Below are 576,716 nucleotides of genomic sequence, written 5' to 3'. Positions count from 1 at the left end.
TTTGAGAAGGATGGGTGTTAGCTCTTCTCTAAATGTTTGATAGAATTCACCTGTGAAGCCATCTGGTCCTGGACTTTTGTTTGTTGGAAGATTTTTAATCACACTTTCAATTTCATTGCTTGTGATTGGTCTGTTCATATTTTCTGTTTCTTCCTGGTTCAGTCTTGGAAGGTTATACCTTTCTAAGAATTTGTCCATTTCTTCCAGGTTTTCCATTTTATTGGCATAAAGTTGCTTGTAGTAGTCTCTTAGGATGCTTTGTATTTCTGCGGTGTCTGTTGTAACTTCTCCTTTTTCATTTCTGATTTTATTGTTGAGTCCTCTCCCTCTTTTTCTTGATGAGTCTGGCTAATGGCTTATCAATTTTGTTTATCTTCTCAAAGACAACCTTTTAGTTTTAGTGATCTTTGCTATTGTTTTCTTTGTTTCTATTTCATTTATTTCTGCTCTGATCTTTATGATTTCTTTCCTTCTGTTAACTTTGGGTTTTGTTTGTTCTTCTTTCTCTAGTTTCTTTAGGTGTAAGGTTAGATTGTTTACTTGAGATTTTTCTTCTTTCTTTAGGTAGGCTTGTATAGCTATAAACTTCCCTCTTAGAACTGCTTTTCCTGCATCCCATAGGTTTTGGGTCGTCGTGTTTTCATTGTCATTTGTCTCTAGGTATTTTTTGATTTCCTCTTTGATTTCTTCAGTGATCTCTTGGTTATTTAGTAACGTATTGTTTAGCCTCCACGTGTTTGTCTTTTTTACGTTTTTTTCCCTGTAATTCATTTCTAATCTCATAGCGTTGTGGTCAGAAAAGATGCTTGATATGATTTCAATTTTCTTAAATTTACTGAGGCTTGATTTGTGACCCAAGATGTGATCTATCCTGGAGAATGTTCCGTGCGCACTTGAGAAGAACGTGTAATCTGCTGTTTTTGGATGGAATGTCCTATAAATATCAATTAAATCTATCTGGTCTATTGTGTCATTTAAAGCTTCTGTTTCCTTATTTATTTTCATTTTGGATGATCTGTCCATTGGTGTAAGTGAGGTGTTAAAGTCCCCCACTATTATTGCGTTACTGTCGATTTCCTCTTTTATAGCTGTTAGCAGTTGCCTTATGTATTGAGGTGCTCCTATGTTGGGTGCATATATATTTATAATTGTTATATCTTCTTCTTGGATTGATCCCTGGATCATTATGTAGTGTCCTTCCTTGTCTCTTGTAAACATTCTTTATTTTAAAGTCTATTTTTATCTGATATGAGTATAGCTACTCCAGCTTTCTTTTGATTTCCATTTGCATGGAATATCTTTTTCCATCCCCTCACTTTCAGTCTGTATGTGTCCCTAGGTCTAAAGTGGGTCTCTTGTAGACAGCATATATATGGGTCTTGTTTTTGTATCCATTCAGCCAGTCTATGTCTTTTGGTTGGGGCATTTAATCCATTCACGTTTAAGGTAATTATCGATATGTATGTTCCTATGGCCATTTTCTTAATTGTTTTGGGTTTGTTTTTGTAGGTCCTTTCTTCTCTTGTGTTTCCCACTTAGAGAAGTTCCTTTAGCATTTGTTGTAGAGCTGGTTTGGTGGTGCTGAATTCTCTTAGCTTTTGCTTGTTTGTAAAGCTTTTGATTTCTCCATCAAATCTAAATGAGATCCTTGCCGGGTAGAGTAATCTTGGTTGTAGGTTCTTCCCTTTCATCACTTTAAGTATATCATGCCACTCCCTTCTGGGTTGTAGAGTTTCTGCTGAGAAATCAGCTGTTAACCTTATGGGAGTTCCCTTGTATGTTATTTGTCGTTTTTCCCTTGCAGCTTTCAGTAATTTTTCTTTGTCTTTAATTTTTGCCACTTTGATTACTATGTGTCTCGGCGTGTTTCTCCTTGGGTTTATCCTGTATGGGACTCTCTGTGCTTCCTGGACTTGGGTGGCTATTTCCTTTCCCATGTTAGGGAAGTTTTCGACTATAATCTCTTCAAATATTTTCTCTGGTCCTTTCTCTCTCTCTTCACCTTCTGGGACCCCTATAATGCGAATGTTGTTGCGTTTAATGTTGTCCCAGAGGTCTCTTAGGCTGTCTTCATTTCTTCTCATTCTTTTTTCTTTAGTCTGTTCCGCAGCAGTGAATTCCACCATTTTGTCTTCCAGGTCACTTATCCGTTCTTCTGCCTCAGTTATTCTGCTATTGATTCCTACTAGTGTAGTGTTCATTTCAGTTATTGTATTGTTCATCTCTGTTTGTTGTTCTTTAATTCTTCTAGGTCTTTGTAATCGTTTCTTGCATCTTCTCAATCTTTGCCTCCATTCTTATTCCGAGGTCCTGGATCATCTTCACTATCATTATTCTGAATCTTTTTCTGGAAGGTTGCCTATCTCCACTTCATTTAGTTGTTTTTCTGGGGTTTTTTCTTCTTCCTTCATCTTGTAATCGCCCTCTGCCTTTTCATCTTGTCTATCTTTCTGTAAATGTGGTTTTTGGTCCACAGGCTGCAGGATTGTAGTTTTCCTTGCTTCTGCTGTCTGCCCTCTGGTGGTTGAGGCTATCTAAGAGGCCTGATGGGAGGCTCTGATGGTGGGTAGAGCTGACTTGTGCTGTGGTGGTCAGAGCTCAGTAAAACTTTAATCCACTTGACTGCTTGATGGGTGGGCTGGGTTCCCTCCCTGTTGGTTGTTTGCCTGAGGCAACCCAACACTGGAGCCTACCTGGGCTCTTTGGTGGGGCTAATGGCAGACTCTGGGAGGGCTTACGCCAAGGAGTACTTCCCAGACCTCCGCTGCCAGTGTCCTTGTCCCCACAGTGAAACAGAGCCAGCCCCCGCCTCTGCAGGAGACCCCCAACACTAGCAGGTAGGTCTGGTTCAGTCTCCCCCAGGGTCACTGCTCCTTCCCCTGGGGACCCGACGTGCACACTATTCATGTGTGCCTCCAAGAGTGGGGTCTCAGTTTCCCCCGTCCTGTCGAAGTCCTGCAATCAATTCCCACTAGGCTTCAAAGTCTGATTCTCTAGGAATTCCTCCTCCCGTTGCCGGACCCCCAGGTTGGGAAGCCTGACGTGGGGCTCAGAACCTTCACTCCAGTGGGTGGACTTCTGTGGTATAAGTGTTCTCCAGTTTGTGAGTCACCACCCAGCAGTTATGGGATTAGATTTTACTCTGATTGCGCCCCTCCTACCGTCTCACTGTGGCTTCTCCTTTGTCCTTGGACGTGGGGTATCCTCCTTGGTGAAGTCCAGGGTCTTCCTGTCAATGATTGTCCAGCAGCCAGTTGTGATTCTGGTGCTCTCGCAAGAGGGAGTGAGAGCACGTCCTTCTACTCCGCCATCTTGGTTAATCCTCTCACAATTACTGTTTTTTGATGTCATATTTTACAACTAATTGTTTTTTGTATCCCTTAACTGCTTATTGTGGATACAGACGATTTTACTACTTTTTTCTTTTAACCTCCCTACCAGCTTTGTGTGTGGATGATTTCCTAACATTACTGTATGTTTGCCTTTACCAGTGAGCTTTTTCATTCTGTAATTTTCTTGTCTCTAGTTGTGGCCTTTTCTTTTTTACCCAGAGAAGTTCTTTTAACATTTGGTGTTAACGCTGGTTTGGTGGTTTGAAGTCTTTTAGCTTTTGCGTGTCTGTAAAACTTTTGATTTCTCCATCCAATCTGAATGAGAGCCTTGCTGGGTAGAGTATTCTTGGTTGTAGGTTTTTCCCTCTCATTTCTTTAAATATATCATGCCACTCACTTCTGGCCTGCAGAGTTTTTTGCTGAAAAATCAACTGATAGTCTTATGGCAGTTCCCTTGTATGTTATTTGTTGATTTTCCCTTGATGCTTTTAGTATCTTTATCTTTAATTTCTGTCATTTTGATTACAGTGTGTCTTGGTGTCTTCCTCTTTGGGTTAATCCTGTATGGGACTCTGTACTTCCTGAACTTGGGTGACTCTTTCCTTTTCCAGGTTAGGGAAATTTTCAGCTATGACCTCTTCAAATATTTTCTCAGGCCCTTTTTCTCTTCTCCTTCTGTGCTGCCTCTAATGCAAATATTAGTGTACTTGATGTTGTCCCAGAGGTCTCTGTCCTCATTTCTTCTCATTCTTTTTTTCTGTTTAGGAGTAGTGATTTCTACTACTCTGTCTTCCAGCTCACTGATCCATTTTTCTGAATCATTTAGTCTACTATTGATTCCTTCTAGTGTATTTTTCATTTCAGTTATTGCATTCTTCATCTCTGTTTTGTTGTTCTTTATATTTTCTAACTCTTTGTTAAAAACTTCTAACTTCTTGCTCTGTGCATCCATTCTCTCCCCAGTTCTCTGATCATCTTTAAGATCATTACTCTGAACTTTCTTGTATAGATTGCCTATCTCCACTTCACTTAGTTCTTCTGATATTTTATCATTTTCCTTCATCTGGAAAATATTCCTCTCCTGCCTCATTTTGTCTAAGTTAGTTACTATTTGTATTTTTATGTCTGTGGTAGGTTAGTTACATTCTCAACCTTGGAGAAGTGGCCCTCTGTAGGCGGTGTCCTGTGCATCCCAGCAGTGTACTCCCCTCTCATCACCTAAACTATATGCTCTAGTGTTTCCCTGTAAGAGGGCTGCATGGGTCCTTCTATTGTGGTGGGCTGACTATGTAGGTGGCCTGGTAGGCTTGGTTGGCCCCTAGTCTGGTTGGTTGCCAGGCCCTCCCTTTTACAGATGCTGCTGGCTGCTGTTTAGTGGACTGGTTAATGAGGTGGCTGGTTGCCAAATCCTAGGGGGCCCTGGGGCTAGTGCTGGCTCACTGGTGGGTGGAGTCAGGGTCCCAAAGACTCTGGGGCTTTTGCCCCCCCCCCCTTTGGCAGGTGGAGCCAGATCCTGAGGTTAGTGCCAGTCTACTGGCAGACAGAGCTGTTTCCTGGAATCCAGCTGTAGGGCCCAGGGATCCCAGAGCTTGTTTCAGATCACTGCGGTGGAGAGCAGTTCCTGACACAATTGGGTATGGGGTCTAGGGTGTCTCAAAAGTTGTGTTGGCCAGTTAGTGGGCAGGGCCAGGACCCAGCATCCCAGGGTAGTGTCTGGCCTGTGTTGTGGGATCAAAGTTTTCTTGCTTTTGGTGTCTGCCTCCTGGTGGGTGAGACTGGTCTAGAGGCTTGCCTCCTGGTGGGAGGGGTGAGTGCCTGTCTACTGGTGGGAGAAGTTGGATGTTGGCACTCTGGTGGGCTGGGCTGTGTCTAGGGACAAGTCCAAGTCCAGAGGCCGCTGTGGGCTCTTTAGTCTTTAGGCAGCCTGTCTGATGATGGGTGGGGCTGTGTCCCTGCCCAGTGTGTTGTTTGGCTTGAGGCATCCCAGCACTGCTACCTGCAGGCTGTTGGGTAGTGCCAGGTCTTAGAAGTAATGAGCTAAGATGGCATCTGCTAGCAGCAGCGTTCACATGGTTGAATGTTCCCCAGTATGTTTGATACCAATGTCTGTGTTCCCAGGATGAGCTGCAACCACCCCCTGCCTCTCCAGGAGACTCTATAAGACCAGTAGGTAGGTCTTGCCTTGACTCCTATCAGATTACTGCTTTTGCCCTGGGTCCTGGTACACATGAGATTTTGTGTGAGCTCTTTAAGAGTGAAGTCTCTATTTCCCCCAATCCTTTGGGGATCCTGCAGTTAAGCCACACTATCCTTCAAAGCCAAGTGCTCTGGGTGGGGGCTCCTCTTCCAGGTGCTGGACCCCTGGGCTGGGAGCCTGACGTGGGGCTTAGAACTCTCACTCCTGTGGGAGAACCTCTGCAATATAATTGTTCTCCAGTTTGTGGGTTACCCACCTGGGGCATATGGGATTTGATTATATCCCAATTCTGCCCCTCCTACCTGTCTTGTGTGGTTCCTTCTTTATGTCTTTCTTTAGTTGTAGGTCTTTTCTGGTGGGTTCCAGTCTTTTTTATCAATGGTTGTTTTGCAGATAGTTGTGATTTTGGTGTCTTCATGAGTGAAGGTAAGCACAGGGTCTTTCTGCTCCACAATGGTGGCCACTCTCTCCCATTATGCTCTTGAATGGAGGTCTATGTTTTCCGTATGCTATAAACTGAATGTTTATGTCACCCCAAAATTCATGTGTTGAAAAATAATCCCAAATACCACCTTCTGATGGCATTAGGAGGTGAAACCTTTGGGGGTGATTAAGTCATGAGAGTGAAGCTGTCATGAATGGGATTAGTGCCCTTATATAAGAGACCCCTCCTCCTTTCTTCCATAGGATACAGTGAAAAGACAGCCATCTATGAACCAGGAAGCATACCAGCACCAGACACTGAATCTGCCAGTACCTTCATCTTGGACTTCCCAGCCTCCAGAGTTGTGAGAAATAAGTTCTGTTGTTTATAAGCTACCCAGTCTATGGTACTGCTATGTTATAGCAGCCTGAATGGACTAAGACACCATATATGCCAAAGTTACCCATTGGGACATAGGTGACATGAATATGGTCTACCTAGAGTAAATATTCAGCCAAATATGAGACACTCAAATCCACTTTCTCAGATTCCTTGCTGCTCCCAGCTGTGCCAGCTTAGTCAGAAGGTTTAAGCATCTAAGAAGACAAAAAAGACATGTTTTGCAGATTCCTGAGTTACCTGTGAGAAAAGATGAGATGAAGCTTACCAAAGGTCCATTTCTAAACTACACTTGGACTGTTTTAAAGCTATGTCATACACACACACGTAAATGATAAACAATTAGTTGTTTGATGAGTTACAGGTAACTCAAATAGACAATAACTGCTGTACATGCAGAAGGGCAAGTCAGAGAGAGGCTTAATCCTGGAATGTTACAACCAGATGGTTGATTGTACTAAAAGAAAATAGGGAGCAATAAGGGTACAATTCACATATAAATCAGCAAAATTTAAGCTCTAAAATAAACTTTTTATTATTTTTTTAAAAATTTTATTGGAGTATAGTTGATTCACAATGTTGTGTTAGTTTCAGGTGTACAGTAAAGTGATTCAGTTATACATATACATATGTCTATTATTTTTTAGATTCTTTTCCATTATAGGTTACTACAAGATATTGAGTAAAGTTCCCTGTGCTCTACAGTAGGTCCTTGATGGTTATCTATCTTATATATAGTAGTGTGTGTGTGTTAATACCAAGCTTCTGATTTATCCCTCCTCCCACCCACACATTTCCCCTTTGGTAACTGTAAGTTTGTTTTCGATATCTGTAAGTCTGTTTCTGTTTTGTAAATAAGTTCATTTGTCTCATTTTTTAAAAAATTAGATTCCACATATGAGTGATATCATATGATATTTGTCTTTCTCTGACTTGCTTCACTTAGTATGATAATCTCTAGGTCCATCCATGTTGCTGTAAATGGCATTATTTCATTCTTTTTTATGGCTGAGTGGTATTCCATTGTATGTATGTACCACATCTTTATCCATTCCTCTGTCAGTGGACATTTAGGTTGCTTCCATGTCTTGGCTATTGTAAACAGTGCTGCAATGAATATTGAGGTGCATGCATCTTTTCAAATTATGGTTTTCTCTTGATATATACCCAGGGGTGAGATTGCTGGATCATATGGTAGCTCTATTTTTAGTTTCAGGAAGCTCCATACTGTTCTCCATAGTGGCTGTGCCAATTTACATTCCTACCAGCAGTGTAGCAGGGTTCCCTTTTCTCCACACCCTCTCCAGCATTTATTGTTTGTAGACTTTTTGATGATGACTTTTCTGACTGGTGTGAGCTGATACCTCATTGTGGTTTTGATTTGCCTTTCTCTAATAACTAGCTATGTTGAGCATCTTTTCATGTGCCTATTGGCCATCTGTATGTTTTCTTTGGAAAAATGTCTATTTAGATCTTCTGCCCACTTTTTGATCGGGTTGTTTGTTTTTGATATAGAGCTGCATGAGCGGTTTGTATATTTTGGAGATTACTCCCTTGTTGGTCACTTCATTTGCAAATATTCTATCCCATTCTGTGGGTTGTAGTTTTTCTTTCTCAGGATTGCTTTGGCTATTTGGGGTCTTTTGTGTTTCCACACAAATTTTTAAATTTTTAGTTCTAATTCTGTAAAAAAATGCCATTGGTAATTTGATAGGGATTGCAAGGCAATCTACAGATTCTGTGCAATCCCTACCAAATTACCAATCGCATTTTTCACAGAACTAGAACCAAAAATTTTAAAATTTGTATGGAAACATAAAATTTTTTAAATTCTCAAGCGCCTACAGATGGTGGTAGTGGGTATACTGGTACTAAAGTGGTGGCAGTACTAGGATCTATTGTCAGATGATCTAAACAATTTTCATGGGTCACCCTCTCACCGTATGAAGTTGAATACCTCACTTGAATCTGGGCAACAATCACTTCATCTAACAGATTAAACAACTCTCTACCTTCCCCTAAGTCATGACATTTTATTAGGAACTTAAATTATGTTAAAGCTCTCTGTCAACTATGAGGTGAACATTGTGTAAATATTTAGGATTGTTGTCTTGTCTCTATCTATCTATCTATCTATGTCACTGGAAAGTTTAGAAGTTTGGATAATTTTTATTTTACTGTTGATCATCCATACACTTTGCTAAGTCTTCAAACCCTTACTCCTGCAGCTTCCTCTTCCTCTGCAGCTTCCTCTCCCTCTTGTCCTTTCTATACACAGAACTACCCATTCAAATCACAACTTACATACACTCAACTGTGCCATAGTTTGTTTCCATACCTGGAATTCCCCTTGCTTTTTGCCATATTGGCTAACTCCTAATTTTCTTTCAAGTTACAATTCAAATGTCCACTATTCCGTGAAACCTGCTCTGACTCATTTTACCAATTTTAGTAATTCCTTCTTTGTGCCTCTCTCCTACCTAGTAAAAACATATACCTATTATCCAACCTATGATGGAGCAATCATCATTGAATAGATTATTCATGCTTCCTAGCTTGTGAGCTCATTAAAGAAATGCCCCATGCCTTATTTATACAAGTGAATAAATGCCAACAACAATTGAAAAGTGATAATACTTTAGTTAATTATTGAATAAATAAGTAAAAATGATATTAAGCTGGCCTATCTACTTCCTGGTCACAGGTTAGTAAGCACCCTTTATACCTTCCAATTATCTGCTATATGTCCATTTTACTGTTGTGATAACCTCATGCATCTGGAATGAAAAAAAAAAATTAACAATGGAACATTGTAACAATGAGACTTGTCCAGAAAATGCCTGTTTTTATTCTCTCTGGATTTTTAAAGTGGGTGGCATGCTTTAAGCCAAATATGATAAACTCCAAGATCTTTAATATCCATTCACCTGTATCCATAACCAAGATTTCTTCTTGATCATGCAATCAATATTGCAGACTCATTTAAGGATCTTTTCCCTAAGTGCTGAGATAAGGATGTTTCTTGTGTTGGGGCCAGGTTGTAGAAGAATTGTTGAATCACATTTTTGTCTCTTGTTGATCTCTCTTCCTTTTTGTTAAGTGAAGTTTATAGGTGAATTACAAGATTGTGTTAGTTTCAGGTGTACAGCAAAGTGATTCAGGTATACAAAACATATATATGTTTTTTTTTCATATTCTTTCCCTTATTGGTTATTACAAAATGTTGAGTGTAGTCCCCTGTACTATATAGTAGGTCCTTGTTGGTTATCTGTCTTTCTTTTTGAGTTATACTATTTTATTTTTTTCTTTTTGCACATTTGTCATTATTGACATTATCAAGTATATATCAGTTCCTCTTGGCTATTGACTCTTGATCTCTCTGCTAATTTTGACAGTGCCCATTCTAGATATGTCTAAAAGTTTGTAGTCTTTCTTTCATCTATGGTCCTTCTATTGGCAAGACCAACTCTGCTGTGGGCCTAGATTAATGAATATATGTCATCCTGAAATATCTAACAGAACTAATTATGCTCATTTTGATTCCATACTCACCAAACAGATTGCTGGTTTTGACCTGGCTTCCGTTCTTATGTCTGTCTGCATGGGCAAGTGCCCATCCATATTGACCTCTTTTTTTATATTAGAATTTTTTTATTAGAATTATGAGCTTAGTGACTGGGAATCAGTCCCAGTGAGATGGCTTTGTTCACACTGTGCTGGCAAAAGAAGGGTTCTGAGCCTAGAAGATAATGGAGAGAACACAGTGACTTTTCACCTAGGCATGTTGAAGTGTATATTCATGTTAGAATAAGTTTTTGAAAAATAATACTAATTTTGTGGTTAAACTGGAAAATCAATATGAACTCATGACCTTAATGATCATTATTTTCTAGATCTCTCCATAATGTCTGGCATATGTAGAACAGTATGGTAACTTTTCATAGTATCCTGAAGTTGGTCTTTAAAAGTATTTTCCATTCAAAGGAATTGAGACTTTCTGGAGATGATCTCATGCATTGAAATAGGAAAAAAAATTAAGATGAACTAGCTTGTTGTTGCCAGAAATCAAAGATGCTTTTAAAATTTTCTGAGTGGTATCTTAAAAGGCAAAGGATTTCATTAAATGAGGGTTCCAATGGATAAGTTGTAATAATTTAACTTATGCATCCAAAAGATAATTTTAATTATAATAATAAAATTGAGTTGAATATGTGAAAAAGACCATGAAATTGTAATTACATCAAGTATGTAAAATTTAAAATAAAATTTAGAGTATGAAAATTTAAAAGTAGGGCAAGTACATTAAACCATGATAAGTAATTAGTTTTAATAATTAGGGAATGCTGATTTCATTTAAATACATGTAATATTTAAAAATTGTAGTATGCATTTTTAATATGTTTTAACAAAAAGGATGATTTCAAAGAACAGTGAGTAAGTAATATAGAATCCAACAACCTGTGACAAAATGATAGATTATCTGCATAACCTTAATAGAAAATTGTCTATATAAACTCATTCCTTAATCTCCTGAGGCATGAAACTTCTGGATATCCTACTAATTATGCAGTGATAATAGGGCACAGTCAAGTAAACCGTGAAGTGAGGTGGATCACTCTGTAAGTAATATATGTGACTTGGAGGAAAAGCTGGGTCAGCACCACATTCTAAAGCATAGTCTTGTAACGTACCACTTATTTAACAATCAAAGTTTTGTTTGAGAAGAGTCCCAACCCAATAAACACTGACTCAGGTTTCAATCTACTTAGAAGATGTAACCAGATCCCTTGACAAATGAGGAATGAATAGGTTAATGAAATAAAATCTGCAATACCAGCTAGTTTATATTGCTTGACTTTCAGATTGATAAAATTATTGTCCATAAATGAATAAAACCATAACCAGGAATATATCAAATAAGTTTATATCAAATAAATTTGTATAGAGATAATAATGTGACAAAACCATGGGATTGATGTTTTGAAGTAGGTTCTCTAATAAATTTTAATAACTATAATGTTTTGTATATATAAGGCATTTGGAGCATTTAAAATATTTTTTATGCTAGATTTATGACTTTATTGAACTGTTTTGAGACTTGACTAATTTTATATTTCCTATCTAAATGTTTAAGGGATTTTTATTTATATTTAAATTTATGAATTATATGAGCAATGATAACAATGTTCACTAGATACACTATCTTAAAAAAGGATGCACGAAAGAGTGACCTTCTTAAGCCACAGAGCCCCTTAAGCTTCTAAGATTCTACCCTGAGGGCACTGACCCTGATAAACCAAGCATGAGAGATCTTTATAACACACGGAGCTGCTTTTAGACCACCCAGCCTCTCTGGATGATGAGGTAGCTGGGATGAGGAATTATAATTTGATCTGACTATTAAATAATGGAAATTTACCTCTCAAACATAAAGATTTCCCCCATGTAGTCCTTTCCATGAACTTTTTGTTTGGATTTTTATCCAACTCAAAGTGATAATCAATCATTTATTTCCTAGCCAAAAGGAGACTACTAAATTATGAAACTTTATACTTGTGCCCTCAGTGACACAGATAAAAGATAAAGCAAAATTTGAAATCCCCTAAACCTGAATTCCTTGTGACACACCACAGGTGCTTCCCAGAGAATGGCAAATCTAGTCTTTTGTACAGCTCATCAAAACAATTTCCTGTGATCCTATGTCCACTTGAACCAAACTGATTAGTTAAGGTCCATAAATCCAGTAAAAATAAGCCATGTGAGTTATCTAGAACAAGCATATTCCCGCTTTGATATCTCCTGTAGTCCATGGGCCCCAGGATGTGAAAGGTATTGGGGTTTCCAACCCTTCCCTAGTTTGTTTCCCCTCAGTTAACTCAATCTCATTTCAGTCATCTCCATCTCTTCTATTTCCGTCTCCGTCACATCATGCTCACTCTGAGTCCCATGGTTTTGCTGTCACTCGTCCTTTCACTTGTCCACCCTTGTTTCTTTCTTTATAAGTTTTCCCACTTGAAGTTCTTTCTCCTTTGTGAAATTTTCCATGCCTGCCCCAACTCTTGCTCTTGTTTAACTTTCTAAAAAGTAACACAGGAGTTTTCACGAAATAATTCTATCGAGGGTAAGCAGGCTATTTTCAAATCCTTAAAGACCAACGACTAGGAAGCACTCCCTCCTCAGAAATATGTGTCATAAGCTTTTAAGTCCCAATAATCCTAAACTTTTCCCATTGTTTCACAAGCCTTAGAGCTGGTAGTTGCCTCATTCAGTGATTACCTCTATGTTATCTCTATGAAAAGGCATTTAGAAAAAGAGAAAAGTGGAAGCTGGTTCAAAAAGGTAATGGATATAGGCTGAGATTTATGACCTGTACAAAGTAAGAGGTATATATGTGTGGACTCCCCTGAGCATAAATAAAGGTTTCAGAGACTTAATACACAGGGGGCCAATGAGCAGCCTTCCAGCCTGGCAGCCCTCCAATCGGCACACAGTAGCTATTACTATTTTCTTTTCAAAGATGAGAAAACTGGGGCTTGGAGAGACCTCAGTTTTCCCTAGTCAGTGTTCCATTTTTGCCTTTTCAGTTTTCCATACTTGTTTATCCAATTGTCTTTGTTAAATTCTCTGTGCTAAAATAACTTGTATGGTTTCTATAACCTGTCTGGACCCTGACTAATATATACAGTATTTGGAATATTGGATGAAACCAATATACATGTTGTCCCTATCTTGTCAACTTCAAGGGCTTCATGTTTGTGGAATCAACTTTTAACTTAATTCTGGAGACTTTAACCATACAAAGTCCTGAGGAAGAATAAAAGCTTACCAGGAATTGTTTTAGTAAGGAATTTATGTGCATCTAAGGAAGATGTTTTTAAAGTTTCAAAATTCAAGCTTAACTCTTCAGTATAAGACTGAAATAACACACGTCAAATGCATGCTTAGTAGTATAAATGACCAGGACATAGCCATGATCATCTTGTCAATGAGCCAAGCAGCACTCTTACGTGCAGCCATCCAAAGTTCTTTCAGGACCAAGTGACTCAGTTGTGGGAGGAAAGAATTCAAATCCCACAATTTTTTTATGCTTAAACAAGGGCATGTTCTCACACCTAGGTGTGTTCCCATTTGGGCACATTTCCACCATCACTAATATGTATTTTTACATATATGTGCAGGCTAGACAATTTATGTACATTAACGCATTTAATATTGGTGAAAACTCTTGCAAGCTAAATACTCAGAAGTTTATAGAAAAGAAAACTGCCTATCAATCAGATTGATTGAGCCAGGTGACCCCAAAATTCACAATTAGTAAGTACCAGAACCAGAAGTCCAACTGAGGTCTGTCTTATTGCTAGTATTTTACACTATACCATTCCGATGAACCACAGGCTTGGGAGTAGGAATAAAGAAGGAATGGTTCATTCAGATCTAGAGAAGAGATTAGCAGTCTAGTTGATTATACGCTGAGGAATAAAAGAGTATAAAGCCATAAGCAGTAAAGGTTATAATTACAAAAGATCATGAAATTGCCATTCCCACTGGGAAAAATGGTATAGTATAATACGCATGGTCTTTGCCTTCAGAGAAACTTGAATTCAAATTCCATCTTTCCACTGTATATGTCTTACTGTAGACAAGTCAGCTAACTCTTAGTCCTCTGTTTTTCCAAAACCACCTCACAGAATTACTGTAAAGAGTAAAAGGAGGTACAAATACAGTAGATGCTCAATAAATATCAAATCTCTTCTGACTTTATAAAATCTTTCATATTTACTATTTCCTTCATTTATCACCACTTGTACCTCTGTCATAACTAATAACAGAATATCTTTAAAATTAAATGAACCTACCTAAACTAATACTAAAGAGAGAGGCTTCGAGCATTCTTTGGAACACTTTCTGAACAATTATGGATAAAGAAACACTCAAAAGGATAGAAAGTTAAAAGCAGATTCAAAATTGTAATAAATATAGGCTATGTATTTAGTCCTATCCAAAGGAAGAAGTATTCTTAGGCTTCCTTGAGCCTAAAGACTGGTTTCAGAGTCTTGATACAAAAGAATCAATGAACAGTGACCTAGCAATTCTTCCATTGGGTAAAAGGTGACTCTTACTTTTCTTTTTTTCCTTAGGTGAGAAAACAGGCTCAGGCAGACCAGAATTTCCCATAGCTAATAAAGGTTAGAAAGCTAATCTGAACCCAGTTTTTCTAATTCCAAGTCAAATACTGTTTCCAGTATGGTACAACATTATAAATCAGTCTAATTCCCTATATTTCTATTCCTGCTTGTGGAGTTGTAAGTTTTCCCATTTTAATAAGAGAAAAATAGCCGTCTTTTATTAGGGAAATTAAGAAGCAGTTAGGAGACATGTACACCACCTCTATATCTCTTCCACATAATCTCTTCTAGAGGTTTGACAGTTAGAAATCAAATAGTCAGAGCATCATTGCTTGCCTAGCGTGCAAGTGATCTCCAAATGCAAACGCCATCTAATAGGTATTTTAGATGCTCTTTGTCAAGCAATCTTATTTTCCGGAACATAATTGCTTTATTCAATCAAAGTGTCTCCAACTGCTGTGGATTAGAGACCTCATGATTTAGTTTCTATCAAAAGAATCCTGCCCCAAGTGGAGAAACTTGCCTGATTTAAATGAATATCAACAAAAATGATGATTTTACACTTTTCAGAGAAACAACAGTCCCTAAAGTTCTCGTGTATTTCCGGGGACCTTAATGGAGGCTAACAGATTTATGGTCTCATTATTGCCTGAAGCAATGTCTTCCAATAGGTAATTTTTATGCTGTGGGACAGCAGAACATATAGGAATAAATGTTCTTGAGTAAAGGAACTGGCTGTCAGGGTTTTCAAATACAGCAGTTACTAAAACAATAGATTTTCACAAAGAAATGAGCTTCTTTTCTCCTTAGCGTCTCACCTGTGTTTCACCATTAATCCCATCAGAAACACTTGTCTCTTTAAATAGTGGAAAATATCATTTAAAGAATTGGGAAACAATAATAAAAACCTGTAACACCATATCCAATTAGTATTTTAATAACATTATATAATACTTTGTATTCATAATATAGTATAAATTCTAATAATAATGTGTAATAATAATCTATTCTACTTCAATTAATGATTCTAATCCATATTATGCCTCTCCTATTCCCAGTCTCAAACAAGACACAATGGACCACTGAATAGAAGTTATAAGAAATGTGTTTTCTCTTATCAGTGAATATATTAAAACAGAGATTGAATGGCCATGAGTAAGCATGGTTTTGGAATTGAAATAAATGGAAGATTTTAGAATGAATTCATGTATTAGATAGGAAATGGCACTATATATCATAAAATGTTAGGGACCCGTGAAAACTAAGGAATGAAAAAATTTAGGGACCCATGAAATTTAAGGACATAAAACAAAGGAAACAAACCTTTGTCAAATATTGGTTTCATGCTAGGCATTTTGCAAGTTAAAGTTTTCCCAAATGTATAAATAAAAAATCTGAGAGTTTGAATAGGAATAGAACAGAACTGGGAATGAGACTACCCAATTTTAAAGAATTTTTTAAAGTGCACTTCCCTAATCCTGCATAAGAAATATCAATAAAAAACAACCAAATTAAAAAGAATCTTACACTCTGCCTACATTCAATTTTAATAAATGAAAGGGAATAAAAGTTTTAGTTTACAACAATGAAAACTTATCCAAAAATTAACTTCAGGTTACACTACACAGTTATCAGTATCTCAGGGTAGTATTCTAACTCTTCTTCCTTCTAGGCCCTCTCTGTCACATCACCCTGTTGCAATGACCTCATAGCACTTATCACTACATGAAATTATCTTTTTCTTTATTTTGCTATACATTCAGTGTTGTTTCTTCACCTCTACTTTGTTGCTTCAAGTGTTAAAGATAACTGGCCCAATGTGGAGTTATTTATGCTAAAACCCATGTCACCAAACCAAGACTTAACTTAATTAGTTTCAGCTATCCCGGAAATGGAATCTTATACTAGTCAATCAGGAATCTCTTGATTAGCATTAGTTAGGTAATCTGCCGGATAAATCCGTCCATTCCCTATAAGGAAAGTTACCCTACAATAACCAATCTGCTTTTCACCCTAGTACTCTTCCTTGTTCCTGCTCCCTTCTGCCTGTAAAATGTCTTGCCTTGTACAGCTCTTTTGGGCTCCTTTCTATCTGCTAGATTGTATGCTGCCTAATTCATGAATCACTGAATAAAGCCAATGTGATCTTTAAAATTTACTCAGTTGAAATTTGTTTTTTAACAGAAGCAAAGCAAACTTTTCTGTTTGTTCACTACTATATCCCCAACACCTAAATTAGCACCTGGCACAGAATAGAGCCCCAATGAATATTTGCTGAATCAAAGGTAGTTTTACCACAATAGTGTTACTACAGGCTTGCCACATAAAAAGGAGATAATCTATGAAAGACACAGGACTGCACAGTGGAAGGAAGGCATGTTTAAAGTCACACAGTTCACTCACCAACGCCAGTCCATTGCCTGATTTAATCTTCACAACTTCAGTGTGAGGTGGACAGCGTTGTCATTTTGAGTATGTGGACGATGATGAGACACCTAGAGAATCAGAGTGAATTTTACAAAAATAGGTAAAAAGCAGAAATGAAACTAAGACACTTATCCTAAGTTTGAGGGTCAGGACATTTTCTTTTACTGTTTTCCTGTATTAAACCAAACAAAATTGCATAGGAAGGGGATTAAAAATATAACAAGCAAACACAAAAATTAGAAAGGAAATCATGAGAGTGGTCAGGCTATAGTGGAGGGGAAATTTCAAGAAACATTGAAAAGTGAGGATAAGTGGAAAAGCAGTGGTGGCTAATGGAGAACTACATATGTTATGTATATAGGGATAAAATAATTACATTTGATATTGTACAAATATATAAATAGCCATATTTACGTATGGCTAATAAGAGTTTTCGAGTTGGAAATCTTGGCCTCTGTCTTACCTTGAACCTTTATAAGGCAAATTTAATCTGCTAAAAAATGGGAACTGAGACAATCAACTTTTTTTCTTCTTTATTAAACTCGGTATGGTGTGGTATAGCGTGTGTGTGTTGTATATGTGTGTGTGCATGTGCATGTGTTGAAAAGCACTGACTGATTTTGTACCTTCAGCTCAAGCTACAAATTCCTGAATATAGGACATACTTCTGACAGTCCTCCCTACAGTACTTAGCAAAAAAAAGAGCTTATGATCAAATAAAATATGAAGGAAGGAAATGAAGAAAAATAATGAATACAACAAGAAGGAAATTAGGCAAAATGAAAAAAATTGGGAAAAAATAGAGAATTATTTGCAATCAAGAAGGAAATACCGTCTTTCTTTAGTATATATATATAAAATGTGGCCATAGAGTGTGCTATGGTTAAACATATTGAGATAAACATGAGCTAAACCACCATAAAGGATGTGGCAGACTCCTAATGGGAAACTGGCATGTAAAATTAGAAATGAAATAAAGTGTTGAAGTTTCCATGACAAAAGACTGTACAAAAACAGTAGGGGCACAAAAGCAAGAGTGATTTATTTTGTCTATTTTGTCAATATGTAAATTGCCAGTTAGAACTATCATTATATCAGCTTTGACGAGGACAGTTATACTTTTTAAAAAGTGTTATAGAGGTCCAATGCACATAACAAAAAATTCACTGATTTTAAGTATATAATTCAGTGAGTTTTGACAAACATATAGAGTGTATAGTGGTATAACCACCAACACAATCATAATAGAGAATATTTCTATTGCCCCATAACATACCCTCATGCTCTCCCATTTTTTATTGAGATATAATTGATATATATTAGTTTCAGGTGTATGACATAATAATTCAATAGGACAATTATACTTTGATATTGGATGTTTAAAATATATATTTGAATGTGGTCCAGATCAGAGCTTATCAGCTCTCTGACAGTACAGAATGTGGTGTTCTCCATCAAACAGAGCAATTCAAGCAACAGAGCTTGCAAACCTGTGTTATTAGTAACTTTCTGGAAGAAAAATTCAAATTACAATGCTGATAGAATCTATGAGGAAGCCAATTGCTAAAAATTAATTCCAAAACACACACACACACACACACACACATTCAAAACTGCATCACTGTAATCTAATTATTTTAATAGAAGCTAAACCAATTACACATAATTACTTACAGCCTTGAGGTTAACAATATTGATGAAAAAACTCTGCAGCTACGTAAATGTACTAATATAATGTTTTAATTATATCCACACATCTATTTAAATCAGCTAATTCCATTTTATACACAAAGCAGTTAGTTATCTTTGTATTTAAGCCCAAATCATATGGTCTCGTTTATTGAAAATTTTTTAAATAAGAGCATCTATTGACAAAATAAGGTTGTGAATGAAAACCACTCCAATGTATTCAAATTTATTTAAATTCAATTTATTCAATTCAATGGGGGGAAAAAAGTCCAGCTGGTTATTTGATATCATGGAGAAAAACAAAAACAAACCTTTAGATTGACAGAATTATTTTCGGGATAAAAATAGCTATATTCTGGTGAAAATTTATAAAGATTCTGACTTTTATTACCTAATGCCTACCTTAGTATAGAGGAAGAGCATTGATTATATTAGGTATCTAGGTTCAAAGTCAACCTAACAATTATACTAGACTTTTCTGAAAATACGAGTATTTATCTAATTCCAGCATTTGACAACTTATTGAAAAATAGTAGTTACTAGATGGTAGGCATGGGTCTAGGTAGAAGACATGTCCATTAATTTTCCACATTCATAGGATTATAAACAGATCCTGCTCTGTATATTGTAAAGCACTTCAAACAATGTATTATTGCAATATTTTGCTACTGCCATGTGTCAGTCTCTGGAGTGACACATACCGTCTCCAAATTTTTCCACCTTTAATGTGCTGAGCCTTGATTTCCTCACCTAAATGATCAGGCATTCCAAAGACTTTTCCACAAATCTCCCAAGGACTTAGCACCTGTTAGATTCACCAAAGAGATTGTGTTAGGAGAGTACCGGGGATTCCAGGATGTACCCTCAGCCTTCCAATTTCATGATCTTTCCTTGCCAGGGTCTCAAAAATCCTTCCACCTGCTCACCCCAAGTTAGGAATGACTCCAAACATTTGAAAACAGGATTGACCCAAGGACAGGAGCCAGTTGCCAAAAACAATATATCCAAATCTCATTCCTGTGCAATAGCATATTACAGTACTGGATGTGTTATTGTTTGAAATAGAATGTCATTTTCTCCCTGTCCCTTTGATTTCTATCAACAAGTCCTATAATAAGATTAGAGGACAGATAAACAACAAGGTCCTACTTTATAGCGCAAGGAACTATTGATATATTCAATATCTTATAATAACCTATAATGTAAAAGAATCTGAACAAGAATATATATATATAACTGAATCACTATGCTGTATTCCTGAAACTAACACAACATTGTAAATCAACTATACTTCAATGTAAAAAAAAGATTAGAGGACAGATTCCATATGAGATAATTGTAGGCTTATTGAAAAATTGTTCCAGCCTAGACTATCTAAATTGTGAGAACAACAAATGTTTAGTGAGAAATGAGGAAGATTTCTATAAAATATAAGTGAAATATTTAAAAAAAACATATTTTAGCCTCAGTGAAAAAATCCCCAAATTTTCAGAAAGTGTGAAATTTTCACTTCAGATTACATGAAGCTATCATAAAATATCCCAGAATATGCTGAAATCTTTGCCTCAATTCCTAAGCACCTTCTGTTTCCTACATGTAGCATAACCCTGTAATCTACCTCCCAAACCAAGATATTTTGTAAGAGGTGTGATACAATTTCTTATTTGATTTATAAGCTATTTTCATAACTAAATTTTTCTAAAAAATAAATAATAAATTCATATAAATTAAAGCAAATATATATTTTAAACACCTATATATTGCTTATCTAAATAATAGTAATAGCAAAGGAATAATTATTTTGGTATATATTCATATACTTTAATCATTTTCTTAATCATATCTGTTTCTAATACTCTGCAGTAGGTATGTTTCTGGAGTAAAATAGAACACTTTTTAATAAGACAGTCTTATTAATTGAAAGTCTGTCATAAACTTTCCTACAATCTTCTTTAACACTGCATTTTATAGTTATAATCTTTCAACTTATTTATATTAAGATTTTTGTTTAAATATTAATATAAAATGTTTATTATTTATATAGTTATATAATATGAATATAACAATTTTCATTGAAAAATATTTTCTGTGGGTGCTGAGTTACACAGTCAACTGAAAGAAAATTCTGTTAAACAGATATTCTAGTTTTAAAATTTGGCTAATTGAAATGTATTAATATATTTGCTCAAATATATTCACAGCTATTGTATTTTTGCCTTCACTTAAAAACTCTTTGTACTATCATATTTACAAGAAAAACATCATCATATAAGTATTTGTTTATAATTGTTTTTAATGTTTTGTCAAATTTAAAGCATTAGAATTGTAGGCTTTATCTTTCTTACATTCTGGCCAAAGTATAAGCATACACAATTAAAATATAATATCCAATTAAAAAAAAAAACTTACTCTCAAGTTCATATATTCCCAACTTAATATAAAATTATCATTGTCGATTTATAATTGTTCAACAACTAGTTCAAATTTTCAGTCCCTCCCTTGTTTTTGTACAGATCAACTTCATGTTTTCCCCTTTTCAAATTTTGTCTTCAATAAATGCAATTCCACAAAAGCTTAAAAAGTGGAAGCTTTAGAATCTCTACTCACTGAATATTTTGATTTAAGATTCCCCAACCGATTTTGTTCAAAATACAAGCAAAATTAAGACCTCTAATTTTATTTATTTATTTATTAAACATCTTTATTGGAGTATAATTGCTTTACAATATTGTGTTAGTTTCTGCTGTACAACAAAGTGAATCAGCCGTATGCATACTTATATCCCCATATCCTCTCTCTCTTGAGCCTCCCTCCCACCCTCCCTATCCCACCCCTCTAGGCAGTCACAAAGCACCGAGCTGATCTCCCTGTGCTATACAGCTGCTTCCCACTAGCTATTTTACATTTGGTAGTGTATATATGTCAGTGCTACTCTCTCACTTCGTTCCAGCTTACCCTTCCCCCTCCCCACATCCTCAAGTCCGTTCTCTACCTCTGTGTCTTTATTCCTGTCCTGCCCCTAGGTTCATCAGAACCATATAATTTTTTTTTTTTTTAGATTCCATATATATGTGTTAGCATACGGTATTTGTTTTTCTCTTTCTGGCTTACTTCACTTTGTATGACAGACTCTAGGTCCATCCACCTCACTGCAAATAACTCAATTTTGTTTCCTTTTATGGTCGAGTCATATTCCATTGTATATATGTGCCACATCTTCTTTATCCATTCATCTGTCGATAGACACTTAGGTTGCTTCCATGTCCTGGCTATTGTAAATAGTGCTGCAATGAATATTGTGGTACATGACTCTTTTTGAATTATGGTTTTCTCAGGGTATATGCCCAGTAGTGGGATTGCTGGGTCGTATGGTAGTTCTATTTTTAGTTTTTTAAGGAACCTCCATACTGTTCTCCATAGTGGCTGTATCAATTTACATTCCCACCAACAGTGCAAGAGGGTTCCCTTTTCTCCACACCCTCTTTAGCACTTATTGTTTGTAGATGTTTTGATGATGGCCATTCTGACTGGTGTGAGGTGATACCTCATTGTAGTTTTGATTTGCATTTCTCTAATGATTAGTGATGTTGAGCATCCTTTCATGTGTTTGTTGGCAATCTGTATGTCTTCTTTGGAGAAATGTCTATTTAGGTCTTCTGCCCATTTTTGGATTGGGTTGTTTGTTGTTTTGATATTGAGCTGCATGAACTACTTGTATATTTTGGAGATTAATCCTTTGTCAGTTGCTTCATTTGCAAATATTTTCTCCCATTCTGAGGGTTGTCTTTTCATCTTGTTTACGGTTTCCTGTGCTGTGCAAAAGCTTTTAAGTTTCATTAGGTCCCATTTGTTTATTTTTGTTTTTATTTCCATTTCTCTAGGAGGTGGGTCAAAAAGGATCTTCCTGTGATTTATGTCATAGAGTGTTCTGCCTATGTTTTCCTCTAAGAGTTTTATAGTGTCTGGCCTTACATTTAGAGCACCTCTAATTTAAAAATTACTTTGTATTTGTTGATAAATAGCAGCAAAGAGATATTATGTACATCACAATCAATGTTGAAGTGTTTTTAGTCAACATCAGTTTGTCATTAAAATTTTGAAGTTACTGTTTATATGTAAACATATTTTAAGTTTTGACATCCCCAGTTTATGCTTTTGTAAATATGGCGGCTTGACTGGATAAATTAATAAATTATTTGTGCACCAACCCAGTTATAAGTACATATCTCTTCAAGTTTTTAATTTAATAATTTAGTGACCTATGGAATCTAATCCCTAAGTTTTCAAATTTAGTAGTTTAGTGATGTTCAAAGGAATTTTTATACGAAATATCAATGCAGAAACAATTTTATCTTCATGTTTAACTTTTTAACTGAATTTACAGAAGAATTCAAAATAGTATCAGTTACTTCCCTTTTAATAGAATGAATTTCCAAAACTTTGTGTTAATTCTATAACTGGATAAAAACCATGATTGGAAACAAATTCATTGATTTTCTATTTGAAGCCTTGGACACAAGTGATATAAAACTGACATCACATTTAATTATGTATGAGGTTCTTCTGCAAGTAGAACCAATGGATTACTAGCTCTTACTACACTTTATATACATCTACAAGAATACTGAAAAGTGAGCAAAATTTAGAAAAACAATTGTCTGAGGTCATCGATAGTTATGCTTCACAGAGTGATGTATAAAGGCTCCTTCTGCCATTGTCTGTATTAAACTGATGTTTTCAAGCTTAATCTTCTAAAATAAAAACAAACTGCTAAAGTAAATGCTGATGCTTCTTCAGCAGTGCTATGTCTTCTGGCTTTTATGTAGCCATTGGTATTATTACAACCCCCATGGCAGTTATTTAGGGCCTCAAAATATTTTGTCCTAAGTATATTTCATTATCAGCTTTTTTGAGAAATTATAAATTCTTACACAAATTATTTTGCCTTTTTAAGCTCATTACTGCTGAAAAGATTTATTTCAAATTGTGATGTTATCAAGTAATAAAATGGTTATAAATGTATGTCATTCAGTGAACAACAAAATCACTGTGATAGGAACATCTAGACAAATCTCTATTATTTTCTCTATGGCAGCAATGGCTCAGCCTCAATTTCCTGCGCATACTTAACATTTATTACCCTGTATTTCCTCATATTTCTCACTTTATCTACTAACTGGCAGCCTGGCAGCCTTGTGACTTTCACAATCCATGGTCCAGGCCGCTATGTGTCCATCAAAGGCAGTACCATCAAATATCACTAACTGAGACCAGAAGGAGCTAGCTGTCTCTGGTGGCTGCTTTCTTAGTGTGCATCATTTTTATCAGCCATAGCTCGGCATACTATCCCTTAAAATTACCCTGTATCTAGAAAGGGTCAGGAAAAGAAAGGTTATTTTGGGTTATCATCTTCCAAATTTAATCAAGTGTTTGTTAGGGTGAGAACTCCATATGCTGCTCATACATCTCATATACCATTATATCAGATCATGGCAGGGCTCTGAACTATCTAATGAAAGACTACCAAACCTATCCTGGGTTATTTTAATGCAGTCATTATGGTGATACTTTATTGAAATAAATTAAGGATCTGAGACAAATGCTAAGCTGAATATCCAAGTAATAGATGTAAGATGATGGTGCTGACACCTGTAACTAAGACTTTTGTCACTCTACCTAAATGATAGTATTCAGTTAAGTGTTTTATGCTTTTGTGGGAGTCAGGCCTCTATCAACTAGAGTTTCCAAGAAGTCTTTTTTTTAAAGGTTATACTCGATTTATAGTTATTATAAAATATTGGCTATATTCCCTGTGCTGTACAATATACTGTTGCAGCTTATTTATACATAGTAGTTTGTACCTCTTAATCCCCTACCCCCCTCTTACCCCTCCCCACTTCCCTCTCCCCACTGGTAACCACTAGTTTGTTCTGTATATCTGTGAGTCTTTTCTTTTTTGTTACATTCACTAGTTTGTTTTATTTTTCTGGATTCCACATACATGTGATAGCATACCATATTTGTCTTTCTCTGTCTGACTTATTTCACTAAGCACAGACCCTCCAAGTCCATCCATGTTGGTGCAAATTCGTTCTTTTTATTCCTGAGTACTATTCTAAGAAGTCTTAAAGGCAATTTGGCATAGAGTTAATAGTGTAGGCTCCAGGGTCAGACCTTTTACATCCAGATTCCAGCTCCACCACCTTCTAGCTGGGTAACTTCGGGCAATTTACCTTAATCACTCTCTGCTCTACTAACCCCATCTACACTCTGGGGAGAAAAATAGTGTTGACCTTAAAATTTTGTTATGAGGATTGATAATACATTTATATGCAAAGTACTTAAAATAGTACCTAACTAGTAGTAAGCACTCAAAAAATATTACCTATGGTCATTATTAACATAGTGTATTAAAATGATCAGTTTATATTGGCCTCCCCCATCAAATCATAAGCACTGCAAGGACAGAATTTTATTAATTTTTTTAATAGATCTTTACTGGAGTATAATTGCTCCACAATACTGTGTTAGTTTCTGCTGTACACCAAAGAGAATCAGCCATATGCATACATATGTCCTCGTATCCCCTCCCTCTTGAGCCTCCCTCCCACCCTCCCTATCCCACCCCTCTAGGTCATCTCGAGAAAACCATAATTCAAAAAAAGACATGTACCACAATGTTCATTGCAGCACTATTTACAATAGCCAGGACATGGAACCAACCTAAATGTCCATCGACAGATGAATGGATAAAGAAGATGTGGCACATAGTAATTGGTCACTAAAAGGAAGGTACAAAAAAGAAAAAGATGTGGCAGTTTGCAGGGCAGAAATAGAGACACAGATGTAGAGAACAAACGTATGGACACCAAGGGGGGAAAGTGGCGGCGGTGTGGGGGTGGTGGTGGTGGGATGAATTGGGAGATTGGGATTGACATGTATACACTAATATGTATAAAATGGATAACAATAAGAACCTGCTGTATAAAAAAATAAAGTAAAATTCAAAAAAAAGAAAAAAAAGATGTGGCACATATATACAATGGAATATTACTCAGCCGTAAAAAGAAATGAAACTGAGTTATTTGTAGTGAGGTGGATGGACCTAGAATCTGTCATACGGAGTGAAGTAAGTCACAAAGAGAAAAACAAATACCGTATTCTAACACATACCTTATTCATTTTTGTCATGAGAACATATAGCTGGGGTGCTTAGTGGGCATTTAATAAATACATGTTGAACAAATTTGAATAAGCATGGGCTACTTCTTTCGCAGCACTTAACCTACTGTGTTATAGCTGATTTGTTTCACTTTTGTACCCCACTACGTGGTGAATACCATGATGAAAGTGTTCTCGTCTTATACACCTAGTGCTCTGTATATATCAGGGGCTCAATTAACATTTAGTGAAGATGAAAGAGTTCTAGCTTCCTGTCTTCCAGCTGAATAATGTTTGGAACGTCATTTCTATTTTTGCATCTCATTTTCTTCATTTTCAAAACTTTACTTCTGTGGGGGATGGTTTGGAATAAGAGGGAAAGAAAAAAAACAAAAAAACGCTCGAGTCTATTTTAATAGAGTCAGACAGCAGGTTCCTAAGTGTGTTCCACAGAATGGTGACTTTTCCTGTGTGAAGCCAAGAGCTTTCTAGAATGATGAAGAGCTAATGGTAGAGATAATGTTCAAAGACACCTGTCCCTGACATTGCTTTATTCCCCTGGAGGAGGATGTGATCTTGCTGATACCTGGATTTCTTATGAACTAGGACAGTCTGAGGTTTGTACACATTCCTATATACTGAAGTTTGTAAATTAATGGATTAAGTTCTTCAAGAACAGTAACACTGATTTAGAGAATTAAAAATTGCAGCCCGGCAAGGAGTAAGCTTTCCGACCTGAGAAGGCCCTGCCTTGCTTGGGTGGTGTCACAGGCTGCAGCTCTCCCACCCCAGGCCTGCCCTTTCCCTCTCCTCTCTACCTTCTTAAGGACCAAGAGAAGTTATGCTGAGGTATGCAAACTGGCTGATGTTATGTGTGCACATCAAGTTTCTGATAAATGTCTGTATTATTGGTAAAATTCAGGAAGCTAAGAGTGCAGAATGTTCATACCTAATATATATATTTTTAAGTTTCCATAGTCAAATACAGTTTGGAAACCCAGGCTTTGGCAAGGGTAAAGGTGCATGTGTATGTTTAACTGCAGGAAAATGCAAAACCTTTGTTATGCTAATATGTTCTGAGAATCTCCAATAAGGAAACAGAATTTGCAGGATTTGCCAAACTTATCTGATCACAGAAAATTCTGTAGGCCTAGTATAATGTGAAATGCACTCTGGGAAAAACTGAACTAATCAAGAGATACTCAGAGCCTGAACCATAGTGTTTGCAGCATTTAAGTTAAAATTTAGAGCTAAATTTTCTCCCCTTATTGTGAGACTTCATTTTGTCTAAAGATAGATTCAGATCTTTTAAAATTCATTTAAAAACTTCATTTGCAGTTTCTTTTTGGACAGTTACCCACAGAAACATACATATACATATGCATACATGCATATAAATGATACATACATACATATAAATAAATGATTATAAGAAATTTGGAAAAATAATAGAGTTAACTGGTGAAAAATTATTTCATATTCACCTGTTTAAATATAATTCCTGTTACATATCTTTGCACTTCATTTCAGTGCTTTAATTTTTTTTACATATTGGAGAATTTAAATATTTGATTTTAATGGTTGTATAATATCCCGATCCTGCAATTAACATATTTGAGCAAAATGCTTTTAGATGTGTCAGATTATTTCCTTGGGATATGTTTCAGCAATGGAATTGTTGAGACAAAAACTTTGAAAATATTATGGCTTTTGTTATATATAATTTATATAGAGAGAGAGGGGTGGGAAGAGCTTAGAAGGATGCAAGTACTTCTCAGTACTTGTTAAGGAAATCAACTTGTAGCATTCATAGCTGCAAAGCTTGTCATGGATGAAGAATGGCTTATTATGTAAAATAATAATAATGTAGTGTTATTATCATTAACGTAGCAACACTTACTGTATTCTTAACATGTACTGGAAACTATTCTAAGTACTTTACATTTATTATCTCTTAATATTCAAGAAACTCTGAGGTACTTACTCTCATTATTCTCATTTTAAAGATTAGGATTTGAGGCACAGAGCTATTAAGTAATTTACCCAGAGTCACTCAGCTAGCCAAGAGCAGAGCTCACATACAAATTCAGGCAGTCAAACTTCAGAGCTCCCTTTCTTAATCATTGCTCTTTAGCAGTTAACAAAAAATATATACACATACACAGCCCAACCAAATGCGAGTACCTACATTACAGCTGTGAACTTAACCATCCACATTGCATTACCAGAGTATGAAAGAGCCTCAGAATTGTTGGGAGTGGTTATATGCCTTTTTCTGTTTCTTCTTCAGTTGTATTTATTCTGATCATTCATTCTCCAATCTACATTAATTACTTCAGCATTAAATCCTTGGCTAGATAGACATTTTCTTTCCTGGGATCTCTGTTAATATTGGCAAATTAAAAGCCAACGTTATTTCTATAAATATGAGATCTCAGGGTAGATATCTTAGGTCAAATATGAATTACAGGGGAAATATACTTTCAATGGACATATTAATTGGAAAACACACACAGAGTCACATACACAGATGTACATACGTTCCTTTTCAGGGCTCTCATGATCCAATCAAAGTGGCAACACTCACAGGCAAACAGAAGCTTTCATGGTTGTTTGAATGGAAAATCTCCCAAAAGTTCCAATTCTGTGTCTCTTTTGTCCAGCATTCTAGCAGCTTGCCTAGCTGACAAGTATATTTCCTAGACCTAGATAATCCATTTTCCCAATCGGTGTTTGGCTAGGACCTGTATATATTTCATCTTAATGAGAAGAAGCCACTTTGAAATTGTAATTTGGACTTCCTTAAATATCCTCAGTCTTATTCCCATCAGATTCATATTCTAGTAAACATATACAAATTCAGATTTGCCTATAAAACATTTATTCTTTTCTTTAGTTTTCTTTCCATCTTGAAATATTAGAATGGGTTCAGCATTTCATTAAGTACCAAATATATACTGCTATTTTTTTTCCTGGCAATATTTAGGAAATATAGTTATTCTTAATTTACTTTAAGAACTGACCAGTGTAGGATAGGATCTGGCACATTGTAGGTATTCTTATTTATAAATATATTATAAATATATAAATTATAAATATATAATTATATTTATATATATTATAATTATAAAAACAAATTATAAATATTACTTTTGTACCCATAATGCCTTCATAACTTCATAATTCAAGGAGAGCTCTCACTTCCTCAAATAGATCCTGTAAATTCCTGTCTCAGCTATGCAAAACTTCCCTTTTTTTACCTTGATTTTTAATTTTTTTAATTTTTATTTTATTTATTTCTTTAACATCTTTATTGGAGTATAATCGCTTTACAATGGTGTGTTAGTTTCTACTTTGTAACAAAGTGAATCAGTTATACATATACATATGTTCCCATATCTCTTCCCTCTTGCGTCTCTCTCCCTCCCACCCTCCCTATCCCACCCCTCTAGGTGGTCACAAATCACTGAGCTAATCTCCCTGTGCTATGCAGCTGCTTCCCACTAGCTATCTATTTTACGTTTGGTAGTGTATATATGTCAATGCCACTCTCTCACTTCTTCCCAGCTTACCCTTCCCTTTCCCCGTGTCCTCAAGTCCATTCTCTGTGTCTGCATCTTTATTCCTGTTCTACCCCTGGGTTCTTGAGAACCATTTTTTGTTTTTAGTTTCCATATATATGTGTTAGCATATGGTATTTGTTTTTCTCTTTCTGACTTACTTCACTCTGTATGACAGACTCTAACTCCATCCACCTCACTACAAATAACTCCATTTCGTTTCTTTTTATGGCTGAGTAATATTCCATTGTATATATGTGCCACATCTTCTTTATCCATTCATCCGATGATGGACACTTAGGTTGCTTCCATGTCCTGGCTATTGTAAATAGAGCTGCAATGAACATTTTGGTACATGACTCTTTTTGAATTATGGTTTTCTCAGGGTATATGCCCAGTAGTGGGATTGCTAGGTCGTATGGTAGTTCTATTTTTAGTTTTTTAAGGAACCTCCATACTGTTCTCCATAGTGGCTGTATCAGTTTACATTCCCACCAACAGTGCAAGAGGGTTCCCTTTTCTCCACACCCTCTTTAGCATTTATTGTTTGTAGATTTTTTGATGATGGCCATTCTGACCGGTGTGAGATGATATCTCATTGTAGTTTTGATTTGCATTTCTCTAATGATTAATGATGTTGAGCATTCTTTCATGTGTTTGTTGGCAATCTGTCTGTCTTCTTTGGAGAAATGTCTAATTAGATCTTCTGCCCATTGTTGGATTGGGTTGTTTGTTTTTTTGTTGCTGAGCTGCATGAGCTGCTTGTAAATTTTGGAGATTAATCCTTTGTCAGTTGCTTCATTTACAAATATTTTCTCCCATTCTGAGGGTTGTCTTTTCCTCTTGTTTATGGTTTCCTTTGCTGTGCAAAAGCTTTTAAGTTTCATTAGGTCCCATTTGTTTATTTTTGTTTTTATTTCCATTTCTCTAGGAGCTGGGTCAAAAAGGATCTTGCTGTGATGTATGTCAAAGAGTGTTCTGCCTATGTTTTCCTCTAAGAGTTTGATAGTGTCTGGCCTTACATTTAGGTCTTTAAACCATCTTGAGTTTATTTTTGTGTATGGTGTTAGGGAGTGTTCTAATTTCATACTTTTACATGTACCTGTCCAGTTTTCCCAGCACCACTTATTGAAGTGGCTGTCTTTTCTCCACTGTATATTCTTGCCTCCTTTATCAAAGAAAAGGTGACCATATGTGTGTGGGTTTATCTCTGGGCTTTCTATCCTGGGAAATATTATCTACCCATAATGCCTTCATAACTTCATAATTCAAGGAGAGCTCTCACTTCCTCAGATAGATCCTGTAAATTCCTGTCTCAGCTATGCAAAACTTCCCTTTTTTTTACTTTGATTTTTTAATTTTGCCTAAATCTTCAGAATTAAAGAACTTAAAAAATAAGCTTTATTGTCACTTATTTTATAATTCCTTGTAGCATTTAGTATAATAACACAGTGTCTGGCACATAGTAGTGCTTCAATAATTTTGCCCTGGAATACAGTATCAGTGAAGGAAGGAATTACATATTATTCCCTAAGAAATTACATATGGGCCTGAAAACCACATCAACTGTTGCCTTTTTTGTGTGTCATACTTGATACATTCCCAAATTCATTCCTCCCCAGTTTTTTTGGTCACTCACTGGAGTCACATTCAAAGAAAGACTAATATAACCCTTTCACTTTTGTTCACTTACTTATTCAAAGGGCTAGCAGTGCAAAGCTCATTTAGAGTAAGATAACTTGTCTTGACGTTTAGAACATTCTAGTTTTGGTCCCAGTTTACCAACTACTTTAGAGAATTTGTTTAACCTCTTAGAGTCTTGGTTTCCTCATCTATTCAATCCATTCAATTGGAAGAATAGTGTAATCTGTTTTCGAGATATCTAATGAAATAAGTTAAAGGAAAGTTTAAAAATTTTTAGGTGCTAGGAAAATGTATAATTATTATGGCAAAAAGCTGAAACAAAAGCTCAACATTTTGCCTGGATCTTACCTAAATCACCCTGCTTTCCAGCTGTGTTTTTTTATTTGTTGGTTTGTTTTTGCTTTTAGAACTAATAATCCAAATTTCTAACAGCCATATATGACAATAGTAGTGGCTAGCACAGTAGTGGCTAGCATACCATTTAACGGGCATTGATTTAGGTATTTACCTTTAATTCTTACAATTACATGAGGTAAATACTATTACTATCTACATGAAAGAGAGGGGGAAACTGAAGCTTAGAAAGGCTCAGCAACTCCAAAGATGAATAAGTATTATGTGTGGGAATCCATATTCAAAGCTAGGAGTGACTGACCCTGAAGTTCATTTGATTAACCAATTTGCTACCACGCCCCCTTCCTTCCCCTCTAAATGCACATCTTTCTTTACTCCTGTCTGTGCATCTGCCAATATGAAAGTGCCAGGTGTGAAAGCTTCTGAGACCTCTTCATCTGAGAAATTGAGAAGTCAGAGAGAAATGAAAATTAGGCCACAAATTCAATGTAAAACAGAGGTCAGACTTGAGAGGCCTTTTCTACTGAATAGCAGCAGTTTAAATAGCTTGAAAGTCCCTTCTCACACAGAATAATCTCTGCAAATTCAATTCAGTTACATCAATATGATTATGAACTATGTAATGGCTTATGGAAATTTAAATTTAGGAGCAAACAGATTGATTTGTGCTTTGCTGACCAGAGCCTATTCAGTAGAGATGGGCACAAATTTTATTTTTATGTAAATCACCTCAAATGCAGTTCTTTCTTCTAAATTATATGCAACTGGCATTTGCCCATGTGCATTATTTCCTGGGCAGCAGGAACCTTGTCTGGCACCGAAAAGCTCAATGTAAATCCAAATGTGGATGTGAGGAAAAGTATCAGGGATAGAAGCAGTTTTCATTGTCAATATCAGAAATTGACAAATACATTGAGGTTTGATGTCCATTTAGTGTGATTTAGTAGAAAAGTTTGGAATTAGAAAGAGCTGGGTTCTCATTTGATAAGGATGATTTTTGCCCTCCATGAAGCTGGCCTCTCTTACTTCCTGTGTCTGTATCTTTTTCATTCTTTCAGCAAACGTTTACTGAGAACTTCCTACATGTCAGTCACCTGGATAAGACTCTGGAGATGAACTACATAGAATTCCTTCCTAGCATAGTTCCCAGTCTAAAGACAGGATAATATAAACCTAAATAAGGGTCATAAGCTCTGCAATACTGGAGTAAGATGGTGTGGAGGTGAAGGGAGAGGAACCATTAAAAAGAGAGTTATCAATTTTATTTCAATAGGATAGGCTTCCAAGGAAAGATAATGCTTGAGAAATACATCTTTATAGATGGTAAAGAAAGATAATTATATGTATTTAGCAGGGCCATTATTAGGAATAAATACAACAATATATGGGAGGACTGGTCCTAGTGGTCTACATCTAAATGCTAGTTTTTTATATTACTGCACAAGTGTAAAACCAGGAGTTAGCTCATACTTTTCAAAACCTCTTCTTCTGCTGTGTTTAAACAAACAAATGTGTTAATATCAGAGTCAGTCTTATTTTGTGCCCATAACTAATTCTCACCAGCCTGGAACTCCCATAAAAGGCACAGGAGCATTCAGGACACTATATCCCAATCCAAAACATGCTTTCTATCTCTAGCAACATACAAACAGTTGAGCCAGTCATTTCTACCTGCCATACACACAAAAAAGCAAGTACCGGAGTTAGATCAGGGCACAAGAAACTGCCCATATACTCTTGGATCAATTATACTCACCCTCCTCTCCCCCTGCCCCCTAATCTCCCCAAGCCCCAATCCACAGACTCTTGCCTCTGTGCTCAGTTTTAGTTTTGTTTTTGTCTCTTTCTTTTGCAAAATATCTGAATCATTGCATCTAAAGCTGTTTGCTCTGAACTCCACAGAACATAAAGGATTTACAAGACATATTTTCAATTTAAATGAGTCTGAATATTACTAAAGCTTGAGAGAAATAATAGCTTCCAGACTGTGCTTCTGACTTTAGATTTTGTCTTCCCACCCATTTCCCAGGGATGTATGCACTTCAATCTTTTAAGACTATAATTAATACAAAAAAAAAAGGAAAAACAATCATAAATGTAGAACTTGATGAATTCTCACAAAATGAACATATCCATGTAAACTTTATACATATCAAAAATAGAATGTTGGGGCTTCCCTGGTGGCGCAGTGGTTGAGAGTCTGCCTGCCAATGCAGGGGACACGGGTTCGATCCCTGGTCTGGGAGGATCCCACATGCCACGGAGCGGCTGGGCCCGTGAGCCACAACTACTGAGCCTGCGCGTCTGGAGCCTGTGCTCCACAACAAGAGAGGCCGTGATAGTGAGAGGCCCGCACACCGTGATGAAGAGTGGCCCCCGCTCGCCGCAACTAGAGAAAGCCTTCGCACAGAAACGAAGACCCAACACAACCATAAATTAATTAATTAATTAATTAAAATAGCCATCTAAAAACAGTTCTTTATAAAAAAAAAAAAAATAGAATGTTGAAAGCACCTCAAGAGCACCTCGCCCTCCTTTTCAAAAGTAATCACTATTCTAATATCTAACTCCACAGATAAATTGTGCTGGTATTTAAATTTATAAAAATGAGATTATATAACATATATACTCTTATTTCTGGTCTCTCATACTCAATATTATGAGATTCACCCCTTTTGTTAAATGAGGCAGTTTATTCATCCTCATTACTGCACATCACTGCATTGTAAGAATGCACCAATGTTTTATTTATGAGTTCTACTATTAGTAGGTACGTTATTTCCAGATTTTGTCTGTTACAAATAATGCTACCATGAATATTTTGTACATATATTTGGTGCACATATGTACACTATTGGAAATGTACCTAGAATTTGAATTGGTGGACTCTTGGATAGACATACGTTCACCTTAAGTAAATACAGACAAATAGTGTTCCAAAATGGTTCTACAATTTTACATACAAAGAGTGGATCAGAGCTTCAGTTGTTCCTTATTCTCAGCAACCTGATACTTTTGGTGTTTTTAATATTAGTCATTCTGATGAGTGTAGAGTAGCATTGATTTACGGTTTTAATTTGCGTTTTCCTTATCACTAATGAGAATGATTCATTTTTCATACATTAAATAGCTATTGGGATATCCTCATTTGTGATGTTCGTGTTCAACTCACTGGCTCATTTTTCAAACTGGGTTGACTGTTGTGATAGGCAGAAATAAGGGACCCCAAAATGTCCACACCTTAAGCTCCAGAACTTAAGGTAAATATGTTAAATAAGGTAAATAAGGTAAATATGTAAATATGTTACCTTACATGGAAAAAAATAGCTTTATAGATGTGCATATGGTTAAGGACCTTGAGATGGGAAAATTATCCTGGTTATCTAGGTGGGTCCAGTTTACGTTCTCACATGAAATCTTAAAAGTGGAAGTGGAAGGTAGATAAGTAAGGTCAGAGTGATGATAGTGTGAGAATGATTTGACACATCCTGTTGCCAATTCTGAGATGTACACCTAAAAGAACTGGAGAGATCCCTCTAGGAGCTGAGGGCAGTGCCCAGTTGACAGCAATGATATGGAGACCTCAGCCCTACAACTGCACAGAACTGAATTCCAATTCTGAATGAACAAGGAAATGGATTTGTCACCTAGGGCCCGTGGAAAGGAACGCAACGCTGCCAACACTTTGATTTTAGCCCCCTCAGAGCTATAACAGATTTCTGACCTGCACTACTGCAAGATATTATGTTAATATTGTTTTAAGCCCTTAAGTTTGTCGTAAGTTTTTAGGTTCATGAAAGAAAATTAATACAGCTGTCTTCTTCTTATTGATTTGCATAACTTTTTAATATATTTTGAATATAAATTAAACATTGCAAAGAACATGTCCCAATCTGTATTTTTTTCTTTACTTTTCTTAGTGGAATATTTTGATAAAAAGTTCTTAATTCTAATATAGTTCAATTTATCAATCTTTCCTATATAGTTCATTAATTGCATGTCTTTTATGAGATTTATCTGGCTACCCCAAGCTAATTAAGATATTCTCTCAATCCACTTATATATATTTTTGCATATGGCATGACATGAGTCCAGTTTCATTTATTTTCATATGGATATCCAAATTGGCACTTCACCAGTTATTTAGAAGATTACTTTCCCCCCCTCTCTCTTCCAGTTCACCTTTGTCATATATCAAATGTTTCTATATATGTGTCTCTTTTTGAACTCTTTTTAATTTTTTCTTTCCTTGTGCCATTCCTATACAATTTAAATCAACAGTACTTTTTAAAGTCTTGATAATAAAAGTCACCCAAATTTGTTCATTTCCAAGACTATGTGGGTATTTTTTTTTGGCCCTCTGCATTTTCATATACATGTTAGAATTATCCTCTATACCCCTACACACACACACACACACACACACACACACACACACACACAGACTCCTGCTGGAATTTTAACTAGGATTTCATCAAATACATAAATAAATTTGGACAGATTGGCATTTTTATGGTATTACCTGCCAATCCATCAACATGGAATACCATTCCTTTTAGGTCTTCTCTATTTTCTTTCAATTATATGATGTAGTTCTCTATGAAACTATATTACACATCATTCATTAGATTTATTACTGTACATATGATATTTTGTATTATTAAAACTTGTATATTTTACATTTTATTTTCTAATTGTTCATTGCATACAGAAATTGAATGATATTTTATAAGAACTTTGTAGATAGAAATCTTTCTAAATCACTTAGATGTCTACAAACTGTATTGTATTTTCTACATATACAACAGTGGCATTTTTGATTGATAGGAATTTTATTTATTTCTCCCTTTGCAATTATTTTGCCTTTTAGTTACTTTTTTATCTTAGTTCTGGATAGAATATCCTGTATCATATTGAATAGAAATAGCAATAGTGGGCTTCCATGCCTTATTACTGACTCAAAGGAGAAAATGTCAGTATTTTATTATTAAGTGTGACATTTACTGTTAGATTTTTTTCTATAGATACCTGATATAACAATAAGAAAGTTTCTGCTTATTTCTAGTTTCCTAATAATTTCTATTATGACTGTGAGTTAAATTTTAGCAACTGCTTTTCCTCTATCTATTGAGGTACACTAATCATAGCTTTTTCTCCTTTATTCTGGTAACATGGTGAACTGCATTGATTGACTTTCAACTGTTAAACTAATGTTGTATTCCTGGGAAAAGAACAAACTTTGTCATAATTTTGGGGCATTATTCTTTTACTTATTGATGAATTTGGCTAATACTAATATATTTAGAATTTTTGTATATATGTTAATGGGCCAGATTAGGCAACTAATAACACAGCTTTGAAATACATGAAAAACACCTGACAGAACTGCAAGGAGAAACAATATGATCTCAATAGATGCAGAAAAAGTATTTGCAAAATCAGTGATCCACTCCTGATAAAACCTCATTGAACTATGAATACAATGGAGCTTCCTTAACTTCATAAAAGGAATCTATAAAAAAATCTATAGTCAAAGATTGAGTTAACCCCCTCCCCAAAGTCAATGATGTTTGTCCTCACCACTTTTATGCATTCAACTTTGTACTAAAGGTTAGGCAATGCTAATATGCAAGGAAATAAATACAAATAGTATTCAGATTGCAAAGAAAGATGGCATAATCATCATGTAGAAAAGCCTATGAAATTTATAGAAAAACCTTCTAAAAGATTTTACAGAGTTGCAAGATACAAGAACAATATATAGCAATTATATTTCTGTATACTAGCAGCAAACAATCAAAATTACAATTTAAAAACAATGCCAGCTATAATATCACATTATGAAATATTTTGGGATAATTCTATGAAAAGATATACAAAATATATAAGAGTCTGTACTCTGGGTGGTAATGTGTCTTATCTGTTTCTTATCTATTAAGCATTGGAAAAGATTTGTTATGAGCTTACGTTTCCACATCAGTAAACATGGAGTGAATTTTTCACACTCTCAGTGATAATGTAAAGATTGAGGTATTGTATGTGAGAGTCAATAGCATGATACCACGGAGAAGGAATTCAGTAAATGACAATTGTTATTTGAGACTTAGTCTCAAACTGAATTTCACTTAAATTTTCTCCAAAGAAATTATTTTAATGAAGAAACAATTTATAGAGGAGTGTTCAGGGTTTAGAGAGTCTACTCTTGTGAAAAGGGGTATGATGTTGAATGGGCAAGGGAAGGAAGCAGTGTTTCTGGAGCTCAGTGAATGCTGTTACCACAGAGCAGGAGTTGGCCAACAAGAGCAGCAGTCGTGGAGTGACTTAGCCACTGCTTGCCACAACTGTGGAGATGATTCGGGCAAGGAACGGGGGAAGAAATGCTGTGACCTCTGTTTTCTCTTACCCTGTGCTGACCTGCTGATAAGTCCCACTGAATGAATCGAATCAGAAGCCAGAAGACAGGGAGATATGGGTGACACACTTCTAGAGGTCAGCTCCTCCGCGCACACAGCAGAGAAGACAAGGACAGAGAGGACAGAGAATGAATCTAGGGGTATGAGTGGAGATTAATCTGTATAATTCTTTTCTTCTCTTTCCAGAAAATATATATTTTAAAAAGAAATACTATGGGTGCCAAAGGTTTTCATCTGCATTTGTCTTTAAGCCACCTGGCCCTTTGGAAGTCCAATACCCTTCAATAATTTGGCCATGACTGTTAAACAAGAGAGCCTGCGACCTGACTTAATGATACTAGTAGTAAGTTATCATCTAAATGCGTACTCATTTTTCAACATTTGACACAAAGTAATTAAAATACAATGGAGTAACAGGATCTGTCCTAATTTTCTCATTTATTATGGAGTATTATGAGACAAAAGCAAGTATATCACAGCAACTCATCAATACAGGCAAGTGGTTTAATAGAAGAATTCCTGATGAATAAAACAGAACCCATTTTGCATGATGGTACCTGATTGGAACATGTGGCTGAACCGACCAAACAGTGATCCAAATAACTCCTTCCTACATGTGCCCCTTCAAATGGGTGCTTTTGCACATACAGGGTTCCTCTACTTAAAACACTGTTTGCTCCCATTATTGCCTATTAAAACCTTTCCCATCCATCCATCCATCCTTCACAGGCTGGCTCAAATAAGACCTAGGTGTAGACGTTTCCTGATTTCCCACCAAATGACACCTTGTCCCTTAGGGGTGCCCTTTATACTGTTCCTCTTTTACATCATTTTCCATCTTACCAGTAACCCCATCCTATCCACCATACTTCTTTATTTCATATATTCTTTCATATTCCTTCCCACAGTCTATACTTTAAATCTGCCAACACAGTCTCTACCCTGGACTCTGCAATATACAGACAGTCCTCAACTTAACATGATTTGACTTATGATTTTTCGATTTTATGATGGTGTGAAAACAATACGCATTCAGTAGAAACCATACTTCAAATTTTGAATTTTGACCTTTTTCCGGGCTAGCGATATGCAGTACGATACTCTCTCAGGAGGCCGGGCCACAGTAGCAGCCACAGCTCCCAGTCAGCCCCACAGTCACGCCAGTAAACAGCAGATACACCTATAACCATTCTGTACCCATATTACGATTCTGTTTTTCACTTTCAGTACAGTAGTCAATAAATTACATGACATATGCAACCCTTTCTTATAACATAGGCTTTGTGTTAGATAATTTTGCCCAACTGCAGGCTATTGTGTTCTGAACATGTTCACTGTAGGCCAGGCTAAGTTATGATATTTGGCTGGTTAGGTGTATTAAATGAATTTTCGACTTACTATGTTTTCAACTTGTGGTGGGTTTATTAGGACATGACCCCATCTTAAGTTGAGGAAGATCTGTGTTCCTAACTGGTCCTGCTCTCCTCATTCACACCTATTTTCAACAGCAGACTGACTCTCCTAAAAACAACAACAACAAAACAAAATCCAAACTTTCCCTACTGCAAATCCTTTATTTATTTCTCATTGTCATAAAGGCCTATTTCATTAGAAAGAGACTCAAAGCCTTTCAAGTCATCCCTAACTTCCCAGCCTTATCGCCTGCCACTTCCCAGAAGCTCTTGAGCTCCACTACTGAAGCTACAGTATTTAGTTTCCTCAGTTGGTCAGGTTATCTCATAGCCCCAGGCCTTTGCCTGTGGTGTCTTCCTGACCTGGAAATCTCCACCCACAACCACTCTTAACACCCGGCTTCTTATCTTCCCCAATCCCTTTGCATTCTTCTAACTCAGTTCAAATGTTATCTGCTCCATTGAATCTTCTTAAATATTTCTTTTCCTCCTCCACATTTTCCAGATCTATGTATACTTTCAGAATTTCCCATTCTAAATTACAGAAAGCTGCTAGACATTGAGATCCTCCAAGGTCAGAATTGTTTCCTACTCTTTGTATCTGCAGCATTTATCACATTGCCTGGCATATATAGATGTTCAAAAATGCTTACTGGGGAAAAAAAAATGAAATAAAATTCTAATTGAATTTTTATTTGCCCTGTTAAGTTTGTGATTTACAGTGTTAATTCTCTAAAAATGATATTATTTGGTTATATAAGCATATCTTCAATTTGGCTTAATTCACTGTTATAATCTATAAGCATTAAAAAAAAATTAAGATTGTAAAAATTATTCTGGTCAGTCAGTATATCTCTATAACAAATATTCTACTTTTATAACAAAACAGTACCTTTATTAGTGATATTGTCTCTTGCTAAATCATTAAAGCATTTATTTTGGCTCATCAGTTTAGTCTAAAAACCAGTATGTCATGGCAGTAGGGAGAGCCTAAGTTGCCTGAGACTTACTCATGCAAATGATATTTATTGGTTGGTTCTTGACCTCCTGTGTGCCCACAGCGCTCCTAGTTAAATTAGGATATAATATTAAATAAGGCAGACAAAGCTCGCAGCCTCAAGGGTACAGATGAGGAAATAGATAATATTATAAGGAAACAAACAATAATAATAATTTCAGATTGCAGTATGTTTATGGATAAATACTAAATTAAGGTGGTATTATAGAAAATAATGGGCAGGACTACTTTAGGGGCTTATCAAAATAGTTAGTGAATGTATTCAACTAACAATAAAAAAGGACTAATGATTGTCCTGAAATTAAGGTGCATTCAGTTGAACTGTTTTCTTGTTAAACTCGCATTGCCCTGTACAGTGTCCTAAAATGATTAAATCAATTTTAAGATGGAATTCAAAGTGGAATTTCTTGATTCATTCAAAACATTTTAACATTTACTAAGTAATTTAGGCATGGTTCTCCCCTCATGGAACTTAACTACTGGAAGAGATAAGATAAAAATAACTGCATAAATAATCATTATTTGCAATTGAAACTTTATTATACACCTATGTTTAAAATTGATGAGATCTTTATTACTATCTCTGATTTGAGAATTATAAATAAACCTAATGGTCTAAATCACAGCCATACTAAAACAAGGAGAAAAAAAACACATGGTAGATAAAAATAGTGCTATATCTGTTAAAATAGTATGTATCTGATAAGATAGAATGTATCTATATGTAGATGCTATACCACATGCTAACTCATTTGTTTTCACAATAGTGCCCTGTGTTTGGCAGTTATTCAAACAACTTTTCTTTAAAGGAACCATTACTCAGAGAGGATAAGCAACCTGCCCGCCCTGGATCACAGCTGCATAGCAGAGGCAGGATTCAAACTCAGCTGTTTAATTCAAGACCCTTCTTATTCACCTAATATGTTCTACTGAAAATAATAAAAAAAGAAACAATTTTTTAAAAGCCATAATGTATTTGTTTGAATAAAAGAGACATTTGTAATTCAAAATTTTCATTTTAGTTTCATCTAGCTTCCACTGAGAGATTCAAATATAATAGAATTTACAATTCCTTATATATTAAAAAAACCCTATAAACTAAACATGATTTAGATATAACCTAAACTGTTCTTATCACAATCAAGAAAAGTAGATATTATTGTCATCATCCCCATTTAATTGTAAGGGAAACAAACAAAAGAAAATGAAATGACTTGCCCAGGATCACACAGCCAGTATATGGCACAAGCATCTAGACTCTAAAGGCACTCTTCTTTCTCCAATATGTTCTATAATAGTTCTTTTTTTTATTGTAATATATAAATGTCTATCCTTTTCAATTCATATTTTCAGCAAAAAACATTTAAAAAAACACATTTTTCAGCTATATAGTTAGGTATAAAATAATTTTTGCTTTATCTTTCTACTGGAAAGCAAAAGATCTTAAAGCTCATATAACAGTTGTTAGCCTTAAAATATGAAATGACTTCCAAATTATCCAGCCAAATGAGTTCAGCAACAAACGCCCTGATGGTCATAACATTAATATAATCATAAAAGTACCATTACATTAATTAGAACTTTGTAAACGCTGTAATTAAGATATTCCGTGACAGCTGTCTTTCCTGTCCCTGAGCGTTCCCAAGAACTCTCCCAACACCACTTATTTCTGAACCATCATCTGCCTAGAGTTGGGAGAAGCCATCTGTTAGTATATTTGAAATGTTAAGTGACAAAGGGGTTTCAAACCATTATATCCCTTAGAATCCTTTATGGGGGAGAAAAAAAAGAAGAACCACTCAGCAAGCATTTCTAAGTGATTTTTAGCTAGACCTGGAAGGGAGGCTAACTGAATTTATTTATTTTTAATCTTGCATCAGGATTAAATAATAGAAACAGTCTGGAGTTCTGAGTCAGGTAGATCTGACCTGATTGCTAAGGCAAGTTACTTAAACTCTCTGAGCCTCAGTTTCCTCATATTTATGATGGGGAAACATCACAAATGAGGGCAGTCATGCCTAGTTTTTTATTACTGTTGAGAAAATTAAAGGACAAATGTCATGTCTAGTGTCATATAAAATTGTCACTGAAGGCTAATTTTATTTCAAAATATCATTAGAATGACTTTAACGATGATACACTGCTAGTCTTTTTCCAGTTATTTTATGCAGCTTTGGAAAATGTGATTATTTTAGTCCTGAAAACTATTTCTCAGGTCAGTTATATTTATTTTTATTAAATCTAAGAGGTAGCATAGTCTTAAAATGTGATTAAGAAGAATTCAATTTCTACTACAATCCATTACTCATTTGATTTTAAGCAAATCACTTCCCTGGACCTCTGTGTAGAAAATGATGGAAAAATTAGGGATAACATATATTTTTACTGTTAAGAAAATAAATTAAAATAGGAATAATAATAGATGACATTTTTCCCTTTTTAAATCTCATTCTTGATAGTGTTTTTATTATTATTCTCATTATTATGAGTTTCAACAGGTCAGCAATGCCCACACCAGGTTAACTTCGTTGTATACTTTAATCTTCACAGCAGTTCTATGGAGTGAGTACTGTCATTAAGACCATTTTTGGAAACAAGGAGACTGAGTCTGATGTTAAGCAACTTGCTCAAAATGTCATAGTTAGTTAATGACAGAGCCTAGACAAAATTCCGAAACTAACTCACACCAAGGTGCATGCTTTTCATCTTTTCTGCTAGTGCTTGGCAATTTGCAAAACACTACCTAAGTGGAAAATATTAGTTTTACAGGATAAGAAACCAATGATCTGATTGGTACTTTTTATCTCTGCCTGGTATAGAAAGGCATTTCTCACTGTTAGGAAAAAATAGTAAAAATTTAAGTAAGACTTACTACGTGTTTTACAGAAAATTACTCACTCCATCTTCCCGATGCAATGAGGTAGTTATTGTGATTTTCCTCATTTTTATAGAAGAGAAAACTGAGGCAGAAAGTTTGAGTATGTTGTCCAAGGTCACACTATTAAGTGGGAAAGTAAGATTCAGATTCAAGTGGTCTGAATTGCTCCATTATGTTGCCTTAAGAATCACAGAGAAAGACGTGGCTTATTTGTCCTTCTTTGAAAGACTAGAAATTGCTTTAATAAAATAAGAGCCTACTATGTGCCAGTCTCTTTACACATCCAATTTCCAGTGATCACTATCCTGAAATTTGAATTATTTCTCTTTCTCTTTCCCTCCTACCTCCTCCTTCCTCCTCTTTCTCACTTTCTTTCTCCTCCTTTTTCCCTCCCTCTTTTTCCTTCTCCTTGTCCTCCTTCTTCTATGAGACAAAGTAACTGAGTCTCAGAGATGTTCCATCATTTGACCAAGACATCAGAGCTAATAAATAGCAGAAGTGTTATATGAACCTATTTTAACATAGTCTGATTGGTTCGAAATTCTGAGTTCTTTCTACTACATCACACTGCACATAATTCAGAGATTTCCTAGATTTTTAAAGTAGCTAGAAAAAAAATGGCCATTTCTCAAGACTGTGACTGATTAAGTTCTAATTGACAAAAGGATGAATATTTTGTGATAAGACAGGTAATAAAGACTGTTGAAATCTACATCTAGGAGGATTAAAAAAAAACTTATCTCTGCTTCCTCTTTTGCACAAGAGAGCATAAGAGATTGGAACTATAGGATATAAATATAGATTTGATATCAAAGGATTCTTGCCAAGCATCTCTCTTAAGGATCTTAAGGGAATAGACACTATAGTTTAAGGTGGACTAATTATATGAGTTTAGGCATTACTGAGAGCTATGTCTCATCTGTGTGTCTGCAACTTAGCCATGAGGACAAAGGCCATAGTCAATTAACTTGTGTACATTTCAATTGCTATTATCTCTGAAACATATGGTACAGTGTTCTGCTTGAGGGAAAACAACTTTAGATAAGTCTTGTCAACACTATTTACATTATTTTTGAAGGGTAATCTACTTATTCATAATAATCACAAAGGAAGACAATTATAATTGAAAAATCAACAAAGATAGCAATGAAAGTCTAAATTTTTACTGTTTACATATTCATAGAAGAGTTGTCTTCCAGAACTACCTTTCAAAGAGATAACTGATTGTTAAATCTTTTCCGCACCTCTGCCCTCAACTTAGTAGAGAAATCTCAGATTGAGAGTTAATGATAGAGGCATCACACTAGAGGTTATTGTTAATTATTTCTTTCAACTCCCACTATTTGACTACTTAAAGCTCTTCCATATAGAAGGCATTAAACTTATGCTAGAAGCCCTATGTCTTAACCTATCATTCATCTTTATACTTGAGAATGGGATGTGATCAAGACAAACATGGGGGCAAAGGCAACTTAAAAGGTTCATGAGGGGCTTCCCTGGTGGCGCAGTGGTTGAGAATCCGCCTGCCAATGCAGGGGACACGGGTTCGAGCCCTGGTCTGGGAAGATCCCACATGCCGCGCAGCAGCTGGGCCCGTGAGCCACAATTACTGAGCCTGCGCGTCTGGAGCCTGTGTGCTCCACAACAAGAGAGGAGGCGATAGTGAGAGGCTCACGCACCGCGATGAAGAGTGGCCCCCGCTTGCCACAACTAGAGAAAGCCCTCGCACAGAAACGAAGACCCAACACAGCCATAAATAGAAATAAATAAATTAAAAAAAAAAAAAAGGTTCATGATTTGCCAAATCTAGATCTATAGGGGTATCTACTTGGGACTGTACGTATTTGCTTGCTCTTGAGTTACGTGTAACTAATGGGGAAAAAAAGGAAATAAAGAGAAAGCAAATATCCCACAGTTGCAGATGAAAACCAAATCATTGAAAGTTATTTATTACAACAACTAGAACATGTACAAATTCGTAAGCAAATAAAAGGCTGAATAAAAAAAAAGTCAGCAGCTTGAAGTGAAAAGGAAGATGAAGAGATTAAAAGGATAAATAGGAAATTTTTAAAAGTCAAATTCAAATATCAAAATGAAAATCTGCATTAAAGGTAGTAAATATCAAAGGTAATTGGGTCGGAAATTAAATCAGAATGTGGAGGACAGATTTAATCAGTTTCTGAGTTTATTATAAATATTAAGAGTATGAAAATAAAAAGAACAATGTAGCTGTCCAGTTTTCCCAGCGCCACTCAGTTTTCCCAGCACCACTTATTGAAGAGACTGTCCTTCCTCCATTGTATATTCTTACCTCCTTTGTTATAGATTACGTGACCACAGGTGTGTGGGTTTATCTCTGGACTTTCTATCCTATTCTTTTTATCTATATTTCTGTTTTTGTGCCAGTACCATACTGTTTTGATTAGAACACTCCCTAACACCATACACAAAAATAAACTCAAAATGGATTAAAAGCCTAAATGTAAGGCCAGATTGAATTACAGAAATTACAGACTTCTTAAGTCAGACAGAGAAAATCAAATATCATATGATATCGCTTTTGTGTGGAATCTAAAAAAATGGTACAAGTGAACTTATTTACAAAACAGAAATAGTCACAGATGTAGAAAACAAACTTATGGTTACTGGGGGTAAAGGAGGGGATAAATTGGAAGATTGGGATTGACATATACACACTACTATATATAAAATAGATAACTAATAAGGACCTACTGTATAGCACAGGGAACTCTACTCAATACTATGTAACAGCCTATATGGGAAAAGAATCTAAAAAAGAGTGGATATATGTATATGTATAACTGATTCCCTTTGCTCTACAGCAGAAACTAACACAACATTGTAAATCAACTATACTCCAATAAAAATTTTTTTAAAAGAACAATGAAAAATTTGAAAATGAAAATCCAACATAAGATTTATTATTTTTTATCAAGTAGAAACCAGAATAATTATAACAAAAACGAAAGTTAAAAACATAATAAAATAAAACTTCTCTTCACAAAGATCCATGCACATAAAATGAAAGGGCTCTCCAAAATCCAGATAAATCTAATTGCTCTTTTTATTAAATATAGACAGAGGTGGCAGCTATATTGGCCAAATTCAAGAGAGTATAAATACCTCAGGACTATATTGGAATAATCTCTAATCTAAAATGAGTGAATGTAGGAAAAGGAAGAGAAAAGGTATGATCCAGAAAATTAGACCACTGCTGATTTCTAACCAGAGTTGTAATGATAATTATTTGTTTAGCTTAAAAAAAATATCTATCCTGAATACACTCCACAGAGATTCTGAGTCTGTCAATCAGGTATCATCTGGGCAAGTACCCGATCACTACAGGTGATTTTTTTCATACACACCCCTGGTTGGGGACTGACAATTGAGAATATGACAATAATATCATAATTGGAGGCCTCTTATGTGTTAGGTGTTGTATATTAATTATCACTTTAAACCTTTACAGTTGCCCATTATATAGTAATCACTCGTATTTTATGGATGAGAGAGCTGATCCTCAGTGAAGTTAAAAATTTTAGATAGTATATCCAAAGACTTGACTTACTGAATGTACCCAATACCTGTTTTGATATATTTTTCCCCTCATTTCACAGACAAGAGGTTAAGCATTACCTCCCAGATCATCAAGTAAGTAGGTATTGGAGCCAGTATGCTGAGATTTTTGATATTTAATTACATCTGTAGAGTCAAGACAGGATTTAAGCTGTAGTTCATCTAACTAAAGAACTTTACCCTTTTCAATAAACTATTTAGGAAATAAGAAGGATTTCTTGGGAAGTTTGGCCAAGCATGGATAGCCCAAAAGGCTGTGGTTAACATCGCCATATGACAAAGAATGAGGTTACAAACTGATTTTTTATGAGCTTCAGATTTCTTTTTGTGTTTATAGATAGAGGAACCATATATTGTCCCTTATTCCTCAAAATGCAAGTCACTTTTTGTAATTTTCTCTCATTTATTTATTATCTCCTCAATAACCATCAGAGAAATACGTGTGGGAAATATTTTTCTTAAGATTCTCTTTAGATTATAAAGTAACTATAAGGAATGACTTTATCAGTATACTTCAGTGAACTAATAAGTATTTTAATTCTGAAGTGGTTAGAATATGCCAGGAAGCTCTTTAAATATTTAAAAGATAATAGAAATAGTAGATAAAGGTACAGTATATTAGAAAAAAGTACTGGAATTGGTTTCAGAAGACTAAGTCTTTGTCTAAAGAGTTACAAGCTGCCAAAATATAACTGAATCTCTGACCACTGGGTTCTTTATTTATAAAGTGAAGTAATAAAAATCTACTTCACATGGTTGGTGTGCAATATGGAACCGTCCAATTGTTTCTCTCTGTCAATGGATTGTTCTGGGAATACCCAGAATGTGATATAATTAACTGACTTCATTTGCTATTCATTTATTCAGTTCAATTTGCATTCATTATGTATCTCCTGTCATAAAGGGGATCTCCCATTATGTACAAGATGTTTGGCTAAACAATTTAAGCTTTCAAAAGTGTTCCTCATAGTAGACTAATGTTAAGGTCTACTTAACATTGAGCCCAGTTCTACCCTGGACATCATAGGATGTACTTTTCTGGAAACAAGAGATGAAAGTTCGTTTCCAGCATTCCTACCAGAGTTGAAAGAATTTCAGACTTTGCTACAGATAAAGGATCCTGAATATCCAGACAATAACCTCACTCTTCAGAAAGGACTAGTATCTAGAAAAGCGAATTAACTTGCCCAAAGTCATGGACATATAGGTAGGTCATAAAATTAAACCTATATCTCCTCTCTTTTAGACTAGTGCTCATGTGTTTATCCATGCCCCAAGAGTTGAATTCAATCAGTAAAAAATGACAAGCCATGATGCAACTTGTTTGAAAGTCCTGCTCTACTTGGGTTTCACAATTGATTTGAGAGTTTCTGAGTTACTCAAGTGCAAAAAATGCAAACTTCTTGAATAAATTCTGGAATATCTCTGAGATCCCTCAAACTCACATGTTTATAAACCTTTATAGGCTTACCCTAATCCTTAACACATCCTTTAACACCCCTCCCAAGAATTTAAGGAATTATGTCAAGTCAATGCAATTGCATTTATAATTCAGATATCTTAAGTATAAATTATATTTGCCCTTGCTGCCACCAACCATTGCTCAATTTTTAATAACTCATTGGACATTGATCAATTTCAGTGTCATCCACCTTGAATAATCAGTCAGGTGTCATCAGATCTCTGAATTCTGTAAACAAGAACAGCTTATGTTTCAGCATGTAAAATGTGGTTGAAAAGAAGGACAAATGATTCTATGCCTCAAAACATCCAAACATGAATATTCCCAAACCGATGGAATAGAAATTTCAATACAAGGTGTTTTCTGCCTGAGATTTTGGACTTTGAGTCAATAGACTCACTAAGAATTCAGGTATTTTTGGTAGAGTCAGCCAAAGCCTCTGTAACCTCTGATTTCACTCCAATATCTTTATAATGACATCATTCTTCATCCATACATCTCACCAATTGATGAAAAAAGTTCATATGAGACAGTGGATTTTTTACTAAAAGGACATAAGTAGTGGCTATGGCTAAAGGGAAGGCCAGATAGTGCCTGTTTCATTTTCAGCAGCTATAAATGTATAATAATAACACTGGGCATCATTTTTTGATAGTCTACAATGTAGCTTATCCACATGACATGTTGGTCAGAGCTACCGATCATGAAGCCACACAGCCCTGAGCTCTCATCCTGATTCTGCCACTTACTTGCAGTTCACATCTGGGTAAGTCCCTTAACCATTCTAAATCTCTTTATTTATCTTTAAAATGTGAATAATACCAAATTCATGAGATTGTTGTGAAGATTAAAATCATGTATGTAAGAAATGTTGCCCAGGCTCTGACAAATTATAAGAACATAGTAAATGCTAGATATTATTTTATTTATTGTTCTTTATTTTTATTTCCAAATTGGCCTGAAGATTATCATTCTCATCCCCTCAGAGAGACTCATGTATTGTCTCCAGATTGCACAGCTAGTGAGTAGCCGAATCATGATTTGAAACCAGGCATCTCATTTTACAAGCTACAGTTTAGAGTTGTGAGTCTACAGCCTATGCTCTTTCTAATATGATTGTTTTTACCTACTTTTCTATATTAAATTATTATATTGAAACGTTTTCTAACTTCAGCTCTACCCTTTAATTCAGTTTACAGACAAATCCAGTCATATTGTGGGAACTTCCTACTTATTTTTTAAAAAACAACTTTGTGTTTTTGTCTATTGATATTGACACAAAAGCAATATGACATAAAATGTAACTCTTCTTCAAAAAATAAGCATCAACTTGGAAAGATGATTAACTCTGGATTGAGTCTATTTTAATAATCAGTGTATCATTTATCTGTCAAATAATGTTGGCACGAAGTAGACAATTAGATATGTTTTGTTTAGATTTTGTAGGGTCCCTCCAATGATACTCTGCTTCTGTATCACTCTCCATGCCCCAAATCTCACAACTTTCACGGAGCAATACATCGTTTATTATTCATAAGTAAACTGAATAAAGATACACTGTCTACCCTCAAGGAACTAACGTTCTAGTGATAAAGAGTGGCATCTAAATAAATAATTCCACAAATGCAGCAAGTCTTATGGTAACAAAGAGCACAGGGTAAATGAAAGGACAGAGAAAGACTCTTAAATCAGTCTTAGGTAGCAAGTTTACAAGAGGAAGGGAGTTAACTAAGAAAGGATCCTAAGAACAGATATTGGCTTTAAAAAGTAAAAAAAAAAAAGGAAGGAAAACACTAAAGCTCCCCTCACCTGTATTACCCTGTTAGCAAAAGAAATGCTTAAACATTTAGAATGGTTTACAAATGACTGAATGCCAAACAGTTCTGGACATTGAAAATAGCTGCAGTTCATTTAATGCCAGCACAATAACAGTGTAGTAATATTGTCCTTGTATATTTCAGCAGTTTAATCATTTTGCTCAATTTTCTTAACTTGATCTTTATTGGCGTAGGGCAGCTGGCTTAGCATGTGGTGGTAGGTGCTATTAATTTGTAAAATCATTACACAGCAACAGCTTAAAAGGATCAATAAAGTTATTGTATGTCCTGACTCATCATGTCCTTGTTTAGGTTAGCAGTGTATATTTTTACATATATTACATATATTAGAGGAATATTGGGGAAATTAAAACCATCAGAATGAAGAGACAGTATGGATATGGATGAACAGCAGTTTAAAATCAACAGTGATGGGGGCTTCCCTGGTGGCGCAGTGGTTGAGAATCTGCCTGCCAATGCAGGGGACACGGGTTCGAGCCCTGGTCTGGGAAGATCCCACATGCCGTGGAGCAACTGGGCCTGTGAGCCACAATTACTGAGCCTGCGCGTCTGGAGCCTGTGCTCCCCAACAAGAGAGGCCGCGATAGTGAGAGGCCCGCGCACCGCGATGAAGAGTGGCCCTCCGCTTGCCACAACTAGAGAAAGCCCTCGCACAGAAACGAAGACCCAGCACAGCCATAAATAAATAAATAAATAAAAATAAAATGACTAATACTCTTTAAAAAAAAAAAAAAATCAACAGTGATGACTAGATGAACAAATTCTATGGGTCACATTTTAGTCATATTTCTAACATATGAGTAAAGTAATCATAATTAACAATAATTTTAATAACGCCTTAACACTTTAGAGCCCTTGAATGTTAACGTAGTTTCACTAATTAATCTTCTTTAAGCTCCCCACTGTCATATGAGGTATATAAACATGTCTGATCTCCTGTTGGTATGATAGCAACACACAGATTATGCACCTGAAAGTATCAGTGATTTAAAATAACATGTAATTGAGCCCTGTTATTCTTTCCGTGGGTTAAATTCCATTCCAATCACCAACAGAGATATAATAGGGTCGTGGCAGCCTAGGAAATCACTCTAATTCAACACACCTTTGGAGAAGTTCTACCCCCAAAAAAAAAAAAAGAGGGAAACCCATTGTTGCAATAAGACTTATTGAGTACCTACTACAGGATAAAAACAGGCTAGCTGTCAGAAATATAACAATAAAAATACAACCATGATCCCTCAGAGAGTTTACATACTATTTGGGGGATGAAACAATAAAAATAGATGAGGAAATATAGGGTACTCTAACAGCAGATAGAAAAGATATGAAAAAGATTTAATTCCTGTAAAGGAGCTTAGATTTTATTCTGAAGACAAAATACAACTCTCTGAAGGATTTTTGCAGGAAAGTGATAAAAACTTGTTTCTAGAAAGGCCATCAAGGCTCCACAAGAAAAATGGAGTAGTGGGAATAGACAGAAAGCAGACAGGTCAGTGAAGAGAATTTTGTGGTAATCCAGGTGAGAGGGAGTACCTGTAGTGTAGACATGGGGTGGAGATAAACTGATACATTTTAAATGATTACGGAGGAAGACTCAACAGGACTCCTTATTTGATGGTGTGAAAGGTGACAAGGAAGAGGGGATAGTAAGATGACCCTCAAGTTTTCCATCTTTTAGGACAGAATGAATGGTGATGTTATTCCCTAAGAAAGGAGGGACCACTTCTATTTCTTTGTCAGTAAAATTTAAAAAGTGCTTACGCACAGAGAATTGTCTAAACAGTTATTACATTACTGTTACTTGTATTTTTCTCCCCCACTTTGAGATCAGGGGCTTTTGATGAATTTTAGTAGCCCTAGAATTTAGCCAATATTCAATAAATGTGTATAAGATAAATGAAAGAATGACTAAGTGAATGAATGATAAATTGCTGGATATTACTTCATTTGACATTTACATCATTTCTGAGGGGAAGGAAAAGTAGAGGTTTTTATATCTATTTTACAGATAAGAAATATTATATAGGATGGGTTGTAGCAACTGGTCAAGGTTACCTAGCAGGTAAGCACAAAAACATAGGCTGAAATACAGTTCCTTTCACCACATTCCAGTGCTCTTTTCACTGCATCAACCTATTTCTTGCTTATTACCTCCTTTTTCATTGTCTCAGTCCTAATGAAGTCCACATGAATTATGTGGTCTCCAGTTCCAAATTAACCAAGAAGATATGCACAGAATTTCCCCTTAATAAATTACTAGATATCATGGGGCATCTCATAATCTACAAAATTATCATAATTAATGAGGGCATGTAGTTGGTGAGTGGATCCATCAAGCTGTTCCTAAGTTTTGCACAGCAGGTAAAAGATCAGATGCAAAGACTAATTATCAGCATCCCATGATCAGTTTGAGAGAAAACACACACACACACACACACACACACACACACATATACACATAGTAGAGGGCAAAATAAAATGCTCTCCTTCAATCTAAAAAAAAAAAAAAAAACCACTTATAGTCATTCTGCTGGGTGAATGTGATTGACAGAGAGAATAAAGGTGTTGCTCCCACATAATCAAACCCAGGAGGCAAATGCAGAGTTGTGAGAATTTTGTAGAGTTCCTGCAATCTCTGTAAATAGTTTTTACTTGGCCTTGGAGAAATTAACAAAAGAAAAACAAGCATTCCGATTTTAAAAATTCACATAATAGGAAAGCAATGGTTTCTAAAATGTTGTAAAACTAACCACTGTTAGTAGTTTCACCCTCTCATACACCTTAGCCTTCCAGGAGCTTCAGAAACACTGCTCAATTTGAAACGTTATTAAACACAAACAAGGTTTTGACTATCTAGGAGCTTATAGAATAATACAGAAGATGGAAGGGAAATCGCATAATTGAAATGCAGTGTGATCCATGCAGTAATAGAGATGGCCTGATTGGTGTGAAGCAGAGTCAGAAAGGAGAAATCAGAAAGGTGACGGTGTGAATCCTGGCCAAGCCATTATAAAGTTTTGTAGATCAAAGAAGTCATAAACTTTTTTGAGTCATACTGCCCACATGTGCTAAAAGAAAACAGTAATAGATTTTATCTCACATGTTATTAAAGAAGGACTTATTTATTGCTATGAAGGAATCTGCCACAGTTTGAGATTGTAGATGAGGTCTTAGCAAGTTTTGGGGAGATACACCACAATTTGTCAGGCAGCTGCAAGAAGGGAGCGTTCTGGATAAAGGGAACAGTGATGTACAGATTAGTGACAGTGTAAAACAGCACAGAGTCAAGTAATTCAGCAGACGCTCTGTCAGTACTCACCCTCAACTCCATTCTAGCTCCTTCTTTCCTGCCCTAGGAACCTGAACTAAATGACCTAGGAGGAAATCTGTAATGTCTGCCCTCTTCCCTGCCTCTTATTTTATACCCCACGTTCTTGTTGTTCATGCCGTCCAAGGATAACGGCAACTGGCAAACAAAGACAAACATCTCAGAAGAAATATCCTTCCTCTCTGAGCCTCAGTTTACTCATTTTAAAAGTCCACACAAGCTTAAAAACATTCTTGGGAAACAAATTCCAGACAAAAAGCCTAAAGCTCTGTCAGTTATCAGTTTATTCTCCCTCTATTCTAATCTTCCTCAAAGTAGTAGGCATTTTGCAGAAGGCAATCAAAGACATCAAGGACATTTGCGAAGAGTAGCCATTCCTAAATTGTGTACATTTTCTGGATTAGTACAATTCAAAATGAGAACAGAAAAAAGTACAATAGAAATACCAGTTTCTTTGATTGAGGTAGATATCTTCTAAACTTTAAAATAGCATTAAAAAATTACAATGAGTCAGTGATTCTGAAAGCACTCTGCAATTAATATACACAAGCTCTAATGCCAATCACAGGGAGGTAAAAGCAAACAAAGCAGCTTAGGAAATGAGGCAGAAGTAATAAAATAAATGAGGGACAAAGCATACAGATAAGCAAGAATAATCATGACCCCAGCATATATATAATATACACACACATATGTATAAAGTGTGCTGATTTATGAATTAATTATATATTAAATAAGAGCTTATATCTCAAGAAGAGGTTATGTAAATCACAGTGAATTCACACATGAACAAAATGCTATACTAATTCTACAGAATCATATGTCCTTGGAGAAGAAAGATCTGGAAATAACAGTGTCAAATGTGCAGTCAAAATGACTTCGTCATGTATCTGCTCATTTATACAAAATAAATACAGAAAAGATAAGCCAGAAACTAATGAGATTGGTTACTTACAGGAGTTATGATAGGAACAGGATGAAAAGGGTAAGGGATATAGGGCAGGAGAGTGACACGGCTCTGAGTATACCTCAATGTATACTTCTGATTTTTGGAACTATGCTAAGATTTCCCATAGTCCAATCAATTATTCAATCAATTAATTAAATCAAAGATGGGACAAATATTAAAATATCTTACAAACATAAGCCTTATATGCTTTAAATCAATAACCACATTAAAAAAGGTAAAAAAAGATAAAGAAAAGTAAAGAAAAAAGAAAAGTGATTACTTTTCTGTACCCGGTATTTTGACATTATATCCTCAGGCTGAAGGCAAAAAGAACTGTAAATAAAATTTGAACTCTTTTTAGTGGAATTGTTTTTCTCAGTGGTATGTGTAAGCAATTCCAAAACTACTTTCTGTGTATTCAGGACTCATAAAATAAGTAATTTTCTTGGAGTAAGTATAGTTGTAGGTTTCTTACTGCTGGGGAAAGGAGTTACACTGTGAAAGGGGGAAGAGTAGAATGAATTCTGTGGTGTTGGATTGGAATTGGAGATACCAGTATAGGCATTTTTTAAAAGTATAGATAGAAAGGTAAATAGATATACAGATGGATACATAGAAATATGTGTGTGTGTGTACTTACATGCCTATCTCTGTTTGTTGAGAGAGACGGGGAGCAGTGACAACATAACAATGAGACCACCACGTCCAAAATTAAGATTTCTAATCCAAAATCTCTACTAAAAAATTAATTAAAAACAAGGCTTCTGGAGAAATAGCTAATTCCAGAACTGAGGTTGAAAAAGTATGAGTCTGGATCATCTTGTGGGAAAAAAAAGTCTTTAAACAATTACAGAGACATATCTAAAAGAAATGGGAGCCAGAATGAAGAAGCCTCACCCTGGCCAAATCTGTGACAGTTTGAGCATCCCAAATCTGAGATTATAGTCTACAGAATAAAATAAGAATGTAAGAGCACAAACTGATGTAAATAAATGAATAAATAGATGAGAGAGAAGGAAAATGCCAAATGCTAATTGAGGTAAGAATGATGGAATTAGAAAATGACCAATTAGCAACATCATGGTAATAACTGATTCCACTATAAATCATCTCTGGATGCTAACACTAGTGAATTAGAGTTTGAGGAATAACAAAATATTGATAGTCTCAAAGGATCTCCTTATAAGATACCCATTGTCAAAAAGAAAAAAATACAAAATTAAAATTGAGAAATATAACAGACACCACATAAATAGGTGATCAATGTTAATTTCAACAGCAATCATACTAATCAACACAATGTAACTGCTATTATAATGCTAGTAGAAGAAGGAGGAGGAGGAGGAGAAAGAGGGGGAGGAGGGAGGGAAAAACTTCTGTGGTATTCCTGCCAGATAATGTAAAATTAACAGTTAATCATAGGAAACATCAGATAAACACAAACTGAAGGCTATTCTACAAAATAAGTGTCTTGTACTCTTCAAAAATGTCAAGGTCAAAAAGGACAAAGATAAAAAAACTATTCCAGGTTAAAGGAAACTAAAAAATTGTGACAAATAATTGCAATGTGTAATCCCAAACTAGATCTTAAACTAGGGAAAAAAATGTACACCCACACACACACATACATGCACACACACACACATATATAGAGGATATTACTGGAGTAATTTTTGACATCTGAATAAGGTCTATGGCATTAATTTTAATTTCTTGATTAGATGATTGTCCTATGATTATGTAGGAAAATATTCTTGTTTTTAAGAAACACATACTGAAGAATTCAGGGATAAAGGGGCATCATGTATCTAAGTTGCTCTCAAACAGTTCAGAAAAATATTGTATATATATGTGTGTGTGTGTGTGTGTGTTAATTTGAGAGCATAAATACACAAGATGAGGCAACACTCCTGTGATCTGCAGTGCATGGAGCCCAAGGGGGCCAAATGGAGAGAGTATATTGGCACACACAAACAAAATGACTACTTAGGCAGATTATTCAAACACATTATCATCCTAAAGGAGATAGATCAAGATCAAGTTAGTTAGACCAAGTACAAAACAGTAAGACAGTGCCTGAGAGACAGCTCCTGAACAAATTTCCTGGAACAGGGTTTAGACTGCATTCGGTTTCTATGTAGCTCATTTGGCTTCTTTTCTTGACTAGGAAGAAGCCATTTAAAGTACCTCTCCCTGAAAGTTGGACAGCTGCATGTAAATCAATGAAGTTAGAACAAACCCTCAAACCATACACAAAAATAAACTCAAAATGGCTTAAAGACATGACACCATAAAACTCTTAGAGAGAACATAGGCAAAACATTCTCTGACACAAATTGTACCAATGTTTTCTTAGGTCAGGCTCCCGAGCCGATAGAAATAAAAGCAAAAATAAACAAATGGGACCTTATCAAACTTACAAGCTTTTGTATAGCAAAGGAAACCATAAACAACACGATAAGACAACCACAGAATGGGAGTAAATATTTGCAAATGATGCGACCAACAAGGACTTAATTTCCAAAACATACAAACAGCTTATACAGCTCAATAACAAAAAAAGACAACCCAATTGAAAAATGGGCAGAAGACCTAAATAAACATTTCTCCAAAGAAGACATACAGATGGCCAACAGGTACATGAAAAGATGCTCAACATCGCTAATTATTAGAGAAATGCAAATCAAAACTACAATGAGGTACCACCTCACACTGGTAAGAATGGCCATAATTTAAAACAATAAATGCTGGAGAGGGCGTGGAGAAAAGGGAATCCTCCTACACTGTTGGTGGGAATGTAAATTGGTGCAGCCACTGTGGAAAACAGTGTGGAGGTTCCTTGAAAAACTAAAAATAGAATTGACATATGATTCTGCAATCCCATTCCTGGGCATATATCCAGACAAACTATAATTTGAAAAAATACATCCACCCCATGTTCATTGCAGCACTATTTACAATGGCCAAGACATAGAAACAACTTAAATGTCCATCAGCAGATGAATGGATAAAGATGTGGTACGTATATACAATGGAATACTACTCAGGCACACACACACACATAAAACATGAATAACACCAATTGCGGGAACATGGATGGACCTAGAGATTATCATATAGAGTGAAGTAAGTCAGAAAGGAAAAGACAAATATCATTTGATATCACTTATATGTGGAATCTAAAAAAATGGTACAAATGAACTTATTTATAAAACAGAAATAGACCCACAGACATAGAGAACAGACTTGTGGTTGCCAAAGGGGAGGGGAGGTTGGGGAGGGATGGACTGGGAGTTTTGGATTATTAGATGCAAACTATTATATACAGAATGGATAAACAAGGTCCTACTGTATAGCACAGGGAACTATATTCAATATCCTGTGATAAGCTATAATGGAAAATAATATGAAAAAGAATGTATATGTATGTTGAACTGAATCACTTTTCTGTATAGTAGAAATTAACACAAAATTGTAAGTCAACTATACTTCAATAAAATAAATTTTTAAAACAAATAAATAAATAAAGCACCTCTTCCTGGCCAAAATTTGTTATTTGTAGCCATTTTTTTTTTCCTTTACTGTTTTTTATTTTTTATTTTTTTTCACAATACGTCCTTGTTGGTTATCTATTTTAAATATAGCAGTGTGTACATGTCAATCCCAAATTCCCAATCTACCCCTCCCCCCAGCCTTCCCCCCAGTAACCATAAGTTCATTCTCTAAGCCTGCGAGTCTGTTTCTGTTTTGTAAATAAGTTCATTTGTATCTTTTTTTTTTTAGATTCCACATATAAGTGATATCATATAATATTTTTCCTTCTCTGTCTGACTTACTTCACTTAGTATAATAATTTCCAGGTCCATCCATGTTGCTGCAAATGGCCTTATTTCATTCTTTTTAATGGCTGAGTAATATTCCATTGTATATACATACCACATCTTCTTTATCCATTCATTTGTTGATGGACATTTAGGTTGCTTCCATGTCTTGGCTATTATAAACAGTGCTACAATGAACACTGGGGTGTATGTATCCTTTTGAACCATGTTTTTCTCCAGATATATGCCCAGGATGGACATTGCTGGATCATATGGTAGTTCTATTTTGAGTTTTTTCAGGAACCTCCACACTGTTCTCCATAGTGGAGAACAATTTACATTCCCAACAATGGTGTAGGAGGGTTCCTTTTTTTTCCACACCCTCTCCATAATTTATTGTTTGTAGATTTTTTGATTATGGCCATTCTGACTGGTGTGAGGTGATATGTCATTGTCATTTTGATTTGCATTTTTCTAACAATTAGTGATATTGAGTATCTTTTCATGTGTTTGTTGGCCATCTGCATGTCTTCTTTGGAGAAATGTCTATTTAGATCTTCTGCCCATGTTGTTTTTAATTAATTTATTTTTTATTTATTTTTGGCTGCATTGGGTCTTCGTTGCTGTGTGCGGGCTTTCTCTAGTTGTGGCAAGCAGGGACTACTCTTTGTTGCAGTGCGCGGGCTTCTCATTGAGGTGGCTTTTCTCATTGTGGAGCATGGGCTCTAGGCGTGCAGTCTTCAGTAGTTACAACATGCGGGCTCAGTAGTTGCAGTTCATGGGCTCTGGAGCACAGGCTAGTAGTGTGGCACATGGGCTTAGTTGCTCTGCAGCATGTGGGATCTTCCCGGACCAGGGATCACACCTGTGTCCCCTGCATCAGCAGACAGATTCTTAACCAATGTGCCACCAGGGAAGTCCCTTGCCCATTTTTTGATTTGTTTTGTTTTGTTTTGTTTTTTGTTTATTTTGTTTTTGGATATTGAGCTGCATGAGCTGTTTGTAAATTTTGGAGACTAATCCCTTGTCAGTCGCAATATTTGTGAATATTTTCTCCCATTCTGTGAGCCGTCTTTTCATTTTGTTTGTGGTTTCCTTTGCTGTGATACTATACATAGAAAATCCTAAGGATGCTACCAGAAAACTACTAGAGCTCAACAATGAATTTGGTAAAGTTGCAGGATACAAAATTAATACACAGAAATCTGTTGCATTTCTATACACTAACAACTAAAGATCGGAAAGAGAAATTAAAGAAACAATCTCATTTATCATCGCATCAAAAAGAATAAAATACCTAGGAATAAACCTACTTAAGGAGACAGAAGACCTGTACTCTGAAAACCATAAGATGCTGATGAAAGAAATCAAAGACGACACAAACAGATGGAAAGATATACCATGTTCTTGGATTGGAAGAATCAATATTGTTAAAATGACTATACTACCCAAGGCAATCTACAGATTCAGTGCTATCCCTATCAAATTACCAATGGCATTTTTCACAGAACTAGATCAAAAATTCTTAAAATTTGAATGGAGACACAAAAGACCCCGAATAGCCAAAGCAATCTTGAGAAAGAAAAGCAGAGCTGGAGGAATCAGGCTCCCTGACTTCAGACTATACTACAAAGCTACACTTATCAAAACAGTATGGTACTGGCACAAAAACAGAAATATAGATCAATGGAACAGGATAGAAAGCCCAGAAATAAACCCATCCACCTTTGGTCAATTAATCTATGACAAAGGAGGCAAGACTATAAAATGGATCTCTTCAATAAGTGGTGCTAGGAAACTAGGACATTCTTTAACACTCTACACAAAAATAAACTCAAAATAGATTAAAGACCTAAAGGTAAGACCAGATACTATAAAACTCTTAGAGGAAAATATAGGCAGAACACTCTTTGACATAAATCACAGCAATATCTTTTTCAATCCATCTCCCAGAGTAGTAGAAATAAAAACAAAAATAAACAAATGTAGACTTTTTGATGACAGCTATTCTGACAGGTTGTCAGGTGATATCTCATTATTGTTTTGATTTGCATTTCTCTAATACTTAGTGATGTTCAGCATCTTTTCATGTGCCTGTTAGCCATCTGTGTGTGTGTGTATGTATATATATATGGGAAAATGTCTATTCTGGTCTTCTGCTCATTTTTTAATTGGGTTATTTGGGATTTTTTTTATATTGAGTTATATGAGCTGTTTAGATATTTTGGATATTAACCCCTTGTTCTTCACATTATTTGCAAATATAGTCTCCCATTCCATAGGTTGTCTTTTCGTTTTGTCAATGTTTGTCTTTGCTGTGCAAAAGATTTGCCCATTTGTTAATTTTTGCTTTTATTTCTTTTTTCTTAGGAAACAGATGCAAAAAAAATGTTGTGGAGAAAAGGGATCCCTTGTACACTGTTGGTTGAAATGTAAATTGGCTCAGCCACTACAGAAAACAGTATGGAGGTTCCTCAAAAAACTAAAAATAGAACTACCGTATGATCCAACAATTCCACTCCTAGGTATATATCCAGAAAAAACGAAAACACTAATTCAAAAAATACAAGTACCCCAATGTACATAGCAGCACTATTTACAGTAGCCAAGATATGGAAGCAACTCATGTGTCTATCAACAGATGAATGGATAAAGAAGATGTGGTGTGTATGTGTATATGTATATACACACACACATATACATACATACACAATGGAATATTACTCAGCCATAAAAAAGAATGAAATTCTGCCATTTGCTGCAATGTGGATGGACCTAGAGAATATTATAGTGAAATAAGTCAGACAAAGATTAATACTGTGTGCTATCACTTAAATGTAGAATCTAAAAAATATCGATAATACAAACAAATCTATATAGTAGTACAGAAACAGATTTACAGGCATAGAAAACAAACCAATGGTTACTAGTAGGGAAAAGAAAGGGAGGAGGGGCATGATAGGGGTATGGGATTAAGAGATACAAACTACTATGTATAAAATAGATAAGCAACAAGGATATATTTTGTAGCATGGGGAATTACAGCCATTATCATGTACTAACTTTTAATGAAGTATAAACTGTAAAATACTGAATCAGTATGCTATACACCTGAAACTAATATAATATTGTAAATCAACTATACTTCAATAAATAAATAATAAATTTTTTTTTAAAAAAAACAACAAAACAAAAATTCTCTCTCCCCGAAATAAATAGGATTTTTTCTGTGAAACATACTAATCTCACTTTGACATGTTCTGAGGTAGAGGGCAGGTTTCCACATCTGTTTCACTAGTTTTTACTTTTCTGGTCCTAGATCAGGTACTAGAGCTGCCCAAGGAACTATGTTAAATTTAGCACTGTTTTCCCATCTAGAATTGCCAAAGACGATCACAAAGACACAGGATGGAAAAAGGATTCCCCTTGAGTTTGATGAAGCCAAAAATGATGGAAAGAAAACTGGCATAAAATAGCAGAGACAATTGTTTTTTGGAGATGATGCCTTGACCATTTCAATTATCCTGAAGGAATGCAAGCAGTAGCCCTCAGGCAGCCACATTCTCAGTAGTGGTAGCTAGAGGATCCACGGCTGGAACAAAACATCTGCTTATAATGGCAATGCTTCCACATGGGATGGAGTTAGAATTATAGCCATCTACCCAAGAGGAAAAGAAAGGAAAGTCTCTGAGAAACTTAGGGGTAGAAAAACATTTTTTCCTATTTTCTTTCCCAGATAGGCAGAGGTGGGCTGTGAAAACTGATTATTTAGAATTTGGCCTTGTGAGAGAACAACTTGTTATGGATTATATGTAGAATTGTGAGTCTCTGGAAGCTCTTTTGTGGGGCAGGCAAGGAGACATGGCATAGAATAGTATTATCAACATTTGACATTTGTTTTTTGGCCTTACCTTTTGATCAGCCTGTCTGGTGTTCTATCAAGTTCTGATCTTTCTTTCCATGTTGACTTTTTTTTTTTTTTTACACCATTCTGCCTTTATATTAAATGGGACCAATTAAGGGGTCAGTCACCTTGCCAACAAGAAGATTGCAGAGCAATGCAACTTTCTGAAATTTAGGAATTCTGATGTGATATTTATTCATTGCTTCTTTTTGTCAGTAAAATAGTTAATACATGTTATTATTAGGCCATTAATGGCCATGAAAGGGTGTTGTAAACATTTTTTAACCAAGAGATAGAAATTTAGGATGGATATTTATTGAAAATATATAATTCTTAAAAATTTCTAGAAAGCAATATAAATTACTTTCCTCTGAGATATGTTCTCATTGCTGAAATACAAGTATAGTGCACTAAAATGAACACTTAAATATGTCTTCCAATTCTCAGCTTCCTTACTAGAATTAAAAAGAGGGAAGAGAAAGAAAAAGACAGAGAAAGAAAGAGAATAAAAATTTCTTGATGTGCATAACAATACCTTGTAGAACCAGGAAGGTGAAGCAGCTTGCAGCTTGCTTATGATCATAGAACAAGTTAGCAATGTGACTAGGCAGAAAATATGCTCTCCTGGTCCTGACTTGAATAGTCTAAAATATACTCTATTAATAAAACAAGTAATAAAATGTTACTAAAAATAATTGCTTTGAATCCAATTAGAAGCAGTCTTTGTCACTTAGTAATTTCTGCAAACAAAAAAATCCATAAAACAAAAAAGAATCCTACCCATTTTCAAAGAGACTGAGAAATCCTTATAAAAGGATTCTTCTGTGAAAGTCTTCTGATGGACATGTTTTTAAGAGTCTCAGAAGGAGGATGAAATCAATGAAATAAATATTTCCAAAGGATTAAGTTCTGCAAATCATGTCCCTTCCTTAGACCAGCTTTCCTGGCAGACTTGGTGTCATGGATTGGTGCATGTCTTTACTTCTTTGGATTTACAAGTCTCCTCACACAGAATCAAAGCCATAAAGAGCTTAAGAAGTTTACATTCCATATCAACTCCCATTTATTGACTACAGTCATTGAGCTACCATTCTGGGTATTTTTATATGTATTGCCTGATTAAAAATCTGCATAATGCCTCTATGTGGAACTAACTCATTCATTCATTTATTCAGCAATAGTTGATTAAGCACTACCATGAGCACTGTCCAAGGTACTGGATACAGAGATTACGTTCTTTCAGCCCTCAGGAAATCTACTCTGGAGGAGGAGGCAGACAAGTAAACAGGCCATTTCAAAACAGCAAAATAAAACTTTCCAGAAGAAAGCCCAGAATGCTACAAAGGCAAATAGGAGTAGCACTACTTAAGCCAGGTGCGGGAAGATCAGGGGCTGCCAAGGAAGGCTTGCAGAGCTGAATGATAAGATTACTAAAGTAAAAGAGTCCAAGAAGATATTTTTATATGCATTTTCATTTGAGTAACCTGAAACTTAGAGGAGTGAATAAATTTCTCAAGGTCATACAGTGGTTATATGCATATATGTTAACTGCTAATAAATTTATATGTTTATACAATATCCAAAGTATGGGTTTGCCCCATATTAACTAAGACTAATCCTTTAGCTGTCTTTAATCTTTAATTGAAGCTGTTTTTATATAAGTATGCTACTTTTACATCTACTCAATTTTTGAGTGGGGAAATTCTTCAACATTCTTCTGATAATGTGCTGTTATCTCTTCTACTGCATTAGTCAAGATTCTCTGGAGAGACAGAATCAATAGGAGTTACACGTGGAATTTATTATAGGAATTTCTCACTCATTAGTGGAGAATGTGAAGTCCCACAGTCTGTCCTCTGCAAGCTGGAGAACCAGGTAAGTCAACGGTATAATTCAGTATGTGTCAGAAAGCCTAAGAACCAGGGGAGACAATGGTGTAACTCCCAATCTGAGGCCAAAGACCTGAAAACCAGAAGCTCCAATGTCCAAGGGCAGGAAAACCTAGATGGCTCAGTTCAAGAAGAGAGAGAGAGGGAATCTGCCCTTTCTTTGCCTTTTTGTGGTCACTTTACATCTAGGGTCTACCACAATAACTGGTAAAGAAGAAGTGAATAAACACATTTAATGTAATGAATAAATTACTGGTTGATGAAATATAGTGACACATCTTTATACTAGCAAGTGAATAACTTATTCAGAATCTTCCCAAGGAACACATTTTGAGGAGAAAAATGGAGAGAATATAAGGCACAGTGAATCAATGAGAGAAGGGAATGAAATAGAGGAAGCCAGAGGCACAAAAATTCACCTTCAAAATTTTCCTTGGAGTCATTTTTCCTCTATTAAAAAACCTAGAAAAAGATTCTCAAAAAGTGAAATAAGAATTTGACTTTTTAGGGAAAAAAATAACATTTTGAATACATGAAATGTTCTAGGCACATGGTTCTTTCACATGTAATATTTCATTTTACCTTTCTCAACAACTATCAGAGATATGTTTTTTCCTTCCTTACCTCTACTGAAGAAAGCTATAGTTCAGAGAGGTAAGACACTTTACCTAATTTCACAAAGTGGATTATTTTGAGGGCTGGAATAAATTTTTATACCTAAGACAATATTGCTATTCTATGCCTCAGGTGACCCCACGATGTGGCGTCTTGAAAATCTTGAAATTCTCTAGATCCTACTATTGCACGTGAGACTGGGTGGGGCTGGCAGTGCCATCAGGGTAGAATGCCATGAGCCTAGGACCACCTGGTCCCAAGTTTTTCCCTCTGACCTTCTATGGCCACCTTTGAGCACAGGGTCAACCAGCTCTGAAAAGTCAAAAATTGAAAAAGAGATTCAATATAGTGCCCAAGTCTTCTGATCCAGCAATCCCTTCCCTTGGGATATAGCCAAAGGAGATGACTCAACAGTGGAAAATGAGTCCAGATTTCCTAGTCATTGTAATATTTTCTATAAATGTAAGAGAAAATGTTTTATCTATTTCATTGTCTGCCACTGATTTAGTGAGAAATTCAGGCAAATGGAAATTACAGAAAGGAGATAAATAAATTCTAATACAATAAATGCTAAAAGACAGTACTTCCCAAAGTGTGGTCTAAAGACCTCCTATTTCAGAATCACCTGTTTATTCAACATGCAGATTCCTGGGCCCCATCTCACAGTCCACACTTGGCCCTTGAACTTGATTGAGCCCCCTGTGTCGTACAGGACTCTCTCTCACTAGTCTGAATTCTGATCACAGTGTTGCCTCTGGTCTATAGCCAAGGGTGGCAGGAATGGTGGCCAGGATTCCTGTACCCTGTGCATGCCCTGACACAGGCACCCAGGGTGGTCACCTTACTCCCTCTGTAGGATCCAGGCCACATGTCTATCAGGATTCTGGGTGTAGCTCCCCCTGTCTTCTCTGCAAAGTCAGTTGGTTCTCCTGATTAATGTTCTCTATTTCTTCTACTTTATTCTGTGGGTACTGCTCTCCAAATTTGATCTTATGCTTTATCAAGTGAGGAGCAGACATTTCTTATTTGATTAGGACCACTTTTCTCATTCTCCTGTGGACTCTTGCCTATCCGCCCCACTGGTGTCAGTATGCAGAAAGTAGCATCATGGTCAACACTGAATGAGAGAGACCACATTCTATATAAGAACCCAGTAAATGCGAGTTCAACTGGAGACATGATTGAAAGAATTTTCTCTATACTTACACTATAAAGTACTGAATGATATGCTTAACACGATCAGAAAATTAATTATTAATCATATGCACTGCATACTCTGGGTACGACTTGCATTTGTGGTCACCATCAATGAGCCACAGTAGCAATTTTTGAGAGAGTCACTGGAAGCCAGTATTCACAGGTGGCACTGTGAATAATGAATGTGCTAGATGATGCATCATGAATAATGGCGTAACCAGCATCAAATAAGAGGAATTAGGGAACTGAAAAGGCAAGTAAATCTATGTTATTGTAAGCAAATAAGTCCTGAAGAGCCATGGCATTTTGAGTAGTGAGACCACTGCTACATTTTTTTCATGGTAGGAGATGAAATTCGCCAGGAATAGCACATTTGACAGTAAAGAACACAAAGAGATGGTTTCTGGACCTGAACAGGAAGAAATGGTGCCTGAACACTATGAAGAATCTTCAAATGCATTGATTGGACAATAAACAAATGAGTACCTCTTCTCTACACATTCATTGTATAATCTTCATTGATAAATCACTATATTCTACATGGACCCATGAATTGCGTATTATATTTTTAAAACAAATTGTTTATATTAACAAAATGAGGCCTCATAAAAATATTTCTGGGGCCATGCATACCCTGGTCCAAGAGGTATAAACCCAGCTCTTCTAGAGAAGCAGCCATACTCCTTACAGTCTATAAAGTAACCAACACAGCAAAGAAGATAATGCATTTGACTTTTGAATGCCTGGGGAAACATGTGTTCTCCAATGTGAAAGGAGAAAAATAAGCACAATATTTATTGAGCAATAAAAGTTAACTTTTTGTGAGGGAAACTGAATTACCTTTAACCAGCAAACTGTGTTTAATATTACAGAAGATAAATCTTAGGCCTAAGAATAGGAGGCAGGCTGTATAGATGCACCCAACTGTGTGGATAATTACAACAGAGAGTTATAGTTGTTAACCTGGTAGTTTGGACCAGCGCTCCACAGTATCAAAGTTAAAAGGAGGCACAATTCCTGTTCAGAGTTTTGTTCCCTGGGTCAAGTGGTGTTTGATTATTAGGCCCCACTAGCTTTGAGGAGCATTTCAGAAGCCATTATGCAGTGACTTGGCAGTAAATGTACTCTCCCACTACCAGCATGTGGCCATGCATAAAGTCATCCAACACCTTGAGCCTCACTTGGCTCATTTGCCAAATGCAGAGAACAGTGGAGATAGCAGAGCTGAATCATTGCCCATGGCCTTGAGCTGGTACCTAGTGGGCACTAACGTCCTTTATATCTGGCCTTTCAATACCTATAGTCCAAACTGCTTAATGTCTTCTTTAACTTTTTTTAAACTTCAGGGCCGTACTTCTTAAGTACTCTGAAAAATCTGGATATTGGAAAGGTTAGGTGGTAAAATGTTTTGTCAGAGATATTGTTTTAGATTCTTCTCCCACCCTAGAATCCAAGAGGAATCAAGAGGCTTATATAATGCCTGCCTGAAAAAAATGGTTCACAATGTATCAACATCCCTTGTGAAAGTTTTGGTTTCTATTCCAACAGTATCTGTTGCTCTGTGCTGGATTTAGCCTGGATATCTTTCAGAGAGACATCCAAGTTATCTATAGCTCTCTCCATCTAAGTTCCTATGGGACTGGAAACTGATCAAATAATACTCCAATCCATTCAACACCTACCCTTTTTCACCTTGAAGAGAAAGCTATTTTCAGCCTCAGGAAATGTAGGCCTACCTATTATCCAAGTTTCAGAACTACTCCCCTGACACCTCTACTCTTTTCAGAAGATATTGTGAAATGATTGTCAAGATTCAAAGCTTTGCTTGCCCTCAGAAATGGAAGGTAGAGAAACAGGAAGAAAAAGTGGCTTTACTTTGCTTGTCTTTCTGAAATAGCAAAAATAAGCACAAATTAATACCTCCCTTTAAAGAACTGGAAGCCCAGGATGTAATTTGAAACTCCATCTTCCTCACCTCATTCATTCAAACACCAAATCCTACAGGTTCCACTCCCCCAATAAGTCCCAACTCCTCCCACTTCTCCCCAGCCTCCTTGGCAATATCCAAGGTCAGGCAGCCTTCAATCCTCACCTGGGCGACTGCCACAACCTGGTGAATGGTCTCCTACTCCACTGCTGATCTGTTCAGATCACATCTCCACAGAACAATGAAAAGGATTTCTCCAAAATGTGAATCTGTATATGTTGACAGCCCTTTTAAAAAAATCTTTGCCTCTTGTCCTTCAGATGAAATGCAAGCCCCTTACCATGGCCTTTCTTGATCAGACACTACCATTCCATTCAGTGTTTCCTCTTACTACTCAAGTACCTTGAACCAAATAGAAATGATTTCATTCCTTCAGTTACAGTGGACCCTTTCTTCTCTTAGACTCTGTTAAAGTTGTTCTCCAGGCCAACTCACTCTCTGTGTAGATAATTTCTCCCTAGTTCTTCAGGCATTAGCTCATATGTCACTTCATCTGAAAGAATGTTTTGGACTGTGTAGTGGGATGCATGCCATGTCGGTTATTCTGTAGTACCATATATTCTCTTCACACTTTAGAATTACTTGTTTAGTGCCAATCTTCTTCATTAGATTATCAGTGTTATGAAAAAAAGGTACCATTCAGTCTTACTTGTCTAGTCTAGTAGCTAACATTGTGAGTGTTGCATAAATATCCATTTGATGAATGCATAAAGAAACAAGTAGTAGAATTCTTGATATCCTAATTATGGCCTTGGAGGTGTTATAAACAATATTCAACTTGAAGTCTATTGTAACTTGTCCATTTATTTTAATAGTGTTTCAATTCCAGAATTAAACCACCAAAACCAAAAAAAAGTCATTAGAGTTTTCAGTCAAGAAGAAACAAAAGAGAAATATTCTATATTCTTTTTTGTATCTCTTTTTGAGTTATTTTTTAATTACGTAAACATATCAGACTCCAACAGCCCTATTGTAGACAACTGTCTGTGTCAAAGAACAGGCTATGAAAATGGAAACATATAAGGAGCCCAGTTGTATGGAGACAACGCCATTGACCAGACAGTGGGATAAATCTGGAAAGAGTTTGATATAAGCTGCCTGAGAAACCAAAAACTGAACAAGTGACTTAAATTATCAAGAGTCAACACAATGCCCATGTCTTCTGCTCCTGCAATCCCTCCCTTTAGGATTATCACCTAAGGAAATTATTCAACAGTGGAAAATAAAGCAAGATTTACTGTACATTGTAACATTATTGATAAATGTAAAGGAAATATTTTATCAATGTCATTATCCAACATGATTTTGTGAGACTTTTAATAAGAATTTACTCATTGAGTAAAAAATTAAGGTTAATGGAAATTATGTACTGAAATCAATAAATTATAATACGGCATGCACTAAAATAATTGCTTCCCAAAGTTTCATCTGCAGGCCTCTTATTTCAGAAGCACCTGCTTGTTAAATATGCAGATTTATGGGCCTCAATCCACAACTACTGAAATAGAATCTCTGGAGATGAACAATCTTTTTCTTAATGTACAATTCATTTTTCTTAACTTGTAATTTTTATGGAAAATATTTGAAACAACTATTTTAGAATAATATGAACAAAGTACTATAGAAACTAAAATAAAGACTGTTGATTCTGGTCTTCACAGATGTATGAATGGAATTAATAAACTTTATCCCTTTTGAATCTTATCTGGAGCAAACCTACAGTGAAATATTCTGAAATTTGGAACCAAAAGACATGAGTTTTAATCAACTCTAAATCACTTAACTTTAAATGTGACCTTAAAGCTTTTATTTCATCTCTGAGCTGCAGAAGCCACAAGTGCAAAATAAAGGAAATATATTCACCTCACCTTTCATGAGATAATGTAGAAGAAATATGTAGATAGTGATTGGATGGCAGAATCCATCCAAGGCTCTGCTTGAGTACTAGATCTCATTTAATAGTTATGCTACTTCACCATTTTTCAGTCTATTTAGCTATAAAATAGGTCCAATAATGTCTAATTTATAAGCCTACCTGATTAATTACATAAGATGACATTAGTAAAGCTACCTGGTAAATATTAGTTATTATCTCTCTGAAAACAGAAGGAATTTCTTTATCCTTAGCCTTGCACACAGAGAATTCAAGGATAGGAAACCAGAGACTCAGATTCACTTGACACTAGGATACAAGCCTTTCTAATTACATCATATTGGGCATTCATTCTAATGCTTTATTCTCCAAATATTTTTTACATCGCAAAAGAACAAAATGATCTCCATTTTTTCTCTGATGCCCACTTATATTCAAATGCTTTTTTTTTTTTTACAGTACTTTACCCTTTGAAAAGCCTGCATCATGCCTTTCTTTACAACAAAGTATGCCATAAAAATAAAAAAAAACTTTTGTAAGATTGTCTTAAGTTGAACTGCTTTAAACTTGTCTATCTAGAGGTAAGTTGTGCTTTAATTTGTAAATTAGATGATACAAATCATGGATGAAGCACCTGTGTGCAAATCTTCCAAAGAATAATTGTGAACCCTAATTGGTCAGAGTCAAAGTAACACAGGATGTAGACATAATACCACCTAGTTACGCTGACCTTCCTTCAAGCAAAAGCTCTTGGTTTACAAACTTATATTTAGAATGGATAAACAACAAGGTCCTATTGTATGGCACAGGGAAGTATATTCAATATCCTGTAATAAACCATAGTGGAAAAGAATTTTTTAAAAATCTCTTGGTTTTTCCACTGTTCATGGGAAGCTTGAGTAAAACCCAAATCATACAATTAACAAGAGATTCATTGTAGAGCTCCTCAGTAGGCTGTTACTTATACCCATGATTCTTAAATAAACCATATAAGAAAAGGCCCTACTTGCTCAAAGTGATCCCTGAGAACCTACAAAGAGCAGAACTCCACCTTATATTTAGAAAAAGTCTGATATGTCACCTAAAAATTGAGAATGTCCAGAGAGGGGACAAAATTTGCACAAGATCAAACAAATTTTTTCAATAATGTATGTACACTTCTGGCTATGGGTTTCTATTCCTTCAATGAATTCATTTAAAATATATATTCAGTGTCCACATATCTATCATTGAGCAAGACAGACAGAATCCTTATCAGAGAACTTACATTCTAGTGGACTCTATTTTTACACTTTGATAAGCTCTTCAAAGAAAATGTACAGGGTGACATAGAAAATAAAAGTCACATGAAAGGTAATATCTCAGGAAGATTGGTCAGGAAAAGCCTCTTGGAAAAGACTATGTTTGAGCTAACACCTAAATTTGAGAAGAAACTAGCTATGTAAAGATCTAGGGAAAAGAACATCCCAGGCAGCAATGAACTCAAGAGAAAGTGGTCTGAGGCAGGAACACAATGGAGACTAATGTGGAAGGGAAGAGAAATACCAGTGAGGTCAGAAAAATATCACTGATTAAACAAACAAACAAACAAACTCCCATTCATTATTGGTGGGAATGCAAAATGTTACAATTGCTTTGGAAACAAAACTAAACATAATCTTACCATACAATCCATCAATCACACTCCTTGGTATTAACTCGAAAGAGTTGAAAATTTGTCTGTACAAAAACCTGCACATGGATGTTTATAGCAGCTTTATTCATAATTGTCAAAACTTGTAAGCAATCAAGATATCCTTCAGTAGATGAATGGATCAATAAACTGGTGGATGGAACATTATTCAGCACTAAAAAGAAATGAGCTATCAAACCATGAAAAGACATGGAGGAAATTTAAAGCATACTCCAAAGTGAAAGCAGTCGACATGAAAAGGCTATGTATTGCATTAGTACCACTATATGGCATTCTGGAAAAGGCAAAATTATGGACAGCATAAGATCAGGAAGGAGTTAGAGGGGAGGGAGGTATGAATACACAGACCACAGAGGATTTTTAAGGCAGTGAAACTTTTCTGCATGATACTACAATGTTGGAGAGATGTCATAAAACATTAATCAACACCCACAGGAGGTATAACACCAATAGTGAACCCTAATGTAAACCATGGATTTTAGGTGATTATGATGTATCACTGTAGGTTCATCTATTATAACAAATGTACCATTCTGGTGGGAGATGTTGATAGTGGGGGAGAGTGTGTGTGTGTGTGTGTGTGTGAGTGTGTGTGTGTGTGTGTGTGTGTGTAGAGGGAGTGTCAGGGGATATAGGAGAACTCATTTTACTTTCTTCCTAATCTTTTTGTGAACTAAAAATACTCTTAAAGTCTATTAAAAGTGAAAAAAATTATTAAACCATCTGGTTGATAAATCTGGTATTATTATCCCCACTTGGGGTGATGTGAGCTTACTGAATCATACAGCTAAAGGTGTTTTAGCTGGAATTAGAGCTGAAGGCCTGTGACTTCTGAGCAACTCCTCTTTCTACACACACACACAAATCCATGCCAAAACAATTAACGGATGTCCTTTCCTATGTAGAGGAAGATCCCCATTCCCTGTTGAACTATTGAGAATATCATGAATAGTAATACAGTACTAACACTCTGTTGTCACACAGAAACATGGGAAACATGGGAGCTAGTTATTTTTTTAAGTGGACAAAGGGATTATGGCAGAGTCATAACTTCCTTTCTAACTAACTTTCTTCCTCATCAAATGAAAAGCCTTCATTTCCCATCCTGCTTTGTAGTTCAGTGGGACCATGTGACCAAATACTAGCCAATGGAAAGTGGAAGGAAGTGAGGTATTTTACTAATACACCATGACCCTTAAAACCTTTTCTGTGACTCTCCCGTTCACTAGCTGCCATTATGTGTAATCAACATTTAATCCAGTGGAGGACTCTGAACACTCGTAGATTAGCAAATCTGCTATGTTGAAGATACCGGGGCCTGCAAGTCACTGTGAGGAAAACCACCCACCAAACCCCTCACTGAACTGAGACATGAATGAGTATTAAACCTTAATGGGTTAAACTGCAGAGATCTGGGGTTTTCTTACAATGTTAGCCTACCATACAGGGATTGTGGGGTAACCATATATATTGCTGCCTTCAAATTCAAGGATATTGATGTTGATCCTCTGTTAGATGGTTAACCATCTGTTTTGTTTTCCACTTCAATCTTCAGAACACTTAAAGTGGCAAAGGAATTTCTTTATATGGATCATGGTACAGTACTTACTACTGTGCTTTCACATAAATGCTCAGTACATAAAGTGGAATAAAATGGAATTTGTTGAATTAAATATCTGAGAAATTTGCACAAGCAAACGAACCATTTGGAAAATGAAAGCACAGACTTGGTATCTAGTTTGAACATGCCCTATTTGACTTCAGATCAATTAGAAATTTCACTGGTTGAGGTTGGACTAATACATCTATGAAGGCACTTCTAGCTCTAAAATATACGATGGCAATCCAAGGCTGCTTTGTTCTATTGTGAAAACCTTAATCTCCTTCAGTTTGTCAATACTTCTAAAAATATTTTGCGTTACAATTTTAAAGCACTCAGAGCACCTGTCATTTCCATCCTGTGTGTGAGCCAAATCATATGCCATAGATATCATTTTGCCTCTTCAGGTCACGATTAATTCATTATTATGGTGAATGCAGAAGGCTCTTGCTTTCTCACACTAGCTTCTCCTGAGATTTATTATGAGAGGTATTTTTTTAGAATAAATCCCTTAACATCTGCCTAAATTTAGTACATACCATCATTAGCAGTCATTATATCTAATCAACATCTAATCCTTATTAAAATAATACATTAATGAGATGAAATGGGAGTAAAAATCCAGTAATGTTAAATGTTCATTTCCTTTGAATAAACCTTAAGCAGCAGAAAATTTGCAGCCTTTTGAAACATGTCTCTAAAAGAATGTGGCCTGCCTGTCAATATTAAGCCCTGCCTTGAGCTTTTCGTTAGTAGCCATTAACTTCCACAATAAATGGGCGCATTGAGTCCCAACTACAGCACAATTACATGGTATTCACCCAAGTATTAATGTGTAGAATGAATCTGTCCTAGGTCAAGCAAATTATATTTTATAAACAATAATATTTAATTATTTCAGCCTTTAAAAGCAGTATTTATACATTATTCTTGATGACTCATATGTGGAGATTAGCTAATTCATTTCTGTTGAGTCATGATTTTAAAGGATGTAATTTACACCAGTACCTGGGATCTCTGTGTTGATGGGATTGAATGATGTTCTGTTATTTCATGAATAGAAACTCCCAATACCTAAACAACTTCAATACCCTGAAATTTTCAAAAGACACAGAGACAATCTTAACTACGCTTATAGCATTTATTTAAGTTCTGTCTCATCAATGATTTGGGTAGAATGAACAAATGACATAAAAACATGCAGAAATGATGACAGCCTCCAATTTCTTCTCACTATTGTATAACAGGTGTCCCCAACCCCCAGGCCACAGACCAGTACCAGTCCACGGCCTGTTAGGAACTGGACTGCAAAGCAGGAGGTAAGTGGCGGGCCAGCAAGTGAAGCTTCATCTGCCGCTCCCCATCACTCACATTACCGCCTGAACCATTCCCCCCACAGCCCGCCCCCCCAACCTGGTCCATGGAGAAATTGTCCTCCACAGAACCAGTCCCTGATGCCAAAAAGTTTGGGGACTACTCATATAACATCTGACCTTTTGGTTCAAAAGAGGTAGCTCTATCCCTCACCACCAGTTTATGTGTTTGCCCCTTGTCCCAGTTTTCTTTCTCAGGATTTTTCTTCAGGCTTCCTGCTACACAACCCTCATTCTAGTTACATCTTCTTTTTTTTTTTTTTTTTTAACTCTGAAATAAACTTTATTATAATGTTAAGCTAGTATACTATATTTTAAATAACCTTTTTTTGTTGTTTTTAAAACATTTTTTAAACATCTTTATTGGAGTATAATTGCTTTACATTGTTGTGTTAGTTGCTGCTGTATAACAAAGTGAATCAGCTATACGTATACATATATCCCCATATCCCCTCCCTCTTGTGTCTCCCTCCCACCCTCCCTGTCCCAGCCATCTAGGAGATCACAAAGCAACGAGCTGATCTCCCTGTGCTATGCGTCTGCTTCCCACTAGCTATCTATTTTACATTTGGTAGTGCATATATGTCCATGCCACTCTCTCACTTTGTCACAGCTTAACCTTCCCCCTCCCCATGTCCTCAAGTCAATTCTCTACATCTGCGTCTTTATCCCTGTCCTGCCCCTAGGTTCTTCAGAGCCATTTTTTTTTTCTTTTTTAGATTCCATATATATGTGTTAGCATTTGGTATTTGTTTTTCACTTTCTGACTTACTTCACTCTGTATGACAGACTCTAGGTCCATCCACCTCACTACAAATAACTCAATTTGTTTCCTTTTATGGCTAATATTCCATTGTATATATGTGCCACATCTTCTTTATCCATTCATCTGTTGATGGACACTTAGGTTGTTTCCATGTCCTGGCTATTGTAAATAGTGCTGCAATGAACATTGGGGTGCATGTCTGTTTTTCAATTATGGTTTTCTCTGGGTATATGCCCAGTAGTGGGATTGCTGGGTCATATGGTAGTTCTAGTTTTAATTTTTTAAGGAACCTCCATACTGTTCTCCATAGTGGCTATATCAATTGACATTCCCACCAACAGTGCAAGAGGGTTCCCTTTTCTCTACACCCTCTCCAGCATTTGTTTTTTGTAGATTTTTTTGCTGATGGCCATTCTGACTGGTGTGAGGTGATATCTCATTGTAGTTTTGATTTGCATTTCTCTAATGATTAGTAATGTTGAGCATCGTTTCATGTGTTTCTTGGAAATCTGTATGTTTTCTTTGAAGAAATGTCTATTTATGTCTTCTGCCCATTTTTGGATTGGGTTGTTTGTTTTTTTGATATTGAGCTGCATGAGCTTCTTGAATATTTTGGAGATTAATCCTTTGTCAGTTGATTCGTTTGCAAATATTTTCCCCCATTCTGAGGGTTGTTTTTCGTCTTGTTTATGGTTTCCTTTGCTGTGCAAACACTTTTAAGTTTCAATAGGTCCCATTTGTTTATTTTTGTTTTTACTTCCATTTCTCTAGGAGGTGGGTCAAAAAGGATCTTGCTGTGATTTATGGCATAGAGTGTTCTACCTATGGTTTCCTCTAAGAGTTTGATAGTGTCTGGCCTTACATTTAGGTCTATAATCCATTTTGAGTTTATTTTTCTGTATGGTGTCAAGGAGTGCTCTAATTTCATTCTTTTACATGTAGCTGTCCAGTTTTCCCAGCACCACTTATTGAAGAGGCTGTCTTTTCCCACTGTATATTCTTCCCTCTTTTATCAAAAATAAGGTGACCATAAGTGCAAGGGTTTATCTCTGGGCTTTCTGTCATGTTCCATTGATCTATATTTCTGTCTTTGTGCCCATACCATACTGTCTTGATTACTGTAGCTTTGTAGTATAGTCTGAAGTCAAGGTGCCTGAGTCCTCCAGCTCCGTTTTTCTTTCTCAAGATTGCTTTGGCTATTCAGGGTCCTTTGTGTTTCCATATAAATTGTGCAAGTTTTTGTTCTAGTTCTGTGAAAAATGCCATTGGTAGTTTGATAGGGATTGCACTAAATCTGTAGATTGCTTTGGGTAATATAGTCATTTTCACAATGTTGATTCTTCCAATCCAGAAACATGGTATATCTCTCCATCTGTTTGTAACATCTTTAATTTCTTTCATCAGTATCTTATAGTTTTCTGCATACAGGTCTTTTGTCTCCTTAGGTAAATTTATTCCTAGGTATTTTATTCTTTTTGTTGCAATGGTAAATGGGAGTGTTTCCTTAATTTCTCTTTCAGATTTTTCATCATTAGTGTATAGGGTTGCAAGAGATTTCTGTGCATTAATTTTGTATCCTGCTACTTTACCAAATTCATTGATTAGCCCTAGGAGTTTTCTGGTAGCAACTTTAGGATTCTCTATGTACAGCATCATGTCATCTGCAAATAGTTACAGTTTTATTTCTTCTTTTCCGATTTGGATTCCTTTTATTTCTTTTTCTTCTCTGATTGCTATGGTTAAAACTTCCAAAACTATGTTGAATAATAGTGGTGAGAGTGGGCAACCTTGTCTAGCTCCTGATTTTAGTGGAAATGGTTTCAGTTTTTCACCATTGAGAATGATGTTGGCTGTGGATTTCTCATATATGGCCTTTATTATGTTGAGGTAAGTTCCTTCTATGCCTACTTTCTGGAGGGTTTTTTATCATAAATGGGTGTTGAATTTTGTTGAAAACTTTTTCTGCATCTATTGAGATGATCATATGGTTTTTACCCTTCAACTTGTTAATATGGTGTATCACATTGATTGATTTGCGCATATTGAAGAATCCTTGCATTCCTGGGATAAACCCCACTTGATCATGGTGTACGATCCTTTTAATGTGCTGTTGGATTCTGTTTGCTAATATTTTGTTGAGGATTTTTGTATCTATGTTCATCAGTGATACTGGCCTGTAGTTTTCTTTCCTTGTGACATCTTTGTCTGGTTTTGGTATCAGGGTGATGTTGGTCTCGTAGAAGGAGTTTGAGTGTTCCTCCTTCTGCTATATTTTGGAAGAGTTTGAAAAGGTTAGATGTTAGCTCTTCTCTAGATGTTTGATAGAATTCGCCTGTGAATCCATCTGGTCCTGGGCTTTTGTTTGTTTGGAAGATTTTTAATCACAGTCTCAATTTCTGTGGTTGTGATTGGTCTGTTTATATTTTCTATTTCTTCCTGGTTCAGTCTTGGAAGGTTTTGCTTTTCTAAGAATTTATCCATTTCTTCCAGGTTGCCCATTTTATTAGCATATAGTTTCTTGTAGTAATCTCTCATGATCCTTTGTATTTCTGCAGTGTCTGTTGTTACTTTTCCTTTTTCCTTTCTAATTCTATTGATTTGAGTCTTTTCCCTTTTTTTCTTGATGAGTCTGGCTAATGGTTTCTCAATTTTGTTTATCTTCTCAAAGAACCAGCTTTTAGTTTTATTGATCTTTGCTATTGTTTCCTTCATTTCTTTTTCATTTATTTCTGATGTGATTTTTATGATTTCTTTCCTTCTGCTAACTTTGGGCGTTTTTGTTCTACTTTCTCTGATTGCTTTAGGTGTAAGGTTGGGTTGTTTTTTTGAGATTTTTCTTGCTTCTTTAGGTAGGATTTTATTGCTATAAACTTCCCTCTTAGAACTGCTTTGCTGCATCCCATAGGTTTTGGGACATTGTGTTTTCATTGTCATTTGTTTCTAAGTATTTTTTGATTTCTTCAGTGATCTCTTGGTTATTTAGCAGTGTATTGTTTAGCCTCCATGTGTTTGTATTTCTTACAGATTTTCTTTGTGTAATTGATACCTAGTCTCATAGCGTTGTGGTCAAAAAAGATACTTGATATGATTTCAATTTCCTTAAATTTACCAAGGCTTGATTTGTGACCCAAGATATGATCTATCCTGGAGAATGTTCCATGAGCACTTGAGAAGAAAGTGTATTCTGTTGTTTTAGGATGGAATGTCCTATAAATGTCAATTAAGTCCATCTTGTTTAATGTGTCATTTAAAGCTTGTGTTTCCTTATTTATTTTCATTTTGGATGATCTGTCCATTGGTGAAAGTGGGGTGTTAAAGTCCCCTACTATGATTGTGTTACTGTTGATTTCCCCTTTTATGGCTGTTAGCATTTGCCTTATGTATTGAGGTGCTCCTATGTTGGGTGCATAAATATTTACAGTTGTTATATCTTCTTCTTTGATTGTTCCCTTGATCATTTTGTAGTGTCCTGTCTCTTGTAGTAGTCTTTATTTTAAAGTCTTTTTTGTCTGATATGAGTATTGCTACTCCCGGTTTCTTTTGATTTCCATTTGCATGGAATATCTTTTTCCATCCCCTCACTTTCAGTCTGTATGTGTCCCTAGGTCTGAAGCAGGTCTCTTATAGACAGCATATATATGGGTCTTGTTTTTGTATCCATTCAGCCATTCTGTGTCTTTTGGTTGAAGCATTTAATCCATTTATATTTAAGGTAATTATTGATATGTATGTTCCTATCATCATTTTCTTAATTGTTTTGGGTTTGTTTTTGTAGTTCTTTTTCTTTTATTGTGCTTCCCACCTAGAGAAGTTCCCTTAGCATTTGCTATAAACCTGGTTTGGTGGTGATGAATCCTCTTAGCTTTTGCTTGTTTGTAAAGATTTTGATTTCTCCACTGACTCTGAATGAGATCCTTGCTGCCTAGAGAAGTTTGATTGTAGGCTTTTCCCTTTCATCACTTTAAATATGTCCTGCCACTCTCTCCTGGCTTGCAGAGTTTCTGCTGAAAAATCAACTGATAACCTTATCAAGGGAATCCCTCTTATGTTATTTGTTGCTTTTCCCTTGCTGCTTTTAATATTTGTTGTTTGTATTTAATTTTTGTTAGTTTGATTACTATATGTCTTGTTATGTTTCTCATTGGGTTTATCCTGTATGGGACTCTCTGTGCTTCTTGGACCTGATTGGCTATTTCCTTTCCCATGTTAGGAAAGTTTTCAACTATAATTTCCTCAAATATTTTCTCAGGCCCTTTCCCTTTTTTCTTCTTCTTCTGGGACCCCTATAATTCGAATGTTGTTGTGTGTAATGTTGTCCCAGATGTCTCTGAGACTTTCTTCATTTCTTTTCATTCTTTTTTTTTAAATTCTGCTCCATGGCAGTTATTTCCACCATCCCCTCTTCCAGCTCACTTATCTGTTCTTCTGCCTCAGTTATTCTGCTGTTGATTCCTTCTAGTGTATTTTTCATTTCAGTTATTGTGCTGTTCATCACTGATTGTGTGTTCTTTAGTTTTTCTAGGTCCTTGTTAAACCTTCTTGTATCTTCTCTATCTGTGCCTCCATTCTATTTCTGAGGTTTTCTATCATCTTTACTATCATTACTCTGAATTCTTTTTCAGGTTGATTGCCTATTTCCTCTTCATTTATTTGCTCTTGTGGGTTTTTACCTTGCTCCTTCGTGTGCAACATATTTCTCTGTCACCTCATTTTGTCTAACTTACTGTGTTTATGGTCTCCTTCCACAGGCTGCAAGGTCATAGCTCCTCTTGCTTCTGTTGTCTGCCCCCTGGTGGGTGAGGTTGGTGCAGGGTCTTCTGTGGGCTTCCTGGTGAGAGGGACTGGTACCTGCACTCTGGTGGGTGGAGCTGAGTCTTCTCCTTCTGATGAGCAGGGCCACGTCAGGTAGCGTGTTTTGGGGTGTCTGCGAGCTTAATATGACTTTAGGCAGCCTGTCTTCTAATGAGTGGGGCTGTGTTCCTGTCTTACTGGTTGTTTGGAATGAGATGTCCAGCACTGGAGCCTGCAGGCAGTTGGGTGGAGCCAGGTCTTGGTTTCACATGGATACCTCCAGGAGAGCACATGCTGATTAATATTCCCTGGGCCTGGGAACTGCCTCATGGTCCACCATCCTGCACTCAGTGCTCCCACTCTGGAGACCCAGGCCCAAGCCTTGGCTGGGGAACCAAGAGCCCACAAGCTGTGCTGCATTGCCAGTGAAAAAACAAAGAAAAGAAAAAAAAGGAAAAGGAAACAGATAAACAAAACCCAAGACAAGACAAATAGCAAAAACAAAAACAAGCAAAAAGCAACAACAACACAATTCACATACACATAAAAAGAAAAAAACAAAAGAAGAAAGAAAACAAACAAACAGACACACCATCCAAGACAAATGATAAATACAAAACCGAAGAGTCAGGCTGGGATTCACAGAGCTGTGGTGCAGATCACGCATGCAGTTCTTACTTTGTCCTGCCTTCCACAGACCATCTGCTCTGTTCTCCTTTGATCCCCTGAAGGTCCATTTTTGTCCCAGCTGATTTCCCCACTCTAAGGGAATTTTTCTGAGTGTGGGGACCTCCCCTCACCTTCAGCTTCCTGCCAGGATTGTTGGTCCCTTTTTTGATTCCTCTTTTCTGTTTTTCTTTCTTTTGTCCTACCCGGTTGCAAGGGGATTTTTCGTGTCCTTCTGGGTGTCCAAAGTCTTTGGCTAATGTTCAGCAGGTCCTCTGAGAGAATTGTTCCATTTGTAGATGTATTCTTGATGTACCTGTGAGGAGTGACGAATTCCACATCCTCCTATTCCACCATCTTGACTCCTCCCTTCTCTTAAAACTTAAAATTCCCAAATGCTGACCATGAGTTTACCTTTCATTGTTGTTACAGAGATGTCATAAACACAAATTATTGTAATCATACTTGCTTCATTTTAAGCATCCTCTACGTGTGAGATACTACAGAAATAATATATTCAATAATCCTATAAGGTAGCATCATTGTTCTTGATTGTAAGCCAAAGGATTGTTCTGTATACTTCACTGCCACAAATTATTCATATTCCTCCTACATGTAAAATATATTCACTCCTACTCCAGGACCTCAAAAAGTCATTTCCCATTACTGCATCAGAATTGAAATCTAGGATCTAATCCTCTAAGTCCAGATGTATAAAGGACTCCAATATCTCAGCCCTGTGATTATAGTTTCTCTGATCCAGAGACCTTGAACTTAGAAAGGCAAGTTATATGATATGCAAACAATCAGCAAACTATGGTGAGACAGTGGCAGATAACAATAATGGATGTGCTTATTTAAAAGGAGAGGAATAACAAGCATATGTCAATCACTGGTCCATAGAATTTCTGAAATCCACCTGGACACATATTACTGGATCACCCTTTTCCACGAGCAGAAAATATTATTTGATTAGGGCCCAGTTCTGCTGCTTGCCAGTATCTGCTTGTCCATTGTTCTCCAATATTCTTGATTCTACCCTCTAACATATTCTTCCTTGACTGTAAGAAATGGTCCATGATTGCCACTAAGTAGCTTTCTCAGCCTGTTGCATTCCACAGAAAATTGAGAGTCCAGAGACCCCCAAGTAATTTGAGCTATCCCAGTACCTTTTAGTCCAGGCCAAAAAAATACCCTTAAATCTTTGTGGGTTTTCCATCTATCAGATTATATACCTCTTCACTAAACAAAATCCAAGCCTATAATATTTTAGGAGACAAGCCGCTTTATCTCTAGACTTACTCATAGTTATTTTAGGGATTAGATTTCTAGGATTATTCCCTTAAAAAATTTTAAAGCCCTTTTCCACTGAGAGGATGTTCTAAGTACCATCTGAAAGGCCTCAAAGAGTCTTATAGCCACCCTTGATTTACCTTTACCCTGATATTATATCATACGTAAAAGTTAAGGAAACCATATAAGTCACAGAGAAATAAGGTGCTATGTCTCTGATGGGCTTAGGTATAAGAGAAGCTGAGATATTATGCTTACTGAGAAAAGTAATGAACACAGAACTGAGAAATCCTCTATAAGAGAGGATTAATTATGCAAATTATGCAGAATATGCAAAGTTTCCTCAACTTATATGACCAAAGAGAACAAAATTTTGTGTCATTAATGTTAAGTAGCCTTGGTTTAGGTAAGAAAACTTGTAGAAATAACTAAGTTTCTCATTCATAAAAAAAAAAATGACCCTGGAAAAGAGTAGTAAGTCTTTTCCTTCTAGAAAGACTCCTTCAAACACAATAGACTAAGAATGTTATATTTTGTGATTTGAGGACAAGGAGGAGACAGAGCTGTACTTACCTCCTCTGCACACACCCCAATACATGTTAACTAATTCTCATTAAATATTTAATCAAGGGGCTTCCCTGGTGGCACAGTGGTTGGGAGTCAGTCTGCCTGCCAATGCAGGGGACATGGGTTCGAGCCCTGGTCTGGGAAGATCCCACATGCCACGGAGCGACTAGGCCCGTGATCCACAACTACTGAGCCTGCGCGTCTGGAGCCTGTGCTCTGCAACAAGAGTGGCCGTGATAGTGAGAGGCCCGTGCATCACAATGAAGAGTGGCCCCCGCTTGCCGCAACTAGAGAAAGCCCTCGCATAGAAACGAAGACCCAACACAACCAAAAATAAATAATAAATAAATAATAAATAAATTAAAAATATATATATTTAACCAAGGATCCAAGTGTTCCGTTTAAGTGACACATCTTAAAATATAATAGTGAGATTAGTGATAATCTGACAGGCAAAAGAACCATATTTCTTTACAGTTATTTGTGAAACACAACTCGATCCTATGTCTCAAATTGTGGTCTGTGAAGCAGAAGTATCATTACTACCTGGATGCTTATAAGAAAGACAGAACCTCAGGCCCAAATCCCAACCTACTGAATCCATTTCTCCACTTTAACAACACCCCAGGTGATTCTATGCACATGAAAATTTGAGAGGCACTATCCTGGACAATGAAAATGGCAATACAAGGTAATTAATACATAACACCTCCTGCAAAGTAGTTCATTGTTCAGAGGAGGTAATAAACAAGTAAGCCAATAGTTACTTTACTGCATGATTGGTGAAGGATCAATATTAATTCCTTAACTGAATGCAGGTTCTGATGGAAGTAAAGTGAGGGAGAGGAAAAAGGAAAACTATTACTTAAAATGTCATTCATAGGGATTTAGACCAAGATGGCAGAGTAGAAGGACGTGCTCTCACTCCCTCTTGCAAGAACACCAGAATCACAACTAACTGCTGAACAATCACTGACAGGAAGACACTGGAACTCACCAAAAAAGATACCCCACATCCAAACACAAAGGAGAAGCCACAATGAGACAGTAGAAGGGGCGCAATCACAATAAAATCAAATCCCATAACTGCTGGGTGGGTGACTCACAAACTGGAGAACACTTATACCACAGAAGTCCACCCACTGGAGTGAAGGTTCTGAGCCCCACGTCAGGCTTCCCAACCTGGGGATCTGGCAAAGGGAGGAGGAATTCCTAGAGAATCAGACTTTGAAGGCTAGCGGGATTTGATTGCAGGACTCTGACAGGATTGGGGGAAACAGAGACTCCACTCTTGGAGGGCACACACAAAGTAGTGTGCTCATCAGGACCCAGGGGAAGGAGCAGTGACCCCAGGGGAGACTGAACCAGACCTACCTGATAGTATTGGAGGGTCTCCTGCAGAGGTAGGGGGTGGCTGTGTCTCACTATGAGGACAAGGACACTGGCAGCAGAAGTTCTGGGAAATACTCCTTGGCTTGAGCCCTCCCAGAGTCTGCCATTAGCCCCAGCAAAGAGCCCAGGTAGGCTCCAGTGTTGGGTCGCCTCGGGCCAAACAACCAACAGGGAGGGAACCCAGCCCCACCCATCAGCAGTCAAGCGGATGAAGGTTTTACTGAGCTCTGCCACCAGAGCAACACCCAGCTCTACCCACCACCAGTCCCTCCCATCAGAAAACTTGCAAAAGCCTCATAGGTAGCCTCATTCACCAGAGGGCAGACAGCAAAAGCAAGAAGAACTACAATCCTGCAGCCTGTGGAACAAAAACCACATTCACAGAAAGACAGACAAGATGAAAAGGCAGAGGGCTATGTACCAGATGAAGGAACAAAGTAAAACCCCAGAAAAACAACTAAATGAAGTGGAGATAGGCAACCTTCCAGAAAAAGAATTCAGAATAATGATAGTGAAGATGATCCAGGACCTCGGAAAAAGAATGGAGGCAAAGATTGAGAAGATGCAAGAAATGTTTAAAAAAGACCTAGAATAATTAAAGAACAAACAAACAGAGATGAACAATACAATAACTGAAATTAAAACTACACTAGAAGGAATCAATAGCAGAATAACTGAGGCAGAAGAACAGATAAGTGACTTGGAAGACCGAATGGTGGAATTCACTGCCTCAGAACAGAATAAAGAAAAAAGAATGAAAAGAAATGAAGACAGCCTAAGAGACCTCTGGGACAACATTAAACACAAGCACATTCGCATTATAGGGGTCCCAGAAGGAGAAGAGAGAGAGAAAGGACCAGAGAAAACTTCCCTAACATGGGAAAAGAAATAGCCACCTAAGTCCAGGAAGCACAGAGAGTCCCATACAGGATAAACCCAAGGGGAAACATGCCGAGACACATAGTAATCAAATTGGCAAAAATTAAAGACAAAGAAAAATTATTGAAAGCAGCAAGGGAAAAACAACAAATAACATACAAGGGAACTCCCATAAGGTTAACAGCTGATTTCTCAGCAGAAACTCTACAAGACAGAAGGGAGTGGCATGATATACTTAAAGTGATGAAAGGGAAGAACCTACAACCAAGATTACTCTACCCAGTAAGAATCTCATTCAGATTCGATAGAGAAATCAAAAGCTTTACAGACAAGGAAAAGCTAAGAGAATTCAGCACAACCAAACCAGCTCTACAACAAATGCTAAAGGAACTGCTCTAAGTAGGAAACACAAGAGAAGAAAAGGACCTACAAAAGCAAACCCAAAACAATTAAGAAAATGGTCATAGGAACATACAGGTCGATAATTACCTTAAACGTGAATGGATTAAATGGTCTAACCAAAAGACACAGGCTTGCTGAATGGATACAAAAACAAGACCCATACATATGCTGTCTACAAGAGACCCACTTCAGACCTAAGGACACATACAGACTGAAAGTGAGGGGATGGAGAAAGATATTCCATGCAAATGTAAATCAAAAGAAAGCTGGAGTAGCAATACTCATATCAGAGTATTCTTTACCAGATGGCTTCACAGGTGAATTCTATCGAACATTTAGAGAAGAGCTAACACCCGTCCTTCTCAAACTCTTCCAAAAAATTGCAGAGGAAGGAACACTCCCAAACTCATTCTATGAGGCCACCATCACCGTGATACCAAAACCAGACAAAGATACTACAGAGAAAGAAAATTACAGACCAATATCACTGATGAATATAGATGCAAAAGTCCTCAACAAAATACTAGCAAACAGAATAAAACAACACATTAAAAGGATCATAAACCATGATCAAATGGGATTTATCCCAGGGATGCAAGGATTCTTCAATATATGCAAATCAATCAATGTGATACACCATATTAACAAACTGAAGAAGAAAAACCATATGATCATCTCAATAGATGCAGAAAAAGCTTTTGACAAAATTCAACACCCATATATGATAAAAACTCTCCAGAAAGTGGGCATAGAGGGGACCAACCTTAACATAATACAGGCCATATATGACAAACCCACAGCAAACATCATTCTCAATGGTGAAAAACTGAAACCATTTCCTCTAAGATCAGGAACAAGACAAGGATGTCCACTCTCACCACTGTTATTCAACGTAGTTTTGGAAGTCCTAGCCACGGCAATCAGAGAAGAAAAAGAAATAAAAAGAATACAAATTGGAAAAGAAGTAAAACTGTCACTGTTTGCAGATGACATGATACTATACATAGAGAATCCTAAAGATGCCACCAGAAAACTACTAGAGCCAATCAATGAATTTGGTCAAACTGAAGGATAAAAAATTAATGCACAGAAATCTCTTGCATTCCTATATACTAATGATGAAAAATCTGAAAGAGAAATTAAGGAAACACTCCCATTTACCAGTTCAACAAAACAATAAAATAGCTAGGAATAAACCTACCCAGGGAGACAAAAGTCCTGTATGCAGAAAACTATAAGACACTGATGAAAGAAATTAAAGATGATACAAACCGATGGCAAGATATACCATGTTCTTGTATTGGAAGAACCAATATTGTGAAAATGACTCTACTACCCAAAGCAATCTACAGATTCAATGCAATCCCTATCAAATTACCAATGGCATTTTTTGCAGAACTAGAACAAAAAATCTTAAAATTTGTATGAAGACACAAAAGACCCCAAATAGCCAAAGCAGTCTTGAGGGAAAAAAACGGAGCTGGAGGAATCAGACTCCCTGACTTCAGACTATACTACAAAGCTACAGCAATCAAAACAATATGGTACTAGCACAAAAACAGAAACATATATCAATGGAACAGGATAGAAATTCCAGAGGTAAACCCATGCACCTATGGTCAACTAATCTATGACAAAGGAGGCAAGGATATACAATGGAGAAAAGACAGTCTCTTCAATAAGTGGTGCTGGGAAAACTGGACAGCTACATGTAAAAGAATGAAATTAGAACACTCCCTAACACCATACACAAAAATAAACTCAAAATGGATTTGAGACCTAAATGTAAGACCAAACACTATAAAACTCTTAGAGGAAAACATAAGAAGAACACTCTTTGACATAAATCACAGCAAGATCTTTTTTGATCCACCTCCTAGAGTAATGGAAATGAAAACAAAAATAAACAAATGGGACCCAATGAAACTTCAGAGCTTTTGCACAGCAAAGGAAACCATAAACAAGACGAAAAGACAACCCTCAGAATGGGAGAAAATATTTGCAAACGAATCAACGGACAAAGGATTAATCTCCAAAATATATAAACAGCTTATGAAGCTCAATATTAAAAAAACAAACAACCCATTCCAAAAAGGGGCAGAAGACCTAAATAGACATTTCTCCAAAGGAGACATACAGATGGCCAAGAAGCACATCAAAAGCTGCTCAACATCACTAAATATTAGAGAAATGCCAATCAAAACTACAATGAGGTATCACCTCACACTAGTTAGAATGGGCATCATCAGAAAATCTACAAACTACAAATGCTGGAGAGGGTGTGGAGAAAAGGAACCCTCTTGCACTGTTGGTGGGAATATAAATTGATACAGCCACTATGGAGAAAAGTATGGAGTTTCCTTAAAATCTAAAAACATAGAATTAGCGTATGATCCAGCAATCCCACTACTGGGCATATACCCAGAGAAAACCATAATTCAAAAAGACGCATGCACCCCAATGTTCATTGCAGCACTATTTACAATAGCCAGGTCATGGAAGCAACCTAAATGCCCATTGACAGACGAATGGATGAAGAAGATGTAGTACATATATACAATGGAATATTACTCAGCCATAAAAAGGAACGAAATTGGGTTATTTGTTGAGATGTGGATGGATCTAGACACTGTCATGCAGAGTGAAGTAAGTCAGAAAGAGAAAAACAAATATATATTAATGCATATATGTGGAACCTAGAAAAATGGTACAGATGAACCGGTTTGCAGGGCAGAAACTGAGACACATATGTAGAGAACAAACATATAGACACCAAGGTGGGAAACCGGCAGGCGGTGGGGGTGGTGGTGTGATGAATTGGGCGATTGGGATTGACATGTATACACTGATGTGTATAAAACTGATGACTAATTAGAACCTGCTGTATAAAAAAAAATAAATAAACTTCAAAAAAACACCAAACAACCAAAAAAAAAAATGTCATTCATGCTGTCACAATGCTTATTACCTAGTGAGAGAGAGTAACAAAAAGAAAGAATATATACACGAGTACGTAGAGAAGAGTGAGACAGAGATCTGCAGAATCATCCAGCTATTTCCATTAACATGTGAAGATGGAAGTTGGCTTTTTGAGGGCATACTTATGGATGAAAAATCCTAACAAAAGAGTGATAAAAGTTTACTGAGCTCTCCCAACTGACTCTGAGATGCATGGAAAGAAATACTTATTTTTGAAATCCACTGAGATTTATAACTTTCTTATGTGCCGACTGCTGACCAATCAAACACACAAATGGAGAGAGAATACTAAGGACCATGAAACAAAAGACATCCCAGAGAATAGTTCACAGAACAAGAAGAACATAAATTGACCAGAAAATGATATAGAATGCATCCTCACCCACACTATATACTCATCAATAGTTAAGAATTCTTAGCTCTTCACAGAGAAGAACATCGGGATTCATTTCAGAACCCACAATTTATCTTATATTTCATTGTATGAACATATGTATAATAAATTGTATTCATTTCTTCAGTCACAGGGAGGCTTCAGCCACGTTTAGTCTATCCTGGTTATCTTCATAAACCCCTAACTTAGGAACTTCTCCAAATTTTATTTATACGACTATACAATGAATGAGCACTTACTAAATATTAGAGGTAAGATTCTGGTATACAGAGACATCAGGTATACAAGCCCCTCTGAAAGATAGGACCTTCACTGGGATTATCTCATGTTACACCAGACCTTTCTGAATTTTTTGGGAAATCTCTCTATTGTGTCTGAACTCAATGCTACACTTATGGATATTATAATCACAGTTCCAAAACAGTTGTTTATCATTTACAAAAATTATTTTCCTCGTGATTCTCAGGTCATGTTTGCCAACATTACATATCTCTCTTCCTGAAACTTCTTGTTTTACTTTTCCCTATATCTCTCTCCACATCAGCAGGTGTAGGAAATACAAGCATATGCTTGGAACACATAATTCCGTATGCCACCTACCAACACTGATTCTCTAGAGAGGAGAGCTCAGTATATTAAAATTTAGGTTGGTCTGCTGCCCAAGAAGCATTTTTCTTGCCGTACAAATTCTTTTAAGCACTAGCTATATGTCAGAACCTGTTTCCATAGCTGATACATCTGAGTTTGAAACATAGTTTGTGTATGTGTGTGTGTGTGTGTTTGTATGCATTAATTTTATTTCCCTGTTTGCCCTAGCACGGATTCTGGTATAAGTGGACTCATCTTGTTTCTTGCATAAGAAGCTTCATTTCACGTGGGAATCACAGCATCAGCATTCCTCTCCTTTTTAAAATAACGGACACTGAAAATAATCTGTGACAATTATGTATTAGTGAATCCCATGGAAAAATACATATGGTAATGGAGAGCTACTATTTTGTCCATCTTGTATTTCTAGGGTACAGTTCTTCATCTTTATAATAGAAACTACAGTATTGATCTTGATCATTCTGAAAATTAAATGAAATTATGTATATAACAAGTGAAGCACATTGTTTTTCTCTGATCATGCATGGAAAAAATATTGGCTCCTTCTGCTTTCCCTTCTTTGACCAAGCAAGGAGGCATTGAAGAGGTAAAAGGAAGCTGAAAGAGGATCTGGAATTCTTTCTGCTGTCACAGACATGGTGACCCATGGAACTCAGGAGATCCAAGTTCCACCTGCTCATTTATTTAAGGTAAAGATTCTATGTGCCACCTATCACTCTAGGTACTAAAAATATAACAGTTTGAACAAGTGTGAATCAATTTATCCTCCCTTAGGATATAGAGAAGTAATTCTATATCTCTCACTATGTTGATCTAGTTAGTGTAAAGCACATCCCTACACACAATCCCCCGAGCATGCCAGACATGAATTTCCTTCTAGAACTAAACTCTTTGCCACTCCTCAGTGTGTTTAGTAGGAATTGTGATACTGTGACCTGATTTTTGCAAGTTACTTCCATTGACATCTGCACATTGCTTACTATTGCATTACAGTTTCTATGATGATGATGATGATGATGATGATTATGATGGTGGTGGTGGTGGTGATGATAAAGTTGAAAATGGGTACAACAGAATTTGAAACAATCTCATCTCAGGAAGATTATTTTAAATGTGTGTCTCTTTCTCTCATTTCCTTCCTGATATATTCAAGGAAAAGTGGTTTCGAGTGGCTAGACACAATGATTTTTCTCTGATACTTACTCCTAGCTGATTGAGTTAAAAGATCTCTGTTAAATAAGCAAATCTTCAGACCTGGGATTTACAGTAGTCAATAAAACTATCGATATGAAAATTAGGATGTATATTTTCTCCTATCTGAAATATCTATGTTTAGGATTTTTGAGGTTTGGCATTCAGAACCAAACTTATAAATTCCCATTGTGTGCATTCGAGGAAAACAATGTGTACCTCAGGAAATGTAATAAAGGATGCATGCTATGCTCACCTCAAACAACATATAACTATGAAGGATTACAGCTGTAATTGAAAGGAAATTGTTATGGTAGAAAGAAATGAGAATTTATTATAATTTTGAAGCTACATCAATTAGGATGCCTCTGGCCATGTACCAGATACTATTTTTGGTGTCTCATGCTATTTACATATCTGCAACCAGAAATTGCAGCTCACACCTGCAGGCCCTCCAGAGCAATACCCTTGAGCTGCAGGTGATGTCTTGCTTGGAGGTGCCTGGAAGGTTATGCCTCACAACCTTCCTTAACCAATAATCAATGATCAGTCTAATTGAGGATACTAAAAAAGACCCCCAAATCTTCTTTCTTTCCTCTAAGCAAAAAAACATACAACAAAAACAAACACAAAGAAACCTCTGTGGTACAATATATGTTGCAGACCTGACAGCTTCATTTCTTTACTTCCCCTATCTGGTCTCCCTTGCTTCCTTAACAATTTCTATTGAGACATTCCCTGATAAATTCCTGGTACAAGAAAATCCTCTGATTCAACTACTAGAGACCAAATCTAGGAGTCTTCAATCCCAGGAAGCCAACTCTGAGGAAGAGAACATGGAATTGGATCACTCACTGGCTGAATGGCAATAAAGCCCATTGTCGGGAGTAGGGAAAATATGGGTAAGTCCTGGCATGTTCTAGAACTGCTATCTTTGAGATTTTCACCTCAGGTGAACTGGAATGGAATGGAATACTGGTGGAGGAGATGCTATGATTTATGAAATATAAATGACATTTAAAGGTGTGGGGAAAATAACATTTATAGCAGTATTAATGCATTAAAAGGAGAATATCACAGGCTAAGAAGGAATATTTATCATTTTAAATCAAATATCCCACAGGGTAGAGAAAAAAACCATACAGTATAATGCTGAGGCCTTGGGACATAGTCAAGGATCTTCCAACATTTTCATGGCTGGATTTTAAAATTGTTTTGAATCAGTGACTCCTTTGTGTTTTCCCTTTTGAAGCAGGAATATTCATTATGATTACTCTAGGCCTCCTCTATCATTCCGTGTTGAGGAGAGATACATAACTGGTCTCTTTACTTTCACATCTTCCCTAAAACCAACTCCTGATCCTACATTTTCGATCTCAGTGCTACACGGGATATTCTATTCTACAAACCTTAAGTAATCATAGACTTCCGAAACTCTGCCATGGCTCACTTCTAATTGAATACCATACCATCTTGAGCCTCAAATATGTTTCTCAAAACTATTCTGTTCATTAGGTTTAACATCTCACCACAACCGTGTTACCTATGAAGTTGAATTGAGCAGAGTTATTCTCACAGGTAGGGAAAGTGTACTCCTGGTAGGGCATACATGGAAAACGGTGGTCACCTGCTTGATGAGACCAACATGCTCCTGGAGGCTTTTCATCTTTCTAATTCTAAATTTTTTAAGTTTGGAGTTTTATCAAAACATTTTTTATTTTAAGTAAGTTGTTCTCAAGTTGTAATAGGGAAGAGAAAATCTGACTGCAAGTCGGGTCTGTTTCTTTTTCTTTAACCTTTGTGCTCTGTTACCTGTGCTTAGTAATGCTGGCTCTGCACCTTTTGTAAAAGAATGTTGCCTACAGCCTGAAATACACAGGACAGCCTATTCTTAGGGCTCTGATCTTGAAGAGTCCATTCATAGGGAGATAAAAAGTTGCAGAACAGAGAATAACACTTGTCTTGTTGGAGGTTTATAGGAACATGTGACCTATCCTATGTGGACAGCTGCAAGAACAAAGGATTCCTGCCCAAGAACTTTGCAACAACTAATCACCCCCCTTCCCCTTTTTAGTATAAAATAAACCTGAACTCTAACTGAGGTAAAATGGTTCTTTGGGACACTAGTCTGCCATCTTCTTGGTCTGCTGGCTTTCCAAATAAAGTCATTATTCCTTGCCCCAACAACTTGTCTCCCGATTTATTGGCCTGTCGTGAGGTTAGCAGAATGAGCAACAAAGGCAGTACCAAAAGTCTGTTCTGCTTTTTTTTTTTTTTTGTATTCTTTCACAGTACTCAATTTTTTCCCTAGGTAAATCAATCTTTTGTCTTGTTTATCTAAGTCACCCATTAAGGAGGCCATCTTAATGACAAAAGTGCATTCATTTGTAACACTGTTCCCAAGGATTTCTCAACAATCAACTTGCAAAATCTAATCTGATGTTCAAACACATACTACATTTGTCTGTAAATACCCTTTTCAGGTAAGTTTTCCTGTTAAACTTGGTAACGCTTTAATGCATTCATTGTATGAATTCTCCAGGCGATTAATTTCCTGAAATGTCAAATCACAACATCCAAATCTTCCTTCACTAGCACTTCTGGGAATATCTGAAGTTTAGGATAAGCAACCTCTATGTGGTAACATTTTAAAATGTTAGTTAACTTTAATAAACCCATATGGACACAAACATACCAAACACTAGTTTAGTTGTCTAAATTTCATAAAGAAATTTCAAAGCCTTGAGTAAACTTTATTCATATACCCATTCATAAACCCCACCTGTAAATCCTAATGCTTTATTGTTTTCCTGCACAGAATGAAACTGTATGTTTAACATATAGGCCCTATCACACAATTATTTCAGATTTATCCCATATAATTATAATCTGTTAGCCACCTTCTAAAATCTATGGACAGCGTAATCCTCACCAGCTGCCCACTCTAGTCACTTGACTTGATTTCAGATCCCTGCATTTCTACTAATTGTAGTAGGTTGGAGTGGAACACAATTCATTTTATTGATAATTGCCTCATCTTTCTTCTTATTCCTCATCTTTTCAAGTTTTCTATGTGCTCCCTTTCTTTTTTGCCCCTCATAGAGGCACTATTACTTTTTCTCCTGCCAGACTTCCAAGGTATTTCTACTAGTAGCTTCTCTTATTGTAACAAAACATGTTACAGAGTTGTTTGGTCACTCAAGGTGGACAAGGCTGTGTAGAAATAACAGACAACTTCACAATTTCAGAGACTTACTGCAACAAAATTTAATCTTTCATCCCTGTTACCTGCCCAACATAAGCCATTACAGTCACTCAAGGAACAAAGTTGACAGAAGCTTAATTTTAACCTTAATCCAAGATCACTATTAAAATAGGAAGAGTGTGCCCCAAGTAACTGCACAACTTTAAGTTTCTACTGTGAAGTTACACATGCCCCAGCTGCTTGCATTACCTTGGCTAAAGTCACATGTCTGGGCCTAATTTAAATGGGTCACAGCAATTCTGGGCTCCAGAATTGTTTGTGACTGGCTAACGATGATCACAGGGATTAAGTGGTAGACTCTGATATCTAACAATGTGGTTTCAAAACTCAGCTGCAGTACTTTTTATTTTTGTGATCTTAAATATATTACCTAAACCTTCCATGCCTCAATTTCTTAATCTAAAAAAAAAAGTTAAATAAGAACATCTACCTAACAGGTCGTTTAAAACAAAATTCAACTGAGTAAATTTGAGGATCAAATTGGCTTTTTCAACAATTCATGAATCTGGAAGCATCCCATCTAGCAAATAGAAAGGAGTTCTGAGGAGCCATACAAAATAGAAAGTTTTTATAGACGGAAGGAGACAAGGACAAGGAAAAAGTGGATTTACCTCATCCTTCTTTGGAGGATAGAAGTGGTCTATCAGGCAGGTTACCTCTCTACTGCTGACCAGGAAATTCCAGAATGACTGTTTAAGCTTACATTCCTGGAAGAAGTTGAAACTGCAGTTAGGTTAGGTATTAAATTTTGGTTCGCTGATGTGGGGTTTAGCACAAATAACTTCATTTTGGGCCTGTTATTTCTTTTTAACAGAGCAATTATGAGAATTCAGTGATGAAACACAGTGTCTCACTTAAAATATGCATTTCTGGACAGTAATATAACATAGAGTCCCTTTTCATTTTCCCCGTTCCAAAATTTCTCCACCCCATTTCCTACTACTCTTTACCTGGAGCTCCTTGCTCACACTATATATTGTACACTGGCATATTTATCACAGAGTTTGTCCTCAATGATGAGAAAAGGAAGCAGATATTTCAATGAACACAAATGAAATGCTGAGCCTGGTTGGCAGATGAGTAAGTAGATAGAGAGTACAAAGTCTGAGAATTTCTCTTTTACAATATTTAAAGATCCTTTTGATGGTGGGCACAACACAATGACACTCAGATAGATGAAAGGCAGAACTCTTTGTTACTTAGAGCTCCAAACAAGAGAAGGCTTCCAGGCAGGGCCACACAGGGAGTAGTCTCTGCAGCCAGGGTAACAGCATGCTGTGCTATAGGGCACAGCTTATATATGGCAAATGGGGTGGGGCTAGCGAGGTTTCACAGGCTCCCTGTGGACTGGCCAATGTGAATAATTTCAGGCTGAGGGACATAGGAAACTGTCCTTAGTTATCTGACATCTGGTCCTGGGGCAATTAGGGTTAGTACATAGCATTCCCTGATTCTGAGAGCCCCAGCCCTGACAAGAGAGGTGTTGGAGTGTGTACTTAATCCACTGCTGCTCAAGAACAGGAACTCCAGCTAGGCCCTCAAAACTGGGGAAAGCAGTATTAAAAAAAAAAAAAAATTTTACAATTGCCTTAGCCACACTTAGACAATTTCACCCATTCCTTAGTGAGGAATGAGTTGAATTAAAACTAGAACCATGCTATGTTTACATCTTTGTATACAATACATAATCTGATGTTCACTTCACATGCACATGTTTACAATCAAGTAAGTCTGGCTGTGCTTCTTTATTCCACCCCCTAACTCTTTTGCAAAATTATTCCTAAAACTATAGTAATTCATTGCTTTTTATGTATCCAGTCAAGCTCCATTTTTTTTTTTTTTTAGTCCTGAAAAAGAATTCTTCTGGATTTGATTAATGGTGTGCTTCTAAAAAAGGTTAACTTCAAGTGAAACTGCTGTTAGAATTTTGTTGCCAGTACTCCAATCTTGTTATTTATCAAAAGAAAACAATAATAACTAATAATATCTACATGTAAGAATTTTCATGTTTTTGCAAGTTAATGTTAGTTGTTATTTAACTGGAATTATTTTATATATTTTCCTTTAATGAAGCATATGACAGACAGTAAAACTAAAGAAATGAATCCCTGTTGTAGATTTTATTGACAGGGCTAGACAGGTCACAAACAAGTAGGCATCATATGTAAGTTTTTAAAGTATAAAATGGAAAATCAAGAGAAAAATATTGTGAGTCCCTGGATATGTGGGTATTCATTAATCATGGCAAATAGAACACATCTGTCCACTTCTTAAAATGAAATGATAGTTATTGGCTTCTGGTTTTGAATGAAAGGAGGTTTGAAGGCACCACTCCACCCTAGCAACAAGCTAAACAGATTGAAAAAAGTCAGCAATTCTTCTTAGATCCATAAGAGAGGGGGAAGACACAGGGCAGCTGACTGCTCCCAAGATAAGAGAGACAGAAAGATGAATAAAGGGAATTGTCACTCACCAGAGCAGAGATGCATGAGCAGGAAGTGCCTTAGGAAGCAGTAAAGGGTAGGAAAACCTGAACTGTAGCTGACAAATTGCTGGAGGCTCAGTGCAAACAACTCTTGAGAGGGTAAAACTTCAGGGGCACCTCATCAGAGGAGGATCCCCCGCATACTATGACTTTTACCTCTGTGAATTCAGCCAGTTGCCCATGCTATAAAACAGAGAAAAATCTCCTCAGTCTTCTGGCAGGATGAGGGGAAAAGGAATCATTTTGAAATACACCAGAGAACTCTGATCTTCTTAATAAGGTCTGCCTCCAGGAGAAACTAATTAGCTCAACCGAACCTACTTGGGTATTATCAGAGCCTATCTGACCAGGGCAAGGAAATATCCAAATATCGAACCCTGGCCTACTCTAGCCACTCTGTCCCATCTAAGAGAGGAAGAAAAAAAAAACTGAGAAACACTTGCAATTTTAAAATTCCAGAGGTGTAGGCTCACTAAAACTGAGACCTAATCAAAGGACTATAGACTGCTTCTCCTCCCCACCCCCCCCCACCTCACCACCACATTATTTAAGGACTACTTACAGCAGTTCCTTTTACCCAGGACACATACCTGGCTTTCAAGAAAAAAAAATCACAAGGCATAACAAAAGGCAAAAAAAAAAAAGGAATTTGAGAAGACAGAACATGAGAACCAGACATGGCAGGAATGTTGGAATCATTAGACAAGAATTTAAAACAACAGTGATTAATATACTAGAGACTCTAAAGGATAATGTAGACAGCATGCAAGAACAGATGGGCAATGAAAGCAGAGAGATGGAAGTCCTAAGGAAAAAAAACAAAAAGAAATGTTAGAGATAAAAAACACTGTAACAGAAATGAAGAATGTTTTTGATGGGCTTATCAGTAAACTGGACATGGCTGAAGAAAGGATGTCTAAGCTAGAGGATATATCAGTAGAATCCTTGAAAACCAAAAAGCAAATAGAACAAAGACTGAAAGAAAAAAAGAACAGAATATCCAAGGACTGTGGTAACATGTATGCAATGGGAAGGAGTACAATAGAGAGAAAGGAACAGAAGAAATATTTGAAATATAATGACTGAGAATTCCCTAAATTAATGTCAAACACCAAACCACAATCCAGGAAAGTTTCTCCTCCATCAGAGTTTGAGCTCCTGCAGTCTGCCACTGCCACAAGTTGCAATCACTACCATGGAACAATAAGAGAACAGAGAAAAGAAAGAGAAAAATGGGATAGATTCCAAACTGCCTCTGCACATTAGGTGTTCCCTTGTTCATTCATTAAACCAGAAATAGAGTAAATCTCTTGGAACATTTTCTGTGCTCTGGTACTTTCAGAGCACAGAAAAGTGTCCAATGCATTGAATGTCCAGGTTTCCAGTGCACTGAGCTCTGACCAGGGGAACTGGAAGAGGAAAAAGTGGTAAACTCACTGCTGGTTTGGTGGTATTATAAATTCATGTCTTCCCTTATCTGCCTGCTACGCTTTACTTTTCAGTTTTCTCAAATAGTTACTCAATGCATTTTTTTTTTTTTTTTTTTTTTTACTCAATGCATTTTTTCAGGATTTATAATCACATTCAATGGGAGAGACAGGGTAGAGTGTGCTTAAAACATCTTACCAGGAATTTGAAACCTAGAACATTTCCATTTAATGTATTCAATAATAATTAATATGTTCAGATTTAGGTTGAACATTTTTTAATTCATTATCTGCTTTTCTAGTCAGTTTCTTACTTCTCTGCTCCCCCTTTGCCTTTTGGATTAAATGAAAAATATTTTAGAATTTCATTTTATCTGTTGATTTTTTTGGCTATATCTTTTTGTGTTATTTATAGTACCCGCTCCTGGGATTAAAATATACATATCTAATCTTTCACAGTCTACTTAGAGTTAATATTCTACCATTCCAAGTAAAATAGAGAAGTTTTACAAATATACAGGTCTGTATTCCTTCCAACTTTAGGTTGCAATTGTCATAAATTTACATTTACATTTATTAAAAGCCCCACAAGACAATATTATATATTTTTTGCTTAAAGCAAAAAAAACAGTGGTACTTATTTTTAAAAATATAAATGGAGGGGAAAAAATCTCTTATATTTACTTAGATGTTTACCATTTGTCCTTTCTTAATTTCTCCAACTCCAAGTTTCTTTTTGATATTTTTCTCTAGTCTAAAGAACATAAGTTACCATTTCTTTCTATATTAGTCTATTGGTGATGAAATCTATTATTTTTTTCTTAATCTGAGAATATCTTTATTTTTCCACCACTTCTGAAGAATATTTTTTTCTTGATATAGAGTTGTGTGTTGATAGTTCTTCTCTTTGGGCATATGAAAAATAATGTTCCAATGTTCTATGGCCTTTATGGATTCTTAGAAATCTGCAGTCATTCAATTTGTTTTCCTATATGTAATGATCACGTTTCTCTGGTTGCTTTCAAGATTTTGTTTCTTTTCTTTGGTTTTCAGCAGTTTGATTATAATTGTTTGTCCTTGCATGATTTTCCTTGATTTTACCTGTTTTAGTTTTGATTAAATTTTTAAGTCTGTAAATTCATGTACTTCAACAAATTTGAAACAACTTCAGCAACTATTTCTTCAAATATTTGTTTCTTCACTGTATTTTTCTCTTCTCCTTCTAGAATTTCAATAACAAATTTTAGATACTTTGATATTGTCTCATAGGCTGTGGAGGCTCTATTCAAATTCTATCATTTTACTCTTTGTTTTTCAAATTGGATAATTTCTATTGACCTATCTTCAAGCTCTTTCCTTTTCATCTCCATTCTGTTATGGAGTTGAGAAGTAAATGCTTCATTTCAGATGTTTTATTTTTCAGTTCTAAAATTTCTATTTGATTTATTTTATAGTTTCTGGGATTTGCTGATAACATCTATGTTTGCATTCATTTCAATAGTGCTTTCGTTTACCTCATAAGGATGCTAAAAATATCTGCTTTAACATCTTTGCTTGATAAGTCCATCACTTGTATTCTTTCTTGATTGGCATTTGTTGATTCCCTTTCCCCCTGCGAATTGGTTAGATTTTCCTGGTTCTTTCTATGTGGAGGAATTCTTAATTGTAACCTGAACATTTTGAATAGTATGCTGTGAAACATTGAGTCCTATTAAAATTCTATATTAAGTGTCTGCTGTCTTTGGGTCTGCTTCACGTATGAGCCTGAGCTTGTGTTGGTTCATGCAAAAGATTAGGGGATCCATTTCTTAAGCCTTCTCACCTCCAATATTTCCCCCTCATTCTCTCTGAACCAAGGACCCCATTTTCTCAACTAATGAATAAAAAATAGTTTCTCCATGATTTGTACCACAGAGTACCTTTTCCTCCTTTTTCATGGACAGAGCTGAAGAAGACCCAAAAAAAGGCAGAAAGAAAGAAAATTAAACAGTAATAATGGGATTTTCTTTACAATCTGGCTTAGGGTCCCCTTTTCCTAGTTACCCTAGCCAGAAAGGCAGAATTTCTCCAGGGGTATTTGCTGACCTTCTTGCTGCAATGCATTTCTATGCTTGGGCCATCCTCTTGCCAAAGACAGGAGACAAGTGATTTTTTTTAAATAAGGAAACTTACTCCCATAATATGCCATTCTTCAAGATTTGGCATCCCTTCTCAATCTGGCTGATATTGTTAATTTCTCACAGTCCTCGGGCTTTTATGTTTTGTGCAGAGTTTTAGTCATGATCTGTGTGACAGATAAGCTGTTGCAGACTTATTCCACTTAGTTATTTGCCCAATACCAGAAGCTAAAAGTACTATATTTCAATGGATAAATTATTGCATGAACTTTGGAAGAAAGCTTTTTGTCTGTTCGTTTTGTTTTTACCTTTACCTATATTAATCTTGTGTCAATGATAAAAAAAAAAAAATCACCTAAAATATAATGGGAAAATTGGCCTTTCTCCCTGTGCATGTTATATACCTGATTGAAGGAATACAGAATTGTTTCAGAAGAGTCTTTCTAGAGAAAGAAAGCAAACTTTTATGAGTGGGGGATTTTGCTTCCAAGATATTAGATATCTAATCGCACATATCACAACTGTCTTTGATGGGACAAATTTCTGGATAAATGTAAAGGTCTCAGATAGTGGACCCCAGCCTTGGTAGTTGGAATGGCTGGGTTAATAACCAAATTAAGACAAAATTTTAAAGACTTCCTATGTTTTCTCTCCCTTGAGTATGCTTCTCTGTGAGAACTGGAGGAGAAAATTAACTTTTTCAAAGCAATATTTTCTGTGTAGGTGTGTTTTCTTTGCAGAAAGTTCTACTCAAGTTCATTGTCCATTTTTTAACTGGGTTATTTGTGGTTTTTTGCTACTGAGTTGTAGAAGCTCTTTATATATTTTGGATATTAACCCCTTTAGCCTGTAGTCTCCTTTATTCACAGGAACTTGTAGTAGAAATAGGCATTTGGCTGGGATGTATAGGTTTCTAGGTATTGATATTTTTGCTTTTGGATTAGACTTATCCAAATAATGCTTTTTCTGCCAAATAATGCTTCTTTCTCCTTTCTTCATTCTCCTTCTTTCCCTTCTTTTTTTTTGTCTCTCCTTTCTCCTTCCATCCTTTCTTAATTTTTCTCCTTTTTCTGAACGCTTCTATCTTCTGTTCCTGTATATTTGGGTTTTTTTCTTCCTTCCTTCATCCCCTCATCCCTCCCAGCCTTCCTTCTTCTAGTATTTACATAATTTCCCATGTCATGATCCAATGCCATGTCTGTTAAGTGCCAGGTTATAAGGGATAAGTCTTGTTATAATCATTTGCCACAAAAAAGCCCTTAAATATGTAAGATATCTAAAAACAGTGACAATAAGTAAACCAAACTAAGGTGAGGACTCAACTAAATTGAGACTAAATGATATTATGCTAAATATGAAAGAACTAAGTTTTGCTAGTCTTTCCTCCTTTTTAATTAATTAGGAACACAGCTGTTTTCATGACAAGTTAGTCAAAGTGTACACACATACACACACACATTGGAAAGTGTAAGTGTAACTCTAACAGAGCAGGACCCCATGGTGCCTTCCCAGGACAGACCACCCACCTACATGGCCTCTACCTGACTCTTGTTTTAGAAAAACTTTAGCCTCCTAGGCCTTCCCTGAGTTCCAAAGAATAAATGTAACCAAAGAAGTGAGAAAATGTGGAAACAAAAGAAAACAATCAAGACAAAATAATAATAGTTTGGCCATTAAACAAAGTCAAGAACCTTTAGTTCCTCCTCAAGGGCTATAGATAATATTCTGAGCCATGTCCTTTGAGCTGTTTGCAGATACTAAAATCCCCACCAGGTGTAAGAAGTTAACTGTAGGCTGACCACAGGAATGTAGACCACAGACTGGTTGGAGCCAGAAGGTTGATGATGTTGACTCTGATTACCTCACCACCAACCAATCAGAAGAATGTCTGTGAGCTGATCACACACCCCACAACCCTCTCCCTCACCCTGTCTTTATAAACCCTTTCCTGAAAGCCACTGGGGAGTTTGGGTCTTTTAAGCACTAGCTGCCTAGACTCCTTGCTTGGCACCCTGCAATAAACACTGTACTTTCCTTCACCACAACCTGGTGTTGGTAGGTTAGCTTTCCTGTTTGTGGGTAAGCAGACCCAAGTTTGGTTTGGTAACATAACTAGCTATTAATATAGACATAACAATATTTGCATACTTGCAACCCTTGGTCTAATTATACATTATAAAGTCCTCCAATCTACCCTGAATTCTAAATCTGATCTGTTTGGAAGACTTTGTTTTTATTGTTGCTCTGTTTTGTTCTTGTTTTATATCAGGTATCTCATTTTTTAATATGCCTAAGCATGCCATAGGGAAAAGCTTAGTTTGGGCATGAATTTACCCACCTTACTATCTTCACAGAAGTTTTGTGGGTTTTCATTTTTGTTTGTTTTTTGTTACTCTTAAGATATCAGAGTCAAAAGACACTTCAGAAATAATGGCATCTTGGTCCCTCAGTTTTCATATGAGGACAGTGAGGTTCAGAAAGAGGAAAAAAACCTCTTTTTTTTTTGCAAGAAAAATGACTGGAAGTGACAGGTCTGGACCTAGCACCTGGAATTCTGATTCTCAGTTTAATGATTTTTCTTGTAATATATCAAAGCTTTTTTATGAATGGGTGAGAATCCTGAGATTGGCTAGAAAGATGTGTCCTACTGTAAGTCCAGATATTGGTATTGATGTCATGAATTGGTCTCTTCATAAAGCCACATAGTATATAGAATGAAGCCTGGTAGAATTCCTTGATTTTTCTAGAAATCAAGGGAAATTTTTTTATCATGAGAAAATATTTTGTTATTTTAATAAAAATAATATATTGGAGTTCTTAAAATGTCTCATTTATCTCTGAAAGATCATCTTGTCTATTTCAGTTAGAATACTGCTTTTCATAAAAATGGTGGTTGTATTAAATTGTGTTAGCTGAAAAATAATAACACTTGCCAAGAAGTGACCAAGCACTTCATTGGAAAGAACATAGTCACCCTTGGAAATACTGATCTTAATCATAAACACCACTAATTAAAACACTAATTAAATGAATCATCTATTCTTACAACTAGGTTTATCATATTGTTTATCATAAGGAAAGTAATGTGGGTAGTAGAAGACTGTAGCTTTAGATAGAATCCCAATGCTACTTAGAAGCAATGTGACCTTGAGCAACTATCTAAAATCCCTCGGAGGCTTAGTTTTCTCATCTGTAAACTGAGATGGTAATTCCTATTTTCTAAACTCAGATGAGATAGTCTATGGAAATCCTTGGATGAAACAGATGCTTGCTCTTGCCCTTCTGAATGAAAGTTCTTGCTCCATAGCACATCTGCAAATCATATTTGAGAACAATGAGCCTATTATTATATAATATAGCTGTATAATGGGCACAAAATAAAAGCCACTATTATAAATCATGACATACTCTGAAGTAAACAAATTGTTTCCTTAACCATTCCCTGTATCTGTCCCATGGTCTCTTTTTTCCTCTTACACTTCGATAGGCTCCTATTTTGCTATATTTCATAATTTCCTGAAGTCAAGTTACAACAGAACCTCTCTTGTCACCATGGGTACATCTAAATCCTGCCTTGGAGAGATTATGTAGATTTATTAGGCTGCCACATGATTTGATACATTCACTTATCCTTAAAAGAATTTTTATTATTAAAAAACTATTAATTGTTAAAAATCATTCTTTAGAAAGCACACAGAAATATGATGAGATTTAATTAAGATGAGCATGAAAGGCTGATTTTTCAATAAAGGAGAATTAGCTATTTCTCTGTTAATTTATTTAACAGGAAAGAAGAAATTTTGCAAAAGATCCCTTTTAACTGTGATTGAATTTTATCAATTAATCTTCTAATAGAACCATCCAAAGAAAAATAAGAAAATTGTGTAGCATCACTTTTTATATCTACCTGCTCCTATATTGGGTGGGACCCAGATTAAGCAGTATAGTTATGATTGTGTGTTTGCAGTTTGATTAATAAGTACAAGGATAGAAATAATAATCATTTACATTTTATTAAACTTTACAGTTTTTAAAGAACTTTTAACTGAATTACTGCATTGAGTAGCATAACAAATCTAAGATGAGTAATACTACCCTCATTTAACAGACAAAAAAATTAATATCAGAGGCTAAGTGACTTGCCACGATCATACAGTGGCAGAGCTAAAAAGAAGTAGAATTGAGCTTCTAATTTGTCTTTCTGCCTCTATGATTTTAAAGTAAGTACATCACATAGTGCATTGTAAACATCTATTTATATTTCTCCTCCCCCAAGAACTTGAGCTTCAAGGGACAAACCTCAGTTTCATACTCAATTCTGTAAACCCTAGTGCCTAGTTCAATGCCCAATACCCAGTAAATATTTGATCATTTATCCAGGAGATTTAATTGTTGCTCTAGTTCTCATCTTTAGTTACTCCAGTCACTTAGCCTCTTTAAACCTCAGTTTCCTTATTTATAAAATGATGAGATTTAGACAGTATAATCTGAGACACTGCCAGCTTGAATACCACACTACTGTCTATCCTGGAGGTAAAGCAGCAGTTTCCTTAGTCTCAGAGCAGGGGATAAAATTTCTGCAGTAGAATCATCAGGGCCCATCATCAGGGTCCAACAAGCACTGTTTTCAGGATTCACTGGAAGCCTTTCTGTTGGTTCTTAATATTGTGGAGGCTTCTCCTCTCATCAAGGTTCTCCTAACACCTAACTCCTGTATAAGTAATGGAAGCATGTTTTATAAATTAGAGAAGAATGATAATGCGAGAGACAAAATGAAGCTAAATGATTCCTTTATGTAAATAAATGTTTAATCCAAATAGGAGAGGCTTTGGTAGAGGGGCATTACAAGTGAGACTGTCAGCTGTCTAGATACAAAATCATTTATTTAAAATGAATTTGTTTGGTAATGAAAAAGTTTGTCCTTTAAAATCATATATCAAAAGATTTCCATCTCCTTGTCCCTAGTGTTGTATCACATAGTTTTCCCTATAAAGACAGCCTCATCAGAAGGTATGTCTTTGTTTCAAAAATGATAGATTGGAAATTTAGGAGCCAGGGAAGGTGTTAGGGGGAAGGGAAAAAGCTGAACCACTGCAGGAATGATAGAAACCCTTGTGAAAACCAAGACTCCAAGACACAGGTACACTAAAAACTTACGAGTTAATCAGAACATTACAGAATGTCCTCCCCTCCCTCCATCCCTACCAATACACCAACAAGCCCTTCAAAAATAATAGGTTACAGCTTAAAGAGGTGAAAGACACAGCTTTCTGGGGAGCAGCATGTAAAAAAAGTCCCAAAGCCAAGAGGGGAAACAAAAACAAAGACACTAAAGGAATTTGAAGACTCTGGTACTTTAGGTGCAACAAACGCAGTACAACTCCTAACCAGATTAACAAAATCCTCACAGTGAAGCCTATTTACCTCAATTCCTATTAGACAATTCAACATGTCTGTCTGTCTGTCAACAAAAATTTCAAGGCAAGTGAAAAGGACAGAAAAAAACAAAGTCAGAAGAGACAAAACATGTATTGGAAGATGACTTAGATATGAGACAGACGTTGGAATTATCAAAGAATTTTTAAATAACTATGATTGAATAAGTTAAGGACTCTAATGGAAAAAGTAAACAATATGAAAGAACAGATGGATAATATAAGCAAAGAGATGCAAATTCTAAGGGAAAAAAAAACAGCTGGCAAAAGTGAAGAATGTTTTTGACAGGTTCATCAGTGGACTGGACACAGCCAAGGAAAAATATCAGTGAGCTTGAAGATAGGTCAACAGAAACTTCTCAAACTAATATGCAAATAGAAAAAAGAACTTCCATAAATTAACATCCAAGAACTATGGGACAATATCAATTATCTTTCATCCATAAGAAACTCACTTTAAATATAAAATTTCTGATATGTTAAAGTTAAGGCATGAAGAAATGCTAACACTAATCAAAAGAAAGCTGGAGTAGCAATATTAACTTAGCACAAAGCAGAATTCAGAACAAGGAAAATTATCAGGAATAAAAAGGGACATTACACAATGATAAAGGAGTCAATTTTCCAAAAAAAGACCAAATAATCCTAAATGTGTTGTATGCATCTAATGTCAAAATACTTGAGGCAAAATCTGATAGGACTGAAAAGAGAAATAGAAAAATACGAGTCGTCTTAAACCTGTGAAGACAGAGATTTTTGCCTTTTTTACTCACTATCATACCTCCATGTCTATAAAGGCACTTTATATATTCTAGGTTTATAATAAACACTTTCAGTTAATAAATATTGTAAATATCCTCTCTTACATTGTCCCCTTAGAATAGGTACGAGTAATACATGAGATTTGATTGAGAAGGCATTAAAACCTTAGAAAAAGTAATATTTAGCAGTGCTGCACTGGGGATAGGGTGAGAATAACTCTTACACCAAGGAGTTTATTAGAGAGAGAAGATTAAAGAATGCATAATTCTGGTTTTACCATCTAAGCTTTGAGCTCAGATGGCTGAAAATGCTGTCTTTTCTACCGTTAGCAGTAACAATGCATAGAAGACCTCAGTAAGAAAGCTGGCTATGCCGAGTTGGCTCCTGTGACAAAATAAATCTCATAATACTATCATATGGCCTGAGAGGCACCACAGTTGGCCCTTGTATCCAGATATATTTCATAGGATTTTTTTTTTTATAAATGACAACTTTTATAGCTATGTAAAAAGCCTAACAACTTATAAATTTTATCATGGCAGGTTTTGATTTTTCCTAAGCCTTCTGAACAAAAATTTTCTATTGCTCATGGCAGTCATTTGCAATTCAGTAAAGGGCTATTTTGGATCAGGAAGAACTTTTGAAAACTAATGATAAAGAGGAAACAAATTGAAACAAAATTCCACATTCTTCAGAGATGTCTGTCTAACAAATGGCACTTATTCAAGAAGAATTAATTATCTCATTTTTTTCTTTATCTATCATAACCTCTTAAAGGAAAGCAAGCTTTTTATTGAATTAGAAAGTTTGATTCAATGTTTCCTCTCAAAAGACTGTCATTCACAAAATAGATGTGGTTTTAATAACATACTTCATGAAGCTGGAGCCAATCTCTGCAACTTATTTTCAAAAGTATTCTAAATTCCAGTTCCATATGAAGAAAAACAAGAACATATAAGCTTATTAAATCTTGCATTACAATGTGCATTTGGAGACTCTCAGAATATTAATAGGTTAATTATATAAACCATCTTAGTCTTTAGGTGAAAAAATAGTATTTTGTATTCAACATAAATATAAAACATAAAAATATGATCCTTTATTATTCAACTTAATAGTTCCATAAGGCAATTCCAAAATGTCAAAAGATTTTTTACTTAAGTATATTTTTCCTAGGCACATACCTTTCAAAAGTCCTGAAAACCTGCATAGTCTGTGACAGAGATCTAAAATAAGCCTTTATGAATACACTTTTTTGGAAATAGGATTAAACAACACAAAATAGCTACTTTAATAAATTATTAAACAAGTCAAGGAGATATTCAATAGGTTGAATTGTTCCCCTGAGAACTGACAGATGGTAGTTATTTTAAAAATATATAAAGCCGTTCTTTTTTCCTTCAATATGCATGACAGTATAATTTTTCTTATTTCTCTAAAATATTGCCTATTCTTATCTTACAAAGACATATGCCTTTTAAGTGCCTAGGCATCATTAATTGTATAAAGATGGCTACAACAAGATATCTGTCACCAAGTGGGAGGGAGACTGCCAGTATATATAATGCAAAATATGTAAAATACAAAAATGAAACTCATATTTGCTTTAAGGAAAGCAAATATGAGTTTGTTGGACACTCAGAGGAGATAATGACTCTTTCCAATTGTCCATGTTGTGAAGGTTATAGGAAGAAGAAAGAGTAGGGTTCTGTCAGGTGAAGGGGAAAATATCTGCAGCAAATACTTCAGTCTGATTGTTGAAGTTGTTAGCATAGCATAAAATGTGGGACAAGGATACAAAGTTAGGCTTTGGTCAAATACGGAGAATGAAAAAAGTTACGCTTAGGAATTTGGTCTTCAAATTTCCCAGTGCATAAAATAAAGGTTAGAGATGGAGAATTTTGAAGACCAATTAGAAAACCATTGCAGTAATCAAGGGGAGAGATGGAAGTCTAAATTAATGGAGCAATAGTGAGAATGTAGAGAAAAAAGGTTTATGGATATAAGAGAAACAATGGCAGAAAAATTAACAGAATTTGGCAACAAATTTAATATGAAAAATGTGAGGAAAAAGTCAAAATTAATTCACAAGTTTTGATCTTGGATGAGTATTTTGACAATGATATCATTAACTAAGTATAAACTACAACAGGACACTGTAGATAAACCAAAGGCAGAAAAAGATTGAAAAGTATTTATTCTTGATAAACTACTAGAGCTACAGGTGAGTGGAAGTTAATGATAATTTTGCCTGGAGCTACTCCTATCCTTATTCTTTCTCCCCACTCCCTAACTCTCCAACCCTGCACTGGATTCAATTGTTGAGAATTGCATTTTTACCACATGAGTCTGGACACAAAAACCAGTAACTTTGTTGCTGGTGGGAGCAGACTTGATTTGGGGAAGGAAGAGGGTGTGAAACCCTTGCTTTGCTCTAAAACCAATTAATTCCATAGAAAACAAACAAACCCCAAGCATTGCTAGTCTGATGTTGCAGGTTTTGTTGGGACAAGCAATGGATAAACCAGAAATTTAAGAGAGATTCAGGAAATTAAAGAGCCAGAAAAGGGCTGCTGAAGCTCTCCATAAATACTGGCTGACTGGGAAACAAAGTGTATTTCAGAGACACCCATAAAGAGCTCATTGGGAAGTAAAAGCTAAGGGAAAACTTAGAAACTGACTGCAGTTTTTAATATGTTTTCCAATCAACACAGATCATTTGGCAGAGGGCAGAAGCCTTAAAATCTTTGAACTTGAGATGTTTGAAAGCACCTTACTTGGCTTACTGTTAAGTTATATAGACATCAGGGTGATCCCTTGGAAGTAAGGCTAAAAAAAAGTAATAATGACAATTCTGTATAAACATTAGCAGCCACAGTCGATTCTTCAGTATAAGTACAGACAGGACTGAATAACAAAACAAAACAACAACAAAAAAAACAACTTACAAAAATAAAACAGAATCTAGATTTACTACAATACATCTTATCGGTGTCCAATATTTAATTTAAAAAATTATGAAACATACAAAAAACAAAACTGAAGTTTAAAAAAAAGGAAAATGTAATCTATACGCAGGGAAAAATGTAGCCAATAAATCTGTCAGTGGGCCAAGAGGTTGGATTCAGCAGACAATGACTTCAAAATAGCTATTCTAATAGGTTCAAAGAACTAAAGGAAATATGACGAGGACTCGACAAAATATTAATGTCAATGGAGAAATATAATTATAAAAAAGTATCAAATGAAAATTTTATGTTAAAAAGTATAAACACCAATATAAAAGCTCACTGGATGAGCTCAAAAGAAGATTTCATATAGCAGGAGAAAATATCAGTCAACTTGAAGATAGTCCAGTATATTATCCAGTCTAAAGAACAGGAAGAAAAATATATTGGGTAAAAATGAACATAACCTCAGGGATCTGTGAGGCAATGTCAAGTATACCAATAAATATGTAATCACATACCAATAGAAAAGGAAGAAGAAAAAAGTTCAAAGTAAACATTTGAAGAATTGTGGCCAAAACATTCCTGAATTTGATTTAAAAAATTAATCTATACATCCAAAAAGCTCAACAAATGCCAAACTAAGATAATTACAAACAGATTTACACTTAAAATCATCAGAATCAAAAGGCTGAAAAAAAAAGATGAAGTGAAAAATCTTGAAAATAGCAAAAAGAAAATGATTTATCATATAAAACATGAATAACAATGTAATTAATGGCAGAATTCTCATCAAAATAATGGAAGCCAGAGACAGCAGAATGGCATACAAAATGCTGGGCGGGAAACACTGTCAACCAATCCACTAACAACACTATAATAATTAGAATGGAGAACAGTGGAAATGATAAATATAAAATACATTTAGATACTTTTCTCATTTCTTAAATTCCTTTAAAAATATAATTATAAAATTCTATACTTGGGTTTATAATATATAGATGAAATATATGTGAAACAGTACAAAGGGAAAAAAGCAAATAGAGCTTATGTGAGCAATGTAGCTATATTTTTATCAGAATCAAGCCAGTATTAACTTGAAGTAGAATGTGAAAAGTTATAATATGCATATTTTAATACCTATATCAATGATTATATATTTCATAAGATAGTTAACAATTCAACAGAAAAATTAAAATGCCATATTAAAAATATTGATTTAAGAAAAAAAGGCAAAAAGAAGACCAGAGAAACCCACCTCTTCAAAAAATATATATATATGAGATATATGGAAAACAGAGCAAAAGGAATGTGTAAGTCCAAACATAACAATTATTATGTTATATATGGGTAAAAGGTAGACTTTTTTAGTTAGAAAAAGGAAGTTACAACACTCTAAACAAAACACATTTAACTAGGAGACAACCTTCAGGTTTAAAGACACAGTAGATTGAAAATATGATGATAAAAAAGATACATCACAAAAGCAGCAATCAAAAGAGAGCTGGAGTAGCTATATAAATATAAAAGATTTTAAGACAGGAAATGTTACTAAAGACAAACAAGAATGTTTCATAATGATGAAAAGGTAAATATACCAGGAAGATACAACAAATATAAATAAGTATGCACCCAATAACAGGGCTCAAAATACGCAAAAAAACTAACTGAATTTAAAGTAAAAATAGACAATTTGTTCATTATAATTGGAGATTTAATACTCCTTTCTTACTAACTGATAGAAAAAGAATATACAGACAGAAAGAACAGAGAAGATTGGAAACAAAACAAAACAGGAAAAAAAAAAAAAAAACAGCTAACTTTACCTGAAAAATGTTTATATAAAACACTATACCCAACAATAGCAGAATACACATTATTTCCAAGCACACATGTACTATTCTCCAGAATAAACCATATGTTAAGTTATATTCTCAGTACCTTTAAAAAGATTAAAATCAGAAAAGAATAAAAATATTCTCAAACTACAATAGAATTGACATAGAAATCAATGACAGGAAGAAATGCAGGAAATTCCCAAATATTTGGAAATTGAACAACATGCTTCTAAATAACGCAAGAGTTCAAGAAGATATCACAGGGAAAATTAAAAAAAAATAAAACTGAACTAAATTAAAAAAACACAACATTCAAAATGTGTAGGATGCAGCTAAAGCTTTAAGCAAGGCTTAGAGGGAAATGTATAGATTTAAACCAATATTAGAAAAGAATAAAAATCTAAATCAATATTCTAAACTTTTACTTCAAGAAGCTAGAAAAATAGAGCAAATCAATCTCAAAGTAAGTTGAAGGGAAGAAATAATAATAAGGGTGGAAATATAATGAGTGTAAATTATTATTAAAAATAATTTAGAAATTATTATTAGACATAATAACAACAGGGGATATTAATAAAATATAAACCAGAAAAACATTAGAGAAAATTAATGAAACCAAAAACTGATTCTTTGAAAAGGTCAAGAACCTACAGCTACTTTCATACTTGATAGTAATTGACTGATTGTTTTCTCTCTAAGATCAGGAACAGAGCAAGGATGTCTGTTTTTACCATTTCAATTAAACATTTTTCCTGAGGGTCTAGTCACTGCAAAAAGCCAATCAAAAACACTAAGACTGGAAAGGGATAAGTAAAATGCCTTCATCCACTGCTGAAATAATCTCATATGCAAAAAAAACCTAGGGGATCTACCAAAATTCAAAATCCTACTAAAACAAATAAGCAAGCTTAGTAAGGTCACAGAATATACAATCAATATCCAAGAAAATTGATTTCATTCTAAATGCTACTACAAAAAATCCAAAAGTCAAATTATCATTGATATAGAATAAAAATACTTGATATATCTAACAAAGGAAGTGAAATACCTGCACATTTAATAATTCAAAATATGGATTACAAAATTAAAGGGGCATTAAAAACTGGAGCAAAATACTATATGTGGAGATTTTATAATTTTCATATGTACTTGTCTCCAAATATATATGTAGATTCAATGTAATCTCTATCTAAATTTCAGTGTCATTTTACTGAAAGTGATAACCTCTTCCTAAAATATGAATGCTGAAGAGATTCAAATAGCTAAAACCTTTTTGAAAAAGAAGACTATAATTATAGGAATCACACTACTATTAGATCTAAATGTAAAATGTAAAAGTATTAATCTTTTTGAAGAAAACACAGGAGAAAATCTCCATTACCTAGAGTTAGATGAAGAGTTTTTAAACATGACACCAAAAACAAAATACATAAAAGAAAATATCAATAAATAGGAATTCATCAAAATTAAAATATATACTGGATAAAAAATAGCTTAAGAGAAAGAAAGAACTAGCCACACACTGGGAGAAAATATTTAAAGATCACATGGCCAACAAAGGAATTGTATCCAGATTATATAAAGAAATCTGTAATTGCAACAGTAAGAAAATACACAGTTCAATCAGAAAATGAGCAAAATACTTGAACAGACATTTCACCAAAAAAGGACATATGAATCACAAATAAATACATGAAAATATGATCAACACCATTAAGCACTAAAGAAATGCAAATTGAAAGCTTAATGAGATACCACTACGTCCCTGTTATTAGAATTGCTGCAATAACAGTTCTTACTAAGTGCTGATGAGAATGTGGAGCAACTGGATCTCTGATACACTGTTGAGGAGGATGTAAAATGTAATAGCCACTCTGGAATACAGTTTGGTTCTTTCTTATAAAATCAAATATGCATATATCACATAATCCAGCTACCCACTCTCGGGTGTTTACTCCAGAGCAGAGGTTGGCAAACTTTTTCTGTAAAGTGCCAGACAGTAAATACTTTTAGTTTTGTAAGCCAAATTCCATCTCTATCACACATTCTTCATTTTATTTTTTCAACCCTTTAAAAACGTTAAAAGCATTTTTACAATTGTATGAGCATATATTTTCATTTAATGTGGATGAATATCTGGAAGTGGAATTGGTAAATCACATGGTAAATGTATATTTATTTAAGAAACTATCAGATGGATTCCAAAGTAGTTCCACCTGACATTCCCATCAGTAAGTAACATATGGAAAGTATGAGAGTTCTAGTTTCTCTTAAACATCTTCAATACTTGGCATTATTGTTGTTTTTCATTATAGATATTCTACTGAGTGTCAGTATCACAAACCTCACAGGTTTTATAAAAACAGGCCATGGGTCAGATTTTTCCTGCAGGCCACAGTTTGTTGACTCATGCCCTAGAGAAATAAAAACTTATATTCACATGAAATTTTGTACATAAATATTTATACCAGCTTTATTTATAAGAGCCAAAATCTGAAAGCAGCTCAAATGCTCTGCAATGTTTTCATGGTTTATTGTGATATATTCATATAATGGACTCAGCAAAAAAAGAAAAATGTAGAACCATTGATACACGTAACAACCTACATAGATCTTGAGAGCATCATGTTGAGTGAAAAAGACCAATTCAAAAGGGTACATAACGTATGATTCTATTTACATAACATTTATGGAGTGGCAAAATTATAGTGATGGAGAGCAGATCAATGGTTTCCAAGGGTTAGAGTTATTTGGAAATATAAGAGGGTGACAGGGTAACATGATAGAGCATCTTTGGGGTGATGGAAGAGTTCTGTCTTCTGATTATAGTGATGGTTATACTAGTTTCCAGTTGTGATAAAATTTTATAGAACAACATTCCCAAAGAAGAGTGCATATAAACCTGGTGATATCCAAATAACATGAGTAGATTAGTTAATAGTATTGAACCAATGTCAATTTCATGGCCTTCCTAGTTGAGCCATAGTTATGTATGGTGTTTTATTTGAGGAGGATGAGTGCATATTTTTTACGTCTATGTTTTCCTAAAATTATTTCAAAATAAAAAACAAATTTAAAGTGAAAAATAAATGAGATACCATTGTACATTCAATAGAATATCTACAATCAAAAACAATGACAATGCCATTCTAGAGTTATAGATTGGCATAATTAGAGTTCTACTTAGGAGAAACTAGAACCTTCATATGTTACATATATTACTCATGAGAATGTAAAATGAGACAACTACTTTGGAATCAATTTGGAATTTTCTTAAGTAAACATACATTTACCATGTGACCTACTAATTCCACTTCTGGGTATTTACCCAAATTAAAAGAAAACATGTTTACAGAAAGAATATACATAAATATACACGAATATATATATCACCAAAACCTGAAAACAATAACAATCCAAATGTGAAACAATTGATGAATGAACAAACAATATGACATATCTATATAATGGAATACTATTCTGCAATATAAAGAAAGAAACTCCAGATGCATGAAGTAATGTAACTGAATACCAAATCATTATGCACAGTGAAAGAAACCAGATACACATATTTTATGATTCCTTTTAAATAAAATATCTGAAAAAGAAAAATCTATAGAACAGAAACTAGATAGGTATTTTGATGGGAAGAGAGAATTAGCTACAGCTAGAAATGAAGACAAATTTGTAATAACAGAAGTGTTCTAAAACTGGATTGTGGTAATGGTTACACAGATATATACATTTACAAAACCACATTAAACTGTACACTCTCAATAGGTATGTTTTATGGTATGTAGATTATATAACAATAATGATGTAAAAAAATAAAAGCCAGAGGAGCTTCAAGATGGTGGAAGAGTAAGACGTGGAGATCACCTTACTCCCCACAAATACATCAGAAATACATCTACATGTGGAACAACTCCTACAGAACACCTACTGAATGCTGGCAGAAGACCTCAGACCTCCCCAAGGCAAGGAATTCCCCACATACCTGGGTAGGGCAATAGAAAAAAGAAAAAACATAGACAAAAGAATAGGGAACGCGACCTGCACCAGTGGGAGGGAGCTGTGAAGGAGGAAAGGTTTCCACACACTAGGAAGGCCTTTCGTGGGCGGAGACTGTGGGTGACGGAAGGGGGGAAGCTTCGGAGCCACGGAGGAGAGCACAGCAACAGGGGTGCGGAGGGCAAAGTGGAGAGATTCCCGCACAGAGGATCGGTGCCCACCAGCACTCACCAGCCCGAGAGGCTTCCCTGCTCCCCCGCCGGGGCGGGCGGAGGCTGGAAGCTGAAGCTTCGGCTTCAGAGGTCAGATCCCAGGGAGAGGACTGGGGTTGGCTGCGTGAACACAGCCTGAAGGGGGCTAGTGCACCACAGCTAGCTGGGAGGGAGTCTGGCAAAAAGTCTAGAGCTGCAGAAGAGGCAAGAGACTTATTCTTGCCTCTTTGTTTCCTGGTGCACGAGGAGAGGGGATTCAGAGTGCCGCTTAAAGGAGCTCCAGAGACGGGCGCCAGCCGCAGCTATCAGCGCGGACCCCAGAGACGGGCATGAGACACTACGGCTGCTGCTGCCGCCACCAAGAAGCCTGTGTGCAAGCACAGGTCACTATCCACACCGACCCTCCCGGGAGCCTGTGCAGCCCGCCACTGCCAGGGTCCCGTGATCCAGGGACAACTTTCCCGGGAGAACACACGGTGCGCCTCAGGCTGATGCAATGTCATGCCGGTCTCTGCCACCGCAGGCTCGCCCCGCTCTGTACCCCTCCCTCCCCCCGGCCTGAGTGAGCCAGAGCCCCCGAATAAGCTGCAACTTTAACCCCGTCCTGTCTGAGCGAAGAACAGATGCCCACAGGCAACCTACACGCAGAGGCGGGGCCAAATCCAAAGCTGAACCCCAGGAGCTGTGCGAACAAAGAAGAGAAAGGGAAATTTCTCCCAGCAGCCTCAGGAGCAGTGGATTAAATCTCCACAATCAACTTGATGTACCTGCATCTGTGGAATACCTGAATAGACAACGAATCATCCCAAATTGAGGAGCTGGACTTTGGGAACAACGATATATATATATTTATTTCCCTTTTTCTCTTTTTGTGAATGTGTATGTGTATGCTTCTCTGCGTGATTTTGTCTGTATAGCTTTGTTTTTCCCATTTGTCCCAGGGTCCTGTCTGTCCTTTTTTTTTTTTTTTTTAGTATAGTTTTTAGCACTTGTTATCATTGGTGGATTTGTTTTTTGGTTTGGTTGCTGTCTTTTTCTTTCTTTCTTTCTTTTTTTATTACTTTTAATTTTTTAAAATAATTATTTTTTATTTCTTATATTAATAACTTTATTGGATTTCATTTTTTTCATTTTATTTTATCTTTTTCTTTCTTTCTTTCTTTCTTTCTTTCTTTCTTTCTCCCTTTTATTCTGAGCCATGTGGATAACAGGCTCTTGGTGCTCCAGCCAAGCATCAGGGCTGTTCCTCTGAGGTGGAAGTGCAAAGATCAGGACACTGGTCCACAAGAGGCCACCCAGCTCCACGTAGTATCAAATGGTAAAAATCTCCTAGAGATTTCCATCTCAACGTCAAGACCCAGCTCCACTCAGCGACAAGAAAGCTACAGTGCTGGACACCTTATGCCAAACAACTAGCAAGACAGGAACACAACCCCACCCATTAGCAGAGAGGCTGTGTAAAATCATAATAAGATCACAGACACCCCAAAACACACCACCAGACGTGGACCTGACCACCAGAAAGACAAGATCCAGCCTCATGCACCAGAACACAGGCACTACCCCCTCCACCAGGAAGCCTACACAACCCACTGAAACAACCTTAGCCACTGGGGACACACACTGCAAACAATGGGAACTACGAACCTGTAGCCTGCAAAAAGGAGACCCCAAACACAGTAAGTTAAGCAAAATGAGAAGATAGAGAAACACACAGCAGATGAAGGAGCAAGGTAAAAACCCATCAGACCTAACAAATGAAGAGGAAATAGGCAGTCTACCTGAAAAAGAATTCAGAAAAATGATAGTAAAGATGATCCAAAATCTTGGAAATAGAATGGAGAAAATACAAGAAACGTTTAACAAGGACCTAGAAGAAATAAAGAGCAAACAAACAATGATGAAAAACACAATAAAAGAAATTAAAAAGTCTCTGGAAGGGATCAATAGCAGAATAAATGAGGCAGAAGAACGGATAAATGACCTGGAAGATAAAATAGTGGAAATAACTACTGCAGAGCAGAATAAAGAAAAAAGAATGAAAAGAATTGAGGACAGACTCAGAGACCTCTGGGACAACATTAAACACACCAACATTCGAATTATAGGGGTCCCAGAAGAAGAAGAGAAAAAGAAAGGGACTGAGAAAATGTTTAAAGAGATTATAGGTGTAAACTTCCCTAATATGGGAAAGGAAATAATCAAGCCCAGGAACCAAAGAGAGTCCCATACAGGATAAACCCAAGGAGAAACATGCCAAGACACATATTACTCAAACTATCAAAAATTAAATACAAAGAACAAATATTAAAAGCAGCAAGGGAAAAACAACAAATAACACACAAGGGAATACCCATAAGGTTAACAGCTGATCTTTCAGCAGAAACTCTGCAAGCCAGAAGGGAGTGGCAGGACATATTTAAAGTGATGAAAGGGAAAAACCTACAACCAAGATTACTCTACCCAGCAAGGATCTCATTCAGATTCAATGGAGAAATTAAAACCATTACAGACAAGCAAAAGCTAAGAGAATTCAGCACCGCCAGACCAGCTTTACAACAAATGATAAAGGAACTTCTCTAGGCAGGAAACATAAGAGAAGGAAAACACCTACAATAACAAACCCAAAACAATTAAGAAAATGGTAATAGGAACATACATATTGATAACTACCTTAAATGTGAATCGATTAAATGCTCCAAACAAAACACATAGACAGGCTGAATGGATACAAAAACAAGACCCGTATATACGCTGTCTACAAGAGACCCACTTCAGACCTAGGGACACATACAGACTGAAAGTGAGGGGATGGAAAAAGATATTCCATGCAAATGGAAATCAAAAGAAAGCTGGAGTAGCAATTCTCATATCAGACAAAATAGACTTTAAAACAAAGACTATTAAAAGAGACAAAGAAGGACACTACATAATGATCAGGGGATCAATCTAAGAAGATATAACAATTGTAAATATTTAGGCACCCAACATAGGAGCACCTCAATACATAAGGCAAATACTAACAGCCATAAAAGGGGAAATCGACAGCAACACAATCATAATAGAGGAATTTAACAACCCACTTTCACCAATGGACAGATCATCCAAAATGAAAATTAATAAGGAAACACAAGCTTTAAATGATATATTAAACAAGATGGACTTAATTGATATTTATAGGACATTCCATCCAAAAACAACAGAATACACTTTCTTCTCAAGTGCTCATGGAACATTCTCCAGGATAGATCATATCTTGGGTCACAAATCAAGTCTTGGTAAACTTAAGAAAACTGAAATCGTGTCAAGTATCTTTTTCGACCACAACACTATGAGACTAGGTATAAATTACAGGAAAAAATCTGTGAAAAATACAAACACATGGAGGCTAAACAATACACTACTTAATAACCAAAGGATCACTGAAGAAACCAAAGAGGAAAACAAAAAATACCTAGAAACAAATGACAATGAAAACACGATGACCCAAAACCTATAGGATGCAGCAAAAGCAGTTCTAAGAGGGAAGTTTATAGCAATACATTCCTACCTTAAGAAAAAAGAAACATCTCAAATAAACAACCTAACCTTAAACTGAAAGCAATTAGAGAAAGAAGAACAAAAAAACCCCCAAAGTTAGCAGAAGGAAAGAAATCATAAAGATCAGACCAGAAATAAATGAAAAAGAAATGAAAGAAATGATACCAAAGATCAATAAAACTAAAAGCTGGTTCTTTGAGAAGATAAACAAAATTGATAAACCATTAGCCAGACTTATCAAGAAAAACAGGGAGAAGACTCAAATGATTAGAATTAGAAATGAAAAAGAAGTAACAACTGACACTGCAGAAATACAAAGGATCATGAGACATTACTACAAGCAACTCTATGCCAATAAAATGGACAATCTGGAAGAAATGGAAACATTCTTAGAAAAGCACAACCTTCCGAGACCGAACCAGAAAGAAATATAAAATGTGAACAGACCAATCACAAGCACTGAAATTGAAACTGAGATGAAAAATCTTCCAACAAACAAAAGCCCAGGACCAGATGGCTTCACAGGCGAATTCTATCAAACATTTAGAGAAGAGCTAACACCTATCCTTCTCAAACTCTTCCAAAATATTGCAGAGGGAGGAACACACCCAAACTCAGTCTATGAGGCCACCATCACCCTGACACCAAAACCAGACAAGATGTCACCAAGTAAGAAAATTACAGGTCAATATCACTGATGAACATAGATGCAAAAATCCTCAACAAAATACTAGCAAACAGAATGCAACAGCACATTAAAAGGATCATACACTGTGATCAAGTGGGGTTTATCCCAAGAATGCAAGGATTCTTCAATATACGCAAATCAATCAATGTAATACACCATATGAACAAATTGAAGGAGAAAAACCATATGATCATCTCAATACATGCAGAGAAAGCTTTCAAAAAACTTCAACACCTCTTTATGATAAAAACCCTCCAGAAGGTAGGCATAGAGGGAACTTACGTCAACATAATAAAGGCCATATATGACAAACCCACAGCCAACATCATCCTCAATGGTGAAAAACTGAAACCATTTCCACTAAGATCAGGAACAAGACAAGGTTGCCCACTCTCACCACTATTATTCAACATAGTTTTGGAAGTTTTAGCCACAGCAATCGGAGAAGAAAAAGAAATTAAAGGAATCCAAATTGGGGAAGAAGTAAATCCGTCACTGTTTGCAGATGACATGATACATAGAGAATCCTAAGGATGCTACCAGAAAACTACTAGAGCTAATCAATGAATTTGGTAAAGTAGCAAGATACAAAATTAATGCACAGAAAACTCTTGCATTCCTATATACTAATGATGAAAAATCTGAAACTGAAATTAAGGAAACACTCCCATTTACCAATGCAACAAAAAGAATAAAATACCTAGGAATAAACCTACCTAAGGAGACAAAAGACCTGTATGCAGAAAATTATAAGACACTGAAGAAAGAAATTAAAGATGATATAAATAGATGGAGAGATATACCATGTTGTTGGATTGGAAGAATCAACATTGTGAAAATGACTATACTACCCAAAGCAATCTACAGATTCACTGCAATCCCTATCAAATTACCAATGGCATTTTTCACAGAACTAGAACAAAAAACTTCACATTTCGTATGGAAACACAAAAGACTCTGAATAGCCAAAGCAATCTTAAGAAAGAAAAACAGAGCTGGAGGAATCAGGCTCCCTGACTTCAGACTATACTACAAAGCTACAGTAATCAACACAGTATGGTACTGGCACAAAAACAGAAATATAGATCCATGGAACAGGATAGAAAGCCCAGAGATAAAGCCACACACATATGGTCACCTTATCTTTGACAAAGGAGAAAAGACAGTCTCTTCAATAAGTGGTGCTGGGAAAACTGGACAGCTACATGTAGAAGAATGAAATTAGAACACTCCCTAACACCATACACAAAAATAAACTCAAAATGGATTAGTGACCTAAATGTAAGGCCAGACACTATAAAACTCTCAGAGGAAAACATAGGCAGAACACTCCAAGACATAAATCACAGCATGATCCTTTTTGACCCACCTCCTAGAGAAATGGAAATAAAAACAAAAATAAACAAATGGAACTTAATGAAACTTAAAATCTTTTGCACAGCAAAGGAAAACATAAACAAGATGAAAAGGCACCCCTCAGAATGGGAGAAAGTATTTGCAAATGAAGCAACTGACAAAGGATTAATCTCCAAAATTTACAAGCAGCTCATGCAGCTCAGTATCAAAAAAGCAAACCCAATCGAAAAATGGCAGAAGACCTAAATGGACTTTTCTCCAAAGAAGATATACAGATTGCCAACAAACACATGAAAGTATGATCAACCTCACTAATCATTAGAGAAATGCAAATCAAAACTACAATGAGGTATCACCTCACACCAGTCAGAATGGCCATCATCAAAAAATCTAGAAACAGTAAATGCTGGAGAGGGTGTGGAGAAAAGGGAACCCTCTTGCACTGTTGGTGGTAATGTAAATTGATACAGCCACTATGGAGAACAGTATGGAGGTTCCTTAAAAAACTAAAAGTAGAACTACTATATGACCCAGCAATCCCACTACTGGGCATATACCCTGAGAAAACCATAATTCAAAAAGAGTCATGTACCACAATGTTCATTGCAGCTCTGTTTACAATAGCCAGGACGTGGAAGCAACCTAAGTGTCCATCAACAGATGAATGGATAAAGAAAATGTGGCACATATATACAATGGAATAGTACTCAGCCATAAAAAGAAATGAAATTGAGTTATTTGTAGTGAGGTGGATGGACCTAGAGTCTGTCATACAGAGTGAAGTTAAGTCACAAAGAGTAAAACAAATACTGTATGCTAACAAATATATATGGAATCTTAAAAAAAAAAAAAAAAGGTCATGAAGAGCCTAGGGGCAAGACGGGAATAAAGACGCAGACCTAGTAGAGAATGGACTTGAGGACACGGGGAGGGGGAAGGTAAGCTGGGACAAAGTGAGAGAGTGGCATGGAAATATATACGCTACCAAATGTAAAATAGATTGCTAGTGGGAAGCATCCACATAGCACAGGGAGATCAGGTCGATGCTTTGTGACCACCTAGAGGGGTGGCATAGGGAGGGTGGGAGGAAGGGAGACGCAAGAGGGAAGAGATATGGGGATATATGTATATTTATAACTGATTCACTTTGTTATAAAGCAGAAACTAACACACCATTGTAAAGCAATTATACTGCAATAAAGATGTTAAAAAAATAAAAATATAAATAAATAAAAGCCAAACTCACAGATATAGAGAACAGATTGGTGGCTGCCAGAGGCAGGGGATGGGGAATGAACAAAATAAGTGAAGGAGGTCATAAGATTAAAACTTCTAATTATGAAATAAATAAGTCATGGAGATGTAATGTACAGCATGGTTACATGTACATCTAATGCACAACTATTGTTAAAAATATGTGTTGCATATTTAAATTTGCTAAGAAAGTAGATCTTAAAAGTTCTCATCACAAGGGCTTCCCTGGTGGTGCAGTGGTTGAGAATCCGTCTGCCAATGAAAGGGACGTGGGGTCGAGCCCTTGTCCGGGAAGATCCCACATGCCATGGAGCAACTAAGCCCATGCGCCACAACTACTCAGCCTGTGCTCTAGAACCTGTGAGCAACAACTACTGAGCCCGCGTGCTGCAACTACTGAAGCCCGTGTGCCTAGAGCCCATGCTCCACAACAAGAGAAGCCACTGCAACAACAAGGCTGCACACTGTAATGAAGAGTAGCCCCCCTCGCCGCAACTAGAGAAAGCCCCAGCACAGCAACAAAGACCCAACACAGCCAAAAATAAATAAAATAAATAAATTAAAAAAATAAAAGTTCTCAAAACTAGAAAACATTTTTAACTATGTGTGGTGAACGTTGTTAACTAGTTTTACTGTGGACATTTTCCAATATATAAAAATATCAAATCATTATGCTGTATACCTGAAACTACTATAATGGTATATGTCAATTATATCTCAATGTAAAAATAAATAAGCAATAATAGTGGTAAGAGTGGGCACCCTTGTCTTGTTCCTGATTTTAGAGGAAAGGCTTTCAGTTTTTCACCATTGAGAATAATGTTTGCTGTGGGTTTGTCATAGATGGCCTTTACTATATTGAGTTAGATTCCCTCTGTGCCCACTTTCTGGAGAGTTTTTATCATAAATTGGTGCTGAATTCTGTCGAAAGCTTTTTCTGCATCTATTGAGATGATCATATGATCTTTATTCTTCAATTTGTTAATATGGTGTATCACATTGATTGATTTGTGTATACTGAAGAATCCTTGCATCCCTGGGATAAATCCCACTTGATCATGGTGTATGATCTTTTTAATGTGTTGTTGGATTTGGTTTGCTAATATTTTGTTGAGGATTTTTCCGTCTATGTTCATCAGTGATATTGGTCTGTAATTTTCTTTTTTGTGTGATATTTTTTGTCTGGTTTTGGTATCAGGGTGATAGTGACCTAGACAAGGGTGCCCACTCTCACCACTATTATTTAACATAGTTTTGGAAGTCCTAGCCACAGCAGTCAGAGAAGAAAAAGTAATAAAAGGAATCCAAATGGTCAAAGAAGAAGTAAAACTGTCACTGTTTGCAGATGACATAATACTATACGCAGAAAATTCTAAAGAAGCCACCAGAAAACTACTAGAGCTAATCAATGAATTTGGTAATGTTGCAGGATACAAAATTAATGCACAGAAATCTCTTGCATTCCTATACACTAACAACAAAAGATCAGAAAGAGAAATTAAGGAAATAATCCTGTTTACCAGTGCAACCAAAAGAATAAAATACCTAGGAATAAACCTACTTAAGGAGGCAAAAGACCTGTACACAGAAAACTATAAGATACTGATGAAAGAACTCAAAGACAACACAAACAGATGGAGAGATATACCATGTTCTTGGGTTCGAAGAATAACATTGTGAAAATGACTATACTACCCAAAGCAATCTACAGATTCAGTGCAATCCCTATCAAATTGCCAATGCCATTTTTCACATAAGTACAACAAAAAATTTTACAATTTGTATGGAAACACAAAAGACCTCGAATAGCAAAAGCAATCTTGAGAAAGAAAAATGGAACTGGAGGAATCAGGTTCCCTGACTTCAGACTATATTACAAAGCTACAGTCATCCAGACAGTATAGTACTGGCACAAAAACAGAAACATAGATCAATGGAACAGGATAGAAAGCCCAGAGATAAACCCATGCACCTACTGTCACCTAGTCAAGGACAAAGGAGGCCAGAATATACAATCGAGCAAAGATAGCCTCTTTAATAAGTGGTGCTGGGAAAACTGGACAGCTACATGTAAAAGAATGAATTTAGAACACTCCCTAACACCATACACAAAAATAAACTCAAAATGATTAAAGACATCAATGTAAGGCCAGACACTATAAAACTCTTAGAGGAAAACATGGGCAGAACACTCCTTGACATAAATTGAAGCAAGATCTTTTTTTGACCCACCTCCTAGAGTAATGAGAGTAAAAACAGAAATAAACAAATGGGACCTAATGAAACTTAAAAGCTTTTGCACAGCAAAGGGAACCATAAACAAGATGAAAAGACAAAGCTCAGAATGGGAGACAATAATTTCAAATGAAGCAACTGACAAAGGATTAATCTCCAAAATTTACAAGCAGCTCATGCAGCTCAGTATCAAAAAAAAAAAAAAAAACCCAATCTAAAGATGGGCGGAAGACCTAAATAGACATTTCTCCAAAGAAGACATACAGATGGCCATCAAATACATGAAAAGATGCTCAAAATCACTATTTATTAGAGAAATGCAAATCAGAACTACAGTGAGGTATCATCTCACACTGGTCAGAATAGCCATCATCAAAAAATCTACAAACAATAAGTGCTGGAGAGGGTGTGGAGAAAAGGGAACCCTCTTGCATTGTTGGTGGGAATGTAAATTGATACAGCCACTATGGAGAACAGTATGGAGATTCCGTAAAAAACTAAAAATAGAACTACCATATGACCCAGCAATCCCACTAATGGGCATATACCCAGAGAAAACCATAATGCAAAAAGACACATGCACCCCAGTGTTCATTGTAGCACTATTTACAATAGCCAGGACATGGAAGCAGCCTAAATGTCCATCAACAGGGGAATGGATAAAGAAGATATAGTACATATATACAATGGAATATTACTCAGCCATAAAAAGGAATGAAACTGGGTCATTCATAGAGACATGTATGGACCTAGAAACTGTCATACAGAGTGAAGTCAGAAGGAGAAAAACAAATATCATATATTAACACATATATGTGGAATCTGAAAAAATTGGTATAGACGATCTTACTTACAAAGCAGAAATAGAGACACAGACATGGAGAACATATGGACACCAAGAGGGAAAGGAGTGGTGGGATGAATTGGGAGATTGGGATTGACATATATACACTATTGATACTATGTATAAAATATAGAGATAACTAATGAGAACCTACTGTATAGCACAGGGAACTCTACTCAGTGCTCTGTGGTGACCTAAATGAGAAGGAAACCCAAGAAAGAGGGGATAGATATATACATATAGTTCATACTGTACAGCATACTGAATCAGCTAACACAATATTGTAAAGCAACTATACTCCAATAAAAAATAAACAGGCAAATAATCTCAATATAATTTTTCATTTTGACAAAAGAAAAAAATTATATCATAGATACAGAGAAAAAAATTGTCATTCCATACTATTCGTGATTTTAAAAGGTAGTTTTAATAAACCAGGAATAGAAGAAAGTTTCCTTGATATATTTTTCTGTACCTACAAGCTCTTATGAAAACTATTAGAGGCATTCTCTTTAAAATAAAGACACACTACCACCTCTATAAACATCATGCTGAAGGTCTTAGGAAAATACATATGAGTAAGACAGCAGTAGAGCTGTTTTTTAGTCCATAAACCCAGTTTTCCAAGCAGTAGGCCATCCTGTCACCTTTTCTTCCTCAGTTTCTTCTCTTTTTCCTAGTTTTCAAATTTCTGTCTATATTAGGATCCTTGGTTGCAAGTGACAAAAAAATTAAAAATCCAACTTTAATTAAATTAGGCCAAAATACTTATATATGTGTGTGTATATATACGTATTTTTATATATAACATATACGTACGTATACACACACATAGATAGAGAAGCGGTCCCCAATCTTTTTGGCACCACGGACTGGTTTCGTGGAAGACAATTTTTCCACGGATGGGGGGTGAGGGAGGGGGCGGGATGGTTCAGGTAGTAATGCGAGCGATGGGGAGCTCTGGCGCGCGGCAGATGAAGCTTCGCTTGTTCCCCTGCCACTCACCTCCTGCTGTGCGGCCCAGTTCCTAACAGGCCACAGGTACTGGTCCACGGCCTGAGGGTTGGGGACCCCTGATATAGAGTATATATTATATATAGTGCTCTATTTCTAATATGTGAATATGTGAATTTTACATGTTTGAAATTCAATTCTATGAACCAGTCAGGTCTCTGATATTTACCTCTTCATTATTAATTATTCAGCAAGAAGCTTTTGCAGCAACCTCAAATGAAAAATGTCAGTCCAAAATGCAGAGTGTCTTAACTGACTGTTTTCACCCCATTTTACATATAACAAAACTCAGGCTAGAAATGGATATTAAATAATTTGCCAAGACCACCTGTTGCATTTCCAAGGTCACCCAGGCAGAAACCATGGCCAGGATGAGGCCCAGGATGGCCTACCTTCAACAGCTTTGTTCTGCCCAGTAGAACCAGGCAGGTCCTGCAAGTACCCAACTAGAATCAAAGCTCGCTTTAAACCATCCATATAGATCTGACCTATCTACACTAATACTAGACATAGAAAGATTAATCAGCTTTATTTTCATGAACTTTGCTGCCTGTTGGGACATTATATAACTACCCGTGGAAGGAGTAAGCCGTCAAACAACTTTTCTATTACCTAGGAGTCAGTATAAATCATGACAGTATGAAATGTCAGAATTTAAATTTACAAAGAGGAAATAGCCTAATTTGCAGTTTCTTCATCTCAGATATCATGATGCATCAGTACACCCATAATTGGTTTGACACTGAATTTCATAACAGAAAGCATCTGGGCTCACTCCCATGGTGACCAGTGAGAGCAATTTCTGAAGCTGGGACAAATTATCCCCTTTAAAAACAACAACAGCTGTCTCAGTGATCTATAAATGTGTCTTCCCCTTTAGCTTGGGAGAATATTCATGTTGCAGGAAAGCAGGGACAAGGGCATTATGGGAGGTATGGCTCTGGTGGAAAACCAACTGTTCCCTATTTATCTTTTTGGTGGCCAATGAGCCTTTATTCACCATACAGCTGTTTCTTCCCATCCTTCTTATTAGACACACCTGCCTGCTGTATACATGCCTGATCATTAGATATATTTATCAGTATGCAAGAAGTTCCCTTTTCACATTATATCTCTGTACCCTCAAGGGTAAACCCTTTTCAGAGACTCAGTATATGGCCAAACACATCAGTAAATGAACTGAGAGTCAGCAAGAAAAATTCCTGGACCTTGACCTCCTTTTAATATGTAATATACTCTAAGACTAAAAGCTTAAAATGAGAGGGATTATCTGGATGATTTTACCACTAAATTCTCTCCTTTTTTTGTTCCTCTTAATTTTATACTGATAAAAGCAAAGACCATAATAAACTACAATTATTAGAAACATCCCATTATATTTAATAAAAAATTAGAAAAATGTAAATGTCTCTGACATGACTCTGGCTCAGATCTCTCATGGGAAATGTAGAACAATTCTCCAAATTGCCTATAAGAGTTATGACACTATGCCCTATAACCCCACAAATATACCATAAAATATCTTTCCCCACAAATATTGAGCTTTCCAGTCAGTGTACTTTCACATGTTTTTTGCTAAATTTAACAAATCACTGAATTAAACCACTGCTAATTTTCCGGCACCAAGATGGTTACTTTGGAATAATAATTGGTAATCACTCTCTGCCCTCTTCTTGAATTTACCTGTGAATATCTGAGCTCTCGATAACAAACAAAAATTTCTCCTCCTTCAAATCCCTCCATCAACACCATGGCTCTTGTCAACTTGAGTGGATAAGCATAAGATTCACAGTTTTTCTCACCTCTGTGTCCAATAAATTGCTGGGGAATTCAAGATATATTTCAAAAGTCAAAATTAATCTAAAAGATTATACAGAGTAGGCACTAGACATACGACCCTCAAGAGATTACTTTATAATTGACTTATTGAGGTAAATTTACATACAACATTCTCACGAATCAGTACAATTTTGTATATGATTTGATAAATTTGGACAAATGTATATAGTAATGTAACTACCACCACGATGAAGATACAGAACATTTCCATCACCCCAACAAGTTTTCTTGTGACCCCTTCGAGTCAATTCCCTACCTCTACCTCCCACCCTTGGAAATTGCTGATCCCTTTCTTTATCTATGGTTCTGACTTTTCTAGAACTTCATACGAATGCATTTTTTGATTTTTGGCATTAAACTTATAAGATTTATTTATATTCTTGCCTATGTCAGTAATTCATTCAACTTTATTTCTAGGTAATATTCTATTTATGGATATACCACACTTAGTTTATCCATTCACCATTTGATGGACATTTGGATTGTTGTCCAGTTTGGTGATATTACAAATAAAGTTTCTATGAATAACTGAATGCAAGTCTTTGTGTTAAGATATATTTTCATTTATCTTCAGTAAATAACTAGGAGTGGAATTGCTGGGTCATATTATAAGTACATGTTTTTGGCAGGGACTGCCAAACTGTTTCCCAAAGAGGCCACACACTTTTGCATTCTCACCAGCAAGTATGAGATCCAATTCCTTTATGAATTGGCCAACATTTGGAGTTGTCTTTTTTTTAGCTGTTCTTATGGTATTAAAATATCATATTTTAATTAATATTTTATTTGCCATTCCTATGTCTCCTGTGATGAAATATCTCTTCAAAATTCTTGCCAATTTTTTAAAGCAGATATTTGTTTTCTTATTACTGTTTTTCCCCTCAATGTCTGAAAAAAATTTCTGCAGTCATATATAAAAAAGTGCTATTATTGGATGATAGGTACAAGTTCTTCACTTTACAAGATATTGCCAAATTGTATTATTCATTTGTTTTAATAATAGATGCATAACTGACAATATTAATATCACATATTAAAAATATAGAGTCTGATGTTTTAAAATACGTATATACCCTTAAATCATCACCACAATCCAGTTAATGACCGTATCCAAACACATGAAAAGTTCCCTTGTATACATTTGTAATCTCCCCTCCAATTTCTCCCCAACTATCCACACTCCCCATCCTGAGACAGCCATTGGTTTTCTTTCTGTCACTTAGTTTGCACATTCCAGAATTTTATATAAATAGAATAATATATATACATATATGTGTATATATACACACACACATGCACACACATACAAACATACATATGGCTGTTAGCATAACTGATACTATCTTTGGGTCTTACAGTTTCTCCTATCCTTCTGCTGACCCTACCCAGTACTGTACTGTGCAGTAAATCACTTCTCTGTATTCAAGGGCTTTGTCATTAATAGATATTATTAGAAAAATTACTTTGTCTTAAAACTAATAAGCAGTCTGAGGGGAGATATTTTAAGACAATGCAAATGACTTTCCCTTCATCAAAATTTCCCCCTACATTTACCAGTAGGCACTCTGCATTCTAATGTAAACAAGAGACATCCAATCTTTTTCTAATGTATATACTGATCTCTTTATTATTCGTATGAGCTCAAAAATTCCTATTTTCTAATGGTTTATGTTTCATTATGGTACTTAATTATTTTGGTACACAAATTGTCTGATATTTGATCAATGGAAGACATTCAAATTGATTTCTGTGTTCTTTTGACTCATCTCCATTCATTTTTAAGCACTTTCTTCTAAGACTAACAATACATTCCCAAATTATCTTTTACCAACCCTGCCACAGCATTAGAAGCAGTCATTTATCCAAGGAGCCTTGGTTCGTTTTAGTGGATATGACTTGAACGTCAAGTGCTCATTGCTATTTTGGCTGCCATTACTTCATGGACCTTTCATAGAGAAAAGCTAGGAAATATATGTATGCATATACACAGATACAAATGTATATATATATGCACACATATACATATATAATATTTATCTACATGTATATGTGTCTAAATATGTATATATATACAGACATATATGTATAAGCATTCATACTTATACATGTGTACATATAAATAAACTTACATAGGAATGCATATATTTTAGAAATCCTGACTTCACATCTATACCTCCATTTTGAGTCTATCCTTACAGGCTTCTTTTTTTACTTTTCTTTATTCCATATTTCTCTCTCTCTATTTCCTAAGTGAAACCTTAGGTCTGAATTAACACATTGACTCAAGAGTTCAATCCTCCTCCACTCATTAAGACCAACAGGTTCTGTTTGGGTTCTTTCTCACATTACTGCAGTCTGAAAATTCATCTTCTGAAATAAGGAGAGACAATCTTAGGGCTCACTTCATATTTATTCCTTCTCTTCTTCTGCAGCCTTTTCTGCTGTTTCATACATTTATTTAAGGTGGTAGAGTAAATTTCACCCCAGTTACCACAAAATGAATAAAAGTGAGTGTGTCCTGCAGAAATTAACACTATACTTCAATAAAAAATAAAATAAAGCTTGTCATTTACACTTGAAAAAAAGTGAATGTGTCCAACAGATTTTTTTTAAAGCAAAGGCCTATGGGATGGACAATTCTGTGTCTTTATTAATAAACTCATAAACCATTGATCCAAGTTGAAACCTGATCGTTATCCTTCCTCATGAGGGTATTAACAAGTTCTGTTTAGTTTATCTTGGTCACATTCCTGAATCCAACCTCTTCATCCCTTTTCTTATTGCTAAACTCTTAATCATTGTCTCATAACCCCACCCCTTGGGTTGTAAAAAAGCCTATTAGCCAGTTTCCCAGCCTCTTATTTATTTTATCCCAAATCCATCCACTACAGTGAACCTGAGACTCAGTTTTGATCATGGCACTTTCACTAGGCAAACATCTTTGGTGGTTTCATCCTGCTAATACAGTGAACTTTACTTTTATATCAAATTATACATGAGGCACAGAATTTTGTCCTTTCTTTTCCCCTTTCATCCATTCACCCAGTACTCAAGCAATACAAAATTAGGAATGTTTACTCATACCTAAATGTGTAAAATATATTCACAAGTGTTCAACAGCACAAAAATTCATATCAAATAGGCTTTCCTAGTTGATTAAATCTAGACAAGTTTCCAGCATCCCTAGGAGTCAACTTCCTTTTCTATAACACAAATGTAATCATCGTAATTACCTCACAGTTCTTCCTTGAGAATCAAATAATATGTTTCTATCTGTAAGTAAACAGTAAAAAGTTAGCTGTGATAATATTGATGATAATGATGATAATGCATATGTTTTTCTAATCACTTTGAATGTTTAACTCTTCTCCAAGCCTAGAAGTCCAATGTATTCTCTAAGACACTTTTCTTCTTCGCTTTAACTTACATATATAATCTAATCATTTTCACTACTTCCAGAATGTGATCTTGCTTGAACAATGGAGACATTATTGGATTTGCTCTTTGTTAACTAGTCAAGGCTTGAGGGAAAGTCTACATTGCACAATATATGGTGGCAAGAGTCTGCAGAGCATCTGAACCACCATTAGTCCATGTTTGCAGAAATATTTGAAGCATTATCACTATTATCTGTATATTCTAGGAGTAAAAAAGCTTCCTTTTCTATTTGGATTTGGCTTGTCTCCAAATTAAGTGAGTATTTATCAGGTATTTAGGTTGATAAGATCCATGTTTTAGGATTACTCCATCAACAAGTATAGAAGTTAAACTAGAGGCTAGAATAGAGGACTGCAAGAACAGCACTGGTCAGAGCTAATGGGTACCTGAACAAAAGCAGAACAAAAAAATTAAATTCTCTGAGCCTACTAATATGAGCCAAGCATTCTATCAGGCAGACATCAGGAAGAATCTCATTTCACAGATGAGAAAGCTGGAGACCAGTCAAAATTTTTTCCCCCAATATCACAGAGCTTGCTCGTGTTAAGAGGTAGGATCTCTGCTTCCACATCTTGCACTTTTTATCTGTGGGTCCTCAGGGATCCTGATATCACCCCCCCAACCACCCCAAACACATTCACAAAAACACAGATACTTATTCCAGTGATCCTCTGAAGCTCTACTGTCTTTGGGAGAAATATTTCACTCAAAAAGAGAAGTAAAATATTGGGAAGAACAGAAACTGACCTGAAATAGACCTGAGTTTTGCCTCAGGTCCTCCACCTTCTAGTAGGGACAATTTACTGAACATCTCTAAGTCTCAATTTAATCACCTGGAAAAATCATAACCCTTACAGTCTTATGTCAAAGGCTAAGTAAGATCATAAATACATAATCATCGGGTCCTACGTCTCACAAAACGTTCTGACCTGTCATGCCATATTCAAATGCTTTATCAGGATATTGTGAAGTAGCATCCCCACTGAAAGAGAACTTGGTCATTGGTATGAGTGAGGTCTATTCTAGATGTCCATGCCCCCCGCTTAAGAAAGCAAGCAATGTGTTGCTTCCTCACAAAGAGGAGGTCATCATGTCTTTGGGGAGAAGCTAGCAACCAAACCCTGTCTGTCGCTGGGTCCTCCTCAGGAGAGCAGGTCTAAGTCTCTAGAACTTAGATGGCCCCTAGTATAGCTCAGGCGGCAGAGATGCATGGGAGATAGAAGTGCATTATTCAGAAGGGCAAGAATTGTTTATAAATTTGGGAGGGACTGAAGCTGCAGCAGAGGATGCTTAGAACAATGCAGAGATACAGTGAGAGAACAAAACAACTTTCCTCTTTTATTGGCATGGTTTGTTTTAGCACAGAGAGGGAAGGGGAAATAAAATTTGGAGAGCACATATATACGTGCAAAATGGTAGATACCTGACACATGTTTTTGTACTTAACTCCTTCAACTACTCAATGAGAAATGATAATCCCCATTTTTGAGGGGAAAAATTGAGTCTCTTAAGTAACTTTGCTGTGCTATTTAGCAAGGAAATAGCAAAACTCATATTTGAACCAATATGGTTTGCTGTAAAGCCTGTGCTCTTTATATTCCATGTTAGTCCATGGGGAGCTTCTGCTTCTTATTTTCTGTGAGATGAAGGCATATATCCATAGACGTGAAAATTAAAATGAAAAGGAGGTATACTGGCAAAGGTCCCAGCAGGAAGCAGATGGCCTACTTAAATGGAGTAATTTTAGGAGAGTTTAATAAAGGATTATGTACAAGGTACGGATAGGATTATGGGAAACCAATAAGAAATGTAAAAGCAGCATCAAACTAGCAGCAAAGGAGCAACTAGTATCCTACACCTGAAGGGATAAAGGGAGGGAGCAGAAACCAGAACCCATAGAGAGAAGTAGAGCTGGAGAAGAGGACAAACCTAGAGGAGCTAAGGCCTTCAGCGAAAGAACACAGCCACTGCCAACCCATCGTCCAGCAGGAAAGAGGTCAGGGGAATAAAATACACTGAACTCACTCTACTCCCATCTTTTAGTGCTTCTCACTAGTCAAACCACGTGTAACCCAGAACTCAAGCAAGCTTTTTGATGCAGCCTCAAATTACCTACAATTGGAGATATAGCTTTAGTGGTAGATCACATGCTTTGCATGTATGAGAACCCAGGTTTTATCTCAGGGTACCTCCAATTTAGCTAAACTTCGATAATAGGAGTTCAAATTTATATCTCATTGTTTATCCTTAGCAGGTCTTTCTTCAAATATTAAAATAAATATATAGGTTGTTGGTACAAAATTGTCTACTTCCTGGAACAAACAGAATGATGGAGAGTAATGGACCCAAATGGGCAAAAAGAAAATATCCATGAGTTTGTTTACTATACCTGTGAGTCTCTTTCTGTTATGGTTACTAAAGCGGAAAGGAGTGGAGGGATAAATTAGGAGGTTGGGATTAATATATACACACTACTATATATAAAATAGATAACCAACAAGGACCTACTGTATAGCACAGGGAACTATACTTAATATTTTATAATAACCTATAAGGGAAAAGAATGTGAAAAAGTATATAAAACTGAATCACAGTGCTGTACACCTAAAACTAACACAACATTGTAAATCAACTATATTTCCATTTTAAAAAAAGAAAACAAATAAATATATACGAAACAAAAAGAAAAGAAAGAAAGAAAATATCCAACAGCTGAACTTAAATTATACTCAAGCTGAACATGGGAAATTGAAGCACCTTCACATAGCCAGGCCAAAGGTGTGTTAAAAAAGCAGCAACCTGAGTCCTGTTCTCAAGGAAACTTTAACCATCAAGAACAAAAAGAATAACCAAATAAAATATGGGCTGAGCTGTCATCAGCATCTGTGTGGTCTGCTTTAGAAGAGCAAAGAAAAGTTTCTAGAAGACAATGACTTTAGGTGTCAGAAGATGAAGGATCAATTTAGTATCAGGGAATTCTAGCAGAGATAATTAAGTAATACCAAAGGCAAGCACATACTACTCACCTAAACTAGCCCCTTAACTCCAGATTTCATTATCATCTCTTTAGAGAAAATTAGTATCTCCCTTTATAGTGTATTCATTGTATTTTGTTTTGCTTTTGTACTTACATTTAAACTGCTTGGCCTTTTTTTATTTTCCATTTGAAACTAGTAGTTGACCACAAAGAAAATTTGGAAAACAAAGAAAAGTAGAAAGAAGAGATCTATAAGCCATGATTCTATTTCTCAAAGACAATCACTATTAACACTATATCCTGAAACCATTTTCTTGGCATACTTTTATTTGCTCAATACTTTTTCCAGATATCATTTTATTTGCTTATTGTACATGATTGTTACCATCCTTTAGATCAGTATTCCTCAAAATATGGTCTTGGGGCCAGCAGCAAGGGCATCACCTAGAAACTTGCTAGAAATGCAAATGATTGGACAAAATTCCAGACCCACTGAATTAGAAACTGGTGTTGAGACCCAAAAATCTATATTTAACAAGCCCTCCAGGTAACATGATACATGCTGAAGTCTAAGAACCATTTTATATTCTAGAGCTATTTTATATTCTATATTTTTTTACTCATTATCATATTAACATTTTCAATATCATGATTAACACCATCATTTCAGTAACTGCTTAGGATTTACAATCCTGGAATTATAATTTATATTTATAATTTATAATCCTAGGATTTATAATCCTGGAGTAGATAATTCATTTTAATCAGCTCTTCATTTATTCATTATTTTGTAATATACACTGTGTACTTCTATGTAACAGATAGTGTTCTAGGTGATATGGATGTAATATCAGAATGAAGAATATTCTACTTAATCATTACTAACTTCGATTATTTCCAATTTTTACCATTGTAATTAACGCTGAAACTAAATACCTTTTTTAGTGTAAAGGCTTCCCCCCTCCCCGTTTATTTTAGAAGGAAGAAAGGAAAGAATATCTAAATTAGTATGACTTTGAGTTCCCCATACTTCCATCAAAAGAATATCTTCTATTTTTCCATGATTCTCTTCTCTTTATTAAGATAAAAATATTCTATCAACTCAGGTAGCACAATAGTCCAATCCTGTCCTTCCCTGCTTCTCAGAGAGAAACATTAGAAACTCTACCTAATTCTGAGAAAGAATCCATTCTCTGCTATTATTACTGAAAATATGTGGTCCCAACTGTTTGATGCAATTCTTGTCCAGTTCAGTCATGGTTAAAGCATTTCCAAAACTGCTGGTTAGCAATAATCTTTTATTTCTGATTAATAGGGAGAAATATACCATTTCTTTCTCTAGTACTATTCTCTGCTGTGATCCCCAGTGTGTGCCTGGGCTCCCCACATGCCCATTAATTTGTATGTCTTCACACACTGGCCTCATGGCCCAGAGTGGCTGGACGTGAAGACATTTTATAAGCCACAGATGGTGCCAGGAGAAAAATATCCCTCTCAGACCCTTTAGAATGGGGTTGAACATGTCTGACTCTCCCCTCCCTTTTTGTGAATTTCTATCCCTTCTCATCCAGCCGGTTGACCTAAGACAGGACTAACTTGGCCCATCAAAGATATTTAACAATGTTGAATCCTTAAATGGAAGAGATCCGATCTACTTTACTCTCTTTCTGAAGGTTTGTTGGGCCTTTTGGCATAGAGAAAGGACAATCTATTAAGCAAAATCAAGTAAATATATGTCTATTTGCTCAAATACTGAGGGTTAATACAGCTACATAACTGAAAAGGGACATCCTAAAACTAACAGCCTGTTATCCAGGATTATTGGATACCTGCTTCAATAAATATAATAGACACTGAAAACTTTTAACGATTTTCAATGTATTAACATATATTTATTGAGCATCTAGCCACTACAGGATGCATCAAACCAAAGCAGGCAAAAATCCCTGCCCTTATGGAGCTTACATGTTGATGGAAAACATGGACACGAAACAAACTTCAAATAATTGAAGTAAATTATTGAGGTCTCAAAAAGGAGAGTGATTTAGAGAAAAAGAAGGTAGGGAAGATGAGGGAGCCAGTTGTAACTTTAAATATTATCCTCTGGAAAGGCTTTCCTAAGAGGTGACATTTGATCTAAGTCTTAAGGGAGTTGAGGTAGTGAGCCCCGTAGTTATTGGGAGAATGTTCTAGGATCACCTTCCACACATACCTGGAACTCTACTGGGGAAAACACTGAGGCTGAAGCAGGAGTGGGAGTGGGCAGACATAAGGAAGGACTTCCTGTGAGGAATTGTGGGGATCTGAGTTTGTGTATCACATGACCTGCTCTCCCATGTGTGCTTGGGGCTTCGTGAAGTCCTTGAGATTGGGGGAGAGGAAGGGCCTGGTATGTGAAGGAAGTCTGGGAGAGGAGGGAGGAAGCTGAGGTGGGGTCCCACCCCCAACTCTGTCTCTGTGATCATTCTCTACTGCATCCAGAGTTTGAGGTTTAAGTGATTTCGATGTGTTTAGTAAATCCTAGGATCCTTGGATCTGAGGCAAAGTTGCGCATGGCAAAGTATTAAATTAAGGAATTCCTAACACCCTGGAGGCTCAAAACAATAATTTCAAGTATAAAAATATAAAAAAATAAATGTGTCATCCATAATGTTTTTATTGAATACATGCTGAAATTATAATATTTGGAATAAAATATTCAATAAATAAAATAAAAATATTAATAAAATGTTTATTTAAATTAAGGTTAATTTTATTAAAATTAATAAAACTTATTAGTTAAATAAAATATTACAATTATATTACCCACTATTTTTTACTGTTTTTAATGTGGCTATTAGAAAATTTTAAATTACATCTGTGGATAGAGTTGTTAGCTAATGCCAAGGTGGCAACTATATTGCAATATATAAATGTATGAAATCAACACATACACCTCAAACTTATACATATGTCAAATATAGCTCAAAAAATAAATTTTAAATGTTTTGTGGTTCAAATTATACTTCTATTGGATAGCTCTATTTTAAAAGCTTCATAATAGGCCTCTCTCACTTGAGACCATCCCCATTCTGTCTATGGAATCTGTATCTCTCTAAATAAACTTGCTTTCACTTAAAAAAAAAGTTTAATAATAAAGTATTTTTTAATATTTACTACTTTTAACATTTTTATTTCAAAATAATTATAGACTTACAGGAAGTTGCAAAAACAGAACAGAGGGGTTCAGTGTACCTTTCACCCAATCTTCCTTATGTAGCTATAGTAAAATATCAAAACCAGAAAATTGACATTGGAACAATGTTTGTGTGTTTTAATTCTATGCCATTTTAGCACATGTGTACACAGGTTCATGCAGAGAAATCACGGTACAAAACCATTCCAGGACCACAAAGGTCTCTCTCATGTTACACTTTTTATGGTCATATCCATCCCCTCATCCCATCCCTGTCCCCTGGCAATCACTCATCTGTTCTCCATCTCCATAACTGTGTCATTTTGAAAACATGATATAGATGGAAACACACAGCATGTGCCCTTTTTAGATTGCTGTACTTCACTCAGCATACCATCATTTTTTATTTCTCTTTTATTTTTGGTTATGTGTTTGCTTGAAATTTTTTCTTTGTTGATATACAGTAGCTTTGAATTTTCATTTAGTCAACCATATTAATTTTTGCCTTTGAGGGTTCTTCTGCTGCTTTAAAGATTAGAAAGCTCTTGTACCTCCAGAGTTTTGGTAAAAGTACTCTTTTATTTTCTTCAAGCTATATTATGGTTATTTATTTGTTGTTTCATGTAACTCTTAGACAATTTGGGACTTATTTTAGTTATTGTGGGTTTTCTTTTTCAATAAGGAAACTAATTGTCCCAAAACTTTGCTTAAGAAACAGTTTTCTGTCACTCATTTGTTTTTGATGCTTCCTGAAATACTAAAGGTGCTCAGTAAATGCCTGCACCATAACCTGGGCTTAGTTTTGGAAACAGAAAGTTGACCACATGGAGGTTGAAATTACAGACCACTGGAAGGAATTTAACTGTACCTTTCATGCACATCAAGTTCTAACACTAAGTTTGCTTGTTTTTGTAATCTTACTAGTCAAGAATCTAGGGCACTGAATGTAACACAGAGCAACCTTGGGTCATAGTCTGGGACAGCAACAGAAACCAAGACACAATATACCTGAGGGCTGAGTCAGAGATATTATCAAATAGTCTTGCAAATTCAGGAGGAATCTTCTTGATGATCACTGCTAGGAAAAATGGAGCAGTAGTCCATGACCACTGGTATTGGGAGGAAAAGTCTGTACCTACTGGAACGAGATTATCTTCCCATCTGAAGCATTTCAGATTTGTTACTGAAATAAAATTAAATATTATAGAAAAATAAAGAAGAAAATAAACTATCCATCTTGTAAGATGTGTGAATTGTCAGGTCAGTCCTATCTCTTAAAATCTTTGGGCTGCCTAAGTCAGCAGACAAGAGAAGATACCAGTGGCTGAGGTAGGGAAACTTACTATGAGACAGGGGTAAGTTCAGACACACCAAGACCTAGGATGTAAGGGGAAAGAGTTAACTCTTGGCATAGTTTGTGACTTATGCAGAAACTTCTCTGATCTTGCAAATTATACAAATGCTTTGGCCCAAGGGAAAGAAAGAAAGGATGTGTGAATAAAGGTGAGCATAGTACTGCAGACTTATAAATGAATGGGACTTAGGTGTGGACCAAATGATCCCTGAGTTCATTCCCAATGTCTAGTTCCATACGTACTATTGATTTTCCTCTGGTGAGTGTCCTGACCATGTGAAAACTATGGACATTCTATATTTGAGTCTTTAGAACAACAACCAGCAAGTTACTCTATCAGTGAAGTGAAAAGGTGAAAGTTTCTCACACACAACCGCCTTACTTGCCTGGTTGAGCAATGATGAGACAGACATACTTCAGGGGGGTGCAGCAGAACTGACCCATTAAGACAGCAATAACTAAAAAGTCCATCTCCTCCAGTAAGCCATGAAGAGCAACTCTGTTAACAACCCACTGGAATCTCTCTCTTTCACTCTCATATTTTAAGGTAATTTGTTGATATTTCTATAGTAATATTTATCAAATTATTTTTCCTAAAATTTTATTCATATATCCCTACCTCTCTTCTAGAACTAGACTATGCTCCTAAGCATAAGTGCAATAACTTAACTATTTTTGCATCTTCAATGTCTACTGCAGTATCTAAGCCTCAAACAATGCTTAAGGAATCTTAAACTGTATTCAAGCAATCATAAATATAGAAGATTACTAGGAAACACGCATACTGTTACCTCAATACTATCAAATGCAGTAAGAACTTAAGAACAAGGGCTTTGGAATTGTAAAAACCTGGGTCTTGAGGCTTTGATATACTACTGCTTATCTCCGCAGACCTAAAAATTTTTCTAAGCCTTAATTTCCTCACTTGAACAAAAGGATATAATAATAGTACTTATGCAATAGGGATGTTGGAATTATTTGTCAAGTAATTCATAACATATATTTAAATATAGTGTCTAGCATACAGTATGTATTTGATAAATATTAGTAATTCTTTCGGTAAATGGAAAATGAGATAGAAACACCTATTAGTAAGTACAATTCTTAAGTGGAGATTCAATCTAATTAGAGGAAGTAGACAATTATCATTATAACCTTAAACTCAGGAAACAACTGAGTAATTTATTCACTTGGAGTTGGAAGAGCAGTATTTAAGTGAATTCTAAAATCGACCTCTGGAGAATTGATTGTGAACTTCACTCTTGTTGTGATGGCTAAATAAACAATTACTTATTAACTGCTGCCTGGAGGTTCACATTTTAATCTCCTGAACTAGCAATAAAGTGAAGATTTGATTTTGGGGATTTAAAATCAGGCTATAGATAATTTGCCGCTAAGGTGAGAAAGTAACTGGAAACAGGGAGGCTTGGGTCAAATGGCAAAAACACAGTTTAGTTGTTGACCAAGAAGAGGGGCTGAGGAGACATTTTTGAGGCTAAGAACACTTGGGACAACTTACGGATGGATGACTGGGACCCTCCTCAATAGCATTTAATGATTTTTCCCTTGAAGGCACTGCCCTTCAGTGCACTGCCTTCCCCTGACTTGTTCTTTTCTTTCCACTGTGAGAGCAGCACCTCAATTACTTGTGCTTTTAATGTTGACAACGTGCTACTTACACAATGGATATGTTTCTGAGGGTTGTGGAAAAGGAATGTTTTGAGACCACAACCACCGCACATGTTGATGAAAAGAAAATGCTGAGAAAAAAAAAAAGAAACTCTCAAGTATCACATCAGAGCTGGATATTGGTCGCAGAGTAAAGCCAGACAGTCTGAGGTCTATATTCTGGGCTTGCAACCAGCTACAGTTGACCCTTGAACAACGTGTGCTTGAATTGCACATGTATTTTTCAAACCTTTTTCAAAACTAAATGCTATAGTACTACACAGTCTGTGGTTGCTTGAATATCTAGCTGCAGAGGAACCATGGATACAGAGGATCGACTATAAATTATATTTAGATAAACGCCACCTTGTTTATGGGTCAATAGTGGTAGTATGACCTTGGACAACTTCCTTCACCTCTGTGACACCAACTTCTTTATTTGTAAATTGGGAATAAGAGTATCAACCTCAAGAGGCAGGCAGTTCTCCTATTAAGAACTGGTGGAAATCCCAGAGACATCCTAAAGCACTCTGTCACCGTCTTTGCCTTATCTTCCTCAGCTATGAGTTTCTGATCATTCCTTTCCATGAAATCTAAATCTGACAGTCATTGTTTTTGTACATTGCTGCCACCAGGGGGCACTGACTCACAGAGGAGCCATGATGACTGGCCAATAAACATTACTTAACTTTAAAACAACGAAAAGTGTTTTAGAACCTATTCTGAAAACAAATGTCTTTCTGCCAGATAGCCCAGAACACTGTGAATCTTTGTTCATTTGTTCAATGTCAGACAAGGAACATTCATCCTGCCACAATCAATGATACTTGAGGAATATAAGATTTAAATCTTATACAATAACATTAATTAAGATTTCTGCAGTATCCCTTAATTTTTCTATTTCCGGCAAAGTGATCATCCTAGGATGCTCATGAAAAGTCACTGTGCAAGTGGGGACAGCTCCATACATTTTTTTCAGTGCAGCTTCACTTTTACACAGCCAAAGGCACCACCACGGAGGAAGCACACCTTCCTACATATCATACTAAACAGATTAGCTTTCCTTTCCAGTTCTACTCCTCTTGTCTGGGGCTAGGAAATTACTATGGTAAACATAAATGTTTAAGGTCAGCTCCATGTCCATCTGCATGTGCAATAGAAAGCATTCCCCTATAGGATATTAATGTGCAGAGCCCATACCGGTGAGTACCTAAAAGCTGCTCTCCAACCTGTCAGGGCCAGTAAATAAATGACTCATGGGAAGGACTGGATTTGGTCCCAAATAAAGCATCTATGTCAATTAGCCGCATGCATTTTGCATCTCATGAGGCTGACTGCAGTACCTAGGACATACCCTTTCTTTCTTACCTCTGGGAACCCCAATATCAACATGAGGGTCCCTTATTATCTTGGGTCATTGAACCTAGGTTTTTGAGGACTAAAGCAGATCACAGCATGAATAAACAATGATCAATGTGAGTTTATATTGGAATTATTCTAATATAGTCATAAAGTTAGAATCATTTCTCTCTTCTCTGGCAAACAATCAAAAAGTGAACTTACCGGTTTTCAGCGTTTTGTAACCTCACATTATTCAGATTAAAACAAACCTCTAGTAAAACACCAGGACTTACTCATTCTGTTACCTCAATGTAAGAACTTCAAAACTTGCCCTACATTCCAGTTTTGTTTTTTTTTATATTTTTGAATTTTATTTTATTTATTTTTTTATACAGCAGGTTCTTATTAGTCATCCATTTTATACACATCAGTGTATACATGTCAATCCCAATCTCCCAGTTCATCCCACCACCACCCCAACCCCTGCCGCTTTCCCCCCTTGGTGTCCATACATTTGTTCTCTACATCTGTGTCTCAATTTCTGCCCTGCAAACTGGTTCATCTGTATCATTTTTCTAGGTTCCACATCTATGCGTTAATATACGATATTTGTTTTTCTCTTTCTGACTTATTTCACTCCATATGACAGTCTACAGATCCATCCACATCTCAACAAATGACCCAGTTTCGTTCCTTTTTATGGCTGAGTAAGATTCCATTGTATATATGTACCACATTTTCTTTATCCATTTGTCTGTCAATGGGCATTTAGGTTGCTTCCATGACCTGGCTATTGTAAACAGTGCTGCAATGAACACTGGGGTGCATGTGTTTTTTGAATTATGGTTTTCTCTGGGTGTATGCCCAGTAGTGGGATTGCTGGGTCATATGGTAGTTCTATTTTTAGTTTTTTAAGGAACCTCCATATTGTTCTCCATAGTGGCTGTATCAATTTACATTCCCACCAACAGTGCAAGAGGGTTCCCTTTTCTCCACACCCTCTCCACCATTTGTTGTTTGTAGATTATCTGATGACGCCCATTCTAACTGGTGTGAGGTGGTACCTCATTGTAGTTTTGATTTGCATTTCTCTAATAATTAGTGATGTTGAGCAGCTTTTCATGTGCTTCTTGGCCGTCTGTATGTCTTCTTTGGAGAAATGTCTATTTGGTCTTCTGCCCATTTTTGGATTGGGCTGTTTGTTTTTTTAATATTGAGCTGCATGAGCTGTTTATATATTTTGGAGATTAATCCTTTGTCCGTTGATTCGTTTGCAAATATTTTCTCCCATTTTGAGGGTTGTCTTTTCATCTTGTTTATGGTTTCCTTTGCTATGCAAAAGCTTTGAAGTTTCATTAGGTCCCATTTGTTTATTTTTGTTTTTATTTCCATTACTCTAGGAGGTGGATCAAAAAAGATCTTGCTGTGATTCATGTCAAACAGTGCTCTTCTTATGTTTTCCTCTAAGAGTTTTATAGTGTCTGGTCTTACATTTAGGTCTCTAATGCATTTTGAGTTTATTTTTCTGTATGGTGTTAGGGAGTGTTCTAATTTCATTCTTTTACATGTAGCTGTCCAGTTTTCCCAGCACCACTTATTGAAGAGACTGTCTTTTCTCCATTGTATATCTTTGCCTCCTTTCTCATAGATTAGTTGACCATAGGTGCATGGGTTTATCTCTGGGCTTTCTATCTCGTTCCATTGATCTATGTTTCTGTTTTTGTGCCAGTACCATATTGTCTTGATTACTGTAGCTTTGTAGTATAGTCTGAAGCCAGGGAGTCTGATTCCTCCAGCTCCGTTTTTTTCCCTCAAGACTGCTTTAGCTATTTGGGGTCTTTTGTGTCTCCATACAAATTTTAAGATTTTTTGTTCTAGTTCCGTACAAAATGCCATTGGTAATTTGATAGGGATTGCATTGAATCTGTAGATTGCTTTGGGTAGTATAGTCATTTTCACAATATTGATTCTTCCAATCCAAGAACATGGTATATCTCTCCATCTGTTGGTATCATCTTTAATTTCTTTCATCAGTGTCTTATAGTTTTCTGCATACAGGTCTTTTTTCTCCCTAGGTAGGTTTATTCCTAGGTATTTTATTCTTTTTGTTGAAATGGTAAATGGGAGTGTTTCCTTAATCTCTCTTTCAGATTTTTCATCATTAGTGTATAGGAATGCAAGAGATTTCTGTGCATTAATTTTGTATCCTGCAACTTTACCAAATTCATTGATTAGCTCTAGAAGTTTTCTGGTGGCATCTTTAAGATTCTCTATGTATAGTATCATGTCATCTGCAAACAGTGACAGTTTTCCTTCTTCTTTTCCAATTTGTATTCCTTTTATTTCTTTTTCTTCTCTGATTGCCATGGCTAGGACTTCCAAAACTATGTTGAATAACAGTGGTGAGAGTGGACATCCTTGTCTTGTTCCTGATCTTAGAGGAAATGGTTTCAGTTTTTCACCATTGAGAATGATGTTTGCTGTGGGTTTGTCATATAAGGCCTTTATTATGTTGAGGTAGGTTCCCTCTATACACAATTTATGGAGGCTTTTTATCATAAATGGGTGTTGAATTTTGTCAAAAGCTTTTTCTGCATCGATTGAGATGATCATATGGTTTTTCTTCTTCAGTTTGTTAATATGGTGTATCACATTGATTGATTTGCATATATTGAAGAATCCTTGCATCCCTAGTCTAAATCACACTTGATCATGGTGTATGATCCTTTTAATGTGTTGTTGGATTCTGTTTGCTAGTATTTTGTTGAGGATTTTTGCATCTATATTCATCAGTGATATTGGTCTGTAATTTTCTTTTTTTGTAGTATCTTTTTCTGGTTTTGGTATCAGGGTGATGGTGGTCTCATAGAATGAGTTTGGGAGTGTTCCTTTCTCTGCAATTTTTTGGAAGAGTTTGAGAAGGATGGGTGTTAGCTCTTCTCTAAATGTTTGATAGAATTCACCTGTGAAGCCATCTGGTCCTGGACTTTTGTTTGTTGGAAGATATTTAATCACAGGTTCAATTTCATTACTTGTGATTGGTCTGTTCATATTTTCTATTTCTTCCTGGTTCAATTTTGGAAGGTTATACCTTTCTAAGAATTTGTCCATTTCTTCCAGGTTGTCTATTTTATTGGCATAGAGTTGCTTGTAGTAGTCTCTTAGGATGCTCTGTATTTCTGCAGTGTCTGTTGTAACTTCTCCTTTTTCATTTCTAATTTTATTGATTTGAGTCCTCTCCCTCTTTTTCTTGATGAGGCTGGCTAATTGTTTATCAATTTTGTTTATCTTCTCAAAGAACCAGCTTTTAGTTTTATTGATCTTTGCTTTGTTTTGTTTCTATTTCATTTATTTCTGCTCTGATCTTTATGATTTCTTTCCTTCTGCTAACTTTGGGTTTTGTTCTTCTTTCTCTAGTTCCTTCAGGTGTAAGGTTAGATTGTTTATTTGAGATTTTTCTTGTTTCTTTAGGTAGGCTTGTATAGCTATAAACTTCCCTCTTAGAACTGTTTTTGCTGCATCCCATAGATTTTGGATCATCGTGCTTTCATTGTCATTTGTCTCTAGGTATTTTTTGATTTCCTCTTTGATTTCTTCAGTGATCTCTTGGTTATTTAGTAATGTATTCTTTAGCCTCCATGTGTTTGTACATTTTTACTTTTTTTTACCCTGTAATTCATTTCTAATCTCATAGTGTTGTGATCAGAAAAGATGCTTGATATGATTTCAATTTTCTTAAATTTACTGAGGCTTGATTTGTGACCCAACATGTGATCTATCCTGGAGAATGTTCCATGCGCACTTGAGAAGAAAGTGTAATCTGCTGTTTTTGGATGGAATGTCCTATAAATATCAATTAAATCTATCTGGCCTATTGTGTCATTTAAAGCTTCTGTTTCCTTATTTATTTTCATTTTGGATAATCTGTCCATTTGTGTAAGTGAGGGGTTAAAATCCCCCACTGTTATTGTGTTACTGTCGATTTCCTCTTTTATAGCTGTTAGCAGTTGCCTTATGTATTGAGGTGCTCCTATGTTGGGTGCATATACATTTATAATTGTTGTATCTTCTTCTTGGATTGATCCCTTGATCATTATGTAGTGTCCTTCCTTGTCTCTTGTAACATTCTTTATTTTAAAGTCTATTTTATCTGATATGAGTATTGCTACTCCAGCTTTCTTTTGATTTCCATTTGCATGGAATATCTTTTTCCATCCCCTCACTTCCAGTCTGTATATGTCCCTAGGTCTGAAGTGGGTCTCTTGTAGACAGCATATATATGGGTCTTGATTTTGTATCCATTCAGCCAGCCTATGTCTTTTGGTTGGAACACTTAATCCATTTACATTTAAGGTAATTATCAGTATGTATGTTCCTATGACCATTTTCTTAATTGTTTTGGGTTTGTTTTTGTAGGTCCTTTTCTTCTCTTTTGTTTCCCACTTAGAGAAGTTCCTTTAGCATTTGTTGTAGAGCTGGTCTGGTGGTGCTGAATTCTCTTAGCTTTTGCTTGTCTGTAAAGCTTTTGATTTCTCCATCGTATCTGAATGTGATCCTTGCCGGCTAGAGTAATCTTGGGTGCAGGTTCTTCCCTTTCATCACTTTGAGTATATCATGCCACTCCCTTCTGGGTTGTAGAGTTTCTGCTGAGAAATCAGCTGTTAACCTTATGGGAGTTCTCTTGTATGTTATTTGTCCTTTTTCCCTTGCAGCTTTCAGTAATTTTTCTTTGTCTTTAATTTTTCCAATTTGATTACTATGTGTCTCGGCGTGTTTCCTCTTGGGTTTATCCTGTATGGGACTCGCTGCACTTCCTGGACTTGTGTGGCTATTTCCTTTCCCATGTTAGGGAAGTTTTCGACTATAATCTCTTCAAATATTTTCTCTGGTGCTTTCTCTCTCTCTTCTCCTTCTGGTACCCCTATAATGTGAATGTTGCTGCGTTTAATGTTGTCCCAGAGGTCTCTTAGGCTGTCTTCATTTCTTTTCATTCTTTTTTCTTTATTTTGTTCCACAGCAGTCAATTTCACCATTCTGTCTTCCAGGTCACTTATCCGTTCTCCTGCCTCAGTTATTCTGCTATTGATTCCTTCTAGTGTATTTTTCATTTCAGTTATTGTATTTTTCTTCTCTGTTTGTTTGTTCTTTAATTCTTCTAGGTCTTTGTTAAACATTTCTTGCATCTTCTCAATCTTTGCTCCCATTCTTTTTCCGAGGTCCTGGATCATCTTCACTCTCATTATTCTGAATTCTTTTTCTGGAAGGTTGCCTATCTCCACTTCACTTAGTTGTTTTTCTGGGGTTTTATCTTGTTCCTTCATCTGGTACATAGCCCTCTACCTTTTCATCTTGTCTATCTTTCTGTGAATGTGGTTTTTGTTCCACAGGCTGCAGGATTGTAGTTCTTCCTGCTTCTGCTGTCTGTCCTCTCTACATTCCAGTTTTGCAAATGTTGAACTTTTTTCACAACTTTTTCCTTCTTGTTCGACCCATGATTCAATAATTCTTATTTTTCAGCAGTTGGCAATATTAAAAAACGTGGAAGCATGTCTTGTCCTATCATGTGTACCAGGGCATCATACAAGAGCCTGGATCTGAACAGCCCCAAAGTTCATGTCCATTTGGGCACTCCTATTATAATAACCACATTGCTCATGAATCTATCTTCCATCCTCAGAAACAATTCACCTTTCTTTTAAAATTCTTTTACCCACCACCATCCACTGGCCACCTAACACTTGGGTACTGTGGAAAATCATGCACCAAAGCTGACAGCAAGCCACATTGTCTCCTTCAAATACTACCCATCCAAAGGCAATTTACATCCTTAGCTCATTTCCCTTTTTTCCATCTTCAAAGCCAGCAGTGGAGCACCTTCAAATCCCTTTCTCCCTCCCTCTGCTACCATCTTCATCATCACACCATCTTTTGTCTAGTTCTACCTACTCCCTCATTCCTCTTGCAGGATACCCTTGTTATTACATCATGCCCATCTGGAAAATTTATGATAATCTTTCCATTTCAATATCCTTAACTTGATCACATCTGAAAAGTCCTTTTGTGCTGTAAAAGGCATAAGAGCATTTATAGGTACTGGGAATTAGGAGGTAGACATCTCTGGCAGGGGGTGGCACTATTCAGTACCTCATAGACACCTATGTCCTTCCCATGGTTATTTCTCCTAGGTATGAGTATATAATTAGGAGGGGTATCCACAGCAACTTTCAGTATCACCACTTGGACTCCCTATCCCTTCCTACCAAATGAGAAAAACAAAGCAATACTGCACCAAGAAGGAGAAGACCATTACATAATTTGCCAGTATCATTTAAAAAAAAAAAAAGCTACAGGGAGTTATTTATTTTTATCATTAACTCATTTAACTTTCCTATTGAACCAGTGCAGGAAAAAAAAGATCTGAGAGAATGACAGTAGATATTTTTTTCTGCTTAATCAAGGAGGAATCCCAATTCTTACAACAGTTGAGGTGTGATATTCTTAGTTGAGCAAATAAATTCAACCCCTAATAACTAATTGGCTTATAGCTTTAAACCTGGAAAATAGATATGTTTCCTTACTTTTTCATTCTTTCTTCCGTCCCTCCTTCCTTCCTTCCTTAAAAATGAAAACAATATGCACTTTTGGTTGAGCAGCCAAATTAAACCTGTGGTGGATGTTTGCTAATGCTGACCATTCTGCATCCATACATAGTCGATCTTTGGGGAAATGTCCCATTGTGTGTCATTTTAGAAAGATACAGTGCCATGTCTCTCTAATTATGACAATTAGAGTCTGGGACACATAACCCAGTCTCAGCCAGGATGCTTTTTATCTGAGATTTTCAATATTGGTAATGTACTTATTCATGACTCAAAACTGGGGTTCAGATTCAGGGACAAGACTAACACAAAGGAGATGGTAACATTAAATGAGCAAGTGTGAAATAAATATTAGTGAGATTCAGGGACAAGACTAACACAAAGGAGATGGTAACATTAAATGAGCAAGTGTGAAATAAATATTAGTGAGAAAGCCCCACAATTTTAATGTGTGCAGAAGTTTAACCAGGAAACAAGGAGTGGGAGCTACAACACATAGTTGACAGGGTGGGCAAATATTCATTGCTAATGGATCCCTTCATAGACTTGAAAAAAATCCCCACCCATTTTCCTGTACCCAGTGCCTTCTGACTGTCCTTCAGCCCTTTCCATAGCAACATGACACAATACTCATCTCAGTCACTTTAATTGAAAAGACCTTTTAAAGTTTAACAGCTTTGCAGAGAACGGACATTTTTACAATCTGCATATTTTGTGGCATTTGATTTAATTTACAGCTCAATGAACTTGTCTCTAACTGTCTGAAACTTACACTCTATATTTACTTCTTTTTCCTCTTGGCTTCCTATTAATGATCTTGAACACTAATAAAGATTTACAAGAGTTGTGACTTCCTGACCAAGCGTAACGTTGTTCACCAGTGATAAAGCAGAAGAGCAGAGTTCTCTACCTCAAGACCACACTGAATTTTGTAGATGCAACATGTTTTTAGTTTCAACTTCTTTCCATTATTTTCAATCCATTATTAATATTTTTAACAAGCACTAATAAATAATTTCAACAACATATTCATAACAGTCCAACTGTAGATTCAAGTTCCAAAATCAAGTTACCCTTAGACAGGCCTGGGTATATAACTCACTATGAATCAAATAGCAATGGAAGATAGACAAAGGCAGGGCAAAAGTATTTCCTGGATCAGATTTAGGCCAATGATTTAAAAGGAAAAGAGAGATGGGGGGTGGTGATGGGGAGAGAGAGAAAGAGACAGTAAGAGAGAATAAGAGAGAAAAATAGGACTATTAGATCACTAAATTTCATTCTGTTGGGACCTTGACAAGTTCTCTAGGTAAGTAATACAGAAAGTACACCCAGTCGGATGCTTTTCATACTCTTTAACATTTTGCTGGGGATACAGCTTCAGTGCAATTTCCAGATGAGTTAGTCTAAGCCACTGATTACCTATGAAGACACATTTTATACCCTATCCTAAGGCTAATATTAAAATCAGCATAGATCACTCAGCAGGAGAGAATGAGAAAAATAAACAGTGCTTATGACATGCAAGAGAGGGCCAATTCTAAGAGCTTACTGTTCATACTCAAAACCCTTTTATCTTTTCTCCAGTCAGTGAGAGCTTCAATTCTAGCACCAGGTACAGTGAAGGTGCTTGTCCTTGAATCTAACCCATCCTTGCAGGGAAGGGGTATGTGTGTGTGGTCTTAAGGCTCACATAATTGTGCTACTGTTACTGTGCCCTTAACATTAAGAAAAGAAACTAAGTTCTATCAGTCACTGAGCTACACCTCTTACATTCCATACTTTGATTATGATTATAAATGATAAATGTAATGCCTAATACTCTGTATTTACTTCTCCGAAACTAGTGATGGCCTAATAACAGCTCCATCACCATTGCACCATGGTCCTCTTCTTCTAGTAGTTCTCACCAGATTCAACACCTGTATCTGGATTAACCTCTGCAAACTGTCAGAGATGTAGTGAGCAAGCTTCAGTCAGGTTGACTTCCTTCCCTTTCCTTCTGACTCATGGGCAGTGAAAGACCAGTCTTCCTCCTCTCTGTGACCAAGATGGCACTGAGAAAACCAGGCATTCAGTCATAAAAACAATATGAATGTCTTCTGAGTATTAACTGAGAAAAATCTATACTTTGTGAATGTGATTAGTCAGCTGGGGAAAGAAATAAGAGATCATCTCTAAGTGAGGGTCTGAGGAGTGCAGGAACATCTAAGACTCCAATCAAGGTGATATGGGTCTAATTTGACTAAGACTATCCTGGAATGATATTGTCAGTTTGTACGCAAAATGGTATCAAATGTATTGTTTTCTGTCTGGAGAAAGAAGGAGAAGAGAAGGGAATGGCAGCCTACAGAAGAGGGACAATAAAAGAGCCTGAAACTGGTGCTGTATCTTCAACACTATGCTGCAGACAGAGCCATGGAAAAAAATCTCTAGGGACTGTTTTATTTTGTTTTGTTTTGTTGTTATTTTTCTGCTATGAGGGATGAAGTTACAGTGTCCTGTGTAGAAGATCTTTCAGAATCAACTACCTTCTTTTTTCCTCTTCCATATCTATTGTCACTTCTGATTATTATAACCCCCTGCTCTGAAATGCAGACACACACACACACACACACTGTACCTCACATCCCAGAACACAGTTTATTAAATTTACATGATTATAGTAAAGAACACAACCTTTTGTGAAAGCAGTGATGTTTTCTCAAAAAGGATTGATATAAATTATTATTAAATTGACCACATGGCTTGGTTTGCTCTGAACATTCCTGGCCACACCAGTGTTATTTAACTAATTGCTCCAAAATTTAGTGGTTTAAAACACAATTCTAATTCTTCTGGTCTTACTTTGGGTTATTCATGCAGTTGAAGTCATCTGGTAGCTTTAGTGTGGCTGAATGTTCTACGATGGTTTCTTTGCTTCTGGCTATTGGCTGGTTGTTCTCAGGGAGCTCCAGGGCCAGCTTATTTCAGCTATGCCTGTCCTTTCATCCTCCAGGATCCTACACCTGGCTTCTTCAAATGATGGTCTTAGAATAGCATTCAGAGAAGATGAGAACGGAAGCTGCAAGACCTCTCGAGGCCTAGGCCTGGAGTTTCCACATACCCCTTTGTCATATTCTATTGGTCAATGCACGCCATAAAATCAGGCCATATTCAAGAGATAGAAGATAGACTGAAGGCATAGAGAAGTTATTTATTTCCACCTCTTGATGGGAGGAGTAGCAATGTCATATTACAAAATGGTGTGCATACAAAGATGGAAGGGATAATTTCACTATCTTTGCAAACAATCTGCAACACTGATTTACAACTGTTTAATTATTAATGGTTATTCCTTTTGATTTAAAAAGTGTCCCAGTTTGAAAAATACACTACATCATTATGTTCATCATTGTGAAAGAAATGGGCTTAGACAGGAAACCACAAAGGACTTCAGGGAGACAGAAATGGAACTCCTGTTTCTCCTTTTTTCATCCATTCACTTGGATGTAGATGAGAAAAAGGACAGATATCTAGGAATGGGATGTTAGATGGATGTTTCTAAAGTGGAACACATCACATAGAGGCAAGACCCTAAATTGTATAGGATACAGTCTGTGAGGAAATACAAAATCAATAAACAAAAACCTATTACATTTCTATGTACTAACAACAAACAATTTATAAATAAAATTCTAAATAATGCCATTTATAATAGCATCAAAGCCCACATCAAATACATAGGAATAATTGAAATGATAAATGTACAAGACTTCTACATGAAAAATTATAAAATATTGCTAAATGAAACCAAAAAAAGGACCTAAGAAAATGAAGAACTATACAATTTTGATGATTTGGATAATTCAATATGATCAAAATTATCTTTTTCCATAAATTAATATATAGATTTATCAAAATATATATCAAAATCTCTGCAAAAATTTGAGGAATAATAATTTGATATTAAATTTAAATGAAAATGCAAAGTATCTCCAGTAGCCAAAACAATCTTAAAAAAGAAAAATATGGGTTGAGTTCTCATGTTACCTGATTCAAAATTTACTACAAATCTGCAATAATCAAAACATAATTGTGTTAGGAATTGCAAAAGCAATATGAAGAAAAAGAACAAAGCAGGAGGCATAACCCTCTCAGACTTCAGACAATACTATAAAGCTACAGTAATCAAAACAGCATGGTACTGGCAGAAAAATAGACATATGGATCAATGGAACAGAATAGAGAGCCCAGAAGTAAACCCACACACCTGTGGTCAATTAATCTTCAATAAAGGAGGCAAGAATATACAATGGGGAAAAGACAGTCTCTTCAGCAAGTGGTGTTGGGAAAGTTGGACAGCCACATGTAAATCAATGAAATTAGAACACACCCTTACACCATACACATGAATAAATTCAAAATGGCTTAAAGACTTAAATATAAGAGGTGACACCATAAAAATGCTAGAAGAGAACATAGGCAAAACATTCTCTGACATAAATCGTACCAATGTTTTCTTAGTCAGTCTCCCAAAGCAATAGAAATAAAAGCAAAAATAAACAAATGGGACCTTATCAAACTTATAAGCATTTGCAGAGCAAGAAAACCATAAACAAAATGCAAAGACAACCTACAGATTGGGAAAAAATATTTGCAAGTTACGTGACTGATGAGGACTTAATTATAAATATACAAAGAGCTCCTACAACTCAACACCAAAAAAAACAAACAACCCAATCAAAAAATAGGCAGAAGACCCATTTAGGCCTAAATAGACATTTCTCCAAAGAAGACATACAGATGGCTAATAGGCACATGAGAAGATGCTCATCCTCGCTAATTATTAGAGAAATGCAAATCAAAAATACAATGAGGTATCACCTCACAATGGTCAGAATGGCCATCATCAAAAAGTCTACAAACAAATTCTGGAGAGGGTATGGAGAAAATGGAACCCTCCTACACTGTTGGTGGGAATGTAAATTGGTGCAGCCACTATGGAGAACAGTACGGAAGTTCCTCAAAAACCTAAAAATAGAGTTGCCATATGATCCAGAAATCCCACTCCTGGACATATATCCAGACAAAACTATAATTTGAAAAGATACACGCACCCGTATGTTCACAGCAGCACTATTTACAATAACCAAGACATGGAACAACCTAAATGTCCATCAACAGATGAATGGATAAAGAAGAAGTGATATGTATGTGTGTGTGTATATATATACACACACATACACAATGGAATATTACTCAGCCAAATGACATCACTTGTATGTGGAATCTAAAATAGGACAGAAGTGAACATATCTATGAAACAGAAACAGATTCACAGACATAGAGAACAGACTTGTGGTTGCCAAGGGTGGGGGGAGGGACAGAGTAGGAGTTTTGTATCAGCAGATGCAAACTTATATATAGGATGGATAAACAACAAGGTTCTACTGTATAGCACAGGGAATTATATTCAATATCCTGTGATAAACCATAATGGAAAAGAATATATAAAAGAATACATATATATATGTGTGTGTGTGTATAACTGAATCACTTTGCTGTACAGCAGAAATTAACACAACATTGTAAATCAACTATACTTCAATAAAATTAAAAAACAAACGAACAAAAACCATAATTGTATTAGGATAATAAAAGATAAATATATCAGTAGTCCAGAGAGAGACCCACATTTATACAGTCAATTGATCTGCAGCAATTACACCAAAGGAATTAATTATGCAAAAGGATAGCTTATTCAATAAATGTTGCTAAGACAATTGTATACATCTATGGGGAAAAAGCAGTTTCCACTTCTGGTCAAGATGGATTAGCAGTACTGGATATAATCTCCAACTGTAAAGAATGAGAAAATTAGACTAAATATATGAAACCAGTGCTTTTAGGCATTCAACAATAGGAAGCTCAGGACTGTGATCTTCAGAGAAGGAAAATGAACAAAGTAAGCCTACATTTTCTGTGAACTTTACGTGGAAACAGTATGCAGAGGGCAAGGACAGGGACAGAAGATCCAAACAGTCTGATCATATTGCTGATCTGAGGAGTTGGAAGTCACGGTTTAAAAAGCTTATGTAGCAGGAAAGTGTAAGGAAGATTCATACAAAATATAGAGAGTTGCATTCATACAAAGTAGAGGGTTACATTGAAAAACAACTCCAGAAATCCACATAGGAATATTAGGGCATGCATGCATAAAGAGAAACTCCACATTTTCAGTCAGAGAATGACCTGGGTAACATAAGCAGAACAATATCCCAAGCTTACCCAGGGAAGTAGAGGCTTAGCATTTGATCATTTAGCATGGAGAGGCCTCAGTGATCATATAAGGCCATCAGTGGAAAGCTCAGAGGAATCACTGGAGGAGTAGGACCAGACTATCATGAGAATGATGGTTCTACTAGATTCAACATAGCAAAAATTAAAAATAGGAATTGAAGGGATCAAACTCTTCTGCAATGCAATGCATACAAGTGTAACATTCTTTAAAAAAGAAGAAAAAAATATCGAGAATTTCAGTAATGTAAACCTACAATGTCTAGAATGCAATTAAAAATTACTAGACAAAACATAAAGCAGAAAATATTATTTATAACTAGTTAAAACCTCTGTCAAAAGAAACAAAACATGAAGGACCAAACATGATGGATCTAGTGGCAAGAATGTTAAGACAACCATTATAGGTAAGTGGATATATTTAAAAGAAAATATGAACATAATGAGAAAAGAAATGGAAAATAAAAGACTAGAGCAGAATAAAAGATTTGTGATCTCTAATACAAAACAACAAAAGCTTAAGCCACCTTAAGCATAGACAGAAAGGGACTGAAATTTTAACAGAGCCTCAATGACTGTGAGATAATATTAAGTAACATAACATATGTTTTGGTTTTTTTTTACTCATTCACTCATTCATTCATTCTTTCTTTCCACTCAGTATGTAATTACCTAGAAACTGTAATGTACCTGGCACAGAACTAGGCACTGGGGCTGGATAAAGGTGGCCCAAAACAGATATGCTGACTGCTTCAATAGGCTTAGAGTTGTGGGGTGAGGAGCAGACAATAATTAAGTAATCACACAAAGTGATGTTTAGTTACAAATTGAGATGAGTGCTTTGACACAAAGGAGCCTGTGACAAATAAGCCTGACCCAGATTTGGAGGGTGGGAAGGCTTCCCAAAGAAAGTGGTCCTTGGGATCTGAAAGATGAACAGAAATTAACTAGAAGCACGAGGTGGGGCAGATGGGAAGGCATCTCAGGCTAAGGGAATGGCTTGTGCGAAGGCTCTGTGGTGGGAAGGAACATGTGTGTGCTGGACCACAGAGTTAGATAACATATGTTTAAATGGAGTCCCAGGAAGGGGAACAGGAAAAAATATATGAATAAGTACTTCCACCTAAAATTCCAAATTCAAACAAAACTGTAAATATAGAGGTAGGAATCTCAACAGAATCCAAACAGGGTAAACACACATGTGCATTTGCATGCATGTGCACGCACTCACATACACACACACATACATCACAAGGGGCATCAAAACTGGTTGCTGAAACCCAGTATTAAAGAGAAAAATCCTAAAATAAAGCAAAAAAAAAAAAAAAAGGCTTAGTACAAAGAAACAAAGATAAGGATGATGAAGACTGCTTATCAGAAACTGTGCAGGTCAGAAGAAAACGAATCAACATTTTGAATGTACTGAATGGAAAAAAAAATACTGCCAAACTAGAATTTTATATCTGGCAAAAATATCATTAAGAAATAACAGGAAAAAATTCAGATAAACAAAATCTGTGAAAATTGATTGTTAATGGGCTTAGTGTACAAGAAATGTTAAAGGAAGAAGAAAAAACTTCCAGATGGAAATACATATCTTTGCAAATTAATAAAGAGCAATGGACAGTGTAATTATGTGGGTAAATGAAAGACATTTTTATCTCATTTTAAATTACTTCACACATGATTGACTCTTTGAAGCAAAAATAATGACAAGGTATTGAGGGATTTAAAACATATGTAGAAATAAAATGTAAGACTACAATACCACCAGTGGTTAGAATGAGAAAATGGAAATATATGATTCTAATGTTTATGTATTATATATGAAGTACTATAATATTATTTAAAGATAGACTGTGAAATGTTAAGTGTGAGTATTATAAATCCTTGATGAAGTATTTAAATTTTTAAAAAATATGCTGGTGGTTGAGATAAATAAAATAATAAAAAATACTTAATTAGCTTAAAAACAGTCAAGAAAACAAGAAAACAGGACCAGATAATTTTCTTTTTATCTTTATTGGAGTGTAATTGCTTTACAATATTGTGTTAGTTTTTGCTGTACAACAAAATGAATCAGCTATATGCATACATATATACTCATATCTGCTCCCTCTTGAGCCTCCCTCCCACCCTCTCTATCCCACCCCTCTAGGTAGTCACAAAGCACCGAGCTGATCTCCCTGTGCTATGCAGCAGCTTCCCATTAGCCATCCATTTTACATTTGGTAGTGTACATATGTCAATGCTACTCTCACTTCATCCCAGCTTACCTGTCCCCCTCCCTGTGTCCTCAAGTCCATTCTCTACATCTGCATCTTTATTCCTGCCTTGCCACTAGGTTCATCAGTACCATTTTTTAAGATTCCATGTATGTGTGTTAGCATACAGTATTTGTTTTTCTCTTTCTAACTTACTTCACTCTATGACAGACTCTAGGTCCATCTACCTCATTACAAATAACTCAATTTCATTCCTTTTTATGGCTGAGTAATATTCCATTGTCTATATGTGCCACATCTTCTTTATCCATTCATCTGTCGATGGACATTCAGGTTGCTTCCATAGGACCAGATAATTTTAAATAAACAGGTAGAGCAAAGAGAAAACCAATAGAAAGATGGTAGATTTAAAAAGAACAATCAGGACTTCCCTGGTGGCACAGTGGTTAAGAATCCACCTGCCAGTGCAGGGGACACGGCCTCAATCCCTGGTCCGAGAATATCCCACATGCAGCGGAGCAGCTAAGCCCATGCGCCATAACTACTGAGGCTGCGCTCTAGAGCCCGCAAGTCACAACTACTGAAGCCCATGCACCTAGAGCCCGTGCTCCACAACAACAGAAGCCACCTCAATGAGAAGCATGCGCACCCCAATGAAGAGTAGACCCTGCTAGCCACAGCTAGAGAATGCCTGTGTGTAACAATGAAGACCCAACGCAGCCAAAAATAAAATAAATATAATAAAATAAAATAAATTTATTTAAAAAAATAAAAACAATTAGATAATTACATTAAATGTAAAGTGTCTAAATACCTCAATTAAAAATAGAGATTATCAGTCTGGATAAATAAGTAAAACTCAAGTATATGCTGTGTATAATAAAACCACTTTAAATATAAAGACACAGATATCATAATAGTAAAAGATGGAAAGAAATATACCAGGCAAACACTAACACACTAGCCCATGTCCCTTGACTATATGATTCAATATTGTAAAGATGTTAATTTTCCACAAATTGACATACATTCAATGTAATCACATTCAAAATGAGAGTTGGCTTTTGGTAGAACTTGTAAAGTTGATTCTAAAATTTATATGGAAAAGCAAAAGACCTAGGATATCCTAGAATTCAGGGACTGATAATAATAATGATATTAATAATAATAACAATAATATCTAGTAATTGCTAAGACATGTAGTACTTGCTAAGTATCAGGCAGTATTCTAACTGTTTTATGTACATTAACTCATACAATCGTGACAACTCTATGATAAAGAGAATACTGTTATCCTTGTTTTATAGAAATAAGACATAAAAAGGTTAAGTATCAAGATAGTGGCAGAACCAGGATTTGATATGTGAGTGTCCTTATTCTGTCATCTTGAGCAAGTGTCAGTGAAGGTCTATGAACTAATTTGTAGAACTATATTTATTTATTTTTGGTAAATTGATTACATTTACAGCTCTAATACTTTCACTAAGTCTACATCAATTGCTGTGGAAGCTTGTAGAGCTCTGCTCCTCTGACAAGCCATGTGACTTGCTCTGGCCATTGAATTTTAGGTTTGAAAAGTGCTTGTGTGATTGGGTTTGCCAGAGCAGCTTCATTGTATCAATTTTGTGCATTGGTGTTCCAGATGTGAGAAAGGGTTTTCTGGTAAATACATCATTCATAGACAGATGATAGCTAGCTAGCTAGCTAGCTAGCTAGATTACTTCTTGCTTAATCCCATCATTTCTCTGATGGGTCAGAGTTCAGGTAGTAGGGAAGGGAAATGATATTTACTAAGCACCTATGCTATGTGCTGGTTATTTTTAATATATTGTTCCTTTTAACTTTACAGCCCTGAGAGATATAAGTTATACATATAATTTTTTTTACTCTGAGAAGTTAAGTGATTTGTGTTCACACAGCTAGCAGGAGATAGAACTAGAATTGCTCACTTTTTTTTTTTTGTCCTAACATTTCTACTAAACCAAGGGTAAGTGATTTGCTTCAGTTCCCACAGTAAGTTGAGCATAAGAACCACAAGTAAGGAACTGAAGTCTCATGCCTCAATGTATAGAGGTTGTTCTATATCTTACCAAAAAATAACAAAAGTCACTGTGAAATGAAAGTCCTGCCTGAAAAGACACCAAAGCACATAACAGAAACAATTGGAAACCAACTAAAAGCATCAATTTCAAAATACCTCTTAATACATAGGAAGATAAATAGCATCATGAATACTAATGTATTGCCAGCCTCTTTTTGGTAAAGCTAGCCATAGCTACTAGTGAATTGCACTCAATAAGATTTTACAGTCATTAGTTCAACCACTGATTTATGCTAACTCACAATGAGGAGTCACCGTACTTCTGTTATAGTCTAGGCTAGCCCTAGCTAGGTAAACATAGATAGAGGAACACAGTAAAAAAACATGATCACAAAAAAAGCTTGAATATGTACTATATGCTAAGCACTGGGTTGTTACCTGTATGCATAATTTTATTTAAACTTCCCCACAACTCCTTAAGGTAAATTTATTAGCTCTATTTTGTATATATGAGGAATCTTCCTCAAGGTCAAAACTATTCAATGCAAATCCATAATTTGGCTCTAGAACATCCTTTTATTAGCTCTGAAATTGGCCAAATCACTTAATTTCTCTGAACCAAATTCCAGATTTAAAAAAACTACATATTACTTAAACTTAAGTGGTTCTTTGGAGGATTAAATGATACATATCAAGTATATGTTCTAGTCCCCAACAAATAAAAGGAACACTAAATAACAGTAAATTATTAGTAATGATATTGTCATTTTTCCTTATTAATAAAATCATTTGAATCCCTGAATAAGTTTTATAATTCCTCTAAATTGGTTTATTTTTATCTACTTAATATCACTTGTTTACCTACCACCTCTGCGTCTATCACTTTTATAGCTCTGCCCTGTTTCTGAGTTCCTGTCTGGCCCTTAGTTTGGGGTACTCACTCACTCTGGCCCTGCCTGCCCCTTTCATGGGGGCCTTACCTTGAATTCACTCATCCGTGCTCCATCACCAAGAGCATCTGTCAAGACTCTATTTGTCATTATTATCAAGGCCACGCCTAGTAGGCTGAGATTCACAGAGAAGACTGTAAGCTCTAGAATCAGGGCTTCCAGGGTGCTGCCTAGCAAGCACACTAGCAGAACTCCAGGTCTCAAGATTATCTGACAGAGGCTGAAGACACAAGGGACAAGAATCAGGCACTAAAGCTAATCTACAAACTAGGAACTAGAGCTTCAGCTAAAAGGTAAGAAGCACTTGATTGTTGGAACTAGTATACAAATTTGAGTCAGACTAAGACAAAGGCTATTTGATATTCACTCCAAGAATACTTTCTTGAAGATTTTAAAATCTCTATTTCTAGGATTGGCCTTAGGTTTTGAGTTGAATCTAAGCCAACAGTGTTTTCAAATACTTCCACATACAAGGAAGAACTTAATACCAGGCAGGAACTAACACCATATCGCCTTTTTGCCCCAATTCTTCATTTGGGAATATATCCCCTGCCTACCTCAAGCTTTGTAGAAAGATCACATGATACTATGTATGTGGAAGGGCTACATAAAGTATAAAGGTTTGCATCTTAATTGGCTTTATTTTTTTCATAGGATTTATTGTCTTCCAATAATCTTTGCATTCTGCTTATACATTATGTTGATTCATTAGTTTCCATGCCTCCTTACCAGATTCTGAGGTCCTGGAGAGTAGGAATCTGTATTTGTTTTGTTCACTGATCTGCCCCAAATATGTATCAATAAAGAATGTTCAGTGTATGTTATATAACAAAGAAATATTAATTAAATGAACAAATATGTTAATGTTTATTATTATCTTAATTGTACTGGTTAAGATACTATCCATTTCAGGTGACAAGGTTGTTTCTATAGCAGCTTTCTAGAGATATAACTTTAATTCAAGGACTGACTAAAATGGAAAGAATATCAGATCTGATCTGAGGCTGGAGAGAGACTTGTTTATGGACAGGTAAGCCCCACAGAGTTTATCAAATTACATAAAGTAGACAACAATTCGTCTGCCTAAGAGTCTTGTTGGGCTCAGCTATAGCAAAAAATAAAGAATTTCCAGGTTCCAAATGGTTTCATCTTTTTTCCTGAATCCAGTGACAGCATGTACACACAATTTCACTTAACTGAAATAATTTTAAGCATGATTAGATTCAGCCAAACAAATGTCTATATTGGACCAATAACACCAATTCCCTGAATCAGCTCTTTCTAGCTGGTCAATTAGGCTGTACACAATTACAGACTGGAGGAGATTTAGATGGGAAAGTAGCATGTAATTGTTCCAATCTCATTGTTTAGGATTGGGCTTTCAATTCCCTCCCCTGTGGGTCACAATCTGCATTTGAAACAAGTACAAATAGATGTTTTTTCAAGAAGATAATAAAGCATGTAATTTGACTGTTTAAGGATTAATTAAATGAGAGTAACAGAGATCACATACATAAGCACTTCATCCATCCAATATTAGGGTGAGTACACAGAGACATGTGGCAATACATAGCCTGGAGGTAATCACGGATGGCTTCCAGGAAGAAGTGATGCCTCAAAGGTATCTTAAATGACGAAGAGTTAACTTGATAAAGAGAGAACAAGAGTTTTCCAGCAAAGAAAACATTGTGTGCAAAGGCCCAGAGGTGTCAGAAAGCATATTACAAATTCATATTACATATTTCAGGAAATCAGCATGACTGGGGAATAGGGTGCATGTCAACTAAGGTAGGACTTGACTGTCATTGAAAGGCACTGCACAGATATCCTTGGGAGCCTCAGAGTTTCAGAGAACATGATAAAACCTAAGGCGTTCTTGAAAATAAAAATAGCTGACATTTACTGAGGATGGATTCTGCCCTATCAGAAAGGTTAAGTAATTTGCCCCAAGGTCACATAGTAAAGTGATGCAGCCAGGATGGAACCCAGTCAGTCTGGCTAGAGATGCCATGTTCCCAGCAAGTACGTACTGTCAGGGACCCCAAACCTGAAGCCTATGAAGGATCACAGCCATAGTGGAAAGGCACCCAACTCTGGGTTATTCTCACTGTTCATCTCTTGCATGGGTGGAAATGCAATGTATTCTCTTCCCCCAAAGGGCAGAGTGCATTGTCTTCTCTGTGGGCATGTTGCTGTATCCAAAGCCCTCCCAGTGGCTGAGCAGATGTCCTGCCAGATGGTAGCCACTTGGACCTGAACCCTACTGTGGCAAGCAGCCAGGACAGTCGCCTTGTAATGGTTGTAAATGTCACCGTTCTCACAGACTGGACAGCTGGACAGAATGTCCAAAGAAAAGCAGGTGCTGACCATACAGTACATGGTTTTGCTGTCCAAAGGGAAGAAAAATCACAGTGTTCCTAGGCATATCCAAGACTGTACCTTTGGAATAGTTTTCCTTACTGCACTAAACAACAGGCTCCATTACACCTGGGAAGTCAAAGAAACATCAAGGAAAAATGTTATTATTCACAAACATTTCTGGTTATGTCAGCCTCATGGTTACCCAAGTTTCCTGATTTACCTCCTGCTTACCTATTCATCTTTATCCTTCTATGTTCAACTTGGGTATATCTTCCTCTGTGAAGGCTTCCCTGACCTTGTCTAAAGTTAACTAATAAACAGCCCTGTCCTCTGGGTACTCAGACTGGTAGGGGAGAAAAAGACATGTAACAAGCTGCAAATACAAGTTAGTATGTGCAAAGTCCTACATGACCCAAAGGAGATAATGACAACTTTCATGTCAGATTCACAGAAAGCTTCACTGAGGAAGAAAATGCTTGATTTGGGTCTCAAACTATAAGTAAGAATTCAGTAGACAGATAAGAATTTGAAGGGAATCAAAGGAAAGAATCATCAGAGTAGAGGTTTATGGCTTTGAGTAGCACTGAGCAGTTGAATAGGGCCAGCATGCAGAAAGCTTTACAGAAAATGTATCAGTTTGCTTTTGCTGTGTAACGAAACCCAAAACTCAGAGGCACACAACAATAAGTTGCAGGACTCTGGTTATGTCGTCTGGACTTGCTCACTCATTTGCAGAGGACTCTGCTCTTCTCAGTGCCTGGCTAAAGCAATTTAGCTGGAAAAGCTCTGTCCCATTTGTTCATCATCCTTTCCCAGGACCAGCAGGATAGACTAGGCATGTCCTTCTCATGGTGATGGTAAAAGTACAAGAGCAAATCAGGCCAGTCATTCAAGCAGTTTTCAAGACACTGTTTATATCATATTTGCTAATATTTCTTTAGTCAAAGCATGTCACATGGTTGGACATAGAGTCAAGGAGTAAAGACATTAGCCCCATGCTCAGTGGCAGGGCACTTTACTGCATGAGTATAGGAAGTATTAAAGCATTGGAGACACCAACATATATGGGAAGTAACCAAGTGATGAGGCTGGGGAGGAAGGTATGAACCAGATTATGGGATACACTGTGGAATTTTCATGTCACCTCATCTTGTAGACAAGGGATGCATTAAAGCATTTTAAATAAAGAAATGACATGATTATATATGTATTTGAGGATAAGCCCTTTCAGCTCTATGTGAAACATACTTTGAACAATATCAAAGATAGAGACAGAGAGAAGCTAAGAGTCTTAGTGCTAAGGTTTTAAGTAAGGCAGTAGCAGAGGACATAGTGATAAGGACGCTTAGGTGGTATATAAAAAATTCATACAATATGTGGTATCCAGAGACTGGTATAAAGACAGTGGTGAGGGAAAGAGGGGAGCTTGAGAGTTCTGTCTTATCTGCCTTGGCTAAGGATAGCCCTATCCAAAATAATCAGAGGAAGCAAGAGGAAAATAAGTTATGGGAGGAAAACAGTAGTGCAATAAGTCAGGCAAGGACATGAGAAGCCTCTGAGACTCCTAGGAGGAAGACATCCTGTAGTTATTTGAAGTTGGGTAGAAGAGGATTCTAATATGGAAATACAACTTAAGAGTGGATGGTACTCACATGGTATTGAACACTATAAGCATGATGGTGACTGCTCAGAGAAAAGACAAAAGTGTAGTGTGAAAGCTGTAGAGGTTCAAATTTGTTATTAGAGTATATCTTTGGGTCCCTTTGAGAATCTGAAGCAAGCCATGAATTCTCTCCCAGGAAACTACACAGGCACACATAAATCAATTTGTGAATACAATTCCAGGGCAGGGTGTGGATTTCATGACGTCTATCTGAAGATCCGTTAAGGACCATAGAAGCCAGATTACAAACCCCTCATTTAAAGGATGAGTGGGGAGAAAATAACAAATGAAAGAGAGAAAAAGGAAGAGCTCTTATCAGAGAATAGAGACAAGATCTCCTGGGTCATGAACTCGAGTTCATTAAGTGCTAAAGTCCTAGTCACATTGAAAAGTTTAGAACAGACCTTCAGCAAAAAACAGAGTGGAGGGCAAAGAACCGGAGACAAAAGCAACAAGATAGTGGAAAACAATATGACTTTTTTAGTCAGCACCCATTTCTCAAGGCCACCTCAGGCACACGGGCCATCATTAATTCCCTCCTCACCAGTATGTGGGTATGAGGGTAACTATACCACCTGACTTGGCAGCCATGGCACAGGGCCCAGCTGTGAAACCAGCCAGGAAGAATCACATGTCAGTAACTAAGGGCCATCTTAAGAGACTGGGGTAGGCAAAAGCTAAAACGAGGGACTTGGTGGAGGGTGTTTAAAACCATCATCAGTAGTCACAATTACCAGGGATTCCTGTGAGTTGGTGGAAGCTGGACTGAGGAGTTGGCATAAAAATCTTATTGGCACTGAAAGAGTCAAGTAATCCCCTGATTTCTTAGAGGGCAAAAATTAGTTCTTGCTTCCTGGTACCCAGCACCTGGAACAAGATCTGGCAAACAGTATGAATGAATATGTGTCACATGAATGAATAAAGGCAACTCTGTTAAGCACCCAAGAGCTCCCTCTCTTCAGGCTGACAAATGCCACCCTTCTCTGAAACATGTCAGCTGCTCTGATGACCAGCCTGTTGTCTTCTAGGAAAATACTGAGTCCTCTTTTCTAATTAATTCATCTTATTTTTGGTAATTTACGCCAATTCAAAACTCAGTTACAATGTAAAGTGTTTTATTATTATTTTTCAGTTCTCTCTGGCGCCAAGCAAATTTGGCTATAAACAAAAACGAATAAACCCTGATTTAAAAGCAATAATGCCTCTAGCATGTGCACTAGAAGTACAATAATATGATGCAATACCACAAGGCCCTGTTTTAGTTAAAAGTCACATTAATGATTTCATCCTTCATAGTTGCCCAAAGAACCCTGAGAAAGAAACCTTCAACTCTTACATCGTTTTCTGTCTTAAGGGTAATGAACCATATGTGTAGACAGCTGCACTGTCTGTAAACTATGGTCATTAATTAGACAGGAGACAGTACACTTCCAGGGAGAGGCGGGTGGAGGGAGAAGAGGGAGACTTTGAAAAGTCACAGTGATTATTAATAACAGAAAGGGCAGGGAAAAGGGTAAAATGCTTGTCCTCCATATTTCAAATATATTACATTGCCCATAGCAACAAAGTGGTGGAAAGGTCTGGAAAGCACAGTGAGAGTTTTGGAACTGCTCATGAGGCTACAGTTAACCAAAACAGGATACTACAGACAAAAATACATATAGACTCATCTATAGAATTCCATAGAGTATGCCAAATTGGTGAAGCACATGCCCAAGGAGAAAGATGACAATTTTGTCTTAAGGAGATACAATTATAGTGCATAAAGTAAACCAGTGAAATAAACAAGAAAGCACCCAGTCTGAGTTCTCCCCGAAGCATCAGGTATGAAGCCCTAAACAAGATGTTGAGAACTTGGATGATTGGGACTATTTCATAAAGCCTGGGGCAAGAGTTCAAGCTGGGTCAGGGCAAGCAAGGACAAAGGTTAAGAGGTGAGTCCAACCTATGGAGACGTGGTGTGTATCTCAGTATCCTTAGTCATTTTAGCAGATATATTAGACATCTCTGAAAACATGTCAAGAAACAGAGAATACCTGGAACATGTGTAAGAACTCCTGTTTCTTGAACCTTTTGTAATCATCACTAATTAGTATACTAATTCTGGCAGAGGCTGAGGTCTGTGATAAGGAACTAGTACATAAGCACCCAAGGCCTGAGACTGCATCTGTCTACTCAACACTTTATTCCCAATACCTCATGTAGTTGCTGGACAAAGCATATATTTAATGAAATAATGAACTAAATGAAATAAAGCATATATGTAATATAAAATGGGAATAACCTATCTATAAAAGAACCCAGAAATACATTAAAGAGAGAATGATAAACTAAAAAGTCCGGTATGTTTGGATGATAATGATGTATCAATGTAGGTTTAAGAACTGTAACAAATGAACCACTCCCGTGAAGGATGTTGATAATAGGGGAGGCTATGCATGTCTGGGGAAGGGATCCATGGGAAAATTCTGTACTTCTGCTCAATTTTGCTGTCAACCCAAAGATGCTCTAAAAGATACAGTCAATTAAAAAAAAGTCAGAGAGATGAGGTTGAGAGTGACAAAGGCATGATTTTTGCTTCTGCCCTGTGGAATGGCAATAACGACAAAGCTTATCAGTGCAGAGAAGAATACTAACATAGAAGGGCCAGACACACTAACAAAAAGGAGGGTGATTTAAAGAACTAATGAAGAAGTCTATACAGGAGAGTGGTGTGATCAGATTTACATCCAATGAGGATCCCTCCAGAAGTTATACGATGGGTGGTTTAGCCGGTAGAGTGACTCAAAGTAGGAAGACCATTAAGGCACTACTGCACTCAGCAAGACATAAGATAGTAAGTACATGACTTAGGATTGTGGGAATAAAGGGGATGGGACAGATATTGACTCAGTAGAACTGATGTGACTTTGTGATACTTTGGTTATTAGGAAGAGAAAAATAAGAACAAAAATCTAGGGTAGCTTCCAAGTCACTAATTTCATAACTACAAAACTTAGTTTTTAAATAAAACATTCATAAATGTTTCATGAATGAATAAATAAAACATTCACACTCTTCAAATTCTTATTATCATAAAAACTGCAGTGATACAATAACCAAGACATGGAAACAACCTAAACGTCCATCGACAGATGAGTAGATAAAGATGTGGTATATATATACAATGGAATATTACTCAGCCATAAAAAAGAATAATGCCATTTGCAGCAACATGGATGGACCCAGAGTTTATCATACTACATGAAGTAAGTCAGAAAGAGAAAGACAAATACCATATGATATCACTTATATGTGGAATCTAAAATATGATACAAATGAACTTATCTATGAAACAGAAACAGACTCAGAGACACAGAGAAGAGACTTGTGGTTGCCAAGGGAGAGGAGAGATGGGGGGAAGGATTGATTGGGAGTTTGGGATTAGCAGATGCAAACTAGTATATATAGAATGGATAAACAACAAGGTCCTATTGTATGGCACAGGGAACTATATTCAATATCCTGTGATAAACCATAATGGAAAACATTATGGAAAATAATGTATATATGTATAACTGAATCACTTTTCTGTACAGCAGAAATTAACACAACATTGTAAATCAACTACACTTCAATAAAATAAAAATTTTTTAAAAACCGTGGTGATAGCATGTTTATGCTCTTTTTTATTATTATTTAGGCAGCATTTGTTGAGAACCACATAACTACTGAGTTAAATGTTGAACAAGGTTGAAAAATGAATGAAAGAGGGAGGAGAAAGCACCGTGTGGATTATAAACATGTGCTGCATTTGGGGGACTATCCTGTTTTAAATGTTCCTGCCCCAGTGTTCCCAAGGAGATTAGGACTTGTCAGACATAGTCCTGATTTTGGTTCATAAAACACTGACGCGGGCTTCCCTGGTGGCGCAGTGGTTGAGAATCTGCCTGCCAATGCAGGGGACACGGGTTCGAGCCCTGGTCTGGGAAGATCCCACATGCCGCGGAGCAACTAGGCCCGTGAGCCACAATTATTGAGCCTGCGCGTCTGGAGCCTGTGCTCCGCAACACGAGAGGCCGCGATAGTGAGAGGCCCGCGCACCGCGATGAAGAGCGGCCCCTGCTTGCCGCAATTAGAGAAAGCCCTCGTGCGGAAACGAAGACCCAACACAGCCATAAATAAATAAACAAATAAAATAAAAAAAATTTAAAAAACAAAAAAAAAAAAAACAAAACAAAAAAAAAAAAAAAAAACACTGACGCTGTGACGGTGGCCAGCAGTTCTCAACTGTATAACTGAAAAGGCCTTTACAGGTTCTTCTGCCAGTGAATCTGGATCACTGCCCCTTCTGATGCACCAAGGAGACAAGTTGGGTTATCAGTGTCAGAAATTCCCTTCACAAACACATGATTTACCTCCAAATCAACCCTCCTTAAGAAATCCCATAGCATAGTGTCTTTTCTCTTTTATGTTACTTACTATTATCTATTCCTTATTAAGTTTTGATTTGATTATTTGTTCATTTGTGATTATGTCTTATATCCTCTAATAGAATGAAAGCTCTAAGGGAACCTTCAAAATCATCAAATTAATATTTCCCTCACCCTTTCAGTACATGGATTCCTTATACCTCATTTCTCAATCTTAAACAAGTTTCAGCCATTTGAGATAATTTTGTGCTCATGAAAATAGAGAAATTACCCTAGCATTAAAATTACCCCACTAGATTCTTCAACAATTCTGCTCTTTAATTGCACCATAATTAAAGAGCTTGAACATTAACAACTTTCCTTATCATTAATCGAATGTGTTCTTGAAAATCCAGTTTAATTAAATAAGCATGTATTGAGCACTTATTATATGGGAGCTCACGTGCTGTGTACTGCAGATATGGGAATGATTGAAGCACGGATTGGCTACCAAATTTTGTCTAAGAAAACAGATGTAAATAAACACTGCGTAAATACTGAAAATATAATAAATTAAATATGTGCAATTTACATGCAATGTACAAGTAAAGCACAAATGAGAAGGGAAATGTCATCTGACTTGGATTTTGAAAATGAAATGGAAATCAGTGGCAGGTCATTCCAGGAAGAGAGAAACACTCCTGCAAAGAATCAATGCGGTAAACATAAGATAGGATAAAAAATAGGGCCTATGTATAGGAGAAATACTGAAGAAAAGAGTCTTTTAAACATGCAGAAAGCCATCCATATTAATCAGATCAGGATTCAAAGTATCAAATATTTTCCTGTACACTCTGATATGTCAAGACTCCAATATCTGGGTCTGTAGAGAAAGAATTATTCCTTATTTGGTCTTTCCTGGTTGGAAATGATCAGAAGTTACAAAGTATAATAGTCACACTTTAAAAAAGTACCTATTTGAGTTCTAAACCCATACATAATCAGCCAAGGCTAGAATTAGGCCTGAGAGAGGTTAGATTTCAACAACAGTTAGAATAAGAATATTAGGTCAGGCTTATTGAGCATTTACTGGGCGATAAGCCTTGTTCTAAGCACCTTGTTACGTGAATGGATTCACAAAATACAGAAACCAGAGAAAATGCAGAAGATACCTATTGGTATCCCATTTTTACAAAGAAATGGAGACACAGAGAGATTAAGTAATTTGCCCAAAATCAAAGAAAACATAGCAAAGTCAAAATCTTATAGACAACTATTGTGTAGGGTAGGGAGGTGGTATTGGTACCTGACATGGTATAAGATAATCTACAGAATGGATGGTTTATGTGCAGGTCATTAGTACATACAACAAGTTTTCTGGATAGCTATTGGAAATGAACAATTGGTTGTCAAAGGGAGGGGTCTGTATGTGGGAGGTTCTGGGACAAAGGGAATGAGTAGGGTTGCCAGGACATCTTTTGAAGAGCTTTTAAGCCACAGGCAGGAATACTCATCTGAAGCACATGTGTTTAACAGTTACTGTATGACAGCCCCATAGTTCAGTTTAGGGAAATAAGAGTAAATAACACAGAGACATGAAAAACCGTTAAAAAGTCCATCCAGGACAGAAAGTGGTATAAAAGAATGATGAACAAAATTATGGGTGAGTCGGGTTACAATAGCAGAAAATGCTCACATAGTGTTTATGATGCAACCTGTGCCTTCCTGAGGGCTTTGCAAGTATTAACTCCTCAATCCTCGCAACCCTAGGACACAGGGACTACTGTCGTCATCCACATTCTACAGATCAGGAAACTGAGGCATAAAGAGATGGAGAAACTTGCCTATGGTCTTACAACTTGTAAATGGTGGATGTGAGATCCAAAGACAGGCAGGCTAGCTCCTAAGCCCTACATTAGGTACTCTCCCTTCCTAGGGTGGGTGAAGGGTAAGAAATGATGTGGAGATTGTAATGGAGATTATTCATCTATTTTCTTCATTCATTCAACAAAACACTTGTTGAGCACCTATTATGTGCCAGACACTATTCTAGGCAACATGGGTATAGCAGTGAACAAAACAAACAAGACTCTTCCTTGAACCCATGCAATACTTACATTCATGAAGAATTGCTGTGGTGAATCAAGAAAAGTGCTTAAATGTGACAGGTACTGTATGTAGCCCTTTATATCCCATATGTAATTTAACCCTCACAACCCTTTGAAGTCTGTACATCGTCATCCTCATTTTACAGATAAGGAAACTAAGTCTTGGGGGCGTTAAATAAAGTCACACAGATTATAAGTATGGATATAGAAACTCAGACTTAGGTCTGCCAGATTCCAAACTCATAGTTAAACCAGGTTACTCTAGCACTTAAAGATGAAGTAGAATCAAAGGAAGTATTTTTATGATGTAGGGTATTAGAATCATTTTCAGCCTTAAGAATGGGCAAGAGGAACAGGAGCAATAGTTCAAATTGGAGCAACAGTTCAAATGAAAAGATTAGAGGGTAAAAAAAAAACAAAAGTTGATGATACAGATGACCTTTTAACTGAAGAACAAGAAAGTTGTAAAATATTATCTGCATGTTTTAAGCTGGACTCTCCCAAATGCTTGATCATAAAGGATTCAGTAGAATAAATGGAAAGTACCATCATGTTTATATTTTTTCCTCAAATAAAAGTTTTAAAATACTGACATTGCCCCTGAATCCTCATAGCCCCATAGCCAAGGACTGAAATTGTACAAAATGCATTTTACCCAATGAAACAACGCAAACCTCTGGTGATTCAACATATGGAAGATAAACGTTTTTTTTCTGAAAGAAATGGAATCAGGGTAAGGCTAGGCTGAGCTATCTTTGAAGGGATCTGCCTTTTCTCCTTTTTAGTGATGCTCTGTCTCTCCCCTCCTCTCCGCGTAGAAAGGATGCCTTTGTATCATCTGTTATCAAGAAAGACCATGCTGTTCCAAAGGCACGTGATGTGTCATAAATACCTGCTGGATACCCTGACTCAGCTCTGAATTCCAGCTGCTGCATAGCCTTTGTCCCAGGCAGAGAGAGTGTTCAGCGCCAGATTAATGGTAACGTGATCATTTTAAAATATTATCCATCCCTGTGATAATACCTTTTGGGCTGTCACCATGTCAAAGTGATGGGCCAGTGCTATTCCAATCACTAGCACTGCCACCCCCACCACTCAAAAGGATTTAAAACTTGGCATTTAAAAATAAGCAGACAGGCTCTGTGAATGCACAGTCTCTTGCTATTATGTGCCTTTTTCTTTGTGAAATGGCTTGGAGTCTTCACTGTTATCTCTTCATACCCAGCAAGGGTACAATTGTTTTTAATAAGTCGGATCTTAATTATAGCATAGTAATCTACCACTTACCCAAGGAATAGAGTTTTCTAACTGAAGAAAAATAAAATCTTATGTTTTTCAAGCTTCTTAAACACTGTCAAATTTTGAAATACTCTTTTATCTATGTCACATTTGATCATCAAAGCAATCCTATATGAAAGGCAAGGAGAATGCTATTATCCACATTTTAACATATGGAAACTGAGACTTAGAGCAAGGACGGGAATCAGTCTAATCAAAAATAATAAGAAAGTGACAGAGCTAATGTTTCAATGTAATTTTCCCTTTCTTTCCTATTTTTTTTGTTCTGAAGTCAAATTTATTTCTATGTTGATACCATGGAAAAAGTATAACAAAACATGAAAACTTTGGGAGGAAAGTTTAAGAAAATTTACCAACAGTCACAGACTACATATATAACATACATTTTATGTAACGTGCAGGTACATAAAAGCTTAACTGTTTGCACATCACAGTCAAGTATATTTCATATCTGAGAGTTAAATCTTAGATAATGATAGGGCTTCAGAGAGAAGTGGCCATGTCACCTGGATCAGCCTGAGGTTGAAGACATTAGGAAAAGTGTAGCTTCATCTCCATGCCTAGGCAATCTCAAACATATCCTTTCCTTGGACTCTTTTATGAAACCATTCCTACTGGTATTTGTTCCCTTTTATTTCTAGAAAATTCTATGGTCCTGTGCACATGGATTTTCATCACATCCTGAATGTGATGTTTGTTGTCTTCTGATGGATTCTCCTGATAGTACAGTTTTGAGTAAGACAGATGGATTTCAGACAAATTCAGTAGCCCTTTTCATTTTTCCAGTCACCACTAAGGCACAAAAAAGAAGCCCTCTCCAAGCTTTCTTTGCCAATGAAGTCTTTATGAAAGGAACACATTATATCCCATAATCTATCGATTTATCCATATTAGTAGAATTCTTTGTGAAACACAAATTTACAGATTAGTTTATCAGGCCAAAACATAACAAAACATTTCATTTGTTGTCAAAATAATGTACATTCAAACAATGATGTATTGTTTTAATCTACTCGATTAGCAATTAAAAAAAGAATTAATTTTGCCAATTATAGCATAAAATGTGCATTATTATTAACAGTTGGAGAGAGTGTAAATCTTTACAACATATGGAGAAGTATCTTGGAATATGTATTTAGATCCTTTAACAAGTTCATGTAATAATTAGCTTGTAATTTCTTCCCTAGAAATAATTCCACACTAATAAAACAGATAAAAATTAGACAAAGATTTATGTGTCCATGTATTTATTTAACAGCTATTTATGTTACAGAATAAATAGGAAATGCTTTAAATTTCCTAAAATAGAAGAATGATTAAAGTAAAATATGGTACATCTATATCAGAATATGATGCACAGCTCATGTTTTCAAATAATGTTTCAAGACAAAAGAAAAAGCTCATAATAAACTTTTAGGAGAGAAAACAGCAGGATACAAATCTATCATGTAAAAACACAAATGCAAGTGAGAAAGTGAGTTTGGATAAGGAAAAAACAGAAGGGCCCAAGTTCTAAATCTGGGTGGACATGACAGAGACCATGTCCAGAGTGAGGAGATGATGCATCAAGTGAATTGGTTCAAAGAAGGAAGAAACTCAACTCTAGAGTTTGATTACATAAGAACTTCTGGAATTGGTCAGAAATTTTAGAGTGACCCTTAGTCTATTTCAACAGTATATAAAATCACAGACTGAGACTGTTCTACCTAGATACAAAGGGAAAGGAAAAGACATCTGGCATCCAAATGTGTTGATGTTATTTGTTTACTTTGGGGGTTTTATCTTTGTAATAAAAGTAGAAGTAGGATAATTTTACTACCTGCTGTACTTTGGTTTTCTACATTTTTGGATGGTGGCATTTCATAATTTAATTATGACCTGATAGATTGCATTTACCAATTCATTCTTTCATTTAGTTCATTTATTAAGCATCCACTCAGCGCTGTGCCAACCATGAAAATTATGATGAAAAACTCAAATAATGAGAGATTTATAATTTAAAGACAGAAAATTAAGATTATTAAAAAAATCAGAAAGTAAAATTACCTGGAAACTTTCTTGTTTTGCACTATTACTAAATATAAATGGAAGTTTTGAACATTTTGTAATGGACAGAAAATTGAGGTTTCTGCTTCAGGTAATTATAGGCTATGTCATTTGGAGCAACCCTTCCACTAAAATGTTGTTCAAAGGTGAATGAAATAAAAATTGCATCTTTTATTAAAGTATCAAGAAGCTAACCAAATACTATACAATTAAGGTCAAGATCCAGGAGATGCCAAGATGCCAAAAGGAGGAGGAGAACACTGAGGATTGCTTTAGTCCTCAGAGCATTTGTTTATTATTGAGACACATCTGGGAGGTTGTTCTCTGCTCTGGGGCTGGCTGGAGTGGCCAGGGGGACAAAAATTGGAATCTCAGTCCTGACAAAGGTATAGAACCTGGTAAAGAATCTATGCTCTTGGACATATATACACTTCCAAACGTAAAATAGATAGCTAGTGGGAAGCAGCCGCATAGCACAGGGAGATCAGCTGGGTGCTTTGTGACCACCTAGAGGGGTGGGATAGGGAGGGTGGGAGGGAGGGAGAAGCAAGAGGGAAGAGATATGGGGACAGATGTATATGTATAACTGATTCAATTTGTTATATGTATAGCTGATTCTGCTTTGTTAAAGCAGAAACTAACACACTATTTTAAAGCAATTATACTCCAATAAAGATGTTAAAAAATTTAAAAAAAAGACAAAAAAGAATCTATGTTTTATGATGGGACCAGAAAAGTCTCAGCGCGTTGCAAGTAGATAAGCCAGAAAACAAACAAGAAAACTCACACACTCTACCCCTTTTTTCACATTGCTTAAATCTTGAAGAAAACCTCAAGCCTGGAATTTGGAAACATTGTTTGCACATTGCCCTTGTCTTCAGGCACCCTGCTAACATAAACATGATAATTCCCCTTTTCTGGAGGAGGAGGACACCAAACTGTGCTCAAATTAATTTTTCAAGTAAATTTTTAAATACAAGACCAAAGCAAATCAGGCAAGCCAGGTAACAACGTTAGGTAAAACCAGCAGGGAGATGTAAACAAATAACAGAAATAGACCCAGATATTGGAATTAGAAGATATATTTTGTGAAACTATTAGGCATGTTATGCTCAAGGAGGTAAAGACAAGCATAAAAATTTCAGAAAATAACTAGAAACTGTAAACAGTGACAGTATATCAGAAAAAGAGGACACATGAAATGTGAAAACCGAAAAAATATGGTAACCAAAACAAAGAACTCAATGGGTAAATTTAAAGCAGATTAAATGCAACAGGAAAAAAATAAGAATTATTGTACTGATCTATATCTCTTTACATTGTCTTCCTTCCATGCATGTCTATCGCTGTGGCCAAATTTTCTCTTTTTATAAGGACTTCAGTCATATTGGATTAGAATCCACCTAAATGACCTTATTATCTTAACTATTATAATCACATCTGCAAAAAACTGATGTCCAAAGAGTCATATTCTTAGGCACTTGGGTTTAGAACTTCAGCATCTGAATTTCTGGAGACGCAATTCAACCCATGACAATGCCCTTAACCACTTCTCCATATCTGCCTAACAAAGTGTAGAAAATCACTATTCTCAGGAGTCTTCTATCTTAAACATGATTTTTCTATATAGCTGTCAGATGGCTCTAGTCTAAAAGTTTTATAAGTGTCATGCCCAGGAAAGATTATTCTTTATTCTTTTTTTTTTTAAAAACATCTTTATTGGACTATAATTGCTTTACGATGTTGTGTTAGCTTCTGCTGTATAACAAAGTGAATCAGATATATGTGTACATATTCCCCATAACCCCTCCCTCTTGCGTCTCCCTCCCACTCCTCTAGGTGGTCACAAAGCACAGAGCTGATCTCCCTGTGCTATGCAGCAGCTTCTCACTAGCCAGCCATTTTACATTTGGTAGTGTATATATGTCAATGCTACTCTCTCACTTCGTCCCAGCTTACCCTTCCGCCTCCCCGTGTCCCCAAGTCCATTCTCTATGTCTGCGTCTTTATTCCTATCCTGCTCTTAGGTTCATCAGAACCGTTTTTTTTTGTTTTTTGTTTCTTTTAGATTCCATATATATATGTTAGCATACTGTATTTGTATTTCTCTTTCTGACTTACTTCACTCTGTATGACAAACTCTAGGTCCATCCACCTCACTACAAATAACTCAATTTCGTTTCTTTTTATGGCCAAATAATATTCCATTGTACATATGTACCACATTTTCTTTATCCATTCATCTGTCAATGGACACTTAGGTTGCTCCTATGTCCCGGCTATTGTAAATAGTGCTGCAATGAACATTGTGGTACATGACTCTTTTTGAATTATGGTTTTCTCAGGGTATATGCCCAGTAGTGGGATTGCTGGGTCATATGGGAGTTCTACTTATAGTATTTTAAGGAACCTCCTTACTGTTCTCCATAGTGGCTGTATCAATTTACATTCCCACCAACAGTGTAAGAGGTTGCCTTTTCTCCACACCCTCTCCAGCACTTATTGCTTGCAGATTTTTTGATGATGGCCATTCTGACTGGTGTGAGGGGATACCTCATTGTAGTTTTGATTTGCATTTCTCTAATGATTAGTGAGGTTGAGCATCCTTTCATGCGTTTGTTGGCAATCTGTATACCTTCTTTGGAGAAATGTCTATTTAGGTCTTCTGCCCATTTTTTGATTGGGTTGTTTGTTTTTGTGATATTGAGCTGCATGAGCTGCTTGTATATTTTGGAGATTAATCCTTTGTCAGGTGCCTCACTAGCAAATATTTTCTCCTATTCTAAGAATTGTCTTTTTGTCTTGTTTATGGTTTCCTTTGCTGTGCAAAATCTTTTAAGTTTCATTAGGTTCCATTTGTTTATTTTTGTTTTTATTTCAATTTCTGTAGGAGGTGGGTCAAAAAGGATCTTGCTGTGATTTATGTCATAGAGTGTTCTGCCTAGGTTTTCCTCTAAGAGTTTTATAGTGTCTGACCTTACATTTAGGTCTGTAATCCATTTTGAGTTTATTTTTGTGTATGGTGTTAGGGAGTGTTCTACTTTCATTCTTTTACATGTAACTGTCCAATTTTCCCATCACCACTTATTGAAGAGGCTGTCTTTTCTCCATTGCATACTATTGCCTCCTTTATCAAAAATAAGTTGACCATATGTGTGTGGGCTTATCTCTGGGCTTTCTATCCTGTTCCATTGATCTGTATTTCTGTTTTTGTGCCAGTACCATACTGTCTTGATTTCTGTAGCTTTGTAGTACAGTCTGAAGTCAGGGAGCCTGATTCCTCCAGCTCCGTTTTTCTTTCTCAAGATTGCTTTGGCTATTCGGGGTCTTTTGTGTTTCCATAAAAATTGTGACATTTTTTGTTCTAGTTCTGTGAAAAATGCCAGTGGTAGTTTGTTAGGGATTGCACTGAATCTGTAGATTGCTTTGGGTAGTATAGTCATTTTCACAATATTGATTCTTCCAATCCAAGAACATGGTATATCTCTCCATCTGTTGGTATCATCTTTAATTTCTTTCATCAGTGTCTTAAAGTTTTCTGCATACAGGTCTTTTGTCTCCTTAGGTAAATTTATTCCTAGGTATTTTATTCTTTTTGTTGCAAGGGTAAATAGGAGTGTTTCCTTAATTTCTCTTCCAGATTTCTCATCATTAGTGTATAGGAATGCAAGAGATTTCTGTGCATTAATTTTGTGTCCTGCTACTTTACCAAATTCACTGATTAGCTCTAGTAGTTCCCTACTATTATTGTGTTACTGTCGATTTCCCCGTTTATGGCTGTTAGCATTTGCCTTATGTATTGAGGTGCTTCTATGTTGGGTGCATAAATATTTACAATTGTTATATCTTCTTCTTGGATTGATCCCTTGATCATTATGTAGTGTCCTTCTTTGTCTCTTCTAATAGTCTTTCTTTTAAAGTCTATTTTGTCTGATATGAGAATTGTTACTCCAGCTTTCTTTTCATTTCCATTTGCATGGAATATCATTTTCCATCCCCTCACTTTCAGCCTATGTGTGTCCCTAGGTCTGAATTGGGTCTCTTGTAGACAGCATATATATGGGTCTTGTTTTTGTATCCATTCAGCCAGTGTGTGTCGTTTGGTTGGAACACTTAATCCATTTACATTTAAGGTAATTATCATTATGTATGTTCCTATTACCATTTTCTTAATTGTTTTAGGTTTGTTTTTGTAGGTCTTTTCCTTCTTTTGTGTTTCCTGCCTAAAGAAGTTCCCTTAGCATTTATTGTAAAGCTGGCCTGGTGGTGCTGAATTCTCTTAACTTTTGCTTGTCTGTAAAGGTTTTAATTTATCCATTGAATCTGAATGAGATCCTTGCTGGGTAGAGTAATCTTGGTTGCAGGTTCTTCCCCTTCATCACTTTAAATATGTCCTGCCACTCCTTTCTTGCTTTCAGAGTTTCTGCTGAGAAATCAGCTGTTAACCTTATGGGGATTCCCTTGTATGTTATTTGTTGCTTTTCCCTTGCTGCTTTTAATATTTTTTCTTTGTATTTATTTTTTGATAGTTTCATTAATATGTGTCATGGCGTGTATCTCCTGGATTTATCCTGTATGGGACTCTCTGTACTTCCTGGACTTGATTGACTATTTCCTTTCCCACATTAGGGAAGTTTTCAAGTATAATCTCTTCAAATATTTTCTCAGTCCCTTTCTTTTCCTCTTCTTCTTCTGGGACCCCTATAATTCGAATGTTGGTGCATTTAGTGTTGTCCCAGAGGTCTCTGAGACTGTCCTCAATTCTTTTCATTTTTTTTTCTTTATTCTGCTCTGCAGTAGTTATTGCCACTATTTTATCTTCTAGGTCACTTATCCATTCTTCTGCCTCAGTTATTCTGCTATTGATTCCTTCTATAGAATTTTTAATTTCATTTATTGTGTTGTTCATCATTGTTTGCTCTTTAGTTCGTCTAGGTCATTGTTAAACATTTCTTGTATTTTCTCCACTCTATTTCCAAGATGTTGGATCTTTACTATCATTTACTATCTTTACTATCATTACTCTGAATTCTTTTTCAGGTAGACTGCCTATTTCCTCTGGTAGTGTCCAGTGATGCAGTGAGGGATTTGCTGGGGTGCTCCCTCAGAGGCAGCAAGGGGCTGCACATCTTCCCCACTCCGGAGGCAGGACAGAGATTCCTTCTGCCATCAGATGTCTTTCTGCTTGACTGAATTACACCTGTGGTCTCTGAAGAATACCTTACACATTGGGGATTCCTCTAAAATGAGAGTAAACGAATTACTATAAAAAAGGTATAGAGCACTGGAGCCTGCAGGCTCTTTGGTGGGGCTAATGGCAGACTCTGGGAGGGCTCACACCAAGGAGTACTTCCCAGAACTTCTGCTGCCAGTGTCCTTGTCCTCACAGTGAGCCACAGCTGTCCCCTGCCTCTTCTGGAGACCCTCCAACACTAGCAGCCGTGTGGCTGACAGGGTCTTGGTGCTCCAACCTGGTGTCAGGCCTGAGCCTCCAAGGTGGGAGAGCCGAGTTCAGGACATTGGACAACCAGAGACCTCCCAGCCCCATGTAATATCAATTGGCAAGAGATCTCCCACAGATCTCTGTCTCAACACTAAGACCCAGCTCCAACCAACGGCCAGCAAGCTACAGTGCTGGATGCCCCATGCCAAACAACTAGCAAGACAGGAACACAACCCCACCCATTAGCAGAGAGGCTTCCTAAAAATCATACTAAGTTCGCAGACACCCCAAAACACACCGCCAGACATGGCCCTGCCCACCAGCAAGACAAGATCCAGCCCCACCCACCAGAACACAGGCACCAGTTCCCTCCACCAGGAAGCCTACACAAGCCACTGAACCAACCTCACCCACTGGGGGCAGACACCAAAAACAACGGGAACTACAAGCCTGCAGCCCGCGAAAAGGAGACCCCAAACAAAGTAAGTTAAACAAAATGAGAAGACAGAAACAAGCAGCAGATGAAGGAGCAAGGTATCCTTTATTCTTTAAGAACTACATAACAAAGCAGCTCTCTAATGCTCAGCTCCTCTCTCATTCCCTCAGCATACCCCTTAGCTTGCATTTTTATACCCCAATGCTATAGTAGCTAATTCAATGTATGCAAAGTTTTACCACACTCTCCATAACTAAGTCTATTTTTCTTATGTATTCTTGTAATCTTTCTTGAAAAATTTTCCCTGAAACACTTGGGTATATATGTTTATGTATTTCTTTCTTTCTTAGTTTGTCCATACTTGTAGCAAAGACTGAGCTTCCATGGTTTCTCAAGATGATGATGAAAACTGTTTTGAAAAGAAAGACCAGCCTTAGATACAAATGTGCCAATGAGATCATAATTTTCCACACTCTCAGATCAAACATTTCTAAGGATAAGTCTGGACCATAAAAATCATATAGTATAGTAGGAGTTTGGTCTTTGGAGTCAGACATAGCTGAGTTATTCACTTTGGAAATAGTGCTTAGATTATTTCTTTTCCACAAAATGAGAGTAATGAGATCTACTTCACAAGATTCTTGAATGCATTACATGGAATAGCGTAGCACAAGTGAAGGATCTGGCAGACAACAGATATTCAATAGATGATCTTTCCTTCTTTCCTTCTCCTTGCCTGGTCACAATTACACATTTGAATCAATTTCTAATTGGGGGAAAACTAAACTAAAAGTCCATAGATATGAAAGTCCACTGGCAACACCCGATTATATCTGCTTTAGAATGTACTCCTGTTTATAGAAGCTTGCAGCCCACCTCAAAAACAGACTCTGATCACAACCCACGTCTGTTACCCCTGCTGTAGTTTTCATCAAACTTGATGGGAGTAAGGATGTAATCTTCCTAGTTATGTAGTTCACCAGGAGTACACCTAAGCATACACTTTAATCACTATTGCTTATGAATAATTAAAAGTCAAAGCCAGTAGTTCTTTTTTCTTACTTTTTTCATTTAAATATGAGCAATTTAAGTAATCAGATATACTTTTCAACATGATTTATGATATTCAGGGGTCAACATTGTTTGCTCCTTCCAGGAGAACAAAACTCCAAATTCATAACATCCTGGGTAACAAACCAGGGTTGTCTATACAACAAGCATTGGTCCCATTTTCCTTCACACTGGAACCCTGAGTTTATTTTCTCTTACAAAGGACATATCCTTCATGGAGGACAAGATGCCTTCTAGCCCCAGGGTGTGAATCTATGTAATTCAAGCCAATCATGCTGAACTCACTCTCCTTGCCAGCTGATCTTTTGAGGCAGAAATGACTGACTTTCATGGGCATATTTAGAAGGGCCTTATGCTTGATTTAGTGCTCTGTCGCATTCATCTTGAAATTCTTAACTTTTAGCAAGGAGCCCTGCACTTTCATTTTCACTTTGGCCTTGCAAATGAATTAGCTGGTCCTGCAGGCACAGGCATGTGACCCAATGCGGGGTAATGAGACATGATGGGAAAACTGCTGGGAAGCTGCAGGGGAGTTTACTTCTCAGCTCATAAATAGAGCAAACATCTCTTTTTTTGCCTCTGGACATGGCAGTCTGCACATGAAATCTGGAAATGAAACCATGTGGAGAACTGCCCAAGCAGATATGCCAACATTGAAGATGACACAGCCATGCTGAACCTTAAACTACCCTATTTATATTTATTTGTTTATTTATTTGTTACCTGAAATAACAAAACAGTCTTTATTGTTGGAGTTACTTTTAGTTAGATTTCCTGCTATTTGCAGACAAAATTATCAATTTATGGTAAATTTTTTCATTTTCATGCAAAATCTATTCTCTCCTTTTTCCTTAGTAGGACAATTCATTTTATTTGAGTCTGGGATACATCTAGTTATTAAATTTATCAGCCTCTTTTACCACTACAGCTGAATGTGACAAGTTCTAGCCAATGATATATGAATAAAAATGTTGTACGGAATTTCTAGGAAGACTGTTTCAAGAGAAATGATTCAGCTGTAAGAAATGCCTTTTGCAGTTCTCTCCTTCCTCCTTCATTCTGCCTAATAAGGTTGAAAAGGCTGGAGCTCCAGCAGCCATATTGAACATGAAGTATTCCTAAGCTTGAAGGTAAACACTAGGACAGTTGAGCAAGAAAAACAGAAGGAGCCTGGGCCTCTGATGACTACTGCAGCTGCTATATCAGCTTTGACCTACATGCCTCTGGGCTTATTTTATGTGAGAGAGAATAAATTCCTATCTTTTTTGTGTTGACTTTTCTATTATATATTGTCAGAATTCATCCTAAATGATATATACTTTTTTCAAAATGCAGATATTGACTTTACTGTCAAAACATATCCACGTATCCACCCAATAAGCGTAAATTCAGATTTTTTAGGAATGTTTCTATTTTTTAATGGTATATACATGGAAAAAGCATAATGCCACTCTCTCTGAAACCTCATTGCAGTGTTCTCCAATGCGCACACATGCACACATTAGGGCATCTTAGATTCTTAACCTTAGTTTGAAGATAGTGTTTGGCTTCTGTACAAAATGGGTCAGAGGAAGAAGAAATATGATCTAGAAAACTGGCTTTCTACAGAGGTAGCCAAAGTTCTTTGGATTTTAAACCTGGTCTGGAATTGTATGGAAGACTGGATTCCTTATTTCACACATAAATTTTTCTTCTTGAGAAATCTTTATTGTGCTTTCAAAGTAAATTGAGAAGTTCTGGGTGAACATGCACAAAATGAGGCACATGTTTGAGAAAAGAAAGACAAATTCACATCCACTCTACTAAATAATAGTTGATCAAAAAGCACTCTGATGCTGGTCCCATGGTTAAATTACCAATCTAACTACTATCTTAACAACCAAATCTAACTGCTAACTCCTCTAGAGCCAAGTACACACCTACCAACAACCTTCCTTTATATAAAATATGGAATAGAATGCCAAGAAAGTTCTATATAATAAAGTACTCCCCCAAATTGTGGATTGGTCCAGACTACATATATAACTGGCACTATTCAACCTATCTGGCCCCATCTCTTACTCGTTCCATAAGTCTAATTTTTTTCCACCTACAATGGGACATTCCTCTGTATTCTTACAGCTTCTATTGCTGACACAAGAGCACTTATCACTCAATACAGAATTGCTGATTTACAACCTTTTCTTGACAATCAGAAAGTGACTTCTATGAGGATAAGGGTGTGCTTTACTTTTCACTTTTGTGTGTTAAGGTGTAGCACAGTGCCTGGCACAAAATAGGCAATGTTTGTTGATGGAAAAATAAATAATTTAAAGAATAACTAAGGTAATCCAATGTGTCATTATATCGGGCTACATATTATCTCTGTTCAACTTGAAACCTGCCAATACATCTTGTACATTGTAGGATGCTAATACTTTAAAACCCTGAGATACCATGCTCAGAAATATTATAAATTAGAATGCTAGATGATTGGCAATTTGGCTCCTCTGCCCAGCTCCCACTCTTAAAGAGTGGTGGGCTAATATTTTAATCTTCAGGGGTAGGGATGGAGGAAATGGATTGAAGGGCAAGGCCAAGCTGGGATGTGGGTCCCAATATTCCCAGTTTTCTCTTGCCTCCACTTCCCTAGATCAGGATGGAGAAACCAGGGGCCAACTACCTGTGAAATCCCTGAAGTTTGCTCCCTCTATTCTAGACATACCAGCAGCCAGGAGACCCAGCATCTTCTCAATCAACATTTAAGCTTGAATGAACAACTACAGCCCGGCTGAACCATACTATAGACGACTAAGGTGAATTTGGATTACACGGCAATGTCACCAAACTCCTGGTCTAGTAGCATCACGGACCTAGCTTAGTCATTAACCTTGCAATACTATGAGTTCACATTTTATTCAATTCAATTATTTTGACCCTGATTGTCATGTTACAGTAGGTTTACATATTAATTAAATTTAAAAGATGAATATAAAGTAGAATTAGGAAAAATAGAATTAAGGAGTCACATAATTAATTAAACCCACAGATCCATGACTGGTTCTGAAAATGTGCTTCTAGTCCTTGATATATTTGGAACTATGTAAACAAGTTCAGAAATAACATAAACTCTCCTCACAGGGCTAAATTTTAGAAGATAAATATCTTAGTTTCTACCACCAGGAAAATATAAAAATCTACCTAATCTAGCTAATATAATGTTTTCTAGCTATTTGCTCAACCATGTGCTTTCTGAATACAAAACGATAAGTGTTCATTAAAACATATTTTTAAAGTTCAACAGTGGGGGACTAGGAACAGTGCCAACTAACCAGCCATTAAATTATAGCCCATGCATTTTAATAAATCTATCAGTATTCAAAATATCAGAGCTATTCAATGAATCATAAATTAATTGTGTGTTGAAGAGAATTTTGCATACTATAAATTTGGAACCATTTTTAAAATGTTCTCTGGTTTTAAATATAGAAATAGTAACCTTTTCTAACTTAACAACATAATTATAAACTTCATAATGACAAGGAGATGAAGATAGGTACTGTACTTTTCTTGGTTTCTATGAAGGATGAAAGATGAAAGAATATTTAAAGTATCCCTTTAGGAATGCAACTGAATAAAATCAGGAATTTGATATCTCTAAACAAAATGCAAACCATGACATGAATGTAATTCAAATATAACACAGTAAAGTCTGGGCATATATACATCTAGAACATAAATTGACTAAAACACTATACTTCTTATTATTTTAAAAATAATTACATTCATTAATAATAAGGTAAAACTTTCAAAAATCCTGAAAAATGTAAGAAGAAGAAAAGAAACACTTGTGTCTTCTAACAACATAGAACTTGTTTACATAGTTACATAGTTCCAACTATATCAACTATATCAACTATATCAACACTTGTGAAGAAGAAAACACTTGTAATATGCAAAAGCTCTTACTATTACCTTTTGGTGTGTTTTCTTCTAATTTTCTATGTATTTTTAACTTAGTTGCAAATATTTAAAATCCATTTTTGTCTTAGATTTTCTCTTAATATTACATCAATTATTTTCCATGCTAATGAACTCTTATTGAACTAAGTCACTTTCCAACATCCTTCATTAAAATGCAAGATGCTTGATACCAAAAACTGTTTTATCTTCATATCGTCACAGTCCAACAGTTTCTGACCCATGTTAGGAACTCAATATATGTTTATCAATTAACCAACTAGAGTCATTTTCTATCAAAATATTAATCTGATAAAATTGTCATGGATAAGATACTTTATCCCATTAATAATTATAACATATAATGATAATCACAACTATTATCATATACTGATCTCTTACTATGCTGCAGGTACTAGACTAGGGACTTCACTCTTTCATTCATGGGTGCATTTATCCATGTATGCATTCAACAAATATTTGTTTATTGATACAAATATTGGAGCAATATTGGTGAGTGAAACCAATGCTGCTTTTGCTCACATGGAGCTTTTAGTTTGCTTATGGGTGCAGGTGATTTTCACATATATTTGTTGTAATCATAAATCAATACTATAAAATACAACTATTTTGCAGTAGCGATTTATGCAAAATAGGTCATGTTCCTCAGGAAATAGACTTTGAGAGAGAGACTAGCATTAGTAGGAAGTTCATTAGGGTAAATCCATGGGATCAACACCTTTGGAGACTGAAGTAAGTAGGATTGGGCAGAGCGAGAAGCTGAACTACAGTGCAGTTACAATTAAGGTCTCAGCTGATCTTATAAAGAATTCTGAAGCTAGCACGGTCCTGCCCTTCAAAATTGTTCAGCCTTGAGCAAAAATGACCAGGATTTTATACACTTATGTTAACCAATCATTGGATGTAGGCTGCTCTTGGAGAGAAAGTGACACTGGGCAGAGCTGCTCCATTCAGCTAAGATCAATTCATGAGATCGACTCAGCTATGAGCTAGCCGCAACCACACTCCCTGGAGCAGGGGGAAATGAGTGTCTCTGTCCTGAAGGGTGCCACAACACAATAACATCTACAGCCTAGCCCTTGTGCCATTTGGACACATGTACTTTATATAATAAATTCTGGGAACAATTTTTCCAAGATTCTAGTTGGTCTCTTTCCCTAGAGAAATGCTTAGGAGAAATACTAGTGAGACTAACTGCACCATTGCAGCTGGTCTTGAGGCTGCAATTCACTCTCATCATCTTCTCCCTCTGTTACTCATACTAGTACCTCTACCAGTCTAGATGGCTTACCTGGTACAGAGATGTTTCATCCTTGAGAATTCTTAACCCTCAATTACCATGCCCCTCTTAGACTGGGGGCACTACCCTTGATTAAATTGTGTAAGGGATTCCCCAAAGATGCCTCAGTGGATTATCTCGGTGCCAAATATATTATTCCTTGCTCTCATCATATATCAGTAGCCCTAACTATTCCTGATAGGGAAGTCACTACCATGTACACACATCATATTGTTTCAGGATCCTTCCTCCTGGGGGTTCATGCCTCTTCTGTAGTCAGGGACACTCAAGTCTGAACTAGCTCAGATCCAAAAACTAAGCAAGGGATTCCAACTTATTGTTGATGCACCTGCCCTCAGCCTCCTGATCATTCTTGATATATTTTAATGACATAATTTGAGCATAGCTGTTTCAACTTTCCATCTGTCTTGCTCCTAGGGGGTTGTGTTCTATTAGCCATCTCCATATCTCTCTAACAGTCAGTGTCCCAAACCCTCCAGCTGCCACTACAACCTTAGCATTCATGACAGTAATCACAGCCACTTTGCTATACCCTGCCACCAAGCCTCTATTTTTCAGGATTCTGTCATTGTCATTCTTTTTTTTAATGCTCTAAATTGTTTTTATTTGCTAGAAGATTGGTTTTGGGTAAGGAGCAACATCTAACACCTTGAGGAAGTACTTAAGAATGGGAGGTAAATTCCACTGATAGTTACAATTTCAAGTGTGATAATCAGTTGTATTTTTTCCACCACAGTAAAACGTACACGTGAAGCACAAGAGAAAAGGTGATATGGATTATATTCCGCCGCTAAGAGCTTTTGACACAGTCTCAGACATCTATGACAAGTAGTTGCGTTGAAACATTCAAAGGAAAGATCTTGGCAGGAAAGGTCACCCACTGTTACTTGAATCTTGGGGGTCACAACACAGTGACTGGACGAAGTTGTTCCAGTTGGTTTTCCAATGCAATCCGTTCTTGATGAACCTCCTTGAGCTGCTGCTGGAGTTCACTGTTCAGCCGGGCCAGCACTGCATTGGCCTCTTTATTTTTGCGGATAGCAGTTTGAATAGCCTTCTTCTGTTTGGAAGACTGTTTTTGGACTGTTGGATGGGGTTTCACGGTTGCTACAGAAGCTGGCCCGCCTACAGCAGTAGTAGGCTCTTGATTTTCTGTAGCTTGATTTTCAGGTCGGAATTTTCTACGGATGGGCTTTGATGGGGGCTGAGAATACAGTATGTCCTTCTTTGTTGGACTACTTTCCGCAGCTTGGGAGGGGGCTCTGTTCAGCTGAGGGTGTAACTCGGCCTCAGATCCTTGTTCAGACTGCGATGGACAAGGTCTCGGAGGAAGCGCAGGTGGTGGAGGTAACAATCCTGACTTAGAAGCTGGCACACTGGGCTGGAAGACTTTATTCAGATCCAAGGAGGAGGCTCTGGAATGGGTTTTCTGTGGCCGCGGTGGCGGGGTGGGAGGGTCCTCGCCCCTCTTCATGGCCTCTTCTATGGAGGTGCTAGAGTAGGATCTGGATCTTGGTCTTGCTTTGAGACTGTTGGAATCCTTAGGAGTGGCTGAATCCTCGGACATATCTTTTGGTAAGGCTTCATCCGTAGCACTCTTCAAAGCTTGTTTGTCATCACCAGTCACATCTTGGGTAGGGACAGGAAAGTCGGCCACGTCTTTAATAGATAGCTTCTCCATCCGATTCAAGTCACGGGGTTGTTGGTTTGCTGGCACTGGCTCAGAATAAGAATCAAATAACGCACACTCCCACTTGGGCTTAGGAAAGGCTGCTTGCAGGTACTCTGGCTGCAGAGTTGGAGGCAGGCCCTCAGGCAGTGGGTAGCCGTTCTTCCGAGCCACAATGAGATGAAACGCAGCACAGAACTCTGGCAGGCTCAGGGCTCCATCGCAGTCAGCATCGCTCAGTTCCCATATATAGGAGAGTTCTGGAATGGAAAGCTTTGATTTGGTGAAGAAGTTCTTGGCCACAGAACCTGAAATGAAGGAACTCGGATCAGGCTGAAGGGACCGGAACTGGTTGACATAATACTCTCGCTGCTCTTCCGTTATCCTCCAGGGTTCGTCTGGGTAACTACTGTTGTTATCCTGCAGTTCTCTCTCCACTGAAAAGGACCGGATAAGGGAAGCCTGATGCCGAAGGGGTTTGGCTCCTGGGCCCCCCAACGAGGGTCCCTCAGGCTGGACAAGGGGCTGTCTAGCTTCATAAGGAGCTGGATGCATCTGCTCCGTGCTGCTCCGCAGTTTGCTGTAGCCATGGCTCAAGGGCACCCTCTGGTAATGAGGCGGGGAAGAAGGAGGGGAGGCGAGGGGTGACATCGTGGGAGACTGCGTTTCCTGCTGTTTATCCTCATCATCCATTCTTTTGAAGGTATTTTTTTCTGTGATTAAATATGGAATCTGAACTTTAGTTCCATGCAGCTCAGCCATGTTCCCAAACCGGATCTCAGCATCAGTTTTTGACATCATAAAGCGAGGCAGCGGCAGTTCACATTTAATACTCTCTATCCGCACGGGGAGGCCAGACTGTGCTGCAGCAATTAATTTCAGGGCAACGTAAAACTGTGTTGGACCAAAATAACCAACCCGCTTTGCACCACAGAGTTCTGTGATCTGGTGCAGCGTCTCGGCGGGCAGCTGCGACGCCCGGAACAGGTCGGCCACGGGGCCCGAGGCTGCGGTGGCCGCGCCGGGGGCGGCCCTGGCGGCCTCAGGGGGCCCGGACCCGGGGCCCCCGCCTGCGGCGCCGGCGCAGCGCGCGAAGAGCTCAGAGTAGCACTGCTGCTCGCCCTCACTCAGCAGCAGCGGCGGTCCAGAGCCGCAGCCCCCGCCTGCTGCCGCCTCCATGGAGCCTGAAAGGGGGCCCAGCGGAGCACCGTCCCCGGTTGAGGCGCCGCCGCCTTCACCACAGCCTCCGCCGCTTCAGCCTCGGCCTTGGCCGCCGCCGCCCCCACCTGTCATTGTCATTCTTATCAAGAATCCCAGTTCTGCCAAATCCTACTATTAGCCCTGGCCTATGACAGACATCCACCTCTGACTTCTGAGTGTTGCTGGTGCCCCCCCACTTGTGCCTATGCTCTAGTAAGCAGGATGCATCTAGGCTCTCCCAAAGAACATAGAACAATCGTGGGTTACATCTGCTCCGACATACTCACTTCTCTTCATCTTTTGATCTCTTTTCCTAGAATAGAATAGAATAGAATAGAATAGAATAGAATAGAATAGAATAGAATAGAATAGTTGTGGCACTTGTGTTTCACTTTCTCCAAACTTTTAAGAGCTATCCTAGCAATGGGCAAATATCACCTTCCTAGGTCTTGCCCAGTGTTTTAAATAATGTACCATGGAAAAGTGTTCTCATGAGCAATTTTTTTTATAACTCTCCCTTATTCATATTTATTACTCCACTTCCTAGCCCAACAGTCTCAGAATACAAGCCCCAGCATACTCCTGGAACCTACTAATAGAAGTTAATTACGCTCTGCAAATCCTTGTTCCTTTCCTCCCTTCATAGACCCAGCACTTTCCTGTATTTGGTTATGTTGTGACTTGACCCTAGTCTTGTAGTCAGGAGGGGAACACATGCAGATTGGCAAGGTGAAGGCATCAGCATTGATTTCAAGCAAGGGGGAGCTGGGAAGGCCTAGCCTCTAACAGGGAATAACTTCCACAGGCATAGGGTTCAGGGTGACGTGGATTTTCAAGATTTTCAGGTACATCAACCCTGATAACCTCATCCTAAGTCTCAGAGCCCCACCTCTTTTATCCAGGGCTGTGACCTTGACACAGTAAACTTGGTGGGACTAAAAATTCAACCCTCTTGGAGTTCTGTCACTCTCATAAATAATTCCCTAAACTGCTCCTTAGCTTTTTCTGGACTTGAATAGATAAAAGTCTCTTATATGTTACCTAAGAGGCCCTCTGGCTTTCACTGTTTGTCTTCAGTTGGATTAATCACCCACACTTTGATTTACTTTCTCCAATGCATCAATGTCACTCAGCAGGAACCATATAAATTCCATTCCCCAAATCTTCTTTCAGCTTTCCAGGGCGATTATATAGCTTCTTCTGCCAGAAGGAACTTCTGGGTAAATGCTTTCTACTGAGTTTTCACTCTAACTGAAGACTATGGCAGAAGTTTCTCACCAACATGCCTGGAGGCAAGGAGTTTTATATTCTTTATGTTTTCGTTTCAGGCTTTCCCATCTCTCCCTGTTCAAGCCCACATCACATTCTCAAGATGGTTTTCACTTATCTAATTCTTAATAACATGCGGTAATGAAGGAAGAGTTGGGCAGAGAGAGTTTGGGGGTTTATACCTTATCCTCAACAAAAAGCTCCTCCCTCTAGGCTCAACTTTCCCGGTATCTCTAACCATTTCCCAATCTAAGACTTTTTGCCTATACTTTTACTCTACAACCCAAAATAATGGATAATATCTGATTCCTTGATAGGGAAGACTTTCATGTTGAGGGACTCATGACATAATCATTCAGACAGAGAGAATGAAACATTAATGGTGGAATTCACAAACAAAAAGCAAAAGCATATATGCATGTGTATGTAAAGTATCTATGTAAACTTTTGTAAAAAGACCAACATGTTAACATAGAAACCTTCCTTGATTTTAAACCTAAGGTGAGACTTATGCCTAGCATCAAAAAGTATCTTTAATTAAAGCACAGAGAGAGAGAGAATGAACCTCCTTTATTTTGTTGAAATTTGTATTAGTAATTTTATAGTAGCTCTCATTTCTAAATTAAAAACACAAGCTAACACTTCAAAGCTCTTGTATAAACAACTGACTTCAAAAAGCCAAATGTGTATAAGCTCTGCTATAAACCTGATCCTTAATTATGTTCCATTTTGTATTCAACCCATACTTGTGTCACTTTGCTTCCTTTCACCCCTTCAGGAGTATTATTCTTTAGTTTATTTTCAGTCTTTCTATGACTGATAACATTTTCTGATCAATGAAAAGGTTGGTGTTGTTTCTAAAAGTAATGGTATGTAATAAAATTGTTCTACTCCAACAATTAAAAACATTTTATTATGTAATAAAATAGGTTCCTTTTCTCTAGCTCCAGCCATACAACATTAATTCAGACACTAATTCACACATGATGTATTATTGCTAGAGTAGTGAGGGCATTTATTAGTAATATGTATACATACACACATACACATTAAGTTAAATATTATATTTAGATGATAGACATATCCAGTCTAAGCAGGTTTTAATTTTATTTCAATATAAGGAGAATTTTTCCTTTTGCAGGGGTAAGCCTGCAAGTATAAGTCCAAAATCAGAAAAATCACTTAAGGTAATTTCATAAGGCAAAAGTATTTTGGAAAAAATATATAAATCAAAACTGAATAGGACAATTGGACAGCATCTGATCTATAGAACTTAGGGCTCAAAAGTTTTGTTAGTTGAGATATAAACACAAAGTATTATTTATAAATTTCCATGCACAATTCAAAGCACCGAACTAGGAGCTAAAAGACATAGGTTTAATCCCAGCTCTACCAAAACGTAGCCATTGTTCAACCCTGGGAAAGTCACCTCTTTAAGAAAGTTTCTTTCACTGCTTAATGAGGCGTTTGGGCTCAAAAACTTCTCTTGGCAATGAGATTCAGAGAATCTGAGAGTCAGCTGGATTGTTCTTTATTAGAGTTCTTCCTGGCTAAGTGCATCAATGATCAGAGTTGAAAGCTAGTCCTTCTGCCTTGTGGTTATCAGATTGAATTTTTTTGTTTTCTTATGTGAAATCTGTAAGTTGAAATGTAAATGCCTTCTCATGACATGCCAAGTGTTAGTGATGCAGAGGATGTCTAATTCTGCAGCCTCCTTTCATGCCCTGCTTCATCTATGCAGTCCGGTGTTACTCTGCTCTGTGCGCCAATTGACCAAACCTGCCAGATTAGTTCCTGCTGCTGTGCCTTTGCACTTGTTAACTCTACTTGAATGTCTTTCTTCCTATTTTCTGTCTCCTTAGTATCTATTCTTTAGTGAAGACTTTAATTAATCAAGCAAATATTTATGTCACCATTTATGGTAATGTAAAGTATAGGGAAATTGAAAACAAAATCACATGAAGAGTTGTTTAAAATGCTGATACATAAATCCATCTTGACTTACCAAAATAAACTCTTAGAACAGGACCTGGGAACCTGTATTTTGCCAGTGTCTCCATTAATCCTAAGACAACTATTCAATTAATGACCCTTTAAGAAACACTGGCTATAAGAAACTCCTACTTGTTCACTGTGTGACCCATAGGAGAGGGGGTACAATGGACCTATTATTCCAGTAGAAGTAAATTTCCTATAAGTTCCTAGGGTAATTTCCATATTTGTTTATGTATTCATTTCTGTAAACTCAGATAATATATGCCAGACTCCATGCTAAATGCTGGAAATATAGAAAGAACAAGGTCAACTCAATCTTTGCTCTTGATGGGTTCTGTTCTACCAGATGAAAGATACATCACAAATTAGTTATATAATTATTCATTTAATTACAATTGTAATTAATATCATGAATGACTCCCTGATAGTCTCTAAGAGTGACTATCAGTGAACCTGACTTAGAATCCTAAGTTAGGGATAGTTTCCTTAGATATTTGACAGAAAATAGCACATTGATCCACAGGGATGAAATAGCCCATGGGGATACAAATATATAGATATATTTAAGGCACAGTAAAGAAAAATAAGTTGACAGAGGAGTCAGAGATGCCACAGACATTGATATTTGCACAACCACTCCAGCTCTCTGATAGTTGATATCTATGCAATGTATTTTTTACCATCCTTTTCCTTTCAACTATTTGTAACTTGAATCTAAAGTGTGTCTCCTGTAAACAATATATAGTTAGATTTTTAAAATTCAGTCTGACAATCTCTGTCATTTTATTGGGTTGTTTAAGCCATTCACATCAAATGCTTTCATTGATATGTTTGGATTTACACCTGCCATTGTGGTTTTCATTCTCTTTATGTCTCATGACTATTTTGTAACTCTGTTCTTCCTTTACCACCTTCTTTTGCATTGAATGAAGATTTTCTTGTATACTACTTTAATTTTTTAAACAAATTTTAGATACGTTTTAAGTTATTTTCTTAGCAATTGCTCTAAGCCTTACAATATACATCACAACATCAGATTCTACTTCAAATTCTACTTCAAATTCACACTAACTTAACTCCAGTATGATGTAAAAACAGTACTCCTGTAGAGCTCCATTCTCTTCCCCTTTTCTGTGTTATTATTATTATAATACATATGAAGCTTATGTTTGTTAAAAACCCCCAAAATTTGTTGTTATAATTATTGCTTTATATAATCATGTATTTTAAAGAGGCTAAGAGAACAAAGGAGGGCTCAATAATATTTATAGGGTTCTTTTGAAAGAAATATTAACCTTCTTATGCATCATTTGCGGTTCTCTTTATTTACTCCTATGGATTTGAGTTACCATGTGTTATTTCCTTGCTCCAGCATAGTTTCATCCCATTCAATCCCCTTTGTGCTGTTATTGTCAAGTATGTTAATATGTTAAAGTCCAAACAGTATAATTTTATAGGTATTGTTTTATGAGATTTCTTTGTAAATCAGTTAAGAGATGAAAGGAAAATGAATAGGTAATTAAGCTTTTTTGGGTCTTTACCTTTACCAGATCTCTTTGTTTATTTATGTAGGTTTGAATAGCTGTCCCATGTCACTTCAGATATTTTCCCTTTGCTTTTATCCTTAGCATGGCTTCCTAGGGGTCACCCGGGGTCAGTATACACCATTTATGTTATACAACAAGGTTGTACTTAAGCCACCTGAGCCAGTAAGATTTTTCAGCCTTTACCATTGGATCTCTGGGCGAATTGGAGATGGCTTTCACAGCTCAGGGAATTTACACTTTTGCCTGCACTCAGCCAGGAACTAATAGCTTGGAAGTTCCCTGGCTGGTTGCTCCTGAGAGGGTATAGCTTTGGGCATATGAATGGCCTTCTAGACCACCAGCAATGAGTGCAGTTTTATTTTTGAACCTGGCTTCCTTGAAGTCACCCCTGGGTCAGTGTAGCTTATTATTCATCCTGCCTGTGGTCAAAGGTTGTGCTTAGATCCCTTAAGATAGTAAGACTTCTGCCCTTTGTTCATGAATTTGTTGTGTAGCATGGAGAATGCTTTCAACTCCTTCTGCTCTGATTACCCCAGCCTTCCAGATTGCCAGGCATGAATGCAAACCCGGAAGAGTCTTTCTCAGATACCTCTTTCCCTGGCTTAGGCATGAACTTCTCCATGCCCTGCTCCAAGTAAAGCCTATGCTTTCAGGCAGATCTGTGGAGTTAGTAGTCCTTAAGTGCTACCTTTTACCTTGGTTAGAACCTCAGCCCACTGTATTAAGGCTGGGGAGAGGGACAGTAGCCTGCCTCTGCTAGAGTGACACCTCTACTCTACAAGTGAGCACTGGAGTGAATGGTAGCCTCTGGTCTTCTCAGCTTGCCCCTCTTGGCATGAAACCTCAACCCTAAAAGCAACCAAGTGGAGGAAAATTCAGGACCGCAATTTTCTTGGCCTTTTGTATCTTAGGGTAGAGCCCTTACCTTAAGACTGAGAGCTGATGGGAGAAGGGACTCCTAGTTGTCTCAGCCACTCTCACCCAGCCCAGAGGATCTGTGATGCGGAGATGGGGGCAGGGAGAATGAGATATGCAGGTGACCTGCAACTCCCAGGATAAAACTCACATGCCTAGACTGAGAGCTAAAGGAAGACGGAGACCCATTTTCTTGGCCACACTCATCTGTGGTAAAGCTTCCATAATGTAGAGCTGAGGGTTGGGTTGAGAGGGGTAGGAGCAGGCCACAGTTCAAATGCCACAAACTCACTGTTCCTCCCAAGACTTAGTAGATTTTCTTGTATTAAGTTTTCTTCATTTGATGTACATTCTTTAGGTCAATTTCCAAAGACTTAAAACAAATTGTTAAAAATCATTTTCACCAGTGAAATGGTTGTTTTGATGACTAGAGGGTCTACCAAGATCCTCACACAGCCATTCTGGAAGTTCCACTCACAGAGAAATTAGAAAAAGACGATCAAAAAAGAAAGGAAAAATTCAATAAGCACATGAGGAGAATATAGGGTCTTAAAAGTCATTGGAAGAGAGAATTTAAAGAAGAAGCGTGTGTCAAATAGTGTTAAAATCTTCCCCCAAATCAAGAGCTGTGTATTGAGCACATGCCTTGGATTTAATAGCAAGAATGATGGTGATTTTTGATGTGCAGAGGTAGGTAGGAAAGCCACATTAAAGGGAGTGAGGGGTGTGCAGCTGGTGAGGAAATAGAGAACTGAAGTCATGAATGTGGTCTGTAAAGGAGAAGAGCTATATGGAGTCGTGAACCTAGGGGAGTTTTACATTGTTTAAATAGTTGTTTGTAATAATTGGGAGAGATGTCTATATTTTTAAATATAAGTGGGCAGGATCCTGCAAAGAGAGGATGGGTGATATCAATGGAATATCAAAGAATGGAGGATTAAGTTTTCCGAGAAAGTGGGAGGGAATGGAAGTAGAGTCCAGGTGGTGGGATTAGCACTATAAAATAGGAAAATTCCTCTGTTACAGAAGGAGGAAGGAGCAAAGAATCCATGTGCAAATAGGATCTCAGGTGGCAGAAGGCTGATGGAGTTCATTGGATCTCCATTGTGGAAGGAATCTCAATCAGGCCTCTCATCTAACTCTGTATTCTCCGGCAGCTATGTTATGACCATCTCCTTTTCTGGAACGAATGCTCATTGGTTTGTCCAAAGGTCAAACATTGGATAAGTGGTGAAGGGTGTAACATGGGCAGGGAAAGGGGCACAGGGTGAAACAGCTGCCCCTGTCTTTAGTGCTTTTGAACATTCTTCCCAGTCATCACATACTGGGCTCAGAAGTAGAAACACCCTATGGAGCAATATGAGAGCTGGACAATGGGACGTTGAAGACAGGGAAGGAAGTAAAACCTATCACATCTGAAGGTATATTATGAGCCTCCCTGGGATTAAAAACTCATAAATATAGGTATTTAAATGTCTTGACTAGCTAATCTGGGAAACTCATGACTTTCAGTTGAGAACACTAAGTTGCTTGTTCAAGATACACAATCACTTAGAGGCAAAACTCAAGTCTCCCGACTCCTAGTCTGTGACTGTTCTAGTATGGCTATGTTTATTGTTCTATTTTGCAAAGAAAAGTTACCCAGAATCTGGGCATATAATGACACTTGCAATTACTTGAGAACTCGTGGAATTTGGTATGCATTGTTAGCCTGCTGAGGGTCTTAATGTTGAAGTATATAATTACCAACAGCTAAAAATTCAGAGGATTTCACATAAAAAAACCCAGATTTGGAGAACTTCTGAAAAATTGAAAGATCTGGCAAGACTACTTCCTTTTAGCATTACTTGGCATAAATTGAGCAGCAATTTCTCCCTTTATAAAGGGTCATATCCTCCAACCTCCCATAATTAACATTGTTGCAATGTTTCTACATTGGGCTGATTTCACCGATTTACAGTTACATGCCTAGTCCCAATAGGAATTTGAGTTGGTGCCTAAAAACATATCATACAGAAGAAGCTAGGATCAAAAAAAAAAAAGACAAAAAAGTGGAAGACATCCTTGATCCAAGGCACAATCTTACAATCAAAGGCTACTGTTCTAGTCTGCCTGGAATGGTTCTCCTTCTCATCTACCCTTCCTCTACAATCTCCCCATCTTCTCTCTCTGGATAAGTTTCACTAATTTTTCCATCAGCTCAGGAAACATCACATGTAGGAAACTATCTCTAAATACCCACAATGTGCTCAAGTTTGGACAGGCACCCTTCTTGTCCTCCCATAGCACCCTATGTTCCCTAGAAGGTGGTACCTCTATCTTACTACATAACCTCTTCATAATTATCTGTGTATGTGTCCATGTCCTCACTAGATCAGAGACCATAATTCATCTCAGCATCCATCAAAACATATAGCTGGCATGTGTTAGGCTGAAGGTAAAGGTTCATCAAACTAAACCTCACTGAACTCAAGAGTTCAAATCTCTGGACTGGAGAAAAGAATATGGAGCAGAGAGGACATGAGAATATGTTAGTTCTAATCTACACCCTGTAACTAACCCTTTGAGTGACTTTGGGCAAATCACATTTTCTCTCTGGGCTTCAGTTCCTTATATGGAAAATGAATAAATTTACTAGACTTAAATTCTCTTAAGGGTCACAGTGTGTGATTTATCAATGATGCTCAGGAGGTATTTAAGACAATAAACTGACGGATTTCTCAAAGGTCTCTAAGATCGTTCCAGCCTCAGAACTATATTGTCGAGGATTCCATCAGAAAGAGCACTAGACTGAAGCGGATCATGACTGTCTATGGGTGGCTAAAATAATGGAGAAAAGTCAAAGGGGATTTCTTGTTCGCACTGGTTTTTATATACACACAATCCTTTAAGATGGCAAAGTTCAAGTTAAGCAAAGTTTAACCACAAAGCAGCCCACTTGCAAATTAGCCCATTGGCGACCTCTAGAGGCCTTTCGATTTTTTACAGCAATATGAGAAATGAAGAAAACATTTAAAATCTATACATTCATTCTAGTGGAAGGTTTCTAATTAAGTTTTCCATTTAGAGAAAGCGAAATTGATGTCTGTACTTACACAATTTCCAGGTCCAGGGTAAAAAAGAATACTTTGCTGTTGTCATTTATGTTTTTAGGTTAGTTTTTTAATCAGCCTTGCCTAGGTTTACAACAAGGTCAGATATACAACTTTGCTCCATTAGTACAGTAAAAACTCTAAATGGTGCAGGAAGTCTTTCTTGAGGGATTTTCTAAAGTCACTCACCTTTCACCTCCAACTGCACACCGTCCAGGGTTGTCCTTGTATCACCACATAGTTTTGTAAATGTCTGTGCATGTCATCCCCTCTAGACTTTCAACTATTGAACAGTAGGTATTACCTCCACATCTCCAGTGCCTAGCACAGTGCTTGTCTTAGAGAAGATTTTTAAAAAGGAGGGACAACAATCCCTGTTCCAGAAGTCTGTCATGAGGATAGCACTGAGGCACTGCACGTGAGGCAGCTCAGCACGTGAGGCAGCTCAGCACGTGAGGCCGCTCTGCACGTGAGGCAGCTCAGCACGTGAGGCCGCTCAGCACATGAGGCAGCTCTGCACGTGAGGCCGCTCAGCACATGAGGCAGCTCAGCACGTGAGGCAGCTCAGCACGTGAGGCAGCTCAGCAGGTGAGGCTGCTCTGCACGTGAGACAGCTCTGCACGTGAGGCTGCTGAGCAGGTGAGGCAGCTCTGCATGTGAGGCAGCTCAGGACGTGAGGCAGCTCTGCACGTGAGGCAGCTCAGCACGTGAGGCCGCTGAGCAGGTGAAGCAGCTCTGAACGTGAGGCAGCTCTATATATGAAACAGCTTTGCAAGGTGCTATCCAAGCGCCACAGCATGTCACCATCTATCCAGCCTGCCGCACTCTGGGAAAGGGGCTCCTCATCCAGGGCATTTGCAGTGGCTGTGGAAGCAGCATGATGCAGAACTGAGAATAGTTTTCTGAGATAATAGCAATCTCTTTAGGGATCTAAATGTATCCCTGGCTGTAGTCAGAGTTTGAGTTGGGCAGATAGGATGCCAGTGATACTAGAAAAAAATGGAGAGTGGGAAACCATAAAGTTAATTATAAAGGACTTGTTTTCTGTTTGGGTGTTAGAAGTTTTTGTAAAAGATGGATCACTCCTTACTATCACAAGTCTTCATGAAGTTAGGATGTCTACGTGAGATTTTGTTATTGTGTTTATAGATTGTGAAACTCACGTAGCTCCTCATTCAATACAGAATGGGGCATTAAGAATCCTCTAATGGAAAAGGCAACCCTCTTGCACTGTTGGTGGGAATGTAAATTGATACAGCCACTATGGAGAACAGTATGGAGGCTCCTTAAAAAACTAAAAATAGAACTACCATATGACCCAGCATTCCCACTAATGGGCATATACCCTGAGAAAACCATAATTCAAAAAGAGTCATGTACCACAATGTTCATTGCAGCTCTATTTACAATAGCCAGGACATGGAAGCAACCTAAGTGTCCATTGACAGATGAATAGATAAAGATGTGGCACATATATACAATGGAATATTACTCAGACATAAAAAGAAACGAAATTGAGTTATTTGTAGTGAGGTGGATGGGCCTAGAGACTGTCATACAGAGTGAAGTAAATCAGAAAGAGAAAAACAAATACCGTATGCTAACACATATATATGGAATCTAAAAAAAAAAAAAGTGTTTATGAAGAACCTAGGGGCAGGACAGGAATAAAGACGCAGACATAGAGAATGGACTTGAGGACACGGGGAGGGGGAAGGGTAAGCAGGGACAGGGACGAAGTGAGAGAGTGGCATGGACTTATATACACTACCAAATGTAAAATAGCTAGCTAGTGGGAAGCAGCCGCATAGCACAGGGAGATCAGCTCAGTGCTCTGTGACCACCTAGAGGGGTGGGATAGGGAGTGTGGGAGGGAGGGAGATGCAAGATGGAGGAGATATGGGGATATATGTATATGTACAGCTGATTCACTTTGTTATAAAGCAGAAGCTAACACACCATTGTAAAGCAATTATACTCCAATAAAGATGTTAAAAAAAAGAATCCTCTAATGGACTGATGTGTAAACAGAATTGTTCAGAAAAGGTAAACAAGAACAACCAGATTAGGACCAAATGTAGAGGAATGAGGGAACCAACATTTATTGGCATGCACACTCATGCCCTACATCTTAACTGAGCTCTAGATTTCAGAAACCCTCTGAATATCTCAACTTGAAGGTTCCACACACATTCCACACTGGTCATGTCTAGTATGGAGACACTATTAACCAAATTTGTTCTGAAATGTCCTGCCTCAATGACTGATTCTACTAAGTCACCCAAGCCAGAAATATGAGTCATCTTTGTTTCCTCTTTACGTGTCATTAAAAATTCTCTCACCTCTTCTCGTTCACTACCATATTTTTAGTTGAGGTCCTCGTCACTTCTTCTGAATTACTGACGTAGTCTCCTAGTTGTTTTTCTTGTTTTCAAAATCTAGTTGCTCTCCCCTTTTAATCCACTTACTCAATTGCTGCCAGAGCAACTGTCCGAGAACCCAAATTTGATCATTTTTGTCTCCTGCTTAATATCTTTCAATGTCTCATTACAACTTACAGGACTACTCTTAAATGGCTTAGCTTAGCATATAAGCCTTTTGTAGTTTGAACCTTTTCTCATCTCTCACCATGCCCTGACAAGTATCCATTGTTTCCTATCTTCCAAAAAGATATTCAAAGCAATTATACTCCAGTATCCTCAAGTCCCTTCTCTAGTAGATCTGCATCTTTATTCCCGTCTTGCCCCTAGGTTCTTCTGACCTTTTTTTTTTTCTTTTTTTAGATTCCATATATATGTGTTAGCATACGGTATTTGTTTTTCTTTTTCTGACTTGGACATATATACACTATCAAACGTAAAATAGATAGCTAGTGGGAAGCAGCCGCATAGCACAGGGAGATCAGCTCTGTGCTTTGTGACCACCTAGAGGGGTGGGATAGGGAGGATGGGAGGGAGGGAGACGCAAGAGGGAAGAGATATGGGGACATATGTATATGTATAACTGATTCACTTTGTTATAAAGCAGAAACTAACACACCATTGTAAAGCAATTATACTCTAATAAAGGTGTTAAAAATAAATAAATAAATAAAAATAAAAAATAAAAAACAGCAATGAATATGTTCCTGAAAAAAAAAATTATACTCCAGTAAACATGTTTTAAAAAAAATAGATATTCAGTGTTTCCCTTCGCTGTTTCATGGCTCTTTGCTTTCAAGCATGTTCTATCCCTTGTTTGGAATGCACTCCCTCCCTCCTTTTCCTTGAGAATTTCCACTTTCCCTTTAGCACAAAGCATGGGTCACCCCCTCTTCAATGCCATCCTTGACCTCTCACACCACAGGAGTGTTCTAGATGTCCCATTTCTGTGTTATTTTAGCATGTCCTGAAAACCTCTAACACATCACATATCACACTGTATTGCAACTAGTTAATTGTCTGCTACTCATTCTCTTTCAGAAGAGGTTGATTTTTACCAGACACTTTATGGACGGCTCCCTGATGTCCTCAGGATAAAATTTTTAAAGAAATCTTAGCATCACATACGAAGTCCTTTATTCTCCTAACTTTCTAGCATCATTTCCTCATAAACTTCCCCACTTCACCCCCTATTCGCTAAGTCCAGTGAAACATTTGCAGTTCCCCAAACACCGTGTGTCTTAGCATACTCTCTTAACTCTGCCAGGGACACCATTTTCTGGTCCTCTCCACTTGGTTTTTAAGATTATACTCAATGGCCTACCAAGAGTCTTTTCCTCCCCTGTACTCCAAACCAACCCCCTCCCCCAACCATGGTTCTCATTCCACTGTAGAGAAATCATCAGTCTCCCTGTCTGGCACAGAGAGCTTGAGGGCACTCCTGGGAGGAACCGGCTGTTTTGAGCTCAGGATTCCCAGCACTACTGGCCAGAGAGCCCAGTGGTTAAAGCTCTAAGCCATAGGCTTTGGAGTTCAACAACATCCAAGTTCTTCTACGGCACTTTCTAATCATGCAATCTTAGTAGATAATTGGGATAAAAATGTGTATCGTATAATGCTTTTTCAAGAATAAACCACGTATGGTGTACCAAGGCATGATTCCTGCACCTGGCACATAGTAAGCCCTGACCAAATGATAGAGTGAGTTATGACAGGCATTCAGTTACATCACTGGATGAATGAAAGATTGAGTGAGTTGCAAGGACAGTGAATGGATAGCTGTGTGTGCAAGTCCAGAAAAGAAGGGTGAAAGATATTCCAGGTGAGAAAAACACATGAAGGTGTGACAGCATGTCACACAGAGAGGTAGATATGTCCGGGGGAGATGAATGAAATGTGGAGTAAGAAATGATCATGAATGCATGATACTGATGACAGCCTCACCTTACTCTTCAATGCAGGCTGGACGCTGGACCACACTAGGGGTCTGGATGAACCCCCAAGCTTATTGATACTAAGAATCCAAATGCTCATTCACAATTCTACCAGGTTATTTTTTTCTGATCGCTCCAGAATTATCTGCTCCTCAATCTTTCTTCTCCTTTTACTTTCCACTGCAGTCCTAGAAGGACAATCTAATGGATTCACTGGGTTCCCATGGTTATAATTACCTCTTGCTCACTCCCCTGACTGCAGTGGCACTTTACATCCCCTCCATGGGGTGGACAGACAAAGAGGTAGGTAAGTGGAAAGATGTTGTTTTGCTGAGGTGGTGTCTAAGGAAGTGATGCTCTTGGCCATCTTACATTTGTACCTTGAACGGCATTTTTGTACTTTTCTTTTTCAAAAGCAGAAGAAAACAATTCAGCAGGCTTGGAAGATTCTTATTCAGCTACTGGGCATCTCCAGGGCCAATCACTTGGGTATATTTTTCTCTTCCTCCTCTTCCACCAGCTTTTTTTTCTGTCTGTCATGTAGTTTCATCCTTTATAAATTAATAAGATTTGCTTTGCTATCAATCACCTGCTGTTTTTGGAGTTCTGTAGACCTGTCTCTCCTGTTTTTCACTGTTATATCAGAAGTATAGAAGTTAGAAGTGGAGCACAGTATCACAACCTAACACACACACACACACACACATTCACACAGAGGTGCACACAGGCACGCATAAGGGTGCTCAAACCTGTACGCACATCAGAATCTATTGTTAGTTTGAAATACTGATCTTAGAGAAATGCTGGAAATGGACAGAAATAACGTATTAGCCAATACAGCCCACACAAAGAGTACATGAAGGAGCTGTGAAAAATGAATTGTCTTTTTCCCATTTCTTATACTCTGGACCACGTGGAGGATGACAAAGAACTTGTGTCATGACCTCATCCTCCTCTCCTGCTTGGGAGATGCCAAGTCAGCTCCTTCCTCAGAGTGGTTCGACTCAGTTGAAGAAAAGAAAGCTATTTTTCCAAGAATAAAGGCACGAAGTTTCCATGTTTCTGGAAAAACATACTTTTCATGGTCCCTGGTACTCTAGAATCCAACTTATATGAATGTCAGGATCTAATATTTTTCATACTATATGTAGTTTTTTGTATATTTGTTCATCTCTCCACCCCAGACTGTGAATTCTCTGCAGACAAGCTGATTTTATCATTATTTTCTTTAATTTATCAAAGAATTGCACTTTATGTACAATGAGCCAGGCACTACACCAAATGCTTTCCAAATATTAAAACATATTTAATCCTCATAACAGCCCTATGATTTAGCGACTTCTATTATCTCTCTTTTTCAGATTAGGAACCTGAGACTCACAGAGATTAAGTAATTTGCCCAGGGTCATGAGCTAATAAAAGAAGATAGGAATGGAAACTAGATGGTGAGGATCCATGGCCTCTGCTTTGAAGAAATTTCTTTTGCAGGCTTTAATGATTATCACTTATACCCTAAGGCTAGCACAAGGTCTGCACATATTAGGTGCTCAATAAGCATTCATGGAATGAATAATGTATTTGTCCTGATTTTTAATTTTCTGATTTAAATGTTTACATGTTTACTGTGTGTCTCCCACTAATCTATTAGCTCTCAGAGGGGAGGAATCTTGTCTGACTTACAGCTATATCTCAGCTTCTGAAATTGTGCCTGGAAAATCACTCAGCAACTATTTGTTCAACGAATGGATGAATGAATGAGTCAGTGATCTTCATATCAAAAAGACAAACTCCCACAGATAGAAACTATGCCATCATATGCTTTTGTATTGGTTTTCTATTGCTGCCATAACAAATTAACAAAAACTTAGTGGCTTAAGAAAAAAAATATCTTACAGTTCTGAATGTTAGAAGTACGACATGGGTCTCACTGGACTCCAATCAGAAAGCTGGCAGGGCTGTGTAGCTTTCTGGAGGCCTACGGGAAACCTGTTTCCATGCTCTTCCCAGCTTCTAGAGGCCACCCATTTGCTTGGATCATGGCCCACTGCAATCTTCAAACCTGGCAACACTCTGCCTTTCTGTACCTACTTCTATAGTCACATCTTCCTCTGGCTAATTCTCCTCTTCTGCTTCTCTTTTCCACTTTTAAGGACCCTTATGATTACATTGGGCCCATTTGATAATCCAGGATAGTTATTTTAAGATCAGCTGATTAGCAACCATAATTCCATCTGCCACCTAAATTCCTTTTTATCATTCAAACTAACATTTTTATATGTTAGAGGGATTAGGACATGGACATCTTTAGATGGCCATTATTCGGCTTTCCATATCTTTCTTCCTTTACAAATTTCTCTGATCCAGAATGTCTATCCCTACACTTCATCTACAGATAAATCCCTCTCATTAATTTTTTAACCTCTGCATGGTACTGATCTCTTTCCAACTTGTATTATACCCATAGTCATACATATCTTATTCCCCAATAACAAAATAGGGCTTTTGCAGGAAGACACACACAACTCCATATGTCACAGAATTTAACACAGTAAGAACTTCATACACTGACTTACCAGTGTTTATCTGTAGAGGAACATCATACAGTTTAGTTCTTTCAGCCACAATTTCTAAAAGATACAGCTGAGTATGTACTAGGTACTAAGTGGAAAAAACAGTTGAAGGCAGAAAGACAAGGACACAAAGATAGGGTAAGAGGGATATGTGTAATAGATAAACCGTGTTGTGACAACAACAACAAAACAACAACAAGAATAATTTGTACAGATGCCACTTACTGTGCCAAGCTCTGCACTAAGACATTTAATCGCAATATCTCATTTAAATTACATAAACAGTGAGGTAGATAAGCCTTAGGATATAGATGATCAAACTGAAGCTCAGAAAACTTAAATAAAGGACCAAGAAGAGTACTTTGTATAAATATATAATTTCTACAAAAAATATTTTATGCTCATTTTATGTCTGAATAAACTAAAATTCACAAAAGTTGAAGGCCACACCCACTTCTAGTGTCAGAGCCAGAATTAGAAGGTAGGTATTTCTGGCACAAAAGAGCATTCAATCTCCCTCAGAGCTTTAGAGAATGCTTAGAAAGACTATTCTTGACATAAAGATGCATAAAAAAATGGGAGACCTTAAATGATCCAACTTATTTAGTTTGTAAATTCTGACAAGGTTATGACAAAAATGAATAACAACCGCTGTATCCTAACTTTACTGGGAAAATTTGCTTATTATTAACAATCTATGAAGAAAATATGTGATCATGCTCTACATGACCCCTGAAGAAACTGGTTTACAAAACAAATTAAGTAATCAGTGTATCAATAAATCAGTGTGTGTATATATATATGCACACATATATGTGTATGTGTAAACAAATATATAGTTTTTTCATCTCAATAAAGCTGTTATTGAGATAACAGCTTTATTGAGATATAATTCATATATTATAAAATCCACTGTTTTAAAGTGTACAATTCAATGTTTTTCAGTATGTTCACTAGTTTTGCAACCATCACTGCTAATTTTGAAACACTTTTATTATCCCAAAAGAAACTCCATACTCATTAGCAATCACTCCTCATTACCTGCCCAAACCATTACTTTCCCCACCCCATCCAAGCCATAAGCATCCACTAATCTAACATCTGTCTAGACATGCCTGGACTGGATATTTCTAATGAATGAAATCCTACAATATGTGGTCTTTGAAGCTAAATTTTTCACATTCAATAATGTTTTCAAGGTCCATCCATGTTGTCTCATGTATCAGTACTTCATTCTCTTTTATGGCCAAAAAATATTTCATTGTATGAATATTTCATTATGTGAAAAAGGGAGGGTAAGGGAAGGGAGAACAGAAAATGAGAGAAAGAGAAAGGAGATGAGGGGAGGTAAGAGAAGAAGATGGAGGGAGGGAGGGAGGAAAGGAGGGAGAGAAGGAGGGAGGGGTTAGTTCACAGGAAAGAGGCGGTATAAGATGTGGTTATAGGTACAGGTGAATGAGGAAAGTGACTAAAATACAGAAGGTTAGCCTTGAATAGGTGCAGAGAGAGAGAGAAAGAGCTCATCTAACTGGAGGAAAAGAGATAAGAATTGCTGTGGAAGCAAGATAAGCTTGGCAGCAGAGGGAATTTAGTGGAATATCAACTGCTTGGTTCTTAATTTTCTTAATGAGATACATATAAAAGAATTGAAACTTACTCAATTTGGCAAGTGTGTATTGTTGACTTATGCCATATCTAGGTCTATCTGAAGCATCATGAAGGATCCCTAAGAAGTGAAGTCTCTAGCCCATGACGTTTAACAGCATGCAGAATCATTAAACTTTTTTTTTTCCCTGAAAAATTAGTACTTTAGGAATTTTATAGAATCAGAAATTCAGGCTTGGAGTCTAACTTTCTCTTATACATGCTTGTGTTCCCTTCTACAACATGCCTAGCAAGTGGGTTTTCAATTTCTGCTTGAATATTCTTGGGGATGAGCAACTCTCTCCCTCATAGGACAACTATTACAAGTGCTAAGGGAACAGGCTTTGAAGCCATATATTATCTGAGTTCAAACACTGTTTCAACCACTTGAAAGCTATGTGACCTTGGGAACATTTCTATGCTTAGTTTTCTCATCTGTGAAGCAGAAATAATGAGTATACTAACTCAGAGGACTGTTGTGAGGATTCAAAAAGTTCATATGTGTGAAGAGTTTAGAATAGTCTGACATATATTGTGTGCTTGGTAAATGATAGCTCTAGCTATACAATAGTATAATCTATCTTCAAATTCTTTCTGATACAGAGCAAAATTTTGATCTATGTGGCATCTATCCATAGATTCTAGTTCTAACTCTTCCTTCCTTGGCCCTATAGATCTAAAATTTCTGTTTTATATGCACGTATGAAATCTAAGAATCATGTTGTTTCCTCTAAACTAGAATACCCTACTCCCCAACACTGACTTGGTTAAATTAGTTTATACTATTCATTTTTATACCTTTCAAGTAACACTATAGCATTCTTGAACAAAATATTTTAATAGCTGCAGAGTATTTATATAATGTAGTTTTACTCTAATTTATGTAGTACTTTTTCTTTTTGGAAACTTATATTTCTTCAATTTTATTAAAAATAAAGCCATTATTTAAAAGTTTGGCTGTATTTCTGATCATATTATTAGACTTAATTGTTATGAACAAAATTATTGTCTAGAAAGGATACAAAATGATTTTCTATTCTGCCATCACATTCTCACACACAGTGAGTTTGGTTACTTTTCTCTTTACTTATTTGAGGACATTTTTAAATGATATTTTTTATGTCTTTAAATTATATATTTAAAAAATTGACCAAATTTCTTAGTAGGGTTCTTCTCAGAGCTTCAATATGTACATTAGAAATATTAAAAGGTAGAGTGTTATAGTCACTGTGTCCCAGTGTAGTTGCCCATGAAACTTTCTTTTCTATATGTGGAACATATTTCAAGTAATGTATTAGAGTATTGAAATAATTCTCCCAGTGCAAACAGCAGAAAAGAAGGATTCCCTTTCTTTGTTCCTTTTTTATTCCTAGGTGTGGCACCATTTCCTAGGGAATGCCCAGATAAAATTTTAAGTTGTAAACCAAAAAATGACACTTCCTGCAAGATAATGAAAACAATTTAACACTTCAGAAAAAAAAAAAAAAGGTGGGAGGGATTTAACAGAAGATCTACCCTAATAAACACTTAAGAAAGTAAAAATTAACATATTCTGGAACAGTTACATCTTCATTAAATGTTTTCCACAGATCCCATGGGAACTTGACAGCCTAAAAACATTAATAACTAGAAAACACAGGAATATCTGACTAGAATATAACAAAATTTTAATGAAGATATTAAGGTTATTGCAATTAAATGGTCTCTGTAATCATCTCTCTAGAACTGAAGAAGAAATCTTACATATGAGACTATATTCTGAATAATCGCAGACAAATGAAACGGAATTTATGAAAAAATAGAACAGGCCGGGCTAACCTTTTAGTTTAGCCACTATTATTGCAGCTATGATATTGGGCAACACAGATATGGGTTTTTTTCCCCCTCCTTCTATATTTATCTTATTTCTAGGGCATCATCCAGCTCTGATCTCTGCCCTTGTCCTCTCAAGCTGATTGGGCTGTGGTTTTCTGCTGCCATTATCAAGAGACTGTGTATTACTCGGGGGAAAAAAAGCCACAAACTCATAGTTATTAACTGTTGCTGAAGTTTTCCAATAGTAAACTCTTCCTGGTTCCATCTGCTTTTTGATGTTCCAGTGATTTTAATTTTTTTTTATTATTGAAGTATAGTTGATTTACAATATTATATTAGTTTCAGGAGTACAGCAAAGAGATTCAGATATATATATATTTTTCAGATTATTTTCCATTATAGCTTATTACAAGATGTTGAATATAGTTTCCTGTGCTATATAGTGAATACTTTTTGTTTACCTATTTTATATATAGTAATATGTATCTGTTAATCCTATACTCCTAATTTATCCCCTTACCTCCCTTTTCTTGCAGCAAATAAATGTATGGACATGCTAGAAAGTGGTGAACCAGCACCATGAGTTGAGAGGGTTTGGTCATCAGTTAGTGTGTTTTACAGAGGATATGGAGATAGATGGTTAACTGAATAAGTTACTTAAGTGGAGGTCCATTAAGAGAGTGCCCACTTTGTTACCCCCTCCATTTTTTTCTGAAGAATATGAGGCTGAGAAAGAGTGATAATTTCCCCAAGTTCATGCAACTGGTGTGTGCCAACATGTCATTGAAACCCATGTCCTCTTTCTGATCCTGAACTTTTTATATATATTATATTTTCTTGATAGACTATTTTGTACTCTGTGTCTCTCTGGGGGTACAACATACTTTTTTTCTAAATCACCATAGAAAACATGCCTGAGAAAAACTCAGAAGGTATTTTTTTTAATCTCTGGTATTCAGTTAGTCAGCAAGTTGTTGAAGTTCAATCTACAGCAGATTAGGTAAAAAATGCACCGGGACCCTTGTAATACAGCTGAAAATTGCATCTACCTGCATGAAGTAGTTGACTGAATGACAATTTTTCAACATAACCTAGTTAAACCAAAATCAAACCTTACAGACATTGCCCTTTCTATTTCTTTTGCTATACTGAAAGCCAGCCAAGTCATTCATTTCCTCTTGCCTACTTCAACATGTTTCTAAATTGCTAAACATACACTGCATTTGGCTAAATAATTATATAAATTTTACTTTGGAAAATGTAATACCAGCAAAATCATTCTCCTGAGTTATAAACTTTGCATTCATCTCTAAAATCTATAATACTAAAAGGGTATATATACTGTTATCTATCTATCTAAATACCGGTATATTAAAACATTTACATTGTTTTTGTACAATGACTATGGAGACTTGTAATGACACATAAGATTCATAGCTCTCTTCAACCAAATTTTTGCATTCTGAAAATTTTCACTCATAGTAAGGACACAAGATTCATGAATTCTTAAAATTAGAAATATTTCAGATACAAATTAGTCCACTGGTTTCCAGTGTTGTAGTCCCATATTTCTAGTGATTGGTTGTTAGTACTAGTATTCTGGAAGTGATTTTCAAATTTTCAAAAGAAATCTTGAAAGTAGTATATTTACTTCACCTAAAGTCCATAAGTTTAAAAAAAAATCAAGGTAAATTTATATCAACTTACAGTGGCAGGACTTCCCTTGTGGTGCAGTGGTTAAGAATCCGCCTGCCAATGCAGGGGACACAGGTTCGATCCTTGGTCCGGGAAGATCCCACATGCCGCAGAGCAACTAAGCCCATGTGCCACAACTACTGAGCCCGCATGCCACAACTACTGAGCCCGCATGCTTCAACTACTGAAGTCTGCACGCCTAGAGCCCGTGCTCCACAACAAGAGAAGCCACTGCAATGGGAAGCCCACGCACCACAACGAAGAGTAGCCCCCAATCACCGCAACTAGAGAAAGCCCTAGCACAGTAACAAAGACCCAACGCAGCCAAGATAGATAGATAGATAAATAAGTAAATAAATTTTAAAAATTAAAAAAACTTACAGTGGCAATATGTAAAAATTTATGCTATGGTTGATATAAATGTAAATAATTACTAATTAATATATTTCATCTTACAGGGATATTCTTTCAAAATATGGGGTTGGAAAAGTGATACAAATGTTAAGAGATACTGATCTGACCCCCTCATATCACCATTAACTTTATAGATACAAACACTAAGACAATGACAGCTGCCTTTTCCAAGATTTAAAAAAAAAAAAAAAAGGCAGTTCAAAAACTGGAGCTGCCTATATCTGACATATTTACCTGCATGTGTAATTGATTTACAGCAATTACTTTCCAGAGGTACTCAAAAACTCACAAGTGAGTGCTGTACCTATTAGGTGCCATGTACATGAGAAGACTCATGAGATTTTTGAGGCACAAATGTGCTTGCTTCCTGGATGACATGATGTGAACTGAAGTGGTGATCTACCATCTTTTAATCTAAACTAATATATTTCGTGACTCATCCATCCCAACTAGTTTTAAGGATCATGTTAAGGACCATGCTATAAAAATGTCAGAACATCATTCCTGGAGGAGATGTTCACACATTTCCTGGTTTACCTGGGGAGATTATTCCTGCTTTCTTTTTTTGACTGCAGATATAAAGTTACTCATAGTCCATAATTTATGGCATATTATAACCATTGTTCTCAGTATGACCTTTAAATTGTTTTTTTCTGTTTTCCTTTTTGTTTTTAAATCCCAGTTTTCCATACGCATGTCCTCTCTCACCACTGGATACCCACATTAACGTGCTAACTATAGCTTTTAGATATGAATGTATCTATATATACTACATATTGTTGACATGAGCATATTCATGTTCCTTATGGAACCTTTTTTATTGAAATATAAATTACATAAAGGAAAGTATCAAATCATTATGGAATTATCACAAAGTAACACAGTCATGTAATTACCATACAACTCAGGAAATAGAACATTACCAGCAGTCCAGATGGCCCCTAATTCTCTCTTCCAATTTATACCTCATTTTTTTTCTGTCCAAACCACCACTATCCTGACTTCTAAAACCACAGTTTCATGCATTCATAAGGGTTGGAATTTTCCTAGTTAAAAATTTTCTAATTACAGGAATAATTTATTTAATATTTATAGGATTATCCAGACTTGGGGTTTTTTTGGTAAATTTATGTCAGTTTGAAGAACTGTGCTTTCCTCAGAATTTATTCAGTTTATATGAGTTTTATCTGCATATAATAATCTATTCATAATATCTAATTATTATTTTAATGCCTATCACTTCTGTAGTAATAATCATTTTTCTGTACTGATGTCCACTTTTAATTCCTGATATTATTTATACCTTCTCTTCTTTATTTATTAATTCTTCTTTGCCAAAGGTTAATAATTTATTTTGGTCTACTCAAAGAATCAACTTCGGATTTGGTTAATCTTCTGTACTAAATGTCTGTTTTCAGTTTCACTTAATTAATGCTTTTTCCTTTTTTTTTTTGGCTTTTTTGGCTTTTTATTATCCTTTTGTTAATTCCTTACAATGAGTACTTAGATAACTGATTCTCAACCTTTTTCATTTCATTATATATGCATTTTAAAATCCCCCTATAAGTTTTATTTTACTTTCACCCTATAAGTTTTTGATTAAGAGTGTTTTCATCATCATTCAGTTGAAACTATTCTCTTATTTCTACCTTAAATGATCTACAAGCTATGTAAGGTAGGTTTTTAGTAAGCAGCCAATTGTTTTTATTTTTGTTGTTTTTCTTTTTAACCCAGTTGTGAACATCTTTGCTTTTAATACCCATTAATAGATCATTTTCAAATAAAAAATTACCAGTGTACTTATCTTTAAATATACTATCAAACTAGTATTTTCTTTCTATTCATTACTCCTATTTTATGGTTTTCTTTCTCCTTTTTTGCTCACTTTGAATTATAATTTCATTCATCTTCCATCATATTATAGAAGAGATATATAAGCATTTTTAATTATTTTAGTTTTTACCCTAGAGTTTGGAACACACATTATTGATATATTAAAATATAATCTAATTTAGATAAGAATCTTAGAACATAATGCCAGTTATCTTCCTCCCAATATGTATGCTTTTTTCCAATGTAGTTCAATTCCATATATGTGTGTGTGTGTGTGTGTGTGTGTGTGTATACACACATATATATTTTAAACCTCAATTTAGCTTCATCGACATAATCACACTTTCTGATGGTCTTTATTTTCTACTACATCTCTGAACATACATAAAGGATCATTATATCCTTACCTGAAAGATAAGTTTTAATAGTTTTAATAGTTTGTTTTATGCAATTCTACTTATGATTAATTCTGCCATATTTTGACTAAACTACTATGATTTTGCATTCAATTATAAATAATAAAATTGATGAGTATAGATCTCTATATTGGCAGTTATTTTCTTTATTACATTAAATATACCATTCCATTGCTTACTGGCATTCATTGTTCTTACTGCGAATTCAGCTCTACCTTTTTATCATTACTCTATTGAAAATACTTATATTTGTTTTAAATGTTTCCTCTTTGTTTTTTCAAAACTTCTTACATATGGTTATTTTTGTATTTACCTTGATTTAAATTAATAGTAGTTTTTAGATGTGTGTTTTGATGTCCTTTTTAGTTTAGAAAATTAATAGCCTTTTTACTTCAAATAAAAGAAATAAAAAGGATTATAAGAAAGTACTATAAAAAATTGTATGCCAATAAATTGGATAACCTAGATGAAATGGACAAATTCCTCAAAACACAAAATTTACCAAGACTAAATCACAAAGAAATAGAAAATCTAAATAGGCATACGACTAGCAAGGAGATTGAATTAGTAATAAAAAAATCTCCCAACAAAGAAAATCCTTAAATTTGATGACTTCACTAGGGAAATACACCATGCATTTAAAGAACTAAAACCGATTCTTATTTAACTTAAAAAAAAAATTGAGGCGGAGGGTCCATTTTCTTACTTATTCTTTGAAACCAAAATTACTCTAATACCAAAGCCAGACAAAGTAACCATTAGAAAAGAAACTACAGAACAATATACTTCATGAATATTAATAGAGAACTCCTCAACAAAATTCTAGCAAACCAAATTCTGTTGTATATTAAAAGGATTATACTCTGTGACCAAGGAAGTTTTATTCCTGCAATGCAAGGATGATTCAACATAGGAAAATCAATCAATGTATCAATAATACACAACATTAACAGAATAAAAGAAAAAAAAAACACATGAATATCTCAACTGATGCAGAAAAGGCATTAGACAAAATTGAAACCCCTTTCATGATTAAAAATACTCAACAAACTAAGACTAGAAGGAAATCACCTCAACATAATAAAAAAATATATACAAAAGCCCACAGCTAACAGTGTACTCAATAATGAATGACTAAAAACTTCACGTCTAAGGTTAGGAACAAGGCATATATACCTACTCTCACAATTTCTATTCAACATATAGCAGTGGAAATTCTAGTCAGAACAAATAGGAAAAGAAATAAAGAAGGAAGGAAGGAAAGAAGGAAGGAGGAAGGGGAGAGAGAGAGAGAGGGAAAGAAAGAAAGAAAGAAAGAAAGAAAGAAAGAAAGAAAGAAAGAAAGAAAGAAAGAAAGAAAGAAAGAAAGAAAGAAAGAAAGAAAGGAGGGAGGGAGGGAATAGGGAGGGCAGACGGGAAGGGAAGGGGGGAGGAGGGGAAGGAAGAAGGAGGTAGGGAGGGAGGGAGGGGAAGGAAGGAGGGAAGGAAAAGAAGAAAGAAGGAAGGGGAGGAAGGAAGAGAAAGGGAGGAAGAAGGGGGGGAAGGAAAGGAAGGAAGGAAGGAAGGAAGGAAGGAAGGAAGGGAGGGAAGGAAGGAAGGGAGGAAGGAAAGGAAGGGAGGAAGAAGGGAGGAAGGAAGGAAGGAGGAAGGAAGGAAGGAAGGGAGGAGGGAAGAAAGGAAGGAAGGGGACATCCAAATTAGAAAGAAGAAAAATTATCTGTTTGCAGATGACATGATGTTATATGTAGAAAACTCAATACTCCACTAAAAAGCTGCTAGAATAGGTGAATTCAGCACAGTAGTAGGATACAAATCAACATATAAAAATCAGTTATGTTTCTATACACTAACAACAAACTATCTGAAAAGGAAATTAGGAAAACAATCTCATTACAAATACAAAGAATAAAATACTTTGTACAAATACAAAGAATAAAATATATAATTTAACTAAGGATTTGAAAGACTTGTAAACTGAAAACTATATAACATTGATGAAAGAAATTAAAGAAGATGCAAACAAATGGAAAGACACCCAAGTTCATGGATTGGAAGACTTCATATTGTTAAAATGCTCATACTATCCAAAGCAACCTCTGGGTTCAACACAGTCACTATCAAAATCCTAATGGTATTTTTTTTATAAATAGGAAAAAAAACCCTAAAATTCATATAAAATTGGGCTTCCCTGGTGGCGCAGTGGTTGAGAATCTGCCTGCCAATGCAGGGGACACGGGTTCGAGCCCTGGTCTGGGAAGATCCCACATACCGCAGAGCAACTGGGCCCATGAGCCACAACTACTGAGCCTGCGCATCTGGAGCCTGTGCTCCACAACAAGAGAGGCCGCGATAGTGAGAGGCCTGCGCACCATGATGAAGAGTGGCCCCCGCTTGCCACAACTAGAGAAAGCCCTCGCACAGAAACGAAGACCCAACACAGCCATAAATAAATAAATTTAAAAAAAAAAAAAAAAAAAAAAAAAAAAAAAAATTCATATAAAATTGCAAAAGATCCTAAATACCAAAAATAATCTTGAGAAATAAAAACAAAGTTGAAGCCCTCGCACTTGCTAATTTCAAAACATTACAAAGATACAGTAATCAAAATAGTATGGTACTGGAATATAGACAGAAGAATAGACCAATAGAAGAGAACAGAGCATGGAAATGAGACTTATGGTCAAATGATCTTAGACAAGGGTGCCAAGACTATACAGTGGGGAAAGGATAGCCTCTTCAATAAATGGTGCTGAGAAAACCAGACGTCTACATGCAAAAGATGAAGTTGGACCCTTTACTTACACGATATACAAAAATTAACTTAAAATGAATTAAAGATTTAAATGTAAGACCTGAATCTATACAATTTCTAAAAGCAAACTTAGGGGGAAAATTTCATGACATTAGATTTGGCAGTGATTTCTAGGATGTGACAAAAAAGCACAGAAAACAAAAGTAAAAATAGAGAGACTGGAGTATATTAAGCCTAAAAACTTGTAGGTAGCAAAGGAAACAATCAACAGAATGAAAAGGAAAGCTACAGAATGGGAGAAAATATTTGCAAATCATATATCTGATAAAAGGTTAATAACTAGAATATAAAAAGAACTACAACTCAACAACAAAAGCAATGTTGTTTTTAAATTGGGCAAAAATCTTGAATAGACATTTCTCAAAAGAAGATATACAAATGGTCAACAAGCATATGAAAAGTTACTCAACAATATTAATCATTAGGGAAATGCACCTCAAAACCAAACTCATATATCATATTGTCTCATTCCCTTTTGGTGGCCACTATCAAAATAGCAAAAGATAAGTGTTGGAAAGCATGTGGAAAAATTGGAACACTTGTGCATTGTTAATGGGAATATAAAATGGCATAGCCACTATGGAAAACAATATGGAGGCTCTAAAAAAATTAAAAATAAAACTACCATATGATCCATCAATCTCACTTCTGGGTGTGTATCCAAAAGTATTGAAAACAGGATTTCAAAGAGATATTTGCACACCCATGTTCACTGCAGCATTATTTACAATACCAAGAGGTGGAAACAATCTAAATGTCTAGTGATAGATGAATGGATAAAGAAAATGTGGTATATGCATGCATTGAAACATTATTTACTCTGAAAAAGAAGGAAATCCTGTCATACACAACATGGTTGAAACTTGATGACGTTATGCTAAGAGAAGTCAGTCATAAAAACACAATATTGCATGATTCCATTTAAAAGGTCTCTAAAGTAATAAAATTCTTAGAATCAGAAAGTAGTTGGTGGTTACCAGGAGCTTGGGTGGGGGGAGGGGGAAAGGGGGAGTTGTTCAATGGGTATAGAATTTCAGTTTTGCAAGATAAAAAAGTTCTAGAGATCTCTTGCACAACAATGTGAATATAGCTAACACTATTATATTACACGCCTAAAAATCAGTAAGATGATAAATTTTATGTTATATTTTTACCACAATAAATTTTTAAAAAGTAGATGAGTGGTTGCCAAGAGATGTAGATGTGGTGGGAAGGAGGGAAAGAAGGGATTACAAAGGCACACAAGGAAATGTCCAATATATACCACACAGCAGAATTTACTTGAAACATATCACTTTAAAAATTAAAAATTAAAAAAATAAATAAAACTATCAAAGTATTAAAAGAAAACTTGTATATCTTTGTAATGGCAGAGTCCTTTCTAGATAAGTCTCTGAGTTAAGAAACTATAAAGAAAGACTGATAATTAAACTACCTGATTTTCTTTTAAATTACATGAACAAAAACACCATAACCAAAGTCAAAAGATAATTCATAAACTGGGAAAAATACCTGAAGTTCATATCATAGAAAAAAAGTTATCCTAATATATAAACAGCTTCCAGAAATCTAGAAGAAAAGAACAAACAACCCATTGAAATAGAGTTCAAGAGACATAGAGTCAGTTTATAGAAAAATAAATACCAATGACCATTAAATGTATTAAAAGGTCAGAATAAAGGACACGAAATGGAGATATTATTTTTCACCCTCAAATTAACAAAAATTGAAGTGTGCCAACACAGTTAGCAAGGCTGTAGGACAAAGCAGTCAAGATATTACTTGCTTTGAGGAATATAAAAATGGAACAAATTCTATGTAGGGAAAATTGACAATAGCTTTCAAATAACACTTGAATTTACCCTTTGGCAATGGCAGTTCTTGAAATGTATCCTAAAGATATGCCTGCTCATAAACAAAATATATGTATGAGGTTATATATAGCAGCACTGTTTATACTAGCAAAAGGTTGGAAATATGTCAATGTTTAACAAGAGATTAAATAAACTATTCACCCCTCGTTCGAGATGCGCACACACACCACACACTCACACATCAGCTCCACTCCATCACCTTGAATTCCGTGCTTTGGCCTTATAAAAGTAGTTGTGGTTACTGAGCAGTTCACACTTAATCTCATCTCCGAGCCTTTATGCTTCCTGTTTTCTTCACTGTATAGGTCTAACTTTCCTCTTTTTAAATGCTGTATAAAACTCCTGTTTACCCTGATCAGATACTATATCTCTTGGGATACAGATACTATATCTCTCGGGATACCTTTCATGACTTCACAAACAGAATATCACTCACTTTTCATAAAATGGCTGTCAATAAAACCAATATAAGCTAAGACTTAGCTTACTTTCAGCCTGATGTTTCATTCGAAGTGAAATCAGAAGCCAAAAGTAGTGTCAAAGCAATTCACATATTTACTCCCATCTCCCAGAGAATGTAAGAGGAGATTCACTAACAATCTAGCAGTATTTCATTTATTTTATTTGTTGTAAAAACACTTACCATGAGAGGTACCTTCTTAACAAAATTTTAAATGTACATTAAACATTACTGTTGACTACAGGTACAATGTTGTATAGCATATCTGTAGAGCTTATTCATCTTGCTTCACTGAAACTTTCTGCCCATTGATTAGTAACTCCCCATTTTCCCATTTTTTTTCAGGCCCTGCTAATCACCACTCTGCTCTTTGATTCTATTAATTAGACACTTTAGATACATCATATAAGTAGAATTATGCAGAATTTGTCTTTCCATGACTGGCTTATTTCACTTAGCATAATATCCCCAAGGTTTATCCATGTTGCCACATATTGCAGAACTTTCTTCTTTTTTAAAGGCTTAATAGTGTTCCATTGTATGTGTATACTACATTTTCTTGTTGATGGACACTTCTGGGTATTTATCCAAAAGAATTGAAATCAAGATCTCAAAGAGATATTAGCACTCCTATGTTCATTGAAGCACCATTCACAATAGCCAAGATACAGAAACAATCTAGCAATAAATCTCAAAATTTATTAAGACTATGAAGAAAAGTATAGTAAATTCAGAGCACAGAGAATAATCAGGATGGTAGCCTGGGAGACCTTTTCAGGCAAGGTTGACTACCAAGACTACTTTATATTGTTCCTTCTTTTGAAAGTAAAACAAACACAGAGGATACTAAAAATTCTTCCCAGTTCTCTATTCTCCAAGCCCTTCAAGTATCCTTTTATGTGTCAAAATCTCTCTGATTCCCCTTCTCTTTTGTCCCTGCCACAAAGACCATTGGAATTTCTACTTCCACCCACACCCAAGCAATTGTGCTTCTAGTGTAATTAGAAGAATTTGGCTCCATGCTTTCTGGTCCCTTCTGCAATGAACGATGGGGAAACATCTAGTAATCTCTCATTACTATTCCTATAGATAATAAAAGTGCTTATCTCATTATCTTCACAGGACATGACATCTATACCTTGTCAGTTACTGCTGAAAACAGTAAGTTCCCACTGATTCAATAGTTGCTCCTTGAACACAAACACCCTGTCACATTTATCTCTATACCCTACTCTTAATATAGCAGTTGGTATGAAGCAGATACTTAAAGAAATTCCAATGAACTGAATAAAAATTCCAGATGAACTTAATAAAAATGGAAGACAGAGAGCAGAACAAAACCATGAGATTAATTTGTAGGGCAAGTGCCTTTCAGTGTTGGTGGCAGAGAAGAAATATGACAAGTTATCAGAAAACTGCTTTCCAAAATATCATGGTTCAGGAGAGGATTCGATGGGCACTTTTTAGGAGTAGGTTACATTGGGACATTTATCTTGGAAAATAATTACTTGTCTTAGGGAAAGAGATCTGAAAAGGATTTTGGAAAGGGATCTGAAGGGACTCTTGGAAAAGATCATTTCACTCAAAAGAACAATGCTGGTTCATATCTCTGCTTCCTGTCCCATTTTGTCTAATTCTAAATATGTCATGTCATTCTTCCTGTGATCTTAGCCCCTAGACATGTTGGGAACCTCAATGGCACAGATTTGTGGTTAAAAAAAGAAAAACGGAATGGGAACATGTGTAGACATGGCTGGAGAATCTGACAAGGTTTTGGAATTAGTTCTAGAGAAAGGAATATAATAGTTATATATTCAGTTTCCCAAGACACTGCATCTGTTAAACGATTGGTTATAAATTCCAAGATTAAAAGTGTTAAAAAGCACCAAGGAAAAATCATAGAAAGGTCAAGTGATATTAGTTATATTCAAATGTATCCTCAACAAAGACTAAAACATTAATTTAAATTGATTTTGTTTCATTAGGACTCACTAGTCTACCAAAAATTAGTCAATTTGTTTTACCCTTGTAAATTCTGGGAAATCTTTTTCCTATATAAACTGCACCAAAATAAAGTAAGGAACCAATTGCATTCATTTATGTGATATTTATTAACTTAGAATGCCTGACATTCTGTATATTCAAGGTAATTCAAGACTGTATTAATTCTTGTTGATAATTAGATAAGATGAATAAAAACAAAGTAGTAATTTGAAGTGAGCAATGCTAGAACAATATGATCAAAAAGTATATTATCCCTTTAACTGGATATGACAACGTATGCCTTTTATTCACATGAATGTTTCAGGATAAAATGTACTAATTATTCTGAGGAATACAACGTTGATTCAATAAAGGCAAAATAGAAAAAGAAAACAGCATAATTTTCAACAATGATTTCTCTCACATTTGTATTTTAAGATACTTTCGTGTGTATTATGTCTTAGATCATCCCAGCAACAGTGGATAGCAGTTATCGTAAGCTTCCCTGTTTTACATGAATAGTATTAACACTTATACAGGTGAAAGTAACTAAAAGTAATTGCAGCCATTCAAATTATAAGCCACTTCTTCTGACGGTAAAGCTTTTTCAGCACACTCCACTGTTTTGTTTTGTTTCACTTGAGTAAATTAACTTTGAGCCAAGAACTTACTAAAAGACTCTCATTATTTACCACATTCTATGTATCTCGCCATTTTCCATAAATGAGTATTTTTTCAGAAAAATTAATAGAGTTGTTCAAAATAAACTAGATACTGTTATGTGTCTCCTCTGCCTTTAAGTATATGTAGACGACCAAACTTAGAAGGGCATTGTGCATTTATATTTGCATTTATTGTATTGTACATTTCATTTATTTCATAAAATTATTGAGCACCTAATATATACCTAATACCATCCAAGATGGATCTGCATAAAGATGTAAATAAGAGACAATCTTGACCCCTTGGGGCTCAAAATATAATGGAGGGAAAGAGATCCAGGTATCTTACTGTATCAAAGCAGAATGGAGGTGAGAGTGAAGAAAAGGAAGAGATTCATTCTATCTGGGGAGAAACAGAAATAAGTAAACTTTGAAGAATGAGAAAAATTTCAGTAGATGAAGAAGTTCAAGGACATTTTAGGAGAAGAAATGGGAGAAACAAAGGTATTGAGCAGAATCAAAGCTCAAGATGAATAGTTTTTGTATTTATGGCATAAATGGTGCAGAAGGCTGTATTATGATCATAATTGTTATTCCTCAGAACCTGTCTTTTATAAGTGTTAATTTTACTCTCAAATTTCATCATTGAGTTATGCAGCCCCTCAAATATCCATAGCCAAAATCCTGCTCCAAATTGAATGGCATATGAACAGAGTCACATTAATCTGTCTGAAGTCCACCTTAACAGAAAGTGTTGTTTAATGATGGGGCTCAGCATAAATCTTGGTTGGAGTTGGGGAAGCAGTGATAATAGCTCTTTTCTAAAAGTTTTCATTGATGACATTTTGTTCCTGTTGGAAATTGGTATTTAGTTATCCACTGTGCCCTGGATAGAGAAATGGAAGCTAAATAACTAAGTGGAGTAAGTTAAAAGCATATTAATTTAATCTGTATATTTGAGGAAGGCATTTTGGGTTCTCATTTTAAATCAATTTGTCCCTATTTCAATTTTCATGAATAAAATGTTTGGCCATTTTTATGAATGCAAGTCTTTGAAAGGTTTATAAATTTGCCCTAGATTTTTTTTTTTTAAGGCACCACCAACAACAGAGAAGTAGAAGGGAGAGATCTGAGGGGTTAGATCTCTACACTAGTAATAAGTAAATGAGCTTCAATATTGGGGGAAAATATGAGCTAATAGAAACAAGAAAACATAATCTAAAACAATGGATCTTTCGTGGAAGTGAGAACCCAGAGGAGTTAAGTACAAAGTCTTGCCAGGGATGTGAATCAAATCAGACATGTATAAAGTATGCAGTGCCTTGGGACAAGAACACTGTGATTTGTAAACCTAGAATTTTGACTCTTTGGAAACAGGGATTGATCACAACATGGTGGGCCACTTCACCTCCTCCTCCTCTACAGTTATACCAAACAGGTTTTACAATTTGAATACCACATTGTCAGAGAGATATAGATGAAATAAAAGAGTTCAGAGATCTGCAAGGGAAAACTACTGAACAAAGTGCAGCAAAAGAGAGATGATAAATAACAAGAATGCATTAGTTTTCTAGGTTGTGTAACAAATTATCACAAACACTGCAAAACCCATTTATTATCTCACTGTTTCTTTAAATCTGAAGTCTGCACAGAACAACTGAATTCTCTGCTTAAGGTCTCACAAGACTGAAATCAAGATGTCAGCTGAGGTGGCATTTATATCTGGACGTTGGGAGTCCTCTTTTAAGCTCATTCAGGTTGTCGGCAGAATTCAGTTTCTTGCAGTTGTAAGACTAAAGACCCATTTTCTTGCTGGCAGTTGTTCAGAGACTACTCTTAGCTCCTAGAGGATGCCCATAGGTCCTAGCCGTGTGGCCAACTCACAACATGGCAGCTAAATTTTTCAAAGCCAGCAGAGAATTTCATTCTAGTCGCCAAGGTCAGTCATATATAATGTAACCTAATCAATGGAGAGATTATTCCATCATATTCACAGGTCCTAACCACACTCAAGAGGAAGGAATTTCACAGAACATATACACCTGGCACTGAGAATCATAGTAGCATTCTGTATGTCTCGCTTAAAAAGCCAAAACTTTTTCCAAAGTCTTTGTACCATTTCACACTCGCATAAGCAATTTCTGAAACTCCCAATTCCTCCACAGCTTCAACTACATTAACTATTGATGGGTATTTAGTTTTGTTTGTGATTTTTTTTTCTTCAATTTTAGCCACTCTAGTGGGTGTGAAAGAGCATCACACTGTGGCTTTAATTTGCATTGCCCTAATGACGAATTATGAAAATTTTTAAAGGATTATTGGCCATTCATATACCTTCTTTTGTAGTTTACAAGATGTCTCTTCAAGTTATATGCTCATTTTTCAACTGGAATATTTGTCCTTTAATTACTGAGTTAAAGAAATTCTTTATATGTTCTGTATACAAAACCTTTGCCAAATATATTATTTACAAATACGTTATTCTAGTTTGTGGCTTGTCTATTTATTTGTAATGGTGTATTTCATGAACATAATTTTTAATTTTGATGAAGTCCACTTTATAAATTTCTTCTTTTACGGTTATTTAACTCCTCTGATTTTTAAGAAATCTTTACCCCCAGATTTTAATGTTATTTTCCCACATTTTGTCCCAAAAGCCTGATGATCTTGGCTTTTAAGCTTTCTCTTTTTTTCAGGTTTATTGAGATATAATTGAGAAATTAAAATTTCATATATTCACGGTGTACAATGATGTTTTGATACACATATATATTGTGAAATGATTGCCACAATCGAGCTAATTAACATATCCATAACCTCACATAGTTTACATTCCCACCAAGAGTATACAAGTGTCCCCTTTTCTCCACATCCTCTCCAGCATTTATATTGTCTTTTTGAAAATAGCCATTCAACAGGTATGAGGTGACATCTCATGTTGGATTTGATCTGCATTTCCCTGATGATTATTGACGTTGAGAAACTTTCATGTATCTGTTGGCCATGTGTATATCTTTTTGGCGGAAATTTCTATTTAGTCATTTTCAAATTTTTAAAATCAGGTTATTTGCTTTCTTGCTATTAAAAGCCCCTTATATATTTTGCACATTAATCCATTATCAAACATATGGTTTGCAAATACTTTCTGCCATTCTATAGGTTATCTCTTCACTCTGTTGATTGTTTCCTTTGCTGTGCAAAAGATTTTTAATATGATGTGATTGCATTTGTCTATTTTTTTTTATTTTGTCACCTGTGCTACTGGTGTCATATGCAAAAAAATCATTTCCCAGACCAATATCAAGAAGATTTGTCCTATGTTTATTTCTACTAGCTTTACAACACTCAGGGCTCACATTTAAGTCATGAGTCCATTTCGAGTGAATATTTGTATATGACATGAGATTAGGTTTCACCTTCAGTTTGCTGCATTTGGATATCCAGTTTTCCTGGCATCATTTATTGAAAAGATGTCCTTTCACCTAGAAACCTTGTCAAAGATCAGTTGATTGTACATGTGTGAATTTATTTCTGGGCTGTCTATTCTGTCCCATTGGTCTATGTCTGTTTTTATGCCACTACCATACTGTTTTCATTAAGGTAGCTTTGTGGTATATTTTAAAAGCAGACAGTGTAACGCCTCCAGCTTTGTTCTTCTTACTCAAAATTGCTTTGGGCATTCAGGACCTTTTGTTAAATTTCCATATTAATTTTAGGACTGTTTTTCTATTTCTGTGAAAAATACCATTGGAATTTTGATAGGGGTTGCATTGAATCCGTAGCTTACTTGCAGTAATATGGATATTTTAACAATATTAATTCTTCCAATACATGAATAAGGAATATCTTTGCATTTATCTCTTTTTCAATTTCTTTCATCAATACTTTATAGTTTTCAGTGTACATATATTTCAACTCTTTTTTTTTGCTTTTTAATTTATTCTTTATATTTAACATCTTTATCCGAGTATAATTGCCTTACAGTGGTGTGTTAGTTTCTGCTTTATAACAAAGTGAATCAGTTATACATATACATATGTCCCCAGAGCTCTTCCCTCTTGTGTCTCCCCCCCTCCCACCCTCCCTACCCCACCCCTCTAGGCGGTCAAAAGCACAGAGCTGATCTCCCTGTGCTATGCGGCTGCTTCTCACTAGCTATCTATTTTAGGTTTGGTAGTGTATATACGTCCATGCCACTCTCTCACTTTGTCCCAGCTTACCCTTTCCCCTCCCCATATCCTCAAGTCCATTCTCTAGTAGGTCTGTGTCTTCATTCCTGTCTTGCCCTAGGTTCTTCATGACTTTTTTTTTTTTTTAGATTCCATATATATGTGTTAGCATACTGTATTTCTTTCCTCTTTCTGACTTACTTCACTCTGTATGACAGACTCTAGGTCCATCCACATCACTACAAATAACTCAATTTCATTTCTATTTATGGCTGAGTAATATTCCATTGTATATATGTGCCACATCTTCTTTATCCATTCATCTGTTGATGGACACTTAGGTTGCTTCCATGTCCTGGCTATTGTAAATAGAGCTGCAATGAACGTTTTGTTACATGACTCTTTTTGAATGATGGTTTTCTCAGGGTATATGTCCAGTAGTGGGATTGCTGGGTTATACAGTAGTTCTATGTTTAGATTTTTAAGGAACCTCCATACTGTTCTCCATAGTGGCTGTATCAATTTACATTCCCACTAACAGTGCAAGAGGGTTGCCTTTACTCCACACCCTCTCCAGCATTTATTGTTTCTAGATTTTTTGATGATGGCCATTCTGACCGGAGTGAGATGATATCTCCTTGTAGTTTTGATTTGCATTTCTCTAACGATTAATGATGTTGAGCATTCTTTCATGTGTTTGTTGGAATCTGTATATCTTCTTTGGAGAAATGTCTATTTAGGTCTCCTGCCCATTTTCAGATTGGGTTGTTTGTTTTTTTGATATTGAGCTGCCTGAGCTGCTTGTAAATTTTGGAGATTAATCCTTTGTCAGTTGCTTCATTTGCAAATATTTTCTCCCATTCTGGGGGTTGTCTTTTCATCTTGTTTATGTTTCCTTTGCTGTGCAAAAGATTTTAAGTTTCATTAGGTCCCATTTCTTTATTTTTGTTTTTATTTCCATTTCTCTAGGAGGTGGGTCAAAAGGATCTTGCTGTGATTTATGTCATAGAGTGTTCTGCCTATGTTTTCCTCTAAGAGTTTGATGGTATCTGGCCTTACATTTAGGTCTTTATTCCATTTTGAGTTTATTTTTGTGTATGGTGTTAGGGAGTGTTCTAATTTCATTCTTCTACATGTAGTTGTCCAGATTTCCCAGCACCACTTATTGAAGAGGCTGTCTTTTCTCCACTGTATATTCTTGCCTCCTTTATCAAAGATAAGGTGACCATATGTGTGTGGCTTTATCTCTGGGCTTTCTATCCTGTTCCATTGATTTATATTTCTGTTTTTTTGCCAGTACCATACTGTCTTGATTACTGTAGCTTTGTAGTATAGTCTGAAGTCAAGGAGCATGTTTCCTCCAGCTCTGTTTTTCTTTCTCAAGATTGCTTTGGCTATTCAGGGTCTTTTCTGTTTCCATACAAATTGAGAAACTTTTTGTTCTAGTTCTGTGAAAAGTGCCATTGGTAGTTTGAGGGGATTGCATTGAATCTGTACATTGCTTTGGGTAGTATAGTCATTTTCACAATGTTGATTTTTCCAATCCAAGAACGTGGTATATCACTCCATCTATTTATATCATCTTTAATTTCTTTCATCAGTGTGTTATAATTTTCTGCATACAGGGCTTTTGTCTCCTTAGGTAGGTTTACTCCTAGATATTTTATTCTTTTTGCTGCAGTGGTAAATGGGAGTGTTTTCTTAATTTCACTTTCTGATTTTACATCATTAGTGTATAGGAATGCAAGAGATTTCTGTGCATTAATTTTGTATCCTGCTACTTTACCAAATTCATTGATTAGCTCTAGTAGTTTTCTGGTGACATCTTTAGGATTCTCTATGTATAGTATCATGTCATCTGCAAACAGTGACAGCTTTACTTCTTCTTTTCGATTTGGATTCCTTTTATTTTTTCTCTTCTCTGCCTGCTGTGGCTAAAACTTCCAAAACTATGTTGAATAATAGTGGTGAGAGTCGGCAACCTTGCCTTGTTCCTGATCTCAGTGAAAATGGTTTCAGTTTTTCACCATTGAGGATGATGTTGGCTGTGGGTTTGTCATATATGGCCTTTATTATGTTGAGGAAAGTTCCCTCTATGCCTACTTTCTGGAGGGTTTTTATCATAAATGGGTGTTGAATTTTGTCAAAAGCTTTCTTTGCATCTATTGAGATGATCATATGGTTTTTCTCCTTCAATTTGTTAATATGGTTTATCACATTGATTGATTTGCATATATTGAAGAATCCTTGCATTCCTGGGACAAACCCCACTTGATCATGGTGTATGATCCATTTAATGTGCTGTTGGATTCTGTTTGCTAGTATTTTGTTGAGGATTTTTGCATCTAGGTTCATCAGTGATATTGACCTGTAGTTTTCTTTCTTTGTGACATCTTTGTCTGGTTTTGGTATCAGGGTGATGGTGGCCTCATAGAATGAGTGTGGGAGTGTTCCTCCCTCAGCTATATTTTGGAAGAGTTTGAGAAGGATAGGTGTTAGCTCTTCTCTAAATGTTTGATAGAATTCGCCTGTGAAGCCATCAGGTCCTGGGCTTTTGCTTGTTGGAAGATTTTTAATCACAGTTTCAACTTTAGTGCTTGTGATTGGTCTGTTCATATTTTCTATTTCTTCCTGGTTCAGTCTCAGAAGGTTGTGTATTTCTAAGAATTTGTCCATTTCTTCCAGGTTGTCCATTTTATTGGCATAGAGTGGCTTGTAGTAATCTCTCATGATCCTTTGTATTTCTGCAGTTTCAGTTGTTACTTCTCCTTTTTCATTTCTAATTCTACTGATTTGAGTCTTCTCCCCTTTTTTCTTGATGAGTCTGGCTAATGGTTTATCAATTTTGTTTATCTTCTCAAAGAACCAGCTTTTAGTTTTATTGATATTTGCTATGGTTTCCTTCATTTCTTTTTCATTTACTTCGTATCTGATATTTATGATTTCTTTCCTTCTGCTAACTTTGGAGTTTTTTGTTCTTCTTTCTCTAATTGCTTTAGGTGTAAGGTTAGGTTTTTTATTTGAGATGTTTCTTGTTTCTTAAGTTAGGTTTGTATTGCTATAAACTTCCTTCTTAGAACTGCTTTTGCTGCATACCATAGGTTTTGGGTCGTTGTGTTTTCATTGTCATTTATTTCTAGGTATTTTTTGATTTCCTCTTTGGTTTCTTCAGTGATGTCTTGGTTATTAAGTAGTTTATTGTTTAGCCTCCATGTGTTTGTATTTTTTACAGGTTTTTCCTTTAATTGATATCTAGTCTCATAGCATTGTGGTCAGAAAAGATACTTCATATGATTTCAATTTTCTTAAACTTACCACAGCTTGACTGGTGACGCAAATATGATCTATCCCAGAGAATGTTCATGAGCACTTGAGAAGAATATGTATTCTGTTGTTCTTGGATGGAGTGCCCTATAAATATCAATTAAGTCCTTCTTGTTTAATGTATCATTTAAAGCTTGTATTTCCTTCTTTATTTTCATTTTGGATGATCTGTCCATTGGTGAAAGTGGGGTGTTAAAGTCCCCTACTATGATTGTGTTACTGTCGATTTCCCCCTTTATGGCTGTTAGCATTTGCCTTATGTATTGAGGTGCTCCTATGTTGGGTGCATAAATATTTACAATTGTTATACCTTCCTCTTGGATCAATCCCTTGATCATTATGTAGTGTCCTTCTTTGTCTCTTGTAATAGTCTTTATTTTAAAGTCTATTTTGTCTGATATGAGAATTGCTACTCCAGCTTTCTTTTGATTTCCATTTGCATGGAGTATCTTTTTCCATCCCCTCATTTTCAGTCTGTATGTGTCCTTAGGTCTGAAGTGGGTCTCTTGTAGACAGCATATATACGGGTCTTGTTTTTGTATCCATTCAGCCAGTCTATGTCTTTTGGTTGGAGCATTTAATCCATTCACATTTAAGGTAATTATCGATATGTATGTATGATACTATTACCATTTTCTTAATTGTTTTGGGTTTGTTATTGTAGGTCTTTTCCTTCTCTTGTGTTTCCTGCCTAGAGAAGTTCCTTTAACATTTGTTGTGAAGCTGCTTTTGTGGTGCTGAATTCTCTTAGCTTTTGCTTGTCTGTAAAGGTTTTAATTTCTCTATCAAATCTGAATGAGATCCTTGCTGGGTAGAGTAATCTTGGTTGTAGGTTTTTCTCCTTCATCACTTTAAATATTTCCTGCCACTCCCTTCTGGCTTGCAGAGTTTCTGCTGAAAGATCAGCTGTTAACCTTATGGGGGTTCCCTTGGGTGTTATTTGTTGTTTTTCCCTTGCTGCTTTAAATATGTTTTCTTTATATTTAATTTTTGATAGTTTGATTAATATGTGTCTTGGTGTGTTTCTCCTTGGATTTATCCTGTATGGGACTCTCTTTGCTTCCTGGACTTGATTAGCTATTTCCTTTCCCATATTAGGGAAGTTTTCAACTATAATCTCTTCAAATATTTTCTCAGTCCCTTTCTTTTTCTCTTCTTCTTCTGGGACCCCTATAATTCGAATGTTGGTGCATTTAATATTGTCTCAGAGGTCTCTGAGACTCTCCTCAGTTCTTTTCATTCTTTTTTCTTTATTCTGCTCTGCAGTAGTTATTTCCACTATTTTATCTTCCAGGTACCTTATCCGTTCTTCTGCCTCAGTTATTCTGCTATTCATCCCTTCTAGAGTATTTTTAATTTCATTTATTGTGTTTTTCATTGTTGCTTGGTCCCTCTTTATTTCTTCTACGTCCTTGTTAAATATTTCTTGCATTTTGTCTATTCTATTTCCAAGATTTTGGATCATCTTTACTATCATTATTCTGAATTCTTTTTCAGGTAGACTGCCTATTTCCTCTTCATTTGTTAGGTCTGGTGTGTTTTTACCTTTCTCCTTCATCTGCTGTGTGTTTTTCTGTCTTCTCATTTTGCTTATCTTACTGTGTTTGGGGTCTCCTTTTCGCAGGCTGCAGGTTCATAGTTCCTGTTGTTTTTGGTATCTGTCCCCAGTGGGTAAGGTTGGTTCAGTGGGTTGTGTAGGCTTCCTGGTGGAGGGGACTAGTGCCTGTGTTCTGGTGCATGAGGCTGGATCTTGTCTTTCTGGTGGGCAGGTCCACGTCTGGTGGTGTGTTTTGGGGTGTCTGTGGCCTTATGATGATTTTAGGCAGCCCCTGTGCTAATGGATGGGGTTGTGTTCCTGTCTTGCTAGTTGTTTGGCTTAGCGTGTCCAGCACTGTAGCTTGCTGGTTATTGAGAGGAGCTGGGTCTTGGTGTTGAGATGGGGATCTCTGGGAGGTTTACGCCATTTGATATTACGTGGAGCTGGGAGGTCTCTTGTGGACCAGTATCCTGAACTTGGCTCTCCCACCCTGAGGCACTTCCCTGACACCTGGCTGGAGCACCAAGAGCCTGTCATCCATACAGCTCAGAATAAAAGGGAGGAAAAAAAGAAAGAAAGAAAGAAGAAGAAAAAATAAAATTTAATAAAATAAAATAAAGTAAAATAAAATAAAGTTATTAAAATAAAAAATAATTATTAAAAAAATTTTTTAAGTAATAAAAAAAAGAAAGAAAGAAGAGAGCAAGCAAACCAAAACTCAAATCCACCAATGATTAAGAAATGCTAAAAACTATACTAAAAAAAAAAAAAAAAAAAACGGACAGACAGAACCCTAGGACAAATGGTAAAAGCAAAGCTGTACAGACAAAATCACACAGAAGCATACACATACACACTCACAAAAAGAGAAAAAGGGAAAATAATATATATATCGTTGCTCCAAAAGTCCACCTCCTCAATTTGGGATGATTCATTGTCTATTCAGGTATTCTACAGATGCAGGGTACATCAAGGTGACTGTGGAGATTTAATATGCTGCTCCTGAGACTGCTGGGAGTAATTTCCCTTTCTCCTCTTTGTTCACACAGCTCCTGAGGTTCAGCTTTGGATTTGGACCCGCCTCTGCGTGTAGGTCGCCTGAGGGCGTCTGTTCTTCACTCAGACAGGACGGGGTTAAAGCAGCAGCTGCTTCGGGGGCTCTGTCTCACTCAGGCCGGGGTGAGGGAGGGGTATGGAGTGACGGGTGAGCCTGTAGCAGCAGAGGCCGGCGTGACGTTGCAACAGCCTGAAGCACAACGTGTGTTCTCCCGGGGAAGTTGTCCCTGGATCACGGGACCCTGGCAGTGGCGGGATGCACAGGCTCCTGGGAGGGAGGTGTGGATAGTGACCTGTGCTCGCACAAAGGCTCCTTGGTGGCTGCAGCAGCAGCCTTAGCATCTCATGCCCGTCTCTGGGGTCCACACTGATAGCCGCGGGTCGCACCCGTCTCTGAAGCTCATTTATGCAGTGCTCTGAATCCCCTCTCCTCACGAACCCCGAAACAATGGCCTCTTGCCTCTTAGGCAGGTCCAGTCTTTTGCCCGGACTCCCTCCCGGGTAACTGTATCCGACCAAAGCCCGAGCCTCAGCTCCCAGCCCCCGCCCACCCCGGCGGGTGAGCAGACAAGCCTCTCGGGCTGGTGAGTGCTGGCCGGCACCGATCCTCTGTGTGGGAATCTCTCTGCTTTGCCCTCTGCACCCCTATTGCTGCGCTCTCCTCCTAGTGAGTGGAAACCTTTCCTCCTTCACAGCTCCCTCCCACTGGTGCAGGTCCCATCCCTATACTTTTGTCTCTGTTTTTTCCTTTTTCTTTTGCCCTACCCAGGTACGTGGGGAGTTTCTTGCCTTTTGGGAGGTCTGACGTCTTCTGCCAGCATTCAGTAGGTGTTCTGTAGGAATTGTTCCACATGTAGATGTATTTCTGATGTATTTGTGGGGAGGAAGGCGATCTCCACATCTTACTCTTCCGCCATCTTGAAGCTCCTCCTCATTTTTCAACTCTTTAGTTAAATTTATTCATAAGTATTTCACTGATTTTAATGCTATTGTAAATGGGGTTACTTTCTTAATTTCTTTTTCAAATAGTTGATTGTTAGTGTATAGAAACATAGCAAGTTTTTGTATGTTGATTTTACATCCTGCAACTTTACTGAATTTGTTTATTAGTTCTAATAGTTTTTTGGTGGAATCTACAGTGTTTTCTATACATATTATCAGGACATTTGCAAAAAGAGACAATTTTACTTCTTCCTTTCTGATCTGGATATCTTTTATTTCTCTTTTTTGCCTAACTGTTCTGGCTAAGACTTCTAGTACTATGTTGAATAAAAATGGTGAGAGCAGACATCCTTGCTTATTCCTGATCTTACAGGAAAACTTTTAGTGTCTCACCACTGAGTATGAGGTTAGTTATTGGCTTGTCATATGGCCTTTACTATGTTGAGGTACATTCTTTTGATACATAATTTATTTAGATTTTTTTGTAATGAAGGGATGTTATATTTTATCAGATGCTTTTTCTGCATCTATTGTGATAATTGTATGATTTTTATCCAGTGTCGTATATCACATTGATTGACTTGCCTATGGGAACTGTTCTTGCATTTCAGGGATAAATCCCACTTGATCATGGTGTATGGTCCTTTTAACATTCTGTTGAATTTGGATTGCTAGTATTTTGTTGGGGATATTTGCATCTATGTTCATCTGGCATATTGGCCTATAATTTTCTTTTCTTATAGTACTCTTGTCTGGCTTTGGTATCAGGGTATGCTGTCCACATAAAGTTTGGAAATGTTCCCTTCTCTTCAATATTTTGGAAGAGTATGAGAAGGTTTGGTATTAATCCTTCTTTAAATGTTGGATGAAATTCACCAGTGAAGCCATCTGTTCTTGGACTTTTCTTTGTGGAAAAGTTTTTATTTACTGATTCAATCTCTTTATTTGTTATTGGTCTATTGAGAGTTTCTGTTTCTTCATGATTCAGTCTTTGTAGGTTGTATCTTTCTAGAAATTTGTCTTTCTTCTAGGTTATCCAGTTTGTTGACATATAATTACTGACAATAGTCACTTATGATCCTTTGTATTTCTGTGGCATCGGCTGTAAGTCTCTGCTTTTGTTTATAATTTTATTTATTTGAGTCTTTTTTTTCTTAGCCTAGCTACAGGTTTGTCAATGTAGTTTATCTTTTTAAAACACTAACTCTTCATTCTGTTGATCTTTTCTATTGCTTTCTTAGTCTCCATTTTACTTATTCTACTCCAGTCTTTATTATTTCATTTATTTTGCTAACTTTGAGTCTAGTTTGTTCTTTTTTGTTGTCATTGTTACTTGAAGTGTAAATAGGTTGTTTATTTGAGAGCTTTCTTTTTTCCTAATGGAGACATTTATCACCATAAACTTCCCTCTTAGAAGTGTTCTTGCTGCATCCCATAAGATTTGGCATGTTGTATTTCCATTTTCATTTGTCTCAAATATTTTTTGATTTTCATTTTGATTTTTCTTGGACCCTTTGGTTACTTAGGAGTAAATTATTTGCTTTTCATATACTTATGAATTTTCCAATTTTCTTTCTGTTATTGGTTTCTAGTTTCATACCATTGTGGTCAGAAAAAATACTTGGCATGATTTCAATCTTCTTAAATTTGTTAAGACTTGTTTTGTGGTCAACATATGATCTATCCTGGAGAATGCTCCATGAGTACTTGAGAAGAATGTGTACTGGTGTTACTGTCAAATGGAATGTTCTGTGTGTGTCAGTTAGATTCGTTTCATCTGTAGTGTTATCTGATTCCACTGTTTCCTTACTGATTTTCTGTCATGATGAGATATCCATTATAGAAAGTGAGGTATTAAAGTACCCTACTATTATTGTATTGCTGTCTATTTCTCCCTTCAGTTCTATCAATATTTGTTTAATATATTTAGGTACTATGATGTTGAGTACATGTATATTTATAATTGTTATATCCTCTTAATGAATTGAGTCCTTTTGGATTACATAATGACCTTTTTTGTCTCATGTGACTGTTTTTGACTTAAAGTTTATTTTGTCTGGGGTAGGTATAGCCATTCCTGCTCTCTTTTGGTTATGTGCATGGAGTATCTTTTTCCATCTGCTCACTTTCAGCCTGTGTGTGTCCTTAAAACTAAAGTGAATCTCTTGTAGGCAGTATACTATTGGATCTTCTTTGTTTTAATCCATTTTAACTTTGACTGGAGAATTTAATCCATTTAATTTAAAGTAATTATTGATATGTAGGGATTTACTCTTGCAATTTTGTTCATTGTTTTTCTGTTTTGTGGTTCCTTTATACTTTTATTCCTTTCTGTTTTCTTCCTTTGTGCTTTAATGATATTTTTGTATAGGTATGCTTTGATTCCTTTCTCCTTATCTTTTGTGTAGCTGTTAAAAGTTAGTTTTTTGTGGTTGCCATGAGGCTTGCGTAAAACCTCTTATAGTTATAACAGTCTATTTTAACCTGATAATTACTTAACTTCAGTTGCATCAAAATTTAACATTTTACTTTTCCTCATTGAAAAATTACACATTTACCTACCAACACATTTTATGTTATTAATGTCAAAGTTTACATCTTTCTATATTTTGTTTCTATCAACAAATAGTATAGTATTCTATAGTAGCTATAGTTATTTTTAATACTTCCCTCCTTTTACTTTACAGTAGAGTTTAAAGTGATTTACATACCACCATTAGAGTATTCAAAATTTTGATATAACTTTACCAGTGAGTTTTACACTTTCATGTGTTTTCATCTTACTCAGTAGTGTCCTTTTGTTTCAACTTAAAGAACTCTCTTTAGCATTTCTTGTAAAGCAAGTCAAGTGGTGATGAACTCTCTCAGCTTTTGTTTTTCTGTGAAAGTCTTTGTCTCTCCTTCATTTGTGAAGAACAACTTTTCCTTGTATAGTATTGTTGGTTGGCAGGTTTTTTTTTCCTTCTTTCAGCACTTTGAATATACCATCCCACTCTCTCCCCGACTACAAAACTTCTGCTGAGAAATCCGACTGACAGCCTTATGAGTGCTCCCTTCTATGTGAAATTGCCTTTCTCTTGTTGTTCCCAAAATTCTCTCTTTGTCTTTGACTTTTGAGAATTTGATTATAATGTGTCTCAGTGTAACCTTCTTTTGGTTGAATCTGTTTAAGGACCTTGAGCTTTGTGAACCTAGATGTCTATATCCCTCCCAAAATTTTGTAAGTTTTCAGCCATTATTTCTTTAAATAAACTTTCTGCCCCTTTCTCTCTCTCCTCACCTTCTCAGACTTCCATAACGTGTAAATTATTTGCCTTGTTGGTATCCTATAAATCACATAGGCTTTCTTCACTCTTAAGCATTCTTTTTGCTCTTTTTCTCCTGGGACTGGATAATTTCAAATGAGCTATCCTTGAGTTCTTGAGTTTATAGATCTTTTCTTCGGCTTGATTGAGTCTGTTGTTGAAGCCCTCTACTGAATTTTTTATTTAATTCATTGTATTCTTCAGCTCCAGGATTTCTGTTTTGTTCTTTTTTATGATTTCTATTTTTTGTTGAACTTCTTGTTTTGTTCATGTATTGTCTTTCTGATTTCATTGAGTTGTCCATCTGTGCTCTCTTGTGGTTTGCTGAGCTTCTTTAAACAAATTATTTTGAATTTTTTGTCAGGCAATTCATAGATCTCCATTTATTTGGGCTCAGTTGCTGGGAAATTGTGTTCTTTTGGTGCTGGCATGGTTCCATGATTTTTCATGTTCCTTGAAGTTTTAAGTTGCTCTCTTTGCATATAAAGAAGTTGTTACCTCCTCAAACCTTGACTGGCTCCAGAAGAAAAATGTCTTTACCAGTCAGCCCAGCTAGAAATTCTAGGCATCTCACAGATGTTTTTACGGATGTACCCACTCTATTCCTTTTGTTTGGGGAAGTTTTAGGTTTGTATGCCTTCTCTCAATTCCATAAGTCAGGCCAGATGCTGAGAATCTCCTGTTTATTTTTCTTAGGGCATTACCCTAAAATGTTCAGGGTTATGTGCCTTTTCCCAATCCAGCAGAATCAAGCCAGCTATCTACATGTGCTTATGTGTGATCTGCAGAGGCTTGCCTATCTACAGGGGTGCATGCAGGCTGCTGGTTCCTGGAGGAAGTAGTATGTGGAGTGCTGGGGACATGTATAGGCTATTTGGGGGATCTGCAGTTTAAGTATTCTGTGATCATGAGTGATCCTCTTGCTTCAGTCTACAAGGTGGTTGATAGAAACCGCATCCATTTTTTGAGTTCCCAAAACCTGGTTGCTGTGAGCTCTGCACATTTTCCATGATCCTAGCTGGCTCAAACTATGGCTCAAAAAATGATATAGATTTTCCGTTCCGTAAACTAAAATCTATACCACTAATCTAAATCTATATCTTCATGCCAGTATAACAGGGTCTTGATTACTGTAGGTTTATATTATATCTTAGATAATTTGAGTTCTTTGCTGTTTTTCATGATGATTTTGGCTATTTTAGCTTTTGGTTTTTGCTTTTTTCTGCATTTCAGTATGGATGTTAGAATCATAAGAGCCATCACAACCTGTTTTAGGTTGCTTTCCAATGCTTTCAAATAGCATTTTTAGAATAAATTTTAACTAAGTGTTTATAATTATTATGTGCAGGAAATTAATCGAATACAAGTTACTCTGTAATTACCAGGAACAGAAACTCCCCTTCTCAATATTGGTCTTTTATTTATTTTTTTGTCTAGGGCTCTGTCACTGTCCAAGCTTTAACCACCCACCCTACAGCAATCCAACAAATAATCCAATAAATAAATTATTTGTTTCCTTTCAAAGCATTGTCCCCCTTCAGAACTCCTGTTTAATATAGCAACTTAAGCAGAACCCAGCCCAATTTTACTGTTCATTTTAGAACTGCACAAGGTACTGAGGCCTAACCATTTTTTCCAGCCCCCAAATATCCTTTTCCTGAATCAGTACCCTTTCCATTACGCCTTACAATCAGTCTTGCCCAAGTTATAAAAATAATCATTAAGAGCCATTCAGTTTGATATGACTACTTAAACTATTATCTCCTCATGCTTAGCAAATTTTGGTCACCAAAAATAATAGTAACATTTATATTCCCAATTACTATATTATTTCCTGAACCATAAAATCCACTGAGAAATTCAGTCTACAATTTTCTCAGTTCTTCTTAACATTCCCTCTTTTCCCTTTCCTTTATTTTTCTTGCTCTGTAAACGTGACACATGCTATTTTCTTTTCAAGTGTAATCTGGCTGCTCTCCCCCAATATCTGCCTCTTTATATGAGTAACTCTTTCTCAAATTACTTTGCATAGAGCTCTTTTTGTTCCACTCTGTATTTGGCCTTCAACCTAAGTACAGTCTCTGCAAGTATTTAGTCTCAATATAAGTACTCATTCTTCAATCTAATTACTCTCTCCTCTAGGCTTGTCTCACTCTTGGGAGGACAATTCTAACTGAGCTGCAATTTCTAATTTTCCTTTCCACTTCTACATTGGGAAAACGGGTGCATCTTTGGCTACACCAGTGACTCTCAAACTAGTTTAAATTCAGATTCTCAGGTTTACCCCTGAAATTCAATAACTCTGAGATTAAGTCAGTAAGTCTGAAGTGAAGTCCAGCGATTTTTTAGGCGGGGGGGGGAGTGTGTCATTTTTATTCTAGAACACCAACTCAAACGGGAAACATTTAGTACAGACTAGACCTTTAGTCACTATTTATTAAATTAAATGATATTAAATAATTGTGGTCCATGATTTAGAAAATATACTTTCTTTGTTCCAATCATCAGCAAGGGCTGTCAGTTCTACTTCTAAAATGTGTTGAACTCCATTTTGGATTTCAACAACATTAGCTAAAGCCATGATTATCTTCTACCTGGACTATGTCAGTAATCTCCTAACTGTTCTCCTTACTCATGCTTTTCAATAACTAGAGGAATGTTTTCAAGTAAGTAAATCAGCTGATGTTACCCACATGCTTAAAGCACTCCAATGCTTCCAAGCAATGATTTGTATGTTTCCTATATTCCTGATCTCACCTCTTATCAATTCCCCCCCTGCAATGGGCTCCAGTCACATTGGGCTTCAAAGGATTCCTCGACACATTCACTCCTACCACAAGACATTTGCACGTGCTTCTCCCAGAGTCTGGAACAGACTGATCTCTGCATCATTAATCTCACTTATCATTCAGGTCTCAATTCAAACTTTATTCCCCAGAAAAACTGTTCATCCAGACTAAGGAAGCTGCCCCCAATCCCACATCTCCACTATGTGGTCATCTATAGCATTTTTTCCTTAAAACTTATCAGAACTTAAAAATGCATTTATTTATTTATTTATTTACTTATTTTCCATATCCCCTCAATAGAGTACAAGCTACATGAAAGCATCAGCCTTGTCTGTTTTCTTCATCACTGAAGTCCCGGTGCCTGGAACAATTCCTGTCACAGAGTAGGCACTCAAAAAAAAGGTTTGATCAATAAATAAACAGACTGAAGCAAAATAAGGGGGAGAGAGAGAGAAAGAGAGACAGAGATCAGAGTTTATCAAAATAAAAATGTTCTTAAACCATAGCAGAGTAACCAAGGAAAATAATATTATTTGCGTCTTATAATTCATGCCCACTCAACCAACTTATGAAATTAGGCCTATTTGCAAATATGACCAGCTAAGCATTGCATCTGTGCTGTGGTGCCATGTTTTCTAATAATGAAAAAGAAAATAATATCACAGTTTATAAATACTGTACAAAATATGAAGAAAGGGCAGTGATGAGAGATAAGGACAAGATTTCAGATATGGATAGAACTGAGTTTGAATAAAACATTCTTGAGGTTATACTAATAAGTTTAAAGGCTCTTGTGTCCACGTTAAATTAAATGTAATTTTTTTTTTTTTAATTTCACAAGGTGGCTATGGGAATTAGATGGGACAAGGTAATTTGAGAACACACATGAGAACCTGGCACACAGTAGGACTAACAAATGATAGTTGCTTTCCCCCCTCACTTAGTCCTATTGTACACTAAGTAATACTCTGAGTGAAAGAGTTCCTCCTCTGCTCACAACACATAATTTAATCCACTTAATTTATTAGAGCATGACTTCAACAATGAGAAAGATATAATCAAAGATGCCCATCCTATCTAGAAAGCAGTGTGACTTAGTGAAAATAATCAAACTTAAAGAGTACACTTGAACATTCAGGTTTCTCTATTCATTCTTATTCTTAATATCTGACCACACCTACAGACCATGTGGCTCTAGGTTATCAAAATTTATCATTCCAACCACCTGTAATTGAAACAAGTGGCAATTTACTAATAGTTTTGCTGTTAACTAAAGACACTCTGTAAACAGTAATACCATGCAGGCATCAGGTAATATAGGTTCCAATTTATCATAGTTTCAGCACACTAGCAATGCCTTACGTCCTACAGCCTTCTTATCAATTCTGTACAAATAAAAGTGATGCAGCAAGAAAAAAGAGTTTGTTACCGCTGCAGACACAACAGCTTTTAAAAATTTGCCTCCACCATATCTTAGTTCTGCCTGCACTATGTAAATAAAATCAAAGAGTATGTGCTCTTTTGTGTGTGGTATGATTTCCTCAGCATAATGCCTATGAGATTGTTGTGTGATTTTTTTCTTTTCCATTGCTGAGTACTATTCCATGTTGTGAATACACTACGAGGTATTTTTCAGTTTTCCTGTTGATGGACATCTTTCCACTTTGGAGTTATTATTAATAACATTGCTATGTATATTCTTGTAAAAACCTTTTGGACATTTTTTTCTCTCTCTTGATTAGCACCTAGGAACAGAATTGCTAAGGCAAAGAGAAAGTGTATGCTTAACTTTATTTTTTAAAAACTGCCAAACATTTATCCCAAGTGGCTGTACAATTTGATACTCCTAGCAACAGGGAGGAGAGTTTTCCTTACTCTTCAACATTTGGTATTGCAAGTTTTTTAAATTTAGACATTTTGGTGGGTATGTAGAGATATTTCTTTGTGATTTTAATTCATGTATCTTGGATGACAAAATATTGAGCACATTTTTTGATGAGATTAATGGTGTTTATGGATCATCCTTTGTGAAATGTGAAGTCTTTAACACTTTTTTTTTTTTTTTTTTTTTGGTAATTGGGATGATTGTGTTTTTGGTATTGAATCATAGGAGTTATGTTTCCTTCTGGAAGTTTTATAGTTTTAACTTTTGGTCTCAAATAAATTTTTATTTCATGTGAGATAGGGTTTGAAGTTCACATCCTTTTCCTTATGGCCATCTAGCTGTTACTGAATCAATTGTTGATATTTTCCCCATTGAATTGCTTTCAACTCTTCATTTAAATTCAATTAAACATATAAATAGTCATCTATTTCTTTCCATTAAATGCTACATTAAATGGATTTTTAAAAATTTTGTTTTCCAAGTTATTGTTACAAGTACACAGAAATACATTTTTTATAATAACCTCATATCTATAAAACTTGCTAAATTTACTTTTCAGGACTTGTAGTTGTTTTGTATTCCTTCAGGATTTTCTACAAAAAAATTATGTCATTTCTGAATAGAGATAGTTTTCCTTTTTCCTTGTTAACATTTTGGCCTTTTTATATTGCCTTATTATAATGGTTAGGCCTCTAGTACAATGTTGAATAGGAATGGTGAAAGTCTCTTGCCTTGAAAGTATCTCTGGGAGAAAGTGTTCAGTATTTCACTGTTAAGTATAAAGAATAGTTTTTATTTGTTTGTTTTATGTCTAGATGTCCCTTACCAGACTGAGAAAGTTTTCTGGTATTTCTAGATTACTTAGAGTTTTCATCAAAATAGGCATTGAATTTTGTTAAATACCCTTTCTGCATCTAGTAAAATGATCATATTTTTTTCTGCCTCTTTTGTTAATACAGTATGTTACACTGACTAATTTCCAAATGATAAATCAGACTTGCGTTCCCAAGATAAGTTTCCCTTGGACATGATATGTTATTGAATGCAAGATGTTAACATTCTACTATGGACCTTTTCATCTATATTTATAAGAAGTATTTTTCTATAAAAACACTTCTTCTTTTAATGTATTTTTAAGGTTTTCGTATGACAATTATGATGGCCTTAAAAAACAAGTTGAAACTTTTTCCTTCCTACTATATTTCTGAAAGAATATTTGTAATATTGCTGTTTTTGATTCCTCACATGTTTTATAGAATTTCCCAGTGAAGACATTTACACCTGACGCTTTCTTTATGTCATGGTTTTTGATAAATAATTTCTTTAATTCATGCTTCCTATTTTATCTTGTATAAATTCTGGTGAGTTGTGTTTTTCCAGAAATATAAACACTTCGTTGAAGTTGACTAAGTTTTTATCTTTTAAAGTTGGTAGGATCTCTAAAGTAACTCCCTCTTTCATTCCTGACGTTGGCAACCCTGATGTTTCCCTTTCACTCCTAATCACTTTGTGAGGGATTTTTATTGATTTTTTATTTTTTCAGTGAACTAAATTTGGGTTTTATTAATTTTCTTTATCTTTGTGTGTTTTTATTTCAGTGATTTCTGCTCTTATATTTATTGCATTTTCTTATCTTTACTTACTTGGGCCTAATGTTTTCTATTAACTTAGATGGAAAATTATATCATTGCTTGTTTAAGCACTTCTGATTTTCTAATATAAGCATTTAAAGTTATAAATTTTACTCAGCACAAATTAGGCTGTATTCCATAAATTTTTACATTTTCCTTATCATTTACATCAATATCTTTTAATTTTCCTTGTGGTTTTTATATTTAAACTTTAAGTTATTTATGAGTATGTTGTTAATTTTAAATATTTAGGTGTTTCATACGCATTATTGTTTTAACGTATCTTATTGTTATTGATTTCTAACTTAATTCTTTTGTGTTTTGGTAATATATTCCATATGCTCTCAATACTTTTACATGTATTAAAACTTATTTTATGGTCCTTTACATGGATTATTTTTGTGAAGTTTTTGTGTGAACTTGAAAAGAATGTGTGTTCTGCTTTCTTTGACTATAGTGATCTATAAACATCAATTAGGTCAAGCTGTTTAATAGGATTATTAAGATTTTCTATATTCTTAGTTAATATTTGACTAATTGCTCTGTCAATTATGTAGGGACCAACTGTTCTGTCAGTTACTCATGGAATAACTATTTCTATAGATTTATCTATTTTTATAGCTTTATCTATTTTTCCCTTTTAATTCTGTACATTTTTGCTCCAGGTTTTTAAAACTGTTATTAGGTACATAAATATTTATTTATTGTAATAGGTCTTCTTGATTAAATACTCCACTTATTATTATAAAATATCACTCTTTAAAAGTATGTCTTGTCTTGAATTCTATTGTGTTTGATTTGAATATATCTACTCTAGCCTACTTATGGGATATTTTTTGTATAATATTTTTTCTGTCCTTTTAATTTCAGCCTATTTCTTTTTATTAAATGTGTGTCTTTTGCAAATAGCATATGGTTGTGTTTTTTCTATCAGTCTAGTCTGATAATCTCTCCCCTTTTATCTGACTGTTTGGTCCGGGGGTCAGCAAACAGCTGTTTTTCTATAAACAGCTAGATAGTAAATATTTCATTTTCTACATTTCATATAATCTCTATATCATAATTACTCAATTCTGCCATTTTAACATGGAAGCAGCCTAGGCAATATGTAAATTAATGAGTATAGCTGTGTTCCAGTAAAACTTTAGTTAGGAATACTGAAATTTTAAAGTTTAAATTTTACATAATTTTCTTCTATCACAAAATATTATTATCTTTTGATATTTTTTGAACATTTATAACTTTTAAATCCATTATTAACTCATGGGCCATATAAAAATAGGCCAGATTTGGCCCATAGGCAACCCCTGATTTAGTCCATTTACATTTAAGATAATTAACAATAAGTTTCAATTTATTTGTTTTCTTTTTGTCCTGTGTGTTCATCTGCTCCTAATTTTAGCTTTCTTTTATGTTAATACAATATTTTCAGTTTTTAATTTCAACCTATCTATTGGCTTTTTTAGCTACATGCATCATTAACTTATCACGATCAATTTAATGTGGCTTCACTTTACATAGAATGTAAGAATCTTGGTTCCACTACCCCATGTTATGTGCTGCTGTGAATACACATACATATATGTATATACATATATATCTACATACGTTATAAACTCACAACTTCTGCTTTGAATATGCCTTTCAAATAATTAAGAAAAAAATATTTTTCTTATTTACCCACACAGTTCTTTGTTACTTCTAGTAAAGAAAAAATTCCATGTGGTACCATTACTCTTCATCCTGAAACTTTCTTTAGCATTTCTCACAGTGAAAATCTGCTGGCAACAAAGTCTCTCAAACGTTTTAATTTGAAAATGTCTTTATGTCATTCTCATTTGTGAAGGATATTTTCACTGAATATAGAATTATTGGCTTATAATGTTTTCTTTCAGCACTTTAAAAAATGCCATCTATTTTCTTCTGACCCCCATGGTTTCTGAGGGAGAGTAAATATCATTTCAATCACTGTTTCCCATCCGTAACACGATATTGTTCTTGGCAGCTTTCAAGATTTTCCCTTTATTGTTGGTTTTCAGCAGTTTGACTACGAAGTGCATAGGTGGGATTTGTTTTGATTTTTCCTGCTTTCCTTTTGCTGAGCTTTTTGGCATTGTATGTTTTCACCATATTTGGTCATTTTAAAAATTATTATTTCTTCAAATACTTTTCTGTTCCACTCTCTATCTCCTCCTCCACAATTTTAATTGTATGTATGTATGATAGACTACTTAGTATTGTCTGATATTTTTTCAATCTTTTTCCTTTATTCTTCATAGAAAATACTTTCAATTCATCTGTCATCAAATTCACTGACCCTTCTTTATGCCTTATTCAAGGTGACAGAATAACTATGGCCAGTAGACATCAGCCAGTCTCTATGGACTGACGGTGTCAGGATTAGAGTAAGCATAGTATCAGGGATAAAGACAAGCCATAGATCCAAGACTCTCACTTGCCAAGGCTAATCATGCAATTAATCCTTTCAAACATCCAAACCGCCATCAACCAACTAATGCTGAATCCCCAATATGGCTACATGTCTCTAGGAGACTGACCACTCTGTCACAAATTTATTATACTGGGCTCCTTCTAAACTGGACTAAGCAGAAATTCACTATAACTAGAATCAAAACATATGAGGGGTATAAGTATGCCTTTCTTGCCTAGAGTGTCTCAGCCAGTACTTCTATTCAAGGGCTCACATGTAATATGTAAGTGATCTAACAGCAACAGGATTTTGCATAACATCACATCATACTAAGGATTCACTTTACATCAAAAGAGGCATGGTAGAGGACTCCACTGAGTTCCAATGGATCCACTGGTTCTATCATATGCCATACACCCTGAAGCTGTCTGCCTGGCCAAGCAAGATAACAGCCTTTTGAAGGTGTGGTTGAGGTCACAGCTTTGAAATAATGGGACTCTATCCTTTAGGATGCAGAATATACCCTAAACCAATATTTATTATACAGTGCTATACCCCTAATAAGTAGAATATATAGGTCTGGGAGACAAAAGATGGGATCAGAAGTGGTCATTCCTAGTAATCTATTGGTAAATGTATACTGACCATTCCTGCACTTCTAGTTTCTGTGGATCTATAGGTCCTGGTTCCAAGAGGAAAATTCACCTCATTAAACTTTATCTATAGCTACCACCCAGTCACGTTGGACTCAAGAATCAAGAAAGGGAAACTACCATCCTGGAAGGGATAATTAACACTGATATTCAGAAGGAAGTAAGTCTGCTGTTAAACAATGTGGGAGAAAATAATACATTGGACACCCAAGTGATCAAGTGAAATTCCTCTTCGTAGTCTTCTGCCCAATTTTGTTAGCACATCAACAAGTGAAGAAGCCATAATCTGAATAAGACATGATAATCAGGAGCTCAAAATCCCTCAGAGATGAAGGTCTGGGAGATACCATCAGCAGAAACGCTAACTGAAGGGTAAGGAAATCTAGAATGATAGTTATGGGGAAAAAATGATGAATATCAGTTGTAGCCTGAAGAGTATCTGCAGCAGCAGGGGCTATATTTCATTCCACCAACCTTCCTCTAGTAAGGACTTTGGGTACCCCAGGAAATGACCAAACAGAATCTAGAAAAAGCTGTTTCTAGATGGTGTAAGCTTATTGCAGGAAGCAAGTGGATGCAAGTGGTGCAAGGAGTAGAAATATTCAGAACCAAGGCATTCACTCCCTGGCTACCAAACATGTCTGCTACAGCTCACAGCTGAGTCCCTCCCTAGAAATTACACTTGTCTCAAGGGAGCAGCCTTACCCAGAGTTACACCCTCAAAGGCAGTCCAGATCCAGTGACCTGCCGATGCAGTTGAACAAAGACCCAGATCCCTTGCTCCAATGTGAGACACCAATGAAATGCCATCTTTGTGTGACAGCATTTCCTGGGATCAGCTGAGGCCTCTGTTGCAACTACACTGCAGATCAGTCTCTTGCTCTGACCAATCCTGCTTCTCTTATGCCTCTACAGGTGATATACCTAAGATCACTCCCCAGTAAGCCACTTGCACTCAAAGTTCCACCTTAGATTCTGTTTCCAGGACAGTTCTATGTTTCTATAGATGTGTTTAATAATTGCTTTTCATATGAACAAAAAATACTGAACTATAAATTCATATTAATGGCTATCACTGCAGATAGTTAAAGGAAGAAAAGAAGAATATCTAACTTCTCTCTTAGCCCAATGCCCCTTCCCTTACTCCACTGTAGCTATTTTCCCCAAAAATATTCCCCAATAAATGACCTGAATATAAATCTCTATCCCAGAGATTTTCTTCCTGGGGAACCTTACCTAAAGCAAGCCTGAAATATACGTTATTGCCATTTTACTCATTAGGGAATTGAGACTCAGAGAGGTGAAGGAATTTTCTCAGTGAACATACAGCAGTAAGTGACAGGGCCACTAACTCAAAACCAGGTCTGTTTGATTCCAAAGCGCTATGCCTTGGACTATATCATACTCCCTACCCTCTCTTCTCCAACTGAATATTACTTTTTCAATAAAAGAATCTGCAGACCTTTCTGTTTCCTTTAAAGCAAACCATCTCAAACTGACAGGTCTATCAGAACTTGTCACTTACAATTTAATGCCATGCAGCCTGGTTGGGGCTTGTCAGACTGACAGTAAAGCCCGAGTGGGTACTGTGCCATTATGCATTTAATGATCTGCCCTCATGGAGCCAAGCACCACATTAAATACTTAATGCCAGTCAAATTTATTTACAGATCAACTCTCTCCCCTTCAGATATTGCCTTTTATCCTTTAGGCTAAAGCCTCTGGAACTCTTTGGGAGCCGCCTGGCACTTCGTCTACCTGGGAGAATCCATCACCAACGGTGACATTTTCCAGCCTAGGGTGAAAACTATTTTTGAAGAGAAACAGGCCCCAAGGAACTTCAGGTTGAGAGAAATGAGATGAAACACCAGAAAAGATATTGTTATAATGTAGAGCTTGTAGAAATAGATAAAAGAGCTGTTTTGTGCTGTCTCTTTTGTCCTACATCAAAATGCTATTTATGTTGGCCAAAGTCATTTGAAGACTGATTCTAAATCCATCAGCTTTGCTCCTTTATCACCTTTTAAAATATTATTGATATGAGGAGGGGAAGTAGAGAAGCTTAGGGGATAGCACCTGTCTCACCAGCCCAGCAGGATTTCTGGGGTTACTCCAATAAATCTTGGCTTGCCTGATATTTTTTGTAGAATTTCAGCTGTACCTTCCTCCATCCTCAGTTTGGGATTCACAGGCATTGATTTTTCTCCTGACAAACTTACATGACTTCTTTGCTGCTGTGTTGTTAGGAACACATGGAAAGGAGACAAAGACAAGCTGGAGCATGGCCAAAGGGGAACAGAAAGAGGAGTGAGAATTCTGGAGTTCATGTCATGTGAGAAATTGCTCAAGGACCCAAAGATATGTAAACCAATAAGATTTAAGAGAGGGTAGCAGTGCACCGTCGTGGGGCAGGGTGATTATCCTAGCCCTAATCTTGCCCTCATCTTGCCCAATTCAAACTCTTCTCACAGATCACTGCCTGTCCAGAAGAGCTCTTCATTATCACTACTCCTACCTCTCTCTTCGTTAAGAACAATTCACTCTTCACGTCCCAATTTAAATATCATTTCTTCCGGAAGTGTCCTGTCCACCTGCAACACCTCAATGACTACTACTAACGCCAGAATTGGTCAGTTTGCTCTATTATATGATCTCTTAAAACCCCTGTTGTTGACACCTGGTGGGGGGAGACCTTCAAGATGGCGGAGGAGTACGACTTGGAGATCACCTTCCTCCCCAAAAATACATCAGAAATACAACTACATGTGGAACAACTCCTACAGAACACCTACTGAACGCTGGCAGAAGACCTCAGACTTGGCAGAAGACCTCAGACTTCCCAAAAGGCAAGAAACTCCCCACGTACCTGGGTAGGGCAAAAGAAAAAAGAAAAAACAGAGACAAAAGAATAGGGACGGGACCTGCACCAGTGGGAGGGAGCTGTGAAGGAGGAAAGGTTTCCACACACTAGGAAGCCCCTTCGCGGGCGGAGACTGCGGGTGGCAGAGGGGGGGAGCTTCGGAGCCACGGAGAAGAGCGCAGCCACAGGGGTGCGGAGGGCAAAGCGGAGAGATTCCCACACTCACCAGCCCGAGAGGCTTGTCTGCTCACCCGCCGGGGCGGGCGGGGGCTGGGAGCTGAGGCTCGGGCTTCGGTCAGATTGCAGGGAGAGGACTGGGGTTGGCGGCGTGAACACAGCCTGAAGGGGGCTAGTGCACCACAGCTAGCTGGGAGGGAGTCCAGGAAAAGGTCTGGACCCGCCTAAGAGGCAAGAGACCATTGTTTTGGGGTGAGTGAGGCAAGGGGATTCAGACCACCGCCTAAATGAGCTTCAGAGACGGGCGCGAGCCGCGGCTATCAGTGCAGACCCCAGAGACGGGCATGAGACGCTAAGGATGCTGCTGCTGCCACCAAGAAGCCTGTGTGCGAGCACAGGTCACTCTCCACATCTCCCCTCCCGGGAGTCTGTGGAGCCCGCCACTGCCAGGCTCCCGTGATCCAGGGACAACTTCCCCGGGAGAACACACGGCACACCTCAGGCTGCTGCAACATCACGCCGGCCTCTGCCGTCGCAGGCTCGCCCCTCATCTGTACCCCTCCCTCCCCCTGGTCTGAGTGAGCCAGAGCCCCCAGATCAGCTGCTCCTTTAACCCCGTCCTGTCTGAGTGAAGAACAGATGCCCTCAGGCGGCCTACACGCAGAGGCAGGTCCAAATCCAAAGCTGAACCCCGGGAGCTGTGTGAACAAAGAGGAGAAAGGGAAATTTCTCCCAGCAGCCTAAGAAGCAGCGGATTAAAGCTCCACAATCAACTTGATGTACCTGCATCTGTGGAATACCTGAATAGACAACGAATCATCCCAAAATTGAGACGGTGGACTTTGGGAGCAACTGTAGACTTGGGGTTTGCTTTCTGCATCTAATTTGTTCCTGGCTTTATGTTCATCTTAGTTTAGTATTTAGAGTTTATTATCATTGGTAGATTTGTTTACTGATTTGGTTGCTCTCTTCCTCCTTTTTTTAAATACATATATAGATATATACATTTTTTTCCTATTTCTCTTTTTGTCAGTGTGTTTGTGTATGCTCCTTTCTGTGACTTTGTCTGTATAGCTCTGCTTTTACCATTTGTCCTAGGGTTCTGTCTGTCCGTTTTTGTTTTTGTTTTTAGTATAGTTTTTAGCACTTGTTATCACTGGTGGATTTGTTTTTTGGTTTGGTTGCTCTCTTCTTTCTATTTTATTTTTTTACTACTTTTTAACTGTTTTTATTTTTAATAATTACTTTTTATTTTAATATATTTATTTTATTTTATTTTTTCTTTCTTTCTTTTTTTCTCCCTTTTTTTCTGAGTGATGTGACTGACAGGGTCTCGGTGCTCTGGCCGGGTGTCAGGCCAGTGCCTCTGAGGTGGGAGAGGTGAGTTCAGGACATTGGTCCACCAGAGACCTCCCAGCTCCACATAATATAAAACAGCGAAAGCTCTCCAAGAGATCTCCATTTCAACCCTAAGACACAGCTCCACTCAACGACAAGCAAACTACAGTGCTGGACACCCTATGTCAAACAACTAGCAAGACAGGAACACAACCCCACCCATTAACAGAGAGGCTACCTAAAATCGTACTAAGTTCACAGACACCCCAAAACACACCACCAGATGCGGCTCTGCCCACCAGAAAGACAAGGTCCAGCCCCACCCACCAGAACACAGGAACCAGTCCCCTCCACCAGGAGGCCTACACAAACCACTGAACCAACATTACATACTGGGGACAGACATCAAAACAATGGGAACTATGAACGTTCAGCCTGCAAAAGGGAGACCCCCAAACACAGTAACTTAAGCAAAATGAGAAGACAGGGAAACACACAGCAGATGAAGGAGCAAGGTAAAAACACACCAGACCTAACAAATGAAGAGGAAATAGGCAGTTTAGCTGAAAAAGAATTCAGAGTAATGATAGTAAAGATGATCCAAAATCTTGGAAATACAATGGAGAAAATACAAGAAACGTTTAACAAGGGCCTAGAAGAACTAAAGTGCAAACAAACAATGATGAACAACACAATAAATGAAATTAAAAATTCTCTAGAAGGAATCAAGAGCAGAATAACTGAGGCAGAAGAACGAATAAGTGACCTGGAAGATAAAATAGTGGCAATAACTACTGCCAAGCAGAATAAAGAAAAAAGAATGAAAAGAATTGAGGACAGTCTCAGAGACCTCTGGGACAACATTCAATGCACCAACATTCGAATTATAGGGGTCCCAGAAGAAGAAGAGAAAAAGAAAGGGACTGAGAAAATATTTGAAGAGATTGTAGTTGAAAACTTTCCTAATATGGGAAAGGAAATAATCAAGTCCAGGAAGCACAGAGAGTCCCATACAGAATAAATCCAAGGAGAAACACGCCAAGACACATATTAATCAAACTATCAAAAATTAAAACCAAAGAAAAAATATTAAAAGCAGCAAGGGAAAAACAACAAATAACATACAAGGGAAACCCCATAAGGCTAACAGGTGAACTTTCAGCAGAAACTCTGCAAGCCAGAAGGGAGTGGCAGGATATACTTAAAGTGATGAAAGGGAAGAACCTACAACCAAGATTACTCTACCCAGCAAGGATCTCACTCAGATTCAATAGAGAAATTAAAACCGTTACAGACAAGCAAAAGCTAAGAGAATTCAGCACCACCAAACCAGCTCTATGACAAATGCTAAAGGAACTTCTCTAGGCAGGAAACACAAGAGAAGGAAAAGACCTACAATAACAAACCCAAAACAATTAAGAGAATGGTAATAGGAACATACATATCAATAATTACCTTAAATGTAAACAGTTTAAATGATCCAACCAAAAGACATAGACTGGCTGAATGGATACAAAAACAAGACCCATATATATGCTGTCTACAAGAGACCCACTTCAAACCTAGGGACACATACAGACTGAAAGTGAGGGGATGGAAAAAGATATTCCATGCAAATGGAAATCAAAAGACAGCTGGAGTAGCGATTCTCATATCAGACAAAATAGACTTTAAAACAAAGACTATTACAAGAGACAAAGAAGGACACTACATAATGATCAAGGGATCAATCCAAGAAGAAGATATAACAATTGTAAATATTTATGCACCCAACACAGGAACACCTCAATACATAAGGCAAATGCTAACAGCCATAAAAGGGGAAATCGACAGTAACAAAATCATAGTAGGGGACTTTAACACCCCACTTTCACCAATGGACAGATCAACCAAAATGAAAATAAATAAGGAAATACAAGCTTTAAATGACACATTAAACAAGATGGACATATGATATTTGCAGACATTCCATCCAAAAACAACAGAATACACTTTCTTCTCAAGTGTTCATGGAACGTTTTTCAGGATAGATCATATCTTGGTTCACAAATCAAGCCTTGCTAAATTTCAGAAAACTGAAATTGGATCCAGTATCATTTCGGAGCACAGTGCTATGAGACAAGATATCAATTACAGGAAAAAATCTGCAAAAAATACAAACACATGGAGGCTAAACAATACCCTACTTAATAACAAAGAGATCACTGAAAAATCAAAGAGGAAATTGAAAAATACCTAGAAACAAATGACAATGAAAGCATGACGACCCAAAACCTATGGGATGCAGCAAAAGCAGTTCTAAGAGGGAAGTTTATAGCAATACAATCCTACCTCAAGAAACAAGAAACATCTCACATAAACAACCTAACCTTACACCTACATCAATTAGAGAAAGAAGAAGAACAACAAAAAAACCCCAAATTAGCATAAGGAAAGAAATCATAAAGATCAGATCAGAAATAAATGAAAGAGAAATAAAGGAACAAATAGCAAAGATCAATAAAACTGAAAGCTGGTTCTTTGAGAAGATAAAGCAAATTGATAAACCATTAGCCAGACTCAGCAAGAAAAAAAGGGAGAAGACTGAAATCAATAGAATTAGAAATGAAAAAGGAGAAGTAACCACTGACACTGCAGAAATACAAACGATCATGAGAGATTACTACAAGCAACTATATGCCAATAAAATGGACAACCTGGAAGAAATGGACAAATTCTTAGAAAAGCACAACCTTCCGAGACTGAACCAGGAAGAAATAGAAATATAAACAGACCAACCACAAGCTCTGAAATTGAGACTGTGATTAAAAATCTCCAACAAACAAAAGCCTAGTACCAGATGGCTTCACAGGCGAATTCTATCAAACATTTAGAGAAGAGCTAACAGCTATCCTTCTCAAACTCTTCCAAAATATAGTAGAGGGAGGAACACCCCCAAACTCATTCTACGAGTCCACCATCACCCTGATACCAAAACCAGACAGAGATGTCACAAAGAAAGGCCAATATCACTGATGAACCTAGATGCAAAAATCCTCAACAAAATACTAACAAAGAGAATCCAATAGCACATTAAAGGGAACATACACCATGATCAAGCGGGGTTTATCCCAGGAATGCAAGGATTCTTCAATATATGCAAATCAATCCATGTGATAAACCATATTAACAAATTAAAGGAGAAAAACCATGTTATCATCTCAACAGATGCAGAAAAGCCTTTTGACAATTTTCAACACCCATTTATGATAAAAAAGAACCTCCAGAAAGTAGGCATAGAGGGAACTTACCTGGACATATTAAAGGCCATATATGACAAACCCATAGCCAACATCATTCTCAATGGTGAAAAACTGAAACCATTTCCACTAAGATCAGGAACAAGACAAGGTTGCTCACGCTCACCACTATTATTCAACATAGTTTTGGAAGCTTTAGCCACAGCAATCAGAGAAGAAAAAGAAATAAAAGGAATCCAAATCGGAAAAGAAGAAGTAACGTTGTCACTGTTTGCAGATGACATGACACTATATATAGAGAATCCGAAAGATGCTACCAGAAAACTATTAGAGCTAATCAATGAATTTGGTAGAGTAGCAGGAATACAAAATTAAAGCACAGAAATCTCTTGCATTCCTATACACTAATGATGAAAATCTGAAAGGGAAATCAAGGAAACACTCCCATTTCCCATGCAACAAAAAGAATAAAATACCTAGGAATAAACCTACCTAAGGAGACAAAAGACCTGTATGCAGAAAACTTTAAGACACTGGTGAAAGAAATTAAACATGATACAAACAGATGGAGAAATATACCATGTGCTTGGATTGGAAGAATCAACGTTGTGAAAATGACTATGCTACCCACAGCAATGTACAGATTCAGTGCAATCTCTATCAAACTACCAAAGGCATTTTTCACAGAATTAGAACAAAAAATTTCACCATTTGTATGGAAACACAAAAGACCCTGAATAGCCAAAGCAATCTTGTGAAACAAAAACGAAGCTGGAAGAATCAGGCTCCCTGACTTCAGACTATACTACAAAGCTACAGTAATCAAGACAGTATGGTACTGGCAAAAAAACAGAAATATAGATCAATGCAAAAGGATAGAAAGCCCAGAGATAAACCCATGCACATATGGTCACCTTATCTTTGGTAAAGGAGACAAGAGTATACAATGGAGAAAAGACAGTCTCTTCAATAAGTGGTGCTGGGAAAACTGGACAACTACATGTAAAAGAATGAAATTAGAACATTCCCTAACACGATACACAAAAATAAACTCAAAATGGATTAAAGACCTAAATGTAAGGCCAGACACTAAAACTCTTAGAGGAAAACATAAGTAGAACACTCTATGACATAAATCACAGCAAGATCCTTTTGACCCACCTCCTAGAGAAATGGAAATAAAAACAGAAATAAACAAATGTGACCTAATGAAACTTCAAAGGTTTTGCACAGCAGAGGAAACCATAAACAAGACAAACAGACAACCCTCAGAATGGGAGAAAATATTTGCAAATGAAGCAACTGATAAAGGATTAATCTCCAAAATATACAAGCAGCTCACACAGCTCAATGTCACAAAAACAAACAACCCAGTCCAAAAATGGGCAGAAGACCTAGACATTTCTCCAAAGAAGATATACAGATTACCAACAAACACATGAAGGAATGCTCAACCTCACTAATCATTAGAGAAATGCAAATCAAAACTTCCATGAGGTATCAGCTCACACCAGTCAGAATGGCCATCATCAAAAATTTACAAACAATAAACGCTGGAGAGGGTGTGGAGAAAAGGGAACCCTCTTGCACTGTTGGTGGGAATGTAAATTGATACAGCCACTATGGAGAACAGTATGGAGGTTCCTTAAAAAACTAAAAATAGAACTATCATACGACCCAGCAATCCCACTACTGGGCATATACCCTGAAAAAACCATAATTCAAAAAGAGTCATGTACCACCATGTTCACTGCAGCTCTATTTACAATAGCCAGGATATGAAAGCAACCTAAGTGTCCATCAACAGATGAATGGATAAAGAAGATGTGGCACATATATACAATGGAATATTACTCAGCCATAAAAAGAAATGAAATTGAGTTATTTGTAGTGAGGTAGATGGACCTAGAGTCTGTCATAAAGAGTGAAGTAAGTCAGAAAGAGAAAAACGAATACCATATGCTAACACATATATAGAATCTAATAAAAAAAAAAAAGGGGCTGAAGAACCTAGGGGCAGGACAGGAATAAAGACGCAGGTGTAGAGGATGGACTTGAGGACACGGGAAGGGGGAAGGTTAAGCTGGGACGAAGTGAGGGAGTCGCATGGACTTATATATACTACTAAATGTAAAATAGATAGCTAGTGGGAAGCAGTCGCATAGCACAGGGAGATCAGCTCAGCTCGGTGCTTTGTGACCAAATAGAGGGGTGGGATAGGGAGGGTGGGAGGGAGACATAACAGGGAGGAGATATAGGGATACATGTATATGTATAGCTGATTCACTTTGTTATAAAGCAGAAACTAACACAACATTGTAAAGCAATTATATTACAATAAAGTTGTTTTAAAAAATCAAAAAAAAACCACCCTGTTGTTTTACTTAATAGCACTTATTACAATATGAAACTTTATACCTATTATGTGATTTTGCCATCACTATTAATTTCACCCGATATATTCTAAGTCCTATCTCAGCATAAACCATTATTATGTTGTTTACTATTGCATCCTTAGGGCTTAGGAGGGGCTTTGGACAGAACAGGAACTTTACAAATACTTTGTTCAAGGAAAAAAATACATAATGCATGAATGAATGAATGTCTTAGTATAAAGAAATAGATCTAAAAACTAGAAAGCAGAGAGAGCTACATGACATTTCAACAAAAGATAAACTTTCGTGTAATGAGAGTTATTCAGCAGTGAATCTACTTACATATGTGAAATTAGTTCCCTGCCGGGGAAAGTATCCAAGAGCAGAGACCAAAACTTGTTTTTAAAGCTTATGTATATATAAATTAAACTTGGACCCCAATAACTGATACCTAATGTAATATTCTAGAGTTTTAAGAGTCTATTAATGTTATCCTCCTTCCTTTTGCTTCTCTATAAGATCATCCATTTGTATGAGATTTTGATTGACAAGTTCTATGACTACCTAACAAATCCCTCAGCTCTCATAGTTGTGGCAATACAAACTTGCCAGGTCCCATCAGGAATCAGCAGAGAAGGTGGTTTGCTCGTTGGAAGTCTAATCTTTGGGGATTCATTTATGAAAGAGTAATTCCCTATGTCCTATCCATCAATCCTGTCTCTTCTGGGTATAGCAGATGGCTTTGTATACTGAATATTTAAAACATAGGTTTTGTGATTTTTTTCCCACTCCCCTGAGAATGGTTCACATAGTTATTAAAGTGAAAAATACAAATAGCAAACTCAACAGGCAATCAAGAGTGATTTCTGGGGGGAACTCTATTCCCAAGCTAGGTTTGCATAATGCACATATAATGAACAAAAAGAAGTAAAAAACTAAATGGAAATGAGTTTTTAAAATAAACTAATAAAAACAATATAAATAAAAATAAGAAAAATTTTACAATCAGGGAGGCAGATTTTGACTCATTATGAAAAAATACTTTCCAAATTGCAAGCAATGAGTTTCCTGATGATGGGAGTGTTTCCATGAAGGCTGACAGACATTTGGTAGAGATGCTGAAGCTAGGAGTCATATATTGAATTGCTTTTGAATTGCAATATTCTTTAAAGGTCTTTCCAATTCTGAGATCTAGGATTGTTACTTTAGTTTGAAAAAGAGGTACGTAAACAATTGGGAAATAAGACTGGACCTATATGGTACCAAACAACCCATAAACTCAATTATTTTATCCAGTGAAGGATATGGTCATTCAGGGAAAATGATCTGCCAGCTGGTCTAGTCTAGAAATATTATTTTTCCACTTAACAGTTGAGGAAGTTGCTACTCAGATAAGACAAAAAATTCTTCCAAGGATATATAAAATAAAATTCTAGAATTTTAACTCAGGTATTTCTGACTATAAAGAATAATGCTCTTTGCATTACATCTAATTAACTGATTATACACAGAAAATCAGAACTGATGACAGAGTAAATGGGCAACAGTGTCTTGTTTATAGGGTATCAGACATTCATAACACAGACTGGGGAGAGAAGGGAAATGATTTGAGAGCAGAGTCCAAGGTCCTGAAAGAGGGAGATCTCACGAGGAAGACAGGCGTCCTTGACTCTGGGGCTCGGTAGAGAGGGACCCTGTATGGCTGCTCTTCATTTTTGTGAATCAGGGAGTGAGGCTCCACGGACCTGGCCAGGTGGTAATTAGGTCAGGGCACTGCCCTCAGCAGCAAAGCAGAGTCAAGAGACGATCATTACTTCTAAGGGTAACAAATTGCGTCATCATCCCAAATAGGGCGGGCAAACACTGTCAGGACCCAAAGCCACAGGAGAGGAGCTTCGAAGTAGATGGTGGGGAGAAAACCAGGGTTGATTCTGATGCACAAGCAGCTCCAGCTCTGGGGCTCAGCTCTAATTTCCATAGCCATAGCCATGCCTATGTGGGGAAGGCAGGGGACACTCCCAAGGAGTGCTAGGCAGAGCAGCCAAGGCCGCAGGTAACGTGCAGGGCGTGGCAGGATGAGGACTCAACCAACTTTCCTTGTCACTCTGATCTTGTCCCTTGAAACTTCTGTTACCAAAACTCTGGGTAATACCATAACTGCATATTCTATCGTAAGAAAGGCCTGAGGCTGCTGAGCAACTAAAAAGCTACCTCCACACTGATCAGGACCAGTTCAAGAACAAGATAAGCTGGATTTGCAGGGGGGATTATCAATGATTCCAGATGGGGACCACTGGGAAATTCAGCAGCCATTTCCTAACATGGCATAAAGGTAGATTTATATATATTTAAATTATAATTGCTATTATCAGTCTCAACAATTAAGACATATTTATTACATTATTATAATACTAGGAAATATCATTGTAAAGTTGTGGGTTTTCGTTTTTGGTTTTTTGGTGCTATTGTTTTTTTAACAGAGTAATACAAGGGAGGACAATGCCAGTTCACTCCAGCCCAGGAGAGAAACATTTTCTTCAAATCCTGGTACATGTATAGCAGTGTTTTTGTTTGTTTGTCTATCTGTTTGGATTTATTTTGTGAATCTGAATGTAAATTTTCTACTTGATTAACTGTGCTTTGATTCTCCTGCAGCTGGAATGGGGGTTGTAATGCCATGCAACATGCCAAATTCAGTGAAGAAGCAAACAATGAACAAGCAAACAAACTCTGCTCAGAATTTGAAAGGAGGCATTATTAGTCACTAAAGATTGCCTGCTACATTTGTGCTCATTTGTATGAGCAAAGACTGTGTGTCCAGATAGAGATCCCGAACTACTGTCTCCAAATCAGTACTGGTTTGGCTTCACTACCAGAATGCAAATTATGTTATTTGCTGCCATGGTATGTCAGTTAAAGATAAAATGTCAATTGCTATTGCAATATGCTCCTACTGGCATAACATCTGGGTTTACCTAAAATTCATGGACCAGTTTCCAAAGATGTTGCATGCTTGGATGCAGGAGGTAGGAAGTGTTGGCCTCTCAGCGAAGCTGTGGAACATCTCTGGCAGCAGTAGAATCATGGCTCCTGATGTGTGTCCCAAACATGGTTTCTAAAAGAGACCTTATCTTTACTTTCTCCCTGTTCTTCCTGTTGAACCTATGCTAATACCACTACTATCTCCCTAATCACCAAGATTCATAGGTTAACACAGAGTATGCTATTTATCCCACTCCCTCTCATGTCACTCTACAGTCTGATAACAAATCCCAAAGATTCCATTTTGCTATATCTGTTACCTAAGCTTACTTCACCATTCCCACAGATCCTGCCTGGATTCATATCCCCCATTCGCATTGCCCTAAAATATCTCAATAACCTCCAATTTGTTCCCCTTGCTCTGGCTTCTCCGATGATCGTTTTTCCATAATATATCTGTATTGCGTCTGTAAACGACCTTCCCCCATGAAGGGGAATGAGGGGGCCCTCATGGCACTCTCCTTCCCCCAAACTTCCTATGGCTTCCCAAATTAAAGATGCAGTGCCATGAGCAGCTTGTCTATGATTCAATGTCTCTCCTTGCTGTCTACTCTCTTTGGGATGTTCTTGTTCCTCTCCAACCTTATTTTTTCTAGTAGTTGCTACTCGTTTTTCAAGACACAGCTCAAGTATTTCATCCTCTCTGAAACATCCCCTTAAACATTCAAACAACTGTGTCTTCTATTTATTTATTTATTTATTCATTTATTTCATTTATACTACCTACTTCCGTTATTTCATTTATCTCCTACTTTTCCACTATTTCTTTACATATTTGGTTACTAATCATTACCACAGTGTGTTTTTGAAAATAATTAGTGTTATTCAATTTTAATCTCTACCCTCATGATTTAGTACATAAATAGGTATCCAATAAATGTTTTTGTAATGAATGAATGAATGGTGAATCAGTTATTAGGTGTATATTTAAGGAAATATTTGGGGGCTAAAGAAAAACACTATTGTCTCTAAAATAGTTAGTTAACTATAATAATTCTTACAACTCCTATTTGATATTTGATATAAGAGATTCTACTGAGCTGCCTTATCTTATTCATATAGCTGCATCTCTCTGATAAAGAAAATAATGTGAATTTGGAATAATTCTTAAGCTTTCATAGGTTTATGCAAGCAAATAAATGGTATTACTGTCAATATGTCCCTTAATGGAAAAAGTAAAATATAAGAGACTTATAAAGTCCCATTCTGCTTTAATGAGGTAATTTTGTAGTGTTTTGACTCTCTCTGACCAAGTGATTTTACTTGGATAAACAGAGTAACTGCTATACAAATAAGCTCTTGACCATTTAAAATACTATAGTGGAAGCCTGACCTAATAGCATTCATTCATCAGCATTTATTAGACACCTACTATGGAGACACTGCCTAATCTCTGAAGAAACAAAAAAGCAAAGTTTTAGTTTTAATACTTGAGATTACCGTCTACTGAGGTAGACTGACCTCTAATTCAATTCCTACAATATCAGAGAATGAAAGTTCTAACAGAGAGATGAACAGCTTATTCAAGGAACACAAGGATGGTGAGATCAAGTCAACCTGATGGTTCTGGAATGAAGGCTTAGGACATAGGTTTTAGGGAATAAATAGAAGTTTGACAAGCAGAACAGGGGGATTTCAGGAACAAATTACCGTCTCTGAAGTAAAAGGCATATGCATAAGCCCTACTTGAGCTCCCAGGTAAGAGTCAGCATTAATCACCAGACGAGGGTTTGAGCCATCTTGGACATGGAGTCCAGTGCAGCTCACAGTTACACAACTGGCAAATAGCAAAACTAGAATTTGAATACAGGTCTTATGACTCTATAGCCAGTGCTCTATCCTCTACTCCACTGCTGCCTACCAAATGGAACTATATAATATCTAGCATAGAATTTAAGACCAGTATAACAGAGTGGTTAAGAGCTCATGTTACCAAGTCATCCAAACTTGGATTAAAGTCTCAGCTCTGCCACCCACTAGTTGTGTGAACTTAGATAAGCTATTACTACTCTAGACCTCAGTTTCTCCATTGAAAAATAGAGTTAACAATAGTCTCTACTTACCTCATAGGATTATTATGAAGGATAAATGAGTTAATGAATATAATACTCCTGGCACATAATAAATACTCAATAAATTATAGCTATTATAAAAAGACTACTGTCTTATGATTTTCAGCCTTTGTGACTCTGTAAACCTGTCTCTAGCTCATTTTTCACCACTATGGTCTCAAAGAACAAAAAGGCCTTCACATATAAGTGGACCTAAATGTTTCCTTTGTTCCTTGAACAGACCATCAGCAAGTATCTCACAGCCAAATGCATGAACTTGACTACAGTGAAATCTCCCAATGTTACACAAATTTCAAGAGACTGAAAATTCATCTAGATAACACAAAACCAATGTTCATTATAGCTTTAACTAAATTCCATTGTGGTGTTTTATCTACCCACTTATCTGTCTTTGAAGTCTCCTATAAGGTCAGAAACTTTATCTGGCCATAAAAACTAAATAGATTTGGATGATTCTATCAGAAAACACTAAGGCCATTTCCTTATCTCTGTGAAATAGTTTTTTCTGTACACACCTCTAATGACTATAGGAAGCAACTTTGGTTGTATTGTCCTCAATTTGCTCTAATTTCTTTTTTTTTCCTGCAGTTTTTCTGCTAAAACTTAATTTTGTCCTTTTTGTAGGTATATGATTTTTTAAAGCATCAGTGCAAATCTTTGTATTTCTTCATCCTTTTGGATATTACATGAAATGTTATTTGTTGTACTGAAAATGCCTCCTCTACTTGTAATATTTATTATTACCATCTGAAAACTTCTTCTGAGAACTAGGTAAAGGTTAACACTATATGTTCAAGCATACAACATATTTCATATACCTGAGGAAAACACCACAAAACAATGATCTTTCCATCCATGACTTGTTTAAGTCAAGACTAGCTGCAAAGCATCAAATTGTCCATAACTGGAACCTTGATAACGTAAGATCCACTTCATATCTGACTAAACTGACACTCCCACCCAGAAGCTGTACCCCCTTTTCATATATCCAAATCCTGTCCTTTCTCCAAGGCCCAGCTAGAGACCTACCATTGCCAAAATCCTTCCCTTCCCCTTTGAGCTACAACAGCACTGCTTAAATGCAGCACTCCCTGCCATTTGCTGCGTTAGACAGTACTTGGCCAGATTTTTGCCAAAAATCAAACTCCTTTAAGAAGATTCCACAATGCTATATGTGTACAAGGAGATTGCTCCTTAGAATTGTTAGAATGGATTTATTTGAAGAGCGGGAGGTAACATGTCATGGTGAAAAGAACATGAACTTTGGCATTGCCTACAACTTCAACTCAAACCTAGCATTAAAAATGTGTGAATCTAAGAAATAATTAACAGATAAGAAAGTGAGTGTGATTTGCCTATGTTCATCCTAGTAATGAGTGATATGTCTGGGGTCTAGGATCAAGTCTATCTAATTGCAAAGGCTTCTCACCTTCTACATATTACTATGGAATCAGAAGACAATAATATAATAACAACTGAGATTTTCATATCCATATTCCTAGATTTAATACCTTTCCTAAAATCCAGCTACCTCCTCCATACTTTACCTGCATGTCTTGTTGTCAATCTAAGCATCTCCAACATTAATTTTCATTGATCCTTCAAACTCTTCTTTCTCTTGGGTGTATCATACATCCCAAGACTAATATCTGCCCAGCCACTCCAATTCAGAACATATTTGATATCTCCATTTCCCTTACCACCTTCCACCCAAACCAATCAGTCATCAATTTAACTCTCACACATACTGCTAAAACGACTTGCAAAACTATCACAATCTTGTGACTGTTCAGTTCAGCCCTCATCACATGGAGTCCTGACTATGGTGACATCCTTCTAACCACCTTTTGGCCTCCATCCAATTCATCCTCCACATGGTGGTCATTGTTACATTTCTAAAATAATAATCTGGTCACATCTCTTTTCATGTTGCAATTACTCCCTCTATACTGCCTTCAATATAAAATCCAATTTATGCAGAATTCAAGCTTATTCGCAAACCTCTTCTCTAATATCTTTTTCCCTCACACATATATTCACACACCCACATTGAACAACCAGCCGTTTCCTGAAGATGCCTTATAGTTTCACATATTTGTGCCTTTGCATATGCTATTCCTTCTACCTAGAAGCCCCTGATACTACATGAAAGCCACATAATTATCCTTCAGACTTCATCTCCTATGCCACTTCTACTCAGAAGCTTTGCAGAACTCTTCTCTTCTGGACAGAAAAAAAATTCACTTATTCTATTTACCCAATGCATATTTTTCAAACCATATACAAAAATAAACCCAAGATGGATTCAAGACCTAAATTTAAGACTGGAAACTATAAAGTTCCTAGAAGAAAACATAGGCAGAATACTTTTTGACATAAGTCATAGCAATAATTTTTTTGGATCTGTCTCCTGACACAAAGGAGACAAAAGCAAAAATTTTTAAAAATGGGACCTAATTGAATTTAAAAGCTTTTGCAAAGCAAAGGAAACCACTGACAAAAATGAAAAGACAGCCTACTGAATGGGAGAAAATATTTGCAAATGATGTTACCAATAAGAGTTTAATATCCAAAATACATAAATACTTCATACAACTCAATATCAGAAAAATAAAACAAGCTAATTAAAAACTGGGAAGAGCTTATTTCTGTATATCATGTGAGAAAATGTTCTAATTTCATTTTTACATGTAGCTGTCCAGTTTTCCCAGCATCACTTATTGAAGAGACTATCTTTTCTGCAGTGTATATTCTTGCCTCCTTTGTCATAGATTAATTGAACATAGGTGCATGGGTTTATTTCTGGGCTTTCTATCCTGTTCAATTGATCTATATTTCTGTTTTTGTGCCAGTACCATACTCTTTTGATGACTGTAGATTTGTAGTATAGTCTGAAGTCAGGGAGTGTGATTCCTCCAGCTCTGTTCTTTTTCAATAGTACTTTGGCTATTTGGGGTCTTTTGTGTTTCCATACAACTTTTAGAATTATTTGTTCTACATTAAGTCCCCTACATACGAACCTTCAAGTTGCGAACTTTCAAAGATGTGAACATGCATCACTGGATCATTTTTTCAAGATGGTAGATAGAATTGAATCCAGTAAGGAACCAGAACATGTGCCATCAATGTCAGGCATGAGTGAAATTGCAGCTTGTCCTCTATCTCCTATTGCTGATTATCCTTCAGCTCTACCATCTCCTACCTCCTCTCCCTCCTCCAGTCAGTAACTCTTCTTGCCTGTTCATTTGATGGCAGCCCCTGTATGCCAGCAGTTGTACTGTACTATTGTACTTTTCAAGGTACCATAGTGTAAGATTAAAAATGTTTTCTTTATTTTTTGTGTTTGCTTTTAATGTATTATTTGTGTGAAAAGTATTATAAACCTATGACAGTACAGAACTATATAGTCAATTGTGTTAGTTGGGTACCTAGGCTAACTTGGACATACAAACAAATTGGACTTATGAATGTGCTCTCAGAACAAAACTCCTTCGTACATAAGGGACTTACTGTACTTCTGTAAAAAAGGTCATTGGTATTTTCCTAGGGATTGCATTGAATCTGTAGATTGCCTTGGGTAGTAAGTCATTTTAACAATATTAATTCTTCCAATACAAGAACATGGTATATCTTTCCATCTGTTTGTATCATCTTCAATTTCTTTCATCAGTGTCATAGTTTTCCAAGGGCAAGTCTTTCACTTCCCTAGGTAAGTTTATTCCTAGATATTTCATTCTTTTCAATGTAATGGTAAATGGGATTGTTTACTTAATTTCTCTTTCTGTAACATTCTCTAACACCATATACAAAAACTCAAAATGGATTAAAGACCTAAATGTAGGACCAAAAGCCATAAAACTCCTAGAGGAAAACATAGGCAGAGCACTCTGACATAAATCATAACAATATTTTTTAGATCTGTCTTCTAAAACAGGAAATAAGAGCAAAAATAAACAAATGAGACCTAATTAAACTTAAAAGCTTTTGCATAGCAAAGGAAACCATAAACAAAATGAAAAGACAATCTACTGAATGGGAGAAAATATTTGCAAATGATATGACTGATAAGGGGTTAATATCCAACATATATAAGCAATTCATACAACTCAACATCAAAAAAACAACCCAATTAAAAATGTACAGAATAACTGAATAGACATTTTCCCAAAGAGGAAATGCAGATGGCTGACAGGCTCATGAAAAGATGATCAACATTGCTAATCATCAGGGAAATGCAAATCGAAACCACGATGAGATATCACCTCACACCTGTCAGAATGGCTACCATGAAAAAAACACAAATAACAAATTTTAGTGAGAATGTGGAGAAAAGGGAACCTTCCTATACTGCTGGTGGAAATGTAAATTGGCGCAGCCACTGTGGAAAACATTGGAGGTTTCTCAGAAAGCTGAAGATAGAACTACAATATGAGGCAGGACTTCTACTCCTGAGCATATAACCGAAAAAATACAAAAACACTAATTAAAAAAGATACGTGTAACCCAATGTTCATAGCCACATCATTTAGAATTGCCAAGATATGGAAGCACTCTAAGTGTCCATCAACAGATGAATGGATAAAGAAGATGTGGTATATACACACACACCCATACATAATAGAGTATTACTCAGTCATAAAAAAGAATAAAATTTTGCCATTTTCAACAACATAGATGGACCTGGAGGGTACTGTGCTTAGTGAAATAAGTCAGACAAAGACAAATACTGTATGTTATCACTTACATGTGGAATCTAAAAAATAAAACAAATAAATAAAACAAAATGGAAACAGACTCACAGATATAGAGCACAAACTTGTGGTTACCAGAAGGGAGAAGGAAAGGGGAAGGGGTGAGCTAAAGGTAGGGGATTAAGAGATACCAACTACTATGTAAAAAATAAGTAAGCTACAAGGATATATTGTACAGCATAGGGAATAGAGCCAATATTTTATAACTTTAAATGGAGTATAATTTATAAAAATTTTGAATCACTATGTTTTACACCTGAAACTAATATGATGTTGTAAATCAACTTAGCTCAACTAAATAAAAATAAATAAATAAAATCTATGTTGAATTTAATTAAAATGAGAGGAAGATGTTTGTGTATCCATGCACACAATCAGCATATTTTTGAGCATCTACTAAGTGCTATGCACTCTATCAGGTGCTGGAGATCCATCACTAAGCAAAAGAAACCAAGGGTAGATAGAGACAGGGATAGATAAAGTGCTCTGGGAGTTAATGGAAATAAAAAATATATCAATTTTATTTACTTAATAATTTTACTTTGAGTTACTTTCCTATTGTTGTCATAACAAATTAACATAAACTTAGTTACATAAAACAACACACATTCATTATCTTATGGATCTGGAAGCATGAAGTCCAAAATGGGTCCCACTGGGCTAAAATCAGCATGTTGGCAAGGCTGAATTCCTTCTTGAGGCCCAAGGGGAGAATCCATTTCATTGTCTTTTTCAGCTTTTAAGGGTGGCCCCTTTGCACATCCAGCAGTAGCTTCTTCCACTTTAAAGGATGCCTGTGATGACACTGGGCACAACTAGCTAATCCAGGCTAATCACTTTAGTTTAAGGTCAGCTGATTAGCAACCCTAATCCCCACTTGCCATGTAATGTAATATATTCTAAATTTCAAGGATTAGGGTATAGGTATCTTTAGGGAAGGGGCATTATTTTGCCTACTACTGACACCCGAAGAATAGGAATTACACTTTGTCCCTTCTTTTCAGGTATTGGGAAATGTAAGCAGACAGTTAGCCATTGATCAGCTCTCCTTTGATGGTGCATATTAAGATTATCTCGGAAATTGCCAGAACAAGCAGGAAAAAATTTCCAAAAAAATGTCTATTATCTTGTTTTCAAATATACAGAGCCAGATACTAGGTGGATGAGGAACACAGACAATATGGAGAGATAGATAAAAATGCAAAATAAACTGTAACCTCTATACAGCCTATACTCTTCACCCCATTCCAGCTTTCCTTCTTGTGATCTGCTGCACCCAATCATGAAAATAATTTAAATTTACACTAACTGTGCAACTGACAAATCTCTTTCATCAGTTATATATTTGATGCTCAAAAAAGCCTGAAAAGCAAGAAATTTTATATGAATCTTACATTAACCATAGAACCTTAAGTTGTATCATCAAAAAGCCAGGGCCTGTGTTTTCTGCATGATGCTGTGCTCCCTAGGTAAGCACTGTCATCTTCCTTCCATCTTCTCATGTGTTCTTTAAAGTGTGAAATTGAATCTCTACTTGTGCGAGGATGAAATAGGCTTTTGTATAAATCTCCAGCCTTATCTAAATATTAACTCAAAATGTAGCATAACCATAAATGGAAAACATAAAAATAAAACTTATAGAAAAAAATACAAGAAAATCTTCAAGATTTAGTGCTAGGTACGAAGTGCTAGACAAAGAATTCTTATGCTTGACACCAAAAGTACGATCTATAAAAGGAAATGAAAAACTGAACATCATTAAAATTAAACTCTTTTGCTCTGTGAAAGAGTCTGTTAAGAAGCTTAAAATACAAGTTACTGACTGGGAGAAAATATTTGCAAACCACATATTTAAAAAGGATAAAATCTAGAATATATAAAGAACACTCAAAACTCAACAGTAAAAAAAAAATGTCAGATTAGAAAATGGGCAAATGACTTGTACAGACATTTCAAAAAAGAGAACATGCGGATAGCAAATAAGCACATGAAAGATGTTCAACATGATTAGCCATTAAAAAAATGCAAAGTCAAACCAAAATGAAATGGCACTATGTAAATATCAGAAGAGCTAAAACAAAAAATAGTGACAAAAACAAACATTCGTGGGATGCAGAGAAACTGGATTATTGAGCCACTGTTGATGAGAATATGAAATAGTTTAGCCATCTTAGAATACAGTTTGACAGTTTCTTAAAAACCTAAACATGCAAGTACCATATAAACCAGAAATTACACCCCTGGGAATCTATCCCATAGGAATTAAGAATTATCTTCACACAAAAACCTGTCCATAAATGTTTAAAGTAGCTTTATTTATAATAGCCCCCAAATGGAAAAAAACTCAGGTGTCCTTCAATGGGTGACTGATTAAACAGCGGTATATCCATACCGTGGAATACTACTCAGCAGTGAAAAGAAATTAACTATTGATATATACAACCTGGAAGAATTTCCAGTGAATTATGCTGAGTGAAAAAGCTAATCCCAAAAGGTTACATACTGTATTAATCCATTTATATAATTCTTGAAATGACAAAGTTATAGAAATGATGAAAGTGGTTACCAGTGTTTAAAAGGATAGAGGGCTCAAGAGAAGTAAATCTGGCTATAAAACAGCAACATGAGGAATCCCTGTAGTGATGAAAGTATTCTGTCTCTTGACCATACCAATGCCAATATACTGGTTGTGATATGATAGTACAGTTTTGCAAGTTGTTACCACTGGGGGAAACTGAGTAAGGGTACATAGGAACTCTCTATATTATTGCATACAACTCTGAATTTATAATTATCTTAAAATGAAATGTTAAATTTTTTAAAAGCCTGAAAAATATTGTAGTTCTATTTTTAATGTTTTGAGGAACCTCCTTACTGTTTTCCACCACAACTGGACCATTTCGCTTTTCTATCAGCAAGGTACAAGGGTTCCGATTTCTCCAAAACCTCACCAATACATGTTGTATTTTTTTTGGTTGATAATAGTCATCCTAACAGGTATGAGGTTATATCTCATTGTGGTCTTGATTTGCATTTCCCTGGTGATTAGTGATGTTGAGCATCTTTCCATGAACCTGTTGACAATACATCTTCTTTGGGTAAATGTATATTCAAGCATTTAGCCCATTTTAAAATCAGGTTATTTTTTTTGGATTGAGTTGTAATAGTTCCCTATATTTTTTGGAAATTAATCCTTTATCTTATATATGGTTTGCTAATATTTTCTCCCATTCCATAGGCTGCCCTTTCGCTCTATTAATTGTTTTCTTTGCTGTGAAGAAGCTTTTCAGTTTGAAGTAGTCCCACTTGTCTATTTTGGATTTTGTTGCCTATGTTTTCAGTGTTATATCAAATGAAATCATTGCTAAGGCCAGTGTCATTGGAGGAGGGGAGAAATGAGGAGTTGCTAATCAAAAGCATGAAGTCTCAATTATGGAAGATGAGTAAGTTCTAGAAATCTGCTGTACTACATTGTACCTATAATTAACAATATTGTATTATACACTTAAAGATTTGTTAAGATGATAGATCTCATGTTAAGCGTTCTGACCAATAATTTTTTTTAAGGCTGAAAGCACATGTCACTTTGCTTTCTCTCAATGTCCCCAACTTATACAACATAACACATGTCCTATTACAATTGAAATCTTTCCCTGATGAAACTGAAAACCTATTATTTTGTGGTGAGAAGCTTTCTGGAAAATGAAAAAGTCATAATGAAAATTGTTACAAATGACTGTTCCATGGATACATCATCTTAAAAAGTAGGAAGATTTTACTGTCTGAAACTTAATAAGACTGTATTTTCCCATTACAAAGTAATATATTTGAATCAAATTATATTTCATAATAATTATATAATTAGCAACTTGGACATCTGGCTTCATGTAATTTTGATTACCTATGGAGAGTCTATTTCCCAGAATATCTTTCTACTTAACATTTCTTGGTAATAGAAATGTCACATCTCCTGTTAAATTATATCAACCACTGTTAAGGCAAGAACATTAGGAGAGAACAAAAGTTCAAAGTTTGAAACCCATAATCAGTTAAAGCCACACACACACACACACACACACACACACACACACACGCACACACACACACGCACACACACTGGTTCCCAGGCCCATGACTTTTGTTCCTTTAACCCAGAAAGACATATCCAAGAGAATTTGACGGAAATAACCCTCCTTATTATTATCTCACCATTCATTAATTAAGTAGTCACTGATTTCTATGTGCCTAAGAAAGCACTAGAAGCTGAAGAAATTATAAATTTCAAAAGAGAGTCCCTGAGCTGCTTGAGTGTGTACCAGTCTGGAGTTTGTCACTGAAATGGCTGTTCTCTGGATATATGTATCTGTTTGTACTCAGCACCATTTCTGCCCTTCTAAGCTCTCTGGTCCACAGATTCTGGGAGCCTAGAAAGCTTCTCTTCCCAGATTCTAGTGCCAGCAGGATTGCATGGTTAAATTTTAACCATGCAGAAGATTCAACTTTATTTTATCTATTGTGGGTTTTTAATCTCAACTGTTTTTATTTTACTTCTTTTTTAAATTTATATTTTATATTGGACTATAGTTGACTTACAATGTTGTGTTAGTTTCAGGTGTACAGCAACGTGATTCAGTTATACATATACATTATGTGTTTTATATTTCATTATTTCTGCTCTTACCCTTATTATTTCCTTCTCCCTACCTATTTGGAATTTACTTTGCCCTTTTTTTCCTAGCTTAAGGTGGAAATTTAGGTCTTTTATTATAGATCTTTTTAAGGCACATAAGCATTTAAAACTACAGATTTCTCTCCAAATTGCTAACATAAGCATTTAAATTTAAAATTCCCTCTAAAGCCTGATTAGTTACATACCACAGAACTTGATATACTGCATTTTTACTATCATTCAGTTCAAACTATTTTGTAATTTCCCTTGTGATTTCTTCTTTAATCCATGAGTTATTTATAAGTACACTGGTTAATATGCCAATACTTAGGGATTTTTGGAATATCTTTTTGTTACTGATGTAATTTATTTTGTGGTATCTATATATTTTTAAACGTATTGAGACTTTTTATGGCCTGTCATAAGGTCCATTTTGGTGTATGGACCACTGATTATTTTGGTATAATTATTCCATCAACTGCTGAGGACAGGGTGTTACAATATCTAATAATGATTGTGAAAATTGTCTGTTTTTCTTCTTAATTCTGAAAATGTTTGCTTCATGCATTTCAAAGTTCTGTTGTAAGGCGCATACACTTTTACAACTGTTACATCTTCCTGACATGAATTCTCTTTTATCATTATGATATACCTCCCTTGATCTCTGGTAATACACTTTATTTCGAGTCTACTGGATGTGGTAGTAATATAGCCACTTTAGCCTTCTTAAGCTTACTGTTTTCAAGGTATATATCTTTTTCCTTCCATTTACTTTAACCTATTGTAGTATCTCTGTGTTTAAAGTGTATTTCTTGTGGATAGCATATAGTTAGGTCTTGCTTTTTTACCTACTCTGATAATCCCTGCCATTTTATTGGCGTGTTTAGCCCATTGTTGCACTCAATGTATTTTGGTATGGTTTGATTTACTCATGATTTTCTATTTATTTTCTCTGTTTTCTTTGTTGCTGTTATTTTCCCACTTTTATTGCTTTGTTGCCTTATTTAATTTTTTTTTAGAATTTTAACTTACTTTAAAGTTGACTTTAGCTATACTTATTTGCATTATTCTGTAATGATTGCTCTAGAGATTATTCATCCTTAACTTTTCACATTTTATTTAGAGTTAATTTTGTGTCATTTTACATCAAATTTAGAAAACTTCTAACATATAGTTTTATTTACAACCTCCTCATCCTTTATGTTATAGCTTTTGTATATATTACATTTATATATTTCATAGGCCAACAGTTCAGCATAATTCTCCTTTCATAATTCTCCTGAAGACATTCCTTTAACATTTCTTTTAGTGCTGGACTAATGACAACAAATTCTCTTAGTCTTTTTTTTATCTGAAAACGTATTTATTTGCTTTTATTTATGAAGAATATTATCAATGATATAGTCTAGGTTGATCTTTATTATTTTCCTTTCTCCCAGTCAGTTAAAGATAGTTTCCTACTGTCTTATGGCATCCACTGTTTCTGATGAGAAGTCAGTCATCATTTGATTCATTGTTCCCCTGCATGTTATGTGTAATTTTTCTTCTCCAGTTGTTTTCGAAATGTTTTCTTTACATTTTATTTTCATCAGTTTTTTATTTATCATGATAGATTCATTGAGCTTCTCCTATGCCTTTCATCAAATACAAGAAATTATCAACTGTTGTTTCTTCAGATATTGTTTCTGTCCCATCCTCTCTCTCCTCTCTTTCTGGAACTCCTATTTTGAAATCTTTGCTAATCACAATATCTGTGTCATCTCAGAGTATTGACTAGTTGGTTTTTTTCTCTTCAGAATAAACCATGTCTTACTACCTTTTAAAATGTCAGGTGATTTCAGATTGTATTCTAGAATTATGAATAATATGTTGTAAGACTTTTTTGTTATAGTCTCTGAAGAGTGTTGTTGCGTGCGTGTGTGTGTGTGTGTGCACTTGTGTGTGTTTGTGTCTTAGCAGCCAACTAACCTGGCTGGACTCAAACTGCAAACTTTGTCTTCTTTTTTTTGTAGGCCATTGTGCTTTTAGAGTTAACTAGGGTTTTTGTAGTCTGCTTTACACGTATCTGCTTCAGGGGTCAGATAGAGATTTGTGCAGTGTCTATACACCAAACTGTGGTCTCCACTCTCTGGTTCTCTCCTTTCCAGGATTCTCCCTCACTTCCTAGTAACTGTGATGGCCCTGAACTCTGTCTTCTGGTTCCTGAATCAAGTAAGACTAGGTTTTTGTTGTTCCTACATGACACACAATGAGGCATGCTCTCAGGAAAATAGCCATAAAAAATGTGAAATTCATCCAAGGCTGTCCCTTTCTTCCAAGGGCAGATACTGCTCTGGTATGTGTCTGCTTTGGGTTGTTCTCAAGTTCCTACATATCTTTTTCTTTTTCTTGTTTTAAATTTTTTCCAGAGTTAGTACTTGTTATTTGCAGAAGGGTTGATCTAACAGTAGGTACTGGCTTTACCAGAATCTTACGTAATATGTGAATTGCAGAATCAGAGCAAGAGTTATTAATTGTACTAAAAATGTATTTCAATTTATTATTGCTTTGTAACAATATCCTCAAAAATTCAATGAATACTATCAGAAGGTACCTGTACCCACTTCTTTGGCTAAATATCAAATAGCTGGCAAAACTCAGAAAAGAAATCGTCAGGCACTGTAGTATATTTTAGGCCAATACTGCCTGGACACCCTCAAGAGTAAAATCCATCAACTTCATTAAAGTTTTTCTACTGTGATCTCATGGGTGACTTGTTTTTAGAAGATAAAAAAGAGTGGCTGTTTATTTGCCTTTCTTACAGTAGACCCTGGACACTGTCTTGGTAGTCATCATACTTATACCCTGGAACCTTTGTGAACTCCTAAATTTATAAATGGATTATTTTTCAGGTTCTCTTCTTTACCTCAAATTATATTTCTGTTGAGTAATGAGTTCCCTGGCATCGCTTCAAATTTTAACTACAGTTTTCTACATTTACTAAAGTTTTATCTCTCCCTTGTCAGCAATATTTCATAAATAAAACATTTTTACAACCTTAGGAGAATTTATAAGTATATAAGGAGAGAACAACCCAGCTGCATTGGGATGTGACAGACTAACATCATTCACTATCTTAGTAATTCACAGCTCAGCATTCAGGTTTGTGCTTCAGCAAGGGAACAAATTGTCATGGTAGCACTTATCAAGCACTGTAATTACATGATTTCTTTTCCGTATCTTCTACTAGATCATAAACTAAATTGTCATTGCATCTCTAGTACCTACTACAGTAGGTTGTCATTAACATTTGTTGAATAATTATTGAAAAGATAAAACTAAGAATACTAAAGCTCCACTGAATTTACATGTTAAAATAAAACCTCTGTTTTTCAACAGTAGTGACTGTTATGAGAATGTATGTGTGTGTGTGTGTGTGTGTGTGTGTGTATAAATGGAGGTGTGTGGGTGTGAGTGTGTGGATATGGATATGATAATTATAAATATACAGGCATATCTCGGAGATATTGGATGTTCAGTTCCAGACCACTGCAATAAAGTGAGTATCGCAATAAGTAGAGTCACATGAATTTTTTGATTTCCCAGGGCATATAAAAGTCATGTTTATACTATACTGAAATCTATTAAGTGTGCAATTGCATTATGTCTAAAAAAACAATGTCTATACCTTAATTAAAAAATGAGAATTGCTAAAAAATGCTAACCCTCTTCTGAGCCTTCAGTGTATTATAATTTTTTGCAATAGTAACATCAAAGATCACTGATCACAGATCACCACAAAAAAATATAGTAATAATTTAAAAGTTAGAAATATGTGAGAATTACCACCAAAATGTGGTACAGAGACACACAGCGAGCCAATGCTCTTGGAAAAATGGCTCCGATAAGCTTGTTCGATGCAAGATTGTCGCAAAATTTCAATTTGTAAAAAACTCACTATCTGTGAAGTACAATAAAGCAAAGCACAATAAAATGAAGTATGCCTGAATAACATTTTACATGAATAATTTTACAAACATCAATGTCTTGGATGACTACATTTTCTGAGACATGAGTTGTTTGTGCCTTAAAAAACACTCCTGCCTATGTGATAATCTACAACATTTTCCTGCTATGCCCACCCTCTAGCTTTTCTTTTGATAAAACCTAGGCAAAGGGAGATACTCCAAGGCTGGGTTTTATAGAGAACTCACTGAACTCTAAAATACTCTGAGGTTTAACCTCAGACATCTGATGAAAGCTATTCCACTGACCAAAGATACATCATCCATCAATCAGGAATACTTTTCTTCAAGTGTAGCTCCCATCATATCACTTTCTTGCTTAGAACATTCATTTGTGCCTCACAGTCTAATGTACACAATCCAAACTTCTTAGATATCCATTCTCCTTTGTCTTCTGCTTTAAACCATTCACTAGCTAAGTGACCTTGGAAAAGGTACTTCTCCAAACTTCAGTCTCCACTTTTATAAGAGTAATACCTATGAGTATCAAATATAAGCAATATGAAACACAGTAGGTATTTAATCAATGATAGTTATTAATTTAATTATTATAATTTATCTTATTTTCTTTCTCACTAAGCTAACTGAATTATGAGTCATTCCTCCAAAATACACCCTCTTCCCCTAGCACAATTATTAAAATTTAGCGCTGACAGAATTTTCTGTGATGTTAGAAATGCTGTCTATGTACATTGTTCAATATGACAGCCATGTAGATATGGAGCATTTAGAAAGTGGCTTGTGTAACCGAGAAAGTAATTTTTAAATTTAATTTAATATTAATTCATTTAAATTTAAATAACCATATGTGCTTATTGGCCACCATATTGGATAGCACAGATCTATACTCTCCTTGAAAACCTCTGTGATTCCCTCTAGAGAAACGTGATTCCTTCCTGAGATGTCCTATTTCTTTAACCCTAGTGAACTACTATTTGATCACTTCCACTAAGAAGCCTTGGTTTTGTTTGTTTGTATGTGGGTTTTTTGGTGAGGGATGTTGTTGATCTCTCCTCAGATGGATTGAATTATTTTCTCATCCTCAGATATTCTGTACATATCTCTGTCAAAATTTTTAAGCTATGTTGAAATTGCTCATTTACTTAAGTCAAAGGCCTACATATAATAGAAACTCAACAAAGATAGGTGAAAAGGAGGAATAAAGTGCAGGAGGGAGGAAGGAAGGAATAAAAGGGGAGAGCTTAAGGTAAGCAGGCATAGAAAATGTGTCATGGAAAGTACATTCACTCACAACTACACTGAGTCAACAATGCTTCTTAGTTCCCAATTTTGAACAACCACTACCTAATATATTCCCTGAAGGTCTCATCTAAACAATAATAATCAATCAGCAACTGAACATAATGGCACCTTGGTTTGAGTTGTTTGGTGGAATGTTTGATTATAAGGAAACAGAAAATAAGAAACACTTATAATTGTTCTTTCAAAGCTTCCGCTCATATCACAGATTACATTTCATAATTCTCAGGAGGCCCTTAGTCACCTCTGGCTGTCACCAGAAGAATCACTGAAACAGTAGACCCAGCCTGCGTGGCACTTTACAATTTCACTTTTTTACATGTACTTTCTGGAACTAAATTTCTGAGCCATCTCATTCCACCACAGAAAGACCAATCTACAAAGCAGCTCTTCCACCAAAGGAAATGCTAGGGTTAATGGACTTTCTCTTGAAATCCGATCAATAATAGTCATATAACATGTAACTGTCATGTTACTCACTGTTGTTACTCACTGAACTGTAATCCCAAATAATAGCTATAAAGCTTTTCCAGAAATCTCCATAGCAATGAGCTCACTTAATGAAGTTTAGGTATAGGTATGAGAAGAGCACCAGTATGCAAAGTGAATGAAGGATTTACTACTTGGCCAATAATTGATTAGATACTTGCGCAGAAGACTGGCAGAGTGGTACACTTATTTTTAAAATATTTGTGCTCATCACCTACTATGTTCAGGCTTAGACTGGACATGGGACACAAAAAGGAGAACAAGACACAGTTCTTGACCTTAAAGAGCTTGCAGGTTAGTATGGAAAATAAAGTGAACCATTTAAAAACAATACGATAAATACAACCATGTGGAGTGAGAGGTGGGGGCAGCCATAGGACATTTTTGAAAGTAGGTAAAAGCTGAAATTTAAAGGATATTTAGGGGTTACCCAGAGAAATATGTGTGTTTGTATTGATACTGGAATAGGGTAGGAGGTGGCAATGGTAGAGGGTTTTGAAGAGAGTGTTCTATTCAGAGGGAAAAATGTGTGCAAAGTTTTAGAAAATGATACTCAACCAGGCATAAGGAACAAAAAATGAGTGAGAAACAAAGATATTGTCTTGAGGGAGCTCCCAGTCTGTGTCTTCCCTATAAATGGATACATTAAACCATGACAAGTTGAGTTCTATAAGAGGGAATGAATCAAGTTCTAGGGGTCTAACATTCCTTGGAAAGTCAAGAAAATTTCTTAAAAGAAGATAATATTTGATCTTGATCTTCAACCTTCAGATATCCCGTTCCCAAGTGAATTATTTTAGAAGCTTGACAAACCCCTTAATGTTTCCAGCACAAGTATCCTAAAAAGGTTTCAGAGTAATATGAAAATGAGCATGTGTTTTCAATGTATGCTGAAAACAGGAAAAAAGAAGGTTACCGTTGAACCAACAGAGTGAGGGTGAAGTATTTCTGTTGATGTCTGGATCAAAAAAGAGAATTTGTGGAATCATGGAAATATTAAATATCATAGGATCAGAAGTCAGATAAGGACTCAGTCCATTTGCTGAGTCATCCAACTGATATTTAATGATAGTTAATTCCTCCATCATAGGAATTTTGGACATAGCGATATAGACATAGGTTAAAAAGGCAACACCTTCTCTCAAGGCTAGCAGAGGGAGAGTCATGGAAACATATGAAGTACAATGGATGCATAAGTGCCTTGATAAGGTATGCCAAGAGACGCAAAGGCACTAACCAAGTTTTCTGGAGGGGAGAGGAGCAGAGATGGGTAATTAGGTCAGAGAATGTTTTCTGTAGGGGATATTACTATAAAGGAACTTGCAGTCCTGCAGGTAATAGGTTGCCAAATCTGAAGCTGTAAAATAAAGAAATTCATTCCTCACCACAGTCAACATTCTGATCTGGTGTGAATATGGAGTTAGGAAGTCAGTGATTAAGGCTCAGGTATGTATTAATATAATCAAGGTGCTGCCTGAAGCACATGGTTTTTTAAGTTCCCTCTCTTGAAGAAGATGATGGACAAGTTTATTCTGATAGTCAGTGATAGACGGTGAAAGCAAAGCCTGAGGCAATGGAAATCAGGTCATATTTATGTGCCTGAACAACACCCTCCATGTACTGTTTCTAGGGAATCTTGGAGAAATGACAATTCAAAGACATTTCAATTTCTGGTGTTCAGTGTTTTCAGTAGACAAACTGTGAAAGAAGAGACTGTTTAATTGGAGGCACCTAAGGTATTCATGTAAGTGTAATTGGAAATACAAAATTTTATCTGTGGTATTCCCCTAGATACCATGCACAAAATGAGAAGATGACCATAAGTTGGTATTTGCCCAAGACAAGTGTTTCACTACAGGACTGCCCTGGGCTAATGTAAGAATATGAAAAGACTTTGACTTCCTCTAGAACCACAGGCTGAACCTTCCCTTTTAACCTAGAGAAAATTAATCTGTTCAAAAGACATCTCATTTGAACTGAACATAATTAAATAAATTTACACTACAACAAAGAAAGTAATATTTTCAGTTGTAAACTTATGTTCACATATATCTTCAAAAGCATTCTATGACATAGATATTAGATGCCTTTTATAGATGTACAAATGAGAAAAATAAGCCTCTGATAGATTAAGTGCCATGTCCAAGAACATGCAAATGTGAAATGACAGAACTGAGATTTAAATTGAGACTTTTCTCTATCCAAAATCCAAATTTCTTCCCTAGTTCAAAAGTCATCATCCTAGAAAATAAAATCACCACCAATAATGGTTTCTGGAGTAGGGATGGGGAATAGAATCATAATATAAACAGCACCAGCTTATCTTCTTAAGAAGTGGTTGGTAGTGATATTAAGGAAAATTAAAGCAGCAAAAGTACATTACAACAATTAAGAATACAAGGTAATGTTATCAGAGCAACTCCACACCAAAAATATTGTTGTCTGGGTCTTGGAAAAATAGGCTGTTTCAGTAAAAATAAAAATAAAATCAAAGCAAAGTCATGGGTCTCATAAAAAAGATAACCCAAAATAATACCCTCAAAATGGATATAACAGTATTCAATATAAAGGACCTTTTAAAAATGAATTTACCCAATCCTTTTACAGCATTTGATTCTGTTGAATACTTTCTCTTACTTGAGTGTGATAACACATTCTTTTCTCCTCTTATGTCCCGAACCATTCTTTTCTAATCTCCTTACTTTGATGCCCTCTCCCTCTTCCTGATCCTAAAGTGCCGGTATTCCCCTTAATTCTCCCTTGGCCTATTGCTCATTTTACTACCTAAGATTTTGTTAGCTAACCTTTTCTACTGTCAATGTTTTAACATAAAATGACATGCTACTGTAATCCAAATTCCTATCTCCAACTCAAGGCTAGAATTTCAGTTCCTCTAACTCATCAGTCTGTACTCTTTCCAGTACAACATTATGGTCTTAGGTAAAATACAGCAGGTTGAGAATTCCAAGTGGGGCTCCTAAAACCACAGTGGATTATTGATAGGTGACTGAAAAGTCAAGAAACCAGATAAGACCAAGGATGAGTGCCTGAGATGAGGGCCACCATCATTAATTCAATGAGTCTAGACAGACTTGATAGAGTTTGAATGTGTTTCTTTCAACTGCCCTCTTCTTAGGCATTTATCCATCCTCAGCTGTGGCTTGTCTACTTTAAAAGAAGAGCAATGGTTTGTATTCTAAGTGATCCCTTATCTCCCCTTAGATCTGTAAAGACCAAAGCAAAATACAGCTGTTGAACAAATTTCCCTTTGCTTAGCCTATGTCTCTAATTCCCCATTCTCATTTTTCAGCAAACCAATTTTCTCTTTACCGTCTGTCTCCTACAAATACATTCGAGAAATCTTTTCTTGCTGATTGAATTGGGCCTTGCAAATTAATACTCTGTTTTTTACTTTCTTTCACTTCCACTTGTCTCTTAAAAATGTGTTCAGCTCACTTGTCTTTGAATCGTCCCAATTCTTCCCATTACTGAAGAGCTGCAGTTTTCTTTTAAGGCATCCTATTTTCTAAGGTTTCTTTGCGAGGAGTGGTAGAGAGAAAATCATCTCTTTAACTGTTTTATCAGCAAACATTAATATATTTTTAACTAAAGCTCATTAATTTTGCACTTTAGTTTCAGTGTCTTCAATCTAACCATAGTTTAATACATATCTTACTAATACTTGGTCATTTACTCATTCAAAAACCATTTATTGAACCTATAATGTTCTAGAGACTATATTAGATCTTAGAGATGTTAAAATGAACTACACATGAAAGCTTCCTCAAGAGGCTTAGAATCTTGAGAAAAAATATGTACATAGGTACTGTATAATAAATAATAAATATATTTATTAATAATAAAATTTTGTAGGTGATCACATGAGTATAACTATGAGAAATAGTTGGACAGAGATGATATCCTAGAAGTAATGACTGATGGGAGCCTTCTGTGCAAATCAAAGGTAAAAGTGAATTTAAAGTAGAGGAAGCAGCATTCTAAGGCCACATACGTTTACAGTGGACCCTTTATTGGTGCCTGGAAAGCTCAAAACAATACACCCTTACTTAGGAAAGGCCTCCCTAATCTATGACACTGACACAGGTGTGGATCCCTAGAGACAAGTTTGGACTTCATGACCCACACCATACTCCCGGCCATAGCTTCTTGGACCAAAAGTGCACATTTAAACTAAGTTAGGCAATACAATTTCTTTTCCAAATAATTTGATGTGGGGCCTTAAGAAAGGCATATCACTCTCCTTATGTAACTGTAACTTAAACACATGAAGTCAGTAGCTCTGTAGTAGCAGCTATGTCCCACCATGTGGTCTGAGGTTGCAAAGGGAGAAAAAAATGAATTAGACACGGCGAATAAAGCAGAAGAGAGAAGTAGGGGTCCTGACTGCCTTCTAAATATCAATTTCAGTCTTTCAGAGACCTAGGTGTATTCTAGCTCAAAGGTTCTGGGGATGCTCCTATGTCTAACAAATTTCTTCTTTGGCTTAGGCAGGCCTGAGCCGGTTTCGTTACTGGTAAAACACCAGTCTTTATTAATCCAGCTATTCGAAAGTTTGAGCCAATGATTTCAAGCTCCCAGTGGCCAAAGCTGGAACACACTGAGCAACAAAATAAATAATGTAGTATTGGATTATAATCCAAAGTAGAAGCTGAATATTCATAAGATCATGCTGATATAAATACTTTATTGACTAAGCCAATAAACAAACAAACAAATAAACAAATAAATAAATAAATAAGGGAAAGGAGATAAATTGCCTTTACAGAGGAATTCCAAATAATAAATGGTATACTGTTCCCTCCAGGAGGTGGAGCTTAATCTTTCCCTCACCCTTGAGTGTAGGCTGACTTAGTGACTCACTTGCAAAGAACAGAGTATAGAAAGAGGACATTAGTAACTTTACAGTGAAGAAACCTGACAAACACTACCTTAAGCAAGAGGTCCAGGTTAACATCACAGTGATAAGTTATGTTGATAGCATGTTCCCCTTGATATGATGTGATGAGCAAGGCTTGTCACCTCTGTGGTATTCTTTACAAAACCCTATAACTCCAGTCTAACCATGAGGAAAAACATCAAACAAACCCAAATTGACAGACATTCTACAGAATACCAGTACTCCTCAAAATTCTCAAGGTCATAAAAAATGAGAAAAATCTGATAAATGGTTACTTACCAGAGGAGACTAAGGAGATGTTATGATTAAATGCAATGCGGTATCCTCGATGGGACCCTAGAAGATAAAAAGGACATTAATGGAGAAGCTGCTGCAAATCTATACATGAAGCATAAAGTTTATCAGTAATGTAACAATATTTGTTTCTTGGTTTTGACAGATATACCACGGTAGTGTAAGATGCTAAGTACAGGAACAGCTGGTGGGGGTATATTTAAATTCTACTCGATCTTCGCAAAGTTTCTGTAAATCTAATTTTATTCCAAAGTAAAAAGTAAAAACAAAAATATATTCTAAAGTAAAAAAGATTTATGCATGGCTAGAATGCAGGATTGATGTAAGGGATCAGCAGCAAACATTGAGATCAAAGAAGTGAGTGAAGACCAAATTGTAAAGAATTGTCTTTGCTATACAAGATGATGAAAGCTCAACACAGGAGTGAAACTACCAAACCTGTTTTAGAAACAGCATTCTGCATCTTTGAAGAAGCTATACTTATAGGGAGGCAAGGCTTGGAGAAGAAGCATAGTTACAGGGCCATTACAAAGTCTAGAAAAAAATTTCAAAGACATATATTAGTATATCTTTGTTGATATGGTACTACCCACTGAGACCAAGACCCTAATAAAAGCCCATTCACTCGACCAGACTTGTAAAGTCATAAAAAGCAGCTTTTCAGAGTACTGAGCAGAGTTCCCTGTGCTATACAGTAGGTTCTTTTTTTTTTTTTAACATGTTTATTGAAGTATGATTGCCTTAAAATACTGTGTTAGTTTCTGCTGTATAACAAAATGAATCACCTATATGTAAAGATATATACCCATATCCCCTCCCTCTTGCATCTCCCTCCCACCTCCCTATCCCACCCCTCTAGGTGGTCACAAAGCACCGAGCTGATCTCCCTGTGCTATGTAGCTGCTTCTACTAGCTATCTATTTTACATTTGGTAGTGTATATATATCAATGTTACTCTCTCACTTTGTCCCAGCCTACACTTTCCCCACCCAGTGTCCTCAAGTACATTCTACACGTCTGCATCTTTATTCCTGTCCTGCCACTAGGTTCTTCAGAACCTTTTTTTTTTTTAGATCCAATATATACGTGTTATCATACAGTATTTGTTTTTCTCTTTCTGACTTATTTCACTCTGTATGACAGACTCTAGGTCTATCCACCTCACTACAAATAACTCAATTTCATTTATTTTATGGCTGAGTAGTATTCCATTGTATATATGTGCCACATCTTCTTTATCCATTCATCGGTCAATGGACACTTAGGTTGCTCCCATGTCCTGGGTATTGTAAATAGAGCTGCAATGAACATTGTGGTACATGACTCTTTTTGAATTATGGTTTGCTCAAGGTATATGTCCAATGGTGGGATTGCTGGGTTGTATGGTAGTTCTATTTTAGTTTTTTAAGGAACCTCCATACTGTTCTCCATAGTGGCTGTATCAATTTACATTCCCACCAACAGTGCAAGAGGGTTCCCTTCCAGCCACACCTTCTCCAGCATTAATTGTTTGTAGATTTTTTGATAATGGCCATTCTGACTGGTGTGAGGTGATACCTCATTGTAGTTTTGATTTGCAATTCTCTAATGATTAGTGATGTTGAGGATCCTTTCATGTGTTTGTTGGCAATCTGTATATCTTCTTTGGAGAAATGTCTAATTAGATCTTCTGCCCATTTTTGGATTGGGTTGTTTGTTTTTTTGATATTGAGCTGCATGAACTGCTTGTATACTTTGGAGATTAATCCTTTGTCAGGTGTTTCATTTTGCAAATATTTTCTCCCATTCTGAGGGTTGTCTTTTCGTCTTGTTTACCATTTCCATGACTGTGCAAAAGCTTTTAAGTTTCATTAGGTCCCATTTGTTTATTTTTGTTTTTATTTCCATTTCTCTAGGAGGTGGGTCAAAAAGGATCTTGCTGTGATTTATGTCATAGAGTGTTCTGCTTATGTTTTCCTCTAAGAGTTTTAGAGTTTCAGGCCTTACATTTAGGTCTTTAATCCATTTTGAGTTTATTTTTGTGTATGGTGTTAGGAAGTGTTCTAATTTCATTCTTTTACAGATAGCTGTCCAGTTTTCCCATAACCACTTATTGACGAGGCTGTCTTTTCTCCACTGTATATTCTGGGCTCCTTTATCAAAGATAAGGTGACCATATGTGCGTGGGTTTATCTCTGGGCTTTCTATCTTGTTGCATTGATCTATATTTCTGTTTTTTTGCCAGTACCATACTGTCTTGATTACTGTAGCTTTGTAGTATAGTCTGAAGTCAGGGAGCCTGAGTCCTCCACCTCTGTTTTTCTTTCTCAAGATTGCTTTGGCTATTCAGGGTCTTTTGTGTTTCCATACCAATTGTGAAATTCTTTGTTCTAGTTCTGTGAAAAATACCAGTGGTAGTTTGATAAGGATTGCATTGAATCTGTATGTTGCTTTGGGTAGTATAGTCATTTTCACAATGTTGATTCCTCCAATCAAAGCACATGGTATATCTCTCCATCTGTTTGTATCATCTTTAATTTTTTTCATCAGTGTCTTAAAGTTTTCTGCATACAGGTTTTTTGTCTCCTTAGGTTTATTCCTAGGTATTTTATTCTTTTTGTTGCAGTGGTAAATGGGCGTGTTTCATTAATTTCTCTTTCAGAATTTTTGTCATTAGTGTATAGGAAGGCAAGAGATTTCTGAGCATTAATTTTGTACCCTGGTACTTTACCAAATTGATTGACTAGCTCTAGTAATTTTCTGGTAGCATCTTTAGGATTCTCTATGTATAGTATCACGTCATCTGCAAGCAGTGACGGTTTTACTTATTCTTTTCCAATTTGGATTCCTTTTATTGCTTTTTCTTCTCTGATTGCTGTGGCTAAAACTTCCAAAACTATGTTCAATAACAGTGGTCAGAGTGGGCATCCTTGTCTTGTTCCCGATTGTAGAGGAAATGGTTTCAGTTTTTCACCATTGAGAATGACGTTGGCTGTGGGTTTGTCATATATGGCCTTTATTATGTTGAGGTAAGTTCCCTCTGTGCCTACTTTCTGGAGAGTTTTTATCATAAATGGGTGCTGAATTTTTCAAAGGCTTTTTCTGCATCTATAGAGATTATCATATGGTTTTTGTCCTTCTGTTTGTTAATATGGTGTATCACATTGATTGATTTGTGTATATTGAAGAATCCTTGCATTCCTGGGATAAACCCCACTTGATCATGGTGTATGATCCTTTTAATGTGCTGTTGGATTCTGTTTGCTAGTATTTGCTGAGGATTTTTGCATCAATGTTCATCAGCGATATTGGCCTTCTCTGTGACATCTCTGTCTGATTTTGGTATCACAATGATGGTGGGCTGGTAGAATGAGTTTGGGAGTGTTCCTCCCTCTGCAATATTTTGGAAGAGTTTGAGAAGGATAGGTGTTCGCTCTTCTCTAAATGTTTGATAGAATTCGCCTGTGAAGCCATCTGGTCCTGGGCTTTTGTTTGCTGGAAGATTTTAAATCACAGTTTCAATTTCAGTGCTTGTGACTGGTCTGTTTATATTTTCTACTTCTTTGTGGTTCAGTCTCAGAAGGTTTTGCTTTTTTAAGAATTTGTCCATTTCTTCCAGGTTGTCCATTTTATTGGCATATAGTTGCTTGTAGTAAACCCTCATGATTCTTTGTATTTCTGCAAGGTCAGTTGTTCTTCTTTTTCATTTCTAATTCTATTGATTTGAGTCTTCTCCCTTTTTCCTTGATGAGTCTGGCTAGTGGTTTATCAATTTTGCTTATCTTCTCAAAGAACCAGCTTTCAGTTTTATTGAGCTTTGCTACTGTTTCCTTCATTTCCTTTTCATTTATTTCTGATCTGATCTTTATGATTTCTTTCCTTCTGCTGACTCTGGGGTTTTTTTGTTCTTCTTTCTCTAATTGCTTTAGGTGTAAGGTTAGGTTGTTTGAGATGTTTCTTGTTTCTTGAGGTAGGATTGTATTGCTCTAAACTTCCCTCTTAGAAGTGCTTTTGCTGCATCCCATAGGTTTTGGGTCATCACATTTTCATTGTCATATGTTTCTAGGTATTTTTTGATTTCCACTTTGATTTCTTCAGTGATCTCTTGGTTATTTAGTAGTGTATTGTTTAGCCTCCATGTGTTTGTATTTTTTACAGTTTGTTTTCCTGTAATTGATATCTAGTCTCATAGCATTGTGAGGGGAAAAGATACTTGACGTGACTTCAATTTTCTTAAGTTTACCAAGGCTTGATTTGTGACCCAAGATATGATCTCTCCTGGACAATGTTCCATGAGCACTCGAGAAGAAAGTGTATTCTGTTGTTTTTGGATGGAATGTCCTATAAATATCAATTAAGTCCACCTTGTTTAATGTGTCATTTAAAGCTTGTGTTTCCTTATTTATTTTCATTTTGGATGATCTGTCCATTGGTGAAAGTGGGGTGTTAAAATCCCCTACTATGATTGTTTTACTGTTGATTTCCCATTTTATGGCTGTTATCATTTGCCTTATGTATTAAGGTGCTGCTATGTTGGGTGCATAAATATTTACAGTTGTTGTATCTTCTTCTTGGATTGATCCCTTGATCATTATGTAGTGTCCTCCTTTGTCTCTTGTAATAGTCTTTCTTTTAAAGTCTATTTTGTCTGATATGAGAAATGCTACTCCAGCCTTCTTTTTATTTCCATTTGCATGGAATATCTTTTTCCATCCCCTCAGTTTCAGTCTGTATGTGTCCCTAGGTCTGAAGTGGGTCTCTTGTAGACAGCATATATACAGGTCTCGTTTTGTATCCATTCAGCCAGTCTGTGACTTTTGGTTGGCTTATTTAGTCCATTTACATTTAAGGTAATTATCGATATGTATGTTCCTATTACCATTTTCTTCATTGTTCTGGGTTTGGTTTTGTAGGGCTTTTCCTTCACTTATGTTTCTTGCCTAGAGTACCTCCTTTAGCATTTGTTGCAAAGCTGGTTTGGTGGTGTTGAATTCTCAACTTTTGCTTGTCTGTAAAGGTTTTAATTTCTCTGTCAAATCTGAATGAGATCCTTGCTGGGTAGAGTAATCTTGGTTGTAGGTCTTTACCTTTCATTACTTTAAATATGTCCTGCCACTCTCTTCTGGCTTGCAGAGTTTCTGCTGAAAGATATGCTATTAACCTTATGGGGATTCCTTGTATTTTATTTTTTGCTTTTCTCTTGCTACTTTTAATATTTTTTCTTTAATTTTTGATAGTTTGATTAATATGTGTCTTGGCGTGTTTCTCCTTGGATTTATCCTGTATGGGACTCTCTGCATTTCCTGGACTTGACTGACTATTTCCTTCCCCATGTTTGGGAAGTTTTCAACTATAATCTCTTCAAATATTTTCTCAGTCCCTTTCTTTTTCTCTTCTTCTTCTGGGACCCCTATAATTTGAATGTTAGTGCGTTTAATGTTGTCCCAGAGGTCTCTAAGACTGTCCTCAATTCTTTTCATTCTTTTTTCTTTATTCAGCTCTGCAGTAGTTATTTCCACTATTTTATCATTCAGGTCACTTATCTGTTCTGCTTCAGTTATTCTGCTATTGATTCCTTCTAAAGAATGTTTAATCTCATTCACTGTGTTGTTCATCATTGTTTCTTTGCTCTTTAGTTCTTGTAGGTCATCGTTAAACATTTTTTGTATTTTCTCCATTCTATTTCCAAGATTTTGGATCATCTTTACTATCATTACTCTGAATTCTTTTTCAGGTAGACTGCCTATTTCCTCTTCATTTGTTTGGTCTGGTGGGTTTTTACCTTGCTCCTTCATCTGCTGCATATTTTCTGTCTTCCTATTTTGCTTAACTTACTGTGTTTGGGGTCTCCTTTTCACAGGCTGTACATTTGTTGTTTCCATTGTTTTGATGTCTGCCCCCAGTGAGTAATGTTGCTTCAGTGGGTTGTGTAGGCTTCCTGGTGGAGGGGACTGGTGCCTGTGTTCTGGTGGGTGGGGCTGCACCTTGTCTTTCTGGTGGGCAAGGCTGTGTCTGGTGGTGTGTTTTGGGGTGTCAGTGAACTTAGTATGATTTTAGGCAGCCTCTCTGTTAATGGGTGGGGTTGTGTTCCTGTCTTGCTAGTTGTTTGTCATGGGGCATCCAGCACTGGAGCTTACTGACCGTTGGATGGTGCTGGGTCTTAGCGTTGAGACAGAGATCTCTGGGAGAGGTCTCACTGATTGATATTACTTGGGTCTGGGAGGCCTCTCATGGTCCACTGTCCTGAACTCGGCTCTCCCACCTCAGAGGCTCGGGCCTGACACCAGGCCGGAGCACCAAGACCCAGTCAGCTACACAGGTCAGAAGAAAAGGGAGAGAAAATGTAAGAAAAAAAAATAAAAAATAAAACAAAATAATTAAAATAAATAAATAAAATTATTAAAATAAAAAAGTAAAAAATAATAAAAACAAAAAAGAAGAGAGAAACCAAATCAATAAACAAATCCACCAATGATAACAAACGCTAAAAAGTATACTAAGATAAACATAAAAATCAGAAACAAATCAGTTGCAGACAGCAAACCCCAAGTCTACAGTTGCTCCCAAAGTCCACCACCTCAATTTTCGGTTGATTCGTTGTCTATTCAGATATTCCACAGATGTAGGGCACCTCAAGTTGATTGTGGGGATTTAATCTGCTTCTCCTGAGGCTGCTGGGAGAAATTTCCCTTTCTCTTCTTTGCTGGCACAGCTCCTGGGGTTCAGCTTTGGTTTTGGCCCCACCTCTGCATGTAGGTTGCCCTCAGGCTTCTGTTCCCACCCAGACAGGACAGAGTTAAAGCAGCAGCTGATTAGGGGGCTCTGGCTCACTCATACTGGGGGGAGGGAGGGGTACGGTAGTTATAACCGGAATGTGGGGCGAGCCTGCAGAGGCTGGCATAACGTTGCAACAGCCTCATGTGCGCCATGTGTTCTCCCAGGGAAGCTGTCCCTGGATCATGCAAACCTGGCAGTGGCGGGCTACAGGCTCCCAGGAAGGGAGGTGTGGATAGTGACCTGTGCTTGCACACAGGCCTCTTGGTGGCTGCAGCAGCAGCCTTAGCATCTCATGTCCGTCTCTGGTGTCCGCGCTGATAGCCACGGCCCGCACCCATCTCTGGAGCTCGTTTAGGTGGTGCTCTGAATCCCCTCTCCTTGCACACCCTGAAACAATGGTTTCTTGCCTCTTAGGCAGGTCCAGACATTTTCCCGGACTCCCCACCGGCTAGCTGTGGCACACTAGCCCCCTTCAGGCTGTGTTCACGCAGCCAACCCCAGTCCTCTCCCTGGGATCTGACCTCTGAAGCTGGAGCCTCAGCTCCCAGCCCCCACCTGTCCGGGCAGGTGAGCAGACAAGCCTCTCAGGCTGATGAGTGCTGGTCAGCACCTATCCTCTGTGCGGAGTTCTCTCTGCTTTTCCCTCCGCACCCCTGTTGCTGCGCTCTCCTCCATGGCTCTGAAGCTTCCCACCCCCCCCCGCCCACAACCCGTCTCCGCCCGTGAAGGGGCTTCCTAGTGTGTGGAGACATTTTCTCCTTCACAGCTCCCTCCCAGAGGTGCAGGTCCCATCCCTATTCTTTTATCTCTCTTTTTTCTCTTTTCTTTTGCCCTACCCAGGTACGTGGGGATTTTCTTGCCTTTTGGGATTTCTGAGGTCTTCTGCCAGCATTCAGCAGGTGTTCTCTAGGAGTTGTTCCACATGTAGATGTAATTTTGATGCATTTGTGGGGAGTTAGGTGATATCCACGTCTTACTCCTCCACCATCTTGAAGGTCCCTCTGATGAAAATCTTAAACTTCTCTCTTTCAGTGAATTTGAAAGGAAGTTATATGCCACCTGTTTCTTACAACAGATATAACTCAGGGAACAGCCAGATGGGAAAGACACACAAAGGAAGGCACATGGGGAAAGAGCTGGAAGCTTCCATCTCTCTCTGAGTGCATCACTTGTGCAGCACCTGCCTGTGTTCACTCTCCCGGAAGTTCTCGCTACAGTAGGTTCTTATTAGTTATCTCTTTTATATAAGTAATCTGTATATGTCAATGATCTATATGGGGAAAGAATCTTAAAAAAGGTTGGATATATGTATAACTGATTCACTTTGCTATACAGCAGAAACTAACAAAACACTATAAAACAACTATACTCCAATAAAAATTTTTTAAAAAGAAAACTAAAAAAAAAAAAAGCAATTTCTCAAAGGCCAGAGAGACACCTGATATACTTGGGCAGGTCCTGGCTCTGAGACTGTTTTACTGGTCTAAGATCATTAAAGAGTTTTAATTTTCTTTACTGATTTTAAAGAAGCACTTCAATTCACCTTTAAATATTCTTCCCCTCTTCCCATTTACATTATAAAATTTCCATCAAAACTCCTTAGAGCTTTCCACACATTCCTACAAAATCAACTTCCTTTAATGCTTCTTTCACTTAACATTTAAAGTCTAATAATACTGCGGTCACTGCCATTCCCCAACGTCTAACCCATTATCATAGTTGGCTTTTTTCCTAGGATATACTTAGAATAGCAACTGACCAGAGCCTAGGAAGAGCAGCCTGGTCCCCCAGTTTGCATCCAAGAAATCCAGCCCTGTCTCAAACTCTCCCTTCTATAGTTGGTTTCTAGGTATTCTGATCAATATCTGAGTAATTAAAAATTCTCATGATCAAAGTTCTGACCTTCACACTGGCCCTGCTTATCAGTAAAAACATGTCTTGATCTCCTTGTCAGTACCTGCCTGGAGGTTCGTACAGAATATCTCTAAGCGCCTGCCTCTCTCCCCTGTCCTTGACTTTGGTTCATGCTGTGTCTGCTGCGTCAGCCAAAATCATGCCCTTCACTGACTCAGCTAATCCTCAGCCAGCACCACTTCCCTTCCCTCTTCTGTAATGCTCCTCACATACTTTCTCAACTGCCATTTTAAGTCGTCTGATATTTTGCTGATTCAGCTCTGTATCTGGTTAGTTTTCCTTTTATGCAATCTTAAAAACAGGGAATTCAAACCCAATAATCCAATTTTGTATGCTCTGGGTATTTGTAAAGAAAATGTATTCTCTGCTTTGCCAGCTGAGACAGTGACAGTCCTCTCTTTTTCAGGAAGCACCATCACTACTCTAAGCCTCCACTTTCCCACCCATAACTAAATAAAGGTTCCCTTCAAAGCTGAAATCTCTTTGACACCTGAGTAGGGTTATTAAATATTCTTATTTTACATTTACCCGCCAATTGACTACTGAGTGACTGCTATCATCAGGTATTGTGGAAGGTACCAGGAATAAAGCAAAAAATCAGAGAGATATGGTCTCTGCCATCATGGGTCTTAAATAAGTAAATGGGCAATTGTAAAAAAAGTTGCAGGTAAACAGAGGCTTGTTCACAGCTATGTACTGATATGTAAGAACTGTCTACCCAAGACAGAAATTTAGACCCTAGAGAAAGGCATAGATTGATCCGAATTCCCATCTATAATGAAGTTCAGGAAAGCCACTGCTGTCTTGGGGCCAAACAAACATAGCCAGTCACTCAGCAAGTGTCTGAGGGTCCCCCTCTCCAGATCTCAGGGACATTGAGATCATCTCTACCTTCTAGTTTACTTTCTACATTGGATTTTTGTGCTCAAAATCCAAAACCATTTCTCTGGCCACTTTCTCAATCCAAGGCATAAAAGAAATATGAAACCCTTCAGCAGATTAAAACTTTCTTAGAGAACTAAAATCACCATGTGGACTGGATTCCATCAGTATTATTCACTTCCAAGTGTCAAGTGCTATGGTAGTGTAACTATAAGATTTCAACCCAAGTTATCCTGATAGATTGGCAAGAGTTGCTCCAGGCAACACTGGTCTGCCCCAAGCATCAACTCACTTGGTCTTCCAAAATACTCTTACTGACCATCTAACGAATAGTAAGAGCAATGAGAATAGTTAAATTTCAGAATCTGTCCATATAAAATGGTCAACTTGCAGATTCAGTGCAATCTAAAAATTTTAGTCAAGAAAGAGAACTTATGGATATAGTTTTAAGTAACTGTGGTCTACATCAGAATATTATAGAAAGAGCAGACCTTAGAGTTCACCAATCCTCCATCTAACCTAGAGAAGAGAAAGCTGAGACCAAAGAATTTAACCAACATGCTCAATGCTGCATAGTTGATAAGAAAGCCCAGACTGGAATCATTATATCCTTGAATCTGCGTTTTTAAAGGACAATAAATAATCTTACAAGACTAGCCCATAGTAAACATTTACGGAAGGTTTTCTAGGTTCAAGATACTCTCTGAAGGCTGCCCCTCCTTATTTAATTGCACTGTGACAGATATTAAATGTAATAATGGATGAGAAGAGTAGTATAAACTGTTTAGCACTTAACAATTATAATAGTACTTGTAATATTTGCATCATTACACATTACATTACCCATTTCCATCAAGGTGAGATAACACAAAGTTCCCTGAAGATATTTACTAACTGAAGGAACTAGTAAAACAATAAAAATAACACAAAACTTTACCATAGAAATAATTTTCTGAGCTGTTTATTTATATCTCCTAATTTTGTTTGCCCTTTTACTTCAGTGTAATTGAGTAGGCATTTTATTCACCTCTACTTTTCATGCAGCACGAAGCAGCATACTGGAGCATAATAAATAATATATAGCAATATAATCATATCAAAGTAGAGTATGCATCAAAGCCTAAAGAAAGAACTGTTCAGAACTGTGCATAATCAGATGCATCAGAGGATGCATCAGAGAAAAAGATTATGAGATAACTATGTTGGGAGAGAAACTATGTTTGTTCATATAATGTTATATTCTATTTGCTAATTATGTATTTCATGTGGAATGAAGTCACAGCATATGAGATTTAGAAATATGATGAGAAATCATATAAACCCATCCCATCACTTTTTAAGATGAGTTTTTGGAGAAGTTAAGTTTATTTCCTATCTTCAAACAGATACCAAATCAGTTATCCAAGAGTAAACTCAAGTCAGACAGACTGGCTCCAAAAACAGTGCTCAAGGTTACTACCAGTTTATGGTTGTGTTCATATCTTCACAGTTTTGTACAAGTCAAGAGTATCCTTACTATGACATCCAGAAGTGTAAAGGTTAGATTGGGAAATCCATCATAAAAAGGCAAAAATAAATATGCACTTAAAATGGTAACACCTAATAACAATGGCAAACATTTATTGTGCTTCCTCTGTGCAAACACTGCTCCAAGTCTTTTACACGGTAATAACTCAGCTAATACTCACATTAACTCAATAAAATGGGTTAATTAATATTGGCATGTTGTATTTGATGAAACTAAATCACACAGTAGTTAAATAACTTGCCTAAAACCAAACCTGCTAGACACTGGCTAGAGAGCCCACGTTTACTGTATGAATCGCAGTAACTTCAATGCCAGCTTCCTGGCTCCAGAGCCATTCTTAGACTAATAAGGCCTACTGTCTATTGGTAATTAGTCCATGCCATAATTGTCTTATTTCCTCCTTCTACAATTGAACAGCAGAGCCTCTTCATGAAGAAGACGAGCATCTCCTCCTATGCCAAATTCCAACCTCCTCTGCAAATATGTCAGTCTACTCATTCTCTTCTCCCTTTCCTGCCTTGATATTCTCTCTCATAATGGTCTTTTAAATCAACATTTACACATACTCAGTACATTCCCCAAACCCTCCTTCAACTCACATCATTTTCCAAACATTCTCCCAAATACAGAATCTCCCTGTCTCCTTCAGAACTAATTATTTAAAGCAGTTCTGTTTATGCAGGCTGTTTTCTCCTTATCAATTACCCATTGATGCTACAACCCACGAAAATCCACCTTAGTTATATTTATATATTGATTACTCCCCACACTGTAAATCTATACCTAGAATCTCTTTCCTAAGCTCTAAACTTATAGATCTAATCAATTCAACTGGCTACTCCACTAGGGTGACCTCAGGATTCTCCGACTCAGCACATGTAAAACTAAACTTCTCTTCTCCCTCTTAAGTGACCAATCACAGTGAATGATACCACCATCAAGGCAATCTAGGCCTTTCTTATATGCACCTCAAAACCCTTCCAGCCTTTACCCATTACCCTGTTCCAAAGCCACTATCACATTTTTTGGTATTTGTTACAGTAGCACCCCACTATGAGAAAAATCTTTGAGTACTCTTACCCTTTCAGCCCTCTCTCTACCTCTCACACATTTTCTACCTATCACCAAGTCTTATCAATTCCACCTCCTAAATATTTTTCCAATCAGCCATTTGAGTGCTAGTAGCCTTGTTTAAGTTGCCATCAATTTATGCCTATGAATTAGTTTCCTATGGCTGCCATGACAAATTATCACAAACTTAGTAGCTTAAAATAACACAAATTTTTTTTCTTACAATTCTATAGGTCAGAAGTCTGACATGGGTCCCACTGGGCTCAAATCAAAGGATCAGCAGAACTGCGTTCCTTTCAGTAGGCTCTAGGAAAGAATCCATTTATTTTCCTCTTTCACTTTCTAGTGACCATTCATATTCTTAGGCTTGTTGTCCCCTTCTTCTATCTTCAAAGACAGTAATCTAGCATCTCTCTGACCCAGCTGCTCTCCTCCAATATCTTTCTCTAGCAATAAGCTGGGAAAAGCTCTCTATGTTTAAGGATCCATGTGATTAGATTGGGCCATTTGGATAATCCAGGTTAATCTCCACATTCCAAGGTCCTTAATCACTTCTGCAAAGTCTCTTTTTCCATATAAGGTAACATTCACAGGTTTTGGGTGTTAGGACTTAGATATCTTTGGGGCCATTATTCTGACTACCACTGTCCAGATTACTCAAATAGCCTCCTAACCGATGTTTCCACATTCACCCTTTCTCCCTCCAAAACATCGCCTATGTGTCACCAAAATAGCCTCCTACAGTACAAATGCCTTTCTTAAAATCTTTCAATAGCTTCCCACTAATCTCCAGATAGAGCACCCAGTTATGTTAGGTGAGCCAGACATAACAAGAGGGAGCCCAGGCAAGAGAGCTATTTGGTCCAGCCACTGCACACTTTCATACAAGTTCTCAGACTGTTTTTAATCACCAAGTGAGATCATTCCCAGTTGTATTTTTATAAGATTATTACTTTATCAGTACAAATATTTTAAATAGAATATAAATTTAAATATAAATGGCCTGAAATTAACTTAGCTCCAAATCTTGAAGTGAGCACCATGGTGCTAAGAGAGCTCCAGAAAAACCCCTCTAGCTCTAGGAGGAAGAACTGGAGAGGGGATCTTTAACACAGAGAAAGAGTGCAGAAATCCAGCATTTTTTTCTTTTTTTCCCTCTATTTCCTTGTACCCTAACCCTCAAGAAATCTTGTGAGGGTGGCGATAGAGATAGAGAACAAACAGTCTATAGTGGAAACTCATAGGAGCCAAAATTTTAAAGGAAGATAATTTCCCTTTCCCTTCAGTGGTGCTGAAGTTCCAACAGGATGGGATCCACCTGTAAAGGAGGGCTCCGGGGAACCACAAAGTACTGGGGACGTTTCAGAAACAGAGGAGCTTGGAGAATTGATCCCATGAAGTTATTTATGAACTCTGCGCTGAAATCCATGCCACAGATGCATGAATCTGATACATATTAACAGCATACTTAAGACTTTGAGAACCGAACTAACGACAGACCACTGTTAAGGTCCCACACTGTCCACTGGGTGGTGCACATTGGAAACAGATGCAAAGCTCTCTACAATGGTTTTGAAAACTACACTGACTTTGAAATCTCAGCCCACAGAAGGAGATTTGGAAGTTGCAGCATGACCCTAATCAGGTAAACTGCCTACTAAAACAAAAACATCAAGATTTTCCATTGGGTTTAAATAAGACTCAGAGTCTCAGGACATATATTTAAATGTCCAAAATTCAACTGAAAATTATTCAGCATTGGAAGACCCTTGAACGGTTGAACTCTCATGAGAAAAGACAATCTACTCATACCCATGTTAAGATGACACAAACATTGCAATTATCATTCAAAGATTTTAAATCATCTACTAGAAAAATAATCAAATGACTAACTGCACATATATATATTTTTTAATACAATTTTTTTTTTTTTTTTGGCTGTGTTGGGTCTTCGCTGCTGCATGGGGGCTTTCTCTAGTTGCGGCCAGTGGGGGCTACTCTTTGTTGCAGCATGCGGGCTTCTCATTGCAGTGGCTTCTCTTGTTGTGGAGCACGGGCTCAGTAGTTGTGGCTCACGGGCTTAGTCACTCCGTGGCATGTGGGATCTTCCCGGACCAGGGCTCAAACCAGTGTCCCCTGCATTGGCAGGTGGATTCCTAACCGCTGTGCCACCAGGGAAGCCCTGCAAACATTCTTGAAACAAATTTTAAAGTAGAAAAATTTATCAAAGAAAAATATACAAAGAAAACCAAAATGAAAATTTGAGAACTGAAAAATGCAATAACTGAAATTAAAGGAAAAAAACCCACTGAATGGACTCAATAGCAAAATGACAATAATAATAAAAAGAGTAGGCGAACTTAATAGATATGATCTAATCTAAACAACGGATTAAAAAAAGATTTTTAAGAACATGAACAGAGTATCAGGAACTTGAGAGACAATAACAAAGATCTAATATCTGTGTCACTGAAGTTATGGAAAAAGAGAAAGAGTATGGTATAGAAAAAGTATATGAAGAAATAATGACTAAAAACCTCTGGAAAAGTTGAATAAGGTAGAAATCCATGCATCTATACTGATGAAAGAAAAAGGGAGACAGAGAGAGAATCAGACAGACACAAGGAGAGAGAATGTGAGAAAGTCGTTCTTTACTGTAGAAGGCAAAATATTATACGTAGAAGGAATGATGGTTTTCAAAAATCAAGTGCTAAAACCAGTAGCAAAAAGCTTAACATGGAATCATTACTTACAAAACCTCCTTACAAAATACCTTTGAATTACAAAGAAAATAATTCCAACCTTATAGTGGAGAAATTTGATAGAAGACATTTTAAACAAGTGATTGATGTAACATCACCATAACTGGCATAATTATGAAAAAGAGAGAGAAAAATGAAGAGAGAAAAACATCATTATCTATGGCAAGTGTGTATCAGATAATTGCAAGACAATAACCCAAACAGGACAACTAGATTTTCTTCTCTTTCACAGCTCTTCACTTGGCAAAAACAAAAACAAAACACTCTTATAGAGATAGAAAATGTGTTCCTTTAGGGAACAGCAGAAGTGCCTCTTGACAACAGCTCTTAGATAAAATGCAAAATGAAGCTGAATGGAAAGAATTAGAATCAGGGAGACCAGGTTTATGTTTTAACTCAGCTATGTGGTAGGTTTGTGATTTGGGGAAAGAAAGTTAACTTCTCAGAGCTTCACCATTTACATTATGAAATGACTTATAGCGTTATTTTCGAGAAACAAATGAAGTAAAATATGTATAAATGCCAAGCACATTACCTGTCATGAAGTTGATAAGTAACACATTTAATTGAATTAGTTGGATAGGGTTACTGTGAACTATTTCCTCTGTAGGGATGAGCAGAAACTGTCATTTTGTAGGACTTGGGAACGTTTCCATCAGTCATGAAGGAGGTCTTCTCTTGCCTTGGGAAGGATAATTTATTAACTAACTAAAGAGCAGAAGTATGGGGAAAAAATTAAGATTTCTAGGACTTCAGTAATGAAGTCATTTCTAAATATTGCAGGTTTAAAGCCTGCATTAAACTCTGTTCCCTCCTAAAACTCTACTAAAATAAGGGTAAAGAATGTTTTTGAAGCCATCCAACCATGAGTAAAAAGAAGATGTGAGGGGACACAAGAGCAATAAAACTATGGAATCTGAAAAGCAAATGAACCAGGTAATATTGACAGCAAACTTGAGATAGCTAAATCCTGAGTTGAAAGTAGGCTAAACTTAGAAGGAACCTAATTTTCCTTTCAAGACTCCCAGAAGGCTCAAAAATTGGTGGCCCTATTGTCTCTAGAAATGGAGACTAAAAAGGGCTGAAATCAGCCAAACTGTCTGAAAATATATTTAATAAGTTCAACCCCAAACCCCATCTTTTTATCTCCACAGCTGAAAAATGATTTATTCCCATCCCCCCAAAACTCCTGGGGTTTTCTGAAATGTAATACAGAAGGTTTACAAACTGGGGAAAACCAAGCACAATTTAGGCTTGATTTCAGTAAACTGGGGTACCAAGTGAAAATTCCCACACTAGATTTTGATACCCATGCCTTCATCCCTCATTCAGCTTCCAGAATTCTAGCAGCCAAGATTATGTTCTATAGGTAAGAACGAGCCTAACTAGTCCATGGAACATCACCAGGAGATATACTAACATCAGCGTTCTCCCAACTAATCAGAAGACACAGGTCACTTTAATATGGAGCCCAGAGTAGCCAAGCTTCATTCATTCAAACAGAGCTTTTTAATCACTTCTTTTGGTGTTCCAATTATTCCAAGGAACAACATGGAGCAGACAAAGAATTAAGTTTAACTATGATTGGTATTTTACCAGGTGGACTGAAGAGACAAGTTAAGGAAGTCAAGAATATTTGTAAGAGAGCATTTACTGTGTTGGACCGTGAAAACGAAACTGTTCACAATGGAAGTTAGAAAGTGAGAGGGTGGTGCATAAGGAGATGGGATAGACTCAATAAGGTCTCTAAGCAGCAAAAGCTTATTAGAGTGAGTTTATTGGAAGAATAGAGCTTCAAAGACAGGATACAGTAGAGAATAAGATCCTTGAAATTTTGGTTTGAGAAGTATTATTGAAGGTGCTGGCACATGATCTGTTCATGGCTGTGGCGAAGTTGGATTAGACGGGAAGGAGGAAACTATGGTTGCAGTTGATGAGGTCATGTTGCAAGTGATAGGCATATAACTATCCTAAGCACACCCAAACTATTTTAAACAAAATATAGGCAATATTGTCTCATAACTGAAAAGCCCATGAATGCAACTAGTATCTGGGAATTGTACAATAAATATCTTTAAACTTAGACACTCTCTCTTTGCTCCTCTTTCCTCTGTGCTGGATTCATTCTCAGGCAGCTGACTCCAAGTTAACATTCATTGATTCAATGGATAAACTATAAGTTATATCAAACCTCTTCTGTTTACTTCAAAATGTCTTTTCCTTACTGTCCATTTCTTTCTCTATTTATCAAAGAAAAGATGGCATCCCTTTTTCTTTCTAAGCTTAAGTTCTACATGTTTTGTTTTCTTTAGAGCTTAAGTTCTACATATATATTCTCATTTCTTCCCAGAATCTCTAAAACTACTTTCTATAAATTACCCTCCTACAGTTTAAGCATCATGCTCTCTACTTGATCCTTCCTTGATTGAACTGCACAAAAGTCTGTATTTTCCTATCCTGAAAATGAAAACAATTTTAAAAGGCTTCTCTCAAGACTGCTACCCCTTCACACTCTCATTCTCTTTTTCTTCTTCCTTGACAAATTTCTGTTAAAATGCAGTCTGTATTTTCTGCTTTTCCCTACTTTATAATCAAACTTTCCCAAAAACCTCTTACAATCCAATTCTTGCTCCCAACATAGTCATAAAATTGCTGTTTGAAAAGTCAATTATGATTTTCCATACGTATTCCGTGGTCCAGGTCTGATTTTAGTTTCCATCTCATGACCCCAACCAGCCTTATTAAGCTCATTTCAAATTTTTATTCTTAACATCCTATCAAATCTACTTCCATTTTGACTCACCTATTTCTGTCAATGGTCCTCCTAATTTCCCAAGAACACAGATGGAAAACACACAGTCAAATGGCAAGAATCCTTTGTCTTCCTCCCTCTTCACTACTAACCAATCACTAAGTAGTCTCACTTTTGCCTACGGCAATTGTCCCTTGTTTTCCTTCCTCACTCCCAAATTCTACTTAAAACTCCCTGTGTAGCAACCAGACTATTACACCTGCTATAATTTCACAAATCTAGTTGTCTTTTCAATTCATCCTTCACAATGCCACTGGTGTACATTCTTAAGGACAATAAATACCATACCTCTCTTCTCTTTAAAAATGTTCCTTAGCTCCTCACTTCCTACAAACAAACATTTCCAAACTCTGGAGAATAGTATTTATTTTGTCATGATTTTCCTCAGCCGCTATAGTGAAATGAAACGATTATAGAAAGTGGAGTCCAGAGACTCAGTCTCAAATCCAGCTCTAACACCTTCTTTTAAATAATACTTTTAACATTGTATACATAGGCTATAATATCTATAAAATATGCAGAAGCTTTCAAGAAAAACAAGAGATAAGGGCTAACTTGTCCAAGATTGCTCACTTAAAGGCCCACTTGCCAGCAAACGAGTTGGTCTCCTGCAAAGTCCAAGAGAAACAGACATGACCAAATGCTTAAAATCACCCTTCTTAGTCAATAACAAGCCTTGTCTGCAACTGCACCACTCGTCATGTGAGGCGAGGTGCTAACGCTTTCCCAAACATGAATACTTAGATGACAGGATAAGGCTGGAGACAAGTTTCCACAGCATCACATTCCTATTATATCTCAGCTTCTGTTCATACCAGGGAACGGAACAAGACTTTCCTAACAATGCAGGTTCAAAGCACCATAGCCAAGGGTCAGGGTCCCTCTCCCACAATCTGACGTTGGGTCCTGCCAGATGGCTCTGCACTCCCTAAAATGTAATGGAAAACATGGGACTTGCACATTTTCTACTATTCTGTCAGCATGACTGTTCCTCAAAAAAAACTACTTCAGCAAGTCTGCTATACACTGCTTAGGCATCTTCCCCTGTTGCTTGATAGCCATGCCATAAACACTTATATACTCTCAATTCTGTTCTAATGTTTTACAGCTGGGATACTTCTGAAAGTCACATAACATTTTTGAACTTCAACTTCCTTACCACAGTAGAATAAATATACATTTTTTTCGAGATAGCCTCATCCAACAGAGGGCAGACAGCAGAAGCAAGAAGAAATACAATCCTGCAGCCTGTGGAACAAAAACCACATTCACAGAAAGACGAGATGAAAAGGCAGAGGGCTATGTACCAGATGAAGGAACAAGATAAAACCCCAGAAAAACAACTAAATGAAGTGGAGATAGGCAACCTTCCAGAAAAAGAATTAAGAATAATGATAGTGAAGATGATCCAAGACTTCGGAAAAAGCATGGAGGCAAAGACCGAGAAGATGCAAGAAATGTTTAACAAAGACCTAGAAGAAATAAGAACAAAAAAACAGATGAAAAATACAATAACTGAAATGAAAACTACACTAGAAGGAATCAATAGCAGAATAACTGAGGCAGAAGAACGGATAAGTGACCTAGAAGAGAGAATGGTGGAATTCACTGCTGCAGAACAGAATAAAGAAAAAAGAATGAAAAGAAATGAAGACAGCCTAAGAGGCCTCTGGGACAATATTAAACGCAAAAACATTCGCACTATAGGGCTCCCAGAAGAAGAAGAAGAGAGAGAACGGACCCAAGAAAATATCTGAAAAGATTATAGTCGAAAACTTCCCTAACATGGGAAAGGAAATAGCCACCCAAGTCCAGGAAGTGCAGAGAGTCCCATACAGGATAAAGCCAAGGAGAAACACATTGAGACACACAATAAACAAATTGGCAAAAATTAAAGACAAAGAAAAATTACTGAAAGCAGCAAGGGAAAAACAATAAATAACATACAAGGGAACTCCCATAAGGTTAACAGCTGGTTTCTCAGCAGAAACTCTACAAACCAGAAGGGAGTGGCATGATATACTTAAAGTGATGAAAGGGAAGAACCTACAACCAAGATTACTCTACCCGGCAAGGATCGCATTCAGATTTGATGGAGAAATCAAAAACTTTACAGACAAGCGAAAGCTAAGAGAATTCAGCACCACCAAACCAGCTCTACAACAAATGCTAAAGGAACTTCTCTAAGTAAGAAACACAAGACAAGAAAAGGACCTACAAAAACAAAACCAAACCCAAAACAATTAAGAAATGGTCATAGGAACATACATATCGATAATTACCTTAAACATGAGGGGATTAAATGTTCCAACCAAAAGACACAGGCTCACTGAATGGATACAAAAACAAGACCTATATATATGCTGTCTACAAGAGACCCACTTCAGACCTAGGGACACATACAGACTGAAAGTGAGGGGATGGAAAAAGATATTCCATGCAAATGGAAATCAAAAGAAAGCTGGAGTAGCAATACTCATATCAGATAAAATAGACTTTAAAATAAAGAATGTTACAGGAGACAAGGAAGGACACTACATAATGATCAAGGGATCAATCCAAGAAGAAGATATAACAATTATAAGTATACATGCACCCAACATAGGAGCACCTCAATACATAAGGCAACTGCTAACAGCTATAAAAGAGGAAATCAACAGTAACACAATAATAGTGGGGGACTTTAACACCTCACTTACTCCAATGGACAGATCATCCAAAATGAAAATAAATAAGGAAACAGAAGCTTTAAATGACACAATAGACCAGATAGATTTCATTGATATTTATATGACATTCCATCCAAAATAACAGCAGATTACATTCTCTTCTCAAGTGCACATGGAACATTCTCCTGGATAGATCACATGTTGGGTCAAAAACCAAGCCTCAGTAAATTTAAGAAAACTGAAATCATATCAAGCATCTTTTCTGATGACAATGCTATGAGATTAGAAATCAATTACAGGGAAAAAAATGTAAAAAACGCACAAACATGGAGGATACACAATACGTTACTAAATAACCAAGAGATCACTGAAGGAATCTAAGAGGAAATCAAAAAATACCTAGAGACAAAGGACAATGAAAACATGACGATCCAAAATCTATGGGATGCAGCAAAAGCAGTTCTAAGAGGGAAGTTTATAGCTATACAAGTCTACCTCAAGAAACAAGAAAAATCTCAAATAAACAATCTAACCTTACACCTAAAGGAACTAGAGAAAGAAGGACAAACAAAACCCAAAGTTACTAGAAGGAAAGAAATCATAAAGATCAGAGCAGCAATAAATGAAAAAGAAACAAAGAAAACAATAGCAAAGGTCAATAAAACTAAAAGCTGGTTCTTTGAGAATATAAAATTGATAAACCATTAGCCAGACTCATCAAGAAAAAGAGAGAGAGGACTCAGATCAATAAAATTAGAAATGAAAAAGGAGAAGTTACAACAGACACCACAGAAATACAAAGCATCCTAAGAGACTACTACAAGCAACTCTATGCCAATAAAATGGACAACCTGGAAGAAATGGACAAATTCTTAGAAAGTTATAACCTTACAAGACTGAACCAGGAAGAAACAGAAAATATGAACAGACCAAACACAAGTAATGAAATTGAACCTATGATTAAAAATCTTCCAACAAACAAAAGTCCAGGACCAGGCGGCTTCACAGGTGAATTCTATCAAACATGTAGAGAAGAGCTAACACTCATCCTTCTCAAATTCTTCCAAAATATTGCAGAGGAAGGAACACTCCCAAACTCATTCTGTGAGGCCATGATCACCCTGACACCAAAACCAGACAAAAAGACTACAAAAAAAGAAAATTACAGACCAATATCACTGATGAATATAGATGCAAAAATTCTAAACCAAATACTAGCAAACAGAATCCAACAGCACATTAAAAGGATCATACACCATGATCAAGTGGGATATATCCCAGGGATGCAAGGATTCTTTAATATCTGCAAATCAATCAATGTGATACACCATATTAACAAACTGAAGAATAAAAACCATATGATCATCTCAATGGATGCAGAAAAAGCTTTTGACAAAATTCAACACCTATTTATGATAAAAACTCTCCAGAAAGTGGGCATAGAGGGAACCTACCTCAACATAATAAAGGCCATATACGACAAACCCACAGCAAACATCATTCTCAATGGTGAAAAACTGAAAGCATTTCCTCTAAGATCAGGAACGAGACAAGGATGTCCTCTCTCACCACTATTATTCAACATAGTTTTGGAAGTGTTAGCCACAGCAATCAGAGAGAAAAAGAAATAAAAGGAATACAAATTGGAAAAGAAGAAGTAAAACTGTCACTGTTTGCAGATGACATGATACTATACATAGAGAATCCTAAAGATGCCACCAGAAAACTACTAGAGGTAATCAATGAATTTGGTAAAGTTGCAGGATACAAAATTAATGCACAGAAATCTCTTGCATTCCTATACACTAATGATGAAAAATGTGAAAGAGAAATTAAGGAAACACTCCCATTTACCATTTCAACAAAAAGAATAAAATACCTAGGAATAAACCTACCTAGGGAGGAAAAAGACCTGTATGCAGAAAACTATAAGACACTGATGAAAGAAATTAAAGATGATACCAACAGATGGAGAGATATACCATGTTCTTGGATTGGAAGAATCAATATTGTGAAAATGACTATACTACCCAAAGCAATCTACAGATTCAATGCAATCCCTATCAAATTACCAATGGCATTTTTTACAGAACTAGAACAAAAAATCTTAAAATTTGTATGGAGACACAAAGACCCCGAATAGCCAAAGCAGTCTTGAGGGAAAAAAACAGAGCTGGAGGAATCAGACTCCCTGACTTCAGAATATACTACAAAGCTACAGTAATCAAGACAATATGGTACTGGCACAAAAACAGAAACATAGATCAATGCAACAAGATAGAAAGCCCAGAGATAAACCCACGCACCTATGGTCAACTAATCTATGACAAAGGAGGCAAGGATATACAATGGAGAAAAGACAGTCTCTTCAATAAGTGGTGCAGGGAAAACCGGACAGTTACATGTAAAAAAATGGAATTAGAATACTCCCTAATACCATACACAAAAATAAACTCAAAATGGATTAGAGACCTAAATGTAAGACCGGACACTATAAAACTCTTAGAGGAAAACATAGGAAGAACACTCTTTGACATAAATCACAGAAGATCTTTTTTGATCCACCTCCTAGAGTAATGGAAATAAAAACAAAAATAAACAAATGGGACTTAATGAAACTTCAAAGCTTTTGCACACTGAAGGAAACCATAAACAAGACTAAAAGACAATTGTCAGAATGGGAGAAAATATTTGCAAATGAATCAACGGACAAAGGTTTAATCCCCAAAATATATAAACAGCTCATGCAGCTCAATATTAGAAAAACAAATGACCCAATCCAAAAATGTGCAGAAGACCTAGATAGACATTTCTCCAAAGAAGACATACAGATGACCAAGAAGCACATGAAAATCTGCTCAACATCACTAATTATTAGAGAAATGCAAATCAAAACTACAATGAGGTATCACCTCACACCAGTTAGAATGGGCATCATCCGAATATCTACAAACAACAAATGCTGGAGAGGGTGTGGAGAAAAGGGAACCCTCTTGCACTGTTGGTGGGAATGTAAATTGATACAGCCACTATGGAGAACAGTATGGAGGTTCCTTAAAAAACTAAAAATAGAATTAGCATATGATCCAGCAATCCCACTACTGGGCATATACCCAGAGAAAACCATAATTCAAAAAGACACATGCACCCCAATGTTCATTACAGCACTATTTACAATAGCCAGGTCATGGAAGCAACCTAAATGCCCATCGACAGACGAATGGATAAAGAAGTGGTGGTACATATATACAATGGAATATTACTCAGCCATAAAAAGGAACGAAATTGGTTCATTTGTTGAGACGTGGATGGATCTAGAGACTATCATACAGAGTGAAGTAAGTCAGAAAGAGAAAAACAAATACTGTATATTAATGCATATATGTGGAACCTAGAAAAATGGTATAGATGCACCAGTTTGAAGGGCAGAAATTGAGAAACAGATGTAGAGAAGAAACGTATGGACACCAAGGGGGGAAAGCAGCGGGGGCGTGGGGGTGGTGGTGTGACGAATTGGGCGATTTGTATTGACATGTATACACTGATGTGTATAAAATTGATGACTAATAGGAACCTGCTGTATAAAAAAATAAATAAAATAAAATTCAAAAAAAATACATTTTTTTGTTTTTTATTATAGTTGATTTACAATATTTGTGTTAGTTTCAGGTGTACATTATAGTGATTCAGTTATTTTTTTCTGATTATATCTCATTATAGGTTATTACAAGATACTGAATATAATTCCCTGTGTGATACAGTAAATCCATGTTGCTTATCTATTTTACATATAGTAGTTTGTATCTGTAAATCCCGTACTCCTAATTTATCCCTCCCTCTCTCCCTCTCTTTTGTAACCATAAGTTTGTTTTCTATGTCTGTGAGTCTATTTCTATTTTGTAAATAAGTTCATTTGCATCAGTTTTTCAGATTCCACATATAAGTGATTTTGTATGATATTTGCCTTCTCTCTCTGACTTTCTTCACTTAATATGGTAATCTCTAGGTCCATCCATGTTGCTGCAAATGACAATATTTCATTCTTTTCTATGGCTGAATAATATTCCATTGTGTGTGTGTATATAAATATACACCACACCACATACACCACATCTTCTTAAGCCAATCATCTGTTGATGGGCATTTGGGTTATTTCCATGTCTTGGCTAATGTAAATACTGCTGCTATGAACATTGGGATGCATGTATCTTTTCTAATTCGAGTTTTCATTTTTTCTGGATATATACCCAGGAGTGGGATTGATGGATCATATGGTATCTCTATTTTTAGTTTTAAAAGAAGCTCCATACTTTTCCATAGTGTGTGTACCAATTTACATTCCCACCAACAGTATATGAGAGTTCCCTCTTCTCTGCACCTTCTCCAGCATTTATTTTTTGTAGACTTTTTGATGATAGCCTTTCTGTCACAATGAGGTATTGCCTTATACCGGTGTGAGGTGATACCTCATTGTGGTTTTGACTTGCATTTCTCTAATAATTAGTGGTTTTGAGCATCTTTTCATGTGCCTGTTGGCCATCTGGATGTCTTGTTTGGAAAAATGTCTCTTTAGATCTTCTGCCCATTTTTTTATTGGGTTGTTGGTTTCCTCAATATTGAGTTGTAAAAATAAAGTACTGTTGTGACTAAAAATTATAATATTATGAAAATGCCAAATCAGTACTTATTACAAAATTAAATTCAAAATGATTGGTGAATTGAATAAAATCCAATTCTATAAAATATTTCAGGTTATTCATAAGGAAAATAGAGTTTAATCAAGAAAATTCATGGACTTCTTAAATACAGGAGGTCAGAACACACCAAATTAATCAAAGGCAAAGAACAGTATTTGTCAAGGTACTTACTTTCACTGTCATTAATAGAACATAAAAAAAAATTACATGCATTTATGCACAAGAGACATAATAAAAAGCATACTTTAAAACATACTAGAAGGTCATACTAGGCATCTGTGTTACATTTACTGCTACATGTTCAGAGTTCTTATCTCTTCTAAGCAGTGTTCAACCAAAGTGTCAAAATCACGTACTACTTGAATTAAAGAGCTATTTTTTATGACATAAACAATTTTTTCATTAAGAACCTACTGTCGCAAAAAAAAAAAAAAAAGAACCTACTGTCTGCATTGCCTGGGCAAAGGGTTATGAGGAATACAGATATATAAGAAATGTAAGATGAATCATGCTTATGAAAAAATAGCATGGCTTTGTGACTTGATCAATAGATTCAACATAATCCTAATCAAAATCTCAGCAAGTTATTTTGTGGATATTGACTAGCTGCTTCTCAAGCTTATATGGAGACGCAAAAGACCCAGAATAGCCAACACAGTATTGAAGGAGAAGAACAAAGTTGGAGGACAAACACTACCCTATTTCAAGACCTACTATAAAGCCATAGTAATCAAGACAGTGTGATATTGACCAAAGAATAAACAAATAGATCAATGGAAGAGAATAGGGAGCTCAGAAATAGACCCCATAAATATAGCCAACTGATATTTGACAAGGAAGCAAAGGCAATACAATGGAGCAAAGGTAGTATTTTAAACAAATGGGGCTAGAACAACTGGACATCCACATGCCAAAAATTAAAAAAAAAAGAATCTAGACAGAGAATTTATACCCTTCACAAAAATTAAGTGAAAATGGATCACAGACCTAAATGTAAAATGCAAAAGTATAAAACTAAAAGATAAACACAAGAGAAAACCTAGATGACTATGGACATGGCAATGCCTTTTTAGATACAACACAAAAGGCACAAGCCATGAAAAAAAATTTTTAAAAAGCAAAACTTAATGAAAATTTTAAAATTCTGGGAAAGACAATGTCAAGAGAACAAGAAAAGCCACATACCGGAAGAAAATATTTACAAAAGACATGTCTTATAAATGACTGTTATCAAAATATATAAAGAACACTTAAAACTCAACACTAAGAAAAAAGTTCAACTAAAAAATGAGCCAAAGACGTTAACATACATCTCAGCAAAGAAATTATATAGATAGCAAAGAAGCACATGAGAAGATGTTCCACACCCTATGTCATTTGGGAAATACAAATTAAAACAATGATGAGACATCACTATGCACCTATTAGAATAGCCAAAATCCAGAACACTAACACCACCAAAGCTGACCCAAGATTCAGGGAAAAGGGTGTGGTCTATTCTTTGACTCCTCTTTCATTCTTTCTTACTGCCCATAATGTCATGGGTGAAAGAGAGGGAAAGAGTTTCTGTTTTTGTTGATTGTTTCTTGTTTCTTCTCTCCTGCTTAACTCACCTCACTAATTCACACTAACTGGCCATCAATACCTGGTGTGTGATAGGTATTCAAGTTCATATTCTCTCATAGTCATTATGTGGATTCTTTGCGGGGTCTTTGAGGACCTCTGACATAGGTATCTATTTTTCAGCAGACTATTCTGTCTCTCATCTGGATTATTTGGAAGGGCACATTCAGGATGTCTCTAGCCTAACTAGCTTTCATGGTATCCACTTGTCCTATGGAAAATGTCCCTCTGTTTACCATTCTGAACTGAACTGTAGTGGTACAGACAGACTCACTAGTGCTTACAAGTAAGGGCTACTTCCAGTAATCTCTACCCACAGAATTCTCTAAATTGAATTCTCTAGGTATTTATTTGTGTCTCTTAATCCGAAGAGCACATCTCAATCTCTTCCTAGACAATTTTCCAAAGATGTCACACAGAGAAGACCTACAGGGCTCTACTCATTAGAATCAAGCTGTGTAGTGAGAGACCAATCACCCACTTTGCAGTTATTCCCAATTTTTCTGAGTAGTAATCTTGAAAGACTCCTTACTTAGCTTTGGAAGAATGTAAATATATATTAATATATCCATTAATTTCTTCAAATTCCTAATCTCCTCATATATAGCCTAATTGGGATACTGAGTGTAAAAGTTATAAAATTCTTATGCTATATACTAGTAAATTATGGAAGATGTATCTGAAAAAATTGTATTATATTTATAATGTGGAGGTACACTAATATTACCTTGTGCTTTGAATTTGAAGTTTCACCTGAAAATCTGAAATCTCAAGAAAATTTGCATTCTATAGTTTGTATTTTGGTTAAGGGATAAGAACATCAAGGATTTGGTTCAAGGATTGAAACTGTAATGTAGAATAAAACATGTATACTTTATGATAAGGTTAACAAGTAAAATTGCAAAATTACGTAGTGTACTCCTGGTATTAACTTCCAACTCTTTCACACTGAGAACTAGTACAAGCATTTCCAAGTATAGCTAAAGGAAATGTCTCAATCCAGGTCTTTATCTTCTTTGGCAGCTGCTATTCTATATTCTAAATTGTCACACAATGCACTCTATTCCATCAAAAGAATTGTTTTTACTTAGTAACCAATGATAATGGTAATAAAAAATTATCAGATATATTTATTCTGGAATCAAGCTGTCTCTATATTAAACATAGCTGAAATTATGTTGTTTTTCTCTAGTGCACCTAATATATTCCAGATTCAAGTTTTCAAAAAAAAGGACAAACCACTGCCAATTTGTCTGGCTTTCTGGCTTTCTTCTTAACCGTGGTCTGAGAGTGCTATATTCTTTCTTGTGTGATTCTTTCCTTTTTTTCCCAAAATAATTACTACAGATCTTCTCAGCAGTACATCTTTCTGCACTGTCTGGGATTGAGGCATTGTCTTAGTCCATTTATGCTGCTATAAGAAAAATACCATAGACTGTGTGGTTTATAAACAACAGAAATTTTATTCTCAAAATTCTGAAAGCTGAGAAGTCCAAGATCAAGGCACCAGCAGATTCAGTGTCTGGTGAGAGCATGCTTCCTGCTTTACAGATGGTCATCTTCTTGTTTCGTCCTCACATGACAGAAAGGGTAAGGGAGCTGTCCAGTATGTCTTTTATAAGGGCACTAATCCCATTCATGTGGGCTCTACCCCCATGACCTAATCACCTACCAAAGGCCTCCCACATCCAAATACAATCACATTGAAGGGTTAGGATTTCAACATATGAATTTTAAGGGGACACAAACATCCAGTCTATGGAAGGTATCTTTCACTCTGGTTTTTTATAGAGAAACAACTTCCATTTAGACCTTACATGAAAAAGCTTCCCCCTCTCTGGCAGAAATTATTTCCTTTCTGACACTCTCTAAGGCTTTCTTTTCAATACATCCTCCTCATTTCATTCATTTGAGCTTTCCTAATTAGTAAATCCATGTTTGTTGTTTTTTTTAACGACTCAAGAATTTTATAATTCAGTTTATAAGATATGAAAACATGTGGAGTCTGTAACAGATTCCATAAATTGTAATAATTTGCCACTCCTTCTTACCTACACAATCTTTTGCAATATGACTTTGAAGTTCCTTTCATCAAAAGATGGTATCCATTTCTTCAATCCTTGAATCTGGTTAGGTTTGTCACTTGTTCTGGCCATTAGAATTCTGCAGAAATGCTGTGCCAGTTCTGAGTCTAGGAACCGTGAGGCTGTGCATACCTCCACACTCCCTCTTAAAAACCTGCTGTCCCAGTTAGCCTGCTTTGTGATGAGATATGGTAGTCCAGTCAACCCCATATCCGCAGACGACAGCAAGCGATCATCAGAGTGGAAATGAGGTCATCTTAGACCAGCAAGTCCAACAGTAGTCTGGCAGTTGACTATTAATGAATGATTGAGCCTTGCTGAGACCAGAAGTGCCCATATCAAAGCATAAAACTCAAACTGCCAAATCATAAATCCAGGTCTCAAAATCCTCTTTGCACTCTAACCCAACGCAAATAATTATAATATTTTTGGATGGGATAAATATAGACCTGATTTTCTGCCTAGAAATCAAAGTTAATAAGCTCAAACTAAAATCTTTTAAAAATCTGACTTATTTATGAATTATCCATGCCCAAGAACCCCATCACACTGTCTTTACTCCACATTTTCCCTAGAATAGTTCAAGGAAATATCAACAATTATTGATCAAATATCCAGCAAGTAATTATTAAGTACCTCCAGAAAGTAGAACTACAAGCAAAAAGAAAATGATCAAATTAATTTAGTTCAATTTGATTACTTACTTTACTAAATGAGTAGGAAATAGAAAAATTAAAATATAGATATTTGTGATAACTGTGCAAAGGTAGAAATAAATGGGCATGTCAGAAATGTAAATGCATAGTCATAATTGAATGGCCTTTGAGTATAAGCTACATTCAACTGTGAAACAAGAGAAAAGAATTTAAAGCATATACCAAATGTTGTAAATTAATTTCTGAAGAATTTTTCTAAAAGGAGCAATGTGGGCAAGAGGAAATATACAGTGTGATTTGCTCCACGTACTCATGATAGAAACATGGCAAACCTGGTCCAGGAGGGCGGGGGTCTTTGGTTGTTTTGTTCACTGTGTATCCCCAGGGTCCATAATAGTTTCTTTTTTTTTTTTTTAAAGATTTGATTGATTGATTGATTGATTGATTGATCGCTATGTTGGGTCTTCGTCTCTGTGCTAGGGCTTTCTCTAGTTGTGGCAAGCGGGGGCCACTCTTCATCGCGGTGCGCGGGCCTCTCACTGTCGCGGCCTCTCTTGTTGCGGAGCACAGGCTCCAGACGCGCAGGCTCAGTAGTTGTGGCTCACGGACCTAGTTGCTCCGCGGCATGTGGGATCTTCCCAGACCAGAGCGCGAACCTGTGTCCCCTGCATTAGCAGGCAGATTCTCAACCACTGCGCCACCAGGGAAGCCCTAATAGTTTCTTCAATGTAGTGGGAATTCAAGAAATAATTGTTGAATAAATGAATTAATTAATATGCTCCTATCTCTTTTATTTTCCAAATTAATTACTAATTTATCCCTGGCCTAACGTCAGAAAGTCTGGTAATTCACTCCCGAAGTCATGTTCCTCTAAACTGCCCAGGAACTCAAGAAGGCAGGTCTGATTCCAAAGGTCAAGTGGAGAAAGAACAGAATGGTTGGTCCTCCTAGTCACTGCCTCTTGTGGCATGCAGTGCAGCACTAAAGGACTCAAGTCAATCCTCTACAACTGGCAAACCCTTGCTAAGCCAACTCCCTGTCCATAAATGGGCTCACAAATCACACTCTCCCTTCATATTCTGACTTTTTAAGCTCTTACTCTGTAAGCACAGCCACTTGCCACTTTCTAATTGCAACAGTGGCCTGGATGGGAGCCACTAAAAATAGCAGAAGCAGGATGTGCAGAAACCAGACCTACCCAATAGACCCTTAGACTCTGGGAGTAAGCCCAGTTCACCTGCTCAGGCTCCCTCTGAATTCATTACAATTTATTACACCAGGTTTACTCACCTTCCTTGCACCTGGGTCTTAAAGGTAACTCTCTTGATTCACATTAGGTGACTTTTGTCTCAGAAAATTGGGATATTAGTAGCTGGGTCTTACTCTCTTCTTGCTCAAGAAAGCATTTTATACAGAAAATCTACTTTTTAACCTAGTGACTGTTTCTGTGCACCAAGGGATGCTTAAGTTTCTGTTCAGCAAATAAAGACTTTGTTCCCCTTATTTCTCCAGGTTAATGGGTGCCTCTTAAACCTACCTAATTAAAAGTGATCATTCAAGAGATTCTTTGCAGGATGAATAATATCAGGTGTAATCTGATGACTCTGAGTGTTCACCCTAATGTATAAGCATAAATGACAGGGGTTGGGGTGATAGGGTGCTGCTAAAACTTTAAGAAGCACCTCTCAAAAAAAAATAATATATATATATATGTTCCTGATTTGTGGCATTTACTGATTTCCACAATGCAAATACTTCCATCATGGCCTGCCAACATGACATCACAGAAAGAGAGTTGGTAAGAGATGTGGACCATCAACTTTCTCTCCAGTACAAGCCAACTTCAGCACACCTGTTTGGAGGAATGAGCAATGTAGAGAGAAGCAATGCCAGCAGCTTCTCTAAGAAAAATTACCAGTGGTACTTGAAATTATAATTTGAGGGTAGGCATGTTAAAAGCATCCCAATTATTTATATGCACATGAAGTTCATATCTTCCTAGAGTAGAACACCTTTCTTTATAAAAAGAAGAAGGCTGGTGGTTCATGTTACCTTTACAAAATTTTTCCAAAGTTGCAAAATACCTTGGAAAATGATGAATAGCATGGCCTTGCTTCCAACATTAAAATCAGAATTTTTCATTGCCTTTTCAAATAAGCTGAGCAAGACAATTTGAAGAAAGAAAAAATTTTTAAATTATTTTTCTTGCTTATGTTTAATGTTTTAACATGTGTTTTAAATACTTACATATGCATTGTATTATACTTTAGCAGTAAAATATAATATTTAAATCATAATTAGGGGAATACCTACCTATATAATGTCTTAGAATGGAAGTCCTATTTAAATCTATTGCTCTACTTCCTTTTGCATCTGTACCTTTCACACAAGTTTCCAGGAGTACATTATTCATGATAGCAAGAGACTTCCTAAATTGGAGTACAAAGGCAGGCTAGTTAGTGGAGGCAGCCTTGATAAGGTGAAGATCTGTAGGAACACAGCAAAGTTGAGATGTAAACTGAAGTTTAGAAGGCTCTAGTTTCTAAGTTGGATGGACAAGAGAAAAGGGAAAGAAAGTGGAAAGAAATCAATATTTTTTAACTAAAAAATGCTGGGCACTAGTTAAGGTTTTTTAATCTCATTTAATCTTCATTACAGCTCTTTGAGTTAGGTGCAATTGATCTTATTTTACAGATTAGATAACTCAGTTTTATAAAAGATTATCTACGATCACATAGCAGGCAATGATGGAGTAAGGGTGTGAGTGTTTGCAAAGCCAATGTTCTTTCCAATCCACAGTGCTGCTTCAAGAGAGAAGATGAAACCTTATACACAGAGAATGGAGTAACAGAAAGCTATCAAGGTGGTAAACAAGGGAAGACCCTACAATGTGGGAACTTGGTTTGGTTATAAGACAGAAACCCAGAGTTTTAACTGGATCAAAAATGTAGCACTAGTACAGAAACAAGAGTTCTTAATGCTAAGTCACCTGACTTTCAAGTGTGATAGAATTCCCTGAAATGCCTTCTTACCTAAAACCAAAACTGTCCTCAGAACCTTGGCAGAACTTTGAAAAGAGATGTAGATAATGGTCAAAACGTTGTGGGAGTGTAGAGAAGCAAACTGCTGTATCAGAGTATAGGCAGGTTGTTTGTTGCCTCACATCTTCTTCCAATTCGGTTATTCCAATTTTTTTTTATTATCATTCCTGATTCCACAGGCATTGGAGAAGTGGCCTGCAATATAGCCAGCACTGTCAAGTGGTGCTGAGGAAATATACATAGAATAAAAACATAAGACATTCATAGAAAAAAATATAGCCTCTGTTCCAAGGAATGCTTAAACCCAATACGAGAAAAAGACTCATGCATACAAAATGATCAGACTTGAAAACTACACTTCCATAATCATTTTTTATAATTAGAAAAAAATTTTAAGGTAAACAATAAAATACCATGTATAGCTAACTGAAGTGGAAATAATAAGGTATCAAAGCTTACAGAACAGACTCTAAGTCTCTGGGGAGCCAGATCAACAACCAACCAGATCGTTCTAGGGCTGGATACATTGAAAGGTTTTAAATGAATGACTGAGAAAATCATATTAATATTCCAAATAATTAAAACCAAATCTAGGGGCTTCCCTGGTGGAGCAGTGGTTAAGAATCCACCTGCCAATGCAGGGGACACGGGTTCGAGCCCTGGTCCAGGAAGATTCCACATGCCACAGAGCAACTAAGCCCGTGAGCCACAACTACTGAAGCCCACGTGCCACAGCTACTGAAGCCCGCACATCTAGATCCCATGCTCCGCAACAAGAGAAGCCACCGCAATGAGAAGCCCGCGCACCACAACGAGGAGTAGCCCCTGCTCGCTGCAGCTAGATAAAGCCTGCGCACAGCAATGAAGACCCAACACAGCCAAAAGTAAATTAATTAATTAAAAAAAAAAACAAATCTAATAAAAAGTTATGTAGCTTGTTTAAAGCTGAGCTAAAATATTATGATCACATTTTTGGCTTTGGTGTATAATGCCATTTTAAACTAGAAAAAGGGTATAAACCTTTGAAATAAAATTCAAAATTTCTCATTATTTTTACTACTAAATTTTAGGTGCACCACTGTTCACTTATTTTCTTTGCAATCATTAGCATCTAACATTGCTCAAATAATTTGCTCTTTATTTTTTTATAAAAATGATGTTAATGCTTAATTAGTTTTCAAAATCCTTTCACACATTAACTTGATGCTTTTTACTAAAAGCCAGAACTTGGGAAAGGTACCCAACCCCTCAGGCTTATGTCCCCTAAACTACTCTGAACAAACAGGTGACAACAAAAGGCAGAGATTACTGTGGAGATTAACTACACCATATAGATTAAAGTTCTCACATTTCACACAGTAGGTAATTAATAAACAGCAGTTGACTCTAAATCTGAATTATCAGGAGTCCACTGTTGGAGCTGAGGCCTTAATTGGCTCAGTTTCCCAGCTTCTTTTCCAAAGCCCCTTTCTCTACAGCACACTTGTCTGACACTCATGTACCAAGAAAGCACTGCTCCTCAAATAGCTGCTCAGTATAAGGTAGGATCCCCAAATGCAAATGTGAAGAGGGGACAGGCAAATAATGCTTTAAAATCTTCTCTAATTTTCAAAGTAAAGTGGAATATTAAATTGTTTTAATTTGCATTTATTTGATTTCTAAGATAGTTGGTCATTTTTCAAGAATTCACTAATCATTTGTACTTCCTACTTGGGGAATTATCAGGGTTAGCTTTTTAATTGCAAAGAAAGTACAAAAATTTAATTACAGTACTGAGCAGAAGTACTTCAAGGAAAGTCATAAGAATAGATTCTTGAAGGAAGCTTGGGATTTGAATGTGCAGAGAAGATAGTGGAAAATATAGTTTTATTTTTTTTCCTTTCCTGTTCTTTGTTTTCATGGTATCTGCCTTGGTAAGTTTCCTTATTTCCACTTCTCTTTTCTGCCATAGGTAACTAGCCTGTCTTCTATTTGTAGGCTAATATTATTTGGACTTTATTAAGATGCATTGTAATTGCAATCTCCTTAATTGCTTCCTAATTGGTTCCTTCCTCCCTTTGGTGTATTTTTCATGCATTATTAAATTCCAGCTGGCTTTCCGAAACTCATTTCGCATTCCTTCCAGATAGCTCTTCCCAAGTTAAGCTGTGTGTCTCCTGGTCCCTTGGTCACCCAGGAAAGAGAGAGCAGTGGGGGAACTGAGAGGATCACTGGAACTTACGTGCTTCCTGCTATAACAAACAATGACAGCAACAATATCAAGCACTCCAATCCTTCACTGCCATTCACAAGTACCTTAAACCGGGAGCAACTCATTCAGTAAGTTTCTTAAAGCAGGCGTTATTATTCCCATTCATCAGGAGAGGCATCTAAGGATCAAGGAGGTTAAATTTCTTTCCCAGAGTTGAAAAGCTGTTTTGGGACTCACACTTAAGTCTTCTGACTCTAAGTCCTGTGCTTATCCCATCATCACTCACTGCTTGTGTATAAAACCAAATGGCAGCCTTCTACCCAATTAACCTCATTAGCTCTTCTACAAATTGCTCAAGAAATTATTTTTCTTTTCCATCCATGAAGTCCTTTAATAGGGAAAATGGATCATGGAAAGATTAAGTCATCTGAAGTCAGAAGGTCTGATTTTGAGTCCAACCCCAGCTGGGGAAATTTCTTAACCCATCTGATCTTCAGTTTCCCCATCTGTAAAGCTAATTCTCAGATTTATTAAGTCTCCAATGTATGTGAGTTATTTTTATAAGAATGGTACTGCTAAGAGGTAAGAGGTCATCGGGCTATATAACTTTCAAGGTTCAATGCCCATCAAAGATTTTATTAATCTCCACATATCTTAAAATGGCACGCCAGCAGATGCTTTAATGACTTAATGTCTGAGATACTTTCTGAAAAAAAAAGTAGAGTTAAAAAACTAATAAGAATCTCAAGCCAGCCAACAAAGCAATCAAGATCCATTCTGGAGCTCTGGGGAATTTCAAATTCTTAGGTCACTTATTTATTGTATTCAAACATATATTATTATATATTACTACTAATCAGTCAAAAATGCCATTAAACCCTTGTAGTCCAGAATTAACAATAGAATTCTAAGACTAATCTCAAACAACTGTGAATCTATTAGTAATTCTTAATTTTGCCAAGTCATGAATTTGAATTACACATATGCTCACCCTATTGTCAGAGCAAGTTACTTAGGTAGTAAGTATGTTTAATCCCATCCTCATCTAAAATCAACTTTGTTTTGTTTTTTTTCATATGTAGATAAGTAACTTCTTTATAAGGCAAACCATATTCTAAACTGGTATTGAAAAATTTACAATACTCTAAGAAGATATCTGGTGCAAATGTGAATAGTTCTTTCTGTTTATTGAGTAAATTTTACCACCGCCTTTTGCATTATAAGGAATAGAAAAGAAATGGGAAGCCATGCCTAGACTAACAAATATGGAGGATCCATCTAGAAATGCTACAATGTTTCTTATCAGGAAGGAGGTTAGTGATAGTGATCTATCCCCCTAGAGGAAAGATAAATGTACTGGAAGTTCAACTGTAAATCTGCCACTTAATCTTGAAATTCACTCAATAATCTCCCACCTTCCATGATTCTCCGTGTCTCTTGTTGAAAGATTCTCTCTGTCTACAATTTTCACTTGTTTCTCTTAAAACCATTTCTCCACTGTTTAAAGAAAATGCTCTGAGTTCATCCTTCTTTACAGGCATTATACCTATCTCACCCTTAATTAGAAGGCTATGCCTCACCTGAGGACTTAAACTTTGTGTTCCCTAGAGGAAACGACTGAATCACTTCTTATCAAACACACACAGGTTTAGGAGGGGTTTGGTACTCTCCTGATTTCCCATTGGCATTTCCAGATCATTGTTATCCCACCTTTCAGTCAAAACTCATCATTTTTTGAAACTAAAGACATCTCACCTCTTCCTTTACTCATTACTATCAACTTCCACCATCTTAAGAATTCTCTTTTACTCAATGAAGTCTCTAGATTCTGTGCTACAGTTTTCCTTTCTATACCAGCTCTTGCTTTCATCCCTGGAGACAAAATGCATGTAACTGGATCATAAAAACTGCAGCCTTAACCTTAAGCCTCCTTCACTCCTATGTCTTCACCTCTTTTGAACTTCAGCCCCTAATGCAGAGGGACATGCAAAAAATAACATCATCTGCAGATCTGTTCCATCTTAGAAGCCAACCTGCTTTGATACTCTATGGTGAGCATGACTTCCTAGTTTCCTACCTCTCCAATGTCCTTACTTTTTCTTTCCCTACACTTTCAATTGAGAGAGACGTCCAGTCTATTGACTCTGCCCTTTTCTACCCATTGGTCTCCTCCCAGACATCTTTCCTTTCCTGTTGATCCTGGACCCCATAAGATTTTATTTCAACTATCTTTACATGCACCTACATTTTCTTACACCTCTAACTTTCTATTATTCAAAAACCTTCACTCTGGATCCCTATTACAACTTATCTTTGTGCTGCCATTTGTTTTTTAAAAGTAAATGGATCATTTGTCCTGTATAATATCTCATATTCTTGATTTAGCTAATTGCTTTCCCATGGTTTTTAACTTTTTCCTTTATCTCTCACATTCCACTAGTAGTTAGATCTACAAAGTTAATTGGATTCAGTTTGTTTGCAAGAATACCTCATACCTTATAAATATATTGTACACTTTCTATTATATAATGTTAGGAAGCACATCATGTTCTTTTATTTTAGAGGTGTTAAAATTGATTATTAGGCTCAGGCATTGTCAGTATGATCTATCCATTATAAAGTTTCCTTCACATACTAGTTTTAATACTCATTGATAATCTTTGCATAGAATTGTTTTTTCCCATTGGGGATTTCAAATGGTAATTTTCTAAATTCAACATTCCTTATACATTTATTAGCAACAGTTCTTCTTAAAATAAGAATATTCCATCCTCACCTTTTCATTGCCCTAAAATAACACTCACGCAGGTGAACAAGACAAATACTTGATTCTTTTTTTTTTTTTAACTGATTTTCAGACTAATTTAAGTTGGTGTCAAAATAACCTCTAAATACAAACAATTTTTTTTCCTTTGTGAATTTTATTATAGACTCAGAGATTTTTCTAGGATTGATATGTTTTAATACTTTACCATCATTATTCTTTCTGATGTTTAAATTCCCATCTTTAGCCAGTGGGAGCCCCTTTAAATAAATCCTGGATGCCTTTCAAACATCCCTAGGATATTCTGAGAGCTTCTTTATATTCTGGAATAATAAGAGGCTCCAGGCTCATTGTGTAGATTTCCTGCCCCAGACCCAAATCCTCATTCTTGGTTTCTTGCATGGAATATAGCATTTAGAGAGTGCAAACAGGCACTATAGGTGATCTTTGCTAGCTGAGATTTCTATTAATTGTAAGCCTTTTTTTCTGCAGACAAAGCTAAGAAATAAGCATTTAATAGAAAAATAAACAATGAATTTATGCTGATATTTCCAATTCAGGTGTAAAATTACAGAAACTTTTCTTGAATTCTTTTTATGTTTGTATTTTTTAAAAAATCTTACATTGGAGGTGGGGTCAAGATGGCAGTGTGGGAAAATGCTGAGTGAGCATCTCCCCACAATTAGGGTGTCTGCCGGCGGCTGGTGGAAGACCCTGATGCCAATGAGATGGGAGGAACCACCAAGTGAACCGCCACCCCACGCGGCTTGCAGGACCTTGGTTCACAAGCTGGGGATCAGGCCAAAGCTCCTGTCATGAGAGCTCCAAGTCCAAACCACTGTACTAACAGAGAACCTCAGACCCCAGGGAGTATTCATCGGAGGGAGGTCACAGAGGTCCTCATCTCAGCACCAAGACCCAGTTCTACCCAACAGCCTACAAACTCCAGTGTTGGAAGCCTCAGGCCAAACAACCAGTAAGACAGGAACACAATCCCACTCATAAAAAAAAATTATTTTAATTAAAAAATGAGACAGCAAAAAGAAATATCATAGATGAAGGAGCAAGGCAAAAACCTACAAGACTAAATGAATGAAGAGGAAGCAGGAAATCCTGCTGAAAAAGAATTCAGACTAATGATAGTAAAGATGATCCAGAATCTCAGAAATAGAATGGAGGCACGGATTGAGAAAATACAGGAAATGTTTAACAAAGATCTAGAAGAACTAAAGAACAAACAAACAGAGATGAACAACACAATAACTGAAATTTAAAATATACTACAAGGAATCAATAACAGAATAACTGAGACAGAAGAACGAATAAGTGAGCTGGAAGACAAAATGGTGGAAATAACTGCCGAGGAGCAGAATAAAGAAAAAAGAATGAAAAGAATTGAAGACAATCTCAGAGACCACTGGGACAACACTAAATGCACCAACATTTGAATTATATGGCCCCAGAAGAAGAAGAGAAAAAGAAAGGGTCTGAGAAAATATTTGAACAGATTATAGATGAAAACTTCCCTAACATGGGGAAGGAAATAGTCAGCCAAGTCCAGGAAGCACACAGAGTCCCATACAGGATAAAACCTAGGAAAAACATACCAAGACACATATTAATCAAACTAACAAAAATTAAATTCAAAGAAAAAAATATTAAAAGCAGCAAGGGAAAACCAAAAAATAACATACAAAGGAATTGCCATAAGGTTATCAGCTGATTTTTCAGCAGAAATCCTGGAGGACAGAAGGGAGTGTCAGGACATACTTAAAGTGATGAAAGAGAAAAACCTACAACCAAGATTACTCTACCCAGCAAGGATCTCATTCAGATTCGATGGAGAAATCAAAAGCTTTTCAGACAAGCAAAAGCGAAGAGAATTCAGCACCACCAAACCAGCTTTACAACAAATGCTAAAGAAACTTCTCTAGGCAGGAAACACAAGACAGGAAAAAGACCCACAAAAACAAACCCAAAACAATTAAGAAAATGGTAATAGGAAAAAACATATCGATAATAAGCTTGAATGTAAATGGATTAAATACACCAACCAAAAGACACAGACTGGCTGAATGGATACAGAAACAAGACACATATATATGCTGTCTACAAGAGACCCAATTCAGACCTAGGAACACATGCAGCCTGAAAGTGACAGGATGGAAAAAGATATTCCATGCAAATGGAAATCAAAAGGAAGCTGGAGTAGCAATACTCGTATCAGATAAAATAGACTTTAAAATAAAGAATGTTACAAGAGATAAGGAGGGACATTACATAATGATCAAAGGATCAATCCAAGAAGAAGATATAACATTTATAAATGTTTATGCACCCAACATAGGAGCACCTCAATACATAAGGCAAATTCTAGCAACCATGAAAGAAGAAATCAACAGTAACACAATCATAGTAGGGGACTTCAACACCCCACTTACACCAAACAGAAAATAAATCCAAACAGATCATCCAAACAGAAAATAAATAAGGAAACACAAGCTTTAAATGACACAATAGACCAGAGAGATTTAAATGACATTTATAGAACATTCCACCCAAAAGTGGCAGAACACATGTTCTTCTCAAGTGCACACGGAATATTCTCCAGGATAGATCATATCTTGGGTCACGAATCAAGCCTCAGAAAATTTAAGAAAATTGAAATTGTATCAAGCATCTTTTCTGACCACAATGCTATGAGACTGGAAATCAATTACAGGGAAAAAATTGTAGAAAACACAAATACGTGGAGGCTAAACAGTGCACTACTAAATAACCAACAGATCACTGAAGAAATCAAAGAAGAAATAAAAAAATACATAGAAACAAATGATAATGAAAACACAATGACTCAAAACCTATGGGACACAGCAAAAACAGTTCTAAGAGGGAAGTTTATGCCAATTCAATCTCACCTCAAGAAACAAGAAAAATCTCAAATAAACAGTCTAACCCTACACTTAAAACTACTAAGAAAGAAGAACAAAGAAAATGCAAAGTCAGTACAAGGAAAGAAATCATAAAGATCAGAGCAGAAATAAATGAAATAATAGGAAGGGTGGGAAGGAGACGCAACACGGAAGGGATATGAGGATATATGTATACATATAGCTGATTCACTTTGTTACACAGCAGAAACTAACACAACGTTGTAAAGCAATTATACTCCAATAAAGATGTTAAAATAAATAAATAAATAAAATATATGTAACACAAAAGAAAATGTAATAATCATTCTCAGTTCACAGGCAGTACAAAAAGAGGCCAAATGCTGGATCTGGTCCAAGAGTTGTAGCTTGCTAACCCCTATGTTACTGTAGGCCTGTTACAATTCTAAGGATCTATAAGTATTAAATCATTCTATCAATCCTAAATAAATAAATAAATAAATAAATGAAATAGAAACAAAGAAAAATACAGCAAATATCAATAAAATTAAAAGCTGGTTCTTTGAGAAGATAAACAAAATTGATAAACCTTTAGCCAGATTCATCTAGAAAAAAAGGGAGAGGATGCAAACAATAGAATTAGAAATGAAAAAGGGGAAATCACCACTGACACCGCAGAATTACAAGAATTATGAGACTACTACAAACAACTATACGCCAATAAAATGGACAACCTGGAAGAAATGGACAAATTCTTGGAAAGGTACAACTTTCCAAGACTGAACCAGGAAGAATTAGAAAATATAAACAGACCTATCACAAGTAATGAAATTGAAACTGTAATTTAAAATCTTCCAACAAACAGAAGTCCAGGACCAGATGACTTCACAGGCGAATTCTATCAAATATTTAGAGAAGAGCTAACACCCATCCTTCTCAAACTCTTCCAAAAAATTGCAGAGGGAGAAACACTCCCAAATTCATTCTACGAAGCCACCATCACCTTGATACAAAAAAAAAAAAAAAAAGATATCACAAAAAAAGAATATTATAGACCAATACCACTGATGAACATAGATGCAAAAATCCTGAACAAAATACTAGCAAACAGAATCCAACAACAGATTAAAAGGATCATACACCATGATCAAGTGGGATTTATCCCAGGGATGCAAGGATTCTTCAATATATGCAAATCAATCAATGTGACACACCACATTAACAAATTAAGGAATAAAAACCATATGATCATCTCAATAGATGCAGAAAAAGCTTTTGACAAAATTCAACACCCAATTATGATAAAAAACTATCCAGGAAATGGGCATAGAGGGAAACTACCTCAACATAATTAAGGCCATATATGACAAACCCACAGCAAACATCATACTCAATGGTGAAAAACTGAAAACACTTCCACTAAGAACAGGAATAAGACAAGGATGTCCACTCTCACCAGTCTTATTCAATATACTTTTGGAAGTCCTAGCCATGGCAATCAGAGAAGAAAAAGAAATAAAAGGAATACAAATTGAAAAAAAAAGAAGTAAAACTGTCACGGTTTGCAGATGACATGATACTATACATAGAAAATCCTAAAGATGTCACCAGAAAACTACTAAAACTAATCAATGAATTTGGTAAGGTTGCAGGATACAAAATTAATGCACAGTAATCTCTGGCACTCCTATACACCAACAATGAAAAACTGGAAAGAGAAATTAAAGAAACAATCCCATTTACCACTGCAACAAAAAGAATAAAATACCTAGAGGTAAACCTGCCTAAAGAGGTGAAAGACTTGTACTCAGAAAATTATAAAACACTGAAGAAAGAAATCAAAGATGACATAGAGATGGAGAAATATACCATGTTCTTGGATTGGAAGAATCAATATTGTGAAAATGACTATACTACCCAAAGCAATCTACAGATTCAGTGCAATCCCTATCAAACTACCAATGGCATTCTTCACAGAATTAGAACACAAAATTTTACAATTCGTATGAAAACAAAAAAGACCCCGAATAGCCAAAGCAATCTTGAGAAAGAAAAACAGAGTTGGAGGAATCAGGCTCCCTGACTTCAAACTATACCACAAAGATACAGTAATCAAGACAGTATGGAACAAAAACAGAAATATAGATCAATGGTACAGGATAGAATGTCCAGAGATAAACCCACACACATCTGGCCCCCTAATTTATGACAAAGGAGGCAAAAATGTACAATGGAGAAAAGACAGCCTCTTCAATGAGTGGTGATCGGAAAACTTGACAGCTACATGTAGAAGAATGAAGTTAGAACACTACCTAACACCATTCACAAAAACAAACTCCAAATAGATTAAAGACGTAAATGTAAGGCCAGACACTATAAAACTCTTAGAGGAAAAACACTCTTTGACATAAACTACAGCAAGATCTTCTTTGACCCACCTCCTAGAGTAACGGAAATAACAAAAATGAACAAATGGGACTTAATTAAACTTAAAAGCTTTGGCACAGCAAAGGAAACCATAAACAAGACAAAAAGGCAACCTCAGAATGGGAGAAAATATTTGCAAATGAAACAACAGACAAAGGATTAACCCCCAAAATATACAAACAGCTCATGGAGCTCAATATCAAAAAAACAAACAATCCAATTAAAAAATGGGCAGAAGACCTAAATAGACATTTCACCAAGGAAGACATACAGATGGCCAAGAGGCACATGAAAATATGCTCAACATCACTAATTATTAGAGAAATGCAAATCAAAAGTACAATGAGGTATCACCTCACACCAGTCAGAATGGCCATTATCAAAAAATCTAGAAACAATAAATGCTGGAGAGGGTGTGGTGAAAAGGGAACCCTCTTGCACTGTTGGTGGGAATGTAAATTGATACAACCACTATGGAGAACAGTATGGAGGTTCCTTTAAAAACTAAAAATAGAACTAACATATGACCCAGCAATCCCACTACTGGGCATATACCCTGAGAAAACCGTAATTCTAAAAGAGACATATACCACAATGTCCATTGCAGCACTATTTACAATAGCCAGGACATGGAACCAACCTAAATGTCCATTGACAAATGAATGGTTAAAGAAGATGTGGTGCATATATACAATGGAATATTACTCAGCCATAAAAAGAAGTGAAATTGAGTTATTTGTAGTGAGATGGATGGACCTGGAGTCTGTCATACAGTGAAGTCAGAAAGAGGAAAACAAATACCGTATGCTAACACATATATATGGAATCTAAAAAAAAAAAAAAAAAAAAAAATTGTACTGATGAACCTAGTTTCAGGGCAGGAATAAAGATGTAGACGTAGAAAATGGACCTGAGGACACGGGGTGGGAGGGGGAGGCTGGGGCGAAGTGAGAGTAGCATCGACATATATACACTACTGAATGTAAAATAATTAGCTAGTGGGAAGCAGCAGCATAGCACAGGGAGATCGGCTGGGTGTTTTGCGATGACCTAGAGTGGTGGGATAGGGAGGAGGGGAGGGAGGCTCAAGAGGGAGGGGATATGGGGACATATGTATGCATATGGTTGATTCACTTTGGTGTACAACAGAAACCAACACAGTATTGTGAAGCAATTATACTCTAATAAAGATCTATTTAAAAAAAAAATCTTACATTGAAAAACTTTGTTGCTAAGATATTAACAAAATTATTTACCACTTATTGCTTTATTACCAATAATAAAACTGCAAAAAAAAGTTAAAATTTTCTTAGCAATTGCTTTCATACTTAGCATATTTCAAAATATATGTTTTAGAATTATTTGAAATTACCTTTCTGTACATAATTATGCAACCCACTTGATAGATAATTTGGTTTAATTTTTCACCTTTGGAAATTGCTTACTTTTTCGTCTAATTTACTTTGTTTTAATTATGTAAAATATTTACATGTTTCAATGTGTATATCCACCACCATCCTCATTTCCTTTTTTAAATTTTTATTTATTTATTTATTTAATTTTTAAAAATAGATCTTTATTGGAGTATAATTGCTTCACAATACTGTGTTAGTTTCTGTTGCACAACAAAGCAAATCAGCCATATGCATACACATGTCCCCATATCCCCTCCCTCTTGAGCCTCCCTTCCATCTTCCCTATCCCACCCCTCTAGGTCATCACAAAGCACCCAGCCGATCTCCCTGTGCTATTCTGCTGCTTCCCACCAGCCAACTATTTTACATTCGCTTGTGTTTGCATGTCGATGCTACTCTCACTTCACCCCAGCCTCCCCCTCCCACCCCAAGTCCTCAAGTCCATTCTCTACTTCTACATCTTTATTCCTGCCCTGAAACTAGGTTCATCAGTACAATTTTTTGTTTTAGATTCCATACATATGTGTTAGCATACAGTATCTGTTTTTCTCTTTCTGACTTACTTCACTCTGTATGACAGACTCCAGGTCCATCCACCTCACTACAAATAACTCAATTTCACTTCTTTTTATGGCTGAGTAATATTCCATTTTATATATGCACCACATCTTCTTTAACCATTCATTTGTCAATGGACATTTAGGTTGGTTCCATGTCCTGGCTACTGTAAATAGTGCTGCAGTGAATATTGTGGTACATGTCCCTTTTTGAATTATGGTTTTCTCAGGGTATATGCCCAGTAGTGGGATTGCTGGGTCATATGTTAGTTCTATTTTTAGTTTTTTAAGGAACCTCCATACAGTTCTCCATAGTGGCTGTATCAATTTACATTCCCACCAACAGTGCAGGAGGGTTCCCTTTCACCACATCCTCTCCAGCATTTATTGTTTCTAGATTTTTTTGATAATGACCATTCTGACCAGTGTGAGGTGATACCCCATTGTAGTTTTGATTTGTATTTCTCTAATAATTAGTGATGTTGAGCATATTTTCATGTGCCTCTTGGCCATCTGTATGTCTTCCTTGGTGAAATGTCTATTTAGGTCTTCTGCCCATTTTTTAATTGGATTGTTTGTTTTTTTGATATTGAGCTCCATGAGCTGTTTGTATATTTTGGGGGTTAATCCTTTGTCTGTTGTTTCATTTGCAAATATTTTCTCCCATTCTGAGATTGCCTTTTTGTCTTGTTTATGGTTTCCTTTGCTGTGCAAAAGCTTTTAAGTTCAATTAAATCCCCTTTGTTTATTTTTGTTTTTATTTGTTACTCTAGGAGGTAGGTCAAAAAAGATCTTGCTGTTGTTTATGTCAAAGAGTGTTTTTCCTATGTTTTCCTCTAAGAGTTTTATAGTGTCTGGTCTTACATTTAAGTCTTTAATCCATTTGGAGTTTATTTTTGTGTATGGTGTTAGGTAGTACACACTGCTATATTTAAAATGGATAACCAACAAGGACCTACTGTATAGCACAGGAAACTCTGCTCAGTATTATGTAACAATCTAAACAAGAAAAGAATTTGAAAAAGAATAGATATATGTATATGTATAACTGAATCACTTTGCTGTACCCCCTGAAACTAACACAAACACTGTTAGTCACCTCTACTCCAATATAAAATAAAAAGTTAAAAAATGAGATATTTCTTCTTTTAAACAAAACTGCTGCCTTCCTCTAGAACACTGCTTATTGGCTTCTAACGCTGCTTCTTCAGTCTCAAAGGAATTCTCCCCTTTGAAACTGGATTCTTTCCTCTCTGCTTACAATGGTTTTTCAAATCAATTCCAACAACAACAACAAAATGATACTCCTTTGACCCCGAAACACTCTGGGCATTTAACAAACTATGTATTACACAATTCATCTCAACTCTGGTCTACAGCACTCACTGCCTGCATCTCCTCACCTTCTGTGTCTTCACCCAACTGGAATATGACTTGTCATGGGGCATTTCTTTTAAACAGAGCCTGGAGGGCCTACTCTAGTGAGATAAACTCTATGAAATTGCCAAAATTTGTTGGATGCACCAAACAAACCTCCACACCCTCCCCTAGATCTCTGAGCACAGATCTGTTCTTGACAAGATATTGACACCTGCTTCAGGTCCCTAATGTAACTAAATGCACAGATTCTGACCCCTCACTCAACCTGGTCCATGGATGATATTTTAAGAGGCTCCGAAATGCAGAGGCTGCCACTGCAGACTGTCTCTTTCTTTTCTTTAATAGTCTGATTTTTTAAATGAATATATCATAGTATATATTCACAAAATTTACATAGCTCTGCCCTATCATAACAAACTGGTACATCACACACATCTGACTGCCTTTTTCTAGGAGAAAATGTATAGTCATTTCTCTCTTGGTTACATCAACCAGTATTCTCTAAGTCTTCTCTGGTGGCTGCTTTCTCCCTATCGCAGGTATCCAAGCCTCCTCCCGGTCTTACTCCAGGGATTCAGAGAGAATCATGCCTGGGATTATAGACCAAGGAATGAACCTACCACACTGTGCACTCCAGAGAGTTTAAAAATAAATAAACAAACAAATCATGAGTTTATCTGTTCAAACGAATCAAGGACTGGGTACAGAAGACAACTGAAGTCGCTCTGTATTCCATCAGAAATAGTTCCTACTACTATTGGATAGGGACCTGCTAAATATAGCTAGGACTGATACCTGGGAAGTACTTGGACTACTTGCATGATGGTCCTTCTTAATCTCTCAATTCAAAGAGTAGTACTTATGCTGAAAGGTGAAAATTACAATCAAAGGAACTTCACTGCATTATAAAACCATAACTCCCAGTCCCCTCTCTGTGTCTTTACTCATGCTGGGACCCCTTCCACTGATTTCTGTGTCCAGGTGTTAATCCTATCAAAATGTGAATATGTTCCCTCAGAGGGAGAGTAAAGTAATCTGTTATGATTATCAGTGATTAATATTTTCCCATTCATTGGCAAGTACATAGCAAGGCCTAGTTGACTGAAGCATACAAGATGGTCAAGTTTTGACCAGGAGGAGACAGAGAGACTGTTCTGAATAATTGCGGTTATAGTCAGAGTGATCAACATAATAATAACCTTAAGATAACATTTACTGAACTATGCCTTTGTTCTAGATTTTGGTATAAGCACTTTATATACACCCATTTATTTAATCACAAAGATTCTATGAAGTAAGTGATTATAATCCACAATGAAGGACGAAGAAACAAGCTCCCAGAGCAAGTGGTGGAGCTGAAAAGGTGCAGACAATGGGGAGCTCTGAGCATCCAGGCACAGCATAGGGACCTGGAAGCAGGAAAGATGAAAGTAACTTTTCTCTCAGCAAAATTTAACTTTCTACCAACTTAACAAACCTGCCACCAAAGACTAGACTCTCAGCTAAAAGAAGTCTTGGCAGTTTTCCTCCTCAAAAGCCCTCATTTAAACTGAGGCTCAGGGAGGAGAGATTTGTCACTGACACCTGGGTCAATGACAGAACCAGGACCAGAACACAGCTGTGGTGACTCCCCAGACTTTGTACTTTGTACCTTCTACATTCCTGTACCCACTCTCCCAAATTTCAGTGTGCATTTTCCTGTCATGCTTCTGCATTTCTCTTAATTAAGATTTATAACTCCAATGACTGGTGTCGATGGTAGGAAGAATATGCCATTCAGGGCTAAGCAAACTCACAGTTGTATGCCAGACACTAAACCCTTCTGGATGTCCCTTTTCTCATCCAGACATAACTAGTTCCACAGGATGGCTATGAGATATTATCCAATGTATGCACGTATCTATATGACTAGCATCTAGTTGGAACTGATTTATGCTTTATTCCTTATCCCTTCAAAACTCAAGTTGTTCAACAAAATGAAATTTTTAACAACGTATCCTCCTGATAATTCCTAGAGAGAAAGCGAGAGACCTGGAACATGATACTTATCCTCTCCTGATCCCTGCTTAATATCTTTTGCATCTGGGAAGACGTCTGTTCCTGTCATTACCTGTATCTTATTATCCAAACTCATTCTTTGAAACATCTTGGTGTTTATCTACCAGGAGAATTCCTTAACGTGTGATACATTAATTGATGTCAGGCCTGTCGTCCTAGTTTTCATTTCTAAATCATTCTGTTGTTTTCCTTGAAAGAGTTCAAGAACAGGAAAAAAAATATTCCTCCTCAATCTGATTTTGTCATGAAACAAAGTTCCTTGCAAAATTCTAACTTGCCTAGGAAGATGATTTGACTTAGGAAAAGGAATCAAACTAGCTTTCTTTCTGCCCAGTCCTTAGATCTTAAGCAGCCCCCCAACCCTGTGCCAGGCATTCAAAACAGGCACCGCATCACAGGCTCACTTGTGAGCCAGTTCATCAGTTTGTTCCAGTTCCTTCAGCCTGTTCTCTTTCTCCAATTTTGGGTTTGTTTGCCTTCCTTACACTCAGCACTATTTCCCCCACTACATACAGCCTTGCTTTCCTCTTGCCCACATTTCATGTTCTGCCTTGAATGGCAGTAGGGACCGACTGTTTTAGTGCGTTTGCATGGGACACTTCAACTGAAGCAGGAAAAATAATGTTGAACTTATGTAAAATGAAACATTATGGAACTGAATCTCTTGGAGATCCTTGCCCATGACACCTAGTTTCAGACCTCAATTATTTCATTTACGCTCCTCTCTCAATTTGGAATGCCCCTGCTTTGTTTTTCTTTACCTAACCAAGTCTATTCATCATTGAAGATTAGGATGAGGTGTAACATCTTCTACAAAACTTTCCCAAAATTTCCCTACCCCTACGGACTGTATCAGGTATCCCACTTTTATACTTCATTAACATCTTGTGCATATTTCTATTATGGAATGCAACATAGTTTATTGTAATTATACTTTCATATTGCTAACATAATCATCATCACATTTCTTACACTAGATTGTGAACTCATTCAGGATAGACACTTGTTCTTTTTCATAGCCGTATCATTTCTACCACATTACCCAGCACAAAGCAAATACTCATTTTATCAAACTTGACTCAACTCTAATAAAAGGTCAATATGGAGAATTGGGACAGCAGGAAGGAAAAGGTCCACAAACGTACCAAATGGAAACAAAGATTTCCAAATCATGCAAAAACCTCCTTCTTGATTGAAAAGTAGAATTAAGAGAATGTTAACAAGTCTCATTTTCTTCATGTGTAAAATAGGCATGGTGATAAACATCTTATACCCATGTTAATGAGATTAAACGAAACATAAGAAAGCAGAGTACTTGGCACAGAGTAGGTGCTTTGTAGTAGAAAATAATTGTGAACTGTTGCTCTAGCTAGAATTTCTCCTGCAATTTTTATTAAAACCGAAAAAAAAGATATGGGGAAAAAAAGTTGATACTTTTAAACATGTAAAAGCTTTATTAGGCCATTTTATTTCCTTTTTCTGGCTTTATTGAGATATAATTGAGGTATAACATTATATAAATTTAAGATGCACATGATGATTTGATACATGTCTATATTGCAAAATGATTACCACACTAAAGTTACTTAACACCTCCATTACTTCACATAGTTACCAGTTTTTGGTGTGTGTGTGGTGAGAACACTAAAGATCTACTCTCTTCTTATGGCTGAATAATATTCTATTGTGTGTATTTGTGTGTGTGTGTGTGTGTGTGTGTGTGCCACATTTTCTTTATCCAGTCATCCATCAATAGACACTTAGGTTGTTTCCAACTCTTGACTATTGTGAATAATGCTGCAATGAACACGGGTGTGCAGATATCTCTTCAAGATCCTGATTTCATGTCCTTTGGATATTTACCCAGAAGTGGAATTGCTAGATCATATGGTAGTTCTAGTTTTAGCTTCTGAGAAACCCCCATACTGTTTGAAAGTCGATATTTCTTGACCACTAATTTAATTAACATTTTGATCACCTATTTTGTGCCAACCATTTCTATGCATGAAACTATTACCCAAGTCACATGGTCTAATCTGTATCACCTCTGTGAATTCCTATCCTGAGCTCCAGAAGCATTCATTTATTTCCTTCTGGATATCTAAAGGTAACTTAAGCGCATAACCAAAATATTTTCCTTCTCTAGTAGTCATCTCAGTGGTAACATCAATAAATCACCTAAACCCAAACTCTTCCTCACATATATCCTTTGTGCCAAATTATACCTCAGATCTTACCTTTTTAATATTCATTAACTCCAACAAATAATAAATTCTTGTGCAAAGAACTATTCTAGGCATTAAGTCTACAGCAGTGGTCAAAATAAACAAATCTTACTCTAATGGATTTTACCTTCTGGAATCTAGATACTGTCAGGGGGATGAATGGCAATGAAGAAAAATAAATTAAGGTTAAAGGATGGAGAAAACTAGAGAAAGTTGCTGTTTTAGCAAAGTGACTAGAAAAGGGCCCTCTGATAAAATAGCATTTGAGCAGAGACCTAAATGAATTGAGATTGAAAGTCACCATGGCTTAGAGCAAGTGGGTTAAAGGGGAATGACATGCAATGAAATCAGAGGGTTAATGGGGAACTAGAATATGGGAGCCTTACGAAGCAGGGTAAAGACTCAGAAGATTTTGTGAAGTTGTTGGCAAGGAGTATCCTGAACTGACTTAAATTTTAGAAGAATCACTCCTGTTCTAACCTCTTTGTTGAGGTTAACTTGCATATGAAATATCCAACCTGAGAATTAGCATCTTCACTTGAATATCTAATGGGAATAACACATTTAACTCTTGATTTCCTATACTCTAAACTGTTTCCTCCCTCATTCTTTTCTATTCCACTTAAAAGCATTCAGTTGCTTAACACTCAATACAGAAGTCATCCTTAATCCCTATATTTTTCTCCCTGCTGCCCCCAGTATCAGCAAATCCTGTTAATGCCACCTCCAAAATAAATCACAAATCTGAACATCTCTACTGCTTCCCTAGGTTAAAAGCCACCATGACTTCTTGCCAAAACTACTGCCCTTACTAACACAGCTTCTTGTCTTACCTCCCTGCTCTCTTGTCCACTTACAATTCATTCTCCACACAAGAGGAATGATCTTTATAAAATGTATATCATATCACGTCATTTCCTTGCTTAGAACAGTCTGGTGAGGTTTTTTGTTGAACTCAAAATAAAACCTGAACTCCTTCTCTTAGACTAACCAGGTCCTATATGACCTAATTTCAAAAACACCTCCGTCTCTGCTCCAACCTCACTGGCTTTTTTCTACTCCTTGAACATAACAAGCTCCCACCTTGGGACATTACACTTGCTGTTCTGTTTGTCAGAATACTCCACCCCCAGTTTTTGGCATGGCTGACTTCCTCATACCAGTCAGGTCAACTTACACACATTCTCCTTAGAGAAGTTTTTTCCAATCACTTAATCTAAAGTAACTGCCTATTATTGCACTCAGTTGCACTGTCCTCACATAACATACCTATGATAGACTGAAAAATGGTACCATAAAGATGTCCACATCCTAATCCCAAACGTGTAAATATGTTTTCTTATAGGGTAAAAGAGACTTTGAAGATATTATCAAATTAGGGATCTTGAGATGGGAAGATTATCCTGTTTAATCTGGGTGGGCCCAATATAATCATGCAGGTCCTTAGAAGAGAATAGCAGAAGGATAGGAGTTAAAGGGAGAGACTGGAAGACGCTATGCTGCTAACTTTGAAGATGGAGGATGGGGCCAAAGAATACAGGTGGTCTCTGGAAGCCAGAAAAGAAAAGGAAAGATAATATCCCCTAGAGCCTCCAGAAGAAATGTAGCCCTGCTAACACTCCGATTAGAGGATTTCCAACATTCAGAATGGTAAGATAATAAATTCGTGTGCTTGTAAGCCACTAAGTTTGTACAGAAGTAGCAATAAGAAACAAGATTTTTGGTAGCTGAAAATAGTGTGTTGCTATAACAAATACCTAACAATTTGGTAGCAGCTTTGGAATTGAGCAATGGGCAGATGGTGGAAGAATTTTGAGGAGCATGACAGTATAAGCCTAGATTGCCTTGAACAGACTGTTGGTAGAAATACAGATTTTAAAGACTATGCTAGTGAGGACTCAGAAGGAAATGAGGACAGAATATAAAACCTGTACAGTCTTACAGAATAACTAAGTAGTCATAAATAAACTGTTGGTAGAAATATGAACATTAAAGAAGATACTGCTAAGGACCCAGAAGGAAATCAGGAACATGTTATTGGAAACTGGAGGAATGGGATCCTTGTTATAAATTGGCAAAAAAAAAAAAAAAAAAAAAAAAAATTAGCAGAATTATGTCCTACAGTTATGTGGAAAGCAGAACTTATAAGCAACCAAACTTTGATATTTAGCTGAGGAGATTTCTAAGCAAAGTGGTGAAGGTGCAGCAGGAAGTTGCAGCCTGGTTTCTTCCTGCTGCCCAAAGTAAAATGTGAAGTAAAAGATATAAACTGAGAGAAAGAGTGCTGAACAAAAAGAACCAGCTCCTGATGATTTGAAAAATTCTCAGCCTATCCAGATTGCAAGAGATGCCCAAACCAGTAGATTCATTGTCAGGGAAACATGCTCTGGGAGAAAATCAAGGATGTGTCTGGACATTTTGGTAGTGCCTTGGAAGGCTCAACGGTCAGAGTATTCAATCACACAGAGGGCTCCTTAAAGAGATTAGGCATGTGACTCCTGGATCTCCTCAGTATCTATTAAGAAGCTATGAAAAAATATAGGACTATTCAGGAAATACTTATGGAGGAGACTCTTGTCTAATGAAGTGAATCCCTGAGGCATACGTGAAAGACCTACAAAGTTTTTGAGAGTATTATACCAGCAGAAATACTACCACCTTAGACTAAACAGAAAGAGAAGAATGAAATAAAAGAAGGTTGTTAGACTCCCGAAATTCTACAGGCATGAAGCAAGCTGATGAAACTACTCAAGTGTTAACATTGGCTACCCTTTGTGAAAAAAGAAGGATTACTTAGAAGGCAGAGCCACCAGCCCAGAGGGCAAAACCGCCAAGTCCAGAGAGTAGAGCTATGGGCCAAGAGTTTGTGGTAATTTATTACAGCAGCAACAGTAATCTAATACCAAATCAAGAACTGAAATTATTTTATTCATTCGTTTAGTGTCAGATTCCTTCTTCTAGGAAGTACGTTCCATGAGAATCAAAGACCTTGCTTGTCTTGTTCATCGTTATATCTCCAGCACCTAGAACAATAATCAATATACTGTATACACTCAATAATATTTGTCAAATAAATGAATTATATATTAATGAGCAAGATGTATATTAATAGTATAACTATATAAAAGGATAACATAGCCTAAAGTTCCATGCAATTCCCAGATCTAATTCTACACATATCTCTTCATCTCTATATAGAAAAACGTACCACCAATATAGAAATACATATGAAACTATTCTAAATAATTTATTTTAGGAGAAGTAAGTCATGCTCAGGTGTTAATATTTAACTATGATAAAGGACAAGTTTATTTGTGATATACCTCACAATGACCTGACACAGCACCAAATTTTAATGACCTTGCATCTAGGATGCTGTCAAAAGTCATGGGCTTTCTGTAATCATTAACCATCTTCGAACCACTTCTCCCAACAGAAATAAAACGGTATTTGGCAGAACTCTTTGGGTTTGCTCAAAAATCCTGAGGCCATTTACTATTGAGCAGCTGCCTTCCTTGCAGATTTTATGTGTCCCATTGTAAGGAACTCGGAGATACCGTGGAAGTTGGATAATTTTAAAACTGTGCATAACTTCCACACAATGCAATTAAAATGGGGTTTCCTAAGCCCAATTTGATTTTCCAAACCCAGTAGCTTCATCTGTGGACCACTGTTGAAATCTGCTGATACCGTTTGTGCATTTAAATCATACGAGCTGATGCCAAAATCAGGCCCAAGAGCCACGTATATTTTCCATAAATTTTGTTCATATAAATGGGCTCAAAGTACACCTGAGACAAGGTTAGAGTCTCAAATGGCACTTTCACCCCTTCATTTGGTTGTGAAAAGTAATCTAACTGAATAACTTCAAATTAATTTATGGCATGCATGGGAGAATTTACTAAGTATGTTGAGAAAAGCTGAATTTTAATAAGGAACTGATTTTGATTTCTGATTGTATTTTAGATCACTGAGATTGCTTTAACAGGAACAGAAAAAATGAATAGAAATAAGCATGAGTAGGTATTTAGAAAGGTTATTTACTAGCATTCTTAAGTACTTTCATACTAATTCTTGTGGTTCTTGCTTCTACTCTTTAAAAAGTGCTGCGTACCTATCAAGTGTCTTGGATTTAGCAACTCCTGATTTAAACTCAACAAGGCAAGACATTCTTTATCCTCTGTCTCTCAATGGCATCTCTATATCCAACAACAAATCCTCACTAAAAACCCAATGGAAAGAAAGAGGAATCCATCTCAGCCATATGTCTAAATTACAGGCAAGACTATGATGGCTCCTGTATCAGCAGTCTATGTCTATGTGACAAATTACCCCAAAATTTAAAACAATAAACCTTTATTATCTCATTTCTGCTGTGGTTCAGGGATCCAGATGTGGCTTAAATGAGTGACTCAGGGTTTCTCATAAGATTGCAATCAACTTGTTCACCACAAGGCCTGTCTGGAGTGAGCACAAGCTCACTCATATTGGTAGGTATAAGGTCCTCAATGGCTGTTGACTGGAGACATCAATTTTTTCCAAAAACCTCTCCATTAGACAGCTCACAACACAGAAGCTGACTTCCCTCAGAGTAAACATGCAAGAGAGAAAGAGAAGACACCCAAGATGGAAACCACATTTTTTTGTAACTTAATATCTGAGGTGGCATCCTATCACTTTCACATTATTCTACTTGTTAGAAGTGAATCACTAGATCCAGCCCACACTCAAAGGGAGAGTATTACACAGGTCATGAATAATAAGAGGCAGAAATCATTGGAGAACACTGTAGAGACAGCCTACCACACATTCCTACTCAGAGATTTGAGATTCTCATATTGTGATGGTTAATTTTATGTGTCAACTTGATTAGGGTACAGTGACCAGTTGTCAAACACTAGTCTAGATGTTGCTGTAAAGGTACTTTTAAAATGTGATTAACATTTACAATCTGTTGACTTTAAGTAAAGCAGATTACCCTCCATAAGGTAGGTGGGCCTCATCCAATCTGTTAAAGGCCTTGACAGCAAAGATTGAGGAAAAAATGGAATTCTTCTATCAGAGTGCAAAGGAATTCAGGAATTCTGCCTGAATTTCCAGCTTTCAGACTCGAGACTGTAGTATCAACTCTCTCCTGAATCATCAACTTGTCGCTTGCCCTATGGATTTCAGGCTTACCAGCGTCCACGATGGTGTCACCCGATTTATTAAAAATATATTCCTCTTTCTCTCCCTCTCCCTGTCCCCCTCAATAAGTAGGTACAAAGGTGATACATACATACATACATACATGCATATATATACACATACATATATATCCTATTGGTTCTGTTTCTCTAGAGGGCAATGACTAATACATATATGTAGTATAAAAAGAATAATACCTGATTCAATTATCACTCAGGATTATTGTGAGGCTAAAACATAGTAGCATATTAAAAGAACATTGATTTTAGAGTCAGCCACACAGACCTGTGTTCAAAACCCAGCTCTCTCCCAAAAACATAAAAGTTTTTTGACCTTGAGCAAACTACTTAATCTTCCTGAATTTGTATACATGCCCTAAAATAAAGATAATGAGGTAATGGTACTTACACTGTAGAATCAAAATGAAATCATGCAAGAAAAAGGTGACTTGAATATAATAGTCACTTGATCAAAATTAGTTATGAATATTTTTGTGTTACCAAATATAAAGTACATAATTATTATTCTTAATATGGTTATTGTTACTACTATCATCACAGTTTGCCATATTCAAATAGTAAAGACTCCATGTGGATAAAAGAAGTTACCACCAGTTCTCTTTTCACTGTTTGAGTTTCCTACCAACTGGAAACACAAAACTTAACAGCAAACAGGGCATTTACAGGTGGAAGGAATAAATCACAGTTAAAAACAGTCAATTAATCAGCTCATTTTCCTTGAAATCAATATGTTCTCACATTTGCTAGTATGTTAATTATTGTGGCAGGGTTTTTCAAAGTTGCTTAGTAAATTTAGCCACATTTCAGTGCAGATGTGTGCTTGCCATAATATGCTTTATATGTAAATATTGACAATATTTATTTGGGGGCCTTTTGGCTGTGTTATGTTTCTGTTCAGTTTAATGGAGTATTTGTTCACTTTTCCCCAGTTTACACAGTGGATGTAAGCATTAATTTGTAAATCATGACATGGTGTGATAAAAACCATAGACTGGGCAGAGAAGTGAGACTGTGACAAGTTCTTCACTTAGTCTATTTAATAAGGGTGAACATCCTACTTGGAGAAGATATTTATGATCCTGCCTTAATGAGCATAGGCTCCAAGTCTTCTTTTTGGTATCTGTTGTTCATTAATATACATGACCCATTAAAAACTGCCCTCAGCATTTCTGGTAGTGTACATGCATGGAAGATCAATGCAGTATTGCATGGTGCAAATTGCAGTGTGTTGAGACTCAAACAAGGATTGTAATGGTTTTCTGCTTATAATCATTTGATTTTGAAGAAGTCATTTAACCTCTCTGAGTCTTAGTTTTCTTATCTATAGAGAGACTCAGTCAGAATACCATCCTTCTATGAGCCTATCTAAGGATAATATAAAATGTCAAATTCTTCCCTTGGGGAAAAAATAGGTCATATTATGTTCTAAAACAAATTATACTACTCCTTCATTTATCTGTAAGTCATTGATGACTATAAGTTGAACAATGAATGGCTAATTTTTTTTTTTTAACAACCCTCAAGTTGTACTCTTGCAATCCTCCAAGGAAATAAAAAACTAGCCAGTTAAATGTAAATCTAAAGGATGAATCAAGAAAAGGCCAGGGCCAAATAAGTTGGCACAATATAATCATATATTTCTCAAAAATTATTTTATTATGATCGCTAATAGTTCGTTCATCTCAAGACTAAAGTAATTTCAATCAGGTCTCTTCATTTGCCCTCCCATCTCCCCTTATGGTAGTGAGGTTTTTGTTTGTTTTTTTCCATTGAGGTATAGTTGATGTACAGTATTATATACGTTTCAGGTGTACAACATAGTGATTCACAATTTTTAAAGGCTATACTCCATTTACTGTTATTATAAATATTGGCTATATTCCCTGTGCTGTAGAATATATTCCTTGTAGTTTATTTATTTTATACATAGTAGTCTGTATCTCTTAATCCCAGACCCTTATATTGCACCTCCCCCCCTTTCCTCTCCCCACTGGATATACGAAATGACTGGATGAAAACAAATAAGAGAAGAGAGTATTCAGTCCCAAACTCAAGAGCTGGAACTAATCAGAACCCTGTTTTGGGATTGCCTTTCTTCTCCATCAGCTGTCATAGAGATGAGGGCATAGCTAGAATGCAGCTGTTGCAGCAACATCAGATGTGCAGGAGACTAAGGGACCTAGCACAAGCATACAGTCTTGAAGTGCAAATCTGACAATGTGAAGCACTGGATAAAAATCTATATGAATCTATTAACAAAAATGCTATTTTGGAACGATTTCCAAAACATGTTTCTCAACAAGTAACTCTAGTTTTAAGAACTAAAAAAGGATAAAATGTATTAGAATGTCTCAGTCCTATTAAGCCTCTCAGGGAATCTTCTCATTTTAGCAATTGGACATAGTCCACAGCAGCTTAAGATAAAAGACCCTGCATCACTGCGATTTTTCCCACTTTCTTACACAGTACCCCCTGATATACCATATCTTTCTTCTTTCCCTAGAGAAAGAAACCATCCTCAGTATTCTGATGCACAGTAGTCATCATGAAAAAAGAATAAAGCTCGTCACTTGCTGGGCCACTGCAGGGTTAATGTGCACCTTGAAGATTGCCAAAGGGAAGGAGGGAAGGAAAGGGAAGGGGAGGGGAGTGGAGGGGAGGAGAGGAGAGGGGAGGAGAGAGGAGGGGAGGGGAAAGGAAGGGAAGGGAGGGAGGAAAGAAGGAAAAAGAGAGAGGAAGGAAGGAAGGGAGTGGGCAGGAAGGGAGGGAGGAAGAAAGGGAAAGATGGAAGGGGGAAAAAGAAAGAAAATGCAAGTTGTATTTTCTGTGTTTCTTGACTCCTATACAGTAAGCACATCTGGGCAGTAAACCCATAGGACCTTGAATATTCATTATCTCTGTTTTATTCATTCTCTCTGTTTTAGACACCAGACTGTGTCACTAAGTCAGGTCAGTTCTACTGTTGGCATTCAAACTCATAAATGATGGATGACAAAACAAGAGGAGAGAGCCTTAGACGTCTCCCGGCTTAGACGTATTCTCTAATAGAATTCACCAGAGAATCCTGATTTGGGATTGCACTTGTACAGTCATTAATAAAGTGAAACTGTTCTCTATTTGGCTCTAGGTTTTCTGGTATATACTCATTTGGCAGGAAACCAAAATGGGAAGAAGTAAGAAGCATAGAATTCAGGCACCAAATCTTTATCCTGTGTCTTTAAAATATCCCTTCCTCAAACTTCCATAGTACTGTCAAGGGACATTTCTTATACCTCTTTTTTAGTCTTGTATTATAAATATTTATAAAAGATACTTTATGTAAATAGTAACATTGTTTCTTGTTACTACTGGTTTTCAATGAGCCCTACAACTGGATATTGGTATTTAAAAATGAGTTGATTACAATTAAATATATATATTTTTCCTGAATATGCCCAATTCTCTGTGCAACTCATTTACATTATTTATAGTCAACAGTGTCTCTAGGATAAGCTATCAACCTTGTAGGCAGAATGGTTGATGCTTCTGACTCAATCCTTTTGCTTACATTCTTCAAGATAATAGGTAAATTATTTGTCTCTTAATTTTAAATGTAAAATATAAACAATAATAATTGTACCATAAATTTGTTTAATGTTTTAGAGAAGTCATTCCCAATCATTAGGTAAAAGACTAATGACTGTCCTTATCAAATTTTCAAATACTGAAAATTGAATTTTCAAATATTCAATTTATTAAATTAAAGGAGAAAAAATAAAAACAGAACAAGGAGTTTTCCATTTTGGGTTAGGATATAGAAGATTAAGAGACCTTTTCTCACATCATAATAAAATATAAGAAAACACTGAATAAGTTAGAAAAAAAACAGTGTTTGTTTTTAATACCATCCAAGAGATGATGATGTTAAAAAGTATAAATGAACTAAATTCCAGAAAAGTACAATCCTTGCTGATATAAGGAGAAACAAACAAAACTTTTAATGGCAATGCATGGGTCAGCATGTTATATATGAATTCTAAGGATTTCCAGATTCAGAAAATCTATACATGCCTACCAATTATTTCCCAAGGGGCTATGACAAAATGTATGGTGGCATATCAAAGACTAAGAAAGATAAGAAGGGAGGGAGAGAGAAATTTCCCAAGGCTTAGAAAGCCATGAGCAAAATTAAAGAGCAGAGAGACCTCTTCAGCAGCCCACAGAGCTGGCGGGTGAAAACAGACATAACCATAATGTTACTGAGGTTTATATCACAAGCCCTGCTAAAATGGGAATCCTGAAAATGCCTCCAAAACATTTATAATCAGTAATGAACTAAAGCTTATTAAAACTGGAACCCAGCCCAGACTCAGCTCAATATTAGATTAGATCAAAGAAATTAACCCCTTAACCTAGCAGCCTCAGAGAGAAAGGAGAATTCCCTTTTGTGGAGGTAAATATTAGTTACTTCCATCTCTATCATTTATTTTTTTAAAATGTCTGGCATACAATTAAAAATAATGAGACATGAAAAGAAGTAGGAAAATGTGACCCAAAATCAACATGAAATACTATCAGTAGAAGCAGAACCACAGATGAACCATATTTTGAAATTAGCAGGAAAGGACTTTAAAATCAGTATTAAATATATTAACTGACTTATTGGAAGAGGTGGACCAAAATACATGGACACATAAGGACTTTCACCAGAGAAATACCAACTTTAAAATAAAACAAATACAAATTTTGATAAATACAAGAAAACTAGAATCTGAAGCACCTGGGACCTACAGCTACAGCAAACATTAAAAACAGCCCAAGTCCTAGCCAGATTAACGTGAAATCCCACACTAAGGGCCTATTTACCTCAGTTCATATTACACAATACATCATGTCTAGCTGCCAACAAAATATTACAAAGCATGCATAAAGACAAGAAAAAACACAGTCTGAAGACACAAAGGAAACATCAGAGCTAGATTCAAATAGGACACACATGTTGGGATAATCAGTCAAGGAATTTTAAATAACTATGATAAATATATTCAGAGGTCAAATGTAAAAAAGCAGAAAACATACAAGTCTAGATGAGTGATGTAATTAGAGAAATGAGAATCATAATAAAGAATCAAGAGGAAATTCAACAAATCAAAACCACTGTAACAGAAGTGAAGAATACCTTTCATGGGCTCATCAGTATACTGGATATGGCAGAAGAAAGAGTTCATGAGCTTGAAGATAGGTCAATGGAAACTTCTTAAACTGCCAGGCAAAGAGAATGGATAAAAAAATAAAAGACATTCAAAACTCATGAGACAATTTCAAGTAGTTTAACTTATATATAATTGGAATACCAGAAGGGCAAGAAAGAGATAAAGGAGCAGTACTTTTTGTAGTAAAAATGACTGATAATTTGTAATGACAAGCATTGAGACCTTCAGTGACAGATTCAGGAAGCTCAGGAAACACTAAGCATAAAAAATACCAACAAAAACTACATACACCTAGACGTATCATATTCCAACTGCAGAAAACCAAAAACAATGAGAAAATGTTGAAAGAAAGTAGAGAGAAGACAAAAAAAAGTTACTTTAGAGGAACAAGAATAAGAATTACAGCAGACTTCTCACTAGGAACCATGCAAGCAAGAAGAGAGGAGTGAAACATTGAAAGTGTCATAAGAAAAAAAAATCAACTTAGAATTCAATATCTAACAAAATTAATCTTCAAAAGTGAAAGAGAATTAATGGCTTTCTCAAAGAAAAATGGTAAATTCATCACCAGCATGCCTGTCATATAAGAAATGTTAAAAAGAGTACTTCAGAGAAAAGGAAAATAAAATAGATCATAATTTTAGGTTCACATAAAGAAAGGAAAAGAATCAGGGAATAAATAAATGTAAAATAATATATTTTATTTTCCCTTTCTTAACTAGTTTTAAAGATAACAAAGCTAATAATAGTAACAATGAATTGGGTAATTACAACACATAAATAAGTGAATTGAATGACAGCAATGTCATAAAGAATGGGAAGGAGGAATTTAGAATTCATTTCTACAAAGTACCTTCACTGCTATCCACATGATGTGGTATGATGTTATTTAAAGGTAAACTTACATTAGTTAAAAAACGTGTATTGCAAACTCTATGGAAAACACTAAGAAAATGTTTTTTAAAAGGATAATTTATATACTAAGAGAGGAGAGAAAATGAAATTATATAAAATTCCCAATTAAAACCAGAGAAGGAAGGAAAAGAAACGGAAAAAGATTTTTTAAAAAGAATAAGTATAATGAATATAAAGCAGCCATACACGTGGTAGATAGTAATTCAACTATATCAGTAATCAAATTAAATTTGAATGGTCTAAATATACCAATTAAAAGACAGAGACTGTCAGAATGGAAAAAAATAGAACAAGACCTACCTGTATTCTGTCTACAAAAACCCTGTTTTAGATAATAAGATTCAGATAGATTCAGGAGATACACTATGCTAAAACTAATTAAAAGAAAGCTGGAATAGCTATATTAATTTTGGACAAAGTAGGATTGAAAGCAAAGAAAATTATTAGGAATAAAGGGACACATTATGTAATGATAAAAAGATTAATTCACCCAAAAGACATCGGAGTGCTAACCTAAAAAGAGAGCATCAAAAATGTGAGGCATAGAACTCAAAGGAAAAATAGACAAATCCACTATTATAGTTGGATACTTCAACATCCTTATCTCAGTAACTGATATATAAAACAGGCAGAAAAGCAGTAAGAATACAGTTGACTTGAACAACATCAATTTGATCTAATTTACATTCATGGAATACTCCATACAACTACAGCAGAATACACATCCTTCTCAAGCTCACATCAAACATTCACACCAAGACAGCCCACATTCTGGACCATGAAATACACCTTAGACTTAAGGAAATACAAATCATACAAATTATTTTTTGGATCACAATGGAATTAAAACAGAAATCAATAACTTAAAAATAGCTGGCAAATCTGAAATACATAGAAATAAAACACATTTTTGATAACCCGGTCAAAAAGAAGTCTGAAGAGAAATTATTAATATTTTTAAGTAAATTAAAATTAAAAGATAACATCAAAATTTGTGTTTAAAGAGCAATTCATAGCTTTATATCGACATATTAGAAAATGAGAAAAATCTAAAATCAGTTATCTAAGCTTCAACCTGAGAAAAATAGAGAACAAAAAAAATTAATCCTAAAAAGTAAATAAATAAATAAATAAAATTGAAAATAGGGGGAAAAAAAAAACCAAAGAGAAGCCAAAGCTAGTTCTTTGAAAGATCATGAAAACTGATAAACCTCTAGCTATGCTAACCAGACAGAGAGAGAGAGAGAGAGAGACGGGGGGGGGGGGGGGGGGGGGGGGGGGACACAAATCACCAATATCAGAAATAAAAGAGAGGTATCACTACTAATTCTATAGACATTAAAAGGATTATAAAGTAAGGAATACTAAGTACAAATCTATGACCACAGATTTGATAACTTGGATGAAATGGACAAATTACCTGAAAGACACAAACTACTGAAAATCATTCATGCAGAAATAATCTGAATAGTCTATATTTCTTAAATAAATTGTTGTATATAACCCTCCAAAAAAAGAAAATGCCACCCCCCCACCCCAGAGGGTTCACTGATGAATTCTGCCAGACATTTAAGGAAAAAGATGACATCAATTCTCTACAATATATTCCAGAAAATAGAAGCAGAGAGAATATTTTCTAACTCATTCTTTGAAGTCAGCATTACTCTAATGCTAAATCAAGGAAAGACACTGAAAAAAAGAAAACTACAGACTAATATCTCTCACGGATATAGCTGTGAAAATCCTCAACAAAATATTAGCAAATCAATTACAACAAAATATAAAAGGAATTATACACTATTAACAAGTGGGATTTTTTTCCAGGTATGCAAGGCTGATTCAAAATTCAAAAATTGATTAATTGTAACCATTCCTTCAACAGACTAAAGACAATATGTATATATATACATATTCATATCAATTAATGCAAAAATTCAATATGTATTGTTGATAAAATCTCTCAAACTAAAAAAAGAAGGAAACTTCTTTACTCAATAAAGAGTATCTACAAAAATCCTACAGCTAACCTTTAGTGGTGAGGAACAGGATCTTTTCCCACTAAAAATGGAAAAAAGACAAGGTTGTACTCTCTCACCATTCTTATTTGACACTGTACTGGAAGTCCTAACTAGTGCAATAAAATAAGACAAAAAGGGAATTAAATATATACAAAATTGAGAAGGAAGAAATGAAACCATCTTTGTTCACAGGTGACACCATTACCTGTGTAGAAAATCCCAAAGAATTGACAAAAAAGTTCTTGGAACTAAGCAAGTATAGCAAGTTTGCAGGATACAAGATAAATATACGTAAGTCATTTGCCTGTCTATACAACAGTAATGAACAAATGGAATTTTAAATTTAAAAAAGGATACTACTTAAAATATCACCAAAAAAGAGAAATACTTAGATATAAATCTAATAAAATATGTACATATCTATGTGTGAAAAACTAAAAAAAAACTGATGAAAGAAATCAAAGAAGATCTACATAAATGGAGAAATACTCCATGTTCATGGATTGGAACTCAGTATTGTTAAATGTCAGATCTTCCCAAAATGATCTGTAGAAGCAAGGCAATCCCAATCAAACTTCCAGAAAGGTATTTGTGTATGTATCTACAAACTAATTCTAAAGTGAATATATAAAAGCAAGAGACCTAGAATAGCCAAAACATTGCTAAAGAACACAAAATTTGGAGGACTCACACATCCTATTTTTAAGACCATTATAAAGCTACTGTAATGAGCAAGCAACCCATTTAAAATTGACAAATGACCTGAAAAGTTACCTCAACAAAGAAGATATATAGATGGAAAATAAACACATAAAAAAGTGTTCAGGGCTTCCCTGGTGGCGCAGTGGTTAAGAATCTGCCTGCCAATGCAGGGGACACGGGTTCGAGCCCCGGTCTGGGAAGATCCCACATGCCACGGAGCAACTAGGCCTGTGAGCCACAACTACTGAGCCTGCGCGTCTGGAGCCTGTGCTCCGCAACAAGAGAGGCCACGACAGTGAGAGGCCTGTGCACCGCGATGAAGAGTGGCCCCCGCTCGCCGCAACTAGAGAAAGCCCTCGCACAGAAACGAAGACCCAACACAGCCATAAATAAATAAATAAATAAATAAATAAATAAATAAATAAATAAATAAATAAATAAAAAGTGTTCAGCATCAGTTGTGATTAGGGAATTGCAAATTAAAACAACAATTAGATATCACTACACACCTATTAAAAGGGGTAAAAATTTTTTTTACAAACTGACAGTAACAATGGCTGGTAAGTATGCAGAGGAGTCAGAGCTCTCAGTCATCTTAGTGGGAATTTGAAATTGTTCAGCCACTTTGGAAGACATTTTTCTAGTTTCTTTACAAAGCTAGACATAGTCTTACCTATGATCCAGCCATTATTCTCCTAGATATTTACCTGACTCGAAAACTATGTTAACAAAAAATCCAGCATGCAAATCTTTATAGCAGTTTTATCTATAATAAACAAAAAATGGAAACAATCAAGATGCCCTTCAAAAGATAAATCGATAAGCAAACTATAGTATATCTATACAATTGAGTTTTATTCAGCAACAAAAAGAAGTGAACTGCCAAGTCACAAGACATGGAGAAAGCCTAAGTGTGTACTGCTAAATAAAAGAAGCCAGTATGAAAAAGCTATATAATAGACTATCCCATTTATATGGCATTACAGAAAAGGCAAAACTCGAGATCGAGGAGAGAAGATGGCGGAAGAGTAAGACGCGGAGATCACCTTCCTTCCCACAGATACAGTAGAAATACATCTACACGTGGAACTGCTCCTACAGAACACCCACTGAACGCTGGCAGAAAACGTCAGACCTCCCAAAAGGCAAGAAACTCCCCCCGTACTTGGGTAGGGCAAAAGAAAAAGAAATAACAGAGACAAAAGAATAGGGACGGCACCTGCACCAGTGGGAGGGAGCTGTGAAGGAGGAAAGATTTCCACGCACTAGGAAGCCCCTTCGTGGGCAGAGACTGCGGGTGGCAGAGGGGGGAAGCTTCGGAGCCACGGAGGAGAGCGTAGCCACAGGGGTGCGGAGGGCAAAGCAGAGAGATTCCCGCACGGAGGATCGGTGCCGACCAGCACTCACCAGCCCGAGAGGCTTGTCTGCTCCCCCGCCGGGGCGGGCGGGGCTGGGAGCTGAGGCTCGGGCTTCGGTCGGATCGCAGGGAGAGGACTGGGGTTGCAGCGTGAACACAGCCTGAAGGGGCTAGTGCGCCACAGCTAGCCGGGAGGGAGTCCGGGAAAAAGTCTGCAGCTGCCGAAGAGGCAAGAGACTTTTCTTGCCTCTTTGTTTCCTGGTGCGCGAGGAGAGGGGATTCAGAGCGAGGAGAGGGGATTCAGAGCGCCGCCTAAACGAACTTCAGAGACTGGCGCGAGCCGCGGCTATCCGCGCGGATCCCACAGCAACAGGGGCGCAGAGGGAAAAACGGAGAGATTCCCGCACAGAGGCTCGGCGCCGAGCAGCACTCACCAGCCCGAGAGGCTTGTCTGCTCACCCGCCGGGGCGGGCGGGGCTGGGAGCTGAGGGCGGGGCTGGGAGCTGAGGCTCGGGCTTCGGTCGGATCGCAGGGAGAAGACTGGGGTTGGCGGCGTGAACACAGCCTGAAGGGGTTAGCGCACCACAGCTGGCTGGGAGGGAGACCGGGAAAAAGTCTGCAGCTGCCGAAGAGGCAAGAGACTTTTTCTTGCCTCTTTGTTTCATGGCGCGCGAGGAGAGGGGATTCAGAGCGCCGCCTAAATGAACGCCAGAGACTGGCGCGAGCCGCGGCTATCAGCGCGGACCCCAGAGACGGGCATGAGACGCTAAGGCTGCTGCTGCCGCCACCAAGAAGCCTGTGTGCGAGCACAGGTCACTCTCCACACCGCCTTTCCCGGGAGCCCGTGCAGCCCGCCACTGCCAGCGTCCTGTGATCCAGGGACAACTTCCCCGGGAGAACACACTGCGCGCCTCGGGCTGGTGCAACATCACGCCGGCCTCTGACGCCGCAGGCTCGTCCCGCCTCCTCCATACCCCTCCCTCCCCGCGGCCAGAGTGAGCCAGAGCCCCCGAAGCAGCTGCTCCTTTAACCCCGGTCTGTCTGGGCGGGGAACAGACGCCCTCAGGCGACCTACACGCAGAGGCGGGGCCAAATCCAAAGCTGATCTCCAGGAGCTGTGCGAACAGAGAAGAGAAGGGGAAATCTCTCCCAGCAGCCTCAGAAACAGTGGATTAAAACTCCACAAACAACTTGATGTGCCTGCATCTGTTAAATACCTGAATAGACAACGAATCATCCCAAATTCAGGAGGTGGACTTTGGGAGCAGGATATATTAATTTTTCCCCTTTTCCTTTTTTTGTGAGTGTATATGTATATGCTTCTGGGTGAGATTTTGTCTGTATAGCTTTGCTTTATAATAGCTTTATTTTACTTCACTATATTATAGCCTCTTTCTTTCTTTCTTTCTTTCTATTTTTTCTCCCTTTTACTCTGAGCCGTGTGGACGAAAGGCTCTTGGTGCTCCAGCAAGGCATCAGGGCCATACCTCTGAGGTGGGAGAGCCAACTTCAGGACACTGGTCCACAAGAGACCTCCCAGCTCCACGTAATACCAAACGGCAAAAATCTCTCAGAGATCTCCATCTCAACATCAAGACCCAGCATCACTCAACGACCAGCAAGCAACAGTGCTGGACACCCTATGCCAAACAACTAGCAAGACAGGAACACAGCCCCATCCATTAGCAGAGAGGCTGCCTAAAATCATAATAAGGCCACAGACACCCCAAAATACACCACCAGACGTGGACGTGCCCACCAGAAAGACAAGATCCAGCCTCATCCACCAGAACTCAGGCACTAGTTCCCTCCACCAGGAAGCCTACACAACCCACTGAACCAACCTTAGCCACTGGGGACAGATACCAAAAACAACGGGAACTACAAACCTGCAACCTGTGATAAGGAGACCCCAAACACAGTAAGATAAGCAAAATGAGACGACAGAAAAACACACAGCAGATGAAGGAGCAGGGTCAAAACACACCAGACATAACAAATGAAGAGGAAATAGGTAGTCTACCTGAAAAAGAATTCAGAATAATGATAGTAAGGATGATCCAAAATCTTAGAAATAGAATAGACAAAATGCAAGAAACATTTAACAAGGAAGTAGAAGAACTAAAGAGAAACCAAGCAATGATGAAAAACACAATAAATGAAATTAAAAATACTCTAGATGGGATCAATAGCAGAATAACTGAGGCAGAAGAAAGGATAAGTGACCTGGAAGATAAAATGGTGGAAATAACTACTGCAGAGCAGGATAAAGAAAAAAGAATGAAAAGAACTGAGGACAGTCTCAGAGACCTCTGGGACAACATTAAACGCACCAACATTCGAATTATAGGGGTCCCAGAAGAAGAAGAGAAAAAGAAAGGGACTGAGAAAATATTTGAAGAGATTATAGTTGAAAACTTCCCTAATATGGGAAAGGAAATAGTTAATCAAGTCCTGGAAGCACAGAGAGTCCCACACAGGATAAACCCAAGAAGAAACACGCCAAGACACATATTAATCAAACTGTCAAAAATTAAATATAAGGAAAACATATTAAAGGCAGCAAGGGAGAAACAACAAATAACACCCAAGGGAATCCCCATAAGGTTAACAGCTGATCTTTCAGCAGAAACTCTGCAAGCCAGAAGGGAGTGGCAGGATATACTTAAAGTGATGAAGGAGAAGAACCTACAACCAAGATTACTCTACCCAGCAAGGATCTCATTCAGATGTGATGGAGAAATTAAAACCTTTACAGACAAGCAAAAGCTGAGAGAGTTCAGCACCACCAAACCAGCTTTACAACAAATGCTAAAGGAACTTCTCTAGGCAAGAAACACAAGAGAAGGAAAACATCTACAATAACAAACCCAAAACATTTAAGAAAATGGGAATAGGAACATACATATCGATAATTACCTTGAATGTAAATGGATTAAATGCTCCCACCAAAAGACACAGGCTGGCTGAATGGATACAAAAACAAGACCCATATATATGCTGTCTACAAGAGACCCACTTCAGACCTAGAGACACATACAGACTGAAAGTGAGGGGATGGAAAAAGATATTCCATGCAAATGGAAATCAAAAGAAAGCTGGAGTAACAATTCTCATATCAGACAAAATAGACTTTAAAATAAAGACTATTACAAGAGACAAAGAAGGACACTATATAATGATCAAGGGATCGATCCAAGAGGAAGGTATAACAATTGTAAATATTTATGCACCCAACATAGGAGCACCTCAATACATAAGGAAAATACTAACAGCCATAAAAGGGGAAATCGACAGCAACACAATCATAGTAGAGGACTTTAACACCCCACTTTCACCAATGGACAGATCATCCAAAATGAAAATAAATAAGGAAACACAAGCTTTAAATGATACATTAAACAAGATGGACTTAATTGATATTTATAGGACATTCCACCCAAAACCAACAGAATACACATTTTTCTCAAGTGCTCATGGAACATTCTCCAGGATAGATCATATCTTGGGTCACAAATCAAGCCTTGGTAAATTTAAGAAAATTGATATCGTATCAAGTGTCTTTTCCAACCACAATGCTATGAGACTAGATATCAATTACAGGAAAAGATCTGTAAAAAATACAAACACATGGAGGCTACACAATACACTACTTAATAACGAAGTGATCACAGAAGAAATCAAAGGGGAAATCAAAAAATACCTAGAAACAAATGACAATGGAGATACAACGACCCAAAACCTATGGGACGCAGCAAAAGCAGTGCTAAGAGGGAAGTTTATAGCAATACAAGCCTACCTCAAGAAACAGGAAACATCTCGAATAAACAACCAACCTTGCACCTAAAGCAATTAGGGAAAGAAGAACAAAAAAACCCCAAAGCCAGCAGAAGGAAAGAAATCATAAAGATTAGGTCAGAAATATATGAAGAAGAAATGAAGGAAACAATAGCAAAAATCAATGAAACTAAAAGCTGGTTCTTTGAGAAGATAAAGAAAATTGATAAACCATTAGCCAGACTCATCAAGAGAAAAAGGGAGAAGACTCAAATCAATAGAATTAGAAATGAAAAAGGAGAAGTAACCACTGACACTGCAGAAATACAAACGATCATGAGAGATTACTGCAAGCAACTCTATGCCAATAAAATGGACAACCTGGAAGAAATGGACAGATTCTTAGAAATGCACAACCTTCCAAGACTGAACCAGGAAGAAATAGAAAATATGAACAGACCAATCACAAGCACTGAAATTGAAACTGTGATTAAAAACCTTCCAACAAACAAAAGCTCAGGACCAGATGGCTTCACAGGCGAATTCTATCAAACATTTAGAGAAGAGCTAACACCTATCCTTCTCAAACTCTTCCAAAATATTGCAGAGGGAGGAACACTCCCAAACTCATTCTACGAGGCCACCATCACCCTGATACCAAAACCAGACAAAGATGTCACAAAGAAAGAAAACTACAGGCCAATATCACTGATGAACATAGATGCAAAAATCCTCAACAAAATACTAGCAAACAGAATCCAACAGCACATTAAAAGGATCATACACCATGATCAAGTGGGGTTTATCCCAGAAATGCAAGGATTCTTCAACATACGCAAATCAATCAATGTGATACACCATATTAACAAACTGAAGGAGAAAAACCATATGATCATCTCAATAGATGCAGAGAAAGCTTTCGACAAAATTCAACACCCATTTATGATAAAAGTCCTGCAGAAAGTAGGAAGAGGGAACTTTCCTCAACATAATAAAGGCCATATATGACAAACCCACAGCCAACATTGTCCTCAATGGTGAAAAACTGAAACCATTTCCACTAAGATCAGGAACAAGACAAGGTTGCCCACTCTCACCACTATTATTCAACATAGTTTTGGAAGTGTTAGCCACAGCAATCAGGGAAGAGAAAGAGATAAAAGTAATCCAAATCGGAAAAGAAGAAGTAAAGCTGTCACTATTTGCAGATGACATGATACTATACATAGAGAATCCTAAAGATGCTACCAGAAAACTCCTAGAGCTAATCAATGAATTTGGTAAAGTAGCAGGATACAAAATTAATGCACAGAAATCTCTTGCATTTCTATACACTAATGACGAAAAATCTGAAAGTGAAATTAAGAAAACACTCCCGTTTACCATTGCAACAAAAAGAATAAAATATCTAGGAATAAACCTACCTAAGGAGACAAAAGACCTGTATGCAGAAAATTATAAGACACTGATGAAAGAAATTAAAGATGATACAAATAGATGGAGAGATATACCATGTTCCTGGATTGGAAGAATCAACATTGTGAAAATGACTCTACTACCCAAAGCAATCTACAGATTCAATGCAATCCCTATCAAACTACCACTGGCATTTTTCACAGAACTAGAACAAAAAATTTCACAATTTGTATGGAAACACAAAAGACCCCGAATAGCCAAAGCAATCTTGAGAACGAAAAATGGAGCTGGGGGAATCAGGCTCCCTGACTTCAGACTATATTACAAAGCTTCAGTAATCAAGACAGTTTGGTACTGGCACAAAAACAGAAATATAGATCAATGGAACAGGATAGAAAGCCCAGAGATAAACCCACACACATATGGTCACCTTATCTTTGATAAAGGAGGCAAGCATATACAGTGGAGAAAAGACAGCCTCTTCAATAAGTGGTGCTGGGAAAATTGGACAGGTACATGTAAAAGTATGAAATTAGAACACCCCCTGACACCATGCACAAAAATAATCTCAAAATGGATTAAAGACCTAAGTGTAAGGGCAGACACTACCAAACTCTTAGAGGAAAACATAGGCAGAACACTCTATGACATACATCACAGCAAGATTCTTTTTGACCCAGCTCCCAGAGAAATGGAAATAAGAACACAAATAAACAAATGGGACCTAATGAAACTTAAAAGCTTTTGCACAGCAAAGGAAACCATAAACAAGACCAAAAGACAACCGTCAGAATGGGAGAAAATATTTGCAAATGAAGCAACTGACAAAGGACTAATCTCCAAGATTTACAAGCAGCTCATGCAGCTCAATAACAAAAAAACGAACAACCCAATCCAAAAATGGGCAGAAGACCTAAATAGACATTTCTCCAAAGAAGATATACAGATGGCCTACAGACACATGAAAGAATGCTCAACATCATTAATCATTAGAGAAATGCAAATCAAAACTACAATGAGATATCATCTCACACCGGTCAGAATGGCCATCATCAAAAAATCTGGAAACAATAAATGCTGGAGAGGGTGTGGAGGAAAGGCAACCCTCTTGCACTGTTGGTGGGAATGTAAATTGATACAGCCACTATGGAGAACAGTATGGAGGTTCCTTAAAAAACTACAAATAGAACTACCATACGACCCAGCAATCCCACTACTGGGCATATACCCTGAGAAAACCATAGGTCAAAAAGAGTCATGTACCAAAATGTTCATTGCAGCTCTATTTACAATAGCCAGGACATGGAAGCAACCTAAATGTCCATCGACAGATGAATGGATAAAGAAGATGTGGCACATATATACAATGGAATATTACTCAGCCATAAAAAGAAATGAAATGGAGGTATTTGTAATGAGGTTGATGGAGTTAGAGTCTGTCATACAGAGTGAAGTAAGTCAGAAAGAGAAAAACAAATACAGTATGCTAACACATATATACGGAATCTAAGGAAAAAAAAAAAAAAAGGCCATGAAGAACCTAGTGGCAAGACGGGAATAAAGACACAGACCTACTAGAGAATGGACTTCAGGATATGGGGAGGGGGTGGGGTGAGATGTGACAGGGTAAGAGAGTGTCATGGACATATATACACTACCAAATGTAAAATAGATAACTAGTGGGAAGCAGCCGCATAGCACAGGGAGTTCAGCTCGGTGCTTTGTGACCACCTAGAGGGGTGGGATGGGGAGGGTGGGAGGGAGGGAGATGCAAGAGGGAAGAGAAATGGGAACATATTGTATATGTATAACTGATTCACTTTGTTATAAAGTAGAAGCTAACACACCATTGTAAGGCAATTATACTTCAATAAAGATGTTTAAAAAAAAAAAAGAAAAGGCAAAACTCAAAAGATGCTAAAAAGATCAGTGCTTGCCAGGGATTCTGGAAGAGGGTAGGGAGGATTGAATTGGAGAAGCACAATGGAGTTTTTACAGTGTTGAACATATTCTGTGTGATACTGTAATATAGCATACATGACACTATGCATTTATGCATTTACATTTATTGTACAATGCAGAACAAAGAGGGAAACTTAATGTATGCAAATTTTAAAAAAATCATTTAAGAGGTTAGGGGATCCTAACAAAATGTACAAAAATGTGATAAAAAAGTCTCACTATATGTATGAAATGTAAGAAATAATATCACTGAAGAGGTTGGAGTAAAAAGGTGCTGACCTATGTAACTCTTGAAATGAGTTTATAAGACAACAGTTTAAAAAATAACAAAACCCTGTACATCAGCATTATACTCTGATAAAGTATTTTTCCCACAAGAGTATGGATCAACAATTCTAATACCACTACACGTGAATATTGAATTGCACAATCAAGTGAATGGATGGTAGATGGTAATAGCCATGTTCCTTACTGTTGCAGTGGGAATTTACAGATAAGCAAAAGAAAAGGCTAGGATGATCCACGTGGTAATAGATTAGAATTAGAGATATGAGTATGAACTCAGGCTTAGCTTCCTGTAGATACACATGATTCTGTGTATAAAGTATTTATAGATACAGTGTTAAAGTGTTATATACATATACATATATGAGTGTGTTACTATACACATTTCCTTTCTATGTCAACTAACTGTATTTATAGATACATGTATAAGGTTATATGCATATAGGTGTTTGTTATTATACACATATATTTCCTTCCTATGTCAGCTAAGAGAACTAGAAGCAATGACACTCCAGTAGCAGAAGCACATCTAGCAGTCAGCTCTTGGATTGTAATACCATCCTCCAGTAAAAGGTACCAAGGGCCTTAGAGAAACTGTTGATTCTAGAACATGGGCAGAAAACACACAAGATGAACCTGGAGCATCTTGTAGTGCCAGGAAGTTAGTAAGTGCTCAAAAACACACACACACACACAAAAAGTCACCTGCATGAGTATGTGGATATGTCAAAGGAACACAGGAATCAACTGAAAGACCTGCTCAGTCTAATCATGAAAAAAAATCAGACAAATTACAATTGATGGATATTCTACAAAATAACAATTACACCTCAAAACTTTCAATGTCATCAAAAGCAAGGAAAGTCTGAGAAACTGTCACAGTCAAGAGGAGCATGAGAGACATGATGACAAAATGTAATACGGTGTCCTGGATGGAATCCAGGATCATAAAAAGGACATTTAAAAAATAAGGAAATCTGAATAAAGTATAGATTAATTAGTTACAACATATCAATATTTGTTCATTAACTATAACAAACGTGTCATTCTAATGTAAGGTATTAATAATAGAAGAAATTGATTGTGGAGTATCATGGGAATTTTCTGTACTAATTCACAATTTTTCTATAAATCTAAAACTGTTATAAAATTTAAAGTATTTTAACCAGTAAATAAATAAACCATTAACACCATGTAATTTCCTAACTTTTTGTTTCCTTATCTTTTTCTGACCTATGATATAACCAAACCTGGGACTTCTATTTGAGACCATTTCAAGACTTCATCCAAGCATTAACAACTTTGATGCTTATTATAATTCTCTGGTATACCTAAAATAGCTATTATTGTTATTCTTATTTTACAAGCTAGGAAAATAAAGCCAAGAGATATGTGCATTTCTTACGGACATTAGCAAGGACGTCATAAGGATAGATTTCTGACTCTATCCATTCTTCCTTCAATTACACCATTCTGTTACACACTTACCCTCACACCAAATTACTGACATTTTCCTATGCGTATCATCAGTACCTTACACAGGGTCTGATTAATAACACACTCAGTAAAGAATGTGTACAATAATCAATGCTTCATGTTTAGGTTTAAAGAAATTTATAACTGGAAGAAGATTCAGGGATAATCTTTCCAGCTCAAGCGCTTTCATTTTTAGATGAGGAAAATGAAACTCAGAAAAGTGAAATAATTTGCTCAAGTTCATTGCACAGCTAGTTAGTGTCTGCACCGGAGCTGAAATCCAGTTCTACCTGATTCTAGATCATTGGTTATTACTTCAACAGTATGCTAGTTAATAGACTGTGGTACTGGAAAAGTTTTTTCAACTATGGCAGAACACTTAGGAAGCAAATTGCCTTAAGAATTGTAATGTTCTTAAAAGTTCAAGGAAACCTCGAAGCAGATGTTGCCTAAAGAGCAAGAAAATGAAAATTAATATAAACCGAGAGAGAACAGCTGTAGACAAATACCCCAGGGCATTAAGTTGAGCTATATGAAGTTGTTGATTTTAAACCTTTTGATCTGCAAAAATATCAGTTTCACATGGTTTAACTGAAGAGTACCTAGCAACTGGATTAACATAGAATAATTTAATAAAAACCAAAGGTAAATCTGCCTATCATATTGGTCTACATATTAAAATGGTACCAATTAATGAACATTTATGTATGTATTTAAAATAGCATTTATTCATCCATTCATTTAGTAAATATTTATTGAGCCTATGTAAAGCATTGAGCTTCATGTTTATAGGAATTAAAAGGTATACAAGATAAACTCTAAGCTGAAAAAGAATGTTATTCTAGTCTTCGGACTAAAACATGGACATCACCATCATAAAACAATAGCTCCTCTTAATTAATCAAAATGTAAGAGGAACTATATTATGCCCTTATGCAGATATCTCATTTTAATTTTCTAATAATCTTCAGGTTAGACAAATATTATTTCATTTTCCAAGTAAGGAAACTGAGGCTTAGAAAGATAAAGACTCAAGTAAATCACAGAGCTCATAAATGTTAGAGCCAGTATCTGGACTTAGGTCTACCTGCCTTCAAAACCAACGTTAAATCTAGTAAATCGCATTGAGTTTGTTGATAAGATGTTGTAGAAGGTGAGGCTGTTGACAAATAAAATGCTTTCACACTACAGAGAAGGATGTAAATTAGAAAACTGTTGGTCAATATCTACTCAATCTGAGCATATGCATATTCTATGACCCCAAAGTCCCGTGATACATTTTTCATAACCAAATTTACCATAGGTTTGTCTAATTTTTTAAAAACCTTTTCAAAGAACCAATTTTTGGCTTTGCTTATCCTCATTAATTTATCTTTTTTTTTTTATTATATTAACTTCTACTTTTGTTTTTATTACTTTTCTTTTCAGGGGATTAAATTGTTATGCTTTTATAAATGTCTTAATTTGAATGCTTGTTAAAAATTTTCAGTTTTTCTTCCTAGTTAATATAAACATTTATGGATAAAAATTTTCCTCAAAGTAACATTTTTATTGTGCCCACAAGTACTATTTTTGTTAGTATTCAGTTCTAAGTATTTTCTAATTTATTCAGGATTTCTTCTTTGACTTCGGATTAATGTAGAAATGTGTTTTTAAACCTCCAACTGTTTAGGGATGTATTTTTATTTAAATTGTTATTGATTTTTAATTTAATTTCTTTGTGGTCAAAGAATACAGTCTAAATGGAAAAGTCTGATACTGAAGCAATACATAAATTCATGTCAGTGACCACCTTTGGCTGGTTGGTATCATGAGGAAAGAATGGCCATCTCAAAATAAAACATAAAAAAGAGGTGTTAAGCTAGGAGAAACAACCTAAGTGTCCACTGACAGATGAATGGATAAAGAAAATGTAATAGATGATAGATAGATAGATGTAGATATATAAATGAATACTATTCATCCTTTAAAAATAAGGATATTCTGCCATTTGTGACAACATGAATGAACCTGGAGGACATTATGCTAAGTGAAATAAGCCAAACACAAAAACAAATATGATATGATCTAATTTATACGTGGAATCTAAAATGTTGAACTCATTGAACCAGAGAGTAGAATGGTAGTTGCCAAGGGCTGGGGGTGGGGGAAATGGGGAGTTGTTGGTCAAAGAGTATAAACTTTCAGTTACAAGATGAATAAATTCTGGAGATCTAATGTAGAGATCGGTGATTATTGTTAATACTATATTGTATACTTGAAATTTGCTAAGAGAGTAGATCTAAGTGTTCTCATCATACACATACACACAAAGTAACTATGTGAGGTGATAGAGGTGTTAATTAACTTGATTGTAGTAACCACTGTGATACATTATATCACAATGCATACACACATTAAATCATATTGTACACCTTTAAAAATTACATTGCACAACCTAAATATACAGAATTTTTATTTGTCAATCATACCTCAGTAAAGCTGAAACAAAACAAATACATAAACAAACAAACAAAAAAAGAATCCTTCCTTGGAAAATTGTTTCAGAGTTGTCTGAATTGTCTGTCCCAGCAGACTAATGGGGAAGCATTTATCTATTGCCTATGCCCACCTTGGTCAAGGCTAGCCCCAGTGTCATTAGCTTCCCATATTTCCAGTTTGCATGTACATAGATGCAAAAGAGACCCTAGGCTCTCAGAGAAGGAAGTGAAATACACAGATTCAGCCCTGAGCCAAGGCACTAACTGGTCCGTTGCACCTGCAAAAGTCTGGTCAAAAAACCTCAAGCTACCAGGGTAAGAGGTATGGCTGAGAGGATGCTGAAGTGCCATAAAACAGATGCCTAATACGCTCCTAACGCTAACTAAATTTCACTTTGTTTTCCTTGTCTCTTTTGTGCTTATGATTTCCATGGTTTCTCCTGAGAAAAAAAGACTGGTTAGGCCAAGGGATTTAAGGATTCCTAGGTCCTCCTGCTAGCTACCTCTTAGAAATTCAGATGTAATCATGTCATCTCCCCACTTTAAACTATTTAATGGTTTTCCATTTCTCTTGGAATAAAGACCAGAATCATTTAGAGCCTTCCTATCTCAGCCAAGCCTTATTTTGTGTCAGTCTTCCTGTCTCTCTGTGTTCCAGTGACACTGGTCTTCCTTCTCACCCTCAAGAGCCATACTTCTTTCTCCTCAGGGCCTTGATACATGATGTTTTGTCTGCCCCTTCTCCTGGTTAACTTTATTCGTCTTTCAAGTCTTATCTCAAATGTCTAAGAATCATCCTCCAAGAATTCATTTCTGTTTGCACAGACTTTCTTAGGTCCTCCTGTTGTTACATGCCTTCATGATAGTCAACACCATTTAAAACAATGTGTTTGTTTGCATGCTTATGTGACCCATGGCTGTCTCATCCATTAAACTGTAAACACCATGAGGGAAGGAAGGGGGTTTATAATTCATCATAATATACCAAATGCCTGGAACTTACTTGTATGCACATCAAAGAAACAGAAATATTCATAGAATCAAAGATTTTTTAGAAAATAAAGTCTTTCACATCCCTACTGGATATTAGCTAAAGTTCTTGGCCCTTATCATTCAGTAATCCTTTCTACGAAATTTCATGTATTTAGATTGCTTTCATTTTGGATCCCTGGAACACACTTTGTTAATTGTTTCTACCTTTAAACCTTTCTGTGTTTTCTCCAGAGTTGTGATGTCCCTCTATTGTCTTCCACATTTTGTGACCCAGGCCATGTTTCTCCTCTCAGACTCATAGTAGTAAATCTTCCCACAGAACTCCTAAAGTTACTTTTCTCTCTTCTGTTTTTTATTGCACCTCTGGATCATCAGTTCTCAGGTCTACTGGGCACATTTTAGTTTAGGACCTAGGCCAGAGGTCTATAGCCCTCAGCCTGCAGATTGGAGCAAGTCCATATTGTCGTTTCTTGGACCCAGAACAACCACTCTATTGACAAATGCCAATAATGAATAAGAATTGGCAGAAATACCTAATATAGAAAAATGAAGGTAAATCAAACATGATTTATTTATCTGAATTATATAAAATAAAATCAGCATAGTTAGAGGACCCAGCAGAAATATAGGGCAGAGTCTCTGACACACAGAGACATATGTAGATTCCCAAAGCCTCGCAGTTGCAGATGACAACATCTGTATGAGCAAGAATCACATCTGAACTCTTGGAAGCATAGCAGTCACCTTTGGCACATAAACCAATCTGCATGTGTACCCAGGACAACCTCCTCTTGGCCTGGAGCACCCATCAATCTCAAAGCTTTACCATTCATAATATAAACATGAGCTATACAATATAGAGCCAATCTCTCAAACACCTAGCTCATACTCTCCAGGTTAAATCAAGACTGATCTGATAACATTCCAAAACTCAGTGCTGCAGAACAAGAAAAGGAATCAGTTTGCCAGACATCTCTGGGGAATGAAAACAAGCTCTACGCATTCTATATATGTCCATATATTACTCTTTGTTATTATCATTGTCTTTTTAGTTTCCAATATCTAGAGGTATGAGATAACATATAAAAATTTAGATTTTCTGTTTCTCTTAGTTTTGAAGGCAAGAGTGGAGACAGATCCCCCCCATGGCTACAAAGTAGCAACAGTACTTTTTAAAAGAAAAATGCATATTCCAGTTGATCTTATTTCCCACCATCCACTATTACTTTTGCATGAACAGCTGCATTCATTTCCATTATCTATAGGCCTTTGCTTTTTTTAAAATCCTGATCTAAATTGTAAGGTCTCTGTAGGCAGGGGCCTTGCCTTAGTTCAGCTTTTTCCACATCACTTAACACGTGGCATTACCTGTAAGCCTTGGAAAAAGTAGACTTGAGGTAAGAGCAGAGGACGTGGAATTCAAATCCCAACTCTTTCCCTTGGTAGTTTTAAGGTCAGGGGACTGTTTCTTCATTTGTCAAGTAGAAATATCTGTAACACCCATTTGATAGGGTTACTGTGAATTAGATAACATTATGCAAAGAATCAGAAATATAGTAAGTGCTCAGTAGATGCTCATTTATCATTTTTATTTTTACTTAATTGATCGCGGAAAACATGCAAAGAAAAATGAAAACTAGATCATCAGGCCAGCAAGAGACACATTAAACAGATGGCATGGCAACAAGGAGACGAGGCACGAGAGAGCAATTTGAAGAAGTCAGGAATGGTGAGGTTTAATCAATATGGAAATGCAAGCACAAAAGGGCCTGGATGATGCTGAATACATTTTCTTCTCCAATAATGAGGACACAAGCCACCCCAGCAGGCTGTGCAGATTTCCCAGTTTATTATACCAGGGCTCGTCTTGCCCTGTACTATCCTGTAATTTACATGGCAAATGAAAGTAGGGTCTGAGATAGGGACACAGAAACTGCTAAGGCTGGCGCAAGCTCACAGGTCAGGAAGGCTGACCCATCTGCAACATAAAGTAATAATAGACTCACACCCTTTATATCTGGTGCTTATGAGGACAATAAGTGAAAACACAATAATTATTATTATATTTCTTTAGTTATTATCACTCATTTTGTATTGCTTATGCTAAATTATACTGAGCACTTGCTATGAGTTAGGCTTTAATGCTAAATGCTTTACATATTTTGCAACAAATAATTCTCAATATGACTCTACAGAATAAGTTGGAATATGTACTATTATTAGCCCCCATTTATAAATAAGGAATCTCAGCTTCATAGGAATTAAATAACAAAAATTCTCCTATGGCTGGTAAGTGTTGGAGCCATGATTTGATCCACCATCTGTCTGATTTTAGATCCCTTGCCCTTAACTTGCCAAAAAAAATAAATAAAAGAAAAGAAAAGAAAATAAATTCTTTACTGCACGGGAGAAAGATCCAAGGCACCAAAGGCTAATTCTCTATCTATGGGTCATTTCATTTAATTTACATTTTCCAATTTTCAAGACTAGACATTAATTGTGTATTCAAAATTTTTGAAAACCAATAAAAATTATTTTTTAGAAAAACCTGTCATCATTGATACCATAGCCTTGGTGTCACAACCATCATTATTGCTCACTTATCAAATTTAGTCACTAAACTGGTTTGTGATCTACTAACAGAGAAAAAGCATGAATATAAATAAATGGCTATATGACTATACTGTCCATCAATGTTAATGGGTGTATTGCTTTTGGTATCTTTTCGATACCCCTTCCCCTAAAAAGGCTGGTAAAAGGATCAGTTAAAATAAGGCTATCTAAAGTAAAAATTCAGTGCTTTTGTCCCACTCTGCAACTCTCCTACCAATGTTCTCCCAACGGTAACATTAACACTGATAGAGAATATACAACCTTCTAAGGCTAACTATCCCTGGGAAGCTCCGACTTCTAGAAAGGGTTTTATAAAGTTGAGACAGAATCTTTTCTTCATGCACTGATCCCTGTTCTGTTTTCTTGGGTCCCACAGATCAAATTTCACTGTACTGAAATGGAAAGAAGAGAAAATAAATAAGCAGAATAAACAAAAGGGAAAAAGAAACATGTGGGTGCAGAAACTAGAACAATCCCTACAAAAATAATATCTTTGGCAAATCAGCCAAGAGTACTGCATTATCAGTGGCCTTCTGTAGATATTCTGTAGGAGCAAGCAAATAGTTATTTGGATAACGATTTTGAGTTGTTCAATTTTGAAGACTTATTTAACCTATCAAAACTGTGTTTACAATTCAACGTCATTCCCTGAGTTTTGCATTTTGTCCCAAGCACAAGTACCAATGCCCTCAGTATACCATTATGTCCCTTTCCTGAGTCAATCTTGTAGTAAGCACAGCAGTAGACATTAATTCAGTTACCAGTAAGCATTTATTGAGCACTGACCATGTGCCAGGTACTATGATAAGGGCCGACAATGAAGCAGTTAAATAAAATAAAATTCCTGCCAATGTTGGAGTTTGCATTCTAGAGGGGCAGACTACAATTAATAAGTATTTAATTTGAGAAGTGCTACAAAGAAAAATAAAGCGTGGAAGGAGATTAAGAGTGACTGGAACGGGAATGCCATTTTACATGGTGTAATCATGAACTTCCCTTTAGTGAGACAATATTTGAGCAAAGACTTATAGAGTAAGAGAGGAAGGTTCTGTGAGGCAGAGAGATGAGTGGTGAAGTACTCAAGAAACAGGAAGGAGAAAGGAGGAAGCCACGAAGAAAACGGTGAAAGATAATGAAAGATACTGAGGGGAGTGGAAGGAAGTGAAAACAAATCATGTAAGGCCTTATAATCCAGAGTAAGAATGTTTTATTTTATTCTGGGAAGCCATGAGAAGGTTTTGGTGAACCACTCTGGCTGCTGAATAGAAATAATTTAAAAGGGAAAGAAAGAAAATAGGGTTTTCAGTTGAGAAGGTATTAGAGTAGCCAAATAAAAGTTGTGGTGACTTGGACCATGAGAGGAACACAGGAGGTGGTGGAAAATGATCAGATATGGGAGATATGTTTTCAATTAGAAACAAGAGAATTTGCTGATGGATTCGATGTTGTATTAGCTTTCTAGGGCTACCACAACAAAATACCACAGACCGGGTGGGTTAAACAACAGAAATTTATTTTCTCACAGTTCTGAAGGCTGGAAGTCCAAGAACAAGGTGTCAGCAGGATTCATTTCTTCTGAGGTCTCTCTTCTTGGCTTGTGGATGGCCATCTTCTCCCTGTGTCTTCACACGGTCTTTCCTATGTGAGTGTCTGTGTCCTAATCTCTTCTTATAAGGATTCCAATCATATTGAATTAGGGCCCACCCACATGACCTCATTTTACCTTAATTACCTCTTTAAAGAAGGTCCTATCTCCAAATACAGTCACATTTCAAGGTACTGAGGGGTTAAGTCTTCAACAAATGAATTTTGCAGGGACACAGTTCAGCCCATAACAGATGTACAATGTCAGCGAAAAAGAGGATGCCAGAATGACCTTACATTTTTTTCTACTCTGAGCACTAAAGTTACCATTTACTTGAAAAAGGAGACCAGGGGAATAGCAGGTTTGAAGGTAAACACCATCCAGGTGGCATGTTGAGCAGGCAGTTGGATATGATACTAGAATTCAAGGAAAGGTCAAGGATAAAGATACATTGGGATGTTTGTCAGCGAATATACGGTATTTAAAAACATGGGATGGTTAGAGAATACGTTTGGTTAGAGAATAAAATAAGTATGCAGATGGAGACCTATGCCATTCCCATTTTTTTTCCAGAAAATAAAATCCAATATAAGTCACTCCAAAACAGTAAAGGAGACAGAGAAGGAATGGCCATTGAGATAGAAGGAGGACCCTGAAAATGTGTACCAGGAAAGCACAGTGAACAAAATATTTCAAGGAGGGAAGGATCAAATGTATCAAAATATGAAAATAAGACAGTAACACGAGGACTGAGAGCAGATCACTGGCTTCTTCCACCTGAAGGTTATGAATGACCTTGAAAAAGCACTATTGGTGACATGATAGAGATGAAATCTTAATTCCCCACATATAATAAGTGGTTTCTGCAATTACTTCTGCTACTTCACTCCTGGTATCTAGAGCATGTGGAGAGGACAACAATTACCTGCATGTCTACCTGGACCTAGTTGTCTTCTGACTCCTCTGTGATTGGGCACTCCAGTCCCTTCACTCGACCAAGGACCTGTAGCTCACCTACCTCTTGCCACCTTATTCTTGCCATGAAATGAAGCCAATTGCTGCTTGGGGTTCTGCTCCAAATCAAATGAACCACCCCAAACCACAATTTGTCCACCCATGAGGAGCAAGAATCCCAGCTGCTTACCTAGAAACACCTATTGCCATTGTAAACACTCTCTGTCAGCCAGAATGTATCATTATCAGAGCGGATACTTCTGGAGAATTATCTAGAAGATGACTCTAGATACAAAAGAAGATTACATATCTAGGGGGCTACCCACTGGAATATTTCAAACTGTAAATTCTTCTAAAAGATATTATTTTCACAATCATCCATTTTATTAACTAAGTCATTTTTAAAAATTAAATCATTATTTGCTGTACTGTATGGTATATGAAAATAGGTAGATCTACCAGGCTGTGAATAACCCATTGGTGATGGCATGGTGGTTACCTATTACATAGATATGATAGTGTGTTTCACAAGAGATCATAGCAATGCTTTCATACTGATAACACACTACTGGTAGCTATGGTTAGTCATTTTGTGTTTTGGCCAGTAAACTCTATTTTAGAAAATAAATTGCCATCTTTTACTATACACAATATAATTATACTCGAATGACATGAATTTTGAACAAGATGGGCTTAACGGAATGCAATCAGGAGGAAAACAGTAAGTGTTATCCTTTTCTTCCCCACTGCCCATTCAGATATCCTCTGCCAGCCTATTTCATAAGTGCTCCTTGTATGCTCTTTCTAAATCATAAAGCAGTCATCACTCAGTAGTTCTATATCCAAAGGTGTAAGAATAAAATAAATAAAATCTAGGCTTCATTTCGAGTTAAAATTTCTGCCCTCTCCCAGCTTAGACCTTCTTTAAAGGTATGTGTTTGGTTTATTTTCTACTTTGTGCTTTTATTCTTCTTTCCCTATTTACCAGGTTGCTTCTGTCATCTCCAGGGTTGAAGATGGGGGAGGTATAAGAGGTTTGGAGGCAGAAAGGTCTTAGTTGACTGGCATGCCATATGCTCATGTCTGGGCTCTCTGAACTTAGATTTTTAAGCGGATCTTTTTCTCATGGAATGCTTTCATGGGTTCGGTGGAGAAGACCCTTCATTCAAGTGTTGCAGTCTTTTCCTACATTCCCTAACATGGATAATACACCCTCATTCAACCTCTGGCTGTACATGAAAATTTCCACATATAATCTCTTTTATTGATTGTTGGTGTTCCAGCATCCCTCCAGGCAACCCCCTGGGCAAAGTCCCTTTAACATGACCTCAGGTGTTCTCTTTCTCTCTTTCTTTCTTTCTCTCTCCCTCCCTTCTCCCTCCTCACACTACCCCCACCCCACAGCTGATATCACAGACACACACACTTTTGACCCTCAGAAAACATACCCTGCCTCACCATTGGTAAGAGCACAGCACAGGTACTTCTAAAATTTCTAAAATGCAGCTACCACCCAGGCCAGTCCAGCCACACCCTTCACTTTTAGACCTCCTGGGCATAGGTCCAGTACCAGATTTTGCATCTTGACAGACTCCAGGGGCAGAGGATCAAGTTCTCCAAGTGGCCTCCTTGAAGTTTCATTTGGCATGAAGAGAAGGGAGAATTACTGACTCCACTGCCCACAAGTCCATAGGACTACCTAACCCCACTCTTGAAAAAGCTGCAGCTCGAATTCCCAACTACTGTCTTAGTCTCTCTAATGCCTTTTGGATAACTGAGGTGGCAAGTGAACTAAAAGTGGAAAAATCAGTGCTTGACCGCCTGCTTTGTAAGTTCCATTCAGGTTTGCACCTCACTTTGGAACGTGAGAGTATTTGTCACCTATTTTCTTGAGATTTTAGCCAGGAATGACCAAACAATGTATTTTAATATCTTGCTACATTAGCATATAAATATATTGCATAATAAAAACATTTCATTTGGGGAATTAATATATTAAAACTGTATTCAAAAAAATGTTCAGCCCAAATGTATCAGGTCATTGACATTCTAGGTAAAGAAACTTCTATTGGGTTTTAAAATGTGGCCTAGTTATACCATGGAATACTAGTCAGCAAAAAAATGAACAAACTGGAGATAAACACAGCAACATGGATGAGTCTCAGAAGCTCTACGCTGACCAAACGTAGCCAGACACAAAACAGTGCATATTTATGATTCCATTTACATGAAACTCTAACAGAAACAAATCTAAATCTTTAGAGATGGAAAGCATATCAGTGGTGGCTTAGACAGGGTGAGGGAGTCTCACTAAGACAGGAGACAGGAATTTTGGAGGTGACAGAAATGTTTGTGGTGAATATATGGATATAGGAACATATAAAGATGTCAAAACTCATCAAAATGTACACTTTAAATAGCTATTTTAAAATTTTTTGTAAATTTAAATTTATCGGGTTGGCCAAAAAGGTTGCTCGGGCTTTTCCATAAGATGGTATGAAAAACCCGAACAAACTTTTTGGCCAACCCAATATATATACATATATGCATATATAGGTGTTTATACACACACACACACACACACACACACACTCCTATATTAGACGTGGGAGCTACACATCTGGACTGCATCGTATTTGCCCTTATAGAATTGTTTTCATTGAAATGTGCTATATTTTTATGTTTTATCATAAAGCCCCCGAAGGGTACAGTAAAAAAGTAGCCTCATTAACACAAGCTGTATTTTCTTGAGGGATGCTTTCGAGTGTGTTGTTCACCATGTTATACAATATTCTTTCTATGAGGAAAAACAAGAGAAATTTCAGTAATATGTGAGTTACTTGCAAACCATGTTTTTTACCCTGTGGACACTAAATCGCATAAAGGATCATCTCTTTCCTCTCTCAGGTTACTTCTACTAAACTCAGAGCTGTGAAACCTCTGGTTTTCATGGCATGCATTCTGTATAGTAACACAGCTTTTTAGTTCTCTATGTTTTCTCATTAAGATTCAAGTCTCCTGAATTGGCGTTGATTTATTATTGCAGAAAGGCATAAAGAAAGTAAGTAAAAAGCAAATTCTTGAAAACATCTGTCAACCAAAGAGAAAGGCTATAACAGACCATAAAAGTAACCAGACCAATAATTAAACTCCAAACGTTAAAGATCTGCCTAATCCCTCTTGATACATGTAAGACATAAAACTTCATCATAGAATCCAGGCTAACGAAAGGTGGAATCTGCTTTATGCCATGATTACTGCCGAGAAATCTGAGCTGTGGGTCAAGAGGAGACAATCTAAGGAAATAATGCTACTGGGAAGACTCTGAACCTTGTCTTAAAATCAAAGGAAATAATTTTAAGAAAGTAAGTTCAATTCTATTAACTGGAAAAAAAGGAGGATTAAAAAGCACTCATTTCACCGTGTTGTTTTTAAGTACTAATTAAAACAATGTGTGTAAGAGAGCCTGCTAGTGTTGTGTTTTTAAAAAGTTAATAAAAGTTAAATTATACAAACAGCATCTAGGAAAACAATGGTTGATGGCTTATCAATGAGGAAATAGTGAGGCAAGTAGAGTGTGTGTACCACATACAGCTGCTTCTCACACAATAGGGGTTTGAGATGAAAAACAATATACAACTATTTCAGTATTTTCTCCTCTGGCAATTGATGATTGTTACTGTTCTGTGTTCATTCCTTTCACAGCTGTTCTCAAGTTCACTAGTCATCTTGTGTTTTACCCTGTCAGCACGTTTCTTACATCCTCATCCATTTACCCTTCTCAAGCATTCTCAGTAGAATCCCATATACATAAGCAACATTCTCTTCACATTTTCCTTTTGTTTCTAGTTTGCTCCCAGCATGTCTTCACAGGGAGGGGGACAGCATTGCCAAGACTCTCTCCAGCTTGAGGGAGGAAAACTGCAAAACATTCTGTAATTTTTGTCTCTAGGTCCACAGGAGGTAAAGCCTTTCTGTTCATCTACTGGTTCATTTGACAAGGAATAACTGAACACCTTCTACATGCTAACTGCTATGTAACCAATGGTTGCAAAGTGAGTTCACAAACACTACCTCAACAATCCTCAGCATCATCTTGGCGCCTTATTCATATCTCCATTTCACAAAGGGAAAACTGAGACAAAATACAGAGAGGTGACATCCCCAGCCTAGAGTTTAGGCTCATATCAGCGACTCTCTGCAGTAGGATAGTTTCAAAGGAACCTCCCATAACAATATAGCTAATTCCTAGATGCACTGAAAGAAACTTTATAATAAACTGAAAACACATAAGGAAGTAAGGGGAAAAAAGAAAGGAAAGAATAAAAGAAGGAAGAAAGGGAGAACAACAACAGCAACAGAGAACTAAAACAAGATTTGAGAGTGATGGACTGTAAGAGAACATGGAAATCAGGTTATCTCAGGATAAATGCCTAAATCAGGGCTGTGTTAACTTGAGCCCACATGAAGTTGGACAGGATGAATCTGGGAGTCCCCTACTTTAAGCCCAGACCCTCAAAGAGGACTAATGCGATACTAAACCAGCAATGCCCAGCAGTTCCCAACAGAAACAAATGAAACCCTCTGAAGGAAAGCATCATTAATTCATGCCCCCAGGGTGCATTCAGATTCCACTGAACCAATAAAATATTAAGAAACACAAAAGGAAACAAACCACCACACGATTCGGCACAAACGACAAAGAATAAATTTCTTTCAATGACCCAAGATCTCAGTTACTATATTTAACAGTATTCAATGTTTAAAGAAAAAAAATTAAGGTGGAATTAAGAACCTAGGAAGTAAAACTCAGCTATTCCAAAGAAAGAAGAGAAGTAGCAGAACAGGTGGTACTGGAAGGTTATGAAGATGATGGGTTAGGACATACCCACAGAGGAAGTGGCATGTCCATGGCTCAGGTAGCTGAGCAGGTGGCAGTGAGGTGGCCAGGCAGTGGTTACCACAGATGCCTCAGCAAGCCCAGTAACCTTTAGCATGTATTGTAGTACAAATATCCCATTGACAAATTCTTCCAACTTTTGTATGTTTGAAAAATCTATAACTCACTTTAATTTTACAATAAAGATTTTTCTTAGATATAGAATTTATGTGACCAGTTTTTTCAGCATTGTAATGATGTCATTCCTCTGTCTTTTTTCATTCAGTTTTTCTTACGACAATTCAAGTTTGCTTTTCCTTGCAGGTAAAGTTTTTTTCCCCCTCTGGCTATCTTTGAGATATGTTCTTTATTTTTTATTTTAAACTAGTTAGTTATTATATGGTTTTATTTGCACTTACCCTGCTTATTTTTCACTGATTTTGTTAGAGCTCTGTTTGCTTTTGTTTTTGATCAAATTTGGAAAATGTTTGGTGAATGATTTTTCAAGTAAATTGCCCTAGTAACTCTGCTTTTAGGTAATAATACAAGTGAAATAATAACATAACTCCACCAAAAGAAATTAAACAAGAAACATTATAAGAGCAAAGATGTGGAAATAACCCAGATGTCCATTACCAGGTAAATGGATAAAGATATTGTTGTTGCACATTCAAACAATGAAATGCTACTCAAAACAAAAGGGAATGAAGTACCAACAAACACAATAATATGCATGAATCTTAGTGTAAGTAGCCAGATATAAAATAATATATACCATTTATATAAAACTTATATAAATTTTTATAATACCATTTATATAAAATACATTACAATACCATTTATATAAAATTTGAGAGCAGAAGAGACAAAACTAAACTTTGGTTGTCAATATTAGAACAGTGTGGCCTGGTGACAGGATCACTGAATGGAAAGAGGCACAAAAGAATTTAGGATTTACTGGGGTATGGAAAACGTTTTAGATCCTAATTGCAGTGGTGATTACACAAGAGTGTACATCTGTCAAAACTCATCCAACCATACTTAACATCTTTGGTTTGTACTCTAAGGTACTTATATGCATCCCCGTCCCCAAATCAATGGGAAAGTTGAACAACTATTTAAACATATCTAAAGACAGACGTTGAGAAATGGAAACTAGATCAGAAATTGCACTAAGTGAAACACAGAGCAAGAGAAGGAAACTATAAAAGAAAGTTAAGAGACATAGAAGACATTTTCTCTTTCTGTTAATTTGATATGTCACATATTTGTATCAACCTTCTGCTAACAAATAATTAAAGATTCAGGTTAAAATATTCTATGAATCTTCCTAAAATAATATAGAGCTGACAAGAGACTTAGGAATCACTGTGTCAAAATCTAAGCAAAGGCAGGACTGCAACCACTTTAGTTCTAAGAGTTTTTGCCGAACCTGTGAAACACTTAGATTTTTTTTTTTAAACATCTGTATTGGAGTATAATTGCTTTACAATGATGTGTTATTTTCTGCTTTATAACAAAGTGAATCGTCTCCCAGGGCTTAGAGTAGAGTGATAAAAGCTCAGGAGCAATAAAATCTGTGCCTCAAAGGGCAATTCATTCAGGCAGGAATAACCTAAATAAACCCATAAATCCTCTCCCAACCCCAGGCAAATGCAAGGAAACTTGCCTTGACTCTGATGTTGAGGAAAGCGGATGTTGTGTGGAAATGATTCCACAAGAACTTTAGGCCTATGGGTAAATATCAAGCTTATTTATGGCTAAAATTCATATCATCTTTGCAGTTCGAAATCTCAAGTACAGTCAAGGTAAAAGTGGTCCTTGATAAGAAGGGCCCCTTGGTGCCTGGAATTAGCAAATTCAAAGGCTCTGGAGATAAAAGCAACTCATCCTAAACCTCAAAGAATGCTCACAAATACTTTTCTATGAATACTAAACATTTCATAGCCAAAAATGAGCCCAGGAGGAAACAAGGCACTATGAGGAGAATCATCCAAAAAAATAGGTAAAAATAAACCAGCAGAAACAAATTCACACAAACTTCAAAATTTTTTGATACTTTCAGAATTATCAAATGCAAATTATTTTAAACATGTTATATAGTGTTTAAGAAAATAAAAGGAAAGCTTTATAATAACTAATAGGGGAAAAAATAAACTGACTAGAAATTCCAAAAACATGAAATTTACATATCCCAAAGAAAAAATTCAATGTACAGGGTTTATAACATATTAGTCACAATTGAAAACAGAAATAGTTCAAAAGAAATTATTCAGAATGCACCACAAAGATTAAAGAAGTGATGGAAAATACGAGAGAGTGAATAAGAGACACAGAGAAGAGGAAGGGAAAGTCTAATGGGTATCTATCCCAAGTTACATAATGAAAACATAGAATGGAACAGAGGAAATATATGAAGAGACAGTATCTGAGAATTTTCCAAAACAGATAAAAATGCAATTTCTCAGATTCAAGAAGCCCATGGAGTATGAAAGAAGAACTACACAAATCCATTCTTATATGACATAATGACATTGAAACACTAAAGATGAAGAAAAGATATTGACAGCATCTTGGAGAAGGGGGGGAAATAGATTGCCCTCAAAGAAGCATCTATTAGTCTGATAGCTGACTTATCAAGAGCCACTTCAGAAGCCAGAACACAGACTGCTTATATCTTCAACATGCTGGAGGCTACATTTGCAACCTAGAATTCTATACTCAACAAAAATATCTACCAAAAGGTTAGAAGAATTAAAGATATTTCAAACAAACAAGTATATTTTTAAAGTTTACCACAATATGACCCTCAAAAAGGAAGTTCTTTGGCATGTGATCCAGATGAAAGGTCTGAGTTACAAGAATGAAAAGCAAAATAAGTTGTAAATATATATAGATAAATCTAAAAGAAGATTGACTATATAAAATAATTTTATAATGTTTTATAGAATAAAATAATTGAATTAAATACACAAATATACAAGCTGGAAGAAGAGAAATGAAGCTAAAGTGTTCTAAGGCCTTATGTTGTACAAAAGGACGGTAGGGTTTTTGATTAACTTTAGATTTTTTAAGTGAAGGACACATGTTGTAACTTTCAGGGGAACCAGTGGAAAATAGGAACAGATTGTATAAATTGTACACTAGTACAGTTCTAAATAAATGGCCCCCAAAGATACATCTTAATTCCTGGAATATGTGAATGTTACCTCATTTGACAAAAGGGATTTTGCAGATATGGTTAAATTTAGGATCATGAGGTGGGGAGATTATTCTGGATTATGCAGTTGGGCTCTAAATATAATAATAAATGTCTTTATAAAAGGTAGGATTCAGAGACTTGACTACAGAAAAGGAGAATATTATGTGATAACACAAGAAGAAATTGGAATGATGTGCTTTGAAGATGGAGTAGGTGCCAAATGCAAGGAATACAGGTGAACACTAAAAAGTGAAAAAAGACAAGAAAACAGATTATTCCCTCATTACCTCCAAAAGTAATTAGTCCTACTGACATCTTTACTTTAGCCCAATAAAAGGATTTCAGATATCTGGCTTCCAGAAATGTAAGAGAATAAATTTATTCTTTACTTAAGTCACTAAATTTGTGGTAATTTCTTTCAGCAGCAAAGGGAAATAATACATATACAAAACATGAAATGATACAAGTTATTCATCCAAAAAAGAAGCAAAATAACAGGAAAAAGAGAATCATACAAATGGTGGAACAAAGAGAAAGAACAAAAAAATGTAGATATAATCCCACAGATACCTGTTATTATATTAAATATTAATGAACTATGCTCCTATAGATAAAAGACAAAGAATGCCAGATAATTTTAAAATATATCCACAACTAAACAAAAGAATAGAAAAGACTGAAAATTAAAGCATCAAGGAAGATATAGCATGCAAATATGAACCAAAGCAAATATTTAGCTATAGACCAAATAGCAGAAAACCTTACCAGAGATGAAGATGACCACTCCACAATGATAAAATAATCAGTTCATCAGAAAGTAGCACATGAAAAGATACCCAGCATTGTTATTCAGGAATATACAAGTCAAAACCCAAAATAAGACCACTTCACACTCAATAGAATGACTATAACAATAATAACAAAATAAATAAAACTGGTGGTAAAGATGTAGAGAAATTAGAACCCTCATACATTGTTAGCGGGAATGTAAAATGGTTAAGCTGCTGTAGAAAAGTTTGGTGGCTTCTCAATAAATTAAACATAGAATTACCAGATGACCCAGTAATTCTACTTCTAAGTATACCCAAAAGAATTGAAAACAAGGACTCAGATACTTGAATGCCAATGTGCACTGTAACATATTGATAAAATCCAAGGGAGGCGGAGACTGGTTCAACATGGCGGAGTAGAAGGACATGCGCTCACTCCCTCTTGTGAGAACACCAGAATCACCACTAACTGCTGAACAATCATCAACAGGAAGACACTGGAACTCACCAAAAAGGATACCCCACATCCAAAGACAAAGGAGAAGCTGCAGCGAGATGGTAGGAGGGGCGCAATCACAATAAAATCAAATCCCATAACCGCTAGGTGGGCGACTCACAAACTGGAGAACAATTATACCACTGAAGTCCACCAACTGCAGTGAAGGTTCTGAGCCCCACATCAGGCTTCCCAACCTGGGGGTCCAGCAACAGGAGGAGGAATTCCCAGAGAATCAGATTTTGAAGGCTAGTGAGATTGGATTGTAGGACTTTGACAGCACTGGGGGAAACAGAGACTCCACTCTTGGAGGGCACACACAAAGTAGTGTATGCACCAGGGCCCAGGGGTAAGGAACGGTGACCCCATAGGAGACTGAACCAGACCTACCTGCTACTGTTGGAGGGTCTCCTGAAGAGGTGGGGGGCGGCTGTGGCTCAGTGTGGGGACAAGGACACTGGCAGCAGAAGTTCTGGGAAGTACTTCTTGGCATGAGACTTCCCAGATCCACCATTAGTGCCACCAAAGAGCTTGTAGGCTACAGTGCTGGGTCACCTCAGGCCAAACAACCAACAGGAAGGGAACTCAGGCCCACCTATCACAAGACAAGTGGATTAAAGTTTTACTGAGCCCTGCCCACCAGAGCAACACCCAGCTGTACCCACCACCAGTCCCACCCAGCATGAAGTTTGCACAAGCCTATTAGATAGCCTCATCCACCAGAGGGCAGACAGTAGAAGCAAAAAGGACAACAATCCTGCAGCCTGTGAAATGAAAACCACATTCACAGAAAGATAGACAAAATGAAAAGGCAGAGGGCTATGTACTAGATGAAGTAACAAGATAAAACCCCAGAAAAACAACTAAATGAAGTGGAGATAGGCAACCATCCAGAAAAAGAATTCAGAATAATGATAGTGAAGATGATCCAGGACCTCGGAAAAAGAATGGGAGCAAAGATCGAGAAGATGCAAAAAATGTTTAACAAACACCTAGAAGAATTAAAGAACAAACAGAGATGAACAATAAAATAACTAAAATGAAAACTACACTAGAAGAAATCAATAGCAGAATAACTGAGGCAGAAGAACGGGTAAGTGACCTGGAAGACAGAATGGTGGAATTCACTGCTGTGGAACAAAATAAAGAAAAAAGAATGAAAAGAAATGAAGACAGACTAAGAGACCTCTGGGACAACATTAAATGAACCAACATTCACATTATAGGGGTTCCAGAAGGAGAAGACAGAGAAAAAGGACTCGAGAAAATATTTGAAGAGATTATAGTTGAAAACTTACCTAACATGGGAAAGGAAATAGCCAGCCAAGTCCAGGAAGTAGAGAGTATCAGGCAGGACAAATCCAAGGAAAAACACGCCAAGACACATAATAATCAAATTGACAATAATTAAAAACAAAGAAAAATTATTAAAAGCAACAAGGGGGAAAAGACAAATAATATACAAGGGAACTCCCATAAGGTTAACAGCTGATTTCTCAGCAGAAGATCTACAAGCAAGAAGGGAGTGGCATGATATATTTAAAGTGATGAAAGGGAAGAACCTACAACCAAGATTACTCTACCCAGCAAAGAACTAATTCAGATTCGATGGAGAAATCAAAAGCTTTACAGACAAACAATAGCTAAGAGAACTCAGCACCACCAAACCAGCTCTACAACAAATGCTAAAGGAACTGCTCTAGGCAGGAAACACAAGAGAAGAAAAGGAACTACAAAAACAAACCCAAAACAATGAAGAAAATGGTAATAGGAACATACATATCGATAATTACCTTAAATGTGAATGGATTAAATGCTCCAACCAAAAGACACAGACTCACTGAATGGATACAAAAACAAGACCTGTATATATGCTGTCTACAAGAGACCAACTTCAGACCTAGAGACATGTACAGACTGAAAATGAGGGGATGGGAAAAGATATTCCATGCAAATGGAAGTCAAAAGAAAGCTGGAGTAGCAATACTCATATCACATAAAATAGACTTTAAAACAAAGAATATTGCAAGAGTAAAGGAAGGACACTACATAATGATCAAGGAATCAATCCAAGAAGAAGATATAATGATTCTAAATATATATGCACCAAACATAGGAGCACCTTAATACATAAGGCAAATGCTAACAACTATAAAAGAGGAAATTGACAGTAACACAATAATAGTGGCAGACTTTAACACCTCACTTGCACCAATGGACAGATCATCCAGACAGAAAATCAATAAGGAAACACAAGCCTTTAAATGACAAAACAGACCTGATAGATTTAATTGATATTATAGGGCACTCCATCCAAAAACAACAGAATACTCTTTTTCTTAAGGGCACACAGAACATTCTCCAGGATAGATCACATCTTGGGTGACAAATCAAGTCTCGGTAAATTTAACAAAATTCAAATCACTTAAATCATCTTTTCCAACCACAATGCTATGAGATTAGAAATCAATTACAGGGGGAGGACCTTCAAGATGGTGGAGGAGTAAGACATGGAGATCACCTTCCTCCCCACAAATTCATCAAAAATACATCTACATGTGGAACAACTCCTACAGAACACTTACTGAACACTGGCAGAAGACCTCACACTTCCCAAAAGGCAAGAAACTCCCCATGTACCTGGGACAGGAAAAAGGAAAAACAGAGACAAAAGAATAGGGACAGGACCTGCACCTCAGGGTGGGAGCTGTGAAGGAGGAAAAGTTTCCACACACTAGGAAGCTCTATCACTGGTGGAGATGAGGGGTGGGAGGGGGGGAAGCTTCAGAGCCACTGAGGAGAGCACAGCAACAGGGGTGCAGAGGGCAAAGCGGAGAGATTCCCACACAGAGGATCGGTGCCAACCAGCACTCACCAGCCCGAGAAGCTTGTCTGCTCACCCACCGGGGCAGGTGGAGGCTGGGAGCTGAAGCTCGGGTTTCGGAGGTCAGATGCCAGGGAGAGGACTGGGGTTGGCTGAGTGAACCCAGACTGAAGGGGGCTACTGCGCCACAGCTAGCCGGGAAGGAGTCCAGGAAAAAGTTTGGAACTGCCTAAGAGTCAAGAGACCATTGTTTCAGAGTGTGCGAGGACAGGGGATTCAGAACACTGCCTAAATGAGCTCCAGAGACGGGCGCAAGCCGTGCCTATCAGCGCGGACCCCAGAGACGGGCATGAGATGCTAAGGCTGCTGCTGCAGCCACCAAGAAGCCTGTGTACGAGCACAGGTCACCCTCCACACCGCCCCTCCTGGGAGCCGGTGCAGCCCGCCACTGCCAGGGTCCCATGATCCAGGGACAACTTCCATGGGAGAACGCACGGTGCGCCTCAGGCTGTTGCAACATCACTCCAGCCTCTGCCACCACAGGCTTGCCCCGCATTCCATACCCCTCCCTCCCCCTGACCTCAGTGAGCCAGAGCCCCCGAATCAGCTGCTCCTTTAACCCCCTCCTATCTGGGTGAAGAATAGACGCCAGAGGGAGACATGCCTACATGCAGAGGTGGGGCACATCCAAAGCTGAACCCCAGGAGCTGTGTGAACAAAGAAGACAAAGGGAAATCTCTCCCAGCAGCCTCAGGAGCAGTGGATTAAATCTTCACAATCAATTTGATGTACCCTGCATCTGTGGAATACCTGAATCAACAACGAATCACCCCAAAATTCAGGGGGTGGACTTTGGGAGCAACTGTAGATTTGGGGTTTGCTTTCTGGGTCAAATTTCTTTCTAGTTTTATGTTTATCTTAGTTTAGTATTTAGAACTTATTATCATTGGTAGATTTGTTTACTGATTTGGTTGCTCTCTTCTTTTTTATATATATATATATACTTTTTTATTTCCTTTTTCTCTTTTTGTGAGTGTGTATGTGTATGCTTCTTTGCTTGATTTTGTCTGTATAGGTTTGCTTTTACCATTTGTCCTACGGTTCTGTCTGTCCATTTTTTTTAGTATAGTTTTTAGCCTTCTTATCGTTTGTGGATTTGTTTATTGGTTTCCTTGCTCTCTTCTTTTCTTTCTTTTTCTCAAATTACTTTTTTATTTTAATAATAGTTTTTAATTTTAGTAACTTTATTTTTTTCTTTCTTTCTATTTTTTTTTTCTTTTCTCCCTTTTCTTCTGACCCGTGTGGCTGACAGGGTCTTGGTACTCCAGCCAGGTATCAGACCTCAGCCTCTGATGTGGGAGAGCCGAGTTTAGGACATTGGTCCACCAGAGAACTCCCGGCCCCTCATAATATCAGTCGGCAAGAGCTCTCCCAGAGAGCTCCGTCTCAATGCTAAGACCCAGCTCCACTCAAAGACCATCAAGCTACAGTGCTGGACACCCTATTCCAAACAACTAGCAGGACAGGAACACAACCCCACCAATTAGCAGAGAGGCTGCCTAAAATTATAATAAGTTCACAGACACCCCAAAATACATAGCCAGACGCAGGCCTGCCCACAAGAAAGACAAGATCCAGCCTCACCCATCAGAACACAGGCATCAGTACCCTCCAACAGGAAGCCTACAAAACCCACTGAACCAAACTTAGCCACTGGGGGCCAGACACCAAAAACAACGGGAACTATGAACCTGCAGACTGTGAAAAGGAGACTGCAAACACGGTAAGTTAAGCAAAATGAGAAGACAGAGAAACACACATCAGATGAAGGAGCAAGGTAAAAACCCACCAGACCAAACAAAAGAAGAGGAAACAGGCAGTCTATCTGAAAAATAATTCAGAGTAATGATAGTAAAGATGATCCAAAATCTTGCAAATAGAATGTAGAATGGAGAAAATACAAGAAACGTTTAACAAGGACCTAGAAGAACTAGAGAGCAAACAAACGATGATGAACAACACAATAAATGAAATTAAAAATTCTCTAGAAGGAATCAATAGCAGAATAACTGAGGTAGAAGAACGGATACGTGACCTGGAAGATAAAATAGTGCAAATAACTACCACAGAGCAGAATAAAGAAAAAAGAATGAAAAAAATTGAGGACATTCTCAGAGACTTCTGGGACAACATTAAACGCACCAACATTCAAATTATAGGGGTCTCAGAAAAAGAAGAGAAAAAGAAAGGGACTGAGAAAATATTTGAAGAGATTATAGTTGAAAAGTTCCCTAATATGAAAAAGGAAATAGTCAATCAAGTCCAGGAAGCTCAGAGAGTATCAGGAAGGGTAAATACAAGGAGAAACATGCCAACACACATATTAATCAAACTATCAAAAAATAAATACAAAGAAAAAATATTAAAAGCAGCAAGGGAAAAGCAACAAATAACACATGAGGGTATCCCCATAAGGTTAACAGCTGAACTTTCAGCAGAAACTCTGCAAGCCAGAAGAATGTGGCAGGACATATTTAAAGTGATGAAAGGGAAAAATCTATAACCAAGATTACTCTACCAAGCAAAGATCTCATTCAGATTCGATGGAGAAGTTAAAAGCTTTACAGACAAATAAAAGCTAAGAGAATTCAGCACCACCAAACCAGGTTTACAACAAATGCTAAAGGAACTACTCTAGGCATGAAACACAAAAGAAGGAAAAGACGCACAAAAACAAACCCAAAACAACGAAGAAAATGGTAATAAGAATATACATATCGATAATTACCTTAAATGTAAAAGGATTAAATGTTCCAACCAAACAACATAGACTGGCTGAACGGATACAAAACCAAGACCCACATATATGCTGTCTACAAGAGACTCACTTCTAACCTAGGGACACGTACAGACTGAAAGTGAGGGGATGGAAAATGATATTCCAGGCAAATGGGAATCAAAAGAAAGCTGGAGTAGCAATTCCCATATCAGACAAAATAGACTTTAAAATAAAGACCATTACAAGAGACAAAGAAGGACACTATATAATGATCAAGGGTTCAATCCAAGAAGAAGAAATAACAGTTGTAAATATTTATGCACCCAACATAGCAGCACCTCAATATATAAGGCAAGTGCTAACAACCATAAAAGGGGAAACTGACAGTAACACAATAATAGTAGGGGATTTTAACACCCCATTTTCACCAATGGACAGACCATCAAAAATGAAAATATTTTGGATTAAAAAAAAAAAGAAAATAAATAAGCAAACACAAGCTTTAAATGACACATTAAAGAAGATGGACTTAATTCATACTTATAGGACATTCCATCCAAAAACAACAGAATACACTATCTTCTCAAGTGCACATGGAACATTCTCCAGGATAGATCATATCTTGGGTCACAAATCAATCCTTGGTAAATTGAAGAAAACTGAACTAGTATCAAGTACCTTTTCCCACCACAACTCTATAAGACTAGATATCAAATATAGGAAAAAACTATTAAAAATACGAACACATGTAAGCTAAACAATACACTACTAAATAACCAAGAGATCACTGAAGAAATCAAAGAGGAAATCAAAAAATATCTAGAAACAAATGACAATGAAAACACGACGACCCTAAACCTATGGGATGCAGCAAAAGCAGTTCTAACAGAGAAGTTTATAACAATACAATCCTACCTTAAGAAACAAGAGATATCTCAAATAAACAACCTAAACCTACACCTAAAGCAATTTGAGAAAGAAAACAAAAAAAAAACCCATAGTTAGCAGAAGGAAAGAAATCATAAAGTTCAGATCAGAAATAAATGAAAAAGAAATGAAGGAAACAATAACTAAGATCAATAAAACTAAAAGCTGGTTCTTTGAGAAGATAAACAAAATTGATAAAACATTAGCCAGACTCATCAGGAAAAATGGGGAAAAGACTCAAATCAATAGAATAAGAAATGAAAAAGGAGAAGTAACAACTGACACTGCAGAAATACAAAGGATTATGAGAGATTACTACAAGCAACACTATGCCAATAAAATGGACAACCTGGAAGAAATGGATAAATTCTTAGAAAAGCACAACCTTCCAAGAGTGAACCAGAAAGAAATAGAAAATATAAACAGACCAATTACAAGCACTGAAATTGAGACTGTGATTAAAAATCTTCCAACAAACAGAAGCCCAGGACCAGATGGCTTCACAGGTGAACTCTATCAAACATTTAGAGAAGAGCTAACACCCATCCTTCTCAAACTCTTCCAAAAAATTGTGGAGGAAGGAACACTCCCAAACTCATTCTATGATGCAAGCATCACCCTGATACCAAAACCAGACAAAGATACTACAAAAAAAGAGAATTACAGACCGATATCATTGATGAATATAAATTCAAAAATCCTCAACAGAATACTAGCAAACAGAATCCAACAACATATTAAAAGGATCATACACCATGATCAAGTGGGATTTATCCCAGGGATGCAAGAATTCTTCAATATACGCAAATCAATCAATGTGATTCACCGTATTAACAAACTGAAGAATAAAAAACATATGATCATCTCAATCGATGCAGAAAAACTTTTGACAAAATTCAACACCCATTTATGATAAAAACTCTCCAGAAAGTGGGAATAGAGGGAACCTACCTCAACATGATAAAGGCCATATATGACAAACCCACAGCCAACATCATTCTCAATGGTGAAAAACTGAAAGCATTTCCTATAAGATCAGGAAGAAGACACAGATGGCACTCTTGCCACTATTATTCAACATAGTTTTGGAAGTGCTAGCCATGGCATTCAGAGAAGAAAAAGAAATAAAAGGAATACAAATTGTAAAAGAAGTAAAACTGTGACTGTTTGCAGATGACATGATACTATACATAGAGAATCCTAAAGATTCCACCAGGAAACTACTAGAGCTAGTCAATGAATTTGGTAAAGTAGCAGGATACAAAGTTAATGCACAGAAATCTCTTGCATTCCAATACACTAACAATTAAGGATCAGAAAGAGAAATTAAGGAAACAATCCCATTCACCATTGCAAAAAGAAAGAATAAAATACCTAGGAATAAACCTACCTAAAGAGGAAAAAGACCTGTACTCAGAAAACTATAAGACACTGATGAAAGAAATCAAAGATGACACAGATGGAGAGATATACCATGTTCTTGGATTGGAAGAATCGATACTGTGAAAATGACTATACTACACAAAGCTATCTACACATTCAATGCAATCCACAGATTAAATGCAATTGCTATCAAATCACCAATGCCATTTTTTACAGAACTAGAACAAAAAATCTTAAAATTTGTATGGAGACACAAAGGACGCCAAATAGCCAAAGCAATCTTAAGGGAAAAAAACAGAGCTGGAGGAATCAAACTCCCTGACTTCAGACTATACTACAAAGCTACAATAATTAAGATAATATTGTTCAGGCACAAAAACAGAAATATAGAACAATGGAACAGGATAGAAAACCCAGAGATAAACCCATGCACCTATGGTCAACTAATCTATGACAAAGGAGGCAAGGATATACAATGGAGAAAAGACAGCCTCTTTAATAAGTGGTGCTGGGAAAACTGGGCAGCTACATGTAAAAGAATGAAATTAGAACACTCCCTAACACCATACAGAACAATAAACTCAAAGTGGATTAAAGACCTAAATGTAAGACCAGACACTGTAAAACTCTTAGAGGAAAACATAGGAAGACACTCTTTGACATAAATCACAGCAAGATCTTTTTTGACCCACAGGCTAGAGTAATGGAAATACAAACAAAAATAAACAAATGGGACCTAATGAAACTTAAAAGCTTTTTCACAGCAAAGGAAACCATAAACAATACAAAAAGACAACCCTCAGGATGGGAGAAAATATTTGCAAACAGATCAACGGACAAAGGATTAATCTCCAAAATATACAAACAGCTCATGCAGCTCAATATTAAAAGAACAAACAACCCAATTCAAAAATTGGCAGAAGACCTAAATAGGCATTTCTCCAAAAAAGACATACAGATTGCCAAGAGGCACATGAAAATCTGCTCAACATCACTAATTAATAGAGAAATGCAAATCAAAACTATAGTGAGGTATCCTCTCACACCAGTTAGTATGGGCTTCATCAGAAAATCTACAAACAACAAATGCTGGAGAGGTTGTGGAGAAAAGGGAACCCTCTTGCACTGTTGGTGGGAATATAAATTGATACAGCCACTATGGAGAACAGTATGGAGGTTCCTTAAAAAACTAAAAGTAGAATTACCATATGACCCAGCAATCCCACTACTGGGCATATACCCAGATAAAAACCATAATTCAAAAACACACATGCACCCCAATGTTCATTGCAGCACTGTTTACAATAGCCACGTCATGGAAGCAACCTAAATGCCCATTGACAGATGAATGGATAATTAAGGTGTGGTACATATATACAATGGAATTTGACTCAGCCATAAAAAGGAATGAAATTGGGTCATTTGTAGAGATTTGGATGGACCTAGAGACTGTCATACAGAGTGAAGTAAGTCAGAAAGAGAAAAACAAATGCCGTATATTAACACATATGTGGAATCTAGAAAAATGGTACAGATGAATCAGTTTACCAAGCAGAAATAGAGACACAGATGTAGAGAACAAATGTATGGACACCAAGGGTGGAAAGTGGGGGGGGGGGTGAATTGGGAGACTGGGATTGACATATATACACTAATATATATCAAATAACTAATAAAAAATTATTTTTAAAAAGAAAAAAAAATCCAAGGGAGGCAAGAATATACAATGGAGAAAAGACATAAGTGGTGCTGGGAAAACTGGACAGCTACATGTAAATGAATGAAATTAGAACACTTCCTCACACTGTACACAAAAATAAACTCAAAATTGATTAAAGACCTAAATGTAAGGCCAGATACTATAAAACTCTTAGAGGAAAACATAGGCAGAACACTCTTTGACATAAATCGCAGCAAGATCTTTTTTGATCCATCTCCTAGAGTAATGAAAATAAAAACAAAAATAAACAAATAGGACCTAATTAAACTTAAAAGTTTTTGCACAGCAAGGGAAACCATAAACAACAGAAAAAGACAACCCTCAAAATGGGAGAAGATATTTGCAAATGAAACAACCAACAAGGGATTAATCTCCAAAATATACAAACAGCTCATGGAGCTCGATATCAAAATAAGAAACAACCCAATGAAAAAATGGGTAGAAGATCTAAATAGACATTTTTTCAAAGAAGACATACAGATGGACAATAAGCACATGAAAAGATGCTCAACATAGCTAATTATGAGAAAAAAGCAAATCAAAACTACAATGAGGCACCACCTCACACTGGTCAGAATGGCCATCTTTAAAAAGTCCACAAATAATAAATACTGGAGAGGGTGTGGAGAAAAGGGAACCCTCCTGCACTGTTGGTGGGAATGTAAGTTGTTACAGACACTATGAAGAACAGTATAGAGGTTCCTTAAAAAACTAAAAATAGAGCTACCATATGATCCTGAAATCCCACTCCTGGGCATATATCTGGTGAAAACCATAATTTGAAAAGATACATGCACTATTTACTGCAGCACTATTTACAATAGCCAGGACATGGAAGCAACCTAAATGTTCATCAACAGAGGAATGGATAAAGAAGATGTGGTACATATATACAATGGAATATTACTCAGCCATAAAAAAATAAATAATGTCATTTGCAGCAACATGGATGAACCTAGAGACTGTCATACTAAGTGAAGTAAGTGAGACAGAGAAAGACAAATATCATATGATATTGCTTATATGTGGAATCTAAAAAAAAGGGTACAAATGAACTATCTACAAAACAGAAATAGAGTTACAGATGTAGGAAACAAACTTATGGTTACCAGGGGGTAAGGGGGGAATGGTTAAATTGGGAGATTGGGATTGACATATACACGCTACTATATATAAAATAGATAACTAATAAGGACCTACTGTATAGCACAAGGAACTCTACTCAATACTCTGTAATGGCCTATAAGGGAAAAGAATAAAAAAGAGTGGATATATGTATATGTATAACTGATTCACTTTGCTATACACCTGAAACTAACACAACATTTTAATCAACTACACTCCTATAAAAATTAAAAAAAAAAAAGCTGGAAACCCAAGTGTCCATCAACAGATGAATGAATAAACAAAATGTAGTATATACATGGAATGGAGTATTATACAGTCATAGAAAGGGACGGAGTTTTGACACCTGCCATAACATGTAATAACCTTGAAAATATTATGCTACGTGAAATAAGCCAGACACAGAGGACAAATATTATATGATTTTACTATTATACGAAATACCTAGAATAGGCAAATTCATAGTGACAGAATGTAGGTTAGGGCTTAGCAGAGGCTGGGGTTGAACAGGGAATGGGGAAGTATTGCTTAATGGATACAGAGTTTCTATTTGTAGTGATGAAAAAGTTTTAAAGATAGTGGTGATGGTTGCACAACATTGTGAATGTAACTAATGGCCATTGAAATATATATTTTAAATGGTTAAAGTAGCAAATATTATGCTATATATATATATTTTAACCACTATAATATAAAAGCAATTCTGAGGAAAAGCCCAGGAAAGACAATCAAGAAAGTATAGAGTCATAGAAACCACAGGCATTATGAAGGGTTTCCAGAAGAGAAATGTGCTAAATACTGCTAAGATTGACAGGGATTTAAACTAATACACTCTCAAGTAACATGTTGGGATATGAAGAGAAAGTCATGGTGCTTGCCACCGTTGGCTCATGAAGAGATGAAGTATAGCTCCCCCAAAATACTACAGTCACAGTTACAGCTGTGCTAGTCTAGAGCTGTGGAAAATCCTGTCTTGCCTGCATGACCAACTCTTCTCTCTTCAAAGTCCACTCCAACCTACCAAGCTACCATATGTACAGGATATCTTTATCCTCCATGATATCCCAGTGATTGATATGTGACAGTCAAAATAAACACTTTTAATTCAGAAAGATCTAGGATTCAATCCTAGATCCACCACATTTTAGGTTTGGGTTACTGACCCAATCAACTAAATTCTCTTAGGTTCAGTTTTCTAGTCTGTTAAACTGGATAGTGATAATATCTACCTTGAAGGAATTAGTGATAATTAGGGATAATATACATGCCAGACATCTTCAAAAGCTCTAAGGACCAAGCCTAATATGGTATAGGCATTGAATAAATTATAACATCGAATATATTTTACTTGCTTATGTGTCTGTTTTTCTTGGAGATCATAGAGTGTCTCTATAATTCTATTTCCAGTTTCTAACACAGTATCTGGAATATATTAGGTTTAACTGTAAGTCTGCAACTATCAATGGGGATCTTAATAGTAAAACAAAAATTCTAACTCACAAATCTACCACAGGCTGTCTTTTGGCATCATCAGGATAGAGAACAGAAACCACCACTTGCCCACTTGCCAGAAAAGCAACATCAAGCATTGCTCTTCAGCAGGAATCCTTATAGTGGTCCAGCACATCCGTGTACAAAGATCTCTGGCAGATACCTACTTCTCAGGTGACTGCTCAGATGCAAGATGAAACTCACATAAGACAGGTTTATTAGTTATCTATTGATATATAACAAATTGCCTCCAAAGTTTGCTGGCTTAAAACAACAGATTTTTTTTAACCTCACAGTTTCTGTAGGTCAGGAATCTGGGTGCAGCTTAGCTGGGTCTTCTGGGTTCAAGGCTGTAATGCACTGATCTCAAAACTTGACTTGAGGGGGATTAATTTATAAGCTCATTGACTCGTAGAACTCAGTAACAGCAACCAAAATAACCTGTTTTTTTTAAATGGGCAAAAGACCTGAATAAACATTTTTCCAAAGAAGATATATAAATGTTCAACAGGTGTGTGAAGAGATGCTCAAAATGACTAATTTTAGGGAAATGCAAATCAAAACCACGATGAGATATCACCTCACACCTATTAGGATGGGTATTATCCAAAAACCAAAGAACAACAAGTGTTGCCAAAGATATGGAAAAAAGAGAACACTTTTACACTATCGGTGGGAATATAAATTGGTGCAGGCACCATGGAAATCAATATGAAGTTTCCGCAGAAAATTAAAACAGAATTACCATTTGATCCAGAAATCCCACTTCTGGGTATATATCCAAAGGAACTAAAATCTGGATTTAAAAGAGATATCTGATTTCAAGTGTATCCCATACCTTCACACCTATTCCATATCTTGTTTATTTATTTGGGTAATAGCAAAGAGTCTAATTTATTAAATTGGGATTCATATACCTCCCTCCCTAATCCTCAACTGGAAGTAATAATAAATAAAATACATAAGAAGAAGTCATTTAATTTGAAGGAATAATAGAAGCATGGATTTACATAACATTCCCAGAATAATGCAAACCACAATGAATGCTGACTTTTCTTTAATATGCCAGCTCTTATATTTAATTTGAAGCTTTTTAATATCAGCAAAAGGCATATGGAATTTTCAACTCAAATATATCTTGCTGAATTTCTTTAGTCAATAGAATTTAGCAAAATATAGGTCATTTCAGTTGGCGGGGGAAACCTAGGCATTGATCATTACTCACTCTGCACTTATTTGATAAGCTATTCAGTTCTAATTGTGATAACAACTGACCATGTGCAATGTAAGTGCATAGAGATCTAACTGGAATTTAACTGTAACCAAAAAATAAGAGCTAAATAATTTTACTATAAAAAAAGAGAGAGATTTGTATCCACATGTTTATTGCAGTATTATTCACAATAACCAAGTTATGGAAACCATCTAAATGTCTATCAATGGCCAAATGGATAAAGAAAATGTGGTATATACATGCAGTAGAATATAATTCCTCCTTAAAAAAGAAGGAAAGCCTGCCTTTTGCAACAACATGGTATGCCATGGACCTAGAGGACATTATGCTAAATGAAATAAGCCAGACACAGAAAGGCAAATACTGCATGATCTCACTTATATGTAGAATCTAAAATAGTTCCTTTAGGCACCTCCCTGGTGGTAGAGAGGTTAAGACTCTGTGCTTCCACTGCAGGGGGTGCGGTTTCGATCCCTGGTCAGGGAACTAAGATCCCGCACGTTGTGCGGTGTGGCCAGAAAAAAACCAGTTCCCTCAATCTTAATTGCAGTGCCTAAACATTTTTATTACAAGCAATGTTACTTAGTAATATCACTGACATTCTACCCTTATCAAATTACCAGGAACAGAAATAGAAATTTGAAGAAAGACCAAATTCTCCTTACTCACCATGTGAAGTTACCATTTTTGTTAAGTCGAGTGGTCAAATATTAGAAAATTTATATGATTCAATCTAATATTGTGTGCTTAATGAATCCATGGCTATCAAATTTGATTAAACTGAATTGAACTCACAGGTTCAAGGCTGGGATAGTTAGATATCAAACAAACAATGTAAAACTAGGAAACAGAATAGGATACAAATGTTGACTTTACTGGAGAGGGGGCAAGGAAGATCAAGCCTAAGGATGGTATCTCAACGAGCAGAGTGAACTTGTCATACACCAAAGATGTTTGGAGGAAATACATCAAAATGGAGGACAGGTATCACATTCAGAAAATAAATAAATAAATATCAAATACTTATTGCTGTGAGAGGTCCCATTTCAGTTCAGGTAACTTACACGAAATTGCTTCAACACTCTCAAGATACTAAGTATGGTAAGAGCTAGAAATAGACATGTGTAAGCCATGTTCCCTGACCTCTATCAACCAACGTGCTCTCACTTATTGAGCTTCTATTATCTGCCAGACATTATGTCTGTAGTTAAGGAGAAAAAGGTAAATGAGAAATGGTCTCTGTACACAAGGTATTTATGAACATGAGGAAACAGACTTAAAAATTATAATTTAATATACAAGGCCGAGAGTGGCAGAGATGACGTTGAAGAGGCAAAAAGGGACAAAATAACAGAGAGCTTTGTAAATCATGCTAAGGAACTGATGGAAAGCCCTTGAAGGTTTTCATCAGGGCAGTGATATTAGAAATATAATACTTGCTGCTGTGTGCAAGATGGTACAAGAGAAGTGAGGATGGAAACAGAAACATAAGTCTTTGCAGAGAGGAAGAGGATCTGAATTAAAGCAAGGGCAGAAGAATGAATACTTTTTTTTACTTCAGCCTCTACTCACAGAGATATCCAAATCAATCCACTCCCATCTCCAATCACTCACTATAAACAAGCATCACTGCCTTAGCCCTCCCCATGCCGCCCCCATCTCTACTTCCCTGTAAATGGCGAAGTCTCATCACATGATTCATTTAGGTAGAACTTTTGCCCAGTGCCGGGTAAACAGTAGATACCCAAGAAATTTGTTTTTGCTTGACTGCATGAATCAAGGAAGCTGCTACAGAGTGGACACATGCTTTGCCTCCTGTTTTGTTGGCTTCCTCCTAACTTGGATCAAGTCTATGGCCTTGAAAAGAAGGGACTTGGGCTCAGAAACACTGAGGAGCATCTGTGCTCTGTGTACATAGCACTGTTTTGAAATCTCCTGTCCCTGCTTCAAGAGCTTGACAGCAGCCAGAACTAACTCTTTGGTTAATGAAACCACAAAGGCTAAAGAAAAAAGAAACCAAACAACCTATAACTTCCTTTCAGAACATTCACAGTGTTCAGAGCAAAATTCATTGTTCAGAAGTCCATTCATTATTCTGTTATTTAAGTACCTACTATGTACCAGATACTGTAAGGCCAAAAAAGAAAAGAAAATAATCAAGGGCCTACCTTATGTGAGCTCATATTTTAATAAGTAAGAAGGATATGATAAATAGATGATAGATGATGATAGATACATATCGATAGATAGACAGATAGACAGCCTAGATAGATGAGAAAGAAAGAGAGAGAGAATGAGAGAGAAATTGGTCAACAAAGCAGGTTCTAAAACAAGAATAAAAAGAATTTTGTCAGAGTAGAGGGAGGGGTTAGATCATCACCCTCTTCCTGGGGCACAAGGATGGCCTTCATGGAAGAGGGGCTGTCGGAGCTGGGTATTCAAAGATGAAGAGGAGTGTAACAGAGAAGAGAATGGGAGGAAATCCCAAATTTGTTCACTAAAAGGTCATGTAGCATACAAATATACAAGAACACACAACTGGAATTAAGGAAACTGTAGGCCAGATTGTGTAAAATGATGTATTAACCAAGGCAATGCCCTCCTGCCCCAAAATCCAGAGGCCTACCCATGTGCTTTTATGAGGAAGACATTAGTTTGGATGTGCACCTTTCATTTATAATCAGCCAGCATCTAAATTGTGAAGTACAATGGCCTTTGTCTTGATTGTTCCTGTATTTTCATCCCATTTCTGGATGTTCATACTATTTGTTGGCTACTCATAGTTCCCAAGAGAGAAGAAGAAAGAAAGTTTTACCCTCTCTGTGAACGGTGACTGAGAAACACGACATCTTTTTCAGAGAAAATAAAGTCTGTTGCTCTAGGTGAACAGTGCATTCAATGGGGAGGTAACACAGAAATTTTCATCATAAACTCAAAAAAACCCTTTTGTTTTTCCTGCATGCCACGATCAACATTTCTTGATCCCTGAGGTAGAAGTTGTAATAAAACCTATGGCACAAACTTGGCAAACACAGCAAGGCCCCTACTGTGTGGGCAGTTCGGGATCTACAGCATAAGCCTCCAAATAGGTCTTTGAGTCAAGCCACAGATGGTGTGACAGCTCCAGCGCCGTCAACTGACCAGCTTTGTGCTCAACGTAAAAATGTAAATAACCATCTCTGTGATGACCAGAGAGTCATTCTTTGGAATTCAAATGTACTGTGGCCCACTTAGCAACATGATCATCAGTGTTTTGTGAATATAACGGAAAAATTTTATAATTGAAAAGTTCCAAATCAGTAGTCATTATTTTACTACTGTGAAAACAACTGAAAATTGTTCCAGACACTTGGAAAGTAGAAAAAAATTCAAGTGTGCCAAGCACCCCACACTCTAAAGTCAGGCAATAGAACACACTGAGATATAAAATCAGTCTGACAGCATTTGCCCCGTGTATCTGCCACATACAAGATACACGAGGGAAGGTGAAGGGAATTGTCCTGGAGACTCTGAAGGTCATCTGTCCTTTGGGCATTTTCCCCAGTGGTAACTGTGGGAAATGTGCCTGGGCTGGTTGGCAGAAGGTACCCTGCACTGCCATTGATCATGTTCTCTGATGTATCTGGGGTTATCGCCCACTGGGAGGATCAAATGGGTGATGATTGATTCCTTCAAAGGAAAGTGTAAGGAAAAAGAAAAAACTGAGCTTGTGGTATCACAAATTAAAAAAATAGACAAAACAGAATCACTCCTAAAAACATGAGGGATATGTGTGGGTATTAGAATTTGTAAAGCAATGGGCCCCATCTGGAGATGTGTGAGAAGAAAATAAAAATTGGGGCTTTCAACTACAGCAACATGAAGGTGAGAACTGTGACAATGGGAGCATGTGGAAATGATATCCTTTCATCAAGTTATTCAAATGTGACTTTTCCTTCATCCCATTATTGCTTAAGACCTCAAAGGTAGAGAAAATTTCAAGGCCAAGTGCTTGCACACACCTGTAGGGAGATGGTAGATCCCACATGCAGGCCGTGCTGTGAGATTAGGAAATCGGTTTTCATCTGTCATGCACATCCAAGCTGCATCATGGGAAGACTGATGAGAATGACAGCCAGTAAATAACTGTTTAGAGAACATTGTCAGGGTGCTGCGCGAAGTGGGGGTGGCAGTGGAGGGTGGTTGGGGGGACCCTACAAGGATGGAATGGAGGATGCTTCTCTAAAATGGGGGGAGGGCTTCAGGACAGAGGGCTTGACAGTTCTGAAGTTTGAAGGACCTGACTCCAGCCTGGACAGTCTGAACGTGAGAGGTGGTAGCTAAAAGACGATTTTCCCTGAAATGTAGAGTCAGGGATTCCCCTGAAAGTAGGGCAGAGGATCTATATTTCCTCTGAAAGTGGGGCAAAGGTATTAGATGAGAGTCAGGCTTGAGCATCCCCACTGAAGCCGGAGGAGAGAAGGCACACAGCAGAGTGGTAAAATGCTGAAAGGCAGAGGGCCCATGGGCAAGTCATGAACAACCAGCATGAAGAGACAAGAGACAACAGGCAGGACTCTCCAAAGAATACACAAAACATATCATGACAAGAAAGAAAATCAGCATTTGGCATCTTCTACATCTCATGATCACTGCATCAGTTATCAATTCATTGCCTCTCAGACCCAAATGCACACTTCTATATATGCTTTGTGATGAACAATGAAATCCTTTAAGCATTTCTCCTTCAAAATGAGAATGATGTTAACCTTTCTCGGTACAGGGTGCTGGAGGGACATTGCAGGGGGAAGAGGCTGTCCTGCACTTTCCACCAAGGGTTGAGGTGGGAGGTGTGGGTGTGAGGTCATCTAGTAGCACACTGGCCCCAGCCGTGGGCCCTGAATGCAGTACCTCTGCAGCCTTGCAGCCTTACCAGGAGATAATCTTTCTGCAGCCCTCCAGACCTGCAAACCAGAGCTCCACTCAGCCCACACACTCTAAAGGCCTCCTGCCTATATCTGCACCGGGACTCCCACTACACGCCCACACCCCTGCTGTGGATTTCCTGCCATCCTGCCTGCACTGTACAACGTTGCCTATTGCTTGCCAGCAACTCCCACTCCAGGTCTAAACTGGACAAACAGGAAGATTTTTTACCATCTGATGGGCTGAACCATTCCTTCTCCTGCAGGAAGGTCTGAAGCCTTCCAAGTTTTTCCATTCTTGGGTACTCTCCCTCAGCCTTAGGGTACCATATAATTTCCTTTTACCTTATAGTTACTCTTTTATCATATTCAAAAAATCTTTCTGTTGAATTTCCTCTGTTTAACCTACTGTATAGTTTCTATCTCCCAGACCCAGATTGCTACTGTCAACAGTACAATGCTATAATTATACAAATCAGGTAAAACCTTCTGCCTCTTACCCCTGTCTTCATCCCAATCCCTTCCCAACTCTTGAGGGTCAAATGAGCCCAATGAGGGGGAGTGGGGAGGATGGTGGAAAACGAAAGGAAAGCTGATGAAATAAAAAAACGCATGTGTGCTGCCCCACTTCAGGCTTCTAGAATCACTGCAGGCCTGATTCAATTCAATATACCATCAAATTATCTTATTCTGAGATGGGGATTTCACAGAACTGTTAGAATTGTACTCTGCTATCTTGTAAGCTACATTAAATGTGTCATTTTCACCACTACATCTTTTCAACTGTTAACAAAGAAGATTGTCAATTCTCAGTAACACATATTTTAGTATTTTTGAGAGAACTGTTATGGTCAAGGACCAAAGAAAGTACAAAGAAAAGATAAGCAATATTTAGCCAGAAAAAAGCAAACATATCCAGAAGCAGGAGTCTTAAAATGAACCAAATTCAAGTGAATTTTTAAAATTCAATCCCGAAGTGAAATTATTATAAATATATACTTTTCAGAGTACAAAATTTATTAAGCAGAGGGTATCCCTGACAAAGAATTACAAAATGTTATTAGACTTAGGCTATCCTGTGGTCCTGAACCTTTTTCCTGAAATTTCAATTTCCTTTGCAGCATCCCTGTAGCTTTTTTTTAAAAAACAATCAGGAACAAGGAGTCCATTCCCTCCCAAAGGGAGCTCAGCCCGGTTTCAGAGAGCATAAATGTTCAGAAAAAGCTTCCTATTATTGAATCAGGAGAAGCACAAAAAGGTAAAGTCCCTTTTCCTTGGCTTAATTTAGTGTTTTCCTAGTCACTCTCCTCTAAATTCCCAGCAGTTATAATGTCTTTTTCTTATTTTCTTTATATATCTTCCTCTATATGTAATGAGAAACTTATACTATGGTTGGCACACTATATGGGCTACATGGCAGAACAGAGCCAGACTGTCACCTACCAGGCTCAATAAATCTACTTCAATGAGAAAAACTGAATTACTGCTCACACTCTACTCATGTTCCCTGGGCAAACCCATTAGCTCTGGATGGTTTCAACCACCACAGATATGATCCCCTAGTGCCTGGTCCCTATCACCAGCTCAGGCCTCTTCCCAAGCTCCTGATGCATTTGCCCTATTACCTGCTCATCGTCACTCCGGGATATCCCAGAAATGCCTCAAACTTGATAGGCTAAACAGGAAAATCTCCATTTTTTCCTAGAAATGTGCTCCTGCTATATTCTCCATCTCCATTAAGAGATCTACCATTGACCCAGACACACTAGCTTGAATGCACCATACAAAGGCAAACATTAATCATATGTTTTCTCTTTGTCACTCTCCAAATATCTCTAATAAGTATTCTTTTCCCCCTCCCACACTGTTTCATGATACTCTTCATATTGTTTCCTCTGTCTCTCCTATTAACCCCCCATCTCATTATTTCCTGCTCCTCATTCAATAATTAACCCAGGCATCATCTCTTCCAGGAAGCTCAGAGGAGAACAAGGTCAAGACACTGTCAAAGCACAAAATACAAATATGGATAACTTGATGGTTTGTCTACCATATCCCCTTCCAAACCGTCCTCCCCTGAAATAAATGCACAGCACCCACTTCTCTCACCTCACCCTAAAATGCATTTGATTTCTTCTTTGATCTTGGACTTATTCTTTTTGTCTTTTCTTTTCTAAGCATTTCCTAAGACTGGCATTATTGGCTGAGTAATATTCCATTGTGTATGTGTATGTATGCATACGTGTGTGTATATATATATATACACACACACACACACACACACATACATACACACAAATATATACATACACACACACCAAATCTTCTTTATCCATTCATCTGTTGATGGACATTTAGGTTGCTTCCGTGTCTTGGCTATTGTAAATAGTGCTTCTATGAACATTGGGGTGCTTGTATCTTTTCTTTTTTTAAATTAATTTTTATTGGAGTATAGTTGATTTACAATGTTGTGTCCATTTCTGCTGTACAGCAAAGTGAATCAGTTATACATATACATATACCCACTCTTGAAGAGACCGACAAGGGATTAATCTCCAAAATATAAAAACAGCTCATGCAGCTCAATATCAAAAAACACAAACAGCCCAATCAAAAAATGGGAGGAAGATCTAAATAGACATTTCTCCAAAGAAGACATACAGATGGCCAAAAAGCACATGAAAAGATGCTCCACATCACTAATTATTAGAGAAATGCATTTTTTTTTCGACTTAGAGTTTTCTCTGGATATATGCCCAGGAGTGGGATTGCTGGATCATATGGTAACTCTATTTTTAATTTTTTTAAGGAACCTCCATACCGTTTTCCATACTGGCTGCACCAATTTACATTCCCACCAACAATATAGGAGGGCTCCCTCTTCTCCATACCCTCTCCAGCATTTATTATTTGTAGACTTTTTGATGATGGTCATTCTGACCGGTGTGAGGTGGTACCTCATCATAGTTTTGATTTGCATTTATCTAATAATTAGTGAAGTTGAGCATCTTTTCATGTGCCTATTGGGCATCTGTGTGTCTTCTTCGGAGAAAAGTGTATTTAGGTCTTCTGCCCATTTTTTGACTGGGTTGTTTGTGTTTTTTGTTATTGAGTTGTATGAGTTGTTTGTATATTTTGGAGATTAATCCCTTTCAGTCTCGTCATTTGCAAATATTTTCTCCCAGTCCGTAGGTGGTCTTTTTGTTTTGTTTATGGTTTCCTTTGCTGTGAAAAGCTTGATTAGGTTCCATTTGTTTATTTTTGTTTTTATTTCTATTGCCTTGGGAGGCTAACCTCAGAAAACATTGGTACAATATATGTCAGAGAATGTTTTATCTATGTTCTTTTCTAGGAGTTTTATAGTGTTATATCTTATATTGAAGTTTTTACATCATTTTGAGTTTTTTGTGTGTGTACAGTGTGAGGGAGTGTTGTAACTTCATTGATTTGCATGCAGCTGTCCAACTTTCCCAACACCACTTACTGAAGAGACTGTCTTTTCTCCATTGTATATTCTTGCCTCCTTTGTCAAAGATTAATTGCTAGTAGATGTGTGGGTTTATTTCTGGGCTCTCTATTCTGTTCAATTGATCCATATGTCTGTTTTTGTGCTAATATCATGCTGTTTTGATTATGGTAGATTTGTAGTTTTGTCTGAATTCTGGGAGGGTTATGCCTCCAGATTTGTTCCTTTACCTCAGGATTACTTTGGCAATTCTGGGTCTTTTATGGTTCCATATAACTTTTAGGATTATTTGCCCTAGTTCTATGAAAAATGTCATGGATAATTTGATAGGGATCACATTAAATCTGTAGATTGCTTTGGGTAGTATTAGCCCTGCATTTCTTAAACTTCTCTGACCTTTTCAACATTTTTATTTTTTTACAGTTTGAGTTTATGAAACATTTATTTAACACCTACAATATGCTAGGCACCATCCTAGGTAATGGTTCATGTATATCCTGACCAAACCCTAAATTAAAATGTTACACTCTGAAACAGACTACTGTGCCATAGTTTTAGTTTAAAAACTGTATACAACTTTTTAAATTAATTTTTATTGGAGTATAGTTGCTTTACAATGTTGTGTTAGTTTATGCTGTACAGCAAAGTGAATCAGTTATATGTATACATATATTCCTCTTTTTTGGATTTCCTTCCCATTTAGGTTAAAAGTTGGTATACAACTTTTTAAATGTGCCATCTGATTTATTTCAATTCCACAAACATCTGAATCCCCCATTATGTGCAAGACACCATGTTAGGCCCTGCACTTCTTCCTTGAGCCTACATATTTTTTGGTACAAAGACAGGCTGAAAGTATTTCTGTTGATATGATTAACACATAGTAAACCCAAACATAGGTTTAAATAATATGAGAAAGATTCACAGTTTTCACTCAAAAATTTTTCAATCTAATGATGGAGATGAAGACACAGATAACAGCTAAAGAAGACAAACTTATACAGGTGCTATATTATGACATATAGAAGTAGCTTTGGAAAGGAAACAGATGAATTTTATTTAAATAATCAAGAAAGTCTTCCTAAAGCAAGTGATATTTGAAATGGGCCTCCAAGGTTGAAAAAGATAAGCTGGTGGAAGTAAAAGCTTCCAGGCAAAAGGAATGAAATAAATACAAGCTCATGATCTTGAAAGTATTTGGGACTAGTGGATAGACTAGTAGGAAGAGACACCCTATAGTCACCCAGACTCCAGTGTTTCATATCATAGATCTATATTCTATTCATCTTTGGGTACCTGAAACCTCTCACATATCTAGCACCCTCCCCACAGTAAATGGTGAAGGGAAGTAAGCAAGGGGCAGGGAGGGGGAGGGAAGGAAGTAGAGAGAGAGGGTAAGCATCGATCAGAACAGATATCTTAGAAATGAGGATCTTGTTTGAATCCTGGTTCAAACAAATCAACTTGCAAAAGAAAAAAGAAAAGAAAAGGAGTACCTAAGAAATATGAATACTGACTATATACAATGATTTTTTTTAATTGTTTATTTTTATGTGTGATAATAGCATTGTGGTTATGTTTTAAAAGTCCTTATCTTAAAGAGGTCCATGTTGAAGTATCTGTAGATGAAATAATACAATGTTGGGTAGTACTTCAAAATAATCCAGTGGTGGAGGGCAAAAGGGGACTGGGAGAATAAATGAAACTCTCTTGGTCATGTATCAGTGACTGCTGAAAATAGTTGATGAATACATGGACGTTCACAATCTATTTTCTTTACTTATGTATAAGTTTGAAATTTTATACACAAATGTCAACAAAAATAATAAATGTCTTTAGAAGACCTTTGATTTAAAAAGTTCTACAGTAAGTTCTATAGTAAAATAAGAATTTCACTATGAAAAACTATTTCTTACATAAATGATACCAGCAGACTTTATCCTTACCTGCACTATTTTATAAGAATATTTTCATGTATTTTTTACATAATAAACATTTAATTTTAGAAAATAAAATACCCAATCTGAAGCTGATTATCATATCACCTTTTCTCCAAAATATTCCCCTACCTCTTTACATATATTTTAAATTCATAACTAAATTATATTTTGGCCATAGTCAATAGCATTTACTTAATAAATATTTATTCAACACCTTCTACTTGCCAAGTACCTGCACCATGTATGAATGAGACACAGCTCCTATCGATAAAGAACCCATCACGCAATGGAAGAGCTTAGTGTCTATTGGTCAGTTATAGATATACTTATTTTAAGGGCTGGATTGAGCATGCCCCTGGACTCTTACCACTGTAACCTGAAAAGATGGTTAATAGAGGTTAGTTATCAGAATCAAATCAATGTCATCTTTTAGTGAAACTCATTGGTAGCAGTCAATCAGTTATCTAGAGAAACTTCTGAAAGCATAGAGATGGTAATTTCAACCTATAAAGTACAGTTTAATGACCATTAAAGATATATTTTAGAAACATTTAGGATATTTCTTAGTTTGCTTTTGTGTAAAAGGTGATATTTTAGGTCCAACTAACTCAAATAGACATCTATACAAGGACCAAAAATCAAATAGTGAAGAATGCTACTTTCCTAATTTAATTTTAATGGCTTTGGAAAAGTTAATGGTTTTAGTTCAAGTACAATTGAGGGGAAATTTTTTCACAGTCTTTCTAAAAGAAAGAATAAAAATAAAGCCTATTAAAACTCTATTGTGCTAGTTATTCCAAATTCTATATACAGAATTTAACAGTATGTCCCTGGCTCCCTGTCTGCCTTTTCCCCCCCTTAGGAGAAAATAGCCAGGGGTATTTTAGGTTAAAAAACATGTCCTTCAGCTTGTTAATCTGCAGGCACCACAATTCAGAGTGATTCATTGCAGCCGTGAATAAGGAATGTCACTGAAATAGTGAGATGGCCTGAACCACTTTAGAAATTAATGGACTGACTGTAATATACTGATGCCTCTTTCATGCATCTGTAATTGGAGTGCCAATTTATTTCCAATCATTTCAAGGACTGTAATTAGAGAGCATCATCGTTGCCTGTTTAACATTCATACGGGAAGCTGTCACATGAATGCTGGCCAGGGACCAATATTTTGCAACTGAGATACATGAACAAAATATAAGGAAATATAAAAAGGTCTGGTTTGTTTTTTAGGCCTGAGCTTTGGCCAAGGTGGGCAGAATTACATGAGGCAGAAAAGCTGCTGATGGATCTTTAAATCACAGAAGTTTCTTTTAAAAGTATCATCATTCAACATGTGGTGAGAAGAAAAACAAAGAATGACAACAGGCGATTGTTGTTGCACAGATTCAACGATGACATTTCAATAGGCATCCCTTGAGCATGGGCTATGCGCCAGGCATTCTGCTAGACACGGGAGATATTGAGATTAAAGTGAAACAACACCCATACACACACATTCAGAAAGATATTAAAAGAGTGAGAGGTGGTTATACACTGCACATCAGGAGGGTACTTTTAAAATGGTATCTGCTGGATACTATTGTTTTCATTTCAAGTCTACTGATGCAAAGGTGTATTCTGCATAAAATTTTACTAAAATTTTCTCATAATTCTGGAAACCAAAAATAGTTTGAACTTCTGGTTCAAACAAAGTTTTAACAAAAGAAATACTTAGACCTACATATGAGCACTGCTGCCAGCTTAAGTGTCCCCTCATCTGCTCCCATAATCACACCCTGTCTTAACCTCTGTTAAAACACTTATATCATCATATTATCTCCACTTCACATAAAGCAAGGCAAGGAACATGGCTTAATCTCAGTGCCAATCAGAGCACTAGACTCATACGAGGGACTCAATAATTGTTTTTCCAAAAACGGAATTAACAAGTGCATGGATGAAATTCCCTTTCATAACACCAGTCACATTTATCAGCTCCTTTTCATCCCATTTCTACCACTTAGGCAAGATCTTCAGCCTAAATGCCCTCCATTCTCTACCTAGACCATAGTGAGAGATTAAATCTTCCCAAAACACCTTTATGCATGCCACAGAAATTTCTGCATATCTTTTGATTACTCTCCATTGCATGAAAAATAAAATATCTCCTTAGCCTGTTATTCTGAGCCCTCCACCACCTTGTAAATCCACCTCTGTAAACTTATTCCTAATATTATAGAATAAATGTTCTGAAAAAAGAAATGAATGTGTTATTTTTTGAGTTATCATTATTTGCAAAACTTAAACTTCAATTCATCAAATATTTAGTACAACTTTAAGTGCCAGTTTTTATACTCATTATGAAGTTATAATTATGGGAATTTTATGGGTACATAAAAATTATAATAATGATAGCTACTTGAACAGTGCTAGAAAATAATTGTATGCTATTAAATCAATAAGGAAAGAGAAAGCTTATAGGAGAGGGTATGAAATAGAAGAGTTTGCCAGAGGATAGGCAGAATAGGGAAAAACAGAATTTTAACCATACTGCATGACCAAAGCTCTCACTTCTCCCTAGGAACAGTAAAATTGACTAAGCACTCTGGGCCCAATCACTGCTACTGAAAAGACAGTACAACTTTTCTTTTGAACTTGGCTGGTAATCATCAATCGTGTGAGCTTTTCAGAGCCAAGCCATTAACATTGACTAGGTAGTGGTAGATTTATATGGGTAATTGAAACAGTGATTGTTGACATCAATGTATATGAGGAATTTTATTATTACTATTAATAAAGCACAATGGTAATTATGAAGTATGATTAATATGAGTACATCTATTATTGAACTGATACTGATGGTCTAATTAGAAAAGCAAGTCTGAAGTTTTACATTTGCTATTTGAAGGGAAGAGAAAGTAAAATAACAGTTATTTAGCCCATAGTGTGGGTCCCCAACTCTGTTAGATACTTTGTATACATTATTTCACTTTATCTCACAAAAACCTTAAAGTCAGTATTATTATCAGAGATGAATAAAAGAGCTCAGTAAAGTTAAATAATTTGCCCAAGGTCAATCTGCTAGTAGATTCAAAGCTGGGATTTGAACTTAAGTCTCTCAGAAGCCAAAGTTACATGTCTCCCATCTCACTAAAATTGGGAGAAAATGAAAAACAACTGAGGAAAGAATTATAAAGTAGAATATGAACACTTCACACCACGTGCAATAGTAAGTTTTAGGAGGTAACTATTTTATAGAGAGTAACCTTCATGTGGACCATGCATCCACTGACACCACCACTGAAGCTTCTGACTGTTCTACTGACAAGAGCTGGCCACTCTAAATGAATGCTGGTAAAGAAGAGCTATCAATGAGGAAAGGGCAATTGTGTGATTAGATGTGGATGTGAGTGTGAATGTGCCTGTGGATAAAAGCAAGTAAAAACAAACAAACAAACAAACAACTGTTGAAAATCAGAATTCTAACTACTAAGCCCTCTTCTTCAAGGTTTTGCATTCCTTTAAAAAAAATAGATTTTTACTTGACATGTACACATTAGATATTCTAATTTTCCAAAACAGAGACGAATAGAGCACAGAGCATCTTTGACACAAAGACACTGTGTGAAAAAAGAAAAAGAAAAGAAGTTAATAATTACTTGTATTTTGAAAAAGTATTTAAAAGTGGTAGATCTTGTGTTCACTAGAAAAAATTTTATTTGAAACAATCCTTATTTTGAAAGTACCATGGACTGGGAGACATGGAATACCCTTAACTGATATCCCATCAAGATGCCTATTATGTCTCTCATGCCATGTTGTTAACATGACATGGTAATATCAGTGAATGAATAAATAAAGACCACATTTAGAGTATTAATTAACATATTTATACCCAAGTGGACTATAAATATGTCTGTTTGGTTCTTTGCTGGTCAAATTTTTTTTAATCAATCACTGGAAAAAAAAATCCTGAAGACAAGATTATCAAATCAAATTAGGAGAATGCTACTGGGGACAATAGAATTAAACATCTCAGCAGCCTTGTAAAATGTGCCAAATTACCATGATGAAATTTAATGAAGATGAACCATCCACTGAGACTCTAAAAATCAAATACACAAGTACATGATGATTAAGATATTAAGTAATTGCCATTTATGTATAAAAGGCCTAGACAGAAGTTCAGTATGAGTCACTATTGTGATATCAAAACACCTAATTTAATCTCAGACTTTAATACTGGAAGTGTAATATCCAAATAAGAAATGAAAATCCCCCTATGTTTTGTGCTGATCACATATTAAGTATTGTTTCAGTTACAGGCAAAAAAATTAAGTGAGGCACACTGAAAACAACACCTAGAAACACGGTCGAAGGACAAATAATTGAAAATGCCCAAGAAAAATACTAAAACTGTTCTCACATATTAGAAATACTATAACATAGATGCTACATTACCCAACAGCAGAAAGCAGACCTAAGACTAAAGAAGATATGAAGTGAAATTTGGACACCTCACATTCTCATGCAATAGTAAATTTGAGGAGTAAAATATTTTATAGATAGGAACTTTGAAAGGAACAACTCCATGTGGACCGTGTATCAACTGACACTAGCAAGACAAGGGAACACATTTCACCAGACCGTATCCAAAGAAGTGAATTCCCAGGCATCAGTACAGCAGGACAACTCCAGGTTTCCCTCACATGGGCAAGACCTGCTGTAGTAAGCTGACCCCACTGTGGAGAGCAGTCCCGAGTAAACTATTCCTGCAGGTAGGCAGGAAGTCTGTGCATTCTACAGCTTCCTTACCCCATTCTCAGGCCTGTTCTAACATCCCAGCTTCTCAGTACTGCTTCTAATACTACTTTACCAGACCTTAAACTATTTGAGCTTTATCAAAGCCTAACTGATATGAGGAAAGAGAAATACCCAACTCCAGCCAATTCTGGCCATTCTGACCCAACTAAGTGGGGGAAAACAGAAGCTTACAACTCAAGAGCACAGGCTCATTAAAAGACTGAGACTTAATCATAGGACTATAGATTGCCTCTTCTCCCCCACATCTTACCACAGTATTATTAAAGGCCAATTTTCTACAGGTCCTTTCACCCAGTACATTATGCTTGGCTTTCAACAAAAAATTACAAAGCCTACTAAAAGGCAAAAAGGCACAGTTTGAAGAGAAAGAGCAAGCATCAGAACCAGATACAGACATGGCAGGGATGCTGGAATTATTAGACCAGGAATTTAAAATAACTATAATTAATATACTAATGGCTTTAATGGATAAAGTAGACAAAGTGCAATGGCAGAAAGGCAATATAAGCAGAGAAACGGAATTTCTAAGATGAATTAAAAAATGCTGGAGATCAACAACACTGTAACAGAAATAAAGAATAACTTTGATGGGCTCATTAGTAGACTGAGCAAGGCAGAGAAAGAATCTCTACCTTGAGAATATGTCAATAGAAAACTTCCAAAACAGAAAAAAAAAAGAAAAAAGACTGAGAAAAAAAGAACAGAATATTCCAAAACTGTGGGACAAACATAAAAGGTGTAACATACACATAATGGGAAAGAAAGACATAAAATAAATATTTGAAGAAATAATGACTGAGAATTTCCCCCAATGTCAGACACCAAACTAAAGATCAAGAACATTACAGAACACCAAATAGAGTAAATGGAAAAAAAAAAAAAAACAAAACCCCACAAACAAAAACACTACAACTAAGCATATCATATTCAAACTGCAGAAAATCTAAGATAAAGAAAAAATCTTGGGAGAAGCCAAAGGGGAAAAACATCTTACCCATAAAGGAGCAAAGATAATAATCATATCCAATTTCTCCTCAGAAACCATGCAACCAAGAAAAGCAAAGTGAAATATTTAAAGTTTTGAGAGACAAAACAGCCTAGAATTACGTACCCTGTGAAATTATCCTTTAAAAGTGAAAGCTAAATGAAGTCTTTCTCAGATAAACAAAATTTGGAGGAATTTGTTGCCAGTGGACCTGCCTTGCATAAAATGTCAAAAGAAGTCCTTTAGAGAGAAAAAAAATAATATAGTTCAGAAATTTGGATGTACATAAAGAAAGGAAGAGCATTGAAGAAGGAATAAGTGAAGATAAAATAAGAACTTTTCTTTTTTATTCTTAATTGATGTGATGGATAACAGTTTGTTCAAAATAATAATGGCAATATATTAGAAAATATATACAAATATATGTTATGTATAAGTGAAATGAATGACAGCAATGACACAAGGAAAAGGAGGAAAGAATTAGAAATATCTTGTTATTATAATGTACTACTTGTGAAGCAGTATAGTGTTAGTTATTGAAAGTGAACTTGGATTACTTGTAAATGTATTTTGCAAACTCTACAGCAATCATTAAAAAAAAAAAAAGAAAAGTATAATTGGTGTGAAAAGAAAAGAGAAAATAAAAGTATATAAAATACTCAATTAAAACCTGAAAAGGAACAAAAAGAGTGGAAAACAAAATAGGAAAAAAGAACAAGAGCAATGAATAGAGCATAGTAACAAATATGGTTGTAATTAATTCAACTATATCAGTAATCACTTCAAATATCAATGTTCCTAATACACCAATGAAAAAATAAAGATTGTCAGAGTGGGTCAAAAAACAAGACCCAACTATATGTTGTCTACAGGAAATCCTCTTTAAACATAAAGAAACATATAGGTTAAAAGGAGAGATGGAGAAAGATATACCATGTGAACACTAATCAAAAGAAACCTAGAGTAGCTATATTAATTTCAGATAAAGCATACTTCAGAGCAAAGAAAGCTATCAGGGATAAAAAAAAAGGGTATTACATAATGATAAAAGGGGTCAATTCTCCAAAAAAATATAACAATTCTTTATATGTATGTGCCTAACAACAAAGTGTCAAAATACATGAGGTAAAAACTAATAGAACTGCAAGGAGAAATAGATGAATTCACTACTATAGCTGGAAATGTCACCCTATATCAGAAATGTACAGATCCATTAGTCAGAAAATCAATAAAGATATAGTTGAACTCAACAGCGTCCTTGATCAACTAGATATCATTGACATCTACAGACTATTTCATTTAACAATAGCAAAATACACATTCTTCTCAAGCTTATATGGAACATCACGAAGACAGACCACATTCTGAGTCATAAAAAGCACTTGGAGATTAAACAACACACTTCTAAACAACGTGAGTCAAAGATGAAATCTCTAGAAAAATTAAGAAATATTTTGAACTAAATGAAAATGAGAATACAATGTGTCAGAATTAGTGAGATGCAGTGAAAGCAGGGCTTAGAGGGAAACTTACAGTATTGAATGTATATATTAGAAAAGAAGAAAGATCTAAAATTAACCATCCAAGCTTCTACCTTGGGAAACTAGAAAAGAAGAACAAATTAAATCCAAAGTAAGCAAAAGAAAAGAAATAATGGAAATTAAATCAGAAATCAATGAATTTGAAAACAGGAAATAAATAGAAAAAAATCAACAAATCCAAATGCTTGGTCTTTGAAAAGATCAATAACATTGATAAGCTTCTAGACAGACTAAAAAAAAGGGAGAAAGAAAATACAAATTACTAATATCAGAAATGAAAGAAGTAACATCACTACAGATCTCATGACATTAAAAGAATAATCAATAAATATTACGAACAACTCTCGGCCCACAAAATTGATAACGTAGATAAAATGGACCAACTTCTGAAAAAACACCATCTGTCAAATTCACACAAGAAGAAATAGGTAATCTGAATATGTCTATATCCATTAAAGAAACTGTACCAATAATTAACAACCTTCCAAAACAGAAAGCACCCTACGTGTTCACTGGTGAATTCTACCAAATATTTAAGGAAGAAACTACATCAATTTTCTATAATCTCTCTCAGAAGATAGAGGGAGAGGAAATATTTCCTAACTCATTCTATGAAGCCAGAATTATCCTAAATCAAACCCAAAAAAAGATATTACAAAAAAAACTTACAGATCAATATTTCTCATAAATATAGATGCAAAAATCCTCAACAAAATATTATCAAATAAAATCCAACAATGTATAAAAAGAATTATACAACACGACTAAGTAGGATTTATCCCAGTTATGCTACGTGGGTTCAACATTTGAAAATCAATGTAATCATCACGTCAAAAGGCTACAGAAGAAAAATCACATGGTCATATCAACAGATACAGAAAAACCATTTGACAAAATCCAGCACCCATCCAAGATAAAAACCATCAATATCTTCCTCAATTTGATAAAGGATATCTACAAAAATCCTACACCTCACATCATACTTAATGTGAGAAACTTGATGATCAGGAATAAGGCAAGGATATCCCCTCATCACTGCTTTTCAACATCATACTGGAAATTCTAGTTAATGTAATTATGCACTGTGCAATTATGGATGGGAAATAAAAGATGTACATATTGGGAAGGATAAAACTATATTTATTCACAGATGAGGTAATCATATATATATAGAAAGCTTGAAAGAATCAACAAAAACATTCTTAGAACCAGTACGCAATTATTGCAAGGTTGAAGGATTCAAGGTTAATATACAAAAATCAATCACTTCCCAATAAGCTATCAAAGAACAAGTGGAATTTGAAATTTAAAATAGAAACTATTTATTAATATATCAGCATCCAAAAATTAAATACTTAGGTATAAATTCAACCAAAGTTTAGAAAATTTGCCTGAGAAAAAGTAAAAAACTCTACTGAAAAAAGTCCAAGAACTAAATACAGTCAACCCTCCATATCCACATGTTCCACATCCACAGATTCTACCAACTATGGTTCAAAAATATCCAAAAAAAAATTCCAGAAAGTTCCAAAAAGCAAAACTTGAATATGCTACACTGGCAACTATTTACATATCATCTACATTGTATTTACAACTATTTACATAGCATTTATATTGTATTTAGTATAAGTAATCTAGAAATGATTTAAAGTAAACAGGAGGATGTGTGTAGGTTATATGCAAATACTACACCTTTTTAAGGGACGTGAGTATACCCCAAATCCATGGATATTGGTATCCTGGAACCAATCCCAAACAGATACCATGGGACAACTCTATACAGAGAGTTATTCCATGTTCATGGATAGGAAAATTCAATATTGTAAAGATGTCAGTTCTTCCCAACTTGATCTATAGATTCAATGTAATCCAAATCAAATCTCAGTAAATTATTTTGTGGATATCAAAAAACTCTTTCTAAAGTTTACATGGAAAGGCAAAAGACCCAAAACAGTCAACATGATATTGAAGGAGAAGAACATAGTTGAACAGGCACTACCCAACATCAAGACTTACTATAAAGGTACAGTAATCAATAAAGTGTGGTAATGGCAAAAGAATAGACAAATAGATCAGAATAGAGACCCCCAGAAATAGACCCACATACATGTACTAGACTGACCTTTGACAACACAGCAAACTCAATAAGATGCAGTAAAGACAGTCTTCAACAACTGGTATTGGAACATTTAGAAATTCGCATTAAAAAAAATTAAAAAAAAAAAAAAAAACTAAACTGCTGGCCCTGAACCAAGATGGCAGAGTAGAAGCACGTGCTCCCACTCCCTCTTGCGAGAACACCAGAATCACAACTAGCTGCTGGACAATCATTGACAGGAGGACACTGGAACTCACCTAAAAAGATACCCCACATCCAAAGGCAAAGGAGAAGCCACAATGAGATGGTAGGAGGGGTGCAATCACAGTAAACTCAAATCCTGTAACTGCTGGGTGGGTGACTCACAGGCTGGAGAACACTTATACCACAGAAGTCCACCCACTGGAGTGAAGGTTCTGAGCCCCACGTCAGGCTTCCCAACCTGGGGGGTCCAGTAATGGGAGGAGGAATTCCTAGAGAATCAGACTTTGAAGGCTAGTGGGATTTGATTGCAGGACTTCGACAGGACTGGGGGAAACAGAGACTCCACTCTTGGAGGGCACACACAAAGTAGTGTGCACATCGGGACCCAGGGGAAGGAGCAGTGACCCCAAAGGAGACTGAACCAGACCTACCTGATAGTGCTGGACGGGCTCCTGCAGGGGCGGGGTGTGGTGGTGGCTCACCGTGGGGACAAGGACACTGGCAGCAGAAGTTCCGGGGAGTACTTCTTGGCGTGAGCTCTCCCAGAATCTGCCATTAGCCCCACCAAAGAGCCCAGGTAGGCTCCAGTGTTGGGTTGCCTCAGGCCAAACAACCAACATGGAGGGAACCCAGCCCCACCCCTGAGCAGTCAAGCGGATTAAAGTTTTACGGAGCTTTGCCCACCAGAGCAACAGTCAGCTCTACCCACCACCAGTCCCTCCCATCAGGAAACTTGCACAAGCCTCTTAGATAGCCACATCCACCAGAGGGCAGACAGCAGAAGCAAGAAGAACTACAATCCTGCAGCCTGTGGAAAAAAAACCACATTCACAGAAAGATAGACAAGATCAAAAGGCAGAGGGCTATGTACCAGATGAAGGAAAAAGATAAAACCCCAGAAAAACAACTAAATGAAGTGGAGATAGGCAACCTTCCAGAAAAAGAACTCAGAATAATGATAGTGAAGATGATCCAGGACCTCAGAAAAAGAATGGAGGCAAATATCGAGAATATGCAAGAAATGTATAACAAAGACCTAGAAGAATTAAAGAACAAACAAACAGAGATGAACAATACAATGACCGAAATGAAAACTACACTAGAAGGAATTGATAGCAGAATAACTGAGGCACAAGAACAGATAAGTGACCTGGAAGACAGAATGGTGGAATTCACTGCTGTGGAACAGAATTTAAAAAAAAACAACAAATGAAAAGAAATGAAGACAGCCTAAGAGACCTCTGGGACAACATTAAATGCAGCAACATTCGCATTATAGGGGTCCCAGAAGGAGAAGAAAGAGAGAAAGGACCCGAGAAAATATTTGAAGAGATTATAGTTGAAAACTTCCCTAACATGGGAAAGGAAACAGTCACCCAAGTTCAGGAAGCACAGAGAGTCCCATACAGAATAAACCCAAGGAGAAACACACCAAGACACACATAGTAATCAAACTGACAAAAATTAAAGACAAAGAAAAATTACTGAAAGCAGCAAGGGAAAAATGACAAATAACATACAAGGGAACTCTCATAAGGTTAACAGCTGATTTCTCAGCAGAAACTCTACAAGCCAGAAGGGAGTGGCATGATATACTTAAAGTGATGAAAGGGAAGAACATACAACCAAGATTACCCTACCCGGCAAGGATCTCATTCAGCTTCCATGAAGAAATCAAAAGCATAACAGAGAAGCCAAAGCTAAGAGACTTCAGCACCACCAGACCAGCTCTGCAACAAATGCTAAAGGAACTTCTCTAAGTGGGAAACGCAAGAGAGGAAAAGGACCTACAAAAACAAACCCAAAACAATTAAGAAAATGGTCATAGGAACATACATATCGATAATTACCTTAAACATGAATGGATTAAATGCTCCAACCAAAAGACACAGGCTCGCTGAATGGATACAAAAACAAGACCCATATATATGATGTCTACAAGAGACCCACTTCAGACCTAGGGACACATACAGACTGAAAGTGAGGGGATGGAAAAGGATATTCCATGCAAATGGAAATCAAAAGAAAGCTGGAGTAGCAATACTCATATCACATAAAATAGACTTTAAAATAAAGAATGTTACAAGACAAAAGAAAGGACACTACATAATGATCAAGGGATCAATCCAAGAAGAAGATATAATGATTATAACTATATATACACCCAACATAGGAGCACCTCAATACATAAGGCAACTGCTAACAGCTATAAAAGAGGAAATCGACAGTAACACAATAATAGTGAGGGACTTTAACACCTCACTTACACCAATGGACAGATCATCCAAAATGAAAATAAATAAGGAAACAGAAGCTTTAAATGACACAATAGATCAAATATATTTAATTGATATTTATAGGACATTCCATCCAAAAACAGCAGATTACACTTTCTTCTCAAGTGCACATGGAACATTTTCCAGGATAGATCACATCTTGGGTCACACATCAAGCCTCAGTAAATTTAAGAAAATTGAAATCATATCAAGTATCTTTTCTGACCACAACGCTATGAGATTAGAAATCAATTACAGGGAAAAAAAACGTAAAAAACCCAAACACATGGAGGCTAAACAAAACGTTACTAAATAACCAAGAGATCACTGAAGAAATCAAAGAGGAAATCAAAAAATACCTAGAGACAAATAACAATGAAAACACGACGATCCAAAACCTATGGGATGCAGCAAAACAGTTGTAAGAGGGAAGTTTACAGCTATACAAGCCTACCTCAAGAAACAAGAAAAATCTCAAATAAACGCTCTAACCTTACACCTGAAGGAATTAGTGAAAGAAGAACAAACAAAACCCAAAATTAGCAGAAGGAAAGAAATCATAAAGATCAGAGGGGAAATAAATGAAATAGAAACAAAGAAAACAATAGCAAAGATCAATAAAACTGAAAGCTGGTTCTTTGAGAAGATAAACAAAATTGATAAACCATTAGCCAGACTCATCAAGAAAAAGAGGGAGAGGACTCAAATCAATAAAATTAGAAATGAAAAAGGAAAAGTTACAACAGACAACACAGAAATACAAAGCATCCTAAGACACTACTACAAACAACTCTATGACAATAAAATGGATGACCTGGAAGAAATGGACAAATTCTTAGAAAGGTATAACCTTCCAAGACTGAACTAGGAAAAAATAGAAAATATGAACAGACCAATCACAAGTAATGAAATTGAAACTGTGACTAAAAATCTTCCAGCAAACAAAAGTCCAGGACCAGGTGGCTTCACAGGTGAATTCTATCAAACATTTAGAGAAGAGCTAACACCCATCCTTCTCAAACTCTTCCAAAATATTGTGGAGGAAGGAACACTCCCAAACTCATTCTGTGAGGTCACCATCACCCTGATACCAAAACCAGACAAAGATACTACAAAAAAAGAAAATTACAGACCTATATCACTGATGAATATAGATGCAAAAATCCTCAATAAAATACTGGCAAACACAATCCAACAACACATTAAAAGGATCATACACCACGATCAAGTGGGATTTATCCCAGAGATGCAAGGATTCTTCAATATACGCAAATCAATCAATGTGATACACCATATTAACAAATTGAAGAATAAAAACCATATGATCATCTCAATCGATGCAGAAAAAGCTTTTGACAAAATTCAACACCCATTTATGATAAAAACTCTCCAGGAAGTGGGCATAGAGGTAACCTACCTCAACATAAAAAAGGCAATATACGACAAACCCACAGAAAACATCATTCTCAGTGGTGAAAAACTGAAAGCATTTCCTCTAAGATCAGGAACGAGACAAAAATGTCCACTCTCACCACTGTTATTCAACATAGTTTTGGAAGTCCTAGCCATGGCAATCAGAGAAGAAAAAGAAATAAAAGGAATACAAATTGGAAAAGAAGAAGTAAAACTGTCACTGTCTGCAGATGACATGATACTATACACAGAGAATCCTAAAGATGCCACCTGAAAAGTACTAGAGCTAATCAATGAATTTGGTAAAGTTGTAGGATACAAAATTAATGAACAGAAATCTCTTGCATTCCTATACACTAATGATGAAAAATCTGAAACAGAAATTAAGGAAACACTCCCATTTACCATTGCAACAAAAAGAATAAAATACTTAGGAATAAACCTACCTAGGGAGATGAAAGACCTGTATGCAGAAAACTATAAGACACTGATGAAAGAAATTAAAGATGATACGAACAGATGGAGAGATATAGCATGTTCTTAGATTGGAAGAATCAATATTGTAAAAATGACTGTACTACCCAAAACAATCTACAGATTCAATGCAACCCCTATCAAATTATCAATGGCATTTTTTATGGAACTAGAACAAAAAATCTTAAAATTTGTATGGAGACACAAAAGACCCCGAATAGCCAAAGCATTCTTGAGGGAAAAAAACGGAGCTGGAGGAATCAGACTCCCTGGCTTCAGACTATAGTACAAAGATACAGTAATCAAGACAATATGGTACTGGCACAAAAACAGAAACATAGATCAATGCAACAAGATAGAAAGCCCAGAGATAAACCCATGCACCTGTGGTCAACTAACCTATGAAAAAGGAGGCAAGGATATACAATGGAGAAAAGACAGTCTCTTCAATAAGTGGTGCTGGGAAAACTGGACAGCTACATGTAAAAGAATGAAATTAGAACACTCCCTAAGACCATACACAAACATAAACTCAAAATGGATTCGAGACCTAAATATAAGACTGGACACTATAAAACTCTTAGAGGAAAACATAGGAAGAACACTCTTTGACATAAATCACAGCAAGATCTTTTTTGATCCACCTCCTAGAGTAATGGAAATAAAAACAAAAATAAACAAATGGGACCTAATGAAACTTCAAAGCTTTTGCACAGCAAAGGAAACCATAAACAAGATGAAAAGACAACCCTCAGAATGGGAGAAAATATTTGCAAACGAATCAACAGACAAAGGATTAATCCCCAAAATATATAAACAGCTCATGAAGCTCAATATTAAAAAAACAAACAACCCAATCCAAAAATGGGCAGAAGACTTAAATAGACATTTCTCCAAAGAAGACAAACAGTCGGCCAAGAAGCACATGAAAAGCTGCTCAATATCACTAATTATTAGAGAAATGCAAATCAAAACTACAATGAGGTACCACCTCACACCAGTTAGAATGAGCATCATCAGAAAATCTACAAACAACAAATGCTGGAGAGGGTGTGGAGGAAAGGGAATCCTCTTGCACTGCTGGTGGGAATGTAAATTGATACAGCCACTATGGAGAACAGTATGGAGTTTCCTCAAAAAACTAAAAATAAAATTACCATATGATCCAGCAATCCCACTACTGGGCATATACCCAGAGAAAACCATAATTCAAAAAGACACATGCACCCCAATGTTCATTGCAACACTATTTACAATAGCCAGGTCATGTAAGCAACCTAAATGCCCATTGACAGACGAATGGATAAAGAAGATGTGGTACATATATACAATGGAATATTACTCAGCCATAAAAAGGAACGAAATTTGGTCGTTTTCTGAGACGTGGATGGATCTAGACACTGTCATACAGAGTGAAGTAAGTCAGAAAGAGAAAAACAAATATCGTATATTAATGTATATATGTGGAACCTAGAAAAATGGTACAGATGAACCGGTTTGTAGGGCAGAAATTGAGACACAGATGTAGAGAACAAATGTATGGACACCAAGGGGGGAAAGTGGCAGGTGGGTCGGGGTGGTGGTGTGATGAATTGGGCGATTGGGATTGACATGTATACACTGATGTGTATAAAATTGATGACTAACCAAGAACCTGCTGTATAAAAAAATAAAATTAAATTCAAAAATTAAAACAAAAAAAAAACTAAACTAAAATGGAATCCAGACACAGACCTTCCATCTTTCACAAAAATTAACTCAAAATGGGTCAGAGACCTAAATATAAAATGCAAAATTTTAAAACTCCTAGGAGACAGCATAAGAGAAAATCTAGATGACCTTGGACAAGGCAATGACCTCTTATATACAATACCAAAGGCATTATCCCTAAAAGAAAGAATTGATAAGCTGGGCTTCATTAAAATTAAAAACTTCTGCTCTGTGAAAGACAACATAGAGGGAAGGAGAAGACACGCCAGAGACTGGGAGAAAATATTTGCACATGACATCTGATAAAGGACTGTTATCCAAAATATACAAAAAACCCTTAAAATTCAATAATTAGAAAAGAACAACCCACTTAAAGGTGGGCAAAAGACCTGACACCTAACAAAGATATAGAGATGTCAAGCTTTTATATGAAAAGATGTTCAACAGCATATGTCATTAGGAAGTTACAAATTAAACAACAGTGAGATACCATCCTATAAGATTAGAATGGCTAAAATCCAAAACACTGCCAATATCAAATGCTGATGAGGATGTGGAACAGCAGGAACTCTCATTCATTGCTGGTGGGAATGCAAAATGGTATAATCACTTTGGAAGACAGTTTGGCAGTTTTCTACAAAATTAAGCACACTTTTACCATATGATACAGCAATTGTGCTTCTTGGTATTTACCCAAATGAGCTGAAAACTTATGTCGACACAAAAACTTGCACATAAAATGTTTATAACAACTTCATTCATAGTTGCCAAAACTGGGAAGCAATCAAGATATCCTTCAATAGGTGAATGGATAAAAAAACTGTGGTACCTCCAGACAATGAGATATTATTCGGCACTAAAAAGAAATGAATTATCAAGCCATGAAAACACATGGAGGGAGCTTAAATGCATATTACAAAGTGAAAGAACCCAATCTGAAAAGTCTACAAACCATATGATTCCAACTAGATGACATTCTGGAAAAGACTGTTAAGGACTAGGGAAGAAGGATGGGTGTGAATAGGCAGAGCACAGAGGATTTTCAGGGCAATGAAACTGCTCTGTATGATATCATAATGGTGGATATATGTCATTCATTTGTCAAGGCCCATAGAATGTACAACACCAAGGTGAACAGTGATGTAAACTATGGACTTTGTGTGATAATGATGTATCCGTGTAGGTTCATAGAGTGTTAACAAATGTACCTCTGTAGTGCAGGACCTTGACAGTGCGGGAGGCTGTGCACGTAGGGGGACAAAACTCTGTACCTTCTGTTCAATTTTGCTGAGAACCTAAAACTACTCTAAAAAATAAAGTTTATGTTTAAAAATGAAGCTAAGAGTACTTTTTCTTTAGGTTGCTGTGAGAATTAGATCTACTATACATAAAGTATCAAGTGCAGGGTCTTGTCGGCCCATCACAGTTGCCTGCTAAATCTGGACATGAAAGGTATTCAGTATTAAATCGATCTTCAAACACCTTCCTTTTCCCTTCGATTCATATTTTATAAAGTCAAATTCCCTTGAGAAAATTTCCTCTAGACTCCAAATTTCCCCATAGCTAAGGAATATGCAATTGAAATGTCCTCATCAAGACATGATATTGGTTCTTTTCCATCTATATTAATGGATCACAGTGGTAGTAAAAGCCCATAGCTTGACACCTAACTGTGGAAGCTGCTCTTGTCTGTAATCTCTGCTTGAAAATAAGATAGTTTTTTTTTTTTTTTTAATAATCCTGGAACCTTAGTTGTCATTGATTAAAACAACTGGATGCATTTTCCAGCAGTCACTCTAAGACCCTTGGCAGATTATTAAACCTCTCTATATCTCTTTTCCCACCCTTTTGAAATGAGGTCATGATACTACTCTCGGTAATAAAAAAAGATAGCAGTAGGACATTAACTGCCTATGGGACTCCGGAAGAGAGACTGAGAAACTACCAGCCAGGCTTGGTAACCCTAAGAGCTTAGCAGTATCTCTACAATGTCATAACTTTCCCTATAGTAACATTCTAAACTGCCTATCTCCCTACAGTCTTCAGCAGTACAGTGCAGTGAAAAGACAATGTACTTTCAAGTTTGACAGATGTGTCCACTCCTGTGTGACCTTGGGTACATAAACTCTCTGAGCCTTGGTTTCCTTATTTGCAAGCTGCTGATAATAATACCTATTCCATTAGGTTTCTATGAATATTAAAGAAAAATAATGTTGCTGAGTTATGTTCAATATTTTTTTTTCCTGGATAACTAAAATCAGAGAATCCTCAAGTGTGTTGTTCTTTTTTTTTTTTTCAGACAAATAAAAAAGGAGGGAGCCAAATGATTATCAGTAAGACTGAAGTCAAGAGAAGACAAATAAAAAAAAAAAGAGGTGACTCTGTTGAATTCCTGAGGTCATAAGATCAGAATAAGAGGGTGCAGATAAGAAATGTCCATCTGGTTAGTGACCTGCAATATGGTCTTGCAACACAGTGGCAGCAATTCAAGCAAACTTCCAATTCAAGAACTTGGTGATTCTGAGTCACTTCCTATAATAATACCTGAATAATACACTCCTAATCTCTGGAACCTGTGAATTTTATAGTATGTGGCAAGGGGGACTTTTTGGATTCTGGTAAGCAAAAAAAAAAAAAAAAAAAAAAAAAGCAGAGACTGGAGTCATGTGCTTTGAAAATGGAGGAAGGAACCCGAAGTACTGACAAAAGAATAAAGCCTAGAAGTTTAAAAAGGCGAGGAAACACATTCTCCCTTCCAGAGCCTCCAGTCCCACCTACACCTTGATTTTTAATCCAGTGAAACTGATTTCAGACTTCTGAACTGAACTGCAAGAGAATACGTTTGTGTTGTTTTAAGCCACTAAGGATTTGTTACAGTGGCAACAGGAAACTAATATAACTTTCATTTTGGAACACAGTTCAACACAATGAAACATAAAGTCCAACAAGCAAAGCAAAGCAAGATGGTTAGGGATATACACTTAGGGCTTTAAAAGATCATGAACTCTGACTTGATCATGCAGATTTCTCAGAACAGAAGGAACGTTCTCAACCGGCAGTCAAGTGTGGAGTAAGAAACACTGATAGGACCTGTATTACCTAAAGACAGGAGAGGATGCTCTGTAAAGTTAGCCTGTGATAGATAATTGATTTCATTTGTTTTAGCTGGAGCTTAATTTGAATTGTCTACATCAATAGAATAGCTCATACTGATTTCTTTAAAATTTAAACGAACCTCCTGGGTACCTTCCAGGTTTGTTAAAGCTGAGATGCATATTGTTCTTTTATGTTTGCAATGAAAGGTACAGACAGTGAATTTGGGACTTTATAGCTTGAGGTTAAAATATGGTTTGCATGTACAAATATTAAAAGCTAGTTAAATCTATTCACTTTTCCTCAACGGAATGCTTATCTTGTAAGTACCAGCTGCTTTGCACCAGCATGAAACATACCTCATCTCCTTGGCTTGGAATCCTACACCCTAACATTTCCAAAAAGTTGCAGTTCCTCAAATGCACCTTACATTCTTCCCTTCCATGTCTTTGCAAGTACCATGCTTCCTCCTTGAAAAGTTTTCTGTTCCTTCCCTCAACCCCCCATTATTAGGATAAAGGATGCCTACTCATTCTTTAGGCTCCAAACATAAAGCATCACCAACTCCATGAAGCTTCTGTGAACTCAATATCCCCTCCTTTGGGTGCCACGGTATACCACACACAATGCTGACTTCTGCTTCTCCGCCACTTATTGCTATGGATTGTCTGAACACCAATAGCCAGTAGGAAGAGGTGGAGAAAGAAGTCTAGGATGAAGGTTGCCACCTGCAGGAGTGAGACATGTATGTTTGGGGGTTTATAGAAAAATTCATTTAATGAAGAATCACACGAGTTGGCCCAACGATGCAAGCTCTTGATCCCTTAATTCATGTAGTCCACTATTCTTCCAGTATCCTTGTTTGGTCTCTTACTCCACAAAGTTTTACTAACATCTATATATATTTTTTTAGATTTACTAACTATTCATTTTATTTCTGCCGACTAACACTGACAGCTGCCTCTCCTCCTATAAAATAGAATTCCCCACTGAATTCCTCCTCTGATCAGTACCATCCACTCAACATTCTTCTATATTTTATATATGTTTCAAAGCTTTTCACCTTCCTTGATAAAAATTCTACCTCATTACTATCCAAATCCATACACTCTGATCAGAACTTCTCTCATTTCTCATTTGACCATCATTTCTGATTAACAACGTGTTAGTCTAAAATTCAGCTTATAGCTCACAGAATTTAGGTTGGTCCATATATGGCATGTTTATGCACAATATTGGAAAACTCATCTTTAGCTCATCTGTGTTAACTTTCCTATTTTTGCTTTATCATAAATTCATGGATAATTCATAAGATTCAATTTAACTCTATTGACTGTAATTGTTGTTTCTTGTTTTCGAATTATTATTCTTTGGCCACTAGGATCACATGGTAACTCTATATTTCGTTTTTTGAGACATCTCCATACCATTTTCCACAGTAGCTGCACCAATTTACATTCCCACAAATAGTATACGAGGGTTCCCTTTTCTCCACATCCTCGCCAACATTTGTTGTGTTCTTTTTGATGATAGCCATTCTGACAGGTGTGAGGTGATATCTCATTGTGGTTTTGATTTGCATTTCCCTGATGACTAGCGATGTTGAGCATCTTTTCATGTGCCTCTTGTCCATCTGCATGTCCTCTTTGAAAAAATGTCTATTCAGTTCTTCTGCTCAGTTTTTAATTGGGTTGTTTGTTTTTTGAAGTTGAGTTGTATGAGCTGTTTACATATGTTGGATATTAATCCCTTATCGGTCAGGTCACATCATTTGCAAATATCTTCTCCCATTAAGTAGGCTGTCTTTTCATTTTGTCAATGGTTTCCTTTGCTGTGCAGTCATTTTTAACATGGATTCCCAATATTTTAGAGTAATTGAGAATCACAATATCTAACATCCACAATGTTGTAAAATTATAATTTCTTTGTGGAGAGTGTAAATTGGCAGAAAAACTGAGACTACAAAACAAGGGAAATTTTTTAAATGCTGACAGTTTAGACGTTAACAAAGTAGTTTAACAAAGGCTCTGACTTCATTGATTGTTTCCCAAAAGATGTTTTTTTTAAACCTGGTTTCAAGTCAAGATTTAACTGTTAATATTTTGTTATAAAATGTGTCTGTGTTAAGTCTCTCCTTGCAGGCAACAAGAATCCTTGCAGTTCTTATTTGCACAAACACTGGAAACTAGTTGGATTAAAAGATATTCTTTAGTGGTTTCATAGCTGAATCAAGTGGGGACATAGCATTGTCGCTGATAAGTTGTTAAACATCATCTAACCGAACTGTGTTTATAAAAGGTGCATGTGGTCACTGTGGCCTGGCTAGTGGTTGCATGTGTAACATTTTTTTTCATTAAGAGATTCATCATTTTCAAGAAAGCTCATTCTTCCCTAAAATACTAAACTGAGATGATCTTAGCACAGTTTAATGAGAATATTATTATATATTATGCTTTATTTGGTATCATAGTATTTTATGTTTCAGGCACACATTTGTATTATGAATAACAAATTTGCTGAATTAGAGCTAATAGAGAGTGGGAGTGGGTAGGCAAGAAGAAAATATACCCAGAGCAATAATTACCAGGGTTCTTTTTCTCAAAACTAAAATTTTGGAAGGGAAAAAATGACATTCGGAGTCATTTTAGAGTTTACCTGTGAAGCTGTGACTCTGTCTGCCCTGGGTCCTCTTACTGTCTTCCTCACACTGAACTCTTTCATGAGGACCAGTAGTCCCAAGTCTGGGAGACAGGGCTCAATGAATCTCCCAGAACATCTACCTTATGGTTTATAGATTACCTTCCTGCTCTTGTGCACGCTGCCTGGACTCTGCCCCAGCTGGTTTTTCACCCTGGTTTGATGACTGCACCCTTCAGAGGAGGTCAGGATGTAACAACGGGGATATATACTTCCTGGCCATCAAAGCGTCCATAAAAATTGTAGTTATTCTCCCTTACAGGGGATGTCCCTTTGCAGTTGGTCCTCCTATGCTTTGTCTTAGATTCAGCACAAGATCCTCTTGAAACTGGTTATGTGGCTACTGGGCTTACAAAGATGCTGCCGGCAGTACAGTCATCCCCCACTTTCTTGTCTTTTTGAATCATTCTAATTATCATCTTGTCCAAACCCTGCAGACAGATCCTATTAATTTACTGCCACCCCTTCCTACCCCTTCCCATGTATTGGAGACTCTCCACTTGTTCTAAAGTAATTACAAATCTATTCATTGAAGTAACTCCTTGCAGGTTTCTTTATGGACATGAAAGCTACATGCATTTCCAAAACCAAATCTGTATTAAACCAAACATATATGGCCTGAGAGAGACTATTCCTGTGAGAATTCCAGATGGATTCATTCCTGAAGTATCTACATGCAAGTCATTTGCATCTCTGGCAGCTCCTGTTAGTTGAGCTGGGACAACAGTCTCTCTTCAGTGATCAGCTCATACCCTACTCAAACACCGAGTTACTCATGCCAAGATCTAATCATACATGCTAATCCAGATGATTTCAGGTTTCCAGGACCAAAGTAAGGGACAAAGCGTCAATAAAAGGCTGCTGAAATCAATGATTTCCCAAATTATACAGCAGTAACATCAAGAACTGTTCAGCCCTTCTGTATTCCCAGGTCCATTCCAGGTACCAACTCCAATTGGAAGAATAAGCAAGAACACATAAATATATATTTTCCCTGACTTACTGACTCTCCATGTAAACAAACCAGCAGGAGGAATTAAAAGGAGGCGCTATTTACAGGAGCCCTCCAGTGGTCAGACAAGTTAACCTTTTAGTGTATCATTCACATTATCCACAGCCAGTATTCTGTGGCAAGTTTCTCCTAAATCTTTTCTGACTTTTCACCAAAGGAGAGTTTCTTTTATCACATGACTCCACTCTCTTGTATACTTCACTGGCACCTCATCGATCTTATTATAATATTATCATCCTAAGATGGAGGACACAGGGCCAGGGCAATCAGGAATGGTTGTAATAAGGAAGAACAAAGCTGACTCCATATTAGATCTGTTTCTTTTACTTAACCTTTGTATTCTATTGCTTTTGTTTAGAGTTAAGAATGTTGCCTATAGCCTGAAATGTACAGTATAGCCCATTTTCACCCTCTGACCTTTAAGGGTATGACACTTTTCCATTCATACAGAGATAAAATGTTGCAGAACAGAGAATAACACTTGTCTTGTTGGAGGTTTATAGGAACATAGTGATCTGACTGGCATGGACAGCTGCAAGAACAAAGGATTCTGACACCAGGAAGTTTGCAACAACGAACCACACCCCTCCTTCACCTTGCCTTTAAAAATGCCTTGCTGAAACCCTTCTGAGAGTTTGGGGTTTTGCGGGGGGCATGAGCCACCGTCTCCTTGCATTGTTCTGCAATAAACCTTTCTCTGCTCCAAACTCTGACATTTCAATTGGTTTGGCCTCACTGTGCATCAGGCACACAAACCTGCGTTCGGTAACATGGTGTATAACAATTCAGAGATTATGGAATTCTTAACTCTAGTTAGTAAAACTTTGTGACCTTGTTCCCTTCATTCACACAGTTTAAAGAATGTAAGACATCCTGTCAGCTTTGTTTTTAATCTGTCTTTCTCCCAGGTCTTATTAACCTGTTCATTTTTCTTAATTTATTACCTTAATTCATTGTATTTCTACTAGATAAATTTAACACCCTTCTTTCCTACTACAAAAGAGATTCCCTCTTCAAATTTCCTCACTGATCAATATAGTACAGCCAAATTCTAACCCCAATTGAGCATCTGTTACAATTTGTGTGTGTGTGTGTTACTGGTCTAGGAACAACTTGTAAAGAAGGATTATGCCTTATTCTTTTTTATATAAATAGAATAATGTTCAAAATAGATGTTAGAAATTCTAGTGTATTAATTAATTAAATGACCAATTTTCTAGAACTTTGGGAGTGGATGTAATGGTAGCAAAAGATCCTAATGCAAAATTTATACAAGGTACAGTATTTTCACAAATTCAGGGATGCAAAAAAATTACACTTTAATTTTCTACTTTTGAACTTGATTTTTATCTCAAGTCCCCATGTGACTGAAGATGAAGAATGACTTTGGTCCAGTTCTTCTTGTTTTTCTCCCCAATGAATTCAGAATTTGAATGGCAATTCAAGATCTCCTCTACCCAATTTGCTGAGTTGCATCTAAGTTGTGGGAAGAAAAAGTGAGGGACTTTCAGAAGCAAACAGTGTCTGGACCTGAAAATATTCTGTCCACATAGATGTTCACTGAGATGTAGATAATATGACTTTTTGCCTGCTGTCACCTGCTCACTCTGGCATCTCCAGAGATGTCTGCATTTGTATCTGGTCAATGGTTTTTAAGTTCACCCTGGCAATGAACTCTTCCCCTCATCCTGACCAAGAACATTCTAAGGCCCAGCAAACCATAGCAGCCCATGTCTGCTCTACCCAGAGCTGTACAAGGTGGGGAAGGGTTGGAAGGGACATCAGTGTGCAAGTCCCTTTCATATAGAGACAGACACCAGCCCCTAATGATATTCCTCTCTTATAGGTGGAAGAGAAAGAACTAGGAGATGACAGTGGATGTTTCAAGGGGAAAACCATCTTCTCTGTACAAATAAATTTCTCAGCTTAACCTTTAAACAAAACTAAGCGAAATTTCTTTGTTGTGACATTGCTTAGAAGATTTCAGATGCTGGTATACATTATGAATCTCCAAGAGGGGGCGTACCAATGCAGCAAGTATCTAGTTTATTTGAGAAGCTCCCCTATTTGGGAAACATTGTTCCATATGCCCTGCAATTATTGGCGTGTTTTGTTACTTAATCACCAGCACAACTCATGGTAGAGATCAGGGTATGAGGTAGCAGGTAGGGCCCCTTCTCTCTGGACCCTTCCCTTTTTTTTCTTTTTGCACAAAAACAGTCCATTTATTCAAGTGTTCTCCAGCACAAGTACATTAGAAAAGAGCTTTATTATATTCTTCTGGGCACAAAGAAAAAATGTGATGAAGGTGGAACTGACAGATTTTCTACATCTGCTGTACGCACTGACCTCTTAAAAATTATTTAATAACAGCTATGTCCCAAGCATCACTTAAACAGAGATATGACAAACATCGGGGCGCAGGGGTGGGGACCCACTCAGGGCCCTCTCACACACACCCTCCCAGAACCAGACTGTGAAATGTACATTATTATTGTCAATAAATAGAGAAGCAACCCTAAAAATATACAATGGTGAAAGGATGCTGGAACCAGGAAGAAAAAAAAAAAAAGAGAGACAGAAGAGGCACTGAAGAGAAAGGAAAGAGGGCTGCGAAGGGAAGGGTCAGGAGAGGTTGGGTTTAACTTTCCATTCTAATGATACTCCGCCTAGTGATCATCATTGGCTAGTGGATCTACCTAGCAGACTGTCAGGTAAGAAATCATTCCCCATACTGCATCAGTAGCAGGAGGCATTAATATTGACAACTCCATGGGTTTACACTGCACTTTGCAGTTATTTAACCTCTTCACCACCATAACTTCATCTTATCCTTAGAACTGCTAATACGGAGAAGGGATTACTGTTCTTACAGACAAGGAAACCAAGTTTCAGATATTTATCCAAGGTCATCCAGCTGTTAAGTGATAGAACTAAGCTTGAACTCTGACCTTCCCACTTAGAGTCCCATGAGTATTTAATGATAACGGTGTTTCCTTTCCATTCTGAAACTCCAGCAGGGAGTAATTTGTTCCACCCTCCACTGCTGCCAGACAATCACTCTAGGTAGAGCAGTACTCATTATTTTTCTGAAGGGAAAACACAGTGTTAACTCAGACAACATAATTTTATGGTCTGAACGAAAAATCATTTTTTTGCTCCTGTCAAATTCAATTTATATCACAAGACTAAATAAAAATTTTATGTACTGGGTGAAGGAAAAATAGAGAGAAAATGTCCTCAGTGGACAAGCTTAAATTATCTCCCATTTGAAAGAGTTTATTTCCCAGATAGTTTCATCAGGCTTTTTAATTAAGAGCAAATTATTCATCTAGAGTCAGTAATTTGCCAGTGGCCTCTTCTTAACACTCCGGTCTAAGGTGACAGAAATGACAATGGGATTTTCAAATTAAAAACATCAAGCTTTTGCAGATACTGGGCCCTTCAATTCAGTAACTGGGTCAGAGAAAGGAGGTGACCTAGGTGAAACAATGATATTTTAGCCAAATTTCTCTCCTAAATTTAAGGCTCAGAGATGTTTAAGAGGTCTTAAGTTTGACAGGAAATGACATTGGAGATTGAAGACACCCGGTAACACGTATAAACAAGAATATGTATGCAAATATACCAATATATATGTGTGTATATATATGTATACATGTGTGTTTATATAACATAATATGAGCATGGAAAAAATTCAGAAAGATACTTCCTAAGTTGTTAATATGATGTTATTATATATTATGCAGTAGTTGAAAGTGGGATGGCCAAAAGGTAAGGTGGAAAAGGAGAGGAGAGCAAAAGAAAAACCAGAATTGAACCCCAAAGGGAAAGTATTTTATTCATTTATGTAAGCTTTTATATAAGTGTGTACAAATCAAAATTTAAGGGAAATAATACAACAGGAGATTGTTGAGATACTAAAGCATTTGAGAGCTCTGAAGAACAAACACTGTGTCAGGCGGTTGCAGAAGATGGAGCTGGAGAGCTGGGCAGAGGCCTAAGTAAGGAAGGCTAAAATGTAGAATGTAGAGTCGAGACTTCCTCCTGAGGTCAAGTGAAAGCCACTAGAAGGGTGACTGGTTCAAACTCAGGTTTTAAGCAGGTCATACTCCCAGTGGTGTCATGATTAGACAGGGTAGGGGAGGAGGGAACTAATGGCCTAAGAGGTGATGAGTTCCTGCACCAGGGCAGTGGTAATGGGATTGGTTGGAAGTATAGCATTCAGAAAAAAAAAAAAAAAGGTGCTACAACCATTATTATGTCCCCTACTACTACTTTACGCATTTACTACTATTACTACATAATTACTACCACTATAACCTAACTGTTACTCTTTAATCAGCACTTACTGTGTACCAGGCACTGTGTCAAGAACTGTATTTTTTATTATCTTAATTAACTTTAACAGTAACTCTGTAAGACAGGCACTAGACTGCCGATTATTATACAAAGCATCACTTGAGGCATGAGAAAATGAACCTCACAAAGAGAAGAATCAAAGAGAAACCACAATTTGCAAGACAAACATGGCTTGCAAACCAAGCCATGATGTGCAACAGGAACTACCTACACTCAAAGTATTTTAACACCAACTCATTCATACCCAAATATTCCCCCAAAAGATCACCGTGCCACAGTGATTTCACAAAGATTCATACATCCCCAAGGTAAGATCCCTAATTCTTCCAGCAAATCACCTAGTTTACAAATTCGAACCCTGTCCAGAACATACGTATTAGTTCATACACTGAAACCACTCCATGACTGACTCCAGCCTCTAAAATCCTCTAAGTCCCATCCCTGATCATTAGAGAAATTCAAGTCAAAACCACTATGAGACATCACCTCACACCAATTAGGATGACTATTACTAAAAAAAAAAAAAAAAAAAAAAAAATGAAATAACAAGTGTTGGTGAGGATGTGGAGAACATGGAACCCTTGTGCACTGTTTGTAGGAATGGAAAATTGTGCAACCACTATGGAAAACAGTATGGTGGTTCCTCAAAAAATTAAAAATAGAATTACCATATGATCCAGAAATCCCAGTTCTGGGTATATATCCAGAAAAACTGAAAGCAGTATTTTGAAGAGTTATTTGCACAAACATGTTCATAACAGTACTACTCACAATAGCCAAGAAGTAACCCAACTGCCCGTCTATAGAAGAATGAATAAACAAACTGTGGAATATACATACAATGGAATATTATTCAGCCTTAAAAAGGAAGAAATCCTGTCGCATGCTACAACATGCATGAACCTCAAGGACATTATGCTAAATGAAATAAGCCAGTCACAAAAAGACAAATACTGTATGATTCCACTTATATGAGCTATCTAGAATAGTCAAATCCATACAAAAAAAACGAGAATGGTGGTTACCAGGGTGTGGGGGAGAGAAAGGATAGAAAATTATGGTTTAAGATGTATAGTTTCAACTTGCAAGATGAAGTTCTGGAGATCTGTTGCACAATGTGAGTGTACTTAACACCACTGAACTGTACACTTAAAAATAGGTAAAACGGTACATTTTATGTTATGTGTTCTTTGCCACAATTAAAAATTCAAAACAAAACACACTCTAAGCCCCTTTCTGTAACCTCCTTCTTTGGAGACTCTACTGAGACTGTCAAGATGCTGCTCTTCCATTCAAAACAAGTTCATAAACCCAGCTCTTTATGAGCAGCAGCCTTCCCTAATAGCCTTGGAGGGACTGTGACAGTATGCCGAGTACACCCTGTAGGTCCCAAGTTCTCGAATGCAGGGATCAAGAGCACGGGCTCTGCAGCCCTAGCTTGCTACTCACTAACTATGAAATTTGGGGAAATTTATGAAAACGTCTCTGATCCTCATTTTTTCACCTAGGGACTGGGAATAAGAGTGTTTATTTCATAGGGCCATAAAGAGCATTAAATAGGATAAATGAAAGCATCTGGCATGGTGCTGAGCACCCAATAAGTAGGTGCTTAATCAGTGCAGCTGGTGATATTGCTCCGTGCCCATTAATTCCGTGCCTCCCACCACTTCCATCATCCTGAATGAAAAGTGGAAAGGACTCCTTCCCCCCTCCACCTGATGTTTCCTTCCTGGTTATTTCCTTAACCACCATTTATTAAGCTCCTGCTAAGTGTCAGGCTCTGAACCATGTGTTGGGAGTGTGATACAGAGGTGCTCCATATAAAGGAGTTTCACTTCTGGTAGAAGAGGCAAACATGCACCCAAGCAACACAAAGAAGTAGACTAGAAGTGTGGGGTGGGAGAGGAAATGTTGAGAGTGGAGTGAGCACAAGACCATCCACTTTCAGGGCTCCAAATTAAAACACCAGACTTATGAAACTGCTTTAAACCCCAACTGCAGGAAAAATAATCTAATAATAATAATATAATAAATTGGTTTAATTCTGAGAGCTTGAAAATAAGCTGGATAAAGGAATCAAAGACAGAACCCATCAGTTTTGTTTCTTCTTCACAAGACCTTTGTTCTTTTAAAAATAATTCCACAGTGTGTGTGTGTGTGTGTGTGTGTGTGTATACATACACACACACACAATGGAATATTACTCAGCCATATAAAGGAATGAAATAATGCCATTTGCAGCAAAATGGATGGACCTAGAGATCATCATACTAAGTGAAGTAAGTCAGACAAAGACAAATATCATATGAAATCACTTATTTCTGGAATCTAAAAAAAAAAAATGATACAAATGAACTTACTTACAAAACAGAAACAGACTCATAGACATAGAAAACAAACTTACTGTTACCAAAGGGGAAAGTGGGGGAGGGATAAATTAGGAGTTTGGTATTAACATATACACACTACTATATATAAAACAGATAAACAAAGGGAACTATATTCAATATCTTGTAATAATCTATAATGGAAAAGAATCTGAAAAACTATATATATGTATCACTTGGCTGTACACCAGAAACTAACTCAAAATTGTAAATCAACTATACGTCAATGAAAGATAACAATAATTCCACCAGTTCAAATCCTTGTTGAGAAGAGAATCCAGAAACAGAGTGTGATTAGTCTCGGGACTTTCTCTCTCTCTTCTCCCAAAAGACAGAAGAAGAAAATCAACCAATGGTGTGCATAGTGCTAAATACTTTGATATGATCTCTCCTTTCTCTTCATAGCATTTCTGCAAATGGAGTTAGTGTTCTCACTTTTCAGATGATGGAAAAAAGGCTCAGAGATATTCTACACCCTGCCACTCAGTGTAAGACCTCAGGTTGGTATGACCTGGAATCCTGTGTTTGTTCCAATCTCCCACCCTGCTAGGGCTGTGCCAGCTCTTCAACTGCAGGTGTCTTATTATTCTCAAATTCTTCAGAAAAGAAAAAACAGATCCAAGGGTAACTTTTTCTGGAGACACTTTTATAAACTGGAAAGGTGGGACACTCAGTGACCCAAAGAATCTTGAACTTGCAAGCTTCTCAAGTTGTTGTAACCAAATAGGTCACAAAAGAAAAGCTGTTATAAATATTGCAGCAAATTAACTTTCTTTCAAGACAGTTCTGAATTCCATGCCCATGAATATCTAAGAATTGGGAACTACAAATGGGTATCCATATAATGGTGTGTTAACATTCACTGCTCATTCTTTCTCCTGCTTCGATGGTGGAAAAGATTAATGTATCATTCAGTTAATACAAAGTGTAATTTATTTCCAAAGTGATGTTTTTCCTTTGCAGCATCAAATCTGGCAGCTCTATGCTATGCTGTTCTGTCAACTGGAATAATGCCTTTAATGAACTTGTCTCTGGAATATCAAATGTGTTATCTGCTGCACAACTTGCAACTCTACTGCTCAGACCCTTGTCATCTGGCCTACTGTCTTCCACAATCAAAAAAAGAAGAATCCATTCCATGGCCCTGACCTCAATAAGCCACCAATGGCTTATTGGTTAATGGTTCTTCAGAACCATTGGATTCATATCGCCTCCCCCCAAGAAGTCGAGCATGGTCCCATGGGATCCTAACGCCCTCTCCTGGGGCCCTCATTAGGTAATGCTTGGATACTCCAAAACCAACACTTTGGCCAGCAACTAGGCTTTGCCATCCTGCCGTATTGCCCAAGTCCTTTATGAGAATTTAATCCGTCTAGCCATTATGCTTCTAAGAACCAACAAAGGCAAGCCAAAAATATCTGCTCTGCCAACAGCAATAATTCCACATATTCATTGCTGAGGTGCTCTCAGTCTGATCCTTTTCTCACTTGACTACTACCAGACCTCAAGATTTACCTCTGGCTCCCAGGGCTTGAGCTTTGTGCTGTTGTCTGCTCTCCCCCAGTGAAAGCTCAGGATGACCAAGGGACTGGGTAAATTTGGTTCATCCAATTCATTTAACAAAAAAAAAGCTATTGAATACTTGTATGTTCCAGCATTATTCTGGGTGCAAAGAATAACAAAGAACAGAGCAAAAAAAAAACAAAACAAAACACAATATCTGTTTATCTCATGGAGTTTCCATCCTATGGGGTGGAGCAGATAACAAACCTAATAAAATAACTAAGTTATATAAAGTGGTGGATGCCAAAGAGAAAAACTAATGCAGGAAAGTGGACGGGGGAGGATAATTCAACTGCAAAAAGGGCCCTCAAAGAAGGCCTCACTCTGGAAGTGATACTTTAGCAAAGACCTAGATGAACTGAAGGAGAGGCTGCTAGCTGAGCTGTCTCAGGTAGGAATAACCTGCCGGATCGAAGAGTCATGGAGAGCAGGAGGGTTCGAGTGGCATGGCTCTACCACTGGCTAGGTTAGAGAGGGTCAACATATCACTTATCTCTCTGAGCCTCCATTCTCTCAATGTAACATAGAGACAACAGTAGCTTTCTCAAAGGATGTTTGAGATTTCAATGAGAAAATATACATAAAACATGTCACTTCATAGCAGCTCAATCAATGTTATCTAAATAGGCAGATGATATATAAGTAAACAGAGAGATGGGCAGATTTACAATAGGATGTGACACATTAGAATACGATTGATAGGATAGGATAAGATAGAAGAGGGGAAGACAGGACAGGATAGCTAAAGTTGAGCACATAGGTATATAGAGAGACCACAGATATCTAGGTCCACAGACTCCAACATTATTACTTGGGTCCCCTCAGCTGGGGCATCTAGCTACTGCATCCATAATTAGGTAGATTTCTGATTTGTGCCCTAGACCTAGCTCTAACACTAAAAATTAGTGTGACCTTGGATGAGTCACTCAATGTTTCTGCATTTTACTTCCCTCATTATTTAAAGTGAGCAAGCTATGCTGAATAATTACTATGCCTTCTCCAGCTCTCTTACTATACATTTCAATAAGGTTCAGAACTTGATTTTATGGGCTTCACCACATCTAAATAAAGAAGCCACAATTATTTATTCAAAAGGATGAATGTGTCTCCTTTACTTAAAAACAGTGAGCTATTTAATATTTATTGAGCACCAACTATATCCACAACTTCCTTGTAGGATAATAGGAAGAGTTAAAACAAAGAAACATGCAACAGTAAAAACAATTATAAATTTTTTAAACAAAAATACATGGTCCAAGGCCTGAAGATATTATGTATTTAAAATCTACAGTAACCCTGACCTCTTGCACTTGTAAAATTTAGTATTTGAAAATATCTTCTATATCAGTTTTCCATACACCTACAAGTGTAAAGTTACCTTAATTTCAAGTTTTTAAACTTTACTCCTGGCAATAAAAATTAATTCCATTTGATTCCAATTTATCTAATAATCACAAAAACCTTTTGAATAACCATTCAAAATATGAAACAAATGAATATGAAAAACTATGCCAGCCCATTTCCCTGACCTCCATGAGATGACATGCTGTAATTTATAAATTTATGACCATTCATTCATTCATATTTGGAAGCAATTACGTAGAAACTAACATGTAAGTATCCACACGCAGGGAACACAGATATGTCAAGGCCTTTGCCTTGGAAAAGCACAATTTTGTGGGAGAGAGAGAGAAAAAAGATTGCTAGCATATTGAATGATAAATGCATAATCAATGTGAATACATGATACAGGTATACCATTAAAAAAGAAGGTTGATAAATCACCCTTTGGGCAATCAAAGATTTCACAGAAACAATACATTCAAGAAGTTTTAAAGAATGAGTGTGTCAGGAAGACAATTTTTCAACAAATGTGTATCACACTCAAAATCAGAAAAAAAAGAAGTGATAGTCATTATTTCAAGGTGATGGGAATACAGGTAATTATTTTTTCTTTTGGTCCTTTTTTTTGGATTGTGTCCAAATTGTGTTTTATTTCTATCATAAGAAAGTGATGCAATATTAATATTACAAAATGAACTATGTTCTGTTTGTGTTTAAGGTCCTTAAGTTTTATAAAGTTAAAGCTAATTTTTCTCTAGTTCATCCAAAGTAATAGCAGTCTGGTGACTAAAAAGGTACAAATATAACCTTTAGTTTCCTGGTAGACAAGTAATACAGTCAACATGTACTAGGTAGAGAACTGTCCAGAAACCACTGCAGGTTCCAGTAAGCAACAGCACCTGAAGAAGGGTCAGACTTCACACAGGTCGAAGTCACTCCTGCCTCTCCACCCCTTATCTTGCATCTTACCCAGTCCATGCCCCTCACACTTCCTGTCACCTCTGAATACACCATGCCTATTGGTGCTCTCTCCTACACTTGCATTTTTTAGACTGTTTACCAAACTTCTGCACATGCTTCAAGACTTACCTTCTGACATTTCTTTTGTGATGCCTTCTACTATAAAAAGAGAACTAAGAATGAGACATATCTGTTAGTTTTCTTCCCCAAAAGAGAATCAAAAGGTCTTAAGAGAGGGCATTTTGAGTTCTAGTGCTACCTCAGCTCACTGCCTTGCCTTGGTGAGCCCTTTGTACATATTACCCCTGCAGCTCTGCTCCTCAATGATCCCTCCCTAATATATTGTGCTATTCAACGCTTGTCTTCCTCACTTTCAACTGAGGATAAGATACTCTCATCCTCTGGCCTGGCCTCATGGATCCCTTACATACCCAGACTCCCCATGAGAACAGAGTCACTGGGCAACTTTAACACAAGAATATCAATTCTGTACAGTGATACTGATTCCATCATACTGACCAGAAGCTTTGTCTGGCTAGAGAATAATTTAGAGGGATTTTAACTGATACCTTGTTATATAGGTCTTCAATAAAAATGGAAAAACTATAGTTATGATTTAATAAATACAATTTGTAAAAATCAAAAATCTTTGAGATGTAGTCAACAAACTTTACTGCATTCTTACTATATGCCAGGCATCATACCTCATGGAGCATGTGTTCTAGTGTAGGAGACAGAGTAAGTATTTCCAAATAAAAAGGGGATAAACAATGGGATAAAGAACCATCTCTGGCATGAAAAATGAATACTTGGTATAATCTGGAGAAACTCTTCATGGTTTAATACATAAATGTCAACCTGACAATACCAGACGTGGCTGGGCACCCCTCCACTATGCTTGCAAGGTGCCCTTTCCCTAACAACACATTTCTTATTACTTTGAAATTATCTATTTATATTTCTATCTCTCTTGTTACTGTGAGCTTCTCACAAACAGGAGTCATATCTCATATCATTTTTTAGGATGTAACATAAATTAATCATCCAGCAATATATCATAAAAGCAAATACACAATGGCTATAAACTATCAAAATCATTTACAGTAGTAGAATCATGTTCCAGCCTCTACAAAATCCATAAAAACCTCTACACATATTGATTAAACATGTAGCCTCAATAGACTGTGAAGAAAGCATTCAAAACAAAAAAAAAAATTTGGCAAATACTGACCTAAATTATCAAAGCTGAGTAGAGATAAAAGCTCTCTGGTGGATTCTCTTTGGGCTTTCTCTTCCATATCAGCTTTTAAACTGAGATAGGCTCCCCATAAAAATCTACATGAATATGCACAAAGAATGAAAAAAAATACAAGGTAAACAGATGATTCTTCCTATACCAAGAAAGTCATGCTAATTTCAAAATACGTATATTATTTGAATAAAATTCAAACTTTGCATATGTTTTGAAGATAAATTGGAGACTTCAAAATAAAGTTATGCTTTCATGGGATCACACTGAATGAAATCCCCCAAAAACAGGATGAGGAGGCAAGAAATTGGGAAGAGCCACACTATACTCTGCCACTGAAAAACTCTAGTGAAAAAGCTTAAGATCCTCTAGTCAAAACCCATTCCTCATTTGAGAAAGCAGGTATACCATTTTACTATACCATAAATGATAATTATTTAATAAAAATATGCCAGCTCTAAGTAATACGATTTAAGTTCTTCAATAACAATTTTCTTTTTTAGAACATAGAAAAATCTTTCAAGAGATAATAAGATGAAGAACCCAGGGGCAGGACAGGAATAAAGACACAGACGTAGAGAATGGACTTGAGGACACGGGGAGGGGGAAGGGTAAGCTGGGATGAAATGAGAGAGTGGCATGGACTTATATACACCACCAAATGTAAAATAGACAGCTAGTGAAAAGCAGCTGCATAGCACAGGGAGATCAGCTCGGTGCTTTGTGACCACCTAGAGGGGTGGGATAAGGAGGGTGGGAGGGAGACGCAAGAGGGAGGAGATGTGGGGATATATGTATATGTATAGCTGATTCACTTTGTTATAAAGCAGAAACTAACACACCATTGTAAAACAATTATACTCCAATAAAGATGTTTAAAACAAAACAAAGAAAGGTAATATGGGATAGACCAGTTCTATAAAAAGAGAAATAAGAATAAATAAACAATAAAGCCAGTTAGTTTCTTATTTTTGTCTTGATACATTTAAAGGGAAACAGCATTCAGAATCATGTGATCTGGACTTCCCCGGTGGCACAGCAGTTAAGAATCCGCCTGCCAATGCAGGGGACACGGGTTCAAGCCCTGGTCCGAGAAGATCCCACATGCCACTGAGCAACTAAGCCCATGCACCACAACTACTGAGCCTGCGCTCTAGAGCCCACGAGCCACAACTACTGAGCCCGCATGTCACAACTACTGAAGCCCGCATGCCTAGAGCCTGTGCTTCGCAACAAGAAACCACTGCAATGAGAAGCCCGTGCACCACAACGAAGAGTAGCCCCTGTTCACTGCAACTAGAGAAAGCCCACGCACAGCAACGAAGGCCCAACGCAGCCAAAAATAAATAAATAAATTTATTTAAAAAAAAATAAAATAGAATCGTGATCTGCCCTAAACTGGTATTCAGTATTCAAGAACTTCATATTGTCAAATATTTAAAGATCTAACCAAGATTAAGAATGGCAAGGTATGTAGGAAAGTCTCAAGTCTTTTCCTTTTTATCATATATGCTTTTCTTTCATATTTCACTCTACTTCCCAAACAATATAAAGGAAAACTGAGTTTAAAAGTCCCAAAAAATATATGTGGAAAGACGTGTGAAAAGAAAAATATTACTGTCTTTGCCTTAGTGACAAAGGTAAAATATGCATGAATTGAATGTACTAGTTTAAACCAACAATTCTCAAAATATTTAAAAATTTTTAATATTTAAAATTTGAGCCTACTTATCCCTATTTTTCAATTGGAAAAGAATTTAGCACTAAAAAATAACATAAGGAAAACAAAATTAAAATTAAAATGGTGTAACAATTTTAAATGGCATAAGCAACAGCAACTGACCAAAACCATCAGCTTAAAACAACACTGATCATGCTCTAACAGCAAACTTTTCTTCCCCAAAGTTTCAAAAATACCAACTGTCTCTCTGAGTGTGCATGACCAGTCATGTCTGACAAATTACCCAGCCTAACATGGCAGCCAGAATTCTTAGCAGGCCACTGTGTTAGGGTTGTCAGTTCAAACTAAAGCCTGTCAAGTAAAGTCTAAAACCATGCCAATTAAAGGATACTGATACTTAGTCTTTAATCATACATTAAAAAATGAAAGTCATTTGTTCACCAGAATTTTAAAAAGGATTTTATTTTTTCAATTTTCAAGCACTAATTCTTAGTTGACCAAGAGACCAAGGCAACAGTTCAGGTCTCTCTAATTTAATCAAGAAAGGTCTTTTTAGAATAATTTTGTCAAACTTACTTATTTCCTTACTAATTCTTCTTCCCAACATTACTGTCTACCTGGAGAACTCAGGAAACATTGCCTATCTGTTCAACCATATCTGGCATCATTTGTGTCATTTATGGAGACTATCAACTAAATCAGCAATGGTGGATTCATCAACTAAGACTACCATCCTATGGTAGAGCTGTAGGATAAAGTAAATTTCTCATGAAATTTATTTTTCAACAGCATTTTATATCCTTTTTTTTTTCAGGATTTCCTTCTTTTTAAATTAATTTTTATTGCAGTATAGTTGATTTACAATGTTGTGTTACTTTCTTCTGTACAGCAAAGTGAATCAGTCATACATATACATATATCCACTGTTTTTAGATTATTTTCCCATGTAGGTCATTACAGAATATTGAGTAGAGTTGCCTATGCTATACAGTAGGTTCTTATTAGTTATCTATTTTATATATAGTAGTGTATATATGTCAATCCCAGTCTCCCAATTTATCCCTCCCCTCCTTTCCCTCCTTTTGTAGTATTTTATAATCTTCACAATAGCTCAGACCATAAAGATGAGGAAGTCTTTGGGTAAGGCTTCTTTACACAGCATAGTGTGATCAAAAAAGAAGTAGGACTTAGCTACCAATAAATATACCCAAGTAGCTAACAGACTGCCTAGATAACTCTGTCTTGAAGTCTAATTCCAGAGCCCAGATATCTGTACAAATATTCCTTGTTTATTAACTTTAATTTATTCCTAAAATCCTTATTGCTAAGTGAAAAGCCATTAAATACGAGAAAAAAATCCCACTGATAATAATGTGAAAATTTTGATATTTCAACTCAATCAAAAATACTGAAACAATTTTCACAGGTAGAATAAATACAACCACTGAACAATAAAAATAAGTTGTTATATGAGGAATTCTGTTTTTGTTTTATTCCATCTCATTTCTGACTTGTTCCTATCATTATTCAGATGCTGACATCTTGGTTCTTCTCATGTCCTACTTGACATGAAATTTCAGCAATATCCCTCTTTCCTTGGTTTGCCTCTGTTTTCTAACTGGTTGATCATTTTATCTCTCTCTACTTACCCCTTCACATAGCAGAGCTGGTGTTGGTATGAATACTCACTTTTGAATCCCATTCTTCCTTCAAGACAACACAAATAGTACATCTTCTTTGAACGTTTTTATGACCGGTCCTGTCTCAGGCATTTACATCATCCCACATACGATAAGACACGCACAACCCTTATATTCCCAAAGAATTTTGTGGCTATCCTAGGACTTTCCTCATTTATGTGGCAGCCTCCATATTCTAGGTTAGGATCTCCTTGAACATAAGAACCATGTCTTGTTCATTTTCATACCCTCAAAGCTTTACACACAACTTTGATATTTATTATTTATTAAGAGCTTACCATATATTCAAACACTAAACTAGATTCTAGAAATAAAATGGAGAGCAAAAACAGTCATGAGTCTGCCCTTATGAAGCTCATTGTCTGGTAGGAAAGAGGTATTAATCATATAATCTCAAAATTAATTGTAAGTTGTAACCATGATGGAGACATACACGGAGCTTTGCACCTACAAGTGAAAGATCAGACTTCATCAGGATGGCCTCTCTGAGGAAGTGACATGTGCACAGAGCTCAAAAAGATGCATTAATTAGGTGAATAGGTGAGAAATGAGCATCCCAGGTGGAAAGGGCACAATGAGTAAAGACCTTGTAGCAAGAGAGAGAAGACTGAATACGAGGGACTGAAAGAAGTTCAGTGTGGCTGGAGTGCTGAGGTTGAGGGTATGGGTAGAGCAAACTGAGGCTGGGGATGTAGGTAACGGTCATATCTTGTAAGGATTTGTAAATGTGGAAAGATATTTGTCAATTTTTAAAGAAAACTGTGAGGTCACTAAGGGCTGGAAGGAGGAGGATAGCATGATTAGATTAGAGATGCACATATACAATTGACAGAGTCTTAGGAAAGTGCAGTAAGAATGGATAGTGGATTGAAGGTAGTGATTGATGCATAAGGGGCTATCAAGGATGAGCCTGGTTCTCTAGCCTCTGCAACTAAAAGGTTATCACTGCCATTAATAACATTGAAAATAATTGAATAGAACAAAGTTTGGAGGAGAATCGTGAGTTTGGCTTTGGACATGTTGACTTTGAGGTACTTTGGGGATATACAGGAGTTAGAAGTAAATGGTCAATAGATTATGAGGATCTAGAACTCAGATGGGTGGTCTTAGCTATAACTATAAATTTGTCTATCATCTGAAATCAGATAGCAATTGAAACTGTGGCTGTGAACAAGATAAAAAGTATAGAGTAAGGAGAACAACAAGCCTAAGGCTGAGATATCAGGGACCACAGTATGGAGTGTGGGGACAGGAGTATTTGAAATAATTATTAAGTAGAAAGGCAAGATGACCAGAAAAATATAACATGATTGCCCGTGAATACCAAGGGCCCATTTGTCAAGACTGATGAACTTAAATTTATAAAGAAATAAATCTGTCTCTATTGGGAATTTCTCTAGGAGCATTAGTTACTCAGATGTAGGCATGGAGAAAAAGAAATGATTGGGTTGATTGAGTTCACCCAGGGCTGGTGTTCTGCCAGGGGGTTGTGATAAAATACAGCAGAACAAGGACATTTAGGTCACTATCAAAAGTGTTACTTAAATAATGACATCATAGAATCAAGACTGAATGAGGAAGAAAATGAATAAAGGAAAGGTTTTATGGTTGGGTGAAGGCAGAAGGGTCAATGCAATGGAGATCTTTCTGAAGTTGAAGAATGCTCATAGGGTGAGAAGGACAAGCTGGAAGCAGATAAGCTTGTGGTGAAAAAGTGGGAAATTTGAACTAATCATAGTTTTAGGTAAGCAATTACAGGTAATAGCAAGGCCCAAATTATTACCTTGTCATCATTGGAGCGAGTGTCCAAAGAGTAGCAAAGCAGTAGGTCACTGAAGATGAGAAGGTGGGGACAGGTCACCTGCAGATGAAGTGAAGTCATTGAGGATGATGGTGGGTTTGTGTCAAAGATGTGATAAATGAGGAAGTGGGATGAACAGCTTTGCTTTGGGCTAAAATTTGAAAGATAAACCAAAGAGCGGTTTTAACACTGAGAAAAGTGAGAATTTTGAAATTTCTAACATTCAATGTATTGGTATGTCTATCTTGTAACAATAATATAATTTTAAATATTGTTATTAATCTATTTTAAAGATGAGGAAACTGGAATTTTGAGTAACTTGCCCAAGTCACAAATATTCTAAATGGCTGAACTGACAGTCCAAACAAATCTCCTGACTCTGGATCTTATAACCCCAAATTTAATTCAAACTCGATAGCCTCTAGACACTTAATGGTACATGTCTAGCTCATTCAGTTCAACATTAGACTCACACAGAACAACTGATGAATTTGGCCCCCGTATTATGTGTGATACTTAGAAAAAGCATGCATAGCAGGGATATGAAGTCCTTTCTAAATTTGATGTTCCATTTCAATGACTTAACATGTCTTTTGAGATGAGTAAGTTTAATAAGCTTGACCATTCTCCAAGGTCCTAGAAAAATTTAGGCCCAGACATTTCCTGAGGTCCTTAGTAATACAAGTGATAGTTCCTCAATGAAACATCCTCAGAAACCATAAATGTTGTAGAAACTTGTGTGCCACTTAATTTTCTGGATATTCCTTGTCATCACACACTGCAGAGTTTAATTCTTCATTTAACTGTTTTCAAAACCATAAGTTGAAAGAGAAGAAGTTTGATCTTGGTCCATTGAAGAAAATGATTCTACACCCAGAATTAGATTCCTCACTTTGCATAAATCCTATTTTGTAAGAGTGAATTAATTATCCATAAAAAGAAATGAGTAGCTTTAGTTCTATTTTAAAGCTTGATATACCCTCACCAGCACTGGAAATTGAAAAGATCAATCTTGCAACAAATAGGAAGTTGTCTTCAAGACATAAAAGAGGTTTTTAGAATGACTGAGTAGCTCAAGGAGGCACAAGAGGAAAAAAATAAGGTGAATGGAATGTTGCAGCAAATTGGCACTTGCCCCATACTTTCTTGGGTCATGGTCTTCTTAGAAAGAAAAGAAATTCTGTTTTTTTTTTTTCCATTAATCTCCAGATTCTAGAGGCTTAAAAGTTATCATGGTTCATTTCATTCAAAGTCCTTCATACTCAGAGAATATAGTACATATTGGTTGCATTTGGGCCACCAAGAATCCGTTCACCCTGACTAGTATTGGGGAATTCCATTCTCCATTATTAGACCACATGTTTAAGATGGAGCCTCCAACTCCAGGATCCAGGATCAGATCATGAGACCTACTCTCTTACCCTGTCCCCAGTCAGTACCTTAGCGATAGTCATGTGACTTGAGCCAAACAAATCAGGACCAATCAGAGCTAATCCTGGGGACACTACTTGAGTGACAGAAAAGGCATTCACTCTTTTAGATTAAATTAGGAAGGATGTAGATTGGTGTATCTTTAAAACTTAAGGGGGGGCTTCCCTGGTGGCGCAGTGGTTGAGAATCTGCCTGCCAATGCAGGGGACACGGGTTCGAGCCCTGGTCTGGGAAGATCCCACATGCCACGGAGCAACTAAGCCCGTGCGCCACAACTACTGAGCCTGCGCATCTGGAGCCTGTGCTCTGCAACAAGAGAGGCCACGATAGTGAGAGGCCTGCGCACCACGATGAAGAGTGGCCCCCGCTTGCCACAACTAGAAAAAGCCCTCGCACAGAAACGAAGACCCAACACAGCCAAAAATGAATAAATAAATAAATAAATAAATAAATAAATAAATAAATAAATAAGCTTTCATTAAAAAAAAAACAAAAAACAAAACTTAAGGGGGGACTTCCCTGGTGGTCCAGTGGTAAAGAATCCGCCTTCCAGTGCAGGGGACACGGGTTTGATCCCTGGTCGGGGAACTAAGATCCCACATGCTGTGGGGCAACTAAGCCCACGTGCCACAACTACAGAGAAGCCTGAACACCACAACTACAGAGAAGCCCGTGTGCCACAACAAAGAGCCTGCACACCACAACGAAAGATCCCGCTTGTCGCAACTAAGACCAGACACAGCCAAAAATAAATAAATAAATACTTAACATTAAAAACATAAAACTTAAAGCGAGGTCTCTCTGAAAATAGTCAACATAGAGGAAGTCAGAGTCAAAAGATTGAAAGAAAAACAAAGGGGGAAAAAAATACAAGTTGTGGTGGCAACTTTTGTACATTGAACACAGACATACACAAACTCTTCTGGGATTTTATAATATGCAAGCCAATAAATGTATTTATTGCACTGTCAGTTAAGATTTTTTTGTCACAAGTCAATGAATATTACCTGACACAGTGACTCAGTACCTACTGCCCAACTAAACATCAACATTGCAGAGACTTATACTGGATGAGGGAAACACAAGTGTATGTTATTCTAGAATTGTGGTTTCAAGATGCCCAGCTATCCTCAAATTTTAAGCAGGAGTATGCTGTGATTTTGAGGGCCAGTTCCCCTGTATAATATAATTAGGCATGCAATTTAACCTCAGTTTCATCATCTGCAAAATGGGAATAATAATAATAATATTTTGTGGAATTATTTAGCATAAAATTTGACAGTATATGTTCAGCTTCTAACAGAGCACCTAGAACATAGAGATATTCAATAATTGGTAGCTATTATTCTTTGTTGGTCTGTATATCTCCTCCATGTTGTTTATAAGCTACTCAAAGGAATCTGTATCTCTACAATGGCCCAGAGCCTTGCACTAACTAGGTAGTAAATAATTGTTTGTTGAGTGAATGAGTTAGTGAATAGTCTATACTCTTGTAGACCCAGTTCTTTTAGTCTCAATGGTGTCCTTGTTTGGATGGTAAGTTATGGGGTAACCCTATTTATACTATTCTTATTCTATGTTCCTAAGCCGATTTCTCCAGCTTTTAATCTAAGCAGGCTTTCTCTTACTTGGCATTCCAAGGACACACAAAAAAACCTTAACTAGCATTATCCTACAAATATTTCTGTCAAATACAAGCTGTTTTTAAATAAGTTTGTTAACAGAGGAAGACTTGGTGGTAGAGGACAGAGCACTGGATTTAGACTCTAAAAAGCCCATGTCCCATAGCTTACTTCCTGTGAGACATTAGGCAGATCATGAAATTTCATTTTCCTCATTTGTAGTGAAATGAGATTAATAATCTCCACCACATGATAATTTTAGGTGATTAAATGAAATAATGTAAGTGAAAGAGTGCTTTGAAAACCTTCTAACAGTATGTCAATAAGTATGGAGAGTGCTTTGAATTAATGACAAAAGGACTCATTCTCCTCTTCTTTCTACCTTGGATACAGTTGATTAAAAATTTTCAACTAAATTTATTGTTTCTTTTCAACAGTTGAAAAAGGGCATGACTGCGCTTTAAATTTTAGTACAAGTTTTATTATGGAATAGGAAAAAAAAACAGAAGGAAAAAGAGGAATGCTTTTCACAAATGCCATTCCCTCAGCCTGGATTTTTCTTCTCTCCAACCCACCAACCCCATTCATCCACCCAGGCCCATCTGATGATTTCCTGAACACCATATAAGACTTAGATCACCTATCATCCACTACAGAAAAATTTCTTCCCCAGGTAGAACTAACCACCAATTCTTTGAAGACCTCATTGTATGTGGTGCTCTATTTCTATTTTTGTACCTGTAACAGAAAATGGCACTTATCTGTTTAGATGCTCATCTCCCCAACTAAGCTATAATCTCCTCGTAAGAGGGGCTTATTTATTACTTCGTCTTTATATTACCAACAATTAGCATAAACACTGACACACAAAAATAGTCTGGATACCAGTTTATTGAACTGAATGGAATTGAGCATTTATTAATCATGTACTGTGGATTAGAAAATATACTAGGTACTTTATGTACGTTCTCTCATTTAATCCTCAAAACAGAAAAGAGAACTATCATTTATCAGATTTTGTGACACTGAAACTCTGATCATTCCAAACTACGTTGGAGGAGTTATTCCTGAGACATTATAGCAAACAAATGCAAGTATAGAAGCTCTGAAAAATCTAAAATCTAGTCATGTCCTTTATCTATGGGAGAAGAGCAGTAGTTAATCAATTTGAGCTAGGAGCTACAGGACCAAGGCTTACCAATAAAATAACCCACGGTAATCGAGCCAAGAATGAAGCATGGGGTAGGAAAAGATAAGGAAGACATATTCAGATAACAGGACTGTAATTATAAATGACTTATAGCCTCAGCAAAATTAATTGAGAAACTCTTGATATATGGTTAAGACTGAGCCCTAAATGACACTGACTGTGAGTTATGGCTTTCTGGTGCTAACTCTGAAAAAATTTCCCTGAAATGAGTCAAAGCTAGATCTATTCCAGTGACAATGCAGGAGATGGATAGGAAACGTGTCAAATGATTGATCAGATGCTTGACCACAGGGTTGTTGACTATAATTTTTTGAAATAGAAAGGCAGTTTTTACAAGAAATTGGGCTCTAAACTATATCATGTAGGGAGGAAAAAGGAAGGTCTCAGAGAAGAGATCATCTCAGTGGCAGGTGATAGATTAGTCTCTGAATAATTTTTAAATTTCTCCATGATGACCTATCACTACCTTCTGAACATCCCATCCAACCATCACATTGTCACATTGTCACAAGCATTATCATTTTCAAACACAGAGCCGCTCAAAGTATTTTAGAGCTCCCAGTTTCCCACAGGATGAAGTCCAACCTTTCTTGTATGTCATATATTGTCCTTCACAATGTGGACCAGACTCACATTTGCAGTACTAGTTCCTTTATCCCTAAAACATGCTATACTCTTTCAAAAATATAGCACCTTTTGAATGTTATTCCTGTACCTGAGATGCTCTTTCCCTTTCCTGCTTTTTGGTGAATCCTATACATCTCTCAAGACCTAGCTCAGATGTTGCCTCCTCTGAGAATTCCTCCTGAGTTCTCCTAGGTAGGACAGTGATGTCATCTGAACACTCATCTGTATAGCATTATCCTGTCACCTTATAATTGTCCACCTCCCCCTTCCAATGACAAGCAGAAACTCTGACTTATGAACCTTTGCATAGACTCCAGGGATTAATACTGGGGATTGTGAGCATCATTATGTACTCTAGGCCCTGGAATACAGTACTAAGCAAAACATACCCTTGCTTAATGTTATGGAGGTAAGGAAGAAGGAAAAGTATAAAATAAGCAAATATATGCAAGATGACAATAACTGCTATAAAAAAATAAAAGAGGGTAAGGGGATAAAAGTGACAGGAGCGGGATTACACAGTCAGGAAAGATCTTCTGAAAAGGTGATATTTGGTATTTATCAGAGATATTTCAGCAGAGACACTGAGAAAGTAAGCTAGAGCACACCAGCATCTGGGTGGTACCCAAACAGGGGAGTATCTTAAGAGAATTATCCAATGTTCAGGAACAAGAAAAGCTGGATGGAGAAAATAAACAACATCCTAAGAAGGGCTGAAGGTCAAAGCTGAGGAACTGGTACAGCATAGAGAGACTTGACTCTAAAGTCCAACCAACCCAAGTTGGTATCTGCATGTGTGTGTATGTGTGTGTGAGAGAGGAGAGACTGTAGATACCCCTAGAATTCTGAATTTCAAGTAGTCAAACTCAGAATGCAAATAGATTTGGATAACAAGGGACACTTTCATTTTCTTGTGTCCAGTGCCACAGTCAACACCACATGGAGATCTCAGGGCTGGGAATAAGTTAGCAGATCAGGATCCCTGGAGTCAAGGGTTTCTCAATAGTGGCAGCACTGACAGTTTGAAACAGATTATTATTTGTTGTGAGGGGCTGTCTTGTGCACTGTGAGATATTTAGTGGCATCCCTGGCCTCAACCCAATCTCTAGACCAAATGTCCCCTTGGGGAAGGGGGACAACATGGCTCCCTATTAAGAAACACTGCTGTAGACAAAGGGACAGAGTGGAGGGAGAGGCAATAGTAGTCATGAAGACATAACCACAGACAATTAAAGCAAATAGGCCTACAGAGTCGAAATCAAATTTTAATTTGAGTTTTCATTTATGAGATAGCTATAGATAACCATAAATGTCTTCAAAACCCTGTTCCTGGACCCTTGAAAATCTTTAATTATCTAAGAGTTAGCCATACCTATTTCACCATACCAAACAAATGAAAATAATTTATTTTAGAAGAATTTTGAACAACCATGTTTGAAAAGGTAACAAGCATTTATCAAATCCTACTTTCTGACATATTACAATTAAGATTGTGTTGACTTGTAAAAAATCTCAGGCTTGTTTTTATCTTCCCTAAGGATTGGACTTTTTCTGGAAGGTGTTACTTTTATTCCTTTTTTAGACAAGCCTATATGAATGATTGCAGTGTGTTCATATATGGTAATCAAAAGGAATGAGAGTCTCTGACCTTCAGTATACATAATGAAAAAGATAGCTATATTTGAAGGCATTCTACTTTTGATTAGTTCATAACTTGGGGTGAAATAGCATGGACTGCTGACTCCCTTTCCTGAATCCTGATTAAAGATAACACAGAAGTGATAAGGAAGTTGATGGATATCAGATACTAAACTAAAATCTATGAAAAACTCCTGGGTAGAGAGAGTGGCTGGGTTGTTATGGGTGTGTACATGGGTGTGTGTGTACGTGTGTGTGTACCTTTGGGAGTAGGGGTGGATAAGAGAAAGGACAGTCTAGGACAAAAGTGGATTATGTGTAATAAGATTTCATTCCTCTTTGCAGAGAGACATTGCCTAACAAAGTAGCTAATACTTTCAGGGACATAGTCATCTGAAAAAATAGATCATTGGACATTTACAGAATACAAATATTTTAAAAGAAGAACAGCAATCAGAGATGAAAAAGAAATAAAAGGAATCAAAACCGGAAAAGAAGAAGTAAAGCTGTCACTGTTTGCAGAAGACATGATACTTTACATAGAGGATCTTAAAGATGCTACCAGAAAGCTACTAGAGTTAATCAATGAATTTGGTAAAGTAGCAGGATACAAAATTAATGCACAGAAATCGCTTGCATTCCTATACTCTAATGATGAAAAATCTGAAAGAGAAATTAAGGAAACACTCCCATTTACCATTGCAACAAAAAAAGTAAAATCCTTAGGAATAAACCTACCTAAGGAAACAAAAGATCTGTATGCAGAAAACTATAAGATATTGATGAAAGAAATTAAAGATGATACCAACAGATGGAGAGATATACCATGTTCTTGTATTGGAAGAATCAACATTGTGAAAATGACTATACTACCCAGAGAAATCTACAGATTCAATGCAATCCCTTTCAAACTACCAATGACATTTTTCACAGAATCAGAACAAAAATTTCACAATTTGTATGGAAACACAAAAGACCCCGAATAGCCAAAGCAATCTTGAGAAAGAAAAACAGAGCTGGAGGAATCAGGCTCCCTGACTTCAGACTATACTACAAAGATACAGTAATCAAGACAGTATGGTACTGGCAAAAAAACAGAAATATAGGTCAATGGAACAGGATAGAAAGCCCAGAGATAAACCCATGCACATATGGTCACCTTATCTTTGATAAAGGAGGCAAGAATATACAGTGGAGAAAAGACAGCCTCTTCAATAAGTGGTGCTGGGAAAACTGGACAGCTACATGTAAAAGAAAGAAATTAGAACACTCCCTAACACCATACACAAAAATAAACTCAAAATGGATTAAAGACCTAAATGTAAGGCCAGACACCATCAAACTCTTACAGGAAAACTTAGGCAGGACGCTCTATGCCATAAATCACAGCAAGATCCTTTTTGACCCACCTCCTAGAGAAATGGAAATAAAAACAAAAATAAAGAAATGGGACCTAATGAAATTTAAAAGCTTTTGCACAGTAAAGGAAACCATAAACAAGATGAAAAGACAACCCTCAGAATGGGAGAAAATATTTGCAAATGAAGCAACTGACAAAAGATTAATCTCCAAAGCATACAAGCAACTCATGCAGCTCAATATCAAAAAAACAAACATCCCAATCCAAAAATGGGCAGAAGACCTAAATAGACATTTCTCCAAAGAAGATATACAGATTGCCAACAGACACATGAAAGAATGCTCAACATCATTAATCATTAGAGAAATGCCAATCAAAACTACAATGAGATATCATCTCACACTGGTCAGAATAGCCATCATCAAAAAATCTACAAACAATAAATGCTGGAGAGGGTGTGGAGAAAAGGGAACCCTCTTGCACTGTTGGTGGGAATGTGAATTGATACAGCCACTATGGAGAACAGTATGGCGGTTCCTTAAAAAACTAAAAATAAAATTACTATATAATCCAGCAATCCCACTACTGGGCATATACCCAGAGAAAACCATAATTCAAAAAGACACATGCACCCCTATTTTCATTGTAGCACTATTTACAATAGCCAGGTCATGGAAGCAACCTAAGTGTCCATTGACAGATGAATGGATAAAGAAGATGTGGCACATATATACAATGGAATATTACTCAGCCATAAATAGAAATGAAACTGAGTTATTTGTAGTGAGGTGGATGGACCTAGAGTCTGTCATACAGAGTGAAGTAAGTCAGAAAGAGAAAAACAAATACCATATGCTAACACATATATATGGAATCTAAAGAAAAATAAACGGCTCTGAAGAACCTAGGGGCAGGACAGGAATAAAGATGCAGATGTAGAGAATGGACTTGAGGACACAGGGAGGGGGACGGGTAAGCTGGGACGGAGTGAGAGAGTGGCATGGACATATATACACTACCAAATGTAAAATGGATAGCTAGTGGGAAGCAGCTGCATAGCACAGGGAGATCAGCTCGGTTCTTTGTGACCACCTAGAGGGGTGGGATGGGGGGTGGCATAGGGCGGATGGGAGGGAGACACTAGTGGGAGGAGATATGGGGGTATATGTATATGTATAGCTGATTCACTTTGGTATACAGCAGAAACTAACACACCATTCTAAAACAATTATATTCCAATAAAGATGTTTAAAAAAAGACTGGAATAATAAAGTGAAATCAAAGGAGAGGGCTCTTACATAGACCAATGATGATTATAACCCCATGAATGAATGAATATGACTTAATCAACACTATGAACCTGCTAAAAAATAAATTACATTGTTTTGCAAGGACAAATTAAGAAGAAACTAGTTGTATGGGAAGTGGGTGGTAAATGCTTCATGGAGGCAAAGACAACTAAACAGAGTCTTCAAGGAGCACTATGATTATCGGAGGTAGAGATGCAGGGAGGAAATTGTTCCCAGGTTAAGAAACCTCAGACACAAGGCCACAGTCAAGAAAGAGATCGTCTGTTCAAGGAACAGCAAGGAGTCAGGTGGGTATAGACTGTAAGATTCAGTGGATTGGGGAAGAGAATTGAAGGGATAGGAGATGCCTGGCTGGTGTTAAGGTAAGGGATAGATTGGATCCAAACTGTGAAGACCCTCATATGTCCTAGGAAACCACTGAAAACATACAGTGATGGGAATAATGGATAGATTGACCCTTGGTCGCTTATGAAAGCTACATGAAGAATTTCCAAGCTTTCACAAACTAGCCGGGCTGTCAAGACTCCCGAACTGGAGTGTAGTAAATCAGTTAGCTAAAATGAGGCTCCCATGAAGAATGTCCCTGTCACTCTGCCTGGGGTGGCATCTGCTATAACTGGAGACTAGCGAGTCAACAGACACTTTGATCATCAAATGATTTATGTCAGCCGTCATGTGTTGAAGTGGCAGCCACACATCTGTCATCAGGACAATGTTGTATAAAAGCGATTTTAATTGCCTCTGGATTATATATAAAAAGAGTGGAGCAACACAGAGATAAACTATTGGATCACTGCTAATTTGCAGATTGTGTTGTGAAGGACAAAGTATACCCCCAGTGGGCCAAGGGTGAGGGTAGGCAGTTGTTTCACAGATAGGAGGTGTAGGCAGGAGTGTTTTAATAACAAATGGCAACATTCATTCTATGACAAGAGCCTCAATTCAGAAAAATGTCAAGCTGATGTATTCCGTTTTCTGCCCTGTATTTAATCAACTGTAGAAGGTATTGATCTAAGATTCAGACTGTAAGAAAAGGACTTGTGAATGTCAAATGTTAAAAGAAAGATTCACATTTTAGGTCATCTCTTCCAATTTGCTATGCATATTAGCCACAATTTAATGTCTCCATACCTGCTGTTTGCCTTCCTCTCTCTGAGATTTCCCTCCCCTTCATCCTCTACTGCTTCCACCCTCGTGTAAACTGTTATCTTCCTCTTCCTCACTGTGTTTCTCTCCTGCCACTGCAGAATGAATCCACCAGAAGACTACTCGGGTTATTCAAGTCCCTTGCCCAGAAACTCCTCTAGGGTAACCACTGCCTAAAGAATCCAGTTCTTCCTCCTCTTCTTGAGGTCAAGGCCCTTCATGATACCCATTCACTCATTCAATTCATTCAATAAATATTTACTAAACACCTACCACTGTTCTGGACATGTGGGACATATCAGTGAACAAACCTGATGAGCACCCCTACCCTCATGGAGATTACATTCTACGGGGTCCACAACTTAACAATTCAAACCAATTTCCCATCAGACTTCTAAGAAAACACAAGCTGGGTTACTCATAACCTAATATCATAATCCTCAAACACTTTCCCAATGTTTTACTTTTGCTTGATTTTTAATTTATGTATTCAATAAATACTTCTTTTCTATTAAATGTGTCTTTGCTACCCACAAACACAATCCGTCCAATTCCTTGAGCTCTCCATTCCTCAACCTTTACTTCAAAGATCCCTTCCTCCTCTAAATCCTCCTACACTGTTGGTGGGAATGTAAACTGGTGCAGTCACTATGGAAAACAGTATGGAGTTTCCTCAAAAACCTAAAAATACAGTTGCCATATGATCCAGTAATCCCACTCCTGGGCATATATCCAGACAAGACTATGATTCAAAAAGATACATGCACCCCTATGTTCTTAGCAGCACTATTTACAATAGCCAAGACATGGAAGCAATCTAAATGTCCATTCACAGATGAATGAATAAAGAAGATGTGGTACATATATACAATGGAATACTACTCAGCCATAGAAAAGAATGAAATAACATCATTTGCAGCAACATGGATGAACCTAGAGATTATCATACTAAGTGAAATAAGTCAAAAAGAGAAAGACAGATACCATATGATATCACTTATATGTGGAATCTAAAATATGATACAAAAGAATTTATTTATAAAATAGAAACAGACTCACTGACATAGAGATCAGACATGTGGTTGCCAAGGGGAGGGGGGAGTGATGGATTGGGCATTTGGGATTAGCAGATGCAAACATATATAGAATGGATAAACAACATGGTCTTCCTGTATAGCACAGGGAACTATATTCAATATCCTGTAATAAGCCATAGTGAAAAAGAAAAAAAATTATTTTGAAAGTGTTAAGAGACAAAGAAAAATTGAAAATACAGAGGAAAAAAAAAGATCCTTTCCTCTTCTCCACCTCAGCCACCCTCTCCAATGGTCATTCTTTCTCAAAACAGCACCAACTCTCAACTCTTGACTCCAAGTGTCATGCCTCTGATGACCACCTCCTAATTTTCTAGCTCTCCTCTTCTAGTGATCCAGCTGCAACAACTCTTTGACATCATCACTACTAACAGATTTCTTTTTTACTGTCAGTCCTCACTATCATGTCCTCACTGAACTCCTTATTCAGATTTAAGAACACATTATTACATTTTTATGTCACATACCCATGTCTCCAACTCATCACACATATCTTTTTTGTCACTTTATCCCCAAGACCCAGAACAGTAACCAAAATAAAAGCCACAACTAATATTTATTGAATATTCACAATGTGCTAGGCTCTGTTCTAAATGCTTTCGTGTGTGAACGTATTTAATCCTCACAGTCACTTTATGACATAGATTCCTTTATTTCTCCCCACTTTTACCAATGAGAAAACTACCATTTTGCAAGTTTCAAATCTTTTAGTGGTTACCCTAGAAATTATAACAGGCATCCTTAATTTACAAAATCAAGTGTTAATTAGAGGCCATGAAAAATTAAGCAAACTGCCCAAGTTCACACATGTTGCAAGTGGTAGAAGAAGAATTCAAAATTCAAACACAGAAGTCCTAGTTCCAGTCCCATTTACTTAACCACTACACTATCATGGAACATAGTTAGTGCTCAGTAAATATAGAGAATGAATGAATGAATGGTTCCTCTAGTTATAAGTCACATGTTCTCTCTGATTATTGAAACCCTCTCAATAAGTCATGCCCCAGGTGACTGCTACCTTCTTCAGGAAGACTTGATTGATAGTCTTCCCCTTCCCCAACTCAGAATGGAAAAGAATCTTTACTAGTCCCATCATAAATATTACTTCATTTGAACCTGGAAAAAATCCTATGAGGTAGACATTATGTTTATTTCTGGATAATAATGGCAATAATGGTAATAGGAAGCATTTTTGTGCCCCCCCCCCATATTCTAGCACTTAATTAAGAGCTCTATATCTACTGACCCATTTAATACTCATAATATCCTTATGAGATAGGCATTATTATTATCCCCATTTTATACACAAGAAAACTGACAAGCGCTTTCAGAACATGGTGATAAATAATTAAACAAATAAGTTCTAAATAAAATTATAGCTGCTTAGTAAATGTGTGGTTAATATAATTTAATCCCAATGCAACTGGAAGCCACATCCGTTTGTGGGCAATACCCACTCAAAGTATTTTAGTGTTAGCAAGTATCAATGTCTTTTGTCCATACTGCAATCTTCCTTTCATTTCTGCATAACTGGAACAAGGTTGGCACCAAAACCATTAAGAGAAAAAATTATCCAGACTCCCTTAAATTTACCCTCATTCTGGGTCTAGCCCACACCCAAGTCTACTGGCTTAGATGTGACTAGGTCACAACTCAGAGACCAAAAAATTATGGTAAAGACTGATCCAGAGAAGGCCCATCCTTCCCTGGGTGGATGGCACTGACAAATACCGTACTGACTTTGGAAATGGGCCTCAACTCTTCCAAGAATTCTTGGGTTCCTGTAGGTTGGTTTACTAGACAGTGGACATGAAGTCAGAAGCCTAGGATTAAAGTTCTGGCTCTGTTGCTTGTCCTCAGACAAATTCAGTAGCATCATTCTTTTTCTCATCTGAAAAATGAGACAAATTACGTTTATCTCACAGAGTTATGGTAAGGACTACTTGAGCTGAATATTATACATGGCAGCACTTTATAAACTATGAAACACTGTAACCATTTAAGAGATTACTTGATATTGGCTTCAAAATTCTAGGCCACCCAAAAAAGTATCTAGCCACTAATCCACCAATGCATAAAAATTCCATTCTTGAGTCTATGGAATTGTATGGGAACCAGACTTCTTTTTTCTTTCTGTTCTGCCATCTTTTGCAAAAGAATTTCATCCTCAAGGTCACAGTATGCTTGCTAAAGTTACAGCCATCATGTTTGTATTGTAGGCAAGAAGAAAAATGTCACAGGAAAAAAGGAAGGATGTTTCTCTCAGCTAAATCAACCTTATTTAAGATATTTTCTAAAAGACCCTCAAAACAATTTCTACTGCCCTCTTAGTATGGAAGGCTGGAAAACATAGAGTTCTAGTGTGCCCACTGATACCATGAAAAAGTTCAACTTTGTTAGGAGGAAAAAAAAGAAGACTGGTTGTTAGTAGTCAACTAGCATTCCTTGCCACAATTTGTATTGAGTTTTAATTTTACAAGGCAATCTGAGGTTAATTTCCCAATTTCATTCTCCTAACAATCTTATCAGATAATCAGGACAAGGATTATTATTCACTTTTTATAAATAGGAAAACTAAGGATTGTATTGTACAATGTTTCACAATATGCTCTTTCAAAACATTTTACTGTGAAATATGACTCATATAAATAAAAGCGTATTTAAAACTATGTCTCAGTGATTTATTAGAATAAAAAATGTAATCACTATCCTAAACAGTAAAAACAACAACAGCTAAAACCTTGCCGACACTCCAGAAAATCCCTCACTATTTTCTCTCACCTCCTCAAAAGCAATAACTAATCATTTTTATTGTAATCAGTTTCCTACTTTTCTTCATAGTTATTTTTCCTACAATGTACATTCCTTAAAAAATATAAATTAATCAGCTAGATGTCAGAAGATCCCAGGATAAAATATAGAATATAGACTGTGAAAAATGAATTTAATTGTACTAAAAATGTATGTCACATCTCGCTGAAGTAAGTGGAGGGAGGGAGGAAAAGGAGCAAAGTAGCTTTAGAAAACAGTGTTTTGACTGGAAACTATAATGCTAAAATTGCACATAAACACTTTAGCTGAGAAATTTGTTTCTAATTGGGACCTGGGTTAGCAATTCTGAAACTGCTTTACGTTTGTACTAGGATTGAACAAGTGGGTAAGTAAAATGTAGGTGATGAGAGCAAAAGTTTTTACCATCAGAGAAAGAAGTTAGAAATAAACAAGTGAGGAAGGTTAGAAAGAACCCTGATGTGCCCAATACTGGGTCTGAGATAACCAGTATGAACTCATGTTCATTTAAACTAGATGGATAAAGGATAGACAGACAGACAGAATATATACATGAGTTAGTATACATACATATGTTCTATCTCAGTCCAGCGAGAGGGGTGAGAAGCAGTAACTCCTCATTTGCAATAAATATACTTAGCACCTAGATCTTCATATCTAAATACTATTCTCCACTCAGAGTAACCAGAGATCCTTGGGAAAATGGCTGATTCAAGGGCTGGGACAGGGAAAATAAAGGATGAACCTGGAGCATTTTGTAGTGTCAGAAAGTAAGGAAGTGCACAAAAAAAGTAAAAAATGGGGTCGTGTCAAAAGGACACAGGAGCCAACCTAAAAGAGTTCTCAATGACCAAATCTGAAACAATGTGGGCAACAAAATAAATAACGATGGTATTGGATTATAAGCCAATATCCATAAGTCCACACTGACATAAATAAAGTATTAAAAAATGGGGGAGAAGGAACAAACCTACCTTACAGAAAAATTACAAAAATAAATATAAAGGGAATGAGGAAAATAAAAAATTACCAGTGGAACACCACAATAACAACTGTTGCACAGAAGATCCTCTGATGAGTGCCAAAATCAGTAAGTGAAACTTTTAAGGAGAAACAGGATATTTCCATAGCCTCAAAATATATTTTCTAAAATATATGAGTTACTGTAGTGGTTTTAACATATGTCTCCAAATTCCTTTTAGGAATCAAAGTTTAATTCCCCCTTTCTTGAATATGGGCTGGACTTAGTGATTTGCTTCTAAGGAGTAGATTATGGAAAAGGAAAAACAGTAACTTTACAGTAAAGAGACCTGGCAGACACCACCTTAACTGAGTGATCCAAGATTACATCTTGGGTAAAACTCATGCTAATATCACATACTCCCCCTCCTCATTCCTAGCTATGCTGCATTGAGAAGGGCACTTTACATCTCTTGGTGTTCTTCTCAAAATTCCATAACACCAGTCTACTCATGAAAAAACAGCAGACAAATCTGAACTGAGGCACATTCTACAATATACCTGGCCAGTTCTCTTCAAAAATATCATCATCAAAAACAAAGACTGAGGAGACATAAAGACTAAATACATCCCGGACCAGAAAAAAAAAACAAAAAAACAAAAAAAACATTAGTTATAATTGCACAAACTAGTGATTACCAGAGGGGAAAAGGGTGGTGGGAGGGGCTAAATAGGTGAAGGAGATTAGAGGTACAAAATACCAGTTATGAAATAAATAAGTTACAGGGATGTAATGTACAGCACAGGGAACAGAGTCAGTATTTTACAATAACTTTGTATGATGTGTAATCTATTAAAATAACAAACCATTATGTTGTATGCCTAAAACTAATATAATATTGCAAGTCAACTATAGCTAAATAAATTGTTAAAAAGTATAAAAAATAAACAAGTGAAATCTGAATAAAATATGTAATTCATTTAATAGTATAGGATGAATGGTAATGTCTTGATTTTGATAAATTCATCATGGTAATATAAGATATTAACATTAAGGGAAACTGGTTGAAGGTTATCTCTGAAACTCTTCTAAAAATCTAAAATTCATTAAAAGTAAGTTTTTTAAAATGATAAATTTTTTTGTTTTCTAAAAATTATAGAAATGGAAAGGATACTATCCATATTATCTTCTCTCTGGTTTCTTTCATACAGCATTATTCTTATGAAATGTATTCATATTGTTATCAGTATTGCTAACTAACTTTCAATGTTGTAGAGTATTACATAATTTCAATATATCATAATTATTTTTATGCTACTATTGATGGACATTTGGATTGTTTTCAGTTTGTGTTTATTATGAACACTCATATGAATCTTCATGTATATGTCTTTCAGCACACAAATGCACATGTTTCTGTTTATGATATAACTAGAATAGAATTACTAGAATACAGGTAATACCTATGTTCAGCTTAGTAGATAATGTCAAGCAGTTTTCCAAACTGGCTGTATCAATTTACACTCTCACCAGGGTGTGTGAGTCTCAGTTACACTATATCCTAAAAAACGCTTGATACTATGAGTCCCTTTAATTTTAGTTCTTTTTAATTGTATCAATTATGATGGATGGACAGGCTCCCTTTGTGTTTTTTTTAATTGAATTATAGTTGGTGTACAATATTATGTAACTTACAGGTGTACAATATAGTGATTCACAATTTAAGGTTATACTCTATTTATAGTTATTATAAAATAATGGCTATAGTCCTTGTGTTGTACAATATATCCAATATTAAGAGGTACAAACTATACCTAATAGTTTGTACCTCTTATTCCCCTACTCTTATGTTGCTCTTCCTTCTCCCTACGAATTTATTCTCCAAATCTATGAGTCTGTTTCTTTTTGGTTATAGTCACTAGTTTGTTGTATTGCTTTACATTACACATATAAGTGATATCATACAGTATTTGTCTTCCTCTGACTTATTTCACTTAGAATAATACCCTCCAAGTCTATCCATATTGTTGCAAATGGCAAAATTTCCTTCTTTTTATGGCTGAGTAGTATTCCATTGTGTATATATATACCACAACTTATTTATACATTCATCTGTTGACGAACACCTAGGGTTGTTTCCATATCTTGGCAGGGGTTTTCATCTGGGCCCTGAGTAATTTCTTTAATCTTGTCATAGTTTACGGCCTTGGTGGTCGCCCTTTTTATGCCTTCGATGAGGCAGGTAAGCATACGGTCCCGTCGACGTCTATCTTGGGACCCTTCCTGATAATTCCAATTGGGGTCATTCTCAGGGACTGCTGTGGGTCCGGGCACATAAGTGCTGGGTTGGTGCCTGTTAAGGGTATCCCCATGTTCCCTAGCTTTAGTCCAGATTCTAGCTCATTCTTCCATATTAGTCTTGCCTTTCAGAGGCTATATGCCTTTTCACCAATATGGATTTAACCTCTGAGGAAGGCAAAACAATCTTGGCAATGCATTTCATCTCCCAGTCAGCCCCTGATATCCATCGCAAACTCCAAAAATTAGAAAAGGGTCCTCAGACTCCCCAATCCGAACTCACCAACCTGGCCTTCAAGGTTTTTAATAACTGAGATGAGAATACATGAAGGGAAAAGAGGGAAAGAGACCAACAACGGTCTCAAGAGCAGAAACAATCTTTCCAAATGACTGCCTCTGAGATTGGAGGCACTTTTCAGGATAAGACTTAACCAAGATCCTCCAACCAATGACAAGGAAAACAGCCACTGGGCCCCAACGCTGGCTCTGGCTTCAACTGCAAACAAGTGAGGCCCTGGAGTAGAGAATGTCCCAGGAAAATGTTACCCCCGGGACCATGCCCACTTTGTAAACTAAAAGGGCACTGGAAGCAGAATTGCCCTCTCCTTGATAAGAGGCAACAAAATCCCTTTCCAGAACTGGGGAACCCTCCTGCGAGGATCTCCTCCATCCCCATGGATCTTCAAGGACTTCTACTGTCTTCGGACTGATGGGCCCTGATGCTGGACCTGGTTCCAGGACATAGATTGACTTCGCCGAGCCTCAGGTAACTCTATCCATAGCAGGTAAGAAAATCAATTTCTCAGTTGATACTGAAGCCACTTACTCTGCTCTTCCCGAGTTTTCAGGTCCCTTTGACTCCCTCACCTATCACCATTATTGGAGTAAAAGACAAACCAACATCAACCTACTCTCCAAACCTTTGACTCACCATGCTCACTGGGTGATCAAATCTTTTTGCATTTCTTCCTCATCTTTGCCAATTGTCCGACCACCCTCCTAGGCAGGGACCTTATGACCAAACTAGGGACTCAACTAATTCTCCAGCCACAAGCCTCCTTCCTTGGAATCTTAGGAGACTCCCCCTCCTAAGATTGCTCAGCCCTCCCCTCTCCCACCAGAAATACTTAAACAGGTTCCCCCAATTGTATGGGACATTAACACCACCAGGAGGGCCTCTCACCTAACCCCTGTCACTACCACCATGAGGGACGCCTCTCACTTTCCCTGCCACTCTCAATATCCTATAAAACTGGAAGATCTTAGGGGACTCAAACCCCTCATTAACAAATTTCTAAATGCTGGACTCCTTAGACCCACCAGCTCCCCTTATAACACCCCTATCCTACCCATTAAGAAGACAGATGGCACCTATCATCTAGTACAGGACCTATGCATAATTAATGAGGCAGTAGTCCCTCTCCATCCAGTAGTCCCAAATACGTATACCATCCTCAGGTCAATTCCTCCTAACACTCAGGTCTTTACAGTCTTCGATCTAAAAGATGCTTTCTTCACTATCATTCTCTCCCGAGATTCTCAAGATATATTTGCTTTTACATGGATGGACCCTGACACTCACCGCTTTCAACAACTCACCTAGACCTCCCTCCCCCAGGGATTTAGAGATAGCCCCCACCTCTTTGGTCAAGACCTAGCCTCTGATTTGTCCACCCTGTCACTTCTGGGCAGCACTCTTATTCAAATGTTGATGACCTCCTCCTCGGCAGCCCAGACCACAACGCCTCCCTTACCAAAACCATAGCCCCCCTCACCCACTTAGTTCTATGAGGCTACCGAGTTTCTCCTTCCAAAGCACAAATTAATCAGGTCACAGTCAAATATCTAGGATTTCTCTTTTCCCCAGGACAACGAGCAATCACTACTCAACGCAAAGAGCTTATAGCCTCTCTCCTTCCATCTCATAACAAAAAGGAATGAAGGGCCTTTCTGGTCCTCCCTGGTTACTTCCACATCTGGATCCCCCACTATGGCCTTACAGCAAAAACTCTTTATGAGGCCCTCCAGGGACCCAAAAATGAACCCCTGGAATGGAACTCCTCTCTACAGTCAGCCTTTACCTCATTCCAGACAGCCCTCACCTCTGCTCTGGCCCTGGCCCTCCCAAACTTAGATGAGCCCTTCTTACTATACACCCATGAAGGGAGAGGTATAGCCCTGGGAGTCTTAAGACAAAAATATGGCCAAGCTTTCACCTCTCAAACTACCTAAGAGGTGTCTCAAGCTTTAGACATTAAATACAAAAATATGGCCCAGTTTTCACCTCTCAAATAACCCAACCGGTATCTCAAGTTTTAGATATTAAATACAAACTACATATAGCCTGGAATCCCCAGTCTTCAGGAAAAATAGAAAAGGCTCACTCTTCCCTTAAAAGACAACTCACCAAGCTTGCCTTGGAACTCAATCAGAGCTGGCTAGAACTCCTTTCCTATGCCCTTTTCTGACTCCAGACTACTCCGAAGGCCCCCTTACACCTCAGTCCCTTTGAACTCATGTACGGACGCCCAGCTCTTCTTACTCCCTTTTCTACCATGAAGGCTCCTCCTCTGGGCTCTTACCTCATAGCCTTAGAACTAACTCACAACCTTTTACAGACCTGTGCTAATAAATACCTACACCAACCTCAGGACTTGCTCCCATCTACAATCCTACAACCTGGGGACTGAGTCCCCAAACATACCAAACCCCTCCAACTCCCTTGGAAGGGTCCATTTCAGGTACTGCTTACAACTCTGACAGCAGCCAAGCTCTCAGGATATCCATCCTGGATCCATCTGTCATGACTCAAGCCTACTGATCCTCCTGCTGTGCCCTCAACACAATCCTCTCCCTACGCCTGTCAACAGTTATCCAACACTAGACTAAGGATCTACCTAAACCCAGAGACCACTAAAACCCTGAGCACAGCTCAAGATTAATATGCCCTGGTGGGCTTACATGCGTCTTACTCTCTTATTTCCCCTTCTACTCTTCACAATCTTTTATAACTACAAACATAACCACTCTCCTATCCCCGGAGAAAGTTCCTAGCACCTTGCTGGACCAGTCCCGAAGACTGCTAAGACAAAATTCTTGGTTGCTTTCTCACCTAGTACCTAACCATGCTCTTTCATACCAGCTACCCCTCCTTAAGTGCCACTCATAACCCCTACTTCTGCACAATAAAAGAAATTACAGCCCTCCTTCGAAAGGCCAAGGGCTCACAATATCACAACTGCTGGCTATGCGCTAACATTGGCAGGACAGGCTTTTCTGGATTCCCAGCACCACCTCAGACATAGGCAACCTTATCCCTACTCATAGGCCCCCCCGGTTTGGGCCCCAACTCCCATGGTGGTATTTCCGGCCTCAGGCTGTCTCATGGGTCCAAAAGAACCTCTTTGACTCACTTCCATAAATGCCCCTCCCCATCCATGGACCCATCTTCCAGGACATTTCCTTACTAATCCCGTCTCCCATATGTATTATGGACAATACTACCTCATGGGAGATCCCCTGGTCTCACAGCCAAACCACCACTTTACCCCTGACTTACAATGACCACGATCAGCTGGAAATCTAGCTCCTCCCAATTGCAATCAAATTCTATACTTAAAACCACCCCCCGACAATGGGACAGACCAAAATACGAAGCTCAGATAAATAATTTCCCTAACAACTGAATTTACCTTCCCAAACCAGGCAACTGGACACTCCCATCCACTTTCAATGAACAGTACTTTCATGGGGCTTCTATTTGTCCTCCTGTCAATTCCACTGACTGCCCCCTGGCCTCATCTATAAATAACTGCTGGCACCTGCCCTACACGGGTGAAACTAGGACCTGCCACAAGTACATCAACTCTTTGTTTCCACAAAAAGCTTGGGGCTTTGACTTTCAGTGACAGCTTCCCCCCTAGGAAAATAACACCTCGATCCTCCCAAAAGCTTCTGCCTGCTTAAACCTGTTGGTGGGACTTTCTCTAACCACCACATACTTCCTACCAGAAGGGTCAAGTACAAACTTCCTTATTAACATAACTTTTATGGCCTACGTACCCCCTTCAGCAGCACTATACTTTCTCTGTGGGACCTCGGCATGTCTCTGTATGTCTCCTAACTGGATCGGAACCTGCACCATCGTATCCCTATTACCCCAGAAGAACATCTGCATTGGGCCTGTGCCTCTCCCCCACCTTTTCAGATACCGAAATAAATGAGAACCTCTATCAATCCTAGTAACCGTAGCCGCAGCTCTGGGTTTAGACACTGGAACTGCAGCTATCATACATTCTTCCATAGCTGTCATACTGTCTCCTCCTTTTCGGTCCCTGTCTTATCCCGTTTCTCCTCTCCTTTGTCAAAAACTGTCTTACTGCCTTTACCAAACCTTCCTGCCCTGTTTCAGGTCTTGCCTTTCAAGCCATTCAGTTCTAAGACAACCCACAAGGCCCCCCAGGTAGGGCAGCTCTACACCCCAGCTCATCAGGAAGAAGTTACAAAAGAAGAGACCTCCACCTCAATTCCCAACAAATGGGCCAACTGGGTTCCATGTAGCATTTAAGAATAAGTTAATATTCAGAGGGAGGAAATGTAAACCCATCTAACATTGTTCACAATAGAGTAGCGCCTGGCAAGGGCCACTATCAAGTCTCTTTCAGACACCCAAGGACTGGAAAATTACTGAAGACTGCAAGTCTATTCTCTGAGAAACCACATCCTATAGAGACACAGCCAGCCCGGATACTGCTGTGGACCAGAATAGACATGAACCCACCCCCTTTTCCTGCACCTTGCCCTTTGAAACTCAATAAAAGACTCAAACCCCTACCCTTCAGTGCCAACACCACTCTATGCATCTGGCCCCTTTCCAATCATGGAAAGTGAATAAAAACTCTCTTTTCTCCTCTTGCTAATATTTCTGTGAATTCTTTCACAACCTGCGTCAACTCACCTAACACATAGTATACATTTTTCCATAATTTTTCCTCCAAAGTTTTTGCCTCCTTGTGTTTCTTATAGGATTGCTAAAATTGAACATGTTAAGTCTGTTTTTTAATTTAGTCTAGACGTCCGTATCTTTCAATTTATATTGAAAGTAATTACTGATACCTGCGGGTCTAAGTCTACGATATTGTTAAGTGATTTATATTTGTTTTGTTGATTCCATGTTCCCACTTATCTCTTTTTCTTCATTCTGTTAGATTAGTAATTTCATTATTTCATTTCCACCACACAGGTTTGCAATTTTGAATTATTTTAGTGGTTATACAAAGTATAACAGGCATCCTTAATTTATGAAGCATAATGCTAATTAATGTACTATCTTTAAACTGGAAATATCAATGTAGGTAAATTATTCTGATGACCTTTATTCAATCCTCAGTTATTGTTTTGAGTTGGCACACATATTTTTTCTTATGTTGCTTTGTAAAATTTAATTGAAAGAGGAAAATATTACTTTAATATATTAGGCACCAGACCAGGAATTTTCACAAATACTGAATCATTTAAAAGGGCTCAACATTGTATTATATATCCTGTTATTCTTATTTTAAAGATGAGAAAACTAAAACAAAAAGAGGTAATTTTATATAAGAGAGCCAGAATTTTAGTCTTTCTTTTCCAAGTCCAAGCTTGGTTTTCCTTTCACTTCTCTATAGATGCTGTGCATAAATAAGAGTATGGGGCCCATAAGGGCCTACAAAGTATTAAGTGAAGAAGAAGAAAAAAGTTGGAGGACTGACACCTGACTTCAAGACTTACTATAAAGATATGGTAATGAAGACAGTGTGGTATTGGCAAAATAACAGACAAAGAGATCAATGAAACAGAATCAAAAACCCAGGAATAGGCCCCCATAAATATAGTCAACTGACCCTTGACAAAGAAGCAAAGGCAATATGATGGAGCAAAGACAGCCTTTTAACAAATGGTGCTAAAACAACTGAACATCAATACCCATAAAAAAGAATCTACACACAGATCTTACATCCATCACAGAATTAACTCAAAATGGATCATAAACTTAAATGTAAAATGCAAAACTATAAACCATCTAGGCAATAACAGAGGAGAAAACGTAGATGGCCTTGGATATGGTGACGCCTTTTTTACAACATCAAAAACATGATCCATGAAAGAAATAATTGAAAAGCAGGACTTCATTTAAATTGTTAAGATTTACTTTACAAAAGACAATAGTAAAGTGCTGTCCCGGGTCCACGTGGCTCTGCAGAGCCCGGCAGAGAGCGGCGGGGTGACGGGAAGCCTGCCTCCACCTCTTGGCATAGGACAGACCTGCTGGGGCCATCACACCTGCCACCAAGGCCTCGGGGAAGCCAGATAGGATTTAGACGGAGCAGCCGGCTGCCTTTGCCAACGCGACGTGGACTGCACGGTGCAGACGTGCCCAATCAATCCTGTGATGGTGGTGGCAGCAGTGGTTGCAGTAGGACCCTAGGAGAATCTTCCTCTCTGATTGGTGGAGCTGTGTTACAAAGCAGCCATGTGGATGACAGGCTCCAGCCAGGTGTCAGGGCTGTGCCTCTGAGGTGGGAGAGGCAAGGTCAGAACACTGGTTCACAAGAGACCTCCCAGCTCCACATAATATCAAATGGCAAAAATCTCCCAGAGATCTCCATCTCAACACCAAGACCCAGCTCCACTCAACGACCGGCAAGCTCCACCATAGGACACCCTATGCCAAACAACAAGCAAGACAGGAACATGACCCCACCCATTAGCAGAGAGGCTGCTTAAGATCATAATAAGGCCACAGACACCCCAAAACACACCACCAGACGTGGACCTGCCCAACAGAAAGACAAGATCCAGCCTCATCCACCAGAACACAGGCAATACTCTCCTCCACCAGGAGGCCTACACAACCCACTGAACAAAACTTAGCCACTGGGGGCAGATAACAAAAACAATGGGAACTACCAACTTGCAACCTGCGAAAAGGAGACCCCAAACACAGTAAGTTAAGCAAAATGAGAAGACAGAGAAACATACAGCAGACGAAGGAGCAAGGTAAAAACGCACCAGACCTAACAAATGAAGAGGAAATAGGCAGTCTACCTGAAAAAGAATTTAGAATAATGATAGTAAATGTGATCCAAAATCCTGGAAATAGAATGGAGACAATACAAGAAACGTTTAACAAGGACCTAGAAGAACTAAAGAGCAAACAAACAATGATGAACAACACAATAAATGAAATTAAAAATTCTCTGGAAGGGATCAATAGCAGAATAACTGAGGCAGAAGAATGGATAAGTGACATGGAAGATAAAATAGTGGAAATAACTACTGCAGAGCAGAATAAAGAAAAAAGAATGAAAAGAATTGAGGACAGTCTCAGAGACCTCTGGAACAACATTAAATGCACCAACGTTCGAATTATAGGGGTCCCAGAAGAAGAAGAGAAAAACAAAGGGATTGAGAAAATATTTGAAGAGCTTATAGTTGAAAACTTCCCTAATATGGGAAAGGAAATAGTTAATCAAGTCCAGGAAGCACAGAGAGTCCCATACAGGATAAATCCAAGGAGAAACACGCCAAGACACATATTAATCAAGTTATCAAAAATTAAAACCAAAGAACAAATTAAAAGGAGCAAGGGAAAAACAACAAATCACATACAAGGGAATCTCCATAAGGTTAACAGCTGATCTTTCAGCAGAAACTAAGCAAGCCAGAAGGGAGTGGCAGGACATATTTAAAGTGATGAAGGGGAAAAACCTACAACCAAGATTACTGTACACAGCAAGGATCTCATTCCGATTTGATGGAGAAATTAAAACTTTTACAGACAAGCAAAAGCTAAGAGAATTCAGCACCACCAAACCAGCTTTACAACAAATGCTAAAGGAACTTTTCTGGGCAGGAAACACAAGAGAAGGAAAAGACCTACAATAACAAACCCAAAACAATTAAGAAAATCATAATAGGAATATACATATCAATAATTACCTTAAATGTAAATGGATTAAGTGCTTCAACCAAAAGACATAGACTGGCTGAATGGATACAAAAACAAGACCCATAAATATGCTGTCTACAAGAGACCCACTTCAGACCTAGGGACACATAGAGACTGAAAGTGAGGGGACGGAAAATGATATTCAATGCAAATGGAAATCAAAAGAAAGCTGGAATAGCAATTCTCATATCAGAAAAAATAGACTTTAAAACAAAGACTATTACAAGAGACAACGAAGGACATTACATAATGATCAAGGGATCAATCCAAGAAGAAGATATAACAATGTAAATATTTATGCACCCAACATAGGAGCACCTCAATACATAAGGGAAACACTAACAGCCATAAAAGGGGAAATCGACAGTAACACAATCATAGTAGGAGACTTTAACACCCCACTTTCACCAATGGACAGATCATCCAAAATGAAAATAAATAAGGAAACACAACTTTAAATGATACATTAAACAAGATGGAGTTAATTGATATTTATAGGACATTCCATCCAAAAACAACAGAATACACATTCTTCTCAAGTCCTCATGGAACATTCTCCAGGATAGATCACATCTTGGGTCACAAATCAAGCCTTGGTTAATTTAAGAAAATTGAACTTGTATCAAGTATCTTTTCCAACCACAAGGCTATGAGACTAGATATCAATTACAGGAAAAACTCTGTAAGAAATACAAATACATGGAGGCTAAAGAACACACTACTTAATAACCAAGAGATCACTGAAGAAATCAAAGAGGAAATCAAAAAATACCTAGAAACAAATGACAATCAACACAGAAGGACCCAAAACCTATGGGATGCAGCAAAAGCAGTTCTAAGAAGGAAGTTTATAGCAATACAATCCTACCTTAAGAAACAAGAAACATCTCAAATAAACAACCTAACCTTACACCTAAAGCAATTAGAGAAAGAAGAACAAAAATTCCCCAAGCTTAGCAGAAGGAAAGAAATCATAAAGATCAGATCAGAAATAAATGAAAAAGAAATGAAGGAAATGATAGCAAAGATCAATAAAACTAAAAACTGGTTCTTTAAAAGGTAAACGAAATTGATAAACCATTAGCCAGACTCATCAAGAAAAAAAAGGGAGAAGACTCAAATCAATAGAATTAGAAATGAAAAAGGAGAAGTAACAACTGACACTGCAGAAATACAAAGGATCATGAGAGATAACTACAAGCAACTATATGCCAATAAATGGACAACCTGGAAGAAATGGACAAACTCTTAGAAATGCACAACCTTCCGAGACTGAACCAGGAAGAAACATAAAATATGAACAGACCAATCACGAGCACTAAAGTTGAAACTGCGATTAAAAATCTTCCAACAAACAAAAGCCCAGGACCTGATGGCTTCACAGGTGAATTCTATCAAGCATTTAGAGAAGAGCTAACACCTATCCTTCTCAAACTCTTCCAAAATATAGCAGAGGGAGGAACACTCCCAAACTCATTCTACGAGACCACCATCACCCTGATACCAAAACCAGACAAAGATGTCACAAAGAAAGAAAACTACAGGCCAATATCACTGATGAACATAGATGCAAAAATCCTCAACAAAATCTAGCGAACAGAATCCAACAGCACATTAAAAGGATCAGACACCATGATCAGTGGGGTTTATCACAGGAATGCAAGGATTCTTCTATATATGCAAATCAATCAGTGTGATACACCATATTAAAAAAATTGGAGAAAAACCATATGATCATCTCAATAGATGCAGAGAAAGCTTTTGACAAAATTCAACACCCATTTATGATAAAACCCTCCAGAAAGGCATAGGCATAGACAGAACTTACCTCAACATAATAAAGGCCATATATGACAAACCCACAGCCAACATCATCCTCAATGGTGAAAAACTGAAACCATTTCCACTAAGACCAGGAACAAGAGAAGTTGCCCACTCTCACCACTATTATTCAACATAGTTTTGGAAGCTTTAGCCACAGCAATCAGAGAAGAAAAAGAAATAACAGGAATCCAAATCAGAAAAGAAAAAGTAAAGCTGTCACTGTTTGCAGGTGACATGATACTATACATAGAGAACCCTAAAGATGTTACCAGAAAACTACTAGAGCTAATCAATGAATTTGGTAAACTAGCAGGATACAAAATTAGTACACAGAAATCTCTTGCATTCCTATACACTAATGATGTAAAATCTGAAAGTGAAATTAAGAAAACACTCCTATTTACCACTACAACAAAAAGAATAAAATATCTAGGAATAAACCTACCTAAGGAGACAAAAGACCTGTATGCAGAAAATTATAAGACACTGATGAAAAAAATTAACGATGATACAAACAGATGGAGAGATATACCATGTTCTTGGATTGGAAGAATCAACATTGTGAAAATGACTCTACTACCCAAATCAATCTACAGATTCAATGCAATCCCTTTCAAACTACCAATGGCATTTTTCACAGAAGTAGAACAAAAAAATCTCACAATTTGTATGGAAACACAAAAGACCCCTAACAGCCAAAGCAATCTTGAGAAAGAAAAACGGAGCTGGAGGAATCAGGCTCCCTGACTTCAGACTATACTACAAAGCTACAGTAATCAAAACAGTATGGTACTGGCACAAACACAGAAATATAGATCAATGGAACAGGATAGAAAGCCCAGTGATAAACCCACGCACATATGGTCACCTTATCTTTGATAAAGGAGGCAAGAATATACAGTGGAGAAAAGACAGCCTCTTTAATAAGTGGTGCTGGGAAAACTGGACAGCTACATGTAAAAGAATGAAATTACAACACTCCCTAACACCATACACAAAAATAAATTCAAAATGGATTAAAGACCTAAATGTAAGGCCAGACACTATAAAACTCTTAGAGGAAAACATAGGCAGAACACTCCATGACATAAATCACAGCAAGATCCTTTTTGACCCAGCTTCTAGAGAAATGGAAATAAAAACAAAAATAAACAAATGGGACCTAATGAAACTTAAAAGCTTTTGCACAGCAAAGGAAACCATAAACAAGACGAAAAGGCATCTCTCAGAATGGGAGAAATATTTGCAAATGAAACAACTGACAAAGGATTAATCTCCAAAATTTACAAGCAGTTCATGCAGCTCAATATCAAAAATACAAACAACCCAATCCAAAAATGGGCAGAAGACCTAACTAGACATTTCTCCGAAGGAGATATACAGATTGCCAAGAAACACACGAAAGGATGCTCAACATCATTAATCATTAGAGAAATGCAAATCAAAACTACAATGAGATAACATCTCCCACCAGTCAGAATGGCCATCATCAAAAAATCTACAAACAATAAATGCTGGAGAGGGTGTGGAGAAAAGGGAATCCTCTTGCACTGTTGGTGGGAATGTAAATTGATACAGCCACTATGGAGAACAGTATGGAGGTTCCTTAAAAACCTAAAAATAGAACTACCATACGACCCAGCATTTCCACTACGGGGCATATACCCTGAGAAAACCATAACTTAAAAAGAGTCATGTACCACAATGTTCATTGCAGCACTATTTACAAGAGCCAGGACATGGAAGCAACTTAAGTGTCCATCAACAGATGAATGGATAAAGAAGATGTGGCACATATATACAATGGAATATTACTCAGCCATAAAAAGGAAACGAAACTGAGTTATTTGTAGTGAGGTGGATAGACCTAGAGTCTGTCATACAGAGTTAAGTAAGTCAGAAAGAGAAAAGCAAATACCATATGCTAACGCATATATATGGAATCTAAGAAAAAAAAAATGGTCATGAAGAACCTAGGGGCAAGACAGGGATAAAGACACAGACCTACTAGAGAATGGACTTGAGGATATGGGGAGGGGGAAGGGGAAGCTGTGACAAAGTGAGAGAGTGGCATGGACATATATACACTACCAAATGTAAAATAGATAGCTAGTGGGAAGCAGCCGCATAGCACAGGGAGATCAGACTGGTGCTTTGTGACCACCTAGAGGGGTGGCATAGGGAGGGTGGGAGGGAGGGAGACGCAAGAGGGAAGAGATATGGGGACATATGTATATGTATAATTGATTCACCTTGTTATAAAGCAGAAACTAACACACCATTGTAAAGCAATTATACTCCAACAAAGATGTTTAAAAAAAGAAAAAAGAAGACAATATTAAGAGAATTAGAAGACAAGCCACAGACTGGAAGAAAATTATTTGTAAAAGACACATCCAATATTATCCAAAATATACACAGAATATTTAAAAGTCAGCAATAAGAAAAACAGCTCAATTAACAAATGCACAAAGATTTTAACAGATATCTCATCAAAGAAGATAAACAGATGGCAAGTAAGCATACGCCCAACATCATAAATGCAAATTAAAACAACAATGAGATGTCACTATACACCTATTAGAAGGGCTAAAATCCAGAACACTGACATCACTGAATACTGCTGAGTACGTGGAGCAACAGGAACTCTCAGCCATTGCTGGTGGCAATGGAAAATGGTACTTTGGAAAACGAATTTGGTGGTTTCTTACAAAACTAAACACACTCGTACCATAGGATACTGCTGTTGCGCTCCTTGTTATTTACCCAAAGGAGGTAAAAACTTATGTCCACAAAAAACCTGCACACAGATGTTTATAGCAGCTTTATTCATAACTGCCAAAACTTGGAAGCAACCAAGATGTCCTTCAGTAGGTGTATGGATAAATAAACTGGTACATCCAGACAATGGAGTACTCTCCAACCCTAAAAAGAAATGAGCTACCAAGCCATGAATAAACATGGAGGAATCAAATGCCTATTACTAAGTGAAAAAAGCCAGTCTGAAAAGACTACATACTGTATGAGTCCAACTAGATGACATTCAGGAAAAAGTAAAACTATGGAGACGATAAAAAGATCAGTGGTTGCTACTGGACATGTGAAGGAAGGAGATATATATATATATATATATATATATATATATATATATATATATATATATATATATAGGCAGAGCACGAAGGATTTTTTAGGGCAGTGAAAATATTCTGTATGATATTATGATGATGGATATGTCAATATACATTTTTCTAAACCCAGAGATGTACAACACCAAGAGTGAACCCTAAGGTAACTTATGGACTTCGGTGATGTAGGTTCATCCTCTGTAAAAAATGTGCCATTCTATTGAGAGATGTTGTCTAATGGGGGTGACTATGCAATGTGTTGAGGGACAGGATCTACGTGGGAAATCTCTGTACCTTCCTCTCAATTTTGTTGTGAACCGAAAACTGATTTAAAAAGTAATGCCTAAAAAATATATGTGTTTGGCTTCTCTAGGTCTTAACAGCTTCCTGGACAAAGCAAACTTCCATAGGGAAAAGTGGTCCCCAATGATAAATGATTGGCTCAACTTTCTGGGCTTACTCCTCTGTAGTTTCTGGTTATTAATTTTCTACAATCTTGTTAGCTCTTCCCTATCTTTAAGCAGATTTATTTTATATTTTATCTAGATCTTCCAAGGGTCCTCAATTGTAGGGTTAGTCCAAATTACCCGTTCTGCCATTACTGGGAACTGAAATCATAAACTACTTTTTGTCACCCAATATTTTATCTCAAATATATTCTCATATCAATAGCCCAAAGTTTATTTAACTAATGCACCTTTTGTTGCATATTTATACTGTTTCCTATTTTTTATTATTCTAAATCCTCCAAAATATTAATAGTAACATTGATAAGAACAGTAATAATTACAAATATATGTGATTAAAATGATCCATGCTTTATGCTAAATGATTTATGCCTATTCTTTTATATTTACCTCAAAACAACCTTATTCTACAGATGAAATACTGAGGCTCAGGAGAGGTAAACACACAGTTGAAAGGTTATGGGGTCAGATTATTTAGTTGTCACTGGATAAGGTACTTGCTGGAGGGAAATGGAAGGGCCTGACAGCCAGAATACACACTGGTCCTATGGTACCTGATTAAGGGGTAATTGCCACACAGAATAATACAGCAGAAATAGACCCTCTAACAAAGGGTCTAGGTCAAAAGAAATGTAATTTTAAGACTAATATCAATCTAGATATAGATGTAGGTCTAGATATAGATGAATCAATGAATTAGCTAGATATAGTAATAAATGATATAGAGATAGATATAAAAATATAGACCGATCTCTTCCAGAAAAGTTGCACCAAATTTTCTCTGTACTAGTAGAGATATAGTGGCTATTTCTACATGTTCTTTCATCAGTTGAATTACCTTCCCTCTTTTTTTTTTTTTTTTCTTCAGTAGGAGTCAGTGTTTTCACACATCCTCATATGCACAGTACCTTCCTTAAAGTAATAAAAACTGCTTTTTCACATAAATTGGCCTTTACAAGAAAGCCAACTGGCAGGAATGATGATGGAAATGAAGAAGCCTAAGAAGTGGATGGATCTCAGCCAGAACATAGACGTTTGAGATAAATCAAATAGCAGATGGCCTCATTTAATGATAAGGAAAAGCACATGAGGTTGGGGGAGAGGGAGATTATCCATCACCAAGGGAGGAGGATAATGAGCTCTATCCTTGAAAACAGAAAAGTGATGGAACGAGTGGGGAGGTGATACCAAGTCATCCAAAAATGGAGAAAGGAAGGGGGTCTATGAGGAAGTAAAGTTATCCCCAGTCCCATGTGAAAGATTAAGAGTAACTATCAATAGCTCAGTTATTGAATGTTTTTTCAATTTTTAGCAGCTTGAAAGACCAAGGGTTTGATCACTCATTCTTTATCAGCTTCCAGTCACTAAAAACTTAAATACACAGAAACAGAGAAAAAAAGAGGAAGGCACTCTGGAAGACAGTAGGACTAGGAATTCCTACCTTCCTATTCTAAGGGATTTAGAGGTCAAGTCACTCAGCTGGAGAGGAATTATACTTACAGAATGTATATTGTAAATGACTGAATTGCATTCAATGTAAAGAATTCCTCAATAAATCTCATTTAAAAAATAAAAACTTCAGTGGCTTCCTGTCTCATCCAGAGTGAAATCCAAAATTCTTAAATTGTCTTCGAGGTTCTGGAAGATCCTGTGCCAGCCCTTGCCTTTTAAGACCCCTGGTGCTCTCCTGCAGTTCTCCCCCAAGTCTGTTCCTGGCATGTCAGCCTTCTCACTAGTTCTTGTACACTTTATACACCTCCCTGCTCAGGACCATTTCACTTCACCTATTTTCTTCCCCCAACATCCAGAGGACTCACTTTCTCACCTATTCAGGCCTTTACTCAACTGTTACCTGCACGGTGAGGCTTCCCCTTGGTTACCATATAAAATTACTTCCTTCTTGTCCCACTCCCAAAAACACTTTCCTTTTTGCCATATTAATTTCCTCCTTTAACCTTGTCATTAATATACTATATTTTTATTTATCTTGTTTTTGTCTATATTTCCCTCTAGAATGTAGATTCTTTTTTAAAGAAATTCACGTTCTTTTATTTATTTATTTATTTATTTATGACTGTGTTGAGTCTTCGTTTCTATGCGAGGGCTTTCCCTAGTTGCGGCAAGTGGGGACCACTCTTCATCGCGGTGCGCGGGCCTCTCACCATCGCGGCCCCTCGTGTTGCGGAGCACAGGCTCCAGACGCGCAGGCTCAGCAATTGTGGCTCACGGGCCCAGCTGCTCCGCGGCATGTGGGATCCTCCCAAACCAGGGCTCAAACCCGTGTCCCCTGCATTGGCAGGCAGATTCTCAACCACTGCGCCACCAGGGAAGCCCTAGAATGTAGATTTTTAAGAGTAGATTTTTTATGGTTCTGAAGAACCTAGGGGCAGGACAGGAATAAAGACGCAGACATAGAGAATGGACTTGAGGACATGGGGAGGGGGAAGGGTAAGCTGGGACGAAGTGAGAGAGTGGCATGGACATATATACACTACCAAATATAAAACAGATAGCTAGTGGGAAGCAGCTGCATAGCACAGGGAGATCAGCTCGGTGATTTGTGACCACCTAGACGGGTGGGATAGGGAGGGTGGGAGGGAGACGCAAGAGGGAGGAGATATGGGGATATATGTATATGTATAGCTGATTCACTTTGTTATACAGCAGCAACTAACACACCATTGTAAAGCAGTTATACTCCAATAAAGATGATAAATAAATAAATAAATAAAGGCAAACTTTTAAGTGAAAAAAAAAAACAGTAGTGTTTTTTTTTTTTTTTTTCTGTTTTATTCAGTGCTGTGTCCCCCATGCCTGGAATAATACCTGGCTCATAGTAGGCAACAAATAGGTATTTGCTAAACAAATGAAATAAACCATCATTTTTTTCTCTTGGATTTTCCATCAACTGAAATGTTTCTAAGAAAAATTCAAGATGCGCTATCAACTCCTCAATCTTGAGAGTCAAGATTCTTTCCACAAGACCTCTGACTGCCTTCCTTGGACCACCTCCTAACAGTCAGAGGCCACTTAGAGAAGATCTCCAGAGAGCAGGGCAAAAGGTCGTAATCCTAAAACCACAGCTCATTTTCAGTGTCTCCTATTCTCAACTTTGGCTCTTATTGATTCCGTCTGAGCTCTTAGACTCGGTACTCAGCCTTTGAATAGGCCTAACGTAGGTTCACTTTCTCAGTAGCAACTAATTTCTCTCAATCCACTGAATGCTTCCCCTCTGAACCTTCATACTCCTGCTTCTGGGATGCTTCTCCCTGCTATCTGACCAACAGCAACACCGACAGACTCTAGCCTAGAGAAAATGCCTGGTTTTAAGCCCTTCTCATTCCTCATGTAACATACTGAGGGATTCCCTTAAGACAATCCACAGCTCCAAAAGGATGACACTCCTTGTTAAAAAATATTTACATGTATTTATACATTTTATATATATATACATATATATATATAATATGGCATAGTACTAAAGTATTACTACAGCAGGAGCATGTATATATGGCGGGCATAGGAGTGACTGCTAATGGGTACAGAGCTTTGGGGGGCAGTGATGAAAATGTTCTAAACTTAGATTGTGTTAATGGTTGGATAACCCTAAATATACTAAAAATCATTGAATTGTATACTTTAAATGGACAAATTTTATGATATGTGAATTATATCTCAATAAAAATTTGTTTTAACTCACTTATGTATGCTCTATTTTTGTCTCCTTGAGTATCCGTTAACTGTCATTCTGATCTTTAGATCCAAAGCACTTCTTCACTCATTCAGTAAGTAGTTCGCCAGGGCCCACTACTCGTCAGATACCATGCTAGGCACTAGGGATATAAAGAGAACAAAGAAGCATGGCTCCTTCTACCACAGCTTACAACCTCATAAAAATAGATTGAGCAAGAGATAAGAAAGAGGATGAACTAGGTTTCTGAGAGGCAGTATACAGAGTGCTATGCCTAACCCAACAGTGGTCACTGTAGTATTTACCATGGTGGTTACCATAGTAGTTACTCAGTGAACCCAGAAAAAAAATGTTGACTCTGTTTTTCTTCTCTCCTCAGGTCTTGGCAACCTCCATACACACACCTGGACATCTTTGCTGCTGCCAGAGATCTGATATGGTACACTGTGTGTCCAGAAAAGACCCCCAGGCATAGTCTTTTCTATGGCTGACACATTACCTCCTGGCATTCCACAAAGTCTTAGATTTTTCCATGCAAATCCTCATTATTTAAGAAGAATGTGCTTTCAGAAGATAATTCCTTTTCAAAATTACCCCCCAAAATTAAGCTCAAAATATACCACATTGTTGTACCAGTCAAATCCCCATGATTTGGTATGAGCCATTTCCTGCTGGCACTCTGTTTCAAAATATAGCATTGACTTCTTGCTTCAGTGCTGAAAATATATGTTCTCAACACAATCATTATGAAACAGAATCTTTCACTTCAAAGAGGATTGAGAGACCAGAGAATTCAGGAATTGAGTTCTTCAAGAACAATGCTACACTTATGAGATTTGAAGCAGTTTTCAAACACTGGCATCAAGGTGCCCTTAAGTGATCTCATTCCACTCCAGTTTGTGAGGGAAGCCATAGTGAAGTCTCATGTTGCCTCTCTAATTGTGTTCAGCTATGTGCCCTTACTTGTGAACCTTTATAGCTGCAGTTTGAAGCATTTTTTGTTTATTTCCTCTTTATCGGCTCCTTCTCAGCTGGAGGAAATCAATGAAGAGAGGCTTAAGAAAATCCTCAAGAAATTAAACGTAATCCATCTAAGCCACACTTGTAGTCTGATTTACCCAACAAGAGTATATGATTGTTTAGACATTAAAACATGTTAGAAGAGGCAGCTATATCATAGTTGGAAAACACCTGGAATTGAGGTCAAAAGACCTATGTTTGAGCCTGGCCTTGGCAAAGCACTCTGGGCCTCAGTGAAAAGGTGTAGTAATCTGTAATGCACTTGCAAAGGTAAGGTTTTAACCTGAAGATACTTTAATAATTCAAAATGTTTTGATATTATTTCATATTCTCTATGTTCTAGCCTTCCCTGAACTTCACACTTCTCAATAGGATCTAATCTTGAACACTTCCATGCCTTTACTCATGCATTATTTTTCCCCTTCCTCCTTATCTCCCCCTCAAAAATTACTTTAAAATTATTTCACTCTTCATGTATTCAAGAAAACACTCACCCTTGGTTGGAAATCATTCATGGCCTTTCTCTGTGCTCCCAGGCCACCGTTATGATGCCTGCTGACTTCACAAAACACAGTAAATTATAATTATCTTTATTTTACTCTACTGGACTCAGTTCCTTGAGGACAAAGATTGGGATTTTCATCCTGTTATCCTCAGCAGCAATTATGATTTCAAGGCACAGAGTTGACAAGTCATAAATATTGAACAAATCAATGAATCAGCAATTGTATGAGACAGTACTCCCAAAATGGAAAAGTGGAAAACAAGCCAAAGGCAGAAAGTCCCAGATGTTCCTATCCCAACCCAGATCCAGGTTCATGCCTGAGTCAGGGCTGGGCCTTCATCAAAGGTAAGAACTGCTGCTGAGACCAATGACTTGAGAGCTGGTGTTTGTCAAACTAAACTTATGAACTCAGTCATACCCTTGATTTTGAAGGAGTAGCCATAGTGCTGAAGCGAGCTTGGCCCACTTGTCACTATTGTGTGGCAGAAATAGCACTGGGCTTATTATCAGAAACCCTCAGTTCATTCCTGACCCTGCCTCTTACTAGCCTGTAAATGAAGCTTAACATTTCTGTGACTACATTTTTAATTGGAGAGGGTCATCATCCCCACCTTACAGAACTGACATGAAGTTTAAATGAGATATTTATACAAAGTGCCTACTATAGTGGCTGCCTTTGAATAATAAATGGAAATTATAATAATTATAATTTTTACTATTATGTGAGAGTTCCAGGCACAGTAAATACTTTCCACATGTTTGTTGTAAGGGAGTGTGGACAGCTCCAAAAAATTAAATTCTAAATGAACTTGACCCTCTTCAGGCTTAACCCATATTAGAGACTCATCTTGACTGGTTGGTGATCACTGTACAGGATGCAAGACATGCATAGAGGATAGGAGATTTCAGAAACTGGATGCTGCTCTCACCCATACTAGCCACCAGTTACAGAGCAGTGACTATAGCCAGACACATTGCTGCTTTCAATCTTCTCCACAATGATAGAAGGTGGATGTTATTATCCCCACGTTACAGATGAGGAAAGTAATGTTCCAAAAAGTTAAGTAATGTGCCCAAAGTCACCCAAAAGTGGCAAAACCAAGGTTTTAAACTGGTCTGTTGTCTCCCAAACCCATGTGCTTTCTACTCGTGCTGCTTCTTCACTGAGCTTTGTCCTACAGTTTATGGGGCAAAACACGCATTTCATATACATCATGTCTTTTGACCTGACACAACCCCCTATGAAATAACCAAATAAAGAAACTGAGACTCAGGATATTTAAGTTGCCTGTGTAAGGTCACAAAACCAGTGAACAGCAGCCCAAGAAATCAAACTCCTGTCTTCGAACTCTTATCCATTGCACTTTCCTACAACGGAGTAACTGCCTTTTGGCCAGATTGAAGAATGTAAAGATAAGGAGAGAACTGCTTCTTCTCAAACCTAGTGTTATAAATTTACATAAGACCTCCTCCTGGTGGAGTAGTTACACAAGCTATACTTACATAAGAAAAAGATTATAACATATTACATATAAATTTCTTCCCAACTTCCTCCTAGTAGTAGAAGAAATTAACTAATATATGCAAAGCCATGCATTTACCAAAGAGCTCACCTGGAACTAAAGGAATCTGCTCATAGCTCATGGAGCTGTAATATTTTTAAATGGGGTTTTATTTATTCAGAAGATGGGACTTCACTAAAAACTACAAAGATTTGGATGAAAATGTAAACGTGTTAAATACAGTTTTAGTGATCCTTGTTGTATTAAGTGAATTGAAAAAAATCTAATATTCAAAAACAGCAGCTATTCCATTTGTTTGAAAAGTTTATCGACCATTTATTGAGCTGCCTCTTCATCTCTGGGACACAAACAAATGAGTATAATAAATTATGTTTTGTTCGCCTCCATACTAAAAAGAGGATCACGGTGCATGGAACAGCCAGTTATATGCAAAGATACAAATAGACTTCCAAAAGTAAGGGACACTTAAGATGAGTCTTGGAAAGTGATAGGTATTGCCAAGGGAACAAGGGAATACAAGTGGCTGTGTAGGGGTAAAAGGACATTATAGCCTCTTTTATCCTGGGAACTTCAAATAGTGCCATGGAACTCATGTTTAGGGGACAAGAGAAGTAGACATACTAGGTCTTAGAATGAAGTCACATTAAGAGCCTGAACTATGACAGTAACAGTGAAAATGAACAGGTAATACCTCACAGATGTCAAGGATGTAGGGTTTTAGGCCTGTCTATATGTGAAGGGTAAAAGAAAGAAAGTTTTCTGCTTTTGTGGCTTGAGGATGTCAATAGCTGAGATACAGAATAAAAGAGAGCATATATATGGAAAAGACATCAAGTTCTCTCTCTGAAGATGGGCTGAAAAGTCTAAGTAACATCTGTATAGAGAAGGAAAATAAGTAGGCAGCCAGCTAAATGAGACGGGATCGCAGAAGAAAGGTCCAGCCTAGAGATACGGAGTAAAGATCAATCATATTTGAGTGGTCGATAAAAATCACATGAATGGATGGATGGTTTTGTTCAGAGAGGGTAGGCAGAGTGAGAAGAGAAAATGGGTTGAGGACAGAGTGTTAGGTGCCAACATTTAAGATATGGCTTAGTGGTCAGAAAGAGGAAAATAAACCCCAGAAGAAGATGAAGAGGATTGATCATAAAGATAAAAAGAAACCAAGGGGCTCAGCATCACTAATTATTAGAGAAATGCAAATCAAAACTACAATGAGGTATCACTTCACACCAGTCAGAATGGCCATCATCAAAAAGTCTACAAATAATAAATGCTGGAGAGGGTGTGGAGAAAAGGGAGCCCTCCTACACTGTTGGTAGTAATGTAAATTGGTACAGCCACTGTGAAAAACAGTATGGAGTTTCCTTAAAAAACTAAAAATAGAGTTACCATATGATGCAGCAATGCCACTCCTGGGCATATATCTGGAAAAGACAAAAACTCTAATTCCAAAAGATACGTGTACTCCAATGTCCATAGCAGCACTATTTACAATAGCCAAGACATGGAAGCAACCTAAATGTCCATCAACAGATGAATGGATAAAGAAGATGTGATTTTAGATAGATAGATAGATAGATAGATAGATAGATAGATAGATAGATAGATAGATAGATACACACACAATAGAACACTACTCAGCCATAAAAAAGAATGAAATAATGCCATGTGCAGCATAATGGATGGACCCAGAGATTATCATGCTAAGTGAAGTAAGTTGGACAGAGAAAGACAAATATTATATGATACCACTTACATGTGGACTCTAAAAAAAATGATACAAATGAACTTATTTACAAAACAGAAATAGACTCACAGACATAGAAAACAAACTTATGGTTCACAAAGGGGAAAGGGGGGAGGGATAAATTAGGAGTTTGAAATTGACAGATAACACACTACTGTATATAAAATAGATAAACAACAAGGACCTACTGTATAGCACAGGGAACTATATTCAGTATCTTGTAATAACCTATCTGGAAAAGAATCTTAAAAAGAAGACAGACAGACAGACAGACAGATAGATAGATAGATAGATAGGCAGACACACAGATAGACACGTATGTATATATACACACATACATATACGTATGTATAACTGAATCACTTTGCTGTACACCTGAAACTAATACAACATTGTTTAAAAAAAATAAAAATAAAACAAGAGAAGGTGATTTCTTAAAAGTCAACAGAAGACAGAGTTTAATGGATAAGGAGGGAGCAGTCAGCAGCTCCAACGCCACAGCAAGCTCAAGGAAGGAAAGAGCGAGGAAAAGGAGACCAGCCTTCTTCAGAAGACAGTGAAAAGTACCATTTAATAGACAAACAAAAGATGATGAGGATCTGCATTACCACAAGAATGAGGGGATGATAAGAATTCAAGGAATGGAAGAAACACTAAGAATTCATATCTTGAATACTTAATGTGTATGAGGGTTATGAAAAGGAAGAGTCCAAAGATCACCTCACCAAAGTTTCTAGCTTGTGTGGCACAACTCACCCAAATAAGGAACACAGAAGGAGTTAAAATACTGTAAGAAAAGGCAAAGGAAAGAAGCCGCAACCCTCACAGAGAGAATGAAGAGCCAGAGGGATAAGAGGGATTATTGTAGTTTAACATTTCAAGAGTTGAAGTGGTACCTGCAACAACTACCATATGATTTAGGGGCATGAAATAGCTGGAATAAAGGAGAAAATTATTGGAGTTCATGAGGTCAGGAAGATTTGAGGCTAAGACGGATCATCCACTTGGTTATGGAAATTATCTAAAATGACAACAGGAGTTGGAAGAGAAGTGAAAATAATGACCGGGAGCAAAAAAGTCCTTGATGAATAGGAAGGAGTAACCCGGAGTTCAAGAAATGGGAGCCATCCAGAGCTATAAAAATGATATAACCAAATACTATGAGCCTCATACATAGAGGTATTTTATAAAAGGCAGCAAACAGAACAATAGTTTGTATGTGATAATGGGAAAAGAGAGTAACATTGACAGAACCTCCAGGACCTTTCAGGCACACAATGGAAGACAACAGACAGTCTCTACCTAAGGGGGTTAGAGAAGAAAGTGGTATCCCTGCCGAAGAGCCAGAGTTCTGATAAGAGTTTGAGAATGAAGAACCCATGGAAAGAATGGGAAGGTAGAACCAGAAGAGAGTAAGCACTATGTAGAATGAGGATGGCAATATTATGAAAAGTAAGCTGAGGATGGAGGCTCTTGCCTTTTACTCACATGTCTACAGTGATAGGATGAGAATAGCCTTAGAAATTATTGGTATCAAGCTTTGAATGGACATGGGATGTCAGAGGCCTTATGAGGTTGTGGTCTTCATCTTACATGAATTAGTTGTTGAGGTACTGTTTAGGTACTCCTAAAAGGAGTCTGTGGTGACAAAGAGTACACATTCTCTGGTCCCTGTCTCTGAGAAGCCCACAGAGAAGGAAGAAAGACAGCCTCAGAAGCAAATACCTACTCACATGTCATTGCTCTGATAGATTCAGGAATCCTGTCCTCACCTGGTATCTGCTACCCTTCCTCAGCACACGGAAATGTTCCCTATGGCAGCTTTTATAGTCCTCCCTTTTTGAAAGATAAAGTTCGTGTGTTTGAGCGATGAGGTAGGAAGCATGGAGGATGGAGCAGTAAGTGACAGTAGCAAGCGACTGGTCATAAAATACAGTTGCTAACACACTGCAGACATTCACCATCTTGGATGTCAAGTTATCCAGAATGACAGCAGGAATTGGGACAGAGATGAAAATCAAGATCAGGTGCAAAAGTCCTTAAGGACCCAAAGTTTAAGAGATTCCAGTTTATCTTCCCTCCTTTGAAAAGAGAAATGGCATTTTTTGAGGGTTACTTTCACAGTAGGGGAGAGGGTGTAGCAACAGCCATGACAGATTCAGAGGCTCAGTTTCCTTATCGGTAAAATGAAAATTATAAAATGTACATTGCAGGGCTGTTCTGAGGAGTCCATGAGATAATACATACAAAAATTCTTAGCATGATGCTGAACATGTTGTAGATTCCTGAATCTGATAACACAGAACATATTTTTATGTAACTGTTCTCTCTATACTTCATTTTAATCCCATAGATGGCCAATGACTTGAAATAGTTTTGGTGGAGCCTGATATTCTACAAATCATTGCCCATTTAGTTGACTTTTAACCATTCTCAATTAATCCCTATCTCTCTCTCTCTTAATTCTAAATCTTTAGTTCTCTCTAGCTAACAGTTGCATCTCTCATTCCCAAAATTAGTATATAAATGCTAATATATATAATGTAATCCATATGTATGTATTAAAATATGTGTGCATATCATGGTAGGAATTAATTTTCCCTCTATTACCCTAAACTCGTTTTGTTGCTTGTTTTCAATTTGCTTTGTTCGTTGGTTTTTTAAACCAATTTATTGATGTGTTACACCATCATTCTAGAAAGTAAAGTAAAACTTTTTTAAAGTTTTTTTTTAAAAAAAAACTCTCTAAAATGAGAATTAAACTTGCAGCAGAAGAGGTTTTGTGAAGACTCAAAGGGATCATGTAACTTCATAATTCAGTGCCTATCATATGGTTGGACCTCCATATTATCATAAACATAATTTCTTTCCCTCTTGACATAGAGGCAGCATAAGACAGAAAATAGAGTATGAGTTTTAACCTCTGAAAATCATGAGTTAAAATCAGGGCTCTGCCTTTTACCAACCACATGACTGTGGTCAAGTTATTCAACATCTCTAAGCCTTCTTCACAGGGTCATTATGGAAATAAAATGAGACAACATCTGGAAAGGGTCTGGAAAAGTGCATAACACACTGTAGTTGCTCAATAAAGCTTTTTTTTATGACTACACAGGTTTCTAACTGCATATTTTTTGGAGATTTTTATTTTTCACTTAAGCCCTATAGAACAGCAAATCAATCTTTTTATGACTAGGAGAAACTAGCATTTCTGAGTAGTCATTTTCCCAGTGTCAGAGAAATGACAGCCTTGTCAAGGTTCACATTGGTTTGGGGACTTCCACCATTTCTCAATTCACCTCCTAAAGCAAGGGAAACAAAAGCAAAAATAAACAACTGGGATCTAGTTAAACTTAAAAGCTTTGGCACAGCAAAGCAAACCATTGACAAAATAAAAAGATAACCTACTGAATGAGAGAAGATATTTGCAAATGATGTGACAGGTCATAAGGGGTTAATATCCAACATATATAAACAGCTCATATATCTCAACATGAAAACAAACAAACAAACAACCCAATTTAAAAAGGGGCAGAAGAACTGAATAATATTTTTCCAAAAAGGAAATGCAGATGGCCAAAATGCACATGAAAAGATGCTCAACATCGCTAATCATCAGGGAAATGCAAATCAAAACTACAATGAGTTATCACCTCACACCTGTAAGAATGACTGTCATCAAAAAGCACACAAATAACAAATGGTGGCAAGGATGTAGAGAAAAGGGAACATTTGTACACTGTTGGTGGGAATTTAAATTGGTGCAGCCACTGTGGAAAACAATATGGAGATTTCTCAAAAAACTAAAAATAGAACTACCATATGACCCAGCACTTCTACTCTTGGATATATATCCAAAAACACACTAATTTGAAAAGATACATACACCCCAATGTTCATAGCAGCATTATTTACAATTGCCAAGGTATGGAAGCAACCCTAAGTGTCCGTCAGCAGATGAATGGATAAAGAAGATGTGGTATATCTTCTTTATTCAATGGAATACTACTCAGCCATAAAAAAGAAGGAAATTTTGCCATTTGCAGTAACATGGATGAACCTAGAGGGTATAATGCAAAGTGAAATAAGTCAGACAGAGAAAGACAAATAGTGTTTAATGTCACTTATATGTGGAATCTAAAAAGTACAACAAACTAGTGAATAAAACAAAATAAATGACAACAACAACAACAACAAAAACCAGACCCACAGATATAGAGAACAAACTAGTGATGACCAGTAGGGAGAGGGAAGTGGGGAGGTGCAATAGAGGGGTAGTGGGAAAAAAAAGGGTTATTATGGGATCATATGAAATCATGTGTGTGAAACTTTTGAAAACTGTAAAGTACTATAGAACTGAAAGAATCTTTTATTCAATTAAAAAAAAACAGCCTGAAAGTCTTTATCGTTCGTACTGCTTTGCTCCTTTTAATCAATACTAATACCTTACATCAGTATAGTAATTTTCACTTCTACAAAATGCTTTCAAACAATTCATGTTATAATATTCACATCATACCCCCTCAGTATGAGTCAGGTCATACATTATCATCTTCATTCTAATGATGAGGAACTGAGGATCAGAAATGAATTCATCAAGGCCAAACAGCTGGTAAGTGTCAGAGCTGAGATCTGAATCTGGTCTTTCCAGCTCCAAGGCCTATGTTCTGATCACACAAGGAGTTAGAGTGACAGAGTCCAAATTAAAATTCTATCTCCATATTCTAATTTCACGAATTGTTCTATTAGATCATAGCTGCCTCTCACATCAGTTAATAGTACTTCAGAGTGTAAACTTTCCCTGTGTGACACCACTAAAAGCAAAAATCTAACTCATTTCTATAACACAGTCATAAAGTCACAGAATGTCAAAAATGGAAGATCCCATAAAAAGCATCTAGTTCAATCTTAGGTGAAGAAATCAAGATCAAGAAACCTTTAGAGACTTGTTCAAGATCATACTTATTAATATCAAGTCACAGTCAACCATGGGTCTCTGACTTCTGTCCAATGGCCCTTTCAACCATTCTATACTGATCTCTCAGGAAAGGACAAGAATGACATGCATTTCTTTTGTTTCTATTGAAATACTTGTTTGCTCAGGATTCCTGACATAATTTTGTCTTCTATTAACTCAAAATTAAATTGTTAGTAGGGAAACCAGAAATTTCATTTAAATTTGTTGAGCATTCTCTTTAAGAACTGTTCAATATGTAGAGGAGTATTGCTCATTCAAACATATCACTTTTATTCCATAAGTCCAGATTAAAGTAAATACCCTATTTTAATTAAAAAGAGAAAAATGAGAGCAATTCCCTGTCATTCCCCAGGTTTCAAAGTATTTGCCTAAAGCAAATTTCACTTTAGAAGTGAAATCTGGAGTACTTTGCCTTGATACCACACATAATGTAAAATTTTCCCAATTATTCTGCCATCACAAATGTGTTAACTAGACACATTTGACATTGTCATGATATATTATAACTAGAACTATTAAAACATCAGAATCTGTTACACCATTCCCAGCTCAGCATTTATTTTCCTTTCTTTTCACCTTTCTATCAAAGCAATAGAGCATTAACCCAGACATAAAATTCATTCTTTTTTGCCTGCATCTTTGAAACACTAGTTCATAGAACTGTCCTTTCTTGTAACAGTTATTTTCCTGTGCTTGGAGAAAGCTTCTGGGACCTGACATATACCTTCTCTCTTCCTTTTGGGCAATTTAAACTTTAGAATTGCCTTAACACAAAACTAAAACAAAGGTACAACTTATAAGTGTATTTCTTGCCTAGGAAGTAGGATATATGAAAAGCAGTGCCAGCTTTGAAGTCAGATATATGGAGGTTTAAGCCCCAATTCCTCACATATGAACTTGGTGACCTTGAATAAGCCTTAATTTCCACATTTTTAGACTATGGATAATAAAACCTATCTTAGAGATAAGTTGCAATTACTAAAGGAGATAAGGTTTATGAAGAACCAAATATAATATTTAGTACACATTCATAGCATACCTTCAAGAAATATTGAAATAAAATAATGGTAATGAAAAACTAACATACTCAAGAGAGTCACTAAATTGGAAACAGTGCAACCAGACTATGCTGCCAATCTGGATTACCTTTTCCTAAGTTTGAGGCAAATCATTCAAAAGAAGGGAGCAAATAATTGGGGATTTTGTCCCTGTTCTTTAACCATTCACTCAGTAGTGATTTAGTGAGAGCCTCCTAAGGCCAGGCACTGTGCAAAACACAGAAGCCAGAGCAGTGAGTTCTAACACATTGTCCTCATGAAGTTCATAAGTGCATAGTAAGTAGAAAAAAATAAGGAATAGAAAAGCATACCTGAAGATATCTAGTTGGGCTTCTATCAAAAAGAGACACTGATAAGGATCTGGGCATGTTTGTTATTTTCAGTGTAAGAATCTTTGCTGCAAGCATTTTGTCACACAACTAACTGGCCGTAAGACAATTTTGTCATAAAAGACATAATAACGAAAATAAACTAAAAGAGGAACACTAGATAGGACATGATGAAACATGAAAAATTAATAACAAAATTTTAAACTAAAAGATGAGGGCTGCTGCTATTTTTTATCAATGTATGTAACATATATAACACACAGTACATATCTGGACTACATTTAAATGTTCCATCACATCCTTGGTCCTTATATTTCACCAAATCATTGAAGCCAGATTCTGTCCCAAATACCAAAATTCTGTCTACGTCATGTTCTCCAATAACAAATAGCAAAAAAAATTTACACCACTTTCAAGAAACTTATATTCATTAGGAATCATGTAACCATTTCTTTTGGGGGGGATAGAAGGAGCTTGATTCTTCTTTTGCCTCCAGCTTCTAATACTGCATGATAAATTTGGTAAAGACAGTTTTAGAGAACAACCTGTTGTATCGAAATTAGCTAAAGAATCAATAATTAGGGCTCTCAAAGACTGTTGTGAATTACTAGCCTCCTGTTTTATATTTGCATAACCTGGCACATTTTTGGTTTTGATGCATGGGAGTGATGACGCTGCTCACCAAAGGATTTGCAAACCTATCTGTTATCATTTTCTAGTATACTTTGCAATCTGGCTTTACACCCTCTTATTTCACACTTCCAGTAAGTTGTCCTGTCACCGTATTTTCTATCAAGTCGATAAACGTTGAAACCAAACTGTCAGACCAAACTGTCAACCAGTTACTGTATCTTCAATGGCAAATTGCCTTATGGCCAATTAGTTGTACGGCAAAACTGCTTACAGCAAAGATTCTTATGGTGAAAGAATCTAGAACCAGATTTGGGTACAAGTAATTTATTTAGTACGTGATCCCAGGAAACAAGGTGAGGGAGCGGGGAAGTGAGAAAAGCCAATAAAGAATGCCTTAAATAATACTGTGTCGTATATTTGAAATTTGCTAAGAGAGCAGAATTTAAGTGTTTTCAACACACAACACAGACACAAAATGATACGAGATGATGAATAAACTCAAAATGGATTAAAGACCTAAATGTAAGGCCAGACACTATCAAACTCTTAGAGGAAAACATAGGCAGAACACTCTATGACATAAATCACAGCAGGATCCTTTTTGACCCACCTCCTAGAGAAATGGAAATAAAAACGAACAAATGGGACCTAATGAAACTTAAAAGCTTTTGCACAGCAAAGGAAACCATAAACAAGACGAAAAGATAACCCTCAGAACGGGAGAAAGTATTTGCAAATGAAGCAACTGACAAAGGATTAATCTCCAAAATTTACAAGCAGCTCAACATTAAAAAAACAAACAACCCAATCCAAAAAGGGGCAGAAGCCCTAAATAGACATTTCTCCAAAGGAGATATACAGATTGCTAACAAACACACGAAAGAATGCTCAACATGACTAATCATTAAAGAAATGCAAATCAAAACTACAATGAGGTATCACCTCACACCAGTCAGGATGGCCATTATCAAAAAATCTACAGACAATAAATGCTGGAGAGGGTGTGGAGAAAAGGGAACCCTCTTGCACTGTTGGTGGGAGTGTGAATTGATACAGCCACTATGGAGAACAGTATGGAGGTTCCTTAAAAAACTAAAAATAGAACTACCATACGATCCAGCAATCCCACTACTGGGCATATACCCTGAGAAAACCATAATTCAAAAAGAGTCATGTACCACAATGTTCATTGCAGCTCTATTTACAAGAGCCAGGACATGGAAGCAACCTAAATGTCCATCGACAGATGAATGGATAAAGAAGATGTGGCACATATATATGGAATGGAATATTACTCAGCCATAAAAAGAAGTGAAATTGAGTTATCTGTAGTGAGGTGGATGGACCTGGAGTCTGTCATGCAGAGTGAAGTAAGTCAGAAAGAGAAAAACAGATACCATATGCTAACACATATATATGGAATCTAAAGAAAAAAAATGGTTATGAAGAACCTAGGGGCAGGACAAGAATAAAGACGCAGATGTAGAGAATGGACTTGGGGACATGGGTGGGGGGAAGGGATAAGCTGGGACGAGGTGAGAGAGTGGCATGGATTGTATATACTACCAAAATAGATAGCTAGTGGGAGGCAGCCGTGTAGCACAGGGAGATCAGCTCAGTGCTTTGTGACCACCTAGAGGGGTGGGATAGGGAGGGTAGGAGGGAGATGCAAGAGGAAGGAGATATGGGGATATATGTATATGTAGAGCTGATTCACTTTGTTATAAAGCAGAAACTAACACACCATTGTAAAGCAACTATACTCCAATAAAGATATTTTTTAAAAATGATATGAGATGACAGATGTGTTAACTAGCTTGATTGTGGTAATCATTTCACAAATCATCACATTGTACATTTTAAATATATACAATTTTTATTTGTCAATTACATTTCAATAAAGCTGGGGGGTATTCAAGCCCTTCCCACCCCAAATAAAATGCCTAAGTGTGTTCCCGCGTAAGCTACTGGGGATAAATCCCACTTTAGACCCTCAGAGAGGCAGTGTAGCACATACCTTGGAATAGTTCCACCAAGAGGAGAGGTAGCTGGGGTGTGTATCCACCAAATCCTGCCCCTAGATGGTTGAGGGTTGCTCCTTAGGAGAGTAAATCTAGTACTTCCAGCCCACCCCACCTGCAAGCCAAGCAAACTCTTGTGGCCTGAGAAAACCTTCCAGCAGAGACACAAATGTTTGAGGGAGCAAGCTATCTCTGCATGTACAGGAAACTGTCCACCAAAGCTGCAGAAGACATCTGATGTGGGCTGAGAATAAATGGGTGGGATCCAACAGCATTTTCTATAGATGGCTTGCCAGTGAAAATAGGGCAGTCAACAAATCCTTTCTGAGTAATAGAAATGTGATAAAAGATACAAATAAAGTAAGGAAGTGAGCCATGCAAACATCTAGGTATAGAGCATTCCAAGCAAAGGGAAAACAAATTAAAAGACCCCGGGGCAGAAGCAAACTTGGCATGTTTAGGAAAGCTTGGATGGTTGGACTAAAATGAGCAAGGGGAGAGTGCCAGGAGGTAGAGGTAAGCAATGATTCTCCAAGAGCCAGATCATACCTTGTGAGGGGTAAAGAGCTTGCGCTTTATTCTAGATGAGATGGAAATCCACTGGAGGGGTGTTGGGCCAAAGAGGATGTATTATTAACTTACATTTGAAATTTAAATTCTGGCTTCTACTTGGAAAATGGGCTAGAGAGAGGTAAGGGTGTAAGGAAGGAGACCCCTTAAGAGGTTAACACAATATTGCAGAAAGAGGAGCTTAGTACCAGTGGAAACGGTGAGAAGGGAACAGATTTGAGATATATTTCATATAGTAGAGCTAACAGATCTTTCCAATGAAAGAGTCGGAGATCTATGACTGAAAAATAGTCATAGAACTAAAAACGTAAAAGAAGAATTTTTTGGTCGTTGAGAAATTGAAGAACTAGCTCCCATTTTTGATGGAAGTTCTATAACTACCTGTATCAAGCACTGCTGGGGAAAAACAAGAGAGGAAATACAAAACGGCAGATTCACATCACAGGGAGGTAGCCGTCTCTCCAGATCAATGGCAAAGAAGAGAAATGTTGTCTTAAGCCTAAAGCATGAGAAGCTGGAGATAAAACAGACCACAAAGGAGCTATTCCTAGTAGGTACCAAGGAAGAAATAAGATGGAAGTGGTCTGCCCTGGAAGAGAGGAGCATGACATCACTGACAGTGATTAGAACTGCCAACCCATGGTGATAATAAAAAGTAGGCAACTTTCCATCAGTTTGATTGTTGTCTGTATATTCTTACAATGCACGCATTTTTGCCTGCACCAGGGGTGGACCGCTCACACCAATCCTCCTTGGTAGCCACTGCCAGCACCCAGAAAATGGAATGAGTATAATAAGATAATAATAGCTAACCTTTATTAAATGCTAAACAGGTACCAGAGGCTCTAGCATTTTATATTTTTATAAACAATATCTAATACACTAATTAATTCTTATAATAACACTAAGTAGTAAATCCTGTATTCCCATTTCACACATGAGAAATCTCAGGTTAGGAGAGCTTAAGAAATTGGATCAAGGTCACACAATTGCTAAATGGCAGGACCAGAGATTCAAACCCAGGTCTGAGCAACTCCAAAACACAAGACCTTAACCAACATTTATCTAATTGAGGATAATACAGCCTATTTTAACATTCATCGATTGAAAATTCAGTTTCAACTTTCCACAAGTAAGCCCAATGATGTGGTTACACTGAATGCTGCTGAGGCAGGAACTGAATCACATGTGCTGAGGGTCTTGTGAGACAACATCGCTCTGTTCATGAGTGAGCCTGGTCTCAGCCAGCGTCCCCATCTCAAGGACAGGATAGCCAGCTTCGCTCATGGTTAATGAGTAAGTTGTGTGAAGTAACGCCAACTCTTGCTTCTTTGTGGGGGGCAAAAGATGGACTCTCAAAGAAAACAGCTTATGTTGCTGACAAATTTAAAAAGGAGTTGAAAATATCTAAGTAACTAATAGTTTACCAGAAAAGGAAACTTTTGAGTAGCTTAAAGAATGTACAACGCTGCATCTAGTAGTCTTCAAAATCTAGGGCAGGAACAACTGTACCCAGCCCTCTGAAACTGAGAGATATAAAGTAACTTATACAAGGCTAAGGAATGGTTAAGTAGCTAATATCATTGTTCAAAGTTCCAGAAACTATCCAGAGTCACTCTATGTTAATAGAGCAGCAACATGGCACAGGGCTGCATTCTACATCTATGTGATAAAACATCACAGGCAGGGGCTGGCTTCTCAGAGGGTTCTGGTTCTCTCTCTCATCTCCTCCACACAGTCCGTCGATTAGGTAAGTTTAGCCAGAGTCTACACCCATGCAGACACCCATATACCCATGCAGCCAGCCAGAGGGGTGCTAAGAGCCTGGCACAAGTCTCATGCCGGAACCAAACTCCCTAACTAATCTTTACCAGAGGTTTATATTAGGTATCAGGCGCTCATACAGCTAATGACAAAGTGGTACTTTGCTTCCCAATCTGCCGCTGTCCCCTGTGTATACAGCTCCCTTTGGAGTCTCACAGAAGGAATTACTAGCACTGCAGGATTTGCAGTATAATAGCATTAACATCCACTCCAAATGATAAAGCCAAAGTGACAGGCTGTTTTCCAAGTTACTACCAAATGCCATATGTTAGTTAGTGATAATTACTGCTTATGATAACACCAACGGAAACAATGATAATTACATGGTGAGGCAACCGTGTTATCACTCGTGCACCTGGAATATAATACCTGTCATCATGGTGGCAACAAGAGGGATTAGGTTTCCCTCTGCTCCAATGCTCTCATGGTGATGTTTTCATCTACTGGATAAAAAGCTTCCCCGTCATTTTAATAATACAGCTTTGTAGGCTTTAACAGTTCTGAAGGAAGATGCCGGGCATTTTTATATCATCCTTTGATTTTAAAAGAGGTTAGAGGTATTTTTTCCCAGAGCAAATATGCAGAAACACAAAAGTGATGACACAAGGGGACCTCTTCTGTCCAGTCTCATGTCCTGGGCAGAATGATTGTGCACTCGGGCTCTGGACTTCAGTGGCTGAGCTCAAATGTGGACTCAGTCACTTGCCAGCCAAAAGACCCTGACAGACGGCTAGTGGTCCTTGTCACCTCACCTCTCCAAGTCTCCTCCCTCAGTTATAAAGTGTACATGGTAATAACTACCTTACAGAATCGCTGTGAAGTTTAAATGAGATTAAGCTTCATATAAAGCCCGATACAGAGTGAATGCTCACAAAATATTAGTTTACTCTTAGACCAGCTTTGCCTTAGATCTTAGGGGTGACCCTCATTTCCCCTCCTTTTCCTCGGCACAGTTTTTCTTAAATTTACAGAAAATCTAAATAGCCAAAAAGGTCCATCTGTGGGTTAAGGGGAAAGAGGGCTAGAAGCTAGCCTAGAAAAGACCTTCGATCTGCCTCAGCTGCCATGAAAGGATTCCTAATGGTGCTGTGTGGTTCAGCTCAGCTCACCAGGAGAAATGTATATATTGGGACTTGGAACCAAACTTGAGCTAATGATTACAAACATCCCCACCACCAAGCACTCACTTGACCTTGTCCCCTGTGTGGCACCTCATACCTCACAACCTGAGCAGGGGATCTGGCATCTCAGGCAACTGACATCTTAAATCACCACCTACCAACATAATCCCTTCGTTTAAACCATGTTGCAAGACTGACAGTTGAGCATTAGGATCCTCCTTTAATAGGGATGAGGAATCTGAGATTCAGAGAAGTCATTACATACCAAAGGCCATGCCATCCGGAAGCTGAGATTCAACCCAGGTCTTCCATCTACAGACCCAAGTCTTTCCCTTGCTGCTTATCCACACGAGACTTAGAGCAATGAGAATGATGCACTGACCAAGTCATCTTCAATAAAAGCAATTACACTGTCCCCTGACAAAGCCACTCTAATTTATCATGTTTGTTTTTAATGATCAGAAAAAAAAAAAGTTTAAATAAAGCAGGTTTTTAACACCCTCAAGCTAAAACATAAAAACAGCATTAGGCTCAAATATTTACATCTATACTGGTTCTAGAAAGTTTATTTATGAGCCAAATCAGAGCAGCAGGGCTCGGTGACAGAAGCAGCATAATTGGTCTCCTGTTCCCTCTTTGTGGGTTTCCACTTCCCCATCATCCAGCCAGAGCCCATGTCTCCTCCTCCCCAGAGGAGAAGGGAACGATGAGCATTTTAACAAAGACCTTTCACATTTTTGTTGTTTCTCTGGGCATTTCCTGTCACTTTTGTATGTTATGCACCACTGGAATCAGTAGCTCCATAGGTCGTAGAAATACCGTCAAGGGAATGCGATGTTTGCTCAGAAGTGGACCAGATTTATCAGGCTAATAGGTGTAAATGGAATTATACAATTCTGGAAATGTCCTTGGTGGTTACGATCTGAATGGTTTTAAAAAGCGATACCATTTTCATTTCCAATCCTTTCCTAAGCTTCTCTCCTCCAAAGCCAGCTCCCTGACACCTGCTTTGTAAAGCCCCTGCCAACCACTGGGTCAAAGGGATCATCCTTCTTCTGGTAGAGGGTCTTTCTGCTCATTTGTCTCACCTGGAGTCAGGCATCCCATAGTTTTCCTGCCCATAGTAAATGCCCAATAAATGTATATGAAAAAATATGTATAATAATAAACATAGTGGGGGGGATCAGATTGGTGAGTTTGTATCTGGCAAATTTGCTAAAATGCTAAGACTTAAGTATGCAGTTTTTAACAGGCCCTTGGGCAAGGCTCAAGAATACAAAAATGAGGAAATGAAGAAAAGTTCCTGACATTGATCTTCACAGTTCACGGATGGTAGTAGGTAGGGTGCAGGAATGGTGAAAAGGAGATGTAAACAAGCATGACAATGTGGTAAATGCTATACAGAACGATCTGTAAGATGCCATAGGATTACAAAGAAAAAGCATTTCACACTCCCCTCAGAGGCCAAGAGAGCCTTCACAGAGGAAGTGAACTGGGCCCCAAAGGCTGAAGAGTGTTTTGTTTTGTTTTTTAATTTTTCAGCTTTTTTTAACATCTTTATTGGAGTATAATTGCTTTACAATGTTGTGTTAGTTTCTGCTGTATAACAAAGTATCAGCTATATGTATACATATATCCCCATATCTCCTCCCTCTTATGTCTCCCTCCCACCCTCCCTATCCCACCCCTCTAGGTGGTCACAAAGCACTGAGCTGATCTCCCTGTGCTATGCAGCTGATTCCCACTAGCTATCTATTTTACATTTGCTAGTGTATATATGTCCATGCCACTCTCTCACTCCGTCCCAGCTTACCCGTCCCCCTCCCCATGTCCTCAAGTCCATTCTCTATGCCTGCGTCTTTATTCCTGTCCTGCCCCTCGGTTCATCAGAAGCTTTTTTTTTTTTTTTAGATTCCATATATATATGTTAGCATATGGTATTTGTTTTTCTCTTTCTGACTTACTTCACTCTGTATGACAGACTCTAGGTCCATCCACCTCACTACAAATAACTCAATTTCGTTTCTTTTTATGGCTGAGTAATATTCCCTTGTATATATGTGCCACATCTTCTTTATCCATTTTAAGGCAGACAAGGAGAGGAAAGACCCTCCAGGCACAGGGTACTCCATATGCAAAGAAGGAGTGGTACTTAGATAGAAAAGCACACTGTATTTCAGTGTGACTTGAGCATGAGGCACGAAGAGGATGGGCAAGACCGAAGACTTAGAAAAATAGGTAGGGGACAACCCATGAGAGGGCTTGTATATCATCCAGAAGTTAGAATGCAATGCAGAGCCACTGAAAGGGTTAAATGGTGCTTACCAATCGCTGGTGTATAGAATCTATGTACCCACGTTGTGGTGTGGGTACCCAGTCTTCCTCAGGAAAGAAAGCCATTCCCAGCAGAGCAATGGGTGAAGACTGATGAGGAAGAGCCATGGATTGGACAGCCTACTTGGTGGAGCTCAGAGGACAGTCTGTCTTTTGAGGCAAGGAATGGGTTTGGAGTCAGATGCTGGAAATGCACTACAAATGAAGAGGACCAGAGCACTGAGACCCTGGCAGTCATGGAAAGAAGCAGCCTATGAAGATGGAAATGGAGGATGACCTGGAGCCAAGGATCAAAGCAACAAGTTAGTCTGCTTCCTTCAAGAGCTTACTTTCAAGGTGTCTCATCCAAGTCTTCCAAGACCATGACTCACAAGAGGGAGCTGCTATCCACCAGCTCATAATTGCATACAAAACAAGAAAAGGGTCTCAGAAACTGGGAAGGGACCATTGCAGGTCACGTCCAGGATCTCTGTGGCACAGTTCATAGCCAGATCTTCATAAATCTGAATCCATTTTGTAATTCATGTCTCATGTCAAATGTCGTCTCCTCACTGACCCCTCAATATTTAAAATAGCCCCTACTCAACCTCAAGTCACTCTCTGGGAATTTGTCATCATCTTCCTAGCACTCATCAGTATCTGAGTGTTTTTGATTTACTTCTGTACTTCTATATTTTCTGTCTCTCCCCACTAGAATAATAACCACATCTGTTTACTAATACCAGGAACAAGAAAAGTTCTTGGCATGTGGAAAGTACTCAGTGAATATGGAATTAAATAATTAAGAGTTCAGAAACACCTTCATTCTGCAGGGCTAATTCTGATGAAGCAAAATGATAGACAAGCACTTGATAATGTCAAATTTTCTTTCTATTTGCAGGAAAATTACTTCCACTCAATCTTCTCAAGCTGAAGATAAGACAGCCTCTACTTTCCCAACCTCTGCTGCTTTTATTAGTAAGCATCAACTGAAATAAGCATCAGATGAGGAGACCTGCAGCTTTGACCATTTGTTGGAACTGTCAGGGCACTGGACTGTCACAAGATATTTAGCAATGTTCATTCATTCACTAACTTCAAGAATGATAAGCACCTAGAATGCACTAGCTTCTGGGACATACACAGAATAAAGGATGGGTAAATGACTATTAAACAAGAACAAAATGTGACAAGTGCCAAGGAGACTCAAAGATGGGAAAGGCCACTTCTAGCCACTGGGAAGAAGACTTGAAAAGGTAGCATTCTCAAGTTTGACACTGAATGAAAAGAAAGATTTCAGTAGGTACAGATTCAGGCATGCTTGCTCTCTTTAGATGAATATTTATTAATATTTTTCTATGTGTCAGACACTGGCTAGATCCTGGAAAAGAACAAAGATTTTTTAAAAGCAGTCTTATATTCAATCAGCTCAAAATGTGATGGAGGCAAAAAATACCAGAGAAAATTAAAATAGGATAAGATAAAAGCTAAAATAAGGAGAAACAGTCTATCATGGTAACACACAAAATAAGGTAATAGGCAGATGATGCTTGATAAAAGGGACTTTTAAGTGACTCTGCAAGAATAAGGAGTAGTTCACACGCCAGAGAAGTGATAATGAAGGATGCATCCAGAAGCTTGATGTGGCCCTGTGCATCTGGGATGCTGCAGGGAGTTTAGAACACCTGGAACCAAACTTATAAGAAGGGTCCCAAAGGGTGAGGTTAGAGAGGTAGGTAGGCCAGATCATGAAGGATTTTTAGGCCATAATATGGAGTGAGAAGAGAAAAACGGAAATGCAAAAGTACAGAATCAAAAAGAGGCCAAGGAAGGAGGCCATTAGGAAGAACAGTCGAGCCATCCTGGAAGGAGGTCAGAGACTTGATCCTGCAGGGTGCCCGGCTGCAGAGCACAGGGCTTCTTTGCTAAGCAAAAGCAGGGAAGCTACTGCAAGTGCGTTCAGCTTTCTTATTGCCCCTGTAGCTGCCTGATAACATATGCTGGCTTTGTTCATGACACTTGATATCTCAATTATTTTGCTTCTGATATCATTGTGAGAAAAAACATAGTTATATCTTTATAGCCCTGTATTTTTTCCATTGAAATCATTTCCTTGGTGTCTTTTCTCCAAAGGTGAAATAAGGTAGCTAAAAGGTTTAAACAGTTTTATAGCTCTTCTCATATGTAACTATCTTGTGCTCCAGACATGTAGAAACTAGTTTTTGTCCTCAGCAAGAGTATACTTGTTTCTCTAAATCTTAATTAACACTGAGATGTATGTACCATTTACATTTATTTTGTTAAATTAAAAGATGTACTTTAATGATATTTTAACTCATATTTAGATATTGACGGTAAGAGAATAGATTTTTTTCAATGTGATGGTATTTTCTATTATACTTTTTAAGCGGAAGCATTTTAGTGCTGAGGGAAGATTATGGACACTTATTTTGGGAAGGGGCCCACGAAGATCAGGCACACAGGGAACTGCTACATCGTCCCCAGCCCTGGTCAGTACCTGCACACACAGGGCATCCATCAATATGTGTCATGTTGATAAATGAATAAACCAATGAAAGGAATCTGTAGTTAGAAGACCCAGAAATCAAACTTCACTATTTTCTGTGATTCTGTGCTCTTTGATAAATTACTCAAACTTTCAAAGCCTCAGTTTCAATAGGTTATTTAGAATAGCGTTTCTCAAACTTAAATGTGCATATGCTTCGCCTGGGGATCCTGTTACAATTCAGATTATGACTCAGTGGGTCTGAGGTTGGGCCTAGGCTTCTGTATTTCTCATAAGCTCCAGATGAGGTCAACACTGCTGGTCTGAGGACCACACTTTGAGGAGGAAGATTTTAGAAGATCTAGTGAAGTACATAAACACTTTGAAAGCTGTTAGGCATTACATAAAAGTTAGTTGCTGCTATACGTTCAGTTAGTAATTTTTTATCAGTTATGTCTGCCATATATCCAGTTTTCTATCTTTTCAATATTTCTTTTATTAGATCTTGGCTTGCAAAATATATCTTCCATCCAAAGCTAGCATAAATATACTATTTCACTTCCTTCTAGATTTTTGCTGGCTCTAAAAGAAATATTTAACTCTTTTATCCCTCTGAAAATTCTTAGCATACAGAATAAGGAATTAATTCAAGTTTATATAGTTTGTACTGACATTCAAGTGCCCAATAGTACATTTAATAATCATTTCTTTTCTCATTATTGTAATACTTTCATTAAATCTTGAGGCCCTAGATGTATGAGTCTCTCTTTAATATTTTTAAACATCTACTAAGGTAACAAATCTATTTCTGAATTTATCAAAATTTCAACTCCCTATTATGTAGTTTTGATAACTGTCATTTTCTAAAATGGCTTAAAATCTATCTAGCAATTACACTGTTATTGACTTAAAAATTTTTTTAAAAAGCTTTTGGTACTCTTGCCCACTCTTACATAAAATTCACATTTCAAATTCTTTAAAGTCTATGGAATATCCTGCAAAGGTTCTAATATTGCACTAGGTATAAAATTGAACTAGAGGATATTACCATCTTTACAATAACTAGTTTTATCTGCCAGGAAGAGAGCATAGCTCTCCTTTTATTCATATCTTCTTTTGCTTTTCCCATTGAGGCAACATAATTTGTTTCTATGAAAAAAAAAACTATTGTGTTTTAGGAAAAAATATGAAGTATCGATATAAATATACAAGTGAAGGGCAATGTGGCGGTGGGAGAGATGGGCCAGTTTCATAAAAAGTTATTTTTTTCAGTAATTTCCAAGTTCTACATTAATAGAAGATATGTAGGAATGCCACTGATTATTGCATACCTGTTGTATATCTATGTCGTATTGTTATCAGCAATTTTGGTTGAATGTTTAGGGGTATAACCAAGATACCTGCAAAAACAACTCATTCATTTCCTATAGTCTTTTCTTTCAACCACTGAAAACACTTTGTTGAGTGCCAAGTATGTGCTAGACACACTGGACACATGCTATTCTCTGCTACACACGAAGGATGCAGAAACAAACAATGACAGCAAAAAGCAGCCCTTTAAATTGTCCAGAACCTGAAGAGGAAAACACACAAGCAAGTCAATGACGGAAAGCACAAGACGGTAAGGAGAGTTCACTGTTAAGTATAGGATGTAATATATTTTCTGCAAGAAAGAGACTACCAGCCCCTTGGACCAGCATCTGCAGGAAAAAAAACTAACAGCTGTCTTAATACCAGTTCACTTATCATATCAAGCAAGTGGCTTCTGAGGCACACCAGCAGTAAGCTGCAGTGGACGCCCTGGCAGGCCACCTAGATACTCCTTCTAGCCTGAGGCACTCATCTTCCCAGCTGCCAGGAGTGTTGGGTGCTGCGAGCTCACTGGTGAGTCCCTCCACTAAAATGAGCTGTCTCACCCAAGGTTATACACCCTCTCTGGTTACCCCCCTGTCCATCTGAATGGCTGAATGACGCAGGGTACAAAAGCCACAATGTGACACATCTCTGAAAGGCCACTCCAGCTCTACAGCATCAGGTAGGTTTGACCAAGGCCTCTATTGCAACAGGTCTCCAGGGAACTTCTCCCTCTACTCCATCCTGTGTCCTCAATCCCTTAGCTAGTCCTACAGGCAAGTCTCCATCCCAGAGTCCCTTTCTCAAGAATCTGACCTATCTCGGTTTTGCATTTGTTGTTGCTTTGCCTTTTTTTCTTTCTTTCTTTTTTCTCTCCCCTCTGGTTATAGAAGCAGGGTTCTCTGCTGTCATTACACTGCTGTACCTCCAACACCTAAAATAGTACTTAGCAGGTAGGTGTGCTCAAAAAACATTTCTTAAGTAAATAGAAATGGGATCCTCCTTTGCTCTTTCCAGTTACACCAAAGGCTGGACCCTGCCTCTGAACTTCAGAAGGCAGCTGAGAGCTGCTGCCTGACAGACTTCCTGGGGTCTGAATGTCTACCCGTCTGTGCAGATCTCAGGACATTGCCTACGCCTGCTTGTGACACCACTTTGCCTGAGGAAATCATTACTTCCTGTTTGATCTCCCTGCTGCCGACACTTGCTTGAACCTGAAGTTCGTGCTCTTCTCTCCAATTACCTTCTTTTCCTTCTGCCTGTGCTCTGCTCCATCACCTACAGTTGATTTCCTCCCAACTTACACCCACTGCCTGGTAAGTAGCTGAGACAAGATTCAAACCCAAAGATATGAGAGTTCAAAATTACCTTCTGTCAAGACAAATACCATATGATGTCACTTATATGTGGAATCTAAAATATGACACAAATGAACTTATCTATGAAGCAGGAAAAAAATTAGGGACATAGACAATAGACTGGTGGTTGCCAAGGGGGAAGGGGGTGGGAAAGGGGAGGAGTGGGAGTTTGGGGTCAGCGGATGCAAACTGGTATATATAGAATGGATAAACAACAAGGTCCTACTGTATAGCACAGGGAACTATATTCAATATCCTGTGATACACCATAATGGAGAAGAATATGAAAAAGAATGTATACATATGTATAACTGAGTCACTTTGCTGTACAGCAGTAATTAACACAACATTGTAATTCAACTTTACTTCAATAAAAAATAAATTTTAAAAAATTACATCTGTCTACTTGAACATGCTGCCACTCAAGACATAGCAATTACGTCTGTGCTTACAACACCATTTGTATGCCACTTTACAGTTTACAGAGTACTATTATTTCACAGCGACGCCAGTGCTTAGTGACATTAATTGCACGGCATATGCCCTTTGTTGTCAATGTTGCCACGTCTATCCTTCCTGGAAACATCCCACGTCCTGGAAATCTCTTCTAACTACAGATTTACTTCAAGACAAATATAATTAAAATTCGTATATTAAAAATAACAATAATAAAGTTGGTAACATCACACAGACTCCAAAATGCCCCCTGCTGGCTTAACTTCCATCCGTGGCTGCCCTTCCTTGCACTCAGGGCTGAGAAGAGAGGGGGCCTCCTGGGTCCTTCTCCCAGAGCCTCAGTTTTTTTTTTTTTTTTTTTTTTTTTTTGGCCCTTTTTTTTTTTAACATCTTTATTAGAGTATAATTGCTTTACAATAGTGTGTCAGTTTCTGCTCTACAACAAAGCAAATCAGCCATACATACACACATGTCCACGTATCTCCTCCCTCCCGCATCTACCTCCCTCCCACCCTCCCCATCCCGCCCTTCCAGGCAGTCACAAAGCACCGAGCTGATCTCCCTGTGCTATGTGGCTGCTTCCCACTAGCTATTTTACATTTGGTAGTGTATATATGTTCATGCCACTCTCTCACTTCGTCCCAGCTTACCCTTCCTCCTCCCCGTGTCCTCAAGTCCATTCTCTAGTAGGTCTGCACCTTTATTCCAGTCTTGCCCCTAGGTTCTTCTGCCCTTTTTCTTTCTTTTTTTTTTTTTTAGATTCCATGTATGTGTGTTAGCATACGGTATTTGTTTTTCTCTTTCTGACTTACTTCACTCTTATGACAGTCTCTAGGTCTATCCACCTCACTACAAATAACTTAGTTTCATTTCTTTTTATGGCTGAGTAATATTCCATTGTATATATGTGCCACATCTCCTTTAGCCATTCATCTGTTGAAGGACACTTAGGCTGCTTCCATGTCCAGGCTATCATAAATAGAGCTGCAATGAACACTGTGGTACATGACTCTCTTTGAATTATGGTTTTCTCACGGTATATGCCCAGTAGTGGGATTGCTGGATTATATGGTAATTTTATTTTTAGTTTTTTAAGGAACCTCCATACTGTTCTCCATAGTGGCTGTATCAATTCACACTCCCACCAACAGTGCAATAGGGTTCCCTTTTCTCCACACCCTCTCCAGCATTTATTGTTTCTAGATTTTTTGATGATGACCATTCTGACCAGTGTGAGATGATATCTCACTGTAGTTTTGATTGGCATTTCTCTAATGATTAATGATGTTGAGCATTCTTTCATGTGTTTGTTGGCAATCTGTATATCTTTTTTGGAGAAATGTCTATTTAGGTCTTCTGTTCATTTTTGGCTTGGGTTGTTTGTTTTTTTGATATTGAGCTGCATGAGTTGCTTGTATGTTTTGGAGATTAAACTTTTGTCAGTTGCTTCATTTGCAAATATTTTCTCCCATTTTGAGGGTTGTCGTTTCATCTTGTTTATGGTTTCCTTTGCTGTGTAAAAGCTTTTAAGTTTCCTTAGGTCCCATTTCTTTTTTTTTGTATTTATTTCCATTTCTCTAGGAGGTGGGTCAAAAAGGATCTTGCTGTGATTTATGGCATAGAGTGTCCTGCCTAAGTTTTCCTCTAAGAGTTTGATGGTATCTGGCCTTACATTTAGGTCTTTAATCCATTTTGAGTTTATTTTTGTGTATGGTGTTAGAGAGTGTTCTGATTTCATTCTTTTACATGTAGCTGTCCAGTTTTCCCAGCACCACTTATTGAAGAGGCTGTCTTTTCTCCACTGTATATTCTTGCCTCCTTTATCAAAGATAAGGTGACCATATGTGCGTAGGTTTATCTCTGGGCTTTCTATCCTGTTCCATTGATCTATATTTCTGTTTTTGTGCCAGTACCATACGGTCTTGATTACTGTATCTTTGTAGTATAGTCTGAAGTCAGGGAGCCTGATTCCTCCAGCTCTGTTTTTCTTTCTCAAGATTGCTTTGGCTATTCGGGGTCTTTTGTGTTTCCATACAAATTGTGAAATTTTTTGTTCTAGTTCTGTGAAAAATGCCAGTGGTAGTTTGATAGGGATTGCATTGAATCTGTAGATTGCTTTGGGTAGTAGAGTCATTATCACAATGTTCATTCTTCCAATCCAAGAACATGGAATATCTCTCCATCTATTTGTATCATCTTTAATTTCTTTCATCAGTGTCTTATAATTTTCTGCATACAGGTCTTTTGTCTCCGTAGGTAGGTTTATTCCTAGATATTTTATTCTTTTTGTTGCAATGGTAAATGGGAGTGTGTTCTTAATTTCTCTTTCAGATTTTCATCATTAGTATATAGGAATGCAAGAGATTTTTGTGCATTAGTTTTGTATCCTGCTACTTTACCAAATTCATTGATTAGCTCTAGTAGTTTTCTGGTAACATCTTTAGGATTCTCTATGTATAGTATCATGTCATCTGCAAACAGTGACAGCTTTACTTCTTCTTTTCCAATTTGGATTCCTTTTATTTCTTTCTCTTCTCTGATTGCTGTGGCTAAAACTTCCAAAACTATGTTGAATAATAGTGGTGAGAGTGGGCAACTTGTCTTGTTCCTGATCTTAGTGGAAATGGTTTCAGCTTTTCACCATTGAGGATGATGTTGGCTGTGGGTTTGTCATATATGGCCTTTATTATGTTGAGGTAAGTTCCCTCTATGCCTACTTTCTGGAGGGCTTTTATCATAAATGGGTGTTGAATTTTGTTGAAAGCTTTCTCTGCATCTATTGAGAAGATCATATGGTTTTTCTCCTTCAATTTGTTAATATGGTGTATCACGTTGATTGCTTTGTGTATATTGAAGAATCCTTGCATTCCTGGAATAAACCGCACTTGATCATGGTGTACGATCCTTTTAATGTGCTGTTGGATTCTGTTTGCTAGTATTTTGTTGAGGATTTTTGCACCTATATTCATCAGTGATATTGGCTTGTAGTTTTCTTTCTTTGTGACATCTTTGTCTGGTTTTGGTATCAGGGTGATGGTGGCCTCCTAGAATGAGTTTGGGAGTGTTCCTCCCTCTGCTATATTTTGCAAGAGTTTGAGAAGGATAGGTGTTGGTTCTTCTCTAAATATTTGATAGAATTCGCCTATGAAGCCACCTGGTCCTGGGCTTTTGTTTGTTGGAAGATTTTTTATCACAGTTTCAATTTCAGTGCTTGTGATTGGTCTGTTCATATTTTCTATTTCTTCCTGGTTCAGTCTCGGAAGGTTGTGAATTTCTAAGAATTTGTCCATTTCTTCCAGGTTGTCCATTTTATTGGCATATAGTTGCCTGTAGTAATCTCTCATGATTGTTTGTATTTCTGCAGTGTCAGTTGTTACCTCTCCTTTTTCATTTCTAATTCTATGGATTTGAGTCTTCTCCCTTTTTTTCTTGCTGAGTCTGGCTAATGGGTTATCAATTTGCTTTATCTTCTCAGAGAACCAGCTTTTAGTTTTATTGATCTTTGCTATCATTTCCTTCATTTCTTTTTTCATTTATTTCTGATCTGATCTTTATGATTTCTTTCCTTCTGCGAACTTTGGGGTTTTTATGTTCTTCTTTCTCTAATTGCTTTAGGTGTAAGGTTAGGTTGTTTATTTGAGATGTTTCTTGTTTCTTAAGGTAGGATTGTATAGCTATAAACCTCCCTCTTAGAACTGCTTTTGCTGCATCCCATAGATTTTGGGTCCTTCTGTGTTCATTGTCATTTGTTTCTAGGTATTTTTTGATTTCCACTTTGATTTCTTCAGTGATCTCTTGGTTATTAAGTAGTGTGTTCTTTAGCTTCCATGTGTTTGTATTTCTTACAGATTTTTTCCTGTAATTGATATCTAGTCTCATAGCATTGTGGTCGGAAAAGATACTTGATATGATTTCAATTTTCTTAAATTTACCAAGGCTTGATTTGTGACCCAAGATATGATCTATCCTGGAGAATGTTCCATGAGCACTTGAGAAGAATGTGTATTCTGTTGTTTTTGGATGGAATGTCCTATAAATATCAATTAAGTCCATCTTGTTTAATGTGTCATTTAAAGCTTGTGTTTCCTTATTTATTTTCATTTTGGATGATCTGTCCATTGGTGAAAGTGGGGTGTTAAAATCCCCTACTCTGATTGTTTTACTGTTGATTTCCCATTTTATGGCTGTCATCATTTGCCTTATGTATTAAGGTGCTGCTATGTTGGGTGCATAAATATTTACAGTTGTTGTATCTTCTTCTTGGATTGATCCCTTAATCATTATGTAGTGTCCTTCTTTGTCTCTTGTACTAGTCTTTATTTTAAAGTCTGTTTTGTCTGATATAAGAATTGCTACTCCAGCTATTTTTTGATTTCCATTTGCATGGAATATCTTTTTCCATCCGCTCACTTTCAGTCTGTATGTGTCCCTAGGTCTGAACTGGGTCTCTTGTAGACAGCATGTATACGGGTCTTGTTTTTGTACCCATTCAGCCAGTTTATGTCTTGTGGTTGGAGCATTTAATCCATTTACATTTAAGGTAATTATTGATATGTATGTTCCTATTACCATTTTAATTGTTTTGGGTTTGTTACTGTAGGTCTTTTCCTTCCCTTGTGTTTCCTGCCTAGAGAAGTTCCTTTAGCATTTGTTGTAAAGCTGGTTTTGTGGTGATGAATTCTCCTAGCTTTTGCTTGTCTGTAAAGCTTTTAATTTCTCCGTCAAATCTGAATGAGATCTTTGCTGGGTAGAGTAATCTTGGTTGTAGGTTTTCTCTTTCATCACTTTAAATACGTCCTGCCACTCCCTTCTGGCTTGCAGAGTTTCTGCTGAAAGATCAGCTGTTAACCTTACGGGGATTCCCTTATGTGTTACTGGTTGTTTTTCCCTTGCTGCTTTTAATATTTGTTCTTTGTATTTAATTTTTGATAGTTTGATTTATATGTGTCTTGGTGTGTTTCTCCTTGGATTTATCCTGTATGGGACTCTCTGTGCTTCCCGGACTTGATTAACTATTTCCTTTCCCATATTAGGGAAGTTTTCAACTATAATCTCTTCAAATATTTTCTCAGTCCCTTTCTTTTTCTCTTCTTCTTCTGGGACCCCTATAATTCGAATGTTGGTGCATTTAATGTTGTCCCAGAGGTCTCTGAGACTGTCCTCAATTCTTTTCATTCTTTTTGCTTTATTCTGCTCTGCAGTAGTTATTTGCACTATTTTATCTTCCAGGTCACTTATCCATTCTTCTGCCTCAGTTATTCTGCTATTGATCCCTTTTAGAGAATTTTTAATTTCATTTATTGTGTTGTTCATCACTGCTTGTTTGCTGTTTAATTCTTCTAGGTCCTTGTTAAACGTTTCTTGTATTCTCTCCATTCTATTTCCAAGATTTTGGATCATCTTTACTATCATTATTCTGAATTCTTTTTCAGGTAGACTGCCTATTTCCTCTTCATTTGTTAGGTCTGGTCAGTTTTTGCCTTGCTCCTTCATCTGCTGTGTGTTTCTCTGTCTTCTCATTTTGCTTAACTTACTGTGTTTGGGGTCTCCTTTTCGCCGGCTGCACGTTCGTAGTTCCTGTTGTTTTTGGTGTCTGTCCCCAGTGGCTACGGTTGGTTCAGTGGGTTGTGTAGGCTTCCTGGTGGAGGGGACTAGTGCCTGTGTTCTGGTGCATGAGGCTGGATCTTGTCTTTCTGGTGGGCAGGTCCACGTCTGGTGGTGTGTTTTGGGGTGTCTGTGGCCTTGTGATTTTAGGCAGCCTCTGTGCTAATGGATGGGGTTTTGTTCCTGTCTTACTAGTTGTTTGGCATAGGGTGTCCAGCACTGTAGCTTGCTGGACATTGAGTGGAGCTGGGTCTTGGAGTTGAGATGGAGATCTCTGGGAGATTTTCACCATTTGATATTACATGGAGCTGGGAGGTCTCTTGTAGACCAGTGTCCTGAGCTTGGCTCTCTTACCTCAGTGGCACAGCCGTGACACCTGGCTGGAGCACCAAGAGCCTGTCATCCACACAGCTCAGAATAAAAGGGAGATAAAAAAGAAAGAAAGAAAGAAGATAAAATAAAATAAAATAAAGTTATTAAAATAAAAAATAATTATTAAGAAAAAAAATTTTTTAATAATAAAAAAAAATGGACAGACAGAACCCTAGGACAAATGGTAAAAGCAAAGCTATACAGAGAAAATCACACACAGAAGCATACACATACAGATTCACAAAAAGAGCAAAAGGGAAAAATATATATATATCGTTGCTCCCAAAGTCCACCTCCTTAATTTGGGATGATTCGTTGTCTACTCAGGTATTCCACAGATGCAGGGTACATCAAGTTGATTGTGGAGATTTAATCTACTGCTCCTGAGGCTGCTGGGAGAAATTTCCCTTTCTCTTCTTTGTTTGCACAGCTCCCGGGGTTCAGCTTTGGATTTGGACCCGCCTCTGCATGTAGGTCGCCTGAGGGCGTCTGTTCTTCCCTCAGACAGGACCAGGTTAAAGGAGCAGCTGCTTCAGGGGCCCAGAACCTCAGTTTTCGACACCATCTAGATTCGTTCTCCCACGGGTGCCCAGTTGCAACATGGCCTCAAGTGTACACATGGGTCCCTGCATCTGTTTTTCGGAATCTGCTGCTCTCCCTTTCTATTCTCCTTGTGAAAGAAACACGGAGTAATTGCAGTGCTTTTCCCTTCCGATGCCAGCCTGTTGTTCTCAGCTCATTACTGTCTTCTTCCTCAGTAGCTGTTCCTCCTCTCCAGACAGTAACTTCAGGCTTCCCTTGGCCTGGTTTTCCCTAATAAGATTTTCAGCCTCTCCATATACATCTCTGAACGACAGCCACGTTAGACTACATCCAGTACTCAGAAAAGTCCTCCAAGGTCCCTGGTGCAGGAATTATTACATGCTAATTAGCATTTGATCAAGGAGAAAACTAAGTCAGTGATTCATCCAAATTCACTTGTCACTAAGGGATGGAAGAGGAAACTGATCGAAGATTTTCTAGCTCTAGATGTTTTGACCCAGCCATTGCAACATCCTGACATATAATAGCAATGACATCAACAGCCATAAAAGCTGCTTACTATGTGCTAAACACTCACCTGAGCTGCTATCATACACTACCTCCTTTCACCCTCAAAACAATCCTCTTTTCATGGAATAGGTAAATGATATTACCATCCACATTTTACCTATGAGGAAAATGAGGTTGAGCGAGGGTATATGCACTCTGCAGGCTGGTCACATAGTCAGGAAGTGTTGGAGCTGAGACCTGACCCATTGCTAGGCGATTGCTCTATCATGGTTCAAAATGTAGCTGTTATTCTAACAGAAGTCGTTCCCATTTGTTGGTTTTATTTGTGACATTATGTCCACAGGAGGTACTGTCCAGAGCCACCATGACTCATATGGTATTTGTCTCCCATTCTCACCTGTCATATTATAAAACTTCAACTGCTTTATAAAAACACAGTTATTTCCCTATTCTCCCTTGTTTTCTCAAGTAATATTGAAATATTTATTTCAGACAAATTCTCACTTGAAAACTCTCTTACAGACACCATAAACATGGGTCATCTGCCATTTCCTCCCATCCAGCAGCATGTTAAATAGAGGAATGGAACTAGTATTTACTATCATAAATGGGTATCACAAACCCATTTTACAGATGAAGAAATAAGGTTCAGGAAATTTAACTCACCCAGAATCACACAACTTCCAAATGACAAAGAATTCAGATGCATAACTGCCTGAGTCCAAAGCAGAATGCTTTTCCCACCACACACGTCTGCATCCAATACAACAATGTATTGTGGAAAAAGCAGAGAATTTACCTTTTAAGCAACAATACAAAATTTCCAGACTGAGTCTTTTGCATTTCATCAGGATTTCTACTTTTTATTTATCTTCCCCCAGACCTCATAGGACCTCTTGGACATTTTTCTCTGTGAAGCAGAGGCATTCTGAATATTAATAATATTTTAAAATCTAAATACACATAATTCCTAAGTACCAGAAAGCAGACATCTAAAGTCATCAAATTTGTTAGAAAGACAATTTGTTACCCTGTACTGAGAAAATCATGTTTACTGCATATATTGCTGGGGGCGGGGGGGAAGCAAGAAGATTTCAAAGTTAATTTCCCCTCCTAAATAATACATGGCAAAGCCTAACACACAAACACACACACACACACACACACACACACACACACACACACACAGAGGCCCTCCCCTCTGGCTGCATCTTTGGGCCACTGGCGCCATCTATCGGCTGTGTGCCGCCTGCAGCAGTGCCTGGAGGTGGGAGCGGTGGAGGCGGTGAGGGTCCCAGCACACGCCTAGCCTGATGTGACTGCTGCTCTCCAGACGAGAAAAGATTGAGCTTAATGTCACACCAGATGTCCTTTAAAGGGATTCATTTCAAAAGACTGCTCTTGTTTTTCTTCAGAAAGGATTCCTTGTACCGAACAGAGTGGCCATAAGGCGGAGAGATCTCCCCACGGAGGACAAGTACAGTGAAGATGTGATGCTACCATAGAAATATGGGCAGAAAAAAACAGGAGCCGGAAAAGAAGGCTTTGGCCAAGACAGCCTATGAAATGAGTAAGAGAGGAAGGAGAATGCAGAGTTCTGCCACGCGGCCAGCACAACAGTAAATCCTGACGGAAAGAAAGCTTGTTATCTAGTAGACAATATGTGAGGTGTTTGCACATCTTCAGGGCTCTCAACCTGGTCCTAAATGGGCTTCAGGGGCCCTGTGAACCCCCTGAAATTTTATGCAAAATGGTTTTCAGGTGCTTTTTTTGTTTCTCAGTGGCAGATTCATAAAGTTCACTAGTTTATCCAAATTCCAACACATCAAAAGGTTAATAACCACCACCACTGTTACCTCAGAAGACTAAACCAAATCAGCAAAGAGCCTGGAATTGGGAGTCATACAGGCCAGGGGTGAACCTCCTGTGCCACCCTTAATAGCGTGACCTTGAACATGCACTCATGGACACACAAATTCTCTACCTCTCAGTGTCCCCATTTTAGAGATGCAGATAAACTGCACCTGGGAAAAGGGAACTTGCCAGAGCTTAGACATCAGTGGATGTTGCAGCCAGACATCTAACCATGTGTCCTTCCCAAGCCTAGCAAGTGCTTCACTAGTTTCCATTTTCTTCAATGAGAACCCTGCCCTGCCTGGTCCACTGTCAACACTGAAGGACAGTTCCTCGAGCAGGACCAGATTCATGAGCTTGTAACCTGTGCAGCTGTGCAGGGCTCCATGCTCAGAAGGGCCCCTGCCCTTGGGGTTTAATGCTCTGTAGTCACCATCTTGAAATTCTTAATAATTGTGTCTTTGAATTTGTGTTTTGTAAGTGATGTCTGATGGGACAATGGAGCGTGGGGGCGGGGAGGGGCTTGGAACCTCAGCTCACACATGGTCCTGCCTCTTGCCACCTCCCCAGCTCCGTGACAGGCTTAAGCCTCCTCCCCAGACCCCTCACTCCCACACCTCACGTCCAGCCCTGCTCCCTCCTTCCCTGCCCCAGCTGGCTGCCAACAGCCCTCCACTCAGGGAAACGGGCCTCCACCGAGGGCGACAACCACCAGGTCTCAAGGCCCTGTTCTGTCCCCTCCCTCCACCTCCTTTGAGGAGCCTGGGAGCAGGGGATGGGAGGGAAGGGTACAAATAGGGGCTGATCTGGGGGTGGGGCAAGGCAGTGCCCATCCCTGACACAGGCTAACAGCACCACAGTGAGTTTGGTGGGCAATTCAAAGAGGGCCTCTCATCCAACCCCAATCCCAGCACCAGTCACATCCGTGCACAGAGGATGCAAATCCTTGGGGGATGTTCTCTGCCACAGAGGATTAGGGCAGGGGACCCATGGGAAGAGAAGGTGCGCTACTGTACCATGCCAGGGCCTCACATTTTGATTTTGCATTGAGCCCCACAAATTATGTAGTGACCTTGTTCTTAAAGGAAAATATATGTATATTTTAATCTTGAGGAATAAATGCTAATAAGCTGCTATTGCTTGAACTCATACTTTAAACTTCTTCCCATTAAATCCTCTGTCTGCTGGCGTTAGCACTCTGGCCTCACATTTATATAATATCAATTATTTGGGGGTGAAAGTGCAAACAAATAAAAAATTCTACTGTATCAGAAAAGAGACTATATGTAACACTACATTAAGATGTCCTATCATATGGAACCATATGGTATTCCTATTTTAAAAATTGAGGGGAGAGAAATGGGCCAGTTGGGATAATGCTAATATTTCTTTGTCGTCCTTGCTGTCTCTTCTCCGCAGCTCTGTTCTGGTAGTTAGTGCTGACAGGAAGGCCTGTTGGGGATTAGTTCATTTTACAGACTAAACAGCAGAAAAGCTTGCTTGCTTTCTTTCCCTATTATTTTCTTGAGGAAATTGGCTGCAAGCTGTATTTTCTGGTCTCAGCCAGAGTGCTCAATCCATGGTACTTAAGAAATAAGATGCATCTATCCATATCACAGGGAAAACTCAAAGATTCACCTACTTTCTTCTTTCTTCCTTTTTCCCAATGCACATCTGAGAGGACTTGTTCAAGCAAAATTAGAAGTAGGGGAAGTTGTTTTGATGGCCCCATTCTCCCAATTCCAAGCCATCCTTTTCCACCTCACATCTTTATCTACATTACTACCCAAGTGACCACTTTAAAGACAAATATAATTACTTCATTCATGTGACTACAAACCTAGTGGGGCTCCAGTGCTTCAAGAATCTGCTACCACTAACAGCACCATCCTGCCCCTGCCTTTGGGGTCCTGGAACAACTTACTATGAAGTAAGCAGAATATAGAAGATTTTATTAATTGCATTATAACACACACACACTCCATAGGAACTAGACAAGGTCACAGTCCAAACCTAACTCAAAGAGAAAGGCTTTCACAAAACAAACAAGCAAAGCAACCTGCCAATTTTGTGCCCCTCCCAAACCCATGGAACCAAAGGGTCAAAAGGAAAGCTCTCTGACCCTATCCTTTCAATATCAGAGACATTTAACACCTTGGCTTTATTTTTCAAAGAGAAGGTAAACTAAGTGTCTACGTCAATGGGACCTAGTCCCTTGGAAGGAATACTAGAGATAACACAGGCTAATTAAAGCAATTAGCTGGGACAGAAGAAGGGTATAAAGAAGCTTCTGTGCAGAGGTCTGGCAGGTTAGCTATCCAGCCTGTAGTAGGACAAAGAGAGGAGGAGAGCAAAGGTATCAGCAGCAATGACAGCCAGCTAGGGATGCCCCAAGAGAAATCTCTTTAGTAGCTCCATTATAGCGTTCATCATACCCTATTATACTCACACGCTCAACTGTCTATCACCCCTACTAGGCCGTGAATTCCTTCAGGGCAGAGACTCTGCTTGCTTCTTTCTACCCCAATGCTCACGATAATTGTGGGCTCTATTCCCAACTGTCGATGGGGGTGGTAAGGGCCTGAGAATACACATCTTTAATTGAAATCTGGGTCACTGAATTTTCTTAAGACCATTTCACCCTGGAGAATCAAAATCATATTAATAGTGTTTTTTCCCTTTCATGCAATTTCCCAACTGCCAGTCCTAAGAGCAGCAACAGTTTGTTCCTAGCACCTAGATTGGAGCCTGGTTGTGAGCACGTATGCCACACATTTCATTAGGGCTAGCCCCAAATTACCAAATTTGAGCACCCTCTGACCAGGAGAGGAAAAGGTTTATGACCTCTAAATGGAACTTAGAAGCTTCAGCCAATTCCGTAGCCCCACCCAAGTGCATCCGCTGTCCGTCTGAAGACTTGATGGATGGGCTGGCATATGTCATTGGCAGCCAGCCTCCAATAGCCTCACTCCACCTAAGGCAGACTATTCCAAAGAACAGGACGAATGGGGCTTCAGCGTGGAGCTCCCTCTTCCCCCCAGTTTCTGCCGGAAATACCAATCAATATAGACCAACTGTCCAATTTTCTATGATCCATACCACAACTGGGGAACATTCTACCTGCTATCTGTCCCTTTTTTTTCTGTCAGGTTTCTCGCAAGGCAAAGGAAACTGATTGTGTTTTTACATATAAATTAAACTGATACCAGTAACAAACAACTGACTGAGGTGTACAACTTAATGAATGCAGCCTGTTCAGGATGATGATGTCTGCACAAGATAGAGTGGCAGTCATCTGTCAGAAATGGCAGGCCCTGCCGCCTGCCTGCTCCCAGCTTGGAGCTGATCTCAGCAGCCCTTGGAGTGTCTACTGTTCTCTCTGTCCTACACATCTGTTTCCTCTGGAGTATGGATGTCATGGGGATGCCAAACCTTGTAGAGAGCCTGTCCTCAGGCTGGCAGTGAAGTCCAGTGGGAAGAGCACCCACTTTGGGGCCAGGCAGATCCGGGTGCAGATCCCCACTCTCAACTTAAAGAAAAATGCACAACATGAGAGCTGTGAGTTTAAGTTTTACTCAGGGTCTTACTGAGGAATATAGACCAGAGATGGCTCTGAGGCACTGCTTGCTCTGAAGAGGTAGGGGTGGAGCCACTATATATATGAATTTTTTGGCAGGAAATACATGCAGTCAAGCATACATCTTGGTAAAAGACTACTGCTAAGCATAAAGAACAGATATCGCAGGTTAATGATTTTAGTGCTTTTCTACTTATGGGAAGATGCAAGAATCTGGGGTCATTGAAATTCTTCCTGAGATACACATCTAACTATCTAGGGTAACATTTATTCAAAGAACAGAGTGCCTCATCCTGTTTTTCATCCTGAATTCCTCTCAGGGTGCAGTGTAGGTGGGCAACTGCAGTGGGTTGCAGCTTAACCCTTGTAGAACCGGATGATGAGTGATACTCTTTGTTCTTGTTTTTTTGTTCACACCACTCTGAGTACTAATACTAGGATGTACTTAGACAAGTCACTGGTCTTCTCTAAGCCTCACTTTCCTTAATATGTAATTCAAGTTTTGCAATACCTACCTTTGGAGATTCTTATGGAATTAGAAATGAGGTCTGTAAAGCACGTGGCTTGCTACTGGGCATCCATAAGTGGTAGTCAGTAGTAGGCTGTAAATAGTCGTGTGTGTCCTGGTTAGAATGGGCGTCATCAGAAAATCTTCAAACAATAAATGCTGAAGAGGGTGTGGAGAAAAGGGAACTCTCTTGCACTGTTGGTGGGAATGTAAATGGATACAGCCACTATGGAGAACAGTATGGAGGTTCCTTAAAAAACTAAAAATAGAACTACCATATGACCCAGCAATCCCACTACTGGGCATATACCCAGAGAAAACCATAATTCAAAAAGACACATGCACCCCAATGTTCATTGCAGCACTATTTACAATAGCCAAGTCATGGAAACAACCTAAATGCCCATCGACAGACAAATGGGTAAAGAAGATGTGGTACATATATACAATGGAATATTACTCAGCCATAAAAAGGAATGAAATTGGGTCATTTGTAGAGATGTGGATAGACCTAGAGACTGTCATACAGAGTGAAGTAAGTCAGAAAGGGGAAAACAAATAATGTATATTAAGGCATATTTGTGTAATCTAGAAAAATGGTACAGATGAACTGGTTTGCAAGGCAGAAATAGAGACACAGATGCAGAGAACAAACATATGGACACCAAGCAGGGAAAGAGAGGGGTGGGATGAATTGGGAGATTGGGACTAACATATATACGCTAATATGTATAAAATAAATAACTAATGAGAACCTGCTGTATAGCACAGGGAACTCCACTTCACTGTACAGTGGAAACTAACACAACACTGTAAAACAACTATTCCCCAATTTAAAAAAAAAAAAAAAGTCATGTGTGTCAACCTGCATTAAAAAACTACATCTGTATTGTTGCTGCTGTTATTTTTAATCATTCTGGTATATTATTTGGGAGTATAGAAGATTTTTCCAGAATGAGATTAACAGGATTAGAATGGAAGGGTAATATCCACTTGATGGAATAAAATAAAACAAAGAATCATCACTCATATAATATTCAAGCAACCTTTTTCCTATGTTAGCTAGGTCCCTTTATTTTAGTTCATTTCAATCCCCTTATCTACAAGCAAAAATAAGGAAAATGGGATTTTAACCATAGAGCCAGACCTCACCTAGAGGAGAACACTGCTAAAAGCCTGGAATATCATTCAAGATTCAACAGAGCCCTAGCAAGCAAGTTTTCCTGTGGCTCCCTCAGCAACCAGGTCCACTGACTCCAGTCTTCTGCCACTCAACACTCCCCTTACGGACTCCTTCAGCTCCTGTTGTTCTCATTGACACTGTATCCCCTTTCTGACTTTCTCAAGGTTTCTGCTTATACATAGCTTCTACTCATTCATGGCTCCGACTGCCCACGACTTCTACTGTTTCATGAAGCCTGTTTATACCTCTCATGGTGCCCTTTTTGTGTTCTCTGCCTCCACAGTCAACTGCCAATTCTACATCTCATATTAAAACTCCCCAGTGGAGAAGAACTTATTGTTCAGTTTATCACTGTCGAAGATAATCACCATCACCCGAGCGGGGAATACCTTATATCAGGCTACCTCAAATCAGATACCTACCAGCCTCAATTCAGATAGCAACCCCTGTGCAGTCAATTATGGTCAGGACCTCAGAATCAAATTCGACCTATGCACAGGAAACCCTAGGGCTGCTTCCATCTACAGCAGGCTGTGGGCTTGGCAGGCAGTCAGCACAATAGATTCCTCTCCAAAACATCTATTTCCTCAGGCATTTTTATTTCAGAGAGGGCTTGTTACATGAAACAGAGAATTGATTACTGCACCAGAGATCATACTTATTATACAGGATTGCTTGTTTCAGAAATTTCAGAGTAAATCAGAACAACAAAATGCCATTCCTAAACCATGTCCTTTGGAACAGGGAGCTTTTGAATCATAAAAGTCTTTGTACTTATTTGCCAATCCAACCAAGTTAATACAAAATCCATTTTCAGAGTTTGGATAGAGGGTTCATAATGCTACCAAGTAAACTGGGAAATGTTCCAGGTGCTGTGTCATAGAAGCAGGGTGTGATACCTGACTTACTCTCATTCTCGATCCTGTACTGGTAACTCCTCCATTCAATAAGTACTTATGGGTCAGATACTAACAAAAAAGCAACTGCTTACTGATTGTTTTAATACCTATGGATGATGAGAGACAGTCTCAAAATAGCTTTGGTGGATGCCAGGTGGTGAGCCTTGTGAAAATTGGTAAAACAATTGCATTTCGTGCCTGAAATTCACACCTCTAATCGTGATGTTCCACTGCTTTATTTCTTGGCAACACATCCTTAACTGATTCCCTTGCAGCACAAAAGACTAACAATTCAACAAAGCCAACTCTCTTTGCTTGTAATCTGGATGAATTTCTGTTTTATTCTGTCAAGAAAGAAGTGTGAGGGAGCAGAAAAAAAGTTGGCCAAACCGGGAGCTTTTTTTAAAATTAATGTTTGGGAGCATCATACTGCACTTTATGGTAGTTGAAGGCAATTTGCATGACTTATTAAATGATGAAAAGCAAAGTAACATTGTTTTATGAATGATCACAAGGTCAGAGGACTCAAGGGTGGTATACAGCAACAGGAACAATCTCGCCTGTGAAATGCTGCTGAGGGCCATTACCCAGATGTCATTCTTATAAAAGAAGTAGTCCAACAATTTCATGTCTCACACCGGCTAGACAGACCATATCTGAGCAGCCCCAGTGTGGTGCTTTTGAAATATAGAATTTGTTGAATGAACGGCATGAAGAGGCTTAGTAGCCTCCATGATGCCCCAGGCAACAAAGTCCTTTTGCTTAGAAGAATAAATTGAAATGATCTACTTAAGGAGCTGTCTCTCCAGTTAGAAGGAGGGTACCCTTCATCTCTATTGTCTCATGCCTAACATATAGTAGATAGTCAATGCAAGCTTGTTGAATTACATGGGGTGGGGTTCACCCAGCTCAGATACCTCTTAGGAGGGGTTCACCCAGCTCAGATACCTCTTAGGAGGGGTTACCGATAACAATTTGAAACAAAAGGGTTAGCTAAGGATGACTTACTGGGGTGAACGTATAGTTCCTTATAAATTCATGTATATGTACATATATGATTTATAATATATATATCACATGTATATTTATATGCATTTATACATACATATATCATAAACTATACAGTGGGTTCTGGTATCACCAGAATGACTGAGTCTATTTGGGGGTCAGCCCAAACTGTCTCTCTGCTCATTCATTGCTAATTTTCCTCTTGTTAGAGACTGTTCTACACTTGAATTGCCCCAGATTGGCTTAAAATTTCCATGCTCAGCATTGCTAAGGATTGTCCCACCCTCACCCAAAGTGACACTTTTCAACCTAACTTGTTAGCTCAAGAAGAGCTGTCCTGGGCTGGGTCTTTAAGCAGTTCCTCTGCGCTTGGGAGGCTGCTTAAAGAGTTGGGAGGAACACTTGGAAAATACACAGTCAAGGACTTGTGTCCCTAGTTACTTAATTTCTTTAAGTTTCTATTTCTTCTTCCCTACAATAAGCATAATAATGTAGCTATCTAGTAGGGATACTGTAGAGATTAAATTAGATAATATGTAAAGTACTGAATAGAGTTTGGGGCACATAATAAACCCTTTAAAAGCAGTAGTTATTTTTAATCACCATTTTTTCCACATGATTTTCTTCTCTGAACATTCTGACTTATAAACCATGGGGCTGAATCCCTTTCTGCTCTTCTGAGAGGGTGAAGTGAGCAATGTAGCTACTTTTTCATTAGCATGTGAACTAAAAACAGAGCCTCTCCCAGGCAGAGACCACCCGGTATTTCTTCTCTAATATTATGAAACACAGTCTCCCTTCCTAATTGTGTAACTACTTCAAACTCAGCGTGGTATGGGCTACACTTCAAGGTCTCAGCAAACAGGATTATTGATTGTCATATAATCCCTTAATTTGTAGATGAGAAGAAAAGGTCTTGAACTCTGAATCTCAGGGACAGTGAGTCTGATTCTCTCCTTGAACCAACCTAAATCCCAAATCTCAGGTATGGACATCCTCAAATATTTCCTTTGGCAGATATTAAATGAGTGCCCATTCTGTGTAAAGTGCTGTGCTGGATCCTTCCCTGATGCCCTAGCTTGGGTCACTTGTCCTTCTCGTGTCCCACAGAAACCAGGATATGACTGAACTGGCCTATCACACACGCTGCATCAAAACTGCCTGTTTACTTGTCTGACACTCTTTATGTAATACCAGCTCTTTTAACCAATCTCTACTTCATCAACTCTCAGATTAAGCATTCACCTCTACAGCCTGCTGACTGGGGACCACTGACGCTTAGGACTGATAGGCCGTTTGCAATGTGTTCACACATTTTTTGCTCCCGACATCTAGGTTGTGAATTTGCCAAGAACCAGTGATACTTGTTCCCAAATCTTTTTCTGCTTATTAAAGTTGATATTGTAATATGTAATTTAATTAACTGTTAGAAGCCCTTTAAATATGGGTACAAAAAGAGAGCTGTTATACCAATAATACTAAACAGAATGTTTTGAAAAGACTCAGTGAAGGTGAGCCATCTTTTAAATGCTATTAAATTAGCAATGAGAGAAAAGGGTTTTAAAAATTGGGAGAAAAAATATATAAAATCTTTTAAAGATTGTGCATTTGGTTTGCTTGGCAAGTGCCTAACTTTTAGAACTACTTTAAAGAAACAGAATTTGGAAATTGTAAGCAGTGCAATGCGGGTGGGATTTATGCAGGTAAAATGGCAAGTCCTCCTATCAGTGGACTCAAAGAAAAATGTGACCCTACATTAAAAGATTGATGATTAAATATGCCCTCTACTGTTATAAATTAAAATGTTTCAGGTATGTATATATCATTTTAATGGTACTTTAAGCAATTGTTTCAATTAACCAAACAATAACTTATATGAATCACATAGTCTCATATTGCCTTGGTTATACAATGTATCCCAAGTCTAATACAGTGGTTGAAACATCGAGGGGTGGGAGGGGAGGAGAGTGGAAAAGAGGAAGGGGGGAGGGAGGGAGAGAAGAAGGGAGGGAGGGAGGGAGATAAAGAAAGGAGTGGCTTTGAGTGATTTAAGTGAAAATTTGGTTCTTAGGCTGCCAAAGTGGCAGGTCAGGAAGAGGTAACACTTTTCAAGTCCCTCACAAGGTGAGAAGGGCTTAGTTTGCCCCTATTCTCCTCTTGACCCCAGCAAAAAAAAATTTAAAAAGTTTCAAGTCAAAACTCAAGAAATTTGAAAAGATTCTCTCCGACTACTGCTTCTCCTGCATTTAATATTTATGCTCTTCTTCCAAACTTTTGCAAATTAGCCCATTGTGCATGCAGGAAGAGCTGGATTTTACACATCTCCACAGCCAGGAGAAGGTGAGAGAAGAGTCTAGAACTAGCACAGGAGGAGGTAATTCTGACCTGACAACTTCCAGCTCCAGATGTGTCGAAGGTTAGGAAGTTCCTCTTTTATGCATAATTGTTGGGATGAATGTTCTACAAGAGAATAGGAAACTAAGGAAAACTAACCCTAATTAAGCCTTACTGCATCCCAAGCCCCGTACCAGTCCTTGCTTATTTAATCTTACAGTGATCCTGTGAAAGAGGCATTGTTATCCTCACTTTATAGGGGAGAAAACGGACCCACTGAAGTCAAGTCGTTTGCTCAGAATCACACAGCTGGTAAAAGGAAGGAAATACCTGCACCTTCCCTGACCCCACCTTGCTCCCCAGCCTCATCCCTGATATACTTGGGCCAGTTGGAACTGGTTTGATTAAGTGCTGAGCCCGGAGGAAAACCTAGAGATTTAAAATTTTGTCTAGTCGTGACCAAGAGCAGAAACATAAGGAAAGAAATGATGAAGCACAGCCACTGTCTCCATTCTCATCACAATGCAAGCGGCACCACTGTCTGGCACTCCAAATTACGTGAGGTGTGAAGGATCACTTGAGTACAGTGGAGGGTCCTTGTACATATTTGGGTAATTAGGGCTGGGATTCTTCTAACCACTCATTGACCAAAGCAATTCCTCTCACAGAAGCTTCTGCTCACACAGCTTTTTATGTTTGTTTTTAAATCTGCATGAAAACAATTTCCCAGGGTAAGAATCCCACCTGGAGGATGAGAGAAAATCTGCACTATCCCTCCACAAAATTATAAAGGAGATAAACTATACAAAGACATAATGCAAAACAAATGCTCAAAAAATAGTGCTAAGTATGAACTTATGGCATGATTATATTGAATCCTCAATAACAACTCTTTGAGAGAGATGCTATTATTATTCCCATTTTGTTGATAAGGTAACTGAGGTTTCAAAGCCAATCATTTTTCTGAATTCACTCTGCTATTAAGTACTGACGAGGGAATTAAAACTCAAGTTTCCATGAACAAATTTTGGACTTTTAAGGGGTATTATATACTGCATATCTAAGCAATAGAAATACTAAAAGATTGACTAATGGGCTCAGAAGTCAAAACATTATCCTTTGCCTCTAGCCCCAATCCCAAGAAACTCCCCAGGCTGGATTCTTCCTTCACCCCTTTTTGTGCTACTATGCTCTCCCTAGAAACTATGAAATTCCTGTCACAAGCAATCTGACTTAAGCCCAATCACACTCAAGTGTAAATAAAGTTTAATCAATAAGGCTTAAGCTTTAATTATTTATTCATTTAAATTGATTATTTAAGCTTAAAAAATAAAACTTAAGTAAAAATTCATTATTTTTTTACCAATGCAATTAATTATTCACATCTAAATTAAGATAAACAAGGCTTAATATATCAACCCTTGATAGAAAGCCCTAGTCAGGTCTGGGCTGGCTCTGGGTTCTCCTTCCTTCTCTCTGCCTCAGTGGTCTACTTTCTTCCTCTCCTCTAGGCTGCCACCACCTATCCCATACCTCAGGAGTCTTCTCCCCCAAGCCCATCTCCAAAACAGGATACCATCTCCCCAGCAAGCCCAATTCTTATCATTTTTGAGAGAAATTCACAGACCCTTTGTGATTTAAGAATTTCCTTATGCAGTACAAAGGATAAATAAACAGAAGATAACATGGGGTAATGTGGCAGGTTTTATTTTCTAAGATAGCCACAATATCTCCCAGCCCACATACTTTTATTAAAATATGACCCTGTCACTCTTTTCATTAAGTAGCAAAGTCTTGTGTCTACTTCTTTGAACCTGAGTGGACCTTCATGACTGCCTGACAATAAAGAATGGTGGAGATGATGCTGTGTAACTTCCCATTAAACAAAATGCCATAACCTTTCTCCTTGCTTTCTGATGACAATTGCTTTTAGAACTCAGACACCATGCTATCAATAACCCCAAATCAGCCCATGGGGAATGACCATATTGAAGAAGTCACAGTAGGTATTCTGGTCAACAGATCAGCTAGACTGGTTTTCTGTCCTCCACAGCCTCACAGTCCTTTAACTACTATAACAGTTTACAGTGTAATATTATTGCCTTATTTCTTATCTCCCAACAGGACTGAGCTTATTGAAAGTAATCAGATTTAGACCCTAGTTCAATGTACATAGTAGCACTGTTAAAATGGTTTTTTTTTAATTCAATAACTAAATGAAATATTAATTCTTAGTTGTTGGTCAAAGAAGGTTACCTGAGAAAGGTGACATTTGAGCTGGGTATAGAAGAATGGGTATAGAATGGAACATTCTAAGGAGAGAATTCTGTTTGCATAAAAACAGAGACAGCAAACTGATGGGCATTTGTGGAGGACAGCAAAATATGTGAAGTAGGAACACAGATCATATGGGAAGAAATAGTGAGAAGAATGTGGTAAGGTAGGGTGTGATGAATCATGTATTGATATAAATGAGTCTTTAGAATCTCAACTTCATTTGGTGGCCATTGGGAGATACTGAAAACTTCTAAGAAAGGAAAAACATGATACCAATATTCCCTAAGTCACATTTCCAAAGTTTAAATCACTTGTTCACGACTTAAGTGTTGATCTAATTAATCACATCTTACATAAATGTTTGGACACGTTGTTTCCATACTTAATAGTCAACGATGTTAGGATTCCTGGTCAAAATCATGTTCCTGAGTTGAACAAGTGCTAATCCTTGGCTTTCTCTGGGAACCTGGGATGTGCTTAGAAATAACTGGCACCTTATGACAAGTTTTCCATGTCCTGGTGCAACGGAGCTCCAGATGGAATCACCAGCCAGGCCTTCCCGTATGTCCCTCAGCAAAGGTAATGTGAGGAAAGAATCATTATCCAGAGGGAAGCAGAATATTAACTCCAACAGCACCTCAGACAGTGCTTTACAAAGACTCCTTTCCAAATAGCCTGAAGCTGATGTTTGACCAGTGCAGGCTAGGACCAGCTTCCCTTATTTGTGGCTCTGAAGGAAAACTGTGTGACTTTTAACATGATTTCTAAATGACATCCAGCTTTATCGCTAAAAAGATTCTTCTTGTAGATCCAATTCATGTGTATTCATCAAACATGTAGAGAAAATCTACTATAAGCCAGCCATTTTATACACACTACTTCATTTAATTCTTTCTTCATAAGAGATGGGTCAATTATAATACCTGTTTTAGAGATGATGAAGCCTAAGTTCAAGGACATTAGATAATTAGGCCAAGGTCACACAGTCAGTAAAAGCTAGTTTCAAACACTGGCTGGCTATATTTTTTTCCTCCTCTACTCACTAATTCTGTCTCTGTGTGACAGGAATCAGACTGGGAGTACAAAACTGAATAAGATGTCATCCTTCCAATCAAGGGCCTCACAAACTATGCAGAAGACAATAGGTACACAAAGAAGAAATAATTAAGAGCCAAATAGAAAGACCAATAAATGTAGTAGAAGCATTAAAGAAAAATGACTAATTACTTCCAGTCACAAAAGATCTGGGAAGGCCTTACAAAGGAGAAAAACTCAATATGGATTTTCATGAAAGAACAGGATTTTGATTGATGGTGAACTAGAAAACCACTAAGTGATAACCACCCTTGGAGTTTTGAGTTGGTACTGAGCTGTCAAACAGACCTGAGTCCAACAGAAATCTCAGGATCAATTCTAGATATTGGAGTTGTCAGATACATATCTAAAGAAACATACTTATTATGCATAAAATTTAAAACAATGTATTGGAAGTAAGACTAAGAAAAACAATAGCATGTATTCATAAATTTAAAATCAAACAAAATTAGCAAACCTAGTGCATCAATTCATAAAGAGGTCTAGGAAAAAACCCAGCCAGCATGACTAAGTTTCCTTTCTTCTAGGAATGCAAAAAATCCCTTAATGTAATTCACCAAATAAAATATTCCAGGAGAAAAACCTAAACAGAACACAATTTTAATTAATATTCCTTTTTGGTTAAAACTCTTAGCAAATTAGGAGTTGAATAAAATTTCCTTAAACCGATAAAGGATATCTACCAAAACAAAATACAAACGAAAAGAAGTGGCACTGCAGCAGACATATTCAAAGGTAAAATGTTAAATGTATCTCCCTCTAAGATCAAGGAGACACTTTGCTGTACAGCAGAAACTAACACAACATTGTAAATCAACTATACTCCAACAAAAAATTTTTTTAAAACTGTATAAAGAATGACAAAACAGGAACTGAAATAATACCATTGATAAATTGCAATTATCATGAAAAAATAAAATAAAATCAAGGAGATAACAAGGGTGCCCATTATCACTGTTAATCTTTAATACTGCACTTAAGGAACTGCCCAGAATAATTACCCAAGAAAGAGAAAAAGATGTCTAAGCACTGCATTGAAATGTAAGAAACAAAACTATCACACTTCGTAAAAAATTAATAAACAGAAACCTCAATTAAATAGAATTGGGAGACCAGAAGGGGGAGCTCTTACACCCTACCACAATAGCAGAGCCCTACAGGGGGAAGAAAAGCCCCCTTCATTCCTGGCAAGAACTCAGCCAATGAAAAGCCACAGACTCTTTGTTTACTATAGCCCTCCCAACTTCCTTTTCCTCTCTATAAAAGAATTCTACTCTCCTTTTAGCTTGAGACTTGCACATGACTCTCCATGGTTGCAGACCCCAAGTTGCAGTTCCCTGCTGATCCCAAATAAACCCTTTTCTGTTGTCATTGTTGCTGGAGAAATAATTGGCAGTCTATTTGTTTTAGATCAACAGGTTGATATGAGTATCTACTTAGAAAACTCAAAAGAAACTTCAGACAGATTAGCAGAATGAATATTCTACTAATTTGAGAAGAACAGAACTTGGCTAAACTTTTAAAATTTGACTCAATATTATAAAGTCAGTTATCTCCAAAATTACCAAATTTCAATCAAATCTCAACAACTTTTTCATGTGACTTTACAAGCTAATTCTAAAATATATTTTGAAGAACAAAAGCTAAGAAAAATTATCCAAGTATGCTATATGGAAACAGAGTTAACATTACAGGTCAATGGGGAAAGTATAGTCAAGACTTTCTTACAACAAGATGCATGAACTACAAAATCTAACAGGACAGTATTAATAAATTTGATTACATTATATTTAAAACACCTTAATCGAAAGAAGCTATGAAGAAATTTTTTAAATAAACCATGAAATGGCAGAAAATATTTATTCTAAAAAAATTATCCAGAATATATTAGGTTGAACAATATAAAACTACCATTTTTAGAGGTGAAGAAAGGTCAAACATTGACAATTAATTCGGTTAAATCTAATAGAAAGAATTCCTATAAATCATTAAAAGAAAGCTAAGAAGGGAGTGACATCAGCATCATGGCTGCATAAGGCGTCCCTCACTTTTTGTCCACTTACCCTCCCAACAACAAATACCAGCATCCATCTAGAAACAAAAGTGTATGAGAGGTGTGGGATTTAGCACCCTACACCAAGGAACCCAGGGGAGTCTCACCTACCTGTGCATCAGGTAATAGGCCAACAGACCGCAGTCCTGGCTGTAGACCCTGAAAAGTCACCTGTGAATCAGCTCTAGCCCCTCTTCATCAATGTCCAAATCCCCAGAGAACACTGACTGAAACAATCTCTCTGCCCATGTTAGGGCAGAGAGAGCCTTTGTGGAAGTCCAGGTTCCCGGAGAAGAACCAGCAAAACAGTACAAGTTTGGAAGCTCTGGAGTGGGTAATATAATAGGGAAGAACAAATCTGACTCCATATTAGATCTGTTTCTTTTACTTTAACCTTTGTATTCTTTTGCTTTTGCTTAGAGTTAAGAATATTGCCTATAACCTGAAATATACATGATAGCCGATTCTCAAGGCTCTGACCTTTAAGAGTATAACACTTTTCCATTCATATGGAGATAAGAAGTTGCAAAACAGAATAACATTTGTCTTATCGGAGGTTTACAGGAACATCCTGACCTGACCTACATGGACAACTGCAAGAACAAAGGATTCTGACACCAAGAAAATTTTAACACCCAACCACGCTCCAACTCACCTTGCCTTTAAAAATGCTTTGCTGAAACCATTTGAGGAGTTTGGGATGTTTGGGTCATAAGCCACCCATCTCTTTGCATGGCCCTGAAATAAACCTTTCTCTGCACCAAACTCCAACATTTTGGTTTGTTTGGCCTCACTGTGTGTCAGGCACACGAACTTGTGTTCAGTAACATAAGAAGAACAGTTTGGCTTTACCTGCATCACCGCTTCTTCAAGGTGTCAGAGTTCAGGGCCGAGAGATCTTCCTTGGTCCCCGATTTCTCCCTTTGGGGGAAAGAGAGCCGGTGAGTGACACCTGGCTTCCCCAGCTCTGCTGATGCCGCTGAAGAGGTTCATTTCCCTCTCAGCCCCACCTTCTAGAGATGGGTTCCATGAGCCACTGTGGACACCAGAATACAGGGATGCTCAAGTCCCTTATAGGAAATGGCGCAGTACACTTGGCCCTCCATATCGGAGGGTTCTGCATCCGCAGTTCCACAAACAACAGAATGAATTTTGATCGGAGGTTGGTTGAATCCCCAGATGCGGAACCAGCTGATACGGAAAGCCAGCCCAGTGCATTAAATCAGGAGCTCCAAGACTGTGGGATGTGAAGAGTCTGGGAAAGTACCAGCATTGAAGGGACACAGAGCTTATTAAGCGTATGGTGGACTCCATCTAGAAGCCTGCCCACCAGCTGCTGGGAGAGCCCACCTATGATAGCCCAGCTGACCCACACACACTCCCAGCGCCACTCATGCTGACTCTGCAGCGGGAACCTGTGTGCCCTCCTGAAGGTGGTGGCGAGGGACAGCTCTGGGAGATGACCAGCGATCACTTGCAGAAAACAGGCTCTAATCTGTGGGCAAGGTTGACACCACAAAGTTGAGCTGTAGCGCCACCTATGAGAAAACAAAAGAGGCTGTCAGCATGGTGTGTTGCAGGATGGAGAGAAGGCATGCAAGCTTAAAACATTCCGCCACAAGAGGGAGAAAGAAATCTGGAGCAGGTGTAGCCACAGAAGGTCTGAGAAAGCCTCAGAATCTCTAGCAGGGCAGATGGAGGGAATTTCTCCCCAGAAGTCAGTAAAAACTGGAGGAGGTGACTGCCACTTCAACTGTGAAGTCAATGATGCAAAACTCAAAGGAACATCAAAATCAAGGTAATGTAACACCAAAGGATCACAATAACCACTCAGTAACTAAACCCAGAGACAAGGAGACCTGCAATTTACCCAAAAAAGAATTCAAAATAGCTGTTTTAAGGAAACTCAGTGGGTTACAAGAAAACACAGAAAGACAATTCAATGAAATCAGGTATATATGTGGTATATATAGACAATGGAATATTATTTAGCCATGAGGAAGGAAACCCTGCCATTTATGATAGATGGATGGACCTTGAAGGCATTATGCTAAGTGAAATAAGTCAGACAGAAAAAGACAAATATTCCATTTATATGTGGAATCCTAGAAACAGAGGGTAGAGTGATGGTTACCAGGAGTTAGGGGGTAGGGGAAATGAGGATAATGGTCAAAGGGCACAAACTTCCAGTTGTAAGATGAAAAAGTTCTAGGGGTCTAAAGTACAGCATGGTAATTATAGTCATAGTATTGTATTATATACTTGAAAGTTGCTCAGCGAGTAGATCTTAAATGTTCTCACCACAAAAAAGAAATGTACTTATGCGATGTGCTGGAGGTGTTAGTGAATGCTATGGTGGTAACTATTTTGCAATATATAAGTATATCAAATCAACACGCTGTATACCTTAAACTCACACAATGTCGTATATCAATTCTATTCAATAAGTTTGAAAAAAAGAAAAAGCTAAGCAGTCTTATAGGAAAATGACTAACAGACATAACCAGCATTTCACAGAAGTGTAAGCAACTGGTCAATCGATAATTGAACAGGCAATAAACACTAGAAACAGGAAAATAAAAATTAAACCTAGAACTATATGCAATCTCATATCCTTTAGATTGGCAGAAGTTATAAAATCTGACAATGCCAAGAAAAGCAGAGTGGTCCAAGCATTGCAAAAGGAATAGAACAAAGAGACTTTTCATTCAGCACTGGTTTTCCATTTTGGAATCAGTCGCCACTATTGCTCCTTGCCCTCTTAATCCCATCTCTCTCCAGGACAAAAGTAAGAACAGAGGGCATACCTGGGCGTTATACTGGAGAGCTAGACTCTTGTAACCTGCGCAACATTCACATTTTTTTCAGACATGACAAGAACAGTAGATACAAAATTGTTGTACTCTACTTTAAAACAGGAAGCCTATACTTTAAGGCGGTGGTTCTCAAACTTTGTACCAGAATCACCTGGAGAAATTCAGATTACTTGGTTCCACCCTCAGAATTTTCTGATACAGGTGTTTGTGATAGGGCCAAGAATTTGCATTTCTAACAAGCTCCTAGGTGATGCTGATGCTGTGGTCTGTGATGATGATGATGTGGTCTGGGGACCACACTCTGAGAACTCTTGCTCTAGAGAATGAACTTTGGTATATTATAGGCTGAGAAGAAAGGAATGATCCAATGGAAGGGAAGTTAGGGCCCTTTATTTGGGCTCTAACTTCCTTTGTGATCCTTTGTGATTTATTTGGGGTCCACTATGTGCCAGGCAGTGTGCTTTTAAATAAGTTACTAATAGTCACAACAAATCTGTAAAGCAGGTGTTGTTAATCCCATTTCACAGATAAGGAAATAAGGCTCTCAAAGGTTATAATTTTTCCAGTATCCCACAGGTAGTATATGAGAGAAAGAAGATTAAAATGTAGGTCTATCTGACTACAGCTTTGATATTCTTTGCCCCACACTCCATGACTCTCAATGAGACAAAACATCCTCTACTATTGGTATCACTAGATAAAATGTGAGCAGGCCACAGTTGTCTGGTATGGGCCAGTGCAGTCAATATACATAAGCTGGAAGTGTAGAACCTAAATAATGAAGGTAGAGGTGGCATTCCAGGAAAACAAAAATACTAGCCCAGCCCTAAGGGCTATCCTAATGCAAATGTGAAGAGTGAGAAAGAACATTGTAGATATTCCCATATATTTTTTCAAGTTTTATAGAGAACTGTGAACATAGGATTATGCTTATTTAAGCTATAAAAATACTTAATATAATTTCAGTTTATGTTAATTTCTTTTTAGCAAATGCTTATGCTATTTATGTAAAGTCTCAAAATAAAGGATTTCAACAGAAGTTATTGAGAAGACATCCCTCAATGGAATGGACCCAATATCTTTCTCCAGTCCTTCTCTGGTTGGAGCACTGATGAGATTAGAAATTTTTAAAAAACAAACTCACTCTCACTCTTACTCTTAATGTGTCATGTTTCCATGACCATAGGTGCTATGGAATTATGGAATACAATAAGGAGTGCTTTTTCCTTTTTTTTTTTTTTTTTTTTTTTTTCGGCCATCCCACATGGTTTGCACGATCTTAGTTCCCGGACCAAGCATTGAACCCAGGCCCACGGCAGTCAGCACGGAGTCCTAACCACTGGACCGCCAGGGAATTCCCAGGAGTGACTAATTATGCCAGATTCTTCAGACTCCTCTTAAAGCTCAGGTAGAAATCCCTCCTCAGGGATATTTGAAGTGGGAACTGACAGCCAGAGCTCTTTAAGGTGTCTGTTGTTTCTGAATAGGATTACACTACACCTTGTGTGTGTGACTAGTGTTACAGAAGAGGCAAGGCATTAAGCAATGCAAACATTTATTAACTATTTAAGCTGTATGTTAACATCACTTACATCTCTGCAACTCTACAAAAACCTAAAAGGATCAAAATAGCTCACTTGAATTTGTAGTGCTTGCTAGCGTGAATAACTCTCTACCTCTGTTATCTCTTTAAAGCAGAAAAAAAAAAACAAAAACCAAACCTTCCTATGTGAACAAAACCCAGACTTAACAATGCAGCATAAAACAGCAAACTGCTACTCAGCAGAATTAGTCTAGCCTGTCATAGGAGTCCAGGTACCGATGCTAAGGTAATCAGCTAATTACACTGTATATAGGTGCTCTGATCATCAATTCCAGTGTGTCTTTTTTTGGGGGGGTTGGTCCCCATAAGAATAAGCAATGCTCAGAACACCAGCTGGGTGTCCTATAATTCAAGTCAGTTCTGACACTATCCACCCAGAAATAGCATCAGATTCTACAGGTTGAGGGCTGAGTCCCAGAAGACTGCCCCCTAATGCACGCACACACGCACACGCACACACACACACACACACACACACACACACACACTTCAGGTATCAGTAGCAAGCCCAGGTTATTACCTGTGCTTTTTGACCAACTGGCTATAGATCAGAGGTTCCCACAACCCGCTCCTTGGGTTCAATTAGTTTGCTAGAGCAGCTGACGGAACTCAAGAAACTCATCTACCTACTAGATTACTAGATGACCAAATTATTATAAAAGGATATAACTCAGGAACAGCCAAATAAAAGAGGTGCATAGAGTAAGGTATGGCGGAATGCACAGAGCTTCCATGTCTTCTCTAAGCACCATTCTCCCCAAATGTCCATGCATTCCCTAACCTAGAAGCTCTCCAAACCCTGTCCCTTGGAGTTTTTAATGGAGGATTCATTTTATAAGCAGAATTGATTAAATCATTGGCCATTTGGTCAGGGAGATGGGACTGAAAGGTCCAACCCTCTGATCACATGGTTGGTTCTCCCTGCAACAAGCCCCCCATCCTTAGGTGACTGAGGGGCATCCAAATAGTCGCCTCATTAACATAACAAAAGACATCTTTAGCACTCTCAACACTTAAGAAATTCCAAGGGTTTTTGGAGCTCTGTGCCAGAAACGGGAGGAAGTCCAAATATTTCTTATTATAAATCACAGTATCACACACTGTCTTAGCATACTAGGATCTAATAGGTTGTCCATTGTAAACCACACCATTTTAATACAGCTTTGGGTTGGGAGAAGAATCACACAAATATTCACCTTTTTAGATTTAACAATCATCTATATTCATCCATACTTTTTTCTTCAGTGGCCTAATCAAGTTTGGAGGCTGAGTTTTGGACTTTGCATAAACTATGCTCACGATAGTGGCCTTTTCAAATCTTGAAGATTAATAGTGTTATTTTCAGCCATAAAGAAGAATATTGATGTTTCATTTGCATAGCCCTCATAGCTTTATTCTTTTTCTTAACTGAAGGAAGTATCCTGAAAGTTATCCAGCTTCTCTTGAAAGTCAGCCAAAAGCTTTCGAGAGAGAGCCACCAAAATTATAGTCCTTCAAACACATAAACTGGTCACCCCAGCTTCTCTAAGATTCTTGTGATCTATTCTGAGAAATTTTGCAGTTTCTATTTGCTTTCATTGCATTGCCTGACATGTGTCAATCATTCTTCTAGAGACAAAACATGTATTTTTTTTATTTTAATGTTGCATCATAAGGTAGTATTTTTGAAGGCATTTAAACTAATAATTAGGATCCAAATTTAGGGTAAAAATGCAGGCCCCCCTGTAATGCTGTTGATATGAAATATTCAACTGAATTAACAATTAAGTGATTAAATAACCTCCATGTATAGACAAGTTCATATATCTCAGGCAACATAACAGTCCAATAACTAACTCTTCTGCTTGCCACTGACAGAATTGCTTATCTTAATTTTGAGATGCACCTCAACCACAGAAATATTAATATATAGGGGGAAGTATCTCATTGTCAAGGGAATATTCATAATAATAAGGAAGGGCTGCCATTTACTGAGCACTTTTACATGAAAGGCACTTTGTAACCCTGTAGTAGTGGTATTAAACCTTTATGACAGGTGATAAAACTGAGGTCCAGAAAGGTTATGGAATTTTCCCAAGATCAACAAATAACAGGTTTTATAAGCAGTGTGACCAAAAAGTCTATGAACCTCTTTCTACTACAGCCATGTTTCCTAATCTGAGGCTGCACATGAGAATCACCGGTGAGTGTGGGTTTTGTCCAGGTGGACAGACTTAGTAATCCTTCCTAATAATCTGACAGACAGTCAGCAGATCAGGCTTTAGGATCCACCAGATTGTCCCATACTGGTAATAGCTTGCTTATACCTTCTCCCACGTTTGCCATAATTCACAGAAGTCTCGCTCTGCCAACTTTGAAAGACTGGTTATTTAAAACCTAGGGTAATAAAGAAAAATGTTGTCACAATCGTACATATGGTGTGGGTCTAGCTAACTTTACAATAACTTTGATCTATTCAATGTATAACATTCATATGACCTTTCAGAACTGAGTGCTTAATCACAGCTAACCATCATATCCCTTGAGTGCTGTTTTCAAAACCAAATAAAGAGAAAAGAAAAGATAAAAAGAAAGGCTAAGTAATTTAAGTTCATAAAACTAGGAAGTAGATGATCCAAAACCAGATAAGTCAGATAAGACAGGCTGCCTTGGTGTGTCCGCTTAAGTCAACCATTTTTATGAATATGGATATAAAAATCCCAAATAAAATTGTGGCAAAGGGAATTCAGAGTCCATCACAACCAAGTAGAATCTATATCAGGAATGTAAGGATGGTTTAAAAATCAGGAAATGCATTAATGTAATTAATATATTACCTGATTAGAAGATATTTCAGTGTAGTCGAAGCTGAAGTTTTAATAAAATTTAATACCATTCACATCAACAACCTAAATGTTCAACGGCAGGAAAAAAGTTTACAAATTATGATCTATCCACTCAATAAGTATAGGTAATCATTAATAACTCCTTTTTGGAAGCTATGTAATAACCTAGAAAATGCTTAAGATATTTTCATTGGAAAATTCAGTGAATGAAATTGTATATAAGATGACAATTATCCAAGGGAACAAGCCTAGAAGGAAAAGTTGGAAACACAAAACCCAAAATGCTAAAAGGGATATGATAATGTGCAAGCATTATAGGTGTTTTTTCTTCTTCAAGGTTTTAGTTCTAATATTTCAAAATGAAAAATATAACCTAATGTAAATAAAAAGCTTTTCATCGCAACTATAAAAATGTGTTGAAGCCACTTTCATCTTTCTTCTAACTAGTTATATTTATTTTCTTCCTCATTCTCAGGGCAATTTTGATATATCAAGGATCCACATTTTTCAAGAATTGCAACTATTTCATGCTGCACGTTGCCTGTTTTATACCTCATCGGGGGACTGCATGAAGTGCAGGCACTATTTATGTTTACTGGGTTTTTAATAGTGGTCACATGGAGAAAAGCATTTTATCTACTGTCATACGTAATCCATTCTGGAAATAAAACTACATTCTGAATGTCAGATTTGCCAACTCTCCTTGGGATGGCACAAAAAGCTTTTTAGTTAAAGAGATTAAATTGATTTTGTTTTTCATTCCAAAACTCAAAATTCCCATGGCTTCATGATCTGTAAGAATACAAGGCAATGTATTATATGTTTTCCCATGTGTCAACTGGCCTGTCTTTCCTCTTGCAGAAACTATACGGTAGTTCTACTTTTAGTTTAAGAAACTTCCATACTGTTTTTCACAGTAGCTGCACCAATTTACATTCCCACTAAAAGCGTATGAGGATGCCCTTTTCTCTACATCCTTGCCAACATTTCTTGTGTTCTTTTTGATGATAGCCATTCTGACAGGTGTGGTGATACCTCATTGTGACACTGATTTGCCTTTCCCTGATAATTAGTGATGTTGAGCATTTTTTCTTACGCACAATTTTTTTAAGTTATAATAAATTTACTTTAAACCTGAAACAAAGGATGTTGCCCACGGATTATATATCCATGCCATCATCCCAAAGAAGTCCATTGAGATATTTGTTCTGGCTGACAGGGAATCCAAAGGCCACCTACAGCCAACATTTTCTCAACTACTTTATTTCAGTCTTCTCCTGTCTAGCCCCATCTGGTTCTTCTCCTTTCTTCCCAATTTTTATTCATAATCCCCATAGACCCAAGAAGCCAATCCTCAGAGGTAGCATCATATCTTGGAAAGCGTGGGGGATTCTCTAATCAGAGAGACAGAGGTTGGACCACTTACTAGCTGTGTGACCCTGAGTAGGTTGTGTCACCTCTCACAACATCATCAAGGGTGACAAAGTCTGCTCATAAGATTGTTGTAAGCATTAGAGAAGGTCATGTATATGAGGCTGGCAGAGCATGAGGGTTCAAATCATATATGCTGAATAGTAACATATCAATAATACTTACTACGTCGCAGAAGGAGAAACTAAAATGAAAGAAAGAACCAAGTAGAAGGGTGTGATGAAAAAATTATTTGCCCCTCTGTCTAAATTTGGGTTCTAAACCCTTCTCAGATACTAACAACTATGTGACTTTGGGGAAAAACCTTTTCCTCTGTGGGCACCAGTTTCTTTGCCTGTAAGGTACTGAATCAGATTACATGATCTCTTAGACCCCTTTCTGCCTTCATGCTCTGTATTCTTTTGTTTTCTTTCTTTTTTAATCATACCAAGTGCCCAGCTTTCAAACCCTGCTCACCTCCTTGAGAGAAATCCTCGGCTCTTTTCTTTTCGCCTGATATTTTTCGGCAGCTGTCACTTCCCACACAGAGCTACAGAAAGGGCTTGTCATCACCCCAAGCAAGCATGGCTGGTTGGCAGCCAAGGTGCAGAGCTGAGTGAACAGGGCAACTTCTCTAACCTTCCCACCTGAACAGGGCAGTAACGCACAGTGTTTGATCAGACAAAGCTTTCTCCAGCCCTTTAGTCTGCAACTCCCTCTGTGTTCAACCAGTCACTCACATTCTTGTTACAATCTCCCCACAAGCCAGCAGCAAGTTGGAGCCAAAGGATCTGAGTGCTTTGTGCATGTGGGAGCCTTCGCCGCCTGGCAATCCCCACCAGCCTGCCACAGTTCGTCTGTAGCAATACACTTGCCTGGTCAGGGCTTACATGGGAGGCTGCAGCAGGCACTTCATCTGGGGACGAGGGAAGGAAGATCCCTGCTCACTGAAGCAAAGGCTATTTCTACAAATGGTTTAAAGGGGTCCTTCCTCAAGCAGAGGACCCTCCAGAGAGAGCCCAGAAGCACAGCTCCAGGGGCAGGGTAAGGGCAGGCAATGGGACCATATAACGGACAAGAAGACATGGATCCTGGAACTTTAAAGAAGTATTCAGTTGTATAGAGAGCTAAGCCCAACATCAGGTGGAACTGGTCAATCTGGGCTGCCCTCCTGTGTCCTAAAATAAAGTTACCCCTGCACTTGTTACTTGCAGAAGGCCTCACTATGTACTTAGAAATAACCGTTATCATTTACTGAATAATTACTATGATTCCATAACCGTGTGTGGTAGACGATACCACCTTCCTTCTCCAGATGAGGAAAACGAGCTTCCTTGTGAGTAACTCACATTACCTAAGGGTATACATCACTAAGTTGTCCTAGATGAAGTTCCCTCATCCTGAGATAAGAATTATGTGCAAGTCCTGATGAAGGAGGAGAAACCAGGAGAAACCAGCAACTGAGTTGGGGACAAAAAAAAAAATAGGGAAGAGGAAGGAGACAAGCAACGTGAGATTTCAGGCAAAATTCTGATCTAACAGGGAAACTCTGCAGGGTTAATTTTGTCTCAGAGTCACACCACCCACAGCAAGGGAGCTGAGCTGACATACTAGTTGTTGGTTAAGGGCCTTCAGAGGGTTGTACTCTTCCAGCACTTGGCAAAGTGGCAATCCTCTGCACATCACAAATGCAGGCCATTAGCAGCAAAAGCCAACCAAAGCCGGGAGAGGGACAGGGAAATGACAGAAAGGACCCATCCAGTGGGGACCTGGGTGTAGCCCTGACAGTGTACCCTACATAACGAGACAAAGGAGGGCTCAGACCCAGGTCTGTCTTCATCCTAAACCCTTTCACCACAGCTTCCTTTGTTCTTGACAGCCACTTTGGGGAAAAGACAGATCAGCAAAGATAGGAAAAATGACGCTCAGATTAAGTAACTAATCCAAGGTCATATCGCTGGAAGCACACCAACCAGCAGACATACCCTGATTCTCTGACTCCAAATCCCCTTCTCTTTTCTCCACACTGAGCTGCTTTCTGGAGCAGAACAGAGGAATGTCTAGACAGTGTCACATGAGAGTTACTTGAAGCCATTCTTGCCACCAAGTATTTACCCCCTGAAGTGCTTATAAATCCACAATCAGGAGTATATTCCTTTGAGCAAGTACTGCCTCTCCACGGGACCTCTGTTGAAATGTCACCGCTGCACTGCAGACATTTCCTGAATACACACATCGTGCCCAAGAAGAAGCATACAGGAAGGAGACAGGTGCTGGAGGACCTCAAGTCCCTGGGGGGACACCATTTGTGTGTAGAGCACCGAGGGTTCCCTTAGGCCCTCCCAGTAGGCATATGCAGTAGTTGGGTGAGGAGTTGTATCCTCCTTTTACAGTTGAGAAAATCAAGGCTGACAAAGGTGACTTCTCCAAGTTACACAATACAGAGTAGAAGAGCCAGGAGGGAAGCCCTCAGTGTCGTACCATCTTGAAGACTGTCTTATCTATGAAATTCCTGGGTACGATGTAGTATCTCTGGGTTTTTCCTGTGCAGAATTCTTTACTCGTCTCCTATCTCTTGATAACAGCACCTACTTCTCTTTGAGGAAAGACATTCCCATCCCATCAGTCACTTCCCCTACCATGGCATTGGGCTCCTGATCCCAGCTGTCAAACCAGAGTACCCTGGTCAAACTCATTTGCTCACAAGAGGGCACTTGACCCAAGCAAGACCAATCACTGTTTTGGAGAGTATTGATATGGATGCTAGGAGATGGCTGCGATTATTGCTGAGATTGTAAATGCTAAAAGCCATGTAAATTTCAAGCTTCCAGAACTATCTTTACAACCAAAGAAAGAGACTTTGCCTGTAAATAAAAACAATGCAGAATGAAATAGAGATAGAGGAATAAGTGATGGAAGACAGGAAGGATGAAGGGATGACAAGAGGGAGGGAAAGAAGGGAGAAAAAGAAAGAATTTTTGGAATCCCCTGGATCTAGCCAAGGCTAAAGGGAACACAAACCACCTTAGACTATCTAGTTAATGGAACATTGCATGCTCTAGGTTTTTAACGAAGTTTACGTTCAGTTCCTGTCACTTCACACCAAAAGGGTTCTTACAAATATTATACTATATAAATTAGAGTCATATATATATATATATATATATCCATATATAGTACTATATTCCAATCAATGTAAAGAAAGGTTTTAAAAGAACCATTTATTTTAACTATGTGGTGAACAACAGACTGAGAAACTGCTGACACTATGCAATAGTAAAAAGTTCTAGATGTGGCCTCCAAAGCCATGATTCCCTCTTCAGCTCCACAGACAGAGAACTTCATGCAAGAGCCAATTCTGTCACTCATCATCCCCATCACTGACCCTCAGAGAGGCTAAAAGATTTGTCAATCTCCTCATCTGCAACACAGGACATCTGTCTGTCTCTCTCACACACTAGATGTGAGAATTATTAGGGAAAAGATGGAAAGATGCTATCTGAACTAAAAAATACTGTATAGATACGAGGGATTCATTAACTGAGGCTACAAACCCTGGTGAACTACTGACCCTTTGCTAAAGTGTGTGTGTGCGTGTGTGTGTGTGTGTGTGTACACATAGAAGGGTGTTGTCTGGGTATAAATACAAACTGAAATCACATCTCCATGATTTCTCTCTTGTCACTCTTTACCTTTGACGGAGTAAATACTTTGAGGTGTTTGTTGGTTTGCAGTGTTGCTTCCTGGGTGATTTCCCTCACCAGCATCACAGCAAAAAAAATGAAAATGGACTTTGACAGGCTTTGAGTTAAAGCTGTCTGGATTGCTCAATATAGAACTCAAATTACATATGTACTATTTTATCCTCGAATGCAAACGCTCCTGACAGCCTGTCCTAGTGGCTTTTAAATGTTCTGCAAAATGCATGAGATCTGTTAGACTCTGCCTCTTTGAAATCCAGGTTACTGAAATGAGTAACCTGGGTGTCCTCTTCTCTCTCTCAACCCCGTATCTCATCAAGCCATCAACCTTGCCAATCCCACTTCATCCCTCCTGACCCATCAGCTTTGTAAATTCCAGAATTCAGGCCCCAACCCCAGAATGATTTGTTTCTAAGACAACTATCTGACTCTGATACACCCCAACTAAAATCTCTTGAATAACTCCCTATTATTTACTAACTCAAGTATTAATCGCTTAACAAGACTCTTCTTGTGATTTCCCCACATTTATGTCTTCAACTTTTCTCTTGCTTCTCCCCATATGCACCTTCTGTTATAGCCATATCAAAAATTAACTTCAAACTTCTCCAACTGCCAAGCTCTCTCATATTTCTATGCCCTAGCACTTGGCTGTTTCTTCTGCCTGGAACTCCTTACACCCTTATCAACCATGCCTTCTTTGTCTGGAAAATTTCAAATCATCCAAAGAGAATTAACTCAAGCATCAGTTTCCTTGTGAAACTATTCCTGAACACACCATTTCTCCACTCCAGCCTTTTGGAGCTCAACTCTCTACATTATTATCACCATAGCTAACATCTATAGAGCACTTACCATGCTCCAGCTACAACGCTAAGCACCTTACATCAGCTAATCTCATTTAGTCTTCTCAACAATACTAAGAAGTGTATATTATTTTTATTCCCATTCTACAGATAGGGAAAATGAAACTTGGGAATATTATTACCTGAAATCACAGAGGTAATTAGTGGTAAAATCAGGATTAGAATCCAGGCTGTTAGACTCCAGAAGTCATGTGCATAACACCCATTATACCACACTATACTATCAGTATATATGTATTGTAGCGTTTATTCTATTGCAGTGTAATTATTAGCGTGTCTGTTTCACTTTGAAAGAGCCTTGAGCTGACCGTGCATACTTAAGATCAAGATGTGTCTTCCTTTAGTCAACCTCTCAGTCGTGAAGGATAAACCTGAAAGTAACCAATACAATACCACATGGTAAGGATGGTATGATGAGGAGGATAAGAGGATGCTATAGGGACACAAAAAAGCAGGGTCTGAGAAGAGAGGGAAGGCGTCTCAGGGAGAAGGAATGACAATAAACAAAGGCAAGGAGTCTGCGAAATTATGGAAGATTTCAGAAGTCCTTTTCTGAATTTTCCCTGCAGTTTGACTTGTAGCCCTCCTGCAGCTGTATTCCAGCCCTCAGGGCCTGCTGAGCAGCCCCTGGGAGTGGAAAGAGCAGCCCCAGGTTCTGGGGAATGGGAACCACACCCTCTAGTGGAAGAGGAGAACACTCCATGGAGTGCACAGTGGGGGAAGCAGTTTGCTCTCAGAGCTACTCTCCAGCCCAGACCATGTTTTCCAGTGTGTCTTTACCAGCCATATAACCTTAAAGATGTCACTTAACTTTCCTGAGTCTGTCTCCCCATCTAATTGAAACAGTATTGCATGTCCTCTCTTTGGGAACTAAGATTTGAACCTAAGCCGGGAAGGAAGTCTGATCCTGGTACACAGGACAGTGCCCAATAGGCATAGTGAGAAGTTCATTCATTCGTTTGTCTGTTTATTCAAAATATGCATTGAGTACTTTCTATTTTCAGGAAGTTGTTCTTGGTCCCTGGGCACAAATCGGAGACAGACACAGACCCATCGTTTGTCTTAAAACATGATGGGAAGACAAGCATTTAAAAAACAGTTAACATTAAAGAATGTTGAGTGTTTTCATAGAGATTTGTCGGGTACCTTGGAGTATTCAGCAGGTAGACCTGACCCTCTCCCAGGGGGTCAGAGAAGGTTTCCTTGATTAAGCAGACGTGGTCATGCATAAGCTGAAACCTAAAGGATAAGTGGAACCAGCCAAGCGAAGGAAGGAATGGGAGGAACATTCCAGATACATGGATGAGCATGTAAAAACCCAAGTCCAGAGAAGACTTAGAAAAGCACAGACTTCAAGGAAACAACCCAGCATAACTGGTGCATAAAGTATGAGAAGGAGAGTAGCATAGATGAGACTGAAGGGGGTGGCAGCAGTGAGATTGAGAAGGCCTTAAACCACGTTGAGGAATTGGGGCTTTAACTTTAGAATAATGGGGAGCCATTGATAGACATTAAAGAGACATGACCCATTTTGAGCATAGCTAAAAGGAAATCTTAGGGCTCCTTTCATAGAATAATATCCAGGTCTTTTGAGTCTGGTCCCAAAGAGAGGATTTCCAGAAGTAAAGGGAAAGCTGGAAAATGCCTCTTCTATCTTAATCTGCCAGATCTCTCTTACCTTCTCAATTTCTCTCTAATGGCAACTACCACTCCCTGCTGGCCTCACAGGGTACTGTTTCCCATTTAATGGCCCAGCTCAACTGGGACTAGGAGGGATATTTAAGCAACATTTAACTGAAAATGGACAATAATAAAAGAAAAATGATATTTACAAAGTGTAACATAGAACATAGACATCTGGCTCAAAAGTTCATCCTCTGTTATGGAACCCCTAGGGCTCTGTCACAAACCCCCTGTTCTTCCCTTATCTCTCCCCATACTTTCCCTAGGCCTATGGCTTTAAGGTAAATAGTAGGCACATGACTCAAAATCCATGTCTCTGCCCCTGACTTCTGCCTAAACTCCTGACTTGTATATTCAACTTGTTATCTCCTCAGTTCCCTGCCTGATACCTGCAATCAAATATCTAATAAGCATCCTAAAATTAATGTGGTTAAATAGAAATTCTATCTCTTCCCTATACTGTGTTCCCTCCCAATCTTCCCCATCCCTATGATCAGCACTTGTTATGATCAGATATTGTCCTTGTTTATCATCCATTTCCCCCAAAAAGATGTAAGTCTAGTGAGAGCAGGGACCTTGCTTGTTGAATCATTACTCTATGTTCTACATCCACAACTATAGCTGGCACACAGTAAGAAGCTCATAAATAGTTATAGAATGAATGCATGAATCTTCAAATTGGACCTTGATATAGCATACTTCATCTACTAGCCCCTGGTAGCTTCCAAGTGACAGATTTTTGCCATCACTTTGCTATTTTTTTTTTAAATGACTCCCTCACAGCAACCCATTTGGTTGGGATGACCATATGTGACTACAGACAGTCATCAGGGGCTCAGTGTCTCTTTTCTTCCAGAGATTAATGTGATTCACATTAATACAAGGATCATTTTTTATCCCATCCATTTCAACAATGAAGGAAGATGCCACCCTTGCACCCCAAAAACCCTCATTCAATTTGGAGAGACAGACACATGCCTAGATGCCCCTTACAGAAGACACAGCGGATTATACAGCCTGATTGAAGTACAAACAAACATATATAAGGTATGAGTGCTAATATAAATTGTGCCTTGGGAAGAAGTGGGAATCTAAAGGAACATGGAATTGAGCTGGGTATAGGGTGGTGGTGAGGGCAGGGAGGATGGTATTGAAAGTGGAGTTACATATTAAACATGTTTATGAAGGATTATCAGGAGTTTTCAAGGACAGTAAGTAGAGGTCTATGGCTAGAGCTCTGAGTACACAAGCTGAGGAAAAGTCAAGACAGTACATAGATAACATAGTGAGCACATACTGTGAACAAAGTCAGGACATGTGGGAATTAATAAATCACAAGAGTCAAGAGCATGAACTTTGCCATCAGAAAATCTGGGTTCCAATTCTGGCCCTATTATACCCTATACTTGTGACCTTGTGAACATAAATTAACCTCTCTAAACTATATCCAAAATTGATACGGTAGTAGTACCTGTCTCAGAGGACCATGGCAAGAATTAAATGAGATAATAAAGCTTCTGGGACATATAAGTTCTTTTTTTTTTTTTAGATATTTTTAATATCATCACTGTCTCAAAAAATTGTTTTTTCCTGCTTTTAAATTTGTTTCATATCCTTAGAAAAGTAGAAAAGTTCAATTCTTTCTGTGGTCTGTTTAATAAGCCATCTTTACTGAAAGTGTAAAATGAAATCGAATACAGATTCATGTAGAAAATACCGTATTTAGTATGCAAGGGAGGAGAGGGAAGTGCATTGAAAGGTAAGAGTGGTGAAAAGCTAACAGCAATGAAAATTTTCCGAGTACTTATGACGCCTTGAACTATATGCCAAACGCAGATAATTCCTGCTTCTTAGTTGCCCCATATTCTGTATATCAAGAATGAAGCTGAATGAACTCAAATCACAGATATTTTCCTGTAATGTAGAGAAAATATTCCTTCCACTGATAATAGCTAGGGAAAGAGCAAGTCAGAACCACAGAGGTGTTTCCTCAAGCCCAAAGCAAAAAGAAAATCCTGCTCCTTCCAGCATAGGAAGAGAGAGTAGAATTTCTGTTTAAAAGGAAGGAGAAGCAGGCAGATACCATGTCAAAAACCAATACCTCAGGGGCAGGGTATATGCACTGTGCTCTGCTCTCCATTTGAAATTTGAGGACAATGCTGAGAGGCAACCCACAAGGTAGTCCCTTAGCAACATGGGATAAAAATGGTCACAATCATTTTAGGTGGAGGAGAGCCTGAATCAGCATTTCCAAAATTCCCTCAACTCCAATGTTGTATAAAATCCAGAAGAGTTCCCCTTGGACCATGGGATATACTGTGGCCAGAGAAAGGAACCCTATAGATGAGGGCTACAGAAGGGGCTGCTTCCAGAGTTAACCAGGAGAATCATCAGCACCAGTGAAAAGGGATAGAGTTAGCAAGGGGGCAAGAGGACCACCAGACCCTGCTGGAGGATAGCGAATAGACCATGAGTTCACCAGTCACAAACTTTGACCTCTGTGCCAACGACCAGGGGGAAAATAAAGAAAAAGAAAAAAGAAACAAAACAATAAAAACCAAAGCTATTGCCATGAGCCGTCGAGATGAGAAGAGCCAGAGGGCAGTAAAGGGGCCTAAATGTGGGGAGCTAGGCCCCCTCCAGCTGCTGCAACAGGTGCATCAGCCCCAGCCTCCCACACTCAGAGAACATCTTGGACAAGAGCAGAGAGGAGGCTGGATTTAAAAGAGGAGCATTTTCCAAAGAGACCCAATCACCCAAAAGCTGTTATTTAAACTGGAGACAACTGAGATAACAGTCACTGGAAATTTTGAGCACCCTCCCCCCGCCAACCTTTCTTTCCAGCTTCCCAGTAGCATGGGGCTTTTGAGGAAGATGAAATCAGTTATAAAATAATAAAATAATACTTTCTATGAGTAATAGTGAGAATAAAATTATGACCCTGGAATACATGCAATATCACATCTATTCTTACAACAGGTTTGTGAGATGGACACAATTACTACCCCTATGTTACAGATGAGTGAACAGAAGCTTAATGAGGTTAAGTAAGTTGCCCAAAGTCAAGGGCCAAGGGCAGAGAGACCAAGATGGCGGAGGAGGGGGACACAAGGCTCACTTACCCTCACAAACACATCAAAACGACAACTGCGTATAGAGCAACTCTTCCTGAAATCAACCTTGGAACTAGCAAGACTGCTCTTCTGCAACCAAGGCTTTGAAGAAAGAGCCACACGGAGTCTGGTAGGAGGAGAGGAAAAGCGATCAGGTTGAATCTGCACCCCTAGCAGGGGACACAGAAGAAACGGGGATAACACGGTCTTGGGGATCTTCCCTGGGGAGCAAGGGATTCGAGCCACACATTAGGAACCCCAGCCCTGGGATCTAATACTAGTAAGTTAAGTCCTCTTAGCTGATTTGAAAACCGGTGGGGCTTACTGGAGGGCTGCAAGACAGCCCTTGAAGAGTGCAAGCGCAGTCTGGCTTACTCCCAGTCACAGCACAGAGGCAACAGACTGAAAGCTGCCTGGTCTCTGTCTGGCCTGCCAGGACCACCCCAGCGTGCCCCCAGGCCCTCACTGGGCTCCTGCTCCATCCCCTCTTGCTCTGATACTGTTCCCCACTAAGGTGGAAGCTTCTATTGCCAGCAAGAGTGTACACACTTGGAAGTAATGAAACCTGCTCAGATCCCAGCCTTGCCTCTGACTAGAGTGAAGGCAGCCATCACCAGCTTGTTCATCGGTGCACACACTTGGGGGGAGCCAAACTAGCTCAAAGGCGAAGACCGCCATCACCAGAGTGTGCAGTCCCTATGTACACTTTGAGGGGAGTAAAGCCACCAACCCCTCCAGCCCCAATTCAGCCTCTAACCAAGGAATGCACACCAGGGAAAAAGTGAAACCAGCATGCAAGTACAGCTCCAAACCCTCAGGCTCTAGCCATGTCCAAAACCAAATCATCACACTCCAGAGAAGACCATCTCTCACAGGGCTCCTACTTCAGCCCCTTGAGTCATACCCCTGTCCCTGATAGTGACAGCATTGAGCACAGAAGCCCCAGTTCACACCTGGCTCTGGCTCTAGCCCCTCCAATTACAGCCCTACCTCCCACCAAGGCAGCAGCTGCCAGAACATCCCAGGGGAAAACTCAGGCTGTGCTCACTTCAGATTCAGGCCTCCCACCAAAGCCACTGGGCACATGAAGATTGCACAGGGACACTCCCACACAAGGACACCCCTTCAAGACCAGATAGGTACCTGTTTCACCTCATGAAAATAAGAAATGCAATCATAAGAGAATACTATGAACAGTTATACACCAACAAATTGAACAACCTAGAAGAAATGGGTAAATTACCAGAAATATACAATCTTCCAAGACTGAATCATGAAGAAATAGATAATCTGAACAGACCAATTACAAGTATTGAAATTAAATCAGTAACCAAAAAATTCCCAACAAAGTCCAGGACCAGATAACTTCACAGGGGAATTCTACCAAACATATAAAGAAGAGTTAACACCTATCCTTCTCAAACTATTACAAAAAATTGAACATGAGGAAACACTCCCAAATTTATTCCGAGGCCACCATTAGCCTGATACCAAAACCAGCCAATATCCCTGATGAATATAGTTGCAAAACTCCTCAAAAAATATTAGCAAAATATATTCAGCAATATATGAAACGGATCATACACCATGGTCAAGTGGGATTTATTCCAGGGATGGAACTTGTTGAATATCAGGAAATCAGTGTGATACAACACATGAATAAAATGAAGGATAAAAATCACATGGCCATCTCAGTAAATGTAGAAAGAGCATTTGACAAAATTCAACACCCATTCATGATAAAAACTCAAAGTTGGTATAGAGGGAACATATCTCAACATAATAAAGGCTATTATGACATAATAAAGGCTATTTATGACAAATCCACAGCTAACATCATACTCAATGGTGAAAAGTTGAAAGCTTTTCTAAAGTCTAAAATCAGGAAAAAATTACGATGCCCACTCTCACCACTTATATTTAACATAGTATTGGAAGTCCTAGCCACAGCAATCAGATAAGAAAAAGAAATAGAAGGTATCCAAACTGGAAGGGAAAAAGTAAAACTGTCACTATTTGCAGAGGACAAGAGACTATATATAGTAAACCCTAAAGTCTCCACCAAAAAACTAATAGAACTAATAAATGAATTCAGTAAAGTTTCAGGATACAAGATTAATATACAGAAATCTGTTGCTTTTCTATATACTCATAATGAACTATCAGGAAGAGAAAGCAAGAAAACAATCTCACTTACAATTACGTATTTTACTTTTTTAGTGCATGAGTAAACTTAACCAAGGAGGTGAAAGACCTATACTCTGGAAACTATCACACATTGGTAAAAGGAATTGAAGATGATATGAATAAATGGAAAGATACCCTGTGTTCATGGATCATAAGAATTAATATTGTTAAAATGTTCTTACTACTCAAAGCAATCTACAGATTTAATGCAGTCCATATCAAAATGTCTTTGACATTTTTCACAGAACTGGAACAGATAATCCTAAAATTTACATGGAACCACAAAAGGTCCCAAATAGCCAAAGCAATCTTGAAAAAGAAGAACAAAGCTGGAAGTGCCATGCTCCCTGACTTCAGACTATACCACTAAGCAAAATAGTCAAGACAGTGGTACAGGCACAAAAACAGACACAGGGGTCAATGAAACAGAATAAAGAGCCCAGAAGTAAGTCCACAAACCTATGGTCAATCTATGAAAAGGAGACCAAAATATACAATGGGGAAAAGACAGTCTCTTCAATACATGGTGTTGGGAAAACTGGACAGCTACATGTAAAAGAATAAAATTAGAACATTTCTCATACCATATACAAAATATATATATATATATATTTCAAAGTGGATTAAAGACCTAAAGACCAGAAGCCATAAGACTCCTAGAAAAAACATAGGCAGTAGACTCTTTGACCTAAGTCTCAGCAATATTTTTTTGGATCTGTCTCCTCAGGCAAAGGAAACAAAAGCAAAAGTAAACAAGTAGGACCTAATTAAAAGCTTTTGGACAGTGAAGGAAGCCATCAACAAAACTAAAAGACAACCTACTGAATGGGAGAAGATATTTGCAAAAGATATGTCTGATAAGACATTAATATCCAAAATATATTAAGAGCTCATATAACTCAACATCAAAAAAACAAACAACCTGATTAAAAAACGGGAAGACCTGAACAGACATTTTTCCAAAGAAGATATACAGATGGCCAACAGTCACATGAAAAGATGCTCAAAATCACTAACCATCAGGGAAATGCAAATCAAAACCACAAAGAGATATCACCTCACACCAGTCATAATGTCTATCAAAAAAACAAATAATAAACATTGGCGAGGATGTGGAGAAAAAGGAACTATGGAAAACAGTATGGAGTTTCCTCAAAAAGCTAAAAATAGAACTACCGTATGATCCAGCAATTCCACTCCTGAGTATACAGTCGAAGAAACTAAAAACACTAATTCAAAAAGATATATGCACCCCAGTGTTCATAGAAGCACTATTTACGATAGCCTAAATATGGTAGCAGCTTAAGTGTCCATCAGCAGATGAATGGATAAAGATGTGATATATATACTGTGTATACACACACACACACACACACACACACACACACACACACACACACACACACTGGAAATATTACTCAGCCATAAAAAAAGAATGAAATTTTGCGATTTGCAACAACATGGATGGACCTGGAGGATATTATGCTTAGTAAAGTAAGTCAGACAGAGAAAAACAAAGACTGCATGTTTTCACTTATATGTGGAATCTAAAAACAAACAAATGAATATAACAATACAGAAACAGACTGAGAGAGAGAGAGAGAACAAATTAGTAGTTACCTGTGAGGAGAGGGATGGGGGGAGAGGAAAGACAGTGGAAGGGGAGGAGCGTCAAGATGGCAGAAGAGTAAGACGCAGAGATCACCTTCCTCCCCACAAATACATCAGAAATACATCTACATGTGAAACAACTCCTACAGAACACCTACTGAATGCTGGCAGAAGACCTCAGACCTCCCCAAAGGCAAGAAACTCCCCACGTACCTGGGTAGGGCAAAAGAAAAAAGAAAAAACAGAGACAAAAGAATAGGGACGGGACCTGCACCAGTGGGAGGGAGCTGTGAAGGAGGAAAGGTGTCCACACACTAGGAAGCCCCTTCGCGGGCGGAGACTGCGGGTGGCGGAGGGCGGGAAGCTTCGGAGCCACGGAGGAGAGCGCAGCCACAGGGGTGCGGAGGGCAAAGCGGAGAGATTTGATATCGCACGGAGGAGCGGTGCCGAGCAGCACTCACCAGCCCGAGAGGCTTGTCTGCTCACCCGCTGGGGCGGGCGGGGGCTGGGAGCAGAGGCTCGGGCTTCGGAGGTCGGATCCCAGGGAGAGGACTGGGGTTGGCGGCGTGAACACAGCCAGAAGGGTGCTACTGTGCCACAGCTGGCCGGGAAGGAGTCCGGGAAAAAGTCTGGACCTGCCTGAGAGGCAAGAGACTTCTTCTTGCCTCTTTGTTTCCTGGTGCGCGAGGAGAGGGGATTCAGAGCGCTGCTTAAAGGAGCTCCAGAGAGAGGCACGAGCCGCGGCTATCAGCGCGGATCCCAGAGACGGGCATGAGACGCTGGGGCTGCTGCTGCCGCCACCAAGAAGCCTGTGTGCGAGCACAGGTCACTATCCACACCTCCCCTCCCGGGAGCCTGTGAAGCCCACCACTGCCAGGGTCCTGGGATCCAGAGACAACTTCCCCGGGAGAACGCACGGCGCGCCTCAGGCTGCTGCAACGTCATGCCGGCCTCAGCCGCCGCAGGCTCGCCCCGCACTCCGTACCCCTCCCTCCCCCCGCCTGAGTGAGCCAGAGCCCGCGAAGCAGCTGCTCCTTTAACCCCATCCTGTCTGGGCGGGAACAGACGACCTCAGGGGACCTACACGTAGAGAGGGGGCCAAAACCAAAGCAGAAACTCAGGAGCTGTGCAAACAAAGAAGAGAAAGTGAAATTTCTCCCAACAGCCTCAGGAGCAGCAGATTAAATCTCCACAATCAACTTGATGTACCTGCATCTGTGGAATACCTGAATAGACAACGAATCATCCCAAATTGAGGCAGCGGAATTTGGGAGCAATGATTTTTTTTTTTTTCCCCTTTTTCTCTTTTTGTGAGTGTGTATGTGTGTGCTTCTGTGTGTGATTTTGTCTGTATAGCTTTGCTTTTACCATTTGTCCTAGGGTTCTGTCCGTCCTTTTTTTTTTTTTTTAGTATAGTTTTTAGCGCTTGTTATCATTGGTGGATTTGTTTTTTGGTTTGGTTGCTTTCTTCTTTCTTTCTTTTTTTTTAATACTTTTAAAAAATATTTTTTATTAATAATTTTTTATTTATTCTTTTAATTATTTTATTTTATCTTCTTTTTTGTTTCTTTCTCTTCTTTTTCTCCCTTTTATTCTGGGCCGTGTGGATGACAGACTCTTGGTGCTCCAGCCAGGCATCAGGGCTGTGCCTCAGAGGTGGGAGAGCCAAGTTCAAGACATTGGTCCACAAGAGACCTCCCAGCTCCACATAATATCAAATGGCAAAAATCTCCGAGAGATCTCCAACTCAACGCCAAGACACAACTCCATTCAATGACCAGCAAGCTACAGTGCTGGACACCCTAGGCCAAACAACTAGCAAGACAGGAACACAACCCCACCCATTAGCAGAGAGGCTGCCTAAAATCATAATAAGGTCACAGACACCCTAAAACACACCACCAGACGTGGACCTGCCCACCAGAGAGACAAGATCTGGCCTCATCCACCAGAACACAGGCACTACTCCCCTCCACCAGGAAGCCTACACAACCTACTGAACCAACCGTAGCCACTGGGGGCAGACATCAAAAAAAACGGGAACTACGAACGTGTAGGCGGCGAAAAGGAGACCCCAAACACAGCAAGTTAAGCAAAATGAGAAGACAGAGAAGCACACAGCAGACGAAGGAGCAAGGTAAAAACCCACCAGACATAACAAATGAAGAGGAAATAGGCAGTCTACCTGAAAAAGAATTCAGAATAATGATAGTAAAGATGATCCAAAATCTTGGAAATAAAATGGAGAAAATACAAGAAATGTTTAACAAGGACCTACAAGAAGTAAAGAGCAAACAAACAGAGATGAACAACACAATAAATGAAATTAAAAATTCTCTAGAAGGAATCAATAGCAGAATAACTGAGGCAGAAGAACAGATAAGTGATCTGGAAGATAAAATAGTGGAAATAACTACTGCAGAGCAGAATAAAGAAAAAAGAATGAAAAGAATTGAGGACAGTCTCAGAGACCTCTGGGACAACATTAAAGACACCAACATTCAAATTATAGGGGTCCCAGAAGAAAAAGAGAAAAAGAAAGGGACTGAGAAAATATTTGAAGAGATTATAGTTGAAAACTTCCCTAATATGGGAAAGGAAATAGTTAATCAAGTCGAGGAAGCACAGAAAGTCCCATACAAGATAAATTCAAGGAGAAACACACCAAGACACATATTAATCAAACTATCAAAAATTAAATACAAAGAACAAATATTAAAAGCAGCAGGGAAAAACAACAAATAACACACAAGGGAATCCCCATAAGGTTAATAGCTAATCTTTCTGCAGAAACTGCAAGCCAGAAGAGAGTGACAGGACATATTTAAAGTGATGAAGGGGAAAAACCTACAACCAAGATTACTGTACTGAGCAAGGATCTCATTCAGATTTGACGGAGAAATTAAAAGCTTTACAGACACGCAAAAGCTAAAAGAATTCAGCACCACCAAACCAGCTTTACAACAAACGCTAAAGGAACTTCCCTAGGCAGAAAACACAAGAGAAGGAAAAGACGTACAATAACAAACCCAAAACTATTAACAAAAAGGTAATAGGAACATACATATTGATAATTACCTTAAATGTAAATGGATTAAATGCTCCAACCAAAAGACATAGACTGGTTGAATAGATACAAAAACAAGACCCATATACATGCTGTCTACAAGAGACCCACTTCAGACCTACGGACACATACAGACTGAAAGTGAAGGGATGGAAAAAGATATTCCATGCAAATGGAAATCAAAAGAAAGCTGGGGTAGCAATTCTTATATCAGACAAGACAGACTTTAAAATAAAGACTATTACAAGAGACAAAGAAGGACACTACATAATGATCAAGGGATCAATCCAAGAAGAAGATATAACCATTGTAAATATTTATGCACCCAACACAGGAGCACCTCAATGCATAAGGCAATGTTAACAGCCATAAAAGGGGAAATTAACAGTAACACAATCACGGTAGGGGACTTTAACACCCCACTTTCACCAATGGACACATCATCCAAAATGAAATAAATAAGGAAACACAAGCTTTAAATTATACATTAAACAAGACAGACTTAATTGATATTTATAGGACACTCCATTCAAAAACAACAGAATGCACATTCTTCTCAAGTGCTCATGGAACATTCTCCAGGATAGATCATATCTTGGGTCACAAATCAAGCCTTGGTAAATTTAACAAAATTGAAATCGTATCAAGTATCTTTTTCGACCACAGCGCTATGAGACTATATATCAATTACAGGAAAAAATCTGTAAAAAATACAAACACATAGAGGCAAAACAATACAATACTTAATAACCAAGAGATCACTGAAGAAATCAAAGAGGAAATCAAAAAATACCTAGAAATAAATGACAATGAAACACGACAACCAAAAACCTATGGGATGCAGCAAAAGCAGTTCTAAGAGGGAAGTTTATAGCAATGAAATCCTACCTTAAGAAACAAGAAACATCTCAAATAAACAATCTAACCTTACACCTAAAGCAATTAGAGAAAGAAGAACAAAAAAACCCCAAAGTTAGCAGAAGGAAAGAAATCATAAAGTTCAGATAGGAAATAAATGAAAAGAAATAAAGGAAATGATAGCAAAGATCAGTAAAACAAAGAGCTGGTTTTTTGAGAAGATAAACAAAATTGATAAAACCATTAGCCAGACTCATCAAGAAAAAAAGGGAGGAGACTCAAATCAATAGAATTAGAAATGAAAAAGGAGAAGTAACAACTGACACTGTAGAAATACAAAGGATCATGAGAGATTACTACAAGCAACTATATGCCAATAAAATGGACAACCTGGAAGAAATGGACAAATTCTTATAAATGCACAACCTTCTGAGACTGAATGAGGAAGAAATAGAAAATATGAACAGACCAATCACAAGCACTAAAATTGAAACTGTGATTAAGAATCTTCCAACAAACAAAAGCCTAGGACCAGGTGGCTTCACAGGCGAATTCTATCAAACATTTAGAGAAGAGCTAACACCTATCCTTCTCAAACTCTTGCAAAATACAGCAGAGGGAGGAACACTCCCAAACTCATTCTAGGAGGCCACCATCACCCTGATACCAAAACCAGACAAAGATGTCACAAAGAAAGAAAACTACAGGCCAATATCTCTGATGAACATGGATGCAAAAATCCTCAACAAAATACTAGCAAACAGAATCCAATAGCACATTAAAAGGATCATACAGCATGATCAAGTGGGGTTTACCCCAGGAATGCCACGATTCTTCAATATACACAAATCAATCAATGTGATACATCATATTAACAAATTGAAGGAGAAAAACCATATGATCATCTCAATAGATGCAGAGAAAGCTTTTGACAAAATTCAACACCCATTTATGATAAAAACCCTCCAGAAAGTAGGCATAGACGGAACTTATCTCAACATAATAAAGGCCATATATGACAAACCCACAGCCAACATTGTCCTCAATGGTGAAAAACTGAAACCATTTCCACTAAGATCAGGAACAAGACAAGTTGCCCACTCTCACCACTATTATTCAACATAGATTTGGAAGTTTTAGCCACAGCAATCAGAGAAGAGAAAGAAATAAAAGAATCCAAATTGGAAAAGAAGAAGTAAAGCTGTCACTGTTTGAAGATGACATGATACTATACATGGAGAATCCTAAAGATGCTACCAGAAAACTACTAGAGCTAATCAATGAATTTGGTAAAGTAGCAGGATACAAAATTAATGCACAGAAATCTCTTGCATTCCTATACACTAATGATGAAAAATCTGAAAGAGAAATTAAGAAAACACTCCCATTTACCATTGCAACAAAAAGAAAAAAATATCTAGGAATAAACCTACCTAAGGAGACAAAGACCTGTATGCAGAAAATAATAAGACACTGATGAAAGAAATTAAAGATGATACAAACAGATGGAGAGATATACCATGTTCTTGGATTGGAAGAATCAACATTGTGAAAATGACTATACTCCTCCCCAAAGCAATCTACAGATTCAATGAATCCTTATCAGACTACCACTGGCATTTTTCACAGAACTAGAACAAAAAAATTTCACAATTTGTATGGAAACACAAAAGACCCCGAATAGCCAAAGCAGTCTTGAGAAAGAAAAACGGAGCTGGAGGAATCAGGCTCCCTGACTTCAGACTATACTACAAAGCTACAGTAATCAAGATAGTATGGTACTGGCACAAAAATAGAAATATAGACCAATGGAACAGGATAGAAAGCCCAGAGATAAACCCATGCACATATGGTCACCTTATCTTTGATAAAGGAGGCAAGAATATACAGTGGAGAAAAGACAGCCTCTTCAATAAGTGGTGCTGGGAAAACTGGACAGCTACATGTAAAAGAATGAAATTAGAACACTCCCTAACACCATACACAAAAATAAACTCAAAATGGATTAAAGACCTAAATGTAAGGCCAGACACTATCGAACTCTTAGAGGAAAGCAGAGACAGAACACTCTCTGACATAAATCACAGCAAGATCCTTTTTGACCCACCTCCTAGAGAAATGGAAATAAAACCAAAAATAAACAAATGGAACCTAATGAAACTTAAAAGCTTTTGCACAGCAAAGGAAACCATAAACAAGACAAAAAGACAACCCTCAGAATGGGAGAAAATATTTGCAAATGAAGCAACTGACAAAGGATTAATCTCCAAAATTTACAAGCAGCTCATGCAGCTCAATATCAAAAGAGCAAACAACCCAATCCAAAAATGGTCAGAAGACCTAAATAGACATTTCTCCAAAGAAGATATACAGATTGCCCACAAACACATGAAAGAATGCTCAACATCATTAAACATTAGAGGAATGCAAAGCAAAACTACAATGAGATATCATCTCCCACCAGTCAGAATGGCCATCATCAAAAAATCTACAAACAATAAATGCTGGAGAGGGTGTGGAGAAAAGGGAACCCTCTTTCACTGTTGGTGGGAATGTAAGTTGATACAGCCACTATGGAGAACAGTATGGAGGTTCCTAAAAAACTAAAAATAGAACTACCATACGACCCAGCAATCCCACTACTGGGCATATACCCTGAGAAAATCATAGTTCAAAAAGAGTCATGTACCAAAATGTTCACTGTAGCTCTATTTACGATAGCCTGGACACGGAAGCAACCTAAGTGTCCATCAACAGATGAATGGATAAAGAAGATGTGGCACATATATACAGTGGAATATTACTCAGCCATAAAAAGAAACGAAATTGAGTCATTTGTAGTGAGGTGGATGGACCTAGAGACTGTCATACAGAGTGAAGTAAGTCAGAGAGGGAAAAACAATACCGTATGCTAACACATATATATGGAATCTAAAAAACAAACAAACAAAAAAATGGTCATGAAGAACCTAGGGGCAAGATGGGAATAAAGACGCAGACCTACTAGAGAATGGGCTTGAGGATTCGGGGAGGGGGAAGGGTAAGCTGGGACAAAGTGAGAGAGTGGCATGGACATATATACACTACCAAATGTAAAATAGATAGCTAGTGGGAAGCAGCTGCATAGCACAGGGAGATCAGCTCGGTGCTTTGTGACCACCCAGCGCAGTGGGATAGGGAAGGTTGGAGGGAGGGAGACACAAGAGGGAAGAGATATGGGGATATATATACATGTATAACTGATTCACTTTGTTATAAAGCAGAAACTAACACACCATTGTAAAGCAATTATACTCCAATAAAGATGTTAAAAAAAAAAAAAAGAGAAAAAGACAGTGGAAGGGGATTAAGAGGTACAAACTACTAGGTAAAAAATAAGTAAGATACAAGGGTGTAATGTACAGCACAGGGAATACACCTAATATTTTATAATAACTTTATAATCTATAAAAATATCAAGTCACTATGCTGTACACCTGAAACTAATATAACATTATAAATTAGCTATACTTCAATTTTTAAAGTTATTTTTTGATGGATATGCAAAAAAAAAATTCAACAGCCTAGACTCCATCCCATATCTGACTAATGCTGAAGCCTCCTTTTTAACCACTGTGCCAAACTAAAAATTAAAGTCCAATTCTAGAATTATTGAATATCAGTCTCTGAACTCTGAGCTTCACCTTACAGAAGAGGTGAGAAATAAAAAGTTCTGCAACAGGAAAAGAGATTATTATACTTGAGGTTTACGAGAATCCCTCTCATGGCGATGTATGGAAGAGATTGAATGGGTAGAGACTGCTGCATGGAATCCAGCTGAGAGGTTTACAAAAATCAGAATGAGAATTAAAATTCAGGCCCATTTGATGTAAAAGTCAGTGAATTTTCCTTTGGGCCAATCTGCCCAACAGGATAACCTCCAAATTTGGAGACAGAAGGAATTCAAGTACGGTGTTACCATCTATTTACTGATGGGAGTTGTGTCAATATAGAAAGAAAATATTAAAATTGGTTTTGGATATGCGCCATCCCAAAATATTAATATCCTGGAAAATAAATAGGATTCCATAAATTCCAAGAAACCATTTCCAAACCTCTTGATATTAAATAGGGTATCATCATTATTATGGTATATGTCTCCATCAATATTTTCTCAGCATGACTCTTTGTTGGTATTGCCTCGATTACTTTTATTTATTTTTTTCTTTAAAACATGGAAGTCCTATTTAACACAGCTCATGAATTTAATGAAAGTTTTTGTTAAATTCGTGTAATCACTTCAGAAAGGTAGAAAAATATTTTTAACTGATAGATGACCCGATTTCAGCTAAGTCCTAGGAAATGAGCCTTTGTCATTATTACTGAAGTCAAGACATCTACAACTAGAATTGTAAACAGGAATGCAAAGGATAGTGATAAATTAATCATTTGGTTCAATTCAATCCAATTAAATAAACTGTTATTGAACAACTACCTCATGCAGGGCACTCTGCTAGGTAATGGGATTACAAGAAGGCTTGAAATAAAGTTGCTCTCCCCTAGGACTCAGAAATCTATCTTGCTGCAGAAAGAACATGGCTTTTACAGTCACAATGTCCTGGCTTTGAATCCTGGCTCTGCCTTGCAGTGGTGCATGTCCTGGGGCAAATCATTCAAAGTCTCCAAGTCCCTACTTATTCCCCTTTGAAACAGCCAAAGTAATATACTATATCTAACTTGCATAGTTGCTATAAGATTTAGTAACAAAGTAGGTAAATCCCAATGCACATTAGATATTAGCCTTAGCAGATAAGACTAGCTTTTAAACAGCTATAACAAATGACCCTGTAAAAGAAATTCATATTATAGAGAAGCAGAGTGATAACGCTTTTATTCTTTTGGAGAGTTTTTTTAAGGAGGTAATTTTATGAGAAAGTGAGTAGACAATGAAAAGTTTTCTTCAGTCATTCAATAAATAGCGGACATCCCAACTGAAAAAGGAAACTAGACATTTATCAAACCAACCACATTCTTATATGTTGCATTATTTAATCCTAACCACAGCCCCATAAGGATGTATTATTTTGTCTATCTTCCAGATAAGGAAACAGACTCAGAGAGATGAAATTATGTCCAAGATCACAAGCTAGCAAGTAGCAGAACCAGAACACAAACCTCTATGTACCCCATGCCTTGCTTCCCTGTGCCACCTCCCAGCCTATTTGGAGATGCCTATAGGAAGGATTTTGTAGAAAGTATTCCATGAATATTTGCTAATCTGAGTGGAGTTACTAGCTGGATGTAAAAGGAATACAGAGAGATATCTCACTAGAAGGGCTGGTGAATTCAGCAGGATTTGGGGCTCTTTGGGATAAGGAAGGCAGGGAGTTACAAGGTGTTGGGATGGGCATGAATGGAACCCACCCATCTCCAAGTTCCTTTCAGAGTGTTGGTGAAATGATGCTTCTGCAAAGCCTCTTTCAAAGACAAAGAAGAATAAGATTTTTATTAGTACGCAAGAAACTAGTATACTAGTTTCCTCAAATGTTTCTAGATGGCCTCCATCTAAGCCCTCCCACCATTCTGATTTACCTTTTAACATGCTCCTTCAAGAATATATTATATCCTTCTTAAAATCATAACTGCTAGAGATGAACGCAATGACCCAAGTTGTGGTCAATTTAAAATGGGGTGAAAATCACGAAACCTCCTTCACTTTGAACACTATCAAAATTAATGTGGCCTAAGGTGGTATAGGTATTTTGTTGTGTTTTTAGCAGCCATGGACCATTTAAGTGACCCTTAGAGTCTACACAAGTTTCACCTAAGAAATACATGTTTTTAATTGACAAAAAAATAAATGCCATCCTTGTATTTCCCAAAGTTTTTAAGAGATACCCAACAAGAAGACTACCTATTTCAGACTGTAACTAGGGTTAAAGAGGTTTCAGAATCACAGCATTGTTTCCTAAATAGAGTTGACAGCTAAACCGTTTCTCTCTGGTGAGTCAACAGGAACTGAGCAACCACCTGGAGAGCAAACCCATCCTTGGTGGCAGCTCTTTTCTTCCCCATTTGCTTTCATTCTGTCTGCATCACAAATTGGATACAGCTTTTAGGGGCAAGTTCTCTAGGAAAGAAAACTGATTAAAATAGAAAGGTTTCTCATAAAAAGAAATCTCTGTATTAAAGATCACTTTTTTCCTAAGAAAAATAAACGAATAAATCACTCCATGGATCTGCATTGCTAGTTGAATATTTCTGAATTGAGGCTTTCTGAGGAGACTTGGTCACGGTTTGTTAGAAGGCTTTGACGTATGAGAAAGATACACAGTCTCTGAATCCTTCTTACGATACCGCCTTAGTAATAGAGAGAAGAAGGTGCCCCTTGGCCCCAGTTGGGGTTTCTGCAGAAACACACTCTGAACTAGTATTATGCAGAACATAAGCCTCATGATCTGTAAGGTCAAGGACAAATGAAGCATCTAAATGGTTGTGTAAGAGAATTAATTTCAAATTCTTGATAGGCAGGAATACGAATAGAGGGAAGAATATGGTTATTACAGTAAGGAAAAACACAGAACAAAAAGAGCAGCTTTTCCCTTTATATTCAGAATAAAAATAAATACCTAAAATATTCTTTAACTAGGTCAGTCATGTGCTAATTTCTCCTCAGATCCCATTTTCAAGAATTAAACATTTATTGAGTACCTACTCATGGCCAGGAAATAAGTATTGAGAGTCCAAAGAAAAATAGGACAAGTTTCCTGACCTCTTGTAACTCTCATTTCAGAGTGGTATAAAATGACAAATTATAACACAGCATATTTGCCAATAGGTTTGCCTGGTCCCAAAGGCTCTTTCCATGAAAAACCTGTGTAGTTTGTCTTCAGGATTCTCTGCTTTTCCTTTTACGTAATATCTTCCTTTTCTCAACTATCATCTTACCACAGACTCCCAGAGCTCATAATTGCTAGCATGGGGGAATTTGACCACCCCATGATGAGCAGATATCAAATCTGCAGTCACAATTCCCAGGCTCTCATCCTGGGTTTATGACTAATAAGCTATGTGATTCTGGGAAAGTCATTTCTTCTCTCTAGACCTTAAATTCCTCACTTGTGAAATAGAGAGAGGGTCTGAAGCATCTTCAAGGCCCTTCCAGGTGTGACATTCCATGGTATGCTCTACCTCTGCCAGAAGCATTAGAAGAGAAACAGCAATGTTTGACCAAAAAGCAGCAACTCTCTAATAATGGGATTTCAGATACTATGCTGCCTCTTGAGGAAATAGAGAGGCTTGAGGCTGAGGGTACCAGGTCTATCTGATCCCAATCAATTCAACAGGCATGTGAAGAGAGTATACTATGGGCCAGGTGAAGAAAATAGCTTCTGACTTCAAGAAGCTTTGATTTCGGTAGCAGAAGTAGACTTGTAAACAGTGTAGAAGATTAAGAACTCAGAGAGGGAAAAGCACAAGACATTGGGGAAAGCCAGAATACCTGAAACAATCTAGAGTTTCAGGAAAGACCTCCCAAAGTCCATGACAATTAAGCTGAAGCAAGAAGGACAAGGAGCGAAGTTCTCATAGGAGGAAAAGGGTGGGTGGGACTGTCTTCCAGGCAGAAGAAGCAGGAGGTTGAAAGGCTTAGAAGTTCAAATGAGCAGGATGTCTTCAGAAACTTCGAGGTGCTCAGTGTGGCTAGAGCCCAAGGTTCACATTGCAAAGAAGCAGTGCCTAAGCTGGATATGGAAAAGCGGGCAGGAGCCTGAAACTGGGGGCCTTGGGTTTCACACTAAGGAGCTTAGACATTATCCTGTGGGTCTCAAGGGAGTTGAAAAGGTTTAAGCAAAGATGGGTGATGCATAAGGAACTCCTCCCTCATCCACATCTTGGACCAGCTTGTCTGTCTCAGATAAACCTATAATTGGGGATCCATCTGCCTGCCTTTTCCAGTCTTCTTGAAACTCTCCCAAGCTGCACCTTCCACCACCATACCCCTAAGATTCCCTGCTATGCAGACTCCAGGAAAATCCATTCTGTACGAGCTAAGCATTTCTGCATGGGCTGCTTCCCAAGCAAGACAGCCAAAAGCTGAGCACAAGCTCCGAACAAACTCGGCAGCTCCTGAATTATTCAGGGCACTATTAAAATGAGACTCACAACTCACAGGGCAAATTAATTTTAATTTTTAAACAGGCAACATTTTAAACTGTTCATTTCCTTGAAATGTATCCATCCTGGTATTTTTATCATCAGAAGAGTAAGTAAAGCTCACATCAGAAAGAAAAAAAGAGCTGGCATGCCCTAGACTGGGACTCCTTAATGTCCAGGAAGGATCCCTCCAGAATGACTGGTCACATCTAGTCTCAAAGGGTATGTATCTTGAAAATCCAGCATCAGTCTAAGAAATTCAGTTCTAGAAAATTCACTTTCCCTCTGCTTTTGTTAGAATAGCATGTGGTCAGTAGCCTGAAATTCCAACACCTTCAGCCAGAGTTCTTTAACTCTGCAGTTGATTTCCACACAAAAGCAAGAGGAAAGCTGAGTCAATGGCTTATGGTATTGAGACCTAAGAACATCCCCCTGAACTATGATATTTTCTCCAGGACAAGGAATGTGTGTTGCCATCCTTCGTTAGGTTCCCAGCACCTAACACACAGTTGTGCGATTAAGCTGTACTCTACTGAACTGAAACTTTACATGGAAAACCCTTTTCAAACACAGGATGTCTTTTATGTTTTTCCATTTCTTCTGAACTATCTCTGCTCTCTAGGATTAGGAGTTTAAGTGTCCTCAGGATGCAGTGGCCCCAGAAACAAAATTAAATACCATCACTGCCACCTAAACTTTGCCTTAAAATGACCAGATTCTGATTCTCTTGTCCTTCAGACATTCAAGATCGGTACGGCTGCCACACACGTGTAAACTGAAAATGAGGAGGCCATGATAGGGAGAGGGCAAGACTGATACCCCAGCTTTCTCCCTCAGCTTTCTCCCTCCCAGTGCAGGACTTTTACCATTACACTCCATGGTCTGATGGAATCAGGACGTTTCTCAGACACTCAACTGACTTCCTCCCCTACTCTTTCCCTTCCTGACTGCTGGGAATCACAGAATGAAATGTGAACCGAAAAAAATAAAGAACAAAGAGTGTTGCAACCTAGTCCTACAAGGGTTTAGTCTCAACCCACTGCAGTCGCCCACCTACACTGCACCCTGAGAGGAGTTCAGGATGAAAAACAGCATGCAGCACTCTGTGTTTTGGGTAAACAATCCCCTAGATAGTTAGATGTATATATCAGGAACAATTTCAATGACCCCAGATTCTTGCATTTTCTCACATATAGAAAAGCACTAAAATCATTAACTTGAGGTATCTGTTCTTTGTGCTTAGCAGTAATCTTTTGCCAAGATGTATGCTTGACTACACATATTTCCCACCCAAAAATATTACGTATATACTGGTTCCTCCCCTACCTCTTCAGAGCAGTTCCTCAGAGGCGGCTCTGGCCTAGTCCTCAGTAGACGCTGAATAAAACATAAACTCACAGCTCTCATGTTGTGTGTCTTTCTTTAAAGACAGAAGAAAATAAGTGAATGCTTTTGAGACCTCCTCACTACAAGTCCAATTTATATACAATATATATACAATTATATGCAATATATATTATATACAATTTATATACAATATAATATTATTTAACCTTTTCAATAAGTCTTTGAGGAAGACTATTTTTTAATTGGCATATAATAGACATATAACACTATTAGTTTTAGGTATACAATATAAAGATGATACATGTTTATACTGTGAAATGATCACCACAATTAGTTAATATCCATTAATATACATCAACACAGTTTTTTTTTCTTGTGGTGAGAACTTTTAAGATCTACTCTCTGATCAATCTTCAAATATATAATATAGTACTGTTAACTACAGTTGCCATGCTGTATGTTACATCCCTAGGACTTATCTTCTAACTGGAAGTTTGTACCTTTTGACTATCTTCCTCCATTTTACCTATTCCTTAACCCCTGCCTCAGGCAACCACCAATTTGTTCTCTGTATCTATGAGTTTGTGGAGGTTTTTTGTTATGTTTTGTTTTGTTTTGTTTTAGATTCTACATAAAAGCAAGATCATACAGTATTTGCCTTCCTGACTCATTTCATTTAGCATAATGCCAGGAAGAATTTTTTTATACCTATGTTGTATCTGAGAAAAATTGAGGCCCAACAGGATTAATCAGTAAACCAGTGGTAATACTGAGATTTCAATCCATGTCTGTCTGACTCCAAAGTTCTTGTTCTTTCTACTCTACTGAGAAGGTTTTGGGTGGGTTGGGGTGACCTTTCTGGACAAGCAGGGAGTCCTTCTTTTCACAGTTCCTACTCAGGCTTGCAGCCTCTGTGAGCAAGGTTTCTTGACACTGGTGTCCCCTCACCCCTAGGCAGACAGGATTTTTCATGCCCTGCCCATCTGTGTCTCATCACAATTTCTCAGACTCACCAACGCCCTGCCCATGGCACCACAGGACTGATAGTCACTAGCATTTTGGAAAAGGCCCCAGTGTCCAGAAAGGCAGCTCTATTCAGTTCTCTTCTACCCACTCTCAGCTATACTCTCATTTTCAGACCACTGACACTGTCTTAAGGGCCTCATGAGCTCTTGTACTTGACAGCTTCCTAATTGGTCTCTCTGCCTCCTGCCTTTCCCTCTTCCAATCTGTACTCTACACTGATTTCAAAGATGTGGCTCCAAAATGTAAATATGCTTATAACCTCTCTTCTACTTGATCACGTGCAAATCTTAAGCAGGGTATATAAGGCCCTCTGTGTTCTGGCCTCTGACTCTTCTCTTGTCCCTTGCTACTCTCCCTATCCCCATTGTTTTTTGTCTGTTTGTTATTTTATAACTTTATTGAAGTATTGTTGAAGAACAAAACTGCACATATTTAAAGAGTGCAATTTAATGAGTTTTAACATATGCATGCACCCATAAATAGCACCACAATCAACATCACCCTCAAAAGCTTCCTTTGAAATCCATCCTTCATCACACCTCATTCCCAGTTAACTTCAACTCTGTTTTCTATTACTATAGATTAATTTATATTTTCTACAGTTTTATTTGAATAGAGTCATACAGTATATAGTCTTCTTGATAAAACTTTCTTCATTCAGCATAATTATTTTGAAATCTGTAGGTGTGGTTGCTTGTATCAATAGTTTATCTCTTTGAATTGATACACAGTATTCTGTTGTATGGATATACTATAATTTGTTTATCCATTCACTTATTGATGGACATTTGTGTTACTTCCAATTTTGGCTACAAATAAAGATGCTATGAACATTTGTGTGCAAATATTTGTGAGGATCAATGCTTTCACCTCTCTTGGGCAGTGACTGGGTTATATGGTAGGTATATGTTTAAATTTTTAAGAAACTATCAAACTGTTTTACAAAGTGGTTGTGCTGTTTTACATTTCCAATACCGCATGATGAGAGGTCCAGCTTACTCAACACTTCATATGGTCAATTTTTAAATTTTTGTCATTCTAATACTTGTATATTACTATCTCACTGTGGTCTTAATTACCATTTTCCTAATAATTAATAATATGCAGTAATTTCCTTTGTGCTTATTTCCTACAAGTATATATTTCTGTGAAGTGTATATTCAAATCTTTTGCTTACTTTGTTAGGTCATTTCTCTTATTGTTGAACTGAGGAAATTCTTTACCTAACACAGATACACGTTTTTTGCCAATATTTTCTCCCAGCTTATAAGCTGCTTTTTCATTTTATTTATATTGCATTTTGGTATTTTTTGTTTGTTTTTGTTTTTTTTAACATCTTTATTGGAGTATAATTGCTTTACAATGGTGTGTTAGTTTCTGCTTTATAACAAAGTGAATCCATTATACATATACATATGTCCCAATATCTCTTCTCTCTTGCATCTCCCTCCCTCTCACCCTCTCTATCCCACCCCTCTAGGTGGTCACAAAGCACTGAGCTGATCTCCCTGTGCTATGAGGCTGCTTCCCACTAGCTATCTATTTTACGTTTGGTAGTGTATATATGTCCATGCCACTCTCTCAGTTTATCCCAGCTTACCCTTCCCTCTCCCCGTATGCTCAAGTCCATTCTCTAGTAGGTCTGCATCTTTATTCCCATCTTGCCCCTAGGTTCTTCATGACTTTTTTTTTTCCAGATTCCACATATATGTGTTAGCATATGGTATTTGTTTTTCTCTTTCTGACTTACTTCACTCTGTATGACAGTCTCTAGGTCCATCCACCTCACTACAAATAACTCAGTTTCGTTCCTTTATATGGCTGAGTAATAGTCTGTTGTATATATGTGCCACATCTTCTTTATCCATTCATCTGTTGATAGACATTTCAGTTGCTTCCATGTCCTGGCTATTGTAAATAGAGCTGCAATGAACATTTTGGTACATGACGCTTTTTGAATTATGGTTTTCTCAGGGTATATGCCCAGTAGTGGGATGCTGGGTCTTATGGTAGTTCTATTTGTAGTTTTTTAAGGAATGTCCATACTGTTCTCCACAGTGGCTTTATCAATTTACATTCTGACCAACAGTACAAGAGGGTTCCCTTTTCTCCACACCCTCTCCAGCATTTATTGTTTGTAGATTTTTTGATGATGGCCATTCTGACTGGTGTGAGATGATATCTCATTGTAGTTTTGATTTGCGTTTCTCTAATGATTAATGATGTTGAGCATCCTTTCATGTGTCTGTTGGCAATCTGTATATCTTCTTTGGAGAAATGTCTATTTAGGTCTTCTGCCCCGTTTTGGATTGGGTTGTTTGTTTTTTTAATGTTGAGCTGCATGAGCTGCTTGTAAATTTTGAAGATTAATCCTTTGTCAGTTGCTTCATTTGCAAATATTTTCTCCCATTCTGAGGGTTGTCTTTTCGTCTTGTTTACGGTTTCCTTCACTGTGCAAAAGCTTTTAAGTTTCATGAGGTCCCATTTGTTTATTTTTGTTTTTATTTCCATTTCTCTAGGAGGTGGGTCAAAAAGGATCTTTCTGTAATTTATGTCATAGAGTGTTCTGCCTATGTTTTCCTCTAAGAGTTTGATGGTGTCTGGACTTACATTTAGGTCTTTAATCCATTTTGAGTTTATTTTTGTGTATGGTGTTAGGGAGTGTTATAATTTCATTCTTTTATATGTAGCTGTCCAGTTTTCCCAGCACCACTTATTGAAGAGGCTGTCTTTTCTCCATTGTATATTCTTGCCTCCTGTATCAAAGATAAGGTGACCATATGTGCGCTGGTTTATCTCTGGGCTTTCTATCCTGTTCCATTGATCTATATTTCCGTTTCTGTGCCAGTACTGTACTGTCTTGATTATTGTAGCTTTGTAGTATAGTCTGAAGTCAGGGAGCCTGATTACACCAGCTCCGTTTTTCTTTCTCAAGATTGCTTTGGCTATTTGGGGTCTTTTGTGTTTCCATACAAATGGTGAAATTTTTTGTTCTAGTTCTGTGAAAAAATGCCAGTGGTAGTTTGATAGGGATTGCATTGAATCTATAGATTGCTTTGGGTACTAGAGTCATTTTCACAATGTTGATTCTTCCAATCCAAGAACGTGGTATATCTCTACATCTATCTGTATCATCTTTAATTTCTTTCATCAGTGTCTTATAATTTTCTGCATACAGGTCTTTTGTCTCCTTAGGTAGGTTTATTCCTAGCTATTTTATTCTTTTTGTTGCAATGGTAAATGGGAGTGTTTTCTTAATTTCACTTTCAGATTTTTCATCATTAGTGTATAGGAATGCAAGAGATTTCTGTGCATTAATTTTGTATCCTGCTACTTTACCAAATTCATTGATTAGCTCTAGTAGTTTTCTGGTAGCATCTTTAGGATTCTCTATGTATAGTATCATGCCATCTGCAAACAGTGACAGCTTTACTTCTTCTTTTCCAATTTGGATTCCGTTTATTTCTTTTTCTTCTCTGATTGCTGTGGCTAAAGCTTCCAAAACTATGTGGAATAATAGTGGTGAGAGTGGGCAACCTTGTCTTGTTCCTGATCTTAGTGGAAATGGTTTCAGTTTTCCACCATTGAGGATGATGTTGGCTATGGGTTTATCATATATGGCCTTTATTATGTTGAGGAAAGTTCCCTCTATGCCTACTTTCTGGAGGGTTTTTATCATAAATCGGTGTTGAATTTTGTTGAAAGATTTCTCTGCATCTATTGAGATGATTATATGGTTTTTCTCCTTCAATTTAATATGGTGTATCACGTTGATTGATTTGCGTATATTGAAGAATCCTTGCATTCCTGGGATAAAGTCCACTTGATCAGAGTGTATGATCCTTTTAATGTGCTGTTGGATTCTGTTTGCTAGTATTTTGTTGAGGATATTTGCATCTATGTTCATCAGTGATATTGGCCTATAGTTTTCCTTCTTTGTGACATCTTTGTATGGTTTTGGTATCAGGGTGATGGTGGCCTCGTAGAATGAGTTTGGGAGTGTTCCTCCCTCTGCTATATTGTGGAAGAGTTTGAGAAGGATAGGTGTTAGCTCTTCTCTAAATGTTTGATAGAATTCGCCTGTGAAGCCATCTGGTCCTGAGCTTTTGTTTGTTGGAAGATTTTTCATCACAGTCTCAATTTCAGTGCTTGTGATTGGTCTGTTCATATTTTCTATTTCTTCCTGGTTCAGTCTCGGAAGGTTGTGCATTTCTAAGAATTTGTCCACTTCTTCCAGGTTGTCCATTTTATTGGCATATAGTTGCTTGTAGTAATCTCTCATGATCCTTTGTATTTCTGCAGTGTCAGTTGTTACTTCTCCTTTTTCATTTCTAATTCTACTGATTTGAGTCTTCTCCCTTTTTTTCTTGCTAAGTCTGGCTAATGGTTTATCAATTTTGTTTATCTTCTCAAAGAACTAGCTTTTAGTTTTATTGATCTTCACTATCATTTCCTTCATTTCTTACTGATCTCATCTTTATGATTTCTTTCCTTCTGCTAACTGTGGGGTTTTTTTGTTCTTCTTTCTCTAATTGCTTTAGGTATAAAATTAGGTTGTTTATTTGAGATGTTTCTTGTTTCTTGAGGTAGGATTTTACTGCTACAAACTTCCCTCTTAGAACTGCTTTTCCTGCATCCCATAGGTTTGGGGTCATCGTGTTTTCATTGTCATTTGTTTCTAGGTATTTTTTGATTTCCTCGTGATTTCTTCAGTAATCTCTTGGTTATTAAGCAGTGTGTTGTTTAGCCTCCCTGTGTTTGTATTTCTTACAGATTTCTTCCTGTAATTGATATCTAGTCTCATAGCTTTGTGGTCGGAAAAGATACTTGATATGATTTCAATTTTGTTAAATTTCAGAAGGTTTGATTTGTGACCCAAGATATGATCTATCCTGGAGAATGTTCCATGAGCACTTGAGAAGAATGTGTATTCTGTTGTTTTGGGGTGGAATGTCCTATAAGTATCAATTAAGTCCATTGTTTAATGTATCATTTAAAGCTTGTGTTTCCTTGTTTATTTTCATTTTCGATGATCTGTCCATTGGTGAAAGTGGGGTGTTAAAGCCCCCTACTATGATTGTGTTACTGTTGATTTCCTCTTTTATGGCTGTTAGTATTTGCCTTGTGTATTGAGGTGCTCCTATGTTGGGTGCATAAATATTTACAATTGTTATATCTTTTTCTTAGATTGATCCCTTGATCATTATGTAGTGTCCTTCTTTGTCTCTTGTAATAGTCTTTATTTTAAAGTCTGTCTTGTCTGATATAAGAATTGCTACTCCAGCTTTCTTTTGATTTCCATTTTCATGGAATATCTTTTTTCATCCCTTCACTTTCAGTCTCTATGTGTCCCTAGGTCTGAAGTGGGTCTCTTGTAGACAGCATATATATGGGTCTTGTTTTTGTGTCCATTCAGCCAATCTATGTCTTTTGGTTGGAGCATTTAATCCATTTACATTTAAGGTAATTATCGATATGTATGTTCTTATGACAATTTTCTTAATTGTTTTTGGTTTATTATTGTAAGTCTTTTCCTTCTCTTGTGTTTCCTGCCTAGAGAAGTCCTTTAGTATTTGTTGTAAAGCTGGTTTGGTGGTGCTGAATTCTCTTAGCTTTTGCTTGTCTGTAAAGCTTTTAATTTCTCGGTCAAATCTGAATGAGATCCTTGCTGGGTAGAGTAATCATGGTTGCAGGTTTTTCTCCTTCATCACTTTAAATATGTCCTGCCACTCCCTTCTGGCTTGCAGAGTTTCTGCTGAAAGATCAGCTGTTAACCTTATGGGGATTCCCTTATGTGTTATTTGTTGTTTTTCCCTTGCATCTTTTAATATTTGTTCTTTGTATTTAATTTTTGATAGTTTGATTAACATGTGTCTTGGTGTGTTTCTCCTTGGATTTATCCTGTATGGGACTCTCTGTGCTTCCTGGACTTGATTAACTATCTCCTTTCACATATTAGAGAAGTTTTCAACTATAATCTCTTCAAATATTTTCTCAGTCCCTTTCTTTTTCTCTTCTTCTTCTGGGACCCCTATAATTCGAATGTTGGTGCGTTTAATGTTGTCCCAGAGGTCTCTGAGACTGTCCTCAATTCTTTTCATTCTTTCTTCTTTATTCTGCTCTGCAGTAGTTATTTGCACTATTTTATCTTCCAGGTCACTTATCCGTTCTTCTGCCTCAGTTATTCGGCTATTGATCCCTTGTAAAGATTTTCAATTTCATTTATTGTGTTGTTCATCACTTTGTTTGCTCTTTAGTTCTTCTAGGTCCTTGTTAAACGTTTCTTGTATTTTCTCCATTCTATTTCCAAGGTTTTGGATCATCTTTACTATCATTATTCTGAATTCTTTTTCAGGTAGACTGCCTATTTCCTCTTCATTTGTTAGGTCTGGTGGATTTTTGCCTTGCTCCTTCATCTGCTGTGTGTTTCTCTGTCTTCTCATTTTGCTTAACTTACTGTGTTTGGGGTCTCCTTTTTGCAGGCTGCAGGTTCGTAGTTCCCTTTGTTTTTGGTGTCTGTCCCCAGTGGCTAAGGTTGGTTCAGTGGGTTGTGTAGGCTTCCTGGTGGAGGGGAGGGCAGGTCTTTCTGGTGGGCAGGTCCATGTATGGTGGTGTGTTTTGGGGTGTCTGTGGCCTTATTATGATTTTAGGTAGCCTCTCTGCTAATGGGTGGGGTTGTGTTCCTGTCTTGCTAGTTGTTTGGCATAGGGTGTCCAGCACTGTAGCTTGCTGGACATTGAGTGGAGCTGGGTCTTGGCATTGAGATGGAGATCTCTGGGAGATTTTTGCTGTTTGATATTATGTGGAGCTGGGAGGTCTCTTGTGGACCAATGTCCTGAGCTTGGCTCTCCCACTTCAGTGGCACAGCCCTGATGCCTGGCTGGAGCACCAAGAGCCTGTCATCCACACAGCTCAGAATATAAAAGGGAGGAAAAAAAGAAAGAAAGAAGGAAGAAGTTAAAATAAAATGAAATAAAATAAAGTAAAATAAAATAAAGTTATTAAGATAAAAAATAATTATTAAGAAAAATGTTCTTAATAATAAAAAAATTTTTTTTAAAAAAAGGACAGACAGAACCCTAGGTCAAATGGTAAAAGCAAAGCTATACAGACAAAATCACACACAGAAGCATACACATACACACTCACAAAAAGAGAAAAAGGAAAAAAATATATATATATCGTTGCTCCCAAAGTCCACCTCGTCAATTTGGGATGATTCATTGTCTATTCAGTTATTCCACAGATGCAGGTACATCAAGTTGATTGTGGAGATTTAATCTGCTGCTCCTGAGGCTGCTGGGAGAGATTTCCCTTTCTCTTCTTTGTTCGTACAGCTGCCAGGGTTCAGCTTTGGATTTGGCCCCTCCTTTGTGTGCAGGTCGCCTGAGGGCGTCTGTTCTTCGCTCATACAGGACGGGGTTAAAGGAGCAGCTGCTTCGGGGACTCTGGCTCACTCAGGCCGGGGGGAGGGAGGGGTACGGATGCGGGGCGAGCCTGCGGCGGCAGAGGCCTGCGTGACGTTGCAGCAGCCTGAGGCGCACCGTGCGTTCTCCCGGGGACGTTGTCCCTGGATCTCAGGACCCTGGCAGTGGCGGCTGCACAGGCTCCCGGGACAGGAGGTGTGGAGGGTGACCTGGGCTCGCACACAGGCTTCTTGGTGGCGGCAGCAGCAGCCTTAGCGTTTCATGCCCGTCTCTGGGGTCCGTGCTCATAGCCGCGGCTCGCACCCGTCTCTGGAGCTCCTTTAAGCGGTGCTCTGAATCCCCTCTCCTCGCGCACCAGGAAACAAAGAGGGAAGAAAAAGTCTCTTGCCTTTTCAGTAGCTGCAGACTTTTTCCCCGGACTCCCTCCCGGCTCGCCATGGCGCACTAACCCCTTCAGGCTGTGTTCACGCCGCCAACCCCAGTCCTCTCCCTGCGATACCGAAGCCCGAGCCTCAGCTCCCAGCCCCGCCTGCCCCGGCGGGTGAGCAGACAAGCCTCTCGGGCTGGTGAGTGCTGGTCAGCTCCGAGCCTCCGTGCGGGAAGTGCGGGAATCTCTCCGCTTTGCCCTCCGTACCCCTGTGGCTGCGCTCTCCTCCGTGGCTCCGAAGCTTCCTCCCTCCGCCACCCGCAGTCTCCGCCCGCGAAGGGGCTCCTAGTGTGTGGAAACCTTTCCTCCTTCACAGCTCCCTCCTACTAGTGCAGGTCCCGTCCCTATTCTTTTGTCTCTGTTTTTTCTTTTTTCTTTTGCCCTACCCAGGTACGTGAGGAGTTTCTTACCTTTTGGGAGGTCTGAGGTCTTCTGCCAGCGTTCAGTAGGTGTTCTGTAGGAGTTGTTCCACATGTAGATGTATTTCTGATGTGTTTGTGGGAGGAATGTGATCTCCGTGTCTTACTCTTCCGCCATCTTGAAGCTCTCTATCCCTAACCCCGTTCTTAATCCCGGTGTTCCAACAATATCAAAATACTGCCATTTCCCACTCTGCAGCCTACCTGTGAGTTCTACACATATTGCAACACACACACACACACACACACAGAAATACACACCTCTCCAACCAGTAAACTTCTAATTATTAATCAAAGCCTAGATTAAATGTAGCTCTTTCAGGAAGCTTCCCATAATCGTTGCAGAAGTTTATCACTCATCTCTGGGCATCCACTGTCCTCTGTACATCCTTAAATTATAAGACCTAGCCCATGTCAATCTGTCATTTTAGAACTCTTTTCCTTGTTAGATTGCGTGTGTGTGTGGTTTTTTTGGTATTTTTTGTTTGTTTGTTTTTTTAGATTGTGTGTTTCTTAAGGAAATAGAAACTATGTCTTATTTATCTTTGAATCCCAGTTTGAACGTACCAAATACTCAAACATTTTAGGAATGAATGGGTTGAATCAATGGATAGTTTAATAATTAATATAACAAGGAATGGTACCAGGGTAGCTGAATTCTACCCTTAGTTCTCTTAATAACTTGCTGTGTCATCAGTCTTCTAATATTTTCATTTTCCAACTAAACCATTTTCTGTATGAAAAAAAACATGCTAACCAGCTAATACTCATAGTTTCTACCATGTGGTAGTTTTATTTATCAATTAATAAATGGGCATTCTGATTTATACATCAATCTTCTATGAATGTGGTTAGTGTAAGCCGATCCTCATGATGCTAAGCTCCAGCTTCCTTGCGAAAACTATCTTTGGGATCAAAGCAAGTGAAGAACCAGCTTATAGGACTGTGTTAAAGTGGCCAGTCAGATTCTATCTTTATAGAATTGCTCTTTAATTGAAATTTAAATTGTTGTCAGACCTTAACCACTGGGTCTTTAAAACTTGTTAATTATAAAGTAGAGGACTGGATTAGATTCTGAATCACAAAACTCAAATGCCTGCTGTTAGCCCAAATGAACAAACTCAGCTGGGTGTTAGACCGAAAGAAGCTTGTTTGCATCTATGACTATCACAATTATGATTTCTTCCTAGTTGCATTGTCCATTAAAACATAAGATGCCAAACCAAGCACAGCCGTTGACCTTGTATAGCCATCAGTCACCTGGTACAAAAGGTCTTGTTACCCTTATGACCATAATATGCTTTAAGACTATAATGCTGTGGCCGCCATTTCTATGACCTACATTCTTCATTTATTTCTGTGATAGTTAAATATTGCATTTCCAGAACTTACTCATCTTCTAACCTGAACTTTGTACTCTTTGACAACATCGCCCCATTTCACCCAGCCCCCAGCCCCAGAGTTCATTCTACTTTCTGTTTCTGCAAGTTCAGCTTTTTTAGATTCTACATATAAGTGATATCACACAATATTTGTCTCTGTCTGACTTATTTCACTTAGTGTAGTGCCCTCAAGGTCCATCCGTGATGGACATGTTAGCTAACGCTACGGTGCTAATCACATTACAATATATAATTGTATCAAATCAACATGTTGTATACATTAGATGTAGACAGTGTCATACGTCAATTATATCTCAGTAAAGTTGGGAAAATAAATAATTTAAATTTTTTTAATAAAAAATATGAAAATAATAAGTATTACAGGCATTGAAGTAAGTGCTAATGATACTGGTATCAATAATCCTGACCCTATCAACAGACACCAAGGTCTGCTGGAAGCAATGAACTTTTAAGTAATTAAAGACATTAAGTGGTGTCAAAGAGGGTTACAAGGAGCAGTGGGAACACAAGAAGAGGTATTGTCTATGCACAAGAGAGTGGCCCCAGGAAGGCCAGAAAGGCTTCACAGAGGAGGTGACATGTGAGCTGAATCCAGGAATAGAAAGAGTTTTTCAGGCAAGGAAGGGCATTCCATGCAAGGTGAACAGCATGGGCAAAAGCACTAAAAAGTGAAAGAGCTCAGAGTGGAAGGGGGGAGGATATAAACACTCAGTTATCTCCTTAGTTCAGAAACTGCAGGAGGTGAGGAAGCAGAAAAGAAAGGAAAAGTACTCTGGTTCCACTGAGGCTTGTCCCCTGCCTCTTAAAGGACAGTAACCCCCCACCACAAGCACCACCATTCTTCATCTGCACTGTTGGTCCAGGTTTTCCAAAGAAGTAAGATGCCTGTCATTACCAAATACAGCGCGTGCTCGTGCTGCAGCTTCCTTTCCCACGGGGAGATGTTCAGCCCAGCAAGCAAGACCCTCTTCCTCAGAGGCCCTAGCCGCCCAGAGGGGTTCTTCACTGAAAGCCATTTGATCAATGTTTATTCTTTGTAGCAATAGATAGACACTGAACAGTTGGTTTAACATTTTCCTTAAATAATTGCTTACTATATAGGTGTTAAACTTTTTATTAATGCTTCGTGTAACTTTCTACACCCTCAAGTGGAAAACTGTAAGTAGGGAGAAGAGAAAGGAATTAACAGTAAGATCCACAGCTTACATAGCACACACAGTGTTCTGGATATGACTGTGCATCCCAAATGTTAATTCACTTAATCCTCACTACAGCCCAATGAGGCAAGTCCTACTATTGACTTATTTTACAGCTGAAGCAACTGAGGCTCAGAGAGCTTTCTTCTCATCTGTCAGTACTTGCTGGTAAGTGATGAGAACTGACTTTTGAACTCAGGCAGGAGACTGCAGACTTTGCTCTTTAAAGCTATGATACACTGCCTTGGGATCAAGTAGATACAATTGCTTCTGCCCAATGCTTTGGATAAAGTGTATCATTTAATCCTCATGACAGCCTATATTATGAATTAAAAACTGAGGCTTGCATTTGCAGCAACATGAATGGACCTAGAGATTATGTTATTAAGTAAAGTAAGTCAGAAAAAGAAAGACAAATACCATATGATATCACTTTATGTGGAATCTAACATATGATCCAAATAAACTTATTTACAAAACAGAAACAGACTCACAGATGTAGAAAACTTATGGTTACCAAATGGAAAAGGGGGAATAAATTAGGAGTTTAGGATTAGCAGATACAAACTACTATACCTAAAATAGATAAACAGCAAGGTGTTCTTGTATAGCACAGGGAACTATATTCAATATCTTGTAATAAACCATAATGGAAAAGAATATGAAAAATGAAAAAGAATTATATATATACACACACATATATATAAAATCTGAATCACTTTGCTGTATACCAGAAACAACACTGTAAATCAACTATACTTCAATTAAAAATTTAAACTTTTTTTTTTTTTAAAAGCTGAGGCTTAGAGAGCATAACTGGCCCAAAGTTGAATAGCTGGTAAATGAAAGAGGTAGCATTTGATTTCCAGTCTACCTAAATTGAAACTCCTGCCACCGTGTCTGTCTCTGTAAGGGCTAGGGGTTTTCACAGAAGGAAGAGAACAGGTTAACAAAGCAGAAGGTCTGACTTCCCCAGATGACATTATCTGCATTTTAATTCCAATATCTGGTAGAATTGAAAATATCTGAAACTGAGACTTCGTTAAACAGGAGTTTTGCCCAGATCACTGGCTGTCAAGCAGCGCTCCTCGAAGCCCCAGGGGCTTCTTCAGTGGGAAAGTCCAAGTACTTCACATAATCCCCAGTATTAATCAGCTTTTGTTGCACTGACACGCAGCTCTCAAACTCTGGGCCTCACGACAACAAAGGCTTATATCTCACTCACCTTGCATGTGGTCTGGACTATGACACTGCCAGAAACTATATCACCTCTAAAATTATAAATTCAATCTCCTACTCGCCAACTACAAACTCTTATCACTCTCCCAGATCATATGCTCTAGCATCCCCGTATCAATTATTATTCAACCTCATTGAGATCACCAATCCACTGACCCTCCACCTTTGATCTAATTGCCAGTCTTCTATCACATAGACCCCAGCTTAGATCCATGGCCCATGGTTATTATCAAGGTCATATTAGTATCCCTCACTCCTTTGTCTACATCTGCCCTCAACTGTGCTCAGCCCAACCCCGAATGAACCTAATCTTCTGCCTTCTCACTCATTTCCTCATTCACGCAGCTGAGTTTACTGAAGGACATCATATAATTAGAAAAATTGCTTTCACCCTATATTCATGCTCAGCAACCCCAAACTCAACACTGCCTGTCAGTGAATGTTATCGCATTCTTCTAAGAAGCTCAGCCTCCTACTCTACACAAAGTTCTCCAGCTTCCTCAAAGATTCCATACTTCACCCATATTCACAGTAGTGTGACTTACCTTGTATTTTATATGGGAAGAAAAAGAGAAGCCACCTGGCAGTAGCTCCCACACCTTCAAATCTACCAGAATACCTAATCTGCAGCCATTTCTCCTTCCCTCCTGTTATAACCATGAAACATCCCTTCTACTAACGATGGTCACTGTCTCTACCTTTTACATATGCTCTGGATTTCACTCTCTCTTGTGTCCCCAGTTATCCTTTTTTCCCTTGCATCTTTTGTCTCTCTTTCTCTAATTGATTTTTACATCATCATTAAAATTGTTATCACATCTCCTATATTTTAAAAAAATTCTCTCTAGCTTCTAAATCCCTCTCTAGCTACTGTCCCATTTTTCTGCATAGCAAAACTCAAAAAAGTTAAAATGATATATGCCACATTTAAATGAGGAGACATGAACAAAGCACCTTTAACCATGTCTGATCTATGCCAGATGCTCAATAAATGATAGAATTGGTAATAAAACAGTAACAAAGATAATGATTGCAACTGACACAGAAATCTTCTCATATGGGAGCACAGCCCTTAGCATTTTAAGTGGATTGTCTCTGTTTGCTCTCACAAAAACCTGTGAAATAGGTATTAATTTTTTCCCAATTTTATAGATTATGTAGCTGAAGCTTAGAAAGGTTCATTGGCCCAAGGTCACAGAGCTAGTAGCAGAGATGACTAGGATTTCCTTCCAAATCCATCTGACTACATAACCAAAAATTATCACCCTCTAAATCACCCTCATGTTCTGTTTCTCTAGCACTCTCTATATACGTCTCCCTCCTAAGAACAGAGACAATTTTTTTACCAAGAGCAGAGGGATGGCAGTCAGGATGTACCTGTGTGAAGCTGAGTCATACGGCATCCCCTCCAGATCCCTTAGAGTGTCCGTCCATGAGCACATCCACGAGGAAAATGCCGAGGAAAGCGTTTTGTAAGGGGGAACACCAGGTTTAACTCATAAGCAATGATGGAGGAAACACCTGTGGATAATGAAGATGTTAGAAGAGTTTCTAATGCAGAGAATTGAAGTTTGGGGAGGAAGCAAGCTTTGTGAGTCTGGGTTGGGGAGAGACAGCGTAGGAGTGGACAGATGATGATAATACCAAACATGCACTAAAGATAGATGCACATTTTGGGTGGGGATGAAGTGTTAGCTACAATGGGAACGGTGGACCCCAAATTTATAAAAGGACTTTGGACCATGAGCTATCTGTACCCAGCTAATTATGACCTTGGTTCAGGGTTTTAAACAGCTCACTTGAGTTCATTTAGGTAAAGCACCTAGCACAGCCCCTGATAAATTGTAGGAGATCAGCAATGGTGGCTATTACTGTTATTGTTCAGGATCTTCACATGGTGTTTACTGAATAAATGCTGATTCCTCTTTTTACAGGAAATTTTTTAAATTGCATATTAGTAGAATTCCTCATGCATCAGAGATGAGTAAAAATAGCTAATACTTTTTAAGCACTTACTTTGCCAGGCTGTTAAATTAACTCATTTAACCTTCTCAATAATTCCTTAAAGAACATGCTATCATTATTTCAATTTTACAGAGAAGCTAAGTAGCTTGTATAAGGTCACACAGTGAGTAGGTGTTAGAGACAGAATTGAACCTATTTCCTTAACTACTATCCCATAATGATCAACATAGGTATTATACAATCCTTTTGTCTGATGCATATAAGAATACTGTGCTAGAGACATGAAGTGTGTATATATAGATAGATATAGATATAGATATATACATAACAATAGCAAAAGATCTTGTGTCTATTCCCAACAAAAAAGAATTTTTGGTTAACGTGCAAAAAAAGAAAGAAAGAAAACAAACAAAAACCTGCATTAAATCCAGCTCAACACAGAGGGAAGGAACTATGACTGAGAAGCAGAAAGTATTCAGTGGATGAGGTGATAACCTTCTCTACATATTAGACCTGGCAGAGTTGGAATGTCCTCGAAGATGTTCTCAATCAATAGGGAAATGTCAAGACCAGAGGGAAAAGCTGATTGTGAATGGATGCATCAGAAGTGCTTACAATTAGGTAACAAAAAGCCAAGTGGGAAACACTGGAGGTTAGGACACATTGATTACAAAATCAGTAGCAGTATGAAATGTGTAGCCTTGAATGCCTCAAAGGCCAAACCAAAAATCTGAGGAAAATATGGGAGACTAAGTAAAACTAAAGAAGGACAGAGGAAAAATAAATTTTAAAGATGGTGGGGGGAGGGTTGCCTAACCTGGCACTTAATTTTTATATCCACCCTTTGAGACACATGTAATATTCCCATTTTACATGAGAACATTGAGCCTTACAGAAACAAAGTGAATTTTCCAGGGTTATTCAACTATTATGTGAATTTCAAGCACAAATCCTAAAAATCTGAATTGAGCTATCTTGACTTACGAATCTTTTCATTCCTAGGGATTGTCTCTGAAGCAAGAACTGTAATTGTATGGAGAGCATGTCCAACAGGTTTAACTTGGAGAAACAAATGCTGTGGAATCTTAAGCTTTTTCTTTCCTACCATCCAAATGGGATTACTCATGCTTCAGAATCACCACTGTATTTTGAAAGCACCAGTTGTGGGACAATCAGCCTGTTACAGCTTTGTATTAGTTACTTGTAGATCCTTGTAATGTTCCTTGTTGTCTTTTTTCCATTTTTATATTTTTCACGGCACCAAGTACAAGGTGAGCTAGTGACTGATAGAATATGAACACAGGAACACGTGAACACACACACACACACACACACACACACACACACTTCCTTATTAATTTAGCAAAGGATGCTGAAGGGAGGCTGCAGAGTAGCAGCAGTTAGAGCTTGTCTCACCACAGCTTTTCTACAGAGGGCTTACGGTCACAGGTTATATTATTCATGCAAAGTAGCATCTTTCTCCAACCAATAAGCTTAATTTTATGCTATACCACATCATTTTATACTTGGAGTTTATATCACTATTCTGGAAGAACTTAATCCCTTTAAGGGGATATTTACAGGCATTGGGAACATTACGGTTCTCTACCTATCCCTAACAATTCCAAAATTTTAGGATCTGTTCCTTGCAATATCCCATTCCTAGTACCAAATTATTTTTCAGCTAGAGTTCTTTGGGTTGAAAGCAATAGAAAGTTCAACTTAAAAAGACTTAAGCAATAAGGAAAATTTATCATCTCATGGAACCATCAGTGTAAATCCTAAGTAAGGTGACTCCAGGAGTGGTTAATTCAGTTACTGAACATTATTAAGGACCCAGGTTCTTTCCATCCTCAACGTGTCAGCTTTATTCTCAAAGAAGCTCCTCTAAGGATTGAAAAATGCTACTGAATTTTCCAGCTTCCCAAATAAGCATGATTACATCCCTCTTGTGTGTTCTTTTTAAAAGGAAGAAAATCTTTCCCAGAAACCCCTCATTAGACACTGTTTTACCTAAGTGGCTTGGATTGGCTCACATGCAATTTGAAAAATGTAAGCTCAGTGAGGGATGTTGTTTGTCTTATTTACCACTGTATCTTCAGATCTCAGAACAATATTTGATACATGGTTTATTTAAACAACCTATAGAAACCTATTTCATTTTGGAATATAATAATAACAATAACAATAATAAAGTAGTAGCATAGCAGTCTATTGAGACTACAGACTCTAGAGCCAAATGACCTGGGATATTTTTTTCTCTCTTTTTGGATCTCAGATGAACAAAAATGGATTCATCATATTCCTACATTCATGACACACTCTTATTGCTCCAATGTATACCTTGTTTATTCACTTATTTTCTAATAATATCATAGAAACTGATGAACTCACTTCTCAAAACAAAAGTTAGGATCTTGACAATAGCCTACATCTAACTTTGACCACCATTCACATTCCCTACCTGCCCCACCCAAGACAACTGTCATAATTCATTGCATCTCAATATTCCTTTGATTTTTTTAAAGTTTATTACAACTGTATGTATTTCTAAAAATATTTTATTTGTTTTCAAATTTACAAAAAGATAATCAACTTAAAAGTAATATTTTGGGATTCACTTTTTTATTTAATCTTATATTTGCTAATATTCACCCATCTTTTTCATGTCACTCTAGTTCATTCACTTTGACTGCTCTATAATAGTCCATTCAGGGAACAGACCACCACAAATTCTCCTACTTTCCTGTTGATGATCACTTGAGCCATTTGATTTTTGCTATTATGAAAAAAGCTGCTGTAAACATTCTTGCAGAGCTACTGTTATACACATGCAAGAGTTTCCCTTAGGTGTTTACATGTCAACATGAATTGCTGGATCATAAGGTACATGAATATTTAAATCAAGTAGATAAAACCAAACTGTTTTCCAACATGGTTGACCCAATTTACATATATAATAGCAGCATCTAAGAGAGCTTGTGGCTCCACATCCTCTCCAATATGTGCGATTGTCGCTTCCTTGATTCCATTTTTTTCTACTGAGTTATTTGTGCTTTCCTTATTGATTTGTAGAAGATTGCATGCACACACACACACACACACACACACACACACACATATTCTTGATACAACCCCTTTTTTGTCTGTCCCCTGTATCTGGGGCAAGTAATTTAATCTATCCGTGCCTTTGTTTTTCACTCTATAAAATAAGGGGAAATATGTTACCTACCTGTGATGGTTAATTTTATGAGTCAACTTGACTGGGCTTAAGGATACCCAGAAAGCTAGTAAACACTATATCTGGGTGTGTCTGTGAGGGTGTATCTGGAGGAGATTAGCATTTGAATCAGTGGACTAAGTAAAGAAAATCATCCTCACCAATGTGGGTTGGCATCATTCAATCCATGAAGGGCCTCAATAGAACAAAAAGGTGGAGGAAGTGTGAATTTGTTCTCTGCTTGAGATGGAACATTCATCTTCTCCTGCCCTTGGACATTAGCACTCCTGGTTTTCAGGGCTTCAAATTCAGACCGGGACTTATATCATTGGCTCCCCTGGTTCCCAGGCCTTCAGGTTTGGACTAGAATTGCACCACTGGCTTTCCTGGGCCTTGGTTTATAGATAACAGATCACGGGACTTCTCAGCCTCCATAACCACATGAGCCAATTCCTCATAATAAATCTCTTTCTATACATCCCTATCTATCTATCTATTTATCTATCCTATTGGTTCTCTTTCTCTCAAGAACCCTGACTAATACACTACGTAGTAAGATTGTTTTGAGGAATATTACTGATATTAGTTAATATATATATAGATAATAGTTGATAGTTGTGGCGAGCGGGGGCTACTCTTTGTTGCGGTGCACGGGCTTCTCATTGTGGTGGCTTCTCTTGTTGTGGAGCACGGGCTCTAGGTGCACAGGCTTCAGTAGTTGTGGCACATGGGCTCAGTAGTTGTGGCACACGGGCTCAGTAGTTGTGGCACACGGGCTCAGTAGTTGTGGCACACGGGCTCAGTAGTTGTGGCGCACGAGCTCAGTAGTTGTGGCGCATGGGCTGTTGCTCCACGGCATGTGGGATCTTCCCTGACCAGGGATCAAACCTATGTTCCCTACACTGGCAAGTGGATTCTTAACCACTGTGCCACCAGGGCAGTCCATGTTAGCTTTTATTATTACATGGAACTTGCTACATGCCAGGCACTATAATACCCCATCTAATTTAATCTCATGAAATCCTATGAGGTATCAATGTTATTATTCTCACTTTACAAATAAGCAAGTTGAAGCTTAGAAAGATTAAATAATTTGACCAAGATTATACAGCTAAGATATGATAGGGCTAGATTGTATACCCAAACTGTCTGAAATAGAGTCTCCATTCTTAACCCCTCTACCATACTGCCTCTTTTTATACCATGAAATTGAAAAACTCTTGTGAAATTCTGCAACAAGGCAAGACAATAGAAAATAACACTTTGACTGCTATGCTCATTACGTATATGGAAAATATAGTTTCTACCTTACAAAATAATTACTAGAACTCAGACTGATCAATACAATATATATATGTATGCATAATAACTAGCACAAAATAGGTGGTTAATAAATGCTAGTTGTGATTATTATTATCTCATAATATCTCACAAATTCAGTGTCACAGATCTTCTCCTCATTTTATAAATAGGAAAAGTAAAGCTCTAAATTAAAAGGGTAAGTTGCCCAAGGTTACATGTTGCAGAGTAGTTACAGACCATTAGCCTGTCTAATTGTAAAGCCTGTGTACCTCTGAAAAAATGGTGTATTGTACTATAAAAAAGGCTGAATTTCTCCAGTTCAGAGGATAAGGATTACATAGCACAGGTGCGGAAATGTAAATATGGACAGCTGTTATTATTAAGAAATGACCTAACAGGAAAAGATGCTCAACATCGCTAATTATTAGAGAAATATAAATCAAAACTACAATGAGGTATCATCTCACACCAGTCAGAATGGCCATCATTAAAAAGTCTACAAACAATAAATTGTAGAGAGGGTGTGGAAAAAAGGGAACCCTCCTACACTGTTGGTGGGAATATAAACTCGTGCAGTTACTATGGAGAACAGCATAGGGGTTCTTTAAAAAACTAAAAATAGAGCTACCATATGATCCAGGAATCCCACTCTTGGGTATATATCCAGAAAAGATGAAAACTCTAATTCGAAAAGTTACATGCACCTCAGTGTTCATAGCAGCACTATTTATAATAGCCAAGACCTGGAAGCAACCTAAATGCTTGTTGCCAGATGAATGTATAAAGAAGATGTGGTACAATATACAATGGAATACTACTCAGCAATAAAAAAGAATGAAACAATGCCATTTACAGCAACTTGGATGGACCTAGAGATTATCATACTAAGTGAAGTAAGTCAGACAGAGAAAAGTGAATATCATATGATATCCCTTATATGTGGAATCTAAAAAATGATACAAATGAACTTATTTACCAAACAGAAATAGACTCACAGACGTAGAAAATAAACTTATGGTTACCAAAGGGGCAAGGGCCGGGGGATAAATTAGGAGTTTGGGATTAATAGATACACACTACTATATATAAAATAGATAAACAACAAGGATCTACTGTATAGCACAGGGAACTATACTCAGTATCTTGTAATAACCTACAATGGAAAAGAATCTGAAAAAGAATATATATGTGAAAAAGAGTACATATATGTATAACTGAATCACTTTGCTGTACAACAGAAAATAAACACAACATTGCAAATCAACTATACTTCAATAAAATTTTTTAAAAAGAAGACTATATAGATAGATAGATAGATAGATAACTGAATCACTTTGCTGTACACCTGAAACTAACACAACATTGTCGATCAACTATACATCAATTAAAAAAAAAAATGAAACGGCCTAACAATAATAGAAAAGAATTAGTTCAAATTTCAGGCAAATCAATCTATTGATACTTAGAACACTTAACTATAAATTTTTACTCTTATTTCAGAATCAGATCACTGTTTCATGATGCAAAAGAGAAAGACATTAATATATATTCAGGGCACTTCAATAAATATATACACACTATAGTGATTATGATAAATATTGAGTGGGAAATATGGTGTTAAAATATCAAATCCCATTACATAACATTAATGTTTTAAATGATCTACTTCATCTTCTTTACCTCTACCTACTCAAAGAACATAATAATCATCTCCAAATATTTGAAAGTCTTTTGATGAAAGATGAATTAGATTTGTTCCATGTGGCTAAGACTAGCGGCAGATTATATAGTGAGAGAATAATTTTCTTAACAACAATAATAAGCTAACATTTATTAAGCTTTTATTACCCAGCAGGCACTGTACTAAGAACTTTATGTGAACCATCTCATTTAATCCTGACAAGGCAAGTGTAGGGCTCATTCTGCAGCTGAGGAAACAGAGGCTTAGAGAAGTTAAATAATTGGTTAAATAGTTTATGACTGATGAGCAGTGGATACTAACCTAGGATTGCTGGAGTCCAAAATGATATTCTCTACCACAATAATATATGCTTAATAGGAAGAAAAGGTTTGAAACAAAACTTTCCAAATACCGTAGGATCCGTATCACTGGAGATATAAAAGAAAGGGCTGAGACAAGTCTCAACCGGTATCTTACTGAAAAGATTCATGTGTTTATTCATTCAATCGATGTTTATTAAGTGCCTACTACATAGAAGCCATATTATTTTACAAGTTAAGGGTTAAATGAAAAGCAAGATTGTTTCAGGAAAGCAGATTTAAGTCTGAGGTAGAAAACTGAAGTGAATAATTTTTTAGTTTCTCCAGCCACGCAATTCTATAACTCTCTATTTCCCTTGTTCCAAATAATATCAGCAGTTCCTAAAGCAATTAAAACAGAAGGAATTTGTTCCTTCAGCCACCTGATTTTCCTCTTTCCCAATATCTTTATTTCTTTTCCTATTCAACATGCTGATTTGAATTAGCTTCGATGCCACTCAGAACTGAGGCTTGAAATATAGGCGTTCCTACCGCACTCTTTACAAATGATGCTGAAGTCACAAACTGTGATATAGTGTGAACTGCCCGTCTCCCAAGTATATCGTGTGCTCTCACTACCATTTCAACGGCAAAGAAGATTGTCTATTTTTCTGCTTGAAATCATCATTTCATTCCCTGTCTTCAGCTGGATAACTTACCTATTTTAATAACAAAAGATATAGGTATCACTTTTGTTGGTTCTATCTACCAAATATGAGGAGACATTTCATCCACTAATTATTGAAAGGATTAAGACAAGTACCAACTCAAAATACTTCTCTTTTTGAGAAGAGAAGTACTTCTCTTTTTCTTTTTTTTAATTGTGGTAAGACCACTTAACATGAGATCTACCTGTGTAACAAAATTTTAATTGCACAATACAGTATTGTTAACTATTTTATAGGTAGATCTTTAGAACTTATTCACCCTGCATAACTGAAAGTTTATACCATTTGAACAATAGCTCCCCATTTCTCCCACCCTCCCTTGCCCCTAGCAACCATCATTCTACTTTCTGCTTCTATGAGTTTGACAATTTTAGATAACTCATGTAAGTTAGAAACATGCAGTATTTGTCCTTCTGTGTCTGGCTTATTTCATTTAGTGTAATGCACTACAACTTCATCCATGTCATTGCATATTGCAAGATTTCCTTCTTTTTTACATAAGTTATGTAATTAGAAAAAATTTTTAGATAGTCTGATTTTGTGATGAAGTTTTTATCAACTTTTTCAAAATTGTAATCTCTTGTTAGTCTTTTTCTCACTTCTAAGTAAATATTGGTTTCCATGTCTTAAAAAAAAAAAAAAAGACAAGCACCAACCTTCAGTACCCGATTCTTTCATAAAAATCTATTGAATTA

At 37.3% G+C, this 576,716-nt stretch overlaps 1 protein-coding gene and 1 long non-coding RNA gene across 2 annotated transcripts; both read right to left on the bottom strand.

The window, feature by feature from the left end:
• Positions 1–94,013: 94,013 nt before the first annotated feature.
• LOC118899975 lies at positions 94,014–519,777 on the bottom strand. Its single transcript, XR_005021017.1, has 3 exons — positions 519,322–519,777; positions 278,902–278,958; positions 94,014–94,064 (listed from the first exon to the last, which is right to left on the bottom strand). It is a non-coding gene; the product is annotated as an uncharacterized LOC118899975 (long non-coding RNA).
• Positions 186,088–188,424, bottom strand: LOC118899972 (ralBP1-associated Eps domain-containing protein 2). The gene has a single exon (XM_036862064.1). The coding sequence runs from the start codon at positions 188,333–188,335 to the stop codon at positions 186,389–186,391; it is 1,947 nt and encodes a 648-aa protein (XP_036717959.1). The 5' UTR covers positions 188,336–188,424; the 3' UTR covers positions 186,088–186,388.
• Positions 519,778–576,716: the final 56,939 nt, after the last annotated feature.

Source organism: Balaenoptera musculus, chromosome 8 (genome assembly GCF_009873245.2).
Source record: "Balaenoptera musculus isolate JJ_BM4_2016_0621 chromosome 8, mBalMus1.pri.v3, whole genome shotgun sequence".
NCBI classification, from domain to species: Eukaryota; Metazoa; Chordata; class Mammalia; order Artiodactyla; family Balaenopteridae; genus Balaenoptera; species Balaenoptera musculus.
Note: the sequence above shows the minus strand (reverse complement) of the source record. Positions and strands in the feature narration are given on the sequence as shown.

Bases quoted from the DNA above. Each gene is read 5' to 3' on its own strand.
- LOC118899972 (XM_036862064.1), bottom strand. From the start codon at position 188,335: ATGGAGGCGGCAGCAGGCGGGGGCTGCGGCTCTGGACCGCCGCTGCTG.